Here is a 576,716-nt window from a genome sequence, read left to right as displayed (position 1 = left end):
GAGCTGACACTTAACAGTAGAGTTTCCTGTCTGGGATGGATAAAGAACTGTCTCCACTATAATTAGTAGAAGACTATAGAAGTGCTCTAGGAATCCCAGAGGAGAGGAAGTGATTCAGAGAGGAAAGATTTTTGCAGAGAAGCTGGCCAGTAGTAAGCTACAGATATATTGGTAGGAGTCTTGAAAGACAGAGTAAAGATTGCATCTGCCCTGCAAACAGCACAAAGTCTAAAACAAGGGAAGGGTGTAATGCTTTGTCAGTTAAAAAAAAGTTACACCTAGGTAGCAAATGTATCAGTCAGCTATTGCCACCATTGTGCTGTGTAACAAATCTCCCTCAGACTATCTTAAAATAGATACATGTTCTTTGGTTCTGTTGGGTTGAGATCAGCTGGCCTGGGCTCCAGATTGCAAGAGGAGTTCAAGTGAACGTCATTGCTCAGGATTTTCAAACCAGTCACTATTCGGAGCATATTGGTCTGGAACAGATCCACAGGGCATAAGCACATGGACAAAAGACACAATGCCTCCTGAAATCCCACTGTAGAATACACATACACACACACACACACATATACACACACACACGCATACATACAAGCACATACATACATACATATACAAGCACACATGAGTGCACATGCACATACAGGCACAAGGACATACATGCACAATCACACACAAACATGACACACACACCATGCATACTCAGAAACACATGTGCACATGCGCGCACATGTACAAGCACACATACCAAGAGACAAAATGCAGCCATGCAATTGAGCCACACACTAACACACGAGGGAGCACGCCCTGCACCTTCAGTGGGAAGAAACTGCAAACATCACGAGAGAGACAAAGGCTGTCGACGTATGATTCTCAGATGCAGAAGGCATGAAGAATTGTGAACAGCGATCCTTCCTCCCACGCCCAGGGAGAAGACAAGCTGGGGGTGGAGAAACCGCAGGCGGCTTATGATATGTTGAGTGGGGTCCCATGTAAAACAGAAGGAAACAATCCATTGAGGAACACACAGAACCCTTATGAACCTAAGGGATCCGACCGAGCTGGCCTTGTTCATCTATTTAGAACAGGGATAGAGCACTAGCTGGCGCGTTATTAAGTGGCTGGTTGAAACACTTAGGAATTCCTAGTTGAGTTATAGTCTTGGCAGCGGCTGTCTTGCAGGCCCATCTGGTTTGAATTGGCAAAAGCGCAGCTGTGCCTGCTGGTGGGTGAGCCTCTCTTTTGAGTAATGGGTCTGTGTGGAAGGGGTGGAGAAAGGATGAGCCCGTTGTCATGAAAAATGGGTAGAGAGAACACAGAGCTACTAGTGGTTTCTCTCTGCCACAACGAAGTGGGCCTGTGGTTCTGGGCTAGAGGACAGATTCCTGTAGAATGACTGGTCCCCTTCTGTATCTCCCAAGCTGTCATCCGCACTGGGTTCACACGGCCGCTTCTCATCCTTGGGTTATGAATTGATTGTTTTGCTTTTATGGGGACTTGGATAATTAGTTTCATGTTTTTAATTTATAGCATTAGCTAAGCTTTTTTAATCCGTTATTTATGGCAAAAAAAAAAAAAAATTAAATTGCCTCCTGCCCCCTCGACTGAAAGCATCTCTGGGTCCCGTGGTTGGTGAAGCGTTGTTCAGCCAAGCCTGTGGCCTTCTTAAGGAAAACTTTTCTCAAAGATGAGTTACGATAGGCTCTTTAATTCTCTCCTCCCTGGATCTCGGGAACATTGTAAAGATCAATAGCAACAAAAAAGTCTGAGACCCTTGAGTAGAGTTATGTCTCTCTGAAGCTGTTTTAGAAGGTGATGCTGAGCAAGCTGAGAAGAGATGGTTGCCCATGTAGAGAAAGACCCTTGGATGAGATCCTCTCTCAGTGTCATCTAGCTGCCCTCCTTTGCTACAGACAACCACAGGGTCCTCAATGAAGTACAAAAGTAGGCAGTGGCACGTGTCATAAACCAAAGACCAGAGGCATGTCCTGCCTCCTGACATTGTAACACCATGTCGTTGTCCAAAAAGTTCATAGTCCAGAGTCCTGTGGATGAGTTCCTACAAAAGAAAAAGAAAAAAAAAAAACAATTCTCATTTTAAAGTGGTTTAGGATTTTATGCTGGCCCGCATTCATGGCCTGTCTTCTGCTACAGTAGCCCAAGGGCCTCAGCCTAGACTTGTCTGAGACTGAGCAGGTTCAAGCCATCGACTAGAAGCCGTAGATTCTAAAGCATCTTCATTTACGTCTAGGCCAGTTAACTCCCAGGAATCCTGTCTAGTCTGGAAGAATGGCTGGCAGATTCCCAGATCCTGTCTCCTTTGCGCTGAGTTGAGTTTGTAGCCTCACCTTAAGCCACAGGAACAAACCTCTGTCCCAGTGGTAGGTCTTAGGAAGCCAGGCCCCAGGCCTTCCATTGAGCCCTACTGCTGAGGTAGCAGGAGGCAAGCATGGATTGTATCCAGACTGGTAGCTACAGCCCTGAGCTATCGTTGCAGCTTCCACCCCAGCTTTGATCCTTTGCCCAAGCCTATCTAAGCTGGAGTGTTGAAGGGTTAAATACAAAACACCAGGCTGCAATGGAGCAGTAACTGAGGACAAAGAGGATACTGATGGGCAGCTGGGGTCCTGCCCCTCCCTCCCCGCATCTAGGCCAAGGGGTCTCGGTGTTTACTGAATATTAAATAAATACCAATTGAATCGTCTGTTTAATGAGGTGTATCAAACATGTAATAAGATACATATCTATTAAACAGTTGTGAAATCTCAGTAAATATGTTCTTAATAATCAAGGGTGCAGATGGCTTACAGATTGGACCAGAGAACAAAGACAGAGAGAGCCTGTGCGAGGAACTGAAGGGCCATCTCCTGAAAGCTGAGAGGGTGGGTGATTTTGCAGCCAGAATTTGATACATGTATCTGGGCTGAGCCCGAGTCAAAATGGGAGCCAGGCCCATAAAGGGCACTCTGTAAACTTCAAAACTTCAAGATGAAGGGCAACAGTCACAGAAATGAAAGACAGACAAATGGCTGTTCACAAAAAAAAAAAAAAAAAAAAAGACCCCACCCCACCCCACCCCCTGGGTTTTAAGCACAACTTCAAGGTCCAGGAGTGCACAGGAATCTCCAACTCCTCGTGTGCTCCTTGAATGTCCCCCAAACTGCAGAGCCGGGCCAAGAAGGAGAAAACAAAAGAGTCACATGATATGTAGGGAAGGGTTATTAACTTGTTTTTCTGTCTCTTAAAAAGTGGTAATTATCATATTATATTGCAATGTGCTGTTGAGGTTACTCTAGAAAACTACTGAAAACCGATCCCTTTCTCCTCCTCGTGCATGTAGGTCAAACCCAGAGGCTGGTTCGGTGGGATTGTTTGCCAAATAATTGGTGTTTAGAACGGAGAGGAGGCTAGAGGAGCGGAATGTTGGGGGGGGGGGAAGCAGGGTCTCTTAAAGGGAACTGTGGATGAGCTCAAAGCTCAAGACCATGCTGCCCAACACGCCCCGGATCAATGGGCACAGTGAAAAAGGTTGTCTCTCCACCTCGAGGCAACCCAAGGCTGGGTGCTCTCAGCTTAGCTCTGATTCCATGACCCCATCTAAAGAGCAAAAGAATCCTCCTCTCACATGGTCCCACAGAGACAGTCAGAGCTACAAAACTCCAGGGTCTATCCTGTCTTTCGGATGAGAAGGTGTCTCAGATAATCAAAAGTACAACGATGGTAATAATTGATCTTGTTGTTCCTTCCTGGATACCTGATGGCGTCCTTAGCATTTACATGGGTTCATTATCTATACAATAGCCATGAACAGATCTTACCTTTCCCTCCAATCAAGAAACAGGGAAGTCTGGCTAGAGAGATGGCTCAGAGTACTTGCTGCTCTTGCAGAGAACAAAAGTTTGGTTCCCAGCACCCACCTGGTGGCTCACAACTCTACTCTACCTCTAACTATAGAGACTCTAACTCTAGCTCCAAGTGATCCAATACCTTCTTCTGGCTTCTGAGGGCAAGAGACATCCCTGTGGTGCACATGCATGCATACATGAAAACACCTATGCGTAAACATTTTTTTTTTAAAAATGGGGAGAAATTTGCTGGAGGGATAGTTCAGTGGGTAGGGGCATCCGTGAACATAAGAACCACAGCTGTGAACCCAGCACTCACATCAAAAGCTAGGTGTAGCCATGTGTGTGCCTGTAAGTCCAGCACTGTAGCCGGCAGAGACAGGAGGAATGTATATGTGTCTATTCGTACATATGTGCAAGTGTGGGTATGTGCATGTGTGTGCCTGTGCCCACAGAGGCCGGAAGTCATCAGATCCCCTGGAGCACAGCCTCGTGTAAGCCACTAGTTGTGGATACTGGGAATCCAATTCTGGTCCTCTGCCAGAATCTTGAAGTAACAAAACCATCTCTTCAGCCCTTTGTTACTGTTTTAGATAAAACGTGGAACCAACAAGCAAACCGGTGTTTCTTGAGATGATAAATGGAAGTGGTATAAAATGAAAGTCAGCCTGTGACATCGTCCCAACATGGACATTGAATCTAAAGAAGGCACTGGCCACCTCGGGCTCCATTCTGTAGAAGGAACTCAGAGAGCTACTTTTCTGTTCATATCTGGTCATTCGGTCTCAAGGGGAAAGCTGGATAGGAGCACAGAGTATAAGAATTTCATGAGTCACTCTTGATCCTAGCACTGGGGAGGGAGAGGCAGGAGGATCTCTGTGAGTTTAAAGGTAGCCTGGGCTACATAGAGAGTTCTAGGCTGACAATGGATATGCAGTGAGAACCTGCCTCAAAAAAATCAAAAAAAAGAGAGAGAGAGAAGAAAGCATTCTGTAAGTTATCATTCTATCATCGGGGCATTGGGATTTTGTTATTGTGTCTCCTGGATGCTCAGAAAATGGGGGTAATGTTTGAAAAGACCTTTTAGGGGCCCCCCCAAAATGAAGTTCTTCCTTTCGTCTATAATGCTGCCTCAGTTGTCCCCCTCCACAGAAGAGTGCGGCCTGTGGGCTCTGAAAGAGGATTAACTGTAGCATTGTAAGTGTGGCTCTTCTGAGCTGACGCGGAACCTTGCTCTGTATGTTCCAGGTTATAAGGGTAAGCAGAGAGAGTGTGCATTTATTTACTGAAGGTACTTTATAAATCAATACCTTGTTTTTGAATTCAGGTCAATAGGAATAACGCTGAAACACAACCAACAACTACAGCAACCCTAAAACAGCGTTTTCAACTTATTGATTTTTTGGAAAAGTATCTTTTTCCTGGCATTATTCACACACCCTTGATAAGCAACTCAAGGCAATCAAAAAAAAATGTAATGGATTTTTTTAACCCCCAAATACATATTTATATCTTTTTTTTTCCCAACGTGTCTTTGAATGGTAGCCAGGTGGCTTCTTTGGACTAGCTATGTTTCTGGGAGAGATGCAGAAAGGAAGCCTGCGTTTATCCCCTGCCCTTTTGCTGTCTGTTTTAGAGAACAGCCAACAGACCAACAGCTATTGCCACTCAATCGTGCCCCATCTTTCAGTGATTTTAGATATTAATCTAATCTTGCCAAAAATCTGTGTTTCTTCCCACACCATATCTACTGAGTATTGTAACTGGCCACAGCCTTCACCTGTGCACGTCCGTGTGCACGTCCGCGTGCACGTAGCCAGGTGGAACACTCCTAATCCGAGATGTCCATAGACTCTATGGTGTTAGGGAACCACCCAAAGTTCTTTGCTCGTACGTGCATGCTTGGTTCGTGCAGACGGGAGTGTGAGCATGATTCCAACCAGGGATCATGCCCCTGAAAAGCTGTTCCTTGTTCCTCTAAGTTGTTCTCTGGGGACTCCTGGTTTTCCTGTGGCGTCTGGGGTCAAAGGAACTTTCACATTCATATACAGAGACTCTTGGCCTGTTTTATATTAAATTCTCTCCAAAGTAGTTTTCTGGCAGCTATGTGATACTGTGCATACATAGTCAAGTGTTCGTGGTGAGGTGTATGGTGCAGGGACAGACAGTAAATAAGAAGAAACTGCCCTCCGTTAAGTTTGATGTTTAAAATATATATGCAACCGCATTTTAATTTGTCCTCGGCAAAACTCTATTTGAGTCTATTCCCAACTCAACCATACTGTGAGATGAGGCCTACTGGTAATGTTTATAAAGAAGGCATAGAAAGGGATCGTTGAAGCAACAGACACTGCTTTTGCAGGGGTACACTTGCCTGGCTTTCACAAGACCCTGGGTTCAATCACAAGCCCCACCAAAATGGGCTCATGGGAACGGATCTGCCCCTCTCTTCTGTACTTTTTCCTCCCCATGAAAGATGCCCCAAAGGCATCCATCACCTTGGAGACACAGACTAAACTCTCACAAGACCCCGAAGCAGCTGCCATCTTGAATTCAGAATCTCAGTTTCCAGAACAGTTCTCTTGCCTATAACTTACCTAGTCTGTGGTACAAACTTACGGTACAAATGGACTAAAGTGATACTAACTCTTCCCATTAAATTATCTTGTGTTTGGCAAGTATTACTTTAATTGAAATGTGTTACTTTTATTAATGTGATTATCTTTATTTTTAATGTTTTACTGGCATTCATTAATTATATATAATAGGTTTCATTATGACTTTTTCATACACGTCTATAACATATTTCAATTGTATTTACCCCCATTCCCCTCTTTTGCCCTCCTCTGACTCCTGTTAATCTCTTTCTTCTTCCCCAACTAGTCCTTCTTCAATCTGGATATGCTTTTTTCTTTTTCTTCTTGTGGCCCAGTGGATTTTGTTAGGGTCTTTTACAGGAGCATGTCGGAGAGTTTGTTTATAGTACCATGAACCTACACCACTGAAGACAAATGTCTCTCATAAATCTTCAGGGAGCAGGGATAGAGGGGGAAAGAACCCCTCTCCCTTCCATAATAGAGTATTAACAGGCCCAATCTTATGGAGTTCCTGTGCCGTTAATCACAGCTGATGTGGATTCAAGAAGACGATAACCATCTCATACCTTGAAGTCAGCATTACATACCATGTTCCCTCCCTTCTCCCAGCTCTTACATTCTTTCTGATCCTCCATTTTTGATGGTCCCTGACCCTTGAGGGGTAACACAGATGTCCCGTTGTGGCTGGACATTCAACAGTCACTGATTCTCTGTACGTCAGTCAATTCAGAGGCTCTGTGGTTCCTGCTGCTTGCTGGGAAAGGAAGCCCACCTGACTGAAGCTGATAACGGTACTACTCTACAAATGCGGACATCGTAGGGATGGAGGTAGTTTCATAGGCTCTCGTGTTCATTGAGCAACACAGTAGTGGCCTATCTACACGGACCTGTGACCTCCCTAACCACAGATTTTCCAACAGGTTTACGGAACAAGATGAGAATTCCCTCGTAAAAGCAGGCATCAAATAGGATTTTTTTTTTTAAGTGGTTACCGTCATTACAGGTTTGCCACTATTGTAGCAGTGGGTTCATCTTGCTAGTGCATTCAGTATGCTTACACACAGGTTCCACATGAGTAAGACTGCTGATGTTCTTCCCCAGTCTGCTAGCTAGCAGAGAAGAGGCTCCCGGGACAGCTCTGTCTCAGTTTCTTTATGTCTTGCGGCCAAGGAACAGGGCCCTACCAGCTAGTTCTAAGAAACCAATTATTTTAATGTTTGACCATTATTTGCCTACAAAAAAAATGGTAATTTCTTTGGTCAAACCCGATAGAAATACAGTATTAGTCCTGTATATGGGTCACTGTTTTTGAAATTTTGCATTTGTTTGGGTAAAAGAATTTCACCACGTTATGTGACCCAGATTATATTTATAAAATAACATTTTCTCCTTAAATGTTTTGTTCATTATTCCTGCTGATAAAATAATGTACCATTTAAAGAAGATAGAGAAAAGCACTTATAATGTGATCATCTAGACATAGCCGTTCTGTTATCCCAGTGATAACAATGATGAAATTTAGTTTGAAACAAACTTTTGTGTATATACTTTTCCCTTACTAAAGACAAAAACATAGTTGCATGCTAATGAGACACGTGTGCTTATACTCACACAAAAAGTTAAATCTCAGATTAATATTTGATGCTGCAGGGAACAGAGCATCTTCAACTTCTCCAGAATTGATTGACGCTTTGATTGTATACTTGACGGTTCTGAGAACACCACTTCACATAAATACACGGTACTAAACAGTGAAAATGTGGTTAGGGCCCTTTCAGAAATTGTTGGAAATTTGCTCTAATTCTAAGCTAAAATCCAGCTATTCTCTCTGTGTGTCTCCTCTCTGTCTCTCTCTGTCTCTGTCTCTCATCATCATCATTATTACTCTTTGATCAGACCCACCCCACTCCCCTCTTCCAGCTTCTCCCCATCATGCACTCCTTACCACTTTTCCTCCCCACTCCATGTGTCCCTTTTAAAAAACAAAACAACAAAAAAGAGTGAGTTTGCTTAGTTCTGCCCTTGTACAAGATTCTTATTTTAAATGTATATGCGGGGGAGGAGAGGGGCCTACTGCCTGCGTGTGTGCTTGTGTTGTGTATCACTGAAGTGTCTGGTGTTCTCAGGAGCCAAATCTCTTGGAAGTAAAGCCCCTCTCTCTTGTGAGCTGCCATGTGGGTACTCTGTAACAAACCTGGGTCCCCTAGAAGAGCAAGAAGTGCTCTTAACAGCTAAACCATCCCTCCATCCCCATTGTACATGGTTCTTCAGAATATATTCTTCCAACTCAGTTTTCTGGGTGCATTTACATCGCTGGGAACTTTTACATTTTCATCTTGAATCCTACCTTTGTCGTTAGGCATTTTCATGCAGACGCTTTTCATTTTATTTAAGTCACCTTGTTAAACTCACGTAAATATTTATTTGGATTATAAAGGAAAGCAACATGTTCATTTTTTTTTAAGTACTTAAATGCGGATGATAATGTAGAGTTAAATCATTCTTTATGTGGCCAGGAACTATCATATCTGTGATCACGGTGTACAGTTCTCTGTCAACACAGAATGTTTGGTATATTATTTTAAATGTCTTCAGGCAAACACATCTCCTCCTTTCTCAACTAAAGATTTCCCACTCCATTTCTCAAAGGTAGCATCACCCAGTTAGCCTTCACAGGCGTCTATTGTTTGGTGTTGGCCATAGATACCGCAGTAGAGAGAGAGAGAAGCTCACCAAGATGCTAAGCTTTCGTTTTCTTGAAGAACAGAGGGGTTCAGACTTCTTGGGGGGTTGGGGGGAAAGACTGACCCTAACCAGCTCACTCCAGTTACTTTTATTCAATCATTACTCAAAATTAATTGGAGCTGGAAAAGGTTCCAACTGCCAAAGTTATCTTGCCCTTGCTGCCTGAGAGCAGACAACCCACACCGATCCTGGTCCCTACCAATCCTGGTTCCTTCCGATCCTGGCTAGCTGTAATCACAAGTAAGACCTCTGTGTTTGCCAGGAGTATCCTAGGACCGAGGTTTGTCCCCTGGCAAGCTCTCCCGTAGCACCAAGAGCAGACTTTCCAGGAAGACAACATTTCTTTAAGGTTCAAACAGTCTCAAAACAACTTCTCAGCCTTTTCTGATCAACACAAACATAGCAAAGGCTTTGCTGAAACCTTTCACACAAAGCCAGACACAAAGGCTTTGCTATACATTGCCCTGAAAGCCAGAAATAAAGGTTTTACTTTACCTGGGACTACCAGCTTCTACCATGTAGGTATGGCACCTTTGATAATAAAATCAGAACGTAGTGGAGAGAATGCTCTGGAAACTCCATAGTTCTGTATGGCTCATTCCTCCAGGTTAAACCACCAAGACAAAAGGAGTAGACATACATTTATATCTTTTGTTTCCAAATTGGTTTCCAAAATATCCTACTTTGCATTCCCACCTGCCTCGTTAGAGGGGCTCCTTCATATTTTCACGCTGAGATTGGGGTTCTACTTCTTTCCTCTTCTCTGGGCTTCTGAATGAACTTAATAAACAAAATGTTACTTTATGTCAATTTGCATGACTGATTTTTCCTGATGTAGACATTGTTTTCCCAATTATCTCTTTCTACTCTCTGCTTTTGCCCCTCTGGTGAGTCATTTTTATTTTTAAGATGGCTGACTTCAAGATGGCTGACTCACGTTGACATCCGACCTTAATTCCTAGTCTACAGTTATGAAGTGAGTGAGCTCTGAACTCGCAAATTTGGCTTCATTATTACTTACTGCCAACAAATGAATTAGCCAGACACTGTTAGAAATTTCTGACCAGAAATACAAAATGTTGAAACCACAAGAAGGCTTCTCATTATACCCTGCCTTAGCCAACTGCCTTCCAATGTCTAATCGTGTGCCCTTTCATTTAAAAAGAATGTGAATAACTTATACTTAGAGAGAGAGAGAGAGAGAGAGAGAGAGAGAGAGAGAGAGAGAGAAAGAGAGAAAGAGAGAAAGAGAGAAAGAGAGAAAGAGAGAAAGAAAGAAAGAAAGAAAGAAAGAAAGAAAGAAAGAAAGAAAGAAAGAAAGAAAGAAAGCAAGCAGCAACAAAAGAGGAAAGGTAAAGTTTGTTTTGTTTTCTTGGTTTAGAACTGATACCTGTTAATCATGATGGCTGAGCCCTAAGCCTGTGGTGTAAGTCTTTCTCTTTCTTTCCCTCCTATCTGAGTTTCTTTATACATACACGCTCAAATAACTGGGTTGGTAAATCTTAGAACAAAGAGACCTATGTTAGTGCCTTTCTATGGTCACATACAAGTAGGTACCCTCTAAATGTTCTGTTGGCTGTAGGTGTACTTCCTAAGCAGTCTGTTGGGCTGTAGGTGTCTGCCCTTTGTATCCATGAGGAATCTCACCCAGGCTATCCTTAGGAACACCTAATTCTAAGATGCTTAAGATATGTAAGATGCATAGAACATGCACACATCCTAGTCTATGCTTTAAATCAGCTCTGGGTTACTTACTGTGCTTAATAGAATCAACGGCTAAAGGAGAAGCTGGTAGACTGTATTGTTTTAGGAATAATGACAAAAACAGAACCTGTACATGTTCATCACATAGACACAATATGATGTGTGTGTGTGTGTGTGTGTGTGTGTGTGCATGAGAAACATGTGCTTTGTTGAAACAACAGATGAGAGACAGGTAAACACCAAGGGCTGACTGTTGACATAGATATAGTAAAAGTATAGGGAAAAGGGAGAGTAGAAAGAAGAAAAGTGATATATTTAAGGGAATGCAATACTGATGGTAAAGAAGAAGCTACAGTCATCTATAAGAAAATCCTCAAGAGGTCCTGGATGATGTAACCATGCTCTGGCCTAGATGTGAAAGGAAGACTGAACTGTGGGCTTCCCTGGGGATAGAAAGAGATCAAAATCGAAAGGGAAGCACCCTGACATAAATGGCTAAAACCCAGCAGACTCCCTGTTTTCCTGTGTTCTGCTGACCAGATCGCTTCATTAACCACCCCCCAAAGCTCGCCAATATCAATGGTAGTTCATAATGATGACCCGGGGGCACAGCAAGATCTCAAAGTGCCCTCTGACTCATCAAAGAAATATTAAATTAAATGTATTTTGCAGAGGTCTAATTCTTTTAAAATTGGTGATCCATGTGTGGTGTATATGATAATTCCCTATTAATTCAATATTTGATTCAACCAGAGCAATATTTGAGTAATCCATTTTCCAACAAGAGCGAAGAGTTGATGCCCATTTTTTTTTCAAACGCTGAGCGTGCCCCCCTCGCACGTCTGTTCTGTGATACATACAGAAGGATTTACATAAGCAAGGCTTAGTGCCTGTTGTTTTCTCGCTCTGCTCTGCTGTAAAAGTTCATTTTTGGAACCCTCCACTGTGATTGGGCCGGGTCCATTTGCCAGCTCCTTAAGAACTTCAGCCGAATTGTAAATGGCAGAAGGGATGGGGTGTCATTTGCATGCATAATCACGTTAGAATGATGGAACAATGAGACACATCATTTCTGGGAAGGAGGAACAATGGCAGACGGCTTCCAATCCTTGGGACACTGGGAGTAATTTATTACATGGCCGATGTTTGCTTTCTAATCTCCATGAAATGATCTCTTCTTGAATGGTACACACAAGAGGAGCTGCCATCCCCTGTGTATCATCTTTACTGCTTTACAGTTCTTGAGTTCAGGGCCAATGGGATCACCCTGGCTCCCTCACATACACACCACACAGAGACACAAAGATAGACCGACAGACAGACAGACACACACACACACACAGAGTAATTTCAGTCCAGATAACATCTCAGGAGTTCAGTGAAACACCCTCTCAGAACAGCGGCCTCGCATTAAATTAATTTAATCTCTGCATCTAGTTATTGAGTATTGTCCTCTGTACATTGACAATTTGCCGATTGTTCGCTTCCTATTTCTAATCAATCTCACAGATAATTTACCAGCCAACTAAATCGTTTTACTAGCCTCTCACCCCCTTCTCTACCTGACAGGGGACAAAGTAAATACAATCAGCCCTGCTTTACGCCCTCAGAAATTTATGATGACCCCAGGCAAGGAGCTTTCTGCAAGACTAATTTATGTATAGTGGCATCTGTCACTGTGGCACTTGGACACGTCCTGGGCTTTTTTTTTTTTATTAGTTATTCCTGGTAACAGCCCTCTGAGATCACAAGGTAGGGTCAGCTATACCCTTCTCCCAAGGCTTCTTAAATTGCATTATATGTGTACATCGGGGGTCCATCCCTCAAGTCAAGAATATGCTCTAGTAGACCATAGATCAAAGTCACCTTGAATATAAGGACTCAGAATCTATGCCAGGCCCAAATTCGTTATTATGAGTCGAGTCTTTATTTCTTCCTCCACAATAAACACCAGTTCAGGGAGGAAATCACTTTCCTGAGGTCGTAAAACAATTAAACGGTAGTGATATTGTCACCCTAGAAGTTAATGGTTAAGCCAAACTCACGGAACCCTGGGTTCAAATCTTGACTCGGCTTCTTACTCATCCTTTTGGCTTTGGTAAATCACTTTAGTTGCCTCTCCCCCCACCCCCAACAAGCACTGTCAACATCTTTCTTTCTTAGCTGTTTTGAGACAAGGTCTGGTTCTCTATCTCAGGCTGGCTGTGAGCTCGTGCAGATCCTGCCTCCCAGCCTCCAGGGTGTTGGGATGACAAGCTTGCAGCAATATCAATTTATCCAACATCTTTAAAATGAGGAAAGCATGAATCTGGAGAAACAGCTCTGTTGGTCAAGTCCCTGCTGGGCAAGCATGAATACCTGAGTTTGGATCCCTGACACCTATGTGAAAGGCCAGGTATTGTGGCTCTCACGTGTAACCCCAGCACCGCAGAGGATGGAGAGGGTCCTTAAAGCTTACCTGCCCATCCCTCTGACTGAATCAGTGAACTCCAAGCTCAGAGACCCTGTTTCAAAACAGCAGGCTGAAGATGGAAAGTGGAAGACCCTGGAAGTTGACCTTTGGCCTCTATATAAACACTCACAAGTCAATATGTGTTTGTATGTACTTGTATGTTCGGAGAGAGAGAGAGAGAGAGAGAGAGAGAGAGAGAGAGAGAGAGAGAGAGAGAGAATGTCCTGAACTCCCAGGGTTATTGTAGAGAATGCAAGAATAATAATAGTTCCTTAGTTAATTGCTTCATGGCCTAGGTCGTTTGCCCCTTTCTGGGTGTAGTCTGTATTTAAGCCTACAAGGTGAGGGACGGCTGCTAGCAGGATACCAGGCTGTAGAGAAACTAGCCTGGCAGTCCACCTTCCCTGACTAAACACCTGGTACTTTTTACTTAAAAAACAAAACAAAAAAAAAATCCTTCAAGTCCAGGCAAGAATCTTTTCTGTTACAAAATCACAGATTAATGGAATTTTTTTTTTTTAATTTTACTTCAGTACTCCAGTGTGGGTAGAGAGCAATTGAAAGGGGTCTTTGCCAAAAGTCAATACAAACTCATCCCAGTTCAGCTTTCACACAGAAGCTGGAAGCACCGGATTCAACTTGCTTTCCTAAGTTACCGGTACATGACTGTCACCACAAAAGGGACATGGTAAGGACTCCATACACATGAGGAAATGGCGCTTTGACATACATAAGTGACCTTCGGGAACAGCCCACCTCCTGTGGCCATCCTGCCTCATCCATTAGTCTAGATGAAGCAGGTGGGTTTCTGTTTTGTTTGTTTCTTTGTGGGATGGGTGTACACACTCTACTGTATGCACGTGGAGGTCAGAGGTCAATGTTCAGAAGCTGGTTCTCTGCTTCTACCAAGTGGGGCCCAGAGATTGAACTCAGGACCTCAGGCTTGGAGCAGGTGCCTGTCCCTCCTGAGCCATCTCGCCAGCCCCAATCAGTTGCATTTTAATATCCAAGGTCCTCATGCCAGTTCAAGGCGATTTGGCTGGCTTTCACATTTTTCTGACTTTGTGGTAACATATAAATTCCCATCAGTGTTTCAGAGACAGGAACCAATAGGCCCTATGCATGAGGCAGATTTAAAGCTTGAAGATAAAAAAACAAAAACAAAAACAAAACATAAAACTTGAATCCTGACCTCATAGAGCTTATGTCCTGCTCCAAGAGAGTGGGCTGTGATCTCATGCAGATCTGTCTGTGAGATTTTATTTCAACCATGTACATATGCAGAATACAAGAGGACTGGCTGAGTCATGGAACACTCCAGAGGAAGCAACGTGAAAACAGAGGCATCCTTTCTTCTTACTATTACTCCCCCTGCCTGGTGGACCCCAGATGATATGCAGTAAGAGTGCAAGTCTAGCTTTTGCTTGGTTTCAGTCTTCAAGGGCAGGTATCCCAGGAATATGGAAGGGATCTCTGTGGAGGTCTGTGGTGCTGGACGAGTGTGTTGGGACCTGATGAGTTAGGTACCAGGTTACTCAAAGAGGATCTTCTACAGTGTAAGGGGAGACCAGGGAAGCTTGCAGAGATGATGGGGAGAAATGTGGAAGATTAAGAAGAGACTGGGAGACTAAGAAGAGAGAGAAAAACAGCCATATAAAGGCACGAAGGCAAAATTGGGGGTGGGCAGCTGGGGCTTGGTTGCACTCCAGATACTTCAGAGCATGCTGGAGGGCTGGCCACAAAAGTACAGCAGGGGTAGCTGGGACTTTGATGAGAGTGGGGCAGGTGATCATTCCAGACAGACGGGGGAACCAGCACCATCAAAGACATGGAGATGTGCAAAGCGCACGACATGAAAGAAGATCAACACTCCAGCTTGGCACGGAGAGAGGGTGCAGAACAGGATCTGCGAAAGTCGCACGGACCCCGGAGTTTATCCTCCTGCTGCGGAATTCCTGTCTGGGTCCCTCCGTGCCATCTGGCTGGCCCAGTTCTCAGAGCGACAATGCAGGCATGTTAGCCCCAGCTGCCCACACATCTCCCGCATCATAGTGATGGTTTTACAACTTTGATTTTTTTGACTCTGGGCCAAACTGGCCATATGGCTGGGCTGTCTCAGTAAGAGAAACTCTTTATACAGTTTGCCCTGGGCCATGTCCCAGGTCTCCTCAGTGTCGGACCTCACTGCCAGGTGGCTGTTGGTCTCCTGTTCTGACCAACAGTAGCATCGGGAAAAGATGGTTAAGAAATGAGCATGCAAGAGACAGTTGCTTCGAAAAGGAATGTGTGCTTTTTAGTGGTGCTCATTCTAAGAGCAGAGAACTCCCCGGTTCAGCCTAGGTTTGAAACGCATGGATGAATTTTAACAAGGGGCATATTCTTCTTATGCATCTTCGGAGGTGAGAGATGTTGGTTGGCGTCAGGCTGTAGAGTGATTAAAGTCAGCTTAGATCTTTGCATTTAAACGCCTTATTTTTTTTTTTAAGAGGATGCTCCTGTGAGTCACGGAAAATGCAGATCATCCTGCTGGTTTGTGTTCTTGGTGTTTTCTGGGAATTGTGTCAATCTTCAGCAAGAACAGTCATCATTTTCAGATTGTATTAAACTCCTTAGAAATATTAGCTTGCCCTCAGTGCCATCCATTTTTAATATACAGTAGCCATTAATAATAGATGACCACAGTTAGTTCTTGTAAGTTTAATCAAGCAAGTTCATTCTGCCCACCCAGCTCGGTTTTGGTCTTGTAGCTGCTACAACTATCAGACTTTATATCCTTCCATGTTAACTGAAATCAAGCAAAACTTGGGGATGGCTTATGTTTCTGTTTTTGTTTTTTGAGAATGTCATACAATAAGTTTTTACTGTATTCCTTTACCCCTTTCAGATCCTGCCCTTAAAAAAAAAGGTGAACACACAGGCACACACCAAATTTCACTGGCCAATTACTCCTGACCATAGGGCCTACCCCAAGTGTGGGCGATCTAACCATTCCAATGAAGAAAACGAATCTTCCCTCCTCCAGTGGGTATTATTCTAGCTAAACAACTTCTTAGCTAAGGGTGGGACTCTGTGCTTGCCTCCCCTTCTCCATGCTGGGATTTTGTCTGGCTTGAGTTTGAACAGGTCTTATATAGAGACTGCCACAGTCTCCATGAGTTCATCTGTGCATCAGGCCTGTTGTATCTAGAAAACCATCTTCTCCTTGACATCACCCATCACCTTTGACTGTTACAATCTTCCTACCTAGTCTTCCTCACAGAAAGATGCCTGAGCCTTGAGGGGAAGAGGGTAATAAAGGCAACCCCTTTAAAGCTGAGCGCCCCAAAGTCTCTCAGTCTCTACACCTTAGCCTCTTGTGGTCTCTATGCGAATTACCACAGGCTCTCCTCCAGCAGACAGTAAGGGCTGTTGTCAGTGATGTTCTATCCTCTACCACCTGACGATAAGACCTTACTGCCTAAGACATCGCATACTTACAGCCTAGAGCATAGAGAAATTGAGCTGGTGATGAACTGGAAGCCAGCTGCTGATTAGCATTCACACTGCTGAGAGTTGCTACCAAAGGAGAAAGGAAGCTTATCCCCAACCTCACTCATCTGCAAACCTGAGATCCGCAGCAGAGACCTCCATGCAAGATACAATAGTGGCGCAGATATTATAGGAGTAACCAACCACGTTTTAAAAATGCATTTAGGGCTCACTCCATGAGATGGAATCTATAGCTGTCACTGTGAATGAGGCTAAGAACCTGAGACCAGCTAGGACATAGCCCTGTGAGAAAACCTACTACAATGATCCTGTTTAATGAACATAGCAACAAAACCACTCACGAAGGCACATCGCTACACCGTAGGTCAGCACCTCACTCATCCCTCATCAGAGAAACATCTGGCAACAGATGTTGGGGATTTTTTTAAAGTATCTCTTGCCTTGGCAGGGGTCGCTCCCGTACCATGGAAGTTACGAGGTCAAGTCTTAGGTGTTTTAACTACATTTGCCCACTGCTAACCAAGTCACTAATCTCTTAATTCCATGAGCCTGCCTAAACAGTCTAGACTTATTTCAGAACAAAAGGCAATTCACTTGAAACATGCAGATTGCTCTTAAACACAGTCACCCTCATTTCTCAGTGCTCAGTGATCAAGACCCTCTAGACGACCGCAACCCTCATTAGTTTGAGTAAAATTGAGATTCTATGAAGTCATAGGCTAAAATACCTGGGCAGGTTGCTTTGGGCTCAGGTAGATTCAATGGCCCCAACGGTAGGTACCACCTGACCCACTGCTTCCTTCCTACACTCACTTGGGATGTTTTTCTCATATATATGCCTCACTGTGAGTGGGGATTTGCTTGAAATGACCCCAGTCAGTTCCAAGATGACATTAAATCAGCACAGCCTCCCCCATGGGAGAAAGCTCCTCCAACGTCAAAAGTTCCAGTGAGAGGCCCTGTTTGGGGCTCTTAGTCTCTTAGTTTGGGTTCATCACTGTGGGCAGGTTTGGGTTGTACCTATCTAGTCTGGTTCGAGTCAACCTAGAGCCTACGGGGATGGTCTGTCCCAAACAAGTCACGTGAGAGGTGCGTATACAGCAAAGAAAAATGTCAGGTCTGTGTCCCCAAAGTAGAGGGTGGGATACTCAAGCAACAAGCCCTGTTCGTTATCATTTCTTCACAAATACTATGATGTGGAAAGTCAAGGGGTGGGGCCTAGGTAGAGGGGTCAGTGGACAAAGTGCCCACAGGACAAACATGAGGATATGAATTTGGAATCTCAGCATCCGTGGAAAGCTGGTCATAGCAGCATACTTGGTAATCTTTGACAGCATCGTTGAATCACTGAGTTTCAGGTTCAGTGAGAGATTCTGCCTCCAAAATAATGGTGGAGAGCAACAAAGGAAGATATTGAATGTCAATCTGTAGCCTCTACACACACACAACACACAACACACACATACACACACACAAACACCAGTACATATATTGGACACTTCTAATTCCTTTTCTTCTAAGAAAGAAGAGAAAATCAGATGGTAGAAGTCAGTTAAGAACCTATCACAAATAATAGCCACAAATGAAACAGGTAACTGAAAATAAGACATCATAAAAACTGCTTATTAATTTTAATCTTTAGTGCTGAATGGCTCCTTTGGCTGAGTCATTTGCACTGATTTCAACAAATGGAGTTAAAAATTACCTTTTCACCTGAAGACACCCTTGTCTATTCTGTGAGCATGTCATTGTTTTAGAACCACCTAAAATTGCCTTCAGGTCACACAGTTTGGTAAGCTACACGATCCTGCATAAACAATCTGAGAGTTAATAGCTTTATTTTCTCAGACTCCAGATTCCCCAGAGGCCAAGCAAGAGCAAGTCCCTCAGCCCTTTATTTAAAACTGTATTATGGAAGAAACAAAAGAGTCAACTCTATCTTTGGAGGAAAATACATCTCGCCATTTTTTTCTAGTTATTTCAAAATCAAATTATTTCAGGTTTATCAACCCCATCCTCACCATAGCTCTATATTAAATGAAAATACATGCATTGACTTTTATAGGGAAGACAAAAATTATTCCATGGAAATATACAACAGAATTAAAGAATGTATTTTTAATTTTTAAATTGAATTAATTTCGAACATATATAAATATATAAAAGTTGTACTTGCACATGGAGAGCCTTATGATGTTTCAATACATTGTGTCACCATGTAACTGTCTCCTCAAATAACGGTTATAGCTACTTCATAGAAAAAACACTGAGAATCCTTTCATCGAGGTTTTTGTGATATGCAGGATGCATAGATATCTATAGCCTCCCACTGTGTGGTAGCATAATAGAACTTCTGAGTTGTACTTAACTGTAACTTCTTTATGTCCACTGATTACTTTTTCCCATTCCTCTCTCACCCCATCTCCCCAGCCATGTAAAAACTGCACACAAGGCAGGCATGATGATCTATACTTGAAACCCCAATACTTGAGTGACTGAGGCAGGAGGACCATGAGTTAGGGGGCAGCCTAAGCTACAAAGAGAGGCTTTATCACCAATATAGATTAGACAGACAGACAGACTAGATAGATTAGATAGATTAGATAGATAGATAGATAGATAGATAGATGATAGGTGGATGGATGGATGGATGATAGGTGGATGGATGGATGGATGATAGGTGGATGGATGGATGGATGGATGGATGGATGGATGGATGGATGGATGGATGGATGGACATAGACACAGATATATTGGTTTTTCAAGACAGGCTTCCCTGTGTAGCCTTGGCTGTCCTGGAGCTCACCCTGTAGACTAGGCTGGCCTTGTATTTATAGAGATCCACCTGCGTCTGCCACCAGAGTGCTAGGATTAAAGGCGTGCACCACCACCACCACCTGGCCAAAATAAATATTTAAATTATAAGATTTTAAATTCTTGCAATTACATGTATTTGTTTAATGGGGACAACAGGCCTGCCACAGTGCCTGTGTGATGGCAGACGACAACCCTGAAAGGCTGGGTCTCTTCGCATACCGTGAGTCTCAGGGATAGAATTCAGGTCCTCAGGCTTGGCGGCAAGTGTCTTTGTCTGCCGCACCACCTCACTGGCTCCATTAAACTGTAAGCTTTCAGAAGCAAAAGGAAGAAACCTGTCTATGAGACTAGAACTCTACCAACTAAAATTGATTGTTTTTATGATAGATCTAAATGATGCCGTCGTTTAGAAATAATTACTTTTCAGTTTGTTTCCCTCCTTCATACATTGGCATATTTTACCTAAATAAGAACTCTTCCCGAAGACAAGCCATTTTATTGTATTTTTCTCTATCACAATAGCATACTGCTTTTTTTTTATTTCCATGTGAAACCTTGATTACAACAAAGGCAAGCACACAGTTCATAAGTTGACAAGGAACGGTGATTAGGTTTTTTTTTTTTTAAGATCATAATAAATCCAGCTTTGCCAGCATTAAGCTGATCTCATGGGCTATCCTGCCTCCCTCCTTCCATCTCTACCTCCCTCCCTCCCTTCCTTCCTCAAACTAATACCCTACAAAACACCCTTGACTCTACAGCCAAAACGAGCTAACCAAGACCATGGTAACGCTGTCCTAGAGTTAGATCCATTCATCCCTGTCTTAGCATGCACACTAGTGTGGTGGTTTCCACCCACCACGGCCTCCCAAGGTACTTGTTGGAGCAATGAGATTCACCAATTTTTTTCATCCTTTGCGAAAAGGGAGTAGCTGGCGTTCCCTCTCTAGTGGACTCGTGATCTTCGTACCTGGAGGTGTTAAGAATTGCTAAGGGCTGTAGGACCTGTGTAAATTACAGCCATGCAGAGAGGCGTTGAAAAAAATCAATAAGTAATGAAATAGTACTGGAGTGAAGTAGCCAAGAGAGCAATGGGTGGGAAACTCCCAAGGATGCAGTTTCATTTTGTCAAAAGGTAAAAGAAGATGTTCCAGTGTGTTTCTCTAAAACCAGGCTTCCTAGGAAATAAGATGCTTTGGGCTTAAATAGCAGTAGAGTTAGTCATGTGCTGTAGAAGCACAATGGACTGTGAACTTTACAGTGCTAGGTTGTTGTGTTTTTTAATTGGATATTTTCTTTATTTACATTTCAAATGTTATCCCTTTTCCTGGTTCTCCCATCTCACCCTGGGAACCCCCTATCCCATCCTCCCTCCCCCTGCTTCTACAAGGGCGTTCCTCCACCCACCCACCCACCCACTCCCACCTCCCTGCCCTCAATTCCCCTACACAGGGGCATCTATTAAGCCTTCATAGGACCAAGGACCTCTCCTCCCATCCTCTGCAACATATGCAGCTGGAGCCATGTGTACTCTTTGGTGATGGCTTAGTCCCTAGGAGCTCTTGGGGGAATGGTTGGTTGATGATGTTGTTCTTCCTGTGGGGTCACAAACCCCTTCAACTCCTTCAGTCCTTTATCTAACACCTCTATTAGGGACCCCGCGCTCAGTCCAGTGGCTGGCTGCGAACATCTGTCTCTGTATTTGTAAGGCTCTGGCAGGGCCTCTCAGGAGACAGCCATGTCAGGCTCCTTTCAGCATGTACTTCTTGGCATCCACAATAGTGTCTGGGATTGGTAACTGTATATGGGATGAATCCCCAGGTGGGACAGTCTCTGGGTGGCCTGTCCTTCAGTCTCTGGTCTACACTTTACCGAAGTGTGGGTGCTTCGGTCTTTCTTAGGAGGAGAACAAAATACTCATAGGTTTTATATTAAACAATCCTGAATTTTATTCCAATATAGCAATGTCATTGATGTATTTCAAGACTATACAGTGTCTGCCCCTTGAGGTTGAGAGAATTGATGCCCTCAACTACATCCCCATTTCCTCCATCTATATTGCCTACATGAACAATCTCCATCCTTTCTGATCACTCATGAGCAATGGTCCCAAGGGGTGTGACTGAACCAGGACCTCTACTCCCAAGGGCTCCTACGACTTGTGATTGAGTCTGGCTGGACATGTACAGGCTGGTGGCTGAAAGCCCCTCACTGGGTCCACTCTCCAAGTAAAGGGCTTTATTGTGAATGAAGTGTCTCCAAGCTGAAATGTCATCTGATGATTTTTGTTTCTTTTCTGTTATTATTTGAAAGTATGCCCAACCCATGCTTCTCTTGGTAGGTGACTTCTGCTCCTCCTCGAATGGCCATCTGGAACATAAAAGAAAGTCCTCTGGGGGAGATGGGCAACTACAGGTCTGACCAAATGGAAGGACGCTACACAGGGTCACCAGAGAGCTCACGAAAACAAAGGGGTTGGGCCTGTGTCTTGCATATCTCTAAAACAACCTTCAATCTCAAGTTATCTGCATGGTCATATATTTATGTACATTTATAACAATGGTACGTCCTATCTACATGTAGCTTCTGGCCTTTATTTCTTAATAGAAAAGTGGAGACTGGAATGTGTTCCCAAGTTCTCTTTTGTCTGCTTTTGTCTCTCTACCTTCTGAGATTGAAACTTAAAAAAAAAAAAAAAGATACCATGGTGGAATGAAGAAAACAATCACTTCTTTGTGTAATGAAATGGCCCAATGACTCTTTATAGTCTTTGTGATACTATGATTTGAGTCTTGAGACACCAAATATAGTAGCCTGGCTTATCTCCTTCCCCTTTGTTGGCCCCCCATGTCTATGTGCAACAGGGACAATAAGAGTCTTTTATACCTGATAAAGCAGCAATAACCATAAACAGAACAGTAGGACTGGGCCCAACTGGCTATCTACTCATGACCTGTCCCATGTTTCCCAAAAGTTAATGAACTGGCTTTCCTTACTGTTTTTAATGCGTGTCTGTGTCTGCTATATTTGTGCAACATTGAAAATAAAGACATGTTACACTAAACAGAAGGATACTTGGTTAGACCCTTCCCCTCAAAAAAAAAAAAAGAAATCACTTTTTCTTGAAATGTGTAAACAATATGGCTCCAGTTAACTGATTCACCTCCTCCCATGTACAGGTGTGATCCAATTGCTTTCATTGTGTCCCTTGTAGACTACACTGTCCAGACAAGGTTATCAAGATTTAAAAGAAAAAAAAAAAATCTAGCAAATGATTGGCAGGAAACATGCACTACTAGGCATCCCTGATGGCTCCCTTGCCCTCTGCCCACTAGCCGTGGACAGAGCAATACCCACCTCCTCCAACGATTCATCCACTGACGCCATTATCCATTGCTTATGACATCGCAGCCACAATAATGAATCGGTACTTCTTGATCCTTGAAGTACTTAGGAGGCCACACAGAATGAGGGGAAAGCAATGTGAAGACTGGGTTCTACTCAGCACAGGCTGGAAATGGATACTGGACCGGGGGGAGGGGGGGAAGGCATTAAAGTTAAAGAGAATTTTGTTTAACATGACGGTTTAAAAGATGTAACCGGTCGTGATGGGCAGGATCTCCTTCAATCGGAAGACAATGAGGAGGCCCTATTTAGACCAGTATGCTGGTGTGATTCCAAGTCACGCTACCACCACAAAAACACTAGGGGGCGCCATATTAATACCGGTGTCCCAGCTCCATTTGCCCTACGAAAGCCCTCCATCATCTCTGGACCTTGGCTCTCAGTTTATTCAAGGCATGTTGCTGAAGGTTCATGACATGTGACCATTTCAGGAATGCAACCCGAATTAATGGGGTGGCGTGCTCTCCAAAACTCATTCCAAGCAGTTATATCTTAAGGGATACCTATACAAGTTCATTCCTTACGTTGGGCTAGGTGCCATTGCTTCGTGCCCGATGCATCATGGGATCTAATCATCCCGAAGCTCCCTGGCATTCAGACTCGCCATCGACCTCGGAGTAAGATAACACTTGCCTTCCTGGGCTGATGTGCCTATGAGATATGGATTATAAAATGGGTGCCTCTTCTTTTCTTTTTAAACTCTGTACTTTCCACCCCCTATTCAGAAATTATTCTCCATAGAAGAAAGTTTAGCAGCTGTCATCTACTAATAAGAAGTCATCAGGCTCAGTCACAGTCTCAGGTTAGGTTGGGAGACTGTGGAGACGTGGGTGCACAGGGGGCTCAGACCCCACCGGGCTACAATTCTGCCTAGTCACTCACAGTGCAGACATAAGGATGGTTCTCCCCATACCCACTACGCCACCTCAAGCTGGAAGCTCTAGTTACTTCACTTGGGGTAGGGTTTCTGAAGCTTACAGCCAATGAAGATCTGTAAACGGCATTTAAACTACAAAAGGGGCTGGAGGTGGGAAGGGAATTCCCCGGGGAAAGAAGTGATCATGGTGGAAGATGCCAAGATCATAGCCCATTTGAAATCCGCTTCTGTGTTGGACTTTCATTTCAAAGCCTGTGCTATCAGATGGATTCTCCTTGTTGCTGTTCCATTGATTTATTGAGTACCTAGTATATATGAAGCAATGAGGGAGCTCTACAAAGACAGTCAATGGGAAAGGGACATCCTCGGCTCTGTTCTTGACATTTGTATAACTGCCTTACCCAGCATGCTTTTCCTGTCACCCATCCCTTTCCAGTCTGTGATGCCATGGTCTCTATCGCCATCTTCTTCCCCTCTTTATCCCCGTTAACTGAACACTAGTGTAAAGAAACAAAACTGAGGGGGAGGGGAGAGGGGGAAGGGGGATGGTTCCACTGGTAAAGTGCTTGCCATAGGCACGAGGACCTGAGTTTAATCCCCTGAACCCACTCGTAAGAAGCTTGGTGTGGGAGTGCACATTTAGAATCTCAGCCCTGGAAAGAGATAAAAGACAGACTGATTCCTGGAGCTCTCTGACTAGATAGGCTCTCCTAATGGGCCAAAGAGAAACTCTGTCCCAATAAACAAGATTGATAGCTTCTGAGGAATGGCATCCGAGGTCATTCTCCAGCCTCCATACATACGTTGCAGCTACATGCATATATGCGTGCACACGCGTGTGCACATGCACACACAGAAACCAAACTAGATTGTGTAGTGCTTATATTCTCAGTACCATAGATCAGCATCAAGGGTTCTTTAAAAATTAAGGCTTCAGAAAAACTTGTCCTCTGCTCAGAAGCTTAAGATACACACACACTCACTCTCTCTCTCTCACACACACACACACTCACTCACACACACACTCATTCACACACACACCCACACACACTCACACACATACACACACACACACACAAACACAAATCAGTAAGTAAAAATGTATATATATTTTTAATTAACTGCAATGGCATACCTCAAAGCAGGGTATTCTAGAAATAGAGGTTAAAATGGTATCTATGTCATACTATGTATGTCTAGAGATCAGAGGACGTCTTGCAGGAGTCTGTTCTCTCCTCCAACCAAGTGGCTCCTATAGACTGAACTCAGGCTTGAACTCAATCTCTTTCACTTGCTGAGCCAAGGTGATAGGACTGTTTTATAGCCACTGTGTGTAGTGCCCAAGTCTCTCTGAGCAACTGGGACAATGTTCCCACTGTTCTTTACAAACATATCACTTGACATTAAAGAAGAAGGACGGAGCTGGGATGAGCTAGGCTGATAGAGTACTCACCTAGCATGCACAAACCCCTTGGCTAGAGCCCCACATAACCAGAGCATAGCAGTGTGTGCCTATAATCCCATCACTTGGGAGGCAGAGATACAGGTAGGAGGACCAGAAGTTCAAGGTCATTCTCAGCTAAGTAGTGAGTTCAAGATCAACCTGAGCTATGTGAGACCCAGGGGAAGGGGGCTATCCCACATGCACCAAACTCCTTTACAAAGGGTTCCTTCTGATTTGTAGATCATAGAGGAAGAGTAAGTTGTTTAATTGTTTTGATTTTTTGTTGTTGTTTTGGGTTTTGTTTTGTTTTGCTTTGCTTTTTAGTCCTTTTTGTTCTGTTTGTTAGAAACGGGGTTTCTCTGTGTAGCTCTGACTGTCCTGGAACTTGCTCTGTAAACCAGGTTGGCCTCGAACTTACAGAGATCTGCCTGCCTCTGCCTCCCAAGTGCTGGGATTAAAGGCGTGCGCCACCACCACGCAGCTCATAGTTGGCAAGTTACTCGGATATGCCTGAATCTCCTTTTAGTCAGCAGGCCACACGATAACCCCAGTAGACAGGAGAAGGAGGAGGGAGAGGAAGACATAGTAGAAGAAGGGGAAGAGGAGGAAGTAGAAGAGGAAGAGGAGGAGGAGGAGAATATGAACGGTCTGATTGGTAAGCAATGCCTCTTCCCTTCCCTGAGGAAGGTGCAAACAGGAAGCTCACCAGTTCATGAGGATCAAATTAAAGAGGACAATTACAAGCGATTAGTCACTGGAGTGTGTGACTCCATGGGTGTCTTCTAAAATAGGATTGGCTCTCACTCTTTGGACCGGGTACAGAGAAGCCAGCCATCAAAGACATCTTTCCTAGGCCTGCAATTCTGTGATTAACTCATTTCAAGGAGCCAGACTGCTCCAGCTCATTAGGAACAATGACCCCATTTCTCAGGAGGTGCCAAGTCAAGTGGTCCCAAGGGAATGACTTTGGCACCCAGTGATGGTGAAATTAGCACCCAAGAGGCTCACAGGAGATCAGTCCCCTCTGCGGGGGTCCTTGAGAACAGAGCAGTCACTCAATCTCTTGGTCCTGAAATCCCAGGAAGCCTCTGTCCACTGCCGGTTTAGATTGCAGCATCTCTGAATACCTTGCTAAACGGTCGCTTTTGTGAATTTTAATTCATTCCAAGGTCCAAAGATAAGCAGCCTGTGTGGATGGAAAGGGGTTTCAGTGGGTGCTGAGAGGGGTAGGGGTGGGTTTTACAGTATTTGGGGACTGCTCAGGGGAATCTGAGTTTTGGGAGGGAAAAGCCTGGAGCCGCAGAGAGAGGCATGGGCCAGCGCTAGGTTGGAAGCCCCTGACCCAACTCCAACTCCCTGAAGAGGGAGAAAGAAAGCCACCTAGGCAGCCTCTAGGGGCTTGGCTTGGACAGCCAGACAGTGAGACTGAGCCTTCTCCATGAACGCTTCCAGGGGAAGGGAGGGGATACTGGGATACTGCAGCTTTGATGTGATGGGCCCGTAAGAGGCCTCTTTAACAAACCTCTCCCTTGCTTCCAGTGTTACCTGGCCACACTGAAGATGAAAGCCAGTCAGGCCAGCCGCCTGCTCTCTTTCCTGTCTTTTTAAACCTAGTAAGGTTCTCGGGACAGCCCCATGCTGCCTGACCCTAGACTCTAGAGAATACGAGATTCTCCTACCGCAAAAAATAAAATAAAATAAAATAAAAAATTTAAAAAATATATATATATATACATACATACACACACATACACACACACATATATGGCTCCAGGGTTCTCTCTGAAAGTGCCACAGGCAGAAGGGAGTCCAGGAGAGATCAGATTAATGATCACTGAGGGGAAAGAAGAAGGGAAGCCAAAGGAAAACAAATATCAAGTGGGGTAGAGAGACTAGAAGGAGACAGATTCCTTAATTTTTTTTTTTTCTACAGCGGTTTCTCTTTTGGAGATCTAAGACCCGCCAAGTGTTACGTCAAAGCTGTCTCCAAACCACTAGATGAGGGGGTTTTGTTGTGGGGCCGATACACTCCCGGGACTCATTGGAATGGCAGGGTAAAAATTAATTAGACGCTGTTTGGAGGGGGCTTTGCAAGACAGCCTGAGGCTACGCTTCAGTCTGGTTGTTAGAAACAATATTATCACCGCCACCCCTGCCCAGTGAACAGACATACACGGGGGGCGGCCGAGGGGGAGCCACAGAGCATTCAACACAGACATCAGAACCGAGCGCTCCTCCCAGAGAGAGTACTTACCACAAGCCAGTGGATCTACCTGCTGACAACCTCAGAAATATGTCTTGTTTCATTTTCAGATTTTTTTAAGAGAGGGGTTACACAGGAAGCTTGCAGAATCCTGATGAAACTGCTTTAGCAGAAGATGGGGGAGGGGGTGGGCCTGCCTCGCTCAGGCCTCTGACACACAGGCTGAGAAGAGCCAGGGGCCAGCTGGGAGGAAGGCGAGAACCTTTCCAGCCATGAACAGGGCTCTTTTAGAGAATGGCAGGCTGGAAATAGAACTCCAAGAAACTGGCATGCTCCTGCAGGCCAGCAATTCTTCCACACGAGATGACACACAACAAAAGGATAGGGGCCTTGTCCTGGGCTGCTTTCTATCACTGTCATCAGCACCATGATGAAAAGCAATGTGGGGAGGAAAGGGTTTATTTCATCTTGAATCTTATAGGCCATCATGAAGGTAATCAGAGCAGGAAACCAAAGCAGGAACCGAGGTAGGTACTGTAGCCGAGGCCGTGGACGAGTGCTGCTTACTGGCTTGCTCCCCATGGCTTGCTCAGCCTGCTTTTTTATACAGCACAGGACCATTTTTCCCATAGATGTCACTGCCATAGTGGACTGGGCCCTCCCACATCTGTCATTCACCGAGGAAGTTGCCTACAGGCCAATCTGATTGAGATATTTCTTCAGTTGAGGTTCAGTGAGAGACTCTATCTCAAAAAAAAAAAAAAAAAAAAAACTATGAACATGTCCATATGCCACAAAGAGAGAAGGGAGTGGGGGAGAGAGAGAAACAGAGAGAAATAGAGAGAGTCAGAGAGACAGAGAGACAAAGAGACAGAGACAGAGAGAAAGAGAGGAGGAGAGAGAGAGAGAGATCCATTATATTAATCTCGGAACATCAAAAATCACAGGATCTTTTCTGGCTGTTTCAAATGCTTCTATGGTACCTTTTACCATCCCAAAAGATCCTTCACAGTTACAACATAAGAGTTCCTTTCCATAGTGCTTTATTAAAAAGACAAAAAATTCTCAGCTAATTCATCCTTCTAGCATTTTCTGTGAAACAAGCAATAATTAAGGTCCCTGTTTTATGGGTGGAAAAGCTGACGTCGTTCTCATTTCCACACCCGGGGATGGTGGGAAACACTCCGTATCCGAGCGCAAAGAAAACTTGGAAATCCCCAGGACCCTTCCCCTCTCCTCGAGCTTAGCCCTGTCTCTTTTTATTGTCAGTAATTGTTTCCTTGTGTCGTCCCGGGAGCGGGACATGATGAAAGCCAATGGGAACAATTACCAACAGAAGAACCAGCCAGTCTTCTCCCCAAAACAGTCCTTTCCCAAATGAGTTGGCCAGCTGTGGTATAGGAGATCACGCCATCCCAGGCACATCAGCGACTTCCTATTGGGTCCAGGGAAGCATTATTAAGGGGAAGACTTATCCCCCCTGACCTTAGATTCTTGTCTGGCTGGGACCTTCATACCTATCATCTCTGCTAAGAAAGCAAGTGGACCCTTCCAGAAAAAGCTCAGCGCTAAACCCAAAGCCTTGGCTTATTTCAGAGGAGACACAAGACAGAGTGAACCACTTAATGCCCGCCCTTCCATGCCTCTTTTGCTAGTCCTTGTGTGTTACCAGGTAGGACGGCAAGAGTCCCAGGGCAGAGAGACCACGGTGCTTAGTTACTGCGCTCTGAAAGACAGCGCAAGGCAGTGTGTTACTTCCCACTCCGCCACAAGGTAGTGGGAAGGAAAATGGAAGTGTGGCTCTCAGGTAGTCTCAAGTGTGGCTCATGGAGTTATGGCGACAAGAAGCCAAATCTCTCTACTGAATACTTTCAAAACCAACCCATATGCCTGCAAAGGCAATCCAATGGCATATAGACAGCCAACATGTTTAGAACCTTGAAAATGAAAGGTGGAAAAGACCTGAGTAAGTCTTCTAGATCATCTTCTAGGACCCGTGCAGGCCAGTTCCCTGTAGCCCATGTGTTGATGGCCTCATGTCAAGTGTCTCAGCCAGTGAACACGTGAAAGAGAAAGTGAAATTTCTGCCAACCACAGTGAACAATGATCATGCGATTCAAATTCCCCAGGCTGCTCACTAGCCCTTGGTATGAACTTCCCAAGTCTTATAAAAGAAGGAACTGTCTAGAAGGTAGAGACATCCAAGAATGCCTTCATCCTTTCCTGTTAAGCATTTTAGCCTACTGCCTTCTGGAAGAATTCAGACAGTGGCCTCTCTATAAATAGCCATGAGAGAGAAAGAGAGACTATGGGTGTTTCAGAATTCATTTTTAATCTAAATAAATCTTACATCCCAGGTCCAATATCCTACACACACACACACACACACACACCAACACACCAACCCAGACACTGTAAAGCTTCTCTCTCTCTCACATCACATCACATGGGTACCACAGCATCATGAAGACATCACAATTTGACATTCACACCCCAAAAGGACAAGCATCTATCACCTAAATAGGACCACCCACTCAATCCTGACCTGAAAGATGATGTCTGTCTCAATACTGTTGTAATTATCATTGTTTTGAGACAAGGTCTCACTAAACATCCCAGGCTTGCCTCAAACCTGAGATCCTCCTGCCTCAGCTTTCTGAGTGCTGGAATGACAGGGGTAAGCCATCTCAGATCACAGTAGCCTTTTCCTTGCTAGATCATATCAGCAAAGCTGAACTTTTAAAAGTCTGAAGGTTGGCTTTGGGGCCAGGATTGCATTCTTTTCAGAAGTCTCCCAGCCCCCATGCCCCCTACTACAGCCCTTCCCATCCCCCACGCTCCCTTCTGCAGCCCCTTTCTCCTGCCCTCTAAAATATTATCTCAACCCAGCATGGCAAGTGGCAAGCGGGTGGATTTTGTTTTGTTTTGTTTTGCTTTGTTTTGGGGGGAGGAGATAAGTTCAATGTCAATAGCTAGTTAGAAGAGGGCAGGGGTCAGGGATTAGGACTCCAAACTGTCCCCGGCCCTTCTCTGTAGGCTGAACTGCTATTTGTATCAAGCCAATGGAGGGAGAAAAAAAAAATTCCTCTTTACTATCTGAGAAAAGATCAGAAGAGGAAAATGTCAGTTTGAGAGCTGACAGGAGTCAGATAAGAATGAACTAGAAATGAAGGCAAGAAAGGAAGAAATGCTGTCACTTGGAGAAGTTTCTAATCTAATGTTTGGAGACAAATATGTTTCCCGCTGAGTGTGTAATTTTCACACGCAATTGTCCGTCCTTCCACATCTGTCCCAAGAGTGCTGCTTGAGGCCTGATTTGATTTGATTTGTTTCTCAGGTCTTTCCAAACCAGGCAAAGATCTGGAAGGGGTCAGCCTTGTAGACCTAAGAGCTGGGAGCACATTCCCTCCCACAGAACTTCTGAGACCTGAAATAGTGTCCAGCCTCCAATGCATGTATCTATATTTATTAGAGAGATGACTCCCACGCTGGGGACAGAGAATGGAGTGCTTACAGATAGAAATTGTGTAGCTATCTCTGAGTTTCTATTTCATACCTACGCAGTAAAAGCTTGAAGATAAAATAATTGGCATTGTTTCTCTTGCTCCAGCTTTTAAATGTGGGCAGAAATAATGGGTGGTGTGTGTGTGTGTGTGTGTGTGTGTGTGTGTGTGTGTGTTCTTACACCCAGAAGATACCATTTGTTCTACTGTTTCTCTACATCTTATTCTCTTGAGACCAGGTCTCTCACAACCAGCCAAATCCAGTAATCCCCCTGCCTCCACCACACCCACGTTACACGCACATGTGGTCATCTCCAGCTTTTTAAGTGGATGCTGGGGGCTTGGATTCCATTCTTCATGCGTGTGCAGAATGCACTATTATCTTCTGAGCCACCTTCCCAGCCCCTGTGTTTTTTGGGGTGGTTTTTGTTTCTTCTTTTTAATGCAACAGCTTATCAGTGGAGGAAATGAGTGTTTTTTAAAGCATAGTCTGCATGAAACATCAAAGAGGGGCCCACATAAAAAGCTCTCTTCTTCAGGAGGACAAAGCAAAGTCCTGTGATGGATAAATGTTCAACAGTCGGGTGGTTTTTCTTTTTCTTTTTCTTTTTCTTTTTCTTTTTCTTTTTCTTTTTCTTTTTCTTTTTCTTTTTCTTTTTCTTTTTCTTTTTCCTTTCCTTTTCCTTTTCTTTCTCTTTCTTTCTTTCTTTTTGTTTTTTTTTTTTTGGGGGGGGTTTGTTTTTTGTTTTTTCAAGACAGGATTTCTCTGTATAGCCCTGGCTGTCCTGGAACTCAACTCACTTTGTAGACCAGGCTGGCCTCAAACTCAAAAATCCACCTGCCTCTGCCTCCCCAAATGCTGGGACTAAAGGCATGCGCCACCACCACCTGGCTGGGTAGTTTTTCTAAATGAGAAAGGAAGGAAGGAGGGAAGGAAGGAAGGAAGGAAGGAAGGAAGGAAGGAAGGAAGGGAGGGAGGGAGGGAGGGAGGGAGGGAGGGAGGGAGGGGAGAAAAAAGAGAGAGAAAAGAAAAGGAAAGGAAAGGAAAGAAGAGAAAAGAGGAGAGGAGAGGAGAGGAGAGGAGAGGAGAGGAGAGGAGAGGAGAGGAGAGGAGAGGAGAGGAGAGGAGAGGAGAGGAGAGGAGAGGAGAGGAGAGGAGAGGAGAAGAGAAGAGAAGAGAAGAGAAGAGAAGAGAAGAGAAGAGAAGAGAAGAGAAGAGAAGAGAAGAGAAGAGAAGAGAAGAGAGCTTTATCTGGAAACTAGAGAATTGCTTGTTTATCCACAAAGCATTTATTGAGCACCTGTTGTATGCCTAGTACTCCACTGAGCATTTTTATATCATTCCAGGAAATCCTACAATAACTCTCTAAGCAGATCACATTGTCCACATCTTGTAGTCTAGGAAGTTGTCCTAAGGAAGAACGGAAAATGAGGAGGAAGAGGAGATGGCAGTAATAGGAGGAGGAGGAGCAACAGGAAGAAGGGGAGGAGCAATAAGAAGATGGGGAGGAGCAATAGGAAGACGAGGAGGAGCCCACCTGTCAGTGTGCCCTCAGTATTGCTCATAGATGTCCCTTCCGAAGCATAATTCGGCTCAAGTCATCTCTTCTTATAAAAATCCACTGTAAGAGACGGCACGAATGCCTTAGCATTGCTTCCGATGTTTTCTGTAAACTCTTTGAGCTTGACAACCCTGTTTCCCCATAGCACAGGTAGGAGATAATCAATCAACACTTGGCAGTATAACTTGTTGAATATCGCTCTGAATTTGATTAAGGAATGAGATACGGTATTTTTTATTTCTACATTTTTTTTTTTAGATTCAAGTTTTAAAGTCTTTTTCCTCCCAAACACGATTTCGCAGATATTAAATCCTCCTCCTTTCCTCATGCTCACAGATGGATTTTACATTTTAGTTACAGATACTGATAGTTTAGAATGTTCCAGAAGGATAAGGAAAAAAAAAAAACTCACCCTGGAATGCCAGGGAAAATATTTGAAGGAAGACTTTTCTCATGAAAATGAGCTATCACCCCCCCACTGTAGGCTTAGCACCTACTCTACCCTCTGACTAAGCCCATTTGACTAACACACACACACACACACACACACACACACACTCACACACCTTGGGGGCAAGGGTCAGCAGGGAACCTCTTGGTTTCAAAGAAAGCAGGTCATAAACACAGGAATTTTACTGGCTCACCTTCAATTCTTCATTTCATTGTCAATGTTTCCGGTCCTACAACCTTCTCTTGCAGTTGACAGCCAAGGTATGTGTGTGTTGCTGGGTGTCTTCTGTTTGTGCTTAGCTTTCCGAGTGTGGATTCTTGTCATCTGTGAAGGCCTTGCTGGTAGCTACACGGCTGCTGCTCCTCACTGCCAAGGTATTGACCTTCAGTCACTCTGAAAATGGAACGTTGGGCCTCTGCTTCTAGGCCTGGCCCGGCAAAGGTTATAAAAATACCACTTGGTGAGAGGAAAACCCTCCCATGTCAGATGGAACAAGGCACAGGTCAAGTCTAAAGGAAGGCTTGGCCACCCCTTAAAGAATCTATGTTCTACTGCGGAAGACAAGAAGCCAAGGCCTTCAGACTGAGAGTGGTCAAAGCCAAGGACACAAACCAGGCCTCTTCCCAGACACATGGCCTCATCCCCAAGGTCCAGCTCCCTATAGACACATGTTCTGGCAGAAGGTTGAAATTGCTGCCGATTCTGCAACTGCTTTTCATTTAAAGGGCTCCGGGTCACCGTATCAAAGAGTGACAGAGCAGCAACACAAGATTGTAGCGCCCTGTGAACTGATGGAGAAATGCCTAATCAGTGCTAGCCAATCACCACTGTGTGCTTCTGGGGGTGGGGGTGGGGTGGGAGAATAAGCAGGCCCTGCAAGCCAGTCAGAACAAGTTCTGAGGGACAGAGGAGCCCAGCTCAGCAGCTCTGCACACAACTTCCAGAAACAAACAGCGAGGGGACAGACAATTCAGAATTTTCCAGAACTTAAAACATTGTGACTTCTACCTTGTCAACGCCACGACCTCTGGACAGATGGAAAGAGACAGGCTCAGAGACGTTCCCAGACAGGGAATTCACCCAAAAGCGTGACTGAGCGAGCAACTGCTCACAGTAACTCAACTCTGAAATCTTTAAGAACAGGGAAGCAGGCCAGGGTAATGAGGCAGCCGCTGCAGCCTCTTCAAAGGCCAAGTCAGAGTATCTACATTGGTGGTTCTCAACCTTCCTACTGCTGAGACCCTTTAATACAGTTCCTCGTGTTGTAGTGAGTCCATTAAGATATTTTCATTGCTACAACATAACAGTCAGGTTGCTGCTGTTGTGAGTCATAATGGAAATATCTGTGTTTTCCAGTGGTCTTAGGTAACCCCTGTGAAAGGGTTAATTGATACCCCCCAAAAGGGTTTGTAACCCTCAAGCTGAGAATCAGTGGTCTAGATGCTCTTGTTGAGGTCCTTTGCATCCCTTCTCCTTTTTTCCCAGCTCTGAGGACAAGGTCAGGGTTGCTCAAACCTCATCCAGATCGATCCAGATCTCAGCAACACCGAGAAACAGACATCGGGCCCCAGAGAGACAGGATGAGGACATCCTAACTCTAACTTGAGAAAAGCACATGGCCTCATGGGAAGGAAACACCACGTGTGCCTTGGGTGGCACCTAGGCTATGTCTGCACACATGGAGTGTTTGGATGTTGGCTGTTTTCAGCCCACAGTTAACACTCTCAGCAGCTTCACACAGACGACAAAAGGTCCCACCACACACAGAGGCCTCCCAGAAACCACATCCCCAACTCTCATCTCCTATCGACAGGCATCCCATAAATGGTCCTCCCTGCCCCTGTTTGTCATGAAACCCATTTGTCACGCAATGGTTTTGCCTGATGCTCTCTGAGTGAGTGTTGCATACCCACAGTCAAAGGCATGAAAGGAAAGAAAAGCACTGTAGGTTACAAGGGCAGAACTTGACCTCAAGACCATTCTGAGATAATGGAGCCAGAGATGATGTTACACAGCCTCCTGTGGGCTTCCCCTGTCCATCACATGGAAACTCATGCTGCCCCTTAGCAGATCAGAGCAGATCAGGGAGATAGTCCTACTTGTTCAGCCAGTAATGGCAAAAGGAAATTCATGGGAGACTGCAAAATAGGACACCCTTGCATCTCCAGCCCCAATGGGACCTTTCAGAAGCCATTTATTTTTTTCATTTCTTTTCTTATTAGTAAATATTAATTGTATACATTAACAATTTTCAATATGATATTCCCATGTATGGATGTATGTACTGTACTCTGGTCATATATACCCATTGTTGTAATTCAAATATGAAATCTCTCTTTCACACTCATGGTTTTGAACTCTTGGTCCCCAATGGGTAGCACTGTTTTGGAAGATTGTAAAAACCTCTAGGACTATGGACTTAGCTAGCAGAGGGAGGCTGCTGGGGATGAATCCTGAAGACACTTGCTTCCACTTCCTGCCTGGAGCACTGTTTCCTGATCCTCTGCGATGTCTGCAAGTCATGCCACAGGTTCCTGCTGCCTTGCCTTCCCTGCCATGGTAAAGACCACACCCTCTGAACTGTGAGCCAAAACAAATCCTTCCCACCTTGACTTGCTTCCACCAAAGGCTCTCAGCAGTGAGAAAAGCAACTGACATGATCACATATCTCTGTGATTCAAGAACAATCTAAAGAAGTAAGATAAGACCTGGGTAGCTCAGCAGGTAACTGAGCAGATGCCCAACAACTGGAGTTCAGTTCTCTGGACAAGGTTAGAGGAAGGAGAGAACTGACTCCTGCAAGTTATCCTCTGACTTCCACATGCAAGCTGTGGCCTGTGGACACAGACACACACAACACAACACAACACACACACACACACACACACACACACATACATATGAAGGATTTAAGAAGCAAAATAATAGTAACCATGCAATGAACTTGGAGAAATCAGGATAAAAGAGCAAAGCTTTGGGTCCCCTGGGAATGTCAACATGAGCACCCCAAACTGGTGATCATTACAAGTTGCCAACCTTGTATCAGGGTGAGCATCAGGGCCAGACATGGTTCTTCCACCAACCTTCAACATCTATAAGCTTGGAGCCTCTGTCAGAAAACAACATCTGCAGAGCAGGCATTCTAGCTCCATCTGTTGACTTCAGACCAGACTTGAGACTAAGACAGGGGATAAATGAAGTAAGAGGGTCCTTGTGAGTGGCACTGAGTCCCGAGTCTCTTCCCAAATGTTTATCGGTTTGATGGTTCCCTATACGTCACTTGGATCCATATGTAGCAAGTCTGAGCTTTATGGAGCAAAGTATTCTCTTGGTGACCCCCAGGGCCCAAGAGTTAGCTAGAAGCAGAAATAACTGGCCAAAGACAGGATGAATTTGCCTGAATTCGGTCCCTGTGGGGTTTGTTCTTCAATCTGTTTATACAGTTTCCCGTAGGAGTCTGTAATTTTAATCAGTAAATATCTCCCTTGATTTATCACCTTCTATTGACATGGTGGTAATTTAAGCCTCAGCACTAATGCTGGACCTGCTGTGTGAGATTTCCCCGTATCATGTCCTACCTCTGTTTGATTTTTCTCAGTCCTCTTAGGTAATTGGGCTACCTCTTACACCCTCAGTATACTAAGCTGTGGTCGGAGGGCAGTGGGTTTCTCCTTCCAAAGCACTGAGTGCTCTAGCTAATCACAGCACAATCCTATCCTGACTTTGCAAAGATGGAGCAGACAAACCACAGACCGATGAGACCCAGTGGATTTTAAGACAGAGACATCCAAGATGGTTTTTAAAGGATACTGCTATTCTCCCTAGGCCAGAGACAGCTTGGAGACTGGCTCCACGGGTTTAGTTTATCTGACCTGAACAAAGAGACTTCCTTCTCAGATATAGGGTTTTACAAGGTCTACATTTTCTTGTTTGTTTGTTTGTTTGTTTGTTTGTTTGAGGCAGAGTTACCGTATGTAGCACCGACTGGCTCAGAACTCCCTCTGTAGACCAGACTGGTCTCAGACTCACAGAGATCTTCCTGCCTCTGCCTTCTAAGTGCTGGGATTTAGATGTGCCACCACTCCTGGCTCAGTCCTACTTTTTAATCAATGTACATATTTATTGTGTTTCCTATAGAACTAGTAAACTGCTATCATTCTTTGGGCTTCATAGCACCCAGATTTTAATATCTCGTCTAACCGTAAGTGTTCATGATCTATTTGATGATGGAAATAAAGGAATGAGGATTTGTTAGTCATAGAGCTAGGTGGTTGCCTTGGCCTGCCCCATGGTGGCATCCTGAGTGACCTGTGTCATTTGTAGTTGGTCTATAACTAAAAGGAGTAGCTATATACTGGAGGCTCTTGGCTCTGTAACTGCTGTGTAATAGGTGACTAGAAAATATTAATGAAATTTTAGGTTATGTTCATGAGTACAGTTCCCTCTAGCAAAAGACTTGTCTTTTGTTGAAATTTTTTTCTTGGTTGTATCCCTGTAGTTGAAGAGCGCTTCAAATCACAGAAGCTCAACTAAGTAAGGGGGGGGGGGGTGGGGGACATGTGGCCGAATAGACAGTAAGGGGAAAACTAACTCAGTAATCAACATACATAGAAAACATTGTATTAAACTTTCAATATTACATTTAAGGATAAACATGACAAGTTTGGAAGTCTATCAAGAGAACAATGCCCCAGAAGAGAGGATTTGGGGATAAATGAGTTTTTGAACTTGGTTGTTATGCTAGATCTGAAATTTATTTTAAAAAAAAAATGGCCAAGGAGTGTTTGAGAAGAGGCACTGGAAAAGAGAAGGTAGACTCCATTCAGACTGGGAACGTCACTGGGAAGAAGCTATCAGTGCATAGATTCTTCTTGACATTCTATGCATTTAGAAGTTTTTCAGATGGTCATAGTGGTGCACAACTTTGATCCTAGAACTTGGAAGGCAGAGGTAGATGGACCTCTGTGAGTATGAGGCCAGCCTGGTCTACTGAGCAAGTTCCAGCCAGAACTACAATACAGAAAAACCCTGTCTCAGCAAAGAAAAGAAAAGAAAAGAAAAGAAAAGAAAAGAAAAGAAAAGAAAAGAAAAGAAAAGAAAAGAAAAGAAAAGAAAAGAAAAGAAAAGAAGAGAAGAGAAGAGAAAAGAAAAAGAAAAAGAAAGAAAAAGAAAAAGAAAAAGAAAAAGAAAAAGAAAAAGAAAAAGAAAAAGAAAAAGAAAAAGAAAAAGAAAAAGAGAAAAAGAAAGGAGAGGAGAGGAGAGGAGAGGAGAGGAGAGGAGAGGAGAGGAGAGGAGAGGAGAGGAGAGGAGAGGAGAGGAGAGGAGAGGAGAGGAGAGGAGAGGAGAGGAGAGGAGAACAGACCTGGTATAAGTGGGGAAGTAGGCTGATGAGTCTTTCTCTAAAGGCTGCTCAAGGCATCCCTTATCCAGAGCAGGGCTTCTTCATTTGTGCCTCTGTAACTCATAGCCAACATGATTTCCATGACATTTTAACTAGGACTGCTTCACATGGGCATTTCTATGTATGTCTCCTCTATTTGTTGGTAGATTCCTTAAAAACAAGCTGGGGAGATGGCTCAGTAGCCGAGTGCCTGTCAATCAAACTTGAGGACCAGAGTTTGAATCTCAGAACTCATGCAATGGGCATGCCAGGGTACCTCTAATTCCAGCCCACAAAGGCAGAGATGGGAGAATCCCCAAAGTCAGATGACAGGCAAGACTAATCATATCAGTGAGCTCTGGTTTTGCTTGAGAGGGCCTGCCTCAATGGATAGGTAGAAGATTAATGGAGGATGATTTCTGCTATCATCATCCACAGGCCTTCACATGCTTGTGCAACTGTGTGAATGCACATCTACACACACATGTGCCCACATGCGCACACACACACACACACACACACTACATATGAAAAATAGAGGTGGGGGGGAGCAAAACCCTTGCAAACAAGACCCATGCCTTTCTCACTTCTTTTGCCTAGTAGATAGTCAGCATTCAGTTTACTACTTGAGTTACGTAGAACTTGGCTTCCCCCATTGATTCCAGTCTAACACCATCAACTTTGTTGCTCTAGATTTAAGTGCAGTGACGATGAATATGTGGGCTGGAATTACAGGTACGCTGCCATGCCCATTGCATGAGTTCTGAGATCCAAGCCAGGGACCTCAAGTTTGATTGACAGGTATTTAATTACTGAGCCAGCTCCCCAGCTGGTTTTTAAAGAATCTACCAACCTCATAGAGGAGACATCAGCATCGGCATTATCTTTTCTTCCCTCAAGCCCTCACCATAAAATTCTAGATAGTTCATTTCAGTGAATCTCAATGAGATGTTACCCATTCAAGCCTCTCCAAATGAGTGGAGTCTTCTTATATATAATGGAAGAGGCCTTTATTGTCTCCGTCTTAGACAAATTAATATTTGGACTACTCCTAATAACTCAAATCGCTGAACATTTTCATCTATGGGAGGTCCAGTTTCTGTCTGCTGATCACACAATGGTGTCAGAGAGCCTTGAATGTGCAAATGAGAGAGACTGAGTCATTTGATGTTATGAGTCTTAGTTGAACCCAAAATGAATGACAAAAGGCATTTATCTGTATGCTGTATTTGTGAAAGGAGAAGGCTTAGATGGATGACCAATGCCATTTCTCATTATGACATCATTGCCTTCATGGGGCATAAGATGACTGTGGGTAGGGTGGGCCCATCCTTTCAGTAAGACGACGTTTCTTGGTGCTTAGCTATTGTCTGGCCTACAGTCCGTCACATTACCACATTCCTTCCCAAAGGTGGAAACCTGCTGCGGAGTGGAAAGTGAGATAGCTTCCAGAGAAGTAATTAGCAAAGTGCACGGAGGCTCGAGAAGGGAGAGAGAACGAACTACAGGCTATCAATCAATAAATAATAAAAAATTCAGTCGAAGGCATTTTCCATCTTGGTGTTCTTGGCCATGAGCAAGAGAGAAGGGGAGAAAGCAAGCGTGAAGGAGGGATTCATGGCCTGGGTTGGGTTATTCCTTCTTAGCTCACGTGACAGAGCTTCAAGAGAATCCTCTGTTTACACCGGATGGGCATGGTGAGGACCAGGTCTGGGAACGAGGATTTCACTTCTGCCTGACTTCCTCCATCCCTTGAGTCTCTCAGGTAGGTGTGTGATATACCTGTTCTTGGCTATTCCTGGACTAATTGCCTAGGCATTGATCTCTTAATGGTAGAGGACGAGTTAATTTATTCCCAAACTCTTCTAACTTGGCAGATGAGGAGTTATTAGTCATTGGCCGCACTCAAGCATATTCCATATTCTATTATTTATCATTTACATATAAAGGAAAGTGTGAGGCTCTCAAAGGAGGAACTGGTCCAGGAGCCAGAGAGAAGAGCAGACAAGTGGGAGAGTAATGGGCGCAGGACCGGGTGGTTTAGAGATGTTCCTCTGCCGATCTCACTGCCGTTAGCAGGTCAGCAATGGCCAAAGGATGGGAGAACGGATGAATACTGGACTTGGCAAGAACATCGTGGTGCACGAGATAAGGAAGTTGGCTTTGATGTTGGAAGATGAAAGGCATGAGGCTCTCTCATCTATGCATTCACTCCACAAATATTTCTGTACTAGATAAGGATATTAAATATAGACCTGCTCCCAGGTAAACAAACACTATGTAGTCACAAGGTAGAAAAAAGTCCCGAGGTGGAAATCAGTTGGGTGCTTTGGGAGGAAACAATGAGAACAGGGATTAAGCTTGTATGAATGGGCTAGTCAGAGAAGACTTGGAAAAGGTTAACATTTAAACTTGAACTTGAGAGATAAGGAGCAGTTAGCTGTACAAAGAGAAAGAGAGGATTGTCAGAGGGCTTTCTGAAGGCCTTGAATGAGGAAAGTCCTTGGCGAATTCAGATTGGCAAATGTTAATGGCACTTCTGTTTGTGGAGCAGCGTCTCTGAGGAGATGCTAGGCACAGGTTTTTTTGTTTTGTTTTGTTTTGTTTGTGTGTGTGTGTGTGTGTGTGTGTGTGTGTGTGTGTGTGTGTTTGCATTCACCCCTCCCACCCCTGCAGAAGGCATTGTTATTCTCCCACTTTGCTGGTGAAGAAAATGAGGCCAGCAGGGCTGGTGTAGCAAGGACAACGGAGAGATGGAGATCAAGGAGGACAAGCAGGCAGGGACCCGAGTGGCTCCCAGTGGTGAGCTAGGCTTAGTCTAATGTGGACTTTTTAAGGACCCCTGTGGCTGCCATTGATGAGAAGACTGCAGCAGGGTCCAGGAGATAATGGAGAGCCATGGAGAAGGTCTGGTAGGTTGCCAGAAAGAGGTTTTGTGATTGGGCCCAGAAGTTTCAAGCAGAAGCAATGGCGGGAAACAGAAGCATATTTTGACTACATTGAGAGATAAGAGATGGCTGAATAGTGAAGACACAGAAACAAAGCACATAGACTCTAACCTGACCCCCCTGATCATTTCTACCACTCAAGAAAGGGAAGTGAGGGTTGAGAAACAAGAGTCCCTGAAATGAGAGGGTTTTCCAATACGTTCACCAGCAGCCTGCCTCATCCAGTCTGACTTAAGAACCTGCTGCTGCCTATGGCTGTCTTTCATTCCCCTGTATGCTTCCACATCTTTAAGAAGGAATGTTCTTCACACACACACACACACACACACACACACACACACACACACATACGCTCGCGCACTACCTTATCCAGTAACCAATAAAACAATCAAGCCATCGTCCCCCATGTGATCCAAGGAAGAGAGAACTACTATCCAGAAACTGCAACTAGAGGGGGAAATATAGAGTTGAGGATGACATCATCCCAGCATCCCAGCATCCCAGCATCCCAGCATCCCAGCATCCCAGCATCCCAGCATCCCAGCATCCCAGCATCCCAGCATCCCAGCATCCCAGCATCCCAGCATCCCAGCATCCCAGCATGGAGATTGTCAGAAAGGTCAAGAGTTCAAGGTGAAAACAAGCTGAGATACATAGCAAGTACTAGAAGAGCTTTGGCTATTTAACAAGACCCTGTGTTGAAATAAAGGAAAGGGGGAGATGGAACACATTCCTTCACACATGTGAACATATCAAATACGTGAGCACCGCTCACCTGGGAGACAGGCCCAGCTAGCCTCAAAGGCAGTCCTCAAGCCTGCGGAAGGTCTAGAAGACGCTCGCACTCTCAAGAATTTTTGCATCCTGGAAACTCTGAGCAAAGTTTCTTTTCAGAGGAAGGCCCAGAGAAGGAAGCAAAATAAATAAACAAGGACTAGATGCTTCAATTATTTTAAGTGTCCTCCCCCACCCCCTCCCCCACCCCAACACCATTCCCTAATCTTGCAGGAATGAAGACCATGGGGAGCTATCATGGGGACCTCTTTGGTTTCCCTCTACTCAGATGTCTGACGGCCGTGTGCTCCCACATCCAGGGCTGCATCTTTCTGGACACAGGTGGTTACATCGGTAGCCATGTTGTGACTTTGGCCAAACCTGTGCTTATGTGCCTGGCGTGTTGTCTGGGACTCTGTGGTTTAGCTTTAGAACGGTAGCCAGAGCATGTTCTCTAGGGACTGCCTCTGAGTTTCATGTGATATAGTTGTTCGTCTGGGTTTTACAGAGAACCAGAGGTCTTGACCCTGGAGCACACTAGAGTACAGCCTTGTTAACAAAGTGTCCAGAGGGGGAAGAGGGGACTTTAAGGGAAAATGTGAAGAGCCTGCAGATAGACTCTTCATCAGTGGAGGCCCCAACACCCGCCCCGGGTGTGGCCTTTCAAACCAGCAAAATCAACTCCAGATATCTGAGGGAGAGCAAACACAGAGTACAAATGTGTCAAGAGGAAGAGAGCAGGAAAAAAAAAAAAAACTGCTAATATGATCAAATGCAAAGAGAATACAACAAGCTGCAGCCCGTCAGAGATCTCAGGAGACATAGCTCAGAAAGCACAAAAGTCCTTCAGCGGAGGTAATGAGGCGCATCTAATTATATTTAAGAAAGAAACATCGAGAACGACCCTAAAAGCCTCTCCCAACTTTTTCCCTAAAAAAGAATCAATGGAGCCCAAATGCTAAGCAGACAAGGACAGGGCGGCTTCAGAGCAAGTGAGGAATTCTAGACAGCATCATGGGGAAATGAGGTTGTCACTTTCCCAGAACTGAGAAAAATATTGTGGGCGTGCGCACACACACACACACACACACACACACACACACACACACACTTCTCTATCTATTGTGTTTTAAACAACAACACGTCAAAAAATGTCCCAGGAAGAAGCAAAGGGAAGAGGAAAGAGGGCAGAAGAAAGAAAAAGGAGAGAGAAGTACCAGGCATGCCCCGCCATGAGAAATCAAGGCAGTCCAAATGACATTTGACACCGCCAGGCCACAGCTGAAGAACAAGGGAAAAGTTTTAGGGCGACTGTCATTGACCCATAGTCCTTCACTCCTAACCTTTCCCTCCAACATATGTTTCTCATTTCCTTGCTTATAGCTGGTCCAAGCTAATGATATGTGTTTTGGCCAGGGTCCCGAGCTCGGCATACAGCCGGTCTTGTTCTCATTGTCCGGGCTACTTACAGAAACCTCTTTCTCTCTGTCTCTCTCTCTCTCTCTCTCTCTCTCTCTCTCTCTCTCTCTCTCTCTCTCTTCCTTCGAAAAAAAGAAAAAAGAAAAAGAGAAAGAGTAAAAGGAAAGAAAAAAAAATACAGCCTTAAAGAGCAGTAAATATGCAAAGCAGCCCCGAGCTCTATACAGCTACCATCTTGAACATGGCCCTTGCCACCCTAACACACCCCATCAATAAAGGCCTGAAGAGATGACCCACGGGTGAGGGGTAAGTTCAATACAAAAGCAGTGGAAATTCAAACAAATTGGCCCATTAGAGTCTCACACAGCTATAAATACAGCACACACGGGCTATTTTGAGGGACGGTGGCATGGGAAAGTTCGGCCTGGAGTCTTGAGTCTGTCAAAGGAGACGGATCTCTTCCAAGACATGGGAAGAGGATGGACCCAGTGCTTGTTCGAGGAGGGTAGGGAGGAGGAGGGCAGGGAGAAGGAAGACTGTAAACCAGCCCTCACAGACAAAAAGTAAGGAGATAAGGTTTATCCCGCACAGCAGGACAGCAGGACTCAAAAGCCTCCGTTCAAACCTTGGGCCAGTGTCTGTCACTCAGAGAATCCCTGATCTCTGAAAAACCCGGACATGCCCTTTTGCTCCTTAGGGGTCAATGGACCAGTTCACTCTTCCTGAAGGACCCAGCAGGCTAGAGGAGGAGGGGTGGGAACCAGTGAGTCCTAGGCAGCCTGAGTCTGAAGGAGAAGGTTCTGACTGACCCTAAGGGGACTATGGAGGAGTCCCCTTATTCTGGCCATCAGACCCTGAGGACCAGCATCCAGTGTGGATATATTTGCGTGAGATGTGGGGGTACTATAATCTGAATTTGAGGAAACTGAAGCCCATAAAGGAGAGTTAGTAAAATGTACAAGCAGACAATTCGTATGCAAATGTCAAGAGCTGTTTAACACGTCCCTTGGGGCCTGTCAACAGCCGGCACTGAACTGCCAGCAGTTAGGAATAAGTAAACATGGAACACACATCTACTTAGGCATCAGGTACCTGCCTAGCCGAGCCGCTTCTTCACAGCCCTGCTGTCCGTGAAACTCCCAGTTCCTCTTGCCTTCAGACCCGATACCCAGAGCAACCGCAGGCTTACTCGGTCACAGTTTGAGCGCTTACTGCCTACTAAGCACTGACTGAGACATAAAGGTCACACAGACACAGAACTGGAATCACAACTGGCCTGTCCCTGACCCTACAATACCCTGGTTGGATTCTGTTCTATGTTGTCGCTAACTAGAGTCTTTCCTTTAAAAGTCCTGTTTTGGTGCACTTATAAATGTGTGTGTGTGTGTGTGTGTGTGTGTGTGTGTGTGTGTGTGTTTCAATACATAAAAATGCCAGTGTAAAAATATAACATCCTCTATTTTAGAGGCTCTTTATAACTTGCCGAAGTCAAGAGAGAGCTCCCAGATTATCAAGAAAATGGCTTTAGCGGATTAAATTTTAATGAGTCCGGGAAAAGGCTTCGCTGTATTGTGGGTTGGAGTCCTTGCTGTGTATATGAAGTAGAGTGGAGTCATTTGCAGATGTTGGATCTGAATTCTCCATGTTGTGTATGAAACCTCAGATCCCCTACCGTCCGGGGCACATAAGGGCACTTATCCCAGGACAGCATAAAGGGGAAGAGTCTGCCCAGATTCCCATGACAACTCCCTTTTCCTGAAAGTCTCTGACAGACACTTCCTGGGGAGACAGGAAGTGCGGACAGGAAGACAACTAAGGTCGTCTCTTCCCGTGTCCGGCTCGTCCCACCTCCTAGATTCATCTGGTAGCTGACAACTTCAGGCTGTGCTTCTGTGCTTCTGTGTTTTCACTGGTCCCATCCCCAGCTGCTCTGGAGAAGGTTGGAAGGCAACCAGTGTGGCTTTTGTCCCCCTTTTCCCAGAAGCCACGGGGATCTCAAACATACCTCAGTAATAAACTGCGTAAGAGAAACTCATGAGGGGAAGAGACGTCAAAAAAAAAAAAAAAAAAAAGTGATATAACTGACTCCAAAGTAAAAATAAATGATAGGCTGACTTCATGTTTGTAGTTAACATTATGACGTTAACAGTTATACAGTAAGTGTTGCAGGATCCTGAGTGTGTGCCAAGTACTCTGCTAGGGTTGGCCATAGAGTATTGCACAATTTAGATATAGCCCCTGCTTTCTAAAGCCAACAGTGTCAAAGGATGACATCAGGGGAGAGACTCACCTCACAGGAGCAACCTAGAAGTAAACACATACATACCAGTTGTCAAATGCAGTGAAGGAAAAAAAAAAAAAAACAGTTTAAGAGATGGCACTGACAGGGCCTGACTGAAATCTCAGTGAGGAGGGGAGTCTCCTAGTGAATCCCAGCTCCACTCAAGGACCTGAAGGAAGACTAGAGTGTGGCTCTCTGCTCCACGCTCACACACTTGGATGCCCTACCAAAATTTTTCACTTTGAAACCCGAAGAGCCGGGGAGGGCTGGAGAGACGGCTCAGTGGTTAAGAGTCACCGACTGCTCTCCCAGAGGACCTGAGTTCAATTCCCAGCCACCACATGGTGGCTCACAACCATCTGTAATGGGATCCAATGCCCTCTTCTGGTGTGTCTGAAGACAGATATAGTGTATTCATAAATAAAATAAATAAACTTTTAAGAAAAAAAGTTAATTTACGAAAACCTGGTTTAAAGAGAAAAAAGAAAGAAACGTGAAGCGTCAGCAGGCATAACCTTCAGATCTCTATGTTCATAATCGCCTCAAAGCCAACACAGGAAGGCACTATTTGCTTGTGTTTATTATACACAATGCTCCCAGTTCAGGGCTTGAATGTAGGAAGAGTCCCAGAGCACAGCATTTGCCTCCCAGGGACTATTTTGACTAATCTAAGATTCCCACATCTGCATCCCCAACACCCAACAAAATTCACAGGGTTATTACACTATCACGGTGTCATGTGCTAAATGCTTAGACTATATTAGAGAAACCGAAGTCTCTTCATGACACGTCTTCTCCGGACCCTGCTTTGGCTTCATTCATGGGCATCTTGCCATTTTCAACCCTATAGTTTCATTGAGCCTTCTTGGGGACAGGATCCAGTGTGTAGAACGGGGACAGCAGCTCTGAAAATAATTACAAAATAAGTAAGTAAAGTGGGAAGCAGCAAGGAGGGGACAGAGAGCTTTCAGGGGAGTGTTTCCAAATAACAAAAGGGGAGGCTGACTAGCTAACTAACTAGCTAACTAACTAGCTAAGTAGAGGTTACAAACACCTTAGAAGTGTAAGGAGGAAGTAGAAACAGGAGACTTTCAGTCATGGTCATGGACGCCTGTAATCCCAGTGCTAGGGAGGCAGAGGCAGGAGGGTCACAAATTTAGGGTCAGTCTGGGCTACATGGGAAAAAAAAAACAACCTTGTTTTTTAGGGGCTGGAGTTGTTAAGGAATGACTCTGTTGTTAAGGGCACTGGATGCTCTTACAGAGGCCCCTGATTTGCTTCCTAGCATCCTCATGGCAGTCCACAACCATCTGTTACTCCAGAGGATCCAACACCCTCTTCTGGTCTCTCCGGGCAATCCATGAACATGGTACACAGTCATACATACAGGCTAAATACCCATACACATAAAAATAAGTAAATAAAATAATAAATAATTTTAAGCCACGTTTTTTAAAAAGAGAGAGGGAGAATGAGGTGGATGCTCGGAAAGGCTGTGCCGTGTGTGTCACTGAATGTGCTGCAGATAGAGAGATGTGATTCTTAGCACAAGTGTTGGAGACACCCCCAAAGTCAAAGAGGTCGAGGCAAAGAAAGTCTGTAGAGTGGGCGCTCAGTTAAACACTGGACACTTCAGAAGGGGTGAAGTGTGATCCGTATGTGGCAAACGGAAGCGCAGAGGTTTCTGGTGTAAATGAAAACAGTGGAAATCCAGGGGAAGCTCCATCAGCTGGGGCTCAGGATGTAGCTCAGGTGGGAGCATGCTTGTCTGGCAGTGTGAAGCCCTGGCTTCGGTCTGAAACACCACACAGACTGGGTGTGGTAGTGCACACCTTCCATCCCAGCACTAGGAGGCTGACAGACTTCTGTATATTCTACATAGTGAGTTCTAGGCCAGCCTGTGCTACATAGAGAAACTCTGCCATAAACAAGACTTTTTTTTAATGGTATGTGTGTTATGTGTGAATGAGCATGTATGTCCCAGAGCCCAGAGACAAAGGATCCCTGGGAACTGGAGTGATAGGTGGTTAGATACTACCTCATATGAGCCCTGAAGACCAAACTCAGGTCCTGGACAAGTACAGGAAAGGCTTTTGACCACTGAGCCATCCCTCAATCCCCGAAGCAAGACTTAATAGGAACAATTTAGGGAGGGGGATGTTTAAACAAATGTTTATTTCATTAAAGACCGGAGGTGGGAATTGTAGTCTCTTGTTAGAGTTGGGTGGATCTCCACATTTTAAAACCAGTTACACTAGACTGGAGATCAATGGAGAGAAATGTCTGAAAAGGTCTGAAGAAGAAAAGGGGGTGGGGTGCGGGGTAAGGGGTGGCTTTTTTTTTTTTTTTTTCAGCAAAAAGCCCAAAGCAAGAGCCATTGTCCTTGGTCAAGAGCACTGGATGAATTTTCCTCAGAACAGACATGGTTTAAAGTCGCTGCTCCTTGGTCAGACCCCTGTAGTTCCCTGAGATGGTGACAAGTTCCATAATTGTTCTGACTTTGTTGGTTTTGTTGGGGGATTTTTTTTTTCCTCTCCACAAACCTGTTCATGAAAGTCCCATAAAATGGCCTTACCCAGCCCTCTCTGTCTCCAGAAATATGATACACGGTGGATCGAGAGAGAAAAAGAAAAGAAAATTATTTTTTGCCTTTACTTCACAGGCTCTTGGCACAAGTTGAGCCCTGAAATGGTTAAAATATCGGCACATTTCACTGGTCTTGAGTTACTCATAAACATTGGGTCGAGCAATTTCACTCGGTTGCACATATTAACTTCTTAAGTTCTTCTCTCTGAGGATGTGGACTGTTATTTTAGGCCAGAAGTCCCATAATTAAGTTTGACATAAGCGCATGGATTAAATATGTGGTTGGGGGGAGGGGGGCGCCGAGTGGAAGGGTTTCTTTTTTTTTTACCCCAGTCCCCTTTTTGTGCCATATGGAAACTGTAACCAAATAACGTGCAAAAATTTTTAAGACAATTTCCAGTCTTATTACTCAAGTGTTGTTTCCCAGGTAAGTCTCAATGTGAATCTACTTACAAAGCCCATTTCTTTTACCTTCTCAAATTTAACCTTTAAAGCAACGGCAGGGTTTTAAAGTAGGGGGCACACCTTTAGTCTCAGTACCGGAGGCTGAGGCAGGTGGATCTCTGTGAGCTCATGGCTAACCTGGTCTACACGGGGAGAGCCTGACAGCAAAAGAAAATGAGAATTAGCCACATAACAACCCTGAGAGCTGGTATTATACTCTGTAAAGGGCAGAGGAAGAGATAGGGCATTTGGAGGTCTGCCAAAGATAAGGGACTGGAGGTACAGGCTAGAACCAATGTAGTTAACTGATCTCATTCAGGAATGGCTTAGAGGCTAGAGTCTTGGCGGTAAGGGAGTTGGACATTGTGTTGTCTTTGCCTGTGCAGAGTGGTGGTCCCTTGTGTTCTGATGTCACTGAGATAGCATGAAAACCCTCTATTTCCAAAGGTTCCAGGGTGACTCTGAGAGCCCCTGTCCTCAGTGCATGCCATCATCATAATTCTACTTTCAGTATCTAGCCACATTTGTGAAGGTTTCTGGTGATTTGAGAGAGGAATGCTGGTGTTCCTCCCTCCCTCCCTAAAACCAGATGAAAATGGCCTTCTCTACTCTTGCAAAGAGAAAGCACTCTCCTGGACTTTGCCCTATCTGAGGAACATTCTAGAAGTTAAAACCAAAAAAGAAGTCAGGCGCTACACAATCCAAGTCGATTCAGTCCAATGCCCTTTCCAATCTGGATCCCTGCTACTCTTGGTTAGTTTTAGTTTTACTGAGCTTTGTCCTGACCAAAACAAACAAACAAAAACAAAAAAAAAAAAAAAGCAAAAAAAAAAAAAAAAAAACTTGTTAAACTCACAGAGAGGGGTAATCCAGGTCCCCACCAGTCTTATGATCAACATACTCCACCATCATTCTCAACAAAACAAAACAACAACAACAAAAACAAACAAACAAACAAACAAACAAAAAACCCTTCCAAATAGGACATAGGAGATGGCTCAGCCAGTAAAGTGCTTGCCATGCAAACTTGATGAGCTGAGTTCCAACCTCAACAAACACATAACAGAGCCAGGCCTGGTGCTGTGCACTTGGGATCCCAACACTGAAGCAGTAGAGAAGACAAGTGGTTTCCTGGGGCCTGCGAGCCAGTCAATCTTGCCTTTGTGTTGAGTTCTAGGTCCCAGGGAGAAATGCTACCTCAAATACATCACGGTAGATGATAGCTTGGTAGAGGTTGAGCAATACCCTGGGCAATCACATACACACACATACACATGTAACTCCCACACACTGGCACCTGCACACAGATGAACACATACACATAGGCATGTACACAATGCATATACACACATCCGCACAGCTTAGACTTACCTACCACACACACACACACACGACCTTACAACATTTTGAATCACTCTTGAGAAGCCACAGGGAAATCACAAGGAAGAAGAAAAGAGCATGCTCCCACCACACAACACAGCTCCCATTAGATTCCGAAGATAATGAATCCAAACTCACACAATCCCAACAGGTCTCTATCCTACAGACTCCTCCGAGATGTCTGAGTTCAGGGCAGACCCTGATCCCCACTTCTTTCAACATTCTTAGGAGGCCCAGAGTGCACTGTGAACATAAAACCTCGATACATACCACATAGGTAAGAAAATCCTATGTCTAAGCTCAGTGTGACCCACAATGTTCCCCTCGTTTTGGGAAGGCTGCTCTGCCATAGCTTTTAGATGCCCATCCCAAGACCTCCAAAAGCATCCTTGCATCTTGTTTACCTTCTGGTCTCAAGAGTCAATGAGTTACATTAGCCTGTTATTAAGTTCGGTCTTAATATATCCCAGGCATTTGTGAATTGCATTATACTCTTCCATAGTTTTCTCTGTCTTAGCCACAAGCTAGGCGCCAGGCAGAATATGACCTAATTGCCTATGCCCAATCTAAGTGGGGCATGGTGCAATATGTTAAGAATCCAGATACTGAGCAGGGTTGTACAGATTTTCCTGTGGGGGCTGTGGAAACTTTTTGCACTTAAGACCTTCTTAAGTCTCCAGATGAGAACAAAAACACTCTTTCTTTCTTCTCTGAACCTGTCGGGTTTTTGCCTCTGGGCTGGGGCTAATTCCAGCTCACACCTTGCACCCTTCTTACACTTCTGGCTTCCATTTGAGACACCTGCAGGACAGAGACACTGCTAGGAGCATTTCAGGCTGGAGTCATCGTCTTCTAAATCTAACGGCAGCTCTGTCATCTAACGGCAGCTCTGTCATGTGATGGGAATATGGTCCTTCTTTCCTGATGATTTCTGCTGACCGCTCTTTGACTTCTTGAGCATGCAATGTCATGCTAGTCAGAAAGGGGTGGTGTGCCGCACGCAGTGACTAAGAATGCAAGTCCAGAAGCCATGGCACTTGTATCCACAACCAGACTCGGGCAGTTTTCATCCTTCTCCTCCAGCATGTGAACTCCTGGCAACTTACTGGCCTCGTCTGAATAATAAAGATATAATCATATCTACCTCTTGAGGGTCATTGAGGGGATTACACACGTACTGGTTAATGGCAGTGCTTGGTCTGTAGCTCAGCAAATATTGTTAGAGCCAGGAACTTAGCTCAAAAAGGTGGGGTGCTTGCCTGGTATGCACAGAGCTAGGGAGTTTGACCTCTACCACCAAATAAACCAGTTGTGTTGTAGTGTGCCCTTTATCCTACACTTGACAGGTGAAGGCAGGAGGATCAGAAGTTTGAAGTCACCCATGTTTTTCATAGAGACTTAAAGACAGCATGAAATATGTAAGACCCTGTCTCCAAAAATCAATAAGACCAGTGTGTTGGCACATGCCTTTAATCCCAGCACTCGGAATGCAGAGGCGGGTGGATCTAAATAAATAAAATAAATAAGTATAAGCTATAGAAACAAAACCCACACGCCGTGGTTTAAAGACAAAATGTTCTAAGACGTATCAGCCACATTGTATTGGGGTTGAGATGAACTGGTACTTCAAAGACTGGAGATGCTTAGGCTAGGAAGATGACCCAGTAAGTCTAGGCAAGCATCTACTAGGTAAGCATGAGAGTGTGAATTCCAGGAAACCAAACTTACCTGGATTTGCAGGGCAGGCTCAGCAGCTCTGCCATCTCCAGCAAGACTTCTAGCCCACTTCTCTGACCTTTGTCTGCTAAACTGAGGACACACACTGCCATGCTACCACAGAAGGGCTGGGGCAAACAAAGGAACAAGAGTATGTGGGAATCCTGAATCAGCACAGTTATTAAACATCACCTCTGCTACCTGCTCTAGCTTGAAATAAACAGCAGGATTTTGGTTTTTTTGTTTGTTTGTTTTTTTGTTTTTTTTAGTTTTTCGAGACAGGGTTTCTCTGTATAGCCCTGGCTGTCCTGGAACTCACTCTGTAGACCAGGCTGGCCTCGAACACAGAAATCCACCTGCCTCTGCCTCCCAAGTGCTGGGATTAAAGGCGTGCGCCACCACACCTGGCAGGGTTTTGTATTTTATATTGATTGAAGATCCTACTGAATAACCTCAGAGGGGTCCTCTGCTACCTCCTTGTCCAGGCTCTCCCCTCTTTGTCTTTGTCCCTCTCTGGTGCTCATAACGAGGTCATGCGCCATGTGGGCGTGATTTACGCACCTACAATCACAGCATTTCGTCTGAGGGCAGGTTAGTAAGTTTGAGACCAGCCTGGGCTGCTCTGTGAGGTCTCATCTCAAAAAAAAAAACAAAAACAAAAAAAAAAAAAAAAAACAAAAACAAACCAAAACTAAAACCAAACCAAACAAACAACAACGTAGAGAGATGGCTTTGACATTAGAGCGCATGTCGCTCTTTGGGAGGGCCTGACTTTGGTTCCTACCACCCAACAGCCTTTCTAATAATAGCTCCAGGGAATCCAACACCTTTGGCCTTTGCAAGGAACCCACATGCAAGTACACACACACACACACACACACACACACACACACACACACACAGAGATGTAGAAGTACCAGTAAACATGACTTGTCTGAATGGCTGGCCCGCATAATTCTGCTGTCTCCTTTGGTTTCTGTATTGAATCATCTTTTCCCACAAGTCAACACACCATGTATGCAGTGTCACACCTTTCTCCTGCCTCATTTTGAAACCCTTGATCTGCTACTGTCTTCTTTTCACTAAGCAGTTGGGTTGCCAGAACCCCAAGAACATGAGCGATCGATTGCTAGGTACTTTTTTTTTTTTTTTTTTTTGGTTTTTCGGGACAGGGTTTCTCCATGTAGCCCTGGCTGTCCTGGAACTCACTCTGTAGACCAGGCTGACCTCGAACTCAGAAATCCGCCTGCCTCTGCCTCCTGAGTGCCGGGGATTAAAGGCGTGCGCCACCACACCCGGTGCAATTGCTAGGTACTTAGGGTGTCCCAGCCCACGTTGCTTTTTAAAGCCAGTATCTTTCTCGGATGCTTGCTGGATTAAAGCACCTCACAGGAAGATGGCAAGTTTGTGGTGACAAGATGAACTTGAGTATTCAAGCCAGGCAGAGGGCCCTCAAGGGTTAAGTGCCGAAAGAACCATCTTGCCCCAGTGAAAGCAAGAGGGCCATCTGCTGTCAAAGGCATGGGTGCAGAAGCACACTCACTGCCCAGTGCTAGGGAAGACCATGTGTCCCCAGAATCTGAACTCTGTAGGTGAAGGAATCATGCCATCTAAGACTAGGAACTTGGGTGCCCTCGTGCTGTCCCGGAACCCAGCTCTGACAGGATCTCTCAGAAGACTACAGTGCTCTACAGACACCAACAATTCCATCATTAACCATCACCTCAAAATCCTTTCTCTATTGTTTTCCCCTTTTAGATTCATATGAAAATAGTTTTCTTTATGAAACTACATGTCTAGCTCATAGAGCAGAGGCTGAGGGAGCCACAGCCTGGAGTTAGACCAAAGTCCAAATTAGTGAGCCTTCTGCTAATTAATTTGCTCTTCTAAGGCTCAGTCTTCTTTTCTGTGAAGTGGGATTTTTTTTTTTTTCTCTGAAGGTTAGGGGAGACTGTACTCATGAAGAACTTACTGTCGGGCTCAGAGCAGAGTAAATATCCCCTGGTTCCTAGCATGGGTAGTGATGAGAGGAGATGAAAGACGGTTTCTTACTCATGGAGGTACCATCTGATCCAAAACTTCAACTCCCAGGAATATGTGCAAGAGAAAAGCTGTTAATCATAACAGCCGAAGCATAAAGACAAACCATATATTTAACAGATGGCAGCAAAGGGATATGATATAGCATGTCCATAAAATAGAATGTTATAGCCGGGCGTGGTGGCACATGCCTTTAATTCCAGCACTCGGCACTCCGGAGGCAGAGGCAGGCGGATTCCTGAGTTCAAGGTCAGCCTGGTCTACAAAGTGAGTTCCAGGACAGCCAGGGCTATACAGAGAAACCCTGTCTCAAAAACAAAAACAAAAAATAGAATATTATTCAACCATAAAGAGTAGTGGCGAGCTGATCTGTTACAATTTGGGTGAGCCTTGAAAACACTTGGCTAAGGAGAAAAAAAAAAAAAAAACACCCAGGCATACCAAAGACAGTCTGCTATGAGTCCATTGGTATAGACTTCCTATTTGGCAAGTACGGAGTCTCCATAAGTTGATTCAAGGCTTCCAGAAGCCAAAGGAAGGAACAAGGAGTGGCTGCTGATCAGTGTGGTTTCTTTAGGGGTGTATGAAAACACCCTAGGAGTAGGTAATGGCCACATATTCTCTAAAATATTAAAACCCGCTGAGTTGCATACTTTAAAAGGGTTCATTCCATGACACTAAAACTGTTACTTTAAAAACATTGCCTTTAAGAAAACAAATTAACACATCAGAACTTAATATGTGTTTGGAGGCTGGAAAGAGAGAGCAGCGGTTAGGGCACTTGCTTCTCTCTCTCTCTCTCTCTCTCTCTCTCTCTCTCTCTCTCTCTCTCTCTCTCTCTGGACTTGATTTTGGTTCACAGCACCCCAGGGGCAGTGTATAACTTCAGCTTCAGAGGATCCAACAACCTCTCTGGACTTCTTGGGTACCTACACTCATACTCTCTCTCTCTCTCTCTCTCTCTCTCTCTCTCTCTCTCTCTCTCTCTCTCTCTCTCACACACACACACACACACACACACACACACACACAAATAAATAAGGGGACCCATAAAACATTTGAAAATCCTTCTTTTACGGCAGACCCTCAATTGCATTGAAACAACTCCTGTCTGGCCAGGTGTAATTCTGCAGTCTTCCTGTGGGTCCTCAGGTACCATGGGACATGTGTGGAGGACAGAGGCCTGTCTCCTGTGTTGGCCTTCACCTCCACCTTGTTTAAGGCACAGTTTCTTGTTGCCCATAGGGGCGTAGTAGAGAGAGGCTGCCAGTTTTCAGGGATTCCCCTGTATGTCATCATTTATATCACCACAGGGGTGCTGGGGTTTCATTCCTAAGCCATGGCACGTGGTTTTATGTGGATATGAAGACCCGAAACAAGGACTTCTGCTTGGTACCACAAGCCCTTTAGCCACTGAGCCCTCTCGCCAGCCCCGATTTCAAAATTTGTATGAGTCACCTTAGAGTCTTCCCTTCCATGTAGATTCCTGACACTTTCCAAAAGAAAGACAAATCCAGTCACTGGATTCCCTTCCATGTAGATTCCTGACACTTTCCAAAAGAAAGACAAATCCAGTCACTGGAAAAGCTAGGGAGACGGCGTCTACTGACCAACCCGAGTCATGCTTAGTACTGAGATGCCTGCCCATACTTGAAAAAAATCATGCCCAGCATTTGCAGGGCACCATACCCAATACCCTGCTAGGTACTTTGGGAACCAGGGAAACTCAGTTGCTCTGACTGGAAGCACCAAGTTGAGTCTGGAAGACTTAAAAAAAAAAAAACAAAAAAAAAACAAAAAAAAAAAACCAGTGAGACTGTAGTTGCTGGAGAGATGACTCGGTAGTTAAAAGCACAGATTGTTCTTACAGAGGACTCAGGTTCAAATCCCAGCACCCACATGCCAGCTCACAGCTATCTGTAACTCCAGGGTCTGATACCATTACACAGACATACATGCAGACAAAAAAAAATGTATATAAAATGAACTTTTAAAAACAAAATGAGACTAACAGCTGATCACACAGAGGGAATAATATTAATAACAACAAACAACTGGAACCCTGTGGATCACAGAGAATTCAGAAAAGCAAGCAGGCCCAAGAGAGATGTTGGCTGGAGAAGACTTAATGGAGGTGAGACATCCCTTCGGCTAAACCGAAAGGATCTGGGGAAGAAAGCTGTTGAGACTGTATCTGAGCTTTTTCCTGTTTACATGTGAATTAAGATGACAGACCATCGGTATGGCAGAGTTGGACCAAATCGGCCTTGCAAGACCCTAGAAGGCTGGCAAAGAGATTGGTGCTTTGTAGAGCATGAGGGCTTCTGGGAACCTCTGAACAGGGGCAAAGTGGGCAGGAGACAGGGATACAGAAGACGACTCTGGTAGAAAGGCACAGTGAGCAGGTTTTTTTAATGAGATAGCAGCAGGGCAGGAACCAGGAGAACTAAATGATCTTGAAGATTAGAGATAAAGAAACCAATTGGAGGATCTAGGATCAGTACCCCCTCGACAATAAGACTGCCTAGACAAAATTCCTAATTTAGTTAAAAGGCCAAAGCAATCCTGTCGCCCTTTCTTTCTTTGCTTTCTTGATAAGACAGATACTGACTTGAAAGAAGCAATTAGGGAGGGAGATTATCATAGCAGCCATGAGGGAGGAGCAGATAGAAGACTGGATTCAGCCAGGCTCAGAGCTGGAGAACAGAGAGGGGACAATGGAGAAGTCACATCTGAAGTTTTGGGTTCCATCCTCGGTGTATTTCTAAATTGAGGAATGCCGCTCTAGCAAAACAGAACCTCAAGCCGGGCGTGGTGGCGCACGCCTTTAATCCCAGCACTCGGGAGGCAGAGGCAGGTGGATTTCTGAGTTCGAGGCCAGCCTGGTCTACAAAGTGAGTTCCAGGACAGCCAGAGCTATACAGAGAAACCCTGTCTCGAAAAACCAAAAAAAAAAAAAAAAACAGAACCTCAGATACTGCTCGGGGAGTGGCTGTTTTGATTGCTGAATACCTGATAAGATTCCCTTCCAGACAGGGACACTCCCACTGTACCACAGTTGCCATCAGGTTTCCAAACAGGGCTTTATGTGCATGCTTGCTGCCAACCATTGGACTGAGCACAGGGACCCCAGTGGAGGAGTTTGAGGAAGGACTGAAGGAGCTAAAGGGGTTTGCAACCCTATAGGAAGAACAACGGTATCAACCAACCATGCCCCTCAAAGCTCCCAGGGACTAAGCCATCAACCAAGGAGTACACATGGCTCCAGCTGCATGTGTAGCAGAGGATGGCCTTGTTGGGCATCAGTGGGAGGGGAGCCCCTTGTTTCTATGAAGGCTGGATGCGCCTAGTGTAGGGGAATGCCAGAACAGGAAGGCAGGAGTGGGTGGGTGGGTGGGGGAGTATCCTCATAGAAGCAGGAGGATATGAAGGAGGAGGAGGAGGAAGAGGAGGAGGAGGCCCTGATGGTAAAACAGAGGCAAATAGAAGCAATGGTTTTTACCTTCTAACAAACCACCCCCAGAGTGTGGTCACCTAAAACATTAACATCCTTTCTCACCTTTCAGAAAGAACTTGATGGTTCTCCTACTATATTGATCTAGTTTGACTGAGATGGGTGAACAAACACAGCCTGGACTTCATGGCTGGCAGTGGGCTTGATGCTCCTGAGAAGGTTCTCAGGTCTCTCCACAAGAAAACACCAAGCCTCCTCCCTCGGTGAATCCAATGCAGAGTGAGAGAATATGCCAGAGTCACTGCCTAAGCCTTCCTGTTTGGGCTGATACCCCATTTGTTGTTAGTAGCCAATAGGCCTAAGAAAGCCCCATGGCCAGACCAGAGTCCACTAGAAGACTGCACCCAAGGCAGAGACAAAGGAGAAGAAAGCGTGTGACCACTTCTCTATGTAATGCAGTGTGTGGCTCTGCTTAAAGAGAACAGTGAGAAGCCATCTCCGCCATGCTCGGCTTGGGTCCCTGTCCTCCAGAAGGGGACAGCCCCTATTGGGATGTTGCAATACTTATCCAGTTGCGTAGTTTTCGTGAAATAATCTCTTATGAAACCTTTATGTATTTATGGTGCATGCCTAAATGTGGATGGTGGGCATACCTGTGTATGTGAATGTTCACAGGTTGTGGACACACTGCACGCACAAGCTTCTGGAGTTTGGCCAGAGGCTGACATCAGGTGACTCCGAATATCGATCTCCACTTGAATTTCAGGCGGAGTCTCTTCACCGAGTCAGCAACTCTACGTAGCCAGATTGCCCTAAGGATGCTTGGTGTCTGCCTTTCAGGCACTGGGATGCAGGCAGGATGCACACTTGTCCTGGCATTTGCTGAGGATCTAAATTCTGCTCCTCATACTTGTGTGTAAGTGTTCTGCCCACTGAGCCATCCAACCCCCTGACAAATTCTTTTTTAAGCCTTGAAGAGATGGAGGGAGAAAGAGACAGAGAGAGACAGAGAGACAGACAGAGGCAGAGAGAGACAAAGAGAGAAACAGAGGCAGAGAGAGAGAGAGAGTTTTTCTTAGTATATTCCATTTCATTACTCTGCAGGGGATGAGCCCTTCCTGTCTTGTAAGGGTCCTACACAATTGGGTCATGTCTCATAAAATGTCATCCTATGTCCTGCTTCAAGCAAACCACAACACCGTGGGAATGTTCACAACGTTTGTCTAGGAGCTGAAGTCTCCGGTCCATTGGCTAGTAAACGCTTGGACAGCTGACCCAGCCTAGGAAAGGCCTGATGTACGCTAGCAATGTTCTATTCTTAGGACATAATTGATATGCTGTCTCTCTCTCTCTCTCTCTCTCTCTCTCTCTCTCTCTCTCTCTCTCTCTCTCTCTCCATCAACAAATGATTTACCAAAATACTGCATGATTTCCTTAAAAAGTGTGACCCTCCCTTTCCTGCCTCACTTCTCTTTCCTGGATCAGGACATAGTTTCCATGGCTTTATTAAAAAATAAAAAAATAAAACATAAATAAAGATTATTTCAGCAGGTCTCTTCAACCCATCTCTATCCCTGGATCTGAGGGAGTTCAGAAAGGATAATGTAGGAGACAAGGGTGGGGTGAAGAAGGCTCTGCCGCTTCTGATATGAGCAGATATTCTCTGGAACTCCAGTCATCCCCCTGAGACCCGTGGCTTCCTTCACATCTCGCAGCAAACCCCACAGTTATAAAAAGCCAGCTAACTAAATAATGCCGTAGGAATCTTAATGACTAGGGTCACTTGGCCAACAACATGACATAGCTTTTTCCTCCCAGAATTCAAACATTCAAAATTACAAATATCCCATCCAATTCAGACTTAATTATCACTCTCCAAACTTCCAGAGCTTTCTCTGTTTCGATTCTGTAAGCCAAGGAGCAGTGTGGTACGGCTGAGAGCTGGTGAGCGAGCTTGTTTTCGAAGGACCAGTGGGAAAAGTACCAGAGTTGTTGTCTCTTCCTGATGCCCCACTATTTCTGGGAGGGGCCAGCTCTTTGCCAAAGATGCCTAAAATCACCTGGAACAGATTTTATCATGAACAGGATGGAATTAGCTTGTGTTGAGTCCTGATGTCTGTTTCAAGTGGACCACAAAGGGTATAGTCCCTACAGAGAAGGTCTTTGCTAGTTGGTGGATACAGACAATAAAAATAACTGTCCTGAAACCCCAGGACTTACCAGTTACCATCCCCCTCAACCAATGTGGAGCTAGTCTGCACTGTCAGCCACATGAGGAAAGGACACTGGAGGGGGCCAACACCCTTGAGATGTCCCTGTGGCCCTGCCTACCAATGGCATTTTCTCCTTCTTCTGAATGGCTCAGTTACAGAACTGGTTACATCTGGCCTCTTCTGACTGGGCCCTAACTCACTCATTTCTTAAGGATAATAAAATCCTCGGTGCAGCTGGAGAGAGAGTGTCCAGTGACAGATAGGACCTTGACAGACAAGGCCAGGAGAAGGGTTCCTACCTGTTTTGGAAGATGTCTCCTCACAATCCTGGGATTGATTCTCTGAAAATCTACTTCAGACTGCCTCACCCTCCAGACCGTTGCTGGTCCCCCAGTGGTCCTGCTTCTGCCTCCCAACTGCAGGGGTAGGGATGGGTGTGCTACCACACTTGATTTAGGAAGTGCTAGAGATCAAACCTGGGCTCTTATACATAAAGGACAAACCCCCTCTCTACTGAGCTGCATCCCAAGTCTATCATTGCCTTTAATGGTCATGGGTTTTTTGTTTTTTGTTTTTTTTTTAATTAGACAGCTATTTTTCAGTACCAAAAATTATTTAGTTAAATAGAAATTACCACCTATCTACTAGCAGTACTTCCAATAAGCCTGACTTTTGTATTATCAGAAAAAGTTTTGTTTCTCTCTCTCTCTCTCTCTCTCTCTCTCTCTCTCTCTCTCTCTGTATTTTTTTATCCAAAATATTTAGTGCCAGAAGTATTTGATGGCTCAGATTCCCCACCCCCCTCAATATTGGAATATTTGCATATGCATAATGAGTCATGGGGGAACATGATTCATTTTAATTTTATATTTATTTACCCTTCCCATTGCACATTATACACATAGCCTGGAGATATTTTATACAATATTTTTAGTGTACCTGCACTGTGATGACAATCTGTCATCTGAGGTCAGGTGAAGAATTTTCTACACATAGCGTCAAATTGACACTCAAAAAGTTTGGGAACTTTTTGGATTTCAAATTTTTTGAATGAGCATGCTCAACCCTCACCCCAATCTTGTGTGTGTGTGTGTGTGTGTGTGTATGTGTGTATGTGTGTGTGTATGTGTGAGTGTATGTGTGTGTGTATGTGTGTGTATGTGTGTGTATGTATGTGTGTGTATGTGTGTGTATGTGTGTGTGTGTATGTGTGTGTGTGTGTATGTGTGTGTCTTCATATACATCAACAGTCATCTTCAGGGGACTGACTCAAAAGCCCTTTTCAGATACCAAAGTCTATATGTGACTGCTTGAGTCCTTCATGTACAATAACATGGTATTTGCATGTAATCTACACACATCTTCCTACACGTTAGGTCACTTCTAGATCCTGTGTCTCTAATGCCATGTAGGTTCTGTGTAAATTGTTTTACTGTGCGTGTTCAGGGAACATTGGTAAGAGGAAAAGTCCGGGCCGGTCCGATAAACATGTAACTTTCTCACATGTTTTAAATATATATTGGCTGAGTGAGCAGATGAGGACTGAGAGATAGGGAAAGCTGTGTATTTATGCGTGTCTATCTACATGGAAAACGGTATCAGCCTCTGTTTTTTGTTTTTTTTTTAAAGAGCTGATGTCTGGGAGATGCCTGTTATCTGTAAGACAAATGCCCTTTATGCGGACCTCTGAAGCCTGAAGATCATGTACCCCTAACAGTGCATTGTATTGCCTTTGGATGGTGTTTGGGATTGCTTGTAAGGATATATATTTCAACTGGAAAAATAAAAACCTTTATTTTTAGACTGAAATTGTGTTCACGCTACTTCGTGTCCATGATTTTAGCATTTCTCCTTCATTTTTTCACCCATCGTTAGTCTAATGAGGGTTTTCTGAAGGTTAAACCTCTGACTTATTCTTGTTCCCCAGAATATATTTTTATTTACCAAAATCTCATATCACCATGGTAACTATCAAGAGTCCTTTAAAATGCACGCTGCTTTTTTTTTTTCTTGGTACCAATCTACTGCACAATCTACAAATGGCAACAGACATTGCAAAACAAAAAAGTCACCCAGCCCCCATGGCTCTCATGTCTTCCCATTCTGATGCATCTCCAGGAGGGAACAAAAAAACCTACAAAGATAATAAACTTCTGTACTACAAGACAGGGACAGGGCGTGTATGTCCCAAGCCTCGAGCTCTTGGTGCTGCGCGAGAGAAGAGGAAATGCTGAAAAGCGGAACAGGAAACAGATGGGGGGACGTGATCTCTCGAACCCCAAAAAAGTTCCAAGAAACCTCAGACTAGCCTGGTTGCTGAAAGGTTAAGACAAAATAGTAACCAAGAGAAGCCATCTGCAGCAGGCACTAAGAGAGGTCATGTCAAAGGGGAGCTGTGTAGCTGGCAGCTCAGTAGCAGGCGGGGAAGGAGAAAGTTAAACCATGCCTGCACCCACTGAGACCAGCATGGTGGAGAAGGTCGACGTCTTCGCAAAGCTTGCCCCATGCCCTCACCTCACTCTGGCTGCATAGCCAGCTCTTCAGCCATATGTGTCTGGAGACACTATTTCCTTTGGCTAAAATGAAGAGCTTCTACGACTCTTTCTTTACTGGGAATTAAGCTTTCAAAGGGGACGCAAAGAAATGCACTCAGTCTGCATCATCTTGAGCCTTAAGGGATTCCTGTAAAGGTAAGAAATGGATCGTCCGAGTCCATGTGCTGGGGCCATTTTCAATGACTCAAGCGGAGATACATCAAAGAATCTAAACGACTTCATTAAAATTCACTCTGTCATGCAATGATTTGTCCATGAAAAGAAAATGATTCTCATGCCTGAGACCCGTCCTCTAGGAAGAACTTTCCAGGCAGGAACAAACATGCTGGGGTGGAATATTTCATCTCTTTACAGGTTGTGTAAGTCCGGGGTGGAATTGTTCCTTCCCAGCTAGAGAGCTGGGCCAGCTTCCTGAGATGCTCCAAGAGGCCTCCCCTCTCCAAGTGAGATGGCAGAGTTCTCTCCCCAAATCCCGGACACCCATCCCCCTCCCCAGCAACTGCATTTCACTTGTGACCTCACCCAGCCTGTGGTCAGGAAAGAGCCTTTGAACACATCTCCAAAGCTGCTATGATTAGAAGGGCTTTGATTAGCCAGCTCAGCTGGTCCCTCCTTGCTGTTACTCTTTGCCCTTCCCCCACTCCCTTCCCATGACTCCTTTCTCCATCCCATAATCCAGGCAGTTCAGAGTTTTGGTTGTTTTTTTCTTAAGGAACCTCCTCTCTCTCTCTCTCTCTCTCTCTCTCTCTCTCTCTCTCTCTCTCTCTCTCTCTCTCTCTCTCTCTCTCTCTCTCTCTCTCTCTCTCTCCAATTGCATCCTAAATCTCAAAACACAGTTAACACTAATCCCGATTTGTTTAGGGTTTATCTACATTATTAATTCCAATCATGTGAAAAAGAAAAGGGGTGGGGGAGTGTGAGGCTCTAGTTTGTGTACAAAGTTTGGGTGTCTGTGAAAGGAGCCAGCTATCCCTGGGAAACATATTTTCTTTAGATATCTTTTTAATCCAAACAACTTTCTTTTCTAGTCTGAAAATATTCCTTGTGATGGGACCTGTCCTGAACCATTTCATTTATTATTATCGCCTCCCCCCGACTCACACACCCCAGTTGATATCTTTTGAAGCTGCTGCCTGCATTAATCTGGACTTAATATGGATTTAAACATTTACAATGGAAAATAAATTTGGTTAAAAAATAATCTCTCTCCATAAAGCTAGAGGACCCGCGCCCCGCCCCTCATGCAACTGTCACCATCTCTGACAGCTTGGGATGGAATGAGATTCTTGAATATGCATGTTGAAGAGAATGCAAACCAAGGCTCACAGGGTACATGTAATATTTTATATTTGGCAGCTGTTATGACTGGCTGGAGTTGACTGATACCCAGGGTCCTGACTTGTTGTTTGAATGAATTCATCATTTTTCAGGACACGGGAGCAGTTATTTGGTACCCAGGATATACTAAAAATACCTTCGGTTGGACTTGATGGAAGCTGTCTTTCAAGGAGAGATGGCTGCATCCAACTGTCATACAGGATATTTTCAGTAACTCGGGGCTTGGGGAGGCTGTGGTTCTAACCCTTCTCAGCTTGCCACCCCACCCCTCTTCTCTGTTTGTATTCTTCACTCTCTCTGGCAAATGGAAATACCACATGTCATTGGGTGACCTCAGGCAAGGCCAGTGTTAGCAAGTAGAGTGGAGCTTGTCTAGGTTGGACCCTATTCATGGAAATTTGGAGAATTTAGATGAGAGCTAGAGGTCGAGTTTTTCAGCTCCACATATAGAAATCACCACATGTTTTCTCAAAGTCTGTAGAGTAGAACTGAGCTGACTCTACATTGTGCCCTTTAGTGGGAGGAAATCTGTGGTTTGATTGCAGCTATTCCCTCCATTCTTATATCCATGCAGACATCACTAATCAATTGCAGACACCCATTGTCACTAACCAGGCAGCAGCTTCTGTTTCCTGATATTAGGTTCCAAGGATCCCAGATTTCCTCAAAGCATTCTTCCAACTTGACTCTGACAGGTTCAGCTAGGAAGTCTTTCCTCAATCTACTAGATATTCTCTATATTTGACTCCTCCGTTCAAATTGCTATCCTCTTTCAAGGCCCCCTTTAAAATATCTGACCTACTTAACAAGGCTTCTCAATCACTTCTTGTTGCTGCTGTGTTTTTTTATTTTAAGATTTATTTGTTCTTATGTGTCTGATGTTTTGTTGTATGTCTATATGTGTACAAGGTATGTGCATTGTCTGCAGTTTCCAGAATAGGACATTGGATGCCTAGAACAGAAGTTATAGACAGACGGTTGTAAACTGGCATGTGGGTGCTGGGAACTGAACCCAGGCCCTCTAGAAAGGCACTTTTAACTGCTGAGCCATCTCCCTAGCCCCTGGTATAATAGGTTTATCTTCATACAGTTTGACTCTTTCCAAGGTAACATAATTCATTGCAGAAATTTTATAAACTATAGTATGCAGGAAAGTAGAAAATTAACTCATTATTAATGTATACTGATATATAAATGTTCAGACAAAATATATAAATATTTCTTGTTTTTATTGTAAAATATTTAAGTACAAGGGCTTCAGATATAGCTCAGAGATAGAACACTTAATTGGCTACATCAAATCCATATATATATATATATATAGTCATTTGTTATTAAAATATATAGATATGATTACATCCAAAGTGAGTGGATTTATACTATATGGTATGTAAGGTACACCTTAATAAAAGGATTGTTTGTCATCAGACATATTGATGCAAATCTTTAATCCAGGCACTAGAAAGGCAGATCTCTATGACTCTGAGGCCAACCTGACATACCTGAAGAATTCATAGTGAGGCACTGTCTCAAAAGGACAAAAACAAAATTACTCTACACATTGTAGAGCATACAGAATTTGCATTCCAGCTTCATATGTATTTGTAAACAAAAATATAGGTATCATATTTTATGTTCCCTATAAAGCAAACCCTTAGATCTAAGGCATGCAGTTGAGTAGTCTTGAAGCATAACTATATTTCCAATTTTGTGTGTGTGTGCGTGTGTGTGTGTGTGTGTGTGTGTGAGAGAGAGAGAGAGAGAGAGAAAGAGAGAGAGAGAGAGAGAGAGAGAGAGGGCAGCAAACACTCCTAGTCACTGAGCCATCTCTCCAGCCCCTGTATTTCCAGTATTCTGACGATATCTCAAGGTGTTTGCCCCCCTTTCTTAACGTTTTAATTACAACTGGGACATAATCACTGTACTAAGTGATTCGTCCAATTAAAGGATACCATTCGAAGAGTGTCAATGGGTTCACAGGGCTATGTGGTCGTACTACATTCCCTGTTCAGATATTACTGTCATCTTCATCCAGCGGGAACTCTCTTTCACGTTCCCATCTAACCCCCTCAGGCCTAGGCAACTTCTGATCTACTTCCTGTCTCTGGACACTTCTGTATAGAGAGCACATCCTATAAATAGAATCATTTAGTATGTGCGTATTTGACTGGCTTCTTCCCTATATTTGACTGGCTGCTTCCCTTAGCCTAGTCCTCCATGTCACAGCCTTCTGCCAATCATTTTTACTGCAAGGTAATATTCCATTGTATTTGCCCATATTATTCTGTTAATAATTTCTGTTTCATTTTCATACTCCTGAGGGTAATCTACATGTAACTTCAGTCAGGATGGTGTTCATGCTTCACGTCTGTCCATACATCAGTTGCCCCCATCGTTACTTTTGCTAGAATTAGGATGAATTTACAGAAAAATCCAGTTGAGTTCAATGGGTGTATATTGAATATTGAAATTTGCAAGTTTTTTTTTTCTTTACTAGAAAGTGCTGAAGATATGAAGGTCAATGGGTCTAGACTTCTTTACAGACTATGAACAACAAATTATAGCTGTCAGTCACTCTGATATCATCTGCCTCTAGCTGACTTACATTTATCCATATGTAAATGTATTGGTGTCTTTCAACCTTGCTTTGTGAGTTTCTGATTATACCATGTTGTTTAAGTCACCCGGAACAGAAACTGTGGGTTCTATTTCTAGTCTAGTAGAGTAACGCAGTGAAAATTAGAGCAGTGACCATGTACGGTGCCCTTTTTCATATTAATATGCAAAACAGTGTTTAAGGGAGGCACGACTTTCACTAATGACGAACAAACCAAGGGTCAGAATGATTCAAGGCAAGTTGCTGGTGAGAAACATGGGTAAGACTTGAACCTAGGGCTGACTTCTTCAAAGCTTACACAGTTGACTGATGGGCCAGAATATCCCCAACTATATAGAGGACATCCTTCGCTGTCAGGAGGTCACACTGTTCAGATGGTCCTCTGGGCAGCAAAGCTGTACCTCTATCTGGTAACGTGAGCTGATCTATGATAATGAGGAGTTGTAACCAAAAAACCTTGAAGCCTTCATTTAAGGGCATTTGTAGCTGTGCAGATTCTGATATTCGGTTCATGGTAGTGGTAAATATGGCTTCTTAAAGGGCTCCCTCTGCCGCAGACAAGAAGACATGAGATAGCATTTTTGGGAGTGACCATTTAGTAATCTCAATATAGAAAATACACTTAGGGGGCTAGAGAGAATGCTCAGCAGTTAAGAGCACTGACTGTGCTTCCAGATGTCCTGAGTTCAAGTCCCACCAACCACATAGTGACTCACAGCCATCTGTAATAGGATCTGATGTCTTCTGATGTGTCTAAAGACAGATACAGTGTACTTATTTAGGAACTACTTAGCCTAACAGGTTCGAGGGACCAGAGCAGTCTGTCGTATCATAGAGTCTGAAAACTTGGGCTTCCATGAGTGTCCAGCGACTTTTCCAAGACACACATGACTACTTTGCTGTCACTTCAACAATAAGGCAGGTTACAACTGTTCGTCTGCTTATGGAGATGTTCGACATATACTAAATAATAATTATTGTTTCTTTCCTAGTCACTGACAGGATAGAATCCTGGGTGAAGAGCTGGAACATCTAATTAATTCATTGGCACTGAAACAAATTTGCAGGCTGAAAAGTTAATTGTGAAACAGTCAGAGACAGAGAGGTAGGAAGGTGTTTTGAGTAGCGGTGTCATCCTGAACTCCACGTAAGAAAGAGAATAATAAACACCAGGTAGGCAATGGAGCACACACTGGGAATCCCAGCACCAGAGAGGTGGATGTGGAAGGATCAGAATTTCAGGGTCATTCCCCGCGGCATAACAAGTCTGAAGCAGTCTGGCCTACACAGCAGTGTCTAAAACAAAACAAAAACAAAAACAAAAACAAATCAAATAAATCCATTAAATGTACCAACAGCTCTATGAGCTGCCAAAAATAGTGAAGCAGGAGAGGCCTATTTAGCTGTCACCGGGTGGACGTCATTCAACTATTGGTTGAATGACAGATAGCCCAGGATATGTGTCCAGTGTGACTAGTTGCATTAATTGACCAAAAAGTGTTAGTGTTGCGCGGGATAATTATCTTGTTTTTTCAGTATTTGGTGTTCAACCTGGAGCGTCTTCTATGTTAAGTAAGCACTCTCCCTCTCGGCTGCATCCCCAACCCTTGTTTGGGGATGTTTAGAGCAATATGCAAATGATATTTACAGCATGAACAAAGTCCCAAGTACTAGTAATAATTACAGAATAATTGATGTATCAATTCATATTATTATGTTAACCTATTCAAATGAAATATTAATATCGTTAATATAATTGGTAAATGTTATAATATTATAATAATTGATGGCATGAACATCTGTGCTAATTATAATATATTAACATAATAAAAATAAAATATGTTAATGTAGTTAAAGTAACTGTGAGGCAAGCTTTATATTAGGTCTCACACACATATGTATAATGTGTGTGTATGTGTGTGTGTATATATACATATATATACATTTGTATGTGTGTATAGTGTATGCAAACGCACACATGCATGCACATGTATAAAAATCTCATTTAACCCTTATAAACCGATTCTGAGGGCATCAGATCCCCTAGAACTGGGGTTTCAGGCTCCATTGTGAGCTTCCATGTGGGTGCCGAATAGCAAGTGCAGCTTCTCTCCGAGAGCGTCCAGTTCTCCTGACCTCTCAGCCTTCTCCCCAGCTCCAGCCACTCTGCCCGTGTTTCAATACTGAGTTGTTAGCTTAGCATGCAAAGTGCTTGGTTTCGTCAAAGCCTCTACATACATGTCCTCATACTTTGTCCTCTGTTTTTCTCTTCCCCTCCTGCCCTTCCCCATCCCCCTGTAGACAATCCCTCTCTAATGCCAATTAGAGTAGCACAAAGTCCAGGGGTTTCCAGTCACAGACGGACTGTCTATACCACTTAAGTCATCTCTTAAGAGACTGCGGAGCATTTAGGACCATAAGAAGCATCCAGAGCTGCCCCCAACCAGGGTCTAACACTCAGGTAGCTCCATGCAACTGGGGACATTCTACTGATAACAAAATGCTTGTGCCAAACAGGGATGAGTTCAGCTCCCTGGGGAAATGTTGGATACTTGTCCCTGCTTTGCATATTGAAAGTCCTCTTAAGACTGTAAACAAAGCCGGGCGTGGTGGTGCACGCCTTTAATCCCAGCACTCGGGAGGCAGAGGCAGGCGGATTTCTGAGTTCGAGGCCAGCCTGGTCTACAAAGTGAGTTCCAGGACAGCCAGGGCTACACAGAGAAACCCTGTCTCGAAAAACCAAAAAAAAAAAAAAAAAAAAAAAAACCAAAGACTGTAAAACAAGGGTGCTGGGCATGGTGGCGCACACCTTTAATCCCAGAGGCAGGTGGATTTCTGAGTTCGAGGCCAGCCTGGTCTACAGAGTGAGTTCCAGGACAGCCAGGGCTACACAGAGAAACCCTGTCTCGAAAAACCAAAAAAAAAAAAAAAAAGACTATAAACAAGAGCCTGGGATATGGCTCAGTGGTTAAAGGGGCTTGCCACCAAGCCTCCTGAGTTCAAACTCCTGGTCCTACCTAGTGGAGGGATAAAATAGACCACTGAAAGTTGTTTTCTGATCTCCCATGTGAGCTATGGTCCTCACATCTTGAGCTGTGGTACTTGAAACCCCACCCCATACACATATGGATGAATATAATTTTAAAATTGTTACATTTTTTTAAGCAAGAGAGCAAAAGGATATCCCCTGGACTGATATAGATCAAAGGCTGAAAGTCCTATAAAGGTATTGTAATAAAGCTATAAGGGTTTACTGCCCATACCATCTTTGTTGCAACAACTCTGTTATTTTTGAGGTTATTAGATACATAGCTGATATGTTAATGAATGAACATGGAAATGTTTCAATAGAACTTTATTTACAAAATTAGGAAGTGGGCCAGATTTATCCTGTAGGCAATAGTTTACTATAATGTCTAGACTAAGTCATCCCCTTGATCAAGTTGGAATGTGCCTATATTTCTAAATATATAGTTATCAGCTTGCTCACAAAGAGATTATCCAAAATCCAGTACTTATTATTGACTTGTTTTGTTTTTTCAAGACTGGGTCGCCCTAGCTGTCCTGAAACTCACTCTGTAGACCAGGCTGGTCTCGAACTCAGATCAGACTGCCTCTGCCTCCCAAGTGCTGGGATTAAAGGAATGAACCACTATTGCCCAGGTCCCAGTGCTTATGAGTTCCCTCCTCAGAATAAAAACTCATGTCGCAGCGTAAGGGGAAAGAAGTAGCAGCATGATAACTCAGTTGTAAGGTGCTTGTCTATCAGGCCCTGAGCTCTATCTACAGGGCAGAAGGAAAGAGGGGGGATGAGAGGAAATAAACAAATGTGTGGATGCTGAATATTGACACTACCCCAGGTGGTCAGCAAGCACAACAAAGACAGATTCCTTTTGAATCTGTCTTTGTTGTACTTGTGGTTTTTGCCAGCAGTGTGATACTCTTTATCAAAGAACACCTAGGCTTTAAAAAGTAAAAATGGCCTGTACAGGCAAACCTGACTCTCACCTTATGCCCGCACCCCACACTGACGTGGCTCAAGTGATACTTCCTGTACCATCCTGTGATGTCCTGGAAGGTGCTTCTTCATACCTGAATGGTTCCCTTGTGTGTTTCTTTGGTTTTTTTTTTTTTTTTAATTTATTTTATTTTATGTATGTGAATACACTGTCACTGTCTTCAGACACACCAGAAGAGGGCATCAGATCCCAATATAGATGATTGTGAGCCACCATGTGGTTGCTGGGAATTGAACTCAGGTCCTCTGGAAGAGCAGTCAGTGCTCTTAACCACTAAGCCATCTCTCCGGCTCCCCCCTACCTCCTTGTATATTTCATTCTCTCTGTCAAGTTAAAGAATAAAGGCTAGTACCATTTCTTGGGGGCATAACACGAAAGGGGAGTATCCTGGTAGTTTTAATAAGGCATTCTCCCATCTGTGCCTTCTGGTTCCTCGCCGTCTGTCCTAACAGGCTGTACATTTGCTGGCAATCCTCCGCCATTCGAATGGCTTTCCAGAGCATCACTTTTTACATCTGTACCTTGTTTTCCCCTCCTGTTTTTACCTTTCTTGAATTTATTCTATTGGGGGGGGGTTAAGTCTTCAGTAATCTCCCGCTTCCCTTGGATCATCTGTGATCCCCCCCTACCAGTAGCTAAAGAAAGAATAATAGAGATAAAGAAAGAACAATAGAGATAAATCCATCTCTTCCTCCTGCATGAGATGGACTGAAAGTTTGAGGTTAGGACACTGATAGAATACTGTATCTCTTCCAGAATATATCCATTCCCTTCTGTTCACCCAAATCCCTTGGCCCTGAAGGATACTTTATATCCAACTTCCTTTCCCTATGGGTTGACTTCTTTTTTTAGCCCCCTCCAAATGGCAACAAGGGGTTGATGGCATCCTAAGTCATGCCAAGACTCAGTGAGGACATTGCCTCTAGTGGTTCTCAGTCCCTGAAAAAATAAAAAAAATCTATGGCCTACCATCACAGAGGTCTACCTCCACAGCAGAGTGGTGTCCCAGCTGCATGGGAAACGGAAGAGAAATACATCACTTGTGGAAAACTCAGACGTCAATAAGCAACTGGGTAGGCCTTTTAGTTGGGGACCAACCACAGAACTGCCTCTCCATCAACAATCAAACAGTCTTTAGCTGTGATCAGCCACTTCCATCACCTCGGAGACTGGCAGGTTTCCAATAAAGCCAGTAACTCCCTCCCCCAGGGTAAAATCATCTGCAGGAGGCAGCCATTGTCTTTGAGCCCAGCAATTTGACGACAGGTTAGCTTGCACTCTATTAGCCAACAGCTACACCCTGACCCCTGACCCTGACATTGACCTCTTACAGCCTTCTCCGGAGGTACACTCTGATCTTTTGAGGTGGCCTGCCCCCGCTGGTTAGCATAAGAGAAGGCTTGTCAGGGCTCTCGGGGGTCACCCCTGCTCCCAACAGGATGCTTAAGACTCCAAGTACAGAAACAAGCCCGAGTTGAACCCGAGATGCCAAAGGTGAAAGTTCAGGAGCAGATCCATCAGCAGCCTGTCACCAAAGGACCACGTAAGGACTATGGATGCTTTCAGCCCTGGGATGACCATTGTCTCCAGACAGTCCCGCGACTTAATGGAAAAGGCATATCAGAATATGGCTTACAAAATACAAAATAATGGACTGAGATGTACATTATACGAGGGTGTTAGATTGCTATGTACTTACAGTGGTGGAATTAGATTGAAGTGTTCTGCCGGGGTAGTTAGGTTGAAATATGGATTATCCCAGGAATGGTAGCTTCAGATGTGGCTTTATAATAGTTGTTAAATTAAGATTTGCTCGGCAGAACAGGCATTAGCCAGAGATGTGCATTAGACCAAGTTCTCAGTGGAAGATGTGGAGTCCACTTTGACGAGGTGGAGGTGGGGAGATAGGAGGAAGGAGAAAACTCCTTGGGTTGGATATTTTTCAAGGTTACAAGACACCCCCAGCTGCATTAGATGGATTCTAGGGAGTTGAGTCCAGGGTCTAGGAGAGAGCATGCAGGATAAAGTCCTTTTCCCTGTTTCTCCCCAGCCAAACAATTTGCCATTTTCCCCACTTTTCCTGTTAGGGCCTTAAAGGCCTCCCCGTCAATAAAAACATTAGCTCACTAAACAGCCTGATGGCTTTTCCTTCCCTGGCTTAACCCTTCGGGAGCTGGGGTTTCCTTTGGATTTGTAAAGATATTGATTCCAGATAATGTTTGCCTTTCTAACTCTCTCTTCTGTAGACTTGATGGATAGGTTCAGGGCTACATCTCGGCAGCCAACTCACCACAGCTACCCAGGGAAAGGGGAGTAGAAAGTCAGGCAAGCGTTCAGTAGTTAACACCATTTGAATCTCTTCCCCGGGATGGGCAGGCAGAAATGTCTCGGCTAGGGAGAGAGAGGCAGGCAGGCTGCAGTTGCTGCCCATCAATGCGGGCTGCTCACTTACGCATCTTTGAGTTCTCCTTAGTTTGGTTTATAGTTTCTGATTAATATCCATCGCCATCTCGAGACTGTCTATCATTGAGATACTATATTTTTCTTTTCTTTTTGTTTGTCTTCTACTGTAGCCCAGGCTAGTTTCAGACTGAAAGCAATCCTCCTGCTTCAGCCTCCAGGTGCAGAGTTTACCAATGTGCATCACCATGCCCAGCCTGAGCTACATTCCTCTTTTGAGTTATGTTTTTTAAGACAATGTTTCATGTTACCCAGGACAGCTTTAGACGCGGTGCATAGAGCTGAGGAGAGCTTTGAATCTCGAATCCTTCTCCCTCTACCTCCCAAGTGCAGGGATTTTAAAAGGCAGCTACCCTCGTGTCTAGTTTCTGTGGGACTAGGGCTTGAACCTGGGGCTTTGGGCATGCTATCCAGGGACTCTATCAAATAATCCATATTCTCACCTCCCAGAGTTGCAGGGTTTTTTTTTTGTTGTTGTTTTTTTTTTAACTTTAAGAAAATCTTAAGTTGATTTACTTTATTTTCTGTGCATGACTGTTTCGATTGCACGTATGTCTGTGCAACACGTGTGTCTTATGCTTATGATGTTCAGAAGGTGTCCAGTTCCCTGGAACTAGAGGTACGGGTGCTTGGAAGGCCACATTGTGGCTTCCTCTGCAAGAGCAACAGGTGCTCTTAACCACCCAGTGTGCCTCCAGCCCTGAGCTGTCTTCTGAAAAAAAATGCCATTTCTAGAAAGGCAATATGCTGTTCTACAGTCTTAGCAACATGGGCAAGAACAGGTAACTATGTCTGCTTGTGTGACACTGGCCAATTTTAGTAAAACCTCACCCCAGATGCAAACTTCATGCAAGCAAGCAAGCAAGAAAGAAAGAAAGAAAAACGGGAGGTTATGTCTCTCCGAAAACACATAGCCTTCAAAGGTTGGCTAAGTATCTCCCCAGCAATGTTTCTCTTCCTTGCTGGGAAGATAACAATTCAGGACCCGCAGAGATGATGCACCATGAGGCTGGATGGCGTCCAGGCTTGCTGAATAACAGAGTTGAGCCCTACCTCTTGTGTGTCCCCTTGAACGCAAACTGCAAACGTTCTGCCAAGTGAGTTAACAGAGTCAAAGGAGGCTAACCCTCCAGACACGGGAACCAAACCTAACCTTACAGTTCAAAGGAAACTGCAGTGTAACCAGACACCTCCACACCCTGCCTGGGGGTCTCAGAAAGAGGCCAGCAGGCATTCCTGCCTATTTGTCAGGCTGTGTTTCTTCTGAGAGAAAAGTGACTTTGCTGGAGGTGGGTAGAATTGGCCTTCTGGAGCGGAGATGTCTATAATCCAGCCACAATAAATGGGACAGGAATATGCTGTCCTGCTTCAAAAGCATCTATCTCTATGGAGCCTCGCCCATCTTTGCCCACATGATCCTATCAGTTATTAAGTGTTTGTTTACCTATGTATTTAACTAGACAGGGTCCCTCTATGAAAATTTGGCTGGCCTGGGGCTCCTTAGACGAGGCCAGCCTCAAATCTGTGTTGATTCTTCTGCCCTAGCCCCAAATGATGGTTTACAGGTGTGGGCCACCATGCTCATACTTCCCAAACATTTCCATCTTGTTCCCTCTCCTCCCTACCTCTCAGGCCTTCCTGCTATGCATTCTCTTCCTTCTGGGTGCCCATTCCTGCCTCATTTTCTGACATCACATTTTCCTTTAAAAATAGCCCATGAGAGCTATTTCTAATCTCCATCAGGGATCTGTCCAACCAGACTCCCAAGGGATACCGCAATGAACTAAAAGTTTGTCCTGGGGAAGAGTGGTGTCTTGTACAGGGGCAAGTTTATTCCCAGAATTAAGTTTTAAACAAATCTCCTATTGTTAATAAAGATATTTGGGGAGACAAGTTAAAATATAGTTCTCCTTAAACAGCATGCAAAATGTCACCCCTCAAAAGGGACCAAACCGTGCCATTGCAGCGTCATAACCGTATAAGTATCAGGAACATCTCTGGTCTGTTCTAACCCCTACAGACAAGCGATAATTTCTGTTCTGAGAACTGAAGGCAGTAACTGGACTTTTCAGAACCTCTACTCCTCTATTCATAAACTGGGTGTGGGAGGAACAATAGCATCCATCTTGGAGGGATATTGTGGATCTCTAATAGGGGAATGTATTTAAAGTGCATTATCTGTCCCTACCACAATGGTGAACTTTACCATCTTATTGGCAATACTAGCAGGAAAAGTGTGCCAACTCACTATGGGCTCCGGCTGCCCTGGCTTATGATGTACAGGGCTTACATGCATGCTTCTGGGTTCAGAGATCTACTGTATCAATTATCGTCAAATATCATCACAAGATGACTGTGCATAAAGATCTGCTCTGAATAGGAAAGAAGATGACCCTGACAGTGAGGGAAGACATGGACTGTAACAGCTTCTCCGTCAGAATGTGTATAACCCTCCTGGTTCCATACTCACTGGGAACTCCTTCTGACTTTATTTCAAAAATAACAGCTCATCTCCATACAGACACTAGTGTGCAGACTATATATAGGCCCTAATATGAACCAATAGGCCAGAGAGAGAGAGAGAGATACAGAGATAGATAGATAGAAAGAAAGAAAGAAAGAAAGAAAGAAAGAAAGAAAGAGAAAGAAAGAGAGAGAGAGAGAGAGAGAGAGAAAGAAAGAAAGAAAGAAAGAAAGAAAGAAAGAAAGAAAGAAAGAAAGAAAGAAAGAAAGAGAGAAAAAGATAGATAGATAGATAGATAGATAGATAGATAGATAGATAGATAGATAAGGTAGGTGGGTGGGTGGGTGGATGGATGGGTGGGTGGGTGGGTGGGTGGGTGGGTGGGTGGGTGGATGGATGGATGGATGGATGGATAGATAGATAGATAGATAGATAGATAGATAGATAGATAGATAGATAAGGTAGGTAGGTAGGTAGGTAAGTAGACAGACAGACACAGATACACACAGACACACAGACACACAGACACACACACACACACACGCACCATGCCTGCTGCAGATGGCTCTAAGGTCCTGACCTTTAATGAGGACTTATGACATAAAGCAACCTTCCCAGGCGAACAAGCAGGCAGAAGGCCAGAGGGACAAGGTCATTGGCTAATAAAGTGGTCAGCATTGAGTTTCTGTCACTCGGCTAGTTAAGAGGAAGCTAGAAGGGAGGCTTTTAAAAATGGGAACATTTAAGAATCAGAGCAAAGGATTCCACTGGTGCTTGTGCTCCAAAGACGAATCAGCATTGTCAGAAGCCCGGCTGTGGCCCCTGTTTCAGTTGACCTGCTGAGCACCAGTCAGTGCGCAGAGCATCCGCAAGAGGCAAACCAAAAACAGCCCCCAAGTTAAAATGGAAAAAAACGCAGGTGCTGAACAACCTTGACTTTTGGTTCTGATCTGCTCCAGAGATAACAGCGAGAGCAGAAGCCAAGTGCATGGCAGTTCTAGAAGGAGATCAGGATCCGTCCTCTGTGCCCGAGCTGACTTTCTCCTGAGCCACAGACTGTACCTAACTCTGGGGAAGGCCAGAAGACAGAAAGAGAAACATTATTTGAAGGCTTTGGCGCATGAAGCGATTGCTCAGTGTCAGAGATTATTGCTTTTCTACATAATCTTAAGGATCTTAGAGCATGTGAACTGTTTTTAAAATGGCTACTTAGTTGTCCAGTATGGCGCACAAACACAGCTTCACTTTATGTATAGTTGCGCAGGGGCAGGGTTTTAATATTGAGGCATTTCAAATCTTTGAACCAGTCACCCAATCCATAAATGGTGTGTGGTGTGATGCGGTGTGGTGTATGTGTGTGCGCACGCGAGCGTGCGAGTAGACGGAAGCACATGTACAATATGTGAGTGGGTTCGGAAGACAACTCTCAAGAGTCATATCTCCCCTTCCACCATGTGGGTTCTAAGGATTGAACTTGGATTGTCAGGCTTGGCAATAAGCACCTTTACCTACTGAGCCAGCTCACTGACCCAAACGTTCTGCTGCTGAAAATTGCTCTGTTAGGAATGCATGGCATTGTGTTGAATCAGAAATCTCTTTTTAAAAAAAAAAAAAAAAAAAAAAAGACAGGGTCTTGTTCTAGAGCCCACTCTGGCATTCTGTTAGAGCTCCATCTCCCAAGCGCTGAGATCATGGGTCTCTACCACCACACCTGGCTCTTGAATCCTTCTTGACTTTGCCCTTCACAGTGGACACGTGAAGGTGTAGAATATACATGATAGAATATTACAAGGATACTCTGTAAGTGGGGCAACCAAGTCCTCTTGAGAGATGTGGGAGAAGACAAGAAGGTAAGGACTTCCCAATCCCATCACTTGATTCTCTAGATAATGCCTTTAGCTGAAGAAGGCTGAGGTTTCTCTCACTGAGAATCCTGCCTTAGTGCAGCCTGGACAGGCTAGCCCTTGTCTTCACAATGGCCCTCAGTGTCACTAACACTGTTGTTTGAGTCTCCAGACATCCCCCTTGGTACCATCTCAGCAGCAACCCCTGACAGCCAAGGAGCCTGATGGCCAGTACAGAATCCAATTCTTGAACAACCCAAGGCACAAAGATGCTGAGAGTTTCATATCCATTTGGGCAGGGGTCATAAAAGATTACTTTAGCCCCTGCCCACCTCACTCCTGAAAGCAAAGCACTCTGGGTTCACAAATGGAACATTGAGCAGAGATGGAGGACAGGCGTTCTGTGTCAGTGGTACCACGGTCTCTGCCAAAGCCCTACAGCCTCTGATGTCCCAGGTCTCTCCAGATATCAGGAAAGTGATTTGTATCACACACACACACACACAATCACAAACAGAATAGGAAGGTGAGCTGAGAGCCCTGAGCCAAGAAAGCACCTCTGATGCTCCAATGGAAATGATCACTGGGTCAAGGTGTCACAACCTAGGGATAGTGTTGGAGCATTACCATGGAGATGCTTTGCCCTCATGGCCCAGCCAAGTCTCTTGCCAGGAGCCAATACTCTGGGACATTTGTGGGGGGAGGGGGCATTTGGAAACTACAGGATAGCACAGTGACTCCTAAACTATTACTCAAGGCTTTCTTCTCTCAATTATAGACCTAGCTTTAAGATCTTCTTTCCTAGCTATAAAAACATTAGTATCTACCTTGAAAATTATGGGCACTTATAAAAATATAAAGAAAATAGAAATAAACCTCCCCCTTTTGGAAACAGGGTCTCACTATGTAGCCCTGGTTGGCCTGGAACTAACTATTGTAGACCAGGCTGGCCTTGAACTCACAGAGATCTACCTGTTCTGTCTCCAGAGTTCTGGGGTTAAAACCATGAGCCACCACACCCAGCAAACACATTAACCTGTACTCTATCTTAGCAGATGTATGTAGGTATCATATCTTATGGCCATGGTCCACTTTACATGCTACCCACAGCACAAGGAAGTATCACGTAATTATGAGCATACATGCTACTCCCTTTAGTGGCCATCTTGCATTCCGGTGTTGGATGGACCCTTATTTATTTATGCCATCCTCTCTTCATGGTCACTTTTATAAACAATGCCCTGTGATCATCTTTGTGCTTGATGAACCTTCCCAGTAGTCTCCTTAAGATGGATTCCTATAAATTACAATTGTTGAAGGCACTCTCTTCCAACCAGTGGCATAAGGAGGAAATAGCAGAGGACTGAGCGATGGTGTGAACGTTTTCTCTGTAGCCTGTGACAACTGCAGGACCCGAATCCATAGAGAGTGGAAAGTTGGTGAGGAAAAGGAGGTTTCATATGCTGAGGCTGGCTCCTCCCAATATGCACTAAAAGTTAGTATTTTATTTTCTTCCTTGTCCCTTCCCCTTTCTCTTCCTCTTCTTGCCCTGGTGTTTGGAACCCTGCACACCATAGAGCTGTCTGCTGCTGAAGGAGACCTGTTTCATCCCAGCATCAGGTGGTACCCATCTTCGCCCCCCTGGGTTTTCTTCCTGGTTACTTTCTTCCACAAACGTTGATGAACTCCTTTAGGCACTACCAGGCACCCAGGAGTGGGTAGAGGAGGGAGTTGGGGCAGGCGATTACTTGGCGATGTTTTAATTTGTCTTTAGACGAATTCTCCTAAGCTTTCATGAGAAAATCTCTCATCATTACTTGTAGTCATTTAATTTAAGAACAGTTGGAAGAGGGAGATGAGCTAAGATGACAGATGGAAGACGCAGATGTACCTCTTAGACCCGAAAGTGCTCTGAGGATTTGGAGTTGAGGAGGAAGCACACTTGATTCCCACTGCTTCTGACCACGGATGTGGGAAATGATCACAAAATTATTAAAGTGTAGGGATAGACGTAGGTGACGAACAGATTTCATTCTTTTTTTTTTTTCTGCTTATAAAGCCATGTTGAAGTCTGCTAATGAGCCCCAAGTCTGATAAATTCAAACTGCACAAAATAAGAAGCCAAAATAAAGCAAGAAATAAAATAGCCAAGGCTGTGGCTAGGGAGCGTCATCCATTTCCACTGGCACGAAGATTGCTTTCTAAATTCCAGGCTTCTTCTGGCTTCCTTCAGACAGATTTTCGGGACATCCTAATTTGGCGTTTCTGCAATTCAGCGTCTATTATTATTTTAGGACCACAGTTATTATTTTAATTATAATTTAAAGCTGCCTAATATACCCAGAGGTCACTGGGCACCTAAAAGGAATAAATAAAAACAACTTTCCGTTTTTAAAAGCACCGTGTTTATTTGGAAGTCCCAAGAGCCATTCAACCAAGACATCATAAAACCTTCAAATAAACTGAAACGGAAACAAAATAAAATGTCCGTTCTTAATCTCCTTAGAAGGCAAGCCGAGGGAAGTCCAGCAAACTGAATGCTGGCCTGGGAACTCCAGCATGGGTTCCTGAGTGAGCCGGGAGCTGAAGTGTGTAGCTAGACTCACACACTTGGTATTGTGACCTTTCCAAGGTTTGGGAAGGTTCTACACAGACCTTCCCAAAGTTTAAGGCCCCTGGTCCCTGGTAGGAAGTTTTCGTCCACAAAAGGTTAGTGTGGAAATAGACTTGATGCAGGAGGAAGGGACTGGAAGCTGGATATGGTGACCCGTGTTTTTAAACCCCAGAATTCAGAAGACTAAGGCAGGAGGGAGTCCAGCCTGTGGGCTAGCGACATGGTAAGTGCAGGGCTGGCTTGGGCTACATATAAAAACTTCTCTCACAAAGAGAAAAGGGAAAGAGAGAGTGCCTGATTTGGAAGATCACTCGGCTGGTAAATAACGTTCGCCTTGCAAGTAACCTGAATTCACTCTCAAAACACACGAAAGAAAACCAAGGCATGGCAGAGTGGGCTTGTATTTCCAGCAATGGGGAGGTGGAGGCAGCTTGATTCCTGGGGTTCACTGGCCAAGTGGCCTAACCTAGATGGTGAGTTCCAAGCTAGTGAGAAATGCTGTCTTAGATGAGGAAGAAGAGGAGGAAGAGGAGAACGAGAGGGAGGGGGAAAGAGGGTGGGAAGGAAAAGAGATGGACAGACAGACAGACAGACACACACACAAATGGACATACACATCAGGGAAGAAGGAAATGGGAGGGAATAGAAGGAGACAGGAGGTGAAGGGGAGGGATAATGGATCCCTGGGCTGGCAAGTTAATTGGCTTCATGGAATTAAACAAAGAATCTAAATGAGTATTAGGGCCTGGTATAGGGTAGTCAAGAGCGCTGGAGACTGTGGGAAACTTCACAGTCTTCAACAGTGGCTCAGCTTCCAATGATGCTCTCGAACCCAGAATCTTTACACTGCCAGCTTTGTTTGGTTGGTTTTGTTTGTTTGTTTGTTTGTTTAAGAAAATGGAGAAATACTGATATTTCCTTAGTGTGCACTACCTCACATGCAGACTGCTGATGATCGAACAAATCAAATGCCTATGCTTAGACCAATGTTTTATTTGGAACGGACCAAATAAAAACCTCCATTCTACATTCCATTGACAGGCCATACGTCTGTAGTCTGTAAGAAGGAATAAGAAATTGGGGACTAAAAGTAGCAAGGAAAAGCAGGGGCTGGATACTGACTTTGACACGTTCTGGAGTCTTGATTCCATTTGAAAGGAAGACCTAGCTTTCTTCTCTCCCTTCTTTCTATGCCCAGAATATAAAGTAACTTCGAGTGAGCTCCAGTGTATCCTTTTGAATCTCGGTGAAAGGACTGTATGAATACTGGGTTTACAGGAGCCAGACAGATGCTTATGGTCTCTTAGCCTTGGAGGTAGGATCAGATAGATGCATAGAGAGAACTGAGAGAAGGTGGGCTGAAGTGTCTGGGCAGAATGCCTCCATTAACTGTAATAGGACTTATTGATTACTTAAAGATGTTATCCCTCCATTATTCCTGGCATTTTACATGAAAGATGTTGATATGTGGAGAGTGTATCAGTCAGTTTTTACTATGTGATGATGTGGTAACAAACAGCCCTTACGTCTCAGTAGCTGTCCACAAAGATGTAGTTTTTATTGACTGGCTGCTTGCCTCTCTCTTCGGCCATGGCTAACTTCACTCTAGAAGGGAGGAAGGTGCCACTGGTGGCTCTTAAAGGGGGGGTGCCATTCATCACTTCCTCTTCACATTGTATTGGAAGGCAAAGCAAGTCACATGACCTCCTCTGATGTGGATGAGGCCAAAATATAGTCCTCTCATGCAGAAAGCCAGGCCTGTGTACCACAGGGTTCCATATTCACAGGTTCAACCAAGCACAGCTCAAAATATTCAGAAACACACACAAAAAATTGTTTCTGTGCTAAATATGCACAGACATTTTCTTTGGCACTGTTCCTTAAACAATATAGTCTGACAACCTACTACCTACAGCGCCTTTGTGTTGTATTAGGTATAAATAATCTACAAGTGATTTAAGGTGTACAGGAACACTGTGTTATCTCATATAAGAGATGTAAACATACCAAGGTTAGCCGTATTTGTGAACAATTTGATTTCCCATAGAGAGCAGTGCCTCAGGGACTTTGAAAGGGTAACTTTACAGAGAGGATCTCCCATTTTCTCCCCTTGGAAAAGTAGAGCTCTCTCCCTCTCCCCTGCCCCCAGCTCTGCTCTGAGCTTGCTGCCTTCCACTGGGGTGATGTGTGTGACTAACAGTTGAAAGCTCGGGTGTCTAGAATTGGACTCCATAGGAGGGCATTCCCCAAGTACCATCTAGTGTCTGTAAGAGTTTGGAGATAGTGGTCGACCCCTTTGCTCTCTCATACACATTCACATCACAATGGTGGGAGGAGCCCATGAGTGAATATAGAGACATAAGAGAAACAGAGACAGGGAGACAGAGAGACCGTCTAAGGACTGTGGTTGGCCTGTTCTATTGGCCATTACTATAATAATAATAATAATAATTGGAAATTAATTGGCCCAAATACATTTCAGCTAACAATCTAGTAGGATCAAAACAATTCTGCCATTACCTAGAGAAACTTGCCCTTAAGAGTCCCACATTAAGGACATGTATGGTGGTATTCAGCCACAAACCAGTTCTAAGACAGCTGAAGGAGGAAGATAGCAAGTTCAAGGACAGCCTAGACAGCTTAGCAAGCTCCTGTCTCTAAAACCTAAGTAACAACAACAAGAAGCCCACATCAGAGATGGCTCAGCATGGAAAACATTTGCTGCCTAAATGTAATGTCATGAGTTCTGACTCCAACAAAGTGTTTTTTTAATTTCTCCACCCCTACTGTGGTGCTTATACACAATAATAATAATTTCTTTAAATCTCACATTAAGAGCTAGAGATTTTAAGCAAGGAAGACTGTGGGCTCTATCTGCAGCACCAAAAAGTAAGGTGAGATAAAAACACTACATTAAAATGCAGGTACTTCCTAGAAAGCTAAAACTTGAGACTCCTACCAACTAATGGGCATCTGTGAGTGAGTTCCAGGAGGAGGGGATCCAGGAGGGTCCAGTAGACAGAGAAAACAGATGCTGAAGGAGATGAACCTTCTCCACCCCCAAACTTCTTACACCAAATGCTGTTGCTGGTAGCTGCTCCCACCAGGCCAGGGACTCCCATTGTCAGTGCGGGGGTCCTTTGCCCAGGCTGCCAAAGCCAAGTACAAAAGACTGGGAAGGTTTCACAACAGAATTCACTTTCTCATTGTTCTCCAGGTTACAAGTCCAGGGTCCAGTTGTTTGTGAGGTTGATTTCTTCTGAGGCCTCTCTCCCTAGGTTATAGACTAGGGAGTCTGTTGAGTTCATAGGATGGGATGAGGGAGCATTTCCTCCATTTACAATAAAAACAATCACTCTGGACTAGGACCCACGAGTGTAGCCTAGGTTTACTTGAATTAGTTCTTGAAGTCTATATCCACATACAGTCTAGGGATTCTAGGGACTAAGATGTAAACATAGATCAAGAGTTTGATCAACTGTGCCGCCGCCGTCACAGGCTCCATTCAGTTTCAACCTTATGTGACTCGGCCATTGATCCCGCTGCATTAAAACTCGGCCTGAGATACCACCTAGACACGGGGTATTGGGTCTACAAAAAAAATGGCCAAGATGCTATTGATTACTTAGTGTCTCTATGTGATAGGTGTCCCCCAAGGCAGAGTAGAGCATGAAACAAGACAGACACCAGCCCACCAGAGACGGCATCATCAGCCCCCAACTTGCCCCAAATTGCTAGGAGTGGAAGTAGAGAGAGAAGAGGGCTCATTACAGTGTCTTTGTCAACCCTGCTATCACGCAGCTAGATAGTAATAATACTGTCCCTCCACGAAGCTCCTGGGATCCTTACCTGCTCTTGGATTGATTACAGACAATACCAGAACCCCTGCCACCATAGTCTCTTCTCCAGGGTGGTAAATGTTTGGGGTTTGTCTCTAGATGGATTTTTTTCAGGGGTCCTGCATGGCCCTCTTCTTAACTCGCAGTTCACATCAGGCTCTATGAAGTATCTGAAAGCCCTGTGCTATGCTTTCCTATCATCCACCAAGCCCTTAAGGAGCCCCTTTGAGCCAGGATGTATGATCCCCACTTTACAGAAGTGAGAACTTGCCCAAGAAGTGTGGAGTTGCCAAGGCCTTAGAATTCACAGCAGAACTGGAATACCAGGCTGGGGGGGGGGGGGGGTGGTTTGCAGCCTGTGGCTTCGAGCTACTCCCTGCCCCAGGCAACTAGGAGACCACAAAGGAAATCAGATCTTGTGCTGGCCCTAGGCAAGATCACAGTATGGGCAGAGCGTCTTTGATGCGTTCCCTCCTCCCCTCTGCCAGCCCTCCCCTCCCCTGCAGCCGTCCCTCCCAGCCTGTGCCCTCCCATTGCGCCAGGCCACACTCTAACTGCATCTCTGGGGCAGGAAGTCTCCATGCTCTGCTCTGAAAGCTGTCCTGTCCAGAAAGAAAAGAAGAATCAGACAGATGTGTTCTCAAAACCCAGCTGGCCTGTGAGATTTAGCCATGTGACCTCGAGTGATTTACATTTTGCTTTTGAGTCTCCTCCTCTTCTAAAAAAAAAAAAAAAAAAAAAAAAGTGGGTTTGGGGGCTGTTTCTTAGGACTGTATAGAAGATTGCAAGAGTCACATGTTACATAAAGCACATGGCGTGTGCCTGACATTGTGTGTGTGTGTGTGTGTGTGTGTGTGTGTGTGTGTGAGAGAGAGAGAGAGAGAGTTTGCTGGACTTCCAGAGCAGTTGTTTTCAAATTCATTCATAGTCCGGCATTATCTATGCATCTGAGTCTACCATATAAATGGCATATGACTCTGTTCTTGCTCTATTCAAGGTGTTCTCTCATGGTGGTCATGGGAGCATGGTCATCAGTCCATTTCTAGGATGAAGACTCTGACATGAGATATTTTAGCCACAACAAAGATAGAACCTCTTTGACCAGGAGGTAACTGCTGTGCCTTCATCAGGAATGTGGGAAAAACTTGACAGGTGTTGAGTGTCTTTCCTCACCAGGTATATCATTAGGCGTGGCTTGTTGTTGTTACCAGCACGGAGGACTGAACTTGCTAAGATTCTATTTGCCAGGAAAACACTAAGATGGAGTAATATCTCTAGAGTTTGTTTTTTTTGGGGGGGTGGGGAGCAATTGTTGGTTTGGTTGGTTTGCTTTTTTTGAGGCAAGGCTTTTCCGGTATAGCCCTGACTGTCCTGGAACACATATACATATCAAGTTGGCCTGGAACTCATCCAGATGCTGAAATTAGAGAGGAGATGCGTGCCTCTGAGCCCAGCTTGTTTTGATTTGTTGTTGTTATTTTTTGTTTTTGTTTTTCAAGACAGGGTTTCTCTGTATAGGCCTACCTATCCTGGAACTTACCCTGTAGACCAGAGAGCTGAGTGCCTCTAAGGGTTCCTAAGTGCTGGGATTAACCTGTCGCCAAGCCAGGTTTAGACTTCATCTTTTGATCCTCCTGCCTCCCCCTCCCCAGAATGAAAGTGCAGGCCGGCACTGCTAGATCCAACTACAGGACTATATCTGAGTAAGTTAATTAGCTGAAGCATGTAGTACTTTCATGGAAATTTCTAGATCCCAAACAGTAAGTCGTCAGCTGTCATAAGAGCACAGACAATATCTGGGAAAGGGAGAGATTTCTAGACATACTCAAAATGATATCATAAATACATTTTTATACTTGATCCTAGCCAAGAGGCCAAGAGGCAGCTACAAATGGTTTTCTAATTGAAGGAGAAGGGATGATAATAAAATATTAACAGTAATAGTTTCTATGGAAAGGGGCTTCACCAGGAAAGGTGGGATGGGATTTTTCAATTTCATTTGGTACTTTTTGTACGATGGTAGTTCCTCCACGATCTGAGGCTCAGCCATCCATGACCAAGGTCAGCTAGGTTCTGAAAACATTGTTTGCCTTGACTCTTGCAAGGAAAAAAAAAAAAAAAGAGTATATTCATGGAACTTTTCTTATGGTATATCACTATCTTATTATTGATGACTGCTGCTCCTCTTTTACTCTGCCTAATTTATGGATTAAATGCTATCATCTGTATGTATTATCCGGCTTTCAGGCAGCCCCTATGAGTCTTGGAATGTGCAGCCTCCTTTAGGATAATGGGGAAATTCTGTATTTGACTTTCCTGCATACATGTTTTAGAACCATCAGACTCAATCTGAATGACAAAATTATTATTTTATTTTAATTCTTAGTTTCTTCCTTAGATGAGTTTCTTTAAAAAACAAAACAAACAAACAAACAAACAAAACAAACAATGAGGGCCAGAGGCTCGGCAGGTAAAGGAACCTGCTGCCAAGCCTGACAACCTCTGTCCAATCTCTGATAGAGAGAACCAACACTTGCAAGTGGTCCTCTGAGCTCCACGTGTGTGCGTGGCATGCTCGCGCTCCCTTGCCACATGCACAGGCAAATAGGTAAGTGTAAGAGAGGTGTGAACAATAAGAAACAATAATGCCTGAGTACTTTTTAATGATACTGTGGCCCAGCATGATATTGGCACGTGTCTGTAATCCCAGCCCTTGGGAGGCTGAAGCTGGAGAATAGCAAGGTCAAGACCTATCTGGGTTGCACATAAGACCCTAACTTAAAAATGAAAAAACAAAACAAAACAAAAGCGCTATGAAAGCCAATCAGGGGCTCCACTTCGTCAACAGTGATGGTAAGTGTGAGTCGCATACTCAGTGAAACAGAACATTAGTGCTGAAGATGGCAGAGCCATCGGCCAAGACACCAGGAGCCCAGCTTCCTTCCCACACATGGTTGTCTTAGTTAGGGTTTCTACTGCTGTGAAGAGACACTGTGATCATAGCAACCCTTACTTAAAAAAAAAAAAAAAAAAAAAAAAAAAAAAAGGAGCTACTTTAGCATTTTAGAGTTCTACAGCTTAATCAACTGGCAGCAAAAGTGCCACACTAGACCTAGCTTGATCGAAGGTGATGACCTCGAAGCCCGTCTCCAAAGTGTCATACTTCCTCCAACAAGGTCACACCTATTCCAATAAAGCCATTCCCTATGGGCCAAGCGTTCAAACGCATGAGTCTAGGGGGGCAATTCTTATTCAAACCACCACAGTGGTATTTGCCCTGATTTTTTTCTTCTTCTTCTTCTTCCCCCTCCACCAGAAATTTTCTACTTTAATTATGAGGGTTAGCTTAGCGTTCGCCTTCAGCTCTTTAAATGCACTGATGACAGCTAATCCTTTCCATAGGACACATTTCCGGGAAAGCCTGGAGATAGATGTTTACAGGCTGAGCTGGGATAAGAAAAGCCAGTGGCTTTTAACATGATTGAAGTACTGCGTGTCCAAGTCCTGAGAAACAAACACGGCAGTGCCCCAGCATCCATGTTCTGGAATCCCGGCCCCCATCCTCAGGGAGTAGAATCACCGTCATACATAAAATATGAAGACAACTACCTAAAGGGATGAAGTCTATCGACATTGTTAAGTGAAATACAGAAATTCAAAAATAATCTGAGCAAACTTCTCTAGTATATACAAGAATAAGGGGTGAAGGGAGCCTGTGTATAGAGACAGGCAATGTGTGTGGGATGCCTGACTCGCCAGCAAGAAAGACACCACAATAGGATCCTTCTGCACACATTTATTGGGCTGCGCATTGACTGTGTAGGCAAAAGAACCCCGAGCCCTGGGCCTCTCACTCTTATATACTATCAGTTCCCATACACTCACAGCAGGCCACATCACCTCACCAGGTACGCAGCTTCAGCTAATCAGGACAGCAGGGGCATATCTCCACCAAAATGGCTTCGCCAGTAACCTGGTACACCTGCGCAGCTCTCACGATGTTTGTGGTTTATATGAGGAAGTCAGGTGCAAGTCATACGACTTAGCTGCAGTCCCTGGCACCTTTGGGACTGCCGCCACACCCACTCCCCACAAATGTGTATAAACATGTCTGTGCACACATGCACACCGCAACACACAAACACATGCTCACACATCAATACGTACCAGTAAGTGGAATAAATGCATTTCTTCAGCGTGTAAAACAGAGAGCAAGGGTGGCCTCCTTATTAACACAATTGTGAGAGCTGTTGCTCAGCAAAACTGTTAAATGACCTCATAAAGGATCGGAGAAAATATAGACCAACATAAGATGCTTCTAGTGCCACACAGGATTTCCTCTGCAGTCATCTAGGGTCCACAGTTGCCAGTTGCCACATCAAGTATGTATGGGGAAAGGGGAAAGAGGTACCCAGTACATTACCAAATAGAAAGTAAGTTAAGTAATGTGGTGGTTTGAGTGGGAAACATCCCTGCTGTAGGCTAATGTGTGGGAACACTTGATATCCAGCTACTGCTTTGGAAGTCTGTAGAACCTTTAAGACTCAGAGTGTCACTAGAGGAAAAAGAACACCGGAAGGAGACATTTGACGTTTTATAACCTACTGTCTGTTCTCTGGTTCCTAACTATAGATACAATGTAAGCAGCCACTCCACAGCCCCACCATTATACCTTCCTTACCGTGTATGGCCTCAGACCGTATACCAAGATAAAGCTTTCCTGGCTTACATGGCTCTTTGTTGGGTATTTGGTAATATAACACCAAGAGACCTAAACAGTAAGCCAGGCAGAGAGGCACATACCTTCAATGCCAACACTCAGGAGACAGAGGCAGTTGATCTCTGTGGGGTCAGGCTGATCTACAGGGAGGTTCCAGGACTGCCAGGGCTACAGAGAATCTTTGTCTTTAAAAAAAAAAAAAAGTAAAGAGTAGAGAAAAGTATGACCCAAGAATAAGGGCATTGCTGTAATAAACCTGACCTTGTGGTTTCCAGGCCTTTGAACTGGCTTGTGAGGAGAACATGGAAGAGTTGGAAGCCATAGGCTAGGGAATTCCTACAATGCTATAAACAGAGTTCACTGGCCCATTCTGGTGAGTTTGGGAGAACAGAATGCCGAGAGAAATGCAGACCACGGAGAACTGGCTCATGAGATTTCAGAGAAGGACTCTATTGGGAACTGAGCTAGAGACAATTCTGTTACACTCTGGCAAGAATCCGTCTGCATTCTACCCAGGTTCTGAGGCTGTGCGTGAAGCTGGATTCAAGAGGAAATGTCAAGACAGTAGCTTTCAGGCTGGGTCATGGTTTCTGCTCCGTGCTCTTGTATGAACCAGCATTGAGAGAGATGTAACATGTTGCAACACACAGATATGAAAAGTACACAGCTCAGTGGGGAAAGGTATGTGGGTGGATTTAGTGTTACAGATAAGACGGGCAATGAAAGCCCTTGCAATCGTTGTAGAAATGTGTACCACTGCAGTTCGTAGTGCTGAGATTGTTGGTGTGCACTGCTATGCCCAACTCCATTCTTCCTCTCACCAAGTTGCCAAGGCTGGCCTTGAACTTGCCATCCTTCTGCCTCCTAGGTTATGTGAGATTAGTAGCCTGTGTTGACAAACCCAACAGGAATTCCTTTTTTCTTTTTAATTTTCCAGAGAAAGGTTTTCTCTGTGTACCCCTCGCTATCTTAGACCTCACTTTGTAGATGAGGCTGGCCTTGAACTCAGAGATCTGCCTGCCTCTGCCTCCAAATGCTGGGATGAAAGGCATGTGCCACCACACCCAGCAGGAAATAATGTTTGTAACGTTACTGTTAAAAACAAAACTAGCAAGGCAGGTGCTACTAGCCCACTTTGTACCTCAGAATTCTCTAACCACCTCTTACTTGATGAGGAATTCCCTCATTTGATGACAGATGAACAGATAAATGCTTTGGGACTTGAGGACCAAATGCAGAGGAACGTTTCAAGCAGGCTCGCTCCCAGGAGAGGGTTATAAAGCAAGAAAACTTGAAATGGTAACAGTGCAACACAAATCCTAGCCGTGTTTTTCCTTTCTCTCCGTGGAGAGTGTGTGGATGTGATTCAGGCAGAGAATTTGTCCTCAAGTCTGGACTTAGATGTCTTGTTGTTTGTGAAGGATCTAAGCTAAAAGTCAGTGCAACAAAAACAGGTCAAGAAAATGTACTCTGGACCTGGTCTACCTGAGTTTGAACACCCGTGTGTCCTTTTCAAGCTCTGTGACTGTGGGAATTCTTTCAACCTCTCTGAGGGTCACAGCCTCCATTGATAAAATGACAATAGATTCTTCACCAAGACATTTAAGGAATTACACAGTTAATATGGGCAGAGATTCTGCCTTGCCCCCAATTCAAAAGCATTCCACACACGGTCACTTATATTGCTATTGCTGCTTTTATGTGTGTTATATAAATCATCCATGATTTAGGCTAGGCTTAAGCAATGGACCAAAAGACAAACTACAAGCACCTAGTAGATTTGAAATTCTTGAAACCCAGTCCCAAGGTGGCACATGCCTTTAATCCCAGCACTTGGGAGGCAGACAGGTGGATTTCTGAGTTCGAGGCCAGCCTGGTCTACAGAGCGAGTTCCAGGACAGCCAGGGCTACACAGAGAGACCCTGTCAAGAAAGAAAGAAAGAAAGAAAGAAAGAAAGAAAGAAAGAAAGAAAGAAAGAAAGAAAGAAAACCCACATGTCGATCAGCAATGATTCAGTTACGCTGAGTAACAAGCACACCCCAAAATGTAGTAGTGTAACACAGTAAGTGTTGTATTCTGCCAGTGCAGTTCCAGGCATCTACTTGTATAATTTACTCCAGGATGGTTCCACTCACTGTCATCAACAGGAAGGTTTAGAGCCACGTGATAGGCCAATACCAGCACTCTACTTCCACAGAAGAGACATATCACGTCTTATATTTCACTGGCCTCCACAAGGCCATCTGAGTTCAAGGCTAGCCTGGTCTACAAAGTGAGTTCCAGGACAGCCAGGGCTATACAGAGAAACCCTGCCTCGAAAAAACCAAGAAAAAAGAAAAAGAAAAGAAAAGAAAGAAAAAAAGAAAACAAGCAGGCTTCGAAGGGATAATAATAGTATATAATAAGATAAACACACCAGAATAGGACAAAGCAAACAGAAGGAAAGGCGCCTGTCTTAGTCAGGGTTCCTATTCCTGCACAAACATCATGACCAAGAAGCAGTTGGGGAGGAAAGGGTTTATTCAGCTTACATTTCCACATTGCTGTTTATCACCAAAGGAAGTCAGGACTGGAATTCAAAGCAGGTCAGGAAGCAAGAGCTGATGCAGAGGCCACGGAGGGATGTTCTTTACTGGCTTGCTTCCCCTGGTTTGCTCAGCCTGCTCTCTTATAGAACCAAGACTACCAGCCCAGGGATGGTCCCACCCACAAGGGGCCTTTCCCCCTTGATCACTAATTGAGAAAATGCCTTCCAGTTGGATCTCATGGAGGCATTTCCTCAACTGAAGCTCCTTTTTCTGTGATAACTCCAGCTGGGTCAAGTTGACACAAAACTAGCCAGTACAGCGCCCAAGAAAAAGCACAAGAAACAGACACAAATGCAGCGACTCACCTGTTTGCATATTCAGGAATCCGGTTAAAACACAAAACTGGGAATACAACCAAATATACATATACATACACACACATATACATATATACATATATACACACACACACATATGCACAAAGGGCCTATGGGGGGGAAATAAGAAAAACAGAGAAACAGAGAGAGAGAGAGAGAGAGAGAATTTAAAAAGATAATTTTTTAAAGACGAGCCCTGACATGACACAATTAGACAAGGACTCTCCAGAGACACCAGTGAGTTCATTTTCTGGTGCTGGGCCTGCAGCCCACCCTTCAGTGTAGCTTGTTTCCCCCTGTGAGACTCCCTTGGGGAAAACTAATTTGTCATTTTTAGGTGGTTATCAATTGGAGATGGTTTCTGGGTTAGGGATGGGGACAGGTTCCCACTTCTCCTTTTGGCTCTTGGACCCATCTAGTGTGGCCCTGAGAAGTCCCAGAGCATGTCGCTTCAGCGTCTGTGAGTTCCCATCCGCATCAGCCCAGCTGTGTCTAGAACACCTTGTCTCCTTGGTGTCACCTGTCCCCTCCGGCTCTTAAAACTCTTTCCGTCTCCTCTCCTGCAGAATTCCCTGAGTCCTGAGAGGAAGGATGGATTTGATGGAGATTCTCTGATGGGCGCATCCCTAGTGACTGAACCCCTTCCACTAGATTCCCCATTTCCTCAGATCAACCGCCAAGCTGGTGGACCAAGCTTTTAACACAACATACCTTTTCATTCAAGATCCTAGTGGCAGCTAAGCTTCCTGTGAGTCAGGTTGTCCTGTAGTGCCAACAAGCCATCCCAGCCGAGGCCAAGGCCTCTCACCTGACACCTAGGGCTCTCTTCTCTTACCCATCACCAGATCCAGGACCTCAGCCATCCACTCCCTGAGCTTGCTTGATGTCTCAGTTTGGAAGCAGAGCTCCTCCAGCCGCTACTCAGGAAGGCTCTTGCCCCCCAAATATTTAGTTAGCAGTGATTCCACTAAGTGGAATTGACTTTTTATCGGCTTTGCTCTGCACAGCTGCCACCAGCAAAGGCCGTTTCCTTCTTCCCTCTTCTCCGCCTGTCAGTTTGCTCCACATTCCTATGGGCAGCCTTTGGCTCTGATCAATACTAACCGCTGTGTAACAGCTCACGCACGGCTGCTCTGGTTGGCATCGATCAGACCTTTCTTCCAACAGGTAGTTGGCTGTTTGAGGCAATGACTTGAGATAAACACCTACTTTTACTTCAGGCTAACTCATGTCCGGTGGATTTCAAGAAGGCTCTGCACCCTGTCCCTTAGACAAGCTGAAAGCCAGACGTCAGGATGGACTCCTCTGGGGCTTACGATCCTAGGAGGCCTTTCTTGCTCACACACACACACACACACACACACACACACCCTCCTCTTTTTTTTTCCTCCGGCCTTTGTATTTTGTTAGTGCCACTTAGGAGAAAGATAGCAGGACTTGGGACATTGAAAACGCCACTTCAGGGAAGGTGTCAGTCATCCATCCCTCTCTTTTTGATGGAGATGAATCCTGTGGGAAACGGGGCAGCTAGAGAGGCAACCTTACTGACCGACCGGGTAACAGAGCCCACACTTCCAGCTTTCCCAAGATAAGCCTCCAGCATCCTAAAACCCTGATCATCAATACCCAAGGAGCGGGAAGGAGGCTTAGAATCCATGCCTATGCTATTATAGGCTCCCAAGTGAATTTGCCCAGGAGCAAATCTGGTGAAATGGACCACCACTGTGCAACACACTGAGGTATGGGTGGGTGGGGCAATCACATGGTATCCCCATTATAACTAGAAAACACATACCCCACCCCCAACGCTAACATGCCCAGTAAAGATGGCTGAATGTTACAGCTGATGCCTTCCTTTGCCTGTTTCACAGGTCCCAAACTACTTGCTCTTTTTCTCTTTGTTCAGCCATCCTGGACTCATTTGCCTCATCAGGTCCAGGTCCCCGGAAGCTTTTTGTACTGAAATTCCAGTGCCCCATGCCTCCATCTCACTCAAGTCCTCATGGTCCGGCGCAGTATCCCCCGGGCCTAATTGCCTGGCTTGCAGACTCTCTCTGCCTTCTTATTTTCACTCTGCACACAGGTTAATTTCCCAGAACTCCGCTGGGAATGCCTCTCCTCTGAACTCCCAAGTGACTCCACTGTTCGCCAGAAAGGAGGCCAAATTTCTCAGGCTACCAACTGGCTTTCAACTCCTTCTATACGGTATCCTCCAGTATCGTTCCACTCCCCAGCACAAGCCCTGTGCTCCAAACCACTCACCTGATTATGTTTCCTCTACATTTGTTCCAGCTTTTTATCTTGGGGGTGGGGGTGGGGGGTGGGGAGTGCCTCGATGCCTTTAAGATCAGCCGGCCTAGGCTACCTGTTAGCTGTGCAACTTCAGCCAAGTGAGCCAACCTCTCCCTGGCTCAGTGCCTCCTCTACTAAATGGAGATAAGAATAGTACCTGGCTGAGAGCATGGCACACATAGTTAATCCTGGCATACAGAAGGCTCTGTGAGTTCAAGGCTAGCCTGGTCTATATCTATCACGTATCAGACCAGATGGGACCACATAGCAAGATGCTGTCTCAGAAGAAAAGTAGGAGAAGGCAAAAGGACAAGGCAAGAGAGGAGGAAGAGAAGGAGGAGAACCTATTTCAGGGTGGACATGAGAGTTAAAAACTGAATGTGCATGAAGTCTTTGAAGTGGTGCCTGTGTACAGTATATTCCATGGGTTTGCTCTTTCTTCTATTGTATTATGTTTCTCACTGCAAGTCACCACTGAGCACATGACTTCTACAAGGATGGTGAACTGTCTCTCTACTCACATATATATGGTTTCCCTTGACAGCCAGAATCATAGATTGTTTTTACTGCTGCTGCTGCTGCTGCTGCTGCTGCTATAATTTTAACAAGTGCTGCTGTGGTGTGTGTGTGTGTGTATGTATTGTGTGGCATGTGTATACATGCATGTGTATTTTTATGTGTGTGTGGTATGTGTATGTGCATGTGTGTATGGTCTATGTGCATTGTGTATATGTGTGGTATGTGTGTATGTGTGTGTGGTATTTGTGTGGTATGTATATATGTGTGTGTGGTATGTGTCTGTATGTATGTGTGGTGTGTGTGTTTGTATATGTATGTGTGTGCTGTGTTTGTTTGTGTATGTGGTATATATGTATATGTGTGTGGTATGTGTCTGTATGTGTGTGTATATATGTATGGTATATGTGTATATATGTGTGTGTTTGTGTGTATATGTATGTGATATATATGTATGTGGTATGTATCTGTATGTGAGGTGTGTATGTTTGGGTATGTGTGTGTATGTATGTGTATGTATGGATATATGTGTGTGTATGTATTGTGTGTATATGTATATATATATGTGTGTGTGTATATATGTATGTGTATGTATGTGTGTATGTGTACATATGTATATGTGTATGTATGTGTGTATGTGTATGTATGTATGCTAATGTTCATGTTCAGAAGCCACAGGGGAATGCCAGGTGTCCTTCTCTATCACTCTCCACTCTTGATCTTATTCACTTGAGACAGGTCCTTACTGAACTAGGAGTTTGCTGATTTTCAACTAAGTTGGCAGTGGCAAGTCCCAGTGATCCTCCTGTCTCCATTCTCCTGTGTTGGCATTGCAGGTGTGCACGCAGTCATGCCTTGCTTTTTATATAGGTGTTGGGGATTCAAACTCAGACCCCTGTGTTGAGGCAGCAAGCCCTCTCACCCACTGAGCCATCCCCCTAGCCGGCTTTACAGGATTGGCTACCTCCCATTTGTCCCAGATCTCCTTTCCCTTACCCTCTGCGTTGCCTTTTGTCACAAGAGGCTGGCCTCTCTGTCCAGGGGTCTCCAGTTGGATTTGGCCAATTGAGGCACAAGCAGGAAGAAGAAATTAGGTCACAGGTGGATCTCTCAGTACAAAGTCAGGGCTCCCCCAACAGCCTCTTCTCCCCATCCACTCTGTCCACAGCATCTGGCCATAGCATGTCCTCAGTTTAGTTTTCACACACTTGGGTGAGAACATGACCCAGAGAACTACACTCTCTCTGTGGTCCCCTGCATCCTGGTCATACCTTAGTAAAGCCCTTAGTCCCTGGGTGCTCTTTGCTCAAAGCACACAGGTCTGTGTATACCACACTGGCTGACACAGTTCTCATTACAGCCCTATAAAGTATGTCGGATTACGTTACCAAAGATGCTCAAGGTCTCCCCATCCAAGTGCCAGGGTCACATCTACTGGAGTCTGACAGCCACGTTTGAGACCACTGCATGCTACTATATGAACCCTGAGCTTTGTGACAAATTAGGTTACAAGGGTGGAGCCCTCATGAATGGGATTAGGGCCCTTATTTAAAACAAAACGCAAAACAAAACAAAACAAAACAAACAAACAAAGCAGAGAACAGTTTGGTCCTTCTGCCACAGGAAAATACAATAAGAAGACAATGTAGATCTCTCAGTTCAAGGTCAACCTGTGCTACATAGTGAGTTCTAGGCTAACCAGGGATAGATAGTGAGATCCTATCTTGAAGAGGTGGGGAGGGGAGGGGGGAGGAAGGAGAGGAGGAGAAGATGGCAGAGGAAAGCATTGCCTATGGAAAAGGTAGGATGCCCTCACTAGATACCAAAGCTACCAAAGCCCAAGCAGAATAAACATTCAATTAAAAAATTCCGGGGCAGCAAGGTGGCTCAGTGGCTGTGGTGGTGTGAATAAGAATGGCCCCATAGGCTCATAGATTTGATTGCTTAGTCACCAGGGAGTGGTGCTACCTGAAAGGATTAGGAGGTGTGGCCTTGGGACAACAGTTGTGCTCTGAAGTGTCAAGAGCCCAAGCCTGATTCTCTGTCTCTCTCTTCCTGCTGCCTGTGGATCCATATGTAGAACTCTCAGCTACTTCAGCCTGCCATGACAATAATGGCCTAAACCTCTATAATAATTGCGTTGATCATGGTGTCTCTTCACAGAACACTGGCTAGGAGGGTTGGTATCCCCCACCAAACCTGATGACCTAAGTTTGCTCCCTGAACCCACTGGTACAAGAAGAGAGCCGACTTCTAAAAGTTTTCCCCTAACCTCCAAACATATTCTGTGGTGCACACTCATGTATGTACCCCAAATAAATGAATGTAATTTTCAAATAATGTTAGAAGAAATTACTTGTGTGTATATACATATACACAGAGAGAAGTGTGGGAGAGGAAGTGGGGGGGAGGGCAAGCCAGAACTGACAAAGCCAGTTGACCTCTCTGTGGCCCATGCTGTGCCTTTGACCTTCAGCCTGCACACAAACACACACACATGTGCTGAGAGAGAGAGAGAGAGAGAGAGAGAGAGAGAGAGAGAGAGAGAGAGAGAGAGAGAGAGAAAGAATTCTTCTCTGGTTAAGTTATAAAAGGTTCCATGTGAACATCCACACCTGTCAGTTAGAATATGATCTTTGAGTTTGTTATTTTTTTTCTTTTTTTTTTTATTACATATTTTCCTCAATTACATTTCCAATGCTATCCCAAAAGTCCCCCATACCGCCCCCCACTTCCCTACCCTCCCATTCCCATTCTTTTGGCCCTGGCATTCCCCTATATTGGGGCATATAAAGTTTGCAAGTCCAATGGGCCTCTCTTTCCATTGATGGCCGACTAGGCCATCTTTCGATACATATGCAGCTAGAGACAAGAGCTCCGGGGTACTGGTTAGTTCATCATGTTGTTCCAACTATAGGGTTGCAGATCCCTTTAGCTCCTTGGGTACTTTCTCTAGCTTCTCCATTGGGAGCCCTGTGATACATCCACTAGCTGACTGTGAGCATTCACTCCTGTGTTTGCTAGGCCCCTGCATAGTCTCACAAGAGACAGCTATCTTTGGGTCCTTTCAGCAAAATCTTGCTAGTGTATGCAATGGGAGTTTGTTATTTTATTATGCTAATCCATTCCAAGCAACAGTAACAAAAAATAACACAAACTGTGCTTGCCTAGGAAGCATATGACCCTAGATTCAGTCCCGAGCCTTGCAAATATCAACCAAACACACAAACAGACTAGGTAACCGATCAGCAAGGAATTTTCTCAAAACCCTGGAATCAGACATTTGAACATCAAAGAACAAACCAATCTGGTGTCCTCCCTACACCTCCCACCTTTTCCTGTCTCCTCCATGGAGGCCGTGGAGGCCGTGGCCACAGTGAACAAGCTCCCTGAGACCTTGCTCATAAGAAAAGTCCTTCCCTCATCTCCCAAGCAGTGCTGAGACTTCATGATCTCACTACCTCCCCGAGGCCCCAGACTGGAGGTTAGGTTTCGATACCTGAGTCTGGGGAGAGAATAACCTTCCACAGAACACAGTACTACATTTAAAATGGAAAATGTGCCTAGGGTTGGGGCCTTAAAACAACCACTTATTTTGCCTGTCATTCTGTGGCCGGGTGATTGGGACTGGGCTCAGCAGGAAGGTTCCTCTGCAGACAGTGTGTCTTGCATGAAGCTACTGGTTCCTGACTATGCCACTATGCGTCTACCAGCTGATAGGGGCAGACACAGGCCAGGTGTCTCTGGTACCTAGCAAGCTAGCATAGACTTCTTCCTGGTGGCTACACTCCAAAGTCAGTGAAAGAGAGTAAGTCCGGAGGTTCCAGCACTTTTCAAGCCTTAGCTTTTGTGAGGTTTCTCACATGCCAAAACTGACCCACTTCTTGATGGAAAGAACTGCAGAAGACTTCCAGACTTCCACATTTCCTTTTTTTTTTTTTTTTTCTTTTAATACTTCTCCATAGGACACACTTTTTTCAGGAAGGATTTCTACCCCACCCCCACCCCCCAACTTCACATACTCTATCTTTATAAACCTAGAGGAGCCACCTCTGTTTTTTTGGTAGGGTGGGGGTAGAGACTGTCATTTTAATAGTTCCGTGAACTTCCGACTGAAAATAATTTTTAAATGTAGCACAAGGAAGTGGATTCTTTTTTTTTTTTTAAACTGGACTTCAGCAGAGTTTTTAAAAGAATCTTTCTTTTCTCGAGTTGCCTCTCCCTTGTTATAAATTACAACCCCACCCAGCGGCTCGCCACAGTCAGCCGGTCTCTCTCCTTCCCACCCTTCCAAGGCACTGCCGGCTTGGCAGCCCATCTCAGCTCACACTGGGGAAGAGACCAGAAGGCCGCTTCCTGCTCTCCCTGCCCCCTCCCTCCTTCCTCCACCCCTGGGACTCACCCTTTGCTCTGCATGAATCTGGTGGCCATCCAAGGAGCAGGAGTTAGTAAAACCTATGTGGCATAGGGTTGCTGTCTGTAAAGCCCCACAGGTGGGACACAGCACGCAGTGGCTCAGAGACCTAGCCAGAAAAATCTAAATATAAGAACATTTATTGTAAAGACAATGTGTGTGTGAAATCACATTTAAAGACGCTTGGGATGCTGGCACAGTTCAGCACATGAACTCATTTCACAAGTACTTATGGAATATTTACTATGTTCCAGGTCCCTTATAGCTTAATGGGAGAGACAGACACAGGAAATAAATTTCAATTAAGGAATGTCAGTTAATTATTCAAGTGGGTTGTCTTGCGAGGCTATTTGGTGGTCACTGTGCCTAGCGTGGGTGGTTGAGACTTTTCACCTCAATGTGGGCTAGCCCAGTGCTGCCCCATTGAAATAGAGTATGGATAGATATATATATATACATATATATATATATATATATATATACATACATATATATATATATATATATTTCCAGAATATTACAAAAGTAAAATCAAACAGGTAAAAATCATCTTAATGGTTCATTTCATTCCACTCAACATGTCTAAGATATTGCCATTTCACTGTGCAATTAATATAAAATTATTAATGAGATGACTTACATCCTTTTTATTGTACCATCTTTGAAACCCAGCTTGTATTTTACACTCGCAGCCCGTCTCCATTTTAATGCCAAGTTTTCAACAGTTAAAGTAAAATGTAGTCCCTATTGAAGCAATTAAGTTGTGTTTAACGGAAACATATTTTATATTGCTTTGGTTTAAAATTTGTAATTGAAATGAAATAAAGTAGAAAAATTCAGTTACTTACCGGCATTACTCATTGATCAAGTACCCCAGCAGCCACCAAGCTGAAGATCAGGAGTCCAAAAGGATAGACAGATGGATGCTGAGGGGAGAGGAGTAGGGGAAGAAGACAAGAACCAGTAGGGATAAAGGCCTGTGGCATCATATTGATGCAGAAATACGGGAGTGTCCTGAGAGTGAGGACCTAGTGTCCTGGAAACTCAAAGGCCACCAAAGGCACCCTGAACTGGGGACTTTCTGGTTTTCACCTCATGGGTTCAAATAATTAAGTTCACTGGCCACAGAGGGTAAATTTTAGAAAACAGTTTATTATAAATCCATAGGCAGGAGAGAGAGAGAGAGAGAGAGAGAGAGAGAGGTCATCATTGAGGTGCTGCAGGCTTTTTAAGGGCTTATGATAGAAACTGGGGTGAAACACAGACAAGGTGGGGAAAGCTGGTCAGTCCAGTCGGCCCAACCACAAGGTGTCCAGTCATGTACTCATTGCATTGCCTCCAGGCAGGGATGTGGCTTAGAAGATGACAAGCAGGAACAGGACTCTCTTCTAGCATTTCTGGCCCCCAGGACATTTTCAGAACTGCAGCTTTGCAGTCCCTGCCCTACTATTTCCTGTTCTCATCAGTATAGAGTTTGGAATTCTAAACAGTTGAATATTTTCATGACACAGAAAAGAAGGCTAATGACGGCCAAGCAGCCAGGGATGGTGTGGTAGTCACTTTTCCCATGGCTGTGATCGATGCCTCCCTGACAATGGGCAACTTAAGGGTGGGAGAGTCTATTTTGGTATGTGGCGAAAAAGGATTCAGTCCCCCATGGCAGGAAGACACGGGTGGCAGAGTTCATGGCAGTGGGAGGCTGTGGGGCAGTGGGAGGCTGTGGGGCAGTGGGAGGCTGTGGGGCAGTGGGAGGCTGTGGGGCAGTGGGAGGCTGTGGGGCAGTGGGAGGCTGTGGGGCAGTGGGAGGCTGTGGGGCAGTGGGAACTTGTGGCTGCCTGTTCACATGTGGGAGGATCAGGAAGTAGACCTTGGTTGGGACCAGAAGCAGGAGGGAACTATGGCACCCACAACCTCCATTGACCTCCATTCCCCAGCATGTCACCCAGTTCCAGATGGCTCCACAACCTCCCACAGCAGTGCTACAAGCTAGGGACCGAGTCTTCAAAATCATGAACCTGTAAGGGACATTTTATGTTCAAACTGTATCAGACTGGCTAAACAAAAGGCTGGCTTAAAAACCTTTACGTCTCCCAAAGAATTAAAAGCCACATATTCTGTAAATATATACATAGCATTGGTGTCAACTAAGCACAAAAAGGAATTTTCTAGAATAGTCCCTACTGCAGTGACTGAAACCCATAGCAACACACTCACCCTCTTGGTATCCTAGGATCAGGGCCCTATAAGAAATCATCTGTCATAAGGATGGTTGCTTTAAGTAAAACAAAGTATAAAGCAGATGAAGTATATGCCTTTAACATATCGCTATCAGAAAGGTGTGATGGTTTGTATATCCTTGGACCAGGGAGTGGCACCATCTGAAGGTGTGGCCTTGTTGGAATAGGTGTGACCTGGTTGGAATGGGTATGTCACTGTGGGTGTGGGTATAAGATCCTCACCCTAGTTGCCTGGAAGTCAGTCTTCCACTAGCAGCCTTTGGATGAAGACATAGAACTCTCAGCTCCTCCTGCACCATGCCTGCCTGGATACTGCCATGCTCCCACCTTGATGATAATGGACTGAACCTCTGAACCTGTAAGCCAGCCCCAATTAAATGTTGTTTTTTATAAGACTTGCCTTGATCATGGTGTCTGTTCACAGCAGTAAAACCCTAACTAAGACACTAGGTTTCAGAAAGGTGCTGACCGACCTTATTATCCAGGGAATCCTCGAACATCTCAATCTGATATCTCAATCTGACCCCTGAATCTGTGCTTCTTTGCCTATGTTGCCGGGCAGTGGTGGTGCATGCCTTTAATCCCAGCACTTGGGAGGCAGAGGCAGGCAGATTTCTGAGTTCCAGGCCAGCCTGGTCTACAGAGTGAGTTCCAGGACAGCCAGGGCTATACAGAGAAACTCTGTCTCAAAAAGACAAAACAAAACAAAAAGTTAGGATTGCCTCTATACTGTTCATCTAAGTCAGATTATTGAAAACTAGCCAACATGACCATCCCAAGAAACAAAACCCATCTCTAAAGAAATGAATGTGGTTGTTGACATAAAACATGTTACCTGACTAAAATCATTTGGGACTCATGGTTGGAGTAGACCCCAAAGTTCATGGCTGAATGAGGATTCTGTCATTTGGAAAAGCTGGATCTGTTAAGATGGGGCAAGGAGATCTGTGTGCTGGGCCGCAAGCAACACATCACCTGCAGGCCACCTCTCTGCCACCTCAGTATCCATTCATGCTTAGCTGCAATAGAAATGTCCTTGACCACATAAAGATTTATGCCACTCAAACAAAAAGAACCCAGAAGGTTATGGATGTTGCATTCTCCATGAACGCCATCTTCTTGAAATTCAGACATAATTCCTTATGTTCCAGTGACCTGTGGTTAAATTAGGTTATCTAGCACTGATATCCCTAGTATAACAAAGAAAAGCAGACTGCGGATAGCAACACCAACAATAATAAACTCTGCAAAGGAAATAGGAAATGGCGTGTACTGCATCCTAGACAACAGGAGTCACTAAAACTCCTGGCACTGGGTAGAATTCCTGGCACACAATATAGACCAGGAAATGTCATCTCTGTTGGCTTGTCCTTCATGAACAAATTTGAGAGAGGCGTACTCTCTGGGGACAAGGTCACTTTCCTTTCCCTTCGGTGCCGGTTTGAGGGTGGCCATCTGTTTAGGCTCCTGGGATGGATGACGAAAGGCTGGGCCTTGTAGGGCTAGGCATTTATTTCATGGGTCTAGAAGCTGGCAAGAACAAGACCAAACGAGAGAAGATGCTGGATCTGCCAAGTGCCTGCTTCCTGACTCGGGAATGGCTCTCTCTTCCCTGTGCCTTTCTTTATAGCAGGGTTAATGGAAGCCTCTCAGGCCTCCGATACAACAGTATTTATTCCAGTCACGAGGGTCGCTCCTCACCTAATCACCCCCCCCCCAGCGCCACCATCAGCCCAGGGGTGAGGGTTTGAACCTATGAATTGTATATGCCTAATGTAGAAAGAGGAGCTTGGCATCGTCCTAAAGGTAGCCCTGAGATGTTAGTTACCTCAAAGTCTTCTCGAGCCTTTCTCAGAGTTTCTTCCACAATGCACATGTCTCAGAAATGTAATAGGCTTCCCCTCTCCCCCCACCTCCCCCCCATCTTTTTGTGTTCCTAGACAACTCTACAGAGCAATAATCAAAACCAGAAATTTTGTTTTGGTCATATGTTTTTAAAGCTAGAAACTTGTTTTCCAGCAAAAACTCCTATGCTTTGCCTATCTTCCCAGACTATTAATTTTCAGACCTTAAGGACTCAACCCATAATGTGAAATGAATTTTACTTCGTGATCCAATGTACAATTAATTATGCATGTGCTATGCATAATATAACCAAGTCACAAATTTCATGCTACAGAATTTACCTGCAGCGTATGCAGCTCATGGTGAGATGTTTCAGTCCTTTCTTTTTTAGTAGTTGTCTAATTTATTCTTATATATCATATATGCTTATATACTATATATGCTTATATGTTTCATATTTGTATATTCTGTATTCATCATTTATTTTATTATTTTTTTTATAATTTGGGGATTGTAATATAATTACAACATTCTTTTTCCCCCTCTCAGCCCTTCTGTGTGCACTCCTGCCCTAACCGAAACCCATGGCCTATTTTTCTTTAATTGTTGTTACATATACATTCCTTTCTAAACCAGCACAGTCTCTAACTACATTCTAAACAGTCATCTTTATTCTCACAGGTCATTTTTAAAAATAAGAATGAAAGAACGTAAGGCAAAGCTGGCCGCTGGTCATGGTCCAGCAGATTGATCTACAGCCCGCTAATGGGCCACGCCCAGGTGTGAGAGCACTATTTAGGCTCCTCCCTGCATCTTAGCATCTGCTTCAAAGGAAATTAAAGCAAGTGCCTTGGGTAGAGAGGTTTGATTCTTTTTTTAATAGGAAGATTTTTGTAATTCACCTTTATACCACTCCCAGACAGAACTTCGCAAAACATGTAGTTCTTCCCTTTCTGTGTCAGAGAATAGTTAGCAGGGCAGGAGACTGAGGAGAAGGTGGGGGAGTCTTTTGCTGTATTCTGATTTCACAGAGGATGTAGAGGGTGCTTTGTTCAAGGGCATCTTGAAATATACAGTCAGATGAGAGAGAGAGAAAAGAGGAGAGGAGAGAGAGGAGGAGGTGGAGAGGAGAGAGAGAGCTCACACACAATTAGCAATTTCTGGATATTAACTTGTATTTAACATTGAAAATGCAGCCTTGAAGCCCTGTATGTCCCTGAGTCAGAATTTCAACCATCCTGCAGGGTAGACACAGACTGCAAGAGTCTCTCTTAGCAAAGCCCTGGTTCCTTCCCTTTCTGCTGGAAAAACAGGCCACGGTCAGCCTGACAGAGAACTTCATTACAATCTACCAGCAGTGCCTATCTCATCCCAACATCCTGAATACTTTCCTCCGATTTCAGCTGTGATAGGCACCCATGCTGCATTCCTAAATTTAAAAATAAAAAAATAAAAAGAAACCCACACCTTCGCTTTCTTTTGGAATCAGGAGCAGAACCTTCCAGCTGGGTCAGGCGCCAGCCATGGCCTTCTTCACTCGCCATTCCTGATCCCACAGTTCTTCCTGGGTGATGCTGCCTTTCTCATCCTGAGGATCAGCCTCACTTCCACAAGCCATCTTCACCCTAAGGAAGATACCTTGACGAGAATAACTTCCAGCCAAGCCCTCAGGATCTCATGAGGATTTTTAAGGAAGCACTTTTCTCTGGAGTCGTTAGACTTTGTAAGGTGGAAGTGATCCCCAAGAACCCTAAAGCTATTGAGATGGATGCTGGTGGTGAGGGGCAGGGATGGAAGCAAACCTTTAGGAAGGAGATGAGCCTGGGTTTAAATGCTGGGTTCACTACAAATTATGCGAACTTTAGTTTCTACCTCTGACTTTATTTCTCTATGGTTGGTGCTGACAGTTCAGGGGTTGGCTTCTTCATTGGTAGTCAACAAAGATGGCCTGGAGAGAGATGCCCAAGGCAGATCCTCTGTGAATCTGGACTCTTATGGAATCGTCACAGAAGTGCCACAGTGGAGACAGTAGTCACTTTTGGTCTGTGTATTGCTCTGTGATCCCCAGCAGGATGACCATCTCCCATGGAATCTGGTGCTTTGCTCCGTACAAAAAAAGCCCCAAATGAGACTACCCAATTGTATTATAACAACTTAAGGGATGGTTGACGAAGAATATTAAAAAGTCACTTCGGTAAATGAAATTCTAACTTCTTCAATCGACCACAGTGTGAAATCATTACAAAATGTACTCAGAAAATGAGTCACATGAGAAAAAAGAAAAGAGAGGGCTGGTGAGATGGCTCAGTGGGTAAAGGTGCTTGCCACCAAACCTAAAGACCTAAGTTCAATCCCTGGAACCCCACAGTAAAAGAACCAACTCCTGCAACCTGTCCTTTGGACTCCACATTCATGAGAAGAGCCTCAAAGAGCCTAGGATAGTTCTGAACCTACTTTGGTCTGTTGGGAAAGTGGTATCTCACATACAAAATCGATTACCCTGGAAGTATTTTTTAAAAGTGAATTCAATCATACAGACAAACACTTGATTTAAGCCTGGTGCTTTTGAGACACCGAAAGGGACACATGTTTTACCCTATCGGTGGGAACCATGTTTGGTTTTGCATCCTCTTATCTCTTCTAGAACATTCCGTCCTGTGCATCTGAGGCAGTCTTGCCTCTCAGCCTCTTCTCAGTGTTTCAGAGTGGGTGTGGGTGATTATAGCCTATGATGTTCTTGCTTAATTATAATTGCTTACATTAAAGCAACACCTTAGAAGATACCTCATTCCCCAGGCACTAACGTGGACTTGGGTGTGGATAGACTGGCTCATCTATCTCAGGGTTGGGATTTTTAATTTCTGGGAGGCAGTTAGATGGAATCCAGAGGAAGCTTTTGCATTTCCTCGGGCTTTTTGCTAACCCTCAATTAGAACTTGCTCTTAATTTCCCAGCCCAGTTTATTAACCTTCAGGATATGGTGAAAGATCTCATCTCATTCCTTCCTAGGAGTATAAAATACCTTTCTTCTCCCCACCCCCATCTATCTCTCTGCCAGCCTCCTGGCCTCTCAGTCACTCCCATTGTTCCTCCTCCTCCTCCTCCCCCTCCTCCTCCTCCTCTTTCTCCTTCTTCTTCTTGCTGTGGCCACTCCTGGCTTTTGTTTATTTGTTTTGTATAATTTTGTGGTTTTTGTTTGTTTGATGATTGATTGTTTGGATTTTTGTTTGTTTAGTTGCATTTTTTAGGCTTTATTTATTTATTTATTTATTTTACATCCTGCTCACTGCCCCCCTCTCGGTTACCCCCTCCCAAAATCCTTCCTCCCATCCCCCTTCCCCTTGTCCTCTGAGCAGGTAGAGACTCATATCCCCCTACCCTGTCACATCAAGTCTCTGTGAAGCTAGGCTCATCCTCTCCCACCAAGGTCAGGCAAGGCAGCCCAACTAGAACATATCCCGTGAACAGACAACAGCTTTTGGGATAGCCCCTGGCAACAGCTTTAGGATAGCCCCTGCTATAGACCAAGCTGCACATCTGCTACATATGTAAGGGGAGGCCTAAAAGGAAGGCACAAACAAGGATCCTTGAATCTTATTTAGAAAGGGGATTAAAATAGTCGTGAGAGGCAGATGGAGAGAGGGAACTGGGAGGGAGAGAGGATGGAGAGGGACATGGGGGTTCAGAATCAGGTGTGGGGAAGGACAGGAAAAATGGTTAGATGGCCATGAGAGTGAGTGGAAATCTGCAACTGACAGGGGTGGGGAGTTGGCAGCATCTCCAGGCAGAGACAGAGACCTGGGATAAGGGAGATGCCCAAGAATAGATGGAAAGAAATCATTTTCAAAATAAAATGTTCTAGACTCCAGTTATCCCATCCTCAGAATGAAGGCTGCTAGTGGAATGGTTGAGATACCCCTGGAGTGAGTTTTGTTTATTGAGACAGGGTCTCATCTAGTCCAAGCTGGCATCAAACATCCTGTGTAGCTGAGGGTCCCTTGCCTCCCAAGTACTGGGACTGCAGATGTGGGCCACCACCATGCTAGCCTAGGGGGATTTTTTTTTTTGTAGTTCATAGTCTCAAAGGTTAGAGTCTGTGGTCGGTCAGATCTATCCCTTGAGCCTTGAGCATGACTGAAAGCCACATCACTACCAATGTGTACAAGAAGGACAGGGACCAGCTATGACATTCAAAGCACACCCCCAGTGTGCTTCCTTTACCTAGGACACACATCCTAAAGTTTCCACCACAGCCCAGCATGCAAACCTTCAACACTTGAGCCCCACGGGGCTTACTTCTTAAGGCAGCCACATGTCCCAACTCAAGTTCCATGCATTAAAGGATTGGGGTACCCTCTGTAGCTGTGTTGAGGTGATGGGATCTAAAAGAGGTGGGGCCAAGTGGAAGGCGGTTAGATTAGGGAGTATACCATCCTTGGTAGAGATTAATGCTGATCTCCTGCAGGGGACTGGCTCTCTTGGGAATTGGTTGTTATAAAACAAGCCGTTCTCCTCCTCCTCCTGGCACCTCTTCCCGCCATAATGAAGCCATCCTCTAGAAGGCCTTTACCAGAGCCAAGCAACTGCTTGCTCTTAAACCTTCAGAACTCTAAACTAACTAAGCCTCTTTGCTGTATGCTATCCAGTCTCTGAGATGTTGGTACAGCCCCAAAAATAGACAAACACAGTAAATGCTTCTTGGGGATTCTATAGCTGGATGAAATAGCAAATACAACAGATACTTCAGATATGTTAGACTCACGGTGAATATTATTTTCCTTTCTGCCACCCATGCAATCCTCGAAGTCTTATAAAGATAAATAAACAGCCCTGGCAAGGCAACTTATGAGAACATAGTACTTCATGTATCGGATTCTAGAGAGGTTGGCGTCTCGGCCAGCAAGAGCCTTCAGGTCAATTTTCCTTCTGCGTGTGCTGCAGCTGCTGCTGCGGTTCTTTAATGTTTAAATAGTGCCTGCTTTCTTTGAGCTGGCATGCTTGTTAGACCTCCCATTAGTGCGCTTATTTATTTATTTTTAATTTCACTGGCCATGCATAGAGCATTCTCACGGGGGCCAGTGGGGGGTGGGGAGGAAAGCAAAGTAGGATAAAATGAAAATGGCCCTGAGCGCTAGCAAGAAACCCTGGCCTGTCCCCAAGGTGACAACAGTTTGGTATACGTCCTCTCACATTTTAATTCATGTGCGTATGCCTATAGATTAAGTTTGTGACTCTGGGCATAAACTTGCTATTTGAAATGTTGTAATGCTCAACCGTAATGTTGCCAGTTTCCTTGGTAGTTTGAAATGCTCAGAAGGGCTCATTTTTGTCTATAAAATAGCTCCGTCCTGCCTTCTCCAGATGTCTAGGTAGAGATTAGTAAAGGTAGAGATGTTGTCTTTTTCCATTTCTTTATCACTTAGACCTCTGATATTACGTATCGGGTGTGGATAGTTTTGTGCTAAGTTAATGATGAGAGCTGGGAGAAGATGCAGGTCTGTCATACCAGGGAAGCTGAGGCAATGGGATGAAAGTCCTGTGTGGGTTACAGAGTGAGTTCAAGCCCAGCCTGGAGAACTTAATGACATGAAACCCTGTCTTGAAATAAGAAGTAAAAAGAGAATAGGGTGTATGTATAGTTTGGTGGTGGAGGTCTTGCCTTAGCATGCTCAAGGAACGGTTCAGTCCCAGGTACTGAAAAAAAATATGACAACTATCAAATGTTAAATGTGTGGGTGTTCCATATGTATCTTTAAGCACCCCCTTACTGATACACGGGCTCCCCAACCTCCTCCAGTGCAAACTGCAGTCAGTGTCTCTCTGCCCACCTTGTCACATCTGCAGACTTCTCCGGTGAAAGTCCTAAGAGGCAGAATTGCCAGGACAAGGAGGGCTGCTTTTCCTAAATAGTCAACATCTCCCAAGAGTCTTCCAAAGGTTTTGGCGCCAGCTTATAATCCTATCAATAACACCTTTTCCTGAGTGCCTTTTTGACAACGTGTTTCCAAAATAATCATATGTGGCTTTTTTTTTTTTTTTCTGTTTTGATTTTGGAGAGAGAGGAGGACAGGCAATAATTAAGAGGAGTCAAGGGGGCGGGGCAGTACAGAAATTCATTCACTCATTCATTCATCCATCCATCCATTCATCCATTCTGTCAGTCAGCTATTTTTCCTGTCATTGATTTCATGCTAGGCCTAGTTCTAAATACTCAACATATAAGATAGACAACATGTACTGTTCCCTCGGATGGATTCATAGACTAGATATAAATTGCTAATTCTTCTCTTTTTTTGCAATGAAATGCCAACGTTTAATGAAGATATACATAGGGGCTCAACTTATCTTTGATCATCCATATTGCACTTCATCATCTTACCTTAGCTTGTGTAACTTCTTTTTTATTAACTGATTAGACATCAAAACTATCATTTAATTATTCAAGATTATTTGTGTCGTGAAACATTTGTCCTTCTATGACATTTGGTACAGGGTATAAAATAACACAGTGAACCACTTTTGACAGCTTTGAAAAACACAACCTTTCTGTAAGCCGTTGTTTTTTTTATTATTATTATTAAATATTGCCTAAAGGAAAAAGAACTCCACCCGTGAAATCAATCATACAGGTTCCACTTTCCACTCTACAGGTTTCATCTTTCCCTGATACACAAAATTCTTCCTCTCCTCTTCTTCCTCTTCCTCCCAAGGCCAAACCCATATGGGTACCCTTACCAAACACCATGGCCTTCTTCTAGGTTGATTTGATTGATTTCTGAATTGAAGCCTCAGTCTCCTAAAACTGGAACCTTGTTTGGTAACAGACTGTAGGGTGGTTTGAAGAAGAATGGCCCCCAGAGGCTCATGTACTTGAGTGCTTAGTCACTGGAGAGTGGCACTATTTGAAAAGGATTAGGAGGTGTGGCCTTGCTGGAGGATGGACTTTGAGGTTTCAGAAGCCCATGCTAGGCCCAGTTCTATACCTGCCTCTATGCCTACAGATCAGGAGGTAGCTCTCTACTAGTGCTCCAGTGTCTGCCTAAATTGCAAATTCTTAATTCTAAAAAGACTCCTGCCAAGCAATGAAAGATATAATCCTAACTTAATCAGGAAAGGCCGGGGGGAGCCATAAAGAAAATTTTAAAGTTTTTAATGAAAAACTATTTTAATTCATTTTTATACACATGTACGCACACACATACACAAACGTCTGTGTGCGTGTGTGTGTGTGTGTGTGTGTGTGTAAGTCAGAGGACAGCTTGCAGGCTCAGTCTTCTCCCTTCATCACGTGAGCCCTGGGTTGAAACCCAGGGCTTTGTGCATACTAGGTAAGCACTTTGTCAACTGAGCTCCCATCCCCAGCCCCAAATTCAGGGTGCTTGATGACATTCAAATCCAGTGAGCATATTAATGAATCTACTGACATTAGGTTTCCTGACTTAAAGTGTCATAATGTTCTTGATCTTAGGAAGTATGCATTGAAGTGTGGAGGGTGAAACACATTACTTTTTCAACCTGAATCTTTTGTTTGTTTGTTTGTTTGTTGAGACAGGGTTTCCCTGTGTAGTCCCAGCTGTCCTGGAACTCACTCTGTAGACCAGGCTGGCTTCAAACTCAGAAATTCACCTGCCTCTGCCTCCCAGGTGCTGGGATTAAAGGCATATGCTGCCATGCCCGGCCAACCTGAATCTTAAAAGATTCAAAGAATTCCAGATTCCTCTAACTCCAAGCTGGCTAGTGGCACAATCTGTCCATCCCAAAGATGGTCTGTCCATTCCAAGGATGGTTTGCGTCTGCTCTGATGACATAGTAGCCAGTCACCATGTACTGAAGCATATGGAATATGGCAGGTGTGACCACAGGCTCAAATTATTCATTTTGCTCTACTTCAGTGTAACCTGGCCAGCAGTCGCCATGTTGGACCGCACAGAGGTAGACATGCGGAAAGGGAAAAGTAATAAGCAAATAGCACCCAGTATAATCGGTGACCTTTGTTGAAGGGTGTGTGAAAGTCTGCATTTTCCTTAGACTTTTTCTTAACCTTTGCATCTTATATTTAAATTACATAATAAATATGATGCCATCAGAAGGAAATTGACATTAAAGCGTTATTGAGATATCTTTTATCACAATTAAACTATCACAACTTAGTGAGATTATACTGGGCTGTAGGCACAGCCCTGTGCCAGGGTGCTTGCCTGGCATGCACTAGGCATTGGGCTTTATCACAGCATCTCGACTAACTAACTAGCTAAAGATGTATACTCGGGAACTAGAGAAGTGGCTCAATATTTACGAGCACTTACTGCTCTTACAGTGGACCCAGGTTTGGTTCCCAGCACCCTCCTTACAGTTTATAACCGCCTGTAACTCCAGTTCTAGGAGACCCAATATTAACTCTCTTGGCTTCGACAGGATCTATACATACATGGTGCACATGAACTCGTGCAGGTTCACACGTGCACATCTCCTTTAAATGTGTAATATTCAGGGACCAAGGAGAGTTCCTATTTGGGTGCTGCTCCAGGATGTGAACAGCACAGCCTTTACAAATGTAACTTAACTACAAAAATACTTGTACAAGGACAAGAGAAGACAAAACGCACAAGGTTACTCTCTGCAGCTTTGTTTGCAGTAGCAAGAAATTGGCAGTGTTCGAAATGTTCAACAAGGAGACAACGGTCCGATGTATTTTGCTTTGTTCTTCTTCTGGATTACTCTAAATCCCTCCAACAGATTGAGGCAAATGCGTAATGCCGTGGAAAGATGCCCACGACAGATTGGCAGGGGAGGAAAAGAGCAGTTTACCCAACAAAACGTCTACCTGAATTCTTCAACTTCAGTATGACTCACCTTGAGAAATATTTTCTTCTTTTTTATTGAATGGTGGCACAAGCATACCCATGTGACCATCCTAGACTTCATCCTCCCTTCTGGTACAGTATTCAGTACTTTGCGTGAGAGAGACAATACTTTACTATCAAATGGGCTCTGTGTTGGATGATCTTGAGAGTGGGCTAGTGTGAGTGATGTGAACATGTTTAGGTCGAGTGGTACACGTGTGTAATTCTAGATCTCGGGAAGGGGAAGCGTGAGCAAGAGGGATCAGGAGTGTGAGTCCGGATCTGGCTTTGTGATGAGAGGAAGCAAAGGAAGTCTGGGAGGAAAAGAAGACTAATGGATGCCGTTTGTAGATTACATTTATTCTCGACCTACAGTATTTTCAGCTACAACATATCTTTTAGAGTATATCCTTGTTGTAACTTATGGTGTATCAAAAGTATGCTTGTATGCCGGGCGTGGTGGCACACGCCTTTAATCCCAGCACTCGGGAGGCAGCGGCAGGTGGATTTCTGAGTTCGAGGCTAGCCTGGTCTACAAAGTGAGTTCCAGGACAGCCAGGGCTACACAGAGAAACCCTGTCTCGAAAAACCAAAAAAAAAAAAAAAAGTAGGCCTGTGTCTTTTAGTAGAAAACTGAAATGACCATACCACACACCACACCCTTACACACACACACACACATACCACCCTTACACACACACACCCTCACACACACATACCACACACACACCCTCATATACACACACACAACACACACATACCCTCACATACACACACAACACACACATACACACACCCTCATACACACACACCACACACATACATACATACATACATACATACATACATACATACATATACATACCCTCTCATACACACACACAACCCTTTTTCTCACACACACACACTCACACATTCTTTCACACGTGTACTCCCATACCCCTTCACACACATTTACTCGTATCTGTATATAAAGAAGGAACCTTCTGGAAAACCACACATGAAACAGCAGTTCACTCTCAGAAACTCCTAGGGGCCTGTGGAAAGACCACCCAGCTCCATCTCTCTAGTCACCCAGCTGGCTGGGGAGGGTCCTCCCTGAGCTACCTTGAGCTGTGAGTACCGGAAAGTCTCTGAGCAGCCAAAAATATCTCCAAACCAGTGCCTGCCAACTAGTTCGTTAGGCTGCACCTCTGAGCCGACACCAGCTGTAGGGAGCCATCCCCTTCCGTGGCCTGCAGTTCCAGTCTCTGTAATAGCCAGTCCCCTCCCCATGGCCACCAGCCCTGCAGGGCAGTCAGGGTCATTACTAAATTCCAATGAAGGGAGTGTTTGTTATTGTTGTCGGGTTTGATGCTGATCCCAAAAGGACCTAATCAACAGGTAATAAGACCTCCTGGGAGCGATTAGAAACCTCAGCTTTAACCCCCTTCTAACCACAGCAAAGAAGACAGCAGCCACTGTGCCCAGCCAGGCTCTGCAGGACTGGTGTGACCAGGATAGCCAGGGAGGCCCTGAAGGACACTCTCATGGGTAGTCTGCAGACTAGAGGGAGGATGGGGTGTACATCCAGGCTCCAGTTTCTCCAGTAATATACACCTCCTCCTCCTCCTCCTCCTCCCTCTCTTCCCCTCCCTCTCCTTCATTATCCTTAGGCTTAAGTGTGCCCTGTGCCAGATACACGAAGTTCAAACATAAAGAGGCAGAGTCCAAGCCAGGCAAGGCATCGCATACCTAGAAACCCAGTACTCAGGATGCAGAGGCAGGACAATAGCAAATTCCAAGCCAGTCTAGGCTACATAATGAGTTCCAAGCCAGCCCGGGCTGTATTGTAAGTTTTAGCACTTTTCAGCTGTATAGGGAGTCCTTGTCTCAAATAAATAATTAAGAACATAGTGCATGGTCCTGCCTCTAAGATACTCTCCGGATGGGAATAAAGACATCAATAACAGCAAGAGTTAAGTACAAGTAGATGTGATAAGCACACAACCCCTGAACAGAGACAGAGACATGCACCACTGTAGGGTGAATGGGGAAGGTGCTCTAACAAAGGCAGAATCTGTTGTGTGTCTGTGACAGTTGCCTTGACGTATTACACTTCAATGTCCATTTCTGCTATGGGTCACCTCTGAAGTTCCTCTCGCCCTGTTGATAGAAATTGGGTTCAATATATATCAAAACAACTAGTCATCGTTTAAGATATTTCAGTATCTGCTTTTATGCTGTTATCGGCAATGTCATTAACCTGCCAGCAGTTAGTTGGAAAGTCAGGCGCATCGTTAACAAAACTTAGCAATACCTGCAAAGACAAAGACATAATGACCCAGGTAGAGACCAAAATTGTTACATAATTGTCACCCGACAACACCCTTAGTCCCAGGCACAGCAAACCTAGAGAAGCATTCCAGCATTAGTGTCAAAGAACAGCAGATTAGTGTTTCAGGGGACCCTGTGACAAATGACAAGGACTAGGAGATAGCATCTGAATTACCCAGACCCAGTTGGCCCCCACATTTTCCAGGCTGTACAGAATTGCAACAGCCACTCTTCTTATTGTGCAAGATTTTGCATTTTGCAAAAACTTAACTGCAAATGTCACTTGAGCTGGGTCAGCTGATTTAACCAGACCCAAGAGTACAATAAAGAGAGTGAAATTGGATGGGGACATGGCAGCCATCGCACAGCTCAACCTTTTATGTCCTTTGAAGATCATTTGCCTGAAGAGAGGGAGAATTTGTACATTTCCAACTTGCTTAACCCTGGTATCACATCCTACTGGAACAAAAGTCCTGGAGACCAAAACCTGAGGCCCTACAAAATGCCACTGCACAACTGAAGTCTTCTCAGAGATGGTAAAATCTTTCAATGTCATTAGATTGAGAGAGAGAGAGAGAGAGAGAGAGAGAGAGAGAGAGAGAGAGAAATGTTCAATTCTGCAGGTTCTTATTTTACAATTTAACTAGTCCTACAACCCTTGGCACCAAGTTGGTTTAAAAAAAAAAAAAAAGACACGATCCTTACCCCTACTGAGTGCATGTTATAGCTGAAAAGAGACAGAAACCATTGGTATGCCATAAGGAGAATGGGGTTATGCTGAGACTTGGAGAGCTAAGCTCAGAGATGCCTTTTTTTCTTTTCTTTTTTTTTTTTTTTTTTTTGGTTTTTCGAGACAGGGTTTCTCTGTGTAGCCCTGGCTGTCCTGGAACTCACTTTGTAGACCAGGCTGGCCTCGAACTCAGAAATCCGCCTGCCTCTGCCTCCCAAGTGCTAGGATTAAAGGCCTGCACCACCACCAACGCCCGGCTTTCAGAGATGCCCTTAATATGCATCTGGTGATGAGGGAGCTGGGGAGGCTTCAAGGCAGGGTAAAGAGGGATTGTCTGTTATGGCTCAGCCTGGTGTCCCAAGAAGAGGAGAAAAAAGGCACAGAGGTAGGGAATGGTAAGTCCGTTTGCATAAGGGCAGGAGGAGAGATGAGGAGGTCATGAGAAGACTGGATCCAAGGAAATAAAGATCATAAGGGTCTCATGGGTGTAAGCCATGAAAACGTGACTTAGAAAACAGGAAGTGGTTGTTGTTGTTATTGTTTTGTTTTGTTTTTTGGGTTTTTTGTTTTGGTTTGTTTTTGTTTTTTGTTTGGTTGGTTGTTTGGTTGTTTGGTTGTTTGGTTGGTTGTTTGGTTGGTTGGTTGGTTGGTTGGTTGGTTTGGTTTTCGGTTTGTTTTGCTATTGTTAATGTGTATGGGTGTTTGTGACAATGTTTATGTTTGGGTACAACTTGCAAGCCCAGGAGACAGTATAGGATCCCCTGAAACTGGAGTTACTCATGGTTGTGAGCGGCCATGTGGGTGCTGGGAATAGAATATGGGTTCTGTGGAAGAGTAGAGAGTGCTCTTAACTACTGAGCTATCTTTCCAGCCCCCATGTGTAGTATTTTTAGCTAATAAAAAAAAAATCACAAAGACCATCTAAAAATAAAGTCTCCCGGGATATATTGGCGTAAGAGTTCAAGTCACAGAGCACAACCAATGGTTGGGGAGGAGCAAACAGGTACTTAGTGTTCTCTTCATTCCAAGGACTCCTGAGTTTCTCTCCTGCACACCATCCATGGTCCAGTGACATTTTGGTGGGTGCCTGCTGCCTTCAGGAAGTTCTCTGTCAAATGAAGGAAACTATTGTACTTGGTCACTCAAGCATATGATAACAGAATAGAATAAAACTCCAGGGTATGAAGAAGGGCAGACACGGGGAGGGGGCAGTGGCCAAGGAAAGCTTCCAGAAGCAAATGGTAGCTGAACTCTGTTAACAATGAGTTCATAAGGAGAATGCAGAGTCTAAAGTCAATAGAGTCCACTCACAATTTTCTCTAGAGGTCTGTCTCTATGCTTTTACTTAATTTTAATGTTTTCAATTCATTTATACATATAAAGATAGAGACACACATAGATAATATAGAGAGAGAAATGATAGAGGTAGTAATTTTTTGTACACATGTGTGGTGGTGTGACTAGGAATGGCTTTCATAGACTCGTGTGTCTGAATGTTTGGCTCGTAGGGAGCAGCATTATTAGGAAGAGGTGTGGCCTTGTTGGAGGAAGTATGTCACTTTGGAGGTGGGCTTTGAGGTCTCTGAAGTCTTTGAGCTCAAGCCAGGCCTTGTGTAGCAGTCACCTTCTGCTACCTGTGGATCTAGATGTAGAACTCTCAACTCCGGGTCCAGCACCATGTCTGCCTGCATGCCCGCGCACGCTGATTAATGGACTGAACGCCTAAAACTGTAAGCCAGTCCTAATTAATAGTTTTCCTTTATAAGAGTTGCTGTGGCCACAGTGTCTCTTCACAGCAACAGAAGCCCTGAAACAATATGTATGTTCAGTGCCTGCGTAGGTTAGAAGTAGGCACTAAGCTCCCTGGAACTGGAGTTGCAGGCTGTTGTGGGTCCTGACCTCTAGTTGTTGACCTCTAGTTGTTGACCTCTAGTCCTCTTAAGAACAGGGCATACTCCTAACCACTGACCTATCTCCCAAACCTCTGTCTCCATGCTACTAGATCACTGAGCCTATGAACCATAAGCTAGCCTGCCTTCATTGGCAAATATTCCTGTAGACAGCTCTGGGTAGGGAACAAGGCAGGGGACAGGGGCAGGGGAGCAGGGGACAGCATTCTCTTTTCCTGACTAATTGGGCCAAATGTCTATATTTGAAATCAGAGGTAGCTTCCAATCTCAAGCATGGAGACTAAACATACCACACTTGTCAATTTCCCTTCCATTATCTGCCCTTCTGAAGACCTCCAAGCACTCCAGGTGAAGACGGGTTCACTTAACAACCTGATATAAAATTTTACTTTGTCTCAGTGGGTCTAGCCATTTCTTTTCCCATAGCATCCAACACCCACGGTTCCCAAGAAACAGTGAGCCATGAGACAAGGAGATTGAGAAGAGGAATCAGGAACTTTCTGTTAGCTTGAGATTTGGACTAAATGGTTAAATTCCTGGCCTTCGCTTCTACATAAATTCCCTCGGTATCTTTCAGATACAAGCCTAGTTTGAGCCGTAGCTCCAAAAAGACTCTCTGTGTAAAAAGGCTTTGTGGAGGAGGGCACACATAAAAGGTGACTACTACTTTACAAAATCCGGAAAACATTCATTGAACTCTTAGGATTTTCTAGACCTTGTGACTGGAACAGAAAAAAAAAAAGGCATGAGACCTAGTCTCTGCCCTCAGCGGTGTTCACGGACTCTTAGAGGAGCTCAGATACACAAACAACTGAGCTGTAATAGAATACAGAAAAAGACAGAGCAGGGGGAGGTTCAAAGCCCCGTGGAAACGAGACTGAGAAGGCAATTAGTTCTCAGCAACAATAGTTATGTGGGCTGCCAATGGGAGGAGACACTGCAAGGTAGGAAGGGATAGGACAGCCTGGAGTCTGAGGTCACACACAGGTCTTGTTAGAGAGAGGAGAGGAGGCAAGTTTGGACTGCTCAACGGTAAACAGTGAGTTAGGGAAGGCTAGCCCAGGGTGGATTTGCATTGTCTTGTGTGGATTTAAGTCTCAGCAAAATCCGATAAATTGAAAGGCATAAATACCAAAGAGAGAATTGATAACCGTGCTTGTGTTTCAAAGGTGGAACAATTTATACAAACATCACTACTTGTCTGCCGTGAGGCCTGTGGTGAAGAAATTCGCCTGTTCAAGCTGACAGACATTTCCCCGCAGTCATGCTGAGCGAGGCCTGCTAACAAAAGCAAGTTATTTGAGTTGGGTAGTGCTGGTGCACAGCTTTGATCCCAGCACTCAGGAGGTAGTGAGTTCGAGGCCAGCCTGGTCTACACAGTGAGTTCCAGGACAGCCAAGGCTGTTACACAGAAAAACCCTTGAGACCTGAGGATTAAAACCTAGGGTCAGGGACACAAAGCAGCAGTGTCACTAACAAAAATGAAAAAACTCTGGAACTGAAAGTGGAAGAAATTCTGGTCATCAACACGGCACAGAGATACAGTTTTCTTACAGGAGTGGTTCTCAGGGGAGATTTTTAGCTCCCGGAGAGTATTTGGTGAGGTCTAAAGACTTTATACTGTTGTCAAAACAACAATAAAAGGGGGAAGGTAGTCTGAAGATGAACAGTCCAAGTTGTTGTTGACTTTATAAGTGAGATGTGCATGCATGTACCTATAGACACACGCACATTCATACATACGCACATACACATTCATACACACACATGAATATACACACGAACACACATATTCATATACACATATATACACACATGAATATATATTCACCATTCATATATACACATAAATACACACACATGAATATGTATGTACCCACATGCACACACACATTGCATACATGTGTTACTGTGCACCCATACATACACACAAGGACAGAGTGGAGAAACAAGAGTTGTCAGGCCATTAGCAAATGTATTACTTTCCAAAATACACAGTTCTGGTGGCTTTAAAATAATCCTTAGGAGAGGCTGTTAGAGTTTTGTTAGAATATTACAGAGCGCCTACCTCCCAGCCCTGCATTCTAGGCTCCCGAAGTATTAATGCACTTTTCCTGGGTTCTTTCTCTCTCCTACCGACATATGGTGCAGAGAATTGCTACCTTCCATCTCCCGCCATTCTTTGCTCCGGTACCTACCTACAGAGAAGAAAAGGCTCATAGACCATTGCTTATCAGAGTCCAGTGTTGTGGGTGGCTCTGGTGCTGTTTGTATTCTGATATTAATTCTGTTTCCTCAGGACCTTCTCCCCATTCTAAATGGTCAGATAAAGGCTAGAGCCAGGAACTGGGCAGTGGAAGGGAAAGGTGGGGCTGGAGGCTTAGAGAGTGGAGGAAGGGAAGGGGAAAGGCAGAGGAAGAAGAGGTGGAAGAAGGATGGAGCACAACTACTTGGCCAGAGAAGCTGAAAGTAGCAAGTTGAAAGTGTGTGTGTGTGTGTGTGTGTGTTTTAACCCCGGGTTTATTGGGGCTGGAGATTTGCTGCAACAGTCATGTGTTATCTTATGAGCAGGATTGTCATATCCCATGATACGAGCAATGTTCTCAGCTTTCAGGAGGGGCTGATTCTAAGAGTTCAAAGCCCCCTGAGAAGTTCCAACCTTTTAGATTTTTTTTTTTCTTTTTGGTTTTTCGAGACAGGGTTTTTCTGTATAGCCCTGGCTGTCCTGGAACTCACTTTGTAGACCAGGCTGACCTCGAACTCAGAAATCTGCCTGCCTCTGCCTCCCAAGTGCTAAGATTAAAGGCGTGCGCCACCACTGCCTGGCTTAGATTTTTTTTTTTAATGACCCCATTCATTGTTATATTTGGTTAATCCCACGAGGACGTCTGATAAGGAGGAGCACATCAAAAGACTTTCTCCAGCTATGCACTCAGATGGAAGAAGGAGAGAAACGGTATCGCAGAAGCGTGTCTCATTGGCCAGGGAGAAGAAGGCAAGCAGGGCTTGAAGCTGAAAGGATTCCAGGAGAGATGGGTTGTGGTGGGCAGGGAATGTAGTACATGGGAGTGAGAAAGGTCACAAGAGCCAAAGGGGGAGGTGATACAGAGCAATGGGCAGATGCCAAGCGCCAGCCGTTTCCAGCGGTTTTACCTTCAGAGCCCTTGTTTTAGAGGATTCTAGGCATCAGTCCCGATCTGTAATTGGGAAAACTGAGGGGTGTTCTTAATCACTGGGGATAAGAGGATTGTTTTGCACTCTCCCATTTCCTAATACTTCTTTGAGTCAAATTCTGCCAGTTTCTTGCACAGTTAATCTAGGCTAAAGTGTGAGGGCGGGAGGGGGAGATCACACCCATCGGTCAGTTTATGTCAATGTTGATACTGATTGATTTATCCGAAGTACATTTTAGTAGTACTAAATGTACTTTAGAAGTACGGTGGGTTATAGATTGTTCTAGGATGTGAGTAGTATGTTGGGGTCATCATTCTACTGTCCCCCTGTCTCTGTTTCATCTGTCCATTCCCTTTCCAGGAACCCAGTTCTCAGAACTGAGGGAGGGCAAGGGAAGGAAGTCCAACCCATCTGGCTACATGGCTTTAGTGATCAGTCAGGTCCCGGCACCCTGGAAACTGTCATCAATGAGTCCTTTGACAGGCACCCCTTCATCTGAGGTCTCCTTGGCCCATCCTCATGTGTAATGGGCTGATCAGTATGGTGAGGTGGTAGCCGTATAATGTATCTGAGATCCTTAAGATAGCATCCCCAAGGAAGGGAACTCTACTAAGGGAGGCCTGCAGTCAGGAAGAATTCCTCCGAGGGGTGAGGGAGTGGAATACCAAGGCCTCCTGGGGGATAATGGCAGACTGTACAACCCAGGATAAGTTGCACATGCAACCTGCCTTGCTCCCTTCCTACTTCCATCCACCTCTACGCTCACCTCTCAAAATATCTTCAGACTGCGGTGTTAAGAACCCAGCAGGCTAGTGTGCGTCGACCATAAAATAAAAAAATAAAAAATAAAAAATAAAAAATCTCTGACAATAAAAAAAATTACTATTCAAAGAAAAGTATTATTTTAGGGTGACATTATTTTTCAGAGCCGCAGTTTTCATTTGTTATTACATGTAGGAGTTCTGCGAACACACAGATAAGAGGGCACAATAGATATTTGACAGTGTGGTTCTCAGAACATTTGCATATCCAAGAGATTATTTCAACAAGTATACTTAGACTGACCCTATTAACCATTCACAATATTTTGTCTTGAATCCAATTCACACTCTATAGAGATGTCCAATTCGTATTTCATCTCTTACGCTATTTTCCCCTTTCAGACTTTGTATGAGGAAATAAATCCATAACATCAAATTTCGTGACAACATCTGCTCCGGCTGACATGATTTGAAAGGGAATTTCACTCATCCCAGGTTACGCTGTCTCTTAATTGGCTCTTTGGCTCTACCTGAGAAACAGCCAGTTTGATCAAGCCTTGTGTTGAAAGAGCAAGTTACTGATGCAGAATTCACAGCCAGCACTGGCCTTAGCAATGCACAGGGGTGGCTGGAAGAGCCCCCTGAAGCCATGAGACAACAGTAAGGCTGGAGAGGAATTCCCAGGCAAACATGACTTATAACTCTAGTCCAGACCAGACCTGGTAAACAAGCCAAAAGAACATCGAAGAGCAAGGTAGCTCAAGGTGTGTAATGTACTATGAGTGACCTTTTAAAGGAAAAAACAGGCGAGGGTCAAAATGTAGTAAGAGGGTGACTAGGTGTTACAGTGAAGGCCTTCAATCTTAGCACTCAGGAGGCAGAGGCTGGAGGATCTCTGTGAGTTTGAGGCCAGCCTGATTTACATAGAGGGCTCCAGGACAACCAGGGCTACATAATGAGGTCATGTTTTGTCTGTCTGTCTGTCTGCCGGTCTATCTACCTACCTACTTATTCACTTACCTCTCTATCTCCATCTCCATTTCTATGGCTCAGTAAGACTGGAGTTCCAATATCTAGAACCCAAGTAAAAGCCAGAAGGGCATGGCAGCCTGACTCATTATGTAGGAGCTAAAGACAGGGCATCCTCAGGGTTCCAGGCTCAGCAGGAGGCCCTGCCTCAGTATATAAGGTGAAGAGCCATCAAGGAAGACACCCAACATCAGATGCAGGCTCTATACACATGCATATGTGTACACACTCATTCCCCATTCATGCACCCACACTTGTGAACACATAAACACATGCATACCACAGCACAGACATATATATATATATGTATATGTGTGTATGTGTGTGTATATATATGTGTGTATACACACATATATGTAAATATGTGTATATATGTATATATGTGTGTATGTGTGTATGTGTGTATATGTGTGTATACACACATACATGTAAATATGTGTATATATGTAAATATGTGTATATATGTAAATATATGTATATATGTGTGTGTGTGTGTGTGTATGGATTGAGATACTTGTACATTTATAGCCATAGCAGCAATATTACAATAGCTAAATTGTAGAAACAGCCCAAGTGACCACAGTTAATGAATGGATAAACAAAATGTATATATACACTGGGACATTAATGAGCATAAAAAAGAATTAGTTCACTTACATGCTCTAACAAGGATAAACCCTTGTAAACATTACACTCAGCGAAATATGCCAGGCACAATAGGAAAAATATTGTACGGTATATCGTTTATATGAGCTGTCAAGAAGAACAAATCTGCAGAGAGAAAGTGGATTAGAGGTTTCCAGGGACAGGGGCTGAGGTAGAGGAGGAGGCGGGAGGGATGGATTGCTTAATGAAGACAGAGTTTCTGTTTACGGTAATGAAAAAACTTTAGAAACAGAATATAGTAATAGTTGCCTAACATCCTGGATGTGATTAATGAGCTGGAAGTCCACACTTAAAAGTCACTAATATGAGAGGCCAAGGAGATGGCTTAGCAGGTAAAAGTGTTAGGACCAAGTTTGATCCCTGGAGCCCAGGTAGAACCCCAGCTGCAGAGGTGCACATCTATAATCCCAGCACTCCTCTGACAAGGTGGGATTCGATTCGGCAGAGACAGGAGAACCAGCCACAAGCTTGCAGGTCAGCTAGTCTGTGGTGTGTGTCCTAGAAGCAGAACCAAGAGAGCCCCTGCCTCAAACAAAGGAGAAGGAGAGAACCAATTCCTGAAAGTTGGCCAGGTAAAGCCATTGAGAAGGATTGTGAAAGCTGGAAGTGGGGAAAGAAACAGAAAGTAGGAAAAAACAAAAACAAAAGCAAAAACACACAAACAAAAACCCCACCAGTCCCTGGGGCTTTTAGGTCCCAAGCACTCCAGAGAACACTATAACCTGTTCCTCTCTTCCTGCGTGGGCTCCTCTATGGATGGGGGAGTCTGTTGATAACACATACCCATGGCTATGTTTTGAGATCTTATCATCAATGTTTGGGGCAAAGGTGCCAGCTTTGTTTGGCTGATGCCCTTCTGGGCCAACACAGCTGATGGGGGATGAGATCTAGAGGCAAGTTCAATTGCAGACAAACCTTGCTCCTGCCTTTAGGAAGCAAGTTAAGGCGCTGTCACCTGTTCTGCCATTTCCCCGCTTGACTCCTCCCACCATCCTGTCTCCTCTGCCTTCTGCCTCTTACTGATGGCTTAGCAGGTAAAAGTGTTACTAGGAGTTCTGTGTTCATTGTTTTGGGAAAGTAAAGGGATGGATGGTAGAGAGTGTGAGAGGATGAGAGTCTTCGAGTCCCAACCAATCCTCAGCTCTCAGCTCCTGCTTGATGTCATGGGGGTCGTGGGGGGAGGGGGGGCGGTGAAGTCTACTTTTCTGGAACCATTTTGGGGAGCCCAAAGCTGACACAGGCAGCAGAAGCAGGCAGCCAGGAGGGCAATAAAGAAGTTTCCAGATCCGCAGGGGACTATAAGCACATTCCCCAACCAGGTGGTAGGAGTAGGGCTAGAGTCAAATCCAACCTTCTTGGCTAAGGGCCAACATCTCCAGGCCTCCTCCTGCTCTATAGCCCCCTTCCCGTCATCTTCCCAACCAGAAGCTTGTTAACTGTTTTTCCTGGGCTCTTATTCCAATTTCGAGGCCCCCTCTGTGTGTTAAACTTCAAAGAAACTTTGTCGCCCCGAGTGCGGTGTTATATAACACATTAGACACTCCAAATGGTTCTGTTGAAAGGGGTTTGTTCAAATGAAGGGGCCTGGACACATTGTTATTTCCCACCCCCTTTGGTCCAATAAAATTGCCTTGGTGTCTGGATTAAGTTGCTGAGTATCAATCCTGAAAGTTTTAAAGATGAAAAACAGAACCACCTTCACCAATCGTTAAAAATGTAGAATGATTACAAAATGGCACCTGGCCAATATTTATGAATCATTGAATATGATCATAAAATCATAAAAAATAATCGCCAAAAGGTAAATAAATTACCCGGCTTACTGCTTATTTTCACGTAGGGCCTAACACAAAAGCTGCAGCCATGAATGATTTATGCCTGTTTTAACAATAATACTCATTTTACTGAAAGATGGTCAGCACTTGGGCTGCTGTGGGCAACCTGCCAGTTGTCGAAAGGTTGATGTTTCAGCAACAATACATTAAATTATGAATAATACTGGTCCCAAAATGGAAGGTTATTAGCTCGGTATGCTTAATTAGCCCAGCTAGAACTTGGCTATCAAGTAGCACTGCCCATTTCCAGAGCTAGATCTATGATGGGGGGGGGTGCTAATGGTTCAGAGGGACGGAGGTGGCGTGTGGGCGTGTCTTTGACTTTCTTCTCATCCATGAACATTAGCAGAGGAGTCATCAGAAGCCGGGTTTGGGGATTTTGAGCCTTCCTGTGGTGTAGCTTGCAAATACTTCTTAGAGGGAACGAGAAAACGTTGTCAGGGAGGAGCTTGTCAGTCTTGTGGCCCCCCAGCTATGATCTCACAGCCCAGTTCTTGGTTGCTGCTAAGCCTGGGTTCTGCCAACAATCACATCACGTACCACGTGCTGGTGGGCAGACCGTCAACCGCCTTCCCAGCAGGGATTTTATTGAAGAGTTAGTAGGATACAAATGAGGTGACAGAATGAACAGCCACCAAGTTAACCAACAGTGCCATTTTGCATCAATTACAGTTCGGTGAAGGACCAGTTTAGAATGTCCACCCTTGGCCTGGACTTGGGCTATGAATTCTTAAAGCAAGCTTCTGTTTGTTCTGTCTTTCTTTTCGGAGATGAAACCTTACATATCCCAAGCTAGCACCAAACTTACTGTTGCTATGTCACCAAAGGTGACCTGGAACTTCTGCTCCTCCTTTCTCTGCCCCGCTGCGCCCCACCCCCACCCCTGTGCTGGGGTTACAGGCACATGCCATTACGCCTGTTTGGGATTGAACCTGGGGCTGCGTGTATGCTAGTCAAGGACTCTACCAACTGAGATACCCCTTGCTTGATCTCCTAAGGGGTCTCCTAAGAAGCTGACATAGAAACCATCCCATGCATCCAGAAAGAATAGTCCAAGGGGAAGGTCAAAGGTCACTAGGAGGATTGGACAGGCACTTACCCACTAGTGCAATAAGAAAGCTACTGGGTAACTAGCATGAGTGGTGTATACCTGTGTTTGTGTGTCCTCGGGTGCACACGTGTGTCTGCATTCAGCTCCACACCTCTGTCCATCTTCTACCCTGCTGAGACAACGCACTGCCAGGTGTTCCAGGATTGTACTCCAAGTTTGCAGCCAGGATGCACCCATGCTATGCCCGCTCCATCTGCCAGCCCAGAGCTGTCTGCACCAGTGCTCAGCTATACTTAGTACTGTTAGTAGCTTGTTTTTCTAAGCCCCAAAATTCATTTTCTTTTCCCGCCTCGCTTCCAGAAAAATAAATAAAAGTGAACACATCACTCATTTAAGACGAGGAATGGAATTTAGGTTGCGTTTTTCTTTCTATTTTTATGATTAGTTAGAATTTTCCTGGGAACCCCGCCAGGAGGGCATTACAGTGAGATAATGTCCTGTATTTAATCAGAACTGCAATGGCGAACTGCGTTCGGTGGGCAGAGGCTAAGTTAACGCACCCTTTTCTGTCTTGTCTGTTTTCAAGAGACAGCCAACCACTTGGCCCAAGATGAAGGTGAGGCTGAGAGATGACCGGGCTCCAGGATGGCGTGATGGCCTGCAGGGTGTCAGCGTACAACTGTGACTCCATCTCCTCAGAGGACCTGTCAACCCCAAGAGTCCTGAGAATCCCCACAGGAAGCTGAGTGCAAAGTCCCCCATCTCCCCAAACTGACCAAGGTGATCAGCTGTGGTTTCACATCCACTGGGCTCTTCCAACCTCTTCTTTTGCAACTGTCTGACATCTGCTGTCTGGGAGACACGTCTGGCTTCCAGATGAACATCTATCCCTCCTGGTAACCCAGCCACTCTGGACAAGGGGAAGCACAAGGTCTTTAAGTGAACTCGGAAGTGAGTGCCAGGTAGGCTGGATCATCTCTTTGATTTTGTGTGTGCATGCATGCCATTTCCCAAGAGCTTTTGGGGTGAGAGCAGTCGGCTGGGAGCTTTCTGAGTTGGTCTTGTTGCTGGCAGAGTTGTTTGTTCCACCGCTGCCTACAGAAAAGAGATGCCTGGGAGAGCCAAACTAGAAAGGGATAGCTTAGAGAGATGTCCTAGAGAGATGTCTGAAAGGAAGGAAGAAGACAAGGGCCCAGGGACAAAGGGAAAGGGCTTTAACCCGCAGGAAGGGAGCCGGAGACTAAGTGGATGGTTGTGGATCAGCCTTTCTCTGCAAAGAGCGGGGTGGTCGGGGAAGCAGGAACAGGAGGGTACACAAAGCCCCACAGATTTACTGTTGTCCCCATTAAACTCCCAGTCTGCGGGAGCCGTCTGTTCAGGTAAAGGCAGTGGAGAGAACAGGATGCCCCAAGCAACCCATAAATAGCAGGGTGAAGACAAAGTGTTTATTACTTAGCCTTATGGAGGCCATATAAGTGCTCTCCCAGGGCGTGCGAGTACAGAAGCGTGTGCGCGCCATTGGCCCACGTGTGTGTCCCTGGAGTGGGAGTCCCAGACACAGAGTTCGCGCTTGACTTGACGCTATGAAGGCATCCATTTGATGGAATGTACCAGAACAGTTCACGGTCAGCCCAGCAAAACCTTGTGGGGAGACAGCGTAGTTTTTTGGTTTTTTGTTTTTTTTTTCCTCTTTACTTTTCCTGTTTGCAGTGAGAACAGGATCTTTCTCTTCTCTGCTCTTTGCCCTCCCCAAAGTTGTCTCAGGAGGTCAATGCCAAATGAGAGGCTTCCTTTCAACACAAGGCTGGATGGAAACAATACTCGGTTTTCTGGAGGGGGAGGGATCACGGGAGGTGGGGGTGGGGGGGACTGGGATCACGGGAGGTGGGGGTGTGGGGGAGGGATCACGGGAGGTGGGGGTGTGGGGGAGGGATCACGGGAGGTGGGGGTGTGGGGGAGGGATCACGGGAGGTGGGGGTGTGGGGGAGGGATCACGGGAGGTGGGGGTGAGGGGGAGGGATCACGGGAGGTGGGGGTGGGGGGAGGGATCACGGGAGGTGGGGGTGTGGGGGAGGGATCACGGGAGGTGGGGGTGTGGGGGAGGGATCACGGGAGGTGGGGGTGGGGGGGACTGGGATGAGCCTGGACCAGACTCTCCTGCTCTAAATTTAAATGGGCTATTGTTTTAGTAGGATTGATGGTTTCTTCAGACAAAACTTTATCATGGGTGTGTGTGTCTGTGAGTGTCTGTGTGTGTGTCTGTGTGTGTCTGTGTGTGATGCTTCTTCAGTGAATATACAATATCAGGAAGATGGGTCTAAACACTGTTTGGGTTGTAGCTAGGTTGTATCATTCACCTAATCTCGGTCCTCTGACACACTGCTAGGTGACTTACCATGTCTCATTTGGACACTAGTGTCCTTTATTTGTATTTACCTATCTATATGATACTTTCTGGGGTTGACAATAGATACAGCTCAGGAGGTACAGTACCTACCTACCATGTGAGAAAGTATTGGTTCAATCCCCACCAGCAACCTATACCAGACATGGTGGCCCGTGCCTGTAATCCTTGCACCCAGGAAGTGGAAGCAGGAATGGAATGATCAAAATCATGCTTAGCTTCATAGAGAGTTTAAGACAAGTCTGGATGACACGAAAACCCAGTCTTATAAAAGACACCTTCTTCATCAAGTATTTCTTGTCTCTGATCTCAATCTACGGCACACTCGGGTTCACCAATAAACCTCAATGTACTTTATCTGAATAGCTTTCATAGGGACAGAATCATTCCCGTGAGTGGTTAAGGGTAAAGGACATGTGCTGAAGATCTTAAAAGACTGGGCCTCAGTACAGGGGAACACCAGGGCCAAAGAGTGGGAGTGAGTGGGTAGGGGAGTGGGAGGGAGGGTATGGGGGACTTTTGGGATAGCATTGGAAATGTAAATGAGGAAAATACCTAATAAAAATATTAAAAAAGAAGAAAAAAGAATATATTGAAGTAAACTAGACATGAATACATTAAGGTAATGTTTAAAAAAAAAAAAAAGACTGGGCGGATTGGTTTGCTAGGATGAGAGGGAAGTAGATGAGAGCTGCACGGTCCATGTCACATGCCAGCATCTCGAGAAGTCCTTTGCAGGGGTTCAGAGCACTTTTAGCTATGGTCATCTCAATGGCCATTGGACAATGTTTTGAAAATGAAGCAAAGCTTTTCGAAGCTATTTGCCATCAGCTTGGGAAGAGGACCTGTATTGGCAAACTCCTCTGAGCAACGACAATCAGCAAATAATAGTTAGAAGCAAGTCACCTGTCATGAATAGTCAGCAAAAGCTGTAAGATCGTGGTTCAGGCTTTCCAACGTGACTGACTGGTCAGAAGGATGAAGCTCAGCAAGGCCCAGTGCCTAGGATGCTGGGAGTGTTCTGGCATAGCCTTCCTCAGGCTGGTGTTGGCTGGCTTTGTAAAACTGTGGCCCATGTGGCACTGTGTATTGGCCTTCCAGGAAGGCACATTACTAACTGATCCAAGAAAGAGGGATTCCCTGGGGTTCCGCCAACAAGAGCATCAGGAGCCAGTCCTGTGCTACTGGAGACCTTTGCCAGTTCTTTTGTATATCTCCATAAGGTGGGTTCTCCAGGAGGACTGGCCAGGATATTTCTTTGTCTTTTTCTTGAAGCAGCATTTTAGTGGTTCAGGCTGGCCTCCAACTTGTGTGATCCTCCCTCCCAAGTCCTGGGATGGCGGGCCTGTGCCAACAAAACCCTGCTGCAAACACCCCTGGGCTCCGTGTCTGAAAGATGAGAGACCCGACAGTATTTATGCTCACGTTTTCTAGAGATGAGTCTTGGAGACGGGACTTCTGCTGTCAAATGTCTGTCCCCAGTCATGCTAAGTACCGAAAGTTCAGTGGTGAGTGCAGCTCCTGCCTTCTGTTTGACTACAAAGTGGTCCCTGGTGTGGTTTGCCATAATGTCTCTGTTTTAATTAGGGTTTTACTGCGCTGAACAGACACCATGACCAAGGCAAGTCTTATAAAAACAAATATTTAATTGGGCTGGCTTACAGGTTCAGAGGTTCAATCCATTATCATCAAGGTGGGAGCATGGCAGCATCCAGGCAGGCATGGCGCAGGCAGAGCTGAGAGTTCTATGTCTTCATCCAAAGGCTGCTAGTGGAAGACTGACTTCCAGGCAACTAGGGTGAGGATCTTATGCCCACACCCACAGTGACACACCTACTCCAACCAGGCCACACCTCCAAATAGTGCCCCTCTCTGGTGCAAGAATATACAAACCATCACAATCTCCTTGGAAAATAAAAGTATATGTAGCACATGGAAGCCCTGGCATCACATAAGCTAGAAGGGGTGGAGCCCGCCTAGGATTCTAGCACTCCAGGAGATAGAGGCAGGAAGATGAGGGATTTGAAGTTGTCCTTGAAGCCAAGCTAGGTGATGCATGCCTTTAATCCCACCACTTAGGAGGCAGAAGCAGGGGATCTCTATGAGTTTCAAGGCCAGCCTGCTAGAACATACCAAGATGACCAGGGTTATAAAAGAGAGACCCTGCCTCAAAAACCAAAACCAAAACAAACAAGTTCCTGTTGGCTAGATAGCCAGTTTTAGGCCAGCCAGGAATACATGAGGCCTTTTCTCAAAAAAGAAAGAAAGAAAGAAAGAAAGAAAGAAAGAAAGAAAGAAAGAAAGAAAGAAAGAAAGAGAGAGAGAGAGAGAGAGAGAGAGGGAGAGAGGGAGGGAGGGAGGGAGGGAGGGGGGAGGGAGGGAGGGAGGGAGGGAGGGAGGGAGGGAGGGAGGAAGGAAGGAAGGAAGGAAGGAAGGAAGGAAGGAAGGAAGGAAGGAAGGAAGGAAGGAAGGAAGGAAGGGCGAACGAAAACAAAAGAAACAGGCAAAAAGATCTGTCTGGATTAGGAGATAAAGCTCAACACCTAACTTGTGACACAATTTTTGATTTTGAAATCTAATGTATGTCTGTGCAGCCTGTTAAAATCTATGCCCAGGGCTATGCAGTGTCCAAATTCACAGGCCTTGTAATGAATCATGGCTTTCTGCTTCTGGCTCTTTCTGGTTATACTCTGGTCCTGCGCCCTGATCATGGATTCAGAGGACTGACCTCCCTTTCAGCCTCACCCCCAACCCCTAAGACCCATGGGGTCAAGGCTCTCCAGTCACTATCTGCCTGGATATTACTATAGAGGGAAGAAGGGTCGCCTTCATTTGGTACAAGTAGCTCCTACAGATAGCACTGCCTCTGTCTCAGTCTCCCTGATCTTCTGAGCCTATACATTTGATTACCTTGAACTTCTAAGACCTACCCGACAATGGTTTGAACCTCATTGGTTATATGAATTCACAGCCCAATAGTATTTTAACTCACCATGCCATTCCCCATCGTTTTGTTTGAGCTTGGCTCTCTGACTCTCAATCTGTCCGAGTAACTCTCCACTTGTTCTTCTCCATACCTTCATTTGACATTCAGGTAATCTTTTTATATTCCAGGCTATAAATAATAGTGATGCGAGTGTAGGTTATGAAATGAGATGGGAATCTGTCTTGGTTTTAAAAGGATTTTATCCCTTATAACTTGGCATATTCCCTTGGTCTAGGACGATGAATTAGAGGGTAAGGGTATTTGTTATGCAAAGGTGAGGAACTGAGTTCAAATCCCCGACACCTGTGTAAGAGCTTGGGCATGGCTGCATACATACCTCAGTACTGTGGGGTATTTCAATGTGAGGCCTTGTCTCAAGGCAATAAATCAGAGAGCAGTCTCCCAGGACATTCAGTGTCCTTCCCTGGTCTACACACACATGCATGATGCATGACTGCTCCTTCCCCCGCATACACACAAGTATGTCCTGGTCTTCAAGCCATATGAACACTCAGGAATGTACTTGAGTTTGGAGACCCCGTTCTTCATTTCTGAAAAGAGCTCAAAGTACGGGGAACAGAGTAATCACCAAGAAAGGATGGAGGGATGCTACTTGCTTATAGAGTCCTGTGACATTCTAATCTGTCCCCCTCCATTTTTAATTAGAGCTATCATCATATCTCAGTGGGCATCCGGAGGCTCCACTACATCTACCAGCTTCCACATAATATTTACAACTGGTGATGTTTAAAATCTTAGCCATGGGCTGGTGAGATGGCTCAGTGGGTAAGAGCACCCGACTGCTCTTCTGAAGGTCCGGAGTTCAAATCCCAGCAACCACATGGTGGCTCACAACCATCCGTAACAAGATCTGACTCCCTCTTCTGGAGTGTCCGAAGACAGCTACAGTGTACTTACATATAATCAATAAATAAATCTTAAAAAAAAAAAAAAGGTAAAATCTTAGCCATATCAAAATGTTGGAGGGGAAATGGGTGTGTATGGTCCAGGGACTCCCAGCAAAGTGAGACCCCTTTTCACTCCAGTAAGAGGAAGACATTCCAGGGGTCAGAGTGAAAAGCAGCCCCCTTTTCATTGATACATTTGATGAACATCCATCTCACATTCCTGGGTTCTCACAGCATGGTGGTCCAGCTATAGAATCCGTCATGGAGAGCTTATTTTGTGACCACGAGCATGGGTCGTATAGAAGTCCTTCCTCAGAAAGTTTGCCTTCTGGGCGGGGTTCATCAGGCATCTATCCAGACAGCCACTCTGCGTGCCAACCTGTAGCTAGGATGTGTGTTCCAGGGCTTCCTACTGCCTTTCCACATTGACATCCAAAGCAGCCGCTGGTTTCAGCTTTCAACCTTCAAACCAGTACTTCATCGTAGAACTACTAAGTATGGTGGTTCCCCTCTGTGAGTGTCTTTACAGACTCATAGTGGGTCGTTTCATGATTCTATAAGGCAGCCAGGATTTCTAGATTGGGACTAGGGCCACATACAGCTCCACATCTGGATATCTCAAGAGCATCATTTTGGGAAATTTTTACTTGAACATCTTTATTGAGATGACGACTACTGGAGATTTTAGTAATTTTTTAAAATTATTTTTGTTTAGTTGGTTTGGGGTTTCAGTTTTTTTAACAGGATATCATCCTATAACCCAGTCTCGCCTGGAAATTGCCAACTTCCTGCTTCAGTTTCCCTGGTGCTAGAGATAAAGCTGTATACCACCATACATAGCTCACCGTTGATATTTTGAACCAGATAATTTTCTGATGGAAGAAGGAATATCCTGTGTGTGTGTGATAGAATATCCTTTAGCATCCTTGGCCTCTACCATCCTGGGATTGAGGATAAAGACAAAGTTGCCTGCAAAGGCACCGCCTTAAACATTGTGTGCACGTGGTATGTAACCCCTGAGGGTAAGGCTTTCCTATTGGAAAACTGTAGAGCATTTGTGGTGTTTTCCACCACTTATAAGAAAGAAGCAAGAAGCAGGCTTGGTGGCCCAGGGCTGCAATTCCAATACTGAGGAGTCTGAGACAGAATTAAAGCCAGCCCGGACTGCGTAATGAGTTCCAGTCTACTGTAGGATAGAGAGTGTGACCTGTCTCAAAAACAAACAAAGCCCACATCCAGATAGATGCTAAGTGGGCAAAGATACTTACTGCCAAGCCTGACAACCTGAGTTTGACTCCTGGTGGAAGGAGAGAACCGATCATACAAGTGATCTTCTGATCTCCATATATGTGCTCTGGCACATGAATGTGTATATACACACACACACACAATGAATATTTTTTTATTTCTTGCCTTTTCGATACAGGGTTTCTCTATGTAGCCCTGGCTATCCTGGAACTCACTCTGTAGACCAGGCTGGCCTCAAATTCACAGAGATCCCAAGTGCTAGGATTTAAAGGCATGTATGACTACGCCCAACAAAATATATGTTATATATATATATATATATATATATATATATATATATAAATAAATAACCTGGCCCATGGTAGCCACAGACCTTTGTCAGTCTTCCACGGCTGCTCACCCAGCCTGTCTTCTATGCCAGGAGATCACTCAGGTATGTGATCAATGGAAGAGCTATGATGCAGAAAGAAGCTGACTTACCTTATCCACTGATCACATCTTATTGATATATATGACGTCTGTGCCATCACTGGGGTTCTCATAGAACTAAGCCCATAAAAACCCTTATTATGTCTCACTTGGCCATGGCCACAGATCTCCAGTAAAGCTGTCCTGTTTCAGGCACGGCCACAGATCTCCAGTAAAGCTGTCCTGTTTCAGGCACGGCCACAGATCTCCAGTAAAGCTGTCCTGTTTCAGGCACTGTGTTGTCATTTCCTAAGGTTTTCTTCATTCCTCGTTTCAAGGATTACCTTTAACTTACTGAGTTCATTTATATGAGTGGTGACTAAGAGAAGTCCCAGAGAACTTGGTGATCTGTCCAGGCACACCACTTCTCTATGCCTAAAAAGCACAAGATTCTGGGAGTCGTAGTGATCCTCCTGCCTCTGCCTCCCAAGTGCTGGGATTAAAGGCATGCACCACTATGCCCAGTGTAAAATAAAATAAATATATTTTTTAATTACTTGGCCCACAGCAGAATCTGTTCACATCTGGTATGGAAGAGAGAAAGCAAGGAAGGAAGGAAGGAAGGAAGGAAGAGAGAGAGAGACAGAGAAAGAGAGAGAGAAAGAAAGAAAAAGAGAGAAAGAAAGGAAAGAAAGAAGGAAAGAGAAAGAAAGAAGAAAGAAAGAAAAATATAATTATTCATCCGATGCTCTTTCAACCATTTAAAGGAAAGTTGCTGTGTTAGCTACTGTGACGCATTTAAGGATGCCTGGGGACTTTAATAGCTAGTCTAGAGTATCAACAGGTAGATAATGACAAGACAACGCTCCTACCATCTATGTGATAGAAGTTCATGGTCACAGCCCCATTACCTGAGCCCATGCTCTGAAGTGCATGCGCAAATGGAGTTTTTGACATTAGTTCAACCCAGGAGATCGGGGAAGTGCAGAAGACAAAGAGTCAGTTAACCAGGAGATGGGGAAGTGCAGAAGACAAAGAGTCAGTTAACCAGGAGATCGGGGAAGTGCAGAAGACAAAGAGTCAGTTAACCAGGAGATCGGGGAAGTGCAGAAGACAAAGAGTCAGTTAACCAGGAGATCGGGGAAGTGCAGAAGACAAAGAGTCAGTTAACCAGGAGATCGGGGAAGTGCAGAAGACAAAGAGTCAGTTAACCTAATGCATGTGGATGTGCTCTTTATCAGAGGGGGAGAAGGACTAATGTGGGCTTGTATGTTGCCATTTCCTATCATCTGTATCAACACAGAAGAGACTACCAGTATTGTGGCATTAAGGTTTTGTTTCATTTTTTTCTTACTCCGTGTGTGTATGAGTGTAGTCGTCATGAAATCTTGTTATAGAATTAAGATCTCAAGAGATGTTTTTGATTGATAGGATGGAGCAGTATGCGAAACCCTACCATGTCAAATGTAGCATGGTCCCACATTCACTGGCTCATTCATGGTAGGTCTGGCTCTGCTCGGAGCGTATCTCAGTGGTAGAGTGCTTGCCTCTCTGTGTAAGACCTTGAGCAGTACCTATAGCACAACAAAACAATTAAATAATTACTTACTAAAAATTCACTTCTATAAACATAGGCAACGAGTTGCATGGGGAAAGTCTTGGACCGTTTCTATTTTCAAACCTCTGGTGCATCTAAGAACCAATCGGTGATGCTGGGGAGGTGGCTTTTCATATAAAATGCTTGTCATACACACATGAGGACCCGAGTTTGGATCTCCAAGCACCCATATAAAAAGTCAGGCTCAGACTACAGCATTGGGAAGGCAGCAAGAAGAGGATCTCTGGAGGTTACTGGCTAGCCATTGTAGGCATCTGGAAGTGTGGTGCATTCCAGGATCAGTGAGAGACCTGGTCTCAAAAAATAAGGTGGAGAATAATTGTAAAGGATGCCTCACATTGACCTCTGGCCTCCACCTATACATACATACATACATACATACATACATACATACATACATACATAAACACACACACACACTACATGAGGAATCATATAAACAAAGGAGTCAAGCCAGGCATAGTGGCACACACCTTAAATCCTAGCACTCAGGAGGAACAGGCCAGAGGATCTCTATAAGGGGCCAGCTTGGTCTACACAGTAAATTCCGGGATAGCTGGAATTGTGAAGTCCTGCCTCTAAATAAATAAGTAGATATTTGGGAAATCAAGAAGCCATTGTCATATTTTCTTAATATGTAGGTGTATGGTGCTTCTCCAGACTTTCCTATTCAGCAAGTATGAAGTGAGGCCCAAGACTGGGACTGTATTTAAATATCTCAGCAGAGGCTGCTACAAACTGTGTGCGAGGAGCTCCCCCCCCAACCCACACACACACCTCAAGAGCTGCCTCCTGAGAATACAGTTGCATTGAGCAGGAGGAGAACAGGAGCTGTGAGAACCCTACTCACTCTCCCAAGGTAGTCATGGAAACCTCAAGGTTTTATAGTTAACCTTTTTGTTTTAGTTTGGTTTTGCTTTTGTTTGTTTGTTTGTTTGTTTGTTTCAGACAGGGTTTCTCTCTGTAGCCCCGGCTGTCCCAGAACTTGCTATTTAGACCAGGCTGGCCTCTAACTCAAGAAATTCCCCTGCCTTTAACTCCCAAGTACTGGGATTAAAGGTATGCACCACCATACCCGGCTCAGGGTTTATACTAGATCTTGAATCAACTCTCTGAGACTCAAAGAGGAAACAAGACAGCAGAGGACCCCAGAACCCAATCATGTGACCAACAAATGAAGGAAGTGACAGTCACTCCGAAATATCGCAAGATAGAAAAAGAATTATCCGAGTCAGGAAATTAAACTTGTTCTGGGTGGCCTCACAAGATGACCAAGAGAATCAATTTAGACTCAAAATAGCAACCATCCTTCTTGAGTGGTCAGAGCCATCAACCGCACTGGAGGGGTTCAAGATGGCCGGAGAACACGCTTAAATGAATCATTAGATTGGAGAAGTAGCCCAGCTGGAGAGCATATAACTCAACATGGACAAGAATCTGACAGCACCAAAAATTATACATAATTTAAAAAAAAAGTTCTTTTAGCATTGCTTAATGAATAAGAGGATAGCACACTGAACAGGTAGAAGAATCAAGACATCTGCTATTTGTGCTGTTGGGGATCAAACTCAGGGCTTAGTGCATGCAAGGCAGGTGCTCTACCACTGAGCAACACCCTAGGTCTCTGGTTTAGTAAGAGAGAACAGAGTATAGTGTTCTGTGCTGGCTAGTTTTATGTCAACTTCATACAAGCCATAGTCATCTGAGAAGAGGGTACCTCAGTTGAAAAAAAAATGCCTTCAGAGATCAGGCCATCAGTGAGCATTTTCTTAATTACTGATTGAAGTGGGAGGGCCCAGCCTAATGTGGGCGGTACCAGTCTGGGCTAGCTGTCCTGGGTCCAGGCTGAAGAAACTATGAGAAGCAAGCCAGTAAACAGCTTTCCTCCATGACCTCTGCTCCTGCCTTCAGGCTCCTGCCCTGTTTGAGGTCCTGCTCTAACTACTTTCAGTGATGTACTGTTAAATGGAAACGAGAGTGAAACAAACCCTTTCCTCCCTACATGGCTTATGGCCATAGGTTTCGGCACAGCAACAGTAATCCTAAGTAAGAGACATTGAAACACAGAGATGGTAAAGACAGATAGGAGAGGGGCTGGGTGTGTAGCTCAGTTGGTAGAACGTTTGCCTAGCATCCACAAAGCCCAGGCACTGTGTAAGCCAAGCATGGTAGTGCAACTGAAATCCCAGCACTGGGGAGGTGGAAAGCTGGGGGATTGGACATTTAAAGACAGAGTGTGAGAGAGTCTTCCACTGCCAAGAAGTCAAGGCTAGGTAGCACACCCAAGTGTGCTGGGATTACAAATACATACAACCAAGTACACACTTTACAGATATTGTGTGTGTGCGTGCACACACACATTGGCTATTTGAGTCAGGGTCTCTCTTTCTCTCTGTATAGCCCCGGCTGTCCTGGAACACTCTCTGTAGACCAGGCTGGCCTCAAACTCAGAGACCCACCTGCCTCTGCTTCCTGAGTGCTGGGATTATAGGCATGCTGACCACCACTCCTGGCTTCCTTCTTTTTTTAAAGACCGGGGTTCAGTTCACCACATAAGCCAGCCTAGCTTGAAACTTATTGTGAAGCCCAGACTGGCCTGAAACTCTTAGCTATCCTGTTCCAGGTTGCCCAGCAGGGAAATTACAGGCATATACTACTATGCTTGGTTTGTTCCAGAGCTCTTGAACAAGTGTCTATCTTCCTTGAAGTGAAAGTCCCAAACCCTAAAGATAGCCAGAAGTACCCAAGACACCAGAAAATTAATTTTGATCGCATCACCTTTGGACTCCCATTGCAGTCTTCACAGAGTTGGGGTTTTGGTGCTTGTTGTTGTTGTTGTTGTTGTTGTTTTAATTATGATTTTGGGGCTGGCGAGATGGCTCAGCGGATAAGAGCACTGACTGCTCTTCCAAAGGTCCCGAGTTCAAATCCCAGCAACCACATGGTGGCTCACAACTACCCGTAATGAGATCTGGTGTGTCTGAAATCAGCTACAGTGTACTTACATATAATAATAAATAAATCTTAAAAAAAGAGAAAAAAATTATGATTTTGAAGTTGTGTCCATGCAGTGTATATTCTGGAAATGTTGAATTTTTTACTAAGCCCAGAGATTTCAGGAAATTTGTAACCCTCGGGGTCCGCTATAATTCACAGTAAGAGCTAGAAGCACTAAGGTCCTTCATATATTTTTCTCATTTGCTTCCTAGTAGGTTTGAAATGTTTCTGGAAAATCATGGCTTTGACCATGACATTTACAAAGCAGACACAATCTGAAAATTCACTATACCTGTTTCTGGCCTTGAACCCATTCATTTCCGAAACCTCTTCAGAAATGCTAAGTGCATGGACAATGTCTGGAAATGGGCTTGTCAATGCACAGGTCACATTCCTTTGCTTCCTCATAGTGTTTTTTTTTTTTTTTTTTTTTGCAGAATCAACAATAAAAGCCGGCCCATGTGGTTTAAAAGTAGGATTCTGGCTTGTTTGGGTTTTGTTTGTGTGTTTGTTTGTTTGGTTGGTTGTTACTGTTTGCAAGGCAATGTTGATTTTGAGAGAATCTGTTAAAGTCAGGGGGGAAAATCACTTCATTCTAAAGAAATTTGGAAAGACAAAGAGAGCAGGTTTCATGCCTCTATTTTTAAAAGGAAAGGAGAGGTTTGTAATGTCCTAAATCTGCAACATTACCTGGGGGAAAAATTCGCTAAGCCATCATTTCTAGAATAATCCGTAGTAGAACTGGTATTGGGGAACTTAGATTGCTTGACGGACAGAGCGAGTCCTGTCAAACTGATTCATTCCCCTCCATGAAAGAGTAACAAGATTTTAGTAGATTGAGGGGGGGAATGATAAATGTATTCTGTATTTTATTTAGCAAGGTGCTCTAACCTGCTCCATCCATCCAACATCTTTGTCAATAAATTCTGAAAATTTGGAGATAGGCATGAGATGTCCAGAGGGTATTTGCACACCACTGCAGAGATCCGGATTCAATAGCATGGCTTCCAACCTCACCTCCCGCCCCCACCCTCTGAGAGTCATAGCAACAGATAGATGCTGACCTCTTGCTTTGAGGGAAAAAGATATTGGTTGCTTCCTTCAAAGGAGCCTATGGATTCTGACAAAGATCTGGCATGTTTGTCCTTTGTAGGTTTGATCATTATCATTCAGAAATGCTCAGGAGAGACTGGTTATGAGTACATATATGTCTTTACTATGAAATCGGGTGAGTATTGGTGGTTAGAGTATTCAACCCCCTGCTAGAACGTCCCAATAGCATGGTTTCCAGGCTATCACCCCAAGACAGAAAAAGAAAACTAAAGGCAAGAAATAACACAAGTGAGCTGTGTGGAAATAAATCTGCTGTCCTGTATCATTTCAAAGGGGAAAGGTGTTGCTAGAAATTCTATTCTGGCTTAGGATGGGAGGGATGGCTTATTGAACAGACTGCTTGCTTAGCATGCATGAAGCCCTGGGTTCAGGTGTGATGGTGCATACCTGCAATCTCCGTGCTCCAGAAGCAGAGACAAAGATCCGGAGTTCGAGGCCATTATTGGCTATATAGTAAATTCAAGTCCAGCCTAGGCTACATGAAAGCCCGTTTTAAAAGAACTTTTAAAAAAAGTTTTAACAGTTCTGTCTCAGGAGGACATCTATTGCTAGTAACAATGGCTACATTATTTTTATAATTATCCCTTGGATTTCCATGTCCTTTCTTTTTGCAAATCCAAATATTTTAAGAATAGTCCCGCCAGTTTAAGCTATTTAATCTTGCTATCTTTCCTAAGGATGTCTGCTAGGCAGATACTTGGGTGCTCCATGTTTCAAAAACTTGACAGCTACAATGAGTGCTACCGGGTGCCTGTATGGAGAGAAAGTTTGTCCTTGATAATTTCTCTTTATCTCATTGCCACATTGCCACAAAACTATTAGACTTAGCCCAGAGTCGAATAATCCCTACAAAAACCATCTTTGGTTTGTGTTGGTCCCTCTGTGTAGCCAACCCTATCACAACCATTTGATCTTCACACTCCAACCCTGTGGTGCCAAACAGGTGAAGACTACCAGGATATTATTAATCACTATCAAACACCTGCCATGTACCAGGCATTGTGTGAGATGTTCCATATTTGCTATCTCATTTAATCCTAAAACAACCCAGTGGGGTATGGTGTACTGTTATCTCCACAAGGAGAACACCTACTCCAAAGATGAAGTCACTAAGCGCCGGAGGGCACCCGTGTCTCACTGGAGCCCTGGGTCTAAATGCCAAGTTCCGGTGATTTTTCCACTCTGGGTTTGGTTTTGTTTTCTTTTTCATTTTTTAAAAATTTCTTTTAAAAACTATATTAAGGGCTTTGAGATATCTCAGTGGGTGAAAATGCTTGCTACCAATTTTGATGAACATAGATAGAGCTGTGGCAGGCATATGTCCCCCTCCCCCCAGAACACACACAAAAGAAAGAAGGAGGAGAAGGGAAGGGAAGGGAAGGGAAGGGAAGGGAAGGGAAGGGAAGGGAAGGGAAGGGAAGGGAAGGGAAGGGAAGGGAAGGGAGGGGGAGGGGGAGGGGAAGGGGAGAAGAAGGGAGGGAAGAGGAGAAGGATTGATTCAAGATGTTCTCCAGGTAGTTCTTTCTTGCGATGGCCTACTTCCCTCTATGTTTCCTGAATGGGTTTATTCATTTGCATTTTGTATATCACTGATGACACTCCCATCTCTGGCTTACAGACTTTTTAAAAATGCTTTTAACTTGGAACATGCACTTGGCCTGAGTTACCAGCATTGCCTCTCTACCCTGGCCACTTACTTGAGAGAGGAGAGAAAATCGAGGAGAGTGGTAGAGAGGAGAGAGGGAGAGGAAGAGAAAGGACATCACCAGTAGGTCAGCAAACCATAGCTTTCCATTTGTACTTAGGGCAGAAAGGGATTTACCAGTCCAACCTTGGTCACTTGTCAAGTTGCTTCTGTCCTGGCCATGTTCCTAAAAGTTGAGATTATGTTTTGGTTTTGGTTTTAACATGAGAACCGTGTGTGTGTGTGTGTGTGTGTGTGTGTGTGTATGTGTATATGTATATGTGTGTATGTGTGTGTATGTGAACATGTGTGTATGTGTGTATGTGTATATGTGTGTATGTATGTGTGTATGTGTATGTGTATGTGTGTATATGTGTGTATGTGTATGTGTATATGTGTGCATGTATAAGTGTGTATGTGTGTATATGTGTGTATGTGAATGTATGTGTGTATGTGTGTATATGTGTGTATGTATGTATATGTGTGTATGTGTGTATATGTGTGTATGTGTGTATGTATGTGTATGTATGTATATGTGTGTATGTGTGTATATGTGTGTATGTGTGTATGTATGTGTATGTGTGTGTATGTGTATGAGTGTATATGTGTATGTATATGTGTATGTGTGTGTATGTGTATATGTATGTGTGTGTATGTATGTGCATGTGTGTATATGTGTATATGTGTGTGCATGTGTGTATGTGCATGCATGTTTGTGTATGTGTATGTATGTGTATGTATGTATATGTATGTGTATGTGTGTATGTGTATGTATGTGTGTATGTGTGTGCATGTGTATGTATGTATATATGTGTGTGTATGTGTATGTATGTGTGTATGTGTGTGCATGTGTGTGTATGTGTATATGTATGTGTGTGCATGTGTGTGTGGTATATACATGTATGTGCTCACCCATGCTTATCCATGTGGAGGCCAGAGGTCTCCCTCTCTTGAGCTCCACCCTATTTACTAAGACAGGTGCTCTCACTGACCCTGAAGATGTCCATTTTGGCTAGACTGACTGACTTACTAGATGTCTCTTCTGTCCCCAGTGATGGAATAGAGTTATAGGCCTATCTACCACATATGGCTTTTTATGTAGGTGTTGGGAATGTCTTCCTACCTGAACACCAAGCACTTTACCCACTGAACCATCTGTTCACCTCCAAGAGCATGCGTTTTGTTTTGTTTTAAGTAAGTCAGGATAGAAAGACTATGCATCTGAAATAACGGAAAACCAGATCTTAGCGAGGCAGTCAGTGGGACTCCTAAGCCAGACTCATTCACCCACTCTTTCCGTCTGGGCTGAGCATGTCTTTATGCTCAGGACTGCAATCATTATTTGCAATCAGTGTGGTCATCATCACTGTCATCATTATCCCCATTATCATTATCCCCCTTCTCCACCATGGCCATATCCCCGAGTACCAATTAGCGGTGTGGGCATTTGCCGAGACATGTGCAATGTCTACTCCATATGGTGTCTCTCTGCCAGGAAGCAGGTGGAGGAGCCCGTCCCATGAATGCCAATCTATTCAGTTAGAAGCGCATCTCCCGTGTAGCCACAGTGCTGAATAGTGAAAGCCGGGCTAGGCCTGGCTGTATGAATGAGTCCATCCCCTACATTATGAGCTGAATTTGAAAAAGGGGGCGGGGGGCTGGGGACCAGGGCTTACGTGAGGAAGTGAACTCCAGCAGTTGAGAGTTGCCATAGTAAGAAAAAACAAAATCTAATACCCTCCCTTTTCTCCTCTTGTTCTTCACCCTCCCTCTCATCGTCTGTACCACTGTGGGTAGCTATGACTGTATTCTACTTTTTTGAAAAGATGGATGAGAATTGGGTATGGTGGAGTTCACTTTCACAAACATCTCAAAACCTGCCACTGAGGGCCCAGAGTAGGACATTGAAAGACCACAGATAACACAGAGAAGACCCTCTAACCCCATTTTTATTTGGGACCAGAACCTCTGAATTCATTCAGTCAACAGGGGCTGGTTGTCTATTAGACAAAGACAAGTATATAGCCTATAACATTTGGAAGTTTAAAGTTAGACGTCATAGCAAATATGTAAAGCCCACAGAAAGTTCTAGATCCCTGGCATGTTCAAGGAAGGCTTAGGTCCTGATGAGTCTGTAGGAGGTAGAAAGGAGGTATCTATGACTGACAATCCCTTCCACCAGACTTCACTCCCAACTTGAGCAAACAGGTTTCTGAGAAGGCGACCTTACAAGGTCCGAACTCTCCCTGGCTGGCTACACAGTACTGGCAGTTATCTTTTCAGGAATCAGAGACACAGCCAAACATGGACGACCACTATACCACAGTTCAGGGCCTCATCTGTGATCATCTTTCAGGAATGTTCTATGTGAGACTTCCCACAGAACGCAGCAGCAGTAAACACACCCGTCCTCCATCAGCACACTAGGCTCTCCCAGCAGAGTCCCACCTTTGCAAGTGTTACGAATGAGGAGTTCACACCTAACTAATGATTTCTTAATAGTCTCTCTCTCTCTCTCTCTCTCTCTCTCTCTCTCTCTCTCATGTGACCTTTCCATGCCTCTCTCTCTCCCTCCCTTCCTCTCTCTCCCTCCCTCCCTCTCTCTCTCTCTCCCTCTCTTCCACCCCCACAGTACAAGGTAGACAAGCCCAGATAACCATTTGGGGCGGGGGAGGGGGGAGGAGCCAAGCCTGCCTCCCTCTTTGGCCAGGGAGTTTTCCTTTGCTGCCCTGGCTGGACCTGGATACCTTGCTGTCTGCTTTCAAAGCTATTTCCAGGGACACCCTCTGTCCACCTTTTTGGTGAGAATAAATAAACAGACGGAGGCTCCCACGTCTTTATTAAACATTTCCTCCACACTGCATGCTTTGGCGCTGCGCCCATGTGCACCAAGAAGCGTCTCCAGAACAGCTGGACCCCACAGCCGTGCCACACAGTCCTACTTATAAATAGCCCTTTGAACAGGCAGGAGGCACCTGCATTGGCTACTGCAAGCCGCTGTGCCGTCGTCCGGGTTTTCCAGCTTGTGAAGTTCCTGGCTGGAAGAAGCCTCCTCTTCGCACCCTCACTGATCAAGGACTAGCAAAAAAAAAAAAAAAAAAAAAAAAAAAAAAAAAAAAAAAAAAAAAAATCCAGGGTCCATTTGCCTTGCTGGTCCGTGGGCATTCACAGCCTGGATGTAGGTGAAGGAAGGACACCCGTGGCCAGCAGCTATGATAAAAATGTAGGATTGCAGTCAGGAAAAGCCTGATCATAAATAAATAAAAAGGCCACGTCTGACCAAACCCCCAACCCCTAAATCTTGAAGGCCACTGGACCAGGAAATTGAATGGCTGGACGGCATAGCTTTGCTCCCTGATTCTGGCCCCGCATCCTGCCCTGGCCTGAAAGGTTCTCTGGGCTGTCTAAAAGGTTTGTTGTCCTCCTCCACCCCCACCCCCACCCCCCCCCATCCTTTTAATTTAGAAATTGCAAAGATATAGCTAAAGAGGAAGTGCATTTTAAAAACGCACTGAACACTCAATGGCTACAGATCTGAGTGATACTGAAAGAGGAAGGATTGGATGGAGAGGGAAAAGGAAAAAAGCCAGCGTGTGTGTGTGTGTGTGTGTGTGTGTGTGTGTGAAGGATATTCTCCGAGACAGCCTCGGAAAAGGGAAAACAAAGGCGAGCGCGTGGCGTGAGAAAGGCAGAAATAAGTGGGAGAGATATATGAGTGTTGGGGGAGGGGCGCTCAGGCCATGGCTGGGAGGAGGGATACGGGAATGCTGGCTGAGAGGCGGGCCGCACACGTGGGAGGGAGAGAGAGAGAGAGAGAGAGAGAGAGAGAGAGAGAGAGAGAGAGAGAGAGAGAGAATGATGTCAGCATTTCCTTCTGGGCTGGTCACGTGGTCCTTGCCAGGTAAACAGACTGGAAATAGACTCCATAAAGGCAGCCTGCTGGGGGAGGCAGTGGCGATGGCTTCACCCTTTCGGCTCTGCTTTATCCTCAATGAGCAGGTTTTCCCTCTCTGAGCCTTGGTAGATTGTGTTCTTAGAGCCCAAGGAACAGGCTCCAAGATTGAACGGGATTTGCTTCTTTGTAATTAGCCCAAGGAGTTTAGAGTCAGTTTGATTTTGAGGGATGGGGTTGGGGGGTGGGGGGAGAAATGAACTGCAAGCTAAGCTTGTCTTATTGCTTAGACAGGTCAGAGGGGTCTAGGTTAGGGCTGGATTGGGAAGGGCAATTCGGAATGAAACTCAGATGTTGTCATTACAAACTGGAGGATTCAAAATGTTCAAGAATCTAATACAGCTCAGTGTGTGACTTCAGTGTCACAGTGAGGGATGGAAGCCACACAGACAGTCAAAAGGCAGTTGCTACTGGGCTCAGTGGCACCCACTGTAATCCCAGCACACATGGGGCTGAGACAGGGAGACTGGGAATTCTAGGACAACTTAGGTTGCTTAGTGGGCTTTCTTGAGACAAAACACGGCTTTGCAAGCACAGCTCTTTAAGAAATATAAATGGGTTCCTCTAGCAAGGCATGGTAAGAATTTAGGGCATGTTCAAATTCAAAGGACACATCTGAAAACTTGATCTGACAGGAGTGGTGGAGTGGGCCTTTAATCCCATCACTCTGGATGCGGAAGCAGGTGGATCTCTGTGAGTTCCAGGCCAGCCTGGGAGAGGCCAAGGCTATGTAGAAAGACCTTGTCTCAAAAACAAACAAAAACAAACAAACAAAAAAACAAATAAAGAAGAAGAAAAAGAAATTAAAAATGCTAAGGGAAGAAAGTTGTTTTATCCAGACAGCTATCACCTTGGCTGTGGGGCATGGGCTCACATTCCTGGAAGTAAGGCCTCTGTATGTCTGGTGAAATTCTCTTTTAGGCCATTCCAGTGTGTATCAATTTTGGATCAGAACAGTACACCTTGTTTTCTCTCGTTGTGGGAATTTGGCCAAGGCCCATGAAAAATAGGCCTATCAGCTGTGTCTGTCTTCTGGGCCGGAGAGGGTTCCTGAGGTCCGAGTGTAACCTGGACGGTGCCAGACAAACAGGGAGGCCTCAGTAGTCCTAAGAGAGCAGCAGGGCTTATCTACCAAATAGATACAAGAAGAGACTGCTCCCCCACCCGAGACACAAGACCTCTTCCCTTGCCTTTTCTCTCCCCATTTGTTTTCTCCAACCATCTCTGGCGCATTTGGAGCAGGAAGCACTGTACTTCAAGATGAATTGGGGCATCCAGTGTGTCTGTTGTTAGACTTAGGAGGTGACCAGAAAGTGGGCTTTAGTTGCATCAGAGGAATGGGGGTGGGGGTGGGGCAAGATGTTTGTAGATGCCATTTCTCTACCCTCACCCTGTTAGCTCCTCTCACGAGTGAGGAGTGATGAACTAACACACACGCATGTACTTTTAGCCCCTTGGGGGTTAAAAGATAGATATTTGATCCCTTCCTCTGGTAACAACATATGTCACTCTGACACAACTCCTAGCCCTGAGTTATTTTTGCAGCATTATGTAATTGGATTGCCTAGTCAGAAGTGCTTCCTTAACAAGCCTTTCAGCAGCCCTCCATGTGGGCCAGGCCAGCCAGTCCTGCCCAGTGGCATACACCCACACTTGGGAAACCTTCAGTCAGAGCCAACCAGCTAATCACAGTGAAGGGAGGTCAGTGTGTGGTGGTCTAACACTAGAGAACCTTGCAGAAGGGTGGTTAAGACCTAGTTGGAACCTATGAGGCAGGAGCTGGCAGCTTGCACAACACACACACACACACACACACACACACACACACACACCCTTTTCTCCCCTAGGGTCTGCAAAGCCCACACTCTCATGTGCCCAAGAAGCCTGCCTGCCGTTTAGGTGTTCCTGTCACCTAATTCTCAGCTTACTGGATTTTCTAATATTTTTTCATGAGTGGTTGGTTGGTCATCTGATTGTCCTTTCCTGTTTGTCTTGATGACGCATAGAAGTAAGGGTCTTGTCCCAGTTTCAGGCAGACTAAGACAATTTGCAAAGGAAAAACCAAGAAGGCCCCGTAGAAGCTTTTGCTTTTGAGGTGGGAACAGCTCAGGCTAGCCCATCTGGGGCTTTCTGGGGCATTGCATCAGGGTTGTACCCTTGCAGATATCCTGGCTGAGTTGCTGTTGCTGCATTTCCTTATGGCTTCTGTCACAGAGAGCATCCTTCTTGCCAGCCTGTGACTGTCTCCTATCCTTGAATGTCAGCCCTGGAACCATGGGAAACTAACGCTTGTTTTGCCTTTCTGCCTCTCGCTCGATTTAAATGGCACTGCTAGCTTTCCTCTTCCACCGACTGGCACCTTGCTTGTCTTGCTTTGACAAGAGGCAGCTGGTGTAAAGTCCCACAGAAGTGGGTTTCCAGTACAAGCTGAGCAACTTTAAAGCTGTGTGGCCTTTAAGTGAGTAACAGCCTCTCTGAGTGCAATCATTCTCTTGAATAGAAAATGGAACTCAGAGCATTTTCCAATTGCAAATGAATACAATTACAGGTACAGGGGATGGAAGGGAACTGCACATAGTAGGTACTCAGCAAACGCAGCAGACTGAGGGAATAGAGAAAACAGACACTTGCTTGGCTCCTACGGATAAACCTCCATCCCTATTAATCTCTACACATCACGTCGTCGTTTTGAATTTCAGCATCATTGGGTTGGGAGGGAGGAAGAGATGCCCCTGGTCCTAGGATCTCTGGGATAGATTCTCCATGGCTATTTAATAAGTTTCCCCCGCCTAAAAACTGCCCCACCTGGCACTCCCTTGCAGGCCCTGTCTTCCTGTAGACCCCTGTTTCTTTCACCTGTGCTAGGGTTCACCGCCTGCCTGGAAACAGAAAAGAAAAGGGCTAGGCACGGTCTCTCCCAAAGGTGAGTCCTGCTGTGAATCTCGGGCCTCCTAGTAGGAGCCCAAAGGGCAGGGGACAGATACCAAGAGCAAAATGAGGTAGGCGCAGACAGCTACCGGCAAATAACTGCGGAGGCCGGGAAAAGAGGTTCCCTGGAGCTGGGGGCAGGGAAGAGCCGGCACCTCCGGGTTCTGGTCGCTGAAGTAAACAAACACCCGGAGCCTATCGCATTGACCGCACCTGGAGGGGCCACGGATGGTGTGGTCCACGGCCTGTGGCAGCGTGCGCCGCTATCCTAGTTGGCAGGAAGCCCTTCCCTGAAGACTGTAAGTCTAACCTTTAGCATTCAAGTGTCGGGGGTTAAAGTGTCTTTATGAGCGGTTCTTCCTGCAGCAGCGTTCCCAGACTTCGGGAGGAGGGTCGGCGCAAATCCACCCGCTTTCTTTTCTTTCTCATTTCCCCCCCTCCCAGACAAAACGCGCGAGGGAGGGAGATGCTCAGAACCAGGCACGCAAGACACTGGCACCCCTGAAGTTGGCCTTCACTTAAACCAAACACCCACTCCCACCTCCTTTGGTTAGGAGGAACTGCGGTGCGCCCCAGTGGGTCCTCCATTCTCCGCTCGGCCCTGAGGCCGCGAAGGCTACAGAACCCGGCTTCTTCCCAAACACCTAGGCTGGGAGGGGAAGCCTGGGACTTGGGACTCTCCAGTGTTCTTCTGCAGCTGGCGTTCAGGGACCTCTTCCTGGGCAGCCCCACCTCTGTTCCCAGAGGGGCAGGGGTGGGACGTTGGTGGCCTAGCAGTGTCTGGGAAGCTCGACAGGCTGCAAAGGCGGAGGAAAAAATCTACAGAACAGACAGCCCCAGCTAGGGAATCACAGCGATGGGGAGGAAGGGCTGGGCCTGAATGTTGCGAGTCCGGGCCAGGGGGTGTGCCTGCGGCCGCGCCCTCTGCTTTCCAGCTGGGCAGCTGGGGCCCGGGCTGGGCGTAATGGTTTTTTTAGGTTCCCGCAGAAGAACGGTGACAGGGTGGCTCCGCCGGGGCTAGCCTATTTCCCCTCCCAGCCGAGGGGCCCCAGGAACGTGCCAGGCGCGCACCTGCAAGAGGCTTTTGGGTTTCTTGGCTGCAGCTATTCACTGGCCTAAGCGGTTCAATTGGTGTCTTCAGGAGCCAGAGCCTCCTGGCTTCCTCCCGGCATCCTAAGCCAGAGGGAAGAAAGGGGTCCCGAAATATCAGGCTAGGCGTGCGCCGCGCCAGATACTAAGGATGCGCGCACTAGCTCGGAGAACCGGAATCTGCATCTTGGGGAAATGTCGGGATTCTTGGAGGTTATGTTTTGGGAGAGCAGAATGGAGGTATTTAGGGAGGTGACTGGTCTTTACAAAGTCCAGCCCCCAGGTGGGGGGAATAGTAAGGCAGATACAAAAATCGGTGCGTCCTATTCTGGCCATGAGAAACTGACGTCGAATGTCACTACTACCCACTGAGCTCTAGAATCTAACTGGCAAGCGGCTGTGGTTTTAAGGGCGCGCCCGAAGCACACAGGGGGTCAGTTCCCTGCCCTATGCCGAGCCTGAAGGCCGCCCAGAGGAGAATGTGGCTAGCTGGAGTCAAATCCCTGGTGCTCCAAGCCTGTTGCGCCCTGGACCTCTCCAGGGACCTCGCGGGGTGCCTTGCCACTGCCCATTTTCCCCATCCAAAGGCGGGCCCCAGATTTCGTGCCTAACGCACGCACGCTCCAAGATCAGATTCACCTTTCTCTCTAATCTTAAGAACGAGAAACAAACGAATCGGATTTATTTTTCTTTAGAAAGCATATCTGTTCAATGTCCTTTGTTGCTTAAATTGTCCTTAGAAAAATTTTTTCCAACTTCATTTGAGAAAACAAAAAGTTGATGTGTTCCCCAAACCTTGTTTTTCTTTTATCCACCCCCGTAGACGTGTAGTCGGTTACCTCGGAGGTTTTCTGAGGCGAAAAACAGTGAAATGGAATGGCAGGGAGGACGAAGACTGGGAATCTCTCATTTTAAATCCCATTACTGGCTTTGAGAAGTACAAAAAAAAAAAAAAAATCAGGAAAAGCTAGTTCCTCCCCCACTGATTTCCTTCACTTCAAAGATTTCCCTCGCCCCTTAAATCAGAAATATTATGGCACTAGGTATTTCTCAAGGAAAAATGCATACTTTTTTTCTGAACATATATATGATATAGGTTCCTTTTTTTACATTTCTCAGCAAAAGAAAAAAAGTGTGTGTGTGAGAGGCATTCAATTCCCTGTCATTAAACAAACCATGCCTGCAAGAAATGCAAGCATGGGGGTATTGCTCAGCCACCTACCCCTCCATTAGCACATGCCTGCCTGTCAACAATGCACGTGCCACTGTGGGCATCCTCTCCCCAGGCCAGCTCTGGTGGAGCACGGCTCACAGCTCTGCTCCCCAGACTCCCACACCACCACACCCCGCCCGCTCTTCTCAGGGCTTCCTTTTCTTTAGGCTGGAGCCGGCAGGCATCATTCCCCAAGTTATGTGCTCCTGAGACTCCCTAAAACGCACGTTGTCCAACCAAGGGTGTCTGTCCTACAGTTGTTCACTTTGTTGAGTTGTGATGAGGTTAGTTCTGTCTCCTCCTCGCGCCCGCCTTCGGCTTTTGATGCGGTGCAGACTTCTGGTACCGGGTCACCACCAAAAGGGAAGCCAGCGTGTGGTGGTGGTGCATAGCCCAGTGAGAGCCACAGACTCTTGTTGTTCCTGCACCCCCAGATTGGACTTCAGATTTCCGATGCAAAGGAGGGAACTGGGGAACCCAACGCTACCCCTGGTGTCGACTAATTAACCTGCATTTTTCACAATACCCTAGGTACTGTAAATAAAGACAGGTTTTATCGCTAGGAACTCTTGTTTCAAGGACCCGGCACTCTATAAGTTTGGGACTAATTCTTTAAAGGTTTTTACTTATGAGAAATGAGAGAGAGAGAGAGAGAGAATATGAATATCCTTGGACTTGGACTGGGGATGACACCCAAGAGTAGGTTGTGGTGTTTTTTGAATTGGGATGTTAAAGGGGGGGGGGGCTTGTTCCCTCCTCCTTGCTCCAGGGCTGAAACCTCTTTTAAATTCCAGCGGCCAATTTAGTTTGATTTCCGAGGTCTGGAGACTCTGGCAAGGTTAGGGGCAGACTGGAAAAGGCAGACCTCAGCTGCCTTTGGATCAGCTGTGCTGCCTTTGGCCCTGGAAGCACAGGTTGGATCAGGGTGATTTGCCTTCATCTCCAAGGGAAACCCAGGGGGAGAGCATGGGAGATCGTCTTGTTTTAAACTTCCATTATCTCCTCAGCTCTATATCTTCCACTTGTCTTCTCTCCTCCAGGGATCGGGGTCTTTCTGTCAGTCTGAGCCAGGTCTTTTACACACACACACCAAAGTGTTTATTATTATTATTATTGTAACTTTCCAAAAGAACTATGCTATTTCAGTTTCTTAACTGGCCAGCGTCCTGGGGGAGGATTTGGGAAGCTCATTTTTTGGCTAACATCCGCTCTATGGACACTCCCCCAGAACTCACAAGACCTGCATGCTAAGACTCCACATGCTACCCATATGCCAACACAGAAGACTTTGACATTTTGCTCTTTTCTAATGAAATGACTTAGGAACAAATCTGAAATTGGCCTTTGGTCATCTTTCAAGCTTAAAAAGTATTCTTTGATGAAAAGTGTTCTGGGGGCAGTGTGAGATGGGAGGGGAAAAAATTGACCAAAAATGTAGGCACAAAGCAAGAAGCTGCCTGTAACAGACAGACTCCATCCACGGTGTCCACCCACTCAGGACTGTAGGAGTGTATGTATGACTTGAGTGTGAGGCAGAGAGGGCTATACTCAAACTTCTTCCTGCTAGGGGCATCCCAGTCTTCTGCAAAGGAGAAGGAAGTTTTGACCCACATTGGCTTCTATATTCACTGCCACACTGAGGATAAACTTTCAGAATTGGTACTTAGAACTCCAGTACACAGGGAGTAGGGGCAGAGCTACTGAAAGAGAAACTTGGGATACTCAGAATATCCCACAATCCTAGGAGTGAAAAGGATCTGTCCGTTTGTCTGGGGGGTGGGGGTTGGGGTCAAGAGGTGGACTGGGACCAGGCTGGGGGGATAGATGGAATGCCTCGTGCTTGTGCCTAGTCGCTGTTCTCTCCTGTTTCCAGCTCCCCCCACCCCCTTCCCCATCTTCTGCCATTTCCAGAGGCAGGAGAAAGGTGATCTCGGACTTGACCCCTAAATCACAGCTGCCGGTGGCTGCACCTCGCTCAGGGATGAGCACAGCCCCTTCCCTGGGCTCTGGCAGCTTAACCCTTTCCTTCCCGCTAGCTCAAAGGCCCCGTGTCCGTTGGCAGAGACTCGACTGCTGAAATGCTGCTAGCAGTCAGCCGTCCCAGCTTTGCACCTTGAATCCAGTGCCAAGACTACAACAAGGTAGTCTCACAAAAGGGTGAGATTAAGGGATGCAGGATCCCCGGCACAAGCACTGCCAGCCCAAGGAGGAGCGGAGTTAGCGGAGTGAGGAGGGATGTTTGGATCGTGTTAACTACTCAGACAGATGCACTTCGGCATGTCTGTATTTATGGAATCCATATGTTGTCGTGGCAAATGAAAAGACGGCGACACGTACATACAATAGACTTAGAATAACAATACACATTTAAAAAGAGACCGAACATTCTTCACCCTTCAACCCTTCTCTTACATCGTGAGCTAGAGATCTTCAGAGACTCATCCTTTCGACCTCCCCTGACTCCACACTGAGTCTCAACCCCCCTCCTTTTTACTGTGTCCCCAGTCACCCCGTTTAGGGGATTCCTAGGGCCCAAAGCCAGGCTCTTTCTAAGAGAAATATACTAGTACCCCATCTCTTTCCTCCTGACATTGGCCCATTGCATATTTAACCCTTGGACCAAATAATAGCTGCAGTTCCATATTCTGAAAACTGTGGAGGAACAGACTCATACTCAAATTCAGCATCTCCATCTACTTCATTCAAACAACACTGCTATGTTATATTTCCAAAGAAATGGCTTCAAACAGACCCGGAAACATAAATCCCCCAGTGAGAAAAAGCCCCCTAATAGCTCTGTACAGTACCTGCATTTGTGCACACCTTGTCTATTTGTGTGCACAGATATTCACACATAGATGACAAGGCTTGTGAAGTCATTCAAATGTATATTTATGTACCGCTTTATGCATATACCTTTGTTATCTATAGTCATTCATTTCAGAGAGAGGCAGAAAAATAGCAATGCAGTACTTAGCCTACATGTCACTTTCCCTCCCCACAGTAAAAATGCCTTAAAAAACAGGTTGGTCTAAAATTTTCTGCCTTCTTTCCTGCTAAATAAAGGATTTAGATTCTGGATTTTAGGCAGCCCCCATTTTGTATATAAAATAATCCATATAGATGCTGGATTATCATCTAAGCATTATTGAATCACACAAGATGGGTACTTCTCCATAGAATGAATTCTCTCAGTAAAATTAGCATAAGTATTTACAAGACTAAGCTGACATTTTCCTATAATTGCAACATGAAATAGATTTATATCCAGAATTTTTTTCCTAAATAGGGAGACTTCTTCACACCTTTTTTTTTTAAACATAAGAAAGAGGCTACAAGTTCACTTCTCGTGCTATTTACATTTTAAAAGAAAATAAGCACATGATATGTAACTGGTTTTTCAACATCTACAAGGAGAAATTTAATTCTGCTGTATCTCTAAAATCCAGATTTATGAAGATTCGTGAAGACAGAGAAGTAGGAAGCAAAACGCACCCCTGGCCAGAGGGCTGAGCAGTTTTCCTTACCTGACGAATTATGGAAAAATTCAGAATTTACCAGTCTTCCTTCTGCCAGCTACATTTTACACTGACCTGTATTTTGAACTGAAAGGGGGGGGGGAAAGAAGATTAACTATTGCCAGTGGAAATTTTAAAATAATAATCAGAAACCGGACAAACTGAAGGTAAAAATATACAATGGCTACAATAAAGATAAATATTTATTTAATCAAAGCAGAGGTTGTATTTGGACTGTAGGAATGTTTCATCCTCCCCCAAAAAAAAAAAAAAAAAAAAAAAAAAGCCAGAAAGAAAAAAGCCAGGGTCTTCACAGGCTCCTGGAGAGTCCCCATTGTCCAGGGCTATCGAGAGCCCAGAATGGTATTAACCTCACAAAAGACACATTGTGCAGGGGACAAAAAAAAGCCCCTTCTTCTACAATAACTTTTAGCTTTTTTATTTTTAGAAAATGACAAAGGTTTTGCAAGCACTGACTGGTGAAACCTGTAGCAAGGCAGGCTGGACTTGGCTTTATTGATCAGCTGTCCCGCATGGAAAAGCAACCAGGAAGACTTTGAATGGTAACCCAGATTTGGCTCAGAGAGAGGAAACCCCTGATTTTTTCTAAATGTATTTTCTTTATCTCCCCCCAACCCCCGCCCATGCCCCGCCTAAATAAAACAGCATTATTCCCAGAGTGAATTCAGAAGGATTAGATGAGGTAACTGTAAAATCCTAAACCGGTTTTCTCCCCCTAGTCTTGTCTAAGAAGCTGCAATGGTCTTAAGAGCATTGGACAATCTCTCAAAATGAAGAATTACTTTCTAATCAAACAGATTTCCTGATTAATTCCCAAATTCCTTCTTAGATGAATAATCTTGGTAGGCTGGGGCAAAAAGAAAAAAATTAACCCTCAAGAAAAATAAGTTTTAGCGAGCTCCCTCCCCAGGTATTATAGGCTTTACTTGTTGGCAAATCAGTTAAAGCACATTTTATTTCATCACAGACAGTGTAATTTCAATGACACTAGTTCTCGTGTAGAACTTATAAAAATACATCCTTGTCATTAAAGAATATATTCAGTACTCAGTAGCAGGGGTGCGCTGAAACTGGAGAGAGAGAGAGAGAGAGAGAGAGAGAGAGAGAGAGAGAGAGAGAGAGAGAGAGAGAGATATGCTCTTCCTGCATTTATTTGCTTGCATTTTGGAGGTACCATACCCCAGCCTGAGTGATAGCTTTGATGTACTGGGAATCCGTAAAGTAGCAGGGTCCCTGGCTGCTGTCTTTGATTCTAGGGAATCTCCTTTGGGCTCTGGTGGGATGCGCTGTTCCTAGTCTTTATCTGAAATCCATCCCCTCATTTCAAGCCCTTTGGCTTCAAGACTGCTCCAAAACTCTTGGAGGTAGCTGTAAGAATTTTTTTTTCCCCATTAGGAATGGGGTATGCAATTTCCCCTCTTTCTACACTAGACCTTTCTTCGATATTTAAACATATTGGCTTTCTTTCTTTTTTTTTTATGAATTTTGTCTGAAATTATTTTTTCGCTGCTTTTATTACAACCCTGCTTTTGATGGCAAAATCGCTTCCTGTGTTTTTAAAAACATCTGCTTCCCAGGCTTCACTCGAGAAAAATTGATTTTACTTTTCTCTTAAGTCCAGAAAGGTGGAAAGTTGGACTTCTTTTCGAAGGCAACTTTTCCCTTTCTCGTCTTGCTTAAGCTCGACCCCCTTCCAGTTCTGACTCACTTTGCTCCGTTCATTTCTTCTGCTCATCCCGCATCCTCTGCCCCTCTAAGGGTCTATGTCTTATGTCAGAAAATAAAATCAACAGATTTTTGTCTAGTCTATGGTACGTGTTAAAGTTTTATTTTCTTCCTTCATCCTCTGATTTAAGGAGAGTTAATTTTTGCTCCGTTAAAAAAAAAAAATCCCTGATTTGCAATTTAAAGTGGCCTCCATTCTAAGCCTCTGGTCTTTCCCTTAAAACCTCTGTCTTAAGCTGTCCCACGCCACTATTGCCCGCCCCCGCCCCTCCCCCGAAGATGTTCTTTTCTTACTTAATTTAAGCATTGTTGCAGTTTTTTAGTAAAAGAAAAGAAAAAGAACGAGAAAAAGAAATTACAAGAAGGAAAAAAGAAAAATTCTTTAAAAAATCTTAGTCAGGTCTCTATTGTTGCTTCACATTTCACTTCACGATAGTGTGTGTGTGTGTGTGTGTGTGTGTGTGTATGTGTGTATGTGAGTGTGCGTGTGTGTGTGCCGGTGTGTGTGTATGTGTTTTTAATACATGCATAAACTTTTGGTGCCTCTCTCCCTCTGCCTAGCCTTTTCTCCCATCCTCTCTTCCTGCTCTCCTTGCCCTGCTCATCACTTTCCCCTGGTTTTTTTTTTTTTTTTTTTTCCTCCCTTCCTCCCCTCTGCCTCCCTCCACCTCCCCCTTTTCTTTTTTGCTGAATCTTATTGATCCAGAAGGTGGCTAATTAGCCCTTCCCGTCGTGCCTGGGTAATGAAGCACATGCGCACTGAATTAATCACAGCCATTTTTTGCAGGAAACTAATTAGCAGAATAAAGATCCAAAGACTTTTTTTTCTTTTCACTCATCAGCTCCCACTTCCAGCGCGTCCCCTCCGACCGCTGCAGCCGCCGCCGCCGCCGCCGCCTCCTCCTCCTCCTCCTCCCGGCCGCAGCCGCCGCCGCCGCCGCCGCCTGCTTTGCATCCCAATTACAGCCTAGAGCCGCTGCCGCCGCCGCCGCCGCTTCTCCTCCGTGGCCCCTGCCCGCTCCGGGGGCTGTAAACTCCCCGCCAACCATGCTGCTCGGCGGCAGCGGCGGCGGCGGCTCCGGCTCCCCGGCTGCGGCCGCCTCCCGCCCCGGGCTCCGCCGAGCGCGCTCCAGCTCCGCCGCCGCCGCCGCCAGCAGCGCGTCCTCCGCCGCCGCCCCCCGCCAGCCGCCGCTGCTGCCTTGATGGGCTCCGCGGCCCGAGCGCCTCTTTTCGGGATTAAAAGCGCCGCCAGCTCCCGCCGCCGCCGCCGCCGCCAGCAGCGCCGCTGCAGCCGCCGCCGCCGGAGGAGCAACCGCGTAAGTGGCAACTTTTCCCTCTTTTTTTTTTTTTTTTTCCTCCTCTTCCCGCCGCCGCCTGCTCCTCCTCCTCCTCCCGCCGCCGCCCGAACGCGGGGCTCCTCGGGGCGCCCGGGCTGCTTTGCATGGGGCTCGTCCTGCCCCCTCCCGGCTCCCGCGCCCGGTCGCCGCCGCCGCCGCCGCCGCCCGCGCTCCCCGTGCCCGCGCCCTGCTCGCTCGCCGCGTCCCGCTCGCCTGCCCCCTGCGCCAAACTTTCTCTTTCTCTTTTCTTCCTCCTCCTCCTCCTCCCGCCGCCGCCGCCAAGCCTGGGCCGCCCCCTCCTCCGCGGCCCCCGCGCAGCCGCCGGCGACCCCCGGGAGGGTGGAGGCGCCCGGGGCGAGGCCCTGCGCGGGGACTTTGGAGGCGCCGCCGGGCAGGGCAGGGCAGGGCCGGCCGAGGTGCGGGCCCGGGAGGAGGAGGAGGAGGAAGAAGAAGAGGAGGAGGCGCGCGGCCCCGGGTCCCCGCGGCCAGACAAAGGCGGTGGCTGGCGGGGGTGGGGGTCCCGGTACAGCCTGCCCCCCCACAACGACTGCGCCCCACCCCGAGCGGTGCCGGGGCTCTGGGCGGAGCGCGCACCCGGCCCGGAGCAGCCCCGCCGGCCGGGCGCCTGCCTTCCGCGCGGGGCCGCTCCGGGGGCCGCGGAGCTCGGTGGCAATCTGGGGTCCGGGAGGGGGCGAGGCGGCCGTGCCGCGCTCTACCTGGGCGCTCACTGCCTGACCCGGTGAGCAGCGCCAGGAACGCGCAATGGGGGCTGCACCCTGGACACTAGGGGCTCCCGGGGGTCGGGGTCGGGGCCGCCCCGCCGGCCAGGGCGGAAGCCAGCCTTGCTGGCCTCCTCGACCAGCTGAGAGACAGACATCGGATCGGAGGACTTTTTTTTTTTTCTTTCCTCCTCCCTCTCCTCTTTCTCTCTTCTCTCTCTCTCTCTCTCTCTCTCTCTCTCTCTCTCTCTCTCTCTCTCCTCTCCTCTCTCTCTCTCTCTCTCTCTCTCTCTCTCTCTCTCTCTCTCTCCTCTCTCATATACGAAACTGGGATTGTTTACGTTCGGTTCCCCACTCTTCCCCTCTCGCCCTACTCCACTAGATGCAAAAAAAAAAAAAATTAAAAGCACGTTCTTAATTTTACGATATACATTTTAATGTATAGAATCTTTTGCATGTCAGTTGGTGTGTTCTTGGTCTAAGAGTGTTTGTTCTACGTTATGCACTTGCATTGTGTATTGAGCTATTAAGACAATATACATATATTTTACTTTGTGAATGAATCTGTTGCTCAGAACCTGACTTTGTGAAATTCCTTCGACTGTGGCAGATTCTTTGATTATGAGTGCTTCAAAAATCACACACTCTTAACTTTTCTCCCTCATCACTTTGAAGTAGGGGAAATATGACAATTTTTATTGGTTTCAATTATTGAAACTTGATCTAAGGACTATATGGATGAGGAAAACTGATTGCCATTTTCTGCCTTCTGTTTGGTGACTTTTAAAGGGGGGGGGTTGTTAAATACCTTTGAAGAATATGACATGGTGATCGGTTGGCTCTAATGCAAATTACAGAACATAAATTCACTTTGGAATTTTAAGAAAGGCTCAAGGCATTTGGGGGGCATTGAGGATTTATTATGGCTTTAAAGATATATATATATATATGTGTGTGTGTGTGTGTGTGTATGTATATATATATATATATATATGTATGTATGTATGTATGTATATGTTTTTGTTTTTTTTTTTTTCTACCTACTTTGGGTGCATGGCTAGTTCCTGGCCAACTTTTTCGGAGGTCCTGAGAAAGAAGCTTGGGAAATGGTTGAGGAAAGCTGGATCAATCTGAATAATCAATAGGACAATGTGCGGCAATCTTGTACCTCCATTTACTGTAAATTTCTACAATACCTGCAGTGTGGGTGCCTCAGTGCCTTAGTTGGTTTCTTCCATTGGATTTAGAGGCAGAATAACCAGAATTTACTGCTCAGCTTTTCAGAACAGTATAGGGGAAATCCATTCAGTCTATAGTGGCTCATGTTATAGCCCTTTGATTTTACTGAAGTGTGTGTGTGTTGTTTATTTACATGTGAGGATTTAGAGTCGAACCTTAAAGTGTAAGCATCTTGAGTTGGTGGGAAGTGGGAGCTGCCCCATCCTTCACTGGTGGCTTATTGAATTTTCAACCTTTCCCCTTCTCATGATTTTTTTTTTAAACTAGTACAAGCAGAGGTAGGAATATAGAAGAGTAACGTACTAGAGATTGAAGCAATATCAAAAGTCAGAATGGTGTGTGTATGTGTGTGTGTGAGAGAGACAGAGACAGAGAGCGAGACAGAGAATACACAAGACAGTTGTCTTACAGTCATTCCAGAATGCTTGGTGGTAGGTGAATCCATATTTGGAGATTATTTTGAAATAGTCTTGAAAATGGTTCAGAACAGCATTTCGCAAAAAGTGTCCATGAAGTCATTTTTGAAAGGCTTGTGGTTTGAGGAGATGAGGTGTGGGCAGGAAAGCAATGTAGACCAGCAGCCTTCCTCTTGTCTGTCTCTTCCCTTCCCCCCTCCCTAGGTTTTAGTTTTTAATTACTTAATGCTGAAACGCACTGGGCTTATATAAATATTTGCAAATGCTCTTTCCTATTGATTTCTCTGAATAAACTGCCCTGCTCTGGTCCAGAGAGGAGGCGATTCAGATCTGTGGACTTTTTAAACATAAAGTCTCCGGAGGACTCTGTGTGTGTGTGTGTGTGTGTGTGTGTGTGTGTGTGTGGTGGTGGTGGTGGTGGTGGTGGTGGTGGTTAGAGCTGTAAGGCATGAAGATTTGGTGGGTGGTGATTATACAAGGAGAGTATAGGCTCTTAGTGGTGTGGACTGAGAAGGCTGGGCCGGAGCTAGCCTTATGGCCTGGTAGTCCTGATAGAGTGTGTCCATGTGTGTGTGTGTATACACATGTGGGGCTTCTGAATGTATTTGCACTCACACCCCCACCCCTATTAAATATGGAACAGTTTTCCAGGGCTTGGTGACTGTCTTCCTCCTCAGGGTCACATTGAGTACAAATCTGACCCAAGGTGCAGGAATCCTGCGATGGGGAAATAAAAGAATATACAGAATGGGGTCAGGTCAGCTGCTTAGAGGCCAAAACCCCTACAGCTGCTTTGATTTTAGTGTGTGCATATGTGTGTGTGTGTCTGTGTCTGTCTGTCTGTCTGTCTGTCTGCCTGCTTTAGGCTCCTCCTGCCCCGTTACAAATTGTGCTTCCCTCTCAGGTGTTAGCTCAGTAGCTTAAAGGCGTCAGAGTCCTCTGACTGTATAGACAGGGGCTCCCAGTGACACCAGAAAACCCACAATACTGAATCCAAAACAAAACCAGGGAGGAGGGGGAGGGAAGAAAAAAGAAAAAAAAAAAAAAACACCATTGAGTTCAGGCAAATAAGGTTGGGTCTCCAGATGCTATTACAAAGCAGCTTTGACTATGCGAGACAGTGCACAAGACCAGTCATTCCAGTTACAACAAACTATTAAAAAAAAAAAAAAAAAAAAAGGGAAGGAGGGAGAGAAAGGAAAAGGCTTGTTTAGGTTGTAATTTGTTAGTACAAGGAAAAGAACCCAACAGAAAGCTAGCTGCTCTCCCTCCCCGCTCTGCCCTCCTCCCCTTTCTGGCTCCACACGGAATCCACTCACCCCTTTGAGATTGTCTACTGTATAGGTCCTTTCATTAAAATCTTTTTGGGTTTAGGAAGATTGCTGCAAGCAACACATTTTCTGTATTTCCCCACCCCCCCACCCCCCCTTTATCTTGAGGAGAGTTGGCAAGGGTTCTGTGGTTTGCAGTTACACAATATGTTATCATGTTTTTAATCACTAAATCATTGCAGTGGTTATAGATTTACAGTCTTGGGGTATTACAGAGAGAAGCAACGCGGCTGTGTGTATGCTTTTAAATTACACCAGTGTAAGCTGAGTACAGCAGCTATGAATATGGGCAACTCCACCCTCCCCTACCCCCCCCCCCATTAGTTCTTTCTCCTTCTATGATTTTATTTTTGTTCTTTTAAAAAATGGCTTGGTTTGCTTAAAAGAAAAAAAAAATCCCCTTCCTTCTATTCTTTGTCTCTTCAGCCCCCACCCCCATCTTCCAGAAGAAATCATTTTCATTTTAGACCTCTAACCCCCCCAATAAGCTAAGAATTCAGACTCTTGACATTAGAACTTTGGAGAAGACATTACAGAAATAATGAAAAGTGTAGATTGCCTGACGAATCCTCTTGCGTTCTGTACCGACCTGTGTGGGATGGAGAGTTGATTTCAGATCACAAGGTGGTGGGCAGAGGGAAGGGAGAGAGCAAGCTAGTGGCAGAGGAAGGTCCTGTCGTTGGGACCCCCTCCTTCAGCTTCTGGGTTTTGTTTTTTTTTTTTTTTTTGTATTATTATATAACAGAATCCTTGGCAGCATTAAAAATTCAGCATTACAAGCTGATTGTAACGCTGCCTCATTAGACAACGCTGTCTGGCCTTGTATTAAGTGAAACATAGAATACAGCTTTTCTGATTATAAACACCAATAAATATTAAGGCTCAGCAGAGTGGGCAACCACTCTGGCTTTTTGGCCCTAGCTGGGATTGATCTCCCTCCCCCCCCTTCTTCTTTCCAACATCCCCCCTCTTACTGCCCCCCCCCCCAGTAACCATCATGCACTTTTCTTATTCGGATGCTGATGTATATGTAGACCAACCCTAGTGACATTTCGAGAGGCTTTTTATAGAGTTCTCTTGTGTACACAAAAGGTTTGGGAGTTTGTTTTGTTTTGATCTGCAGTAAACAGGTCCTTCTCTTTGCTGATGTCATTTCCGGTCATATTTGAGTGTTTATTGTGTTCGTATGCAGGCCCCCTCATTCCTCCCTGTGACCTTGCTGTTTGGTCAGAGCTCTGTGGCTGCCTTGGGAAGGGGTGTGTGTGTGTGTGTGTGTGTTTTCTCTGTGAGGCCAGGTCTGGCTTGGGGGTCGAATGTCCTTGCTCTGGCCTAGGGTTTTGCCTGCTTGGGAAGACACTTCCCAAGTGTGTTAATCTGGTTAAACACTCCCATATCCATTTGCCCCCCCAGTATTTCCATGGCGTGAAGTGATTCATCCAGGCTTCCTCTCTTGATGGCACACACCTCCCCTGGCCCCTGCCACACCTTGCCTGGCCACTTCTGGAGGAGGACATCCCTCTCCAAACAAAATGAAACAGAATAAAACCCTAAACCCCAAATAAACAAACACCACCCCCACCCCCACTGCAACCACTGCTCAGCTCAGTGATGGTTGTGAGATTGAGAGCCAGTTGTGAATGTGAAATTGGCGCTAGCTCATTTCAGGCTGTGACCCTAGACACTCTCCCCTGGCGCCCCCTCCCCTTCCCATGCTGCCCTCACCCATAATGCCCGTATCTTCTTGGAACTATAAAGGCCAGTCTGATGTTACTAAACATGCCAGAGTCTTTCTTTTCTTCTGATCTACAACTGGATCCCCCTCAAAAAAAGGGGGTGGGGTGGGGAGAGAGATGAGAGGCAGGCTTATTTATGTAGGCCCCAAAGACCTTCCTCTGCTAGGATGATGGGTTTTGGTTTTAGTTTTAGTTTTTTTTTTTTAAGTATGTGTGTGTGCATATACTCACATATGTGTGTGTGTGTATACACACACACACACACACACACACACACACACACGTATATGAATATATTGTTTTGTCCTTTTAGGTTAAGCAGCAATAGGAGAGAGGGAAAAGCAGGCATTAGGAAGTTCCCTGAGCCGCTTTCTAACTAAGAGGGATGAAAAATGAAGCCTTGCTGACACTTGGCTCCCTGTGAAAGCCCGGTCACCTCTCCCCCCTTCCATGGCCCCGGCCTTTTGTTCCTGGAGAACGGAGCTAAGGTACTTTTTCTCCCAGACCAAAGGGAGCAGGCCAGGAGTCCCCTTGTGAGCCTATCGCCTTTAGATGGCCTGATCATGGTTATTGTCAATGCGGACTTCCCAAACAATTGCTTCAGGGGAGACACAAAAGCAAAAACATTTGTCCTGTTTTTTTGTTTTTTTTTTTTAACCTCTTTGTTTTAGATTTTTTTTTTTTTTTTATCCATTCTTTAGATTTCACAGTTTCTATTTGTCAGCAGAGAGACAAACGGAACAGCACGAAGCACATTTCACCATAGGCCTCACTGGCAATTGCCAAGAGCCTCAATAGAAACCCACATTCTAAAACACAGGCTGAACCTGGAGGATATGTGAAATTTCAGCTGGGGGTGGGGCGGTGGGAGGGAGGGGGGTAAAGACTGTGAAGTCAGATTAGCACAGATCTCCAACAAAAAATGAACAGTAGCAAAAAGATGAACGGGGGGGGGGCAAGAGAAATGGGATTCTAGAATTAACTTGGTAAATCGTGGAAGGGTCATCTTTTGTTTATCTTCTGGTATCCTGTCCACTAGTTAAAAGTGATCACTGGGGGAATTGAAACCCATGTGAGATGACTCATTAAGAAGAGGAAAACTCTGAACTATAGTGGTGCATCTGACTGAGTTCACTGTTGAAGCTTGAGTGGAAAGCTGGTTGGTGCACACCACGGTGGAATTGATATGAGTTGAGATTTTTTTTTTTTTTCCTTTTCAAACTAGGATTTATATAAACAGACAATGTCCCCTGTCCCTTTTCTTTTCCTCCCCTGTTTCCTGTTTCCTTTATTCGGCCCGACCTCTGTCCCTTCCAAGACTTCACTCGGTTTGCTGGCCACTGTGAAGGGATGTGCCAGACAGTTGGGGGAGGCCCAGGAACAAGATGGGAAGTTCATCCCCCCCACCCCCGCCCAAACAAAGCACCACTCTCTCTCCTGCAGCATGCAGACCTTGACTGTGATGCTGTCTTTAAGCATCTGTCTGCCTTGTCATTAAAATCCTCAATTTCAAGGTTTAGAAACACAAATGTAAAAATCCCCCTGGGTAGAAAAGTCTTGCATGGCAAATTCTCTTTGCCCTTTCAGGAAATAAAAACAAAATATATATGTATTTGTTTCCAAAAAAGAAAAAGGAAGAGAGAGCTTGGTGACCTATTTGCCTACCATGTAAGGCTCATTTAAGACAGCTTCTGTGGTTTTTTGCTTCCTTGAGACCTGGGCTTTGCCACTCAGAAATATTTTGGGGAAAACTCTTTTTGAATCACAGGTTTAAAAGAAGACTCATCTGGGCTTCTGTGGTGTGTCTGATTGACAGGGTTAGGGGCAGACTGAGTTGGGAAAGGCAGGTGGATAAACCAGATGTCTTCCACGTAGGATGGGGTAAAAATTCATCTGTGGCATTGGCACCACAGCGATCCACGAAGACCTTGAGGTTCTTGTCAGAGATGCGAAACAAAACATCTGTGCCGAGGTCCCCAGTGCCCCAGCCTTCAGTGGCTGAGCTGCCTGGAGGTGGGTCTGTATGCTAGACCTGATCCGGGGGGCCTGGGCCCCCAGCAGATACCTAGCCTCGAAATAAAACTACCTTGTGTTAGTGGGATGAGCTCAGACCATAGAGCAAAATTCAGTTCTGAATGTATGTATTGGCGGGGAGAGGGAGGGCATGTCTGTGTATGTCTGTGCCCCCCACCCCATCCTAGGTTTTAGCCTCCAGAGGATTTAAGCACAAAGTTTTAAAATCAGTATAATAAAACCAAAATGATCTGGAAGAATGACATACATCTACCTAGCCCCAGTGGTGCTCTGAAGAGGGGCTGGCATGCTGACACCCTCTGGATCTTCACTCAGGGATCATACTTTTAGCTTTGCGGACTTGAGAAGACACAGCACTGGGGGTGGGGGTGGGGGAGCGAGTCTGGGGGTGGGGAAGCAGGTTTGGCTGGGTTGGAGAGGTGTCATTTATCAGCCAGCTAAGCGTTCAAGCGTTCGTGGGCAGACCTCTGGCTCGGAGAATGGGTAAGGGGAGGAGAAGAGAAGGGGCTAGCATTCCCTGGTTTATTTTTAAATATTTATCCTTTGGCTGCTGTCAGTGAGGCTTTCTAGCCGAGCGAGCGAGTGAGGGAGCAGAGGCCAGGGAAGGAAAGGGCGGTGAGAAACCCGTGAAGGGGCCTGCCTTTTCTGGCGGTGGCTCTATTTTGTCCTTGCGTCCTGGGTGCTGCCCCAGAATATCAGGCTGTCAGTGCTGTGCAGGCCCTGGGTTTAACATCAGACAGCTGCCCTGTCCTGAGTTTGGGGACAGAATTGGCAACGTGGATTTCGGAGAAATTGACGGTTCCATTATGTCAGCGTGGGCCTTGTGAATTCCCTCAGAAGAGGTCTTGATTTGCTTAAGGATGGAAATGAGTTACCCCTGAGGCGGGAGCGCCCCAGCTTTTTTTTTTTTTTTTTTTTTTTTTTTTACAGTTTATCCTGTTCACGACGGTCTCCAGGCTGTAGGTTACCTGTCTGTGGCTCTCCGAGTGAAATTTTTGTCTAAACAAAGACAGGCTTGAGTAGGCCTCGTCATGCATGTAGTTATTGCAGGGTTAAGATAAAGAAAGGAGATCAGGGTCATTCATTTTTTCTGCTTCTCAGGCTTCTAAGGTGTAGAAGGCCCGACCCAGGGCCTGGGGCAGAGGCAGGATCAAGGCAGAGGCCCTCTACTGCCACCCCCTCCTCAGGAGCAATCATTGCTTTAGATCCTGTCTTGTGGGTTTGGTTTATTTTTGTTTTGTTTTTTTTCCTTTCTAGCTTTCATTTTGTCAAAATGTGTATCCCATGCCCCCCCACCCCTATACTCACCTCATTACGAGATTCCGAGGCTGCCCCGTGAATAAAACTCAGGAGGAAGCTGCAAACTTCAGTTTCCCAGAAGTGGGGAAACAGCTTCCTGCTGGCTTTGCATCTTCAGCCAGGTTGTCGCTTCCAGGACAGGACTGAGGGCCTGGAATCTCTGTTTCCCCAAAGAGATTTCTGGAGTGTGTGTGTGTGTGTGGGGGGGTGCATCTTCTGAGAGGAGATCCCCCCACCTTGCCTGTCTCCTCGTCTTTATGCATTATTCATTGTCACTTTTTCAATTAAATTATTAATTGGTTTTCTTTAAGGTGTTCCTGACTAGTGTGGCTAACATAAATAACAGTGTGTTTTGAAAACACCACCTGTTCTTCAGCCCGAGGTCAGGCAGCCTGAAGCAGGTCTACAGAGGCCATACTCTGGTTCACAAACCCATCCTCCCCCTCCCCCAACCCCCCCAGACCTGCTCTCCCCCTTCCCCAAGTTTGACTAAATTTGGCCTCTGCCCTCCTTTGTCCCTAATCAGACATGATTCCCCAGAGGCAGCTCTTTTCTTCCAAGGCCCTAGCTTAGAGTGGGGGTGTGGGGGGAGGGAGACTGCAATTGCAATCTTTTTTTTTTTTTTTTTTCTTGTGCTAAAATATAGACAGGGTAACAGACTGCGCCCAACAGGTTAGGTATTTACATCGATTTGAAACCGAATTCTATTGTACCAAAATGCTTCCTACATAGGGACACTGTAGTTTTCACCAAGCAAGCCTCCCCCTTTCCTCCCTGTTAGTGTGTGTTTAATGCAAATACGATTCCATACATTCTGCTCTTCGCCTGGTGAGCTTATTATATTTCTAACACTTGCATGGTTCATTATTGTGCAGTAGGAAAAGACTCGCGGCTGCCGGGGGCAGCCTGGGTGGCTGGTTTTCAGAAAGAGAAAAAGCAGGTGTCTTTCTATGCGGAATGAAGACTAGATTTAGGAGGAGGGTGGAATTCTGTCTGAGAGGACTGGAGACTTCCGGTGAGATTTCAAGGGGGCCTGCCTTTGCATAACAGAACGCCAAAGGTGAACCTTGGGAGACCTAGAAGTGCCCAGCTGTCGCTGTGACCAGCCGAGGTAGCCCCGTTGGGTTTGATCCTGGTGTTAGAATCCTCTTGAGCCGGACCACCTTTCTTGCCCTGTCTGAAATGCTCTGTGGCTCCTAAGGGCAGTCTCCTTCCTGACAGCGCGTGGTTGCAGGCTGCTTGGCCTTTTCTAGTCGTTTCTTGCTCTCCTCTTCTCCCCCTCTCCTTAGAAACTGTCCTTAAACTCTCAATGGAGAGAGAGTGAGTAGGGGATGTTTTCGTAAGTTTCTGCAGCTGAAAAACAGAAGTGCTCTGTGAAGCAGTTAATAGGATGGGTGTGTGTTTCAAATAAATTCCTGTCCACATTGGCTAAAGTCCCCATGTTAGAGTGGCCTGGCTCTGACGTGGACAGGGCCCAGAGACTGATGGATCAGGGTTCGGAGGCCCCGACTGCTTGTTCTTCTTTTTTGGGGGAGAGATTGGGGGTGGCCGAAGGCGCGTCCGTTTCTTCCAGGCCGGCCTTTGACTTTTGATGAGCGGTGCGGTCAGTGCCTCGCGGGGACGCGGCTTTGTTCCTGCCGGGCCGGTTCCTGGGTTGGTGCAGGCCAGGGCAGCCAAGGCTCCTGTCCCCAGGCGAGTGCGGCCCAGGCCGCCTCCAAGGCCGGTGCTGGGAGCCCCGGCCCGGCAGCTCCGGCCCTGCTCCTGTGTGTTTGTGCGTCTATGTCCCCAGGTCCCCGCAGGCGCGCGGGCGCGGCCACCGCGAGCAGCCCGGCCTGCGCCCAGCGCGACTGTAGATGTCAGGCTTTGCCCGGGGAGCCGAGAGGCTGCGGGGCTGTGAGTTTCAAATTAACCTTCCGCTTTGTTGCTGTGTAATGTGGATCCCCGAAGGCCCCCCGCCCCGCCCGCCCCCCTTCCTCGGGCGGTGCGCGCTGCAAACTGCGAGTTGAGCTTCATTTACATAAAGCGATTCCGGGCGGGCGGGCGAGCGGGCGGCGCAGGAGGAGGAGAGAGGCGGGCAGGCCGGGACGGGGACCGGGACGCAGCGCCGCGCCCCGTGGGTGAATCCCCGCCGCGCCTGGGGGACCTCCCTCCCCGGGGCAGCCCGCAGATCGCCAGCCCCGGGCCGCCACCATGCGCGCCCCGCCCCTGCCGCCAGGCCCCTTGCTCCTAGCCTGCGCCACCGCCGAGCCCGGGGGGCAGCGGGAGGTGGGGAGAATGCCGCCTGGGGTGGGTAAGTTCGGGGCTCCGCTGCCACTGGAATCTCCCGTTGTCGCGCTGGCCGGCGTGGTGGCCCCCGGACCTCCGAGTGCCTCCTTCCTCCCGAGGTGTACGGAGGCTTTGTGTGCCAGGTGAGTGCAGCCTCCCTCCCCCGCTGCGCCGCTCGCAGCCGGCCTAGCGCTGGAGGCAGGTGCTGCGAGTGAGTCTTGGCTGAACTTCCCATTCTCTTGGGGCGTGTGGGGGAAGGGCAAGCTTGGATGCACTTGAACTCCTAGACTCCAGGAGGAACCTACCTGGGGAGAGAGTGGCTTAGAGTCTGCTGGGCACCGGAGTACGCTCTTCCTCCTGTCTCCTCTTGCTTTTCCTTCCCGACCTTCTCCTCCTCCTCCTCCTCCTCCTTCTGCTTTTGGGTTAGTTCCTACCTTGTTAATACTTGGGGGTACTGGTGCCATTGAGAACTTTGGGTTCTTTGGTCTAAACACACCTTCAGCTGCGGGGGGGTGGGAGGTTATGGAGGAAAGAGAGAGAGTGAGAGAGAGAGAGAGAGTGTGTTAGAAGTCGCTGGTCAGTTTGCAGCAATGTGAAGAATGTGCCTGTTTGGGGAGTAATTAAAGAGAGAATCAGGGCAGAGCTGGCGGGACCTATGGAGATCATCTTGGCCTGGCTGCTCTCTAATTTCGGTTTGTTCTTCTGCCAGAACCGGTACAGCATTTATTTTGGGGGGGGGGAGTACGAAGGAAAGGCAAGATTTTTTTTTTTTAACTCCATTTAAAGAGGAGAGATATCCAAGTTAGGGTAGCAACAAGAAAAATAACAACAAAAAACAAAATCCAACCCAAAGTCATTTTGTAGGCTTAGAGAGAAACAAGCTTTCTGGAAAACAGCCTTTTCTGTCCTGTGCGTACCTATGTAATGATGATGGTGATGGGGGGATCTTACCCTCAGGGGAGAGCCCACAGCCCACATGGCACACTCAAAGGGAGTTTCAGCAGCCAGCCTTAGTGGTGGTACCCAGTGTGCTAAACTGGTTTAAAGGTGACCGGAGAGCAGGTGAGTCCAGGAGGGTACCCCCCACCCTCCACCCCTTGCATTTTCTCACTTATCAGCTTCTGAAGACTCTCTTGGAGCCACTGATTTATAAACCCCAGAGCATATAGGCTTCCCATCTGGAAGGCAGGGAAGGCCAGGGCCTGCTTGGTGTACGGCATCAAGACACAGCAAGGAAACCAGACTCAAGCCTGGGAGAGAGATGGTGAGGAAGTTACACGTCATCTTCATCTCACTTCATTTCGTGCTTTGAGATCTTTGGTGACGAGTCACTAAGTAAATAAGAGTCTAATTTGAAGCTCACTCGTAGCTGGGGGTAACTGTTTCTTTGCCATCAGGCAGCAGGTGCCAGTTTGTAGAGTTGGCCCCTAGAGTCCCCTCATTCCTAAATTCAGGAGGTGTCAAACCTTCATGTTCTTTTAATGGCTGTGGTTTCTGGATAGGTTTCAAGGGAAACCCTAAAAATCACAGAGTTCCAGTGGGCTGGGCTGGAGTGCTGTGGCCCAGACTGCATTAAATAGGAAAGCATAGACCTTCGGAGGTAACCTGAGAGAGAGAGAGAGAGAGAGAGAGAGAGAGACAGAGAGAGAGAGACAGAGACAGAGACAGAGAGAGAGAGACAGAGAGAGACAGACAGACACACTGACTGACTGCAGTAGGGAGTTGGGAGCCTGGTTCTTGTTATCACAACATCTACTGGCAGCCTGGGATTCTAAATCCAGACGTGGAACACAGGGAACAGAGGCGTGCTGAGAGGAGTCTGGAGACAGATGCTCGGCCATAGAAAGATTCTGAAATGTGTGTGTGTGTGTGGGGGGGTCATTGGAAAGACTGGATGCTTGCACACCTGTGTTTGTGTTCTGTAGTTCTGAGGGGTTCCTGAAGGCTGCCTTCCAGAATGTGTGCGTGCCATGAAGGCCAAGAGCAACTTTCTCCACCCACCCCAACCTCTCCCTTTCTTTTCTAAATCACAGGACCAAAGAGCCTGCCTACATTTGATTTCTAGTATGGTGTTCAGAAGACCTGTGAAAGTGGCTCTCAAAACGGGCTGGGGGTCACACCGGGTCTTTTATTTAATTACACACAAGTGTTATTTAACAACATGGGGTCGGTGGCAGAAGCAAGCACTTGTACACTTTGAAAACAGTCCTCTTGGAATGGCCAGGAATTAAGTGCTTTGAAGACCTTCTGTCCTTATGATGTGGGTCAGGTACCCCCCCCCCCAGCCCCGTCACCTCTGTCCAATCTGGACACTTTCTATGGGATGGAACTCTGGGTTCTCCAGTTCTGAAAACTGTTTGATTGACAAGGATCTGGCTGGCTCTCTGAGAACAACAAAAAACAACAAGCTGCAGCCGCCAACCACCTGAAACCTTAATTTTGGTTTCTTTGCCCAGTGAATGCTAAGGGAGGGTGGAAAAGGGCCCAAAGAGAGCGGTGCTTGCAGGCGGCCTCCTGTTTGGCTTGTCCTGGCTGGACAGCAAAGTGCTTTCCTGCTGTTTTGGGGCTGGATTTAACTGCTATGTAAACTCGGTGCCAATTGGACTTCCCAGTGTCAAGGAGCTAAAATAAGTGAGATTTCAGCCTTCACTGTTAGGACTTAAAGTGATGGCCCCTGAATTTTGGGTGACCAAGAGGTGGTTGGTTCATTTGAATAAATCTGTGAACTTGAGTTTTGGTCACATGTGGTATTCAGGGGATATGTCTTTATTGTGTGTGTGTCCTTGTAGTGTATCTTCTAGAGATTTGGTTTTGGAAGTGAGAGTGTTCAGGAATACTTGAGGGGCCCAAAGCAAACTCTTACCTAGGAAGCTAGTTTTATTGGGGGAGTTGCAAAAGTTTCATTTTAAAAAGTAAATATTTAAGTGACTAAGCAGTCTTTCTTAAAAATGTGTGGAAATGCTGTTCCCACGTGTCTGCATAGTTGCCCTTGGGAGGGTTTTCAGCTTGCCTCCTGCCTAACCTAGGGCCCTGAGTCTATCCTGCAAGGAGGCCATGGGGTGTCTGGTGTGAGGAAGCTTGTATAAGCCCCGCCTCCTGGCTGGCCAGAACAGCACAGCACAGCACAGCAAGAATAATGCACCTGATACTCGCTGTAGCCACCTCGGCGAGTACAGTACTGTGGTTTATGCTTTCATTTGTGATTAAAATGGTCACTTGCTGTTAGGCTGGCCTATTTCTGTAATGTTTGGGCCTGTTGGCCTACTCTGGTTCCCAACGCTGTTGTAATTAACCAGTACTGGGAGGGAGGTGTGTGTGAAGCTGTCCCAACACAACAGGAGGGCAGATTCCATTATCCGGAACTTCTTGGGGTTGTCCACATGCCTTGGTGGTGAATCTGGCCGTAATGGTTATTGTTAGAAGTCACAGCCTAGCCTCGCTGCCGCCGTGGCTCTCCAGTCCTTTCTCCCTGACTTAAAGAACTGTGGTCAAGGAACTGGGCAGCCCAGTTTTTAATGGAATGCAAGTTAGGGGATTCCTTTGTAGAGCTTGGCGCAGTAAGGTCTAAAGGTACTGGTTCTGTCTCGAGCACAGTGTCCTGCACTGGGAAGACACTGAAACAGAACCAGACCCACAGGAGCTAAGGCTTCTTCATACTGTCCCGAAGGAGAGACTTGGGCAGAGATCTTGGGTCATTGGCAAGCTGTTTTCAGAATCCAGATTAGGAAGCAAAACTATCCAATCAACAACTGTCAGATTTGTTTGATTTAAAGTTGGCTGCCAGGCTGCTCTCTTTGAACACGTGGGAAATGGTGGTCAGATGGTACAGGACTTGGTTTGGTTTTTGGTTTTTTTTTTTTTTTTTTTTTATGTTTTATTTTTTGACGTGGCAAAGCACTGTTACAGGGACAGGAACCAGGGACCAAAGGAAAGCCAGGCCCAGCCCCAGTTGACAGTCAGTAACATTGTGTTAATGCTTGCAGAGGCATCGACACAGAGGGATGTGTTCTGTCTGTCCATCTATCCGTCTGTCCATCTGTCCGTCTTCTTTCTTTCTTTTCCCTGTTTTTATCCTTTTAAAAAGGATAGGGTAGTGAGATCTGAGGACAAGCCACAAATGAAGCAGTGAATGGAGTGTTTCTAGAAAGTTCTTTACCCTTGAAAGTTATCCTGCCTGCTGATTTGTTAAAGGTTGTTTTGTTTTTAGTTTTAAAAAATTTACCCCTTTGGATGTTTTCTGCCTTTCTATTACTCTTAATTCTTTCATTTTTAATTCCTAGAGGGTTTTTTGTTTGTTTGTTTTTGTTTTTTCTTTTTGCAAGGATAACAATGCAAATTAAAAAAAAAAAAAAGACAAGAGTTTTGGGGCTGGCAAAGTGACTCTGTTACACCTTGAGAATTGTGTTGTTTGGGGCCTCTTACCTGGTGCCTGGCTTTTGGGTGAGCCTTTCTTCCTTTCTGCCATACAGGCTTGTCAACAAGAGAATTGTGTGTGTGTGTGTATGCATGCATACATGTATGCTTTCTGGGAAGGCCTTAGGCGGTTTAACTGCACTCTTTCAACTACCCCTCTAGGTCGGGTCTGAGGCCTCCAAAGAAAGGAAACTCCAGACAGGCCAGACATTTGATCACCTTGCTCCTGCATGTCCCTTCTGGTCCCCACTAGTTAGGGACTGAATCTCTTGCAACGCCATTCCTTATAGAGATGATGAAGAGCAATGTTTCCTTTTCTGGGAAGAAGGGAGTCATACCAGGGTCTTAAAGTGCCCCCTTAAGTGACTTTCTTGAATGTAATCTGAATGGACCTTTTTTTGGGGGCAAGAGCTAGGCATTTCTTGGGCTCTGAAGTTATCACTAGGAAATCCTTGAGTTGAATTGAAGAAATTGGCTCAGCTGGGCCACGTGCAACTGCTGTTACTCATTGTCCTGCGAGGGACTTCAGCCACAAACCTTTGATCTGGGAGAGAGACCCCTGTCTGTGTGCTTCTGGAAGCAGGGGCTGGTGTGCATTTGCAGGGAAGGCTTTTGAGACTAGCTTTGAGTACATAGGGGGTGGCTTTGAGCATGATCATGATAGGTTCTGACAGATCAGGAGTGGACACTGTCAGTGATTCTTAATCTGTGAGGAGCCTTAACTGTTGTGAGCCCTGCCAGTTGCAGGAGCAAGCAAAGGACAATGTGGCTTCTTGGTTGCGCCTGATTCAAGCCAGCGGGATTGGGGACAAATTCTTCTAAGGGTATTGGCCAGGCTGTTGGATAAGCTGGTACCTGCATACACTTCAATCATCGGCTTGCTCTGCATTTCAGTGTTAAAATTCCAGTTCAAAGGGGACTGCCCGGCCCTCATTGATCATAGGGGCTGAAGTCAGATTAACCCAGTACAGAGAAGATTGGGGGGGGGTGTCTTCACTTGATATCTGGTTTCAGCCTCTGACCCCTCCCCGAGTCCTGTAAGCATCCATATCTGCAAGTCTCCCTTTTGGTGTCTAAAAAGCTCCTTTTCAGGAGTCTGTGCCACCCTAAGTCTTTTAAAAAAACATGTCTATGTGGACGTGAACTCACTTGTTCTCCCACACCTCCAGTATCTGCATGGTCTACTTTAGACAACTTTTCCTGACAGTTCGTTCAGGAGAGATAGGCTAAAGGGTGCATGGATTTTTATTTCTTTAATTATTTTTTTATTAATGCTCCTCAGCAACTTTTTTTTTTTTTTAAACAATTTTCCTTAGCTGCTCAAGAAACAGCGCAAGCTGCTTCTGCTGTCTCAAGACCTGCTTCCTAAAAACGCTCTTTGGCTCAGTGCCTTGGTTCTTAATGTACATTTGGCCGGTTTGGGGAAGTGGATTTTGCTTTCCTTCTAACAGCTCCACCATCTCTCTGTGGAATATTTGCATCCCCGTGAAAAGTGTCAAGTCAACTTCTGGACGCGTAAGGAAGAGGCCCTTGTGTGTTGGGGGTGTCACTTGCATGGCAGTGGCTTTTCAAAGCCACCACTGTTCGGCCAGGTTTCTGAATGCGGTCGCTTCATTGAATCTGATCACAGCCCTAATAGATCTGACTTCAGCCCGGTCGCTTGCTTTCCCATAAGAGCGCATTCTGCCCGCTTTGAAATAGTTCCAGATAGGCTGGACGTGACACATGCCTATTTGGGAGGGCTGAGGTGGGAAGGACCAGGAGTTCAAGGTTAGTCTGAGCTATGTAGTAAGACCCTAACTCCAAAAATGTAAGGTAAATAAATGAACAGAATGTCAGATGGAAGCAGTGCGTTGCACCCCACCTACCGGGCTCTTGCCTTTTTCTTTCTTTCTTTTTTTAAAAAAAGATTTATTTTATGTATGTGAGTACACTGTTGCTGTCTTCAGACACAGCTGAAGAGGGCATAGGATCCCATTACAGATGGCTGTGAGCCACTGTGTGGTTGCTGGGAGTTGAACTCCAGGACCTCTGGGAGAACAGTCAGTGCTCTTAACCACTGAGCCATCTCTCCAGCCCCTGCCTGTTTCAAAGAGCAAGTGGATACTGGTTTTTGCTCAACAGTTAAGTCTACCGGCATCTTTGGGGAAAAGCAGAGAACTTGTAGATCTTTTAACGAAAGAGCTGTATTGATCAGGGTTCTCTAAAGGAACAGAACGGACAGAATGGATGTATGTAGTAAAAAGGAATTTATTAGACTGGCTTAAAGGATGTGGTCTGGATGGTCCAGCAATGGATGTCACATGCTGGAGAGACTGAGAATCTGGTAGTTGTCTCAGTAGTTGTAAGAAAGCACTGAAGGTTGGCAGGATTCCTGGAGAGGTCTTTGGTCTGTATTGGAATCCCAAAGAATTTTTTTTTTAAATATTTTTTAAATATTTGTGAAGGAATGCCAAAGTGCAGGATCCACAGGCTTGCCCTGAGAGAGTGACCGAAAGCAAACAAAAAGGGAAGCTTCCTTCCAGAAGGTGCTACCCAGATTTAGGGTGGGCCTTCCTGCTCCCAATAATAATGATTAAGAAAATCCCTTACAGGAGTGCCTGTTGGCTCTAGTTTTAGTTCATATACAGATACAGTAGGTCAGATTGATAGCCAAGATGAGCTGTCTGTCACAGGTGCCAGCAGTCTGTCTGTCCTTGCTGGGAGCCACCATAAACAGTGTCCAGATGATGGAGAAGCAGGTAACAGGAAGTCCTGATACCAACCCACCGGTGGCAGACAGGAAGTCTTTTTTCATTGGTTGAAGGTACAAAAATCATGGCTCAGGAAACACAGACACCCACAATCAGAGCCCCCTCACCTGTGGACTCCGTTGCTCCTGATTTCTGGAAAGCTGACTTAGTCATCACACAGCCGGCCTCACCTCACCCTGCGGTGGATGCTTGGCTCCTCTCGGTGGCCCTTTTCCTTTGGTTTTGAACAAATCCTTTAAGTTCCTTGAGCATCTCTTATTTCACCAGTCAGGGGGTGTGGTCTCACACCTGTGGTGGGAATCCAGGAACACAGAAGACTGGCACCTGAGGTACTCAGCTTCTGGAGGAGACACTCTGTAAATGTCAGCTCCCACCCACTTATTTCATTCCTGCAGATGGCCTCTCTGCTTCTCTTTCTTTTTACCACGCCCTGTTAGAGAGTGACTAAGAGGTCCCGAGTTTCTTTTGCTCTTTCCTTATTGGCTGAGAATTAAGCCACCTCTTTTCTGACATCCTGAAAGGGTTCTGGAGCCTGAGGGTCTGCAGTAGAACCAGAGTCCTCCCCCTCTCCCGACCTCCCCACGTGTTGCCCTCCCCAACCCCCAAGCCTGGCAGGAGGCCCCCTAAGTGAGCAGCCCACTCCATGACCCACCTAGAGAGGCCTTCCTGTGCTGGCTTATATATGCTAATAGGCCTGACTTGTCCTGGCTTGTTTGTAGTGATTTGTAGAGGCATTTATATGCAAATACTATCAACTTGCTGAGTTAATTATCATGTGTTCTCCCCCCCCCCCACCCCACCCCTAGCCCCCTCTCTTGCAAGGCCTCCCAGCCTGACTGGCCTGATCTCTTTTCAGCCTTCAACTCTTCCTGTCTTTGCTTCCTAGTCAGTCCCCTTCCTGTAACCAGCTGGCCTGGTCACCGCGTCCTCGCTGCAGTGTTGCCTGTCACAGGAACCATGTGGTCAAATGTGGCAAACTGGGCGTGCCAGCCATGGCCCAGTTCCAACCTTCTCTGAGAGCCAGCCAGCCTGTTGCCTGCAGAGGAACCCAGCTCACAGAGTGCTGGGCTCTCAACTGTTTTACCAGCTACCTCGAAAACTGGGTGCTTGGCTCTATCGGTATTTGATCCTGCGTCTTTAGTGAGGATGATAGCTTTTACAGTTATTTCCATTTCCTCATATTTAAACAGCTACTAGAGTTTTTGAATTCAGAGTCCTGGTTAGAGGCTATTTCAAAAGGATGCTCCCGCTGGCTCCCCCAGCCTTGGAAATAGGTATGGACCTCAGACTGAGTTTCCTATTGACATTTAGGGTTGGATCTGTTTCTGGTTGGGGGCACTTCTGGTGAGCATTTGTGTTGGCTTTATTTGCATATAAATACCTACGCTTGTGGCATCCTTCACTCAAGTGGCTTCTCTCTGGCCACTTGATGTCAGTAGCTCTCTCTCCCATTGACATGACCATCCGTCCACCTTGTCGCAAGGCATGGCCTGAGGAGGTAGAGCTGCCCCTGCTTGAGGCCTATGAAGTAGAGGCTGTTTCTCCAGGATGAAGTGGCGGGTCCCCTCCCACTCCAAGTGACACTTTTTTTTAAAGGGCAGCGTGCTAGCTGAGCGCGTTCCGAGCCTGCGGAATCAGACGGTTCCATGGGCTTTATTTCACAGTAGTCTCGCTTAGCATCTGGAAACTAGAAGCCTTTTCCTTTCAGGCCTTAGTGGTGAACTCGAGTTTGAGGAGGTAACATTCTTGCCTGTGACTGGGTACTTAGTGGGCAGAGAGTACAAGTCTCATGTGTGCGGACATATTCACCTTATTCGCCTCTGGAGGAATGTATCAACAGGTGGGACTAAATTAAAATACACACTGTATACAACCTGTGGTATCAGTGGGACATCCTCCTCTACTTCTTGGAACTGGCTACTTCTGGTTGTGTTGGACATCTGGGTTGACTCGGGGTCCTTTCCTTCATTAAGTAAGTCAGGACACTTTCTACAGTTATGGAGCCTGAGTCTCTACCCCCTCATTCTTCCCTCCCTTTTTCTTTCTCTCTCTTCTTCCTTTTTTCTTTACCCTCCCGCACCTTCTCTCTGTGTGGCGGGACCAGGACTGTACAGATACATGGGGCAGTAGCCAACGAAGCTGGGTGTCTAATCTTTGAGGACCCCACCTAGGGAGGTCCCAGGCGAACACCCTGGCCAGGCGTGGAAGAAGGGTCAATCCACCGAGGGCCAAGGAATGCTCTTTTGACACCACACAGACTAATGCTTTGGGACTCTTTTGTGTGTGTGTGTGTGTGTGTACAAGGTCCCTTTGTTAGTTAAGGGGGTGAAAGTCCACAGCTGTGCCTGGAAATTGGGGAAGGGCCCCACTGGGGATGGTCTTGCTATGGAAAAGTCTGAATGTGGGCACTAATGGCTGAGATCCGAGCCTGGGATGTATGTGCGTCTGACGGGGGCCTCCAGATAAGGTGAAGAGAATTTTAAAAGTTACTTTAGTGCAACCTCCCGGATAACTGTATGCCTGGGGCTGTCCAGTCACGATTTATGGCCAGCTGATAGTTAGTCATGGCTGTGTGCTGGTCTCACCTTATCTTTTGAGCTCAGGCTCCCCAGCTTAACTGGTAATGTTCTGTTTATCGTTTTTTTTTTTTTTTTTTTTTTTTTTTTGTGGGGAGGGGGTGCAGATGGGGACTTTGATCAGGGTTTCTTCCTGGAGCTGTTCTTGGTTCTGTTGCCTGGGGTCCCTAATGATGATGATCCGAGCTAGGGTGCTGTATTATGTATTATGGGGTTCCCAGGGGCCTGGGGTGCAGGCCTGTCATGGAGTGTCAGGGCCTACCAACCCTGAGGCTGGGGGAGGGGTGCGGCTACCTCCTAGCCCCAGCCTAGGCTCCTTTCTTCTCCCAGGTCAGCTGCCTGCCACCTCTAAGACCTTCTTCCACCCAGGCAGGCCTGGCCAGCACAGCCAGCAAGCCTTCCCAGGCACCTAAGGTTTTTTGGACAAGGGTTGAGCGAAGGAATCTGATGATGCCCAGAGAAGTTATCTCTCTGATACAACTGGGAGAGACTCAGCATCCAGTCTCCTAGCTTTCTCACTCCCCCCACCCCCTCTTGCCGAGCATTCCCTGCCTAAGCTGAAAAATACACCTAGACTTAGCATCTGGAAAAAGTAAGGCTTTATTCAGTTTATTTAAATGACTTTACCTTTTTATTTATTATGATGACGATGGTGATTGGTTTGTTTGCATATGTAGACTTTGCCTATTATTATTATTATTATTAGTTTGTTTGCTTTTGAGACAGGGTAACTCCTGCTGACCTGGAACTCACTCTGTAGACCTGGCTGGTCTTGAACTCCAGACATTTGCCTTGGCTTGACCCCTGCTGAGTTCTGAGATTAAAGCTGTATGCTGCCATGCCCAGCCTACTTTGCCTTTAACATGTGTCCTGTAAATCTTGTCTTAAAAAAAAGGATTTATTTTAAACTCTGTGAGAAGTCCCTGTGGGTGCGCGTGTGCATGCATGCGTGTGTGTGTGTGTGTGTGTGTGTGTGTGTGTGTGTGTGCAGGTGTCCTCAGAGGCCAGAAGAATGTATCTATCTGCCCCCCCCGGGGGGGGGTAGGAGTTGTGTGTAGCTGGAGCAGTTGTGAGCTACCCAGACATGGGTGTTGGGGACCAAACTTGGGGGGGTCTTCTGCAGGCACAGGAGTTCTCTGAACCACAGATCAGGCTTCTCACCCTCTTTGCATTTCTTTGCATTGTCTCTCATTGTATTTAAGAAGTTACAATGTTAGGTCTTTTAGTTGGCAGTAAGGATAAAACGAAAATTTCCTCTGATCTTTGGAATTAATCTACAGAAATGTCACTGCAGGAAGAACAAACTTGATCAGGAAGTTTGTGGGTGCCTTCCTAAGGGACAGAAGATGGAGCAGACGCCTTCCTCACTCCTGCCCCCCCCTTTACCTATTCAGTAGACCACTGCCATCTGCTTTAAAATTTTCTTTTTCTTTCTTTCTTTCTTTCTTTCTTTCTTTCTTTCTTTCTTTCTTTCTTTCTTTCTTTCTTTTTCTTCTTCTTCTTCTTCTTCTTTTTTTTTTTTTATTTCAAATCCTCAAAGACAAAGGGACCTGGACGCTCAGACCTGTCCTTCCACATTCCTGAGTAATTTGGTTTTGATTAACCCAAAGAGTGAAGTTGGTTTCTCCTAGCGACCGACTCTGGGACGGAGGGGATCAAAGCATCAGGAGGGCCACTGCCCCTCTTGCGAGGTTCCCCTCCTCCCTCCCGCCCTCTGCTGGCCCCTACCTCCCCACCCCCCTCCCCACCCCCTTTAGAGTCCTGAGCCTTAGCAACTTGGAATTTCTGACTCTCCTAGACAGGGAAGTGTCTCAGAGCTTTGGGTGGACCAACCCGGGAGAACCCCATCTTCTGAGCACCACCCCCCCCCCCTTTCCCCAAAGCTGTGGAGTACATTCCAGTGCTAATCCTGCTGCCGGATTGCAAATGGCTGTAATTGTGTGTGCCCCAGGATGGGCCTGCGTGCAGCTTTTCTTCTTTGAGGAGGTGGCTAAAAAGTTCATTTACATAGAGAAATGAGACTTGCCCTGTGATCCCTTGTGGTGGAATAGGCTCTGTCTAATAGGAAAGGGGCCTTCTCTGTGCAGTGTATGCCTCCCCCACACCAGTCTAGGGAGGGAGGGAGGGAGGGAGAGGGTGTGTGTCTGTGTGTGTGTGTGTGTGTGTGTGAGAGAGAGAGAGAGAGAGAGAGAGAGAGAGAGAGAGAGAGAGAGAGAACAGAAGAATAACTTCTCTGTGTCCTGTAGGGCACTTTAGGGGGAGGGCAGTTCAGACTGATCATTCTGCTTTTGATAGTAAGAAATTAGGAGACAGTCCAAGACTGGCTTCCCGGTGGGCAGTCTTCCCATCACCCGCCCACATGCAACAGGTTTTCAGAGCCTTGCCTTGGGGGGAGGGAGAGGGGACTCAAAACCAATGGATAACTTCTTGGAGGAGTGACATACCACCCTTGTGAGCTGGTCTGGCCCCACCAACACTTGAAATTTGGGGATGGGATTTGGGGGCACTGAGATGACCCAGGGCAGTTAGAAGTCGGTGCTTGGGAGTCTCCATTGTAGCCTCAGACAAACAAGAAGAATGGAGTCATACTGGGGAATGCTCTCCACCGCCCCAGTCTCAAGAGGAAAGGTAGGCAGACAGTTCTGGGACAAGACGGTCCGATAGAAACAGCCTACTTTTATAAGGTTTTAAATGAACGTTTATAGAGTTCCCTACTAGCCATGTTCAGAAGCCCCACAGAATCAGCTTTACTCTGATATTTAACTTAGCACAGTGTATTAAGAAGGTGGCCACTTAAACATGGAACCAGTATTTAAGTGTTAGGATTGAGATGGCCCCATTCTGGTTTCAAGGCCTTGAAGCCTTCCTTGTATTTTCTACTCACTCAGGGCACATCTTAGTCACATCAGTCACATGGCACTGACTCAGTGGCCGTCTGCTGTGCACAGGGCAGGTCTATAGTAAAAGACCAGCCCAGACTCTTTGGAGGTTTTAGTAAGTGGGACTCAGTAACCCTGAGTTCCTGAGGTTCAGGGAGGTGGACTGAGTCTGACACAGCTCCCCAGGCACCCTTTGGGGTCACTAGAAGGGGTCAAATATGACACTGGTGTTGGTTTCATAAATTATCCTCTGAGGTGGGAATTGGAGGTGTTCACAAGGCTGTTCTCAGTCCGTCCCCAGGTGTACCACCACAAGGGCTGTAAGGGGGACAAGGTTCCATCATGTGTTCTGGAGAAAGGAGGGAAGGGATAAGGACACATCAGAACCCAAAGGGCATCTCACTCCTGCATCCTACAACTTGAAAGACTGAGCCAGGATGTTTGCCTTTAAATTCAGGTCATCTAGTGGAGCCATGTGAGTGAGTTCCAGGCCAATCAGGGCTACAGTGAGACTTGACTTAAAAAAGCAAGGGGTGCATGTATGCATCGTTTGGGAGTGTGGGGTAACAGAGGCAGCCCCTGTTTGTTCTAGGGATTTAACATGAGCCCTTAGGCATGCTAAACAGTTTAAGTCCTTAGAACAGTGCAGCCTCCTCCCACCCCCCCCCCACACTTTTTTTTTTTTCTTCTTTTAGACAGAGTCTCAATATTGTAGCTTGGGTCTGGGACTCACTATAGAGTTACAAGGCTGGCCATGAACTCCCAGAGAACCATCAGGTTCTGCCTCAGTGCTGGCACACATCAGGCAACACCCCAGTGGTAGCCGCAGACTCTTCCTCATTCTACTGGGACATTTTAATTTGATGTGCGTGGGTGTTTTGCTTGCATGTTTGTGTGCACCATGTGTGTGCCCGGTGCTTGCAGAGGCTAGAAAAGGGTGTGTTCGATCCCATGGAACTGGCATAACAGACCATCGTGAGCTACCATGTTGGTAGTAGGAGTTGAACCCAGGTCCTCTACAAGAGAAGCAAATGCTCTTTGAGCCATCTCTCCAGGCCCCACATTGCAGTTTTTCATAAGGTAGAGAGCAGTGAGAACTGTCGGTCAGATCTGCTGTGGGGAGCTTGTGTTCTGAAGAGTATGCTTTGTACAGAGTGGAGTTTGGTGCTTCTGTGTCTACACTGCTGGCACCCCCCACCCTAATCCTTAGTGGGTCCCTGTGGTAAGAACCAAGAGGCGTTCCATGTCGTCATGCGTGATTGTCAGCTCACTTATCCATTTCCACCACTTGGCCCATCTAAGGCCCGTCTGGGAGGTTGGTGGGCTGTGTGCCTTGGTAGAGAAAGAAATGGGTGTTAGTAGGTTGCTGTTTTAAAGTAGGGTGGTATCTAATTCCTTTAACAGGCGGCCTCCTGGGCAGGCAGGGGAGGGAAAAAAAAAAAAAAAAAAGGAAAAAAACCCTGGAGCTGGCCTGTGCTGGGGACAGAGCATCGCAGCTGTCTGACCCCGGGTGAAAAGTTCAAATCTGCATTTAAAAGGAGTGTCATGACCCCCAACCCCTTCTCCTAGTCAAGTTGAAACTGTTCACGTTCTCTAGGATATGATCCAGCTTTGCATTAGGACATCAAATAGATTCAGATCTGATGATGCTGGGGCGGGGGGGGTGGGGTGGGGTGGGAGGAGGCTTTTGGTTTTGGGAAGGAGGGGGGGGTCCCTTTTGAGACAGAGTTTTTGAACAGCAATCGTCTTTGAGGACCGGAAAGTAGGGGGGAATTTCTTCCTAGGTCAGACCCTAAAAGTCCTTAGCAAGTTTCTTCGAGGCTGTTCTGGGCTCTGTGGGATCCTAGGAGGCGGGGAGGGGAGCACCTGTGCCCCCTTTCCATGCAGACGATGGGCAGGATTGGCGGAGGACTTGCCCCCACCCCCCACCCCTTATCCTTTGATGAGAAACTGGAATGTGGTAGGAAGACAGCCATAGTGGCGCTGCCTTGGGGGCCTGAAAAGCTGACTGGCCACTTCTGCACAGAGGGGCCTGCACTGCACCCGCCCGATTTGTATACGTGGACATTAGGTGAAAGTAAACAGTACCGACCTCTCCGATTTTACCTCCCTAAAGGGGCTGATTGTGAATACTGATGGGTATTAGGCCCCTGTGGTTTCAATGGCTTCCCTCCACCCCCTTCCTGGTGCTAACTAGCAGGTCTTTAACCTGCCCTAGGAGGAGGAAGAGAGAGTCATTTGCAAGCTTGGAGCCTTCTTTTCCTTTTCTTTGCTGAGGCCTGCCCCCATCCCCCATCCCCCCCCCCCCACTGCAAGGGGGAGTTGCCTGATTCGCTTTCTTGTTTGCTGGAAGAAGAGAAGTTTGCTAGATCCCAGGACTTGGTCAGGTGCACTTGGAACTCTGGAGACTGGGTTAAGGTGACCCTTTAGTTCTGCCAAGCGGTAGCACACACCCCAATTTCCTTCTTTCCCAGTCTGGTTTTGGTTTTTTGTTTGTTTGTTTGTCTGGTTTTGGTGTTTGTTTGTTTGTTTGTTTGTTTTGGGGGGGGAAGGGACTTGGCCTTTGGAGCCTTCAGAGCACATTATGGTCTAAGACCCATCTTTTCCAGAAGGGGGGTATCTGTTTGGTTGTTTAACAACACATTTGCCTCCTCTTTAGAAGATCTTAGCAATGCACAAAGTCTTGAGGACTGTGTCAGGCCACACACTTGGCCCAGAGGCTTCTGGGCTGTGTTTTTTCTGTCTGGCATCCTTCTAGAACCTGCATGCCTCCCCTCCTGCGGAACTCCATGGCCTATCCTCAGATCCGGGAAGGGTCACCCTTCCTTTCCACCGCAGGGCCGTTCTGACCTATAGAGGAAGGAACAGATCATTATCTCCCCCCACCCCCCAAATGTATGATGATTGGGGTTCTGGTTCATGTGTTCGAGGCCTGGGCACTTCTGTTCCTTGTGGTGGCTCTGAGTCCAGTCACGCCATCACAGGGGCATTTTAATTAGCAGTGCCTTAGTCATTAGTGAGTTATTGTTTTTGTCTGGAAATACTTAAGTACTGTTTATTCGATGTCTCAACGAGATGCAAAACAGCAATTAAGCAGAAATTTGTTGTATGAGGCAGGGACCGAAATGGATCGTCACAAGCCAGTTGTGGTTCCGTCAAACCAAGGAAAATTGCTTTTCCCCTTTGGCCTCCTGATCATTGGAGTGCTCCAGATCCTGTTTCGGACAGAAGTACTTGGGAACCTCCCTTCAGGTCTCTCTGGCATGGACAGAGTTTAGGTTTGAAGTGTTCGTGTTCACATTTCTTCCCTTAAGTTTTTTCTTAGTAACCTAGGGAGTTTCGAAACCCCTTCAGATGAAGATTAACTGTGATAACTTTTACATACCCTTCTGGGATGATTTATAGAACCGTGTGCCCTTGTTGGTCTCGCAGAGCCTTTGTGTCCGTTGAGCAACATGGGGCAGTAGGATACATATCTCTTTTACATATAAAAAAAAAATTTAAAATAGACTTGAGGATTTCTGAGCTAGAGAGGCAGTTGAAAGCAAGACAAAATAAAACTAACCCCCAAATGAGCAGGAGGGGCGCTCCTGTGACTGCCTGCAACTTTGTCTAGTGGCACTGAACCCAGAGGAAGCAATCTGCTGCTAAGCACCCTCCCATTCCCCCTTCCCCCTCCCCACCCCCCCAGCGCAAGCCCCGAGGTTTATGGAAAATGGAACCCTGTGAACAAGCTGGGGGACCCTGCCAGGAAGGGTGGCTAGTTAACTCTGAATGTACTGCATTGCCATCCTTGGGCAGGGGTAAATCTCTACCTGCTCAGTTGTTCCGCACTGGGGACCCGGGTTCCGCACACTCTTCTCTGGCTCTTCCTGCTTCCTCCTCTTTTTCCCACCCCCCCCCTTTTTTTTTCTTTTCCTTTCAAACAATATCTTCTGACTTCCAGATTTCTGATAAATTGATAAGAGGCATCGCGTGAGTCAATAGAGCTGTAGACACTTTGCCAATATAACCCCGGCTCTATTGATCTGCCAGTAAATTAAAGTCTTACTTAGAGGCTGCCAATATTTCTAATCTCCTGCCTCACCAATTACATCCTCCCAGCTACCTGGAAGGAGGATGTGAGCCTTTGAACCTTTATGGTGATGTGTTAGGGGGGGCTATGCCCCTTCTGTGGGGTCCTGGGGGGTGCTTGCCTTGTGTATCTATAGAAGAGGGGTGCACAGAGGAAAAAGAAATCTGTGTATATCCTTACGGGATCTGTTCTCATCCCATGAGGTTTGTCAGTCAGAGTTGTTGAAGAGCAGATTCCATCATTGGTCGTCAGGAGCACTTTATGTCCCCAGTCTGTGACAGCTCTTCTTCTTGGATGGGCCAGAGAAGGTTAAGGGGCGCTGATATTAAGGGTTACCCTGTACAACCCTTAAGGTGGTTGTCTTCACCTTAAAAACTTCATAAAAATCTTACATTCTTTTTTTTTTTTTTTTTATCCTTAACACCTGGAAAGTAAAGAAGTTTGTATTAAAAGCTAGGTTGTTTAAGAAAACAAAACAACAACAATGATGATAAAAACCTCCAACAAGTCCAAGGGGTAGGTGGAAGAGGACAGGAAAGTCATGCTGAGAATGTTGTTCCTCCCTACCTGCCCCCTCCCCCGCCCCTCCCCCCCCCTCCGCGTGCCTTTAGTGGGTCTGGTCGAATGGTTCCTTTGCATTCGCCTCATTGGAGCAGAAGAATGAAGGCGAGAGAGTTATTATTTGTGTGTGTGTGTCCATTGTAGCTTTTACAGTGGTCCTCCCTCTGTCAGTCCTGTCTCTGGCCTCCCCCTCACTCTCCTCAAGTGAAGTAACAAGAGCCGCCTAAGATTGTCCACTCAGGGATAGTGGGGCTCCTCGAGTTCCCTGCTGGGATTCCCACTTCCGGCAATGGTTGTGTGAGCAAATCGTTTGTCCGATAAGCCCTTTTCAAGTCCTGTTTATGTGGTTGGCTTTGGGAAGAAATCTCCAGATAAATGCCGTGTCCTTTCTAATACACCAGAGCAAAAGAAATCGGTGGGGGTTGGGGGGGGGGCGAGGAAGAGAGAAAAGAAAGAGAAAAAGAATTCCTTCTCTTTTGTCCCACACATGTGTTTGTGTTTCAGCTTCTGGGGTCACAGAATATTTTTTTGATGGGAAATCCAATCTCCGGAGGCCTGTCCCTTCTCAGTTACTCATGAGGAAGTGTCAGGAGATGTCTGGATTCTGCTTTGATTCTGACTTGGTGTCAAAGAGGAAGAAGGTTCCAGTCTTTCCCTTTCTCGGCCTTCTTTCCTCTCCTACCTAGCCTTCAAGTGCAAGAAGTTCAAGGTGGCTATGGGTCACTTAGGAAGCTTGCTCTCGGGGTTCTTCAGCCGGCATCTGGGTGGTACAAGAACAGGTAGCAGGTGATGAAAGGCCAACCCTTCTTATCCCATACCTTGCAGCACATTGGGGAAAGAGGGGGGATGTCGGGAACAGGGGGAGGGGGGAGCTGGGGGAGGCATCCAAAATGGCGACGAGTGAGGCCAGGAAAGGAGGCTGCTCCCCCGCATGGCTGAGGTACCCATTGCTGGGCCTGAAGAGCTTTGGCTTCCTCAGGCTGAGAGAGTGAAGGAGGATGTTGGACAAGGAGGTTGAAGCTGACTTTCCCCTTTGTTTGGATGGCATTGTATTGGAGGAGGGGTTTAAATCTTGTTCACACCTGTCGGGGGCTGAAGGCTAGCTTTGAGAGCAGTTTGTAACAAGACTTCTGTTGTTGTTGCCCAAAAAGTTTCCAGCTCACAACAGAGGAACTTTATTGTAGCAACTTGTTAATGTTCAATTAGGCAAATTCTGAGTGCCCCGGGGCAGTGGAAGGGTGTGCAAGCTTTCTCTGGGAGGCCTACTGCCCTTGTTCCCAGGGATGGGATGGGACAGGCAAAGCCTTCTCTCTCCCTTGGCTCTGGTGTGGGGGACAAGGGGGGGCAGCAGCTGGGATTTTGGCTCAGCCTGAGAGGCCAGTTGAGGTTGGTAAGGATGAAGGGAGTCGTCTGAGGCTTGGAGTGGGTCTTGGGTTATAACACTTAGCCCTTGTTTGTTGGCAGTTGTTGGTACTCCTCACCCTTGGGTGTGGTGTAGGTCATGCCTGATGCCCTGTTTGCCCGTGGGTTGGGAAGCCGTAGGGATGGCTAACCTGGTGTGTGTGTGTGTGTGTGTGTGTGTGTGTGTGTGTGTGAGCCATGTAACCTGAGGCTGTAGAACCCTGGTGTCTTAAGGAATCTGAGTGTGTTCTCTGCTTTCTTCCTAGTCGATTCTTTGATGGGCAGTCTTTGCTACCTCCCTCCACAATGCCCTGGGGTCTTGAGCCCACTGGAAGGCAAAACCTGGACCCTCTTTCCTCAGAGAAGCAGTTCTGACTGGAAGGTGCTTGTGACTGTCCACATGAATGAGGTTGGCTGGCACTGGCCTTTTCATGCCAGGAAGGAATAAAAAAATAAGGTGCTGGTGGGGTGGCACACAGGACTGACTATGACTTTGCTAGAGAGTCTCTGGGTCCTTGTCCCTTCCCATCCTTCCCAGACCCACTGTCAACCTCCCTTCACAGAAGGCAGTGGGTAGCGGGTGTTTCCTTGTCCTGTCTCTGGGAAGCCTTGGTGCTGGCAAGTCCTGGCAGTAAAATATTACCCCCATGGCAGCCATACTCCTGGAGTGTTGAGCGATGAAGAGGGCGAGGCACCAGCAGTGTATTAAACACTAGTTGAGCGCAGGAGGGGCACTATATCACAGGAGAGAGATAAGCAAAGATCTCTGATAGTGGATCAATAAAGGTTAGTGACATCATATCTCAAAGTGAGGGAACCTGCTTTCTGCACAGCCATTTATCAGATCCCAGCCTGGAAGGCCATTAACCCCTTGCTAGCCAGATTTCTGCTTGCTGGACACAGACTTAAGTTCCCTGTTCAGGGGTGGAGGGTAGGGAAAGAAAGGATATCGCTTCCCACTAGTACTGTGTTTGAAGGGTCCTCTGCTCGCTGGTTATGCAAATGCCTTCTGCAGTTAACACATTAAACCAGCTGCCACTGGCTGGGGCATGCATGGAGTGTTTATGGAAAATTTCTTTACTTTGAAATTCATGTAGAAATTCCCATTAAAAAGTGTTTCTCCTGGAGAGTTCTTAGCGCGATCCTTGCCTGTTACGGGGCATGCAGCTGTCTCGCTGTTGGGTATGTGAGGTCTGCATTCTTACGTTTGTTTGATAATCAAGTATCTTTAAATTTTTCCCCCCCACCTCAAGTTTTAGTTAAAATTTTTTCCATACAGGTTGATATTGAACATTCCCCTCATTTTCTTGCAATCAAGTAGTTTTGATGGGAACAGAAAGTTGAAATTGCATAGGCTTGAGATAGATCGCCGTTTACCCTGATAGACCTGGTGGTTTCAACAGGCCCAAGTCTCTCAGTGATTTAGAATTGACGAACAGTAGCCAGTTATTAGGACAGATCTGCCCCAATTCCTATTTTCTTAATGCCTTTCGATTAAGAATGATTTTTTAAATGATGTTGTAGTTGATGATGATGATGTTGTTGATGATGTTGATGATGATGATCTGTGTTCATTAAAAAGAATACTGTCTCCTGATCCATGAAATTCTGTTTGTGCCTATCAGGATTTCTTGGCACATGGCTGTGCTTGGCCATTTCTCTGTCTAGGGTGGCCTTCGGGCTACAGCGTGGCAAAGTTGAGACACAGCGGGATTCGTCCCACAAGGCCTAAAATAGGTGCCCAGTTGATCCGGCTAGCTCTGTCAGCTCTCCTGATGATCCGCTATGTGACCTTGAGCAAATAAATCACTTCTTGTTTATCCATGCGTTCATTAGTATACATATTTACTTCTGTATTTACGTGTGTATTTATCTGAGGAGGAATCTCTTTGGGTAGTCCTGGCTGGCCTGGAACTCGCTGTGCAGACCCAGCTGGCCTCAAACTCACAGAAGACACGGAGATAAACCTGCCTCTTACTCCCGCATAAGTGTGTGTGTGGTGGGTATTTGTTCGAGACAGTCTCTTTATGTAGCTCTTGTAGGCCTGGAACTATCTATGTAGTTTAGGCTAGTGTCAAACTCATATGACTCACAGAGATCCACCTGCCTCTGACTCTCTAATGCATTGTTTGCTTGAATGTATATTTGTATATATGTATGTGTATTTGTATATATGTATGTATATTTGTATATATGTATGATTATATGTATGTGTGCATGCATGTATTTGTTCGAGGCAGATTCTATGTATTCCAGGTTGATCCTCCTGCCTCAGCTTCCTAAGTGCTGGCATTTCTGGCTTGTGCCTCCACACCCAGCCTTAATTTTTTTTTTTTAATTTACCTTTAGTTTCATTAATTTCTTTAAACAAATTTTGCCTCCTGCCTATTTGAGGGTATTTTGAAAGTCATGAAAAATGGCTTTGAAAAAACGACTGGTGTTTGCCAAGGACCTCACGTTAGATTAGAATACTCAGCTTCGTACACCCGAGTGCCGGGACACGAGGCGTTCCCTACAGAATGACATCTCTGGTGTGAGAGCGTGGGGCTTGTGGGGGTCTCATCACGGATCTGAGCTGGGTGAAGTTTGTGTCTCTTTGTCTCTCTGAAAACTTGAAGGCCTGTGTCTCCCCAGAGTAGTCCGTCCCTCTCTGCGACGACGAAGGTTTGAGAGTTTTTATCCTTAAAGAGTTGAATCACATTTCCTCCCTTCCCACTGGTTACTTATAGATGGGGAGAACAGGCCTTTTCCTGTAGGTCTCTGGCTGTTTATCTTTTCTGGTTGGGTCCTGACAATCCGTTGGCTGGGATGTTCCCTTTGGCTGGGGCGTTTGGGGGCCAGCTGCCAGTTTCACAGGCTGGGAGGGGGGAGGGGGGAGGCCAGAGATTTCCAGCCCAAAGCTAATGGGAGGATATCCAAGTGGGAAGTGTATTTTCATTGAGGAAATGTAGGTATTGGAAGAGGTTGGATTACTGTGTGATTGTGCTGTCAATACTGCCGTATTGAGTCTGCGAGGACCCGCACAATGCAGGGAAACACTTAACTCACTACTGCTGCTTATTGAGAAGCCAATAGCAATTTACTTGCTGACACTTGACATCAAATCCATTCCCAGAGGTGGAGCTCCTGAAAACCACCATGGTGTTCCCTCCTTTGCCTGGGCCCCTCTCCTACCTTGGGGGTCCACCCATGTGAGCACATGTGTGCCCATTCTTCTCTCTCTCTCTCTCTCTCTCTCTGTGTGTGTGTGTGTGTGTGTGTATGTCCCCTGACTGGGCCAATGGCTGCTGCTGGTCAGGGAGGACTGGGAGTGAAGTGGCCATAAGGAAGATGTTTCTGTGCACAACAGAGGGACGCGATCTTCTAACCCTTCTCTTGCTTGTGTTCTTTCAACAAGTGCTGAACGACCTCCTCTTGGATCCTCCCTGGGGAGCGTGTTTTCTGCATGTGGGAACTTTCTCCTCCTTTCCCCATAAAACAGTTGGTTCCTTAAAATGGACCCATGGGGAAGTCTTATGTGGGAGAGGCTGAGCAGCGCTGGGGGCATGGGGCAGGGGGGGCTAAGAGAAGAGTCAAGCCATGGGGGTGGTGTGTGTGTATGGTGGGGGGGGGTGTTAGTGAGCATCCCATAGGGTCTGTGTTCAAGATACAGGGACTGTGTGACCCTAGGAAGCTGGGATTAGGCAGAGCTGAACACTAATTCTTTTGGAACTGCTCCCGGGCCCTCTTTGCACAGTGGCTGTTTGAAGAACAGTAGCTTTTGCCCTCAGCTCCTTTGAATCATCAGCTCAGAAGCCCATTTCTAGAAGGGAACCCCAATGAAAGCACCGTGGTTTAGGGGTGACCAGTTGGAAGCTGCCACAGTCTCCTCTGGTGTTAAGCTTTGGCTCTGCGTTCTTTCTGCCCCTGGGGAATCTCCCAGATCTTTCAGCGTCTCTTCTTTGCCTGGGTGGGTTTGCAGTCATCGCAGAAGGGCGAAGGAAGAGTTAAGCTTCAGTTGTTGGAACTGGGGGGCCTCTAACCCAGACACCACGGATGGTGCCTGGAGGAGTAAGGAAGACGAGTGGAACGAGGCCCTAGAGGAAGCGCCATTATTTCAGTAGACGCTGCTTCAGTCTGGATGCTTCTCCTCAGTTGAGAGATTGGCTGTCCTCTTTCCTTCATGGAGTCTTCCCTTCCCCAGCTACAGTCACCCTCATCACTTCCTCTGCCCAAGCCCCCTTCACTTATTCTCTTTCTAAGCAAGACAGGCAAAGCTTTTTGGAAGTGAGATGTGAAGCAGTGTGGGTCTTACATGTTCTCCTGTGATCGAGGGTATAGACCAAGCCTGTTGATTTAGTGTCATGCTAGCGCCAGAGGCACCTTGTGGTACTATATACACTTGGCTTGTGGGACGTCTGTCTCGGAGGAAATGGGATGTTGTTTGACTCGGTGTGCAGATGGAACAGATGGGCCTGTGATTCAGTGACATGGTGTGTTGTTGCTGGGGCCACAGAAGCCTTTGACCAGCGTTGTGGTATGTGGTGTCAGCGTATCCTCTTTCTTGGTTACTTGTGTGTCTCAAAGGTTGGCACGTGTGGTGACAAGGTGACATGAGGTGTACCTGCTAGGTCCCTGTCACTAACCCTTTCTTAAGATTCAAGTTTTCTGTAAAACAAGAGGGACCGATGTGAAGGATGCCTTAAACCATCTATCTCTTCCTTTCTTCCTTCTTTTCTAAGATATATTTATTTTTTATTTTATGTGTATATGTGTTTTGTCAGTATGTATGTCTGTGTACCACATATGAACTGCTTGGTGCTTGCCGAGTGAGAAGAGGGTATCCAGAGCCCCTGGCACTAGAGTTAAGAGTGGTTGTGAGCCACCATGTGGGTGATGGGAACTGAACCTAGGTCCTCTGCAGGACTACTTAGGACTCTTAAACTCTGAGCTGTCTCTCCAGTCCCTGACACCCATTTCTTTTTTCTTTTTTAAAAAATATTTATTTATTTATTTTATGTACATGAGTACACTGTATGTTTCTATACAGATGGTTGTGAGCCATCATGTGGTTCCTGGGAATTGAACTCAGAACCTCTGCTTACTTCAGCCTCGCTTGCTCCAGCCTCACTTGCTTTGGCCCAAAGATTTACTTATGTGTAAGTATTATTATATGGCCTTTAGATACAGTAGAAGAGGGCGTCAGATCTCATGGATGGTTGTGAGCCACCATGTGGTTGCTGGGATTTGAACTCAGGACCTTTGGAAGAGCAGTCTGCTCTTAACCTCTGAGCCATCTTTCCAGCCCCTGACTCCTATTTCTATGATGGGTATAGCCAATACCCTGCAGGCTCCTGGGAAGAAGTTCAGGAATCAGCTACCCCCACTGCCTGTTTGGGGCAGCAGGGACTCATGTGCACCAGGCAGTGGAGCTGTCCCAGTTCCCGAGGGAGGTTGGTAATGACCACAGTCATTCTAGGCTGGTGGTGTGGATGGCTGGGGAGGCCTTGTGTCCAGGTTGGCTCCTGACAGGTCTAAGGATGTGACAGCCTTGACTTTGTGTAGGATCAGCTTACAGGTCTCAGCTCACATAGACACAGCCTTGTGCACTTTCCAGAGTTGAATCTGGGCTGTCTCACATTTGTTTTGTCTAAAAGGTATGCTCTGGGGCCTGCGGTGTTGCCTTGGCACTGTGGCTTACAGCCTTCTGTGTTAGCAAAATTCGAGGAGGCATGCTTATTATATTACTTTCCCGTCACCAGAGTGTCTGGGCCCAGCCTTTTTCTCCCTCCTTATCCTGGTGCTTGCAGGCCCCACACAGGCCCAGGTGCCTTATATTGAAATCAGTATACCCTGAACTTACCATGTCTGCCTTCCCCACATCTTTTCCTATCTCTAGACAGGCAGACATTGTGAAGACATGGCTTGCAGGCAGAATCTGGCCTGCACATATGTTTTGTTCTCCGTGTACCACATTTTAAAGATTAGTTTACTTACTGTCAAAATCTGTATTGAATCCTTCTTTCAAAACAAAAAACAAAAAACAAACAAACCAAAAACCAAAAAATAAAAAACAAAAACAAAACAAAAAAGTTGACTGGATCAGAAGAGCAATTGCCTCTCTTGCCAGAGACACGTTTCTTGCTGTCATTGAACCTGTCATCCTCCTGCCTCAGTTTCCCTGAGTATTAGGAGTACAGGTATATACCACCACACCTTGGTGGCACATTTACTTTTTTTTTTTTTTTTTTAAGATTTATTTATTATATATAAGTACACTGTAGCTGTCTTCAGACACTCCAGAAGAGGGCGCCAGATCTCGTTGTGGATGGTTGTGAGCCACCATGTGGTTGCTGGGATTTGAACTCTGGACCTTCAGAAGAGCAGTCGGGTGCTCTTACCCACTGAGCCATCTCACCAGCCCGCACATTTACTTTTAAGGGTGCTTCCTTCTCTTACCCACCTGACCCCGAGACCTTTCTTATTGATTCCAGGGACTGCAGTGGAGTCAAAACCAGAAATTCTGTTTATTTTACTACAATTTCATCCTTTCTCAGCACACAGCTAGTTAAGTGAGATGCATGGTTCTGGTGGGGTTTAAACGTTGTGAAGGAGTGGGATCATGAGGTCGGTGGTTTGCAGGTTGTTTGTATGGGTGCTGTTGAGGGAGAGGCCTTCTGGGAAGGCGGCATTTGAGAGACTGGTAGGTGGATGGGATGTAGGGAGATCTAGACAGAAGAGACTCTTCCTGAGGCCGGAGTCAGGTCCTGCCTGGTGAGGGGTGCAGAGGAGCAAGGGAGAGGGAGAGCGGAGTGGTCTTTGAGGACTAAAGTCTCCTTCATCTCCACCATCTCCTCTGGTAACTATGCACGTGCTTTGAGCGGAGTGGGGATCAGAAATGACTGGCGTGTGTTGAAGCAGGTTCCTCGAGCAGATGCGCTGGATGTGGGGTGGAATTGTGGAGACTCCGCCAGGGAACAGATGGCTCCGCCAGGCTGGTCGTGGCACGTGGGTGAGATGTAGTGGTGGTGTCTGGGAAGACTCCGACAACAAAGTATAGCTTAAAGCAACAGAAGTCTGTCCTAACCTTGACTCTGGAAGTGAAGTTTCTGAGTTTTGCGAGGGTACCAGCAGGGCACACACTGTTTGTGCATCTCGAGTGAGGGTCCTTCCTCATCCCTTCCTAGCTTCCAGTGGCTCTTGGAAGTACTTAGCATTTATTACCCTGGAGCTCCGGCCTCTCTCTCCATCTTCTAAAAGCCTTTTTGCTTGTGTCTCTGTGATTCTCCTTTGCATCCTCTTCCTCCTCCCTCTTCTTCCTTTTCTTCCGACTTTACGTTCTCTGTCTTGACTTTCTCTTCTCTCTTCTCCTTTTTATTCTTTGTTCTCTCGCTCCCTTCTCCTCCTCCTCCTTTAAGACAGGACCTTTGTAGTACATGATTTTTTTTTAATAAAGGTTTTTAAATTTATGTGTATGAATGTCTGCCTGCATGCATGTGTGTATGCTCCTTGCGTACTTGGTGCCGCAGAGGCTGGAAGAGGGCTTCAGTTTCTCTTGGAGTTGGCAGATGGTTATGAGCCTCCATGTAGGTGCTGGGAACCAAACCCGGCTCCCCTGAAAGAGCTATGAATGCTTTTAATCTCAGAGCCTTTCTCTAGTCCCTGCAGGCTGCTGCTGGCTTTGAATTTGAGATTCTCCTGCCTCAGCTGCCTGAATAGCTGGGATTACAGGTATGTACCCCACTCGATGCGGGCCTCTTCCCTCATCAGGGTGCCAGAGGTCATTAATTTAAGACCCACCCTAATCATGTATGAACATGCTTAGTTTATATGCTCAAAAACTAACTCCAAGCACATTCTGAGACGTGGGTGAACAAATCTGGGTGGCTTCTATTCCACCTGCTGAAGGTCCCCATCCTCTGGGTATCTTTTGAAAGGGGTTTGAGAGGAGGGTATGAAAAGTCAAGGCTGGCTTTTGCCGGTAGAAGGACTAGATCCCTGTGACCTGGCTGAGCTGGCCTAGGTTCTTGACCCTTGTGCCCCATACTGTTGAATGGAACCTTTCTCACTGTACCAAGCCCAATCTCTGTCTTTCTATACCGAGCAACTGCGTGTTCCTCAGCACGGCTGCCTCGACCTCTGAGTTAGCTACTTTAAATATCGAACTGTTAAGTTATGAGTAGCAGGGAAGGGTGCCAATGTGTCTGAGGAGAAAGGGGAGAGGAATCTAAGGAGCTTCCCTTTCAAAGCTCTTGAGCCTGGTCCCTTTCTGTTAATCCTTGCAGTTGTTCTGAGGGGAAGGCAGGGGTGGGAACCTGGCTCTACAAGAAACTCAAGGAGCCCAGTGTCTTAGGGGGATCACCAGGCATTTGGTTGGCCTCTGGCTTTAAATCCAGACGGACAGAGGTGGCATGGAAATATAAAGGGAGTTAGGGATGGGATGGAGGCGGATCGTAGGGAGACAAGTCTGTTCTGTTACATTCTACTTTAGAGGTCAATGGGTCATAAAAGGGCCAGTTAGCCATACCTGTAGCTCCCTTGTTACCCTTGAGCCAGCAGATCCTTAAGTGAGAGTTATGAGGAAGACACGGAGCACTGAGGAGCTGTTAGAGAGGACTCCCCACTGGTGTCTGGCCTGATTAGTCCTACCTGATTGTAGTTTTGATCGTTTAATTGCTGAGTTAAGGTTGACAAGCACCGCCAATATCAATGCTGTGGGTCTGCCTGGCAGGACAGCCAGGTGACAGAATGATTTGTGCCCTGGGCCCTGCATTTCCCATTTCTGGTTTTGTTTATTTGTTTGTTGGTATTATTTTCTTGGGAGTTGAGTGGAGGCCACTCTTGACGCTTGTCTATTATAATTCTCTGCTTTATATGGGGGATAGCATTCCTTCCCAATTCAAGGTGGCGTCCTTCTGTTTTGAAGTCCCTTGTAAGTACTCATGGTCAGATCTCTCTCTTCTCGGGAAGGAGGATGAAAGCCACATTAACCGATTTATGGTGTCCTTGGGCAATCCTGTTTGATGTGGTTTGAAATTTGGTTATGATGCCTTGGGACGTGCTCGTTTGTGGTGGAACATTTCTGTACGTGCCTCCTTACAATGGATGAAACAAAAAAATTAAATCTCGTGTCCTGGTGACGGACTCTGCAGGGTACTTGGTGTTGGGACCCTTAGTACCTGTATTTGTCCTGGCTGTGAACTTCCCACATCCTTCTTCCTCTTCCTCTAAGAATGTGAGTGATCTATGTGAGAATTCACAGGGTGGAGTGGATCTTGTCTCTCAGCGATGGGGAGGAACGGTAGCTCCCATGGGATGGCTCCTTAGTCCCCATGAGAGGCTAAAGGCTCAGCATTAGGCACAGGTAGAGTTGGAGTATACAGGATTTTTTTTTTTAAAAGGTGTGTATGCTCCGCCAGGAATGTCATAGAGCTCCCTTGTTCTTCTAACCAATGGGCTAAACAGATAAACTGTCCTCAGCGTGGGTACAGGAGGAGAGATGGGTCTCGGAAAGCGCGGGTGGGGATGGGTAAGCCTGGGTGCTTTATAGAAGGGCTGGGGAAGGAAGGCAGAGAAGTCTCTCTAGGAACTGTCCAGGTTTTGGATGGAGAAGTTGCTCTCTGTGTGCTGTGATGACTCACTGTTCATGCCCTTTGGAACAGGAAGGCCTGTGCGAGCAAGGAGGCTCGTTTGAGGGTGCAGAGGCAGTCGGTCCATGTGAGCCGGGCCCTCCAGATGTCTGGACAGTGTGGGCAGGCACAGTGTTGTTCCCAGGAGGTGGCGGGGAACGGAGAGTCCAAGTGATGACATCCTCGGTGATGTCATCAGGCACTGATGGGGGAAAGAGTGTATTTGTTCCTAAGGGGTGTGTGTGTGTGTGTGTGTGTGTGTGTGTGTGTAGCACTTGTATATGCTTGTGCCTGGTACCACTCTGAGGTCAGAAGACAGATCACAGTGTCAGATCTCTGGGGACTATGACGTACCCTATGGGTGCTGGGCAACTGACTCTGTAAAAGCAGTAAGAACTGTAAGCCATGGAGCCATCTCTCCAGTTCTGTTTTCTCCCCCCCTCTTTCCTCTGCCCTCCCTGTCCCTCTTTTCTTGAGACAGTGTTTTATTTACACCAGGCTGGCCTTGAACTTACTACTTAGCTAAGGATGGTCTTGAACTCCCCACTCCTCCTGCCTCTGCCCTGCCCCTGGGATTGCAGGTGTGCACCAGCAGGCTTATGTTATTCAGACCTGGGGAAGGGACCCAGGGGGGCCTCCTGCTTGCTAGACAAGCACTCTAGCAGCTGGATTATATACATGTCAGACCTCTGTGGCACATGTTCTCAGAACTAAGTCAGAATGTCAATGGAGCTGACTAGATTCTTTTAGCCTTTGCTTCTCGGCTTATCTTTCCTGATGTCCCCAAAGGCAGAGTGTCTTTTTTCTTTTTTCTTTTTTTTTCCTTTTAAATTAGACTGCATGGAGGGCTGTGCCTGGACAGGTGCTATCTGCAGGTGCTGCCTGCAGGTGCTGCCTGCAGGTGCAAAGGTCTAGCAGAGTGTGTCCTCAGGACAGTGCTCAATAGCTCACTAGGAGCTGGAACTGTCAGGGTAGGTTGGGTTAGGGTTCCTAAAAAGACAGGTTAGGGGATTAGAGAAGGCATCGTTTAGCTACAGAGCCAGCCAGGGCCTTGATGGGGGAGCCCAGGAAAATATAGGCAAGAACTGTGTTGGCAAGATCTCAATGGCTTGGCTGGGGCCACCACGAGGATAGAGGACAGGAGTGAACTTGGAATGTTTTCAGATAGTCCTTTAAGTATTTCTTCTCCTTTAGCCATGAGAGGGCACCCTTCTGGGGCATCTTTCCATACCTGCCTCTCTGGACCCAAACGAAGATAAGACTCTTCTCCCCACCCCCACCCTGTGCGCTTGTTGCCCACGTGTACAGGAAACCCCAAATCTGGCTCGGGGTACCATGCTAATCACTGTCCTCTAGTGTCCCTGTGTCATATCAAAGCTGTATTTAAGGATGAGAAGTGACCAGCCAACATGGTGGATATGTACCTGAACTTGGATGGCAGATACCAGGTACACTATTAACACAGGAGTAGGGGCCTTCTGCCTGAGTGACACTCTTCTCCCCAGGGCGTGAGAGGACAGTCTTACTTAGTTCCAGCAGAGGTCAAAGATTGACTATCGATGGGCGTTCATATGGGAGGAGTTGGTGCTGGTGTTTTGGGCTTTAAAGGAGGCCATGCGTTTGTCATATGGTACGATCTAAGGAAGATGAGGGTCGGGGGGGCTGACTTTTAGGAGTGGGCACTTAAGAAACAAAGGTGTGTGTATGTGAAAGGAAACTGGTCAAGTAGTGCAGTCTCCCCACCTCGACCAATCAGAAGCCGTGTTGGCCGAAACTCACCTTCCCTTTTCAGGATACTTGGTCATGTTTTCACAAGCCAGGAGACTGAGCAAGAACCTTTTATGGAATCGTGGTTAGTTTTCAAAAACTATATCGCCTTGCCTGAGGTGGTGCCTGGTACAAGCCACCAAACATGAATGTTTAAATCCTATTGAGTAATCTCACTTATCCCAAACCTGAAAACCATACTGTAATAGATCATGTATTTTTGTTAATGTATTATTATTATTATTATTATTATTTTTGGTCAGTTGTTAACATGAAGACTGGGAAAGAGTCAACCAGGAGAATTGGGAGCATGGGTTTGGGGCTGTCTCACCTGGGTAGATGTCTGGCCTGTGATGGAAAGAACTGAGTACATTAGGACTAAGGCCCTAGTAGGATTTGCTGTGCAATGTGAATCAGTCTATGCATGGGCACCATTAGGTAGTTGCTCTACAGCAATACATTTTCTGTCTGCCTGGCCTTTGGTGGGCTGTCCTGTATAGTGTTGAACCTCCATTTGGCCCCAAGTGGCCTGTCCCTGAGTGGTGTGTAAAATCTAGTCCTGGAAAGCTGGTTCCTCTGGAGGTGTTGGGCAATTGGGGCCGGCGGGCAGCCAGCTTCTGATGTGGTTGGGCTGCCTGGCTCACACCTTTCAGGTGCTGGAGAGATGGCGAGATCCAATGGCCCCAGGCTACCACTGAGGCGGGCAGGATGCCACCACCTTCCTGAACCGCCTCCTCTCTTTGTCTTCAGGAGCCCAGTGGGCACGGGCCTGGCTTTCCAGTTCTACAGACAGGCTGCTGGGCTGGCATCGTGGCCAGGCTATAGGCCAGCCCACCTGTGGGATGTATTTATTGGGCAAGGTTGGTTGGCCTAGTATCTGCCCACTTGGGAACAGAACTGTCTTGATTGTTTTATTTTAGCTCAGGGTCTTATATTGGATCAAGTAAAAATGTTTCTTTGGCTTGGTTTGGATATTTGTCAATCTCATATTCAGTAGGCTATCCTGGGAGTTTTTTTACTAAGTACTTGAACTCTACTTAGGGTTTCTGTAACTGTATTTTTGAATGATAGGGGGAAAAAATAGGTTCAGTTAGCTCCCAGGAGCTAGAGACAGGTGTGACTCTCTTGAGGTTGTCAGGAGTGTCCTTGTTCCTTAAATCAAGGAGGATTATGTTAGATTTTCTTATTGGTGGTGTAAGGAGTGAGTACAAGTTCTGTGTTCTAAACTAACACAAATTGTCTTACAGCCAGAGCTCCAGAAATTCACAGAATCAGCTTGACCTGGTTGGAGGTAGGGTGGATCCTTCTGGAGTTCTGTGAATCCTGTTCTTATCTTCCTACATTCCCGGGAAACCCGCATTCCTTGGCTGCTGATCTTTCCCCCACATGCCTCTCTGCTTCATTCTGTTTTCACCTGTGCACTGGGTCTTCTCCTTTGTCCCTGACTTAAGGACCCCTGTGATTACGGCAGGCCCATCTTGATAATCCAAGATAATGTGTCCTATTTGGAGATCCTTAACTCTATCCCATCTTCAAGGTCTCTTCTGCCATATAAGGCAATACACTCCCAGATCCAGATAAGTCAGATGCGGGCATGTTGGAAGGCTGGTCTTTAACCCACAGTGGGGTGTTGTGGGGGAGCTGCTGTAGTTGGTGGGTCTGGAATTGAATGGTTGGAGGGGAAAGGTGATGCCAGCGCCACACACGGACATCTTGTGTTATCTCTACCTGTCTCACTAAAGACCATCTCTTAGAAGAGGGAGGGAGGCGTAGATGCAAACTTTAGAAGCCTCTCTCCTTCCCAAGCAGTGAGGTATTTACTGTTTGGCTAAAACTATAGTATGCTGAGCTCCTAAGGGTAGACGTTGAGAGAGAAGGGAGGAGAGAGTATGAAAAGGGTCTTCACGTGAGTCTCTGTGGCTGATGGGCTCAGGCAGGGTGGAAGGAAGCAAAGGTTACAGTTAGATGGGCGTGGTGTGTTGGTCACTTAGAGGGGACAGGCAGGAAAGTGTGCATGGTATGGTTTCCTCTTCACCTTCCTTGTACTAGAGATGACCAGGGGACGTGGGAATGACTGGTCTGTGGCATAGTGTCAAAAATGGAGCCAGATGACAGGCCTCCTGGCTTCATTGTGACTTTTTTGGCAGTTTCTAGGGGAGCAAGGAATCCTGATTAGGTTTCTGGGGTGCGTTTTCTACTAACCAGGGTCATGCAGATGGTTCATTTCTTGGCCAGACTCTAGAGGTATTCTTTTTATTTTTTTATTTTTTTGTTTTTTCAAGACAGGGTTTTTCTGTGTAGCCCCGGCTGTCCTGGAACTCACTCTGTAGACCAGGCTGGCCTCGAACTCAGAAATCTGCCTGCCTCTGTCTCCCAAGGGCTGGGATTAAAGGTGTGTGCCACCATGCCTGGCTTTAGAGGTATTCTTAAGAACTTAGTGGAACTGATTTTTTTGGGGTGGTGGTGGTGGGTGTGGGTGAGTTAGAATTATTAATAATATCATGGAGCAGTGTATTAAGTTCTAGGTAAGCGTCTCCCTCCACCACCAGGTGCTGGGACTTGAACCCAGGGACATGTGGCAAGCACAAGTTCTCCCACTGAGCTAACCACCCACCCTCGAGGTAAGAATCCTCAGGGCAGAAATCTTGGGTAATAATGTTCCCAGATTACAACACTCTCTCAAACCTGGGAGATAACACAATTTTCTCTTTCGACTCAGTTACCAAGATTAAGAAGTCTTTCCAGGTTAGAGCAGTGGCTGCTCTTCCAGAGGTTGGATTGGCAGCACCTACAGGGTTGTGTCCCTTCCTCTGGAACTCCACTTCCAATACTGTCTTCTGACCTTGGGGACGCAAGGCCTGCACACAGTGCATTTACAACCAGGCAGGCAAAACACTCATATATAAAACAACGCCCCCCCCAAAAAAAAAAGGGAAAATAAAAACTTAAAGTTACTCTTTTAAGAAGAGTTAGTTTCAGCCAAGTTCCAAGAAGAACTTAGGGGAATTTAGTCATGGCCACCAGTGGGCATTAGGCTCTAGACTCAGGCTGAGTTGAGACCCAGCACAGCCAAGTTCTGGAGATGAACAGGGTGTGCGGTTTCTGCTTACTGCAGGATGTTCCTGTCCGTGCTTTGGTGTTGGAGAACTGAGGCAGGGTCCCCTGTCAGGCGGGTTCGGCCTCTGACCGTGGCAGTGTAGACACTGGTTCAAGCTGCCTCTGCTTTTCAGTGTTTCTGACATGTGCCTACAGCATTTAGCATGATTTCATCTTTTTTTGTTTGGTGAGCTAATAGTGTCCCTTCCGGTACAGAGTCTTGTTTTGGTAGCCGTGGAAAATGCTTCCTCTTTGGGCTTAGGAAACAACCGTCCGTTTTCTAGACCTAGACAGGAACTTATCCAGTAGCCCCAGAATGTCCGTGAAGACCTCCCTTAGTAGCAAAACTAGGGTGCTCCCACCAAAAGGCATCTACAAAGGACATCTTAATTCTACATATGCCTTTAAAAATTATTTATTTTTATTTATTTATATAAATTGCAGCATTATCTCTTGGGAAAGATTTATCTTAAATCTTTAAAAAAAAAATCTACCCCTAAGTTTACAGCATTAGCACATGTGTAGTGCCAGCCCTTGTGGTACTTAGGAGGTGAATGGGCCCGGTGGGTCAGACCTTCTGGACACTGGTACTCTGAGGGTGTAGCTTCCAAAGACAGACCCGACATATTGAGCAGACTGGAGATTCCTGGCTGCCAGCTCAGTTCTTTTATGAGGTGTCTAGAGTCAGCTCCCCAGAGAGGAGGAGGCTAAGATGAGGTCACCTGGTCCTGCAGGTCAGCAGGGGAGGTTCTGCCCTGGGGCTGTGTGCCCAGTCCTTGGATAATGCGGTATTTTCGCTTTAATGCATCTGAAATGTGGATTATACTATTAATTACTGCAGGACAAAACAGGATTAGTGCAGCTGCTCCGCTCTCCCCTCTGCACTTTTACACTTCCCCTTTGCTAGGGACCAGCCAAAAGGGCAGTTGGTTTTCCTGTGGTCTCTCTTTTGTCTTAGCCGCAGGGGGTGCTGAACCTCTGGGGCTCAGAAGACAGAGAATGTGAGCGAGGCCGCCCGGCTTGCAGGGGCCAGGGGTGGGGTGGTTTCCTTCCCTATAGCTGGGGGCTTTTTTTTCTATGTTCTGAGGGTGTCTGGAGGGTGACCTGGCCTCTGTAGGAAGAGTTGTTACAGTCTCTGAGCTGTCAGGTTTCCGCAGCTGGAGTGGTGCCACAGAGTGTTGTACTGTGTGTGGAAGCCCACAGGCGTCCAGTGGGTTGAGACTTTCTTATGTAGTGAGAACTTAGAGAAAGGGGACTTGTGGGATGGCTCATGGGGTAGGGGTGGGGTGGGGTGGGGTGAGGGGGGAGAGCTTGGTGCACAGGTCTGATCATCTGATTTTGCTTCCCAGAAGCCATGAAAAGATGGGAGAAGAGAATCACTCCACAAAATTGTTCTCTGACCTCTTTGTGCACACGCTGGTACATGTGCCTTCCCCATCTCAATCCATACTCACACTCACATACACACACACACACACACACACACACACCACACACACACACACCACACACACATATACAGAGACACAGACATACACACACAGACACACAGAGATACACAGACAGACACAGATACACATCCAGACAGACAGAGACAAATAGACACACACACAGATACATATATACAGACACACAGAGAGACACACAGACACACACACACATAGACACAGAGAGACACAGAGACAGACACACAGACACACACTTTTTAAAAAGTGCAAAGGGAAGGCCTTGACTTAGGCTGCTTGTCTCTAGCCAGTGTGTGAGGGTGGAGACTAGTGGCCTGCAATGAGGTAATGCCCTTTGTATTTTGAGAAGCTCTAAATCCCCAAGCCTGGCTACTTCTCCCTTATCTTTGCATAAAGCGTTATAGATTTTAAGTAATATATGATTACATTTTCTATTTTTCCCATATTCAAGCTAGTGTGCTCATTTTTCATCCATATGGAATGAATTTTTTTTTTTAAGTGGATGAGGCGTTGAATAACCACACCTCACTAACAGCGTTCCCAAGAGTGCATAACGTGGTAGTGTTTGCAGTTCCGTAGAATGTAATAATCTGTCCTGTGCAGGCGTGTGGATTTCTGTTTACTGGCATCCTTCATTAGAGGGTAACATAATATACAGAATTTCCCAGTTGCAGAAATTAGAAGTAGGAGGCAGATTCCTTCAACAGAAATTGGAAAACTGATTTATGGGGTTCACTTTTCTTCTCTCTCTCCAACTTGAAAAAGCGACAGAGTCCGCGAGGGGGAGGAAAGGAGTTGGTGTGGCAGGAGGAAGACCTTTGGTCACAGGTTAATTCGATTAATTTGGGATCGCCATTCACATGGAGCAGTAATGGGGTCCACAGCCGCGGAGATACACAGCAGCGTTTGAGAAGATAGGAGAGGGTAGCTGAGGAGGGGTGGGAAAACCTGAGGCTCTCTTCTCCACTTCATCCTGTGAGTTGGGAGTTTTCAGAATAGCAGCCTGACCGAATACCAGTGAACTCATACGGTTGATTTTTCACCCCCAGTTTTCCCCAAGATCTTATTTTTTTTCCAAACTTGGAAATTGTACAAATTACAGAATTAGAGGTTATTTATTTATTTACTTCTTTTTATCTGCCTTTTCTTTTCTCAGGCCATAGCTATAACATCATAGGGCCGAGCCTTGCTCAAGGAAACCAAACTCTGACTTTCACTTAAGAAAGTGTGGGCACTGATTGGGTAGTATATTTGGAATTTCTGTGGTTTTATTTCCATTGAGGGACAGTCTGCTTATTAATTAATGAAAAGGGGCTGGGGGTGAGTTCTGTGGCTAAGAGTGTTTGCTTTAGTATGCAGGAAGCCCTGGACTTGATCCCTTGTATTACATAAACTGGGAATGGTGGCCCAGGCCTGTGACCTCAGCACTTGGGGCGTGGCCAGAGACACAGAAGTTGTCATCCTCAGCCACAAAAAAGCTTTCAAGAGCAGCCCCTGGCCTGCACCAGACTCTTAGACAAACGAGAATTGACATGTTCCCCTGTTCACGAGTAAAGCATGCTGTACTACGGTCATGAGGAAGACCTCGGAGTTCAGAGAACCAAAGTGTAGTGGTCACTGCCAAGTTTGCGTTTAGGGGGCACATTTGTAGTTTGAAGCCCATCTGTTATTAAATGGGAGGTAGTGAGAATAAATGGATTTAACTTTCAGTTTAGAGTTGGGAAGAATAAGTAAGAAAAGATGTATTGAAAAAGAATACTAGGAAACAAGCGGACTTAATGAGCCAGGCCAATCGAAACATTTGAATTGATAAATCTAAGAGCTACTTATTTGGGGGGAGAAAGAAAAAGAAATGGGCCAAGTCATTATGGCGTCTAAGTAAGAAAAGAGCTAAAACCAAGTTGGCATTGTGGAAAAGGGGTAGCATTCTACCTTGTATTTGAACTGAAGTCATTTTTTTTTTTGTGAGATAAAATACAGTCATTTAAAATACAAATGTGAAAAATCCCAGGGAGGAGACTATTTTAGGGAAATGACTCAGACATCTAAAAATTTAAACCAAGAACTAGGAGAGAAGTAGAGAGAGAGAGAGAGAGAGAGAGAGAGAGAGAGAGAGAGAGAGAGAGAGAGAGAGAGAGAAAGGAAAATGTAATGACAATAATAAAACATCCCAAAGCCTCCCCAAGAAAGGCCTGGGATGCAGTGAGTTTAATGGGTGAGGTAAATTCTTTAAACTTTAGTAGACAAAATAATTGCCTGTGCAGTAAATTTTTCCTGAGCTTACAGAATTATCACAGTTCCAGGAACCAGCACTGTCACAGAGTGTCCAAAGATGCCGAGAACCCAGGGGACAGCGATGCGACCCTGGAGGAGAAGGCAGGACAGGAGTGACTTTGATACTCAGATCCTGACTCAAAAGAATAGGAGAGAGAAGATAACTCATAGGTGCAGTGTGCCAGACACCTAGATTTTTTGCAGTCTTTCAAAAAGAGCCATGATCAGAGGGTACATCCCGGGGCAGTAAGAAGGGATTACTTAGTGTTCAGGTGCCTTCTCTTGAAGTGGCCATATAAGTAGAGCCAAGAGAAGCATCTGCATTCAGAAGGACACTGGTTGTTATTCTTTTTTTCTAGTTTGTTACAAGAGATTGCGTTCATACAACAGCTTCAGACTCAATAGAGGAGCGCTGAGGCAGCATTTTGGGCCCGGCAGAAGGAAACAAAGACAGCTCATTCCTCTTTCCTGCCTTATTGAGTTGGCCAGCAAACCAGAGTCAAATAACAGTTAAAAAGAAGCAATGGGTTAGATGTTATTGTCTTCCTAGGACAGTCAGATACCTTGGAATTTGATGAAGGAGTTGAGTTGCAAAGTAAAAAAATTTAAAACACTACACACACACACACACACACACACACACACACACACACACATGTATCCCCATCAACTAGGGAAAACTGATTAGGAAATACCAAGACCACACAATGGAGTGAAATCATGTGAAAATATACCTGAGAAAGGCAGCAGCATTTCTAGTTAAGTGGAAGGAATTAGACCGATGGCCTGTGTGCTCTTCTTCACACTTCTAGGTACCAAGTACTATGTTAACAGTTCCCAGGGATAGAGCTCCTTCATTCCTCTTAAGCAAAACACAAAGTAGGTCCTTCTCCCTTTAGAGACGAGGAGACTGAAGTTCAGTCTGAGAAGCTTCCCCAGTCAAGATCTAGTCGACCCTTAAAGCTCGACCTCTGGCGTGCTGTGTGTATCAGCCTCAGGAACTCTGCTCTATACCATGCTCTGGGGTTCTCTAACTGCAGGCTTAGACACTTGAGGCTGTAGCCATTCCTCCTTGCACACATTGCCAGCCCCGGGTGAGCTATTGTGGTGAGTCAGGAAAGAGCAGGGAGTGTAAGTCCATGTTCATTTGAATATGTGCAAGAACAGGCCTACCACGTCAGTGAAGAATTTGAATGGGTGATACTGATATACTAGACAAAAAAAAAAAAAAAAAAAGCCAGGAGGCTGAGGATTGTGAGTTTGAGGCAGCTTGGATTATATGATAAAACCCTGTATTGGGAAACAAAACTGGATCTAGGAGGATGGCTGGGTCAGTAAGGCATTGGTCTTGCATGCATTTGACTGAGTTCCCCAGAACCTGGGTAGAGTTGCTAGGCACAGGTGGTACATGCTTATTATCGCAGTCCTGGGAAGATGGAGACAAGAGCATCCCAGAGCTCCCTGGTCACCCAATCTAGCCGGCTTGATGAACTCCAGGTTCAGCGAGAGACACTCTATCAAGGGAGGTGAGATGTGTATTGTTCCAGAGGATGAGGCCCCTGTGTGCTCATGCACACATACACAAAAGCAAAAATTCTCTCTATGTGTGTGCCACTGCACACTTGAGAAGGACAGAGGGCAACTCAGTTGAGCCTCTTTCCACCTTTGGGTTCAAAGGGTCAAATTCAGGTCTTCAAGCCTTGGCAGCAAGTGCTTTGAGCCTAGGACCTATATCTTGTCTGTTCTGCTTTTCAGTGATTTGAAAGGTGGTCTTGTTCTAGAGCCCAGGCTGACCTACAACTCAGTAGTCCAGGCTGGCTCTCTACAGCAGCCTTCCCAGGACTGGATGATAGGCAGGAGGTATCTTGCCCAGCTTCTTACTTGCATAGCATAGAAGTAAACATGTTTGGAAATTACTGAGAAAGTAGAACCACTTGAGTAGTGCTGGGCTGTGGTTGTATCTGGAAGCCTGGTGTGGTGGCGATGGTTCAGTTTTCTGAATTAGTGAGGACCTAAACAGCAAGGACACCTCACAGAATGTCCTTAGGCTACTTAGCTTTAATTATTTATGATATTTACTGTAAGCGCCTATGGTATATGTTTGTAAAAATATCGGAAGCCGTACTGATGCACAGGCTTGGCGAGCCCTCCTAGAGATCTCTGGTTAGGTTAGTTCTCTAAGTTGAAATGGTTGCCATTGTCCGCCTGGATGTTAAATTAAAGTCAAGTCTCAGCATAAGCTGAGTGAGCAGGGGAATGTGCCTCTCTGCAGATGAGGATCTTCTCCACTCTTACTTAGCCAGTCTGTGTGTGAACAGCTGGAGATCGGGTATTGGGCCTAACAAAGAGTGGGTGAAGGTTGCTTTTGGAGTTTTCGTGGTTGGCATGTTTTGCCCAGAGCCTCTTAGATTTCTGAGTAGCCCCAGGACACACTGGGGTCAAATTCTGTCTCTGACTTTGGGTGTCAGTTTCTTGACTAGGGAGCCAGAAGTTACCCTAGACCATAACTCCTTTTAGCCTTCACAGCTTGAAGCAATCTGGTGTCTTCATTTTCAGGCAGGAGTCTTTGAGTTGTTCTTCTGTGAGGAAGTTTTGTTACTTAGTAACTGCACAGGAGAAAATGTGAATAGAAAAAATGTTGCGCTATCAAGTGTGGTCGAGTGACAGCCCAATGGTGTTACTTAATTGTCTCCAAGTTTATCTTTTCTTTTGTAAACTGGAGGAGTGGGCTGGGCACCATGAGACATGCTCTTAATCCCAGGATTTGGGAGGCTGAAGCAGGAGGATTGCAGTCATGTGGGCTACAGAGCAAGATCGTGTGCCTGTGAAAACAGGAGGAGTATATCAGTTATTCGTTGCCTCTCTGCCAATCAATCTGATTCTTTGCTTTAAACAATCACCTATTGTGCTCACCATCTGTGGCTCAGGAATTAGGCTGTGGCTTGGCTGGATCTTTCAGGTTAAACTTTGTCTTGAGGGCGAGTCAGAGTGTTGTATAGGGCTGTGGTCCTATCTGAAGGCTTGCCGGGAAGGACCCACTACTGAGCACCCCGCAGTGTTGAATGGCTGCCCTCCCTCAAGGGCTTGCAGGCAAAGAAGCCCTCTGTTGCTTGTTCACTGGGGGGCACCCCGCTTTGTCTAGAGTGGCTTCCGACATGGCGCTTGGCTTCTGTAAACATTTCACAAGCGCCAGCCTGTGGCTTCTAGTCCGTTCCCATTTGCATTCTGCTGGTGAGAAGCTGGTCACTGTACCTATACCGCATGCCCAAGGAGAGAAAGGATTACCCAGGAGATGAATGGCAGGAGGGAAGGTGTTGGGTGGTTTCCTGTAGAGGCTGTTTGCCTGGGGTCATGGTTTGTTAAGCCATGAGGAACAGCTTAGACAGATGTTCAATGTTGATTACTCCTTCTATGCCCACTGTGAATTTGAAAATAATAATAATAATAATGATAATAATAATAATAATAAAGCCTTCATTGGAACAGTCTGTGGTGTTTAGTTGAGTGAGACTCTGGGAATAGTTCAGAATGTAGAAGAGGGAGTCGTCCCAATGTCTGACAATCTGTTGTCCTTTCTCAGTCAGGCCTTGAAGTGTCTATTGGCTGGACAGTTAGACTCATGACTTTGTGCCCTGTGTCTACTGGGTGTGGTACATGCTGTGTAATTCGAGAAGGACAGGGGTGCTGGGCCTCTGCAGGTGCCCAGTGTGTTTCTATGGGTTGGGCAGCTGTGTAGGGAAACACCCAGGATCCTTGCAAGCCACGGGCTGGAGTAGCCCAGCTTCCTGCGGTTGTCCGTCCCTTTTGGTGTCTGCATGTGGCCATTAGGCCAGGCAGTCAGGGAGGAGGAGACTGACCTGGCACGTCTTCTGGTTAAAGGATACTCCAGTGGGTTGAGCAGGGTGCCAGACATTGCCACAAACCCTAGGAAATGAGTAAGGAGAAAAAAAAAAAAAAAAAAAAAAAGCAAAGGAGAGTCCTCCCTCAGAACAAGCTGGGCTTTGTGCAGAGCGGGCTCTAAGTATGAAAAGCCCATTGTTCCCAGATGGCTTTTAATTAATACTCTGCACTCACACCCATCGGTCGGCAGCAAGAGCCGCCTCCTTCCTCCCTTTTCCACATGGTCTTTGTCCTTCACTTTGGTGCCCTGGGGACAGGTCTAGGGACAGGATGGGAGACTGGGAGAGGTTGTTGAGTGTTGAGGAGAGTGTGGACACACAGAACTCCTCACTCTTTGTCCTGTTCCGGATTCTTAGTTAGGCCTGTCCCTCCACCTGCTCTAAAACTAAGTCTGAAGGTTGGGAGCCAGCTCTGTCCCCTGTGGGGTTCTGGGAAGAAGGCCCAGCCTTGGCGGGCTCCAGGGCACTGCGCACACCTTTTCTTGCCTACAGCCAGAGCAGGGAGCCAGAAGTGAACGATGTTTTGGTTTCCGTTTCTCCCCGACTGCCCTGCTCTTAGAGATGAATCTGGACCGAGGAAGCTTTAGCTTGCCAGTGATGCTTTCTAGATCAAACTGTGAGCTCTGTGGGTGGGGTGAGTCCAAATTCAGGAGAAAGATGGTGCAGTTCATTGGATGGTGTAAAGAAAACAGGACCCCCCCCCCCAATCCAGAGTGGTGCACGTTGTGTGTCTATGGCCTCACCCCTCCTGCAAGGCTGCTCCATATCTGCTCCACTTTGGTTCTCAATAGCCTGGGGTTCCATCCGTGAAGCAGTAGATAGAATGATCAGGTCTGAGTCAGTGACATCCAGCCCTGGACTGAGCTGACAACTGTGGACTTTTTCTTGTGCCTCTCTGTAGGTGAATGATTACATAAGGTATCACCTCAGCCAATCATTTGCGTGAGTTTCCATCATTTTGTATGTATGTATGTATGTATGTATCCTGGCAAGCTGGGTTTGACCAGAAGTGGTTTGGTGTGATCATGAGTTGGGTTGGAAGCAGAGCGTTTCTAATGATGGACAACACAGTCGGCTGTGTGGCCAGCGCGGAGTTAGTTCCCTGTGGGTAAAGACACAGGATTTCTTAAGAGGGCTTTAAGTCGTGAAACCCCAAGCAGGGTTAATGATGGATAAGGCCTTAGAGAAGGTCTGATGAGCCAGCTGATCTCAAATGGAATCAATAAGTTGTGCAGAGTTCCTTGAAGATCTGGTCACTCTAGCACCAGCGAGCTTAACTTTGTGACATGTCATCCAAACGCAGCAGTGAGTGCTGTGACAAAGAGTCTCTAGGAGTTCTGTAGTGAAGAGCAAATGGGAAACTGTTACAGAGAGACCCGGAATGGAGTTGGGGTCTAAGATTTCATCAGCAGAGGGGCCTGTGCCTTCAGCCCCAGGTCAGATGTGGCCACTGAGCACAAGCTAGGTTGTCCTGAGAGCATAAGGTTCAACTGCATATTTTATCCATAAAATCTGGGTTGATTACGTTTGACACCAGGTGCTAGATAGTGGGGTAAATAAAACGCGTTACCATCCAGCTTGCCTTACCTATTCATCTTTTTAAATTTAAAATCCTAATGCTAGCTCCCATATTTGTTGGCTTTTGAGACGGGATTTTATTTATTTATTTATTTATTTATTTATTTGAGACAGGGTTTCTCTGTATAGCCCTGGCTGTCCTGGAACTCACTTTGTAGACCAGGCTGGCCTCGAACTCAGAAATCCACCTGCCTCTGCCTCCCGAGTGCTGGGATATTAGGCGTGCAACATCACGCCCGGTGAGACAGGATCTTGATTTGTGTCATTTAGGCTGGTATGTGAACTCATGGTAATCCTCCTGCCTCAGCCTCCTCATGCCTGCCACTGCGGCTTCTATTTTAGGTGGAGGATTTAGAGCAGAGGTTCTTAACATTCCTAATGCTGCGATCCCTTAATACAGTTCTTCTTATTGTGGTCATCCCACAACCATACAGTTATTTGTGTAGATATTTCATAACTGTAATTTTGCTACTCTTATGCAAATATCTTTTTCCGGTGGTCTTAAGTGATTCATGTGAAAGGGTCATTCGACCTCCCATAGGGATTGTGACCCATGGATTGAGAACTGCTGACTTAGATTAAGCATAGCTTGTGGTTAGTCAGTGAACTTGGTGGGAAGTCATTTTTTTGTTTTGTTTTGTTTTCTGTAGTGGAGAGTGCTATATAAGTGATATCATGATGAACAGTCTGTATTTGCTTCTTAGACTAAGCTACTGTACACAGATTCTCCTCAGATGGCATCCTTTCCAGCTGTGGCCCACACTATGACCAGGAGGATAGCTTCACCCATGCTTGTGAGATAGGAGTGTCATTTGGGTGGGTAGGGACTCTGGGATTGGACTGTGAGGTGACTTTTCCTCAAGAGCTTCAGCAGCCCTCTAGGGTAGAGGACAGCTGTTGCTTAGCCTGCAAGACCTTTAAGGAAAGGCAGTAATTGCTCAAACAGGCCCCTGGACCCTCTGAATGCGATCATGCAGGTTACATGGGCTCCAAGTGAGAGAGTGCCTTGAATTCTTCAGTGATCTTAAGAATGCTATGATATGGTGCTTAGCATATAGGAGGCCCTAGGTCCCTAGCACTAAAACAACCAACCAACCAACCAAAAAACCAAAATCAGAAATGGTTGGGGTGATAGGGAAGCTTCACATGGAGTCTGTCTGTGAAGGTCAAGGGCTTCCTGTGGGGCCCTGGGTTCAGTTACCAGCAGTACATAGAACAAAACAGTAAGACAGGACCCACCATGCCGTGCCAGGGTCTTTCTAGAAAGCAACACTGAGTTTCTGTTGGTGATTTTCTGTCTCAAAGGGGGCTTAGATGGGTCTCTCTCTGAGCAAGAACTGTGGTTCTTTTTTAAGAATACCAGCCTCTCTCCTCCCTGCCTAGAAGGTGACTTCTTTTATTGGTGGCGGTGAAAGTCCTGCTTCATTCTTAGCCTTTCTGGTGGAAGGGTTGGAGATTCGCAGACTGGCCTTCAGTAACAACAGCTTTGGGACCAAGAGAAACGAAAGGGATCTTTGTAGTGCTCCTGTGTCCACAGCACTGGTCAGACTAGTTCATGCCTGGTTGATTGTTATCAGTAAAGTAAACTTAACTCTATGGCCAGAAACAAGCCTGTAGCATCTGGCAGCGTCGATTCACCAGGTGAAGCTGCTGTGGCCATAGCAGTCTGCACATTTCAAGGGTTGCAGGTGGGAAAGCCGGGGTGTTTGTACAGAGAAAGAGGTCCTTAACTGCGCCCCCCCCCCCAAGTCTGGCCCTTTCCCTGTAGACTTACAGTGGGGTTATGAGTCTCATTTGCCTTGTTTTGTGGAAAGTCGAGGGCTTACTGGTAGCTTATTGGTATTCGGTGAATGTCTGGGTAGCCACGGGGTGGTGAAGTCCAGCCCCTTCATCAAGGGTCTGCTTGGTGTTCTGGTCACACGGGTTTATAGAAGATGAAAGGCCACCGTCTCTGCCTGTAGGAAAATGATATCCAGTAGGACCAGCCATTATCCGGGCAAATAATTACCTGCATTTAAGGGCTCAGAAGAAACGGAGAATCAACATTCTTAGTAGGGAGGAAAGCCACAGCAGGATGGGACTTCTTGGGCAGATTGTGAAATCCCAGGGCCTGAGGGCCCTGGGTGGCTCAAACTATACCAGCATTTATTTGCCTTTCAGTTGCTCTGTTCTTATCTGACCCTCTCACAATCACAGCCGTCCCTTGGCCAGATCCAAGCCTTCCCCGTGTCACGCTGCTGTTGCCAAGGCTCCTCGGAGCTCTGCGATCTGCCTGAGGTCCTACAGTTGGAGTACCAGGCCTCCCCTCGTGGGGTTCATGGGCCGACTCCTTTTGCGCTTGCTGCCTGGCACACCACATCCCTGGCTCAGGATCTCTTCCGAGGCTGGGAATGCTGTGAAGACTGACAGCCTTTGTGTGTTTCATAGGAGAGGAATTTGGGGGCTGGCCTTGGGAAGAGGCCTATGACAGCTGTAACTGTGGATGTGATCGGAGGGACAAAGAAGTTGTCCATCAGACAGGTTTGTGCCAGCAGTTTAATTTCCTTTATTTCAGGACTGGAAGTTATTTAAATTACTTTATAGACTTCCTGCTTCCTTACAAGAGCTCATTAAGTAAGTGCAGGCTGAACTGCTTCATTGCCATAATGGAGTGCCTGGACTTGCAGTTCTCATTCTGCCCTCTAGGGGGTCAGGAGCCTAGAGGAGCAGAAGGAAAACATGAATAGCCCAATTAGATAACTTTTTTTGAAGTTCAGATTTATTTATTTATTTATTTATTTATTTATTTATTTATTATGTGGACATGTGTGTGGGTGCACGTGTTGTATGCCCAGTGTATGGAGGTCAGAGGACAGCTTGTGAGAGTCCGTTCTCTCCTTCCGCCCTATGGGTCCTTGGTCTCAGGTGGTCAGGCCCCGGCAAGCAGGCACCTGTACGCGCTGAGCTGCCTCACTGGCTGTGGCAACTCTTAATAGGTGCCCCATGATGGATTGACATAGGGGATCTAACTCAAATGTAAACAGCTACCCAGTATTCTGAATGAAGTCTGTTGTCTATTTCCTGCATCTTGTCAATTTCACTATAATTCATGTTCTGGAGAAGTGGCAGGATGCTCATCTGGCCTTACAGTCCGGGACCCTAACTACTATTTCTGTGATTGGAGCAAAAGCTAAGTGAAGTTTTATAATCAGGAACGTGGACCAAGAAGGTCGTAGAGTCTCTCGGTGATTTTGGACAGTGTGTTGGTGTGACGTTTGAATCATTTAACCCTCTGGTTTACTTGATAGGAAAGCTTTCAAATGAAATCCAGAATCGTATTACAGCTCTTAAGTCCAGGTCTCGAAAAGATGCCTCATTGCTTACACGGTTTACCTTCAGACATTCCAAGAAAATCATATTTAGATGACCAAGAAATATTCCTTGTACATCTTTAATTGTCCCATCTGTCCAGGGCAAGGGGAAAACCGGCCTTAGAGGGCAGAACCGAAAAGGTTGCAGAATGCTGGCTAGGGACAGTAGCCACAACAAACAACTGTTTTGAGGGCAGAGATGGTACCAGTGTCAAGCTGTGGCTGGCTCCCTGCAGATGTGCAGGCCAGCTGTTTACCCACCTCCCTCCCGGGAAAAGCTGGAAAAGGTTGAAGTCGGACAGGCGCCACATCCAAGAGGACCTTCCTGGACCCAGTGACTTTTGCCCTATTACTGTTCAAAGTCACCCGGTACGAGCCACCACTATTCAGTGTGTGCTAAGGTTTTTGCTGACCCGGAAGGTCCTGAGCACTCCCCGGAATTACCGTCCTCTAGGGTTGGGGTGGGGGAGAGTCACTCTTCTCTTTCGGGCAGACAAGAATATTTCTAAAGCTGGAGTATATCACAGCGACTTAAATATAACCCGAGTCAGACCTGTGCGTCTACACGAAGGCCGAGTTTTAAATATTCATTTACAACATTAAGCGCTGTAATTTCTTCATAAAGAATTCTAAAATAATAAAGATGACCTGGTAGGCAGAATTCCCTTGTATTTTTCTAAAAGCTTTTCATAAGGTCCCTCATAAAAGATTAAGAGACAAGAAAAAAAAAAAACCACAGTGTGGCACAGAGTCCTTGTTGTGGATTAAAAAGCGATTAAGTGGTAGGGAACACGGGGAAGCTGGGGAGACCCACTGCTCATAGCAGGGAGAGGTTAATCGAGGGGTGTCCGAGGACTTTGTCGTGGGGGCCAGAGTTATTAAGTATATTAATTGTTTGGAGAAGCAAATGGACGGTGAACTGGTGCAATCCACGACTGCTACCCTGGATTTTGTGACTGGGTTCCATACAGATGTGTCTGTCCTGAGTGCATCGGAAAGCCACCTGGTACTCCAGTGGGAAAGGAAACTTTTAAGTCCATGGCATGGTTAGATGGGTAGCTGAGGCGACTTCGGAGCCTGTGGCCTCTCCCAGGGAAAGACTTCCAGGAGTTCTCATGGGTACCAGCAGCTGCGGAAGCCACTAAAGCAGTAAGCAGGTCTATGGAGTGGAGGTAGGCACTTTAGAAGGATGGTACTGGCACTTGTGGGCAGCGAGGTAGCTGGGAGGTGGCCTGTTGAAGTCTAGTAGAATACTCAAAGCATAAATAGGAATCCAAAGCCCTGAAGTGTCCCCCCCTTCCATCTTGCTCACTCTAGCCATATTTATATTTCATATGTGTGGGTACACTGTCACTGTCTTCAGACACAGCAGAAGACAGCATTGGATGCCCATTACAGATGGTTGTGAGCCACCATGTGGTGGCTGGGAATTGAACTCAGGATCTCTGGAAGAGCAGCCAGTACTCTTAACCGCTGAGCCCCCTCTCCAGCCCCGCTCAAGTGTCTTCTAAGGTGAACGGTGCTGCATGTTTAGTTGAAATGGTGATAGATTCTAGACACGCGAGAAGGGTGTTGGTGGGCCAAGCAGTCCTCTGCTGGGTGTCCTGCCTCTCGCATCTCCTCCTGATGCTTCCCTGAGGCTAATTTCCACATTCCTTCTGAGGCTGAGATGAAACTTCACTGTGCATGTCTGTCTAGCTTGAGAGCATGCATTTTCTGAGCAGGCTCCTCCAGGCAAGCTTCAGACATCTTCCTTGGCTACTTGCCTTTGTTTACCCATTTTCTCTTGTAGCTCCCCAGCTCTCTTACCCACGTCCCACTTTAATTAATCCTTGAAAAGTGCTGGCCTCCCTCAGCAATGTTGCTGAGTCCTTCCTTTTTGCCTGTGAGCAGATAGATGCATCTGTGTGGGTTAGAGGGATTCGGGGGGTGGGGATCTTTGACAGGGCCCCTCCAGGGGATTTTTGCATCCTTGGTCCAGCCCAGTTAGAAGCTGCAATTACTGCGTAGTGGCTAATTACCCTGCCTGACGTTAGATCAGTGGACAGAGAGGGCTCTGAGCCTGTCAGCAGAGGTCAACCAGAGGTCCTCTCACTCAACAACCCTCCCGTGATAGCTGGACACAGAGAAAGCTTTAATGGGCAGAGGCTGAGAGCACACTCTGGTGCAGGTCTTCGCTGGGGGATGGGAAAGCCAGAAGGCCCTTGATGACTGAAGAGGTCACAGAGGCTGATAACCCTTCATACGACCCTTCTCAGGAAGCCTGAAGGAAGGAGGAGAGAAGGAAGAAGGAGAAGGCTTCCTCTTAGAGATGATGCTTAGCACAGAGCCAGATGGATACAGAGAGGAGCCTGGGACATGGTGCTTGGATGGATGGTGACTCTCTGGCTGACTATTAGGAAAGTCAGTTTCACCCAGACTGAGAATGGGACACCTCGGGGCATTGTTTTTGTTGTGTCTTGGAGTCTGTTTGGTCCCTGCTATTTGATTTATGTCTTATAAGTGGGCTCTCTAGGTGAAACTGTACAAAACTGCTTTTGCTTCATCAATAAGGAAATAAAGGTGGGTGTTAGTTATGTTGCTCAAGCAAACGCAGGGCATGTCACACTCACCCGAGTGTCCTGTAGCCCATGCTAGACCATGGCCACGGGTATGTGCTTGGTACTCCAGAGAATAAATATGAAAAAGACACTGGGCTGAAATCTGAGAACCCCTTTATCTTCCACTTCACCCTTCACAGTTTGGTTACCCCAGCTCACCCATGGCCTAAAAATACTAGATGGAAAATCCCAGAAGGGAGGAATTTGTAAGTTTTAAGTAACGTTTACTATAGCGCATTGTTAAGGTTATTCTCTTGGCCATTAGTTATGGTCCTTAACCTGCTTAGAAACTGATAAACTTACAAACTGAGTGTTCACCAGAAGAGGACTAGCGTATTTAGAACTCAGTCATACCTACAGTTTCAGTTCAGTCAGCCAGCGTTCATGCGTGATACTTGGCAAATGCCCCCCCCCCCGCCCCACCCCCGAGTTGTTACCCACAGTCACTTGTGGGTTCTAGATGATCCACCTGCTAGGTTGTCAGCCCAGAGCAGACGTGATTTAACCCTTGTACGTCTGCTGTGTGTGTACTAAAGTAGTACCACCCACTGCGCCTTACTATTTTGATATTATACTAATATTGTATCACACTCTAAACTATTCCCTACTATATGCTGTGCCACACTAGACACTATACCAATACTACGAAGTATATGCTATACTATATTATATCTACTAAATACTGCTGTATAAGCTTTGCTGTGTACAGGATTTCTTTGTTACTGGTGCTCATCAAAGTGTTGAGTGTCTTTCCCATAGCTTCCTGAGTGCATTATTAGCAGGGGTAGGGTGTGGGGTGGGGGGACAGGTTAAAAAGAGAAAGGCCAGAGGAAAAGAGGGTGTGTTTTCTCCTGGTGGGTTGCTTCTGAGGTTCCTGCATAGCTGTGACAAGGCCCTGGGTTGTGTGTGATTCTGGCTGGGACAGGCCTGGACTTCCCCGGTGTTCCTCATTCGCGTCAGGGACAGAGTGGTACTCTGGCTGAACTCTGCTGCTAATGTCCCTGTGCAGCTCAGAAGCAATTCCTGCACTCCCTGCTGTGCGTTTCTTCAGGTACGATGGGTTTGTCTGGCTTCTGAGGTCAGGATGAGGCAGGATGAAGCGCTGCTGTTCTGGACCTTAGGCTTTGCCAGAGTTGGGAGGGGCAACCTATTCGCCTTGATCACTTTAAGGGGAAAAGTCGCTTAAGTTTTGACTTGGCTGAGCCTGAGCTGGATTAGGGTATAGCACTGTTTGTCCCCTGTGTTCATAGACAGAAGAGAGCCTGGGTCCTAAGTTGGGGGAGTTCAGCTAGAGAGGCCCAGGGACTCTGCTGTGGAGTCTGGAGACCCAGGAAGGGGAAGATAGGAACTGAGGAGCTGCTGTTCTGAGTTTCTCCTCTGGAGCCGGGGACGCCTCAGGCCCGTGCATGAGACATGCTTCACAAAACTCAAGATTTCCCGAACATCCGCCCCTGGGTGCTGACTACCTCCACTTCCCCCCATATAACTTCACACTGGTGTAATTAACATATAATTTGATACCTGGAGCTTGATGTTGGGTGGAGCTGGAGAGGATTACTCAGTCTTTAGCAATTCCAGACTGGGTTATAGAACTCCGTGTGCTACGCCCCTGTTCTCTGGTTACTGTCTTGTTTTCTCTTCACCCTGGCTAGCTATTTCTCCTCTCCTGAGATGATTCTACAGTGCGTTTTTTATCACTTAAACACACAGCGGGCTGTTGACTTACACACGCCGTCCTCCTGTTTGTCTAGTATGGTTGGCCTTAGATCTCTCCTCTCATCTGTTGATGAGAGCCGATGGCCCTCTAGTTCGTCATTTCATTTCCTGTTTCTTAATCCAGGAAGTGCCACTGGCATTAAAAAAAATGCAGTAATTATTAGAGGAGAGTACGGATGGAGAACGCAAATGGTTTTATGCTGTAGATTTGTAGAGTGTGCTGATGGCTATGTTTTGTTGGAGAAATTTTTTGTTCTGTTGATACGTGTACTAACTTATCTCTTACCTGTGCTTGCAAAGATACAGAGGCCGGCGGTATGAACACACTGACCCATTTCTGAGGATGAGTTAGCACCTTTGGAATCCCACAGCATATCTTGAAAATAAACCCAGATAGCCACATGTTCTGTACGTAGGCAATCAGAGCTGTTTGGGTAACAGATATCCATGGGGCCAATGCAGAAAGGACTGGAATGGATTCTGCAAAGATCCGAGGTCTGTGGCTTCCTCCTGGCGTGCGTTGTCTTCTGTGGGCTATGGGGAAGGTGGGAACTGAGGTAGCTCCGGGTCTAGCTCCTTGTTCCTGCCCTGCATTGCACTTTTGTAAGCCATTCGGGGTTTCAGAACTTGACTTTGGAAAGCTTCTAAATTTGTTCTTAGCAGGTTGATTTATTTTGTTGAGGTCAGATTAGAGCTAATGGCCCTAATGGTTTACAGTGTTCCTAAATGGTTCTTAGCACTTAGGCAGGCTCGTATGGCCATTGTGGGCGGGTTTCCAAGTGTGGACCATATGATTCATATACATATATATATATACACATACATATATATATATGTTATTTGTTTATATATTATATGCTTAATATAGAAAACAAATAACATATTTATTGTTGAAGTTATTGTTAAGAGTCCAAGTGCTATGTGGAAATGAGGTTGAAAGATAACACCAGAATTACTTTAAATATTAATCTTGTTTTGGTATCAAATCTAAGGAGGCATTTGTCAGTATGGATCTCATGGTCATATTCGAGTGACCGAGACTCCTGCCCAGAATTGGGTGGCTCGTGGCTGCCCTTTGCCCTTTCCCGGGGAGTGTGCTGTTTGTGAAATGGCGTCATGGAGAAGCCTTCTGTTTCCCATAGCCACGCATTCCTGGGTGCCAAACGGCTCCTGTAAGAGCAGGCACCCAAGTTAAGATGATCCCTGCTACATCCCTTCCAGCCATGCTGTGGTACCTGTGAGTTCACGGCCAGGTCTTTGGCAAAGAGATTACACCCTGCACACAACTGGCTCCGTGTTTCTGATTTCTGTATGATTGGGAGTAGGTGAGGCAGAGCCAGGTGTCTACAAAGGAGATGCATGCCTCTGCTTGTCTCCAGAATTAACTGTGCATGGGGATGCTGGGGCTCACTCTGTGGCTTATAGCCTTCCGGGGCTGCTGGCAGCAGCTAGAGGGCAGAGGCTGCTTGCTCTACCTCAGTAGAAGGGGTTGGAGACCAGGTAGGAGAACTTGGTAATTTCCTCTCTGAACTTTAATGGGGGAGGGGAGAGGAGACTAAAAAGATGCAGCCTCCCCATCCTTCAGCTTATGCGAATCAGCTACCCTGAGTCATTTTCCTCAGTTGCAAAAGTGATGTTACAAGCCCCATCCAGGCAAAGTACCTTGTGGGTTAAATCCTTTGGCTGCCTTTGGCTGTAGATCAAGCCAAGAGTTATTGAGGGCCGATGGGGCTCATCTTCCAAAGTCTTGTGGAACGGCTACTGGGCTCTCCCAAAGTATATGAGTTCCCTTTTTTTCTTTTGTTTGTGCTTTGAAAGAAACACCGTGTTTTTGTGGAGGATTATGGGGCTGAGGCTATCACACTTTGTCTCAGCACTCCATGGTTTTCCATCAAGCACTCCAAAGAGTGCCGTGCTACCCGAGAGACACCTCCTGTTGAGAAACACGGCCCAGTTCGTTGGGATGGTACAGGTTCTCCTCTCCATCCCAAAGCAGAGAGCTGTGTTTGTGGTGCAGGAGTCAGTTACCACTCAGCTGATGCCCTGGGTGATGATAGAACTTAGACCCAAGTCCCGCTCAGCAGCCCAGGCCACTGCGGGCGTGGGTTGCTAGCAGCACAAACTAGAGTCTGTGGATGGTATTCAGCCAGTCCCTCAGCCACCAAGTTCTCCAGAGAAGAAGTTTTAATTACCAACCAAGGTGATGTGGTTTTCTTTTTTCAATGTGTTTTAACAAATGGATGTTAGGCTCAGGAGCCCAGAACAGCCTCTCTATCAATCACAGCAGGCAGTTATCACATGGTAGGCTCCAAGGAGGAACTGTGTGCGCCCTAAGTGTCTGATGGCTGGCTGTACTTCTCTTCCACAGGGCGAGGGGGTCAGGCTAGTTCCTTAGGCTTTTTAGTGAAGTGCTCCACCTAGGACCTGCTGCAGTGGCTTTTCCTACTAGCCTCAGGAGTGAGGCTTGCATTTGGGTAGAGAGCAGGAGTTTGAGGGATTGGCTCACATGAAAGACCTTGAAATGGCAAATCTTTATTAGTTTTGTAAACAGCTTTGGGAAGCGCTAGGAGCAGCTTGCAGGGACCCTGCAATTATCATAATAAACAGTTTTATCATCTTCTTGGCAATCAATATTGTGGCTTATGCTGCTTTAGTATCTCAGTGGTATTGATTACCTTAACAACTGTGCTGCGGTCAGCTCCCATTAACCCTTGCTCCGCTGGCACTGCTTGCGCCTTCCACTGTTGGAAGTCGCAGTCCAAGCAAGTGCCGGAATTTGACAGCTGGCCAGTGAGGCCAATATGGCTTTTATCTCAAAATGCCAGGGAGAAGGAAGGGTTTTAACGAGCAGATCTGGAAGCCAGTGCAACCTCTCAGAGGTTTAGCAACACACACCCTGTGTGTGCCTGTCTGTGAGTGAGTGCGTGGGTATACATGTGCACACCAGAGACAGTCAGTTACAGCAGTGGGCTTGGAACTAGTGAGTGACTCAGGAGTCTGAATGTGGAAGAGGAGAAATTCTGGTCGTCTCTATCATTCATTCCAGTGATTATTTTCACCTGTCCTGGGGGACGGATTACTGTGTGTAGAATTCAGTGGAGGCCCGAGGCAGCATGCAACAGGCAAACCCGGCTGTCCATGTGCTAGTTTCTCATCCGCCTTTTGCTTTTAGAGAGAAACCACTTATCTCAGAACATTGCTCGTAGCATTTGGGTTCCCCAGGACCAATGAGCATCTGAGGTGAGACGGTCTGTCGGTAGATGACAGAATGCCGGAGGTGGCTTTTGGTGCCACAGGAGATTGTTATCACCTTCACTGGCTGTCCTGTCTCTGGTCTGGTTAATGTTTACGGGCTCCTTCCCTTCTGTTGGAATGGAGGTGACCAGGGCAGTTTTCCCCAGTAGAACAGCTAGCGTTCACCCCCTACCCCCACCCCACAACGACTAAGCCAGGGGCCAGGCCTGTCAGGTAGGGGCTCAATAATATTAAACGGCAGTCATTTGGAACAAGATCTTGCTAGTGGGATCATGTTGGTTGTAGTGGGTGTGTGTGTGTTGGCTTTTCTAGGATGCTTTTATTTTTTTAAGTGCTCTGTTTCTTTTAAGTGAGAGAGATGTATATGTGTGTGTATGTATCTTTACCTGTATAGAACTGGGACTTGGACTACGCTATGACAGCAGAGGGTTTCCTGGGGAAAACACCCATAAATGAATGAAGTTTGCAATGAAAATGAACCTTTTTTTTTTTTTTCTGTTTGGTTTCATGTAGATATGTGCACTTTGACTAGGTCATGATGCACGAATACTGTTTACATGTTTATATAGGTACATGTTATATATTTATAGTCATAGATATTAATATACATGTCGGCATGTACACATTTACCGATGGGCATATGTACATACACTGTGGGTATAAATATTGAAAAAAGGTTTTATTGAGTCCAGGGGATGAGCTTATGCATCACTGCGGGCCTTAACCCTCTTGGCCCACTGAAGACTGTGATGGGGCCCTTGACATTGCACATCCCATAACACAGGTGCTCCTGAGCTTGAATGGCATTGACCTGTCGTGTCTCGGGAGGGAATTTTTAAAGTTTTGAGAGCACAAGTTTCATAGAGGATTCAAAGGAGGCTCAAGGCAGGACTGGATCAGGGAAAAGGTGAACTGGGTGACTTTCTTGATGCTGCCTGTGGCTTTCTTTTCCCAGAGAGGGTGCCAGGTGCTGTGTGATTCCAGTGAGAGTCAAGGGATGGGCTTGAGGAGGGACAAGCAAGTGCAGTTAGAGGTGTCGCTTAGTAGGGCCCATGCCCTAGTCAGCCAAAAGTCTGTGCTTTAATTCACTCCGAACAGCCAGACAAAAGGTTGTAGGCTGAGACTGGCATGGTTAGGGTCATAAGTGGGCCTCTGCAGTGGCATCAGGACACAGGCTTGCTGGGCACCAAGTTTACACCACAGTATTGAGGAGACAGATCTATGCAGGTGAGAGAGAAGGGCCTCTGGAAGCAAGTGTGGTCAGGGAATAGAGAGTTTGCATGAGCCATGGATCCCATCCTATGAGGTCATCCTCCTGTAAGTAGGGGTATCTAGAGTCCTGGGTCACTATTTTGGACCCTCTTCTGCCCCTCATCTTTCTGCCCAGAATGCTTTGATTCCACAAATGAGAAAGTTTTTACTTTGAATACCAGCGTTCTTCCTGCAGATGTCACATGGGCTCCAATGGCTGTCGTTGGTTATTCGTTGATGGGAGCTAGGGCTTTCAGGGATCCACCCCAACAGCAGACAGTCACATACTGAAGTCACGCATGCACACAGAATGGATCATACTACTTGAAGGGAGCGAGCCAGTTTTTGGTTTGATATAGATGCATGTACTTTGGGTGGTGGTTACACCGTGACACTTTATATACTTACTACCTGTTGTCTTTAACCTTAGCCCCTCAACCAAAGCAGCTCCTGTAGGTTTGGCCTCAATCACGAGGAGCTTTGAGGTGTCCATAACTTACTCCCTCATTCTGCCCACGGAGTGAGCAAAGCGGTCAGATTACTTCTGGCGGTGGGGCTGCCTGTTGAGTATGGGTGTCCAGGAAGGGACTATAGCCGTGCTTTTCTGAACTGTAACTGTACTGCAGGTTCTGTTCATTCTCCTGCCTGCCCACCTTGCTCTGGAGACAGGGTCTCACTATGTAGCTCTGGCTGGCCCTGAACTCAAAGAGATCCGTCGTCCTCACCAGTCCTGGGACTCAGGTTGTGCACCACCACCCTAAATATTATCTACAATATTTTGTTTTCATTATTTTTTCTGTCTGTCTGTCTTTCCTAGATTTTTTAAAATGTGTTTTACATGCATTTATGCATGTGTGTACTATGTGCATACTTCATCCCTGACAAGGGCAGAAGTTGGCATTAGGTTCCCTGGGACTGCGATTATGGACAGCTGTGGGCTGTCATGTATGTGTCATATAAACCCTGGTCTGCTACAAAAGCAGCCAGTTCTCTTAACTACTGAGTCATCTCTCTAGTCCCGCCCCCTTTGTCCCATGCTTTTTTTTTTTTTTTTTTAAATGTTGGGGAGGGGATAGAACCTCATGTATTCCTGGCTGGCTTTGAACTCACTGTATCACCAAGGATGGCCTGGAGCTTTTGATGCTCTTCTGTAGCCTTGAGATTGTAGGCTACCTGGCTTTTGCAGTGCTGGGGATCAATTGAAGGGCTTGTATACACAAGGCAAGTGCTTTAGTGACTAAGCTACGTCCTCAGCCTCTCTTCCAGGCTCCTTCCTGGTCTGTGCATAAATGTACAACTTAGTGTCTTCCCCTCAGGGTTCTTGTGTACGTGGGAAGACTCAGCGTTTAGTGTTAGAGGCCATGTCTCTTTATTCAAAATGCCAGAGTCCAGAGCTGTTTTGGATCTTGTGACATTTACATAAACACCATGGAGATACCTTGGCGATAGGACCCAAATTAAAAAAAAAAAATCAAAATTTATTTATTTTCCACGTACTCCTCACATATCTAAAGGTAATTACAAATAGTGTAATAATTTTGTATCTTGGTGTAGAATTTTCCATCTGTGGTGTGTCATGGTTACACTCAAGAAGTCTCAGGTTTGGTTTTTTTTTTTTTGAAATTGGAGTGGCTTACTGTTTCCCGCCGTGCCTGTTAGTTGTCATCTGTGGAATATTTGTTCTGAGTCTTTGGTGCAGTCATGTTTTTGTAAGTCTCGATTGTTTAGGTTGTGTTGTTAAAAGCCCCTTGCAGTGATGCTTCCCGGAGCCCCAGAGCATGATGGGGGCTTGGATGCTGAGCTTGGGTGGGGGGGAAAGGGGGAAGGTTGCTGTGATTTGGGGAGGTAGTAAGGGATGCATACGGCAAAAAGCACACTTACTATTGGACCATCTCACTGCAAATCTACGTGACAGAAGCTGCCCAAGTGGTGACAGGGCTGCAGCTCAATTGGGGGTACAGAGCAGTCAGGTGACTGTGGAGACATTAGTGCCGAGGAGGAAGAGAGTAGGCACTACAAGAGTGGTGATGAGCCCCCCCCCCAGTCTCTCCCCCTCTCTCTCTCTCTGTCTCTCACACACTACATGTAGCCCCTCTCACAGTCTTGAGGGTTGACCCCGTGAACATCAGGCCATGCATGGCAGGCCATCACTCTGCTAGGGAACTGCTGTCTTGGTTTTCTTTTTGTTGCTGGTGACCAAAAGCATCCTGGGCAGGAAAGCACTTATTTGGCTTGCAAGTCATAGTCCTTCACAGGGCTGCTGCTTATTGGCTTGCTCTCTCCTTAGGGTTCTCAGGCTGCTTCCTTAGACAACCCAGAACCACAGACATGCACAAGAGTGGCTCCACCCACAGGGGGCTGGGCCTTCCAGCATCAGTCTTTAAGCAAGTGCCCCACAGACTTCCTGACAGGTCAGGTCAGTCTGATGGAGGCAGTTCACACAGGTCAGTATGAGGGAGGAAGTTGAAGTTTCTTCCCAGGTGACACTAGTTTCTGTCAAGTTGACAAAAATTAACTAGCACAACTATAGTCTCAGCCAAACATATATTTGATTTGAAAATCAGATTTATTAACTTTATGCGCGAGTGAGTCTTTTTCCTGCATGTATGTGTATATTACCACATGCATGCTTGCTGTTGGCAGAGGTCAGAAAAGGTCATTGGGGTTACAAGTGGTTATGAACTACCATGTGGGTGCTGGGAATTGAATCATCTCTTTATCCACTTCCTCCCTCAATATATTCCTCCCTCCTTCCTTCCTTTCTTCCTTCCTTTCTTTCTTTCTTTCTTTCTTTCTTTCTTTCTTTCTTTCTTTCTTTCTTTCTTTCTTCCTTCCTTCCTTCCTTCCTTCCTTCCTTCCTTCCTTCCTTCCTTCCTTTTTTTAATTTTTGGTTTTAATAAGCCTTGGTCTCCAGGTTGTAAATCAAGGCTTGTGTGAACTTGAGTGGCTAACATTTTTGTATAATACTCCTTTCTGCTCATTGAGGACAGTGACAGCTATAGAGCCTGGGATGTAATAGATCATTCTTTCTTTTATTCCTCTGACATTAGCAGTATGGTGGTGTTCCAGTGACTTCTAATGGGAGAGGTCAGTAGATGTTGGCTTCTGAAAGTAGCTTAAGGGATGGTGGAGGCTGAAGGGAGTTTCTCAGACACAAAGCTTTTAAAGCAAGGAGAACCTGCAAGGAGAACTTTCATTGCTTTGGAAACGGCTTTGGCTTACCTTGAACTTGTCAACTCAAAACTGTAGCTTGGCTCTGAGTGGCGTTGCTATTTCAGGAGATGTGTCTGATAATATAGATAAGGGAAATGTATTAAATCAAAATACAGTAAAAGAGTGAGCTTTTCTGTAGCTATCACCCGGACTCGGCAATTAACTCTTCTCTGGGGTCATTTAGTTTTCTTTTGTTCTTTCCTGAAATATTTTGAAGCCGACCCAAAGGTATCATAATACTTTATCACTTTTAATATAAATTATCATTATTAATATGGTTAAAGTTATTCCTCAACAAAGCTGACCTGTCTGTCTTTCCTGCCTGCCTTTCTGTCTGTCTTTCCTGCCTGCCTTTCTGTACTGGGCATTGAACCCAAGATCTTTTGCATGCTAGGCTTGTGTCCTACCATTGAGTTACACCCCAGCCCTGAGACATTCTTAGCCACCCTCATCCTCCTGTCTCTCCTCACTGCCAAGGATTGAACACAGGGCCTCAAACATTCTAGGTGAATGCTTGGCCACTTAGCTATAGCCCAGCTCCCTTGGCCTTATCTAAAACCACATTCTGATGTAGACTTGTCTGGTAGCCTTCAACATGGCTCTTCATAAGGAGCTGGTTGGTTAGCGTTGCTAACCATATGGCATTCACATACTCCACTTCTTTGTTTCTTAGGTCTCTCCTAAGCTGGAACACTTTCCCCCTTGCTTTTTACCCACAACCTCCATTTGAGCATCCTCCTATCCCTCAACCTGTGAATTATGAAGCTGAATAGAGTAGGTATGTATGTGTGTGTGTATGTGTGTGTGTGAGAGAGAGAGAGAGAGAGACAGACCACTGTTAGCATGGTCTGAAAAGCCCAGGCCCGCATCCTCTTCTCTCTGCCATTGACCAGCTGTCTGACCTCTGGCAAACCACCAACACCCTCTGGGGTCATTATTCTTGTCTATCAAAAGGCAGAGCAGAATCTAGATGGCCTCACACTCAAGCACTCTCATTATTACCTCCCTGAAGAGATCCAAGAGGCGCATCACAGACACTTCTGGCTCACGTGATCATCCTACTTTTGGCGTTTGAGAACTAAGTCATAGGACCAATTGTCTCGTTCCTTCTCTCCTAGAGATTGTGAACGGTGAACCTTCAGCGTGAGTATGCGTTCCGCGTTGACTTACAGATGGGGTCAGGGAGCCAGACTCATGGCTTGAAGTGTACAGGTCACTCTTGTGCATTTTAACTTTGCCAGTTTCACCTACATTTATCTACTTCTTTTTTTTTCCCCCTTGTTTTGCTTTGGCTTTGATTTAGTGTACAGTGATAAGCAACACCAATAACTATCTGTGTGCTGAATATTCTTCTTCTCAATGTAGCCCGTCAGCTCACTGAAGTCCAGCCCATGTCTTATGGAGTCTCAGCGTTCTTGATGGGCTGGGGATATAGCTCAGCAGTAGAGTTGCTTGTCTAGTGAAGGCAGAACTCTGGGTTTGACACTTCGTAAGGCAAGGGAAAAACAACAGAACCTTAAGCTGTGTGTTGGGTTATCAGTCAGAGCACATCCTGTCGCCTCAGTTCGTCACGTAGGTTTTCTCTCTGGTGGTCATTTTGATGCTGTCAGTATTCCTTTTGTCACTATGCCCTGTGCTTCTGTGGCTCATCTTTATCAGACCACCGTGGCCTGTGGTGGGCTGAGGAGCCACCTGCGTGGCATGACTTTGGTGGGACTTGTCTTCTCCAGTGGCTCTCACTGTGTTTTCTCCAGGTCTTGGGTGAGCGAAATGATATTTGCTGGACAAACAGTTGGAGGGGATTTTAACTGCTAAAACAGTAGCCAGTCCATACATTCCGTAGAGAGGGTCACCTGTGGTTCCAGTCTGGGACACGGGAGTGCCAGTGTTGGGGATCGTGGAGGTGGATAAATCAGAACCTGTTACCTTCCACCTCTGGGCAAGCGGAGGGTGATCCATCCGATGTGCTCCATCCTCCTCCAGGTCTCCAGTGTGAGCTCTTGGGCGCACTTAGCCCTCCTTGGTTGCCTGGAAGAGCTGGTTTGGTACTCTGGAAGGCCCTGGTATCAACCTGCTCTCTCCCATCCTCTCCTGAACCTCTGCTGCGTCCTTTCTCAGGAGACCAGGACGACATTCACCACAGAGGGCTGGGGGAGGACCCGGAGCTTGTGTGTGTGGAGGATCTAGAACAGTGCCTGGCACTCAGTAGGCACTCAATAAATGGTAGGTACCCCAGAGGATCCTCTTTGTGAGTGTTTATAACTAGTCTTGTCATGACTTCCTTTTTCGCTTGTTGACACTTGGAAAGGGGTCCCTGAATGGTGGGGTTTGTGAAGCTTGTGCGATTGGCATAAAGGGTCCCATTCTGGGTCGCCGGAAGTGCTCTGTGTAACCAGGAGAAGTTTTAAGTGTCCCATTGATATGACCCCCACCCCCAACTGCAGCAGCAGTCGTGCTGTTTGTCCTTCAGTATGAGGAGTGTTTCCGATCTACCTCTCTGGGTAGGCTTGGTCCAGTGGAAAGCAAGACCTCAGGGTCAGGGGTGGTGGTGTAGGGGTTGGTGGGGAGGGCAGGCTGGGTGTGGCTAGAAACTCGAGGCTCATGGCTCCCGAGTTTTCTTCTAATGGAATTTCCCATCACTTACTGCCCTGCTGATTTCTGATCAATGAAAATGAAATTGCATCACCTCCTCAGAGGCCCCACGTATGCCTGCCGCTTCCAGCTGTGTCAGTTCCGGTAAAGTAATCTCATCAGGCGTGCGAGAGGGTAATAGGAAATAAAAATAAAAACCCACAATTAGCAAGAGGCCTTGCAGCTGAGTAACACTTACCGTCCCAGAGGCAGAAGGGCCTGGGAAATGGAAGGCTCAGGAAAGGGTCCCTTGTGGGAAGGGCGAGGGAAGGGTTAGAACGAGGAAAAGAAAATCCCCAGTGCTTTCTCTCTCCTCCTCCCCACCTCCTGCTTCACCCAACACGTGGATAGTTGTGGATAGTTGGAGTTGCTGTGAGAGATTCCGCTGCTTGGCTTCTAAGGTCCGCAAAGTTACCTCAGGATTAGCCTTACTCTGTTTTTAAATACGTCTCTCACAGAGAGACACCAGTTAAATCCCAGGACCCCAGAAATCCTAACTGCTTCTGATTTTACCCATGTGAGGGACTCCCTCAATCTGTGCTAGGGAACCAGACAGACCGGAGTGGGACAACCTGAATGCATGGCTGATGGATAGACTTCTCAGAGGTGGCTTGTTTCTCCCTGTAACTCCCAGTGCATGTGTGTTAAGAACATGAGGCGACACTTACATGAGTGACATAATAGCTGGGCCAGGCTACCTCTTTGTAGAGTGCAGTGACCCTGTGTATATATGGTCACTCCAGTTATAAGACCCGGGGAGGTTGTCCGCTACGTCTAGAGTATTCTGCCGCTCACGTCTGTGGAGGCCATAGAGTCACAAGGCCCAGTCTGAGGTAGAGCCAAAGTGAGAGGAACCAGGATGGGAATCCAAAGGGCAAATGAGGATGTGGAAAACCTGTTGGGTCACCTCAGGGGAGCTAGCAGAAATGCAACTGTATCCTCTTGTCAGCGTGACTTATCAGGGACAGAAGAAATGCTTGTGTGTGGCCATACCCCTGGGTCTGGCAGCTTCATGTAGGTATATGTAGGACAGCACATTCTTCACTGGCTGGGTGGCTGGCTGGCTGGTGGCTGGGTGGGTGGGTGGGTGGCGGGCAGATCCTGTTGAGAAACTGTCTCAAGCCTTTGTGCGGTTCCTTTCTCGAATGACCCACATATATACCGAGGGTGAGAACTTCTGAGGGCCTGGCTGGGGGAGGCGAGCTAAAGTCTCAGGGACGAGGGCAAGCCGTATGCTGTGAATAACTCAGATTTTTGAAGCCCAGTGGACATCGGGTCACTGTTACCACATCTGGGTTCAAATGTAGGACAGTTCTGACATCAGAGCAGGAAGGTGCTGGGTGGGATGAGGGTAAGGGCGTTGGGCAGTAAATCCTCCCAGCTGGGGCTGTGTGATGACCAGGCCTCGTCTACTGGCACATGCTCACACTGTAGTGAGAGCCAGTCAGTGGGAGCCTGCATCAATAGGAAGGGTGCTGTGTATGTATGTGGTAGGCACTCAGTAAATAGTTCTTCTATCAATGAATGAAAACCTTTACAGTGGTGTTTGGATCAGCACAATACTCATTAGCTTCAGACTAAAGGCAGAGATGGCCAGGAACCCAGTATTCTCTGTGTGGTTGAAGCCCAAGAAGTGAGGCCCATTAGCCAGGCCAGGTTTAATTCCATCTGGCTTTGGTGATGGTTGAATGTCTGAAATCTTACCCCCTGGCCCTTTCCAAGATTAGACCGGCTAGTAGAACATTCTGGTGCAATGTTCATAGCTCCAGAGGTGAAAGGGTGGCAGGGGCAGGCAGTTCCCAAAGGAAGCTGATGTCTCTTCTCCTCCAGCACGTGGGTTTTCCTGTGTGCACGCTTGCAGAAGTAGGTTTCTTCTCTGCATCCTAAGACACTTAGCATGGCGTCTCGATCTACATTGATCACACTTGATGACTCGAACTGGCAATTTCCCCCATGGGACGAGACCTAACCAGGGTGTTCAGGAAGCCATTAAGGAAAAAAATATGTAACCACACACATCCCCAAACTCAATTGTTCGTTCTTCGAAGTGCTTGGAGAAGAGACTTTCAAACATAATTAATCCAAGTACGATTTAGCCTGGCCTTGGTGTTTCTTCTTAGCGGCTTTTGGCCCAGAGGCAGCGCCAGGATCGGCAGGAGGGGAAAGACCCCTGGACCATCTCTGCTAGCTCTGTGAGGGTGCTACTGTAACCTGCAGTTGCTTACTTCTGAGAGGGACCTGGTGGGTGCAGGGGAAGGGTTGTTTCCCAATGGGGTAAGGAGAAATAAATATTCCTACATTGTTTTCCCTCTTACCAAGTCTGCTGCTTGAAGGAGTCAATGGAAAGAGAAGCTCAATGGTTTTCTAGCTGAAAGGAACAGCGTAAGCCATGGGATTTGGGACTGGCTTGAGGGACAGGGAAGAGGCAGAGAACCGGAGTCCGGATTGCGTTTTGTTATCCGTTGACTGTATGCTCCCCCCTCCCCCGCTTTCCTTGATGTTGGGGTTCATCTTTGGAATTTGGAAACCTACTCATGCTCAGGAAAAAAAAAAAAAAAAAAAAAAAACCGAAACCCCAGCCCAGCTCACTGCCACCTGTCTTGCAGGCCTCAGGGCCTAGCCGTGCTACCTGCAGCTTTCTGTCTTGGCAGTGAGGAAGAAACTTGAAAATAGAAGTAACTCCCCAGCCCACTGTGGATCTGAGGTGTCTCACATCCCCCAAGGGTAAAACAAGTCTTAGCAGAGAATTCTGTGACGACCGAGACCGTTGTCACTGTTGTGCTTTTGGACAGGAAGGGTCTGTGTAGCTGCCCGGTGGAGCCATCTGAAGAGCTGACGTGGCTGCACGGTGAGAGCCCGCTCTCCAGTGCTTGCGCATGTGTGCGTGTATGTGGCTTCATGTGTGGTGCCCTGCTAATGAATCTTCAAAGGGGAGCTCTTGTTTGTTTTGTCATGGTGCCAGGTTCTGAGCCTCATGCCTAAGCTACTGATGGCGAGCACACTGTATGGCCTTCTCATGGAGAGGAGAAGTGAGCTTCCACATTCAGAGTCATTTGGAGGTGGTTGCTGCTGGTGCGGGGGTGGGTGGGTAGGCGGGGGGGGGGGAGAAGGAGGAAGGGGGAAGCCACCTCTCCTGTCACCCTTTTCTGGCTTTCCCATCACCTGTGACAACTAGCTGGCTGAGTTGTTGGTATGGATATTTTTTCCCTTGCAGGAGAGTTAGATGGTATTCTTAGGTACTGGACATGGCTACCACAGGACCAGAGGAAAGCCTCTGGTAGCGTGTAGTTTGTATCTCACGAATCTGACACACATCAAAGAAAGCTGAAGGGCCCGCCTCTCACCGCAGCCCTGAACTAGCAACGTAGACAGGGACTCGGCCTAAGTTTGGATTCTCTGACGTCTGTCCATACAGCCTTGAACTTCACCAGTCCTTCTGTTGTTGAGGGGATTGCTCTGACGATGAAGAGAAACACCCAGTAGTTCAGGGCACTTGTGAGCTCCTCTTTCAGTTTTGCTACTGAACTTGGCTTTGATAACCTGTTCTGCCAGACAGAAAGCACAGTCCACTCTCATATTACCTGATAGGCTCTTCCCTCTGAGCAATTGCACTCAGGGAAATGCTTGGCTTCTTTGACTTCTGTTCACAGCAGACCTTCAGTAACTTTAGAATGAGAAATAACCAATCTAACACCCAAAAGTACAAAATACTGAGACAACCAGAGAAGTTTTTGGTGGGTTATTATTATTCAGTATTATATCTTTTCTCTCTCTGTGTGTATATATGTGTGTGTGCGCGCGCGCGCGCGAGCACACACACACATACACACACGCACACACACACATGAATCTCATAGGCTGAGGCAGGCAGACCTCTGTGAGGTTGATGCCAGCCTGGTCTATACCCCGAGTTCCTGGCCAGCCAAGACTACATAGTGAGACCCTGTCTCAAAAGACAAAAAACTCAAAGAAATCAAGGCAGAGATTCACATGTTTCCACTATTTAAGATTCCTCTAGATCAGTGGTTCTCAACCTTCCTAACGCTGCAATCCTCCAATATTGTTGAGGTAAAATTATTTTGTCATGACTTTATAACTGTAATATTGCTAGTTATGAATCGTGCTACAAATATCTGATATGCCGCAATATTTGATATGCCACTCCTGTGGGGTTGTGACCCACAGCTTGAGAACCCCTGCATGAAATAGAAAAAAAATACACTATTTATCCATCGTATGCTACATGTGTCCTGTGCTAGGGGATTCGCAATGACACAATGCCATGGAGATAATTTTAGTGAAGAACAGAGTGGTGGAGATGACTTCAGGGTTCTGGAGAGGAGAGAACTTCCTGTGGGCTCCATCACTAGGCCAGGGGTGTATGGCCCCAAGGGAAACTCAATCACGTGTCTCTTGAAAGTCCAGATAAATTGCGAGGAGAGCTTGGCGCTGCAGGCACAGAGATGAGAAGTTTTGAGGGTAGAAAGTTGAGGCCAGACCCCCCCCCATTGAAAAGAAGCACAGCAGGGGATTCACTGACATACGGGTCCCTCCCTAGCCAGGCTTGCTCTCTGAGATTTCAGCTCCCTGTCAGTGTCATGGGTAGTAACCTGGAAACACTCAGTAGAAAACTCCAGAAACAAACAGTTTATGAGTTTCACAGTCCAACCAGTGTGGCAAATGAGCCATCCCCCTGTCTAGTGGATCTGTGCTGTATGCACTACCCCTCTCTGCATCCCTTGCTGGCCTTCTCAGCCCCTTGATTATCATAATGTGGAGGTGCCCTTGTTCAAGCTACCTTTATTTCACTTACCAGTGGCCATAAGGTGTTAAGACTAGTAATGCCTGCAACTCAGATATGCTCTGGGGAAACCCCCAAAGTGCTGTCCTTAAATGAAAAAGGCCCAAGTTCTTAAGGAAAGAAAAGAAAATCTATGTACTGAGGCTGCTCGGAGCTAGGTGACAAATTTCCTCTCAGGAAATTTAGGAAGAAGGAAAAAGGAAACTCACACACATCTGCTGTTTCACCACCGAAGTGGGTATCGCCGTAACGAGAGAGTAGGCCCGAGAGGACATAACGCCAGCGTGGAGAGTGTAAGCCTTGACTAAGTAGTTTGGCCATTGGTTCTTGGGGAGAGAAAGCATAAACTGGTTTTCTAGTTCTCTACCATCAAAGGTGGTACCAAGAGTTCCTTCCAGAGAGACGGGGTCAGACAGTGAGGGGCAGCTCCCTTTGGGCATGCTCTGTCAGGACAGGTTGTGAGTGGTGGAAAGCTAGCCACTTAGAGATAGCTTGTGGTCTGCTGGAAGCGGGAGGGAGGGCGGGCGGGCGTTCATGCCGTAAGTCCGGAATGGACTTTTTGGGAGTCAATTCGTAATTTCAGTAATTGAAACCACAGAAGTAGTTAAGGTAGTTGATATACAGAGATAAGAGCAGAGATCCAAGAGGAAGAAGTACCACAGTGCTTAAATACAGCATGAGAGTCACGGGGAGGGATTTCTGCGGGTTGCAATCATAGTGAATTTTTATTGGAAAGTATATAACCCAGAGAACTTAGGAATGGGAAGAGGGCAGGTGATGTGGAGATCGGAGAGGGAGGAGAGCCAAGAGAGTGAGTCAGAGAAGCGAAGGGAGATGATTTAAGGATGCAGTGGTGAGCAGTTCTCAAGGCAGAGGAGATGGCAGAAGATAATGTAAGAGAGTGAGAGCCATTGACCCAAGCCATTGACCCAAGGTGGGGCTGGCATGGGTGACCTAGGATGGAGAGGGGTGGAGTCCCAGAGACAGCGGTGTCCTCTTGCTCACTTGAAGGGATACTTGGTCCTTAACAGCAGAGCACTGATTTGTCTGTGTGTGTGTGTGTGTGTGTGTGTGTGTGTGTGTGGAGTAGGGCCTGACATCTTTGCAATTTCGTTGAGTCCCACGGTTGGTTCTGGCACACAGCGAGCCGTCTGGTGTCCTGTGTAATCACTTAGGGAAGGAGGAACTCACCAGGGACCAGGCAGACAGCTTTTGAGGAAGTGAAGCCATGGCAGCATCCACTGTCAGGAAGTGTTGTGATTCAAAGGAGGGGCTAGGAAAGCATTGTCTGAGCCGAGGTATGAGTAAGTGGGACTCTAGTCCAGCTGTTGTTGGGACGCTGGACTCTGGCGCAGTCCAGTGGAAGGGACCGACTATAGAGTCCTGTGAAACCCTTGGATTCATCAGCAGGGCAAAGGATAACAGCTCCTGTCATAGAAGTAGCGTGCACCTCACAAATAGCTGCTGATGTAGTCGGTCTTAACCAATAGAGGAGGTAGGTTGAAATGTAGTTTTTTACCTGCTGGAGCAACATTTTCTTCACACGCAAATAATACCACTATTGATGGTGCAGGGAAATTGACGCCCGGGGACCAATGCTAGTGGGACTTGGAAGATCTTTGTTGGAAGACAGGTTGGCTCACACACCACAGTCTTGAATATCTTTCCCTTTAGAACCAGCCATTCTTCTTCTTCTTCTTCTTCTTCGATGTGTATGCTAAGGAAATTGTGAACCAGAATACCATGGGCAAGTGCTAGGTTTGTAGTAAGAGGCACTACTGTGGCTTCAGAGGCTGACTTAGAGCACCCCTTCAGCTTGTATTCAGCTTTACAAGCTTCTCTGTTCTCATCTGTAAAATGGGTTCTTGCAAGGACCTAATGACTTGGTGTAGTCACGTTGGTGCTTATAGCCACTTGGTCCTATTGGGTGGTCTCCAGGCATGGCGGCTGCTCATGTGTGTGTGTTTTCTTATGCATACAGAGATTCATGGGCTTTTATTGCAGATGCAAATAGTGAAATATTGGGGATTATTGGACTGTCTATTTAAATGTAGTAACATTTGGTCAATTTATGCCATGTCTGTAGGTGAAGCATCTACTGGGGCTGTTCGTGCTAACTTAGGAAGAGCATATGATGTCGTGGGAAAAGTGCATGCTAAATTAAGTTAAGAGAAATCCTTCCCCTTATAAGGAGCAGGGCATCTGAGGTTGATAGAGAAAGCCCAGAACTATAGAGACTGAGAGAGAGAGAGGCATGGGAAACTGCCTGTCTCTCTGTGTTCTCAAGTCCTTTGGCTGGTGGCATTACAAGTGATTTTTTTTTTTCCCCTTTAGCTTGAAGGTCTCTGTGGATATTGATTTCTTTACATACATATACGTATGCATATACATACTGAATTCTCATTTCTTTAGTCAGGAGATGTTATTTAAAATAAATGTTAACATCCTGAGGTGCCATTTTGAAACTGGACTGGGCCAGATGACCTGGTTTTACACTGTCTCCTTGAACAGAGAAAGCAGAACAGAGAATTCCCGTTCTTGGGCTAGAGCAATGGCTCAGTGGCTCAGAGCATCGATTGCTGTTCAGGAGGATCTGGGTTCGATTCTCCCTTGGCAGTCACAGCTGGACGTCGCTCCAGTTGCAGGGGATCTGACATGCTCACACACACACATATGTGCAGGCAAAGGCCAGTGCACATAAAATTAAAATAAGTCATTTAAAAAAACTTCCTATCTTCATCTGTAGTCATTTTGCAACATATTTGTGTGTTATACATACATACATACATGTACACATATATACCACATTTTTTTTTTTAAATATAGCAAGACAGGATTTTTCTATGTAGCCCATGATGGCTTCATGCTTACCTTCCACAGCTTTCTTGCCTCTGCCTCCTTTGATTGTGTTCAGCAGCCCCAGTAGCAAGGAGGAAGGAAACAGAAAAGGGGTCTTTTGAGGAGGGCTTGGAAGGAGGTAGAAGAGTTCTGGATGCCATCAAAGGAAGCAGTTAAGTGTTGATTTTTAGCCTGCCTAGGGTGAGGGGATAGAACTGAGAAGACATCTAGGGATATGGCATAGATGGGGGGCATGTGGCTGTGCACCTGCTGGGTAGGAGGGGTGACTGATACAGCCAGGAAACAAACATCCTCTGGTTGGTGAAGAGTGGCTTGTCATCTCCAAGGCGGAGGGAGTGTGTGTGCTCATTGCTTTATGGGGACCAAATGGCATTCAGGCCTGCCGTGTCTAAGGCTAGGATGGGAAGACCTCCACAAGACTTAGGGTGGATGGGTAAGGAAGATCTTATAGATTAGAGACAAGTATCGAATGGGAGACTAAATCCCAAATCCATATTTAGAATACTATAGATTATAAAAGCTGGCGTGTCTTTTTCTTTTTTTTCTCCCCCTTAAGTAGCTACCAATATAGTAAGTATTAAATGTTTTTGTCATAGACTCCCCCCCCCTTTGTCATTTCCTATTGATGACGTTCTCTGGAGGAACAGCACAAACTGGGTTCTGACACCTAGCTCTCCCTGTCTCAGACCTCATGACTGCCCTGCCCCCTGCCCGCCCCAGACCCCACGGTAATCAGAGTCTCTCAGGGGCCATGTGTTCCTCGCAGAATGGTCTGAGCCAGCACTTCTCACTTCCTGGTCGATTTATGTTCCTGCCACAAGTAGCAAGGGAGGACTTACCAGCCAACACGAAGCTCAGGGCCTAGATTAGATTTTGGGGTCTTCTGGACAGTGGGCTTCCTGTTTTTCGGAGGATCTGTGCAAGTATGTGTCACCTGGTCACACTTGCAGAATCCTTCCTGGGGCTGTTGGGGCACCATTACTAAGCCCATGACATCTCACTTGTGCATGGTTGAACACTTCCCGACTAAGGTACATCAGTAGACAGAGGCTATTATGGTGTAAAACACTGAATGGTTCTTTACCAGGCTCCAAGCAAAAGCAGATCTGGGCATGATTTCTTTGCCCCATGGACGAGATTTCTAGTGTTTTGTTTTAGATTTATTTTTTATTTTTAACTATGTGTAAGTATCTGCAATCCCCACCTTTGGAGCTGGAATTATAGGCAGCTATGAGCTGCCCAGTGTTGGCGCAGGGAGTTCAAACTTAGGTTCTCTCTAAGAGCAGCAAGTGTCCTTAACACCTCCTTTGTGTTCTCTCTCTCTCTCTCTCTCTCTCTCTCTCTCTCTCTCTCTCTCCATGTGTGTGTTTGTGTTAGTAATGTTTTTGTATTTTTTTATTTTTATTTATTTTGCTGTTTTAGTGTAGACTTACTACTGACCTGGTGGGCTTCTAGAATTCCTTGGTGGGGCTCATCTTAATTTTTGGGTTTTTTTTGGTTTGTTTGTTTGTTTTTTGATTGTTTTTCACTAAGGTAAGAAATGTAGCCAAAAGTTGTGATCTATCTTGTTTGTGTTTTTGTTGTTGTAGTGTTATGTGAAAGTCTACCCTAGTTAAAATGGTCTATTGATTTGTCTTCTCCAACCAGAGGACTCTACCCAGAAGCCTCAGCTGCAGGAAGGGAAGACTGGTGTTCTGTTCTGTTCTGTTCTGTTCTGTTCTGTTCTTCTCATACTTCCTTGCCCAGCTTTGTAGCCTCTGCCCCCTCATGAAGCTGAGGCAAGAGGGAATTTCCCATAAAGATAAGGACCTACACATCTGGGTGGGTTTTATAGTACATGCACAGTTTTGGAGAGTTTTGTTCCTGATAGTTCAGTTTTCTTTTGACTTTATTGCAGGTATAAAAGGAAGTTTTAAAAGCAGAACAGAGAATTCCCGTTCTTGGGCTAGAGCAATGGCTCAGTGGCTCAGAGCATCGATTGCTGTTCAGGAGGATCTGGGTTCGATTCTCCCTTGGCAGTCACAGCTGGACGTCGCTCCAGTTGCAGGGGATCTGACATGCTCACACACACACATATGTGCAGGCAAAGGCCAGTGCACATAAAATTAAAATAAGTCATTTAAAAAAACTTCCTATCTTCATCTGTAGTCATTTTGCAACATATTTGTGTGTTATACATACATACATACATGTACACATATATACCACATTTTTTTTTTTTAAATATAGCAAGACAGGATTTTTCTATGTAGCCCATGATGGCTTCATGCTTACCTTCCACAGCTTTCTTGCCTCTGCCTCCTCAGTGCTGGGATTGAAGGTGTGTTTTTACCATCCTAGCTCCTTACATTGTTTGAGGATCGAGGCACCATGCCTCCCTCCTCCTGCATCCAAGCACGTCTTCTGACAAACTATCCCATGTTAGCATGCCAGGCATAGGCTCCCATTAACCCATCCACAGACCACATCCAGATTTTGCCAGTTGTCCCTCTTATGCTCCTTATAGGAAAAGAAAACCACAGAAGTTCGCTGCATTCGTTTGTCTCATCTCCCCGGTCACCTTCCATCTGAAACACTTTTCCTTGCGTCCTTCTGGGATGACATGGATGTTTCTGAAGAGCGTAGCACGACCTGTAGACCTCCCTCGATCTGGGTTCATCTGATGTTCCTTGTTGAGTAGATTCAGGTGTGATGCTTTGGGCAGGGAGTCGCTGTAGTGTTCCTCTCAGAGGATCCCACCAGGAATTGCACGATGTCTGTCTGTCCCACTGCTGGTCACTTGATTAAGCTGGTATCTGCCTGGCCTCTCTCTGCCCTAAGGTTACAGTTTTTTTCTGCAGTAAGAGGCTGTGAGGGAAACTCAGATTTTAAAAATGCCCTTCCTTTAGTGTGAGTGTCCACTGTTTATCCCCAGAATGGATTATTATTAGGGCGATGGTCACAGAAGGATGGGTGATTTCTGGACTGGACAGTCTTGTTTTGTTCAGTTTTGGTTTTTGGTATATGTATTAATTCCTTAGGATTCTACCCTGAGGAAGAGCTTTGCTGTCACATCTGTTTGTTGGTTTGCGTGGAGTTGTGAATTCTGACTTTAGGCATCATGTGTCAGCCCTCCGCTCTTTCTTGTTCTCTTGTTCCAGTCATCCCTGGTGTGGCTGACAGGAGCCCCTCCAGCTCGCTGTCCACCCGAGACATCAGCTTATGGTGCTCTTTAATGAAGGATGCTCTGAGCGCATTTTACACTCTTCCTGCTTCAGCCTAAGTGCTGGTCGCTTATCCAAAGACCCGTTCCAGTTCCGTTGGCTGGGCATGCCTTAGAGTATGAGGAGGGATGAGGGGAGGCGTGTTCACCGGTCATCCTTCATTCTCTCCATGTGTTATAACTTCTATCACAACCTTAGTTTTTCTTTCTTTTCTTTTTAATCCATCATTTTATTAATCATCATTTTATTAATCACATCTGGGTTGCCGAGGATACAGAGGTGGGTCACGTGGAGCCTGACCCCATGTGTTCACAGCTGAGACACAGGAGTCAACCAGAGTCAGTCATGGCATCCACGTGACCTGAATTGTTGCCTTTGACCGTGTGTGGACTTAACAACTCCAGGCTTACCTAGTGACAGTTTGGGTCTCATGTTCCAACTGGTCAAAGTAACCCCCCCTCCCAATTCTACGTTTAGTTTTTCCTTGTTAAATGTCTTTGCCCTACGTGGTGACTGTGTCTTCTTGCTGTCATTCCCCAAGCTGTTGATCTACATGAGTTTAATAGAGACAAGGCATCGGTCAGGTAGCCTGGTCAGTGTGTGCCTCGGCCTCCATGTTAGCTAGGAGTCATGGCATCCACCTGCTGTGGAATCATGCAGGCTCTATCATTTGAGAGATCTTGACCTTGAGATGGGAATCTTCGGGGAACCTCACTGAACCTCACTCTTAGCTGGATTTCTCAGGTCGCCAAGTCTCTGCTTGGTTTCCTTTATGTGTGCTCTCATGGGCTGTTTGCCTGGGCTCTCCTCCTCTGCCTAGAGGTTTTCCCTCACTCAGAGGAAGCTGTTTAAACCTAGGGAGAATTTGCACTCAGGGTTTCTCTGTGTAATAGCCCTGGCTGTCCTGGGCTCTCTGTAGGCCAGGCTGTCCTTGAACTCACAGAGATCCACTTGCCTCTGCCTCCCAAGTGCTGGGATCAAAGACGTGCACTGCCACACCCAGCCCATTCTTTTAACTTTGACAATGATGATCCCATACAGCACTCTTTCCCTTGTCTGGCTTTGAGAGGCACTGTACTTACTATGCACACCATGCTCATTTGTGGTCCTCTTTTCAGGAGAACATATCTATCCGGACATATATATGGTAGCTTCACTTTAAATAATGGGCGAGCAAGCGAGCTTGCGGATGCATCTCTAGGTGTACAGCTTTTAGGTTATGCCCTTTTCAGTTTCCAGGTTTATTGTTGTTATTATTATTGCACGTCTATGATGCACGTGTCGGCACGTGTGGCGCACTGTGTGTGAGGTCAGAGGGTAACATTTAGGAGTTGGCTTTGTCCTCCTACCTTTGGTTCTGGGGACTGAAAAGCAGATACTTTTAGCCACTGAGCTATCTCTCTGGACCCTGCATTCCTCTGTTTTATTTTTTGTTTCTTCTCATTTGACATGTACATGAGTACAGGTGCCCAAGGAAGTTAGAGGTGCCACATCCCTAGAAGCTGGACTCACAGGCTGCCTGATGAGGGTATTGTGAGCCCAGCTGGGGTCTTAGGTCCTCACAAGAGCAGTGAGCTTTCTTAACCACTGGGCCATCTCTTCGGTCCCACTATGCCCCTCCTTTCTTGAAAAGAAGCGAGGACATTGGGCCTGCCGTCCGTGGCTTTCTGTGGCTTCTCTGCTCACGTGGTCTCTTCTATCTTTCTGATGCTATGCAGAATAAACAAAGAGGGCCACTTTAAGTTCTCCTGTTCGGACTGGTAGGTCTGAGCAGTCCCTGATCTTGAAACAGTCTCTGGGTACATGAAGATCTAATGCAAAGACTGGCTATCAGCATGCTTCGCTGTTGTCTTTTTTTCACAGCAGACATCAAAGAAAAAATATCCCCAGAGTGGCTAAGAACACAGATCCTACAGCAGCTATCTGGCTTTGTCATTTAGGCTACCTCAATTTTACATTTCTGAAATGGGTATAAGAATAGCACCCACCCTAGACGGTTATGATTAAACCTGTTGATATTGATTCGGTACTTAACTCATTAAGTGACGTTTCCATTATAAAGCCTTTAAAAAAGCTTTGGGGAAATATAGGCACAGGGAGGAAATGAACTCACCCATAACCCCGCCTTCTCGAATTTACCGTCCTAACATTTCTTCATAGAAATACATGATGATGGCTTTATGTTTAGCAGTGCACACTTTACTCCATTTGCAGCTGATCAGCTTGCAATGCTTGTAAACGCTTTCTTCAGCATCATCAGCCTTATAACATGTTGAATTCCATGAACTCTAATTTATTTATTCTCTGTTTTTGCCCGATTATTTCCATCCCCCCCCCCCTTTTTTTTGGCCATAAATCTTATTATGAACAATCTCATATGTCCACACATCTCCCGGGTTGTTTCCTTAGAATAAATTCCTGGAATGGAGAAATTGCTGAGTCAAAACATGTTGGCAGCGTGTGCTGTGCACTGCCTGGGTCCCAGGAGAAGGGTGATCCTTGCATTTCTCCCCAGGGAAGGGCAAGGAGTCCCCAGAGGACCAGGCACCTTTGCCTGCTGGCTGACTTCTCTGGTGATGCCCTGCAGGTTCTCCCTGTAGGCAACAGTTTCTCTTGCTGTCTCTATTCTCTTTGTTTTTCTTGCTTTCCCCTTTGTTTCCCTTCTTGGTTTCCTGCCAAACAGCCCCTCGTGAAAGGACCGCCTAATTAACCCTGTGCTAATTAACAATTTAAAATTACACAGTGTGACTGTTCATGTTTAATTCGCTGGGAGCTGGAGCAGCAGCAGGAGCCCCCTCCCCTTCCTTAGAACCACACACCCCTCCCTATTCAGCCTACCAGAACTGAGGCATTTCATTCACCTCTCCCTCCTCCCTCCCTGCCTCCTTCATGGAGTAAGTCTGAACTTTCCTTAAAACAAACTCCCTCTCACTTTAAAGAGGGAGATAGTTGTCCAGGCAAGTGTGGCAGACCTGGTAGTAGCATTCTATCCTTGCAAAGCAATCATTTAAAGAGATTGATATTTCCAAAACTGCAGTGGGCCTTACAACAGGGAACTTTGATATTCTCACACACATACACACACCCCCCTTTTGTATTGGGGGATTCCTAAGGTGCCGGAATTCCTGTGCACTGAGTACTTTTCAGTGGCAGATTTAAATGCCCAGCAGAGCAAAGAAGGGAGCAACAGTGCATGTGCACAAACGCCTGATGGATTGCTTCCGTGTCTACCCTTGAATTTTGTCATCGGAAAGATGTGCTTTTATAAAATCTGAACTGAATTCCTAAACAAGTAGCATTGGAGTGTAGTTATTGAGGCCATTTAAAGGGAACCTGTGGGAGTAGCCAGGGGACGAAGAATTGGCCTGCAGGAAGGGTTGAGAGTTCCGGGTGAGCCAGACTGGAGTGTCTGTGGGATGGGGTCAGGGCTGGAGGGGAGGGCTTAGGGGGCCGAGGAGAGGTTTGTGAATGCTGAGTGGCAGGGCTTCCCGTGAAAGTGTGGGGACCCACTTGGTTCCCAGGCCGCCCTCTGTAACTGAAGAGCATTGATTTTACGGGAAACCATGTTTACAGACAGAGCGCTGATCGACCTGCCGAGTTGACTTCTGCCTCCTTAAGTAAGAACTACCTTTTTCTTATTGACTGGCTGATAAACAGAGCAAGCTCTCTGGGTGGGAGAGTAGTGGATGCCCCGAGGCCCATGAGCTGCCAGACTGGGCAGGATGAAGAGATTGCTTCACGTCAGCGCACACCCACCCCCTTCCCCTGTCTATTCCTTCTCTGCATCTGCTAGGGACCAAGGCAGGAGGACACATGCAGCCTTCCTGCCCTGGCAATATGGAAACAGACAGGCTGGTCGTCTGGTGAAGATGTGAAACAGCATCTCAAACTTTAATTCAGGGTCCCCAGAGATGAGTACCTGACAGGTCTGTTTGGGGTGGGGTGTGAGCCTGCATTTTTCAGGACAGTGCTATTGACACATCTCCTTAAAAAGTTTCGCCTGCAGTCAGTGGGTATGGGGGAGAAGCTCTAACACAGGCATTCTGGGTCTGGAAACTGGGATTTCTTTCCCACCTGCATTTTTATGGACTGTCACCTTCCTAGGATCAACCCCCCAGACCCAATGCCCCAGTTCCCTGTCTTTCAGAACTAGTAACTTGCTTGGGAGTAGGGAACAAATTAAAGGAGTTTCTCTCTCTCTCTCTCTCTCTCTCTCTCTCTCTCTCTCTCTCTCTCTCTCTCTCTCTCTCTCTCTCTCTCTCTCATTGTTATATTCTGTTTTTAAAGTCCCAGCCCCTTAGCCGGCCAGTTCATGGAGGAGGAAGAAGAGAGCCAGGCAAGCAAAGCCCACCAATTAATTGGTAAATGCTAGCAGGTTTCTCTGGCCCAACCCAGGCTGGAGAGGAGATTGGCTTTGCTGTCAATAAACAAGTCCCTGGTGCAGCATCAAAGCTGTTCTCCTTTATCAATCGTGGCCTCCCCTTCCCGCATGTTCCTGTAACTTACCAAGCATTTATGACATTGATTTTACAATCGGGCTGTTAACCCTCCCGCCCCTTCAGACCTGCCATCCTTTTGGGCTTGAACTGTCAATCAGGTGTCATCCAGCCAATCAGGGATGTCCTTAGGAAGAGCCTCCCCAGATTCTCACCTAGATCCCAGCTAAGCCTTGTGGGTAGCCCTGTCTCATTTGCCACTGGGGCTGGTTTAGTGAGGTGATTTGTTTGAAGCGAACAGGTCGTTTCTAAGGCATACAGAACTTTTACCATCACAGAGGCCAAGGTTATCAGTAGATTGATTGGGCAAGTGAGTGCGTGAGAGTCTTAAACCAATCATGGCACATCCTTTTGGAGGCCTCTGCAAGCCTGCCTTCTCCTCCTTTTCCCGAGGGGGAGCTGTTGGCTCACTATGCAGTCAAGCCCGGAGAAATACAGAAAGTCGAAGGCAAGGTTGGCAGGAGATGGAGGGAGATGAGACCTAGCCAAAAGCTTTGTCTGCTGCTCATGAATGAGCTAGATGGCAGAGCAGGGGCCAGATGGCCTGGGGTCTGTGGCTAAAAGACTGAACTCCGAGAGGTGCTGAGCCACCTGTAGGAGACCTGCAACAAGGCAATAACCACCCCGAGGAGGTGATGGTGCAGGAGCCAGGCAGCCTGTGATCTGTTGCTACCTTCCCCAGGGACATGAGCCCTCAGAGGGCAAGTTCAGCTCAGTAGCACTCTGGAGTCGGAAACGGAAAAGCCCCAGGGCTGCAGGACAGCTGCTAGGGCAGCAACTAATAACCAAGAGGCAGCTGTGGAAGAGGGCCTTGCTCAGCCCAGCTGCCGTCTCTGCCTTTGCTAGGGGAAACCCACCCCATGCAAGGCGCATGGCGACCAGGCTCCCTGCAGATGGGCTGAGGAGGTATTGCTCCCCAAGGAGGCATTGGCCCATTGAAAGCCGGGCCAGCCTCATTCTCGGTGCCTTCGTAGTTTCACTGCGAAGTCTGCTGAGCTCCAGACAAGGAAGCTTTTCTGGTTTGGGGGTGAAGGAGATGGGAATTTGGGGGTGAAGGAGGGGGGTCTTCTCTTCAGTTTGATGGTTGAGAGTCGTGGCACCGGCCTCAGTTAGGATTTACCCTGCAAGGTTTACTGCTTGGGAAATGTGACTTCTGATGTTTCCGAGACCCGAAGGGGAGGGATGTGGACCGTTGTCCCCCTTGGGCCCTTTTCAGGATGTACCTAAACCTTTACCTTTGCCCTCTGACCCCTGTAGACCTTTGAACTTACCAAACCTGACACATGGGCACTGATTTCTCTATGTCACTCAGCTCTTTCAGAAGGTGGCCACAGCTTCTTCCCCTCATCCTCCCTGGTGTCCCCTCACCCTCACCCCCTTCCCCCCAGTGCAAATGATCTGCTACAGATGGCTTCATATAAGTTATCTGTATTGGGGGGGGGGGGTCGTTCCGTGACCTCACTGGGTACTGGAAAGATGCTAAGCCTCTTCCACTGTGGCTCCCTGCCCAGCCTGTCTCAAAGCCCTGATGGCATGGAGTGAAACTTCCAGTGGATCGAACTGTAGAGTGACAGACAGTGTGAAGTCTAAGGGGCTTATCCCTGACCACTTCCCTGTTTCCCACTCAACGCATGGACCCGGCTGTGTCGTCCATGGTGCCTCTTGCCCTCTCTGTACCGCACTGTGCAGGGCCATGTTCCCCAGTCTGCCCTCTGCCCTGCAAACTTTGTGTCGTGGGTGTGGACAGAAGCTTTCTTAGAGCACCCCACGCGGGGACTTTAGCCTCGGCCCTCCTAACCTCTTTCCTTTCTCTCTCTCTTTCCCCTCTCTCCCTCCTCCCCACCCCCCCTCGCCTCCGCCCTTCAGGTCCGATCCGTACTGGGTGCAATGAAAGCTCCAAGCAGGCCTTACCATGGAAGGCTGTGACTCGCCCGTCGTCTCGGGGAAGGACAATGGGTGCGGGATCCCTCAGCACCGGCAATGGACTGAACTCAACAGCGCCCACCTCCCCGACAAACCCAGTAGCATGGAGCAGCCCACAGGCGAGAGCCATGGGCCCCTGGACAGCCTGAGGGCCCCCTTCAATGAGCGCCTGGCGGACAGCAGCACCTCCGCTGGGCCGCCCGCCGAGCCCGCCAGCAAGGAGGTCAGCTGCAACGAGTGCTCAGCCTCCTTTTCCAGCCTCCAGACCTACATGGAGCATCACTGCCCTGGCACGCATCCCCCGCCGGCCCTGCGAGAGGAGAGCGCCAGCGACACCAGCGAGGAGGGCGAGGAGGAGAGCGATGTGGAGAACCTGGCCGGGGAGATCGTCTACCAGCCAGACGGCTCCGCGTACATTGTCGAGAGCCTGAGCCAGCTGGCCCAGAGCGGGGCCGCGTGTGGCAGCAGCAGCGGCAGCGGGGCTGTCCCCTCGCTCTTCCTGAACTCTCTCCCAGGGGTGGGGGGGAAACAAGGGGACCCTTCGTGTGCTGCACCCGTGTACCCGCAGATCATCAACACTTTCCACATAGCCTCATCCTTCGGGAAATGGTTTGAAGGCTCAGACCCGGCCTTCCCGAATACCTCAGCCCTGGCGGGGCTCAGCCCTGTCCTGCACAGCTTCCGCGTTTTTGACGTGCGACACAAAAGCAACAAGGATTACCTGAACAGCGATGGTTCTGCCAAAAGCTCCTGCGTATCCAAAGATGTTCCCAACAATGTGGACCTGTCCAAATTCGATGGCTTTGTGCTCTACGGCAAGAGGAAACCCATTCTGATGTGTTTCCTGTGCAAACTCTCCTTTGGGTATGTGCGTTCGTTTGTGACCCACGCGGTGCACGACCATCGAATGACCCTGAGCGAAGAGGAGCGGAAACTTCTTAGCAATAAGAACATCTCCGCTATCATCCAAGGGATTGGCAAAGACAAGGAACCCCTTGTAAGTTTTCTGGAACCAAAAAACAAAAACTTTCAACACCCTTTAGTTTCCACAGCTAACCTCATAGGCCCCGGACACAGTTTTTATGGTAAATTTAGTGGCATTCGCATGGAAGGGGAGGAGGCCCTCCCAGCCGTAGCTGCTGCTGGCCCTGAGCAGCCCCAGGCTGGTCTCTTGACCCCCAGCACCCTCTTGAACCTTGGCGGGCTTACCAGCTCGGTCCTGAAGACCCCCATTACCTCAGTCCCCCTGGGGCCTCTGGCTTCTAGTCCTACCAAATCCTCAGAGGGCAAGGACTCTGGGGCAGCTGAAGGAGATAAGCAAGAATCGGGGGGTCATCAGGACTGCTTCTCCGAGAAAGTAGAGCCAGCCGAGGAAGAGGAGGCAGAAGAGGAGGAAGAGGAGGAGGAAGAGGCGGAGGAGGAGGAGGAAGAGGAGGAGGAAGAAGAGGAAGAGGAAGAGGAGGGCTGCAAAGGACTCTTTCCAAATGACCTGGAGGAGGAGCTGGAGGACAGGCCCCCCGAGGAGTCTGGGGCCCCCGCAGGTGGTAGCAGCAAAAAGGACCTTGCTCTCTCAAACCAAAGCATTTCTAACTCCCCCTTAATGCCTAATGTGCTCCAGACCCTGTCGAGGGGCCCAGCTTCTACTACTTCTAACTCTGCTTCTAACTTTGTTGTCTTTGATGGTGCGAACAGGAGGAGTCGTTTAAGCTTTAACAGTGAGGGCGTCAGGGCCAACGTGGCAGAGGGCAGGAGGCTGGACTTCGCTGACGAAAGTGCCAATAAAGACAGTGCCACAGCACCAGAACCAAATGAAAGCACAGAGGGCGACGATGGGGGCTTTGTCCCTCATCACCAGCACGCTGGCTCCCTCTGCGAGCTTGGGGTCGGGGAGTGCCCCTCAGGTAGCGGTGTGGAGTGCCCCAAATGTGACACGGTCCTGGGCTCCTCACGCTCGCTGGGCGGCCACATGACCATGATGCATTCTCGTAACTCGTGTAAGACGCTCAAGTGCCCCAAGTGCAACTGGCACTATAAGTACCAGCAGACACTGGAGGCGCACATGAAGGAGAAGCACCCGGAGCCGGGGGGCTCCTGCGTCTACTGCAAAAGCGGGCAGCCCCACCCGCGCTTGGCACGAGGCGAGAGCTACACGTGTGGTTACAAGCCTTTCCGCTGCGAGGTGTGTAACTACTCCACAACTACCAAAGGCAACCTCAGTATTCATATGCAGTCCGACAAACATCTCAACAACATGCAGAACCTGCAGAACGGAGGGGGCGAGCAGGTCTTCAGCCACAGCGCCGGGGCTGCGGCAGCCGCCGCGGCTGCAGCAGCTGCCGCTGCCAACATCGGCAGCTCCTGCGGCGCCCCCTCCCCCACCAAACCAAAAACCAAACCCACGTGGCGGTGTGAGGTGTGCGACTACGAGACCAACGTGGCCAGGAACCTCCGCATTCACATGACCAGTGAGAAACACATGCACAACATGATGCTGCTTCAACAGAACATGACCCAGATCCAGCACAACCGCCACTTGGGGCTCGGCAGCCTCCCCTCGCCCGCCGAGGCTGAGCTCTACCAGTACTACCTGGCCCAGAACATGAACCTGCCCAACCTGAAGATGGACAGTACCGCTTCGGATGCCCAGTTCATGATGAGTGGATTCCAGCTGGATCCTACAGGGCCCATGGCCGCCATGACGCCTGCTCTAGGTGAGGCTAACCCCTTCCTTCCCTCCCTTCCGACTTGGTGTGTTTTTAACCATAGGGGTTTCCCAGGGGTGGACTCACGTAAGAGTAGGTTGGGGGCAGGCCTGTGTGTGAATTGGTTTTGATTTTTTTTTAATCTTTTTTTTTTTTTTTTTTTAATTTAAATGGAAATGTCTCACCATCCAGTGTTTTTCCCTCCAGGATTTCAAGCCCACACCCCATGTGTGCATATGGAAGATTTTATACATGGGACAGAGCTTTAATTGTACTCTGGCTAGGTAGGGTCAGTATTAAAACTTGAGTGCTGCCTCTAGTTTTTTTGGCTTATGGTCAACCTCCCTTTCCTATTCCCAGTCTCTCTCTCTTTTCTTCCTCAATTTGAAAAATTGCCATAATCACTCAAAACTCTTGGGTTCCGTGAAATATTTATCGAAACTTACAGGAAACTGTAGCTGGGATCATCCTCAATAATTTAAACAGGGACCATCATCGTTTCAATATGAGCAATTGGAAGCTGTAACAAGCCCTATCGGAAAACACAAAGACTGGTTCTGTGCCGAGCTGGGAGCCACCCTGGGAGATTCCCCAAGTTCTCTTGTGTATTTTCGAGGATCCTGATGAAAGAGATGCGTCCTTACTTATTTCAGATGAGTTGTTGATCAGTGTAGTTGGGAATTAATTAGGAATTAAATTGCCCTGGGGACACCGTCATGAGTAGTGTGATAAATGAAGAACTGAATAAATTGTAAAACTGTCCACCAAAGAAAGCCGAAGTTTTGATAGCAGTTGGATATTGGCTAGTGGGGGGTGGGGGTCTTTGTTGCCTGAAAAAACAGTATCTATCTTCCAGAGATGCTGGGTGGGCTACATCCAGGCCTTCAAAGGTCAGCTTTCTGTCACTGTGACAAATGCCTGAAGTGATGGGTATGTGAAGAGAAATAGTTTTGGCTCACAGTTTTGGGGGGTTTCAGTCTGTGGTCAGTTGGGCCTATGGCTCTGGGTCCTGTGGCAAGGTCTTGTATTATGGTGGGAGGAGAGCGAGAGGGAGAGAGGGAGAGAGGCGAGAGGAGAGAGGAGGAGCGAGGAGGAGTGAGGAGGAGCGAGGAGAGAGGAAGTAGCCAGGGTCCCATATGACTGGAAGATTTACAGCTGGGTCCCACCTCTGGTTCATGACCTCATAGCACCACAGACTGGGGACCAAGTCTTTACACACATAGGCCTTGGGGTACATTTTTTCTTCAGACTGCAGTGCCAAGTCTTACTGATTAGTTTGACTCATACACAGTAGAGCCAAGAGTGGGTGGGATCTGGGTACTGGGGCCTGTGCGTCATGACCAATGTTTTGAGCAGGAAAAACACACATATTCTGACTTTTTGAAGGTCAGTGTGATGGTCAGGTCCCTTTGGACCTCATTATGTGGGGCCCGGGCTACCTTCCATTCCCTGACTCTACTGTCTAGGCCTTCTGGGATCTGGAGAGAGAACTTCCGTTAAGTACTATCCTATGATTGACATGGGAATAAGTAGTGCTCTTAGCAACACAGTGAGCATCTACCTTGATGTAGGCGTGGGTGAAGTGAGCGCCAGGAGACCAGACTTCACCAGGACGCAGGTCTCGCTGCAGGGCTGACGGTTGCGGGGGAGCGGGGGGAGCTGTGTTTCCGAGCATCCAAGCTCGTTCTTCCTGCCTTCTGCTGCATCTCTTTGAATTCATGATATTAGAAACCTTGTTTTCTCTTTTGAAACATTCACCTGTTGATCTCTTATGACCAAATGATCTGAAGGTGCTTCACTGCCGCACTGGTTAACCACGAAGGCGCAAGAGTCCATTGTTCTGTTTTGTTCCCCAGAGGGAACCCTGCACCCTGGGAAGGGTGGGTGTTGTTTCCTGGTGCCTTGAAGCCCATATCTCCTCCTCTCCTCCTCCTCTTCTCTCCCTCACCAACAGGAATTAGTCCTCCCCCCTCCACCCCCGCCCTCACCAACAGTTAGTTTCCCATCTTAGATGCAATAAAGTTCTGGTAGACAGATATTCAGAATGAACTGGGTATAGCCCTCATACCACAGAAGCCTAGAAGCTGCATGAGCTCATGCCGACAAATCAAGGTCTTTCTAGTTCCCTTGAAAGTGAGTGGCTTCTCCTTGAACTCCTCAGTTGGAGACATATGTTGTGGCTTTGTTCCTTTTCTACCTAGTGTCTGTAAGTCCCAGGGGAATCACCCCAGTTCTTAGCGTTGCCAGAATACAAAAGAAGCAGAAGGACAGCCCTTGTGTTCAGACTCACAAAGAAGAGCCACTTCACGTCCCAAGAGCAGAGCTGTCCCTTCCCAGGACTTTGCCCGGCTCAGTCGGGAAGGGCTCTTGAGCTCTGAGCACCGTGGTTGGATGAGGTGGGTCTTCAGAGATGTCCTGTCCTTTTTGGTGGCTGTGAGGTCTGTCTGGGTGAGGAGAGTCACAGTTGTTGCATGTTGCAAGGCTGACTAGGTGCGGGGACGAGAGGATGTGTCCAGAGGATTGACAAAGGATGTTGTGTGGCCTCAGCAGGAGGAAGAACAGAGGCAAGTAGAAAAGTTTCCGTGGTACCGGCTGTGAAGCTGGTGTCAGGCCATCGGCGAGGTGGCTTTAGGGTATAAGATATGGTTAGGTTCTGCAGCAGGGCAGGAAGGGCTTCTATGAAATGTACTCTCACCTAGCAGGTTACCATTCCCACGCTTTCTTTGAGAGAACCTTCTCTCTAGTGGTCAGATGCTCGCTCCAGAGCTGTTTCTAGTTCTTGACGACGAAGAGGAGGGTGTTAACCCCTCGGTCTGGTTTGGCTTACATGGGTTTGCCACCATTTGTAGACAGGATATTAATAAGACTTGCAGCCGTGTGAACGCACCTCCCTAGACTCCCTGTAGACTCTCAAGTCTAGCAGAATCAAGGAGTTGGGTCACCAGGGCAGTTCTCCTGTTTCCCCGAGTAACCAGGCATCTACAGAGCGCTTGCTTGGGGGTTAGTCGGCCGCTGCTTCCTTCATTTGCTTTCGGATATGTTATTTCATTCGTGCCTCTTGAGTCTGTGCTTCTGAGTGGCCTCCCGTGCCAGGCCGTGAAGTCCAAGCCAGTTGAGTCTCTGTCACGGGTCCATGGTCTTTCCCAAGGCCCACATAGGGCTCAAGAGGCGTGGCCTGCCTCCGTCTTACTCAGACAGGCTCCCAGATGCCTGTGGATCAAGTGAGGGTCATCTAACTCACTGCAGTTGATTTAACTGTGTGGACTTGCAGGATTCCAACGCCTTGGCGTTCCTCCAAGGTGGAGTCTTGGCAGGAGTTCGGCTGGGCTCTTTGTCATCCTGACTCCGCTCGGCTTTCCTCCGCTGGGCCTGTGTGAACCAGGGATGGGAGCAGGGGCTTACATCTCTGCTCCTCCTGAGGGCTTCTAATGTTCTTCCAGACGTCCAGCCAGCGACAGCGGATTTTTCTCTGTAGAGCAGTGTTATTGATGCGCCGATGCCCAGGCTGCGTTAGAAGAGTGGGGGAAGATTTGATGCTTCAGGTGGTTCACATCAGAAACAGTAACACATTTGCTCCTTGCCTCTCCCCTCTGGGCAGCTTTTGCTTTGGCCGAGCAACTGAGTGTGTTTTAAGGATGTTACCTGAGTTTGTCCCTGTGAAGGATAGAGCTGGATTTTCTTTCTTTTTCCCTTTCTCTTTTCTTTCTCTTCTTTCTTTCCCCTTTCTAATTATTTGCTCCCCCCGCACCCCCCCCCAAAAAAAAAGAGTCATAGTTATGGCTCCTCTCAATAGGGGGCATGGTAAGAGAGCCCAGAGTGGAAAGCCTCCAGAACTTTCTGGAATGCACGTGTGGAAGATTCCTCTGTCTTCTTACACTGTCTGAAGACTTCGAATGTAGCTTAGTGGAGTCCATACTGAACTCTTCTTCTTTTGTAGTCGATACAAACTCCCTGCCTCCCCCACCCCCCTTCTTTCTCTCCCTCTGTCTCCCCTGTCATCTTCATCATTTTTTTCTTTGATGAGCCACTAACTTGGATTCTAATCAGTTGTTTAAAAAAAAAAAATCTCAGTCAAACCACATATAAAAAGGTCAAGTTTAAATATCAGATGGAGGGTGGAGGAGGGTGGGGGCAGACCTGGTAGCTTGAGTGCATGTGTTCTAAGGAGAGGTAGGAACTAGAAGGTGACAGTCAGCCTTCTAAAGACCATGCACATCTAGGCGACAGAGGGGAGGCTGCTCTCTCCAAGGCTTTCTGGTGGTATATGTAAGAGTTTGCCGTGTTAGTTCCCTACCATTGAAGGTAAGCCTTTCCCTGGGTTTCTGCAGGGCAGTGATGGACAGAAAACAGGTTGGGGTTCAGAGGGAAGGGATGGCAGTCTCTTCTCAGACCTTTCTTAGGGAGTGCAAGCTGAGCCCTTGACTGTAGCTGCCTGTCCAGAGTCACCTCCCGAGCATGTACCATTTTGGTACTTTTGACCCTTGTCTGTTGCATAAAATTTCTGCTCTTGTGTACACGGGGCGGGCTCTCAGACAACAGGGCCGTTTAGAACAAGGCTGGACTCTGGCCCTGGAGGGCCCCCACCCCGGTAGAGATGCAGCTGCGATACGGTCTTGTGGAGGGCTAGCTATGACCCAGGATTCCATGTGATACAGGGTCTTGGAAAAGGAACATCTTTCTAGAAAGGGTAAGAGGTGGGTTAGGCAGTTCTGACAGACAGGTAGGATAGTGACAAGAGGGGCCTGGGAGGGGATGAGGGCTCGTTACTGAAATCTCTACAGTACAGTTAGCTGTGCTGCAGTGTGGCCATCGATATTAACATTAATAGCAATGAAAAATTCAGTTTCTTGCTGTGTAGACAGCAAGGTACCCCACAGCCCACTTCCTACCATGGCAGGAAGTTTTGCTCCTCCGAGATGGTGTAGGTGAATACTGGGCCCACTTTAGGTTCCTACTAGAGGCCTGGTATTATGGACATTTCCGATTCTGGCAGTAGGTTGGGGTCTGGACTTTCAGATCCTGTTGTATATAAAGATTTCTTGGATCCTGAAAGAGGGGGTGCATTGAGATCATTCACGGGGCCACAGTCCATAAATGTACCTAGATGTTCTTATTCTACCAAGCACAGACTATCCAAACACAGCAGAAGGATTTTGTTTCGCCAGCCACTAGCACCTTGCAGGGTTTGTTCTCTGTACCATGGCTGCGAGGCTGACCTCTGACTGTCTTCCTCTACCTTCCCTACAGTGGGCGGTGAGATCCCCCTCGACATGCGCCTCGGGGGCGGGCAGCTGGTATCGGAGGAGCTGATGAACCTGGGTGAGAGCTTCATCCAGACCAACGACCCATCGCTGAAGCTCTTCCAGTGTGCCGTCTGCAACAAGTTCACGACGGACAACCTGGACATGCTGGGGCTGCACATGAACGTGGAGCGCAGCCTCTCGGAGGACGAGTGGAAGGCCGTGATGGGGGACTCTTACCAGTGCAAGCTCTGCCGCTACAACACGCAGCTCAAGGCCAACTTCCAGCTGCACTGCAAGACGGACAAGCACGTGCAGAAGTACCAGCTGGTGGCCCACATCAAGGAGGGTGGCAAGGCCAACGAGTGGAGGCTCAAGTGTGTGGCCATCGGCAACCCTGTGCACCTGAAGTGCAACGCTTGCGACTACTACACCAATAGCCTGGAGAAGCTGCGGCTGCACACAGTCAACTCCAGGCACGAGGCCAGCCTGAAGCTGTACAAGGTGAGGTCGACCTCCTGAGACCCAGGGACGGTCTCAACTCTAAAGGTTTTGCATCCAGTGCCCAGTGAAGCCTGAGATTGTGTCGATGGCTTCCTCTGGTGGCTGAAGGTTTGGGGTGTCTCATTTCAGGGGGCAGGTTAATTTCTAGCAGCCCACTACTGTGTGGCTCCCTTCTTTGGTGCTGGTCTCTGCAGTAGTCTGTTGAGTCTCCCTCAGCTGTTGCGGACCAGCCTCCCTTTCTGTCCTTTAGCCTATCTTTTATTTCTTCACTCCTCTGTGCTCCCAGAGTGTGCCATTCATGTGTGCATTTTGTTTATCCATCTCGCTGTATGCTAAACACCTTATATATACTGACCACTTACTGTTCTAGAAGAATATCAGTGCACATAAAAGAGCCCAATACAAACCCGTGCTCACACACACACACACACACACACACATATACATATATATACACACACACATACATATGTGTATATGCACACACATATAAATACATGTATACACGTTTATGCAGATATACACACATGTATGTACTCATATCCAGATGCCTGCCCTCACAGCGTTTTCATTCTTTAGGGAGAGGATGAGTTGCAGATCCCATGGCTAAATTTTGTGGTGGAAGGCAGTAAATGCTATGGAGAGAAAGAGCTCACGTGAAGGAGCTCCTTGGTTCTTTCTTCAAGTTTCTGCATTTTGCATCCATGTTCTCTGCTTCCTCTCCTTGTAGCCTCTTTCATTCCTTCCTTCCCTCTCCTTTTCTCTCCCAACCCCTCAGTCTCTGGCTGAGCAGTGTAGACCGTCAAGGAGGAGGGGCTGCAGATACTGTAAATAGTCCTTTTACTTGCACGGCAGGATTGCTCCAGACGTTCCTATTGATTTTCGCTGGACTTAAAGCCTCACCTTTCCCTCTAATCATCCCATAATGGCTTTAGTATGAACAATCAGGTACAAATCGCCATAAATCTCCCCAGCCTCGGTTCCCACACCCTCCACTCCCTCACCTCTCTCCATCCTCTCCAGTTTCCTCCTCAGCCCCTTCTCTTTCCTCTGACGGATTCTCACTCCTGGGCTAGCAAGTGGTCAGTTCCTGCCGACTGTGGACTCTGAGCCGGCACAGTCTCCCGTGTCCCTCTTGTGATTGTCAGTGGAGACCCCACAGGAGGGAGACTCCTGGGCTCTCCCTGGTCTCCGCTGGGTTGGTGTTTACGATTGGTCTTGCCTTGGCGCGTCCTCAGGGAGCACTGTGTATAAGGAGCAATTTTAGAGAAAGGCAGTAGGGATAGAGTGTTCTAGAAGTGACAGCTGACACCAGGTCCAGTGGACTGGGATTGGTTTGTATACTGAGTATAAGCCAGACCCTCTATTCTGTGCATACGAATTCCTCACTGGACTGGCTTGATTTCGTGCCACAGTAGAAAGAATGCCCTTGGTAGTCAGGTTCAGTTGCAGGTATGACCTGAGTGGTGCTGACATGGCCAAGACAACCAGGTGGGAAAACGCCAGAGGGAACCAGCATTTCTGAGGGACCCGGCAGTTAAGTTTGCACAAGGGAGTCCTCCTGGCCACTGAGGTCATCTGTCACCTTATGAAGGGTCGCATAGACATGGACTGAAGCTGGGCTCTTCTCTCTTAAGAAATGGATCGCCCCTTAGATTGTAAAATGCACACACTGACCGCTAAGTCCTCATGCCACATCTTCCATGTGGTCCAGGGCTCCACTAAAGCCAAACTCTTGGATTTGCTTCTGAAGGGTCAGGAAACACAGGGTTTACTGAGAACTCCTCACCCCCACTCCCCCAGCCCCACCCCACATCATGTCCATGGATCACACCCGGAAAGTCAAGAGTGAGGCCTTTTCTGAGGAACAGGTGTGAAGGAAACATTTTCTGCCTTATCTGCGCTGGTCACATGTAACTGGGCCTTACTATCTTATTTATTTTGTCGGCTTTTTGTTTGTTTGTTTGCTCTTGTTCAAAGTCACAAGTAGAAGAGCCCAAGATACTGAGGCAGAGGCTGGCCAGTTGGGACCAGCAACTCTTTGGCTGGTGGCTGTCTGGAGTGATCAGCCTTGGTGTTTCAGAAGAGCTGCCCCAGGGTCAGGAAGCAACGGTCTTTAGAGTCTGGTCTTATTAGTCCTTGGAGAATGAATGCCCTTCTGCTCGCCGAGGCTCTTTTGAGAGGCAGGGAACTCTCCCACCCACCTTTGGATGACACAGATTATGAGTCCAGAGCTTACTCCGGAGCCCTTGCGTTCCCTCCATGAGACTAAGATAAACTCGTGGCCAGGGAGGGAGGGCTCCCTTTTCCTTGGTTTTCTTCGGAGCCTGGATTCGGGTGGGGTTTGGAGGTGGTTGGCGGGGGCCCTGGTGTGGCCCGGTAGTAATGGAGATTGACTGTGTGCTACTTTTCCTCTTGCTAATGTAATCCATTAGCCCGGCACATGCATAATCAGTTTAGAGCACAGTTAACTGGATGTAATCAAGTTCTTTACTGTCTGCTAGGGAAACCGCTCCAGAAGCAGCTGACCTAGGGAGAGCACTCAGTCTGCCCAGCTCACCCCATCCTGCCCTGACCCCCCCCCCCCCTTTCTTCTTCTGCCCCACTTCCTGGCAAATTGTTCATGCCCAGCCAGGGCAAACTAAAAGTTGTTTTTTTGTTTTGTTTTGTTTTTTTAACTTTGTGTTTTGCTTTGTTGAAACAGTATCTTTTTTTTGAGACAATGTAACTTTTTGGGTCTCAGACTGCTCAGAACAGTCTTCAACTCACTGAGTAGTTGAAGAGGATCTTAAACTTCTAGTCTTCCTTTCCTGCCTCCACCTCCCAAGTTGCACACGGTACAAGTGCACACCTTCACACAAAGTTTCATGAGGGACTGAACTTTGGTCGTCATGTTAGGCTCCATTGGACATCAGGGTTGGCTCCACCAACTAAGCCACATTCCTAGCAGCTGGAGTTAGCCGTCTTTTGCCAGAGTAGGGACTGCCTGCAGTTTGACCTCCCAGTGGATCTCCAGTGTTCCTCCTTCCAACCAAGCCTTGCCGTCTTCCCATCTTCCCTGCATGTTGGAGGCGATCACAGATCACAGGATCAGGAGTCTCACAGGCAGGCTTTGTCCTGTGGTCACTTCCCTGGGTGTCATGGGGGTTGATGTAGGTGCGGCAACCCTAATCTGAAAAATCCCCAATCAGAAAGTTGAGCCAAAACATGTGGGTACTGCCAAAATGGCACCGAGTTCCCTCGGGCAGCGTAACTAAATCTGATGAATTTGTGTTTAGAGCTCAGACCCAATCTAAACATAGGGCATGAGGTAAATACAGATATTCCAGACTCAGGGGTAAAAAAATCCCCCAAGTATAAGCCATCTGGGTCCCAAGATTTCTGTGCTGCTGTGTTAGGACTGGCCTTTCTAAAATGTGGGACAACACAGAGGTTAAGCTAATCTGAAAACAAAACAAAACAAAACAAAACATATTTTCTCCTAGAATTGTTTATTCTGCTTATTTTGTTTTTTTTTTTTTTAATTTAAAACACTTATTGTGTATTCATGTATGCATGTGTGTGTTTCTGTGTGTATCTGTCTGTCTGTGTGTCTGTCTGTGTACAATTTGAGTGGTTCATTCTCTTCTTCCACCATATGGGTCCCAGAAATCAAATTTAGGTTGGCAGGCTTACTGACAATCATCTCTACCCACTGAGCCATCTCAGCTCCAGTGATGATTTTTAAAATGAGTTTTGTGTGTAATCGTAGTGAGGCAGGGGACCTGGGAGCCCACGATATCAGATAGAAGCTCCTTTTTCCTTCCCCTGGACTCATGGGTGGGTCCTGCAAAATGTTCATGACTTCTGTTTTAACCAGTGGCCGCCTTTGGCTATGGGTCTGACTGACTGTGGTAGGCCACTCTGACCACCTGGTCTCTGCCTTTGGTGTCGGGTCGTTTCCTAAGCCGTCATGGAAGTGCACTGTGGAACAGGCTAAGCTCCAAAACCCATTCACACCTTTTCCTGCTTTCCTAGGTAAACATACCCGCCTCCTCCCACCTTCCCATGTCCCCCACTCAGGAGATGTGAGGTGCCAGTGGCTTGTCCTAACACCAGGAGCAGCTCCTACTGACAAATACTTGTCTCTGGGAGCGAGCAGATTCTGAGTCCATGGGTGACCCCGGGCGAGCCTGGGCAAGCCTGGGCTTATCCTGCCTTCATGATTGTAGTTGTCAATGATGAGCTCTGGGAAGTACTTGATCTTTTCTGCCTGGGAAAGAGGGAAGGGGAAGGGAAGGCAGTTTGAGTCCAAGCACACCTGCCCACTCAAAGAGTCCCCTGTGCTGGGAAAGCGTACTGTTTCTAACAGACAGATTTAGACCCCACCAGAACCCATTACTCAAACCGTTCCCAGCTGAAGTGTCTTTGATTGGGCCCAGACCCCAGGTTTCACGATAATCTTAAATTATAGCAAGGACAGTTGCCAACCTAGTCAGTTTCAGGGTTGAGTGAGCTACCCGAGGCTCGTGAGATCAGATGCCAGCCTCTAAGCCCCCTGTACTTGGCTTAAAATAGGAGGGGAGGAGAGGCGAGCCCACATGACATATGGAAAACCTACATACGGTCAGTCCTCCTGCCTCTTCTGAGTGTTACACAGTGTGGAAGACCAAAACGACAGCCTTTCTTCCTCCTCAGTTGCTCCTTGGGTCTCAACAGGGCAGAGTCATAAGGCCACTGAATGGTAGATGGACAAATCAGAAGATATCCTTGGTTTCCTTAATGGCCACACGCTGGGCAGTGTGCATGCTCTGTGCAGACAGGGCAGGGAGGGCTCTTCCAAAGGCAGCTTCACCCTTAATGCCTGTGGGGGCTGCCTTGTGGCCTTTGCCTTGTTTGACAGCAAGGGCCCCAAATCCTCTGGGGTAGCTTCTGTCTGCTACCCAGAAGCACATGTGTCATACGGTTTATGTGTGATTTGACTCAGGCGCCAGTTTCCCATCAGCGTCCTCCTATGATATAGACTGTTGAGTGTCTGCGGACTCCTGCCTACCCAAGGTAGCTTTGGCCCAGAAAGCGATCTGCTCATTCAGGAGGTTCAGAAGGTGTGTGTGTGTGAGAGGCCAGATGCTTGGAGGGAGTTTGTTCTCTCTGACCTCTTTCTCTGGAGCAACTGGAGCTTGAAAGTTCATGTCCCTCAGTGGACAGCAGAGCTGGCAGGACATGGGAGATAGCATACATAGTTCCTCACCTGGCTCGGAGATAGCCTGTGGCCCCATGAGTCCGTGCTGGAGGGATCTTAGGATGGCTCTGGTAGACAGGCTGTGGTAGCCTCCAGCCACTTGTCAGCCTCAGGGATCTCTAGGGAGATAAAAGGTCAACCCTTAGTTGGGGGGCAGGGATCACACAGGACTGGGTTAAATCATCACTGCCATGGGAACTTGTGGCCAGTGTGTCACCAACTGTGAGTAGTATGGGTGCTTGTTACCCCTTGGGAAGGTCCCTTGCCTTCTGGAAGTATCCCAGGCACCTTCATTTGTGTCCCCTAGGAAGTATTCCTGTGTAGGTGGATGGCCTCCCCCTTAGGCTCTTCCCAGGTCATTGTGGTGATGGCCTTGGGCATACCCTACCCCCCACCAGGTCAGGAAGCACAGGTCAGTGTTGTCTTTTGGCTCTACCCTTCAGGCCTCACATAATGGAACTGAAATTGTGTTAGATGCATGACTCTGGCTCTCTCTTTAAACTCCCTCGGTTACTATGCCATTCCTTGAGGAAGCCATACTATAACCATTAGCCAATACTCTTGCCATTCATTCTGCACTGTGCTCCCCTGCCACTCCCAGCCCTCTGGTGAGCACTCATGAAGTCCTCCCTCCTCTCCCACCCTGGTCTCTTTATGTAGATAGCCATGAACAGTGCAGACTCTGGTAAGAACATCGCTATATTCTGCTACAGTCTACATTATTTCTTACATGGCTAGTATTGCTCATTTGCAAGCAAGTAGTAATGGGGATTACTTTCTTTAATTGTAAATGTAATATGAATTGGATCTAGCCATCATGAAGATACTTTTAAAAAAAATACAGCAGGAAAAGAGAAAGTTACCAGTCTGGTGGCATCTCACAGTGACACATTTGTGTTTCCTGTGGGACAGGACAGGACCTTGCTCTGAAGCCCAGGGTGGCCTTGAGTTAGTATTTTCTTGCACACACTTCTGCAGTGAATGGTATGACAGGTTTCAGCTGTCACACCCAGCTTCCGTGTAACCTCGCTTTCTCTTGCACACATGACGGAGGCGGTTTGAAAGAGTTGGCGTGATGTCGTCCCTTTTACAGAGTATCCTTTGGGGGCCTGGTGAGATGGTCGAGCCGGTAAAGGTGCTTGCTGCTGAGCTTACCAGCCTAAGTTTGATCCCTGTGAAGTTCATGGGAGGAGGAGAGAATAGACCCATGCAAACTGTTCTCCAAGTTCTGTGTGTGAGATGTGGCAAAAATGTGCCTGTAAACACACCTACACACTCAAAAAGTATTGAAAACAAACTACGACAAAGAAAAAAGATACTGAAATACCTTTCTGCTAATTTTGAAATTACAAAAGTCCTTTCCAGCCTCACTCCCTTATTCTTCTAGACTGTCCTCTGCTCTCATAGATAGGCACACGTGTGCCTTTGTCACATGAGCAGACACACTCAAATCTGGACTTCTTGCTTAAACACTGCTTAGACGAGGGGCAGAGAGGCTGTGGGGTCATCCCTGGTAATGGCTGGTGGACATCTGGCCAAACTCCCTGGGGTTCCTTTAATCCATTGCTCCAGTTTACACCTGTTAAACCCAAGTGATAAGTTGTGTGTGTGTGTGTGTGTGTGTATGTATGTATGATACAATGGAAGTTTCTGTTTTCTTTCAAATAGAATAGTTAGTTGGCTGACCACCACTTCAAGAAGGGTGTGTGTGTGTGTGTGTGTGTGTAGGCCAGAGGTTGATGCTTGATACTCAATATTTTCTCTACCCTAGCTTTTGAGACAGGGTCTTCTAGTGTACCCAGACTCAGTTCAGCTAGGCCAGCTGGGCAAGAGGCACCGATAACTTTCGTAGTTATGCTCTGTCCATGCCCCCGACTTCTAGCTCCCAGGGTTGGAATTACAGACCGTTCCTAGCTTTTATGTGGGTGGTGCTCAGAGTCCAGACTCGAGGTGTCCTGCTTGTACCGTGGTTTTACCCAGTGAGACATCGCCTCAGACCTGCGCCCCACTCCCCACAGCAGTTTTGATTTAGATAATCTCTTCCTTGTACGTGATGTGGAAGGTACAGCCTCACATTCCTCCTCCTCCGTGGTTTGCAGAGCACCTTGTAAGTTATCACACAGATCTAGATGGTTTAGAGCAGCCATCCTCAACCTTCCTAATTTAACGCACTTCCTCATGTGGTGGTGGCCCCCAACCGTAAGATTATTTTTCGTTGCTACCTGGCGGGGGTCTCAGTCGCTAAGACTATTGGAGACGTGCTTTCTGATGGCTGCCGCCCATGGGTTGAGAACTACTGGTTTGGAATGCTTTTAGGGAGGCAGGGTGGCAAGACATGGCGCCAAGGTCCCTCTCTGTTCAAGGCCTCCAAAGTCCTGTGCTTCCCACTGAGCTTTTTATTGTTTTTAGATGCAGGGGGTCTCTCTTAAGTAGCCCAGGCTGGGCCCTGGCAGAGATGCCCGGATCACAGGTGTGAAGCTCCACCCCATGTTTTTTTGTTTTTTGTTTTTTTTTTCTCTCTTGAAGTTGGTGTCTGGGTGGTGTGGATGCGGTTTCTGGATAAGCTGTTTTTCCAGTGCAGGCTACAAAGTCTCCTGTGGGGTTCTGTCAGTGAGCCATGATCCCTGGCTTGGGCCAAGAAGGAAAGGCACTATGGTGTTTGTCAGTCAGTCAGAGTGTCGGAAAGCCTTAGTGCTGCTTGCATCTCATCCTGCCCAGTCCACCTGCTCCCACCTAGCAGAATCCTTCCTGCCACTGGCGTCTGCCATTTTAGGGGTGGTTTCTCATGGTTAGGGGAATGCTTGTGCAGTGATTACATTTCTCTGGCTTCTAGAACAATCATTCGTATCACAGTTACGTAGATAAATCAGGCACGCAGGACAGCCCCCACCCCCCACCCCCATTGCAGGTGCCCGGAATTGGGTAAACGCGTGAACCCCCTTTTTGAATCCTTTCAGGTTGCTGGGGACATGGACTCAAAGGGCACATTTGAATATATACAGCTCCAACAGGTGTTTCTGGTTTTTTGTTTTGAAAGGGAAATTGTAAGGGAACTGTAAGGGAACAATTAAAGCATTGTCAGCAAGACTGTCAGGAAAAGGCAAGAGTTTTTAAATAATTACATAATATGCCCGAACCGTATTCTTGGTTCTGTTTTAAACAGAACTGAGAGCTCTAAATTTGGCGTGGGCTGGGAAAGGCGGATCCTATGACAACCATGTCAGTAGTGCCACGCAGTCTTATACTTTACTAAAACCACATTCCCGGGCCTTCCCATCCATCCTCTTGGTTCTTTGAGAAGCAACAGCGATGTCAGATGGAAGTCTAAAGATTTTAAAGAAGACCAGTGGCAAGGGCTGGGAGCTGTGAATGCGACCCAGCGGACAGAGTGCTTGCCCAAAGGCCAGCAATTCTGGCTTGCTTCTCCAGCAGGTCAAGGTTGTCCTCAGCTATACAGGGTGTTTGAGGCCAGCCAGGAATCCACGAGACAGCAAAGGGTGGAGGGATATGAAAGCCATTGACTCGAGGTGATGACCTTTGGCTGGAGCAAGTTCTGCTGCAGAGGTCTCCAGGTATGGGTGCCAGGCACAGCCAGTGACCACATGGGATGCTCAGGAAAATGTGGGTTTCAGCTGGGCAAGTAATAATAAGCATATCACATAAAGTATATATATATCATGGCTGGCTCATAACCTTCTGTATCTTGACACCCAGGGGCTCCAGTAACACACGCACAGATGCGTGCGCGTGCGCACGCACACACCTCTTCCTTAAACTCACATCTCAAGAGACCATGTTGCATTTACTTTGGTCACCTTTGGGTGGTGACCTGCCAGCGGGCCCTACAGGAGACTAAAAAAGACCAGCAGCTCCCTTGTTCTGTCAGCCCCTCTACCCCGCTCGTGTTTCTCAACCTGTTTGTGTTTCTCATACCAAACTCCCATCAAAAGGTCACCCGGTTTTGGTGCAAAGTAAAATGTCTTTTCTGTCGTGAAAGTGCAAAACTCTCTCCATTCCTTTTGGTAAATTTTTACCTGCTGATACTTTCCCCCATTATCTCCTTTAAAAAAATCCATTTATTCATGCAATGTATATTATATATTACACAAATAAATATATATATGTTTATATATTCATATAAAATATAACGGGGTGAGGTTAAGATGCCTGGTCGAGTCTGCTGTACATTTGCCAGCCTTGTGGCTGTCCTAGCTCACCCCTGGCTCCTGGCCTGCCTCTTGCAGTTGTTACTAAGATGCACAAAGGCATGGGGGTTCAACTGGGAGTCTGGGTCCATTGCTCACAGAGGACCTCCTGTGTCTGTGGCTCTATAGGTTGCCAAGAAGGCAGGTTTGAGTTCAGACTCATTAGGAGTGATGAGGGAACCTTCTCTAGGGTCCTTTCCTGGTCCGTAGAAGGTTAGAACTATTTTATCTACGGCTGGTGTTTGATCTGTACTTGTTAATGAGCAGGGCAGCTTCCTAGGCTCTGGACAGAGCCTCACAAGCCTACTCGGTCTCTTAGGTCAACAACTGTAACAACGTTTTCTTTGACAAGGCCTGTGCACTGGAATCACTAAAGAACATGCTCACCCCTAGCTGTCTGCTACCTCCTTCTCTCTGGTGATGATCTCCTCCTTGCGGACCATTGGGCCTTTGCAGACACTGGCGAGCCAGCCTCTGTGGTCTGCCATGGGTGACATGTGTGTCATTACTACTGAGCAGGCACCTTCTCCTTCCTCAGACAGAGGAGGGTTGAGCCCAGGGACTAGTAGGTTTTGAAGGAGTCCTGGTGTCATGGGATCTGCCCTGTTCTTCCACCTGCTTCTGAACCCAGCTGTGGTGGCCCAAGGGGATCAAACCCCAGGCTTCCTCTGACTGCCCTCTCACTCCAGGGTGACAGATAGAAAAGCAGATTTCCTACCTGGGCCGGCTTCCCTTACAGAGTGTCAGTCAGCCAGCCCTAGGGGACAGCGTGTATATGGGGGCTCATGGCTTTCTAACCTGGTACTAAATCTCCGTTTTGTCTAAGTTGCTCTTCGTCCGCAGCCTGTGTTTAATTGCTTTGTCATCTTGTGCCCATCCTCTGGAAGGTGGGTTCCCCAGGCTCCAGAGTACCTGCTTCCAGCATGTGCATTCAGAACCCCATGTCTTCTGCAGAGCTCCCTTTGGCCAAGCAGGCAGATGAGCAGGTATGGCTAGTGCCCTCCAATCTCCTCTCTCTGTCCCCCCCCACCCTCCCCTCACCCCACGATTGGTATAGGTTTCACCTGACAGAAGGTGGGTGTTGGACTTTGGCACCCAAGTGTGGCTGTCAGTCATTTACTCTTGGCTTCTCCTGGGGAAGTCACCTCTCTGGGATAGTAGGAATGGTACCATCAGGTCTTAGCTCTCATCCCGCTTGGGCCTCATGAGGGGTTTGGGAGGGAGCTGCGACATGTAGAGGTGTTAAGATTTCCGAGTATTCTGGCTTTGCTTGTACTGGGGGTCGTGGCAGCTGAAAGACGCCCATCTTGCTTTAGTACCTGCCTTCCCTGCTTTTAACAGGCCGTGTTTGAACAGAAGGCTTTTGAGTTCCAGACCCTGTAACGCACCGCCTCCCCTGGGCCCTGCGCAGGAAGGTTCTCTGCGCAGCAGCCGCTGGTGACTTTCTTGTGGAGGGTGCTTTTGGGAGAGAGAGAGAGAATGCAGACGAGGAGTCTCCTCACCCAAGATGGTGTCCCACGTAATCTTGCCGTATCTGTGTTGCCGTGACAGGCCATGTTTCTCTCCACCCCCCTCTGGAGCTTTCTCTCCAGGAGGATTCAAAACAGAGGGAGTTTTACGAGCATCCCTCATCCCCTCCAGCTAGCCTAAGCCAAGTGGCATAGGGCCCAGGCTTGTGATTTCCATATGTGTCCTACACAGGAATCAGTGAATGTGAGACAGGCCGCACCCCAGGCCCCCAAGCCAGCTCTGGTTTAGAAAGTGCTGTGGAGGTGACTAGCTGGAGACCCCCTTGTTTATGCTACATCTGTGCTCACTTTCTGATTCTCGGGTTGGGCTTCTTTTTCTTTTTCTTTTTCTTTTTCTTCTTTTTCTTTTTTTTTGCCAGATTTGGTTTCATTAGTGATGGCTGCAACTGTCCAGGCAGGAAAAAGCAAGCGGTGTCCCCCGGGAGTGGAGCTCTGACCTCCTCTCTCTCAGTCTCAGTGTGTCCTACTTTGAGTGTAGACCCTGTGCCATCCCTCCCTCCGTCCCCCCGCCCCCCCCCCCCCGCTCTTCCCCCACCCCCTGCTTCTGTCCTTTACCTCTCAGCCTGCAGATTTGCTTAGAGCCAGCAGGTTCCGGACTCATCACTCAGTGCATGACATTTCCTCTCTGATATTTCAGTTCCCAGAAGATTCCCCCTCCCACCCACCCCGAGTCCTCTCGGAACCCCTTCTTGACATACCCTTCCTGCACTCAGAAGCCTGCCTCTTTGGGCTTCAATGAGAGGCGTTTAGAGACCTCAGATCTCACCTGGGGAAGTCTCAGACAGCAGTCATAAAACCCGGGTCCTCAGGGAGGGGGTGGGAGGGGGGCTAATTACACAGCTAATTGATCTAACAGATGTCGTTTAAAGAGCTCGTTTCTTTAGTGATTTGGCTGCACACATCCCACCTTGCTTGAGATGGGCTTGTAGCCCTGTCAGAAAGTATCTTTTTTTTTTTTTTTCTGATGAGCCCTCAAGGAAGAGCCTGCCTGCTTCCTGTCTCTTTTTGAGGGTCTAGTGACCCATTCTGGCTTTTCCAGAAAGCTCCCATTGTGGTTGCTGTATGCTTAACGCCTGCCACACCATTTGACATGGCTGGTTTCTGCCTCCCGTGCCAGCTCGTGCATCTACTTGGTTTGTGCGTTGAACCTCTGGCCATTTTGTGTCGCCTCACCTTCAGGGGTACATTTGAAGGATGCAGAATATGTGTGTGTGTGTGTGGGGGGGGGTTACAAATGAATTGTACTAGAGTATCCTTCTCTCCCCCTATTCCCCCCTTTTCTCTTGTTTCAATCCTCATCCTCCTTTGAGATAAGGTCTTACTCTGTAGTCCAGCCTAGCTGTAGCCCAGGCTGGCCCCAAATTCACTGTCTAGACCAGGCTGTCCTCAGACTTCTGATAGCCCTCTTGCCTCATCCTGATAGAGTTAGGACTCTCCAGGCCTGCACTCCTCTCATTGTCTTTATTGCAAGCAAGCTTGGGAGGAACGCCACGGAGCCTTTCCTGAAGGTGTCTTCAGAGAGCAGATAACAGGGCCCCAGCTGTTCCAAATGACTCCTCATTCTCAGGACAGAGGTTGAGGGAGGGAGGGAGGGAGGGAGAGAGAGAGAAGGGGCAGGACAGGAAGCATGAAGGCGGTGCTCTCTCTGCAGTGGGAAGATTGATTGGAACAGAAATGTTGGAGGCTGTGTCTCCTGCAGGTTTCCTGGGCGAGGCTAGGGGTGTACTTGCGGATCGGATCTCAATCATGGGATGGACCTGGCTTGGGTGGCCTGAGCTGCCTAGAAGTCAGCTGGTCCACAGCTGGGCTGCTGGCATTGGGGCCTGGCTACAGAAGGCCTTGTTATCTTCGTGTCTCGACCCCTTGTTAGTCCTGGGTGAGCCTGGAACGATGATGGTACCCGTCTGGTCTAGCAGTGGTTTTGCCTTGTCGGGGTCGTCCGTGGTGTCTGCGGCACCAAGGTCCTGACTGTCTTGTCCCTGGGCCCTCTTTCTGTCTCCCTGCTAAGCTCTCCATGGCGGCTTGAGTTTTAGGGCACCATCCATCTCCGCCTCCTGCTTTCTGTGTCTCTCCCCAGGGCTGTTCTTCATGAAACCCAAGGCTTCTCAATACCATCTCTCACCTGTCTTCATCTCTGACATCTCCCTGCATCTGACTCCTCAGCTTAGAATGTAGCCTGGAAAGAACTCTAAATGGCCCCAGCTCCTAGCAACACCCCCCCCCCCACCGCCCCAATTTCTTCCCTTCCCTTGAACTGGCATAGCAACCTACCTGAGCTTTGTAGCTTATCGTGCTGGAATGAGGTGAGCGTGATGCTCGGATGGAGACCTTACGGAGGCTTCTTTAGCCACGGCTTTACCCTTTCATTCTCCTCAGAGACTCAGTCTTACCCTGACTCTCACAGCATCCCTCACAGGATTCTGCAGCCTGTGTCCGAAGGCTTGGAAAACCCTCGTCCACTCATCGGGATGCAGCCTCCTTAAACCCTGCTGGCCCGGATTGCTCCCTTCCCAAAGCTGCTGTATCCCCTCCGTACTGTCTTAGGGAAGATTTTTAGTCCGTACTGCAGCCCACTCTCACCCACCGTGATCCGCCTCTCCCTAGTTGGAGAGCCTTTAACGACAGGATCTGGTTAACCTTGCCCTCATTTGTGTCGCTCCCAGTGGACTTTGGGCAGGCTGTGAGCAAGTGTCGCCTGAAGATTTGAGAGTAAAGAACGGGACCTAAAACCTAGAAAGCATCCAGCTCTGGAAAGCCACTTACACTTGTTTTTCTGGACCTGCCCCCTTCCGTGGACAAATGTCCATGTCTAAACCTTGAGTATTTAGCCCCCAACCTGGTTCCACGCTCTGAGAACCTTGTTCTATAACAGAGAAACTCTGCCTGCCCCTTCTCCTCCAGCTATGAAGTCAGCCATGCTTGGTTTTTGGTTTTCTGAGACAAGGTCTCATCTGAAATCCACTGTGTGGCTGAAGCCAGCCTTGAGCTTATTTTCCCACCTCTCTCTCACATGTGCTTGTATCACCGTGAAAAACCACCACAGTGGAGAGCCGCAGGGCTCTGAGCCTGAGTCCCCTTATCTGAGTCGACTGGCCTCTTCAGGGCAACGGCTTGGAAATTTGGCTGCTCTCATCCAAAGAAGTACATTTCCCGTCGGTCACTCAGGAGGTCGCTGTGCCAATCTATTTTGTGTATATGTTTAAGTCCAACAGCGTGCATATTTTCACCCTGTGTGTGCCAGAGTTCCATATAGTCTGTTCTTCGTGTTTGACAAGTTGATTTCACACTTCACTGATGCCAGTCTCACGCAGGGAGCTTTGCAGAAATGTCCAGCCCTGCACGGTCCTTCCCATTTGGCAGGGGGTTCTAGGTTCTGGATTCATGTCCTGTGGGACTCTTAACTGAGAACCCGAACCGGTCATGATCCAGTCTGAAAAACACAGAGAGGTTGCTGATTCACTAAGACCCGAGCAGGTCTGCCCGAGGAAACGGACACCCTGTTGGTTAGATCATAAGACCGACAGGGAAGCTGTAGTTGCAACAAAATGTGGAGAGGGGTTGTCTTGTAAAAGATGAGGTGGGCAGAGGACCGAGGCAGCCATCTTTCTGAGTCTTACACCTGAAGCCATCTCATGCCCTGATTGGAGTAGGTAAGGCTCCCCTCAAGTGAGTGGCTATAGAGCTTTGGAAAGAAAACTAGCAGTGAGCTGAACATTTGTGCGGTGGAGTTTCTGTTGTTTGTTTGTTTTTTAGTATTTTCTTGGTAAGGAAGGATGTTCAAGTGTCAAACTCAACAAAGAGTTGAGCATAGCAAATGCAGTGTACCGATCCCTGCAAGGTGCCTTGGAAGTGTCATCAGCGTAAAGGGCAAGCATTTGGTAGCCAAGGGGATGAAGAGATGGACAGATGCAGTCAGTGCACTTAACCACTGAACCCTTGAAAGGTTTTTATAATGCAGGGTAGAGGTAAAATGGCAGGACAATGTCTTCTCCCCACCTGGAGTACCACCATGTTGGAATCTTGTGTGTAATGTAAGGTGTTCCCTCCCCCTGCCCTTCCCCTCCATCCCATGGCCAGACAGTATGGGCCATGCTGGGCCTCAGAAGACAGAGTTCAGATGAGTTATTCCACCCTTACAAACAAGGGCCTGATCCCCCTGGAGGCGGAATCTAGCTAAGGGCTCTCACACTGCAATTGAAGACTAACAGGGTCTTGGCCACTCAGGGGGACTTGATGCTTTTACCAGAATCCCCCTTTGCATCCAGTGTTGTCCACATGGGAAAGATGGGCCTGTTGATGCTGTCTGCAGAAATCAGTCTTAGTTTTGCTCCTCACTCCTAAATAAATGACATCAGCTGTCAGAGGATGCTCGGTAGGTGTTAGATAGGTGAGGGGGTGGACGCAGAATGGAAAGCTTGATTGCCTATAGGTCCCTGGGAGCAAACCCACATAGCTCTTAGAGTTCGAAAGGGGGAGAGGTTCTCCATCTGGGACCTCAGTACGTTCCTCTGTGTGACCGGTCTGTGAAATGGGCTAATAGAATTACCTGTCCAACAGGGTGGCTGAACAAATTGAATGAGATAATACATATGATGTACCTGCCAACATTGAAGTCCATATATAGCAGAAAACCGTGTGTGTGTGTGTGTGTGTGTGTGTGTTGTAAGCACATAAGATGTGGGCACGTGTGCCTTTGTGAGGCCAAAGAAGGATGTCAAGTGTCTTCTTCTATTGTTTTATGCTGTATTGTCTTGAGAGGGTCTCTCACTGAACTGGAAGCTCACCGTCTCTGTTGTACTGACTGGCCAGCAAGCTCCCAGAATCCTCCTGTCCCTGTCCCTCACCAAGCTCACCGTCTCTGTTGTACTGACTGGCCAGCAAGCTCCCAGAATCCTCCTGTCCCTGTCCCCCAGTGCTGAGGTTACAGGCATGTCCAGCCATGCCCACTTCTTTTGTGGGACGTGAACTCAGGCTCTCTTGACTGTACAGGAAGCGCTTCTCTTCACCCAGCCATTTTCCCAGCCTCACAATCCATTATTTTATGAAAGTACCATTCCTTTGCCTTGGCTAACCCCCCCCCCCGCCCCTGTGTTGTGTAGATACATAACTGAATAAATTCTTTATTCATTCTTCAAATTCTAATTTTAATAAATTTAATAAACTAAATTTACATTTTATTTATTCATTTTCAAGTTCCTCACATTTTTTTCCTCTTACTAAAAATAGACTTTTTTTTTTCATAAGCTCTATTCTGATTATAGTTTACCCTCCCTCAGCTTCTCCCAGTTCTTGCCCTCCTCTCAGAATCCACACCCTTTTTCTCTCTCCTTAGAAAACAAGCAGGCATCTGAGGGATAATAATAAAATAAGATAAATCAAAACCAAACAAGTCAGAATAGGGCATAAGGAAACAGGCAGAAGACAAAGGGCCAAAAGAGAAAGCATGAGAAGCACACACAGACACAGACAGACACATGTGTTCATACACACAGGAATCCGCGAGAACACAAAACAGAAGCCGTAATATATATATATATATATATGCAAAGTATCCATAATACTTTTTAAAAACAAAAACAAAAGCATTCTAAAACAAAGCACCTCAAAAGATACTGTTGAGTTCATTTCCTGTTTGCCATCACTGCTGGCCCGCCATTATGAATGGCTTGTATACCCATTTCATTTGGAGGAGACAAAATTTTCATTTGCAAGTGGTTATCGAATGGCGACAGCACTGGGTTAGGGGTCGGGTTTATGTCCCCTTCCCCTCTCTGCATTGAAATCCCATCTGGCTCAGATGTGTGCCATCCCTCCCCTGTGCAGGCTTCCACGGTCTCTGTGAGTTCTTCTGTGAGTCAATCTTGTTGTATCTAAGGACCTTGTTTCCTTGGTGCCCTCCGTCCCCTCTGGCTCTTACAACCCTGATCCTTGGTGGGAGGGATTTGATGGAGACATCCCAGTCAGGGCTGAGTGTTCTGAGGTCTCTCACTCTCCACACACTGCCCGGTTGTGGCTCCCCTATATGATGCCATCCGCTGGAAGGAAACCTCTCTGGTGATGGCTGAGCAAGGCACTGATCTGAGTATAACAGAATGTCCTTAGGAGTCATTGTATGGCTCTGTTCCTTTAGCAAGACAGTAGTATTTGGTTTTCTCCTAGGTCCCCGTATCTAGCCTCAGGTTCTTGATCACCAAGCAGCGTCAGGAATGGGTTGCATGTCACAGACTGGCCCTGAATCCAGTCAGACACGAGTTGGTTACTTCCACCGTTTCCTCACTATTGTACTTACACATCTTTGAGGCAGGTCACCCCTGAAGAGCTGAGAATTTTGTTGGTGTTTGCCTTCCTCCTTTGGTGTAGTGTGCAGAAAATCTTCTAGTACAATGAACACCAGTCCATAGGCAAAGGCTTAGGTAGGCACCGGCTGGACGTCTCCATGGACGTCTCATGTTTGGTGAGCTGTGTAGGTGCTGGCTTCACCTAGGGCCTTACTGATAATTGACTTTTCATAATTCGTTTTCCATTGGCTTTGAACTCGATACACTGTCAGGTTTGGAGGACACAGTGGAGAGATGTCACCATTACTGTTGTTCAGTGAGATGATTGAGTGTGTCACTCAACCGTGGTTGCTCTGTGGTGACCCTGTGTTAAGAGTGAGAGTCTTGGACACCTCTAGCACTAAAAGCATAAGCGTGTTGAAGTTTTTTCCCAAGTACATCCTTCTGCCTCTTCTAAGAAGAAGGGCCCCAGCACAGTCCTTAGGGACTCTGAAACCACCCAGGGCCAGCCTCACTCTGGCTTGTGTTCGGTCCAGCCCTTCTCTGTGGAGAAGTCAGTTGTGAGATGTGAGCTAGGAGGTTGCTTTTACTGCCAGTCTCTTAATCCTGGTGTCCACAACCTGAGGTGTTGCTGTTTTCTTTGTCTGTCCGTCTGTCTGTCCATCCAATCATCTTTAATTTTTTTTTTTTTTAACAACGTCCAGCATCAAAGTAGCTGTATCTCTCGTACTTGATCAAAATCTCCTCGCTGCACGTGAGGATGTGGAGGTTTGGAATCGATGCTGAGCATAGGATGTGTTCTCAGAGACATGAGTTATTCTGCTTTCTTAATTCTTTTACTGTTTTCGGCAGAGGCTAACACATATTAAAAGAAAAAAAAAAGACAAAGCCAGCAAGCTGCAACAGGGCAGCTCCCTCCAAAGCAGCAGCCTCCACGTGTGCGCGCCACAGAGGCAAAGATGGACAAAAGGAAAGCTGAACTCTAATTAAACTGGAATACATCTGACACCGCTCCCCTTTCATGTTTGGTGCCTACATCTGAGTGCATCCTGTAACCTTGGAAATACCACAGACCATCCTGGAGTCGGGGGCAGCCCCCCAGACACTAGCCCAGGGTTGGCTGGCGCCTCAAAGCCGCCCTTCCCCGCCTTGCATAAGCGAGTTCATTTACATCGAAAGCCTTGCTGTCTGTGACATGGCTGACTTAACATTGCCTTAGGAGTCTCCCTTTAATGTTTACATTTGTGTTCCTGCTTGTGGCCTTCAAGTCCCCACTCACCCTTCCTTACAATCAGCACCTGCAAGCCAAGTATGCAAAGCTGTTTCCATGGCAACCTGTGGCGAGCTATTAATTTTAGATATTCCAGAAGTTTCTTTTTCATCTGGAACTTTTTTCTTCTCTCTCTCTCTCTCTCTCTCTCTCTCTCTCTCTCTCTCTCTCTCTCTCTCTCTCTCAACAATCCATCCCTCCTCATCTCTGTTTGGATGTCAAAGGTCAATCTCCTTGGCTACCCTAGTTGTAGATGTTTCTCTCCCTCAACCCCTCCTCTTTTAAAAGCTGATTTCCCCACATTTTATCTAATGAAACACACAGCTAGCCCCAGGGTTTCTGATTACAGACCTAAGTCAACAAGTGGTAGGAGGAGCCACCTTGCTTTGAGTCTCAAAGTGCTAACTTAACCACGCCTTTTAACATCCACAGCCATGTGCCCACACTACTGGAAAGTCTCATTCGGTCCGTTGCCTGCCTGGTAGTTAGAGCTGTGTAACAGGGTCCCAAAAATACACGTCTAAACAAAACAAACCCCCCAAAGTTAGCTGCTCCTCTTAATAGACCCAGAGGGCTAAGTTTCCACGATGTTTTTTACAAGGCAGTCAGGAACTTTGTAGAAATGCGGAGCCTGCTGGGTTGGAAACACCTGCAAAAAAATGCAAACCCCCGTGAGAGGCAGGCGCTCACCTAGGTTGCAAATTGGAGCGCCCGTGAAGAAATGCAAAAGACTCTTTTGCATAGCAGCGCTCACTTCCAATCATCTACCAAGAACGGTATTGTAGTGTCCAGGATGTGGGGTCAGCCAAGTTATTACTTTAGTTTACATGTTTTTAAGGACTATATGCAAGTCTTTTGCATCCCTTGGTCACGTGTCAGTCATGGCTCTCGTCATTTATTCTTAGCGCTGGGATAATCGAGCTTATTTTGGGAAACGCATGAGCCTCGGTTTTGTTTTCTGGCCTAGGAGGTCTGATAAGTATTTTGTTTTCCTAGATGTGTCAGTTCCAATCTGATGCTCACTGTAGGCCATAGCTAAAAACAAGGAAATACAAGTTTTGTTCTGTCGCTGAGCATTGAGGTAGCATTGGCTTCTGTGTCCCTTAGCGCAGAGTGGACCTTCCTTCCTTCTCTTACTTGATTGGGCAATGGAGATGGATGCCCCGCCCATCTCTTCACGGCATAGGCTAGGCTAGCACTCCAGAGCTCAGCCACGCCCACAGCTCTTTTCAGCCCTTCACTGGTTGAGACATTCCTTACCACCCTGGGTCTTAGGACTTTCGACTTAAGATTGCTCTACACTCCAGGGACCCCAGTGGCACTTCACTGTCTTCTGTCTGCTGTGGACTACCTTTGGCTTTGATGATTTTTCATAAGCTTCTTTATGTTTCCCTCTTCCTATTTCTGAACAGGTTGATCAGAAAATAATACGTATCCATAATATGGAGAGATCTCGCAGTAGTGTTTTGTTCAGTTGCTACCTAGTCTTCTCCCTTGGGGAGATTAAAGACAAAACAAGGGGACCATTCTGCTTGTTAGGACTGTAGGGTGTTATTTCCCTCCCTCCCTCCCTTCCTTCCTTCCTTCCTTCCTTCCTTCCTTCCTTCCTTCCTTCCTTCCTTCCCTCCTCCCTCCCTCCCTCCCTCCCTCCCTCCCTCCCTCCCTCCCTCCCTCCCTCCTTTCCTTCCTTCCTTCCTTCCTTCCTTCCTTCCTTCCTTCCTTCCTTCCTTCCTTTCTTCCTTCCTCCCCCCTTTTCATTTCTCCCTCCCTTTTTGTCTGTAGTAGGTTGTTTCTGTTGCTTGGGGAGGAGAGGGATTATTCCATTAGACACCTGCTCAGCCTGCTTTCTTACTGGCACCCAGGGCCAGCTGCCCAGAGGTGAGCTGGGCCTCCCCACAGCAGGCATCAGTCAGGAAAAGGCCCCAGGCTTTGCTCACAGGGCAGTCTGCTGGGGACATTTTCTTAGCTGCCTGATGTTCCTGCTTCCCCAGTGACTCTGGCTTGGGTCAACTTGACCTAAAACCAGCCAGCATGGCTTCTCTTTCCTTTCTCCTTCCCCTTCCTCCCCTCCCCTCTATTCTTCTCCCTCCCTCCCCTCTATTCCTCTCCTTCCCCTCCCCCTTTCCCTCCCTTCCCCTCTCTTCCTCTCCCTTTCTCTCTCTCAGCCTTCATTTCTTCCTTTCCTCTTCTGATCACCTTTGGTCCCCCTTCCTCATTGGATGCTAGGAGCCTGGTTGTCCATGAGCAGGGTTGCGGAGGCCGCATCCTCGCCCCTGGGTCTTGTTTCCCACAGCTGGTGAGGAATCTCTCAGCTTGGCTTAGCAGTCTCATTTTCTGATCCCAGAGCACGCTTGCTTTAATGTGTTTCAGTTAATGAGGTAGAAGAGAGAATGAAGTGGCAGTGTTTACACACAGACAGCCTGTGCGGAGGGCCCTGCTGCAGCCCATTTGGCCCTGGGCATCCTCAGGGAACCAGTCCCAAAGAGCAAGCCACCTTCTCCAGTTTGTCAGTCTGGTACAGGTGAATAATACTATGTGTGAGCTTTGCTGAATCATCCAGTTTGGTATTATGTTTTGCTTTCTTTTTTTTTTTTTTTTTTTCTTTTTTTTTTTTCCTAGGTGAGGCTTTCTTTTGGGGCAATTAAAGATAACTAGACTCTGGGCTTTAGGGTGCAATCAAGAGAGTTTACCCAACCCCTCCCCAAGCCATTTCAAAATCTTTGACTTTTACCAGCCCCTCCCCTTCCTTAAGGGACACCTCCTGCAGTTAGGGTCAGTTCATCTAAAGTAACTCAGAACCAATTTCAGGAGTCAATGTAGAATCACGCCTTGTATATGGGACAGAGGCTGGTGCCAGGCATGGTGGTACATGCCTGTAATCCCAGAAATCAGGAGGAGGTAGAGGCCGGAGGGTTGTGAGTTCAAGGCCAGTTTGGGTTACATAGTATTTAGACTCTGTCTTGGAAAACAAATGGAAAAAAAAAGCCCACACCTCCAACAGTCTGGGCAGACAGTAAGAATTGGTATTTTCTGTTTCATGGTGGGAAAGGGCAGTATGACGCATGGGATAGACTCTGAGGGGCACATTACCCGAGCAGGAATCTAGTTTAGGCCATGACTCTGTTGCCCACTGGGCTCATTCACCGTCCAGGTGCAAATACTTGCTGCCCCTTCTTCGGTCTGGGTGAGCGGGCTGCTGCCCAGAGCAGACAGGAAACTAAGATTGGGTTGCTCTCCTCTGCTATTCCAGTCTCCACAGAAGGCAAAGGGGTCAGGAGTCCCTGACTGGGACCTATCTCAGCCATGGTGTGGAAGAGCGTGTTCTCTACCCTCCCACTCCTTCTAGATTCTGCCTTTAGCTTTCCTTCTCTAGCTGCACGCTGCCCCCTAAATGGTTAACCCCGTTGCCTGGTCTTGGCATGGTGCCAGCCCCAAGGGGCGATGCACAGGCTGGAGGCCCCCAGCGAGCACATCCCGGCTTCCCAAGGCACAGCGGCCCCGGGGTTTCAGCAGGAATTAAACAATTACTAAGTCTTGGTCCTCCCCACCTTCCGCAGATCGGCTCTATAAATTGTCAGCCTGTTGACATTTTAATGCGAATTATGTCATGTGGTATCCCCTTTGATTTCGACATGCCTCAGTTTGTAAATACATGAACCACTCAAAGGCTTGTGGTTAGTGTACACTCCGGAGGCCTCGGGGTTTTTGGTGGGGAAGAGCTTGCTGGAGAGAACACAGTGCTGGGAGTGTGCCTAGCATGGAAAGCTAGCTCTTCTTAGGCATCCGGGGCGGGGCAGCTGTGGAGGGGTGGTGGGCTGGGGGCGGGGCACCTGCTGTGAGGCCCATTGCCAATCCACCACCCCCAGCTCCTCCCAGGACTCTGGGAAGGCCACTGCCCTGGGGATAATTCTTTTATTGGGTGTGTGGATGGTTGAACATTTCCCCCTTGAGTCCCCATGTAACTGTATTCTGTAACACGAGGTCACTTTCTCTGTCCCCGTGGCTGGAGATGAAGCGACTTGCTCTAGATTTCAAGGCAAGCCAACAGACCAAGGGGGCCTCACCCAGGGCAGGGCTTTTCCTGGAAAGAACAGCTTGGTTGATCCAAGGGAGGAGTGAATGGAAGAGTCGTCAGCTGAGGACAGGGTATAGATGGAGATGCTGAGGGAAAAAGGACGGCCTAGGCTGTTAAAATGTATGGCGGTCATAGCATCTATCTCATACCTATCATCCCAGGACTAGGGAGGCTGAGACTGGAGGATTGCTGTGAGGATGGGGCCATTCTGCACTACAGGATGAGACACTGGCATAAACAAGTGATCCGTCGTGGTGGTGAGGGTCATTACGTGTGTGGGAACTACAAGTTAAGAGATTTGAAATGTGCAGATTCTGACCCCATGTAGAGGTCAGAGTTGGAAGACTGCACATCTTCCTCCCTTGTTCCCTGCTTTGGTTTTGGGACAGGATCTCTCCCTGGCTTAGAACCAGTTCAGCAGCCAGCAAGCCCCAAGGTCCTTCTTTCAGTCTCCCTAGCCTTGTGATTGCAGGCGCTTGACACAGGGCCTGGCTTTCGAACTTAGTTCTAGGAATCCTAGCTTGGATCTTGACACTGGTTCGATAGGCAGATTAGAATAGATTTTGATGGGTGATTTTTTTTTTTTTCCTTACGAAAAATACCTTAAGAAGCCCCTGTGTTGAGACTCTCCTATGGTTACTTCTCTGTGTCTTACTGCTATTTTTTCCTGCCTTCAGGTCCCCTTCAAGTCTTAGAGCCCAGAAGGAGGAGTTGGTGTCTTGGCAGTCACCCATATATAGATGTCAGTACTCTAAGGGTTGAGAATGTGTCCAGATAAGACTATGGCCAGGACAGGCTCCGAGAATGCGCCCCAAGTAGGGCAGCTGGTCTCTGTCTTGCCCAGAACGGCTGGGAATATGTAATCTCCCCTAGCCTGAGGATGGCAACTGTTGAGCCTGCTGTCTGGAATGGAATTTGGCTGATTTACAGAAAATGTCACGGGATCTTTAATGGTCCTGGGTGGTCAGGACCCATTTCCCACATGTGGGTGATGCCCATCTTGAAGCAGTAAGGGCCATGCAGGAACTGAGAAGGAAGGAGGGACCCTCAGTCAATAACGGCCTTTCCCCATTCAGTCGAGAAAGAGTACAGCAGCTTCCACGGAAAGGTGGAAGATGTTTTGCAGTGGAGTCTGCTTTTCCACTCGTTTAAAAAGAATTCTCTTACAGGAAAGGGTTTGGAAACTAGCCTTGGTGAGTTTCCCTTCTCTTGCCTCTTCCATGGTTGTATCTGTCTTTATCAGTTGGGGATGAGGGGATGGAGTGAGTGTAATGAATGTCAGACAGACACCGGAAACACACACATCCCTTTGGGACTGGTCGTGGGAGATTATGTTCATTCTCTCTCCAATATCTACTTTGAGTTCAGCTGTAAGGACATATCTGAAGTAAAATACCTAGGCATGAGCATAATTATAGCTCACAAGTGCATTGGTCCTTACTAATTAAAAAAATAAAGTTATTTGATACTTTTCCAAATTCAAACAGCTACATCTAAACTATAAGACAGCTCTATGCTTTAAAATAAAAAAAAAAAAAAATCATGGACTCTTGTTTGTATCTTGGAAGTGACTTTCCTGTCACTGTAGTGAGTAGGAGTCAGTGCTTGAATGTCAAGGCTCTGTGGCTAAGAAAATACTGGCTGTTCTGCAGAGAATCTCAAGTTTGGTTTGGAGCACCCACAGGTTGGCTGACAACCACCTATAGCTCCAGTTCCAGGGGCTCCAATGCCCTCGTCTGGCCTCTGATAGGACATGTATGCATGTGGTGAATATACATACATACATGCAAACATATACACATGTACTTTTTTTTTTTTTTTTTTTTAAAGAAACCCCTATTGGTTGGCCTGGCTGTGCCTTAGTTAGTAGAACTCTTGTGTAACATACACAAGGCCATAGGTTTGACCCCCCAGGACTGGCCCTGAGGGATAGCGTGGAGAAACTAAATGTGTTGTATACTTTGCTGGTAGCAAGCCAGTTGCGATTATTTTATTCATGTCTTCCGAAGATTTCACCACCCTCACTTCCCACTCTTGCCCAGTACCCGTTGTTGCCCCGCCCTGGGCTGTTGTAAGAGATGCTAGCATAGCATGGCCCTTGGTTTTCCAACCCCATGAGCGAGATGATTCTGGTGGCTCTGATGTTGGGTAGGGGGAGTTCACTAACCCACCCTCCTCCTCCTCCTCTTCCTCCTTTTCATGCTTTCATTTCTTCAAAATGCTCAGTAAAGCTGGGAGCTGTCATCACGAGAGACCACTCCTTCCTCATTGTGTGTGTGTGTGTGTGTGTGTGTGTGTGTGTGTAGATCCCCCTGATGTGGGTGCTGGGAACAGAACTCAGGTCCTCTGAAAGAACAGTAAGTGCCTTTAACTGCTAAACCATATTGCCAGCCCCAAGGGGTGACCTCTTCTTGACCTGGGGCAGCAGGTATTCTTGGCTTCGCTGCTTCAGTCAGGAGCTGTTGAGTCAGACCTGGACGCTCCTGGACCCCGACGACCCCTTGGGTTGTTCTGGCAATGGGAAGCTCCACAGTTCCTTGGCCTTTCGTAGACTCAGGGGCCTCTGATTTGATAGAGCATCTCCTTCTCTCTCCATCTCTGTGTCTGTTTCCAGCAGAGTTAGTTAGCTTAGGTGGCAGGCTCATCGACAGGGTAAACATGTGCTCAGAGGGCTGGGGTTGGAGCTCGTTCGCTAGACTGCTTGCTTAGCCTTTACGAAGTCCTAGGTTCAGTCACCAGCACCATAGCGTTGTGGGTAGTGGAGGCAGGGGGAGCGGCCATTCTAGCTCATCCTTACACAGTGAGTTCGAGGTCACCCTGAACTAAGTGAAACTGTGTGTCTTCAGTGTGGCCACGATAGAGGAGGGGGAGCCACCTTTGCTGAGCACAAAGGTGCAGTGATAGTGGGGAAGGGGACTCAAAGGGAATCTAGCCAGGCTCTGGTCAGCAAGGATGAAGGAGCAAGCCCGTCATCTGTTCCCACCATAGAGCAATGGCTCTCTAGCTCTGTGGGTTATTTGGATAGCATACAAAGCACAGCTTGCCCAACATCAACAGATGTCACAGACACTGGCATCTGACTGTGGATAGAAAGGGGACCTGTGTTGTCCCAGTTGTAGGACCTTCCCAACCACCCCTGTGACTGGCCGGGACAGAGGTCAGATTCATGGGAGGTGGGGGTAGAAGGGGCAGTGTCACTCACCTGGGTAAGGTCTAAAGGTGGACGTTCTCACTCTGCAGGTTTAAAAATGCATTTATAGGACAGGTGGGAGGAGACGGAACTAAAATCCAATAGGAAATGAGTGCCTAGAGGAAGAAAACTTAGGATGTTGTTGAAGACGGGAGAAATCGGGGCAAGCGAGAGGGCCACGGAGGTTGAGCAAGGGAGTTAGTGGTGGGGGTGGGGGGTGCGACAATTAACTAATTCTCCTTTCGCTAACCCATGACAGAATTAATCACACATTAACATAGTGGCAACAAAATTAATGTCATATGCAAATTAATGGTGCAGGCTCGACATTCTGGCAGCCTGTTGGTTTTTAAGGCTCAAGCTGTATAGCTAACACCCACCAGGGTAGCCTCAAGCTGTGGCTGTCATGGTCCCACCTAACCCTTGTTCTGCCTGATACTGTCTAGGGTGACCCTGAAACAGTAGTGACTCTCCATCCTTCTGGCTGGCTGGCTGGCTTGACATGACTTAGGTTAAAAACTTATAGCTAGAAGCCGAGTTGAAATGACATCAGCCTTGGCCCTGAGGTAGTTTGCACCTACCCTTGGTTTACTGTCCATCTCTTGGAGGAACACAAGAGCTGTGTTCTTGTAGTCTTCCTAGGAAGCTCTTAAAGCACCCCAGAAAGCTAGAAAGAAGGCATTGGGTGAGGACAGTCAAATCTCAGCTCCTTCTAACTTGAGTGCAAAACTATAAAGCGTGTGGCTTTGTGTGGCTTCAAAGAGTTAACCCATTTCCTCTAAAAGCAGGAAACTCACGCCTCTCCTTGACGGTAACAAATAAATAAGTAAACAGGAAGCAAGGGCCGTGCGCAGCAGCATCGCATTCCGTCTGTTTAAACTCCTGTGCCCCAGGCAAGTGCGGGCTAGTCCAGTACAGCCAGCCACGAGCCCGTTTGCACATTCACCACCTGTGATAATTACTATTTTGACACTTAATGAGTAATAGCTCTGCTAGGCAGGCCTTGTAGGGAATGTGGAGACAGAGATTCGGGCCCTGCCCGGGAGCCACGTGGTGTAAGTGCCAGGATGAAGCAATTCAAAGCAGGATGGAAAAAAAAAAAAAGCGGTCCACTGCTGATGTTGATGGCGAATGAGTATTGGCGTTTCCTTAGCGGTACTGATTTCCTTAGCTTTTTCATTAGCTCCCACTTCATCTACTACCAAGGAGAGAGACTTGAGATTGATGAGGTCATAGCAGAGATCTGGGAAGTGCTTCGTGGGCTGCGGCGAAGAGTCTTCATTCCTGGGTGTGCTTCCTGGATGTTACATGCGTCATACAGACAGTCTAAGGAGGCAAAGTCAGGGCAGTACATCCTGGGGTGCTACCATACCCGTTGTCTACTTTTTTTTTTTTTTTTTTTTTTTTTTGGTTTTAGAAAGTAAGGCATTTGAATGCGTCAAGAATAGCTTGTGTTTCTTCTCTCCTTATTATAGATAGATAACCCAGGTGGCGGGTTATGCTTGTGTATAGCATATGTATAGATTCAAGTGAACACGCGTGTGTAAACATGTTTGTAATTTTTAGGCATGTTGCATGCCTTATATTACTAATTTTATTGGTCCCTGTAACAGCTTTCAAGCTATTATATTTAGGCAGTATGCGCATGCATGCATATATGTCTGTCTGTCTACATACACGTACCACAGCATGCAGGAAAAATCAGAAGACAGCTTTCAGGGACCTCGAGAGTTAGTTCTGTCCTACTGTGTGGATCCTGGAGATGGCACTCAGGTCTTCAGACTTGGCAGCAAGCATCTTTCCTAGGTGAGCCATCCAGTTGGCCCATAGCAGCCTTACTATGTTATGAGCTAACTGATTTCTCCAAGAGCTTAAGAGTGGACAGAGCAAGGAAGCAAGATAAGGGGGGAGTGGCTTCCAAATGGCAGAAATGTCCCCGGCTCTGACAGGCGCCCGCCCCACCTCCTCATGCATCAGCCGTAATATCGCCTGCAGAGCTGAGGAAGTCTGGGATTAGATATCCTGATGTGTAGGGTAGGGTGGGATTCTAGAAACAGTGCTGCATGTGACAATCTGGCCGTGCTCGGTCAAGGCAATCTTGTACAAACCAGATACTGGATACTAGACACTAGAGAGTGCTTAGAGTCACACTGTACTCTCCACAGGGTTGGAGGACATCTGAGACCATATGCAGGCATATCTGGTCCTATGCTACCTTGTCTCTGGGTTCAGTATGTTGGGCAGACGTCTCCTCCTGTGCTGTGATGGCCACCTTGCTTGTCAGCCCTTTGCTCCAGATGCTGGCACCCGTTGCCATACCTCCCACTTGGTATTTAACTGGCAAAACAGGTGAGATCGGATGAGACAGGCTTAGGTACAGAAGGCACAGATGACTGTGGCCCAAGGGGTGTCACCTGTGTAAGGCAGGTGGACCTCATAGCCCCCATGAGTGATTTGGGGATGATCAGACACTAACATTCCCTTAGTGTGAAGGGCAGTGCCAAGCAAGAATGGGCCATGGGAAGTTACTTTAGGGAGGAGAGTTTGGGTGTGTATAAAGCAGTCCAGATTCGGTGCTTCAGTGTCCCTGCTTGTGACCAAAGCTGGAAGGAAGACAGTTGGGAGTGCACACCTGGCCCTGAGATGTGGTCATGTCCCAAGGCTTCCGTACAGTGAGGCCAATTCTATCGCTGTCTCCTCCCCACCCCCACCCCATCCCAGATACTTTGCAGTGGAGCTTAGTTTAGGGACCAGCTGGCAGGGGCCCCCTGCATGCCTCCCGCCATGCCCAGCTGGGAGGCGGGCCTGCTTTCCTTCTGCATCTGTGCGTGTGGCCATTTTAATTTTTCCCTGGACAGCCTTTGCCTGGGATACTGCTTGCCGCCTGCCATGGTTGCTAGGAAACCGGCAGAGGCCTGTCTCCTCCTTGGTCAGGACAAGGCCCCAGCCAAGCATCCCAGAGCCTGAGCCAGCAGGGATCCTGCTGAGAGCTGGCCACATCTGCTAAAACCCTCTTTTGCTCTCTGTCATAGTCCCTTCTTCCCAGACCCCAAGACTCCTTGCTTCATATCCAGCAGCCACGTCTGGTAGCTGTCTCTCTGCGCCTCTCCTGTTAGCCGTGAGATTCTGTTGGATAAGGATTGAGGATGGCCTGGAAGCCACATGAAGATGACATTCCCTCAGGTCCTTCCATTACCCTGCTTAGACCACACTTGAACAGACCAGATCCCCTCTGGGTTCTCCGGCTCTCCGGGTGTCCCACAACACCTCTTCTTGTAGCTTCACGCCCTTCCTGCTTCCAAGCAAGACTTTATACCCATTGAAGGAAAGGGGGGGAAAACGAGTGTGCTTGTTTTGTTTTTTGTTTTTGTTTTTTGTTTTAAAGCCCTGGGGTCCATGAAGAAGTAATAATGGCTGCCTTGCTGCTCCAGTTACCTGCAGCTTCACCCAGAATAATGCAGGCAGAGCAGGAGACTGGGGGGACAGGGGCAGGAGTGGGGACTGCCGGTTAGAAGTAGAACTTGAATCAGAAGCCAGAGAACACTCAGAGTATGCCTGTGTGTTCTGCAAGGATGCCCAGCTCTGGCCAGGGGGTGGGCGGGGCCTTGGTTGCTTTGCTTCCCCATGCAGACTTCAGTTGTCTTCTGCTCGAGGAAGCCCCTTAAGTCACTTGCACAGCTTTCCCCTTCAATGTTTATTTCAAGTCGATCATACTCTTAAATCGTAAAGACTTCCAGGGCCCAGCCGGGCGTGGTGGCGCACGCCTTTAATCCCAGCACTCGGGAGGCAGAGGCAGGCGGATTTCTGAGTTTGAGGCCAGCCTGGTCTACAAAGTGAGTTCCAGGACAGCCAGGGCTATACAGAGAAACCCTGTCTCGAAAAACCAAAAAAAAAAAAAAAAGACTTCCAGGGGCTCTGAGCCCTGTTGGTATTGGTGGCCGTCCATGGGGATTACTTATTCCCCACCCCCACCCCGCCTCACCCCTGGGATGTCTGTCAGAATATAAAGTGCAGGTAAAGTGTAGTGGGCATATTATCTTCTGGACATCGATATCTATGGCTGTTCTTACAACATTGGTTATGTCAGGTAGTTAGTTTTTTAGCAAACTATTCGGTTGTACTAGTTAAAACAATTACGGCATGCCCTTGCTGCAGCTCGTTGGGCAGCTACGGAAAGTATTGATGCATGTGTATGTCTTAGTGGGAAAGACAGTCCCTGTGTAGTAGGCAAACACTGCCTGTATTGATTACTGCATTTATGTGATGCTGTGGCGTATTATAGGTTGGGCATCCCGAGACAGAGATTGGTAGGAACTGTTTCGTCTTAGTGGTGTAGAATTCGGTGGTGATTTGTAATTTTCATCCCTTTTCATGGTGCCTTTAAGGGACAACAAGCAGGGGTGGTCTTTTAAGTGTGAGGACCTGAGTTCGGGCCTAAGACCCACATATGCTGGTTGTGGTAGTGCACAACACACACTTGTTGTCTAGGACCTGGGAGACAGAGACAGGAGGGTCTGTCAGGCTCCCTGCTGGTCTGGCCTAATTGCCAATCTCTAGGCCGGAGAGGCTGTGATTCAAAGGAGGTTGGTAGTGTCGCCGAGAATAATGACAGGTGTGTGCTCTGACCTCCACATGTAGGTGTCTGCACGCCTTCACACACACACTCACACACACACACTCACACACTCACACATACACACTCATACACACACACTCACACATGCAGGCAGGCATGCACAGTTCTTAAAAAGTAGATATATCCTTTTGGGTGTCGGAAGCCCCTGGGGAACTGTTTTACAGGATAGGTTGCACTTCCCATCTTGAGATGGTTCCCTGAGCACAGGTTGGAAAGACAGATTACGTTTTTAGTAGGCATTCCCAGCATCCACCAGATGAAGGTCATTTAGGCAATATGGAACCCCATGAAGGAATGGCCCACTGAACAGCAGCCCTGGGTTCCTCTGCATAGTCCTGCAGTTGACTCCCAGGGCACATCTAATCATAGGAAAGCCTTTCCGTGTGAGAAAGACTGCTCACCTCACTGTCACTACCACCACAGGTAGAATCCGCTCCATCTTGTTCACGGCTCTCCCGAGAGTGAGACCCTTGTAGTCCGATGGTTTCAAAGACCACAGTCCTGGGTGTATTTTGTCATTGGCTTTAAACAAAAGACTTTTCAAGGGGCAAATATTTTTATTTGTTATTCAGTGAATATTTTTCCCTGGCACGATTCTCACAGCTGTATGCACTGTAGCTGGAAGGTGCCGTGATGATGGGGGTCACAGTGGTGGTCACCGCCTCTCCCCCTTGTCATTCATCCTTGGGCGTGTCTTTCTCACCCAGCTTCCTTCCCATCACCTGCATCATCCCAGTCTTCGTCCTTATCCCATGTGATGGATGCTGTCGGCCCTTGTGAGGCAAGGCCTTCTTGATGAATTCCCCCTGGGCTTGTCCCTTTAACACAGACATCTGTATTATGGTACCTTTTCATCTCTTCATCCAGCAGCCGTACAAACCCTCAGTTCCCATGGAATTCCCAGTGCCTTGAAATGCACCGGGTTTTGCTCGTTTCTGTGGAAGTGATGGGTTAAGCTGCCCCAAGACTCAAGGAGGGAGCTCCTTGTTTTCCTCTGTCCTGTTGATCCAGTTGTTCCAGTGGGTCCCCTCCCCCGCCCTCTCGATTTATAACAGAAATGAGACAAACTTAGCAGCTTCCTATACTGACACATGTATTCAGATTTTTATTTATTTATTCTTAGCTTGAAAACATTTCTTTAAAAAGCTACGAAGCACAGGGAATACTCCAAAAAGAAAGCTGTTCCCAAACTCAGCACCTAGAGGTGATTTTAACTTAAAATACACCGGCACGTGCAAATTTAGCCGTTCCCGTACAGGTATGGAACTGTTAGTCCGTTGAATCAAAATGATCGCGTAAGTAACTCGTAACTAGCAATTGTAAAGTTTTACAGCATGTGACCTTTTCTTAGGGTGGGAGGGACGAGATGGACACTGGTTCTCATGTCACCCCAGACTGGCCTTGAACTGCTTTCTCCTCATGTCTCCGCCACTTGTGGTTACCAGAGCGCACTACCGTGCCTGCTGTGTGACCTTGACTTGATGCCTCTGAACATCTTTCCTCAGTAATATTGGTTTTTGATTCATCTGTTTATTTGTGTGTGCACATGTACGGAGGTCGGAGGACAACTTGAAAGAATCAGTTTTCCCCTTCTGTACTGTGTGTCCTGGGGATTGAACTTGGGTCATCAGGCTTGATGGCAAGTCCCTCTCCCCACTGATCCCTGTAGCTGCCCCCCCACCCCCACCCCCACCCCACCCCCGGCAGGACATTCAATAGCTGTGGAGTATGCCACTGTGAATGTGTGAGTGTGGTTTATTTAGCTGCCCCTCCATTGGGCATTCAGGTGGTTTGCAACTTTTTAGTGCTGCAGGAAACTTAAAGATGATACTCTCTTGTTGAAGAGGGCTCTCTCTGGTTGGGGATGACTCGTTCTGGTTGGGGAACACCCTTTTCTGTGTTGGGGAGGACTCCCTCTGTGTTTTAGGCCCCAGTTCTTCGTGGTCTCTTACTGGTGTTTATACATTTTGAGACGCCCCCTTGTCTCGTGTTATCCTATGGTGAAATCTGTGCTTGTTTTGTTTTCTTCCCCTTGATGAAATACAGAGATTCGTCTCCCGTGCCAAGGTCTCGTCTCAGCATCGCCCCCTTTGTTCTCTTCCCTTTCTGTGCTTTCACACTTGTCTGATGTTTAAGTGTGCGCTGTGAGGCAAGGACCTCTCCCTACTTGTTTTTCACCCTTAGTTATGGGGCTCAGGTTGCCGTGCCAGACAATCCACCTGTCCATCCCACGGCATCCAGCAAGGCTCATATGTCACGTCCTAAATTTTCGCTCAGGCCTGTTCTTGCTTCATTCATTTTCCTTGACTGGGGCCTGAACACAACCTTCTTAATTATTTAGTTTGGTACTGGCGGGTGACAAAGCCTAAGAAGCTCACTAGTCACTGTTTAGCAGTGTTTTGAAGGTGGGGCACCGTGGCTCACTCCTGTAATTCCGGAACTTGGGAGACTGAGTCAGAATGATTGCTTCAAGTCTGGGGCCAGCCTGGACTACACAGTTCTAGGTCAGTCTGGGATCTAGGGTAAGACCCTGTCTTTAAGCCAACAAAACCCAGCCACCCCCTTTCCTTATCACCTGTTTGCGTTTTATTATTTACCACCCATGGCTTTTGAAGTCTGTGGAGTTGATGGGCAACGCCTTCTCTGTCTGTCGAGATCTATTAGGAAGGAATGTCTTGAAGGGGCGTCTACTTAGACAGCTGGGTCTCACTGCGGTGGTTTCCCTGCAGGCTGACTTTGGTTCCTAACCAACATGCTCCAGACCAACCTTCCTGAGTACAGAGACACCTTTGGATACCCCTGATCAGCCCCTCCCATGCCCAGATTTCTCACAAGGTGATCCTGAGAGACAGAAGCAGATGCCGTTCATGTTTGATAGTCCCTTGGTCTTCTAGCTGAGTGGAAGTTGTTCCCGAACTTGAGCAGAATGAGAGGAGATAGAGAGTCAGGAGAAAGGTAGCTGGCACTCTCCCCATGCTCAGGGAATGCAGGTTTCGTCCTCAGTCCTCATCATCCCTGGCTACCTTCTGTCAAAACATCTGCCTAATAACTAAGTTTTTGCCTTGATTTGCAGGTTTTAGGGACCTTGAAAATTCGGAAACCACAAGCTGCTTTCTTTAGGCTTAGGTGAAACATTGAAAGCACTTGCGGCGGGGGGGGGGGGGGGAGGGGGGATGTGGGGGGAGGCGGGGGCAAGGAGACTGCACTATCCGCTTCAGGGTGCTGAATCTTTAGAACTGTGCTTGGTGGCTAATGAGCACCCCAAGCTCACTGATGTCGGCAGCCCTCCTCTACAGCTTAGGAAATGGACACATGGAGACGCATCCTATATCCAACATGCTTGGGCCCCAGACATGTGGGCAGTTTTGGAATTTTCTCCGAGGGTTTGTATATACATACTGAGATATCTTGTGATGGGACCCAAGTCTAAGCATAAAACTGATTTGTTACACACACACACATACACACACACACACACATGTATTCTCCACACGACAGTTTCAGTGCACCACTATACTAACTGTGCTTTATCATGTGAGGTCCACCTTTGGTGCCTTTCTCTTGTCACCTCCTCTCGTGGCAATGAATGGTGGGAAGGGTCATGGCCTCCTTGGAAGAACATGGCAGTTCTTACCCAGATATCTGCTTCTTTCCTAGGAGGGGCTTATTTTCTGTCTCTTTTTAGATGACCCAGCATTGAACAGTTGAGATTAAGCAAGTCGACATATTGGTATTAACAATCTACAGAGCTCAGGGGTGTCACCAGGTTCTATCCTCTTTCTTGCTATCTGTCATTTTTTGCAGACCTGTGTGCATCGAGCTTATGGCTGCTCTGGTGCCCCCTCATAGCGGCAGATTTCTATATGATTGGTGGAGAGGCCCATTTGTCCCCGTGACACTCAGGCTGAGACGATCTGAGTGAGCACTGAGTGGTCTGAGGCCTTTTGAGCATCACTCCTCACACCGGTGGCTAGAGGATTCCTTGGCCCAGCTCTCAAAAGCTATAAGAGGGCTGCCTCTGTGGGGGCGCACCAGAGTCTCTCCCTTCGGAGCCCAGGCTAGGCTGGTGCTTACTGTGCAGCCCAGAGTGGCTTTGGGTTTGCAGTTCTCCTGCCTCAGCCTCCCGGATGTTGGCATGACAGATGTGAGCCTCCTTGAACTTTCAGAGTTGTATGTAGAGATGAAAGATGACAGATAGCTCTCAAGGTGGCAAGCATGGTTTCTAGAGCATCGTTTCTCAACCTGTGGGTCTTGACCCCTTTGGGACCAATTGGCCCTTTCCCAGAGGTCCCTAAGACCATTGGGAAACATAGATTTTTACACCACGAGTCCCCAGAATAACAAAATTACCGTTATGAAGTAGCAGTGAAATTAAAGGAAGGTTGAGAACTATAGCTTAAACCTGCCTCTCTGTCCCTTCGTACTCGTGTTAGCACTGACAGATGTCCTAACATTTTCACGCCATGTCTTCCCACTTGCAATTTGGGGTGGATCATTCTAATGCTGGAACAGCACATTGGCCAGGCTGCCTTACAGACTAAAGGTGAGCTCGTGGGACCCTTGCTGCTGTGCCACGGGGAACCCCACATGAGAACTTGAGAATCCAAGTATTCAAAACAGAGACGACAAACTCTGGCTTTTGTGGGTAGACCTTTCCGTGAGATACGTTTAGTGTGAAGAGAAACTAACCTCTGTTATGAGATATTTTTGTGTACTAATATGATAACCAGAGTGTGGCGATCCACTCCCTTCCCCCAGGAGCCTAGGTGGGACGTAGCGATTTCTTAAAGCAAAGTGTAGGAAAGGCCTTCAAAAGAGTTTCTTTCCAGTGGAGGAATCGGGCTCAGGCCACCTCAGGCAAGCAGTCAAGGTGGAGGTCACCCTTGGTGAGTGGTCTTGGATTCTTCCTCACAGTGGGATGCTGAATGGCTTCCTGTGCTTGGCAGGAAACAGACTTGAGAGCTTAATGTATGTACATGTATGGCTCCCGGTTTCTGAGGGGCCATGTAAGGTCGTTGGCCCCATGATTTGGGGACTGGTGTGAAGCAGGACAGTACATGTCATCACTTCCTGGATGTGTCATTACACCATGACTCTGTCAAGGGATGAAGCTGTGGGTTAAGTCGGAGTCCTCAGGATCTGATTGCCATTACAGGCACAGGGAGATGTGTGCTCCATAACTTTCTAGGTGTCTCTTAATCCAAGCAAGTTGACTATGAAGACTGAGTACCCCAGATGCCCATGGGCAAGGTGCGTGCCTTCAGGGCTAATTCTGTCTGATGATCTGTCTAGTGTCCGTGCCATAGGGGAACAAGACCAAAACCTCCCTGCCCCCTGCCCCCTCCCACCCCCTCCAGGGGGTACTGCCTCGGTTCGGTTCCTGACCAGCACTCTTCAAAAGTATCTGGGCCATGGAATTCAGGGACGTATGATAGCCCAGGGCCACGTGGAAGTCCTGCTTTAGACCACAGGTGTGAGCGGAGAAACCGAGCAGGCCAGGTTCAGGAGCATCAGGTACCAGTCTCCCTTTCTTACCTGACAGATGTCCTAGGTGCTAAGGCGGACGGCATGGTCACTAGAGGAAGCTGTGTGCCGAGCATACAGGGAACCCGGAACTGTCTGGTGACTCTTCTGTAAATATAAAACGGATTGCAGCCCGCCCGCAAAGCGGAAATCAAACAGAGCCGTGCGGGATGCGCTGGTTTTAGAAATGGTTAATGGGGTTTAAGGCAGGAGGTAAACGTGGATGCCACCATGACCACGTCCCAGGGACAGCCAGCGAGCTGTTCAATGCTGTTGGCCCTCCCTGGGCTCTCTTTCCAAGGGCAGGCCCGTAAACATTTTTATTAAATGTTTTTAAAAGCCCTTTTACTCCCATTCTGATTACACACCTAGGACGTTTCATTGATAGTAGGGCCATCTCCCTCCCCACCCCCACCCCCCTTCCCAGCCCTGCGACCAGAGTGTCATTTTAGACCTGTGTGACGCTTCCATAAGACTTCTTTAAAGTGGCATTTGTTTAGCTATGCTAAACTCATATTCCTAACCCATCCAGGTCCCCTTTATATTGCCTCTGCCCTTGCCAGTCTTTAGAAAGCCTCCCAAATTAGCATCGTCTGAGAATTTAATTAACTCGCTGTTTACTCACCCTCTTCTTTCAAGATAATTAATGAGGATGTTAAGTGACACCGGGCCTGACGGGATTCCCAGTGGCACCTGAGCGGGCAGCTACCCGAGCTAGGCTTTGGTGGGGTGGAGGTCTCCCCCTCAGTTCTCCCACAGTCCACCCGGTGGCCAGGCCGTGTGGCCCCACACGGGACAGGCACTCGGGGGGCACATGTTTGCTTAAAGTCAGGCTTTCCCAACCTCGACCTTTCCTGCTCATTTTCTGTGTTGTTAATTAAAAAGCCCGTTTCATTTAGAGTGGAAGGCTTTTTTTTTTTTTTTCCCCGTGTTATTTCCCCAGACTGTGCCTCCATTACCAGATTTGAAATCAAACTAGCTAGGGATGTCCAGTGTTACAGTTTCCTTTTATTTCTGTCAGCGTGGTGGTAGCACAAAGTCTTCGTCTTCTGCTTTGGGGCCTCTCCCCCCCCCCCCAACTCAATCCAGGTAGCTAGAGATTACCCTGTATCCAGACTTGAGAGCTACCTTCCTACAACTTCTGTAGCTCTGGAAGCCTGCCGCACCCAGTGTGGTAGCCCCACAGCCCCTTTTCACTTGTAGCTGTTGAGCACTTTGAGATGTGACCACTGTGACTGAGGATTGGGACTTTAAATGGTCTTCAACATACTGGAAGTCTGAATAGTCATGGGTGGGTCAACGGAAGCTTTACTGCCAAGCCCCCCCCCACGCTCCCCCCCCCCAAGTGCTCCCTTATTTGCTTGGGCTCATCTGTGTTGTGTCTGAGGCAGTTTGCCTATCTTCTCCAGGGCCTTTCTCCTCAGGTAGAGAGCTTAGTAAACTGATTGCAACATGGTATCCAACAGACTGTAATTAGGAAGGTAAGTTTTCTGAAGGAAAAAGATGTTACTTTCTAAATCCAAATGTAAATGACTTGGATTATCCGTGTCACTGAGCGCTTCATTCATGCAGATAATTGAGAATTGACGCTGTCCTTTTCCCTCAATTACTTCCTGATAGTTCCATGTGGTACAATGGGTGAAACTCCGGGCTGTTTTTTTTTTTTTTTTTTTAAATAGCTATGTTAATGTCCTCATTAATTTTACCATTTTTTCCCTACCAATTAACAAATATTAACTCTGGAGGCAGAATTAAGTTGGCTTCCCCCTCGACAGTCATGTTTGCCAGTAACTCCCTTGCCACGAGCATCTAGTGAGGCTTAGCGTTTCAAGTCTTCTCTTTGGCAGCTTGCAGGTGAAGCAGAAACACGGCGGTTTTCAGGGTGATCTTGTACTGGATCGTCCCCAGTGTAACACACCGTGGTGTGACAGATGCTGAGCCGTGTGACAGATGCTGAACCAGGACCATTCCGTGGCCCCCATTTGTCGGCCTTACAGTCTTTCCATATGGTACAACTCAGGGCTACATATTCAGTGCCCACAGGGGCTGCAGGGGTTTGACATGGGTAACTGAGGGAGTGCACAGCACCTGCCTCCTCTTGTCTGGATAGGAATGAATACAGTGCAGCCTTCCCACTGCCTTCTTTTCTTCATTCCTTTCTCCTTTCCCTCTCTTCTTCTGTCCTCTTTGAGGCAGAAAAATCATGATCACCTAGGAAGTTGACAGATTTTAAAATGTTTACCAGTCACTTCAATTCCTTAACACACGGAGTGCCCTGCATCACTCACATACACACAATTCCCACCGGTTGCCAGTTTGCCTTCACTGCTGTCCATCAGACTGAATAAGGCTATCAGCAGGCGTCTCTCTATCCCCCAAGAACCAGTCAGTCACAGTGTGGGATGGACAAACCCCTTGAAATCGTTATAGGGCTGGCGACTTTGTGTTTTGGTATCATTAAAATGTGTATGTGATTTCTCTTCCAAGTCCAGGCTTTCAGACCACTTGTTTCTGCCTTCCAAGCTCTTCCTCAGCCTTCTGCTCTCAGGAGGTGCTTAGAAGGCACCAGCGTGGGTTGTAGGGACACAGACATGACAGTCACCCGGGTGTCACCTTCCACCTGTGCCCTGCTTCAGCTCTTGGAGAGCATCAGAGGTGTCTGCATTGGATCGTAGGTTTGGTAAAATACAGAGTCTGTTTGCAGCTGTTGCTCAGCATAAATGTCCAGTCTTCACCCTTTTCCCACTTGGCTTATAGAAGGATATGCAAAACGTACGGATCACGTGACCCAGGGCACACACGGAAGCTCTTACATTGAAAAACAAGGGATGACATTTAATTATTCTAGAGTCACTTCATAGTTCAGAGTGGAATCACCTTGACTACGTGTTAGTCTTCCGTTTCAAACAGCTTATTTTTATAGAAAGTTTTTAAGCCCTGCCCTGAAGTTTTGAACGTTGGAAGTAACTTACTCGTGTGTGTGTGTGTGTGTGTGTGTGTGTGTGTGTGTGTGTGACAGACAGAGATGCATGTGTAAGGGCCTCCTGTCTTCTTTGAGACCAGGCTTGTGGGTTTTCACATGACAGGTTAAAGTTTTCAGTTTCTGACCAGTATCGGTATATATATCAACAGAGAAAGAAAAGCCAGCCAGCCACTTGCCTTTTATACTTAAAGTTTTATTGGTACACATAATGGTCTTCTCATTCCAGTCCACCACTGCTCAATTGCAGTGCCAGAATGGGGTGACCATGACAGGCGTATAGTGGCCCCAGCCTCTGAGGTGTTTGTCCTCTAGACATTTAGAGTTTTCTTGACATCTGGTCTGAGTGATATGAGATGAGTCTTCTTAGGGGCTTGTTTTAATGAATTCTGGGGAAACTGCGGATTAGACATCATGCTACTCACAGGGTCCTTAAAATGCATTTGTTATCAGCTCGACTGGCTCTGGTTTATCCCTGGGATCTGAAGAATTTGCTTGTTAGATGTTGAATGCAGTGACCCTGGTATCACAGTAACTAACCCTGCGTCGGCCCCATGCTGATAACAGGGCTAGCCATTTTGTTCAAGAGACTGAGTAGTTTTCAGTGTTGCCGTGGTAAGCTGCTCCCCCCCACCCCCAGCTCATTAGTGAGTGCCTGCAGCCTTCGGTTTTGCTAAAATCAGAATGCTTCCTCAACCTGAAACCGTGGGTATTATTCTAAATGTTAAGTAATAGAGCCCTCTCCAAAGACAAAGTGCTCCCGGGTCATTACTCGCTGAACTCCATCATCACGATGATGATGCCGTGAGGTAGGGCCTAAGTACTACCGAAATGGGTCGGAAGGGTGAGTCGATGAAGGTCAGGTAATAACAAAGTCTGTTGGTGGGTTTGTGTGTGTGTGTGTGTGTGTGTGTGTGTGTGTGTGTGTGAGATCTCATGAGTCACATTGCCTTGGAGGAGCCCAGCCGGCACCTGCAGGACTCAATCCCAGAGGCAAAGTGGTCCTCCTAACAGGTTCTTCCTGGCAACTTCATGATTTCACTGTTAAGGTAGGCGCACGGGCGATTGAGTAATTAACTGTGTGGACTGGGGAGCCAGCCCTGTGAAATTAGACAGTGAGGGTAAGGTAAGCTTTTTGAGCCTCTTGTTCAAAGTGGTCACCACCATCTGCTGACCACGGCTTTCATTTTGCTTTAGCATTTAAGAGGTACGTTCATGGTAACTTGTGACTTCCTCCAGCCTCGTGGCCTGTGGTGTTGCTATTCCTCCCTTTATAGTGGAAGAGGCCATTGGGTACCAGAGGCCACCATGCCCCCCCCCCCCTGCGGTTCTCACTGTGCGCACAACAGACGGTAGCGGTGCTGGACACGGAAGTGTGGGCAGGAGGAAAAGGCAAAAGTATAACAGTATACAGAGAGAATAATGAAAAGGGCTTCTAGTGGACAGAGAATACTCTCTCTTGTCCTCATGAGCGGTCAGAAGCCTGAAGAAATAGGGAAGAGGGATGTCAGGAGATGAGAGGAGTGGGTATTAAAGCTGTGAGAATGGCCACTCCAAAAAGGAAGGAAGGAAGGAGAAAGAGAGAGAGAGAGAGAGAGAGAGAGAGAGAGAGAGAGAGAGATCCTAGTACTTGGAAGGCGGAGTCAGGAGGATTGCTATGAGTTTTGAGGCCACCCTGGGATACTAAAGCTGGGGCTGGATGCTGGTTCCCCTGGCATTCAGCTATTTTACCTACAGACTCCCTTGGCTCTAACATTTGAAGGTTTCAAGATGGCAGCTCTTGGTTGGCAGAACCTTGCTGACAAGGTCCAGGAAAGGAAGCACGGCCAGGCTTGCGGACACATGACCCCACGTCCCTTTCTGATAGGAACGTCTGCCTGGCTGGTGTGGGTTGCGGCTTCCAGAAGCTATCTTGAGGGTTGCCCGTCTCAGCTACCCTCTTTCTGGCCCTATCTTCCTTTTCATCCTTTCCTCCTCCTCCCCAAACCTTTTTTTTTTTGTTTTTTTTTTTTTGTTTTTCGAGACAGGGTTTCTCTGTGTAGCCCTGGCTATCCTGGAACTCATTTTGTAGACCAGGCTGGCCTCAAACTCAGAGACCCGCCTGCCTCTGCCTCCCGAGTACTGGGATTAAAGGCGTGCACCACCACCGCCCGGCTCCTCCCCAAACTTTACTACCATTTTTGCTCCAGTGAATTTGCATTTCAGTGATGGGTACTGCCTAGGATAGATAGCAGCAGGGTTTGTGGACTCTGCCCCAAAGGATGCCCCGCCCCAGCAGGTTCCCTGGCCCTTTGCTGGCCTAGCCTTACTTCTTGGCCTGTTAGAAGAGCGAATGCATGTCTCTGAGGAGAGGATGTCTGGATTAATGTTGGATTAGATGCTGCAAAGCCTTCCTGTGTATCACCATTTAAAAATAAGTTTCCTGGGTCTGGAGAAATGGCTCAGTGGCTAGGCAGGACTTGCTGCTCTTCCAGAGGACACTGGTTCAGTTCCTAGCACCCCATGTCATGTGGCTCATAAGCACCCGTAACTCCAATTTCAGGGGATTTTAGAACCCTCTTCCGGTCTCCATGGGCATATATATGGTATACAGTTGTATACACACTAAATGTAGAACTTCATTAAAAACAAGTTTAAAAACAGTTTTGCTGGCAAGTCTGTCCTTGGTCTCATTCCACTGAGAACTTGAGAGCAGCATCTTGTGGTAGAAGCTTCGGTCCTGGTTGCTTGGGCATCCCCCAGGTGGGGACTGCTTTGAATGAAGCTGTCTAGCCAGGCAGAAGGCTGGGGACATAGCCGAGAGGGAAAAGACAATATTGGACAGCAATGGACTTTGGAGCACCTGTGGGGAGTATTCCCCTCTTACCCCTCACAGGTCCTAGAATTTGTTAACGGAGGAGGGCAAACCATCCAGCGGTTCTTCAAGGGAGTTGAGAGACTTTGTGGGTCAGACAAGTCCTCAGCCACAGACAGATATGAGGACAGCCAAGTGGGCGAAGCTGATGTCGTCATCTAGGGGTGACACTTCTGCGGAGGAGAAAGGTTGTGGCTCCCATCACTCATGAGAACTGGGGAGCTGAGGCATTAGTTCACTGTGCTCTATAGCATTCGTCCGGTCTCTGAGCAGCATCACGGTGTGCCATTGACCTTATTAACCCTTTCATGTTTGTCACTGATGGATGGATGGATGGATGGATGGATGGATGGATGAAGTACCTTTTTCTTTAAAGGCGTGGCAGGCTCTGCCCACACCTATTTAAGGCTCCCACAGCCTGAGTTGCTGCCCAAGAGGTGTCCATGGAGGCTGCCCTTACTTGCTGACTTCTGTGCCCCCTTCCCACAGTGTGTGTCCAAGTCTCACACCTAGTTTCCCATTAACAACAGAACATGGAAAGAAGAAGAAATGGAAAGCTGGGACATCTGTGACCACTCAGAGGTCCTCGAACTGGGACATTCTGTCTATCTGGAGGGAAAGGAGGGGGATGATGACTGGTGACCTGTATACTAAGAAAATGAGGTCACTAGGTACAGCCATTTAAAGTCCTTATCCCCTGTCATAAAATAGTATGTAAACAAGTAGTAGATATTAGCAAACATTTGTTTTCTCTAGTCCCCAATCTTCTAGCTCAGTAGGCGTGGTGTAGCCAGTGAGGTTCAAAGGCTGGTGCATGGTGGGTCCTGACAGGGATTCCCTCAGCTCTGGGACCCAGAGCCAAAGAGATGGAAATTGCTCAGATGTGATGGGGAAGAGCCGCTGAAAGACAGCGTAGGCATCACTCTGTCTTTTGATTCCTGTGGCATTTTAGCCCATGAAGGAAGTACCTGGCAGGACATCGAAGCGGGAAAAGTCACCAGAACCAGAAAGAGGAGATTGATGAGCGAAGTGGGAACTGCTGTGGGTCTGCTTTCTTGTGACATGCACGTGCAGGACTGATCTTGAGGCGAAGGAAGCGTATTCAGACTCCGTTAGATAGGGCTCAAGCAGCCCGCCAAAGACCAAGCGTCAGAAGGAGTGGGAGAGGGTTTCTCTCATTCACTCGGACCGTCAGCCATCAAGGTTTAAGGGCCTCCCACGGCTCTGAAGCTGTACTAAGGAAGAGGATGAAAGATAGGGCTTAGGCCCAGCTCAAGAGATGCTGTTCACTGCGTGGCAGGGAAGCCGGCCATATTGGTTTCCCAGTGTGATGAGCAGGACACAAAAGCTACTTCTGAAATAATGCAATTCCCAGAGGGAAGGCTGGAGACCTGGGCCTCTGTAAAGTGCGCAGACTTGGCCATTCCAGAGGAATATGTTCTTTTGGTTTTATTTTCTTTTGGTTTGTTGTTTTGAACATCTGTGTACCCCAGACTCCCTTCCAAACACCTTACAAGTTTCAACCAGATGATGAGCCTATTACTTTTTGGAGTTACTACCAATCCCATGATCTTCATTTAATAAGTGGATACTTTGATATACAGTAGTAGATATTCTTTTGGTCTTATTTTTCCCAGAGAGTTTGCATTCCATAGCAGGTAGGTTATGGGCTGGACTGGGTGGTGTCTACTCTGAGCCAAATCCCAGTGCACACATGTGCCCTTTTAGATAGATCTTGGGCGCCGAACTGTTTCTAATGGAGAATCAATTGGCCGCCACTCAAACGTGTGAAGCGTCCTCTGTATTGGAAGCCTGCCTTACCTTTCCTGCCATGATCATCAGACTGCCCTTGCCTATGCGTCACCTGGAAGGTTTGCTGAGACCCATGTCTCCAGGCTTCACCTTCAGAGTTTCTGTTGACCTGGACAGAGCCTACAAACCTCCAAGTCCCAGGTTTCCTAGGAACGTTGATGCTGGGCAGTCTGCAGCTGCTCTTGTAGAGTGTCTGCCGCAAGCCAAACATCCCTGGGCAAAGAAATTGCCAAGTTCTTGGTGGGACACCTCCCCCCACCCTTTAATGGCCAGGAATAAAGGAAGGGCCCAGACTCTTGAGCATATCGTCCTTGTTCGTTATCTTTGTGAGAACTCAGGCTCCTCCAGCAGCCATGGGCCTCCGAGCAGAGGCTTTCGCCACTCGCAACTTCCATGAGGAACAACCATTCTGCAGACCAAAGCTGGATCTCGGCCTCAAGAATGGCAGTTGGATCTCTGTGAGAACATCAGATGTCAGGGTTCAGGCTCGTCTTTCTAGTCTACTGGACAGTACTGAGACCCTTCCGTGGGAGGCCCCTTGTGGCCTTTAAATGCTGCTGAGGTTGTGAGGATTCTAATCTTCAGGGATAGTACAGTCGAGGGAAGCCAGCAGTCTCCCAGAGACTCTCTTCCCCCCACCCCCCAGCCCAGGAGATACTCCTGTCTTTGAGCCCATGCCCAGTGGAGTGACTAATCGATGTCCTCCACTCTGCTGGACAATTAAGAGAAGCAGGAGAAGGAGGGAAAAAGTCTTCAGTTAGACCTAATTTGGCACCATATTGTTTTCTGTTAATCTATTTTGCTTTCTGTCCGTCTGTCCCAAGGGATGGGTGCCTCGCTGCTTGCTGAAGCATGCATAACTAATGTCCTCATTAAGGGCTGATCTGTTTATCAGGACCATGCTAGGAAGCCTGGCTGCCAAACCTAGGCACAAGCTGGGGGCTGTTCCCTCCCTCTGGGCCTTAGCCCCACCTCATTAAGCCGGTCCCGGCTATTGATTGGGAGCCTGTGTTTGGAAGAGTCTTACTTACTCCATGCATTATCTTGACAGGTTGATCAGACCTGATTGAGAACCTCTTAAAGGAACGAACAGCTGTAATGGGAAAGTTGGACTCTGTCATCCGTTAGGATGATTCTGGAAGCAAGAAGAACACGGCTGACATCTTGGAGCAATTGTATTTACAATTAACATGGCTGAAAACGATTGCCTCTATTGATCCCCCCTTCCTGCAATTACAGCCCCATTGTTTACATTCCAGCACTTCAGTTATAAAAAGGAAATTCAATAATTATTGCATTATTTAAAGTTAAAGTGGCACAGAGTTTGCTGGCTGCGCTCGCTGGTTGATTTAACGTTCAGTAAAATCCATGCTGAGCTCTCCATCTTGAGGCCGGCAGTATCGGCTTTTAATGAGACGGGGGGGGGGGGGTGCAGGGGTGGGGGGAGCTCCGTGTGCTGGTTGTTTGTCTGGGTTATCTATTGGGGGGCGGTCCTGAAAGCAGAGTGGAGAAACTAGCATGTCATGGTCCGTGAAAACGGTCCCTCTTGCCATGTGGCCATCTAGCCTGCAGGTGGCCTTGTCTTGGTCTCTTGGCAGGCACTTGGATCTATTCCCTACAAACAGGTTTCTTTTACCTTGTTGCTCCCTGTCCCCCTTCCTGTTCCCCTTCCTGTTCCCTTCGGCCGACCGACCATCAGCAAAAAGTAGTGGACTCTGAGGAGAAAGGATGGGCTGTTAACAGTGGGTGGGAAGATCCCCACCAGATGTGTCAGCAAGTTTCTCTCTGTCCAGTTCCCATTTTCCCCTTTCAAGGGAGAAATTGAATTAAAAAGAAAAAAAAATCACAAACTGCTTATGAGTAAGTTTGTCCCATGGATGTTCCCTATCCCTGCTCTCTGGCTTGCTGGCCGCCCCTGGCCTCTCTCATCATGAAGGTGGTAATGGTGGAGCTCGGGAGGAGGCACCAAGTTTTAGATACCAAATTCACGTTCTCAGCAGCAGCAGCAGCAGCAGCAGCCAGGAAGTGGAAGAGCATGGGAGGGATCTTAAAGATGCTTCTTTTTATTCCCTATTGGTTGAGAGTCACTGTGGGCTTGGTTCCAAAGAGCATCTGTTGGTGGGGTGGGTACCCCTAGCAGGAAGGCAGAGCAGAGGAGGAAACCAGCCACACCCTCCACTTCCCTGCCACCTGTCCTGGTTCCTCCCACAGCCCCAGGGAACTTTAGACTACAGGAGTGACAGGCCAGAGGAAGATAAATAGAGGCAGTTGTGACTTTTATGGAAGTTGTAAAGCAGGCCAGTAGTGGGCAGCTGTGCCCCAGTGACTTTTTCATGGGGGGCGGGGAGGTGAATTCTTGCATGTAGGTCTTGCATGATGTACCCGACAAGCTCTTCGAGACTCCAAACTTCCCTTCAGGAAAACGGCAGAGTACAGAGATTTGAGGCCTTGGAAGTCGGGAGGAAGACTGTGGGATGACTCCCATGTTTTCTCACCTGGGTCTCTTTTTTTCCCCCCACTCTGATGACTGTTGTCCAAGCCATAGCCTCAGCACTGGCATCTGATTATAAATTCTGGCTGAATTAGAGCCATGCCACCCACGTTGGAGAGCCACTGAGTTAAAACATTAGTTGCATCACCAACATCCAGGCCTGTGGTGTGGCACCCACCTGTCAGGTGTGAGGAGGCAGGATCTGGGCTCGCAGTGTGATGATCACAGCGGTGCCAAATGTTCAGACAGCCCTTCGCATTTTCCAGGTTTTTCCACTTAAGGCTTCTCACACGGCTCGATCAATGGCCTCCGTGGAGGCGCGGCACGTGTGAATGCCTCCACTTTACAGATGGAGCCATAGCACCTGTGTGGACTGCCAGGCAGCCTTTCGCCCTGCCTCTGCCATGTGGATTTTCATGGTGTCAGAGAGACAAATAAGCGAGCCCCTCAGAGTGTAGTTAGGAGTGAGGGAAGTGTGCCTCCCAGTCACGCCATCTAAGCAGTGTCCTCTCTGTCCTCACCTGGGATAGCCACAGACTTGATTAAGAACAGGACCCTTGATTTTTCACCAATAGACAAAGGGATGGACGAACATGTGGCAAGGGCCTGGGCTACCTACACCTGCAGCAGGGCATTCTGGGTAAAGCTCTTCCAGTAAACACAGAGCATCTCTTCACTGGGGGGAAAATCCCATGTGTTCAGGCTCTCCCGACCACAGCGTAAACTCTCTGTGTTACAGTTTCTTCACTGTTAACTTTGGCCTCCCCTTTTGGATCCAGGAAGCCGTGAACGTAGGTTGTACTGAGGGAAATGTTAAGTAGTTCCCTTCTTAATCCCAAAGATTAACAGGCTTGAAGAACGCAAACAACAGTAGCCTTAATTGTCAGAAAAGCTAACTGTTTATCAGGTATCGTTAATAAGCATGTTCTGTGCATCTTACTGTTGAGTGCCCCCCCCCAGCTGTGGGATGAGGAGGTTTGGATACTGAGGGGTACAGAGGCCTCCCAGGCTCACAGTGAGGGTCTTCTGCTGGACCGCTATTCAGCCACAGTGTATCTCGGAGCCAGCATTATCAACAGGAGATGAACGAGGAGCAGAACAGTCTTGTGACTCTTATATTTTGTGTGATGACGTATATCTTTGAGGGCTGGGGAGTCATTGCCAAGGAAGGTGACCATCTCAGTGAACCAAGGAGGCCCCAGTTGTCAGGACTTTGTCCTGGTGAAGGTTGGCAGTTCCAGGGCCTGGGGCAGGCCATAGGCATTTCCTGAAGGATGGTCAGTCCATTGTTAGCCTTACTAGGACCCCTCTTTTGAGAATTTTCCTCACAGGGAAAGATGTATATATGGACTTTATGCTAAGGTACCAGGATGCCGCAAGCGTCCATATTTGTATTTTTTTTTCCAGAAATATTCGCTCCCAGGCCGACAGTGAACAGAGGGTTGCAGATTTATATATGCATATTCTTAGGTTTTAGTGTCCAGCAGAAGGTTGCTGAGATTTAGGGACCATGCAGTGTTCACATAGGGGAAAGATTCGGCAGTCAGGCATCTCAGCCTGGATCCTGGAGTTTGGAAATAGAGAAGAAGCACTCTGGTGGCTTGTTCTGGGGCGTGAGGAGTCTGGCCTAGAAACCAGAAAATAGGGCAGAGCCACCCAAACAATTGATCTAGGGGCCATTTTTACTTCCTTTGCTTTTTTTTTTTTTTTTCTCCTTATAAATCATATCTTACGGCGTCTGTGGGGCTCCTACGGTGAAATAGGGCTAAATTAGCATGCGCCAAGGACGAGGGCACCAGTGGATGAAAAGCCAAGATCAAACAGGAAATATGTATATATTTAGGCTAACCTTTCACGCGTCATGCCGAAAATGTGACATTCGGTTTGAGACTTAACCTCAATGATTTAAAAAAAACAAAACAAAAACGCCCTCACCCCTGGACGCATCTCATCCGAAAGGGCTCTTTCTGTAGGCGCTCAATGTGAGAGTCTGGGCCTGGGGTGCCTCTCGTTCCAGAAAGGCCCTTCAGATGGGGGCTGAGCCCAACTGTAGGCTCTTGGAATCCTGTCCCAGGTTCAGGTCCTCTCTGTCTGCGGAACGTGGAGAGACCCGAGGGCAGTCACGTGGCCTCTCTCGGTGTTGGATTCCTTCCGGGACAGGAGTCTGCTGTTCTGGGCCTTACAGCTTCCACTTTCAGTGTTGGAGCATTCTCGAGCTAAGCTGGGCTCCTTGTTTATGTTCCCAGTTACCCCCCCCCCCATCTGATTTTCTAGGGGAGATTTTAATACTGTACCCCGACTTCACCCACGTACCGGAAGCCCTCGGTACGTCATCATTAGTGCTCCGGCCTTCTCGGAGGCTGTTCAGTAAGGGCCCTTCCTCCCTCCCACCCACCCGGGAGTCTCCAGCTTTGTAGATGGAGAACAGTTACAGGCTCCCCCCTCACCTGCTCTCACTGAGGTGCCCTTCAGACCCCAGCAGATGACTAGGAGGAGTGGGGACAGACCACCATGAGGTTTGTTTTCAGTGAGCAAGAGTGGGGTTCCCTGGCGTAGTGGGTTCCCTGGCATAGCGGGTTCCCTCTCGTAGCAGGTTCCCTGCCATAGCGGGTTCCCTGGGATGGATGTCTAGAAGTCTCCGCCGCTCTCGTCAGAGAGCTTTGCCATTTCTTTCCCTTACCCTCAAAATAGTTACATGGTGTGTGCTCTGAAGTGTGGTGAGAGGGTGTTTTGGGGTGTACTGGTAACAACAGGTGTTTCTCCCCAAAGACTCGTCTGTTGTGAAGTGTGTGTGTTTGTGTGTGTGTGTGGCCAAGTGCACGCGCAATGCCCATTTTTACTTTAAGGGGGCAGCCGTGACCAAACCTGATCAATATTTTACATCCCATGCATGAAGAACCAGATGTTAGAAGTTTCCTTTTTCTGACTAGGAGGAGGTAGCTGGGGGTGTGGAGGGGGGCTCTCCAGATTTATAGAAATCAATGTTCTCTGACAGAAGTTGGTTAGTTTTTCCTGGGAAAGAAGTAACAGGAGCATATATTTTTTTTTCTGCCGTGATGAATTATATTCTAACGAGCCCTCTTTGGCTTTCCACCTTCAGCCAGGGGTGAGCTCGTACAACATATTAATGGGTAAGACTCCCACAGCGCGTGCAGCCTGGTCTCCAGTCCTCCCTTCCTTCTTTAAATACTAGCTTGAGATTTGTATGCACAACTACAGGCCAGGTTCCCTCCGTGGGGAGGGAGGGCACTCGTTCTTGACCCGAATCGAGTCATGGAGACCCGTGCAGGAACTTGGGTATTCCCGTGGGAGGAGCACCATGCTCCCTATGACCGGGATGAGTGCTGTAGAGTACAGCGAGCCAGGAATTATTATCAGGTGGAGTCACATGAAGAACCACCTCCTATATGTTCAGCTTGGGATGCCAACTGGCTGGCACGTGCTAGTCCCATCTCCAGTGGCTCCCCATGGTGCCCGCCTGGTCATCCATGGCTGCCCAGTGGTCCTTTAGAGAAGTCAGAGAGAGATCGACCTTTTCTGCTTCCAAGTACGAGTTGCGCCGGGCACTTGCTTCTCTCCTAGAGGAGTCTTCTGTTGTAAGCCACTCTGCCTTTGTGGTGCTTCTAAGCTTAGTCTTTGCACCTTTCATTTATGCAGTGTACCATTCATCTGCCCGCCCTCCCACCCACCACCCATCCATTCATGCGATTTACTATCCATCCACCCACCCACCCACCTTCCCACCCATTCACCCATTCATTGATGGTTTCTACTGGCAATCCATCCGTGCACCCACTCACCTACCCGTTCATTCACGCAGCTTACAGTCTTGTCTGTCCACCCACCCATTCACACGTTCACCTGCTATGGATGGAAACAGAGCCCTGGTCTCTTGTTAGGAGAGTATTCTACTGCTGAGCCACACCTCCGGCTCCTGTAGATAGAGCTCTTTAACAAGTGGGACTTGGAGAAAATCAAGGAGAGCTTTACTGCCTGGCATTCAAGGGTGCAGGGCCCAGAAAGTGTAGATGGTCCTGGGTTTCACTGTTCGCCTTTTTGCAGGGTGACTTTGTATTTTCTAGTTGGACACCTTGCTATCTGTGCTGTTTTCTACAGGGTGCTAAGAGGCACGTGGATTTCAGAGTTTGAGTGTCATAGTCAAGCAGTAGCATTATTAGGACTGAAAGGATCTTGTCCCCTGGCTTCTGGCAGATGCTCTGAATGGGTGCCTTGGCTGCTGTTGCGGCTACCTTGGGATTTCCCTGATGTGGTTGTTTTTCAGTCTTAGGGGTTGTAGATACTTAGACTCAAACCCAAACAGACCCCAGCAAATGGGCTCCACCGCCATCATCCTGTGAGTCTCAAGGGATCCTAACAGTGCACACTCACCACAGATGAAGCTCTCGCTCCGTTCTGTTCAAACCACCCATGCGACCTGACAAGGAAGAGTTGGGGGGAGGGGAGGGAAAGAATTAAACAAGACTCGGGTCCCCTCTGCCCCAATGGGAGAACTCCAGGAGAGAGAAAGAGAGAGAGAGAGAGAGAGAGAGAGAGAGAGAGAGAGAGAGAGAGAGAGAGAGAGAGAGCATCCCTTGGGGAATTCAGGATTTGCGTGGGAGAAAAATTTCCTGCCTGGCGAGGAGAGCAAGAAGCCTGAGAGGAGGTAGCTCTGTTATTGAGTGCACCAGTGGGATTTGTGCCTTGGTGGATTCTTCATATATTACAGTGAATTTAATTAAATACATTGTGATCCCAATTGAGGGTATTCTAATTAGCTGGGTCAGGAACAAATTATTCTCCCTCCTTCTCCAAATGAAAACATCTCTGCTCTTCTGCAGGGAAGGCATGTCCTTGGCTGCCTGACTTGCCCCATGGAGTCCTCTTCAGTCTTAGGCCCCACCCGCCCCTGCCGCCTTGCATCGGGGCAGGTTCCCAGGGTGGGACTCTGGGGGAGAGGCAGTGTCCCCTAGTGAGGAAGACAGAATCTGGGCAGCAGGGCCGAGGGGTGGACACACTCCCGGCTGGGGAGTCACTGGATGGTGTGCGGGGCTCAGACAGGGATCACTCTGCTGCTGCAGGCCCTGGGTCCTTGTTGACTTCAGGTTGGACAAGAAAAGAAATAACAGGAATAAGTACGGGGCTTGTTACATGCAGGTAAGCACCAGCGGCCCCAGGGTGTGGAAGGAAAATGGATCTTTGGAAATCTGAATGCTGGGGGGGAAGATGTGTGCGTGTGCATGCGCATGTGTGTGCATGCGTGTGCATTTGTATGTGTACGTTTGTGTGTGTGTGTGTGTTTGCCCTATTACTATCAGTAGATGGGACTGTGGCTCAGGCCTCCCTGTTTCCTTTTATTCTTTCCTACATGATTTGTGATGGGTGGCCATTTCCTTGTCCAAAATGCTCCGCCAATGGCAGACAAAAGCGAAAACTGAAGGCAGTTTTACGGGTTGCCGCTTACCAACGTAAGCTCCTCAACAGAATGGTTCTGAGTTATCTTCTTACGCAAGAACTCCCAACGTGATGTTTATTTCAGTTCAGGACATATGAGGCCTGAGTACCCCAAAGCCCCTGGGTTTGAGGACAGAAAGACAATTTGACTTCTCAGTTCCAGGTCGACCCTTTAGGTCTTAGCCTCCTTTCTTCTGGCTCAGAGACTCAGAGCCGGCTGGGATGGCACTGTCACCTCTGCGTTATAATACTATCTTTCAAACTCAGTACATGGCTGCAAGGATGTCCTCTTCCCTGGGGAACCGTGGGGGGTTAGGAGTTAAGGCTCTGTGAACCTGGCTAGATTGTCGTGCCAGCAAAATCTCTTGACCAAATGTGACAGTCTGGACCCTGGGTTTTTCTGTTCTTGCTCTGTTTTGTTTTGTTGTTGTTTCCTGTTTGCTTTTAGGCCCTCGGTTTTAATTGAGGCTTTAATAAGCATTATTTTGTTAGTCTTCCGTGACCCAGGCAGAATAGTAGTTTCTATGGTCTCTGCTTCCAGTCCCAGGTCACACCCTTACTCCCAGGAAGATCCCACTGGGAAGTTTAGTTTTTTTTCAAGAAGCTTCCTTCAGAGAATAGCTGCTTCAGACCCTCCTCCTCTTTGAGGTGTGCGCCCCCCCCCCCCAAAAAAAAAAGATTGTCTTGTTTCGAACCCTTTCTCTGTCTTCTGCTAAGTCTTGTCTCAGAGGAGAGACACTGAAGATAAACAATGGGGAAGAAAAAAGCACAGAGCAATTTATCTCCAGAAGGTTCTTATTTTTGGTTGCATTTCCCATGAAGCTCTTTCTGCCTCCTGGCTGTGGAGTAGCTCTGGAGAATCCCTTACTTGCAGGGGCTCTCATGGTCCCACCCCCACACCCCCAATCGGCACAGGTTTTTTGTTTTTGTTTTTGTTTGTATTGTTTTTGTTTTGTTTTTTTCCTAGTAAACTTGCTGCAGTACCTTGTTGGTACACCCCAATTTCTCCATCTGAGCATGTGCGAACTTTTGGGATTTCCCCCACTCTCCCGGCAGACGTAAGATGTGAGCCTGTGAGCACAGGAGCCCCCAGGGCAGTGTCATCAGATAGGATGCACTGGTACAGCCACTCTGTTACACTCAGTGTCAGGAAGTACACAGTGTTCTGAGCATTCTGGCTCTGCCATGCTTTGCCTCACTAGTTGGACAATGGGAGTATCCCTCCCCTTCCCCACGGGATCAGAAACCGCCATCAAGGCGTGGACATTGCCCAGGCCCCTTGGGATTAGGAAGGAGACTTTTGTCACAAGGCCGTCCGGAGGCTTTTGCTTGTCCAGGCCCTGGTGACCAGATTTGAAATCGAGGAGGAGGAGGAGGAGCAAGAGGGATGGTCCATCAATCACACAAAGCACGTGAGGCCTTTACGCCATCTGTACTTCTTCTCTGATGCTGGCTGTGTGGTGTAGGAGAGGCAAGAGGAGTTCTAGCTCTTTCTCTGCCTATAGCTGGGTTACTTGAGGTCAGCCACTTAAGCTTTGTGGACTGTGTGCCTGCTTCAATGTACACTGAATGGGTAAACTCCCTCTTCCTATCAACATAGTCTGAAGTAAGGCATGCCCTTTCTACACTAGGAACAAATCAGTCCCCTGTTACTCGCTGCCTGGGGTCTCCCATTTCCTCCCAGGAGGTCCAAGAACATGGCGGATTCTTCTCTTGGACGCCTTTCAGTCTCCCAGACGCAGCGGGATGGCTTCTGTGGACTGGTTCTGTGACGCCCGCTCTTCTTGCACGCCTGCTTCCACCCACCTGTGCTCTGCTTCCTCTTGGCTCCTGGGCTTGCACGCTCTGGAGTCAGTGTTGTATCTGCCAAACAAAATAGGAACATAATTAGGACCAGTGGTACTGACCAGTGATGAACCGTGTGACCTTTCCATATTGCACTTCTGGCTTTGTTTAGTTTTGAGGCATGAGCTCACTATGTAGACCAGGCCAGCTCTGAGCTTCTGATCTTCCTGCTTCTCAGCCACCAGATGTTAGGACTATATATAGGTATGCACCATCATGCCCAGCTAAGCTAATTTTAATTTTTACCCCCCTTTCCTCCTAGATAGTCTTATATAGCCTATTTTGCCGCAAACTCCTATGTAACCAACAGTGACCTTGAACTTCCGACCCCGCTACCCGCACTCCTGAGTGCTAGGATCACAGCTGAACACCACTACTCCCTAAATTCACAGCTTCATATACGCTAGACAAGCACCTACCAACTGAGCCACACTGTTAGCTCTGTCACTTGAAATACTGAAAAAATTATTGAGCTGTTTTTATTATGAAATTGGCCAGATGTGTACTTTGATTATACATGACCAACTCAGGGTACTTTACAGGTGGGTAGACAATGAGCTGCTACCAAAGCAGGGATTGGGGGTAGGGGGCATGTTGTCTATGAAGGTCAGACGGCAATTTTTTCTTAGTCTTTTGTGGGTCATAAGTCTGTGTCACTCTGATGCCTCTGAAAGGTCTAGAAATTGTATGTCTGTCAGCAGACCTAGCAGTGTTCTAATAAAACTTTATTGATGAAAACAGGCAGTGGCTCAGGTTTAGTCTCAGGCCACAGTTTGCCCACCTCCACTCTGGGATATGAAAGGGTGGGCCTACTGTTAACAGGCACCATGGACAAAGCTACCTGGAATGGGCCATGTGGAAAGGACAGGTATATACATGCATACACACACACACACATACACACACACACACACACATATATATATATATGTAAACACATACATACTTTATATATATATATACACACATATCCATATATACATACGTATACATATATACACACATATATACATATATACACATACACATATATACACACATATAAATATATACATATACACACATACACATATACACTATATATTTTATATATATATATATATATATATATATATATATATATATATACACACACACATATACACACATATATCAATCAGCATGCTATTTAACCCTATAAGTACTTCCGGAGAAGAAAACACTGGAGAAGAAGAAGATACCTCATATAAGGAGCCTCACCAATAGCTATCATGTCCCATGTTCCCTAGTTGACACACACCTCCCTGTGGCCCATGCAGTCCAGGTTTGGCTTGTGCCATGGTGTGTCTTGAAAGCCTGACCAAGGCCGTGTCACTGTCCTCTGTCCCTGCAGCACCTGCAGCAGCATGAGAGTGGCGTGGAGGGCGAGAGCTGCTACTACCACTGTGTCCTGTGCAACTACTCCACCAAGGCCAAGCTCAACCTCATCCAGCACGTGCGCTCCATGAAGCACCAGCGCAGCGAGAGCCTGCGCAAGCTGCAGCGGCTGCAGAAGGGCCTCCCAGAGGAGGACGAGGACCTGGGCCAGATCTTCACCATCCGCAGGTGCCCCTCCACTGACCCAGGTGAGACCCGTCTCGAGCGAACACGGGGTGGGGGCCTTGGGGGGCTTTGCTGGGAAGGAGCCTCCTGAAGGCTTCCGCTGTGGGCATGCGCAGCTCATCAATGTGGCTGCTGTTCCTTCTGTCTGTCTCTGGCCCCTCCTGGATGAAAGGATTTTGGATTGGTGTCCTTTTAAGAACCACTTTTTGCTAGGCATGTGTGCGTTCAACTCTGAAAGCAGGCCCATGGCAGGTCTTCCCCCCCCCCCCACCCCCAGTCCCCACGTTTCTCCAGCATACACTCTGGGTTCCATTGCTGCTGCAAAGTGCCGCAGTAGATACTACTTGGAGTGAGCCTTGCCTGAGTACTAGGAGTGGTTTGTGGCCCCAAAGCTGGGGCTTCAGAACTGAATTCCAGGGAACATCAAAGCTAACACCACAGGGCCCTTAGTTGTATTTGAAAGGGACTCATTGCCCTTCTGGTTCAGGCTTCCGGGCTTGCCACTACTTATGGATTGTGACCCCTGCGTTGTGTGCTGTTTCTTGCCTTTCTACCTTCTCATCTATAGAGACAACTTTCTCTCTCTCTGTCTGCCATTCCTAGGAACCCTCATTCCCAATAGGACTTCATTTGGTAGGATTCACTCCTCTTTAAAAAGACAGATATTTTTTAACCTTTCTATCCTGTCCCTTAACTTGTCAATACAAGTTAGTCACTTGTTTCTCTCAGAACAATTAAGCGAGACAGGCCTGGTAGTACAGGATTGTAGTCCTGGCAGAGCAGAGACTTGATGAGTTCTAGGCCAGTCTGGGCTACACAACAAGACCTCGTCTCAGAAGCAGAAAGGAAACCCCGCCAAGTTAGGCCGTCCGCATCCCTGCTTTCTAAGGAAATCCTCATGGTTTTTGAAAGAAAAAAAAAAAAAAGTCTTTGCAGCCTATCACATTCTGTCACCTCTGTCTCACTAGGAGCCAATGAAAGAGTTGTGCTCCCTGCAGCACCCCCAGTGAGGTCTCGCCCTTCACTCCCAGGTTCTTTTTCTAGGAGAGAGGAGGAGAATGCTTCTCCTGATGGTTATTGATGCATGTCCATGGTTCTTGGTCCTCGGGTGCTCGGGATGCCAGTGGGTATGGGACCCTGGTCCTTGGTCCCTGTCTCCTGGAAGCTTTACCCTGCTGGTATGGCCACACATGACCCAAGATGTCCCTGGATGTCCCAGCGGTCCCACCTCTTGGGACTCGCTTTTTTTTTTTTTTTTTTTTTTTTTTTGTCATGCCCTTTCTATGATGACATGATCACACGTGAGCTTTCCGGCAGTAACTCACCCTTTGCCTCCTGCAGTCACTCCTCAGCCGATTGCCTCCGTGGAGTGTTCATTGTGAACTGTCAGATCAAGCACGCGTTTGGATAGTTTTCAGTGGTGAAAAATTATATAAACCTTAGGGGGGAGAAGTGGCCCCACCCAACCCCTTCTCCTGGTTGGGACCACCGGTGGCTCAACCTTGTAGTTGTTTCCCTATTTGACCTATCTCTTCCCCTGCGTGCTTCTCTGTAAACCCTCCCATTCTGTACTGTTCATAACCACCTGCATACATGCATGCGCACGCACATACAGGACCCCCCCCCACCCACCTGCCCCCCCCCCCACACAAAGCAAGTACCCTTCAGCTCCCAACACATAGATGTTGGATCCACTTCTGTCCCATGTGCACTCACTCACATGTTACCAGTGTACCACACAACATATCCCTTAGCACGCGCACTATATTCACATATACCACCCCCATGCATGTGCCCCGGGCTCTCTCCCACATATCTCCCCACAGTCCCCTAGGTGTGCTTACCTTGCCACAGCTATCGTCACCCTTGGTGCACACACATGCCAACGGGCACTGCGCCTCCCCCCAGCTCCTGTAGCCTTTTTCCTGTGTGTACCCTTATCCCCCTGCAGACCCCCCTTCCCTCCCCTCCCCTTCCCTTCCCATCTCCTATTAGGATGAAATAATAATTGGGGGTGATATTAATATTCAGTATTTTCATTATGATAACTCTATAAATATTAATCACAGTAGAGCCTTGTAGAGTTTCATAATTTCATTTACCTTCTTGTACAACTTTTTGTTTCCCCTGCTTTCCTGGGTACTCATGATTAATTCATGGCTTACCTAACACAGCCAGAGCAGACATTGCCTAATCTCCGGGTGCTCCGTGCTCCCGTTTTCCTGTCAGCTTAGAGGCATCTTACTAAGCCCCTCCAAAGCCCCCTGAGTTCACCGGCTCTTGCCAGGGTCATCCTGTGCCTCCTTGTCTGCCTTCTCTTTCCAAACACAGCTGCTATCCTGGTGTGACAGGGCACAAGCGCGCGCTCACAGGCCCCCAGGTCAGGATTTTTTTTTTTCTCCCACTGGGATAGTCAAGGTCTCCTGTCTCTGTGAAAAGCATCTTCTCCCACGATGGGAAGTTGGAGGGCTGTGTTGTTGGCAGGGGCCAGGATAGTAATGGCTGTCCCTCGCAGGCCTGGGAAGTATTGTCTCTTGCGGTGTGTTTCCAGGTAGATGCAGTCCTGGTTGGAGTTTTAACTCTTGTTACCTGCAAGATTCCCGCTCATGTCTGACCCCATCCCACTGAGGGTGTGTGCTCTGAGGAGCCACAGTGAGAATGGGCACTTGTGGACACTCCTGTCCCGAAAGCCTGAGGTCTGTGTGTCCCCTGGCTGTGGGATCTCTAGTCCCACCAGAGTCATTTAGCCTTTGTGTGGTCCTACTCTGTCCCTTCCTCACCATTACTCTTGTGTAGTCATTCCACAAGGTTCTCTTCATTCTACCAATATCTGCCTCAAGGTCCCTCTCCCTAAGTTCTTTAGTGTCCCAAACTAAATAAATAGCATACAGCTGCTATCTCACTCAGGTCTGTGGAATGGAGCAGACCCCTCCCCCTCCCCACCCCATTCCCCTTTCTAGTGTGAGACGCCACTTGTGCCGTCTGCGGAACGGCTTTCTTACATGCTACCTTCTGCATTTCCTTTACTTTATTGTGTGTTAGCCTCCCCGACACCCCAAGTATCTGAGCAACTTGAATCAGGTTGATAGACTTCCTTTTCCAAGTTTCCAAATCCTTCGGCATTGCCTTTGGCCCCCCCAGTCATCGTCTGTAGCTGCTCCGACAGCTCCCTCCCTGCCCTGCTTCCGCCCACACACATGTCCAGGGAGGTGCATCCTCCGCTGATGACAACGGCAGCAGAGGATTTAGTAACACGCTGACATGAACAGGAACCCGGTTCTGGTTTAGAAGCCCCCGTAGGAGAAACACATCTTGAAACATAGCCTCCCTCTTCCCGGGGGATTTGCTCTTAAAACTTGAAAGGACATCTTTAAGGAAAGGGACATTCGGGGCTCAGTCGAACGGAGATATTTAAGATTGTCAGCTTCAAATTTGTAAACACAGACCTTGTCGGCACTTCTTGTTCTGTCCTCGTTAAGAGAAAGATCCGGACATGACCCTCAAGCAAGAAGTGTTGTTCACATGCCACAAGAAACACTAGGAAGCCCGTGAGCCCCTTCCAGGTCCCTGCTGACCCTGACTCCCAAACCAGATGGTCATTAGTTGGTCCAGCTGCCTGGAGGGTGTGGCACCAACATCCTGTGATCTGGTTCAACTCTGTCATTCTGTCTCCTTACTTCTCTAACTATAGTCAGTGTCCCACAGAGCCACATGCACAAGCCTTGTAGCAGTCCCTATTTGCTTTGTAAGCCCTCCAGGCTCTCCCAGGTGCCTTCAACAATGGTCAGGAGTCTGCCTTGCTGGGAAGGGCTGCTGGAATGAACTCACGAGGGGCTTCCTCCAGGGAGATGACACTTCTTCCAAGTGTGTATGTTGTGCAGCTCACCCATCTGCTGCTGCTCAGAACCTCTTGGTTTGAGAAAGGAGCAGACATGTAGGCATGCATGAAGGTGCTTCTTCGTCCTTTAGAACTTTCTGGTAACAGTTGACATTGACGCCTGCTGTGACGGGTCCACAGTCTACAAGTGCTCTCAGGGTGAGACTTCAATCATGCAGGCCCTGCCACAGGGTGTAGGTTGGTGGGCCACCATTTCTCAAGTGGTCCTGCTTCTCTTCAGTGCCTTAACCTTAGGTCAACAAGCAGGCCAAGCCCTGTGGGGCTTTTTAGTCAGTTAGTTGTATTTCTGAGGCAATGTCTCTTCTATGAAGCCCTGACGGCCCTAGAATTCACTATATAGACAAGGCTGGCCTTGAACTTGCAGAAGTCCTCCTGCCTCTGCTTCTCGAGTGCTGGGATTATAGGTAGGCACCAACATGCACAGCAATGGAGTCTATAGTAACCCAGGCTGGCAGTTATCTTGCTGGGTTGCCAAGGCGGGTCTTGAACACATAATCTTCCTCCCATTCACCTCTGAGTTCTAGGAATACACCCAGCTCCAAGTCCTGTGTTTTATATATATAGTCTTCTTTCTAACCTCACTTCAAAGAGAAAACACAAGTACCTTGTATTCAGGTGTGTGCATGCACACACACACATGCACACGCACACACATACGCTACATACCCCACATACCCACATGCATCAAGTGTACACACACGTACACACATATTAGAACACTCACCTGGAATTTAATCTCTAGCACTATAACCTACTTGGTATGGCCATTTCCCCATTCCCTTATAAATTTCTCCCTGGAGTTGAGTGGTTTTTGTCTTGTCTTGTTTTTTTCTTTTAATCAACTGGTCTCTTGGCTTGGCTTGGCCTGGCCTTTTTATTTCTCTCCTATCTGCAAGCAGGAACAGGCAGGGAAGCTTTCTCAATGAGTGACATAACTGTCTGCTTTGTCTTGGTTGACCTAGACAACCAAGCTCTAGAAGGATCGGAAAGCTCATGTAGATGTGTCACTTGTAGGACTCAGTTCCTGCTTTGCTTGTTTAAAAGACATTTCTGGCTTCTGCCTGGGAGAAGCTGCAGGTAATTTACTTTATCAGTGTCCTAAGCTTAGAGAATATAAGAGGCCCTTTGTGTTTCTGCTTGGCCTTCTTTTCTTCCTCCTCCTCCTCTTCCTCCTCCTCCTCTTCCTCCTCCTCTCCTACCTCCTCTTCCTGCCCCTCTCCTCCTAGCTTTTCTTACCTCCTTCTCTCCTTAGCTACTTTTTCTTTCACATAGAAGGAGAGCCCCAGGATTTGTGCACTTGTAATTTAATCAAATTGTCCTCCATTGAAGGGAGACTCCTGTACCATTTGTTGAGTTGGGGAGGACACAGCTGAAGTCTTTCAGGGCAGTGTCTTTCGGGGATCGGGTAAGTGAGTGCAGCTTGCTAGGTGATGAGGTGTTTGGGGTGATGCTCTTGACTGAAGCACTTGAGGGCTTCTTTGTGACTCTTCTCTTTAAGCCAAGTTTCAGTGAGTGCACTTGGACTCACTCGGCTCCAGCAAATGAAGAGACACTGCATCCAGCCTTCTCATTTGGCTCGGTTTTCAAAATCGGCAGGAGGCCACCCTCTACCCACCAAGCGCATCCTTTTTACTTTTACAAAAATAACTAAATTATATGCAATTTCAGTATGATTTTTCTCACAGCACTAAAGTATGCTGCAGCAGGCTCCTCACACTGGAAGCCCTGCTTTTGTATAGATTCCGCTTTTTCTCTTCCTTTTTTTCCTGGGTCTTTGTTGACAGGGTTTGGGAAAGCCTGGGAAAGCTGAAGCATGCCTAAGTCAAAAAGTTAAATGTAGAGGGGCAAACAAAATCGGGGTTGCTGCATGTCTGGGTGTTGGCAGAATGGCACTAGCAGGACTTCTATTTTAAGTGCAATCTATGCAGACAAAGATTGTAAACTCTGAGACATATTTTAGAAAACCTCTTTGCAGAGGGACAGACAGCACTGTGCATCAACAGAAGCAGAGAATTCAGAACAGACCCAGGTTTACAGAATCAAATCGCTGTTCCCAGAGAAACGCTTTTCCTTGCGCCTTTCCAAATAGCCACATTTAGGCAGCGTTTTATTACTCTGTGCCACTGGCAGTTTCTCGGGAGGGATCTGTTTATGTGGCATCAAACAATACGAGGCCCAAGGCAAGAGCTCAAACTGGCGACGTCCATTCATTGGGATTCTCAGCCACGTCCCCATCAGATTCTGTTGCTTTCTGCACCCTCCTCTGTGGAGGCCAGGAGTAGGTCTCCCGGTGTACGTGGCCTTGTTTTTATGTTGGAACAGAGTTCTTGATTTGCCTTAATTAGTCCTCTAACAATCTACAAAGGTCAGTGCCAATTGCCTGCTCATTTACATTTGTAATTGTGATGGCTTCTGATTACATATTCCTTCTGTCAGTCCTTCCTCTGAGTGTGCGCTGGAGTCCCCAGCCCCCACCCTCGCCCACGCACCCATGGAGGCCCATGCACACTCACATGCATCCCAGCTCCATGAAAACCGACGCTCGGACTCCTCACATGAGAGCTTCCTGTAGTGGTGGCCCCTGGGTGTCGGTGTGTGGTGGAAAGGCACCTTGGAGAGGCTCTTGCCTGTAAGTTGAGGATATAATGAAGCCAGAGTCAGGGAAATTACGTCAATACCAGGCCAGAACTCTGAGAGCCATTATCCAGGAACCTTCTTGATCTAGGTAATTAGGGGCAATTAAACTTTTCTGCTGGCTCTCTGAAAAATATGCTAATAATCTGATCTGTTAGAAAGTGGGCTTGGGCAAGGGGGCTGCTTCATGCTGCCACATAGTCCTGGCCTGGAAGGGTTCTTCTGGAGAGCGTGTGACATCACCAGGATTGTCACCTGGGTAGCAGTTCCAGGGTCTGCAGCTTCCTGATGCACCTAACCTGTGCTCCTACACCGGGGCCCCTCCCCTCCCCTCCCCTCCCTCCGTAGAACTTGTCTTGACCCTTGGTAGTCTTGGGTTACAAAAGTTCTCAGCCATTCATCTCTTCTTATTCTGTAACCTTATTTTGTTTTCCTTTTAATTTTTTTTTTTTAATTTTATTTCCTTACTTGATTTTTTTCAAGGGTTGATTGGTCTTTTTGTATTAGTTCATAAAGGCCACTAGATGACAGCTTAGCCTGTCCCTGGCTGTATCTCCATCATACCTTCCTCTTGAGGGATATACTGTTTGCTCTTGTGGCCACCAGTTGGCCCTCTCTGAGAGCCACAACACTGTGGCTTTTCTCTACTAGGACAGTGATACCAAGCGACCTTGAGAAGAAGAGAAGAGGAACCGGGGCTTGGGCATCCCTCCCCCCCCCCCCCCCCAGGGGTGGTTACTCGAGTTAGGTGAGGCTCAGTGGAGTGTGTGCTGATGTCGAAGAGTGAGCATTGAAGACTGATGTTGATGCACCCAAGCTTCCTAAAGCTTCCTGGTAGATGACCATAGCTCAGAGACACAGGCACCCACAGTGAACCCCAGGGTTGGTTTGTACTAAGCATTATTATAGTGAAACTTTATCTTTCATGGACGAGGGCTGTCTAAGGAACTTGAAAATTTGAAACTTGTTCCTGAGACAGACACGGAGAGCTAGCCATTAGAAGAAGTGCTTTTGCTCGGTTGAGGGTTGGGGGACTCCGGTCTTTGGATTTCAATGGAAGGGGGAGGGATCTTATAATGGCAGCACCTGCAACAGAACGCAGGCGCTCTCTTGAACTGCCCTAGTCCATGTGCAGGCTCCTCCTGTGCTGACCCCCATCTCAGCCTTTGCCCTTAACACCTCCTTTGTTGCTCCAGTGATTTTTTTTTTTTTTTTTTTGAAGAGAAATAAGAATCATCCTTGTGTTGCCTTGGGAGAGGTCCAGGGTGTCCATTTCCAGGGCTACTTTACATATGGTGCTTGCTCCCAGCTTTGGCAGGAGGTCTGTGGAGAAGTAGAGCACAGGTCTCTGCCCAGTGAAATAGCTCAAAGACTTTCCCTCTATGTGCAGATGTTAAGGAATCCCTTCAAACTGTGACCCAATTATAAGGATTACAGTCCAAATGTTCCCTCCCCCCACCGCCAACCCCCGTCCCCCAAACATAGACAGGCACTGGGAAATTCTGTGGACCTGAAATGAGTGTAAGCACTGCCTCTATTTCTGTGTCTGCTGCTCTCTCAGGTCCCGGGAGAGCCACCAGAGAGACTCTTTGGGTCCTCAGTTAACACTCAAGTTTAAATAGCAACATTTAACTTTCTGTGTTTGAGCCGCCCAGTTGCCAGCGTTTCATGGTGGTGCATGGATCCCTGCTGCTTCAGTACCAAGTTAGAAAATAATCTGGGATGCTGGGCCAGAGAGCACCCGGTCCCTTGTCGGGCACTCTCAGGCTTGCAGCAGAACCAGCTGAGGTATGTGTGGGGTGCATTCACCATGATTTTGTTTGGCTTGCGTCTTGGATGGATAGTCACCACTGGCTGTGCTGTCCGCCAGGCCGAGTGGATTCTGTGATTTTTCTTTCTTCTAATGGTAGAGAACACATCTCTAGAAAGGTATTTAGTTTTGGTTCCCCCACCCCCACCCCCAATCTCACATCTCTTCCCATCAGCAGTTTTGAGAGATTTTGAAAGGACGCTGTAAGGACAAGTTGTCTTAGGGGAGATGTTTGAGGGCTTTTTATAGTTTCATATCTCTGGACTATCTTGAGACCTTTTGTGTATATTCTAATAAAAGGAGCTATTTATTGCATTTTTAGAAAAGACGTTTGACCTCTGTGCTAATTAAAACATTAAAAACTGGACAGCATTCTGTTTTCTCAGAATGGGCTTGTCTGATGTTGTAGTCCCCAGTTTTAGCCTAAATTGTTAAACAGTTTGGTCCCTCTCAGGGTCATTTCCTTGGCTTGCATATGATGGCAGCCAGCTCTCATGTTCTCTTAATTTGTTCTCACCTGCTCTTTTTCCCTGTGTGAGCATTCCTCATAACTAACTGTAAGGGTCTTTTCTCTCCCCTCCTCTTTTTCTTTTGAAGATTTATTTGTTTTTATTTTATGTCTGTATGAGTGCCTGGGTGTGTGTATGTATACCACCTGTGTGCGAGTGCTTGCACATGCGCATGGATCCCACATGCATGCCTGCGGCCAACAGACACCTGAATAGGACACCAGACCCCCCAGAACTAGAGATAACTGATGCGGGTGAGGGGAACCAAACTCAGGTCTTCCAGAAGGATATTGCACGTTCTTAAACTCCGAGCCATCTCCCCTGCACTTTAACCCTCTTCACAAAAGGATAAATTGAGTGAGGGTCCATCCTGAAGGCCTCACTAACGTCCCCCCTCTATCAGTGAAAGCAGGGTTTGAGGTTCTGGTGGTTAGGACCTGAGCGTGGGCGTGTGGGAAGAACACAGTTCAGTCTGTGACGTTGGGCTCTGTGATAAGCTGCCACCACTTTCCCCAGCTTTTCTGTTGCCTCTCTGGGTGTGGCGAGAGCGGAGAGCACAAAGATGGCTGCAGAGGCTAAGAGAGGATGCCAGGGACCCTGCCCATGGCCCCCGCAGCGCTAGGGGGGCCCTACCAGGCCTGCTCAAGTTTTCCACTGTCAGCACACTCTCTTCAATATTTGTCCCTGGCATCAGAGCAGCAGAGAGACTTACAGGGAACAGTAGGTCAGACCGCGGTTCTCCGAGTGTGTCTTATCTTGAATCTTCTCCTACCTGTCTTGATGGTCCCCTTCCAAGCCTTCCTCCCAGTCCCCCCAAAGGCACAGCCAGCCCCACTGGGTAGTATTCTGATCCCTGTAAGATGAGTTCAGTTAGCACTGGCTGCGGGCTCCGCACCTGTCCTCAGTTAATGGGTGTGTGGGGTGTGTGGGGTGTGTGGATGGTTTTGCCTCTTGGCTGCCCATGGGTTGCATGCTTTGGGAGACTGAACAATACAGTGTGGATCCATGGTAAAGTTTGGTGGCCCCGGCTTCCTTGTCCCGTCCCACATTTGGTATCTGTTAATGGCATAGAATTTTCTTTCTTACAAATAGGCTGGGCTTCCATCCAAAGGATTTCAATGGCTGAAAGTAACCAGAGAACTTAAGGTTCCCCCCCCCCTTTTAATATTAAATAAATTATTGGATGATTGATTGGCTGGCTGTGTGGAGGTCAGACGACAACTCACTGGTGTGGGTTTTCTCTTTCTGTCACATGGGTTCTAGGGATCAAGCTCTGGTGGGCAGCTTGGCCATTCTCCCAGCGAGCCATTTCTCTGGCCCCTTTCTTGCCAATTTACTCTTTTGTGTCATATCCTCCAGAAAGCGGGGCTGGGGGAATAAAATTGGGGCTGAAGTATTTTAAAAAGAGAAAGAATGCCTTAGAAGGCCAGAGAGGAGCCTAAGAGTTGAGGAATCAGGTGAATCAGATACAGAAAGGAAGATAGAGAGTAAAAAAGAAAAAGAAACGGCCAGGGAATTTGATACCAGTATGCACCCCCTAAGGATGGGATGTATGCATTAAGTACTTACGTGTACTTCCAACATGAATCTCTTTTCTGGGCTGGGAACTTGTAAATCCTTCTATTTATTTTGAAACACATCACAAATGGTTGTAGACAGTTGTCGCCCTACTGTGCTGTAGCAAACCAGAGCTAGTTCCTCTGCCCACCATGTGTGGCTGCCCAGCATCTAGACTCCCTCTGCTCATTAAGCTTCTGTCAGGGCTGAGGCAGGGGATCCTATTTGCCTGTTCTTGCTCCTCTCACAAAAACCCACAGCTGTGGAGACCCAAGCCTAGAAGTCAGGCTCCGTTGTCCTGCAAACCCTGGCATTGTCTTCTAGGCAGCCATGCTGGTTTGGAGTCTGGAGAATCAGCCAGGAAGGAGAACATAGCTCAGGTCTTCCCTTCCTCATTGGCTAACACCCAACAATTGTGGGATGTTCGTGCCCAGGGGTGGAGACTGGACTGGGAACTGTTCTAGATAAGGAGCTGAGAAAGGCCTCTAGTTGGAGGATACAGTAGGGGCTGCACAGAAGGGGAGGATCCTGCCTCAGGGGAAGGTTGGCCTGGAGGAACAGAAAAGCAGGCTGGGGAGTGGGGATGTGGCAGGACACTGGGCTCCAGGCAGGGCATGGGAGTAAGGTTGGGTTGACTGGCCTGGTTCCAGTCAAGATGTGAACACACCAGAAAGCGGAATAGTTTACTGCTGTTGAGGTTCGGGGAGACAAGTGACCTGTGTCTGTAAGTCCGGGTGGGGGTCATGTCCCTCCTGACTTCTCTCCCCCAAAGCCTCCCTGGAAAAGGAGCTTTTAGATACGGGTGAGGATGGAGGCCACAGAGCGCCAGATCTCCCGGAACCTGGAGAACAGCACAGCTGCAAGGGCAAAGGGTCTCATGTCAAGTCCACACACAGCCGTGTGGGACTGGCTCTCTCTGCTGCAGGCTGGGCCTCAACATCACTGCCCTTACCCCACCCCAAAAGACAAAATCCCTACTGGAATTCCCACCGCCTAAGCATAGAGCACGGGGAAGACTTCTATCTTTAGCCTTACAGATGAATCATCTGCCTCTGTGCAAACCTGGGTCCTGACAACTCAGGACAGCCTTGGCTACCATATGCTGAGAAAGAACTCCCAGGCCAGCTGTCCCTCTGGCGGGCACCCATGTCAGACAGAGCATCCTGTGATCTGCAGCTTCATTCCTGTTTTCTGGGGTGGGATTTCATGTCACTGATGCTGCAATCCTAAAGCAGGCAGTGTCTTTTAAACATTTCACCCTCTTAGTGTCTCCAGGGCCACGTGACCAGAGGTGGCTATCACATCTGGATGCCTGATAACCCACCTCTGACTTCCATGTTGGGGGGCCTGCCTGTGACAGGCAGCCAGCCACTTCATTGCTTGGTGGCTATGTGCCCAGACCTCGGGCAGATCTGAAGACTTCCTTGGAACACATAAGACCAGAGAGCTTTGGCCCTGCTGTTTTCTCTGGCCCTTTCCTTAATCAAGAATGTAGACTGGGATTTTGGAGGTCTAGGTTTTTGGGTTTACTGGGGGTAGCTATGTCTTTTAGTCACTTGTTTAAGGTCCTTTTGAGAGAAGGATGCTGGCACCCCTCCTGGATGTCTGGAAAGAATGTTTCCACCACACCTGTCTGCCTTGTGTGAGGACAAATTTAATATATTTCAAAAAAAAAAAAAAATCTAGCCCCAGGCAGCTTTTTTTTTTTTTTCCTGTTTGTATCTTTAGGGGGAGGGATAAAAAACTGAAAAGCAGCAGCAGCAGCAGCAAGCTGTGGTCTGACCAGCCAGCAGAGGAGAGATTATCTCTAAAGGATATGAAAGGTTTAATCATTTTAATTTTGTTTTTATTAAAGTTCATCATAACTTCTTCCCCTCCCCCAGCATGCCCTGGTAGAACAAAAGGAGGTAATATAAATATACAGGGGACACCCCCCCCACCAAGTATTTGGCTAATAAAAGAGCTCCTTTGGGTGGTACCCTGAGGAGAGGAAGCAGCTTCATGGCTAGGGACCGTAGGCTGACCGGGGCAGGCTGGACACAGCCCTAGCTTGTCTGACCAGTGTCCAGTCCACCTCCAGCAGTCATGGGAGGATCATAGCTTCTGTCGACTGGAAGCAAAACCTCTAGGTGTTGGCTCACATTCTCTTGATTTTTAAAGGAAGGCCAGCTTCTCAAAACACCTGTTGCTGAAGACATTGAAATTTCCCAGGAGCCAGGACAATCGGCCCCTCGCCAGCCTCTCCCACCTCTGTTGTTCTGGTGAAATATTTAAACCCGGATCAACATGCTTTAGACAGCAATGCTGGGACAAAGGCAGTCCAGTTTTTAGGCAGACAGACAGACAGACAGACAGACAGCATGAAGCTTTCAGACACACACAAAAAATTCTGGCTTGTCTTCCCACTGTGACAGAAAAATTAAGCTGATTTTCAACGTTAATTCAGCTGTCAGCGATCACTGGATGCAGATGAACTGGCCACACTGGTTCTGAGAAGAGTCCCTTCCTCCCGAGCTGCCTCGGAACCTACACAGGGTATTTCCTCACCTGAGAACAATAGAGTTGCCTTGAACATTCTGTTCTTGCCACTTGAGGTAACTTGGATGGTTTAGATAACAGCGGTAAGCAGTGGGCTGACATGCTGTCGTCTGGTTTAGACTGCCCTGAGCTGGCAGTGCAGCTAACTCTCGGGCACATCTGCATCAGGACCACATAACTGTGCATCGCTGTTAATGAGCAGCTCATGGGAAGGGAAGCAGCCTTTCTAATGGTCGCTCCAATTCAAGTCTTGTAAACCACATCAAGGCTTTCACCTGGTCCCAGTGAGAATGAGTAACCCGGAGACAGCCAGGCCATGTGGATGGTCAAGGTTCTCAATGCTCCTGAGGAGCCCCCCCTGGGCATCTGAGCTGTGCCTCTAGCACTGACAGCTTCCACAGAATTGGATGTCTCTCTGCAGGGCTCAAAACCAAGCCAGTTGTCCCTACTGAATAAGGGGCCTGGAGCCTCAAGGCTGCTCCTAGTCAGCTACTCTGCTTCTGGCTGACTGTGTTCCAGGGGATGTGAGTGAGCCCAGCAGCCCCAGCAGCGTAGACATTGATGAGATTGGGTTGGGCCAGCAATGGCCAGTTTTCCCTTTGCCCCGGAGTTGGAAGAACACCAAAAAAAATAAACAAATGGGCCCAGCTGGTTCTCCGTGGGATTCTTGATAGGAGCCCCTGAGCCCTGGGCTAGTCCTCCCTGAATTAGAGAGGCCCCACAGCTGTCTTGTTCAGGACTCCTGTCTCTGCAGGACTAGACTGAATATTGGTAGCAACTGTGATGTGTGTGAGTTCTGGGGGCCTTAGTGTTGAAGCTGTGCAGATTGGTGAGGACCCAAACCATTTCCTCTTTCCAGGCATTTAGCTGTAGATGACAGAGACACCCTGAGTGGCTTGAGTGAGTTAGGATTTTTTGTTCCTCTCTCTCTGGGAGGAAGGTGGCCAGTCACAGGAGGGATGGTCTCACCAGGTCACCAGGCTTGGGGTTTCTGTCAGTCTTTACAGAGCCCTTCCTACCAAGCCTGTTGCTCTCTGCCATGATCTCAAGATTGCTGCTCCATTGAGGTTGAGGAAAGAGGGGAGCAGGAAGGGACCCCTCTGCTCCACCTGTGCCTGCCTCTACAGAACACACCACCAGGGTCCTGCTCTCTCCTGTTTTATCTTACTGGCTGGAACATGGTGACATGACTATCACTGGACCATCCGTCTAAATATAGTTCTAAACTGCAGAAAGTGTACCCTGATTAAGGCAAGTGTTTAGACGGCAACAAGCCATTATTAGGGGTGCAATTACAGTCTCCACCATCCGTCTTTCGGAAGATAAGGAGAGGATTAAGTAAACTGTGTTCCGCCTGTGTGATGGGAAATCTAGGTAGCCATTAGAAGTAGTATTGTAGATTAATATTTAAGGATATGGAAGACCACCCTGTAGACAGAGGAAGACAGGAAACTGTATGCAGTTGTCTTCATCTCCTTTAAAATGTATATACATATGCTGCACTCTTTTCTCTTTTTTGGTGGTGGTGGGGGTTGAGACAGGGTTTCTCTGTATATCCCTGGCTGTCCTGGAACTCACTTTGTAGACCAGGCTGGCCTGGAACTCAGAAATCTGCCTGCCTCTGCCTCCCGAGTGCAGGGATTAAAGGCGTGCGCCACCACGCCCAGCCATATGCTGCACTCTTACAACTGATTGTGCCCGGAGTTTTATTTCCTTCACTGTCTCCCCATACTTTCCACGAGTTTTCAAGATCATTCAACAACAGGCAGTTGCTCATTGTATGATGGGGGGCGGGGGAGGCAAGCTGCAGGGAACCTGGTCATTACTGCCTCGAGTATGAGAGCCTCAGATCCATTGCACCGATGAGAGTTAGTGTATGTGGATTCCCACTGAAGAGAGCTGTTGTACAAGCGTGTATTGTGTGTGCTGGGGATGCTCCAGGTGCACCAGCAGAACCTCTTCTCCAGGGGTCCTGTTGAGGCATTCAGTGGCAGTTTGCCCACGTCTTGGAAACTGGGTATGCTAAGCTTTGCAGCTGTGTATTAAGCCCATAGTGGACCAATACCCCTCATTGCTGTGAGGGAATATAAAATAGAAGAAATAGACCTGTCTGTGATCCCTTTCTGGGATAGGGACATGTGCACACACATGCACACATGCATACACACACATACATACATACATACATACATACACACACATACATACATATATGCACATGCACACACATACACATGCACACATACACACATACACATACTCGCATACACATGCACACACATACAGACACGCACACACACACATACACACGCACACATGTACACAATTGATCAGGACAAATACCTATCCTTGTCCTTCATGGGTATGAGGAATTTTTGGTCTGAGCATAAGGCAGCTCCATGGAGAGGGTCAGCCTGTGTCTGGAACAATGAGTGGAGGCAGGGAAAAGAAGACCCAGGTGTGTTGTGAGACCTCAGGAGCTCCAGCAGATGCCAGTGAGCAGGGTATTTTATCTAAAGAAAAAAGTCGCCAAATTGTCCCCTTTCCTTTGATTCTTTGAACCAAGTCCCCCCCCCCCCCCCCCCGTATGGATGTTGCGATTTTATTCAAAATAAGTTCTTAAAACCCCTGTCTTTCCCCTGATCTCCTGAACACACTCAGAGCCCAGAAGGAGCTTTTTGCCTCCTGTATACCCTGACTGAATGGCTATGCTGTAAGTGGCATCTTTGGGTTTCTAGGCTGCTGTGGTGGGGCCAGCAGGCCCTGCCTCAAACTTGTACTTTCATTAGTGACGTGGAAACAATAGTAAATGAAATTTGTCTGAACCCTAGGACATGTAATGCGTACAGTGTGGATTATTGTGACTAGAAACAAATCTATAATTGATCTAGAGATGCCCCGAGTCTTGTTCTATCAACTGGTTACGTTGACAGAATTTCACTTACAGAGAGTAGTGCAGTGTAGAGAAGCCTCATACAGAGATTCCACAGAGGGAAGCCTTCCCCACCTCCACTGTCTTGTACTCTCTCCTCCTCTGTCTCTAGCTTCCTGTGTACACATAAAGGATATTTGTGTGTGCAAACATGTACGTGCATGTGATTGGATATACACATTAAAAAAAAAGAATTTCAGAGTAAATTGCAGGCAAAGTATTCCTAGCTAATCTATATTTTCTAATAGCAAAAGTTTTGCTTCAAATAGCCAGAGACTAATTACTCAAATCAGAAAGTGTTGATCCAAAACTGTTAGTAACAACAGATGTCAGATGGCAGGTTGTATTTACCTGTCGCTCACTCCTCTTCAGTGACTGGAGTGAGGGGTTCCTGAGTTCCTTTATGATCCCGACATATTCGGAGTGTACGGTCAGTAGTTTGGATGCTTTCCTGTCAGTCTGGATCTGTCTGGTGTTTCCGTCTGGATAGAAGCAGGCTGTGCATTTTGGTAGCTGTTGTAGAAAAGATAGTGTCGCCGTCCTCCCAGGGCGTGCTATCTGGGGATGCATGGTGCAGACTCATCTTTACTGACAGTTTCAGCTTGTGTCACTTAGCTCTGTGACTCCTTAGAACACTCCATTGCCGTTCCCGCTTTCCCGCTGCTGAGAACCCAGTGGGGAGATCCTTTGAGACTGTTTGGGAGAAAATAGAAGTTAGTAAAAACGGACGGATCCCTGAGAAATTAAAATAGAGTCACTACGTTTGTTTCTAGTTGGTGGTCCATTTGTCACTTCTAGAAGTCTAGTGAAAGGAACAAGGTCCTGAGATGACGTGAATCACTGAGAGTACAGGTGAGAAACAGTGAACTTGGGGATGGCTGCAGAAACCATTGCTGACAGTAGCGTGCTTGGCACGAAAGCATGAAGACTGGAGTTTGGATGGCCTGCACCCCAGTGGGTATTGTCGTGTGGGTCTGTAACTCCAGGGCTCCAGGAATAGTGTCACGTGAGGGCTCCGGTCACCCTGTCTAGCTGGGATGGTTTGAGACCCTGTCTCAAAAAATTAAAAAAAAAAAAATTAGCAAAAGGCTGGAGAGATGGCTCAGTAGTTAAAAGCAGTTGCTGCAGACAGCAGTGGTGGTGCACACCTTTAATCCTAGTGCTTGTGAGGCAGAGGCAGGCAGATCTCTTAGTTCAGGGCCAGCCTGGTCTACAGAGCAAGTTCCAGGACACCCAGAGCTACACAGAGAAAAGGCATCAGCAGGGGTGTGGGGGATACTTGCTGCTCTTTCAGAGGATGGAAGTTCAGTTGCCTGTATTGGTCAGTTTACAACCACCCAGAACTAGCTCCCAGGGATCTCGCACCCTTTTCTGACCTTTGAGGAACCTGCATACATATGACATACACACACAGAGACATATACACATAAAGAACAAAAATACCTTAAGGCTCAACAGTTGGCAGTGCATGTCACTCCTCCAAAGGACCTGCGTTCGGTTCCCAGCACTCCTTTCGGGTGGCTCCCAACTCCAGGTCCAGGAGATTCGATGCCTTCGGTGTCTGATTTAAAAAAAAAAAAAAAAAAGCAGTGAAGGGGAACAAAATAAGATAGGCAGTATCGACTGCTCACGTGTGCAGGAAACCCCCATCCCCACCGCATCCACACAAACACACACACACACACACACACACACACACACACACATCCTAACAAAAGAAAGAAAGAAGGAAGATAGGCCAGACCTTGAGCAGCAGCAGGGTCTTAGGACTATGTTGGCATAGTAATAAGTTCAGCCTCTCATTCCTTTAAGGAAACTCACTGGGTGGTGTTGGCACTCCCTGCTTGCAGTAAGCTGGTGGCCAGGTTGCAGGGCTAGCCCCAGGGGTGGAGGCGGGGGAGCACACAGGTTGGCAGCTGCCTTGAGCCTAAAAGGAAAGTGGGGTTCTGGAAGCCAGGCTTGCTGCTGAGCAGTTCTAGGTCCTCTCAACCTCCTAGGGTTGTTTGTTTGTTTGTTTGTTTGTTTCTTTAATGAATTTGATGAACTCTCCATTAAGCCAACAACAACAACAACCGAAACCCCTAAGACCTGTTTTAGGATTTTTAGTATTTTCTCTGGTGAACAGATGGGAGCCAGAGCTTTGTCCTGGGATGACTCTGACCGTGTGGTCTCACGTCTATTCTTTGTTCCTTTCCATTTGTTTTATTTTGTTTATTGTACTTTTTGAAACTCAGCCTTCTGATTTTCCTCAATCCCAGCCGTTGTCAGCTCTCTCCCCTGTCAGAGTGGCTCCTCTCTTGCTCTCTTAGGGTGGTGGTTACTCGGGGCTCCTGTAAACACAGCAGCACTTCCAACGCCTTACATGGCCAGAGGTCTGTTGCCCCTGAGCCTGGCAAAGCGGTCAAGGTAGAGGAGCCCAAGGGGCTGGGCACCATAATCTATGCCTGAGGACATGTGATGTCTTGAAGGAATGGATTCCCAAAGGCTCGCTGGAGTGGATTCTAAAATTGGCCATATGTACTCCGTGGCCAGAGTATAGAGGGGTGAGGTGGTGGAGGGGGCAGCCAAGTACCCAGGGACACACCCATAAAGGACCACGCTCTGTTTGAGACCTTGGGATCACCTTTTTTAGGATCAGGAGTCATGTGATAGTCACCGCAGACTCTCAGGATCTGTCCTCTAAGGAGATGATACTGGCTCCCCAGCGCGGGGTGGGAGTGCCCTTCCTCTGTGCTGAGGAGTGAGCTTTTGCAGCAGCAGGATGGACTCCATGGGGCTCAGGGGGGTTCCTTGAGAAACATTAGAAACAGCAGGTACAGGCAGCTGCGAACATCTGGGCCCAGGGACTTAGGGAGGTGCCAATGCTGGAAGGGGGGGTGAGAGGTGACACAGGGGAGGGGGATAAGGCTGTTACTGTAACTCCACCCCACCCCCACCCCGTTCCCTACTTCCCTGAATGAGTATAGAACTTAATCTGGAGTGCAGCGTCACACACCTGATTATCATTATGTGCTGTTTGTTTATCTCATTCCAAAAGGGTTTGACAGCCTTGTTTGGCTGATTATTTAATATCTGCTTACTGTTCATTCCTAAAAACCCAGCCCTCTGCTGGGTAGGGGAGCATGTCTGCAGGGCCTAGGGAGCATGAGTTCTGCCACTCAACAACTCCTCTGCCAGACGCCTTGCTCCTGTGAGTACCATCATGGTGTGGGCCTTGAGCATCCCCCATCCCCCACATACAGTGTGGCTGCCCTTTGCTCTTGGTGGTGTGTGTGTGTGTTTTTCCCCTTCCTCCACCAATATTCATTTTCACCGATAAGTGATAATTAGGCAAACAAACCAACTAACCAGGTTCGTCATGGTGTACTAAGTGTATAATCTGAGGCCACTACCTTCAGAAAGGGCTTGCGTTCTCTCTCTCTCTCTCTCTCTCTCTTCTCTCTCTCTCTCTCTCTCTCTCTCTCTCTCTCTCTCACACACACACACACACACACACACACACACACACACATTGTCCACTTGTGAGATGAGGAAAACCTTGTCAATCCAGCCCAAACCAAGGTACATGCCTTGCTTAAAGCATGGTTAGCATCAGAGGCAAGAAGAGTTCAACTCCTGGGTGGTGCCAAAGGGCACCAGCTTTTTGGATTACAATGCCGTTCGTATCAAAAGAGGATGTTTTCCTTCTGAAGGTTGCTGTGTCTGTCATTCTGTCCTCTGCATAGAAGGAAAACCCATTAGTCATCTCTTACCTTCTCCCACTCACCCATGCCGGGAAGTGCACACACTTCCAGCATTTCCTTAGCTGGGTGGTACCATTCTAGACTCTTCCCTACCTAGATTGAAAAGTGCTAGGTTTTCTAATATTGCCCACAGCAATCCTCTGATAGGCTATGCCACCGTTACCAGCCCTCTGTGCAGTAGAATCAGAGTGGAGGCCCTGGATGGGCAGCTTATGGTTCCAACCACAGAGTCTCCAGCTCTGTTAGTGAGAGTGGAGGCTGAGGGTCCCTGGTCAGTTTTGCTCTGCCCACGATGGGAAATTACTGATGTCAGTGAGGTGTGGTCTGAATTGCTATAGAAGTAGTTGACATGCCAAAATGAGAGGCAGTGCGCACTCACTATCTTATTTTCAAAATTGTTGTGTATGTACTGGTTAGGGGCCGACCATAAGAGCGAGGAACCCCGTCTCCCTGAGAGAACGTAACTATTCATGTTCTCTAGCACTTTGTCCCTTTTTTGGAAGACCGATTCAGAGAGTCTGGGTGTTGAGTTCTCACTATTTATCCTGTGGTAGAGCTGGAACTGCAGACTAAGTCTGTGTGCCTGTGTGGACGAGAGACCTGCGGTGGTGGGGTCAACTCCACTGCTGTGCACCGAGCATCCTCAAAGACAAGAGATTGCTTTGAAAGCCCTCTAGAAGGAGGGGAAAGGGCTCCGTGAATGTCCTCTGACACTTCCTATGACCTGGCACCCACCCCTTGCGTTCCATAGCGCTTCATCTCTGAGGAGACCCTTCTGTGGTCCTTGGCCTCGAGTCACACCAGAGCTGTGATCTGTGCCTCTGAGTCTGGGGGCCTCATCTTGTGATGTAACCTGAGGCTTCTTGAGCTCCTCAGATAATCCAGTGAAGAAATCAGCCCTTACCTTAGAACAGTACACACACACACACACACACACACACAAATCCTACCTGCCCCTTTTCATGCTCCCAGTTGTTCATTTCCAAAGCCTCAGTCCTTTCACCCATAAAAGTGGGTGCACATGTTCTTAGGGACAGGTAGATGAGAAAGTTTATACCAAAGAGCCACACACTTAGCACAGAGCCATGGTATAGTCTTTTTGGCCCCATAATCTCCTGTTCACACTCTCTATCTCTGTCTGCCAAGGGAGAAAACAGTCAACCCCCACCCTTTCCTTTTGGATCTTTTTGTATCATTTGCCTTTGTTGTTTGTTAATTTTTTCCCCTCCTACTTTGGTGCTCAACAGCCATATCCAGTTATCTTTCTGGTCTTTAGTCCCAAATCCTTTAGCCAGATATTTTCTCTGCCTGTGAGATTCCACACTTTAGAGATGCCCGAGTGTTGCCACCATGCCGTAGGCCAGCTGGGTAAGTGGCCATGGAAAGGTCAAGCAGGTATAAGCCTCGGTCAGTGGCATTGGGAAGAGCCATCCCAGTAGTGTTAGCTCTGGTCTGTAACGGCCTGGAGGGTTCTCCAAACACTCCCTACTGTAACCTGCCCGCCTCCTTGGTTACCTACTAGTGATAGCCAGTCCTCTTAATTGCAGAAACGAGGCTTTCCTCTCTTCTTGTCTCCTATACCATCCCTACCTCCTGACTCCTGCCAGCAGATTGGCACTCGGAGCAGTTTTCAGGTTTGGCTTTCTTCCTGGAGGACATGGCCAGCCTCTGCACCCAGCGTAGCTTAAACCAGGGGAATGCCTGGGGGCAGCACCCACAGCCAAACGGGGACAGCTGGACTTACTTGTACTGCTTACTGGTGCAGGCACACCTAGGGCGTGTTAGTGCTGTCATCATGGAGGGGCTCCTGAGAGGAACAGCTTCTGAGATGATAGGCTATTTCAGCCCACGGTTTTGGAGGTATTAGGTCACCACTGGCTGGCTCCTTTAGCTGTAGACATGAGACGGATGCGGAAAATAAAGGTGTCCGGCACAGATGGTGGGAGGTGCTCTTCAGTTTACAGTAGCCAGAAGTGGGAAGCAGTGTAGGAGAAAGCACACGGGCACCTGGGGACAAGATACGCTCTCACAAGCCTGTGCTTTAATTACTCCAGCCAGGTCCTGCCTCCCAGGTGCCCACTCATCTGTGACTCTATCAATGGATCTCTCTCGTGTTGGATAGAGAGGACTGTGTGGGGTCCTAGTGATCCTCAGACCCACTGGCCAACTGCGGAAGGGCCAAGCTTCAGCACAGGAGTCCTCAGGGACATTGGCCATCTGGGCCACAGGACTGTGCTGAGCTCTGGTACATCTCAGCTCTGAGAGCCTCCCATTGGCCTCCTTCCTTTGTGGTTGACCTGGTTCTCAGCAGGGTGTTTGATGCCAGCTCTGCCTGGCTGGGCGTATGGCAGTCACCCACAGATGTGAGATGAGAGAATTCCCTAAGTCACCAGTTCACGAATGTAAATGTTTTCTGTCCCAAGTTCTTAGTCAGATATTTTGCCTCCTATTTAATATAATTCATCGAAGTGGCACCATCTGGTTCTCCCCAGCCTGAGGGCCAGAAGGGAATGCCAAAGTTACTTTTTAAGATCCTCTCAAAAGGGCTGGAGATAAGGAGTTTGACGATCAAGTGCCTGTTTAGCATTTATGATACCCTGGGTTCAATCCCCAGAGATACCCAGAGATGGAATCTCAAGGACTGGCGCCTGCTCACCTCTCCTGGCACCTGCTCAACCCACATCTCTGCATCGTGCAGGATTCTGGGAGTGCCTGTCAACCCCCGTTTGTCAGTCTCAGAACATGTAAACCATACACCATCCCACCTCACTGCCTTAGGCTCCGTCTTCAAAACTGCAGCACCTGCTTACTTCCAGGCAACCTGCCATGTCCATCGTTGGTGGGTTGCATCCTTTTAATTTTACTTTTAGTTTCTGAGGGGCTTTCTGGTTAACTGAGGCTAGCCTTAAACTCAGTTCTCCTGCCTCACTCAGCCTTCTGGACATGGCAGTCACAGCCATGGACCACCATGCCCTGCATGGCTTTCAGTCTTGGGTCATATCTGATGGCTCTTGGAACTGAGCTGGTGGCCCTGCTGTCATCCTGAATCCATGTGGCTCAGTGGTGTTTGCAGGCAGGAGCCAAGTGAGGCCCAAGGGCTGCGGGCTACCAGTGGTAGGGTTGCTTCTGAACTTCATTCAGAAATTTCTAGAAAAAAAATCTTCTAGGCTTTCCAAAGTGTGTCTTTTAAAAAACATTTTTAAAAGTTTTTATTTAACGTTGTGGGGGTGAGTGTTGAAGGGCATGCCGCAGTGCACAAGGGCATGGGGTCGGAGGATGACGTGGTGGTAAGTCACTCTCTTCTCCACCATGTAGACTCCTGGGATTGAACTCAGGCCACCAGGATTGGCAGCAAGCGCCTTTACCTACAGCACCCTCTCTCTGGCCCATTTGTGTATCTTCTAATACAGGATGATCTGTTGTCAGGATGTAGTGCCTGACCCCAGCTAGTGGCATGGGTGTCCTTGTCCCTTTCTAAGAAGTGGGATGAGCCCCACTCAACAGCATGCGGACGCAAGCCAGGGCGGTGCTCGAGCTGCTGCTGAGTGATTGCCATGGTCTTGTTTGTACTTGCACCTATCTGTTTTCTAGGGTGTATTTAAGGCAGCTTCCTCGTGTGCCAGGTAGCATCAAAGCCCAAGGGCCATGGTGGTAATTGTGGGTGGCCTGGCTCTATCTCTTACAGGGTTTTCCTTCCAGAAAAGCTTGTGGGTAGAGAACTAGCAGAAAGGTATAACCTTGAGACAAAGAATTCAAACCAAATGGAGAAAGTCCCTGTCAGGCAAAGACTTAACATTCTGCATACGATGGCTTGCTTAGTGGCCGACTTGTACCTATTATTAAGCAGTGCCCCAGATAGGAAATAGCGTCGGCTTGTGTCCAAAGGCCTCTTGTGTTAGGAATGTCATGGAACTCACATAAGTAGAAAGCGAGGCACGGCAGCTGGGGGTGGGGGGTGGGGGGGCCTGGGGCGTGGTGCACATCCAAACTCCCAGCATCCAGGAGGCAGAGACAGGAGACCGTGAGTTTGAGGTCAGTCAGCATGGGCCTACGTAGGGACACTGAAGAAACATGTAAAGCACCCCTCCCCCGACCCAGTCATACAACAGACCGCATGGACCCACCCCTCCCCCATTACCAGATTACAGCTCTTTATAAACAGTTTCCCCCCTCCATTTATTTAGAGACAGGGTTTCTTTGTATAGCCTTGGGTGTTCTGGAACTTGCTCTATAGATCAGGCTGGCTTAGAACTCATAGAGATCCACCTGCCTCAGCTACTTGAGTGGCGGGGATTAAAGGCTAGTAGTATGCTACTACTGCCGGCTGTGTGACCCATCATATTTTAGCCATGTATTCCACTCATTCCCTTCATTCAACTATTTTGAAAGAAAATAGACTCGCTTTGTCCATAAATATTTCAGTTGGTGTACGTTTTTAACATGACTTCAGTATCATTATCAAATACAGAGTCAGTATTCAAAATTCCCTAATTACGTGGACTCCTTCCCCCCCACCCAAGTCCCCAACCCTTCAAAGGTGGTTTGTTTAAATCCAAATACAGGTCTGGGAAATGGTTCAGTGGGTTTTCTGTGTAAGCATGAGGGTCCAAGTTTGGACACCCCCATCCCCAGAACCACATAAAGTCAGATGTGGTAGCATGTGTTTGTAATCCAGGGTTCCCGTGGTACCTTGAGAAGTGGAGACAGTAGAATGGCCAAAGCTTGTGGGCCAGCTAGCCTGGCCTAGGCAGCCAGGAACAGCAAGAGGCCCTGGTCTCAAACACTCACACCTGCACATTGTATGTGCACGGATGAGCACTGTGCACATGCACACATACACACACACATACACACACACAAAATCCAAATGCAGTGGTGCTCTTCATAGCACCACTGACTGATGTGTCTCTAAAACCTCATTTGACCTGAACGCTCTCCTCACCTCCAACCGACCCCTGAAGTTTCTCTCCAAGAAGCCAGATCTTGCCTTTGAGCCTCTCTTTCAGTTCAACTTTGGATGAGAACATCTTGTCAGGGGACTTGTCTAACACATTGTCCTGTCCCCTGTATTTCCTGTGGTCTGATGACTACATCTCAACATAGCCCTGAGTTATAGCCAGTTGTACTCTTTCTCCAAGACTGCTGAATGCGTGGCTCTCTCTCCCCAGGAATGTGTAACCGCCTTCGGCACATTCAAGGCCACTGATGCCCGGTGCCCGCACCTTCCACTCCGTTCGGATTTGGCAAACGGGGAGGGAATGTTTGGATTCTGTCATTCTTCATTTAGTGGCCGGGCTCCTCCTCCCAAGGATCATGTTGTACCTTGGTCACCGTGGATGCTGCAGAGGCATGTTCAGTGTTTCCCTTTGCCTGTAAGGTGGTGACATTTAGGCTGAGACCTGATGTAGCCATGGGAAGAAGGAAAGGGACACAGCAGGCAGGCTGAGGTTCCAGCTGGCCCTGGAGCCCTGGAGCAGAAGGAAGGACTGTACAGCTGGCATGACCCCGAGAGAGCACAAGCAGCAGGTGGCAGAGGTCATGAACTCTACCGTCAGAACTGTGTCCTGAGTTTGGCGTATGAATACCATGGGAGACCCCTAGAAGGTTTCAGAAGTGGCCTGGCATAACCAGACCTGCCTTTAGGTCACAGTCACTCATACAGTACCCAACTCTCCTCCACGTGGCACTCCCAGCCATAGGGGGCAGAGGACACAGAGCATCTGTCAGGAAAGAGGACCTATGGCTCTTGTGGGACGTTTGGAAGCTCTGTGGACTCTCTTCTTGCAATTACTTGCATCATGGTGAGTGGCCATTTCCACTTGAACCCCACCCCCACCCCCAGGGACATTTTCCCCCTGTAGACTCTGGCTCCTGGGGAAGCATCAGGGCCTTCTTAGGGGTATTAGGATGGTCTCAGAGGCTGGGGCTTACCAGGGTGTGAGCTTGCACTGACTTGGTAAAACGTGAGTGTGGCCAAGAGCACCATAATTTGTGCAGATTTCTGTTTACTTGGGGCAGACTATCCTGTGACTTCCCTTGAGTTACTCAGTCTCTCCTGATTCTCTTACCTCTCTTTCCCTTCTTTGTGCCTGGATTGCAGGCAGGCAGCACCATGGCTGGCTCCTCTCTCTATCGTTTCTAGGGGCTAACCACCTCCACTGTAGGATTTCTTCGTACGTCCGGGCTGCAGGGGAGTAGAGGTGGCTTGTCTGTCTGAGCTTGTGCTCCTGCAGACACACGGCCTGGCCTGTCTGCTTTGGCCTGGGTGGAGTAGCTTCCCTTTGTGATTGGTGTGAGTCAAATGACGGTCCTTTGTCTTTGCTAACTTTATCCTCTATACAGAGCTTTATAAACACAAAGGGAGGGGCCAGGGAGATAGATGGCTCAGTGGATAAAGTGTCTGTCCAAGCTCGAGGACCTGAGTTCTAGTCTCCAGGTCGCAGGTAACAGCTGACGAGGAAGTGAGTACCTGCAGCGCCAGTGCTTCTGTGGGGAGGATGGAGACTGGCACGGCCTCGGAAGCTCGCTGGCTAGACTGCTGGTGGACAACAAGACTGCAGGAAATAAAGGCCAGCAGTCAAGGGTGTCTTCTGCCCTCCACATGCACCCACCTCTCCACAAGGGACAACTCACAAGAAGGGGACGTTGTGTGGCACATCAGGACAGCCCTGTCTCTGTAAGGAAAAGTAGCCGGTACTGAGCCTTTCACAGTTACAGTGTGGACAGGAACAGCACAGGAGACTCTGATGGTGGGCGGTGAGTCACCAGAAGGGGACAAGTATCAGGGAAAAGAGTTGACTAGTGGCTGTTGGCCAGAGAGGACAAGGGGAAGGATGGGTGTTTATTACTTGCAAGACCCCCCCCCCCAAATCCCTTAGGCTATAAGGGTATCATGGTCCCTCTGCCCCTAATTCCTTTAGTTTGCAGTTCTTTGGTGGGAGGGAATCTCTGAGAGACCTTGGGGAAGCTGCCAGATGTCTGACAGAGAGATAAGGTCCAGCCTGCCCTGAACAGCCACACTCAGTGAGCAAGCACCACAGTGTCACAGCTGCAGAGGTGATCCAGGTGTTTGTGACTTGGAGGCTGAGGCAGGATTGCTGCAAGTTCGAGCTTGGATTGCATGCCATGACTGTGTTTCAGAACACAGACAGACAGACAGGCACGCACGCGCACACCCCCCCCCCCCCAGATACACATATATACAAACACACAAACATGCATGTGCACACATACACAAAGTTTTAAAGGAGGCAGAAGTTACTTTCATAAATAATGAAAAACTGGAAGGTTGGGGGGTGGGTTAATCACTGTTAAGTCATCAGATTGTCAACTCTCCAGAAGAAAAGAAAGACATGCAGATCAGTATCTGACAGACTGGGAAAGGTGGTGTGACACTGCCCCAGTGGGAGCAGCTAGCATGGACCTGCATTCCATTGGTTCAAAACAGAAATTACATTTTCTAGTAGTGTCAGCCCTTCTTACCTTACATTTCCCCAGCATGATAGAGCTCAGTACCCCATTGCCTGTGGCTTCTTCTGTGGTAATTTATAGGCAGTTAAAGCGATATTTAAAATTCTTCAAAGGGATTGTTTCTCACTATGGGTGACAGGGAAAGGAGGGGCCACGTGTGGAGGCCACCAGGCTTCTGCAGGCACTGTTGGCACAGCTGAGGAGCTAGAAGCCTGGAAGAGGAGAATGTAGATGGGGAGGGGCTGGGGTTTTGTCCTGCCCTATGTGGCTTCTCTGATACTATATCGTTGTCATAGAAATCCAAACCAGGGCCCGCCCACTTGCCCTTTGCCCATTTCCACCCCCTCAGAGTAGAATTGAGGGACCTGTTCTGCCTTGTAGGCATGAGCAGAATGCTGGGTTGGTTGGCTGGCCCGAGTTTGTTTCTTCAGGTTGGGTGTTTGTGGATTAGTGTAAGATGCCCTTTTGTGGGTCCCTATCGGGAAGGGGGGAGAAAAAAAACTCAGAGAGGTGGAAGTTTGACTCCCTTTTGGGAGGAGAGCAGGGAGGATGGGGAGGAGTCTTGGGGATGATCTAGAATCTAGGGAGAGGCCCACGAGTCTTGGGGATGACCTAGAATCTAGGGAGAGGCCCAGGAATGCCCACCATGGTCAGTGCAGCTGTCTACCAGCACAGAGGGCACAGGAGCTGACAGGAGGTGAGCTAGGCCCAACTATCCAGCCTAGTCACCTACAAGCCTCCTTGTTTAGATTAGCCTGTAACCGCACAGGAGGCCTGGCAGGCTCTTCCTTCCCGAGGAAAGCCAGGCCAGGTCCTCCATGTCACCCAGGTTGCAGCAACTCAAGTGTAAACTGGGTGGCCGGGTCCAAGTCTCTCCTGCTCTGTGTGCAAATTGGACACGACTAACCTTGCCATATTTAGCGCAGTGCTAACGGCTGACCGCTCGCCTCCAAGGGGTAATCATGCAGGCACAAATTCGGGAAGCCGCTAAGCTTATGAGCGGTCTTATGAGCATTAAAAGTGTCCTCTTGGCCAGAAAGGTCGTTCATAACTTGGCTACCCTGCTGATGTACAGTCAGTGATATTGATTGATTAATGTATGAAAGCCCTAGATCCATTTGCTTCTATGAAAAAGAACGAAGCGCTGTCGACTCTATTTTCACCTCATCCCTTTGTTTGAAGGACACTTCCCCCCTTCTTTTTGTCTCGCCGGCCGTATTTAAGGGGGTTTCAGAAAGCCAGTTTCTGCCAAGTAATGCATTCACAAAAGGAACATTGATTCGAATCAGTGTCGCTCCAGCTACCCAGAAAGGTCTACCAAGGAGTTGCTCTCGTATTAACCTTCTGTCCGTGAAGGAAGGAAGGATAAACAAGTCCTGGAGTCAGCCTCTTAGGGTTTGAATTTGGGTTCTGGACTTGATCTAAAATGATTTCTTCCGTGTCTGATCCTGGTGTTGGTCAGTCTTGCCGTAGGAGTTTAGGAGTTGGGGGGGGGCATTAAGTGAAGTTACCCCAACCCCCCACCACATACCACATCCAAGACAGGTTGATAGCAGAACTTTCCTCTGCCTTTGGTAACTTCCAAAGTTTTTTTTTTTTTTTTTTTTTACTGTTTACTTTTTTTTTAATCCTATTATCCAGATTACCTAAAGAACTAACTTGTCCATGAAAAGTCAAAATGGGGTTGTTGGCCTGTAAAGGCCTAAAATGTCATTGGGCTAGCCTGGTGTTTTTGATAAGCACATCTTGGCAGTTCGCTAAGGTTTTCTTTCTGTAGCTTTGTCAGAAATGACTAAGAAGTTGGCCAAGTGCGAGGCGTGCCTATCAGGCCACTGAGTCAGCTTTGGCTGGCCATCTTCTTTTCTCTCTGGTGTTGGACCAAGAGTGGAAGTGTGTTTCAGGCATGCTAGGGAGTCTAGGTGGAGAGGGGCACCATCCATGCGCGCCCGAGGAGGTGCATTCTGCATCTTCGCCTGCAGGTGTCAGCATGGAGTTCTCCCTTCTGGCAGGCCCAGAGGGAAAAGCTGGTGACTGGATTCTTTTTTGATGGGCGATAGAAAGTGAAAGCTAGCCAATCTGCCTGTCTGCTTTCTGTGAACCAAACCTCACTCACCCAGCAAAGTGTACATCACAGGAGACGAAGATGGCCCCAGCTGTTCATTTAGTACAGCCCGGCAGAAAGTGACCACCTTCCTGTCCCTACTGTGTGTCTCAGAGCAGGAACCAGTTACCCATGGGGTCCCAGCTCCCTGAGCATTATGGGAGATCGGGGCAGGAGCCATAGTACAGCTTCCCCTACGCTTGGGACTCATAAGACATCTGGGCCTTCCCAGGGATTGTGAACCTGAACTCCACCCAGATGCCTGGGCAGCTCCCCTTCTAAGGGGCATAAAAGCTGCATGTGGCCCCGGTGTCAGTGGAGAAGTACGGCTTTTACCCTGGTAACCGGAAGCTGCTCACCACCGCCCACCCACCCCCACCCTGAAGCCGCCCGGGTTTTGTAGGGCCCTTTGAATACTCCCTCCTGCTCAGCCATGAGCAGCGGTGCAGTGTTGCTGACTTCTTGTGGTCTGACTGAAGTTCAGGTGCCGTGCCAGGCCTGCCAGCTTTCTCTTGTTTACACAGCAGAGGCACGGCAGCCGGGCACCACTTCTGGCATGAGTTACCTGTACACGGTGGCATCAGTGTCTTTGCCTTCAGAGAAGCCAAAGCCACTCTTATGCTGCTGGAGTGCTGGCCCGTACAGGGAGCCAAAGCGACTTCATGACATCATTTAATTAACACCATGGTTTTCCGATAGCAATCTAAACACGGAGCCTTTTGGTAACAGCAAGCAACAGACCTCTTTACTTCTGATGAGTCCTGATATGTTTTTTTTTCCCCTAGGGCTTTCCCCCTGTTTGTTTGTTTGTTTATTAGTTTTCTTCTTTCAACAGGTAAAAAGCAAAATCTTAAACACACCTGTGAGCCTAGGGGCTGAGAGGTATAGACAGGGGAATCCAGAGTCCATGGACAGCCTCAGCTACAGATGGGGTTCTGGGCTAGCCTGGACTCTGTAAGACAGCCACAGCAAATGAGCAGTTAAGTTCCTCCTGTGGGGAAAGGTGGCACTTGTGACCAAACGGAGGAGATGCTCCCTCCGGTCTCCAGTCCGAGGCCAGCATGATCTGGGCTGCTATTGCCCTCCCGGTCACAGTGAGAAAAATCTGCCAGCCCTCTTTGAACTTGCTGGCGTAATCAGAGAGCTATGGCGCACTGAACCCCCGGTACCCCCAGTTTCTCTGGCTGGAGCTCTGGGCTCCATATTCCTCTTGCCTGAACTCAAACAGACTTTAAGGCTTACTTTCTCAAAGGGAAACCTTCCCTTGGTTTCCAGACGAGCCTTGGAACATGTAATTCCCTCCTCCCTCCAGCGAGGGGTTAGGAGCAAGCTCAGAGGAGAGGCCAAGGATGAGTCCATTTTCTTTCTTCCTTCTCTCTCTCTCTCTCTCTCTCTCTCTCTCTCTCTCTCTCTCTCTCTCTCTCTCTCCCTCCCTCCCTCCCTCCCTCCCTCCCTCCCTCTCCCCCCCTCTCTGCAGAATAAATTAGAATTTGCCTGATTTAATAAAATGGCTTCATCTCCCTGCCGTCTTCCCTATCTCCAGAGTGTTTCTTCCTCAGTGGCCTGCTCTTCCTTCTCTAATGGACCTCAGCCCCACGCCTCCTTATTACAGACCGGCAGCGGCACATGTAATGCGTTTACCAGAGCTCTCACGCACACAGCGCCATTTCGCACGCACACACGCATGCATGCACTCCAGTGTTGTGGGATCCTGATGGCGGAAGGTGTGGAAATCTGTCACCTGATCTCATTTTCTCCATTGTCAGATGTGCCGGTTATAACTGATGTTGAGGTTGGAGCATTTTGCCATCCATCTGCCATTAACCCAACCTCCTGGAGTGGAGCTGACCACAGCACGGAATATATTTTGGGGGAAGGGGAGAGATTGAAGATGGAGAATTGCGGCATAAATCTCTCCCCGTGGCCCAGCCCTTTCTCTGTATAATTGGAACCCATTTATCTGGGCAGACCGGAGAGAATTTTGCAGTCTCCCCATTGCCCTCAAAGAGACCGATGGGTATTTGTTGCTTGAATTTAGAATGGTTTTTCCATTTGAACTTCCCCCCTCCCTTCTAAATTTGTGTCTTAATTTCTATTTCCTAGGCTGATTCTCCCCCCCCCCCCCACACACACACACACTCTGACACTAATTATGCCAGCCGCATTGGGAGCTCTCACTGCTGGGAGGTACCTAGCTAAGTGTTAAGAAGGGTTTTAAAAACAGGCTGAACTCTTTCTTAATGAGGCTCCATCGGGTTCTCCTCCGGGTGGTTTTGTTTTGCTGATCTGTCAGTTTTTCAAGGATTTAATTGCACTTTTTTTTCCCCCTGTATTAGTCTTCGAGATTGGCCTATACAATCTAGTTATAAAATACTTTTTAAAAATGGCAAAAGTTAATAGTTTTATCCCTCACCTCCTTGTATTTTATTCTTTGCCTTGATCACTCCGAGGTCCTCATGAGAGTCGCTCTGGGGATCCAGCTGTAGCGAAGCGTTCAGGGTGGGGACAGCACTTGGGTCCATAGAAGTCCTGGTTGGATTTATAGGCCAGCAGGCCATCTCCAAAGATCTTTAAGCCTCCCTTTCTATAGACAAAGACAACTTGGCAGCAGCCTCCTTTTTGGGATTTGTTGTCAGTCAGAGACCGGGGCACAAAAAGCTGCTGCTTCTGGTATGAAACTGATTGGCTCCGTCAGGTGGCACCAGCCCGGCTAAGCGAACATCTTGAGTTCTCCAACATGGCAGCTAAGAAAGGCTCCCAGAGACAGAAGGCAGAAGTTGTCAAACAGAGGAAGGTAGACACAGCAAGGCCTTATCCTTTATGCTATTATCTTTATGACTTGGGTGTGGGGAGAATCATGCTTGAAGCAATCAGCATGAAATTCCTAATTGCTTTGCTTACCTCTGCTCTCCTCGCGGGACCGATTGTGCAAATGCAAGCGCTGCCAGGCCCCTCGTGTTAGCACACTGTCCTCGCTGCGCACACTATTTTTAACTAGTGCTTTGTTTCCGCAAAGATACACAAAGCTTTTTCTTTATTTCTTTGTGTTTTTCCCCCTTCCGTCTACCGGAGGATGCTAAGAAACAGCAGAGGTAGTGAAGAACGACTTCAGCCATATAGGCTGACAACAGCTAGACTTCCTGAAGCCCCAGCCCCCGACCCTGTCCACATCATTGCCTTCAGCCTCTTCCTTTTGGATGTTTGCCCCTGCCCTCCAGCTTGGGCTTTTGATTTGTGTTTTGGGCCTCTCAAGTTTGCCTCCAGACCCCATCCCATTTCCCTCTCTCCTTCTCTCCCTCTCCCCATCTCCCCTGACCAGCTTGGTGATTTGCATCCCTCACCCCCTCTGTTCTGACACAGATCTTCCTCTTGAAGATTTTCAGTCCCCTCTCATGAGGATGTTAAAAAAAAAATCCAAGAACCAGATCTCCGAGATTTCAAAATAAAATAAAAGTAAACTCTGCTTTAAAAAACACTTTAGCAGGAAAGCCAGGCTAATTGTAAATCAATGGGTCTTAAAATGCAGCATCGATCTCCAGTTAGAAGTTTGAAGGGGAAAAGCGGTAATTACTGCACCAGAAGGTAGTTTTCCTTCTTAGGAAGTTCTGGGCAGAAAGGAGGCTCATTAGGGCAGCACTTCGGAATCTGAGTAATTAGTTGAAAAAATACTTTTGTGGTGTTATTCCCTTAGCTGGAAATTATTGGAGTCTTCACAGATTTATAGCTCAATCCTGATAAGATTTGATTTATGATCGTGTTTGCTATGGAAGAAGTCTTGACAGAAAAATCATCCAGGTGGTAGATTTCAGGGCAGCGTGGATCGGTCTGGGGGATGAAGGGGTTTATCAGAGTGGGTGGGCCTCGCTTCTTTAGTGATGACTCCTGTTGACTGATAGTGTTGAATGGAGCTACCTTGAATCCCCCAGGCATGGCAGCCCCAAGGCCAGGGAAGGCAGGACTTTTCTTCCCTTGTCATAGTGGTTGCATTTCACACGGCCATGTGGTATCACCCACAGCAGATCTACAGGAGGGGAGAGGTTCCACGAGGAAAAGATAGGAGTCTGTCATTCTCTCTCATTTGGATCCACAAGAGCCAGAATCAAGTAGGTGTGAGCCACGACACACCCAACTACGGTCAGTGAATGGACAGCCAGCCAGTAGACAGACAGACAAATGTTTCCCTGTTCTGAGGCTTCGAGGCTTCTGAGAAAAACACCACAGAAACTTTCCGGCTAGTTTACCAAAGCTGAAAGAGCACCTGCCCTGAGTACTCGGGAACATCACCTTGCTGCTGTGGAAAGCAAGATCTTTCCATCTCCCTGGTCTAGGCTGAGAAATAACATATAGCATGTAGCAGCCCCCTGGAGCCAGCCACTGCCTTTGCCGCCGTGTATCCTTACCTTGGTTCATCTCATATATATATATATGTATATGTATGTATATGTATATGTATGTATGTATATGTACGTATGTATGTATATGTGTATATATATTTTAAAAGATTTACTTATTTATTTTATGTTAGTACACTATTGAGGTCTTCACACACACCAGAAGAGGGCATCAGATCCCAGTACAGATGGTTGTGAGCCACCATGTGGTTGCTCAGAATTGAACTCAGGACCTCTGGAAGAGCAGCCGCTGCTCTTAACCGCTGAGCCATCTCTCCAGCCCAGTTCATCTTTTTTTGCCCTTCTCATGTAGGATTCATAACCAGTTCAGTGCATTTAAGGGTGGTTGGCTTAGAGCTAGGAGGGTCGTTGTCAAATTATTGTTATTTTAATTTAAATCCATTTTGAGACTATCATACATCATTTTCATCCCCGTTTAATCTCCTCCCCTGTTCCACCCCAACTCCCCCTCAAAGTCATGACCTCTTTATATAAATATATGATCGTCTTATATTGGCTTATACTCTCGTGTATACACACACACACACACACACGTATGTATACATGTACACATACACAAACACAACTGGCTGGGTTCATTCACTGTTGTACGTATATTGTTTAAGGTTGACCGGGTGGGACAAGATAACTTGTCAGAGTCCCTCACTGGAGAAGAGTGATTCCCCCTCTCTTGGGAGCCACTGATCACCTGTGGCTCTTCCTTCAGGTGGGGGTGGGGTGGGAGGGATTTCCCCTGACTGAGTTGGCAGCTGGCACTGTAACTATGCAGGTGGCATTCTCTAGCAGCTGGAATTCTGCTCTCCTGGGTCCCGGAGTCTCACCACCTCCCTTCCTCTGTGCCCGAGGAGCCTCAGGTGTTAGGGCTGCATCCCGAATGTATTAGCAGAGGTCCCATCGTCCCCCCTCACAGTCAGCTCTCTGCATTTTGACTAGTTGTGGTTTTCTCTCCCCCTCCCCCTCCCCCTCCTCCCCTTTCTCCACCTCCTCCTTTCTTTTAGAACTATTTACTTAATTTGATAACTGCAAGCCTGGGTCTTCCAGGTTGGAAGAGGATGTCAGATCCCCCGGACCTGGACTTTTAGACGGTTTGTGATCATGTGGGCTCTGGGAACTGAACTCTGGTCCTCTGCGAGAGTGACAAGTGCTTTTAACTGCTGAGCCATCTTTCCAGCCTCCCCCACCCCCACCCCAGTAGTGAGTTTCTATAATGATCTCTGGGAGAATTTTATTTTATTTTGAATTATTGATTTTCCTTTTTATTATATTTTTATTATTAAAACAATTTTTAAATTTAAATCTATTTTGATCATATTCTTCCCCTCTCCAAGCCCTCTCCCTAGTCCCTGCTCTCCCCCATCTTTCATTTCTCCCTCATAATACAGACAAAACCCCAATATAACAACAACAACAAAACCCCTAAAACCAAGTCAATAAAATAAAACAGCCCCTCTCCAAGGGGCAGGGGCAGCACCCATCAAACTAACCAGATAAAAGCACATGGAGATTACTTTGTAAATAGTTGGTCAACTAGTCCTGAGCAAGAGGCCTACCCTAGAGTGGTTGTTGTATGCCGTACATTCCATTGGAGAAAAACTCATTCCCCCTCCCAGCAGGTATAAATGACAGTTCTGTTAACTTCTACCCTAGTGCTTGCTTTTCCTCTATTCATTTACACACACACACACATATGTATATACATACATACTTGTTTTTTAAATAAACAAAAAAATTACAGTAAGATAAAACAGAAACTATCACACCTATCACATCCACTCTAGGTGGATGTTAAACTCTCGATGGGAACTTTTCACGGTACCCACGCATCTCCTGGAAGGTCCTCCCAAGAGTATGCTCCAGACTGAGTCGGGGCTGCACCCCAGATGGTACAGTGGTTTTATAAACTATGTTAATTTAGAGTTCTGCTTTTAAAGAACAGGTTTATTTCCGTTTTTATGTGACGTCTTTGTGTTCACTCACGTGTGCATGCCACTGTACAAGTGCCTGTGGAGCCGGGAAGAGGGAGTCAGGTCTGTTGGAGCTGGAGTTACAGGCAGTTGTGAGATGCTCGGTGGGTGTCAGAACTGGGAACTGAAATCTGGTCCTTTGGAAGAGCAGAAAGCATGCTTAACTTCTGAGCCACCTGACCAGCCCTGTAGAGCAAAAGTCCAGACTAGAGAGATGACCATGAGATGACGCGAGTGGCTCCTTTTGCAGAGGATGCGGGCTGGGTTCCCAGCCCCCACCTGAAAGCTCACAACCATCTTTAAATTCCGGTTCCAGGGAATCCGTTGACTTCCGTTGACCTCGGCAGACACCAGCCATGTACACCTGGTTCACAGACGTACACTCAGTTAAAACACCTGCATGCGTAAAGTGAATATTTTTAATTATGGAAAATTAAAATCTTAGTTGCAAGCCAGTTGTAGACATTTTTAAAAGTCCCTATTATTACTATGAGAGTTCATATTTGTGACATTTACTCGTGTCAGAGAATGAGAGCAAAGTCACGCGTGTCCAGGGGGACTGACATGAAATTTCGGACGGTAGTTTTAAGTAGTAACAACGATGCAGCTCCTGCTTTCTCTGTGCATCGTGGTTTCGCTCCGTTATTACATAAACCCACTCACACAGAAGCACTTCCGAACAGTAGTGGTTTTAAGTAACCCGACTTGCCATCTCCCAAGAGTTTTGTCAGGCCAAAGTGTCAAGTGTTTTAAGCAAAGTTCCTAACAAAACTAGTTACCTTGGCCCTACGGCTAGTTAAGAGACCTCCAGTGAATTAACGTTTGGCACGTGCACTTGTGCTTTGTTATTACAGTATTTAAGATTAAATCAGAATTTAAAAAAAAAAAAGGAAGGCAGAACTCCCGTATTTGTGGGTGCCAGAGAGCAGTTCAGACATCATATATTCTTTGAAGTATATTGGGAATTTTTTTGCCATCAGAAGGACCCAGGATTGCTCTCACTGGGGAAAAGACCACCGTGTCACCCCTAGCAGGCGCCCCCATACAAGCCTTCTCCTGTGCAGAGAGGAGCTTCCCCAGTGAGGCCTCTTGCTTGCTTCCTTCTGCTGTCTGGGAGGTGACACCTACCCGGGGCATTGTCCTTGTTTAGGACCAGACTCTTCCTCTGTCCCGAGACACTGGAAGTGCCGATGTCCCACTTGGAAAAAAAAATGTCATTTTCTATTTATAAAAGAGAGGAAACATTTCCACTGTTTATCCAAGAAGCCCTGAGCTGTGCTTTCAAACGCTAAGAATTACGTCCCCCATCATGGCCTCAGCCAGCGCCTGTGTTCTGTCACTGCTGGGGAAAAGGCTGCTCTCTTTCTCCATGACACCCTCTCCTCACTGGCTTTTGTCGCTTGTACAAACTGTCCTTCAACTAAATGCTCGTGTTTGCGAAGTTTACAAATAGCATTAGCACCACAGAGTGGAACAGTCATTTCTTCCTTTTTTTAAATTTAATTTTACCACCACCCCCCCCCCCCAAAAAAAAAAAAAAAAAAACCAAACCAAAACATGCTTAAACTTTAGAAACAGCCTGGAGTAAGATTTCAAGAGCTGGTTTTGGTGGTGAGCTCCAGTTAGTAACTCCAGTTAGTCTCAAGACTGTGTCTTGAGAGCTAGGCAGTCTCCATGTTTTCTCTCAAAGCCGAAGGCTTGGCTCACCCCTCTGCCGTCGTGATAATTCTCTGGCATTCGTAATTACTAGATGTCACTTGGGTCCAGCTCTACCTCTGCACAGCCCATGTCTGCAGCACCCCAGCTCTTTTCTAAAACAGTGCACCTGAACACTCACTGAGCCTGACGACACCTCCCCGACTATGGCTGCCATCATATAGGTATGGTTGAACTGGTCTATTGTATATATTTTGAAACAGCAGAGCTCCGCTTCTGCACGTAGGTTAGCTGATCATGTGATGCCAATGGGCAGTAGTTGTTGCTGATGTGGTAAAGTCTTTTTGTATGCAGGAGCTCAGGTTGAAAGATGTGTGTGATACTATTTTCAACTAACGCCTGTTATTGCTGGGTATTAGTGCGCGTGTCCATGGTGCACAGAACGCCTGGGGATCAGACCGTTGTGTTGGCCCCTTCTGCAGACACGTCTGACTTTTCCAGTCCTTCTGTTTCCTGCCCCAGTCCCTCCACTGTCTCCCTCCAGCTCACAGCCCCCCCCCCCCACCACCACACACACACACAACAAAACCATTCTGTCATCCCTAAAATGTAGAAGGATGGTTTTCAAATGCAAGAGCAGGGGAAAGAAAAGGACATTTGTTTTCTGTTAGATGAACCCTGAATAGCACCCAGACCAGCTGGGCTTTGGTAGACAGCTCAAGTCCGGGCATGCTGGACATGGCTCTGTCTCCTGTCCCTGAGCAAGTCGGAAACCGAATGGCAGCCGCTGGCCAGGAATTGATTGAATTAATTGATATGCCAATAAGAGAGCTTGTTACATCCACCATTGGTTAGGAGGCCAGCTAACAAGTCTCCTGATCAATGGCACCAATAAAGATTTCATCCATTAATGAGCAACATGGTAATTAATGTTATCCATAAACCAATTAGCCTAGCGAGCTAACACGCAGAGATTAGCCCAATGCATGGCATCACAGAAAGTGGGCAGATAACTACCCATGTGGCATGGTTTGGATCTTCAGGAAGCTCCGAGGAAGAGATCCTAGCCCTCTGCAGAGTGTTCTAGGTGGAGAAAGGAAACATCTCGGCCCCTGGCAGAGAGATAAGGCTGCCAGCTTGCTGAGCCCCAACACTGGAATGCAGCAGAGCCCCACACCTGGAGGTGCAGCTGGATATATGTGTTTCTCTTTCTACCCTTCGGCTGAACAGCCTTCCTACAGGTCTCCAAAGGGCTGTTAGGGGTGTAATGGAATGACTGAGTCCCCAGGTCACTCTGGTCCCAGCTGGGCATGTTCTCCCCGGGGGACACCCCATCTGAAGCTCACAGGCATTCCCCTGCGCTCCTGGAGGGCGGGCCATGGCCTCTTCTGGGAACCATGAGCGAGGTTGGTAAAGTAATTAACCTCCTCCAGCCCCCACGTTTCATTAGGAAGACATTTTTTTTTTTTTCTAAAAGAAAAGAGAAACAGATGATTTGAAGCCGGGGCCCTTTCCCTTCCCCTGCTTTTCTGAAATGACATCAGTGGGGTGTTTGCCAAGTATAACCTGGCAGCCTGGCGGCTCTGCCTGACTGCCTGAGATTTCTGGGGACCATGCAGCTCGCCAGCTCCAGCCGTGGCAGCATGCCAAGGTGACGTTCCGTGACTAAGCAGAAACAAGGGAGAGGGAGAGAGGGAGGAAGAAGGTATGTGTGGTTGGGGAGCCGGGGGAGAGAGTGGTCTGGGCAGGGTGTGGCATGGGGAGCCGGGGAGCTGAGGAGGCATGCCAGGGGCACCAACTCAAGAGGCTGGATGTCAGGGGAGCACACTGGCAGGCCAGGAAGGGTTCCTTGGGCACTGCCTGGGGGTGGTGGTGGCCCAGGGCAGCAGCCACGGATCCAGCCTGCAAGATTGCCGAATGAAGGGGTCCTGACTTCACAGGGAACCAAATGAGCCATGCACAGGAGCAGCCCAGAGGGCCTGGCCATAGAAGGAGGTGGCTTAGGGAAGCTTTTAGCAACATCAGGCCCGGGTGGTTCTCTGCAGTGGAGTTCGCTTTGCATTGTTAGGTATTGACCCTCAGAGACCCCTTGTGGATTCCCTAATTGAAAATTAATACTAGATCAATGCCATGAGCAATTTGCATATTGATCATAAACAACTTTGAAGGCACCAAGTGTGCAGTGAATCAATAGGGCCCCTGAATAGGCAGCAGAGGGAGCGCCTCCCAGTACAGCACACTCCAAGAAAGGTTACTGCTCTGGGAAGTCCCTGACTGCTCAGTGTGGGGGTCAGCCCCCCACACTGCACAGTATCCACAGAGCAATTAGGGTCAGACCCAAGCAGTCGCCCCTCGACCTCCTCTGCTCCCCATCCCCAAACCCAGAGGTGGGGGGCGGCTCTCTGTCTGTGTGATTCAGGGGCTGGACAGAAAGAAGGGTTTTTAGCAGTTTCCTTTTTTGGAGATAGATGAAGCCTTGGGGTAGTTTATTCTGGGAAATGCACTGTAAAAGGAAGGAGCCAAGTTAAGGCTCCAGTGATTGTTCTGGCCCCTTCCCCAAACACAGTTTTGGTAAAATGAAATGGGGGTGGTGGTTTGGAGCCTGGCTTTGGCGAGCTGCCTCTTCTGGCTTTTGCTCAATGAGGAAAACCCACACTAGCTTTTCCCTTGGACAGAGTTGGCCCGATCTTTGCTTCCTGTTCATTGAGTTTCCACTTTCTGGCCTCTACCCACAGGCCCCATCATTTGCCCCCAACCCGGGGAGGGGGCATACCTTCCTGATCCTGCTCTGGCTCTCAGCCTAGTCTTTCTGCCTTTGCTACATCCCTGGCAGGCCTGGAAGGGGCTCCCCAAAGGTAGTCACTTCTTACCTGACTCCCACTCCCTCCTCCCTCCTGCCTGGCCTGTCTCCAGGCCCTCTCCTCTCTTGGCGAGCAGAACAGCAAGTTGGCCAGCCCTGGTGAGAGCCACACACAGCTCCGTGCTTTTTTACCAAACCTGGCTGTCCAGCCATATCCCTGAGACACGGAAGAGGGAGGCTTATGGAGCCAACCACAGAGAGGAGTGTGGGTTCACTAGGAGAGGCCTCTCTTCTGTGCAGGGAGCTGAGCAGACTTACAGCCACTGTAAGAAAACACAGTTCCCCACCCAACTCTGAGTTTCTGTTGATTATCCCCCTCTGAGTTCCATAAGGGCTAATTCAGGGCCTCTATGGAGGCTCCTGTTACATCACAGGCAATACAGCTTTTAGAGAAGGGATGCACAAAAGGATCTGTTATGGTGGCTGATGTATGTATCTTTGTGCCATTACCATCCTGGATTCCCCTGTCGCCATCTTGAATCCTACTCGAATTCCTCTTGTTACCCTCTCAGCTGCCCCTTGCATGTTTTTGGAGCCTGGTGTTCATGTGACCACTGCTGGCTTACCAGGCATCAAGACGTGTCTCAGTACGACATCAAGCCTATGCAGCGGGTGGGTGGTAGTCCCCCTCCCATGTGCATTTCTTCACCCTGGAGCCGGCTTTATCATACTCTCGTGTATTTATCAGCATATGGTAGCCTTTCTGTGGGGAAACTTTTGGGGGGCCTCCATGTGAAGAGGACTGCAACCAAGGCCAGATGCCATGGTAGTTGGGCCCAAGGAAGTGGGTGCTCACAGGAAGATGTAACGAGAAGGAGGAAGAGGATGAGCAAGAGGAGGAAGAGAAGTCGGTGGCTGTGTGTTCAAAGACTCTGGCCCTGCAGTGGCCAACAAAACCACAGGCCTTGGCCTCCAGAATGTGTGTGACCCGTGCCTTCCGTCACTGCTCTGGCAGCTGGCTAGCCTTCATGCCTAGGGTAGGTGCCACAGGTGAACAGCCAGTGGGCTGACAATAGATAGCAGAAGAGTGTGCTCCCCTGGGAAGCCACAGGGGTAGTTATAAAACGTAACCAACCATTAGAAACGTGTGCCTTGGCATTAGCCCTGTCGGCCCCTTCACCCGTCCCCGAGCCTCTCTCAGTCTCAGTTTCCTCGTCTGTGGAACGGAACGGTGGATTGCATTACTTCAGCCAAGTGGATGCTGTGTGGCTACCGTGTCCCCCATCGGGCACAGGTGTATGTCACCTAGCTGGGCATGGGGCTGGTTCTCATGGTAGTGATAAAGGACAGGGAGCAAGCGAGCGCATCGTGGTCACTGGGTCAGCCCCCGTGTGCCCTGTATCCTCACTCTGCAATTAAAGCTTCCGTGACCGCGTCAAAGAAAAGGCTCCGTGGACAGGCGGGGGGAGCGGTGACCTGCAGGGGCCAGGTGGAGAGTCCATGCGGCTGGGCTGGGCTGGGCGTGGCTACAGCCCCTGCCAGCCCAGCAGCCGTCCCTGTGCATGTGATTACCTCATTGTGGAGCCGTTCATTGACTTGGCTGCACCATGCTGATGAACTGAGACCGGGGACAAGAGCTCCTAATTGAGGGAAATAAATTCCCATCACAGGCCTGTCTGCGGCCAGGAGTAAGGGCACAGGCATTGGGTCTGCACAGCGTTGGGGTGGGGATGCAGGTGTTTGTGTGGGTACAAAGAGAAAGCCTCCCCCACCCCCGCTGCATATCCATTGGGTATGGTGGTCGGAAGAAGGATGCAGGGGGCTGTGGTCCTGCCTCTGTCTCCCACTTGATGCTTTATTTCCAGGAGGAAGTCTCGTGTGTGTTTGCGCACTGCCGTCTTTCTGTGCACCTGCAGGGCAGGCACCTAACATGGCCTCCCTCAGGGTTCCCCACACCTGCGTTGTCTGTCATTTGCTCCATCTCTCTGTGTGCTCGCTGGCCTTCAGCTCTGTGCCCTTCAGGTCTCCCTCTTTGAAGCCACTGGCGGGACACACCTAGTTGCTGCCTTCCCCAGTAGAAGTTGTGTTTTGAAATGAGGCAAGGCGTGAGCAGGGTTGCTCTCCCAGTTATTCATCCACCTGCAGGCGATTCAACCAAGAACTAGGCCTGGAGTACTGATCACGGGAGCACTTAGCAAGACCTTAAGACAAAGAATTTAGGAACAGAGGGCTAGAGAGATGGCTCAGTGGGCAAAGTGCTTGCCATGCAAACCCAAGCCTGGTTCCCAGCACCCGTGTAAAAAACGGGGTGAAAGCAAGGTGCTGAGGTCTGTACCCACATTCCTGGTGCTGGGGAGGCAGTGGCAGGAGGTGGAAGATTTCTAGGACTGAAGGTGAGCTCCAATTTTAGAGAGAGGCTGTGTCTTGAAGAAGGCAGAAAAGCTATTGAAGACGCTAAACAGTGTCTTTGGCTTCCACACGTACACATGAAGATGTACCCTCCACACCGCCATGAGCCACAAAGACAGACACACAAGAGAATCTAGGGATGAGAATCATTTTCAGAAAGCTGAACCAAAAAGTCCCACCAGCAGCCGCCCACGTTAACACGCCCGACCATCTTGCGACCATGGATTTCCTAAAATGGGCAGTGCGGGTCACCAGCCTACGGTATCCCAGATTGGCCGTTCCAAATCAGTTGTTTAGTTCCCAGTGAAGAGATTCCCCCCTCCGGTGCTGTCTGGGCCGTAAGAGACATTTCCTGGAATGCACAGCCCATGTGCTGCCCACATAATGGCTGGGCCAGAGAGGAAGGTTGCCTCAGTTACAAAGAAGCACGGGCGGCGTGCAGGCAGAGCAGAAGAGAAAAGGAGAGCCCTCACTTGACACCCTGTGACCCCAGCTGGTGGAGCTGAATGCTGGAGAGGCAGGGCTGGAATTGCAGTCACTTTAGATTATTTGGAGTGAGGAGAGGCAGGGAAAAAAGGGTCTGTTGACTACAGGAAGCTGAATTCTTCCCCCACTGAAAAGCTTATTAGTGGAAGGGGAAAAACAATTACTTGACTTTGCCGGGCTCTCCGCGGCTGGGACTTGGGCCTGTGGCAGCAACCCTGCCACCCAAAGCCTTGGACTTACCCCGGACCTAGAATGCTTCTGGAATCCACCCTTCCCAAAAAGATCATGTAGACATAAAAAGGGGGGGTGGTGGTGCAAGGATTGTCCTTTGTCCTGGCTTAAAGCCTGGTAAGTTTCTGGCTTAAATGATATCTAGGATGTCATTTTCCAGTGGGGCAGAGAGTGAGGCAGTATTTCATTTGCCTAGAAACTCAAATATCTTAGGTGTCGGGGGCCAGTCCTGTTTTTGAGTGCAGGCTTTTAGGTTTGTTTCTGGTGAGCTTGATTCTAATTCCTGCTTGTCTTTTCTCTGAAAACACTGAGTTGGATATTGCCTAGTTGCTGGCTGGAGACTCCCTGTCTCCATGTGGCTCCCTTTCTGAGCAGAGCAAAGTGCCAGCCTCCTTCCTTGGTCACATGACCCTTGCTTGACTTGAGAGCTGTCCCTTCCTCCCCTTTATCCTCATCCTCCCGTGAGCTCCCTCGATGGCCAGTCCCGTCCCGTCTCTGAGCCTATCTCTTGTCGTCACTTCCTCTAAACAGAATTCCTCCTCCACATGCTTGCAGAGCCCGCCGGTGACCAGGTTTCTGCAAACCGTCCTTTCCCTCCCCAGCATTTTATGCTCATATAGCACATGTTCTCTCCTTCGGACTACGCTGTGTATTTACTCTTTCTGACTTTTCTAAATGAGAAAGAAGTCTCTGATTTTACTCGGCCCCCACCCCCACGCCCTGCCCCTGCCCCGAAACTATAGCTACCCATTTTACCCAGATATCTCTTTGGCCCAGCAGCTCTTGTCTGCTGTCTCTTCAACCCCCACTCTTTCTCAAAGGCCCGGTGCATCCTCTCTTCTCTCAGGACAGTTCCTGTTTCTGACTCTTCACTGAAGTCCTTTAGTATCTCTGTCAGTCCATAGGTTATTAGCACCTTTTGGAGAGAACTCTGTATGCTTTCTTAATTGAAAAATGTTTTTATTTTATTTTACATGTGTGGGGGTGGGGTGTGGGGTAGGGGGGTGGGGTGTGTGTGTGTACCATGTGCATACAGTGCCCATGGAGGCCAGAGTGGGTATTGGATTCCTGGAACTGGAGTTACAGTCAGTTGTTAATCACCATGTGGATTCTGGGAACCAACCCCCAGTCCTTAGTCCTTAGAGCAGCAAGTGGTCGCACCAACTGAGCCACCTCTCCAGCCCCACCCATACTCCACATTTTAAGATACACTCTCCTCTAGTTTCTCCTTCACTGGCTATTGTCCATTCCCCATCCCTTTCTACTGAGAGGTAGCACTGAGTATGTGGCGGGGGTGGGTATCTCTGCTTTTCTGGGCACTGTCCTCTCTGACATTGCCTGAAGCCTCGGCTGTTTGATTCCCTTCCTTCCTACAAGCCCGTGCCAGACCACGAAGCAAAACCTTCCCTTGGTCTGCAGTCTCTTTCCCTTACTCTCTTTGTGCTAAGGGTCCATCTTCCCCTTGGAAAAAGTGGGAAGGATCCCACATGAGGTATTTTCCCCATTGCTAGAGTTGTAGAACATTTTACCAGTTTCGGCGCTTACACAAAGGATCTCAACACCCCAGGTTAGCGATTGAAAAGAAGCTCTGTGCTCCAAACCACCATCAGTGCGTTTAGTACCAGTTCTTTGTCACAGATCTATACTTTTCATCCCAAATCATCTCGCATCTCACAGACCTTGTTTTGTCTTTGGGGTAGAGTATTCTCTCTTCCAACCCCACCATTGTAGCATATAGGTGTAAGCCTCCATATTGGCTAACATTTACTGTAGAGTTAGCTGTGGGTGAGGATCACTGCTCTTTATAGCTGTGTGCAGAGATGTGGTGCTGTGCGGGCTGGGGACAGCAATGGGATCTGTTGCTTCTCAGAGATGCCAAGCCTTTCTTAGAGCTCAGAAACTCCTTCGAGGAAGAGAAACCCAGCACATGAGCTAGAATCTAAAGGCTTGATTTAAAACACAGCAGCAGTGTGGGAAGACCAGAGGAGGAGCTGCTGTGGGTAGCGTCTCTGTGAAAGAAGGCATGCATGTGGGTTACCATTTTGCCTTACACCCTAGACAATATTGTTCTATTGCATAGGATCCAAATTGACAGAACAAGGCAAAGACAGGAGAGGTTTTGCATAGACCTGTTGGCGTGGCTTTCCAAGTTCCTCTGCAGGAGGGGAAGAGGCAAGAATTTTCTCCCTTCAGTACAGAACTGCACAAGGTGCTATATCAATGACAACTTAGCCATCCCATCTGCTTGTCCCCACCACGAGTGCAGAAAAAGCGCTTGGGCCAGAAAACATTTGGTTTGTCCCCTGCCCCTCTCCTACCTTACTTTAGCTTGCTTAGGAATTGGAGATAGAAACGTGTTGTTCCTATGGCCTGTCTGTCTGAGACTAGAGACCTGATGGTTTGGGAGACCGGCCTAGGTTTTGACTTTACACATGGCAGCGTAGTCTTCACATGTTAGGTGTGGCTGAGCTGGCTGCCTTGCATGTACTAGGCAGCGTGCTGTGGTATTTTAAGATTCTCCAGGCATGTGGAGATGGAGGAGTCTCTTCTAGGTTACCTCCAGGATCTGTATGTGGATCTGCCATTGCACCGTGACCTGTGTCACCTCGCACACCCTTTGACCTCCCTTGCATGCACTTGGGTCTGCCCGAGGACGGACAGTGAGTTTAGCCAGTGTTTCTCTGGGTGACATGGCCCTGAAGTCGGCCTGCCTTCTGTTCTGTCAGACTTGGTTTGGCATGAGTAAGCCTTTGTTTGTGCTTTGTTTTCATGAATCGGCTTGTTTTACCAGCTGTGCGTCTAAGTGGCTTATGATCCAGCAGAAGCGGCCCATTGACAGTCAGTGCCTCTCTGCCCTGCCATCCGCTGCTGGAAGTAAAAGAGTATTTGTGTCTGAGCTCTGTGCTTCGTGGGGGTAAGGCTGCTTTCTGAATGATCACCTTCCTCAAACGAGAAGATGGTCTTCAGAGCAAGGTGACAACCATGCTGGGAATCCAGGTCTGCCACCTATGTGCCATGTGACCCAAGACCTCGGGAGCCAGGGTTCTGTTTTTCTCCATTTGTACAGTCAGTTTTGAAGGCCAGAAACAAAACCAGTTACCTGCTTCTCCCTTAATTTGCCTTTTTCAAAAATACCTTAAAAAAAAAATCCATAGCTCACTTTGGTGTTGTCAAGCCTTGCCTTCCCTGGTCTTGTAAACACCCGGGGTCTGCAGGGCAGCTGCTGCCCTCCCTTCCCATGTCCCGGTTCCTGTATGCACTGCATCCATCACTGCTGCTGTTCCCGTCAGGAGAGCCATCCCTCAAGGTTCTTGCGTTTGCCCATTAGGTTCTAATCACCTCTCTTTAGTACCATTTCTGGTACATCCTGTTCATTTCCCACACACCTTCTTCATTTGTACATAGATGCCGGAGCCAGCTCACAGCCCTCCCTGCCCCCATGCCTTTTTGCATTAAGTATAAGATCTCCAGTGAGTCAGTTTTGACTCTGAAGGGCATACCAGTCTTCTATAATGGAAAACACGAGGTGTGTATGTGTGTGTGTGTGTGTGTGTGTGTGTGTGTGTGAGAGAGAGAGAGAGAGAGAGAGAGAGAGAGAGAGAGAGAGAGAGAGAATGAATGTGTGTACACCCACACACACACACACGCTTGCTTTAATGTACTCTATCACTCATGTATGTTTATCTATCTTGTCTTCTCCCCTTCAACTGTGGAGGCTTGGCAGTGTTTATTTGAAGCAGGGTGTTATTGAAAGACAGATGCTGTAGGGACTGCTCGGGCCTCACACCTGGAATGTTAAAAAGCTCTCAGGCAGATCTTTTCTGTTGAAAAATGTCCCTTTCTTCGGTGGGGGCAGGGGAGGGAGGTGGTAGAGGGGGCAGAAAAGAACCAGCACCCATCCAAGAAGCTCCCGTCTGCAGCCCTCCTGTGGTCCTGCACCCCTGATTGTTGACTGCTCCCTTCCCCCTCCCTCAGCCCCTCCAGATATTTTAAATGATCCATTCAAGACTTTGAAATGTTTTGGTCTCATGAGTGTGAATATGTGAAGTCCTTCTCTCCCCTCTATCCAGAGCCTCTCTCCCCACTCAGCTCCAGGGACCCTCATCTCACAACTGTCATGTCCTGCGACTTGCAATGCCTGCCTCCATCCTCCCTTCCCCAAGTAGCATCCTGAGTTGTAATCAGTATTTTTCTCCCAGCGACAAAGTTGTTTTTTTTTAACTGGCTGGAGAGAGGCACCTTGCTTGGTATCCAGGGCCTTGTGTTGTGCATGCCTCTGTTTTCCAGAATATTCTGGTTTGTTGTGAGGTCAAACCATGCAAAATGCTGTTTTACAAGAAGGGAGAAAGAGAAAGGTATGTGTCAAGGTGTATTTGTTAGATCATGTTTTAAATGATGTACAATTGAAGGTAAGGGTTTGGTTTTTTTTTTTTTGATTTTTGGGTTTTTTTAATTTTTGTTTTTGTTTTTATCCAAAGAAAGGGAAAAAAAAAAAACCTGCAAATCCACTGAGCTCCCAGAGAGCACGCCTCCTTTGTCGAGGCACTGACATTGAAGTGTAATTTTTCATGGTTATTTGGACTGGAAAATGGGGGTGGGGGGGAAGAAAGGGAGAGATGGGTCTGCGATTATTTCCCATAAATGACAACACAATCACATCACGCTCTGCTACAAACTTGCTCGGGGAATTTGCCTGGTTTTGTTTTTTGTTGTTGGTTTTTTTTTTTTTAAAACATTTTACGTGTGGCAGCAGCAGCAGCAGCAGCAGCCAGAGAGCTCCACAGAAAGTCCAGGGACGCTAATTTCTGCTGAACTCCGTTTCCTCCTGAGTTCTAGGCCCTGGCTGTGCCCCTTACTTAGCACGCACGTCGGGAGACGGTTTCCAGAGCTGGGTCTGTATTTTACAAACTGGAACTCGCACCTCTCAGTCATTCTATTTCATTTCATTTGAAACCTTCCCATGAATAGCCACCAGGCGAGTCCGTAACACATCCGTTCCGTTGTGCTTTGTCCCCGATCAGCTGCTTTTATCCTTTCTGGGATTCTGCAGGGGGCAGCCCAGGTGCTTCTGCTGAGCCCACAGATAAATGGGACCCGGTGCCGTGCGGGCTTTAGGCGGTTCCTCCCTTTTTCTCCTCTCTTGACCCCCACCCACCCCCTTAATTCTAGTGTGGTTTTGACAAACTGTTCAAATGACCAAGTGGCCTTGCCTGGAAGAGGAAAATGGCAGCGAGCTTCCAGGCCACACAATGGTAGCGTTCTTCGCTCCGTTCAGTGTCGCTCCCACAGGAGGGACTTTTCTCTGCAAGGCCACCGGCTCCAGACCCACATGGGCTCCATCCCGTGACTGCTGCAGTCTGAAGTGAAGTCAGTATGAAGGGGAAGAGGCGAGGAGCCTCCCGAGCTGCCTCTGGCCGCCCGATCCCCATTCTTCTTGCTTCTGTAAACATCGGCAGGATCTTCAGATATACAAAGGCATAAATGGTCTCCATCCCCCAATTAGTCATTTTTACCCGGAGTTACCTTCCCAGTGTCGACTCTCCTAGCTCAGTGCCACAGGCAGGTTGGTGGGATGGAGGGGGGGCAGGGGTGGTAAGAAAAGAGACCAGGGCGGTGGCTAGGAGGCTGGATTCCTTCAGTGTCTGCCTTCCACGGAGATTTTTCTGAGAGGCTCCTGGGAGGCTGGTAGCTCTGTACCTAGACCTCAAAGTGCCATCCGGAAAGCCAGGTGTAGCTGCCGGGTGTCTTGGCTGAAGTGAGCACCTCTCCGAGTAGAGAATTCCTCCACAGCCAAAGGTCACTTTAAAGACCCACGGGAGAAGCAGCCTCTCACTGGAGAGTGAGCACACATCTGATCCCATTGGGTTCTCTCTAGCCCTTTCCCGACCAGGCCCTCCTGGCTTCTTCCGGTGGGCTGGAATGTGTGGGTAGACGTCATCTCTGTCATCTCCGAGAAGGTGGCTGTGTGTCATGAGTCTTACACATCTTCCCCCTTTTCCAAGCCAGAAAGGTGAGAAATTGGCCTGTAGGCATTCTCGCCCTGACAGTCCTCCTGGCTGGTAGAGGGCAGTCCTCAGCAAACCTAACAGAGCTTAACACAGACACACACACACACACACACACACACACACACACACCCCGCCCCATGGGGCTATTTTCCTTGATGGGTCTATAAGAAGTATAAAATGGAACAGACACAGTTTTTTGGCAGCTTAAAGATAAAAAAATCCAGGTAACCGCTATCAGGTAGATGTGCACATCTGTGCCCTTGTTCTTTGCGCGTGCATGAGGATGCACACACCCCCACCATGAGACAAGAGATGCTAAGTTGCCAGTTGGTGTCTGTGGTAGGCAAGCCACACGACCTCAGGGAGCATCCTCGGAGCTGAGGAATTTTTACCCAGAATCCCTGATTGTTCTAAGTCACCTCTCAGGGAAGCTCCCAGCTGAACTATCTGGGATGGGAGGAAGTCAGCATGTAAGGGTCAAGAGGCCATACTCTGGTATGTCATTAGGTGACTCCATGCAGGATCAGGGTGTGACTATGCGGTGCGTAATGTCTTTGGTCACCATCTCAGGGAAGATGGCTAAATGTGCTGGAGGGGGCTGGGCAGGGGTGAGAATGATCCGCCCTTACAGTTATATAGCTAGCTTGGAGGGAGAAGACAAGGACCGGAAGGAACAAGATGGGAACAGAGCAGCTGTCTGTCCATCTGCATCGCCCGTTAGTTAGAAGTTTTTGTCATTTTTGTCACGTCAGAATTTTAACATGGGATTTTTCTTATTTGAAGCTTTAGGAAGTCATCTTTTCTGCCATGGGGTTTGACCTCTCTTGCAACATAAAGCACACACACTGTGCATGATGTCTGTACCCAGTAGAGGCTTGCCATTGATAAGAAAGTGCCCAGAGCACCGGATACACTAGGCCATTTCCTCACCTTGTCCTCGTCTTGCCAACCAAGCCTGAAAGAACAGAAGTGATTGGCTAGGTACAGAGAGCACGTGAGTCCTGGAATCCAGGGCCTCTCCACCCAGGGGCAGACGAGGACAAGGGAGAGAGGACAAAGCATAGCCTCCTGCCACCCTCCACAGAGATGCCAGCCACCCTCCATGACACCCCCGCCAGGCAGAGTGTGAGGTGCCTCCCACCTGCCTGGTCGGCCTTTCCTTGGGTTAATTAGGTTGCAAACAGGAGAAAGACAGAGCTTTAACCCTGCCTTCAAAGTAAGCAGGTTGGTTATTTTGTTTTTCAAAGAAGAGGTCCTGCGTACAATTAAAACTTGTTTCTGGTAAACCTCATTCCAGGAAGGATGGGCTTTTAACAAAGGCCTCTGACAGCTGCAGGCTATTTCATTTTTTTTAATGCCGAATGAAAAATCAATACATTTTTCTGGGTTATACATATTCAGAACAGGCCTGATATTTCCATTATAATGGAAAGCGGGCGTCTGCACACCTCGCCCGCCTGTCAGAGCCGCGCCATCACATTTTCTAAGCCACTGCTAAATATTTCAAACCTGATTTGATTGTGGTTCATGACAGCTAATGTTTCTCAGCTCTTGAGCCTGCCGACAGGCAAACGCACCCTATCCCCCTCCGCCGTGCGCCACCCCACCCCCTGCAGCCCCCATAAAAGAGGATGAACGATTTCATTCTTCGGGGATCACAGATTGGTGTGTTATTTAAGTAACATGTGCGTGTGAGAGCCTTGGGTACAGACACCCCGATTCTTAGGAGAATTTACAAATTTCTATCATATCGAGGCGTGGTGGGGGCTTTGTCAGGTTTGGATGAATCGCCATTATCCTGTTAAGAGTTAGGAGCATTGGGATTAGCCTTCATCATTGATTGACTCCCCTTTCCTTCGAGCCTGTGAGCGATTTGTAAAATACCCCAAATGGACGCATCACTCGACCCATTATTGGGGGGTACTTATTTTTAACTGGGACGCTCTCGTGGGTGACACTTGGGGAGCATGTGCTGTAGGCTGCTGGCTGTTTTCTGGGTTTGGCTTCTGCCTTGTTCCTCCTTCCACACACCCAAATCCAGGATGCTTATGAAACTCATACAGATCCCCACAGAGCTGCCAGCTGACAGACTGCCTCCTTCAGGAGAAATCACGGGGGCTAGGGGGACTCTCGTTGTCACCTTGATCAGGAGGGAGGAGAGAACGGTAATGGTTTACATCTGTGTGGAGCAGAGCGATGTGGGTGGGGTGGGATTTTCTTTTCCACCCTAGGTCTGTGGTGCTATGTCCTCAACCCCCTAGACTGCTTCTTTTAGGGTCACCTGAGGGCTCTGTCCTTCGCCTCACCAGAGGCTGAGAGTGAATAGAGCAGGCTGGGATACAAGGGGAGTAAGGAGGTGTCTACATCTCTGTCCGAAGCCATCTTTTACTTGGCAGTGGGAGGCAGATGGTAGACCATCTGGAAGACCATGCTGGTTTGCACAATTTCCTTGCATCTCTGAGCTGTGGGAGAGTTCCCATTGGTAGAGTGCTCAGGCATGGAGCCCCTTTTCAACCCCAAGCATATGGAGTGGTGGCTTGCTCACTTGAGATTTATTTATTTATTTATTTATCTATGTATGTATGTATGTATTGTGTATGTATGTATGTGTGTGTATGTGTATGTATGTGTGTGTATGTGTATGTATGTATGTGTGTATGTATGCAAGTATGTATGTGTGTGTACGTATGCGTGTGTGTATGTATGCGTGTGTATGTATGTGTGTGTATGTATGTGTATAATCCCAGCTCGAGTGCAGTGGAAGCATTAGGCTGAATGATTAACAGCAAATCTGAGGCCAGTCTGAGACTTGGGTCAAAAAAAGAAAGTTTCCCCTTCTCAGTTTGGCATGAAAACACATAAGATTAAGAGGAGTCACCCTGACTCGAAGGTCAGGGTTGGGCACCACCTCTGACGTAGGTCCCTGCAAGGTTTTAGAGGCCCCTCCCCTGGTACCTTTTCCAAACTCAGAATTGTATGGGGTGATCTGGGTTTTGCTGCCTGCCGCTGAGAACCGGGGCTGGGATGGAGGTGACCTCCTTGCCCACGTCTGCCACAGCCTTGAGGAAGGGTTCCCGCCGTGCCCTGGTTAGGATGGTGAAGTATCATTTCTTGACTGCTCCGAGGGAAAACTGGTTGCAAACTGTCCACTTGAGCTTTGAGGGTGTCATGGCTGCCGTGAGTGTTGGCTGGAGGGAGAGCAACCTGTTCCCCTGAGCCAAGGGCAGAATTTTTCCAGATAAAACCCACAGCCGACCCACGTCTTCGGCCGTTCTGTTGGCTGTCGGTAGTGGACCTTATAGAAAGCAGAACAGAAACTTGGCTCCTGGGGTGACCCCAGCCAGTTGCCGCCGCCAGCCACATTCTGCCGGGGCCAGAATGTGTAATTTGTGATATGCAGCGAGGAAAGCTGTCTCTTCATCCTATGCTCTGTCAGCTCAGAGTATCCAACGCACAGCCCCAGGGAGGACTGGGACTAGCAAGCAGCCCCAGCTCAATGGCCAGGCTCTGGCTCGGAGCCAGATGCTGTGGCACAGCCACCACACCTGTGAGGGGCCAGGACACCAATGCTTCCTTCCCTGTGGGTTGCCCAAGCCTGCCTGGGCTTTGGTGAGAAAGCTTGCGTGACATTTCTGGGACCAGTAAAGACACACGCTGTCTGCCAAGCCTCACAACCCCGAGCTGTCCAGACAGATTTGCAGTCTGCATCCCTCTTTTTTTTTTTCTTTTCTTTTTCTTTTTCTTTTTTTAAAACTCATTTCTCTACTGTTATTGGTATTCAACTCTCACGGTTTTCCGGTTACAGTCAGCCTCGGCTTTCATCCATTTTAAAGAGCCTCTACCCCCTCTTACTGTTGATGATGATGGTTTAAAGACAGATGGTGTAACTGCTTATGAATGTTCTATTTTATTTCCTCTGGACTAGACCATTCTCTCCGAGACATATATTGTTTCCACGTGCAGCCCAGACCTGCCTGCCTGCCTCCTAGCCAGCTGCCCTCCAGGCCTTGCCATGCAGAGGGCGACACCTGTAGGTCACAGGTGGAACTGCATCGGGACTCTCCTATTTGGCTAAATGAGACCTGGGTTTTTTTTGTTTGTTTGTTTGTTTGTTTTAAAAAAAGAAAAAGAAAAAAAAAAGAAAAAAGAAATAGGGGTGAGGTCACTGATCCCCTGTAAAGGAATTGTTCTTCTTTGAGCTCATATATAGTATTCTCTTAGTTTATAAATCACAGGTGATAAAGCAAAGTCTAGAAACTCACAAAGAATGGGTTTGCTCATCTTGAAGAAAAAAAAATCAAAATTAATAAAATAATAAGTAATAACAATAATAACAATTTCCTGAAGTAAAGTAACCTCTTTTAACTTGCCCCCCCACCCCCACCCCACCACCTTCTTGAAACGTGTTAGCCTTTGCTTCCTGTTTGCATGGAACAAGGAAGCAAGACAAAGCTCAGGCAGGCCCAGAGCAAGGGTTCTGGGAAGAGTACCACAGCCCCTTCTTACGATTTCCTCACATATTCCTGCATCCGTAACCCGCCCACACATCTCCATCTCTGCCTCCTAAATAGAATTGCTTAGAAAGCTTCAAGCCATGAGCATCAGTCCCAGGTAATAGCTCCCAACTCTGCTGTCGAAGCTGTGGGTGCTGGCCTTGACTTTGGTGGCCCAGTTGGGCATTTAACCTCCTGTGCTGAGAGACACCTTGGTGCACCGTGTGGGGAAATGTCTCCTGTAAGAGCCAGACCGTTCCCATCTAAGGTGGTCATGGGTGTGTGTGCCAGAGAGATGTGCCCATTGAGCCATTTCTCCACCAAATCCCATGTATGTACTTTATCAATACTGCCCATGATTGATGCCATGGAACATATTTATGATGCCCAGCTAGTGTGCATATGCCCAATTTAAATGCTGGTTAACTTTCTGCGGGTATTGCCATTAAACGATGGATTTTTACAACCATCTTATCAAAAGCCTAAAACTCGCAAGCCACATCTTCCCTGGACATAAGATGGTACGTGCATCTTCTGGTACAACTGACTCGGTTTTTTTTTTTTTTTTTTTTTCACGCTTAAGCCCTTTTCCCCCCTCTACAAGGCCATGAATGCTGTTAATCCTGAGCTGTATGTCTAATGAATGTCAAGCCACGAATGCCTGGTTTTTGTCTGTGCAAACTAAGGGAAAGGCCAGGAGACTCAGCGTTAACTTTGTGGTGCAGCGAGCCAAAAAGGACACACAGGAAATCCAGAGAGCGAGCCCTGAGGTCAAGCAAAGCAAGCAGTGCCCAAGGGCTTGCCTCTAGGGCTCTTTGCTGTTGGGAAGACAGACAGACCATTCTTCAGCCTTGGAGTTCATTTTTCTAGCCATTGATACCCTGCCATCTTTCTACAAGAATTAGAAAAACACAAATCTAGAATGATCCTTTTTTTGGCCTTGAGTGTTTTTTTGGAAACCCCTACAGGTCAACTCCCTGTGGCTTATTTGACTACTGTGGGCTAGAATTGAGAGGCTCTTTGGATGGAAGTTCAGAGGTCACCTGAATTCCTTTAAAGGTAGGGCCCAGCCTGGGCCACAGTGTAGGACCTTTGTTCCCCAAACAAACAAAAATGTGGGCATGTGGTCGGAGATTCCTATGGCAGTGTTGGCTAGAACCCCAGTCCAGGGTTCTAAATTGTTTCCCAGGCTTGACTCCTGCTGAGTCTGTTCTGGGCTTCCTGTGACGGGTGTGGGAGTGTGTGCGTGTTCGTGTTCTCGTGCTTCTGAACCGGGAGAAGTGTGCTCTTTAGAGTTCCCGCATCACGCCAAGTGATTCCCACCTTGGTTCCTTTGCTTGGTTCTTTAAAAAGTTAGTATCCCGCATGTATAATGTAACCTGCACATGGCCCCTGTGCCACGAACGGCTCATATATGGAGGTTAGGGAATGCATTTATGGGGTTGGTTCCCTCCTCCTCCTCCTATCTTTATTGGGAATCACCGGGTTGGCAGAGTTTCTCACAGAGTCATCCTGCAGGCCCCTGTTCTTCCTCTGAATGTGCCGCCGCCGCTTCCTCCTCCTCCTCCTCTTCTTCTTCTTCTTCTTCTTCTTTTTTTTTTTTTTTTTTTTTTTTTTGGTTTTCTCGAGACAGGGTTTCTCTGTGTAGCTCTGGCTGTCCTGGAACTTACTTTGTAGACCAGGCTGGCCTCGAACTCAGAAATCCACCTGCCTCTGCCTCTGCCTCCCAAGTGCTGGGATTAAAGGCGTGCGCTACCACCACCCAGCTTGAACGCCCTCTTCTTAAATGTGTGCTTTGGTTAATGATCCAGCTGGCCAGAGGAACAGAGAAAACAATCCCCACCCCAACACCCTAAGAGTCTTTCTTTCTCCTCAACTGGGGCATACATTTGGCTTGGTAGTTGGCCTACTTTCAGACATGAGAGTTCTGCTGTACATCTCACCCCTCTGCTTAACCCTCCCTATGCCCACAAAGCATATCACTGATGTTCTGTGACTCTTGAGGACCTAAGTGGCTCCAAGAACACCTGGCCATCATGTGGCCCAGGCACAGACACTGCCAGGCCAATGGGGGCCTCGGTCACTGGGTCCTATCTAGTCTCCAGCCAGGGATGAGCGACGGCCTCGCTCAGGTGGAGGCCCTCAGAACCTATCTGGAAATACCTGACAGATACACATCTAGCACCCACTCAGAGCCCCACGGCAGCTATCCCTGAACTGAAGTGTATCCTTAATACGGCCAGCCTCGCCAGACCACTAGGAAGGACTGTCGCTGACATCTGTCTTTTGTGGTTGGTGATTCTCAGGCACAGAGGACTAGGGAGTCCTTCATTGCCTGCCCAGCTTTCGTCCTTTACATCTTTGTCTTTCCCCTGCATTTCAGAGGAAGCCATTGAAGATGCCGAAGGACCCAGCGAAGCATCTGCTGACCCAGAGGAGCTGGCCAAAGACCAGGGGAGCGGCGGCGAGGAAGGGCAAAGCAAGAGGGCAGGTACTTTACATAGGCATCCTCAGCCCCTAGACCTTGTCCCTGGGAGGGGTGAGGCTGGCAGCAGGGAGCAGACCACCCTTCATCTCGCCCAAAAGTGTGCTTGAGACAGGGTCTCGCCATATATCCCTGGCTGGCCTGAAACTTGCTGTATAGACCAGGCTAGCCTTGAACTCACAAATATCCATCTGCCTCTGCCTCTGCCTCTCTGCGTTAGAGGCGAGAGTCATCATGCTGTTTTTCTTTCTCTTTCTCTCTTTCTCTTTCTCTCTCTCTCTCTCTCTTTCTCTTTCTCTTTCTTTTCTTTCTTTCTTTCTTTCTTTCTTTCTTTCTTTCTTTCTTTCTTTCTTTCTTTCTTTCTTTCTTGCACCCTTTACATTGAGCACCAGCTGTCTGCAGTTTCTGGGTAGCGTTTCTTAGGCAGCCATTCAGCATGGATGGCTTGTACTCCTCCTTCTGTAGGCAGCCTGGTAAAGACATTTGTCAGGCAGACCTTGGCTGAGGTCACCCCTGATTCTCAGCCTCAAGGTAACCAGAGGCGGTGAAGGGTGGGCATTGTTCTGCATCCGAGGACCTGAGTGGGGCCTGCATACTTTTCCCAGCATGCCCCTCTCCTGGGGCAAGCGTCCACAGGGGGACAGCAGTGTGGATAGGCAGGGGGACATTTTAGCAAAAGCAGAGCGAATTGAAGGGGCCAGGGCAGGAAGTACTATTTCTGGAAAAGCCAGTGCCAAGAGAGGAGAGCAGCCATTTCTCAAAATGACAGGATCTCTGTGCTGAGGGAAGAAGAGCTGAGGCTGAGAGAAGCTCAGGGTTTGGAGGGAGGAGCTGAGTCATTTCTGAGAGGATTTACTGGGCTCACAGACACCACCACCACGCTAACAGGAAGTGCTGTGACAAGCAACAGACAGTATTGTTAGGCCAACCTGAGTCTTAGCACCGTGCTCAGTATTACGAGGCTTTGATTTCCTTCTTTTTTTTTTCAATCTTCCTTTCTTTCTCTCTCTCTCTCTCTCTCTCTCTCTCTCTCTTTCTTTCTTTCTTTCTCTTTCTTCCTTCTTTCTTTCTCTTTCTTCCTTCCTTCCTTCCTTCCTTCCTTCCTTCCTTCCTTCCTTCCTTTTAAGAAAATATTTACCTTCTAGAGTCTGTATTGGTTGGGCCTTTGTGACTTTTGTAGGCAAGACTGCTCTTAAATCATATTGAGGGTTGGGGCTTGGCCTTCGTTATTTAAACAAGATACAGAATCTTGGAGAGAGGCCAGAGGAAAGCAATGAAAGTGACTGAAGCCTGGGAAATCCTGCCTCTGTGAAGAGACTGCAGGAATGGGAAAGGGCAATGTCGGAAGTCTTCGAGATCAGAAAAAACCAAGCAGGCGCAGGGAGGGGACATGCCGTGAAGCTTAGTACTCAGTGCTTGCTGAGAGTGAAGGATGGGATCAGACACCCTGGGAGAGCCAGGGACGAGGGGCATGTACTGTTGTAGGAGGCCCCTTAAACATGGGGAGGGGTGTTTCCACCTGTGTTACTGTCTTAGTTAAGATTAGTTCCATTGCTGTGAAGGGATACCCTGGCCAAGGCAGCTCTTATAAAGGACAACATTGAATTGGTTGGGTTTGGCTTTCAGTTTCAGAGGTTTAGTCCATTATTATCATTTTTTTTAAGATTTATTTATTTTATGTATATGAGTACACTGTATCTGTCTTCAGACACACCAGAAGAGGATATCGGATCCCATTACAGATGGTTGTGAGCCACCATGTGGTTGCTGGGAATTGAACCCAGGACCTCTGGAAGAACAGTTGGTTCCCTTAACCACTGAGCCATCTGCCCAGCATGCAGGCAGACATGGCCTGGAGGAGCTGAGAGTTCTACATCTGGATCCACAGGCAGCCAGGAGGAGGGTCTGGATCACACTAACCAGACTTGAACGTATATATGAGACCTTCAAGTCCCATCCCCAATGTGACCCACTTCATTCTAACAAGGCCACACCTATTCCAACAAGGCCACACTTCCTAATAGTGCCACTCCCCATGGGCCAAGCATATTCAAACCACCACAGTTACCTTGGCTACACCGAGACCCCAGTCTTTACTAAACAGTTAAGGTAAGCGATAAATAGACAGTCTAGATAAGCAGCCAAACATCATGTGCCCCAAGGGGAGAGCTAGCAGGCCCCAAAAGCCCTATGTGACCTTCTAGGTCACCTGTGTGTTTTCATGGTCTGGGTGCTTGATTTCTAATCACAATCCTCCCATTTGCTGGGTGACAATGCTTAGTCTCTAAACCTTTCTGTGCCTCTGTGTTTAAATGAGATAGAGATTAAGAATAATGCCTCGTGTGTATTATTTTACTACGGGAAGCTTAGAACAAGGCCCAGCACGTAGTAAGTTTTGTGTGTGAAGTTTAACAGTCAATCAAGAAGCATGCAGAAAACCAGTAGCAAGGTTCTTAGCCTTGTCCATTTAAAATGCTACTTCTGTGTGTGTGTGTGTGTGTGTGTGTGTGTGTGTGTGTATACACGCCCTAACTTCCATGGCTTCTGGGAATTTTGAAAAGTTATCAGGAGTACCAAAACGGGGGATGGTCTGGCCCCTGATATTTGATGTGTATATTCCCTGTACCCCATGTGGGTCCTAAAGACATTATTAAAGGACCATTGCTTGCAAAGCTCCTACTGTGTGCCACACCCTGCGCAGCCACTTCGTGTTGTGCTTTTCACACCCATGCATCCTGTACAGGACAGGCTCTGTTGAGGGCAGTTCAGTTAAAACTCATCTAGCCTTTATGATTCTGAGTGAGCACTGCCCAGCAACCAGGCCACTGGATGGTGTGAAGCGAGAATCATGGAACACACATCTGTAACAAGGCTCTCTCTGTATGCATTCATCCATGCAGTGGGCCCACCTCTCAGTCTTTACCTTGGAAGATAGGGAGAAACAGCAAGTTAGGGTGCACCTTGTCAGAGGCACAGAAACAAAGGCGTCTTTGTTGACCCCTCTTAGATGAGCCTCCTCTGACCTGAAGTGTAATTTTGTAATGACAGGCTTTAACAAAGCTCTTGGGACCATTTTTGAACTTGGACTGGGTATGGGTGCCGGCAACCTTTCTGTGCCTTCTTTTTGGGTCCTTGTTGGTATTTTGTAAAAACTATTATTAAGAAAAAAAAGAAAGAAAAAAAGATCTACGTTTCTTTCATTTGTTCCCCAAATTGAGCTGTTCCTATCTGATCAAGCACGATGGGGGTGGCTTCCTCTCCACAAACAAGTAAATAGCGATTTCACAATTTGTCGCGTTGATTAGTAGCTGCTGCCGATGCAGATTAATAATATTTCAAATGGGTCTGGATAATTGGCATTTTTCTCAGCTATTGATTATGTAGTTTGGAGGATTGTGCAGGAATGGATAATCTTGAAGATTTTAGTTCCACGTCTTTTGTTTCTTTTTATTGAAACAAGGCTTGTGTGTACCTCCCCGTGGGCTCCTCAGTGATACAGTGAGCAAACCAGGTAGTCATCTGTCAGAGAGCCCAGCGCCTGTGTTCCTTGCTCCGTGCCAGGCACTAGGCAGAGTCCCAAGGATCACGAGTTTAGAGAGACCTTGGTCTTCAGGGTATGTGATGTTATCTTGGGGTTTTCAGGGTGTTTGCCATCAAAAAGAATATCGCAGGGACTTGTCTGTTGTTCAGAACGTTCAGCGCCTTAGTGGAGCTCATGACTCTGAGGAAGTGAAATTTAAGTTTTGTTTCATTTTAGCAAATACAAATTCAAGTAGCCACATCATATGGCTCAAAGAGAACAAGACTAACCCCAAAGAACCTGTCACAGGCTCACGGGCACTCTGACTCTGTGATTAGCTAAGGAGGAGGCTGCCTGTCTGACCTTCAGGTCAGGTAGGCCACAGGCTCAGACAGGTGCTGCCTGCTTCCTAGCCGGGTGGGCGGGGCTTATGACCCCAGTCCCAACCCCTGCTTTATCCCAGTTGCTAGTGCCTTCCCTTCATGCCATGGGCGCTTTCCAGACGTGAGCATAGCCAGTTCTCAACCCTATTGAATTTATACCCTATAGACATTGATAAATTTATAGATGCTATAGACACTTTTTAAAGATTTATTTATTTATTATATGTAAGTACACTGTAGCTGCCTTCAGACACCCCAGAAGAGGGTGTCAGATCTCGTTACGGATGGTTGTAAGCCATCATGTGGTTGTTGGGATTTGAACTCAGGACCATTGGAAGAGCAGTTAGTGCTCTTAACCGCTGTGCCATCTCTCCAGCCCTATAGCTGCTATTGACATTTATACCCTATAGACATTTATACCCTATGGACATTTATAGACAGCTACCCTCTCACTTCTGCCATCATGCGGTCTAGGAAAGTTAGCTGGAATGGGCTCAGGCAGGGTGCAGATAGAGAACTGCATCCCAGCCTGCCCACCCCTACCCCCACCCCTATCCCCACCCACCCACACTTCTCCGGTATGGGTTTCTTACTCTAAGGGCTTGATCCGGTTGACTTCTCCAACCGAAGAATGAGTATCAGACTCCAAAGTTGTAGGGTGAAAAAATGAAGATACAGGTGGTACCAGTGGGTACAAAAGTGACCTGGATCTTCTTCTGCTGGGGTGTGGCCACTAATGGCTCCGCTTGTAAAACCACTTCCAGAGGCAAGCCCAATGGGCTGAACTCCATCCCTGGACCCCCTCCCCCACTACACACACACACACACACACAGTGGAAGGGAGAAAACCAGCTGCAACCTCCACATGTGCACCTTGACACATCTGTGTGCTTAGGATGCACCCACACTAAATACCAAGAACCTCAGGTCACTGTCACGGAAAGAGCTCTAGGTGTGAAGTCAGGAAGGCTAGTCCCTAGCTAGTGTGTAACATTGGCTGGGGGAATTTAGTTGCAGACACCTTGAGCGCACTGCCTGTAAAACACGGTGCACTAACACCCACCCGCGGGCGCCATGATAGTGAGTAGCGGTGCATGTACCAGCCACTGGTTAGCAGGGTCACCACAGTGTGAAGCTTTCCTCCGGGCCACTGGTGGCAGGGGCGGGGCGGGACAGGGGAGCGGCTTTGCTAATGCACTGCCATTTCCTCCATCCAACTCTGTGGTTTCTCCTCTCTGGAACTCGAACATGACCCCCCTGTCATCATTTGTCGGAGTGGATTGGAGCATGAGCGTTTGAGATTGAAGAGCCCCCAGTGTCCCCCACTAAACGGTGATTAATGCTGTGATTAGCCAAAGCCAATCATTAATTGCTATAAATTAAGTGATAGACAATTAATGCGGCGCTTTATCACCAATAATTAGGGGACAAGATGGAGCTCTTGGCAAAGAACCATCGTGAGATGGTTATTGAAAGGCTGCAGCCACCATGGTCTCTAGCCACAGAGCGCCACAGTCTGGCTTCAGGGGACTTGAGACAGGATGACTCTTGTTTTGTAAGAAGGGGCGGAGCACCAGCCTAGTCTGGAACAGAGGCATGTCGATGCTCTTAAAAGTCCCCAACTGCTGTGCCTGTGTATACTTTTGTTAAATTTTCTGTTAGAAGTGTAGTTTGAGTGCTCTCTCTTTTATGGAGATGGGGCCCAAAGGGATTCCACTCCTATGTATTTATTTATTTATTTTTCAAATCCACGATGCTCACCTAACACAGAGCAATTAGTGCATCGGAGCGTCCATGATTTGAATCTATGGGAGATTGCTATTAGAGAGGGAATTAATGGGTAGCTGTGGGGGAAAGTGTGTTTATGGGGCTGCAGTGCCAGTGAGCATGACTCCAATCGGATTTGACATGTTTAACATAAATGTATAGTGCACGGCTCTTGCGGCATATGAATAATTCCTGTGGAGCCACCGCCCTTCTAATTACTGAGTTTGGGGGAAAAAAAAAAAGGCAGGTCAGGCACATCCTGGTGGAAATGTATTTCCAGCCCGTCCTGCTCCTCCACTTCTACAGCTCTGTATAAATAGAGATGCCATTGTATGGGGGACTTAATCCCGACAATGGAATCTGTCACAGGATGGAAGGGGCTGCTGCCTTCTCCTCTTCCTCATCCCCTTTCCTCCCTCCTCCTTCCTCCTTCCTTCTTTCCTTCCTTCTTCCCTCCTCCTTCCTCCCTCCTCCCTCCCACCCACCCATCTTTCCACTCCTTTTTAAAAATCAGTTAGATATCCAGAGACAAAACAAGGTGTATGCCAGGAGGAAACATTATGGGTTGGGGAATTTGAAAATTCTGGGGCCGTCAATGTTTCATCAGATGAGGCACTGCTGAAGGGTAGCATAAACCTCAAAGAACATTAGCTACTAAAGTCAGAGCATTAATAACTTCTGTCGGTCTGTAATATAGCAAGGGCCTAGGGGAAGGGTTCAGATAGGTTTTCTCTCCGGGCATCACCATGGGTACAGACAGCACCACGCCCATGCTTCTTGGTGGGATGTGGGAGACTGCAGACTCTGACCTTGTCCCATGTCATCACCGACCATTCGGTGGACCAGTGTCACTGCAAGTGCCATGTGAATACCTCTGAATGGTCCATCACTTCTAACCAACCAGGCCCATACGCACCTCTGCGGAAGTAGCCCCATTCTAAATCTTTCTGGCTCTTGCTTCCTATGCTACCTCACCCCAAAATATGCTTACCTTTGCAGTCTAGTGTGAGTAGGGAATGCTGGGAGCCTCCTTCACGTGGCTTCTTTAGTGGCCCGTGTCCTTGCCAATGGACACTGTTTCTGGGTTTTTATTTTCACACAGCTACAAATTACATAGCTGTCAGCGTTTCTAGGGTCCACTTGTTCCCTCACCCCAACCCCCCATACCCTCTTTGCCATTTCCAGATTGCTTTTATCAGAGCTTGGCTGCTTACAGTCGTTGCAGGCAAAATTCTGTCTCAGGACTGAAAACAGACCACCAACTATTTTTATTTTGGCAAGCAAAAATAGATACAGGGCATGGTACACAGTTAGGCTTGCCTGAATTCCAGTCATCCAAAGCTTGGCTCTGAAATTTTATATTGTTAGGTCATAAGTGATGAGACCCAAAATCCTATCAGCTGAGCGAGTGTGTGTGTGTGTGTGTGTGTGTGTGTGTGTGTAGACATGCAAGAAAATGTAAGGAACTTTGTAAAGGAAGTGTCATGTGTGATCAGACAGTTATGGCACAATGAAATGAGAATTCCTCTTAAGGTATGGATTGGGGATGTGGTGTGTAAATGAAGGAGTATGGAAGGTACATGTAGATCTTTATCATCACCATGGGAAATATTTTATAACAGGTAGCTCAGCCAGCAAGCGCTTGCTCTGTGAGTACAAGGAACCTGGGTTGGAACCTCTGAGCCCATGTTTTTAGAAAGCTGGGTACAGAGCATGTAGTTATAATCCTAGCTCCAGGAAGGTGGAGTCAGGTGGATCCCTGGGACTTACTGGGCAGCTATCTAGCCTACTTGATGCCCTTCCGGGCCAGAGAAAGGCAGCACCCGAGAAATAACACCTGAAGTTATCTCCTTTGGTTCTGTATCCATGCACACACATTGCACATGAATACCCCGGCCTGGGCAGATACCCTGTAGTTGTGCTTATGATTCTCAGGCCATGGCCCTGTTCATCTCCCCCTGCCTTGTCTGAGCTGCAGCTTTCATAAAGGCCTTCTGGATCCTAGCAGGATTCTTTCAAACATAGCCCATGGGACATCACTTTTCTTAGGCACAGCTGTCCTCCTTGGGCCCTCTCGTGCCTTGATTTTGCAGCTAGAGCACTGTGTCCCGCAGATTAGGGACCCCTGGGCACGTCAGAGCTGTGATTGACTTTCTCCATGACCCACCAGCAGGTTCTTTAGCCTCCTGGGTTAGACATCCATCCACTACCTTACAAGCTGAAGAATATATAACACGGTCACTTTCTCTTATTATTTGATAAATGGAGAAGTCATGGCCAGTCCTGTGCTTCTTAAGATACTCTGTCCTGGTCCACCCTGTATGAGACAGGCAGTGACTATGTGGCATCTACTAAGTGCTGCTCGGGACTGCTCTGAAACATCCCTAAGAGCCTAGCATGGCACAAGGTACTCTGAGCTGTAAGTTACTCTACTCACTCTTGGGGGGCATCCATCCCTGTTTCATGTTGCTGAACAGAAGAGGTAAATTTAGGATGCTTCCCCTTGCCTAAAACCAGGGTCTCTCTGTCATATAGGGTTCCACAGCCCAATGTGGGCTCCTGTTAGTCCCTGGAACTCCTGTTCATTTCTGAAAATGAGACCATTGCAGCAAGTGTCCAAGACATTACAGCGTGCTAGACTTTGTGGTGTGTTGCGCCTTCTGCTGGGCTCCTGGAAGCCCTGTGAGTAGAGGATGCTGCAAGTTGAGCATAGTTGATCAAGCGCTTGTGGTCCCCCAACCAGGATCTGATGGAGGCGAGAGCAACACCCCCTCCACCCTACCCCATCCCACCCCAAGCTGACTACTGAGCCTTACTCCCTGGCCACGAGGACCAGTAACCTCCTGTCAAGGGACCTCTGCCCAGGGTGGGAAAAGGCACGTGGGAAAACGTTGAGCCCCCGACCTTCCACAACGGTGCTTGGGTACCCCTAGCCCACCCCTGTGCACTGTCACTTAGCCCCTGCTCTAGGAGCTGTGAGCAGGAGACCCCATAGAAGCTCAGCCTGGAGCAGACCTGGCATTCTCTGTGCTGGACGGAGATGACTGACTGACTGACGAGTCAGATGTTTCCAATCTCCCCAATCAGTGCTGGGAAAGGCGAGAGTGATTTCCATTTTCTGTCAGAGCTGCACCAGGACTGGGGAGAGAGCTGCCCTGTCAGGCTAAGGGAGAGTTTTGTCTGGTTCTTCATGTCATGGGCACACTCCTAAGCTGCTGTGGCTCCATTGATAAAGTTCAGTCAGAACCCTGGGACGTTAGTTTTGAACTAGGAAAACTCAGGAAGAGTGTGATTAGTTCTATTTCTGGGATCTAGGCTGGCTTGGAACCCACAAGGTTCCAAAGTAGATCGATCCTAGCTGCCCTAAAGGATGTTTGAGCCCAAGAGGACTGAAGGGCTCCCAGGACTGAAGGGCTCCCATTAATCCCCTTGGGCCGTGCCCCATGGCTTGCGTTTCCATTTTACGTTTGCTGGTTTGTTGTAGCTTTTCGAGGCAGGGTGGAGAAGGGACACTCTGTGGCCCCAGGCAGGGCAGGTTGCCTGAATACTACCGATTAGCAGTCAGGAAGAGGTCTCCTCCCCAGGTGCTAGTCTGATGGTGGCAGCCAATGCATAGAAGGCATTAAATAGACAGACAGACAGAGCTGGTCTAAATGAGGTGGTGGCTGCTTTGACTGGTGGTTCGTTCACAAGTCTGACACAGAGGGAGCAAGGTGTCTTGCATGTGGCAACGTGAGATGTCCTTTCGGGAGCTCCAATCAGCGTAGTTAAGCATCCTTATGCATATTTCAAAAAGGAATTGGGGCAGCAGATTGATGCCTCGGATATAGGACATGGTACCGTTTTCTCCTCAAAGCTACAAAGCAAGCAGCAGCCAGCATCCACCAGTCAGCGCAGGACCACTGTTGGACCACGAGGCTTCCAGTGCTCCCCAGAGAGGCAACTTAAACTAGGGGGACAATGACCCTCACAGCTCGGGATACCGTCCAGTCTGCACTCCCAGAAACAAACTTGTGCAGATAGAAGCCAATGTAGCTCTGTTCATTCTCCCAGGGTCAAAGTTGTGGGGATGTCGGCCAGGACCAATTGCTGGTGCATAGGGCAGGAGGCCAGCACTGTTCCTTTGGGAAAAGTGGGAGGAGCACACAGGTTTTGCCTGGTTTTCCTTGAAGTTCTCCAAGACCTATGTGAGAAAGGGATTTCTCAAGACAAGTGATCTGTCATTGTGGGCTACACAGCAGACAGAACAAATGCATAGAGGCGATACTTTCTAGCCTCCTGGCTTTGAACACGTGTCTGTATTTGCTTTTAGACTGAGTAGGTTCCCTGAGGGACAACTGGGTGTGGTCCTTAACCTTTGGCTAGAGATGTCTTGGCTTGGAGACCAGGGCCTGTCTCTTTTCTTCCCAAATTAAGCTAAAAGTTCCAAGTCATTGCGTCGCTGGAAAGTGGGCCAACAGGTCTGCGCATGCTTGCAGGTTTCTTTAACTTAAATTCAAGTTAGAGCAGAGACTCCTACCAGTGACAAAAAAGCGCTGAGCGGGTAGCCCTTCTCCAAGTGTGGTCCCTGAACCATCTGCCTCACCGGGGAACTCACCAGCAGTGCATTCTCTGACTCAGACCTACAGAATCAGAGCCTCTGTGGGTAGGGCCTGCAGTCGGTGTGCCCTGCAAGAAGTTCAGACACCCTCTAGAGTTCTATTACCCAAGACTCTACAACCCCAGAGACAAAAGCAAGAGCCATCTCTTTATTTATAGGCTGAGTCCGGAGCCCCTCCTAGAGCAGAGAGAACTGAACTTGACCAAAGTCAGGTGTGTGCCTAAAAGAGACACAGATGCTTAGCCTGGGCAGCTCACACCAGAGATGACAATGAGAGTTGGGACAGAAGGGAGCTGGCCACAGGGACAGTGTCTCCATGAGAGTCTGGGAGTTCTTCAGTGAGCACAGCTAGTCAGTAACACTTCCTTGCATCTGTACTCTTCTCAAAGCCTCTTGCCACCCAGTCCTTGTTTCAGGATGCAAGGGCAAACGGCGATGCCTGAGAGTGTCTGGATGTTCCAGTGACCAGCCTGTCTTGTTTGTAGCTGAGCTGGTAGAGGAAAATTAACCTCCTTAAGTAGCAGTTGTGCCCATCATAACAAACTGAAGTTGTCTTAGGAAGAGTCTTTCTAGAAACAGAAAGTCAACGTAAGAACTGTATGGCATGCCGGAACTGCGTGGGCATCGTCTTCTACTCTGGGGTGGCCAGACGACCTGCTGAGCAGGCTTTCTAGAGACGCACAGAGCAGTCCAACCTGAGATACCACTCTCAAGGAGATGCCTCACTAGGCTGGAGTCAGGCATGGAAGAGAAGCTCGAGTTCTTACAGGAGTGTGCAGACCCTCCCCTGCCGTGTGCTCAGAAGCCTGCTTCTGTTCACTGGGGTCTCTCCAAAACCTCTCTGAAGCATCCCTAAGTGCCTGGCTGGAGGCGGACTGAGACCATGCACACCTAGAGACAGTTGGCAGCGAAGCAGACTCTTTGAAGGAATGTTGTCCTCTGTACTAGCAGAGGAAGAGAATTTAGCCAGCTCTCTGGCCACTTATCAAGTGCAGTAGCTCTACAAGAACAGAGCCAGATAGCCCAGCTCGTCCCCCGGGAAGGAACTGCAAGCAGATGCCAAGATTAGCTCCACTTGCATCAACGGTAGGAAGATCACAAAGTCTTTCTGGAAGCCCGGTGCTCATGCTGCTGCAAGTGAGTTGGAAGTCTGCGGGAAGCTGAGGGAGATGGCCTGAGGGAAAGAGCACGCACCTCACCTTTCTCTTAACGAGCACCTTGAGCCGAATGGGCCATTTTCAGAGCCTCCAAAACATCTGCGTGTGGCTGGGGTAACCTTCCCAACTTGAACACTTGAACGTGAAGTCGTGTGAGAAAGAAAGAAAAAAAATCCCCACTTAGTCAATGGAGATAGATAAAAGATTGCTGTAAATTTCTAGGGCAGGTGGCAAGCTGGTTTACGGAATGCAAGGCGGTGAGAACCCCTGGCTTACGGAAAGTAACATGAATTAATAATCATTTAATTGGCTCCTCCATTATGTTGCTGGTTTGGGAGATGGAAGTTCAGATGGAGGGGCTGTCAGCGGTGCTTTAGCTAAGAGTCTGATGTTAAGAAGAAGTGGGGGTGGTGCCTGCTTCTGGACTCTCTACAAGTATCAAATGTCAGACAGTTATCCCAAGTTCTCGGTGAGCTCACCCCAGGACCCCACAAAGGAAGAAGCGCAACACATTGGTAAATATCACCTTCAAGGGACATAGTCCCAAGATGGACAATAGAGAAGGAACTTCCAAGTGACACGGACAGCTCAGCCCCTACTCAGGATCTTCCCAAGGTAGTGTCCCTGGCTCACAGCCTAGTGTTCACCACCGGCTACAGTGATGGGAAGAGGAGCTCTCCATGGGAACCCAGAAATTAATTCCACTCCGATTAGTCTTCTTATACTGTGAGGGGATATCCTTTCTGATGTCTTGAGGAAGCCAGAAACTGAGACCTCAAGGTTCCTCTCACTTAGTTTCTATTGTTTCTCCACATTTCTCCCAAGGCAGCAGGCCCTTCCCTTGCTTGCCTTCAGCACCACTTGGCTGGAAAGAGGCATGCGCTGTGCCATCTGCAGTCCAATGGGGGATGTACCTACGACTCCCTTTGCTTTCAAATTTCAGTGACCCAGGTTCAGAACTTGTGAGTGGAGATTGAGGTTCAGTAGGAATTGGTTCTAGGAGGAACGTTTTCCCTGTGAGTTACAGAGACAAGCATTTTAGATACCATTCTCCCTCCCCGCTCCCCACTCCAGAAGCCCGCCAATGGGAGCTGTTCTTAATAACGGATATGTTTAAACACCATAAAAGCTTTTTATTGAAAGCTGCAAGCCAGTGCTGGGTGTGGCGGCACTTGGGAAGCAGAGAGATCTCTATGAGTTCAAGGCCAGCCAGGTCTACATAGAGAGCTCCAGGACCACATAGAGAGACCCTGTCTCCAAAAGGAGAAAGAAAAGAGGAAAGTACAAGCAAATGTGCATGAAGTCAGGCGAGCTCTCTTCTCTCCCCTGTTCTTCTGATGAGAGGAAGAGGGGTAGCTTACTACTAATTACTAATAAATAGCTGACACACCTCACTAATAGCTGACACACCTCACTGGTGATCATTTTCAGAAGTTAAATACTGGCCAGATAAAATGTGAGAAGGTCAAAGTGTATATAAAGATTGATGTTTCCATTCACAAGGGGTCTCCCCCACTGAAGGAGCCATGCACGGACAGCCGTGGTTCCCCCCCCCCCCCATGTAGAGGAATCTCATGGCATCAGATGGAGATGCAGGCATCGGTCCACCTTTGTCCTTGTTGATTTTAGCGGCCCACCCTCCACAATTTAAGAGGATATGGCAGACCACCACCCTGGAAGCCAAACCCCAAAAAGTCTTCTGAACTCTGTAACAGCAACAGGCTAGTCTGTGCTGTGTTACGCTGGGCAGCAGACTGCCAATTGCACAGTCTATACATGTGTCCTGTTAGGGCCTAGTAGAGAGCTTTGCACAGTCACACTATCTCATTCGCCGTGCCTTAGATAGCATGCCTCGAGTCCAGCATGTTGCCCGTGGAGGACTCGTTGAGATTTAACGGTTTTTCCTATGGCATCATAACTGCCAAAGGTGGCGGGTTGGGGTTGGGGGACAGCCTTAAGGAGCAAAGAAAACAAAACTCCTCTGAGGTTGTGCACAGCATGGGTCCACATACACACCTTTCATGGACAGCAGAATTTAAATGCCAAGCCACTTAATTATAATATTTAAAATAACGTAGCTGCTGGATGAACTTAGAAATTACCCACAATGCTGTTTCCTAATATGATAATCACTTCCTTCTGTTTTCCCCTCAGTGCTGACGGTTTACATATCTGTGACCGAGCCTGATGCTTTGCATTCCTGATCTTTCATAGCTATCATTTTAATATCAATGGCACGCAAAGGAATGGCTATACCGTCCCTCACTGTATCACTGTCTCTGCCCTCTCTTACCTAGTTTCTGCTTCTTTGTTTCTTCGATCCCACCCTGAGTATTAAGGACTGAACTCAGCCTCTGGCACACACTAGGCAAGTGCTCCACCCCTGAGCTGATCTCCTGTGCTTTCTTTGTATCAGGGTCTGGCTAGGTTGCCCAGGCTGGCCTAGAACCTGCGAAGCCCTCCTGCTTCAGCCTTTCTGAGTAGCCGTGTCTCCATTCCTGCTTGGGTTGTTTCCACTCTTTTCAATCATTATTATAAAAATGGCTTCAGGGAGTTTTTGACCTTGCTGCTGACTTAATGCAAAGATTCCAGGCGCTGACTACTTAAGCCATGTCTGGTTTCCGTGGCACATCTGTTGCCTCTTCACTGTCGTGACATCATAAGAGGACCTAGAGTGACCGATAATCGTTTTTTTTTTTTTTTTTTGTAAATGGCGTTTTTGGTATTGTAATATCCCTGCTCTGGCATTTTATGAGAAGAGTCCAGAAAGTCTTCGGAACAGAAAACCACAGTACTTCTTGGTGTCCTTGCCACCACATTGGCAGGAGTCAGGTAGACATGGATTTCGAGACTATGGCCCCTCTTGAAGTTGTTCAGAAAACCCCGTGGCTCACAATAGATAAATTACGCAGCACGCTGGTGGAGAACTGTCGGCTCCCATGCAGAAACTACGCAAAGGATCCTCACCCCGACTTGCTAGGGATTGGATGGTCCAGCAAGGGAAGGGCTAGTGTCAGATGTACTTGACCTAACTGCGAGGAGTAAGCAGTCTTCCTACCTCCCAGGGAAATGCCGGAGATGATGTAACTGTACAAAATGGCACTTTAATTAAGAGATAATAATAATAAAGGAACTGGTGAGCTGCGGAGGGTCTAATGTCCACTTCTGCACAGGTTTTCTTAAATAACAATGTTAAGTTGTCCTGGGTAGAGAGAGAGGAGATAAACCTAGAAGTTTTGAGTACCAGTGGGCCTGGTATTTCATATACAGCTGGGCTGTTGTGTTTCTGGGAAGGAGGAATGAACAAGCCAGTGTGCTATGTGTGTGTGTGTGTGTGTGTTTATGTTGCTGTGTCTTGTTTTTACTTTTTAAACACTTTGTGATGGCTCCTTGGCTGTGACAAAAGAACCTTAGAATCCAAAAGCAGTTGGAGTTTTGTTGTGGGGAGAAAGGCATTAGAGATTCCCTCTCACCCGCAAGGGGGGTGGCTTTAGATACCAGACTTCTCGCCTCTGCCACCTCCCTGTGCTTCCTGCTTTGCATTTGGAGGAGGAGGATGGACTCCTGTCCTGCAAGGGAACTAGCTGGTGGCGTTGTTTGCTTCTCAGCTCTGAGACTGAAATGGCTTGGGGGATCTCAGCCTCCCAGCCCCTCCACTCAGGCTGCTGAGTAGCCAAACAATCCCCAGACAGTCATAGCACGTGATGGAGGCCTTTAGCACACAGTGCCATTGTCCCATAGCAAACGCAGGACTGGGTGGGATGGGCACCGGGGGTAGAGCCTGCTTGTACCTTGGTCACCTCTGCTGTAAGAGGGCTCTCCTGTTCCCTACAGTAAGCTCTGAGCCTAACTTGATACCTAGCACTTGGAAGGAGGGGAGCAGGCAGGATGACTTAGAACAACAAAGCCTTACAAATAGTCTATTTGTAATTCTTTGGGAATTTCACACAATGTGTTTGGGTGATATTTGCCCCTAACTCCCCCAATTCCCTTAGCTCCTCCAGGATCCACCCCCATCTCCCCATCCCTCCCAACTTTATGTCCTTTGTTAGTATAACATTACCACCACCACCACCGACTTTAATTGGTGCTGTCTGTAGAGTTCCTGGTATGAGGCCAAAGCAAAGCAGTATCTTACAGGACTACTGCACCCACGAACACATAGCGGCTACCGTTGCCTCCACAGCACCTGCTCAGGATCCAGCCAGTCAGCACTCAGGTGTGGAATTGGATGGAAGAGGAGCTTATCAGCTCCCGCCCCTCACTCAGACACTGGACAGCCAGTTTTCTTTGAGGGAGTTGGAGGTGAGCCACGCTCCAGTGCTCGGACAGCAAGTAAGCCTGAAGAGAGAGCATCATTGGTGGCTTCTGCTCACCCCACCCCTGGCGTCCACTTGAAGAACTAACATGTGGAAAATAAGAAGCCTGCTCAGGGCAGACGGAGCACTTGGAGCTGTGGAAGTGCTCATGAGCCCCGAGTCCTGAGACAGAGGGTTGTGTGATCATTGGTGATGGAGGCTGGGAGATGGGAAATGGGCCGTGGGGGAACTGGTCTCAAATGTCGTAGCACCTAGTTAATCAGCAGCCAGTCCATCAATTAAATACCCCCACCCATCACCTATCACCTTTCAAGGGAGAAGGAGTAACTCCCATTAAGACCGAAATGGGTTTGAAGTCGATCCGAGACAGATTAAAATACTGTTATGAATCTGTGTCGGGAGGAGGAGGAGGGGGTCTGTGTAGAATGTGCCTGAGCTTGTACTTTTTAAATAATAGATGCCCTTGCAAACTTAAGGAGACCAGGTTACCAAGATAACAGGGTTAAAGGTCACAAAGTATACATTCTGGGAAGAGCATCAACTTCCTGGAATATTTCTTGTATTTGGCAATTCGGGAAAAAAAATTATGGCCCTATGATTTCAAGGAGTAAAATTTATTTTCTCAAACGATTGATCATTAAAGTTACACAGTTCAGGGAGTAAAGGCACTTGCCGCCAAACCTCACAACCTGAGTTCAAAACCCAGGCCCCACGTGTTGAGAGGTGAGAACAAACTGTAACAAATTATCCTCTGATCATCACACGTGTGTGTGAGCATGAGTGCAAGCATGTGTCACACACACACACACCAGGTGAAGAAAACGTAATATAACGAAAACCTTTAAGAAAGTATACTCCCCTATACTGACATCACTTGGGAACCACAGCAGAATCCATTTCAAAGTCAAATACAAAATGGAAATAGGTGTCAGACGACACAGACAGACAGATAGAAGCAGAAATCTGATTTAAATGGAGTAAAACTCGAGGTTTCTGAAACAGAGGCTTAATGCCATGCTAAATTAACAGCAGCGGTAAAGTTTTTTCAGGTTTTTTTTTTTCTTTAACAAAACTATTTTCAAGAGTTTTCAACGTGAGAACATCAGGCAGCTACAAGCAAGCCAGTCAAACCAGCGCTTGCCCAGCCCCGTCCCATGCGAGTCTGTGAACTTCCCACAGTGAGAGCAGCCATCCTAAAGCTGTCAGGCTGTGCGCCAGACTTACCTGGTCTGTGACTATGTTTTTGTGCTCCCAGCCACTACAAAAGCCTCAAAAGCCCACAACAGAGTTAGAAACAGACAAGGCTGGGTTTACGTCCTTTCCCTGCCCCCTCCTGCCTTCCTTGTCAGTTAGCACATGCCTTTCTCATTCTCCTTGCCCCATGCCACATCGAGCCTGCACATATATTTGTTAACATATATGTATGTATACATTACCGGCAAGGATCTGCATGTGAGGGAGAGCATATAGGTTCTTCTTTCTTTGTGTCTGAGACTGGGCGACTTTGATTTTTAATATTGTATATTCTAAATCCATTTGTAAATTTTGTGAGCTCATTTTTTGTTAGAGCTGAGTAGTGTTTCCATTTTGTATCTGCACCATGTCTCCCGTGTCCACTTGCCCGTTTGTCGATGGACAGCTAGGCTGGTTCCATTTCTTCGCTATAGTGAACAGAGCTGCAGCAAACATAGGGATCCATCTGCCTCGGGCAGGTGTGGAGCTGTCTGGGTATAGGCTGAGGAGTGGCAAGCCCCACGAGGGGCCTCCAAATCGCATTCCATAATGGACGGACTAATTCACGCCACCGGCGCCGGTGAATAAGGATTCCTGGCATCTTTGTTCTGGTTTGTGTTTTTGTTTATTTTCCTCATTGCTTTAAGCAACATTCCAGAAAAATGGAGTTTCAAATCTAAAATAAATGGAAGCTCAGTCCTTAGCTGGCAAGGACTGTCCCTACTGTGTGGCACCCAAACCTCATGTGTCCCCCTTCACATACATGGTTTTGGGGGACTCATTCTGGCTTTTGGCAACGCAGCCGAGGGCAACGGAAAGAATGGTTTGTAAGCAGGGAGGGAGCTTCCCTCTTATCTCCGGCTTTAAAGCCCTTACACATGCCTCAGGTATGACTTGGATCCATGGCCCGCTTCCACTCCTCAGTTATTTCTTACCAAAGAGCCAACTGCTGAGCCCAGATGTAAGTTATAACAGGTTAACGTTAGTACCCAGACTTCCACCGAGGCTGCTTGGCTGTGCTGATGCTAAGAGGTGGAATGATAAAGTTGGAAGCACACGGTTGTTCAGGTCTGTGGAGCAGTTTACTGGCTGCTGTTTAGGTTGGTGAAGCATTTGGAGAGACTCTGCCACCTGCCCAACTTCTCTGCCCCAACCCCACATAACGGGGCAAGCTGTGTTTAGACAATGGGAAATTAGAAGAAGCGATAAGCTAACACCAGGGCCCTTGACTGCATTTCTTTCCTGTCTCTGTCAGACATTCAGTTGTTAAAGGAATTCACAGGGTTAGGGCTGTGGGAAGAAGGGCACACTGCGTTGCCAGTGTGCATGGGAAGTCATTCTCCCCGACCTTTGGCGTCTTAAGAAGCCCCTGCTATCAGTGAGGTTGATCCACATCCAGCCCAAAGCCGCCTTGAGCTGGCCCAGGCTGGCTACTATAGCGCATATTCTGCTTTTTCTTTCAGCGTCATCCAGTCAGGCAGAGAAGGAGTTGACGGATTCCCCTGCAGCCACCAAACGCACCTCCTTCCCAGGTAGCTCTGAGACTCCGCTCTCTTCGAAGAGGCCAAAAGCATCAGAGGAGATCAAACCCGAGCAGGTGAGGCCTGCAGGGTCTACCGTGGTGGGGGAATGTTGTCAGTATTGATGGGGCATTGGGTCTTGGGAAGGCACAGCTTTAGGAGGGATCAGATGTTTGAGTCGGAGTGACGGGTGTTGCCCCCACAGATGTACCAGTGTCCCTACTGCAAGTATAGCAACGCTGACGTGAACCGGCTGCGGGTGCACGCCATGACACAGCACTCGGTGCAGCCTATGCTCCGCTGTCCCCTGTGCCAAGACATGCTCAACAACAAGATCCACCTCCAGCTGCACCTCACCCACCTCCACAGTGTGGCACCTGACTGCGTGGAGAAGCTCATTATGACGGTAAGGCAGCCCAGACAAGGACCCTGTGGCTTTTCCTCCTTCAGGGGTCAAAAGTCATGCAGTGGTAACATGAGCAAGATCCGTTTGTTGGTCCAGAAAGCTGGTATAGAACTGGCAGTGTGAGAAAATCATCTCAGCTCTGTGGCCGAGGTCTGACTGTCCCTGTCTTGCGCTTGGTTGTTACCAAGGCAGACTCGTGGCCCTGATTCAAGAAACCATCAACCTGAGTCCCCAGGCCTTGGTGTCGCAGTCTGGGGGCCACTTGGCCTTCCCAATCATAATGCCTCCGTCCACCTTCCTAGTCAGCTCTGTTTGGAGAAGTCTGACACCTTCCCATTAACGGAGGAGGAAACTAAGTCTCACAGTCACTCAGCCCCAGCTAAGTTACTCGCTCACCAGCTAAGACCTAAACCCACAGTTTTCAGCTCTGGGTCTAGCGTTGGAATGTGAGGCTTCAAGGTAGGCATTTTGTTCTCAGAGCAGGAAAGTCATCCGTTTGTGTGTGACATGCTGGCTCACAAACACAGACTTTACATGTGCATAGGATGGATGCACTTATACCTGCAAGCATCAGAGGGCCTAACTCATGAGTGGCCACCATAGACGTGGCCAAAAGATCTGTCTTAACATGAAACCCTAACTGCACTAGGAAAACTTCAAAACACTGTGGCTGGCAGCAGTGTCTTACTTTCAATTCTGCCAGGGCCACTAGGAAAGGCCTTTCCCCATCACCAGAGGAAGAAGAGACACGGTTTCTCTCCCTGTCTGCTATCATCTCAGCAGTGAGATGGTAAGTTGATGAGGCTGATATTTCACAGAGAGATTCCCAGAGAAATAGTCTACTGTGAATCCCATCCTGACCGGGCAGGTTACAGGAGTGTTTTTTTGAGGGCATTCACAATTCCATTCGGTTATGTAAAAATAACGAATAATGTTGTGTAAGGACGTTTGGTCTTGATGATTGGTGTACCAAGAGAACTTGAAACAGCCTGTGGAAAACCCTAAGACACCATAGCCCAAGCTTCACTCAGAGGTCTTCCAAGCACAAATTTACATTTTCAAATAGGCTGGAAAGATTCCCACAGGAGGAGGGATGGGTCCTACCAACTCCCAACAGCCGTGGAAGTAAGAAGGGATTTCCTGAGCCTCCTGTCTCTTTCTGAATGCCTGGAACTCTGGGGACCTAAGGGAACAAGAGGAAGCATACGAGAGAACCTTTCTTATTCTTTAAACTTAGCTATATTTTCCTTCTGCTTGAATGATTATTTTTATTGTTTAGTATTAATCTAGTATGACAACCATGGGCCTACAGTAATCTCCATGCCTGGAATACATTAGACAGTAAAACAGTTTTATATCCCTTAGTACTAACATATAAATTGTATTTCAAATAGCCATTGTTGGTCAGGATTTATCTATCTATCTATCTATTTTGTTTTGGGGGTCAGGTTTTCTCTGTATAACCCTGGCTCTCCTGGCACTCACTCTGTAGACCAGGCTGGCCTCAAACTCAGAGATCCACTTACCCCTGACTTTCCAAGTGCTCAGAGTAAAGGTGTTCATTGCTACCACCAGCTCAGGCCTTCACGTTTTTTTATCACTAGAACCAAAGAGGCGAATTTGAAGTGGTAATTTTCACCATGAACCTTTGGCCAGCAGAGTCCTCAGGAGCAGGTTGTTGCCATGGCATTTGCTTGGGTCCCAATCCCTAAGGTATTTCTGGAAGTGACCCCACTAAATAGCACTTTGTGAAGAAGTGATTTCCCACCTTTTAAACACCCCAGAAAATAGAGCCACGGCCATGAGCCCTCCCTGGAGCAGTGTCCAGAGCCAGACACGCCTGTCGAAGGTACCAGGGAGCACCCCACACATTGGGAGGATGGTGATAAGCTTGTTCTTGAACCTCTAACAGAGAGATTATGCAAGAAGCAACCACTCCCTGAAGGTCCTGCACTTTGCTCCGCGAAGAAACCCCACAGGCCTCATCTTTCCACAGATAGTAGAGATGTTGTCTAGCCGTCTCTGAGAAGTGTACAAACTGTAAAAGTGCTGGTTTCAGGAAACCAGTTTGCTAGTATCAGCGAGCTACTAGATTACAAAGTGGGTTGTTGAAAGTAGGGAGTGAGCGGTGTGTTTTAAGCGCTCCTCTGAACTTCACAGATGGTGCAAGGGGCTTTCATGCACCATAGCTCTCTACCTGGGAAACTGGCATGGTGACTGTCCCACAGAACTGGTCCTTCTAGTCACGAGGCCAGTGTTGCAAGTGATGTGTTTCCTTCTCCATCCAAAACAGCTTTGTGTAGCCACTCTCCAGGGTAAACCCCCAGATCCTCTTTGATGCCTAGATGCCTAATCTTGGTCAGATGCCAGGGCTGTTCTTTGGAAAAGTTTGGTGTTTAAATGGAATTCACAATTGTTGTACAACTAAGTGATGTTAATGAGCCTGTGGCAGAAACCGTGTCCCCAAAGGGCATTTTACAGTAATTTTATTAGAAAATTGGCCCAGGGAAAGTGTTGGTTAGGCTTTCTGACAGTTTATCTGTTTGTGCTTAGCCAAGTGCAGCGGAGAGCTCTGAAAGCAATCTGATGAAGATAACTCCTAACCAAAGCCTTCCTTCCTGTGCTTCATCACGAGGAGTAGCCAGTGGCCATTCAACCACTGAGAGGCTGAAGTCCTGTCTCCTCGGATCCTGAATGGCAAGGCAAATAGCAGAGTGGGCCCAGGCAGGTGGCTTTGGCTGAGGAACAGAAAACACTGCCAAAGGCTCCCAGATCAGTGATCACGGCTGGACGTGAGACACAACCAGGGTCTCTAAAGCTAGACGTTCCGGAGAATTTTTTTATTTCGGCGTCTAGGTCTAGAGTCTCAAGGAAGTGGCCACTATTGGATTTCAGTCCATCTGAAAGTAAATTCCGCCTTGATAAATGGAAATAGATTACTTTTTACGCAGTGTCTCTCCTTTCCGTTGTAAATGGAGAGCTTTTTTTTTTTTTTTTTTTTTTTTTTTTTTTTTTTTTTTGAGGAGGCTTCATTTAATAATACCTTATCAGACAGCTTTCAGGAACCTGCAGGGTCTAATACGTCTGTTGCTATGGTAACAGCTGCTTATGCTCTGCATCTCATATCTATGTCTTCCATGGGTCCCCTTCTTTTTACCGATGAGGGGGCTTGAAAAGAAATGCTCTTCACTGGCAGGGTTTGCAGCGCTGGCCATGGACCGTGGAAGCAGCACCCTCCACACGTGCTGGAAACAACTCAGACCACATTTCTTTCTACACACGTCACATAAAAGAGGAAGTCTCTAAAGCTTTGGGGCAGTGAGACAGGCTCACCTCCACACTCGGCTGGCCAGTCCCCCCTCCACCACGTTGCTCTCAAATACCTAAGTCTTATTTCCAGACAAGCCAAGGCTTTAGATTGGGGGAAATGTTGGTGCTTCCACTCTGTCCCTGTATTTGGGGGGAAGGATGAGGGCCCAGGGACATGTGTTTCTCCTCGGCTCCTCAGTAAGAATGGGAAAGACCACCCACTATGCGTTTCAATACTCTTAAATTATTCTAATTGATCAGTGTCTTCTAAGTGACAGGACATACCACCGAGATCCTAGATCATTAATTTGGGGACATTTTCTTTGTTCTTTAATCACTTAACAAAATGGGACCTCACAGCTGAAATGAGGCTGAGCCAAGAGCACCTTTTTCTGTAGCCTTTCCTCTTCCTCCTCTTTTCTGGTCCACAATTACTCCTTTTTATTATTTCATAGTTGCCCAGATGCCCTCCTGTGCTCCCATACCCCCCCTGCCTTGCCTGTGGTTTTCTCTCAGCCTCTCTTTGGGGGGACAATAGTATGGTCTCCTGTGTTCTTTAAAAACCAGTTTATGACTCTCTTTCTCTCTCTCTCTCTCTCTCTCTCTCTCTCTCTCTCTCTCTCTCTCTCCCTCCCTCCCTCCCTCCCTCCCTCCCTCCCTCCCTCTCTCTCTCCCTCCCTCCCTCCCTCGCTCTCTCCCCCTCACTCTTCCCTCTCTCTCCGCTCTATGTATGTGAGGACCTCAGGGGCAGGCTTCACCCTCCCCCTCCCCCACAAGGGGGCTCTTGTGCTCCCCCTGGCCCCCGAGGCTGTCACACCCACCTGCATATCAGCTCTTTCACTTTGTGTCCATCTCAGAGGAAGGTAATGAAAATAATCGGGCTTCATTAATTCCAAGCCCTGCGAGATGATAGCCATTTGGAGCCTGTTTGCCAATTAGATGGTCTAAATTAGAAGTGACCTTGGTATACTGCTGCCGCCTGCCTCTCGGGTCTAATGAAGCTTTGCTCTCCCATCCATTTCCCCCTCAGCTCTCTCGTCTGTGTACACACACACACACACACACACACACACACACACACACGTATAGCTGCTCCTGTTTCTTATGTCCTTCCCCATCCCCTACTCCATCCGTCTGAATCATTCTGTTTTCAAACTCCGGTTCTGGTTGGTGTGTGTGTTATTTTGATCTACATAAATTGTTAGTGTGGCCCTCAGTTGTGTCTGTCTGTGTGTGTCTATTTCTCAAACCATTTTAGAAGGGAGATCTGTGGGGAGGGAGGTTTTGTCAGTGAATTCCAAGTTCCAGGCGGGGAGGAAGACGGCATCCCGGTGTTCTGTTCCACAGTAGGCCAACTGTCCCGTATTCTGTTGCACAGTAGGCCAACTACATACAGTCAACCCCAGTGTATATTTTGGACATAAGAGAAGCCTTTTAATGTCTCATGAAGAGATAAATGCTGGAGGAGACGCACATGCCGGGGTCCTCCTGTGATGAGCATACAGAGTATACGTGTGTGAAACTTCACCCTGAGCCCCATAAATCTGTACAGTTATACGCAACAATTAAAATTTCCTGAAAGCAGTACAGCTGGTACACATCGTTATAATCCCAGCACTCAGGCAGGGGGATTATGAGTTGGAGGTTTGCCTTGGGGGATATGAGACTTTAGGTCTTAAAAAGTAAAAATTTTAAAAGTATACTGGTTTTTTTCTAAGATGATACATGACAAAGACAAGGTCTCGTAGAGACTGTGCTGCCATGCCTCACCGGCAGGCAGGCAAAAAGGAAGGAAGGAAGAAGGGCTCAAGCTCTGCAGCAAGTGGTGCCCATGGGGATCCAACGGGATAGGGAGAGCTGGGCCCTGAAGCCTCCTCACCAGGGAGCACTCCATTCACCAGTAGCTCGAGGTCAGCTCTGACAGCAGTTCAGCTTTAGGTTCATGCCTAGAACCTAGAGAACCAGGAGCTAGGGAGTGGCTAGGTCCAAGCCTTGGGACCTGCGGCTTCTGGTCGTCTTCCTTCTGTCTTAGGTGGTTCACTGTGTTGATTCCCACTGAAAAGTGAAGGCTTTGAGTGTCCTTGGAAACCAAGCTTTTGCTTTTCAGAGGGACACCCACCTCAATGGGTGTTGACACCAGGCTTGTTGGGTTTTCTGAGATGCTATTTCTGCTGCCCGGCATATGGGAGGCGTTGGCTGTAATTGAGCTAACCTAGGCCATCTTATCTTGTGGTAGCTTTGACAGATAAATGGGAAGGATTATTATCACAGGGAGTAGGGTAAAGCCTAAGCTACACATGGTGTTAGAGGTAGACAGACCTTCCACCTCTGTGACCCTGGAGCATGGAAAAGCAGACCAGGTAATCTTTCTACATGTAGTTTCCTAAAAGAAGTGACAAATGCCAGCAATCCTTTCTTATGTCATGGTAGGGACCAGAACCACTAAGACCCTGGATGTATATGGTGTATCCTTGGTGCTGTGGGGTCCACTCATCACAGGAAATCTTGAGAGGGATTAATTTTATGATCCACAATCGTGAGGACCTAGGAAGAGGTTAGAAGTAGTCATTGTGAACACACACCACTGTTTGTAGGTAACCAAGGGAAAGTCTACCCGAGTCCATGCATTATTCTCCCCTGCTGGGGAGCCTTTGAGTCCTTGAAATTGCACAGGTCTTGTGTGCTCAAAAATGTTCTTCCTGAAGGCTACAACTTTCACTGAACTTGAGGGGTTAAGATCTCCCCAGGTTACTCTGTCTTGCCAAGACATCTCGTGGGCATGAACACGGGTCCTACTGGGCGGCTAGTAAGCAGGGGCAAACAAGTCAACAGAGTCCCCCCCCCCCCCAAAGGCCCTCTCCTTTCCACAAGGGCACAGCTTTGGAGTTGCCTACATGTGAAGCATCTTAGCTTGAGGTGGTGCTCTTTGGTTTTTATTGTTAACAAGCAAGAATTGCTCAGTCTAGAATGGCCTCTGCCTCAGAATGGGACACTCCAAAGTGAACCATGATGGCTGTCCCCTTGCCATGAAGACATGAGAGCTACCAGCTTTCCGGTAGCCAATGACTGTAACTACCATCCCTCTCACCTCTGCACACTCTGTAATGTACCTGATCTTGGCTCTGAAGAGACAGAAGGGAAGCATCTAGCATCACGGTCAAGGCCAGTCCTGAGGAATTAGTGGCTCTATTCAGCTGATTTTTTTTTCCCTTTAACCAGAAGAACTCTGTCTTAATGTTAAGTCTGCTTATCTATTGCTGGACAAGAGATGCAACTTAACATGTTGGGTGTTTTAGGCATGCAGGGTGTTTTAGGCATACCATTCTGACTTATGGTTCCAGAGGGCTGAGAGTCCATCCTGGCAGGGAGGCAGGGCAAAAGAGAGCATGACTCTACCATGCAAGCATGAAGCAGACAGAAAGACAGACAAACAAACAGGATATGAACTAGAAGTGGGGTAAAGCGAAAATCCTCAAAGCCTACACCTTGTGACATACTTCTTCCAGTGTCTTCGTTAGGGTTTTACTGCTGTGAACAGACACCATGACCAAGGCAACTCTTATATGAACAACATGTAATTGGCACTGGCTTAGAGGTTCAGAGGTTCAGTCCATTATCATCAAGGTGGGAGCATGGCAGTGTCCAGGTAGGCATGGCACAGGAGGAGCTGAGAATCCTACATCTTCATCTGAAGGCTGCTAACAGAATACTGACTTCCAGGCAGCTAGGATGAGGGTCTCAGCGCCTACACCCATCGTGACGCACCTTCTTCTAATAGTGCCACACCCTGGGCCGAGCATATATAAGCCATCCCATCCAGCAAGGCTGTGCCTTCTCAGTCTCCAAACAGGACCACCAACTAGAGACCAGGTGTTAAAATACATCTGTCTCCCTACCAGTGACATTTCTCAAGTAAACCACCACACGTGGCCATCAGAAAAATAAGTTCATATGTGTGTGGGTATCTGACCTGATTGTATATTTGTCATAGTTGGAGCTATGGGTGGAGCTGGAGGCCAGGCATCTGAGGAGAAGGAATGGCAGAGAGCAAGCTATGTTTCTGTGTTACCTGCAGAAAAGTCAGCGATGGGGCCCAGTTCTTTGAGGATCTCAGAGGTTTGGGCATACTTAGAATGGCAGTGAGCGGGCCATGGTTTAACCCTCTCTCCACCCTGTGCTTTGCTGCGCTTGCTGGAAGGGAAGGCCTTTCCAGATCTTCACCCAGCACAGCTGAGTGACAGATGAGCTAGGCTCACTGTGGCTGTGCACTGACCCTTCCAGAAAGTCCAGGAACCAAATAGGATTTTGAAAACCAAGGTGAGCACTGACGGAGCCCTGCCTTTGTTATCCTCTCCTCACCGAGCAGGGCTTGCCCCAGAGCTGTTAGCACGATTACATTTCCAGTCCTCTAGGAAGAAGCTTAGAGCACAAGGCTCTGGACACTGGTAGGAAGAGAGGGAAGAAGAGATGCAGGCCTCGAAATAGTGATGTTTAGAAACTGATGGGGGCCCCACTGGTAGGTCTACACACAGTGAAGCTGCTTCCCCATCAACCTTGGTGCAGACACCTGCACTCATAGACCTCTGCTAGGCTTCCTAGACCCTTAGTTTCCTTCAGGGATCCTCCCCTTTGCCTCCGGGGGATTTCTTGCCCATTAAATCTCACACACCAACTCTCTCCCCAGGACAGGCTGGGCATAGTATAGATGGGGCAAGAGCATGTGAATAAAGGTCCCTCCTTAAGCACACACATGGGGTAGGAGTTCCGGGTTTGGAGGCCGGATTAAGATGCAGAAGGCCGTGAGGTTGATGATTATATTTCGGGGGAGTTAATTGATGGAAGGTGAAGGCAGACAAAGAGCCTCTGCTTACTGCCTTCTTGAATCCCAATCAGGAATTATGATTAAAGTCGCAGCGAGACAACAGAGGGCTGATGAATTGGTGTCTTTTTTTTTTTTCTTCCCTCCCCTTTTTTTGCCGTCATTCACACTTGATTGACTTCAGCCTTTCAAGTGCAAAAGTCTCTCTTTTCCATTATTATTCATAGCCATCTGAGTTTTTCTAATTAAAGTGTATGAAAACAATTACTGATCCGTCGTACTGAGTCTGTTGGAGAGGATGTCTGCCTTACTGTAACGCTTAGAAAAAGCCCACGGTTTTCTATAATGATGCACGGCTGAGGTGAGAGATAATTTTATTCTTTTTTACTCTGTAGGGCTTTTTTTTTTTTTTTTTTTTTTTTTTTTTACTTCTCATGATTCACTTTTTCATAATTCCAAAAGGACTGATCCTGCAGCTACAACTGAGAAAAAAGGTGTGTGTGTGGGGGGGCTCTTTTTATTTTCCTTCTCTTTCTCCCCCTCTTACCCCCCACCTCGTGCTCTCCCTCGGCTGAAGAGGCTGAAGACTATAAATTAATCGGTGACCTTTCACTTCTTGGATTCCCGCTGGACTCCCCAACCACACTGGTCAGAAATGCTTTCTATTAAGGAGAAAATAGAACGAGTTTGGCAGTCCCCACTCTGTTCTGGACAATTCAGCTAGCTAGCTCTACAGCAGCTGTCTGTCACAGGCTCTGCGACAGTGCACTGCGGTGCAGCTGTCTGAGGGCGGGCACATGCCTTTCCCATTCACCTGCCACACACCTGCTCTGCCTAGCACGGTGGGCCTTCTCCTCAAGACCGTTCTCTGGAGCGCCTATTGCTTAGGTTTTGTGTCTATTGGTTTCCAGACCTGAAAAACCCTATCTCGTGCACCTAAATACGAAGTCGTCTTTTTGGTCAGTGGCCACATTTGTTCTGGTTCCCCCTACTTGTTGAGCCTGTTGTTGGCGACACTAGTGGACTTGGCCAGCAGCTGTCTGAGGAAGGCGAGGATCTCACAACCTCTCAAATAATTTTTAAAATATTAAGTTTAAACAAAGCTCTTAAGTGAAATTAGTCTTGCAGTGAAGTTTTGTCTGATTGGTCCAGCAGGGCCTCTGGGTGGGGCTAGGTACTCTATGCCACCTCCCGTTACTCCTCCAGCCATTGTCAAATTAAAGACAGTTTCTAGTGCATCTGGAATTGTTATCGATGCCAAATTTTCCTGCCTCGTGGCAAAGAGAAATTGCTGCCCACTCCCCTGTTAGTTTCCAGAGTGCCACACGTGTATGCAATGAGACATGGTCATGCCTATGCCCCAGTTTGTCCTCCAACCCCACCCAAATGAGGTAGACAATCTGTGGGTCCCACTGCAGACTGAGGAGCTATGGGTAGCAGGCACTTGCAGGGAAAGGGAGAATTGTCTGGTTTTTAAGGACGTGGCCACTGGAGAGCTGTACTTGCAGGTTAGCGAACTCTTTCTTTAGATGGAGAGTCCTTACTCTTCGCCCGGATACTGAAGGCTGCCATCGCCTGTCACCGTCACACATCCAGAAGAGCCTGTGATAGGAGCTAGCTTCTGGCCCACACAGCAGGGAGGCAGAGCGGAAAGTCTGAAGATCTGACCTAAAATGTAGCTACTTAGATCCTAGGGCTAAGTATGGAAATGCCCCATTAGGGGCTAATGGCCAGTCTCAGGGTCAGGGAAGGGGCTTCCGTTGTAGAACGCTGTGCAGAATTAGCCGGATTGCTGGGATTCTGGGCACACGCTCCCTCTGAGGCTGTGTGCCCTGTGCATAAAAGGCTCTAGACGAAACTCTGGCTTAACGTGAGTCACAAGAACTGCTTGTTTGTTCTTGATGTCAGCTTGTAAAGGGTTACACGGTGTTGTTCCCTGGAAAAGCTGCCAGTGTGTGCATGTCCTTAGCCTCCCTTTGTTCTCCTTTCTGCCTCTTACCCTTTCCTTCACTCCGCCAACTCCCCTCCTCTCCTCGCCTGAATACATTTTGAAAACAGTGCTACAATGCTCCCTGCTTCCAGATTACCGAGTACTTTACTAGGTATGATTTAATTAGGGCCCTTATTATGTTTGCGGTAGCTTAAGGTGGGCCTTTCAACTTATCTACCTAATTGGTTGCCCAAGAAGTTTCACAGCCCGTGACAAAACATTGTCAGTGATCAAAGTCAAAATTCTGCATAAAAGAAAAATATTAATAATAAGATTACTCTTCAAGTGTGCACTGCTAATTATGTCCAGAATGTAACCGTAGAAACACTTTTGACTGATGTGAGCTTTGTCTAATAAACATGAGTCTTCACTGAGCTATGCAAAGTGACACCTCCAGCTTCTAGACTGGTGAAGGCTAATTTTGCTTATTAAATACTTTTTAAACCTTTCGTATTTTGTGTCTGTTTCCCCCCGCGCCTTGACTCTGTCGTCTCACTGCCTCTCTCCCCTCAGGTGACCGCTCCTGAGATGGTTATGCCTAGTAGCATGTTCCTCCCTGCTGCTGCTCCGGACCGAGATGGGAACTCCACTTTGGAAGAGGCGGGAAAGCAACCTGGTCAGTGTCGCTAATCTTAATTCCTCCAGCCGGAAACAAGAAGAATTCTTGGTCAAAAATCTCCATGGGGCAAAAGGGCTGAGGGGTTCTTTATAGTATATCCCGAGTGAATGGGGCTGACGGGTTTCATCAGCAAAGCCTGTGGCCTTTAGGTCTTAGGAAGTATCTTGTAGTCGGTTTGCTCATGGACATCCCCATGGTGAACTCAGCCAAAGACGTGGCTGCTAGAGCCTTGCCATTCAATGAGATCCCTCAGCTGTCTCTCTCACTACTTCTGCATAGAACGCGTGGAGTCTTCTGGAACCAGCTTGTTTAAACGGACCGTTTGTAAGGACCATTGCCACGGCCGTCTCTGCTGCAGTCGTGAGGTAGCTCTTAGGCCTCCCTGCTGGTTCCTTGCTCCCCTCAGTCTTGAACTCTTAACAGGCATCTAAGGTTCACACTGCCGGGGCCCAGCCCTCTTCCTTGTGACGTGGCCACATTAGAAGGAGACCTGGGAAGAGCCAGGGAACTTACGGATATGATGAACCTTTTTTTTTTTTTTTTTAAAGTAGTGCAGTTAAGTAATTAACTTTCCTGCTAACGTGAGCAGAGACCTGGGTTCTAGAAACAGTGATGTAAATAAAAGCCAGGGGGGAGGGGTGTCACATTAAACACAAAACTAAATGCTTTCAAGAATCCCGAAACCCTAAATGCAGGACTCCCTCACAGCCTAGGACAGCATTAGTGCAGCTGCCCCTGACAACAGACCTGATGTGCTAAAATTCCTATAACCAAAAAAGTGGGCATGAATGGTACCATTGAGACCAGTAACCTTCAGACGATCTTTTGAGAAACTGAGGCTTCAGAATTAAATACTGTTTAGGAGACTGTTGGGTCTATGCTATGACACAGGCCTGTTACGAACTGGGCCTATATATAATATAGCCTTCTTCCTATCCATCTGTTCTTGGGCACCTTGGTTATGTGCGTATACTACTGGCCCTGTGGAGAGACTCTGGCACGCAGTTGGATGTTTCCTGTGTTCATAAAGCTGGGCTAGATAACCGCTCTGGGTGCCACCCTGAAAACAAAGCCTTCTTCATCTTTGGGCTTGATGTGTTTGTGTTTTTCACAGAAGCGTCAGAGGACCCGGGAAAGAACATCTTGCCACCTGCAAGCCTAGAGCACGGCGGGGACCTCAAGCCGACCTCTGCTGACCCCAGCTGCGGGAGAGAAGACTCAGGCTTCCTCTGCTGGAAGAAGGGGTGCAACCAGGTCTTCAAAACCTCCGCCACACTGCAGACCCATTTCAATGAGGTGCACGCCAAGAGGCCCCAGCTGCCCGTGTCAGACCGTCACGTGTATAAGTACCGCTGCAACCAGTGCAGCCTGGCTTTCAAGACCATTGAAAAGCTGCAGCTCCACTCTCAGTACCACGTGATCAGAGCCGCCACCATGTGCTGCCTCTGTCAGCGCAGTTTCCGGACTTTCCAGGCTCTGAAAAAACACCTCGAGACGAGTCACCTGGAGTTGAGTGAGGCCGACATCCAACAGCTTTATGGGGGGCTTCTGGCCAACGGGGACCTCTTGGCGATGGGAGACCCCACCCTGGCTGAAGACCACACCATCATCGTTGAGGAAGACAAGGAGGAAGAGAGTGACCTGGAAGATAAGCAGAGCCCGACAGGCAGCGACTCTGGGTCAGTGCAGGAGGATTCAGGCTCCGAGCCAAAGCGAGCTCTGCCTTTCAGGAAAGGCCCCAACTTCACTATGGAGAAGTTTCTGGACCCTTCCCGCCCTTACAAGTGTACGGTCTGCAAGGAATCCTTCACTCAAAAGAATATCCTGCTGGTGCACTACAACTCCGTCTCGCACCTGCACAAGTTAAAGAGGGCCCTTCAGGAATCGGCAACCGGCCAGCCGGAGCCCACCAGCAGCCCGGACAACAAGCCGTTTAAGTGTAACACTTGCAACGTGGCGTACAGCCAGAGTTCCACGCTGGAGATCCACATGCGGTCTGTGCTGCACCAGACCAAGGCACGGGCAGCCAAGCTGGAGGCTGCAAGTGGGAACAGCAACGGGACTGGCAACAGCGGCGGGGTGTCCCTCAGCTCCTCTACCCCAAGTCCCGTGGGCAGCAGCGGCGCCAACAACACCTTTACCGCCACCAATCCAAGCAGTGCCGCCATGGCTCCAAGCGTCAACGCGCTGAGCCAGGTGCCGCCCGAGAGTGTGGTGATGCCGCCTCTGGGGAACCCCATCAGTGCCAACATCGCTTCCCCTTCAGAACCCAAGGAGGCCAACCGGAAGAAGTTAGCGGATATGATTGCGTCCAGGCAACAGCAGCAACAGCAGCAGCAGCAGCAGCAAGCCCAGACACTCGCCCAGGCCCAGGCGCAAGTCCAGGCACACCTGCAGCAGGAGCTGCAGCAACAGGCCGCCCTGATACAGTCTCAGCTGTTCAACCCCACGCTCCTCCCACACTTCCCCATGACCACAGAGACCTTGCTACAGCTGCAGCAGCAGCAGCACCTGCTCTTCCCCTTTTACATCCCCAGCGCTGAGTTCCAGCTCAACCCTGAGGTGAGCCTGCCTGTGACCAGCGGGGCATTGACACTCACGGGGTCAGGCCCAGGCCTGCTGGAAGATCTGAAGGCTCAGGTCCAGATCCCGCAGCAGAGCCACCAGCAGATACTGCAGCAGCAGCAACAACAGAGTCAGCTCTCTCTTTCCCAGAGTCATTCAGCCCTCCTGCAGCCAAGCCAGCACCCGGAAAAGAAAAACAAAGTGGTCATCAAGGAAAAGGATAAGGAAAGCCAGCGAGAGAGGGAGGGGCCGGAGGGGGCAGAGGGTAACACGGGACCAAAGGAATCACTGCCAGATGCCTCGAAGGCCAAAGAGAAGAAAGACTTGGCACCAGGGGGCGGCTCTGAGGGCGCTATGCTTCCTCCACGCATTGCTTCAGATGCCAGGGGGAATGCTACCAAGGCCTTGCTGGAGAACTTTGGCTTTGAGCTCGTCATTCAGTATAATGAGAACAAGCAGAAGGCACAGAAGAAGAACGGGAAGGCGGAGCAAGGCGGTGAAAGCCTGGAGAAGCTGGAGTGTGACTCCTGCGGCAAGCTCTTCTCCAACATCTTGATTCTAAAGAGCCACCAGGAGCACGTGCATCAGAACTACTTCCCCTTCAAACAGCTGGAGAGGTTTGCCAAGCAATACAGAGAGCACTACGATAAACTGTACCCCCTGAGGCCCCAGACCCCGGAGCCACCCCCACCCCCTCCTCCGCCTCCCCCGCCCCCGCTTCCTGCCGCACCTCCCCAGCCGGCTTCCGCGCCAGCCATCCCTGCGTCGGCTCCGCCCATCACTTCGCCCACCATCGCCCCCGCCCAGCCCTCGGTGCCTCTCACCCAGCTCTCTATGCCAATGGAGCTGCCCATCTTCTCGCCACTGATGATGCAGACGATGCCGCTGCAGACTCTGCCAGCTCAGCTGCCCCCTCAGCTCGGCCCTGTGGAGCCGTTGCCTGCCGATCTGGCCCAGCTGTACCAACACCAGCTCAACCCCACCCTGCTCCAGCAACAGAACAAGAGGCCTCGCACCAGGATCACGGACGACCAGCTCCGAGTGCTCAGGCAGTACTTCGATATTAACAACTCCCCCAGTGAGGAGCAGATCAAAGAGATGGCGGACAAGTCGGGCCTGCCCCAGAAGGTGATCAAGCACTGGTTCAGAAACACTCTATTCAAGGAGCGGCAACGGAACAAGGACTCCCCGTACAACTTCAGCAACCCTCCCATCACCAGTCTGGAGGAACTCAAGATCGACTCCCGGCCCCCTTCCCCCGAACCCCAGAAGCAGGAGTACTGGGGGAGCAAGCGGTCCTCGAGAACAAGGTTTACCGACTACCAGCTCCGAGTCCTGCAGGACTTCTTTGATGCCAACGCTTACCCAAAGGATGATGAATTTGAGCAGCTTTCTAACTTACTGAACCTTCCAACACGTGTCATAGTGGTGTGGTTTCAGAACGCCCGACAGAAAGCCAGGAAGAATTACGAGAATCAGGGGGAGGGCAAAGACGGAGAGCGGCGCGAGCTTACCAACGATCGCTACATTCGGACGAGCAACTTGAATTACCAGTGCAAAAAGTGCAGCCTCGTGTTTCAGCGCATCTTTGACCTCATCAAACACCAGAAGAAGCTGTGCTACAAGGATGAGGATGAGGAGGGGCAGGATGACAGCCAAAACGAGGACTCCATGGATGCCATGGAGATCCTCACCCCTACCAGCTCCTCCTGCAGCACCCCTATGCCCTCGCAGGCTTACAGCACCCCAGCACCGTCGGCGGCGGCCAATACTGCGCCCTCTGCGTTCTTGCAGCTCACAGCGGAGACTGATGAACTAGCCACCTTCAACTCGAAAGCAGAGGCAAGCGATGAGAAGCCAAAGCAGGCCGACCCTCCCAGTGCACAGCCAAACCAAACCCAAGAGAAGCAAGGACAGCCAAAGCCAGAGATGCAGCAGCAGCTAGAACAGCCGGAGCAGAAGACAAACGCACCCCAGCCCAAGCTCCCGCAGCTGGCTGCCCCTTCCTTACCACAGCCTCCTCCGCAGGCACCCCCTCCACAGTGCCCCCTCCCCCAGTCAAGCCCCAGTCCCTCTCAGCTCTCCCATCTGCCCCTCAAGCCCCTCCACACATCGACCCCTCAACAGCTGGCAAACCTACCTCCTCAGCTAATCCCCTACCAGTGTGACCAGTGCAAGCTGGCGTTCCCATCCTTCGAGCACTGGCAGGAGCACCAGCAGCTTCACTTCCTGAGTGCCCAGAACCAGTTCATTCACCCCCAGTTTTTGGACAGGTCGTTGGACATGCCTTTCATGCTGTTTGATCCCAGTAACCCACTCCTGGCCAGCCAGCTGCTCTCGGGCGCCATCCCTCAGATCCCAGCGAGCTCAGCCACTTCCCCTTCGACGCCCACCTCCACGATGAACACGCTCAAGAGGAAGCTCGAGGAAAAGGCCAGTGCGAGCCCGGGTGAGAACGACAGCGGCACGGGAGGAGAAGAGCCTCAGAGAGACAAGCGTTTGAGGACGACCATAACCCCGGAGCAGCTGGAAATTCTCTACCAGAAGTATCTGCTGGACTCCAACCCGACCCGAAAGATGCTGGATCACATCGCGCATGAGGTGGGCTTGAAGAAGCGCGTGGTACAGGTCTGGTTTCAGAACACCCGTGCCCGGGAAAGGAAAGGTCAGTTCCGGGCTGTGGGCCCGGCACAGGCCCACAGGAGGTGCCCCTTTTGCCGAGCTCTGTTCAAGGCCAAGACAGCCCTGGAGGCTCATATCCGGTCTCGACACTGGCACGAAGCCAAGAGAGCCGGCTACAACCTGACTCTGTCTGCCATGCTCTTAGACTGTGATGGGGGACTCCAAATGAAGGGAGACATTTTTGATGGAACTAGCTTTTCCCACCTACCCCCGAGCAGTAGTGATGGTCAGGGTGTGCCCCTCTCGCCCGTGAGCAAAACCATGGAGCTGTCCCCCAGAACTCTTCTCAGCCCTTCCTCCATCAAGGTGGAAGGGATCGAAGACTTTGAAAGCCCCTCCATGTCCTCCGTTAACCTGAACTTTGACCAAACTAAGCTGGACAACGATGACTGTTCCTCGGTCAACACCGCAATCACAGACACCACGACAGGGGACGAGGGCAACGCCGACAATGACAGCGCGACAGGAATAGCGACTGAAACCAAATCTTCGGCACCGAACGAGGGGTTGACCAAAGCAGCCATGATGGCGATGTCCGAGTATGAAGACCGGTTGTCATCTGGTCTGGTCAGCCCAGCCCCGAGCTTTTATAGCAAGGAATATGACAACGAAGGTACAGTGGACTACAGTGAAACCTCAAGCCTCGCAGACCCCTGCTCCCCAAGCCCCGGGGCAAGTGGGTCGGCTGGCAAATCTGGTGACGGTGGGGATCGACCTGGGCAGAAACGTTTTCGCACTCAAATGACCAATCTGCAGCTGAAGGTCCTCAAGTCATGCTTTAATGACTACAGGACACCCACCATGCTGGAGTGTGAGGTTCTAGGCAATGACATTGGATTGCCAAAGAGAGTTGTTCAGGTCTGGTTCCAGAATGCCCGGGCGAAAGAGAAGAAGTCCAAGTTAAGCATGGCCAAGCATTTTGGGATAAACCAAACGAGTTACGAGGGACCCAAGACCGAGTGCACTTTGTGTGGCATCAAGTACAGCGCGAGGCTGTCTGTACGTGACCATATCTTTTCTCAACAGCATATCTCCAAAGTTAAGGACACCATTGGAAGCCAGCTGGACAAGGAGAAAGAATATTTTGACCCAGCCACTGTACGCCAGTTGATGGCTCAGCAAGAGCTGGACCGGATCAAGAAGGCTAACGAAGTCCTCGGACTGGCAGCTCAACAACAAGGGATGTTCGACAACGCCCCTCTTCAGGCTCTTAACCTTCCTACCACGTATCCAGCGCTCCAGGGCATCCCTCCTGTGTTGCTCCCCGGCCTCAACAGCCCCTCTCTGCCAGGCTTTACCCCAGCCAACACAGGTGGGTCCTGTCTCAGGTGATGGCTTTCAGAGTTCAGTAGAAGCTCGGTTTTTTTAGTGTGGTGTACCAACACTGGTAGGAAGCTTGCCTCTTTGGTCACCTAAAAAGCAACAAGATTGCAGTTCCCCTGCGGCCAGGTTACCCCCACCTCCCCCTCCCCCTCCCCGTGGCAGTACATACCTGAATTCCTTGGACTCCGATGTGCAGGGGTAGAAGCACCCACTGTTAAGTATGTTCTGAAATCACTTTTACCATGTCTGTTATTAAGAATCACCTGGCATGCGAATTTCCAGGGAATAGCGAACCTCGTGGTCACGTGATCCCACCCATGTAATTGGTACAACTGGAAGACAATGGTATTTCCCAGCTAAGTCTGTAATTGAGGCTGCCCTCAGTGCTTGCACTTCCGCCCACCTTTTTGAGAGCAGGAAGCCGCTCTTGAGCTGTTACGTGCTCTGGGGGCTTCCACCACGGGTTCACTTCTTGTCAGCACAGTGATGGTTTCTACGGAGAAAGTGTTTGAATTCACTGACTGGGAATCTTGTACTGGGTAATGTAGTTTTTAGTTTGGACAGGAACACATCGACTCTTTCAGACAAGTGACTAAATGTGCACTGTAGGGATCCCCAGCCCCGCTTCCATTCTCCAATCCCACCCTGGTGCATCTGGAATCACACATGCTGCTTCTCTGGTCTCTCTTAAAGTTGGGGACTCTTATAGTCCTCCTGACAGACATTCCTTGCTTCTCGCTGTCTTCACCCATCTTCTCTGGGATCCAGCTATCCTCAAATTAGACCTTCTCTAGCATCCTGTAAGGGTTAGGCACACACCAGCCTCTCACAGTGCAGCCTTGTCTCTCACCCTAACCCTAACCCTTCAGGGCTTGAACCTTCTGTTGCCTCTCAGAGTGATCCTAGTTAAATTAACACAGTCATCTTTGGTGGTGTTCATCAGCATAGAAGCTACTGGATTCCCTGGTTTCTTACCAAAGGGACAAGAAAAGAAAACATCAAGACAAAGGTTTTTGCATAACTATATGGCACAGACTGAAGCCAACAAAACAAACCAAGGAAAACAGTCAGACGTTTGAATTATCCTTGCAGCCCAGGGCATTGGCAGGAAGGCCCAGCATAAAATGATATGAAAAGACGAGACCCGGGACCAGCAGGATGGGTCATTGAGTAAAAACACTTGCTATACAAACCTGATGACCTGATTCTGATCCCCAGAACCCAGGTAAAAATGACAACACACTGGCACACGTCTGTAACCCCAGGACTCTACATGAGAAGTTGAAGCAGGAGATTGACCCAGAAGTTTTTGGGCCAGCTAAACCTGGGTGTAGCTGGGCAGACCTAAGGAAGACCCTGCCTCCGAGTACAGAAGGCAAAACTGATTCCCAAAAGATGGCCTTTGGCCTTCAGATACCCACTGTAGCACATGAACACACACACACACACACACAAACAGACACAAATCATAATAAAATTGTTAAAAGTAGAAGCGGAGTGTCTGATGTATCCCCTCAGAGAAATCTGAGGCCCAGAGAGGTCAAGATCATTCAGTAAGCTAGGGGTAGGGGCCCAAGCTCCCACCCAGGCCTCTGGGCATTATATGCTTTTCCATAACACCCAGTATGAGCCAGTCAGTCAGCAAGTATATGTGTTGCCCAGGTTCTGACAGCTTAGAGTGGAGTAGGGATAGAAAGCTGGGCTCTTCGTCATCAGGACAGCCAGATGTGCCCCAGTTACCAAAGCATCCCAGCTGCTGCAGCTTGTACAACCACTGGATCAGGAATGGGAGGGAAGGAACCTGTGTTTATGAAGCAGTTACTATATGCCATGCCCAATGTGGCCATTCAGTTCATGTCTGCAATCTTGTACTATAGAAGGCTGAGGTTCTAAGAAGCCTCTCGGTGAACCAAAGGTCACACGTCTGATGTGTGTCGGCCATGATCCACAGGAGGTCAGTCTGACTCCACAGTAACTGAGTTTCAGGAGGGGATGAAGAACCTGGCCCGGTTCTGATCTTACAGATCAGAAAGCCACTGTCACGGCAACAGTGTTGAGGGTGCATTGAGCTGCCCTGCCAAGTGCAGCCAGTGCAGAGCTTGGTAAATGGCAGGGGTTCAGTAGTGTTCCTTAGCTTCTGAATCTCTTGGTCGTCCATCAGTTGAACACACAGAGTCTCAGTCTAAGGCCTTCTGACCTGAATATTTCTCTTGAAAGCATGAAGCCATGGGTAAAGCTGCAGGTGTTCCTCCTGGACAGGCCCACTACCTCCTGGCACATAGAATGTCATGCCCTAAGGCCAGAGCTTTGCTTTGCTTTTTCTTTTTTTTTTTTTTCTTTTTTTTTTTTTTTGGTACAGGGTTTATCTGTATAGCTTTAGCTGGCCAGAAGCTCACTGTATACCTGTATACATAGACTAGGCTGGCCTCAAACTAAAAATTCCACCTACCTCTGCCTCCCAAGTGCTGGGATGAAAGGTGTGCGCTACCACTGCCCAGCAACCCAGAGCTTATAATTCCAACTCGGATTTGGGTGTGCCAGTTTCACCAAGCCTTTGAACTTTTCTCAGTAGCCAGCCACATCTTAGTCCCTAGTATATAGGAAGGAAATAGATTGTGTTGCCTTCAGTCACTCTCCTGGGACTGGCAAGGTTCGGCAGCCATGTTCTTTGCTTCCTTTAGTTTGGAGGTGTTGATACATTGTATCATTCAAGCTGGCAGTCTTCATCCAACTCTGGGCTTCAGAGTGTTATGGTGTCACCCCACCCCCACCCCATGAGGACAGCGTCATGCTAGGCAGCCTCTACTTCAGCTTTACGGGAGAAGATGCAGAGGTGTTCCAAGGTTTGTTGTCTGCATTTTCTGGTGCTGTCTCTTCACCATCTTCCATTATCCAGTGAGCTCTGCTCGTCCCCAGCACATCTGTCCTATCACAGCCCAGGCTTGCTGTTCCATCCATCTGCAGCAATACTGGCTTCCTTAGGGTTTCCATTGCTGCGAACAGACACCATGACCGAAGCAACTCTTCTATGGGACAACTTTTAATTGAGGCTGGCTTACAGGTTCAGGGGTTCGGTCCATTATCATCATGGCAGAGGGCATGGCACCACCCTGGCAGACATGATGCTAGAGGAGCAGTGGTGGTCAGGATGGTGACGTGTACAAGCTGTTGTGTGTGTTCATGCGGCCTTGGGACCCATCTAGGATTACAGCTTAGGTGTTCTCCCGTGGCCATGCATGTCCTGTAGCACTTTGATGATGGCTTGGGCTTACATGAGTCCCAGTTGCTAGAAGCTAATCTGTGCTGGGCAAAGCCCATGGTATCTAGAAATTCTAGGAAAGGGTGAATGAGTGAGCTGCTGTAAGGTTTTCTAAATGGAGATAAATAGAAGCTGACCAAGCTCTGAGTCTTGATTAAAAAATCTTTGGCCAACTAACCCTGAGCATGGCAGGGTACATCTGTTGACAACACTGGCTTTGGGAGGACCCAAATATCTGTGAGGTTTAAATATCTGTGACCATGCCAAAGGCACGGGGGTAACACCTTGAGTTTGTGATTCACCTACTCCTAGACTAACCTGTGGTTTCCCTTTCTGTCTCCATTCGTTTTAGCTTTAACGTCTCCTAAACCGAACCTGATGGGTCTGCCCAGCACAACGGTACCTTCCCCCGGCCTCCCCACATCTGGATTACCAAATAAACCGTCCTCAGCCTCGCTGAGTTCCCCGACCCCAGCACAAGCCACCATGGCAATGGCCCCTCAGCCACCCCCACAACCCCAGCAGCCTCCGCCACCGGTGCAGCAGCCTCCGCCACCGCCAGCAGCCCAGCAGATCCCCGCGCCACAGCTGACCCCGCAGCAGCAACGTAAGGACAAAGATGGTGAGAAAGGAAAGGAGAAGGAAAAGGCACACAAAGGGAAGGGTGAGCCCCTCCCCGTCCCCAAGAAGGAGAAAGGAGAGGCCCCTCCAGCGGCTACAGCAACCATCTCAGCCCCACTGCCCGCCATGGAGTATGCAGTGGACCCTGCTCAGCTTCAGGCTCTGCAGGCGGCCTTGACTTCAGACCCCACAGCTTTGCTCACAAGCCAGTTCCTTCCTTACTTCGTACCGGGCTTTTCTCCTTATTATGCCCCCCAGATCCCTGGCGCCCTGCAGAGTGGGTACCTGCAGCCCATGTATGGCATGGAAGGCCTGTTTCCCTACAGCCCTGCCCTATCGCAGGCCCTGATGGGCTTGTCTCCAGGCTCCCTACTGCAGCAGTACCAGCAATACCAGCAGAGTCTGCAGGAGGCGATTCAGCAGCAGCAGCAGCAGCAGCAGCAACAGCAACAGCAGCAGCAACAGCGGCAACTACAACAACAGCAACAGCAGCAGCAACAACAACAAAAAGTACAGCAGCAGCAGCAGCAGCCCAAAGCAAGCCAAACCCCAGTCCCCCAGGGGCCTGCTTCCCCAGACAAAGACCCTGCCAAAGAATCCCCCAAACCAGAAGAGCAGAAAAACGTCCCCCGTGAGGTGTCCCCCCTCCTGCCGAAACCCCCCGAAGAGCCAGAAGCAGAAAGCAAAAGTGCAAGTGCGGACTCCCTCTGTGACCCCTTCATTGTTCCAAAGGTGCAGTACAAGTTGGTCTGCCGCAAGTGCCAGGCGGGCTTCGGCGACGAGGAGGCGGCGAGGAGCCACCTGAAGTCCCTCTGCTGCTTCGGCCAGTCTGTGGTGAACCTGCAAGAGATGGTGCTTCATGTCCCCACCGGCAGCGGTGGCAGCGGCGGTGGCGGTGGTGGCGGCGGTGGTGGAGGCGGCTCGTACCACTGCCTGGCGTGCGAGAGCGCGCTCTGCGGGGAGGAAGCGCTGAGTCAGCATCTCGAGTCGGCCTTGCACAAACACAGAACAATCACGAGAGCAGCAAGAAACGCCAAAGAGCACCCTAGTTTATTACCTCACTCTGCCTGCTTCCCCGATCCTAGCACCGCATCTACCTCGCAGTCTGCCGCTCACTCAAACGACAGCCCCCCTCCCCCGTCGGCCGCCCCGTCCTCGTCCGCTTCCCCCCACGCCTCCAGGAAGTCTTGGCCGCCAGTGGGCTCCCGGGCTTCGGCCACGAAGCCCCCTTCTTTTCCTCCTCTCTCCTCATCTTCAACGGTTACCTCAAGTTCATGCAGCACCTCAGGGGTTCAGCCCTCGATGCCAACAGACGACTATTCGGAGGAGTCTGACACGGATCTCAGCCAAAAGTCCGACGGACCGGCGAGCCCGGTGGAGGGTCCCAAAGACCCCAGCTGCCCCAAGGACAGTGGTCTGACCAGTGTAGGAACGGACACCTTCAGATTGTAAGCTTTGAAGATGAACAATTACAAATGAATTTAAATAAAAAAAAAGATTAATAACAAACCAATTTCAAAACTAGACTAACTGCAATTCCAAAGCTTCTAACCAAAAAAACAAAAACAAAAACACAAAAAAAACAAAAAGAAAAAAAAGGAAAAAAAAGAAAAAAAAAGAAAAAGCGTGGGTTGTTTTCCCATATACCTATCTATGCCGGTGATTTTACATTCTTGTCTCTCTTTTTTTTTTCTTCTTCTTCTTCTTTTAATATTAAAAAAAGAAAACATGAACCCTAACCCTGTTAAATTGTGTCCTTTTAAAGGTACTATTGGTCTGGGAGGTTGAAGTCCACAGGGCCTGCCTATTGTTGTTGGAGCTTAAACCCCTTGTATATTTGCCCCTTTTGAGAACTGCCCCACGTTGATAGCACAGAGGAGCCCGGCATGCACTGTATGGGAAAGCACTCCACCTTGTTACAGTTTTAAATTTCTTGCTATCTTAGCACTCAGATACCAATGGCTTGCTAAAAAGAAAAAGAAGAAATGTAATGTCTTTTTATTCTCAGGTCAATCGGTCACCCTTCGTTCTGTTTTCAGAATCATTGTTTTATGTTTCTTCTTTTCTTTTGTTCCAGAAAAAAAAGATTTTGTTTTGTTTTATTTGTTAATTTAAAAAAAAAATGGGCAGAAAGTATTCAAGAGAAACAATGTGAAGTGCTTTAGCTTTCTGGGGATTTTTAAGAATAGCTTTTCTGCTGAAGCCAGTTTCCAGGGGAGAATAAGCGCTCCCACTTTCAGAAGAAAAAAAAAAAAAAACAAAAAAACAAAACCCACACACAAAGAGTGTTGAGGACTTGTAGCTTAAAAAAAAAAAAAAAAGACAAGTTTTAAAAACTGACTGTCTGTATTTATGGTAGGTATGACCATTTTTGGTGTTGAGTAGATTGCTTCATTGGAAATGACCTGAAGCAGTATGGTAGACTTAAAAGCTTTGTACATTTAGCTTTTGTGTGGTCCAGCGACATCTCCTCATTTGATGTTGTCTTGTTCATCCCTAGTGGATAGATTGCAATCTGTTGCTCCGCCCCAGCTTCTCCCACTTTGTCCCTTAATTCAACTTCGTCTCTTCCCCCACCCCCAACTCCCATCCTCTAATTTCCCACTTAAAGTGGCCGCTGCCACCTTTATTTCTTGGAGGGTGGCTACAGAATTATTTTATAAACCTAAAGAAAGGATTTCAGAGGATTCTAGGGATCATCAGGATTCTCGCAGAGTATTTTTGTTGGGGAGTTGAGACTTTCGAAAGACATTTAATTCTAGTTACCTGTGTCTGGTAGCCCTGAACATTTATTTTTTAATTTATCCTTCCTTTTCTTTTTCTTTCTGCCTCTTTCTCGCTCACTCTCGTTCTGTGGAAACTCCAAATATTCTTTTCTTGAGCTAAAACATTTGTTTCAGTTTGTGTAATTGGGGCTGTGTGCTTTTTTTTTTTTTTCCTAAGATGTTTTTGGCTATTAATTTGGTTTTGGTTTTGTGTGCGTGTGTGTGTGTGTGTGTGTGTGTTTGTGTCTTTACTTTCCTCTCTCAGAAAAAAAAAAAAAAGAAATTTCATGCTTTAAAAAAAAAATCCAAAGACACACCCTTTCACTGCTGATGCAGAAAAAAAGGGAAAGGGTTCTAGTTACTTGAGAATTTGTTTCTGATTTAAACAAACAAGACTTAGTTTAATAAAAGAAAGAGTAACACAAAACGGTTCCCAGGTTGTTACAGCTTCTTCTGCATGCAGAGAGGCAGTTGTTAAAGACAATTCCAGATACCAAAAGACACATTTTTTTATTTTTTTATTTTATTTATTTATTTTTTTTACTTCAAAGTTTTGTCCTCTTAGGCAGTCTGAGCAGCGAGTGATCCCGAGTGCAGCCAACAAAACAGATAGCAATGTACAGAGAATAAAGAAGCAAGCCCGTGCGCAAGGCACGCGTGTTTACGTTAATGTGCGTAGTCCTGTGACAACATGATTCAACACACACCCCTTGGCATCTTTAAAAAACTGGTCTGAACTTCGAAAGGAAAACTTCGTGCTGCTAAAACATAGGTTTTGAAGACAAATAGATGCTTTGCTGCCTCACTTTCATAGCCAAACACCAACAGACACAATCTCCCTTGCCCCCAAAGTGTGAAGTCCTCCCTCTCTTCCTTATGTTTCAAAGGGAACTTTGAAGACTGTGAATCCAGGTTCCGTTGGCCACCTTCTGGGCTTCTTCCCCAGTGCTGAAGCCATTCATCGACTTTGCAAAAGACTGGAGCATTCCAAGATCTGAAATTTTTCATTTTTCTTTTTTTTTTTCTTTTTTCTTTTTCTTTTTTTTAGCCGGGACTATTTTAATGAATTTGTTTTTAGTTAAGAGTAGATCCTGAACTGTTGTACATATTTCTAACTAGGCTGATGCACAGTGCAAATTCCTTTTTAATTTTTTAAAAGTAGAAATACTAAAAGAATACCATCTTAACTATTCATATCAGTATCCAGTTGTAGCATAAGGTGTCAAAGACAAGTACACAAAACACTTACTGTTTTAAATACCTATTTCCTTTTAACAAGAATTCTTGTATTCCTCCCTGTGTTTTGAGATGAACACTTTTAAATTTTAAAGTTGTACAGTTTTTTTTTTGTTTTCCATTATTTTATCTTGTTTGTAACTCTATGAAATATATATATATTTTTTTTGCCATTTAACTGTTGTATGTTACTGTGTCTGTATCTATAGAAGAAAAAAATGTTTGTTTTTGGTTCTCTGTGTGATACCAATTAACAATTTAACACTAGCTTTACCTGTCAAATTCTACTAGGTCTTCTCTGAAAACTGTTGTTTAAAAATGATATTGCTTGGTAATAGTGCAATTTCTGCCCTCCCCGCCCCCAACCTCAAGTTTCTTTGTAACTCTGCCAGCCCTTCCCCAATGGTTTTGTTTGTTCTGTTTTGAGCTACAATCATCCTCCCTCTGTGGGGCAGTGACTGTCAGTGTTTCACTGTGCCATGCCTTGACCCATGAGTGTATTTTGGCAACAATAAGGTAAGGTTGGGTTGAATGGCTTCTGCCCATCAGTATTCCTCAGAGGAGGCTTGGGATGGGCCCAACCCGGAAGTGCGTTAATGAACGAGTTCCTCTCCAGCCGCACCTCCCACCCACACACCCCCCCACACACACACATATAATGTTCATCAAAGAAGAAATTCTTAGCACTAACCCAGAAATAGTGAAGCAGTCAGTGGTGGTGAAAACCAGAAGGCAGACAAGTGACCGTGGTCTGTAGCCATTTCCAAGGCATATGTTTACTACCGTGCTCAATTGCTTAGACTGATCTCATTCGGGGAGTTCACTCCTGTCTGCTTTTGGAGTGAGTCGTTGAGTTGTAGACCATCTCAACCCACTTTGAAAGTTAGTTCTTAACTTATATTGGCACTTCTTTTTTTTTTTTTTAATTTTTTTAAGTTATTGGATGAATTTCTCCCCCTTAGTTCCTTCATGATGTGGCTTGGTGCTAGATACTATTTGGCACAATGGCACCAAGATACCTGTCAGAATTGGAGTTATTTCATACATCCTTTCTTTATCCCTCCCTAAAGAAACTTAAGGAACACACACACACACACACACACACTCTTAATGCATCTAGGAAGTTTTGGTTTTTTTGTTTTTCTTTTTTTAATTAAGAGCTATTTAAAAAGATGAATGTGGCCGAAGTTTTACACAATTGAAAGAGAGTAAGGTGAGACAGACGGCCCATGCTGAGGCCTGAGCCTATCAGGCATGGCAGGAAGTTGCAGGAGAGCAGCAGTGACCCAAGCCAGTGCACTTGATGTTCATGGACATATATTTTTTTTTAAATAATAAATTAAATTAAAACATTTTAAATAGAAGCATAAAACTGAGTTGGTGGTTTGTTGGCGCTGAGATACTGCCCACTGTGAAACAAAGCTTTGACTAGGTTGTTTTGTTTTGTTTTGTTTCTTTACTTTCTTCAGGGGGGAGGGGGGCAAGTTTGGGTAGGAAAGAAAGCATAAATGAACGTGACCCTGAGGTAAAGAGGTATATGAACAGCCTTTGCAATGTACAAAAAAAAACAAAAACAAAAACAAAAAAAAAAAAAACAAAAAAACCCCAACAACATAAAAAACACAAAAAAAACAAATAAAAACAAAAAAAAAAACAAAAACAAAAAAAATAGAGCAAGTGAAACCAAAAATGATGTTCTTGGTGTTTTTCTATAATGTAGTCTTGTTAGCTTTTTTTTGTTACTGTAACGATGCTGATCTCGAACTGTACCAAAATACATGGAGACTTAACAGAACCACAAGGGACTCTCAAACTGAAAAAGAAATTTGTCACAAAAAAAAAAAAAAAAACCTTTGTTGTCATAGTTGAGTTGATTGTAGATGGTAATTGAATATACTCCTTTGAAAATATTTCATCAAGTATGTTTCCTGCTCATTGTGATACATTAAAAAAAAATATGAGCAAAAGTCCTTGTCTGTTACCAGCTTTCTGTGCATGTCCGGGAGCACACGTGAAAGAGATGCCCACAGCTGGGGAAATGTACATTTCACCGGTCTCACAAGGCTGTGTGCGCCAGAGTTCCCTATCTCAAGGTGCATGAGGAGAGGTACACAAGCCACAAATACTCTTTGGTGTCTTTAGGCCAGAAGACTAGCTCAGTGGCCTGCCCAGAGTAAGCCTTGGAAAGAAGCTGATCCAGAGAGCCCCAGTAGTTACTTTAGTTTTTACTTCAAACATTCCTGTGGAGATCTGAGATCCCTGCTGCAAACCTCAAGCAAAGACATTTTTGCTGATGGTCAGAAGAGAGGTAGGTGCAGTTTTTGTTTGTTTGTTTGTTTGTTTTCTGAAATGGGAATTGGATGCGGTGTTTATGACAGAAGGAAGCGAATTAAGGGACCAAACAGCTTACTTGCCCTAGGAAAGGGCTTGTCTCAGCCTCTAGTGAGAGGATTTGAGGCAAATCCTCAAACGTAGCAGTATTGGCTCTTCCTCCATGCAAAGGACCAAGACATGACAAAAGCCTCCATGGAAACATTCCATTTTCCAGTCGAAGGCTTGAGATTCATTAATGAGGAGCATATCTGAGATAGAGCCCAAAGGCCTTTAATTCATCTCTAATTTATTAGCCTCAGCTAATAAATAATTTAGAGAATTCTAGCAGCTAGATTTGGGTGCTATTGCAAACTGGCTATGTCTCTGCAGGGCTGCTAACTCAGCTCTTGGCCAATAGGAACCTTTCCTTGCGGGGGGTGGGGGGGTCTTAAGCTATGGCACCCTCTTCTGTTGGCTCAGACAGCCACTGTCTGTTTCTTGTTCCCCGCTCCCCTTGGTTCCTGCAGCAGCATTCAAGAGGCAGCAGTGACCCTATTAACTCACAATCTCAGGCTGCAATTTCACAAGCATTGCTTGGCCTCCGAGAAGAAAGCTGGGTCTATGGGCCAGGCCTCGAAGCTCTGTGACAAACAAGGACTGTCACTGTCCCTGATGAAATCCAGCTCTGTCCCCAGGCATCGGACTGTTTGGGGTTGCTGAAGAAAGCAGATGGCTCCACAGCTGTGTTACTCCTGCCTCCTCAACCCAGGAGGACCATGCAGTACAATAAAGGTTGCCAAGCACCGAGGCCGTCTCTGCCGGTCCACACTGCAGCTAGGGAGGCTGACTTGTTTTAAATGAAATCTGCTTTGGATAGACTACAAATTCTTCCACAGGTAAACCTTTACTCAGAAAATTGGGAGAATTGGCTTAGAAACCATAAAAACCAGAAGTGTGCTCTCCTGCTCTCTCGCTCTCTCCCTCTCTCCCTCTCTCTCCCTTTCTATCTCCTTCCCTCTCTCTCTCCCTCTCCCCTTCTCTCTGGAAAGCTCCCACCTCTATCCCTAAAGGCATTATAGCTTCAAGATCAAGCTCACGTGGATGTTAATTTCCTTGGACCTAATAGCCTCCCTCGCCCTACAGAAAATGAGGAATGGCAATATCTTAAAATGAGCAGTATGTATTGGTTTATTAGCGGTTTCTAATTTGCTTTAGGAGAAAAAAAATGTACCCACTGCAGACTAATGACTCTCACTTTGAGCAAGTTTAGGATTTAGGTGACATGAGATAAATTAATGTGGAAGTTTGTGACCGCTGCTTTGCAGCCCTCATGCTCACTCAGCCTCCACATTGTTTCTGGGGAGGAATACACACACACACACACACACACACACACAAACTTGCACAGAAACTAGTGCCCTTGGATCTCTGAAAGCAGAGGCCAAGCTCCATTATTCTTTGCTTCATGCTGTGTGTGTGTGTGTGTGTGTGCGCGCGTGAAGATTTTCTTTAATTCTTTATCACTATGCCTAGTTGGGTTTCAGAGATGGGGTTCTCACTATAGAGCCCTCACTTGTCTGGAACTTGCTATATAGATTAGGCTGTCCTGGCTGTCCTGGCTGTCCTGGCTGTCCTTGGATTCAGAGATCTGCTTGCCTCTGCCTCCCCGGTGCTGGGATTAAAGCAGCATATTTTAAAGATGTTTAGCAGGAAGGTTGGTTTCCTCTGAATCTTTTAGAGATTTTAATTACAGGTAAACAAAAACAAATTTGGCCCGAGCAGTGGTGGTGCACGACTTTAATCCCAGCACTTGGGAGGCAGAGGCAGGCAGATTTTTGAGTTCGAAGCCAGTCTGATCTACAGAGTGAATTCCAGGACAGACAGGGCTACACAGAGAAACCCTATTTTAAAAAAATGGGGCTTCACCCTTCCTGACCATGGCTATTTAACCTGATTCTTGATACTAACATATTATATATCAGATTGAAAGCTTTCCAATAAACCATGTAACTCTTGGGTCAAGATCCTTTGGCCTGAGAAGCAACTAGGAGAAGTGACAGGTGTGAGCCCTGCTTTAGTGGCCACCTTCAGGCTCTGTACCTCATCCTTCCTGCTTTCTCTCTCTCAGCAACTACTCTCCCTTCATACTTCAAGGCTCTTCTGTTGCCTTATTTGTATGACATTAAAAATATTTTGTAAAATTATATCCTTTGGGGGTTTTTTGGGATTTAGGAATTAAACCAAGAGCCTTGAACATCCGCAGTCAAGCACTTTTAAGCCACCAGACTACAAAGCCGTTCTCAAATTACGTACTTTGCTTATTCCTCAAATGAGCTAGGCAAAGTGGGTGGCATTTATGCCAAATTCAGGATAGGTAAGGAGTAAGGGCCAACTGTGTGCCAACCTTTGGTGTGACTTTTTTTCCCAATCCACTAGGGAAGGGTTGGTAGATGGTGAGTTCAAGTGAGGTCCTTTGAGTCAAATTCTGGCTTCGTCATATTGACCATAACGGAGTTGTTTATCTCTTCTGTAAAATGGGGATAAATAAAAGTACCTGCCTCACGGAGTTGTCATGACAGCACTGCCTGGACGATCCACTGGCACAGCATGGATTTGCTTCAGCTGTTCAGTGAACGTGGATTTGCTTCTTTCTGTGGTCCAAGCGGGGCAGCAGTTTTCTCACTCTTTCCCAGAGGGTTTGGGAGCAGCAAGAGAGTAGTAGGTCCCATCAAGACTGCTCCCTATATGTAGTTCTGATTTTTTTTTCCCAGCCTGTACCTATATCACATGATGTCTAGAGCGTCTAGCAGGTTTCTGCTCATGGATTCTTCAATAGCAGCTTTTAGGTTTCATTGGTTACTGACCAATCTCTAGTGATGACTTTGTCATGAAGGAAGGATGGCTTTGGTGTACAAGAATTGAGTTCTGTTTGCTTCATTATACCCTGAAGGGTCGAGCAACTACTGTGAAGCGGGTCTGATGTACAAGTGCAGAGCTCTAGAATCTGAAATGAGGCTTTAAGAACAAGTAGGTTGTAGGCTAGAGAAAACTGAAAGGGGGACACACAAAGGAGAACAGACAAGCTCATTACATCTAACCCAGGGAAATGTGCTATGGCTCTAGGTAGCTGCAGAATAAACATGGAAGACACATGGGAAAGAGGGCACAGACAGTAGGTTTGAATAGAGTTTATAGGCTGGCCTTTCATCTCAATGATGGCCTCTTTAGGAGCACATGGTCCCATCAATGACTGTAGAAGTTGTACCCGTTTTTAATAGAGACAATGATGAACTTGGCAGTTAAGCTGCTGGCACAGGTACCAGGGGGCTGGGAAAGAGTATGATTTTCTCATTTCTTTGCAGATAACTGTCCTTAAATGTAGCTTCGTTCTCCTGCTCACATCCATTTTCAAGCTCTGAGCTTGAAACAGAGTAGCTATGAAAGTGTAATTCAGATTCAACCTAGCTTTCTTTGTTTTATCCCAAAAACCTAAAACCACTGCTCCTCTATGGCTGTGTGTGCAGTAGCTGCTCCTCTATGGCCGTGTGTGCTGTAGCTGATTTGATGGCACCCTTACTTGCTTGTCAGACTTGTCAGTCCTCATTGGTGCAGAACTGTCCCACTTAGCGCTGATCTCCTCATACCCTGGTTTCATCCTGAGGCAACCTCAGATAGCTATAGCCATGGTTTGTTGATCTCTTAGGTCTGTAGAATTTGACTTTTTATAGAAATTGGCAAAATTATCAATGTCTTTTCTCCCCTCTCCTCCCACCTCCTGCCCCAGGAACTCCCAGTTATTTTAAAATTAGTGCTCTGAGGTTAACTCCTAGTCTACTGAGAATCTAGGTTTCTTTCACCTGTTTAGCTGGTTTGGGTTTTCAGGGTTTTTGTTTGTCTGATGTGTGCTTCATTTTTGAATAGTTTAGGATTCCTTATCTTCTCTCTAATCTGGAATTGAGCCTAACCAGTGTATTTTTTTTTCCATATCAGACACGAAATTCTTCATTTCTGGAAGCTTAATTTGTACTTCATTTAACTTTTGAATGCAAACATACCAAAGACAATATTCAGATCTGTATTCCCCAGGCATGATTGTTCTCGTATGTACTGCAGCTAAGGCCCAGGGATCGTTTGAGGGCAGTCTGGATGATTGTGTGAGACTCGTCCTCAGAAAACAACAACAACAACAACAACAACAACCCCAAGTTAACAAAACCAGAAAGCATCAGCTTCTCTCTTGCCCTCTGCTGAGTCATCTGCATCAATCCCAGGATGACTGAGTCCTCTTGCTACTTACGAGCTCTGTTCTCCTGTCTGTCTGCACGCCTCACTAATCTTTGGTTAGATGCCAGACACTGTATATTCTCTCGTTGGGAACTGGGTATTTGTACTCTTATAAACTCACTCGACTACTTCTGGGATGTGCTATGTTACTTGGATCCCTGAAGGTTACCTTCCGTAGGTTAAGGCCAGAGCACTCTGTCGTTTGTTCCCCACTGCTCAAGGGTGTTTCTTCTGAGAGCTGTTCCTACCCTGAGACCATCAGCTATGGTGCCTCTCATCCTTAGGCCAGTTCTTTTCTGGGCCTCCGGTAGTTTCTTTCTGATCCTCATTTGTATCCTGAGACTTTTGGCTGCTTAGTTCCCCAGGATTCATCTTTACCTCCTCAATGGAGAGGTATGCTGGGCTTCGCTTGACTCTCTCACCTGTGTTAGGACATGGAGAGGCCCTCCTCCAAGATAGGAGAACGTGATCATCAACAAGCACCCTACATCTTTCCTTCAGGGGCCATATCCTTTCTCATATTGATACCCAGGGAATGCCATTTTTATCATATACTTTCTTGTGTAACCTTAGTCTTTTTTGATGGGTCTTTACTATTCCATCTCAGCTGGAAGCACAAGTCAAATAGGTCAAATATATTGTTTAAATTATATGTTAGAAGTCCTATGGACCTTTCAAAATGCTGTCAACGCTTGTGAAGGTTCTAATCAGCATGAGAACCTGATCCTGGCAGACCTCTTTGGATATGGTATGGTCTCACTGACCTTGTACGACTGCAACTAACTCATCTGTGTGCTATAATGGTCAGAAGTGGAAAGGATAGGCAAATGAATTATTGTTCCAGTCAAGCTTTCTCATTGAAATGATCTCATCCCAATGATGTCTTGGTCTTCCTTCACAAAGTTTGTGAAGTATTCCTTCACAAAGATGATTTTTCAGGCTAACCTCAGCTTAATAAAATCTATCGGTTTAAGAATGTAGCCGTTGGAGGTGAATTTACTGCCCTAAGTAACACTGGAGAATAACAGAGCAAGCCTAACAGACATTAGTCATTTTTTGCTAAACCTAAATCATGCCTTTTGATTGTTTTTATTTTAAGTTGCGAGATGGCTTAATTCAGGAACTGTCATTCATGGTCCAACAACAGACCCAGGAAGCTGGTGATCAAGGTGAGGGTTGTCCAGGAAAAGGGTGGAAATGTGAGAAAGAGCTAGGGCTGAAGTCACCTTTTTAGGACAAAACTCTGTAAAAAGACATTTCAGGCAAGATAATTCAAAATTGATCAAGACGGGCATAAAGAGGTCCAAAGGAGGAGACAGAAAGCCGTGTTGGCTCAGATAAAAGAGGGAGAATAGAGCAAGAGATCTCAGTGGATATGACTGTGTTTTTGTGCACTTCGTGCAAGCAACGTGAAGCTAACTCATCAGTTCTTCAAAGTCTCGGGAAGCTATATTCATGAGAAAATTATTCACAAGAAAAGATTGTGGTCAAATTCCACTGAAAACAATAGCTTGAAATTATAATTTCAGGCTGGTGAAATGGATGGCTCAGTGGGTAAAGGTGCTTGTCGCTAAGCTGGACTACCGGAGTTCAAGCCCCAGACCACACTGCAGGAAGAGAGAACCGACTTCCGAAGCCTGTCCTCTGATTTTCCCGTGTGCTCACGGTACATACATGCACACATACATACATACATGCACAGCCACTCACAAAACCGATAAACAAATCATGTTAAACTCTAAAGAGCAAAATTCTATTCCTACAGATAATGAGTGAAGTCACAAGGTAGATACGTGGCTACAGCCTAATAGTTCAAAATGAGCCAAAAGGAAAAAAGAAAGAGAAAACAAAATTCTTTAAAGAAATGTAAGAAAACAATACTAGAAGAATCTACCGAATAATATTTCTTGAATCTCCTAGGAGTTGAAGGTAGCTATATTTTTTTTTTAAAGGGGCAAGCCTTTCAAAGGAGAAAGGACTTGGTGTGTCTCCTCTTCGGAGAGCACAGGAGAAAGAGACATCCCCCCATAAAAAGCCTATAAGAGGAGGTGAACAGAGATGTGGAGTGGCTCAGTAATTAAAGTGCTTGCCTTCCAGACAACCAGAGGCCACATGGGAAGACCCAGGCTTGGTGGCAAATACTAATCTCAACATGGAGGCCATGGAAACAGATGGATTCTCAGAGCCCTGTGGCCGGTCAGCCTAGCCTAGTTGGCAAGATCCTGGACAGTGAGAACCCCTGTCTTAAGAAAATGGATGGACAGACTTTTCTCTCTGAAAAAAATGGTCCCCCCTCACATATAATTGTGTATCTATTTATACATACACACACACATATATATGTATATCACATATACAGATAGATGATAGGTGACTGATACTTAGATGATAGATAGATAGATAGATAGATAGATAGATAGATAGATAGATAGACAGATAGACAGACAGATAATTATTTGTTTCTGGTCCATTTATGTAAAAGATAATAAACCCTGCAATGAATTACCTTGGCAAACATCAGGTATCTATGTGTGGAGTTATCCAATGTGTACCTGATCTTTATTTCTGGCCCAGCTGACATCTAGTAAATCCTGATCACTGTCAGTCCTTTAACTCTGCTCCTTCTCAGTTGTTAACTCCCTCCAATTGGCTGTATAATAAATATTCAATATCTCACCAGTCAAAAGCTCAACACACTAATTCCAAAGGATGCACTGAAGATTAAGAAGAATCCTAGTGTTCTCAAACAAGAAATGAGGGCAGCGCTAGCTTACACAGGCTCTGTGTGGGAGAAGGACAGAGCCATGTGAATGAGTGCGCACATGGGCAAGAGAACGGAGACATGGGTTAGACGTTCCCCAGCCAGTCCTGCACATGAGTGGATACTTATGTTATGACAGAGGTTGCAGCTCAAAGCAAGGGGGGGGTCTTTTTTATTGAATTATATTAGGAAACTTGACTGTCCCTGTGTTCAGAAAGATATAAAACAGAACCCTTATATCCTGCTGGTTTCAGGTGGCTCATAAACCTAAGAAACCTCCCTGCAAAATAAAAATAATCATCTTTGGGAGATAGTATAGGAAACCCTTTTCATGACTCTGGAGTAAGAAGTTTTTCAAAAATCTTCCACGAGAAAAGGAATTGCTAGTAATGTGGTCTATACAAATAAATTACACATAACACAAAGACAGTACAGGTTCTCCAGGTCAAAAATACAAATCCAAAGATTTGAAGCTAGTGTCCATGGATAAAAGAGAGCATGCCCTGTTTGTGTCTCTTGAACTAAGTTACTTTGCTTATTGTAATTTTTTTCTAGTTCATGTATCGCTTCCATTTTTCTTTACAGCTAGCTGCACAAAATTCCATGGTGGACATGTACCATAGTTTCATTTTGGTTTAATGGACAGCTAGGCTGATCCCACTTCTTGGCTATTGTGAATAGAGAACCCATGGCCATGTTTGAGCCAGCCTCTCTGTAGAAGGATTTGGAGGCCCTCGAGTGTTTGTCCAGGGGTGGTATAGATGGGCCAAGTGGCAGCTGCCATTTCCAGCCTGTTGGGGAGCCTCTATGGTGATTTCCACAATGGCTACACAATGTATACATTGGTAGTATACATTCCTACCAATTATGAACAAAGCATTCTGCCTCTACATCCTTACCAGTACTTGTCATTTAGTTTCTTAATAATAGTCATTGTGGTTGGGGTGAAATGTAAGGAATTTAAAAGTAGTTTTAATCTGAATTTCTTTAATGGCTAAAGATGTGAATACTTTTTAAAGTGATTATTAGCCACTTGTGATTCATCTTTTAAGAATTCTCTGTTCTGATCACTGCCCCCGCCCCTACCTTTTTGATTGGTCTTGCTAATTTGATGTTTTTTTAAGTTCTTTGTACAGTCTGAATATTAATCCTCTGTCAGAGATACAGATGGCAAAGATGTTTTTCCCATTCTGTGGGCTTCCTCTTCATTTGACTAACAGTCACCATTGCTGTGTGGAAGCCTCTTGGCTTTGTAATAGCCCATTTTGGTCATAATCCCTTCAGTGCCGAAATCCCTATTAGGAAGGCCCTTGCCTGTGCCCATCAGTTTAAGCAGACACTGAACCATCTCCTATCAGCCTCAGCACCTCGTCTGTAGAAGGGGAGAAGCTAGAAAAGGACTGATCAGTGGGATGACGGGAGGGAGGGAAGGAGGGAGGGAGGGAGGGAGGGAGGGAGGGAGGGAGGGAGGGAGGGAGGAGCTGAATCTAGGTGACAGAAAATGGGCCATTTTGAGGATGAAATGTTTAAGCAAGGATGTGTATAGAGGGCCTGGGAGAAGAATGGGGGGTGGGGGTGGGGGTGGGGGTTGGGATGGGGAGGAAGAGTTGGCCCAAACTAATAATATGTAAAAATATCATTTGGAAATTTCCTACCTTACAACTCGATTAAAAATATAAGTTAAAGCTAAAACCTTGTGTACCTGGATGTCTTAGGGTTTCATCTCTATGAAGAGACACCATGACTGTGGCAACTCTTATAAAGTACAACATGTAACTGGGGCTGGCTTACAGTTTCAGCGGTTCAGTCTATTGTCATCATGGTGGGAAGCATGGCAGCATGCAGGCAGGCCTGGTGCCGGAGAAGTTCTACTTCTTCATCCTGCAGGCAGCCTAAGGGTAGGAGGTTTCAAAACTTACTTACACAGTGACACACTTCTTTCAACAAGACCACACCTCCTCCAATCAGGACACGCCTCCTGATAGTGCCCCTAGGGTCCGGGAGGCCTCAGAGGCCCCAAGAACAGAATAAAATCTGGCCACTCTTCTTGGCTATCTACCAGTTGATAAGATCCTATCTGAGACGCCACCCACCTTGGTTACAAGGTGTAGAGAAATCAAGACAGAACTGAGCTAGAAGGTGAAAAGCTTTTATAGTACCTACCAGAAGGTATCCCAGAGGCTGCTGGGAGAGAAAGGGTATCAACAGTCTAACCAGTCTGTAAAGACTACAAACTACACTAGCGATCTACCAGGCAAGTTGTGCTTCCAGGTGCTGTAGTGGCACAGCTACTATGGGAATAACTAACAGCTCACTGGTTAGGTCTACAATCTGCTTCACAAGAGGAAATTCATGAGCGGTACTATACACGGGTTCCTAAACTCTTGGCTAAGAGGATCTTAGTTCCCAGGAGTGAACTCACTACACTTGTTTAGCCAAACTGTCATCATATTAAGCTGACTTCTAAATATTTATGTGGAGAGTTGCGACACTCCTTTCAACCGTAATCAGAGAAGTTTCCCTCTGTATTGAATGATAGTGAACACAAAAGACCCAGGAGACAGGGAGGAGGGTTTCTGGACACTGCACAATCAAGGTCATTGTAGGTTCACAGGGACTATTGCTGCTTGCATTAGACTGACATAAAACTGGGCCTATCAAGAGTCAATCATGGGTCAGGGAGGGACTCACTGGGCACCACCCTTTCCTGCTAACCAATTGACTGCTGATGGTTTCTGGAAGATGGGGTAGTGGTTGTCTTCAGTGTGTGCCCACTGAGGAGCCTACTATGCTCCAATGGATGTGGACATGAGGATGAACCCACTTAAAACTCAGTGGATTTCAAATAAGCAAACCAAAAATACACAGAAACGTGGGAAAGGGACTAGGAGGAGGAGGGTAAGTGATTGGGCCCCAAGGCTGGGGGAAGGACGGGAGGTTAGAGGGGGCAGGGAAGTCAATGCGATCATGCTCCTGTCTAAAGGCTGCACAGGGGCAAAGAGTGGAGCAGCGACTGAAAGGAAGGCCATCCAGAGACTGTCGCACCTGGGGATCCATCCCATATACAGCCACTAAACCCTTGCTGATGCCAAGACATGCTTGCTGACAGAAGCCTGGTATAGCTGTCTCCTGAGAGGCTCTGCCAGAGCCTGACCAATACAGATGCAGATGCTTGCAGCCAACTATCTGACTGAGCACAGGGACCCCAGTGGAGGAGTTAGGGGAAGGACTGAAGGAGTTGAAGGAGTTTACAACCCCATAGGAAGAACAACAATATCAACCAACCAGACTCCCCAAAGCTCCCAGGGACTAAACCACCAACCAAAGAGTACACATGGAGGGACCCATGGCTCCAGCTGTGTATGTAACAGAGGCCTTATCTGGCATCAGTGGGAGGGGAGGCCCTTGGTCCCGTGAAGGCTCGATGCCCCAGTGTAGGGGAATGCTAAGGCGGTGAGGCAGGAGTGGGCAGGTGGGTGGGGGAGCACCCTCATAGAAGCAGTGGGGAGGGGGTGGGATTAGGAGGTTTGAGGAGGGGAAACTGGGAAGGGGGATAACATTTGAAATGTAAATAAATAAAATAACCAATAATTTTTTTTTAAAAAAAAGAAGGTGCTTTGTAAATGAATGGACTTGTCAAAGAATAAAAGCTACCCGTAAAAAGACAGTATGAAGAATGTGAAATGAAATTGATAGGGGAAGTCCCTGCTATGTGTAATACTAAGAGAACACTAGTATTGAGGAAATACAAAATAAATAACATACGCAAAATCCAAAGAAAAATACCCCCCCCCTCCTGGCCCCTGAGTCATTAAAGAACCTGGATGTGGAGGTATGTGCTGAGCATGTGTGAAGACCTGGGATCAGTTCCCTCACCTTCAGAGGTACAGAGGGCAAGCGGATGAGAAGACAAAACCCAAAAACTGCGCAAATACTTCAGGAAAGAGAAGGATAACAAGCAACTCGGTAGTCTCTTCAGTGGCTGGGTAAGTGTAGTTTACAAGCACAATGGGATAGTACTACAGAGCCAGAAAGGAGCCAGCGATCTGAGACCACTGAGGTAGGCCCATAATGATAGGTATTTGCTTTGTATCCTTCAGTTAAACTCTGTGTTTACGTTTAAACCTTTTTTCTGGGGCTGGAGAGAGGGCTGGGTGGTTAAGAGTTCTTGCTCCTTCAGAAGATGCAAGATTGGCTCCTAGCTCAAAACAACCTGTAATTCCAGCTCCAGGAGCTCCAGGAGCCCCACCCTTTTCCAGACTGGTAGATGTGTAGATAACACATCTTGAGGTACTGAGCAGAAAGAATGAAAGAAAGGCTCAATTTTCTTGTATTCATTTGTGTGTTTGTGTGTGTGTGTCTGAACTTTATGCTAAGCATTTTATCTTGTTTTTTTTTTTAACAAAATATGACTTGATTTTTTTAACTTGGTAGAAAATATACATTATATTAGATAAATCTAATATTACAGGCAGCCAAGAAAACTTTGCCACCTCAGGGAAGAAGAGATGTAGATACAAATGTTGCTTCCTGCAGCCACAGCTTTGACAGTTTTACTACAATGTTGCCGTCGTTAACTTGTAGACACCAATGATAAAAAATCAATTTGGTTCTAGAAGCAACCGAGATGAATAAGACTGTATAAAGTGTATCACTGACCTACTTTGGGTTTGACTTTGATGCTTGCTAGAGATAGACACTTCTCTCCCACACACCTGCAGATTCATTTCCGCTCCTTCACTTAAATTAACTCTATGGCAAATTCATTCAAGCGCGTGTTTAGGATCACCAGGTGCCTAACACACTTGTACTGCTTAGGGAGCCCTAAGATTTTTCTTTAAAAAAGTTATTCTTGTTGATACTGTATGTGAATTGCTCTAGGGTTTTTACGCGCTCACGACACCCTTAAGAAACAAGATAGGAAAAGTTCCAGTAAGTTGGTGATGTTTTAGTAATGCTTTGATGCTGGAGATGAATCCTATATAATAGCCACAACTGACTCATCCAAGAACACCCACTTATTCTGCTGCCCCAAAGCACCATCATGCACAGCATCTGTCCCCTCCGGTCACTAACTCCTATTCTTCCTCTGCCATCATCCTCAGCTTGGATGAGGACTAAGTGTGCACCTCTTTTGCTTGCTGGCTTCTCTTCGTTTCTGTGTTTCCCTTTCTTCTTTGTGTCTGTGTTATAAGATTCCACTACCAATGGCTGATTATAAATGCCCTTTCTTACAAGACACTGAGAATAACTAGATATCTTTTCCTCTTCTGGACATTTTCATGGTCAATGTTTAAGTAGGTGTGGCTCGAGGCTATTTTTATGTTTACCTTTGCTGAAATGCTCTTTGGGTTAAATATGCCATAGCAGGTGTCCTAAATGAAAGGCTGTATTTGAAGAAAATGAAATATTTTCTGAACCTTTGTTTGATTTTCTTTTAAAGAATGATGGTAGATTTTTATTTAAATTTAAAGGCCTATTAGATATAAAGATTGGCTGTATTTTTTAACATATTAGACATCATAGAAAATGTGATTTACTAGCAAGAATTTATAAATTATCTCCTAAAGTTTGTCACTTAACTAAAGCCACTACACAGAATATTTATGTAGGTAACCGCTCCAGTTCAAAGCATGCCAGTAGGTTTGTACTTTAAAGCCATGCTCTTTCTTTTTTTTTAATTAATTAATTAAATTTATTTTATGTATATGAATACACACTGTAGCTGTCTTCAGACACATCAGAAGAAGGCATTGGATCCCGTTACAGATGGTGGTGAGCCACCATGTGGTTGCTGGGAATTGAACTCAGGACCTTTGGAAGGAGCAGTCAGTGCTCTTAACCACGGAGCCATCTCTCCAGCCCAAAGCCATATTCCTTTAAACTGAATGCTAAGAAGGGATGAATCACTATGTCCTTGACTGATGATGTTGTGAATGACACACCAGTGACTTCTCTCCCTTCAGAGACAAGCAGGTTAGAAAAGCCAAGCGAGCGTTCACTTTCTAAGAACCCCTCTGATTCTGCCTCTTCTGCCATAACTACGAGAGCGTATGAACAATCTCCATCCAGAAAAGGTGATTCTTGGATTGCCTAAGAACATAGTGTTAACCCTGGCTCTAAAATGAGATGTGGCTGACTGTAAAGCAACTGTAAAAACATGTTCTCCGGGGCTCTGGAACAGACTACAAACGTCAAAAGGAATATCAAATGTAAGGAAGTCTGGGATAGGCACATCACTCTGTGTTACTGTGGTCCCTCACATAATAAGAAAAATGATGTTGCTTTTTAAAAGGTCCACAGGCATACTAAGAGGAACGGGATGTCGTGTCTACACGGGAGCCTTGCTAACAAGATCTTCCTCTCTTCAGATGAAAAATCTTGAGTTCTTCCTGTGTGTTGACTCTGCTGTAATCTTGTAAGACCACAGGAACAATGCCTTCCTTGGTTATTACTAGCAAAATATTTTAAAAGATGCCAGATACAAGCAGAAAATGATTAGCCTAGACCATGGATGCCCTTTAGTTACTTCCTGTTAGTCCATTCCTGAACCTTTTGCATGAGAAGAACTGCTTAGCTCCTTCCCGTCTGTGTGGTCATGGGGGCTAGCAGTGTAAGCAGAGGAGAAGATGACGTTCAGGGACTGGAGTGATAACTCAGTAAAGTGCTTACCTTGCCTTGCAAGCACAGGGTTCTAAATTCAATCTCCAGAGCCCATGTTTAAAAAAAAAAAAAGATACTGGGCATGTGGCATATCATATGTGGCATGTAGCATGTTGCTTGTGACATGTGACATGTGGCATGCATTTGCTAGCCCAGTCCTGAGGAAGAAGAGGACTGGGCACTCCTGGGCCTCACTGCCCAGGTAGCCTACTTTGTGATCAGGCCAGTGGCAGGGAGTATGGTAGACCACACCCAAGGAACACTGTCAGAGGTTGTTTTCTGGCCTGTACATGCACAGACATGTACACCCATGCACAAAATGTACATATGCAGGCATCCACATGCACACATGATGGTTTTCATGCATAGGTATCTCTGGATCTCTCTGCTTGTGTTTTTAGGAAATCTGAAGTTTTGAGGGAGTGAGATTTGAAAAGGAGTTTACATTTTATGCTTGAGGTTCCCAAAGGCAACTTGGCACAAATGACTATTCTCCATCTGGCTATCATATTCAGAGTCTTCATAGATTGGCCCTGGGTTTGGGCAACCTAAGAACATCTAGACCTTTTGATATTCTGTCTGGGGATGTTTTGTCAGCTGTGCAGGACCCCAGGTACTCTGGAATATGATGAAATAAACTTTAAACCATTCCTTCTATTTAATAAGCAAAGCAAAATGACATTGTTTCCTTCAAATCTGCTTGCTTCCTTCTCTTGCTTCCTTCTTTCCTCCCCTCTCTTCCTTCCTTCCTTTCCTTTTTTTTCTCTCTCTTTTCTATCCTTTTTTCTTTCTTTCTCTCTCTTTTCTTTCCTTTTTTCTTTCTCTCTCTCCTGTCTCTGTCTCTCTGTCTCTCTGTCTCTCTGTCTCTCTGTCTCTCTGTCTCTCTCTCTGTCTCTCTGTCTCTCTGTCTCTGTCTCTGTCTCTGTCTCTGTCTCTCTCTCTCTCTCTTTAACCTAACTAGCTTTCCGACCTGGGGCTGGAACTGATTGGGAGTCTAAATGCTTTGTTACCGTCTGTTCTCTTCTCTAACAAGCACACTGGTTTACTCCCTTTTGAGGCATGGGGGCTCCATGTAATGAGCCAGTGCTTCTGTTAACTCCAAGAACCCTTAATGACTTCCACCATTTTCTCCATGTGTTTCATCCGCCGACTGTGTGATTCAGAGGCAGGATGCTGGCCGTCAGAGACAGGAGAAGTCACGGGCCTTCCTTGCTGGCAGGGAACCACATTCTGCAGCGTCTGGATTCGTGGGTGAAGTATCCTGTCTCAGAGTTTGTGCAGCACCTTCTGTTTCCAGTTTACTGGTGAACGGGGCACATCACAAGAACTTGGAGTGCAGCTAAAGCCAAATCAGACTTGACAGAAAATTATTAGCAGGGTACAGAGGGAAAAAGATCCCCCTTCCTTTCTGTAATCAGGTTAATATGTGCATGGAATGCTTCACTTAAAAAGGTAGTGTGTTTTGGCAAAGCTGGTTTCTTAAGTAGAATTTCAGTTCCCATTATGCGAGGCTATCCATTGCTGCTCTGGCAGGGCCTTTGATCAGTGAACTCGGTGGGGGAGAAGGGCATAGGCATATTAATAACTTCAACATGTGGCCCTTCGGCCCAGCTGTACCCTTGTCTTGGAAATAGGCCAACTGGAAGGAGTTTTCTTAACGCGACCTATATATGCATATTTGGAGAAAGGGTAAAGGCAAGGTAAGAGTTCAAAGAAGGAAACAGAATGGGGTTTGGGCAGTAGTTCTATTTCCCCTACTTAAAGCATTCTGCTACTGCATACTTGGAGCCTACGGACTCAGGCTCCATCTTCAACTTTTACTATCGTTTGTGATATCATGTTATAAAGATTAAAGATGCTGGCAGCTCAGGACTAGATTGGAGCGAAGGCAGGGGGCACTGTAAGAGTCTACAGAGATGAGAGACTAATGGGAACCAGGTGTCTGAAATAGGAGCTTGAAGTCCATTTTGCCAGGGCTCTATCTTTTGCCCTCTCCCTCTTCTGCATTGGTATTTTAACTTGCATTTTAGCAATCATGGGCTTTGGAGGGCTTTGGTCCTCATTACACTACTGCAGTCATTTAGAGCCATGCCTGCTCCTCCTTTTCGGTGTGTTACCCTGCATGGCTCATTTTCTTCTGTGATGTCTGAAAGACTGGCTGTGGAGCTCTACACCATGGTCCTGGAGCAAGCTGTGTTTTCATCACAAAGCACAATGGAGAATTTGCAAAGACAAAGCAGCAGTTTTGTTTGTTTGTTTGTTTTGTTTTTTAAAATCATCTTTGTGACCCCAAACACCATGCTTCTCATTCTGTCTGCCTAATACCGACTTCTCACAAAGGATCTGTACTGAATGATCCCGATCTGGGAGGTGGGAGGCAACATCCATAGGCACACCGAAAGCTGGGATTCATATTTGATTTCTGTTAACAAAGGTCAAAGACACCAGTGGTTCAGACAAGCCAGTGGTTGATATTTGTCTCGGGTGGTAGCTCAAACAGCCAAAAGGAATTACAAAGGTGGGCTAGCATTTCAAGTACCTTGATTCTCTTTTTCCTTGTGCTTTCTTTTTTCCACAGAGGTTCCACTTTAGTTAAGATTGCTTCTTCCAGTCCTATGGCCACATTTTCACATGAAGTTGAAGGTGAAGGGAGGAGGCACTCCTATTCTGAGGTTGTCAAGCTGTGCTTACCACTTCGTATACACCACTGCCCACAAACCTAGTTACATGAGTGCCAGTTAGCTGCTAGGGAGCCAGGGCCATGAATTCTTTAGCTACTGTTTTTCTAGGGCGTGTTGTGTGTATTGTGAAATAGTCATAAAACCAAAACTCACATGGTCATTATCTCCTAGAAAAGGAGAGAATGAGAAGAATAGAATTGCTAACAGTGTGATGGAAACATTGTGTATTCTTTTTGTTTTTGAACCAGTGTTCTCTGATCACTTCACATTCTATATCTAAGCATAGGGTACTGACTGTGCAAAGCTCTGGACCCAGAAAAACATCTTTTTTTTTTTTTTTTTTTTTTTTTTTTGTGTTTTTTCCAGACAGGGTTTCTCTGTATAGCCCTGGCTGTCCTGGAACTCACTCTGTAGACCAGGCTGACCTTGAACCCAGAAATCAACCTGCCTCTGCCTCCCAAGTGCTGGGATTAAAGGTGTGTGCCACCACTGCCTAGCAGAAAAACACTTCTAGAACAGCCCCCCTCTTCCATCTTCCCAAGGCCATGAGAGAGGGTTGGAACAAAAATACAGGTGTGTACCAACATGAACATTGAAAAATAGTAAGACTCGACTAGTCCCTGAAAGCAGAGTTTTCAGACAGGATTAAAAAGCTGGGTAAGAGTAAGGTGATAAGAAAGTGTCATATGTTAAGAAGGAGATTCATAGCCATGAAAGGCAGTAAGAGAATGCCAAATATCTGTTAGCAGAAAATACATAAGATTGTAACTCTAACTGTATGATTCTCCCATAAAGGAGATACTTGATCTGACCAAATGAGTGTGAAGGGGGAAAGTCAACTTGGCACAAGCACTGTGAATAAAATCAAAATATGAATGAAAAATGAGAAAAGTATTAACTACACATATAATAGTTATTGGTTTTCTTTCCCACACACAAAAAAGATCTTATTTAGCATTTTCTCTCACCTAACTATGGGGATTGCGATAGGCTAATTTTCTAATGTATTAAAAAAAAAAAGCCCAAAGATCAGATAAGTAATACAAAAGTATCCTCAAAAATGTACTAATGACTTCCAAAAGTAGGGATCAAGTTCAAACTTGCTTTAAAAATTAAAATAATCACTTGATATACTATACTGGTGAGGGTGCTGCAGCAAGTTGGTAGTTAGGGTAACAAAAGTTTAGTTCAAAATAAAGATGGTTCTTAGAGCTCTTAGAGCACCCCGTTGTGGTGTGCAATCTCTGAAACAGCCCTCCCCAGCCAACTCATTTCCTAGCTGTGTTGGCTAGTTTTATGTCAACTTGACACAAGCTAGAGTTGAAGAGGAAGGAACTTTAATTGAAAAAAAAATTTTTCCATAAGATCCAGCTGGGAGGCTTTTTAAATTAGTGGTTGATGGAGAGGCCCCAGTCCACTGTGGATGGTGCTACCCCTTGGCCTGGTGGTCCTGGGTTCTGTGAGAAATCAGGCTGAGCAAGCCATGGGGAGCAAGCCAGTAAGCAGCTCCCTTCCATGGTCTCTGCATCAGCTCCTGCCTCCAGATGCCTACCATGTTTGAGTTCCTATCCTGACTTCCTCTAATGGTGAATAGAGATGCGGAAATGTAAGCCAAATGAACCCTTTTCTCCTCAAGTTGTTTTGGCCATGGTGTTTCATCACAGCAATAGTAATCCTAAGTAGGACATTAGAATTGACACTTAATGACGTAATCCCTTCTCCCTAGGCAAGGGAGAGACCTACTGACTTCTTCTTCTGAGAAAAGAATATATAGCCACAGTATAAGAATACTCTCTAGATGGAGCTGTGAAAGGGTTTTGATATCTATCTTTCTCAATTTCTTACTCTGGCCTTCTCCTTTGTCATGCTAAAGAATCCCAAGTACCCCATTTTAAGTGGTCACTACAGAGGCTACGAGGAAAAGCTGATATCTTTAGCCAACAGCCAATAAGGACCTGAAGCCTGCCAATAGCTAGGTATCCAGGTAAGCTTGAAGTTTTCCCCAGTTGAGACTTAAAGTAACTAAATGCTCAGTCCCACCTAGTACTCCATCAGCTATGTCAGACTGGGCCTGTGGCTCCAGTCTAGCAAGGCCTTGGTATACAAACATTTGGGCTAACAGATGGGTTATTTTTAGTTTGGTTGTTTCTTGCTTGCATGATGTTGCTAAGCTTTGGAACAATATGCCATGCAGCAATAGAAAAGTACTAAAGATTGGGTAGCTTGGAGAAGAGGTTATCCTGGATTTGAACCTGGGTAGTAAGCAGGATCTGAAGGAGTTTGAATAGCAGGTTATGAAAATGGACTATTAGAAGCAATTTTCAACTTTGATGAGGCTGTCAATAAGGAAGTGGGGCATCTGCTACTAGAAAGTGGCAGAAAGGGAACCATGTTACCTGGTGGTAGAAAGCCTTCCATTCTAGTGACAGGGAAGGAGGAATGTGTAGAACAACAGGGTGGCCGGCCTGATGTTAAAAAACAGCTGAAGCTGCCATTTGCCTTGTTCTTATTCTACAAAAACTCATTTCCACAACTATAAGCTTCAAACATGTAAAATTTGATAGACATAGACACATGCACATAGACATGAGGGAGGAATGGGAAAGTACATAGCATCTGGAAAAAAAATCTTAATATATACTATCCTTTAAAAAGATCAGGTTCTGGGAAGACAAAAGATTTTTATAACAATAGCATTATGGATGCTCAAAACAACTAAATAAAGAGATAAAGAAAAAAATCTGAGCTAAAACATATAATAACAAAAGTTTTATAAATTCGCTGGAATGATTGAAGGCAGATTTAAGAAGACAAGAGGAAGAACTAGAAAATTTGAAGAGAAGCTAGCTGAAATTATTGAGTCTGAGAAACAGAAAGGATGGAAGAAAAGTAAACATAGCTTAAGAGGCACAATCAGATAAACTTGCATTATGGCCATCCCAAAAGGAGAAGAGAAAGTAAAGGGTAAGAGAAAAATGTGACTAAATATCTACTGGAATGACATGGAAGGCATGAAACAGACATCCAATAAACTCAACAAACTCTACTAGGATGAAGAGAAATAAGCCCATATAAAGCATATTTTAGAAACTATTCATGCATGTGTTCTACCATAAAAAAAAAATCTAGCAGTTTTGTAGGCCAGCAGTTAAACGGGTTGATAACAAAAATCAGCCAGGAATCTTATACCCAGCTGAGCTGTCCTTCAAATATGAGAGAGGAAGACATCTTCAGATAACTCAGAGCTGAGTAAATCTGTTAGCATGTAGACCTGTCCTTCAAAACTGTCCTTCAGAGGCTGAATGTGATGGCCAGGCTCTTCATCCAGGCCCTTGGGAGGCAGAGGCAACCAAATCCCTGTGAGTCCAGGCCAGATTGGTCTACAGCATTGGTTCTCAACCTTCCTAATGCTGTGGCCCTTTGATACAGTTCCTCATAGTATGGTGACCCCCAACCATAAAATTATTTTCATTACTACTTTATAACTGTAATTTTGTTACTGTTTTGAATCATAATGCAAATATCTGTGTTTTCTGATGGTCGTTTAACCCCCAAAGGGGTAAAGAACCATGGGTCTATAGTGTAAACAACATGGGGCCAGCCAGGGCAACACAGTAAGAGCTTTTCTCAACAACAATAGCAACATCAAACATCTTAAGTTGAAGTGAAAGACACTAGTGAGAAACAAAAAGCCATATTAAAAAAAAAAAAGAAAACAAACATCTCAAGAAATACAAATGAACAATTACAAAAATTAGTTTTACTTTAACTTTTGTTTGAAATTCTACTTTCTATGTGATATAACAGACTAATTATTTTGAAGTTATTAGTTCAAAATCTAGTATTACTATAGCTTGCTTTGTAACTCCACTTCTGTTTTCTGTATACTTTAAGAAACTAATTCAAAAAACAATTATTAGTTTATGCCTTTGGATACACAACACATACTACTGCGATATCAATAACAGAAAGTAATTAGGCACAAAGCTGTACTGAAGCAATGTCTGTTTTTGTTTTTGTTTTTCATATAAATTCAAATTTGAGTGTTATAACTTGGAGATGTTCAATGTTAATCATAAGAAAACAGTGACAGGGTACATGTAAAAGGGAAGTAGAAAGCAATTAAAACATTTCACTATTAAAACAACCCCCGATGCATTCGTTTATTTTCCCCTTGCTGTAGTAAGAATACCCTGACAAAAAGCAACTTAATGGAGAAAAGATTGAGTTGGCTCACAGACCCTGGCTGTGGGGAAGGCAAGGCGGCAGCACCCAGAAACAGCAAGTCACGTTATCTCCACAGTCAAGAGCACAAAGGAGTGAAGTCATGCATGCCAGTGCTCAGCTCACCCTCCCCTGTGCCACCCACATTCACAGTGGATCTTCCCACTTCCATCTACTCACAGGTAAATCTAATCTAGACAATTCTTCCCAGGAAATGAGAGTCTCTTCTTCCCAGGGATTTGTCAAGACACTCACTTTCTATCCAAAGACACAAAGAAGTTGTGAAAGGATGAGAAATATCCATTCTACATTGGGTGATGTAGCTCAGTGGTAGAGCAGAGTATGAAGTCCTGGGTTCGATCTCTGGCACTTCTTCCACATACACAAAAGGAGTGACAGTAAACAGAAAGTGGGAGCTATACTAACATGACAAAATGGACTTTATTTTCAAGGGTTAGATAAGACAAAGTAGAAAGTTTCCATATAGCAAGAAATAATTACAACTGTTTTATGTTAATATTTTGTTGACAAAACATAGGAAGCAAACTTGACATGATTGGAGATATAGGTGGTTGTGGTCTCCCTCCCCCAGACTGAAACCTGCTTGCTCAGGGGTGGAGCTTCCCACTCAATCGTTCTGCCACGCCCACTGCTGGAACCTGCCACTTTGCTGTTTGGAGCCATACACGTGGTCACCCTGCTACTGGTCCCCGGGACTATTTGGTGGGAAACGGGCCCCCTTCCCCTGCTTCATAACTGCGTGCAGTACAGTAAAATTGAGCTTTGATCAGAATACCTGTCTTAGCTGCATCATTTTCTCTCGTCGCCTAGCCCTTCTCTTCCAGGTTTCCAAAATGCCTTTCCAGGCTAGAACCCAGGTTGTGATCTGCTGGCTGGACACAACAGGTGGTTCTAATTAATTTCTAAATAACTAGAGACCTTAACACACCACTCTCAATAACACACACACACACACATAGAAGGTGGGGGAGAGAGAGAGAACACAAGACAAGAAAATGGAACTTGAACAACACACAAACCAATACAATGTAACAGACATATAGAACAGACCAAAGAACACATGTTTTTTATGTGCATGTGAGACATTTTATAAGATAGATCATATATTAGGACATAAAATAAATCTCAATAAATTAAAAAAGTGATTTAATGTGACTCTCTTAGACTACAAGATGGTATTAGAAGTTGCTGGCAGAAGGTAACCAAGAAATCTCACACATTTGAACACTATACTCTTGAATGACCAGTGAAGCACAGGAAAAAAATTACAAAGGAGGTTAAAAAAATACTTAAATACCCATACAGTGTACACTTTCATGAAGAAGGAAGAGAAAGAAGAGAAGGAGGAGAGAGGAGAAGAAGGAGGAAGGAGAAGGAAGGAAAGGGGGGAGGGGAGGAGAAGGAGGATTGCATATAGAAGGATTCCATGCATCATCTTTAACTAGCTGGGATTTACTCCTGGGATGTGAAGATGGTTTAACATATGAAAACAAAGTAAAGTAATATACCATACTGGTGGAACAAAGAAAAAAAAACATATTGTCATCTTGACTGATGCAGAAAGAAATCATTGAATAGACTCAGTCTTCTCCCATAATAAAAGCACTTACTTGGTTGATAGAAGGACACTACCTGAAGACCCGGTCACAGTTTGGAGATGAAGTACTCCCTCCAAAGCGCCAATGTTAAAGGCTTGGTTACCAGATAATGGGCTTGAAAGAAGTGATTGGATCATGAGATCTGACTTGGTTAATAAATTAAGCCAACGGAGGATTCATAACTTGATGGTGCTATAGGGAAGTTGTGGAAACTTTAGGACTGACCTAGCTGAAGGAAGTAGGTCACTAGGTCACTGGGGTTCATCTCAACTCTGAACCTCTTTTGGTTTCTTGCCTACCAAGAGATAAGCAGCATTCCTATTATACAATCTGTCTTCTGTGATATTCTGCCCCACCTACGAATGAAACCAATGTATCATCCTGACCTTGGATGACCTTTCACACCATTAACGTGTAAAAGAATAAGAGCTTTTCCTCTAAGATGAGGACAGGGGGCTGCAAGATGTCTGCTTTTGACCATTCTATTCAAAATACTTCTAGAAGTCCAACCCAGAATAATTATGCAAGAGAATGAAATGAAAGTCACTCATATTGAAAAGAAGTGAAATTATCTGTTCACAGAACACATTATTTTATATAGACAGAACTCTAATGCTTCAATCAAAAAAATCCTGTTAGCTATAGGATATTCTCTGCAATAACAGAATACAAAAATTAATACCCCCTTCCCCCATGAACAATCTATTAAAGAAGAAATTTCTAATTTTCAATAGCATGAGGAAAAAAACTTATTAATTATCCAAGGAAATAGAGAACATCTATAATAAAAACATAATGAAATTGTAAAAGTCATATAATCAGATAGCCCATGATCATGGTTAAAATACTTACTAGTTTTAAAAAAATGTTATTATTACCCAAAGTGATGCACAGATTCAATGTAGTTGCTACAAAAACTCTATGAATACTTTTGCATACAGAGAAAATAACCAATATTAAAGAAAATGATTTAATCTTAAGGAAAACCAAATAACCAAAATGATAGTAAAAGTTTAAAGATAGACATTTCTTGACTACAGCTATCAACAGTGTGAGAGGCTGGGGAGATGGCTCAGCTTGTGAATGGCTTCCTACATAAGCATAAGGACCAGAGTTCAAGTCAAAGACCTGGGGGTGACATCCTGTGCCTGCCTGTCACCTCAGCACTGGGGCTTGCCAGCCTATCTGAATTGATAAGCTTTGTAAGAAACCCTGCCTCAAAAAGTAAGGTGGAAATCAATAAAGGGATATATCCAGTGTTGGCTACACACACACACACACACACACACACTATACATGCCCCTCCAACACACATGTGTGTATGCACACATGTACATACAAACATTGCGATGTAGGCAGACAGACAGATAAATAAACGAAATAGAAAACAATAGGCAGTCAATAAATAAATCCTTACATGGAACTGCTATGACCGAAACTATGGCCTACTACCTGTATTTGCTATGGAAGCCCTGACTGCCACTGTGTACCTGTTAGAAGCAGGAGCTTTAAGGGGGTGGTTAATGTTCAGTGAGGGTGGGCCAATAGAGCTTGTTTCCTTATACAAAGAGGAAGAAACCAGAGAAGTCTCTACCTGTGGGAAGCCACATATGCTGTTGCAGGGTGGCGCTGCTGGCCACCACGCATAAATTTGGGTAAACAACCAATGTGTACATATGCAGTAAAGTTTTTGCCAAGACACTGCCTGGCCTGGGCATGATAATGAGGTTCAGTGAGGTACAGAGAGAATAACCAATCAGATGAGAGACATGCGAATGAGGTATGATAATGAGGCTCAGTGAGGTACTGAGAGAGAATAACCAATCAGATGAGGAACATGCAAATGAGGTGGAAAGCATAACCAATCCGGGTGTGAGACATGCCTCTCCTAGGCCTATATAAGCAGCACCAGTTCTGGGCTTGAGGTCTCTTCGCCTCTGCAATCAAGCTCTCCAAATAAATGTGTGCAGAAGGATCCTGTTGTGGCGTCATTCTTGCTGGCGAGTCGGGCGCTCACAGGATCTACCCTATGAGGAATTATCAAGATAGACATGGGAATGCCAAGCTCCAGCCATTATGGCTCTCTGACCTAGGACTTCAAGAGCAAATGTCCATGTTTCAGGCACTCTGCCTGTGGTGCTCCGCCTGTGGGCACTCTGCCAGGCCACCCCATAGTAACTAGTTCAATGGTCAAGTGATTTTTTTTTCCCCTCAAGGAAGAAAAGTCTACTTAACGGGGAAAGGATAATCATTTCAATAAATGGTAACAGGAAAACCAGATATTCCAATAAAAAATCGTGAAGACACACCATTGTTTAAGAATAATCAAAATGTTAACTCAAAATGGATCAAAGAGCTAACTAATCACAAGGCAGACTTTGACCACCATTTGGAGACTTCTCTTAAACATTATAACATTGGATTCGGCAGTGACTTTTTGGATATAACACTGAAGGCAGATGTTATAAAACTTTAAATATCAACAGAACCACTTCTAATATGAAAGAAAATATTTTCAGAGTATATATCCAGCAGATTTTGGTATCTAGGACATACAGAAAACCTCTAAAATTCAACAATAACAACAAACCATAGGTTTGTTTATTTTAAGCAAATGCTTTGAATGGACATTTCTCCAAAGAATAGTTACAGAAATATCCCATAATGCAAATGAAAAGGTACTTAGCTTAGTGCTTATTAAGGGATTTTAAGTAGAAACTAAACCAAGGTACCAGCTCATACCCAGTAGGATGGCTTCTGTTAAAAAGAAAAATGGCGGAGTGCTTCCCAGAGCTGCTCCATCACACAGGGTCTCCAGAAAGCTTAAAAGCTCCATCCTTGAGGGAAAGAGAGGCTTGTCTAGAAGAGTTCTGTCCTGGCTCTTGTGTAATTGAATCAACATTAATGTGACTTACAACAAGCCCACAATGTCTTTGTTAAAAACCCTGCCAGCTTGAACAGAAAGGGACAGGATGAAGGATAGTGAAAAATTAAAACAGGCCATGTGGGGGTCTCCAAATTCTACTTACAGGAAAAGCAGGCTGAAACAACTTAACTATACCACCCTGCTGGAGCACCCCATAGAGTTTGTCCTGCATCCTGAGAGCTAATCAAAGAACTTCTGATATCAGGGCAATCGAATTTTGCAAGGACAGCAAACCAGGATTTGTTTGTGCCTCCTGTTTTCTGTGTGTTTTTAAACAAAAATAATATCCAGGCCCATCTCTCTACTGCATAGGGGGGTGGGGGGATGGATAGGGAAGGCTTCCTAGCTTGAGAGGAACAAATAGAACCAAAGGGACAGGCACTGCAAAGACTTAACATTCACACAGACAGGAGTCAGGAGCTGAGTGCATTTAGATAAGCACAGGGATATGAACCACAAAGGGCACGGGGCACACACACACACACACACAAAAATGCTTGGCATCCTTTAAAACCTCCTCTAATAATCCCTTATCCCTCATCCCATAGTCGTACCTTCTTGCAGTCTTCTCCCTTTGCATGTTACAGGACCTAGTGAGTTGGTATGTGTGAGAGGAGAGGGATGTTCAAAGATGAATGTTGGGTGTTGCCAACCTCGCTGCTTTTGAGTTAAGATCTCTTACTGGGACCTGGAGCTGGCTGATCGGGTTAGGCTGTCTACCTAGCAAGCCCCAGGGATCCTTTTCTCTCTGTGACCCCAGAGATGGGATATAAACATGTGCATGTGTCTAACTTTTATGTGCTGCTAGGGATTCAAAGCAGGTCTGTAGGATTGTATGGTGTCCTGGCTAGTTTTATGTCAGTGTGGCACAAGCTAGAGTCATTTGAAAGGAGGGAACCTCAATTGAGAAAATACCTCTGTGAGATCCAGCTGTAAGGCATTTTCTCAATTAGTGATTGATGTGGGAGGGTCCAACCCATGGTGGATAGTGTTATCCCTGGGTCGGTGGTTCTGGGTTCTATAAGACAGCAGGCTGAGCAAACCAAAGAAAGCAAGCCAGTGAGCAACACATGTGTGTGGCCTGCATCAGCTCCTGCCTCCAGGTTCCTGCCCTGTTTGAGGTCATAACTTTCTTAGCTTATTGACAGTGATGTGAAAGTGGAGGCCCAATAAACCCTTTTCTCCCCACGTTGCTTTGGTTGTCACAGCAATGGAAACCCTGCCTAACACACATGGCAAGCTCTTCATCAAACAGAGCCATCTCCCCAGTCCCTGCCCCTGACTTTATAGAGAGGAAAGTGAGATGCCAGTTCCCAGGTTAAATTGCAAAACAATCATGGATCGCATCTTTCTGCCGTCTTGCTTAGCATCCTCACTCCTCCTGGGTGACACCACCTGACACACTGCAAGAGGCTCTGTAGAGAGGACAGTAAAAATTTAAGGCTGGGCAGCAGCCTCTGGACAAACTTCGAGGCATTTCTCTACAGCTCCGCCTTAGGGCTACAATACCTTAGCTTCATCTTTGTGAAAGATTCTCACCCAGGGAACATAACTAAGCTTGAGCCTGGAGTCATAGTGCAAAACTGACCAGCCAACCAACCAAACACCCCTATAAAATATCGAATAATGAATAATGTTATTTTATATTTCTAAGTTGGGTTAATTTGTTATATAAGCAATAGAACTAATATAGCTACCATGCATACTTAACTCACTGTATTTATTTTCAATATGCATGTAACATGTACATATTGTTATATATGTACACAATATATTGTCTTTTATAGTATAGTGTCATGGACCATTCACAAAAGCTAATTCTATTATGATTAGGCTAGGAAAAATTAATAAAATTCAAAGGGAAGTGGTAGAGATAAGATCTTCTAATCAAATAGGCAAGGTACCTTGGCTATAGTTTCTTTTTTTCTTCCTTTCTTTCCTTCCTTCTTGTTTGAGACAGGATCTCACTATGGAGCTCTGAATAACCTGGAACTCACTCTGTACACCAGGCTGGCCTTGAACTCACAGAGATCTGCCTGCCTCTGCCTCCAGAGTGCTGGAATGAAAGATGTTGGTCACCACGCAGGATTCTGGTGGTAATGTTTTGTTTTGTTTTATTTTTAACAACTTTCTTAACAATTCTAAGACAAAGGAAATCAAATCCAAGTTATATAATTCTAAAAACTTCTACCAATAAAAATAAATAAATAAAGGCACACATTTATGTCCTGTAAGTTAACTGCACTGTCCAGAGAAAATATAAGAATATCTGTACTAATTTAGAAGTTATCTGTGTGGAAGTGAAAGTTTAACTTTCCAATTTGAGAAACTGTATGGTGCCAACAGAATGTTTAGCTGAGAAGCCTAAAAAGAGGTAGGAAAGATGAATCAATAAATAGGAAGAATGGAAGGAGGGAAACAACAACATTAAGAGGAATTAAATAACCAATGCTAAGGGGTTTCTCTGCCTAGCTCTGGAAATTTGAAAGCATTCTTGGAGCGTATCTTTTAAAAGATTTTAGATTTATTTATTGTGTCTGGGTGTTTTATTTGCATGTGTGCATTCGAACCATCTGGGTTCCTGGTACACTCGGAGGTCAGCCATGGGGCTGGAGCACCTGGAACTAGTTATATACAGTTACGAGTCACCATTTAAATGTTGGGGCTAGAACTCAGGTCCTCTGCCAGGGCACAAATGCTCCCAATCAAAAGCCGTCCCTCCATTCATACTTTAAGGAAAGTACAAATAACCATCAAGCTGCCTATGGTGCCACTCGCCTGTAAATACCAGCACTGGAGGGTGTGGGGCAGGGCTAGAGACAGGGAGATTCCTGAAGCTCACTGACCAGAGAGCCAGTTTCAGATTCAGTGAGAAACCCTGTCTCAAAATACAAAGGTAGAAACCAATTGAGGGAAGATATCTGGTCTACCGCTGGTCTCCACATGGATTCTATATGTACACCTACACCAACAAAGTGCACACATACCATAATACACACATGCACACACATACACCCTGAAAATATATAAGAAGAAACAGCAAATTCAAATGGCCACAGGAAGCATTTTTAGCATCAAAGAGCTCCCCTTTCTCTTCGGAATGCATCAAGCCAGGAAGTTTTTTGCAGCTCACGTTTCCCCACTATTTAGTAGCGTTACAGAGGGAGTAGCTGATGAAATTATGGAAAGGAAAGAAAAATGAGGTGGGAAGTCAGAAAGGAAAGGCCACGCTTGCAGTATCTGGGGGTCACATGGTTAAGAGGCCTCTCGAAGTTCCAGAGGGCACACATTTCACAACTAATATTGATCTGGTCCATGTGGCAGGGAATAGCGATGCTGTCAGCTTGGAGCGGGGCCAGGAACAGAGAAGAGCTCTATATAGAAGGCTGTGGTTCAAGGTTGCCATGCAAATGATCTGGCCATGTGACTCCTAATATTCTAGTAGATCCTAGGGTATTGTGGTATCAACTGTGATAAAACACAGAGCGTGTTCACCATACTCTATAGAAAGAAGCACAATGTGAAACCTGGGGCCCTGGAACAAGATCAGAATATCTAAAGCATACAATTATATGGCTTCTTAACAACAGTTATAGACAAGGCTCTGGGGATGCCTGGTAGAGATGGAGTGTTTCCTCACTGAACACTATGTCCAAAACTGCTAAACTCACTAAGTCACAAATGTAGTTTGCTCGTGATCTGTTTTAATCCACGAGACAGAGATCCTGCATACAGAATAAGAATGGTCTAGATCAGAAAGCACAAGTAGGTTCAATGTAGACTCATTACAGTCCCCTAGGTCTCTTGCTATGGACAACACACATGTGAACCAAACACCTTATGTATTGCCATGTGTGAGATCCAATATAGGTTTTTAATCACAGCTTTCCTTAAGATGCCAGCCAGCACACCACACCACTCTACAGGAACTCAATTCCATACCAGCCAGCACTGCACCACTGACTAGGAGTTCAGTAATTCCTGACATGTTGGTGTGGGATTCTGACCTGCTTTGTAGAGTATTACTGTGCATATTTTTTTTTTAATCTTTCTTCAGCCAGGGTTCAAGCTAAGTGTCTGTCCAAGTGGTTTGGTTTGCCTTTGCCCAACTCCAGAGCCCCTAATCCCGAATGAGTTGTGACCATCGTGTATATGGACCCTGTGCTAAGCTGGTATTGGAGATAACTGGGGGGAGCTATCACAAAGCTTTCTGGCTGTAACAATGTGTCTTCCTTCAACACGCCCTGACGTTGTCTGAAAGGCACAGTCCGTGTGATCACTAGGAAAGTTAACCCCAGCACTCTCTGATCAAAGACCTAGGTTTTGCATTTTATGTTATAGTGGAGATTCGTGCCCACATTCATATGGAACATTTTATTATTTATCTCACAAGGTCTAACCCTGCAAGGATACTGCTCTCCTAACTTAAACCCTACACAACAGAAGATCATGGACTTTAGCTCCTCCACGGTTTTCTTCTTCTATCCACAGAGATATTATTTCTGGGATTAGGGCTCTTAAGGCTTGATGGTTTACTGAGTGCTTGGAATACTTCGTTGTCATGAAAAGTCATTGTGACTGAAAACCCACTAACATACATGATGTATGTGTTTGTGAGTGCACGAGGTGTGTGTGTGTGTGTGTGTGTGTGTGACTGTGCTTATGCATGTGGACAGTGAATAACCTGTGGTTTCTCAGGGGACCTCCACTTATTTTTTCTTTCTTATCCAGGATCTCTCACTGGAACTAGAGGCTGCCTTGCTGACCAGAGAGTTTCAGGATTTTAGTTGTCTCTGCCTTCCCAGTGTCAAGGTTACAACTGTGTGTCACTATGACTAGCTTTTTTTATTTGAATATGGGTTCTGGGGACTAAGCTCATACATAGCCTCACTTTGCCAGATTCAGCATCTTCCTGTCACCCCTAAAGGTGTAATTTTAAAGATTTGTTGGTAATATTTTCTGATAGCTAAGTGGGCATCTTTGGTAGTGGTGGTGGTGTGTCTCTGGCTAAGATAAAATCTCAAGAGGTTAAAGATTTAAATTTTAGCATGATGCTACTGAGGTTTTTAAATAGAATACATGGATCATTAAACATAAAGGGAAAAATGTAATAGCCTTGACAACAATAAAATAAGACCTTGTGTTCACCACACAGTATCCATCGAGAATGAAATGGGACGTATGGAGTGGGAAAACACATTTGTAAGATACATCTGTCACAAGGCCTGGAGCCTGGAGCCCGTGGACCCATAAGACAGAAAGACAAACAAACCGAAACCAAAGAACAATCGTCCCCTCATTTCAAAAGTCGAGAAACACAGGTTTGGTGTCAATGACTGTAATTGCAACGTCATCCCTGGGAAACTAAGGCAGAAGTAGTGTTCTGTGTCTGAGGCCGGTCTGAGTTACAGAGCAGGACCCTGGCTCACAAAGCCACCGCCACCAATGACAAAGGCCAAAGTGAGCATAAAAGGCACTTCATCAAAAAGTTATCTCCAGGAGTCTAAGAACGTTTGAGAAGGGGCTACATACAGTGTGTCATCGGGTCATACAGACCAGCCAGCACTGCCACAAGAAAGTGTTCCACCATGGCTAGTACGTGGGGACAACGGGATGCCTTTTAAAAAAAAGGTAACATTTTAAAAAGATGACGAGAATGTAAAATTATAAAATCCCTAGAAAACTGGTAATGTGTACTAAGGCTCATCCCTCCAAGTGCCTTTCAGGGCTTGCAGAGATTCGTCATTTAGGCCATCCATGGAAAGAAGGGAGCCCAGTCTTTATTCTTTATGATTAGCTTGCTCTTCCAATATCATCCCCATCTTATGCAAGCATGCTGATGCTGTAGACTGACTATGTGCCTTGTGGTGTGTTCAGCTGTGTTTGCAATTTTTAAGATAGATTTTGTTGACTTTGGGGACTGACTGAAATGTAAAATAAATGTCTAAGACTAAATACTGAACCATCATCAGCATCAGTCTATTAGGTTGTTTCTTGTCTGATTTCAATTTCAACAAAATGTTATTCAAAAATATCTGAATGCAGGGGAGATGGCTCAGCAGTCAAAATGTTTGCCTCACAAGCCTGGGCTCAGAATTCAGATCCCCAGGACCCATGTAAATACCAGGTGGCTCTGGTGGCAGTCTGCAATTTCAGTCCCAGAAGGCAAAGATGGGCAATCCTCAGAGCGCCTAGCAAGAGCAGGCATATCGGTGAGCTCTTGGTTTGATTGAAAGATCCTGCCTCGGTGGACAAAGTAGAAGAGAGATCAAGTAGACTGCAGACAAACATCAACCTTGGGCTTCCACATACATGCACACATGTATGGCCCCACATATAGAAACATAGATGTATATGAAAATGGAAAAAGAAAAATGTATATTAACAAATTTTAAAAACTCATTTGCTTTGCTAATGTTTGTCTTGGTTGAAATCCTCTGTGTTCAAAATGTGGCTCCAATTCCTGTTTGCAATCAGGTTTCAAGGCCATGGGCTTGCCTGGTATTTGCTTCTGATGTCATCTATCTGTCATCTTTGAGCCCTGCTGAACTTCATGTTTGTAAATCTACTAAACCTGCTGCTGTTTTATTACTTAAGAATCTCTTCTGCAATAGCTGCCTGGGACTTACCACAGGTTTTTCTTAAAACAAAAAACAAACAGACAGACAAATGCTTTTCATTTCTGCTGTTCACTGAGACTTAGTAAGCCTGTACTGGGGGAGTACGTAGTAAGATCGCTGTGGTTAAAACATCTGAAAGCCTTTCCAAATCTTCCTTGGGAAGATTTGCTTACAGGGCCAGTCCACAGGTGTCCCAGCACGCAGAACCATCAAAGCTGGACAGCTATTTAGACCCTTAAAAAACTGCCACACAGATGAGTTAGCAGATCTCAACAATACCCTGGAAGAGACAATAAGAGACTCATGGGATGACCTGTTTAAAAACAGCAGATCAGAAATCATGGAAAGCCAGTTGTGGTCTCTTAAATGGTATCAGCCAGCATCCTGAGCCCCTCCATTAGTTACCAGCCTCTTTCCAAAACAGTGAAACTTTTTAGTACCTAAGAGAGAGAGAAAGAAAGAAAGAAAAAACAGGAATTGAGTTTCAATTTTTAAAGAAGCCCAAATATTTCAAACAGTTTGCTGGAACAAAGAGGAACAACAACAACAACAAAAAATCTCCCCAGATGTCATCGTTTCCCCCAGAGACCAAGAGACCTGGGCAGGGACAGGAGTGTAGAGTAGGGTACTTCTGAGCTCTGAATCTGCAGGAGAGCTTTCTCTTGATTGATTAAAGAAGCAAAAGAGACTGAATTAAAGCAATCTGGCCAAACAAGAATACAGGTTTTTAATGGCTTTTCCCTCCTTCTTCAGAAATTGCAGGACGAGGCTATCCATGTGGAAATGAACGCACAGTCGTCAGCCTGCATTCCATTTCAGACTTGGAGATGGGGAAAAGCTTTTCCACATCAATAAAAAAATAAAGTGAACGCTGTACTCAGGTAAGTCACAAATCACATCAAATACAAATACGTAAGAATCTGCATATTATATGGATATCATACGGATAACAGGTTAGTTTTGATCAAGGTCTGATGCATATTTGTTACATGCCCACTGTTCACTTTTACTTAAAAAAAAAATATATATATATGATCCAATCTCTTTAGTTCCTCTTTTATATATATCATATATATACATATGATCCAATCTCTTTAGTTCCTCTTTTAATTAAAATTGTCATGAGGCTCAACTTCCTTGTACTTCTTGTGTTTCTGAACACAGCAAATACTTGATCTCCTTTGGGCTCTGCTGTTTGTTTGTTTTGTTGTTGTTGTTGTTTCTCAAAAAAAAAAAAAGAGTGTATAAGAGTTCACAGTGATAAAAGTGAGAGTCAGGGTCTATTGGATGGAACTGGCCGGAGAAGTCTAACTGAATTCAACGTACCTGAAGCCCTAAGATAGAATAGCAGTAACCACAGAGGCCTAGATCCACCTGCCTCGACTTTGGGTCACTTCAGAGAATGAATTTCCAAACAGGCCATGCCTGTTGTTAGCGCCCAACAAACCATAGAAAAATAATTCTGTGTTCTCCATACCCCTCACAGTCAGACTTCATTTCTAGCCTCATGTAACCGAAGACTCTCCTACAAATAGCCTTTTCACGGTTCCCCAAAGATCACTTGGTCACAACTCCAGAAATATTTTTGTTAGATAACACCCTGCACAAGGCTGTACTATCTCTGTTTATAAATCTGGTGACCATGGGCCTATCAACCAAACAGGGCATTCTAAAGTCATCCAAACGGTCATCTGTAGTTTGTAAGTCCACCTGGGACAAAACAAGACGGGTCCAGGCAAATCAAGCGCATGGCCGTCCTGTGGACTGCTGACTTCTATCTACCTCCATTGCCTGAGAAGAGACTGCACACCATGCATTTTATATACATAAAATGCTCAGTGAGCCGAATATTTTGGTATATGCGGCTTCACAGTCATTGCCTGAATCTCGGTCATTTCACCATTCCAAATGAGACCACATTTCCTTTAGCAGTCATGCCAGCTCCCCACACTGCCCCACCAACCTCTGATTTAACCATTTACCCACTTAATCGTTACCTATGTGAGTCTGCCAATTCTTGAAGTTTCTGATAAATATAAGCATGCGATAAGTGGTCTTTGGCACTGCTGTTCTTTCATTTCTAAACGGTGTTCCACCATCAGGATTACATTGCCTTGATCCATTCATCGGTGACAAACCTTTTAGTCATTTCTAACTTTTTGGTTATTGTGAATAAGGCTGCTATGAACATGTGTGTACAAGTGGTTGTATAGACACGTGCTTTCATTCCTTTGGGGGATTTACCTATTCGTCCCCTTCCTTTTGACCACCCCTGTGCTACAGATTTATCTATCGAAATTCATACACCAGGCAGAAAAGCAAGTAGAGTCAGCAGGAAGGACCTGCAAGGAAGAACGTTGTTACTGAGGTCACTGAGGTGAGCATTTCTGTTTAAAAATTAGATTTGTGCCTTTTCTAGTGTCAACTAACATACACATTAACAGATTAGATTGGTTGAGAAATAGACATAGGGAGGGAGGGAGGGAATCAGCCTCAAGGGTCAGAAGAAATTCCTGCTGGGCTACCAGGAGCTCCTGTTTCACAGTTTAAAATCATTTACCTAAGAGCAGATGGACCAACACAGCAAAGCTAACCCAACACTCACAGAAGCTCCAGGGTCTTTGCTCTGTGAGCTAATATTTACATTCTGTGTCTTGAATAAAAAGTTTTAATTTCTCCTGCTAATAGTTTTTACTCACTGATGACTTTTTTAATTTGCCCTTTTTCTTGAAGACACAGACATGGGCAAGCTATGTTTTGAAGGGATGTGTTTAACCTTAGGAAGATATACACCCAGGTGCAATGGCCTCCTGTGAGGAGCCACAGCGAAGCTAGATGTGCTAAAGTAAAATCAATATCCACCAAAGAGAAAATTAGAAAGGAAAGTCACCGATATTTTTTTTTCTTCCTCCCTTTCTCTCTCTTGTCACCAGACTGTGCAAGTTGGGAACTCTTAGGGATCATTATGTCTAAAACTCTCCAGGTTTCCATTCTAATGGGTTCCAGGTTTTTTTGGCTATGGAGATGAGACTAGCAGACTTAGTAAATCCTTATTTATTTGTCCCAAAGGTCAGGCTGTACTCTCTTTTTTCCTGTGCTGGTTTCTATTCATTCTCTGCCTCTTCTTGGGGTCTTTTGCTGCTCATCATTAATCTTTCAAGCTACAGCTGGGTGGGTTCAGAACAAAACTATCAGGAACTGAGAAATGAAATGTTTACCCATACCAATGGGGAAAAGGGTCTGTCTATCAACCTGAACCATTCAAATGCAACCACATTTCTATTCTTCCATTCCATTCTAGGTAGAAGATACACACACACACACACACACACACACACACACACACACACACACACACATATATATATATATATATATATACACATATATATCCATTCACATATATACACACACATATACATTATACATTTATTACTATCTGCTCCCATTTGTAATGAGGTGTAATATATAGAGCTCAGTTAGTTACCATGGAGACACTGGTCCTGTTTCTTATCACAAAGCCACACTATCGTTTTGTGTCAGCCAAGGAGGGATGACAAAGGCCGCTCCAGGAGCCTAGTTCTGCAATTACGGAGCAATCAGCGCCCCACCCCCTTTAATAGTGCTCCTCCAGGTTTGCATGCTCCTCCTTTGGTGCTGTCTCTTTCCCTTCCCTTTTAAAGTCATACCAGAGGAAGTAAGATGCAGTTGCCAAGTACAGACATCTTCTGCTGGATGGGCTGTTTATGCAGGGATCCAGTGGCATTCCTTAGTTTACATTACAGATCTCATTAGCAGCTAGCCTCTTAAGCCACCCTTCTTCAGCCTTAACAAGTATTTTCTTCTGAGGATATACAGCGACCTTCCTTTTATGCATTAGCTGTTTTATCGTTTGTCATTAACTAACAAAGTGAGGTGGAGAAATAGAAATCACAGCCTCTACATTTCCTCTTGGTTCTGGGCTTTCCCTAGTCTCTAACCACACTACTAAAGCTATCAACAGAAAAAGAAAAAGGAAAAAAAAAAAAAAAAAGAAAGGAAAAAAAAAAGAGAGAATGACCAGCATTAATTGTGTCTGATGGCGCTGTCTAAATGAGAGGAGTATGCATGACGGGAGGGCCAGAGGCCTGGTTTTTCTTAAAGGATTTTCATTTTTAGGGATGACTGGCTGTTTCCGAGACTCGCCTTGGATGCTCAGAAAGACACTTTAAATTCACATGGAAATTTGGGGTGAATTAGAGGATGAACTGAGGCATTCAAATTAGTCTGATTACAGATAAGCTTCTTAAAGTGATCTTTGCCCTGTGCAGTGTCTGTAATTTCATAAATTACATAGTCATCTTTGATTTGACTCTAAAGTTCTAGGATGCCAAAGCTCCCTCATCCCTGAGGAAGCAGAGTGCTTGGTTTTTAAAAAGTGTAAAAAGTGTTGGGATCAGGAGAGACAGAAACAGTGAAATAATAATAAAATAATAATAATGATGATGATAATGTCTGAATAAACTAGCCGAAAACTAAGGTGGGGGGAGACAGCCTATAAAATCTATATAGTAGTAGTGATCAATATGAATCAAACAGTAAAAACTCTATAATAATCTGAATGTTGGTGAAGGAGTTCACCAACTCCAGAGTCTGTGGTACGGTCTGAATGTGTCCTGGAGTTCTTATGTTATAAATGCAAACCCCAAAAAGCGAATCTTGAGAGGGTGGGTGGGACTTGGGAGGACTGAGCACGTTACCTCGTAGGTGGATGGAGAAGAACAAAAGATGAGTTTGACTCCCTCCCATCCCTTCCTCCATCTCTTCATCTCTGGATACTTCCTCCCCAGATCACTGGAGCTTGTTCTTAGGACCATCGGGCAGTGCGTCATGAAGTACCTCATCGGACATAGCCCTTCAACCTCAGACTCGTCAGCCTCCAGAAAAGTGGGCTGGATAAACTTCCATTTATTAAAAGTTGACTATCCTTGTATTAATACAACAGCATAGAATAGACTGAGACTGTTAATAAGATCTGACACAAGGGGCGGTGGGAGGGGGGTGGGGAAAGAAGGAAACGAGAAGAGGAAAAAGGCATCCCAGAAAAGAAAGACAGTGGAAGCGAAGGTGTGTCGACCGGGGATGATCCCATCTTCCGGGGTGGGGGGGCGGGAGAGGGAACCATGGTCATGTTGGCATCCCCAGGGCAAATCACTCTTGAATTCCAAGAAAAACTGTACACTCGGCTCAGGTGTTCCTCATCTCAGACAAACCCCCAAAGTGTGTCCCTTCTCATTTTACTAGACAGATACGGGGAGAAAAAAGAAGGGGGGGGGGAGAAAGAATCAGGGGGTGGGAGTGGGGGAGAGTAAGAGAATTACATTCAAAGTGACTCAGTAAAACCAAGCTGGCTGTGTGTGGACACATTCTGTGCTGTGTGACCCCCGCATGCCAGGAATGGCATTAATTAGAGAAGAAATGAATGACTGGAGATTTGCCAAAAGCGGCTCAGGAGATCAAGGGCTGCTCGCGCCCATGTTTTCACCTATGTGCTGGAATCTTCGGGAGGGCTGCACAGTCGGTATTAGGCTTTGACAGGGGCCTGATTAATGCTGCCTTCTTAATGGGCAACTGACTCCTGGCATTTTTGGTGCCAAGAGATGGCCTCATAAATATACAGTGTCTTGGAGCTGAACCCTGAGCCATGACCTGGGGGAAAAGCCAAATGAAAACTCATAAAGGCTGTTCTAAGAAGCGTGCAGAGAAGTCTCACTAGCTGGCAAGCAGGAAGAATGTAGAACCTCTTGATACTGTAACAGCCCAGTGCACCAATGAACCTCATGGGTTCCAGGTGCCCAACACTGTACTCAATGTGTATCACATGATGTCATTGGCTCTCCACGCATCAGAGGAAAAAAAAAAAAAAAAACCCAAGTTCAAGAGAAGTTGCTACCTGCCTAGCACAAAATACTCTGTCCCCAGCAGACCCCAGTAACATTACCTAAGCTTAACAAAGACAAGAAATACATTTCAAAATGTATGACTGTCAATAACTATTTTTTCAATGGTTCCCTTCCTGTTCCTTTTGATAAGGTTATGGTAAGGCATCAAAATGATCGGTGTCTTCTCTATAAATGTTGTCAAGAAAGGGGATGAAAACTCAAGAGACTATTTCTATGCATTTTACTTACTTATGTATGGTATTTTATTCATGTAAAATCTTACTCGTTGTTATATTTCTAAGTCTTCGAGGAATAGTCGACAGACGGTAAAAACTTAGTAAATTCTTGTTGAGTGAATGATATCAGCCAGTGGAAATGGATATGTTCTGTAGCACTTTACAATTTACAAGACATTGACATGTATTTAAGTCAATATCTCACAGGGGCTAATGTGCATAGGAACTAATATCTCAAAACAGAAGTCAGGGACTGTTACCTGCTATCACAAAAGACTTCTGCTCATTTTAATTCTCAAGGGCCAAGGACATGCTTAGCAGTAATGGTGTCTGCTGCCAATCTTGCTAACCGTAGTCCGAGTTCAATTTCCCTGGAAATCACATGGTGGAAGGAGATAACCCACTCCTGCCACTTGTCCTCTGACCTCTAGGAGTGTCCTATGGCACCTGCATGTATGTACATGTGTGTGCACTCACACACACACACACACACTACACATGCATGCACACTAAACAAATAAAATAAATGTAATCAATTCTTAGCATGGTTGTGTGCCTGATGACCACCCAAACTCCTTTCAAAGGCTTAATAAGGACTTAGTAGAATGAAGAACAGTAAAAAATATCTGTTATTTCCATGATTTTTAAAAAAAGTTTTGTTAGGCCGGGCGTGGTGGCGCACGCCTTTAATCCCAGCACTCGGGAGGCAGAGGCAGGTGGAAATCTGAGTTCGAGGCCAGCCTGGTCTACAGAGTGAGTTCCAGGACAGCCAGGGCTACACAGAGAAACCCTGTCTCAAAAACCAAAAACAAAAAAAAGTTTTGTTGCCATTTCCAATAGAAAATAAAGCCCCCATTTTATTGAAGGAACACCCAAAAATGCTCCTGCCAACACTTTGGGGGTTTCTTTATTATATTTTATTTTGTTTTCTGACTGTTCCAGTTACACTGTTCTGAGCATCTAGATAAAAACAGAACATTGGGATTAGCTCATCAAAACCAGCCGGTCCCAGCAGGGAACTCATTTAGAACTTAAAGTTTTAAGATGCTCTGGGCACCCGAGAAAAGCATGACACTTATGGTAGAAAATTCATCTGCCCTTAGCTGCTCTTATGTTTTCTTTGCTGATTTAGCCTGGGATGAAGGATATGCCCTGTATGAGTGTTATCCCGTATCCGTGCCACTGGCCTGCTGCTACACCTATTCCCTCCCGAATGCATCAATCTCTGCGGTGTAGCTTAATGAGAATCGACACTCATCAGTATAGTGGAAGACATGGGTGGCAAGCTGTTGACTTGGAGTGAAGGCCTGAGACCATTTCAAAAGCACTACATGACTGCTGCCCCCACTGCCAAGTGATGTCTGCTGTCATTATCGTTTGCAGGATGAAGCTCAGCTAACAGGCATCATTAGGAAAACCCATGTCAAACTTGAGAGAGAGAGAGAGACTGAAGTTCTCCTCTCTCTCTCTGATGGGGGTCCTGACCTCCCTTTGGCTGATGTGATGACCGAAGGCTTTTCCTACCATCTTTTCTTCTTAGCAAAAGCACAAGACAGAAGCTCTCGATGATTGCTACCCAGATTCCTGCGCCTTAGTCACCGAGTTTCATTTTCATGATGTCACAGCATTCCTTCTCTCCTTTCCTCTGAGAAGACAGACAGATAGCTAGGTTCCTTCATCTTAGCGCTTCCTAACTGACTGTATGTTACTCATTCGCTTTTGCAACATTTGAGTACACAGGTATACTACATTGTGAATTCATCAGTAAGGGATACAGATTTGTATCCCTAAAAATGCTGATCTTGGAAACATTTCTATCCATTTCACCTCCTTGCCTAGAAAGGGGATACTTTAAGTAAAATACAATGTTCGTTGAGTCATGGGAAATGTTTTTTAGGGAAGGATCCTGGCTTGTTGCTATGCCAGCACAGGTGAAAGATGGTAAAGAGAACTGACAAGGGGCCAGTGAGCAGGGCAGTGGGTAAAGGCTGGAGGTCAAGCCTGGCAACCTGGAGTTCAAGTTCTAGGACCTGTGTAAAGCTAGGAGACAGGCAACTTCCCCAAACCGTCTGATCTGCACACACACACACACACACACACACACACACACACACAGAGCAGTATGTGTGCCCACATTTCCTGTACTGATTGTTAACTGACATCAGTACACAGTTTGGTACAGATGTTCTTAGTAAACTCTGCCATGGAATCAGGAGGTGGTAACAGACTCCAGAAAGTGATAGTGCAAGCATTTACCCTTGAAACCCTGTGCCAACCCGGAGGCCAGCCAGCCCCGTGAACATGAACTTTCCCCTTGCTTTAACAGCGCCTAATGTCCATCAGTCCCGGGCTTAGTTCCATCCCCTTACTTCTCTTCTCTTCCAAAAAACCATAACATTAAAGTGTAGGGAACATAGACCTGTGTAAAAGCCTGTCTTAGTCAGGGTTTCTATTCCTGCACAAACATCATGACCAAGAAGCAAGTTGGGGAGGAAAGGGTTTATTCAGCTTACACTTCCACATTGCTGTTCATCACCAAAGAAAGTCAGGACTGGAACTCAAGCAGGTCAGGAAGCAGAAGCTGATGCAGAGGTCATGGAGGGATGTTTCTTACTGGCTTGCTTCCCCTGGCTTGCTCAGCCTGCTCTCTTAGAGAATCCAAGACTACCAGCCCAGGGATGGCACCACCCACAAAGGGCCTCTCCCCCTTGATCACTAACTGAGAAAATGTCCCACAGCTGGATCTCGTGGAGGCATTTCCCCAACTGAAGCTCTTTTCTCTGCGATAACTCCAGCCTGGGTCAAGTTTACACAAAACTAGCCAGTACAAGGCCCATCACAAATACTAGTAGAAACAAAGGAAACCAGCCAGATAGGGCGGCATCTTAGAGATGAAATGAATACATTCTGGTCCTTAATCTTTAACTAGACTTGATCTCCATTTTAGGAGTACACATCAAGGAACTATCATTGCATACTAATGATTTACTTTTTTACTTCATTAATTTTTTCATTAAGGAGGCAGTGAAACATGTATGTAGCATTACTGCTGATTACCTAAGTATGATAACATCTAACCACAGAAAAATATCCCGGGGGAATTACACATTTCTTTATTCATAACTATATATTTTACATTTTTAGCAATGTCTTTTTGATTGCCTTTAGTATCAACTTAATAAGCAATAGATAGAACAAATTTGTTTTATTATATTAAAAATCCATTTTTTCCTCTTTTCATTGTAGCCATTTTTTTGTTTGGTTTGAGAATGTGTATGTCTTAGGGACTCTACATTCATCCAATTTCATTCTCATGACTCCAGTCAGCCTCAGACCAAACTGTCATTCCCCCTGTCACAGGATATATATCCCTTAGAGCTAGTATCTCCTTAGAGCTAGTATCAACTGTACTCAGTACTACCATAATCAAACCATGGCAACTATGATTTCTCTTTCTTGTTTATAAGACTTTAGTGGCTTCCAGTATAACAGGAGACAATAGAAAAGATTCTCCAGTCTTGTTCATTCATTCACATTACCCTTCTTTGCATATATACATATACACATATATATATATACACATAATATATAAATATATTAGTATCTATTATATATATTATAGTATATATGTAATATATACGCATATACATATATATACACACATATATACAATATATACATTTATTAGTATCTATTATATATTATTGTATATATGTGTGTGTATATATACATACATTTCCTTTTATAGTGGTATAAATATTTAGCAGGTGCAACCCCATCCTTATTTTACAGAAGAGGAAACCATGTTGCAGACTGCAAGCCAATCAATTACTTGACAATGCACAGTGTCCCCTTAGATGAGTACACGGGAACTCCAGCTGTGGGGTTCCCTCTCTTTTCCTAACTCCTCCTCTGATGGTCCCCATTCTGTTCCAGAATCAATGCTCGGGAGTTTTTGTTTACAGCCTTTTCTCTGCCTGCCAGATCCTTCTCTCTCTCTTCCGTGAACCTCAGTGCGGGTCTTTTCTATTCCACTGTATGCTTTTATTGTAACAGTGTATTTTGTACTATATTACTTGGCCTATGCATTCCAAAGCAATAACTCTTGTAAAGTGGAACAATTTATTATCTCACTTTTTGTACTAATAAAAGGAAGATTGGCAGGCAATGGCAATGGAAAAAAAATCAATCTATACTTGTAGGGTAGAATCGTTACGTTAGAGATATACACCATTGGTACTTGGTAAATATTAATTAATATAAAGAGATTATCATTCATCCCTGAGATTCTCCCAGAACAATATAAGCTATCACCACTGCTCTTGGTTGCTCACCAAAATGCAATAGAAAGACTTTATTGTTAAATGCACCACATACATTGGCTACAGGACATACAGAAACCAAGTGGTACTGACCAGAAAGCTTCCTCCCTCTGGCTAACTCTCAAAGTATTAGGAGGTGCCCTGGAGGCTGATGGGAGAATAAAACCGTTAGCACTCTTACTTAGCTGTGACCCCTGGGAATTGTAATAGTGACCATCCTGGCAAGGTATGCTTATGGGTACAACAAAGGCATGAATTTTATGGGAGGTAACCCAGAAAATTCAGTGGGTTACTCCCAGCGAAGGAACACCTACATGCTATTGTAAATATTACCAATAATCCTAGGAATGAACCTACTACTATTATTCTGATAAATGGACATAGCGCCAAACTGCTCTTGAGGTTTGTATGTCTATATCCGCAGATCAGTTCTCAGACCTCATCAGAGAAGTTTCTTTGTGCAGTGATAGTAATTAAAGCAAAACTCACAACTGGTCAAAGTTCAGGTGAATAAGAGCGTACGGAGCACTTAGCCATGGTGAGAACATCTACACTACCTCTCCTCCCCAAGGATGGCCCATCATGGAGGAGTGAAAAGAAAAACAGCCAGAGCCAGAAGCTGGAGAGGACCACAGTGAAACAGTGTCTTCTGCGCATGCCAGAACAGCTGTGCTCATGAGCTGCCAGCAGCTGCCGGTGCCTGAATAAGACCTGTACAAGATCAAGCCGGTCAGCGTGGGATGAGAAGGGGCTCATGAGCCCCTACCCCTAATGGAAGAACTATGAAACAGTTATGGTTTCTGGGGGAGGGTGAGTTAGTTTTCTTTAAGGCTATGGATCCTGTAGCTGTCTTCAAACACACCAGAAGAGGGCATCAGATCTTATTACAGATGGTTGTGAGCCATCATGTGGTTGCTGGGAATTTAACTCAGGACTTCTGGAAGAGCAGTCAGTGCTCTTAACCACTGAGCCATCTAAGGAGAGGTCCTTGGTCCTATGAAGGCTCCATAGATGCCCCAGTGTAGGGGAACTGAAGGCAGAGAGGTGGGAGTGGGTGGGTGGGTGGGTGGAGGAACACCCTCAGAGAAGCAAGGGGAGGGAGGGTGTGATAAGGTGTTTCTGGGAGGGAGGGAAACCGGGAAAGGGTATAACATTTGAAATGTAAATAAAGAAAATATCCAATAAAAAAGAAACAAACAAACAAAAAAAGGCTATGGATCCTGGTAGGTCACCCACATTCTAAGAAATGACCCTACACCCAGAAGTATAGGAGTAGCACATATTGGAACCAATGAGCTATTAAATAATAATTTTTAAAAGATCACATTAAGTAGAAGGTGGGTTAGGAGAGTGGACCTGAGAGGAATTACATTGGAAGTAAACATGACCAGAACACAATGTGTGAAGTTCTCAAAGAGCTAATAAAAATATTTTAAAGGGGTTATATTCAAAAGAGTGAACACAAGCTCTCTGGGAAATTCCCGAACTGTTCTGGACAGTATGTAGCATTTAAAAATTGCTAACCATAGTTGGGCAAGGTGGTAATGCTTATAATCTCAGTATTCCGAAGGCTGAGGCAGGGGGACTGAAAGTCAAGTGTTATCCTGGGTTATAGAGAGAGTATAAGTCTAGAGTGAGCTACACAATGATACTCTGTCTCAAAAAAAAAAAAAAAAGAAAAGAAAAGAAAAAGAAAGAAAGAAAGAGAAAAAGAAAAAAGAAAAATAACAAAAGAGAGAAACTTTTATGAATCCAACTACCATTTATTAAGCACTTACTACATACTAAACATAAGTGACAAAAAGTCAGAGATAAAAATGAAAGTTACCGTGTTGTAAGGAACAGCAACAGAAAACTCTCCTCCCCCTCATGCATTTCAGGAAAGAAGTGTAAAGAAAAAGTGAAGCCGGGCGTGGTGGCGCACGCCTTTAATCCCAGCACTCAGGAGGCAGAGGCAGGTGGATTTCTGAGTTCGAGGCCAGCCTGGTCTACAAAGTGAGTTTCAGGGCTACACAGAGAAACCCTGTCTCAAAAAACCAAAAAAAGAAAAAGAAAAAGAAAAAGAAAAAGTGAAGCCGGGGGGTTTCACAGTACAAAACTCTCTAAACTCCACCGATCCTCCGTTAGTGGGAATGGTCAGGAATAATACAAGGAAGGTGTCTCACAGTGAGGCAGAAACGATGCAGATGCCCTGGGAAATGTGCAGGAAGAGTCGCACGTGCCAATCAGTGTCCTGCCACACATCCTCGGCTACCATAATGGGAGGTAAGGGCAGAGAGCATAGGGGTGGGGGTGGGGTTCAAGGTCCTCCAAGGACACAGTGAATTTCAGCTCAGCTTAGCCACAATGCAGTAGAGAGAAATGTTTTTAGACAAGAAAAAAGTTGCATGTTTGACATGTGTAACACAATAAGGTCGTGTGGAATCTGAGGGACGCTGAGGTTCCAGGGTGGACGTTAGGTTCAAGCGGTCACTAGTTCAAGTGGTGGTGCTGTCTTTCCACTGCAATGGTTCTACGAAGGGACATGTTTGAAGATGTTTTAATTCCTAAACTGCTTCATGCTAATATATCCCGAAAGGAAGTGTTTGAGTGTAATGATTTGTCACTTGTTTTGAGTAAAGCGAACTCATTCAGGCTGTTTATCTCCTCTGCGTTTCAAAAGAAAAGTCTGGGCTGCACTTGTTTCTCCGCACCGCTGTGCAGAGAAGTAGTTTAGAAGTCTATGCCTCATAGATGTCTGTGCCAAACCACCATCTAATACTGATGAGTTTATAGAGAGCACCTGCTATTACAAGACCAGGAAATAGAACCCGGCATCGGAGGATCGTGGTAGGAGCAAGGTGCACGCCAGCAGGTCATACTTACAGTTACAATATTTGCGGCTACCGCAGCCAGAGAATCACGGGGCGAGAAAGGATGGCAGTGCTGCCTTTTCCCTTTGTCTGGAAAAACAAGTACGCGCGTGCTCCAAGTGAAAACAAGGGAGCCCCTGACCTTTGCCTTACATACAGTTAGAGGGTGTGCCACCCTCCTGGCCAGCCAGGCTGTGCTCATGCTCCGTAGAGAAGAGCTGGCAGCTGCCCATCCCGAAGGAAGGGCCTTTCTGTGCCTGAAGGTAATTAATGTTCACTCTGATTTACACATCTACAAAACAAGAACAGGTCTAAAAGAACATTAGAGCACAGACATTAGTGATTCCCCAGTTAACACTAAAAAAAAAAGCACTTAGGGGTGAGGGGAACGTGGTGGTGTGAACGAGAACAGCCCCCATAGGTTCATACATTTGAGTGTCTGGTTCCTAATTGGTGGACTACTTAGGAAGGATCAGGAGGTGTGGCCTTGCTGAAGGACTTATCACTGGAGGTGGGGGCCACACCTGGCCCAGTCTCTCTCTGCCTCCAACTTGAAGACAAACTGTTATTGCTGCAGCAGTACCTGCCCCGCTGCCGTGATCCCTGCCGTGATGGTCATGGATTCACCCTTTCAAATTATAAGCAAGCCCGCCAATTAAATGCTTCCTTTTGTAAGTTGCCATGGTCACGGTGTCTTTGCACACCAACAGGACACTGGCTGAAACAGAGGAGAAACAGAAAACCAAGCCCAGCATAAGAGGGGGGAAGGGAATGAATGGTCACGGGGGACAATACTAAATTAACTAATTAATTAAAAGTCTGAGAACAGACTCATGATAGCTTACAAAGTATGATGTATATGCTCATGGTGTGAGAGGTACTGGGTGAAGTTTTACACCTCGGCTGCTGTCCTACTGGCCAATTCTCAACGAGTGAGCACTTCCTACCAGGCACATAAGTATACATGTTTTCCAGCTCACAGAGTCCTTTGAACAAAGACAGGATTACTCCTCCATCTTAGAAAAGGACCACCAACACTGCCACACAGAACTTTCATGGACTTGGTGTTTCTTACGAAGCAGACGTCATCATCACCTGTCACACAGGTGAGAACCAAGAGGTAACAGATTAAGTAGCATGGACCCCGATGGCATAACTGGCTAGTAACAGAACCAGGCCCTCAACCCACAAGTGTTTGATTCCCAGATACACTTGTGATGACATGTGAGTGCTTGTTACATGTAGAGCTCCGTTCAAAGTGTGTATAAACATACCCTATCCCCCTGGCAGCCCCAGGAGCATGGACAGTACCATCACGGGGGAAGAAACAGAGGCACAGAGAGACTGTACCTGAGGTTGTTTGGCTGCTACTGGGGGAAATGAGGACAAGAACCCAGGAAGCTGATTCAGAGCCAGACCCTTAACCTAACACTACGCTGTGTCTTTCTGTCTAAATGTGTGATAGAGCAAGCACTGAGACACTGAAAGCAAAAAGGGGTCTCACAGCTAAACGTACACCAAGCAACACCGCCACTTGTAACTTTAGTTTTTCCAAGTCCTATTTTTAATGACGGTTCTTAAATGCTTTAACCTCCCTTGTAACCCTACCAGAGGTTGTGGAAGAGAAAGGATGCAGGGAAGTGGAGCTGTTTAGAAAGGTTCCTTGGAGCAACTCTTGTCTGTGTTGTAGCAGTTTAGTTCACAGGTTAGCAGGCAGCGGCAGTGCAATCCACTCACAAACACTTCACCGATACACCAGCAGTCCAGTTCGGTAGAGTCAAGTTAGCAACAGAGGTGACCCGACCTAGAGAGACAGCCAGGCCTCAGCCTGGGCTCCAGTCAGCAGGAGGGACCAACAGGAATACCAGGAATTGTTCTTGGCTATGCCTCTCTCAGGAAAGCAAAGATCAGCAAAAACAGGAGACCCACAAGTGTTGCACAGCTAGCTGTACCAGCAAGCCACGCTCCATCTCCATCACCTCTTGGAGTCCTATTTATACCCGCCAAACATCACATGTCTTCCACGTGCCTTGCCTCAGACAGGGGGTGGGGAGGTATCGTGCCTTAGCACGTGCATCCAATCAGCCCAAGTCCTTAGAAGCTGCAAGAAACTGCAACACACCACCAGAAGGCTTTTTGTTTGTTTGGTTGGTTTTTGTGCTTTTTTCTCTATGGAGTCCTGACGAATGCAGTTGGTGGACTAATACACGTGTGTTGTTAGCAGAGAGTCCTTTATCATGTGTCCTTTCACGTGCTTGCTTTAGCAGAGCATCCTCCCTCCTGCATCTGCTTCGGTGAAATGGTCCTTCACAAGCCTGCCTTATTAGCCTTTCACACATGTGTCCATTTTAACGAAACGTTCCTTCACGTGCTTGCCCAGCAACACCATCCAACACAACTGACTCTCCAAAGAACCCTTATGTTTCCACTTCAAACAACTGGTAATAATCATGGAGCCCTTATTCCATGATTCCTAACCTCTGCCGGACACTGGCAAGCCATCCTGATCCACTTCAGGACAGAAGGCTTGCTGTTCTAGCTGAGGCAGAGTGGCAACAGAGCTTGCCTCTGATGTCCGCTCTCAGCTGAAAAACAACAACAACAATAACAAAACAAAACAAAACAAAAAAACCTGCCCTATCAATTAGCCAAGGACCTTGCTGGGAAGGCACCACACTCACCTTCTCTGGGGTGTTGACTCTCCGGGTGAACCCTAATAAACACCTTGGTTGCCAGAAACAGATACACCAGCATAGCCACAACAAAAAGAAAAACAATAAAACCCATTTGCATATCTGTTTCTGCTACTCCACCTTCCTTCCATGGAGGAGCCCACTTACCTAGCAAACCTCTGATGGCTTCCTTAACGCCTCTAGTGCTGGGGACCTGGCACTCTTATCTTCATAAAAGTACAAAGGCTTAACTTGGCCAAAGATAGAGTTGGTCATAGATGGACCCAGAACTGGAATTGAGATAGTCTAATCTGGAACTCCTGATCTTACTGCCTGTATTTTCCAAGTGCTTGGATTATTGGTATATACTACCATACCCAGTTTATTTATACAGTGCTGGGCATCAAGCCCGTGGCTCTGAGCATGCAGGGCAAGCACTATACCAACTGAGCAACATTCCCAGCCCAACTGTCTGATTCCAGAGCATGTGTGTGTTCTCAGTATCTGTGCAACTGCACACAGAGTGATTGAGATCTAGTAGTCCAGCATGCCTTTATTCCAGAGGAAGAAAAAGAACATTTGAAAAGATTTCAGTCATGAGGTAAAATAAAATCTCACCACCATAGAGCATGCCCAAGCAGCAGCTGGAACGGCCTCAAACGTCAACAGGACAGCCTAGAATAACTTTCCTCCAGATCTCCCACAACTCATTTCTTGGGAAGACAGAATGGAAATAGCAAAGGGGAAGATGGTCAATTAAATATATACGCGAGTACATTAAATTAGCTTAAACTCAAAGAGAAAAGGTTTTGTCCTCCAAGATGAGATGTTTATCATTTAATACATCTGTCTGCTATCTTTCCTCACACAAGGGGAGTTGAAAATATAAACTGCCATAGACGGCCCTGACTGTAATGAGAAGCTACAGGGTCTGAGATATGTTGGCACTCTCCTCGGAGAGATGGAGCCGTGTTAAAAGATGGGATGGAGGGAGAGCGCTGAGGTAGCACAGGCTCGTAGCGTCTGTCTGAGTTACAGTCCATGATCATGGACTTTATCCAGTGCTATAAATTGGCAGGTGCTTTTATCTATTCTAACTCTACCAGTACAGAGATATTCAAGACAAAAACAAATGTCACAATTCATATGCCAGCTTAAATCATGTGGAATCCATTTTTTAAAAATTATACTTAAAAGTGTTTCCAATGGAGGCAACTGTAAAAAAAAATTCAAATATTAAATTTATTTCGGATCCTAATTTGTCTTGGGCACACCTCATTGAAAATCTCAAGTAAATCTAAAAATATACCAGGACACAGGAAGGATGAGAAATCAAACACCGAGAAAATGGATTCAGTTAGCCAGGATTACATGCGTCAACGAACTGTACTAAAGTGAACGTTTGCAAATGCCAGAAGTTCTCATTCCGAAACTGGGGATCTTGAATGAAAAATCAATCATGCTGGAGAAGGTAACCCCTCTGCATCCATCTCTAATGAATCAAGCACAACCAGGTGGATTTCCTATCACAGGTGGATCAAACTTGTGAAATTGGTTTTGATCCGAGACTCGCTGGTACATCCTCTACAAGAAGCCTTTACTCAAACCCTCTTCCCCCAGCACGGATCCTAAGGGATGCTTCTGGGGTTTAGTTTTGTTTTTGTTTTTTTCCATCCTACATTTTGTTTACTGTGCCTTATGTTGTCTAGCCTACACCCAGTGTGTCTCAGGGTAACTGCTGCAAGTCTCCCTGTAAGAGCTCAGGTTTTGAGAACAGGCAAAGAGCTTTCAAACTGGATGAGTTCAAGGCTGGCCTGAGCCTTCAAAACATAAGTCACATACCTGTAATCCCAGCACTTGGGAAGCTGGGACGTCTGGGCTGCACAGTAAGACCTTGTCTCTCAAAGAAAAAAAAAAGAGAGAGAGAGAGAAAGAGAAAAAAAATCCCCACACACCATATTATTAAGTGAAAGCAGGCATAAAGAGCCAGTTCTTCAGATCTTTTATTTTTTAATAAATCAAATAATATTGGCCATATTGTTTTTATTAGGGCAAAACCCCTTCTGGAAAGTCACTGCTCAAGTCTAATAATGGAGTAGGTAAAGGGTTTCGGTATTTTTCTGAATAATCAATACCAAAGCTGCTGATGTAAATTTATTTGAACTCTAGGGAACACAACCTTTGAAGTTCTGGGAAAATTTTAAATATAGTGTGCAAATCAATAAATGGACAAAAACATCACTGTCAATGTATTCATTTTTATTTGGACAGAAACTATGTCTTAAAATGTAATGGCTTACTCCCTCTCTGAACCTTTGCCTAAAGTCTTTTTCTTTCTTTCTTTCTTTCTTTCTTCCTTTCTTTCTTTCTTCCTTTCTTCCTTTCTTCCTTTCTTCCTTTCTTTCTTAAACAGAAGAAACTTGTGACAATCTCTGAACATGAAACATTCTTTTGGGCTATAATTAGAAATGGTGCCAAGCTTCCTCTCTCAACAGGGTGGCTCCTCAAACCCTAAGGAGTCCTCCTCTTTCTAGCCCTTTGTACTGATCATATATATATATATATATATATATATATATATACACATATATACATATACACACATACACACTTTTTTACTCGTTCATTAATTCACATTCAAGTCTAAAACTGCGCTAACTGCTAACCAGAGGGCTTAAGAATATTTTATGGAGGGATTCTACTGGCCTACTTTGGTGGTATGTCTCACTTTGAATGGAATGCAGCTAGGAGATTTAAAATATATATATATTTTTTTTCATTACTGACTATTTTCACAGTCCACTAAGCAAAAATACAAAGCAATTTTTTTTCTTACCCCCCATTTTCCCTTCCTTCTCTCTCTTCCCCCTGTGGAGTTCAAATTAAAGAAAGGTGAAAATTGAAGCTGTTGCACGCAAGGCGATTGCAACATGCATATTTGATTTTTATGATGGATCTAAATTGCTGAATAAGGCCACGGAACAAAGGGAGACTGCAGCTTCCTGCCCATCACAGGCAGCCACTGGATGCAGAACAAAAGCTTCGGCCATTAGGGGCTCAGCAGGGAGACACATTATATAAATGACTTTGTCTTCTTTGCCCCCTCCCCCCTACTGTGTGCACTGGACAGGGGTAGGTGTGTGTGTGTTCGATGATTTAGTAGGGCAAGAGATAAGAAACGCTGGAAGCAGCTATGGGGAAAGAAATGAATAGTTGCATATGATTCAAAGGGCTCATGTTTTACTCCCTGGGCCAGGGTGACTCTCCGCGCTGTGCTTGGAGCATCTCCTAAAACTCCCGGGAGGAACATGGTATAAAACCTTCAGAGAAACCTCTGGCTTCTCCTTATACTATTTTGTCTCTTTATTGAGAATGATGTAGCAGAAGGAAAAATGGCTAGGAAAAATTATAAAATTCTAGTAAAAAGCTAAATGTACTCAAAGAATAAATCTACCCATGATTCACTACGGCTTTGGCTTTATGGAACAATGCATCAATACTGCCTTCCAGACTTCAGGAAAGAAAAGACGGACTGGTGAGAATCCAACTTTAACACAGAGGAGTCAAACTACTTTAGCAGCCTCCCCTCCAGCCCCCTGCACTACCAGGAGGCTTCCAACACCAGCAATCCTGTGAGGTTAACAACAATCTCTGCACTCAGAATTTGTTTTGTGGAAGAGTTTTAGAAAACTTCACAAAGGCCAATTATGTTCTCAAGTCACCCAAAGGAAGGGTTGTAGGGAAATTTCCAGCAGAGAAGAGAATCTAAGCAGAGTTAGGTTTAAGCATAAAACTCGTTAAGTTCCATGTTGGACAGGGCTGAAGTCCAGGTCACTGGCCACCCACGTTCAGCATTGTTACGACTATACATTTGAGTGAGGAAATACCTCGGTGCAAGGTTTCATTTCAGAGACCATTCTTAGACACCCGGAGTCTTTGCTGACTCTTCTAACACAGTGAGGACCTCTGTCCCTTGGGTACCGAGTAGCAGAAGGTGTTTCCCTTATTTGTTGTGATAAACCCAGCATGCTTGGTGAGGGCACCTCATGATCTCACAAGGTGAGCATGGTACAGCTAATTCAGGGGAACACCACAAGGAAACAGCCCTTTATCCTCAAACTGTCACTACCATCTCAGACCGGAAGCAGAAACAAACCTTACCAGAGGTCATAAGAGACAATGGTAAGTTGATATTGTCTCCAGTTGGACACCAACCTGCCTTTTGGGAAACACTTTGGGTTTTCCCTCTAAGGTGGTTAATATTAATTAAAATATTATGCATCTTTTTCTCTAATTGGGTGGCAAACAGATCTCTCTAAAGATTGCTAATGGATGCAGGTGAGGAAAGAGACTTAGGTTTGTCAACAGCTTTAAGCAGCTGAGGTCAAAGGGCATCCCTAAGGCTACTGCCAGAGGTGAGTGCCAATTGCTACAAATAAATAAGCACAGGGATTAGTGGAGAAGAGACTATACTATACTGCCATCCCTGGCGCTATTCATTTATTTAGTGATCACATTTTCATTCAGGGCCAGTTATTAATGTGATTCTATGTGCTGTAGAGTCTACGAGAGTAAGACATAGTTCCCAAATTAAAAAAAAAAAAGAAACAAGAAAAAACCAAAACAACCTTATGTGTACTTATAGCTTGCCAAGAAGATACGAAGTCGTCAAATAGCTACCCAATGTTATATATTACATTCTCAAAGGAGGAGGAAGGTGTTAAAGGAAAGGCAGGACGGAGCAAGCCTGGTAGACTCTCTCAGAGTCCTCTGATCTTCTGAAGTACATCTCCATTTACCACAAGTCAAGAAGAGGGTGTGCTCTGTGTGTTCATAGACACCTGTGCCTCTTCTTTATCCTGCCAGAGGAGGAGACTGTTTGATTTTGCTGAAAGGTACTTACAACGGAGCCAAGTCAGTGCCCTGTTTAAATATGGAAACCCCTTAGCCTCATATGCTCCTTACATTTCCCATTTAAATGTATGAAAACCACGGGCTGGGGAGATGGTTGGAGGTCAGGTGCACTGGCTGCTCTTAAAGAGGAATGGACTCCCAACAGCAGTTGGCTCATGATCACCCCCTTGTGGCCTGCGCAGGCACCTGCACCCAGATGGTACAGACAGATACATTCAAACGCATGGCATACAGATAAACTTACGGAAATTAAATAAAATCTAAGGTTCCGTTCCCCAGCTACACGACTTGTGTATACTTCGGGTGTAAGTGAGTGCAGCCACTGTGCCGGCCACTGGCAGTACTGAAGTCAGATACGCAGCATCTCAGGTACACTGGCTACCATTGGAGGATGTGTTTGCAAGCCAGCTTTTCTCTTGCTAGGCCACTCAATTCTTGCCACCCCTGCTGTGAGCATCCCAGAAAGGCTTCTACTGCCTCCAGCCCAAGTGCACCACAGCCCGCCAATAACTGCCCACTCTTTAGCCATGCCACCATTCTCTGCCTTCTCCCCCAGAGCCTTGCAGACACTAAGCAAACGCTCTCCCGACCGACCAGTGGGCTCCCCCTCCAGTGCCCTGGACTCTCTTGTCCGGGGATCTGCACTGTTTTTCCCTGCCCCCCCCCCGAAGTCTCCTCCTTCCCTGCAATTCAAACACCAACTCACTTATGACTTCACTAGGAAAGCCTGTTCTGGTTAGGTCAAATCCTCCTGTGCAGAGCCACATTCCTTTCTCACACACCGCTCACTACCGTGGCAGATTTACATTTATTTGTGCCATTTCTGAGGCGAGTCAGCCCCTTCAAATCCACCAGGAGCTCCTTGAGGGCAGGGACCACGTCTGCTTTCCATAACTGTTAGTCTCAAAAGTGGGCAGGAGGCGAGGAACCGAGCGGGAGTTCATCGGACACGTTTGACTGAATTAAGGATGGATGGGAGGAGAGGATGTGAGTATTTGTACTCAATGGTGAGCTGAGAGAAGCAACCCTGTTTCCATGCTCATAAAGTGTTGTGTCTGGCCGGTAGATCACAACCTGGGTTCTAGCCTGGAAAGGCATTTTGGAAACCTGGAAGAGAAGAGGGGCTGGGCTGCGTGAGATAAGGAAGGAACCAAGACAAAGCTCTCTGCTCAAGGTTCAATTTTTACTATTCTGGCACTCAGTTATAAAGGAAGGGGGAGGGGCCCAATTCCCGCCAAATAATCTTGGGGTCCAGTAGCAGGGTGATCATGTGATGGCTTCAGAACAGCAAAGCCACAGGTTCCAGCAGTGGGCGTGGCAGAACGATTGAGAGGGAAGCTCCATCCAGGTGTAAACAATGGAACCATTAAGGCTGGGGGAGGGGAGGCTACAATAAAGCACCTAGATTTCAAAGCAAGGGTGGAAAGACACCAAGGTTACTCAAGTGTGACATACTTGAATTTTTGGGTCCGTAAGAACAATGTCCCTCCAAATAAAAAAACACCTACTCGAATACAACAGAATTATGCAATCTTTTTTTTTTTTGTATCATTTGCAATCTTTTTTCTCTGTCTGAATTTAGTATCTCTCCACCATGACGTAACAAGACATCTTTACATCAAAACTAAGAAGAAAACCAACTCACCCTAAAGCAGCCAAAGCACAAAATGGGTTTCCCACTTCAGCCAGGCCAGAGTTGAATTTCTGGCTCTGCCTTTTGCTAACTCTGTAGCCTTCAGCCTGCTGCCTCACTGCTTGGAACCTCACATACTAACTGGAAAGGATTATGTTGTCCAGGTAGGTGGGAAGAATAGATGTGGCGTTGGGTATAAACTATTCAGTAAATGATGTAACTGCACGGGATAAAATAGCCACACAGGAAGAAGCAGCTGGCCAGCTAAGCACACGCTTCAGGTTGTTATGTTTCTTATATATAACTTGGAAAAAAACAGAATTTTAGTTTAAATATTCCAACTGTGGCTTCACTTTTGCTGTTTTCTATTATTACTACTACTACTGCTTTGTGTATATGTGTATGTGCATATGTATGCATGTGTGTGCACGCACGCACGTGTGTGTGTGTGTGTGTGTGTGTGACAAGTAGCCCAGGCTGGCACCACTCACTATGTAGCCAAGGATGGCCTTGAACTTCTGATTCTCCTTGGTCTCCTTCCTGAAGGCTGGAATTACAGGTATTTGCAATGCCAGGGTTCAAGTGTGCCTGTCAATCATAGCACCAACTGAGCCACATCCCCAACCTCTAACTGTGACTTCCGATGCTGGGTTTGCTCTCAAGATTACATTTATTTCCTCTTAAACATGATTAGTCTATGTACGCTGGTATCTGAGATTAGTTATGAAGATTCAACCCACTTAACAAATATTGTGTGTGTGTGTGTTTTCCCAGTACATCAGGCACTGTATTAAGGATAATGTAGTTAGCAAAACCTGTGTTAATACAACCCTTTCAGTCTTAATAACATGAGTGATTCCTGGGTATGCATAAAGTTACCATGTGTCACAAATTTTATTATACTGGTGTTATAATACCTTTTGATAAATTATTTTTAGTGTTTACAGATATATAAAAATAATTTTATGAAGATTAGCATTGATTATGCTATTTAAACGTTAAGTGTCTAACAATGGTACATTAGTATAAATTTTAATAGATTCATATAATGGATACTACATATCTATCACAAACGTAACTGCAAGAATATATTTAATGGTACAGAAAAATGTTCACAATATTTTGGTAAATCCAAAAGATAAAACTTCATGTTTAATAAGAGCCGTTTTATCTAGATCCCTGTGTATTTATCTCTCTCTCTATCTCTTTATATCTCTCTATAAATTGCAAGGTATGTCTGTAGAAGCAAATAGACCAAAAGGACATTAAAACATTACGATTTTCTGTTATCAGGATGTGGCTCTAAACTACTCTTCACAATAAAATGAATATGGACATTTTATTGTTTTCAGTTCTGAGGATCAAATCTAGGGCCTTGTGCATGCTAGGCAGGTGCTATATACCCCCGAGCCACACCCCAGCCATCATTTTTAAAGCCACACTGATGCAGGACTGATTTAAAGAACCTTGCAAATGGGTCAGAGTATTTCCGTAAACAATACAATGCACAGCCAGCACTCCTCCGTAGCATCTCAGATCGTAAACGCCATCCTCGTGACTCTTCCAGTAAACAGATATAAATGTGTTACTTTAAAGACCCATCTCTTGCTACTCTGTGCTGTGTGATTGCTACCTTGAGCTGTGTGATGCTTCAGCCCCTTGCTACCCTGTGCTGTGTGTTTGCTACCCTGTGCTGTGTGAGACCTCGGCCCATTGCTATGCTGTGCTGTGTGTAGTTTCTCTTCTTCACCATTGTCTTCCTTCAGCTGTGTATCATTTGATATTAGCTCTTTTTCCTCTTTCCTACCTTCAGATGAATACTCACACAAAGGAGCTCTCACCCGTTCATTTCGCACACGTACATTTGCAACCAAGGTGTTTTCTTCTCCACGTGTTAGCTGAACCTCTCCCATGTCTTGATACACTGTATTTCATTTTCTATTTTTCTGCTATTTTTCCCCTCAAAATATGGAGTATTTTAAAGTTTATTTTAAATCTGTGGTGCTAAGAGAGCATACTCCGCATGGGGTTGCTTCTCTGAAATATTCAGATACTCTCTTCATAATGAGAATACAGTTGTTATAGACTTAATATCCACCCCACCCCAAATAAACCTCGGCATGTTGAATTTTTAAGCCATAGTGTGATCGCGTTAGGTGAGGCTTTGGCAGTGAAGTCACGAGGACGCTGCCTTCATAGTGGAACTAGTGTCTTAATGGAGAGATCTCGGGTAGCTCCCAGCCCCTTCTGCCCTGTGGGATTATACTCTGCAATCTGGAAGAGTCTTCACCAACAGTATGGTGAGAAACAAATTTTTGTTCTTTATAATCCACACAGCCTGTGATACTGTTACAGTAGCCTGAATTGCTTTAAATAGTATTCACTTAAAAAACAAACAAACAAACAACTTTCTTCATGTACTTAAACTACTAATATTTAGTATGTAGTTGTCATATGGATTCCAAAGTTTACACTAAATTCACTAAAATGAGTTAGATCAGGATGGCTCAGTGGGGAAAGAGGTTCTTATGCCAACCCTGATGGTTTGGTTTGATTCCCCAGTGCTCACCCAGCAGAAGGAGAAAACTGACTCTTTTACACTGTGTCCCTATGCAGGGCAGCAGAGCCTATGTACTGAGTTTCAGGCTAGCCTGGTCAACAGAGTGAGACTTTTCTTTTAAAAACAAACAAACACAAAAAGCAGCTAAATAAATACATGGTAATAATAATAAATGAATTGTTTCTGAGGCAGACAATTATGGGGAAACGGTATAGTAGGAAACACTGGGACTCCAGCTCACCACCTGGACAGCAAGTGTCCTAGCAAGTCCCACCCAAGGGTAAGTGCTTTCCAATTTGAAGACTTGAACTTTCAGTGAAAAGCCAGCCAGCCAGTATTAGTTTCAGTCTGTTCTTGGTAAAATGTTAGCTACTTATTCCAATAGCTCCAAATAAGCCTCATGTCTCATAGTTATACACATGTTCCTGGAGGAGCCTGAACACCAGGAATAGGAGGCAAGATAGGCAGAAAAGACCTGTCCAATAAATACAGGGGCCCAGCAGGGCATCTATGCGCTAATGGCCGACGGAAGCTCCTAAGAGTGAAGGGAAAGGCACAGAGGCACTGCTGTCATGGCGCAGGCCAGTAATTCCCACACTTGAGTGGGGAAGGCAGGAGTATCAGACGTGCTAGGCTAGTTCAGGCTATACAGTAAGTTACCAGACTGTCTGAGCTACACGGCAAGACTCTCAAAGCGAAAGGCCAGGGATGTATCTCAGTGGGAAATGCTTACAGGACATGTGGAAGGACCCGGGTTTAAATACCGGGCTATAACAAACAAACAAGCAAAAAACAAACAAACAAACAAACAAATACAAAGCCAATGCAGCTTTCCCTTGCAGACTTGCCTCTTTGTTCCTTTCCTAAATCAGATGTTTAAGAACCTAGGATGTTGCTTTAGTTACTTTTCTGTTGCTGTGATGAAACGCCATGAGCGAGTCAAGTGATGGTCTTGACTTACAGTTCTAGACGGACCAAAGTCCATCATGGTGGAGAGGTGTGACAAGAAGCTGCAGGCATGATGGCAGGAGCAAGCCATAAGATGAACTCTCATGTCCTCAAACAGAAGCCCAAAACAGAAGTGGCAAGAAAACAGGAAGTGGCAGGCAGCGTTTAATCACAAACTCTGCACCTAACCCCCCCCCCCGCCCCCCTGGGAATGGATCTCCCCAGCAAGGTTGTACCACCTAAACCTTCCCCAACAGAAATCCAACTAGGGACCAGGTGTCTCACAGTGTAGCGGGACATTCCTCATTGAAATCTCTACAAATGTGCATCAGCCAATGCATATATGCCACATTTTAAGTCAGGACATAGGCTCAGAGAAGACCTAGCATCTTGGTTTTAAATTGCCAGCTAGTCTCTAATACAAAGATGGCTTGTGACTCTCTTAGGGGGGGGGGGGGGAAGAGGGCAATGATTTCCAGAGTCAAATTCAGTTTTGAAAAAAGTATTGACAGAAACAAACCACAGGATATTGAAAAAAGAAGAAAAGAAAGAAAAAAGAAAGAAAATGACTGAGTCCATTCAAAGATTAAATTAACAAAGTCTAAAAAGAATACAATAACTGTGGATGTGGAGAAAGTCAGAATGTTACTATGAACAAAACCAGGAGCTGAGAGACAAAGGAAGCAAAAGATGTTTGTGACCTGAAAAAGTAGAACTGAAGAAGAAGAAAAAAAAAAAATCCATGCCTGGCCCCCCCACCCACACACCCAAAGGCAGAAATACATTTGAGCCGGCAGTACAATTAGCCAGCTTCAACACAAGTGGGATTATCTAGTCAGAGGAACAGAAAGACAAAATATTAAAATGAATATAAAGGATTCAGGCGGATTAAAGTACAAGATCTGTAATCCTCCAAAGAAAAGACTGCTGTCGCAAGGAAGGAACAGCGATGCTACAGAAAGGCAGTAGCTGAATCCCCAGCACTCGGGAGGCAGAACAGGCACATCACTGCTGTGAGTTCGAGGCCAGCCTGGTCTACGGAGCTAGGTCCAGGGCAGCCCGGGCTACACAGAGGAACCCTGTCTCAAAAGGACAAGACAAAATCAAATAAACTCAACTAATTTCAAAGATTTTGAAATTACAGAATCTCTGTGGAGGAATATGACTACACTGTCAAAAGACAAGACTGCGAGGCTCGACAATGGAGCGAGGGGCGCTAGCTACACAGAGAGGCACGGCAAAGGAGCGAGGGATGCTAAGTAGAGAGGACCAGAAAGCAGGGATTTCAAAAGACTATCATCAAATTATCTGCCAGCCAGATATAGTGGGCTAAAAGAGAAAAGAAGCAATTAATCCAGAATCCTTTATTCAGCAAAATTGTCTTTGAGAAGTCTGGGGAGCGGAGGAGCTGAGGACGAGGCCCAATAACAGAATGGCTGCCTTAGCGGCATGCCTGTGATGACCTCAGCGCTTCAGAGACAGAAAGACCAGAAATTCAAGGTCATCTCCAGCTGTATTAGACCTGTCTCACGAAAATAAAGAAAAAGGCTTTTTTTTTTTTTTTTTTTTTTTAAAATAAAGAAACGCTGAGGGAATCTGTTGTCACTGGACTCGCCTTTCAGTAAATGTGAAACAAGCCAGCTACGGTGGTACACAGTCATAATCCTAGCGCTCAGGAAGAGGAGGAGGCAGAAGGATGGAGAACTCAGGGCCGGCCGGACGTGGTGGCGCACGCCTTTAATCCCAGCACTTGGGAGGCAGAGGCAGGCGGATTTCTGAGTTCGAGGCCAGCCTGGTCTACAAAGTGAGTTCTAGGATAGCCGGGGCTTTACAGAGAAACCCTGTCTCGAAAAAAAAAAAAAAAAGAGAACTCAGGGCCGATTACAGCTACCCAGTGAGCGTAAGGCTAACCCGGGCCGTGACGACTCTCCACTTTTGTTTTATCCTTGGGTTTTATTCTTATTGTCGTGTGTGTGCGCGTGCATGTTAGTGCTTGTGAGTTTGCACACATCTGCCATGGCGTGTGCGTGAAGGCAGAGGACAACTTATGAAAGATCTCTGCTTCCACTATGGGGTCTGGTGATTGGACTCAGGTTATCCAGATGGCACGCTTAAGCCATCTGGCCCGCCAGGCTTCTACTTCTATTTTGCCATATGACTCAAGAAACTAATATATTAAAAAAAAAATCCCAATGATTTCCCTGTGTTTCTGGGCTTTCAATATCTGCGGATACAATTTTGCAACATTTTGCTGTTGTGGATAGTCTTGGGGCTAATTATATTTTATGTTAATTCTGTTCTCCTATGAGTGGCTGCCAACAAGGAATGAGTCAGCACTCAGGTGATTTCCTGTAAACCTGCTTCACACCTTAATTGGTAAAATAAAGGAGAGCTGATGATTGGGCAGATAAAGGAAAGGTGGAGAGAGAGAAGGAGAAAATGGAAGAGGGAGATGGTGCAGAGGAGGAGGAAGAAGAAGAAAAGCGAGGCAGAAGCACATGGCCTGGAGAAACCTCAAGTTCTTAGGAGTCTCACAGATGGGGAAGATGGTAGTGTAGTGGTAGACCCGCCCAATCTAGGCGCACAGCATGTATTCATATTAACTGAGTCCTTTTTCATTGCCAGGGCATATTTGGGATGGAGAGATTTACCGCAACATTTTACAATCGTTTTTTTAAGGTTAGCATACAAAATAATGGGTTTTGATTTCATTCATATCTATCATTACATTTGGTGCTCATTTGATCTCCTTATCCATGGCTGTTCTGAATCCTCTGGGCCCCCTCTCCCTGGCTCCTCTCCTTACCATAACAGGCAATACCATTTGTGCTTTCTTATTGAATTTGTTCCACTACAGTCTTTGTTTCCCACCTTCCTTAAGATCTCTCCCCCCTCTCCCGTATCTCTCTTTCTAGTTTCATGACACACTTTTAAATCTAAGCTCTACATATTCACAATTTGCCTTTCTGAGTCTGGCCTACTTGGCTTGAACTGGAAATCAAATTAAGCAACATCACAGAGGTATATAAGCCCTGTTGTTTTTTAAAATTCTTCTTTAAGTCAAATTGGTTGAAATTTAAATTAGAAGGTTAAAATATGAAGATAGGAAGTGATAGGAAGATAGGATAGCCACAAAGAGTGGCTGCAGAATATACACAGAAAAATAAAAAAGAAATTAAAACACTGCTATTCTACAAAAACTGACTCAACAGAAAATATGACAGGAATATAAAAATTGACAAAGCTGTAAGTCATAGAGTGGAAAATGGCAAACCGAGTGAAGACATTTCTTATCAGTAATTACTTTAAGTGTAAATAGAATAAAATTTCAATCAAAAGATAGAGATTAGTAGAATGGCTTTTAAAACATGATCCAATTATATGCTGTCAAGGTTCGCTTTGGATTTAATGTCACAAATAGGTCGAAAATGAAATGACAGACAGATATTCCACAGAAATAGCCACCCAAAGAGATCATGGGTTGCTGTATCTATAGCAGGCAAAAAAAAAAAAAAATGGAATTAAAGAGAGACAAAGATTGTTATTTTGATAAGGAAATCAACCCATCAAGAGGACATACCAGTTTTAAACACAGACTCACCCAGTGCTGGATCATCTACATCCATGACAAATTAATATCTAAAGAGAAAGACTGCAAAGCAGTAATCATAGGGACTTCGATACCATTGTTTCAGCAATGAACAAATAATCTAGACGGGACATCAACGAGGGGAACAGATGATTTGATATTCTGTACAAATCAACCTAACAGCCATAAACACACACTCTATATGCCAAGAGTGAAAGGTAGTTGGTGGGTAGGGAGCTTGAGGCCAGAGACAATAGCCAGCTCTGTCATTATGTTCCCCATTCTCACCACCCCTGCCCACTCGGCCTCATTTTATACCCAATTAGGAAGGGAAGAACTTTGGTTCTCTTAGCCACTTTCTTGGCCACTATCTCGGACCTTTAGAATCATTGCCAGTCCCCAGACTTCTGAGCACATGCCGTTCCCTCAAACTCCAACTAGATGACAAGTATGAGATCTTTGAAAGTGGTCTTCTGTCAACCGGGGCAAAGTCAAGAGAAAAGATCCCCGCTGCATATATCCTGCAGTTTCAAGCCAACACTATGCATGTACCCAAGGCATGGTTACACAATGCATTACATAGGTTACTTATTATAAAGATGGAACGAGTCCTATGATTGCCTGCTAAACATGCCCCTCCCACCAATATTAAGAAGCAATACTCCAGGCTGGAGAGACGGTTCAGTGGTTAAGAGCACTCACTGCTCTTTTGAGGTCCTGAGTTCAATTCCCAGCAAACACATGGTGGCTCACAAACATCTATAATGGGCTCCGATGCCCTCTTCTGGTGTGTCTGAAGACAGCTACAGTGTACTCATATACATAAAATAAATAATTCTTTTTAGATACAAAGAAGAAGCAATGTTCCAACTATCCATGTGGAATCTGCATTTACTAGGTCCCTTGCACTGTTCACCAGTACATAAGCTTTCTCTTACTTAAGGACTTCTAAATCCATCTTTTGTGTTGGTTTTCTATATGTGTATCCAAATTCTTTTATTGGCAATGTCAAAACTTGGACCAAAGGGACCTGATCTCTTGATTGACCTCTCATAATAGCAAGAGAACATGCATTCTCCTCAAGCACACATTGAAAACTTGCTGTGACAGAGCATATGTTAGGCCACAAAGAAGTCATAACAAATCGAGATTAAAATCAGGCCAAATATCTTTTTGGATTAGTAACAAAGGAACTTTAGAAAATTCAATAATGCATGGTGTCTGAGTTCCTTCTCCCGTAGCTATGATAAAAATCATCTGACAAGAGCAACGCCAGGGCAAAGGGCTTATTTCTGCTCACAGTGCAAGGTAGAGTTCATTATGCCAGAGATGGTAAGGCGGCAGGAGCTTTAAGCGGATGGTCGCAGTATACACAGTGTCAGAGAGGGCTATAAATGCACCTATGCTCTGCTCGATCTTTATAGCCCATGATATTCTGTCAAGGAAAAGGTCCCACAGGCAATTCAGACAGGTCTTTCCATGTTAAGTAAGATAATTAAAATATTCCATGACAAAAAAAATGTCAAGAAATTGGTCTCCCGAGTGATTACAAATTTTGTCACATTGACAACTAACACCAACAATCACACAAGGAAATCAAATAACGTGGCTTGAGTAACCAACATATAAAAGAGGGAATTAAAAGGGAAACGAAAAAAGTATCTATGGATGAATGAAAATGAAAACACAGCATCCCAATTAATAGACTCCTAGAAACTCACACCTTACTAAGGCTGACTCACGAAGAGCTACAATACACCAATAACGAGTAAGGAGATAAAATCAGTAGAACTTCTTCTATCAGATAAAAGCCTAGAACCTCAGGGCTCCACAGCCATGGAACATTTAAAGAAGGAATACTGATTGTATGAGTGAATCTATTGCTGTGATAAAACGCTATGACCAAGGCAACTTAGAAAAGAAAGTTTATTTGGGATTATGGCTGCAGAAGGGTAAGAGTCTGTCATGGAGCAGAAGCAGCAGGCATGGTAGCTGCAGTGGCAAGCTGAGACTCATATCTTGAACTGAAAGCACAAAACAGAGAGGGAGTGAACTAGAAATGGCATAAAACTCTTAAGTGGTCCTTAGGTTCTCAGAGCCTGGCCCCCAGTAACATACTTACTCCAGAGAGGCCATACCTAAACCTATCCAAACAGCGCCAACAACTGAGGACCATGTATCCAAATGCTTCAGACTATGGAAGGCATTTATCATTCAAATCAAAACACCCATCTTCCTCAAACGCTTCTAGCAGACTAAAGAGGAAGGGGAAAAGCACTCTCTTTATGAAGCCAGCATTACCTCTATCCTAAAGAACCACACCACTACAATAAAAGGAAATTACAGGCAAACACACATGTGAAATTCTTCAACAACAAAATATTAGCAAACTGAATCCAATAGCACACTAAGGATCATTCATCATGATCAAGAGAGATTTATTTCTGGAATGTAAGAATTGCTCAACAAGAAAATCAATCAATATGATATACCACATTAACAGACTTAAGGAGCAAAACCTACCATGATCCTCTCAACTAGCACAGAAAAGGCATCGACGAAAGGTGTTTCATGATAAAAACATTCAACACACTAGGAATAGAAATAACTATGTTCAGATACAAAAAAAGCACCATATGTGAAAAATTCATACTTAACACCACACTTGATGTTTGTATTAGTCAGGGTTCTCTAGAGACACATAACTGACAGACAGAATGAATATATACATATTAAGAGGGGATTTACTAGAGAGGCTTATAGACTGTGGTCCACTAGTTTAACAACAGTTGCCTCTGAGGCAGAAAGCCCTAGAACCCAGTACTTGTTCAGTCAATGAAGCTGCATGTCTTAGCTGGTCTTCACTTTGCATTGTAATCCCAAAGAAGTAGGTTCTAAAACCAGGGAAAGAATACCTCTGCAACAGGTGAGATGAACTTGCCAGAAAGAGTGAGGGCAAGCAGGCAAAAATGCAAAATATCCTTTTAGGTAGGCTGCCATCAGTGGGTGTGGCAGCCTACCTAAATTTAGAGTGGACTTAGGTATCTCAAATGATCCAATCAAGACAAACCTTCACAGGTGTGCCCAGCTGCATGGGTTTTAGCTGATTCCAGATGTGGTCTAGTGGACAACCAAGATTAGCCACAGCAGCGCTGAAAAGCTGAGAGGGTTTCTGTTAAGATCAGGAATAAGACAAGGATATCCACTCTCACCTTTCAGTCAACAGAGCCCAGAGACCTCAAGCCAAAAATAAAATAAATTACACAAGAAAAAGAAAAACAACAGTTATCTCAAAGGAAGGGATAAAATGAAATTGATTGTGGATGACTGGTTTTAAGAATACAAAACCCTGAAGCCTCTAGTCAAAAATTATTAGAACTGGAAAAATTAATTCAATAAATAAGTGGTAAAGACAAATACATAAAAATCCACAGTAGTTCTTTATACTATCAATGAGAACCATCAGAAAGAGAAATTAAGAAATCTCTGCCATTTAAAACACTATCACCGAAAATTATGAATAAACTTTACCAAAGAGATGAAACATCTATATGCCCAAATAAAAAAAATATGAGGAACTAGAAATAGTATCAGTAAATGAAAATACAACCTGTGCAATTAGATTTGAAGAATTAGTTCTGATAGTATCGTCACGTTATCTGAAGTTATTTATACACTCAGTGCCATCTCCATCAAAATTCTAATGTTATATTTCACAGAAACATAAAGAGATTCCTAAGAATGTATGAAAACACAAAAGGCCCCCCCCCCTAGACAAAGCAGTCTTGACTAAACAACCAACACTGCAATTACAAAGCCACAGTACCCCAAACAGTACAGTCCTGTCATAAAAACAGACAGATCAACTGACAGAACAGAGGGAAAAGCCCAGAACAGCACACACAAGGGAAAATGACTGTCTCATTAACAAATGGTGCTGGGGAGACCAGATAGCCACATGCACAAGAGTTAAAATGAACCATTTTGTCATGCTATTCATAAAAATTATCTCAAAAGGCATTCATTATTATCTTTTTATTATTTATTATATCTATTTATGTATGTATCTATGCATCCATTTATCTCTGTATCTATCTCTGTATGTATGTATGTATGTATCTATCTATCTATCTCTGTATGTATGTGTATATGTAAGCATCTATCTATTTATCTATCTATCATCTATCTATATATGATGCACAAATGCAAAGCCTTGTGCATGTCAGAAAACCAGAAAACCCAATATAATTATATGATTTCCCCATCTCTTTCCTCTCTCCAAACCATCCCATGTACCCCTCTTATTCTTTCAAATTCATAACCTTTTTCCTCTACACTCTTCCACACTTTTCTCTACCTCAGCTCCAGATCACAGCAATGGGTTCAAACAAACAAGGGTTGAATGCTCTGATCTCATAATCTGAAATAAGTCTTTCCTCCCTTACATTGGTTTTTCTCTGGTGTTTCTCATAGCGGCAAAAGACCTAGAGCACAGACAGAACTAACTCTAAATGAATGAGTCAACACCAAAGCAAATGCTTCTGTACAACAAGAGACAAAAAGATGGTCCACGGAGTGGGAAGAAATAACTGCCAACCACGTGTCTTATAATGGATAGTATCTAAACGATATAGGGAAACCAGTAATAAGAAAACAACTATCAAAAAATAGAGGACGATTCTAAGTAGGCATTTCTCAAAGGAAGACATAAATGACCAACACATGCACATCATCATTAATCACCCAGGAAATGCGAATTTCAGCAACGAGCTATCACCTCATATTTATTATAATAATTTTTATTGTAATTTTTTTTCTTTTTTTCTTTTTTTCCTTTTTTTTTTTTTTTTTTTGGTTTTTTTCGAGACAGGGTTTCTCTGTGTAGCCCTGGCTGTCCTGGCACTCACTTTGTAGACCAGGCTGGCCTCGAACTCAGAAATCTGCCTGCCTCTGCCTCCCGAGTGCTGGGATTAAAGGCGTGCGCCACCAAGCCCGGCTATAATAATTTTTATAAAAATGACAGAAACATAAGCATTAGAAATGGCATATCAAAAAAAAAAACGCCCCCAAAACAAAAACAAACAAACCATGGAAACCTTGTACCTTATTGGAAATGTAAGTTAGTCCAACAATATTGCAAACAGCTTTGTGGTTCCGTAGAAACCTAAGCAGAATCACCACAAGACATAACAGTCTCATTTCGGGATAAATTTGTGAAAGAAACGAAATCATCCTCTCAACAGAAGATCTGCTTGCTCATGTTCATTGCCGCCATCGTGGTAAGAACTAAGATGCTGACTCAGCATCATAGTTAGATGAATTGTTAAAATGTGGCCCAAGTTAAGAAGTTAACTAACAAAATAAACAAATGAGTTCTAACAAAATGGAGGAAACCGTGCAACTCGTGACAAAAGAGATGAACACAGAAGATAATATTCTACATGAAATACACCAAGCACAGGTAAACAAAAGCTGCCTGAGGTTGCTTATATGTGGAATCCAAGCCACTTCAATGCACACAAGCATCAAGTAGGACAACTGATCTTGGCTGGAAGGGGGGTGCATGGGAAGAGAGAGATGCTGACCAAAGAGCAGAAAGGAGGAGGCCAGGGAGAAAGGAAGCTCAGAAGGTAAAGCATTTGCTATACAAGTAGGAGGACCTAAATCCAAATCCCTGGTACCCGTGTAAACCTGGGTAAGAGGATGTGTTTATAATCTCAGTGCTCCTACTGCAAGATGGAAGATGGAGATGGAAGCTCATGGGCCTGCTAACCTGGTATACTACTGCCTCTATACTCAGGAGACAGGAGAAGTTCATGGGCCAGCTAACCTGACATACTACTGCCTTCATACTCAGGAGATGGGAGACGTTCATAAACCAGCTAACCAGCAAACAACAAGGCTACCTTGCCTCAGACAAAATGGAAAGTAAGGACCAATACCCTGAATCACCTCTGACCTCCATACACATGCCACACATGGCATATCTGCATACATAGGCAACATACAAATATAAGGCAGCAAGTTAGTAGTGGGAAGAATGACAATGAGTGGCTTGCTGTACAGAATGGTGACAGCAATTATAATGATACACTGTATATTTCAAAAGTTCTGAAAGATGTTCAGTGTTTTCATAATTAGAATGGGAATTCATTATCAGCCTGGACCAAGTCTATACTATAGTTTGAGACACTATCTCAAAACAAAACAACAACAACAAAAAAACAAACAAACAGAAAACCCTGCTACACTACTATAGTAATGTATATTATAACAAAGTAATTATAACTGTTATAAGCATAAAAATACATAGACAAATGGAATAGAATAGAATAGAATAGAATAGAATAGAATAGAATAGAATAGAGAATCCAAAAATAAACTATAAGAAATGGCCAAATGATTTTCTTCAAGGGTGCCAAGGTTATTCAATGAGTGGAAAAGACAAGTTAATTTTTCAAGAAAGCTTGTATGAGAAACTAGATCTCCACATGCAAAAGAGGAGGCTTGGACATTTAACATGAGACATAAAAACTAGGTTAAAATGAGTTAATGACCCAAATGTAGAGGCTCAAACCATAAAACTGTTAGCAGAAAACACAGAGCAAAAGCTTCAATGTGTTGGATTTGACACTTCCTGAATACCTCCCACAAGGTATCAAACAGCAAAAGAAAAAAGAGAAATTGTCTTATGAAATTAAAAATTTCCTGAAAGCTATAGAAACTTTTTTTTTGGTATCTATGAACATTATCACTAAAAGTAAGAAAGGGAAGAAACAAATGGGAAATACTTGCAAATCACAGATCTAATAAGAGTTTGAAGTCTAAACATAATGAAGGTGTTCCCACAGGAAGCTTAAGCATTTCCAACCCAACCCACGGCTAAGAATTCCATCATCTGTGCCATCCTTAAGAGCCTGCTTCTGTAGGCTGTTGTTTCTCTTGGTTTTATCTGACCATAAGATTTCTTGGGTCACTTTTAGATTTAACTGACTACCAGTGTTTACTTAAAATATCCAAATGAGCCAATTAATGGTTTAGGGTAATTTTATCTTTCCATAAGACAAAGTCAAGTTTGTCTCTGGAGTGGCCAAGGGCACAAGCGTTTCCCTAATAGCTAAGCCAGATCAGGGATTTCTAATTATTTGAAGCTAACTTATCAGTCATTGGCCAGTCTATTTTAGGTCCACCCTTCCTTGTAAACATAATCAATTATAGCCTTCTTAGTAGCCTTTGCCTGCCAATATTCCCCTATGTTCCACGTAAAGGTTTTTAAACTTTGAGGTCTCAGAGCAGTCTTTAAATAGAGACCCTTGGAGCTACAGAAATTGGAAAACACTTCTACAAGTAGATGCACCTCTAAATGCCAGACTCATCTCTCTCAGATGTCCCCCAAGTTACTTTTTAAAGTGACTCTGCATGTTAAGTTCTCTGTGTGTGTGCTTGTACATGTGGGCATGTGCGTCAATAGGTACATACATATGGGTGAGGGTGTATATGTATGTGCGAGACTGGACAGTCTTGGGTGTCATCTTCAGGAACACCATCCACTTCCTTTGAGACTGGGTCTCTTGTTGGCCTGGACCTCACCAATTAGGCTAGATGGGTAATCCAGCACACTCCAGGGATCCTGTCTCCCTAGTACTGGGGATGCAGACACATCACTCTGCCTGGAAATTTCATTTGAGTTCTGAGAATTGAGCCATGTGTGGGCCTTGTGCTTGTGAGGCAAGTCTTTACCAACAGAGCCATCCCCAAGCCATGAATACTACCCAAAGAAAAATGTGTACCTGTCCAAGTGAAATTTCACAAAAATGTCAGGAGACTATATCAAAATCATCTAGGATGTTTGTTTAAAATGCAGATTTCTAGCTGGGCCTAGCAATACTCACTTGTAGCATCAGTACTTATGAGTGTATAATATAGAAGGCTGGAGTATCGAGACTTCAGTCCAGGCTAGACTGTATGAGACCCTGTCCCACATCAGCAATAACATCACATGCTAAACAAAATGTGAATTCTTGAATTCTATCTCCACCGCAGCTGACTCAGAATTGTGTTTTCCACCCAAGTCCCAGTTCTCTAAGAGAGGCATTTGCTTGGCAGGTAGGAACACTTTCCTAGGTTTTCATTGTCTCATGTGCTGCAAAGGTACTTCCATTTATAATAATGCTTGACTAGTGATAAATAAACTACTGCTTTTATAGATGAATTAACGGAAATCTCTTCCCTTTAAAGGGAAGAGCCTAGGATAATCTACACCTTTAAAATGTAATTAAGTCAAGGAAAAGACAGAGTATAACAAGATTTAGCTTTTGCACAGCAGTCTTCTTTAAGGGCTGGACAGATAGACATAGCACACATCCTTCACACTCAGATCATCATACGCTAGACTTCTACCTAACCATAAGCCGTTAGCCTGAAACAAGACACTTCCATCTATGAATGTAAGAACCCTAATGGAAATAGACATATGAAGAAAATGTCATCTCATTAATAAGATAATAGATCCTGATGAAAAGCATCAACAACACAAATCATTTTATCCTTTCTCTGCTAATCAGTATTCTTAGTTCATGATTTATCAGGTCAAAGAAGTTTAAGATCAAGATGGATGATAAGGTTGAGTGGTACAGAATACATCTCAACTTAGTCATGGCTCTTAGCGACATTTCCTATTAAAATTAAAATTTCTCATCGAAATGAAAATTTCAAGTTTAGGAAAAAATGAGGATAAATGTATTCTTTTATGTAACTTGCTTCTATTGCTCCTTGGCAGTTAATGGTTTGTAGCTAGTTCTTATTTATTTTTACTTTAGCAAAGGCATGTGTGTGTGTGTGTGTGTATGTATATATATATATATATATATATTACATATATATACATGTAATATATATATGTAATATATATCTGTATATGCATGCTGTTTGGGCTTTTATGGGCGTAAACTGAGGCATTACTTGTAATCCCTTAATAAGACTAAATATGCGTGTGTGTATTTAAAATGATGTTAGAACTCAAACCCCAGGGCCCCATACATGCCCAGCCATCACTCTGTTTCTAAGGCAGACATAAAAATATTCCTAGTTTTCTTAAATATGATTTCCAAACTGTGACACCATACATTGACTAGGCTTGCTGAAAAAAAAAATAGATACACATATGCATACAACCTCTATACACATACATATATGTACACAATCTCTATACACATACCTACATGTATACACACATCTATACACACACATATACACATATCTACATACACACACACACACACACACAGGCTTGCACACACACACCTCTAATTGTGTTCTTCCATGTGATCATCGTTTTGCTGAGAGGAACATTTTAATCAGCTTTCAGTAACCTATCATTTGCCTCTTCTTATTGCTTAGCCATATTCATAAATGCTCATGTAGTCCTTGATCCTCCGACCCCGCCACCCCCAGCACAGCAATTCCCAGAACTCTGTTTTTCATCCAGAGCCTTCACCTCTGGCAAGGTGACTCTGTTAGGCTGACCTGTCCTCCTGAGAGTTTCAGTCACATGCTTAGTCTGTCTCTTCAATGCAGTCGTTTTCTTTCTTTCTTTCTTTCTTTCTTTCTTTCTTTCTTTCTTTCTTTCTTTCTTTCTTTCTTTCTTTCTTTCTTACCTCTGCTCTATCATCTGCTTTCTAAAACTTTCCACAAACCATTTTACAAAAGCAAAACAAAACGACCAACCAGCCACCACCACCACCACCACCACCACCACCACCACCACCCAAACAAGCATGTTATCTGGGAAAACACAAAGCAAAAAGGCTAATCTGACAGCGTAAGAAAAGAACCAGCTAAGCAGGGATCTGGAGACTGATTGTCAATCCCACTACTCAGGACAAAACAATGCTGTATATTAGTGTGAGCTGTCCATTTGGCTGAGTTACAGCTCTAACTGGATCATACTCTGTATTCTATGCCTCAATTGCTATTCTTGGGTTTGGAGACGAACCCTTTCATCCTGGGCATCTACATTAGTGAGTTTGAAAGGGAAAGTACAGCTTGAAATTCCAGTTCCTTTCACAACATGTCTTAGGTCATGGATATAATTCTGTTGCCCTTGCCAATATTCCCCCAGCACCTGTCCTCCTTTTACGCACCAACATAAAGCAAGGGAACCCGCCTGTTGTCTCACCTCATAAAGGCTCTGTTTCTTTATTTCTACCTTAACCATTATGTCCACCAGGACTTCCAGGGATAAGCTCTACATTTCTTTTTTTTTTTTTTTTTTAGATTTATTTATTTATATTTTTTATATGTAAGTACACTGTAGCTGTCTTCAGACACCCCAGAAGAGGGCGTCAGATCTCATTACAGATGGTTGTGAGCCACCATGTGGTTGCTGGGATTTGAACTCTGGACCTTCAGAAGAGCAGTCGGGTGCTCTTACCCACTGAGCCATCTCTCCAGCCCAGCTCTACATTTCTTGAAGATAACCCAAAGTGTGGAGACTACTAAACTCATGAGCAGAGACTGTGACTGGCAATCTGTATCTCCTTTAACATGACATAACACATAGGTAAAAGATAGGGTTCAATAAAGAAACTCATTATTATTTACTAGAGAAAAAAAGTAATTGGATAAAATTTCATACCATATGGACAGTTAATATTTATGTATTAGGTATACATAGTCATATATATATGATATATATGAGACTTCATATATGTATATATGTATATACACACATACACACACACACACAAGAGAGGGAGGGAGAAGAGAAGAGAGGAGAGGAGAGGAGAGGAGAGGAGAGGAGAGGAGAGGAGAGGAGAGGAGAGGAGAGGAGAGGAGAGGAGAGGAGAGGAGAGGAGAGGAGAGGAGAGGAGAGGAGGAGAGGAGAGGAGAGGAGCGAGAAAATGAATCTCATGTAGCCCAGGCTGGCCTCAAGCATACAGCCAAGGCTAACCTCTGTCCATCTCCCAAGTGCTAGGATTACATAATCCTGATGTACAGCTTCAGGGCTTCAGCAAAATTTAGGGAAAACTTGGATTGTTTGAAATCCATGATGCTAGCCATAAATCTCAGGCATTTCATGTGTTTTCTTTTCAATACTAAGAAACTATTTAAGATTTGACTTGAGGGCTTAGAAAGATTTTTTTTTTCTCTCTCTCTCTCTGTAAAAGGGAGAGGATAAAGGGGCGCGTGAGAGGCAGAACTATCTGGCTTTCTCTTCTCTGTGATGCCATTTCAAACATTAAAGAAAGAAAAAAAAAACTCTAAGTGGGAGCTCACCAAGTTGTATACGAATAAAAAGAATCAAAACAACCTTAAACCGTAAAACACCTTGGGCATTTGCCACACATTTCGTTAGCTGCCCACTTCTTCCTTTGTTCAAATATTTGCACTGGGCAAGGAAGCCGTGCTGCTGAGAAACAATTCCCATAATGCACTGTGGCCTTGCTCCATCTGAGGCCTCTGCTCATTAAGGATACCTAGGCCTTCCCTCTTTGTTTTTTCAAGAGGGCAGAATGCAGTAATAACTCAAATGCCCAGGCCCCTCCCCGGACATCATTTTTCTAACAGTCCAAGAGGAGTTGATTCAAGACCAAAGGTCAGTGGCTCTGCTCCGTTTGCCGGCTGGCAGAAAGCGCCGAGGACAGAGCATGGAAGAAGCACGGTGATTCCTCAAGATGCTCATTCACACAGCATGGACGGGATCCCCACAGACACCTCCAAAATACTCTATCTCAGCTTGGTGGGCTGGAGAGAATGGGTCAGTTCTCTGGAGTGACCTTGCAGAGCTGTATGTGTTAAGATCCTAGCTTCGAGGCTGACGTTATACCAATACAACAAAGCTGGAGAGTGGAGAAAAAGTTTCTATTATAGATAAACATTATCTGCCCTGTGTCTCAGAGCACAGCCACACACTAAGAAACAAACAACTGGAACCAGGGTTTCGGGAGAAACAGCGGCCCAGCGTGAGCACTCTCTGGAGGGACAGGAAAACTCCCGAATGGGGACATTGTAACAGGACATGTGTATCTGTAGTTATTTGGGGTGAGTTATTTTCCTCTCTCGAACTTCTTTAGATTTTTGTGTACAGCCCCTGTACCATATCTAGAATTTGGCTGTTCTTCCCTTCCTAAATGGCTAAACTGAGATGCTGGGTATAAGAAATGGAAAGTGACAAGATATGACCAAGGCATTGGAAATCAATCCAAACTAAATGTGCTTCTTAACTATAAGTGAACAGTTGAAAACACTCCTCTTTTATAGCCATGGAGATAAATACTCTGTTTTTATTAGGAAAAAATTGCTTTGGACTGAATAAAGTCATTTGATTAACAAGTCAAAGCAGATGGTTTATTGATGTTTCAGAAAGGAGTTTACAAGGTCTAGTGAAAAAAGAGACCTGGCTCCGAATTAACAAATTACCCTGGTATAGGGGACATTGACAGTTCACGGCTAATAGATTTATGGGCTACTGCTGGGTGTTTCATCCCCATTTGGTTTGTTATAATAAAAGATCGTGGCACGAGTAACCTATAGCCTTATTGCAATATACTATACTGACCTCTGACCCTAAAGACCCAATAGCAAAACTATGCATTAGATGTTTAATTTGTCTTAATCTAACAGGATCAACGCCAGTGTTGGGTGGCTTATTTTGATGAGGCTATTTCAAGTATCTAACAAGCGGCATTCTGGCTTTGGATTCACTAAGGTTAGTTCTCAGAGATTAAAGAGTCACATGTTAAGACTCAGAAGTCATTGGCAAAATGGCACACAGTTTGAGCCCAGAGGGTGCACACAGCGACTGCTATTATTCACCTCAGAAAGTGGTATTTCTTGTTTCTTGGGAAGTTTTAATTTTGGGTTTATTCCATTGTTTTCCAGTGCTAGGGACTAAACCCCATGCACCTAGGCATATTAGAAATGGTCTATGCAGCATCAAGCCACATGGCTGGCCTCAGAATTTTGGTTTTATATGGGAGGCCTAGGCTTATCTATGACTTTCACAAGTCCATATCCTTCAACTGCTAAGGCTGGCAGCCTTGTCCAATCAATGATAGCTCACACTCAGCTTCTTCATCATCTTCATTTTCTGATTTTGGCCCTTATCTAAATTCAGTTATGCAATAAAACCATTTTTGTTTTGTTTTGTTTCTCTTTTTTACACTCCACAAAGCAATCTCTGACAGTGGCTTTAAAATTAACAAATCTATAAAACTGTCAGCACTGGAAGCTACAATCTTACTGGAGATAATGCCTCTGGGGCTCAGGATGCACAGCAACTGGGAGAGCACTTGCCCAGCATGCGTGAAGTCCTGGGTTCAATAGTCAACACTACACAACCCAGGTATGCAGGTGCTGGTGCTGGTGCAGGCACACTTGGAGGTGAAAGAAGATGATCACAAGTTCAAGACCATCCTTAACTAACTACATCCCCATTTAGAAGCTGGACTACATGAAAACCTGTCTCAAAAAGAGAAACAAAACATTCCTTTTCACATAAATAAATAAATAGCTCAAAAATATTAGTTCTCCTAACTTAATCTACTTTCTAATGCACTTAGTGAAGTATACATCTTTCATAGAAGCATGCTTCTTTTGTTCAGTCTAATATATATATTCTAGAATTGGTGTTTTATATGGTGCCAACATACCACATAAAACACCAATAGCCCTGTCTCCACTTTTTATTTTAAATGAAACATGACCTTGCTACAGCCCAGGCTGTAGTCCCTCATCCTCTTGTTTCTGCCCACCAAATAACAAGACTTTAGTCATGTCCTACAGCCATTGGCTTAATAGCCATGTTTTGTCCTATCTGCAAACTCAAGAGGCTGAGATTGTAGGACTGTGAGTTTGGGGCCAGCTGAGACACAGAATAAATCCTGTCTCAAAACAAACCAACAAAAACCTGTGATGGTTTGAATAGGCTTGCCCCAGGGGAAGTGGCACTATTAGGAGGTGTGGCCTCATTGGAGTATGTGTGACTTTGTTGGAGGAAATGTGTCACTGTGGGGGTGGGCTTTTGAGGTCCTCTGCTCAAGCTCCGCCCACTCCAGAAAAGAGTCTCCTTCTGGTTGCCTTTGGATCAAGATGTAAAACACTCAGCTCTTTCTAGATCACTATGTCTGCCTGGATGCTATCATGCTTCCAACCATGATGATAGTGGACTGAACCTCTGAAATTATAAGCCAGCCCCAATCAAATGTTTTCCTTTGTAAGAGTTGCCTTGGTTATGGTGTCTGTTCACAGCATTGAAGCCCTAACTAAGACAAAAACTCAAGCTTGCAATACAGTGTTTTTCTTTCTTTCTTTTTCTTTTGTCATTGTTTTAAGTAGCCAGTTTTATAGAAACTATAATTTCCCCAAATTTATGACTTAATAAGTATTTGGCTTGATATGGTATTTTTTCAAGGATATCACATATATTGTTACAAAAATATGAAAAGTGTTGACTGGCCTCAAATATATGTCAGAAATTTAAACATTTCTGTTTTTCCATAGACTCAACCAACAACCAATAAATACAATTAATAATCACCCTTCTGTGACTATCACATTCCCAGCTGCTACAGTCCTAAATCTGCTACAGTCCTAACACACACACACACACACACACACACACACACACACACACCACCTATACAACTAATAGCCTCACCAAACTACCTAACTGAAAGGAAGTGGTAGAAGGTAGAATTAAGAACTTCAGTTTGTGGGGACTGGAGAGAGGGCACAGTCAGTTAAGTGCTTATTATGTAAACACTAAGGACCTACAGTTGTTCCCCAGGATGCTGGCAGATGCTGGTAAGCCCAACACTGGACAGGAGAAGATTGATGGGCTGTGGCTCGCTGGGCAGTCATACAGTTAGCCTAGTCTAGTCAGTGAGTCTGTGATCCCACTGAGAAATGCTGTCTTAGAAAAACAAGGGAAGAACACCTAAGGTTGACCTGTAGTCACACATATACACATATACATTAACACACACATACACACTCCACACCACACATACCACACATACCACACACACACACACACCACACACATACATACACCATACACACACACCACACCACACACATACCACACACACACACACACACACCACACATACATACATACACCCACCCACCCATCCACACACATACCACACACACACACATACACCATACACACACACCACACCACACACATACCACACACACACACACACACACACCACACATACATACATATACCATACACACACACCACACCACACCACACACATACCACACACACACCACACATACCACACACATACCACACATACCACACACACACACAAACACAGAGTAAAGTTTTGATAGATGCTCACACATTTTCCAATTAAAGGTCTCCAAAAAACCCATATATATTTCCAAATCAAAACACATACCTCATACATTTGTATTTTCTTTCAAGAGATCTCAGACACATTTTTTAAAAGTTGTTAATAATACGTGTTTGATATAAACATTTAATAGCTACTGTAGCCTTTCCTTCCCATCTTCAACTGGATTCCCTGATCTGAGGGGAGGGATCTAATGGAGATCTCCAATATAAACTCTCTGTATGATGTGTGGCTGTGGTAGCAGTCAGAGTGGATTTAGAACACCAAGAGAACATGGCCCCCAAAATCAACCACAGAGACTGCATGGGTCTGCACCGGGTCCTCTGCATATGTCTGTTAGCTCGGGGTTCTTGTGGGACTCCTAAAAATGGATGTTGGTGCATCTCTGACTTTTCTGCCTGCTCCTGAGACTCCCTTCCTCCTATTGGGTTCTTCTCTGTGCTTTTGGAAAAGTAGTTATGACAAAGATGAGAAGTCAAGAATGTGATTCATGGCCTCTATTAAACAAAACATTTTTGAGATATAGAAGCTGTGAGCTGGTCCTAGGGGAAGATACGACAATCCCTCCAAGTTTGCCTGTCTGTGTGCAGTGCAGCATGAAGTTACCAACAAACACAGTTTCTCTGAACCTAATAAAACAATGTCCCTTATATTGAATACACTAAGAAACATGCTGGCATATTTTGGTGTTCCCATAGATCAGGATTTGTTGATTTGACAAAAATAAAGACTATGAGTGAGCTCCACGCATCATTTGTATTAGCAGGCATCATTTGTATTATCGGGAGAATGCTTTCTTTTAGATTTTAAAGTTTAGAACCTTGTCGAAGACATAATTTTGAACTCTAAGGAGTCAGATGATTATACAGTTCAATCTTTTGCCAATCTGTGTGTGTGTGTGTGTGTGTGTGTGTGTGTGTGTGTGTGTGAGAGAGAGAGAGAGAGAGAGAGAGAGACAGAGACAGAGACAGAGACAGAGACAGAGAGACAGAAACAGAGAGACAGAGAGAGACAGTGAGAGAGCAAGACTGGCAGAGAGAGCGAGAGAGCGAGAGAGCGAGAGCGAGAGAGAGAGAGAGAGAGAGAGAGAGAGAGAGAGAGAGAGCGCAAGACAGGAAGAGAGATTGAGAGAGCGAGAGAGCGAGAGCGAGAGCGAGCGAGAGAGCGAGAGCGAGAGAGAGAGAGAGAGAGAGAGCGCAAGACAGGAAGAGAGATTGAGCGAGCGAGAGAGAGAGAGAGAGAGAGAAATGATGAAGTCATATATTTCAGACTTCCACGTATTGTATGGAAAAAGGAGGAGGAAGGGGAACATGTACCTTTTCCATCCTTCACAACTAATTTGGGATCCATCATCACCTGCTTCAAGACAGAACGAATCAGTGAAAAATGAACTGCCGGTAAAGCTACAGCAAAGAGAGAGGCCGGCGAGGACGTGCTGACTTCTCAGTCTCAGACTGAGTGAGGAACCTAGCATGAAACAAATACCATCGCAGCCAAATGACTTGGATGAATGCGACCACTTCCCGACTGAGAACGGAAGCCGATCGCTTTCCAAGTTTGGTTGGTTCTTCTCCCCCTCCTCCCCCACTTCCTCATCTTTCTCAGTTTTCCACGCTAGCCTCAGTGATTTTCTCCATCATGCAACTTAGATTTACTAATATATGCAACATAGGTAATCCGGCAACTGAAATAGGAAAGCAGAACTCAGGTGTTAGTAAGATGAATGCTAGCCGTAATTCAAAAAGCCAGAGGGTTAACGGTGCTCCAAATGTGTTGGGTGTTCTAAAGGGCACCAATAAGGTCAGACTAGGTCCATTGAAAGGTCACCAGGTGGCAGACCCATTCAAAAGAGGAAGAGATAGAGTTCATATTGGGATCCGGTGTCTTTAATATCTAGTGCACTAAAGCAGAAGTTGCATTGCAGGATGATTGCTTTGACAATGAAAATAGATCTTTGGAGTGTTCTCCATTTTTCTAGTCTAGAAGCTTCAAGGTTTTGATGTCACACTTTCCCTAGGAAGTCAGTAATTATAAGTCCTAAGGGAAAGATTAATAATTTAAAAGCAGTTATCCAAGATATCAGTGTCTACACTTGGAAGGACAGATGCAGACATACTCTGTGCATCCTTCACTGCCTTTCAGAGAATCACAACCTCCATTAGGGTAATTAAGCCATATCCTGGGGCCTCTCTGTACCCTGCACGGGGAAGGCATTTAAGAATATAGTCTCTGGTTTTGGAAGATCTGGCAGTTAACTGGCTGCAGAAGAGAGCTGAGTCTATATATTTCCCCTTTATGTTAGTGCTATTAAAAATAGAATATTATGCTTCAGTGATTTTCCTAAACAATTTTGGTTTCCTACTTAAGCTCCTTTGAGTCTTGTAAGTTGGTATGATACAGTTTATTTGGCTTTCAGCAACTTGGATATTTTCAATGAGCAAAAGATGTTTTCATAAGATAGTCATAGTTCTGGTTATATAGATTGAACTTTCTAAAACATCCTGAGGTAATACCTTATTTTGACTGCTAAAGCTACAAGTAGAAGTAGTCTCTTGGCTAGTGTCTTAGGTGCTGTGAACAGACACCATGACCAAGGCAATTCTTATAAGAACCACATTTAAATGGGGCTGGCTTACAGGTTCAGAGGTTCAGTCCAGTATCATCAAGGTAGGACCATGGCAGCATCCAGGCAGATATGGTGTAGGAGGAGCTGAGAGTTCTACATCTTCATCTGAAGGCAGCTAGGAGAAGACTGGCTTCCAAGCAGCTAGACTAGGTCATTAAAGCCCATGCCCACAGTGACACACCTATCCAACAAGCCCACACCTCCTAATAGTGCCACTCCCTGGGCCAAGCATATGCAAACCACCACAGTGAGTTTTATCTACACTCACATGCCTGCAATAATCCCTTTGTTCTCTAGTATATTTATACCCTATTTTTTCTAAATAGATTGTACAAGAAATGAATCTTTTGAAAAAATAATTTTTGAAAGAAAGTCAATGAAGTTATTGTTGCCATGTCCACATGATGATTGGACATTTTTTTCTGATCTCTTTTCTCAAATATGAGAAAGTGATCCACTTAGCAAAAATGTTATTTTGAATGTTAGTTTTCTAAGGATGGGGGCAACATCACTGAAGATGAAGGGAAAAGTGCATAGAAGGCCACCCTCGGGATTTCCAAAATTTTTTTTTTATTTTTTTATTGGATATTTTCTTTATTTACATTTCAAATGTTATCCCCTTTCCTAGTTTCCCCCCATTCTGAGCACCCCCTATTCCATCCCCCTCCCCCTGCTTCTATGAGGGTGTTTCTCTACACACCACCCATTCCCACATCCCTGCCCTTGGTTCCCCTACACTGGAGCATCTATCTAGCCTTCATAGGACCAACTACCTCTCCTCCCATTGATGCATGGCAAGGCCATCCTCTGCAACATATATAGTTGGAGCCATGAGTGCTCCTTTGTTGGTAGCTTAATCCCTGGGAGTTCTGGGAGGCAGGGGTCCTGGTTGTTGATACTGTTGTTCTTCCTATGGGGTTTCAACTCTTTCAGTCCTTTCTCTAACTCCTCTATTGGGGACCCTGCACTCAGTCCAATGGTTGGATGCGAGTATCCACCTGTGTATTTGTAAGGCTCTGGCAGGGCCTCCCCAGAGACAGCCATATCAGGCTCCTTTCAGCATGTACTTCTTAGCATCCACAATAGTGTCTGGGTTTGGTAACTGTATATGGGATGAATCCCCAGGTGGGGCAGTCTCTGGATTGTCTTTCCTTCAGTCTCTGCTCTACACTTTATCTCCATATTAGCTCCTGTGAGTATTTTGTTTTCCATCTAAGAAGGACCCAAGCACCCAACTATGGTCTTCCTTCTTCTTGAGCTTCATGTGGTTTGTGAATTGTATCTTGGCTATTCTGAGCTTTTGGGCTAATATCTTCTTGTCATTGAGTGCATACCATGTGTGTTCTTTTGTGATTGGGTTACCTCACTCAGGATATTTTCTAATTCTATCCATTTGCCTAAGAATTTCATCAATTCATCATTTTTAATAGCTGAGTAGTACTCCATTGTGTAAATGTACCACATTTTCTGTCTCCATTCCTCTGTTAAAGGACATCTGGGTTCTTTCCAGCTCCTGGCTATTATAAATAAGGCTGCTATGAACATAGTGGAGCATTTTACCTTATTGTTAAAGCATCTTCTGGGTATATGCCCAGAAGTGGTATAGTACTATGTCCAATTTTCTGAGGAACCGTCAAGCTGATTTCCAGAGTGGTTGTACCAGTTTGCAATTCCACCAGCAATGGAGGAGTGTTCCTCTTTCTCCGCATCCTCGCCAGCATCTGCTGTCACCTGAGTTTTTTATTTTAGCCATTCTGACTGGTGTGAGGTGGAATCTCAGAGTTATGCTGATTTGCATTTCCCGGATGACTAAGGATGTTGAACATTTCTTTAGGTGCTTCTCAGCCATTTGATATTCCTCAGTTGAAAATTCTTTGTTTAGGTCTATACCTCCATTTTTAAATAGGGTTATTTAGTTCTCTGGAGTCTAATTTCTTGAGTTCTTTGTATATTTTAGCTATTAGCCCTCTATCAGATTTAGGATTGGTAATGATCTTTTCCCAATCTGTTGGTTGCATTTTGTTCTACTGACAGTGTCCTTTGCTTTACAGAAGCAATTTTATGAGGTCCCATTTGTCAATTTTTTATCTTAGAACATAAACCATTGGTGTTCTGTTCAGGAATTATTCCCTTGTGCCCATGTGTTTGAGGCTCTTCCCCACTTTGTCCTCTATAAGTTTTAGTGTATCTAGTTTTATGTGGAGGTCCTTGATACACTCAGACTTGAGCTTGGAACAAGGAGATAAGAATGGGTCACTTTGCATTTTTGTACATGCTGACCACCAGTTGAATCACTTTTTTCCACAGGATGGTTTTAGCTCCTTTATCAAATATCAAGTGACCATGTGTGTGTGGGTTCATTCCTGGGTCTTCAATTCTATTCCATTGATCTTTCTGCATGTCTCTGTACCAATACCATGCAGTTTTTATCGCTATTGCTCTATAATACAGCTTGATGCCAGGGATGGTGATTTCCCCAGTTCTTTTATTGTAGAGAATAGTTTTCGCTATCCTGGGTTTTTTGTTATTCCAGATGAGTTTGCAAATTGCTCTCTCTAACTCTATGAAGAATTGATTTGGAATTTTGATGGGGGTTGCATTGAATCTGTAGATTACTTTTGATAAGATGGCCATTTTTACTATAATAATCCTGCCAATCCATGAGCATGGGAGATCTTTTCATCTTCTGAGATCTTCGATTTCTTTCTTCAGAGACTTGAAGTTCTTGTCATATGGATCTTTCACTTGCTTGGTTAGAGTCACACCAAGGTATGTAATATTATTTGTGACTATTGTGAAGGGTGTCGTTTCCCTAATTTCTTTCTTAGCCTGTCTATCCTTTGAATAGAGGAAGGCTACTGATTTGAGTTAATTTTATATCCGGCCACTTTGATGAAGTTGTTCATCAGCTTTAGGAGTTCTCTGGTGAAAGTTTTGAAGTCACATAAGTATACAACCATATCATCTGCAAATAGTGATATTTTGGCTTTTGCTTTCCAATTTGTATCCCTTTGACTTCCTTTTGTTGTCTAATTGCTCTAGCTAGAACTTCAAATACTATATTGAATAGATAGGGAGAGAGTAAGCTGCCTTGTCTAGTCCCTGATTTTAGTGGAATTGCTTCAAGTTTCTCTCTATTTAGTTTGATGTTGACTACTGGTTTGCTGTATATTGCTTTCACTATGTTTAGGTAGGGGCCTTGAATTTCTGATCTTTCCAAGACTTTTATCATGAAGGGATGCTGAATTTTGTCAAATGCTTTTTCAGCATCTAATGAAATGATCATATGTTATTTTTTTTTTTTTTAGTTTGTTTATGTAGTGGATTACATTGATGGATTTCCGTATATTGAACCATCCTTGCATCCCTGGGATGAAGCCTACTTGATCATGGCAAATGATCATTTTGATGTGTTTCTGGATTCAGCAGGCAAGAATTTTATTGAGTATTTTTGCGCCAATGTTCATAAGGGAGATTGATCTGAAGTTCTCTTTCTTTGTTGGGTCTTTGTGTGGTTTATGTATAAGCACAATTGGGGCTTTATAGAATGAATTGGGTTTCTATTGGGGGAATTGAGTCCATTGATGTTAAGAGATATTAAGAAAAAGTGATTGTTAATTCCTGTTATTTGTGTTATTGGAGGTGGAATTATGTTTGTGTGGCTATCTTCTTTTACGTTTGTTGAAATATTACCTTCTTGCTTTTTCTAGGGTATAATTTCCCTCCTCGTGTTGGTGTTTTCCATCTATTATCCTTTGTAGAGCTGGATTTGTGGGAAAATATTGTGTAAATTTGTTTTGTCATGGAATATATTTTCTCTGTCTATCATAATTGAGAGTTTTCTGGGTATAGTAGTCTGGGTTGGCATTTGTGTTCTCTTAGGGTCTGTATGACATCTGCCCAGGATCTTTTAGCTTTCATAGTCTCTGGTAAGAAGTCTGCTGTAATTCTGATCAGTCTTCCTTTATATGTTACTTGACCTTTTTCCCTTACTGCTTTTAATATTCTTTCTTTAAGGCATTTGGTGTTTTGATTATTATGTTAAAGGAGGAATTTCTTTTCTGCTCCTGTCTATTTGGAGTTCTGTAGGCTTCTTGTATCTTCATGGGCATATCTTTCTTTAGGTTAGGGACATTTTCGTCTATAATTTTGTTGAAGATATTTATTGGCCCTTTAAGCTGGGAATCTTCGCTCTCTTCTATACCTATCATCCTTAGGTTTGGTCTTCTCATTTTGATCTGGATTTTCTGGATGTTTTGGGTTAGGAGCTTTTTGCATTTTGCATTTTCTTTGACCTCTGTGTCAATGTTTTCTATGGTATCTTCTGCCCCTGAGATTCTCTCTTCTATCTCTTGTATTCTGTTGATGATGCTTGCATCTATGACTCCTGATCTCTTTCCTAGGTTTCTAACTTGGATGGCTTTGTTCATTTCCTTCACCTGTTGGATTGTGTTTTCCTGTAATTCTTTAAGGGATTTTTGTGTTTCCTCTTTAAGGGCTTCTACCTGTTTACCTGTGCTCTTCTGTATTACTTTAAGGGAGTTATTTATGTCCTTCTTGATGTCCTCCATCATTGTCATGAGAAGTGATTTTAGGTCTGAGTCTTGCTTTTTCTGTGTGATGGTGTATCCAGGACTTGCTATGGTGGAAGAATTGGGTTCTATTGATACCAAGTTACCTTGGTTTCTATTGCTTATATTCTTAAGCTTGCCTCCCACTATCTGATTATCTCTAGTGCTGCTACCTGCCCTCACTATATCTGACTGGAGCCTGTCCTTCCTGTAATTCTGGTTGTGTCAGAACTCCTCAAAGTCCAGCTGTCTCTGTGACCCTGTGACTCTGGGATTCTGTGGTCCTGAGATTCTGGGTGTGTCAGAGCTCCTGGGAGTCAGCCTGCCTCTGGGACCCTGAGATCTGGTGTGACCAAGCTCCTGGGATCCTCTGATCCTGGGTGTGTTAGAGCACCTGGGATTTGAACCTCCTCTGGGCCCTGTGGGCCTGGCTGCAGAGTTCTTGCCCAAGATAAACCAGAGCATACTGGAAGGAACTCAAGGTACTGGTCGGGCAGCGTTCCTGCGTCCCTGGAGCCTGCTGGTCCCAGTTACTCCTGGTGGTGTTGGAACAGATGCTGTGTCCTACTCACCCCTGATCCTACGATCCTGGGCATGCTAGAGTACCTGCGAGAGGACCCTCCTCTGGGTGCTGTGGGACTGGCTGCAGAGTCTGCACACCCAAAGTTATTATTATTATTCCAAAATATCCACACCTGGTAACTAAATTAATTATTTTAGTATGGTGCTTGGTTTGGTTTATTCTCTGTCTCTGTCTTTCTGTCTCTTTCTGTCTCTGTCTCTGTCTCTGTCTCTCTGTCTCTGTCTCTGTCTCTGTCTCTCTCTCTCTGTCTCTGTCTCTGTCTCTGTTTCTGTCTCTGTCTCTGTCTCTCTCTGTCTCTCTGTATGTGTGGCAGGGGTGGGGTGGGTTCTGGGATCAAACGCGGGGCCTTGTGTATGTTAGGCAAATGCTGTGCCGCTGAGCTCCATTCCTGCCCTTAGCATGAGATTTTCATCCAAGTCTGACTCCTTTGACTCAACATTTGATGATTTCTGAATAAGACTGATAGTCTGTAATCCAACCTGTGCACGCCCACGCACACATGTGCACACACAATTTTGAATTTTGCCATCCCATCAACTCGTTTTGTACTTAGAAAAACAAAAGAACAAATATCAAAAGCAAACAAAAACCAAAGACTGAAAACAGGCAATTTAAATACGCATCCAAGATACTGACACTTTCGAAGGCAAAGGAAGCCATGGCTCAGAGTAGGGCAAGATGTAGCTGCATCTCAAACCGTACACCATACATTCAGTATTAACTGATTGATAGAAGAACAAAAAGTCACCTACAAGACTTTGAAAAATCACCACAGGGAAAACTGATCAGATGACACTTTCCTTATAAAATAAGAAGGGAAAGATCTGAAATCAGGGAGTTTACATCAGTTTGCAGGAGTTTTAGCTCTGCAGCAAATGACACAATGTCTGCCCTGGATGCTCCACCTGGGGATGACCCAGTGATGCACAGACAGAGCTGCATCTTCCATGGCCTTTCCTTTGTTGACTTGTGCACAGTGAGAGAGAAGGATTCTTATGGTTTGTTCTGCTCCTGCCCACCAAAATAAGATCTGTAGAAATAGTTTAAAGGGTTGAATGATAATTTGCTGTATTCTCTAAACTTACTTTCTTCGGTCCCTTTCCATTTTCTATAAGCACTAGGTCCTCTCCAAGTGAATTTAGTCCTGCATTAAACTAATTCTGCTTTTAATTCTAATCTATCAACAAGGCTTTAGATGAACTCCAATAGAAATTAATTTCTTGATTTCTTGCTGGCTTTTCTTTTAAGATTTTGCTTTGCTGTGCTTATTCTTCTGCATCTGTTTATTCATCCTTTCCCTCCTCTTTGGTACCCACTTCTTTCCTCCTGTTTATCATGAGAGGAGTATTATAGAAGATAGAATTACAGAATTTGTATTTTCATACGATCTCTAAACTTTACTATAGAGTCCTGTGTTTTGAAAAAAAAAAAATACAGCCCCAGCACCGTGACTTGGAATATCTAGGCGAATACTTCCCTTGGAAAGGGAATTTTACTTTCTATTTGAGAAGTTGTAGACCTTAAAGTGAATCTTTCGAGTTGGGACAAACAAGAATTGCTAAATGATTCATCCCTATCCACAGTACATTGCAGTATGAGAGGATGCTTGAGTGAGCTAAGAAGTCAGGCACGTCACTAGGTGACTCTGGGATAGAATCTGCTCTGGTTCAAGGACAAAATGGAGATGATGTAATATCAAGCCTACATGTTAGCCTGAAACAATAAGAGAAATGCAAACGTAAGCATTTTCGCTTCAATAGAGCCACATCGAATGAGACTATGAACATGTTTCAGAAAGGTAATGAAGCACCTTGAATTACGTGCGCCTTTCAGATGTGAACCAACTGCCATGACGACCAACCTTCCAGTTCTTTTTCTTTTCAGCAGTCCGAGACTAGAGATGTGCTTATGCAGAAATACACAGCATGCCTCCCAATGAAAGCAACTGTCTTAAGAGCTGGAGTTGTAATAAAAGGCACTGATAGATGTAAGTACTGGCTTAGGTAGAGAACCAGAAACCTGCTCCATTCTTACCAAATTATCCAAGCAACTATAGCAGAATCACAGAAGAAGATCTCAGTATCTACCATTCCCAAATTAGCAGCATTTTCTATTACAAATTGCCCATGGCTTATCTTTTTTATTTTATTTTATTTATTTGCACTTCAAATGTTATCCCTCTTCCCAGCTAAACCCCTTATTCCCCCCCCCCCAATCCTCCCTGCTTCTATTAGGTTGCTCTCCACCCACCCCCTCCCACCTCATCTTGTATTTTTAACCTACACAGAAAGGAAAGTATATTTAAATGCACAAATGAACCAAGTTTATATCAGTAAGGGAAGTTTTCAGTAACAACTAGACACAGAGATTATACTTTTGAAAAGTCAACGTTAGCTCAGCATGGTAGGTCACGCCTGGAATCCCAGCCCTTGGGAGGCTGAAACAGATGGATCACTGCTACAAGTCTCAGGTCAGCCATAGTCTGTTCAAGGTCACCTCAAGGCGGGCTACACAGTGAGACCTTGCCTCAGAAAATAATTAAGAAAAGAAAATAGTTAATGTGAATGGCACAATAGGCTACTGTAAAATGTTACAGTTAGGAAACAGGGAAGACTGGGCTGGGAAGACAGTTCAGTGAGCAGAGTGTCTGCCACACAAGTGTGAGGACCTGAGTTTGATCCCCCACACCCATGTAAAGAGCCAGACATGATGGCACATGCCTGGAATCCTACCCGTTACTGGGAAACCAAGAGAGCGGGGTATCTGGGGCTGGATGGCTGGTCTAGGTACCCAGTGAGCTCCAGGCTCAGAGTGTGACCCTGTCTCCAAAATACGGGGGAGGGGAGTGTAGAAATAAGACATTAGATAACTCCTGACACTAACCTCTGACCTCCACATAAACAGACATGAATATGAGCAAGGGGAGAGGTTATGAGTTTAGAAAAGTTTTAAGAAAGCAAGCAAGGCCATTTCAAGTCAAGTATACAAAAGGTCTAGTGTGTTGAATAAAGGTTGGTGGAAGGAATGAAGCTTAAAATTGTACAGAGGGCAGAGAGCACAGGAAGGCAAGAGGCTCACAGAAGTGGAGCATCAGTGAAAGCTAGATTCAACATTGCCATAAGCACAGCAAGACAACACTGGGGAAACTAACTGAACATCTGTTAAAACTTGCTCTTTCCTTACTTCTTTAAAAAGGCTGATTGACAGGAGTCAATATAACCAAGTTATTATACAAGAAGCCAGTAAGTGAATCCAGTACTTGAGAAAAATGACAAATATAAAGGGTTAATAAATAGGATAGAGAAAACAATTGCATATACTTGTATTTATGTCGATAGATTTGTGTGAAAATCTCAATAATGATTTAATTTTCTTTTAAACTGTAAAACAAGTGATTGATCTCAGAAGTCTGGAGCTAAACCAATAATCAAAAATGAGCAGAACAACTCAAATGCTCCTCTCTCTAGGATCTAAGAAAAATGACCAGAGACCTTGGGTCATACAAGCCAACTCTGAGTCTGTGAAAACTATGCACTCCCTGTTGATTCCTACTCAATTGGCTATGAACAGCACACACAGCGGATTACTAGCAGCCCTAATTTTTATTAAATTCATGTTAAGCTCCATACACTTCTCACAAAATCCAGGCTTTAATTTACAATGGCAATCTAAAAAGACAGCAACGGCTTTGGTTGGGGAGGCAGAAATCCGGCCTGAGTAGGGCCACAAGCCTCTTCCGGTCAGAACAGCACCAGGGTAGCTAGAGCGCAGGGTTGGCTGACACTCGCCAGCTACCCACAACACCTGCCACAGGATCTTAAGACTTCGGGTGAGTGGAACACAGCTTCTGCTCCAGTCCAATTACGCGGGACCTGAGACTGCTTTGGTTGGGGAGGCAGAAATCCGGCCTGAGTAGGGCCACAAGCCTCTTCCGGTCAGAACAGCACCAGGGTAGCTAGAGCGCAGGGTCGGCTGACACTCACCAGCTACCCACAACACCTGCCACAGGATCTTAAGACTTCTGGTGAGTGGAACACAGCTTCTGCTCCAGTCCAATTACGCGGGACCTGAGACTGCTTTGGTTGGGGAGGCAGAAATCCGGCCTGAGTAGGGCCACAAGCCTCTTCCGGTCAGAACAGCACCGGGGTAGCTAGGGCACAGGGTCGGCTGACACTTGCCAGCTACCCACATCACCCGCCACAGGATCTTAAGACTTCTGGTGAGTGGAACACAGAGTCTGCTCCAATCTTTAAACAGTGACAACGATAACAACTAACCCCAGAGATTACCAGATGGCGAAAGGTAAATGTAATAATCTTACTAACAGAAACCAAGACCACTCACCACCATCAGAACCCAGCACTCCCACTTTGCCCAGTCCAGGGCACTCCAACACACCGGAAAAGCTAGACACGGATCTAAAAGCATATCTCATGATGATGGTAGAGGACATCAAGAAGGACTTTAATAACTCACTTAAAGAATTACAGGAGAACATGGCTAAAGAGTTACAAGTCCTTAAAGAAAAACAGGATAACACAATCAAACAGGTAGAAGTCCTTAAAGAAAAACAGGAAAACACATCCAAACAGATGATGGAAATGAACAAAACCATACTAGACCTAAAAAGGGAAGTAGACACAATAAAGAAAACCCAAAATGAGGCAACACTGGAGATAGAAACCCTAGGAAAGAAATCTGGAACCATAGATACGAGCATCAGCAACAGAATACAAGAGATGGAAGAGAGAATCTCAGGTGCAGAAGATTCCATAGAGAACATTGGCACAACAATCAAGGAAAATGTAAAACGCAAAAAGATCCTAACTCAAAACATCCAAGAAATACAGGACACAATGAGAAGACCAAACCTACGGATAATAGGAGTGGATGAGAATGAAGATTTTCAACTCAAAGGACCAGCAAACATCTTCAACAAAATTATAGAAGAAAACTTCCCAAACCTAAAGAAAGAGATGCCCATGAACATACAAGAAGCCTACAGAACTCCAAATAGACTGGACCAGAAAAGAAATACCCCCCGACACATAATAATCAGAACAACAAATGCACTAAATAAAGATAGAATACTAAAAGCAGTAAGAGAAAAAGGCCAAGTAACATATAAAGGCAAGCCTATCAGAATTACACCAGATTTTTCACCAGAGACTATGAAAGCCAGAAGATCCTGGACAGATGTTATACAGAAACTAAAAGAACACAAATTCCAGCCCAGGCTACTATACCCAGCCAAACTCTCAATTAACATAGATGGAGAAACCAAAGTATTCCACGACAAAACCAAATTCACACATTATCTCTCCACGAATCCAGCCCTTCAAAGGATAATAACAGGAAAAAACCAATACAAGGACAGGAACCACGCCCTAGAAACAACAAGAAGGTAATCCCTCAACAAACCTAAAAGAAGACAGCCACAAGAACAAAATGCCAACTTTAACAACAAAAATAACAGGAATCAACAATTATTTTTCCTTAATATCTCTTAATATCAATGGACTCAACTCCCCGATAAAAAGACATAGACTAACAAACTGGCTACACAAACAAGACCCAACATTTTGCTGCTTACAGGAAACTCATCTCAGAGAAAAAGATAGACACTACCTCAGAATGAAAGGCTGGAAAACAATTTTCCAAGCAAATGGTATGAAGAAACAAGCTGGAGTAGCCATTCTAATATCTGATAAGATTTACTTCCAACCCAAAGTCATCAAAAAAGACAGGGAGGGGCACTTCATACTCATCAAAGGTAAAATCCTCCAAGAGGAACTATCAATCCTGAATATCTATGCTCCAAATACAAAGGCAGCCACATTCATTAAAGAAACTTTAGTAAATCTCAAAGCACACATTGCACCTCATACAATAATAGTGGGAGACTTCAACACACCACTTTCACCAATGGACAGATCATGGAAACAGAAATTAACAGGGACACAGAGAAACTAAGAGAAATTATGAATCAAATGGATCTGGCAGATATCTACAGAACATTCTATCCTAAAACAAAAGGATATACCTTCTTCTCAGCACCTCATGGTACCTTCTCCAAAATTGACCACATAATTGGTCACAAAACAGGCCTCAACAGATACAATAATATTGAAATTGTCCCATGCATCCTATCAGATCACCATGGACTAAGGCTGATCTTCACTAACAAAATAAATAATAGAAAGCCAACCTTCACGTGGAAACTGAACAACACTCTTCTCAATGATACCTTGGTCAAGGAAGGAATAAAGAAAGAAATTAAGGACTTTTTAGAGTTCAATGAAAATGAAGCCACAACATACCCAAACTTATGGGACGCAATGAAAGCATTTCTAAGAGGAAAACTCATAGCTCTGAGTGCCTCCAAAAGGAAACTAGAGAGAGCACACATTAGCAGCTTGACAACACACCTAAAAGCACTAGAACAAAAGGAAGCAAACTCCCCCAAGAGGAGTAGACGGCAGGAAATAATCAAACTCAGGGGCGAAATCAACCAAGTGGAAACAAGAAGAACTATTCAAAGAATCAACCAATCAAGGAGCTGGTTCTTTGAGAAAATCAACAAGATAGATAAACCCTTAGCCAGACTCACTAGAGGGCACAGGAAAAGCATCCTAATTAACAAAATCAGAAATGAAAAAGGAGACATAACAACAGATCCTGAAGACATCCAAAACACCATCAGATCCTTCTACCAAAGGCTATACTCAACAAAACTGGAGAACCTGGATGAAATGGAGAAGTTCCTAGACAGATACCAGGTAACAAAGTTGAATCAAGATCAGGTTAATGATCTAAATAGCCCTATATCCCCCAAAGAAATAGAAGCAGTCATTAATAGTCTCCCAACCAAAAAAAAAAACCCAGGACCAGATGGGTTTAGTGCAGAGTTCTATCAGACCTTCAAAGAAGATCTAATCCCAGTTCTTCACAAACTATTCCACGAAATAGAAACAGAAGGTACTCTACCCAACTCATTCTATGAAGCCACAATTACTCTGATACCTAAACCACAAAAAGACCCAACAAAGATAGAAAACTTCAGACCAATATCCCTTATGAATATTGATGCAAAAATCCTCAATAAAGTTCTTGCTAACTGAATCCAAGAACACATCAAAACAATCATCCATCCTGACCAAGTAGGTTTCATCCCAGGAATGCAGGGATGGTTCAGTATAGGAAATCCATCAACGTAATTTAGTATATAAACAAACTCAAAGACAAAAACCACATGGTCATCTCGTTAGATGCGGAAAAAGCATTTGACAAGATCCAACACCCATTCATGATAAAAGTCTTGGAAAGATCAGGAATTCAAGGCCCATACCTAAACATGATAAAAGCAATCTACAGCAAACCAGTAGCCAACATCAAAGTAAATGGTAAGAAGCTTGAAGCAATCCCTCTAAAATCAGGGACTAGACAAGGCTGCCCACTTTCTCCATACCTATTCAACATTGTACTTGAAGTCATAGCCAGAGCAATTCGACAACAAAAGGAGATCAAAGGGATACAAATTGGAAAAGATGAAGTCAAAATATCACTTTTTGCAGATGATATGATAGTATATATAAGTGACCCTAAAAATTCCACCAGAGAACTCCTAAACCTGATAAACAGCTTTGGTGAAGTAGCTGGATATAAAATTAACTCAAACAAATCAATGGCCTTTCTCTACACAAAGAATAAACAGGCCGAGAAAGAAATTAGGGAAACAACACCCTTCTCAATAGTCACAAATATTATAAAATATCTTGGCGTGACTCTAAGGAAGTGAAAGATCTGTATAATAAAAACTTCAAGTCTCTGAAGAAAGAAATTATAGAAGATCTCAGAAGATGGAAAGATCTCCCATGCTCATGGATTGGCAGGATCAACATTGTAAAAATGGCTATCTTGCCAAAAGCAATCTACAGATTCAATGCAATCCCCATCAAAATTCCAACTCAATTCTTCAACGAATTAGAAAGTGCAATCTGCAAATTCATCTGGAATAACAAAAAACCTAGGATAGCAAAAACTCTTCTCAATGATAAAAGAACCTCTGGTGGAATCACCATGCCGGACCTAAAGCTTTACTACAGAGCAATTGTGATAAAAACTGCGTGGTACTGGTATAGTGACAGACAAATAGACCAATGGAATAGAATTGAAGACCCAGAAATGAACCCACACACCTACGGTCACTTGATCTTCAACAAGGGAGCTAAAAACATCCAGTGGAAGAAAGACAGCATTTTCAACAAATGGTGCTGGCACAACTGGTTGTTAACATGTAGAAGAATGCGAATCGATCCATTCCTATCTCCTTGTACTAAGGTCAAGTCTAAGTGGATCAAGGAACTTCACATAAAACCAGAGACACTGAAACTTATAGAGGAGAAAGTGGGGAAAGGCCTTGAAGATATGGGCACAGGGGAAAAATTCTTGAATAGAACAGCAATGGCTTGTGCTGTAAAATCGAGAATTGACAAGTGGGACCTCATGAAACTGCAAAGCTTCTGCAAGGCAAAAGACACCATCAATAAGACAAAAAAACCACCAACAGATTGGGAAAGGATCTTTACCTATCCTAAATCAGATAAGGGACTAATATCCAATATATATAAAGAACTCAAGAAGGTGGACTCCAGAAAGTCAAATAACCCCATTAAATATGGGGGTCACAACTGAACAAAGAATTCTCACCTGAAGAATACCGAATGGCAGAGAAGCACCTGAAAAAATGTTCAACATCCTTAATCATCAGTTAAATGCAAATCAAAACAACCCTGAGATTCCACCTCACACCAGTCAGAATGGCTAAGATCAAAAATTCAGGTGACAGCAGATGCTGGCGAGGATGTGGAGAAAGAGGAACACTCCTCCATTTTTGGTGGGATTGCAAGCTTGTACAACCACTCTGGAAATCAGTCTGGCGGTTCCTCAGAAAATTGGACATAGTACTACCGGAGGATCCAGCAATACCTCTCCTGGGCATATATCCAGAAGATGTCACAACCGGTAAGAAGGACACATGCTCCACTATGTTCATAGCAGCCCTATTTATAATAGCCAGAAGCTGGAAAGAACCCAGATGTCCCTCAACAGAGGAATGGATACAGAAATTATGGTACATTTACACAATGGAGTACTACTCAGCTATTAAAAAGAATGAATTTATGAAATTCCTAGCCAAATGGATGGACCTGGAGGGCATCATCTTGAGTGAGGTAACACAATCACAAAGGAACTCACACAATATGTATTCACTGATAAGTGGATATTAGCCCAAAACTTAGGATACCCAAGATATAAGATACAATTTGCTAAACGCATGAAACTCAAGAAGAATGAAGACCAAAATGTGGACACTGTGCCCCTTCTTAGAATTGGGAACAAAACACCCATGGAAGGAGTTACAGAGACAAACTTTGGAGCTGTGATGAAAGGATGGACCATCTAGAGACTGCCATATCCAGGGATCCATCCCATAATCAGCTTCTAAACGCGGACACCATTGCATACACTAGCAAGATTTTGCTGAAAGGACCCAAATATAGCTGTCTCTTGTGAGACTATGCAGGGGCCTACCAAACACAGGAGTGGATGCTCACAGTCAGCTATTGGATGTATCATAGGGCTCCCAATGGAGAAGCTAGAGAAAGTACCCAAGGAGCTAAAGGGATCTGCAACCCTATAGTTGGAACAACATGATGAACTAACCAGTACCCCGGAGCTCTTGTCTCTAGCTGCCTATGTATCGAAAGATGGCCTAGTCGGCCATCAATGGAAAGAGAGGCCCATTGGACTTGCAAACTTTATATGCCCCAATATAGGGGAATGCCAGGGCCAAAAGAATGGGAATGGGTGGGTAGGGAATTGGGGGGCGCGATGGGGGACATTTGGAATAGCATTGGAAATGTAATTGAGGAAAATATGTAATAAAAAATATTAAAAAATAAAAAAAATAAAAAAAAAATAAAATAAATAAAAAAAATAAAAAGACAGCAACATCATTAAATATTTTGCAATGCATAATTATTATTTAATAAACTTTCATAACATTGAATAGATCCCAAGAAAATAAAAGGATTGTGCCTCGGTTTTGACGTGACATAGTGTGTAATGGTGGCATTAAAGCCTCACCGCTTCATTTTGGTCCTACATTACCCGATAACACCCAGTGACAATGAATTTAGTACAGAAGGAGGATCTCAAGTCTCACCACAGCACAGCTTAGAATTTGATTAATGAGCCAGGAATAGAGATTGGTGATCTACGGCAAAAGGAATAATAATAGAAAAATTATATGGAATGGAGCTAAATAATTCCTGTGTGAGTTCCCTTTTTGGTCAATAACTAAGTTAAGCAAGGACTAAGGAGTAAGTTAATGGAACACACATCCTACATCCAACTTTTATGGAATGTGGTAGTTTGAATATGAGTGGCCCATATAGGCTCATATATTTGAATGCTTAGTCATCAGGGAGCTGCACTATTTGAAATGGATTACGAGGTGTGGATCGGTTAAAGAAGGTGTGACCTTGTTGGAGGAAGTGTGTCACTGGGGATGGGCTTTGAGATTTCAAAAGCTCATGCCAGGCCCAGGTGCTCCCACTCTGCAGCCCTCTATTCCTCACCTCCAACGATGGATCAGAATGCAGCTCTTAGGTATTTCTCCAGCATCTGACTGCCCACTGCCATGCTTCCCACCAAAGATAATAGAATAAACTTGTGAAGCTCCAAGCCAGCCCCCAATCAAATGCCTTCTATTATAAGAGTTGCTTAGGTCATGGTATCTCTTTACAGCAATAGAACATGCTAAGACATGCACAAAGGAAATGCTTGACCCCTTTGGAATTTCTTATTCAAATGCTACAGAAGGATAGAGCAGCTCTGGGGAAAATGAGCAGGGAAGCCAAAAGGAAGCATCTAAAGGTTGGCATTTGGAGCCATTTGCAGGACCTGGAGATGCTTTGGAAATCCTCATGGGAAGACTAATTTAAAAGACCCCTTGAATTCTTACTATGTGCATCTCTTCAAATGTCACCACAGTAAGGAAAAGTGACAAAAAATGCCCAGCATGGTGGCTCATCCCATAGTGCCAGCACTTTGTATACTGAGGCAGGAGGATAATCATGAAGCTAAACTAGTCTATAGAGTGAGTTCCAGAACAGCATGGGGCTATAGAGATTGAGACCTTGGATTAAAAAAAAAAAGCCCAAAACAATGTAACAAAAAGGGGTAATACTTCAGTGAATATATATTACTAGAAAGAGTTAGAAAGATCTAGATGAGACTTCCTAAAAATCTACGTGGTTTTACATCTTTAGCAAACTCACTTCCTTCAATGCAGTATTGGAAGCTGATTGCAAAATAAGAGAGAATATAAAAGTCTCTACCCACAGTAAAGATAGGAAAATGACAACTATAAAACATGGAAATCTAATGCCACGATTAGGATCATTCTATAACTATTTTAATATTTTGCTAGTTCAATTCAAAATATGTAAAAGGGGCAATAAGCTGAGGTTGGAAAAAACTTAGGAAACTCTGAAGAGACAGCACAATTGAATAGCTGAAAAGGGAGACAGTAATGGAGTGGCCAGAATCAGAATAAATCACCCATTTATTAAAATGAAATAGTAATATCTTTAAAATGATAAATTCCTGAAATAACCAGACAAAAAGAAGCAATCAATAATTCTAACCTTAACCTTCACAGGAATCATAAGAAAATATCCTTAATTATCTTGCAAGTAGTCCTTCATAATACTTTTTAGAATCTATGGCAAATTCACAACGTGAGAATTTTATAACAGGTAATGGCCAATCGTTCCTGATAAACCCATGCAATTCATTACTCCCCAAAGCAGTGATAAGGAAAGCTGATAAAGAAACAATTCACACATACCAGGAACATCAGGAGACCTTAGAAATTTTCAACTTTGGTGGGGAAGGGCACTCAAGATTGAATGGAGGGCTGTCCACTGGTGCGCTATCACCCCAAGCTTCTAAGTTTCAAAGTTCTTGGCATTTTCAGCATAGCAGATATTTACTCTCTCCACAAACCGTTTTTACTGGTACGTGGGAAGTTAAAGGCTATGTTTGCTTAGCCACAAGCACGACAAGGATTGATAGTGCTGTGCTTCTTGTATTTCTCTAACCAACGACTAATGATCCTTAGTTGAGACCACATTTGTTAAACTCAGAACGAAACATATTATACCAAAATTGACATAAAAATCAATACTAAAAAAAAAAAGAATCATAAAAAGTCCAGGTAGTCTGAAAACTTCTTGAACTAAAGCATCTAAATCATATTATTTTTTTTCTTAGATTTTAAGTTCTCAATTGTGTGCGTGCATGGGGATGGATGTGCGTGCACATGTGTGTGTGTGTGTTTAATGTCTTTGTGGGCCATCCTTCCTTATAAAGGTAGCCAAAGAGAATGTTCCTCTTCCCTATGTGTGCCATGAAGAAACCAGAGCTCTTCTCTATGGGACCAGACATGTTGGAAACAAACACATACTACATTTAATCACAAACCAAATTGACGTTCACAAATAAAAAAAAAAAATTAAAACAAAGCTTATTTCTAGGTGCTAAAGTTATATGCTACTACTTCAATTCACAGCTTTATGCAAAAAAAAATCAATATATCATAAATGACGACAGTCGCATAAACCAAAGAGGTTGACGAAAAGAGGCCGTGATAGCCAAGTTTCAGATGAGTGAAACTTACAGGGGAACCTGGGGACTTCTTAGAGGTAGGGGACAAACAATTGAGAGCAATAGACCCAAAGCACTGCATCTTGGGGTGGGGCTTAGGGGTTAAGTCCAAGCTTCCATGGTACTAAGGTTCAAAGATGCAGTTGACAAGTGTGGAAACAACCAAGAGCCCCCCGCCCCCCGCCGCCCGTCACCTACCACAATGTAAAGATTAAAGTCAAAGTCCACAGCTTCTCAGGATGAGATGGATGAATAAAATTGTGATCATCTGAAACCAAAACCAAAAGCAACATGACCCCATTAATATATGCTCAACATTCCTTCTGTTTTTCCAGTGTAAGGGATCAAATCCTAGGCCTTGGGCAACCTGGGCAATTATTCTACCAGTGGGCAACATCACCAGCCCTCAAGCTTATGTTGTATGATGACAAGTATTTTGTTGTTCAGGTTATTTATTGTTCTTAAATCTCTTACAAAAATTTTAAATAATTTGCTGGCAATGCAGGCAGGCAGTGAGGGCCAGAGTTCCTGGGTACCACTTTCATAAAGAGAGTCTAGGAACCAGTTAAAATTCACGATGATCAACTGTGCTCATAAAGTCAGGAGCCATTCTGGGCTACAAATAACCGAAGTTATTCAACATTTCTGCTGCAACATATGGGGATTTTAAAAATGAAAGGCTATACTAAGCTTCAGAGATGGAGATGTGGCTTGGTGTAGAATATTTATCCATTGCACACGAAGCCTCGATTTTTGATGCTGAGGTCTACACAAACCATCCATGGTAGTGCATACCCGTAATCCCGGAACACTGTAGCTAGAAGCAGGAAGATCAAAAGTTCAAGGTTAGCATTAGTATGTAGGGAGTTCAAGGACATCTTGGCTTACGGGAGAAATTGTCTTTACCAATAACACCACCAAAAGTAAGATGTTAGTCTTCAAGTGTTTAAGGGCAAACAAAGAGTCCAGGATCCTAAGGAACAGGTACAGATGTTCAAACCTTAACCAGAAACCATGAAATAGCAATTAACGATTCCCACAATGGTGCAGTTAAGGAATAACTTATTAAGGTTACTTTCTCAACAAATGAAGTCCTAGGTGGGCAAAACTCCATGCTTAATGTCCATTCTAAACTGGATTTTTCCCCATGAATGCTAGTCAGTGGACACGAACAGTTTGCTATCTATAACTGAAGTAGCTGCACGAATGGCGGTCATGATTCTAACAGATGGCGAGGATCAAGTTCTGGCAAGGGATAGAAAGAAGGCAGCCTCCTGGGGTTCACCATAAAAATGCCTGAGAGTGTGAACCCTGAGCCATCGCAGTCAGAGGAGCATCCCGCCCCGCCCCGCCCCGTTTACTGCCCCTCACACGGTGGTTTTGCGAAGAATTAACAACCAACATGTACCACTTTTAGCCTTTTCCTTTCCCTGTGCAAACAGGTCCACGCTCTACAGAAGCAGATACCAGGCTTCTAGGAACAAATGAGTTGATAACCAAGCACACAGTCCAGGGAAACAGAGCAAGAGGTGACAGGGCAGTCCTGTTGACTTGTTGCGTATTATATGCAATTTGCTCCGTTTTAGCGAAGACGGCCATGTTTATTTTAAAAAACGGATGGCTGCTTATGTTTGTGAGCCTGCAACAGTCTATGGGCTGTCCAGGCATTCATCAGGACATTCAAAGGACCTTAGACAAGGCCTGGGCAGGGCCGAGGAGACAGCTCAGTGGGGGAGAGAGAGCGTTGGCTGTGAAAACGCACACAAGGACCTGATTTTTCATTCACTGCAGCCAAGCCAATGCTGGGCCTTGGGGCAGGTGTAAGCCCAGCACTGGGAAGGCCTGGAATGGTGAAGACAGACAGGTAGGTCGACAGAGTTGGCTGGCAGCCTTGCCAAGTTTATCAATTATCTTGGTTCAGAGAGACCCTGCCTCATAACGTAAGGTGGAAAGCAGTGGTTGCCCATAGGTATGTATCCCTCCCACCCCCACACACACACAAAGCAACAACTTGGTCAAATCCTCCTCCTAATGTAGGGGGTCTCATTTCTTAATTTAAAAGGTGAATGTATTTTATTCACATCCTTTTCCTAATCAGGCCGAGATACTCCTTCACTGCTGGGCCCCCATAACCTTGTGCACCATTGAGACTGAGGTCATTGCCGGTGTCCCTTCTACTTCACTTATGTTCCTGTATCTGCTACTAGGTCAGATTTAATGAGCTTAATAATCAGCAAATTTACTTCCAATAGGCCTCAGATTTAGTTCTTTTTTTTTTTTAACTTGTGAAAACTTTACAAGAGAAACATTCTTAAGCCATAAACTAGAGATTCAGATAGCTGTCTTTCTTTCTTTCTTTCTTTCTTTCTTTCTTTCTTTCTTTCTTTCTTTCTTTCTTTCTTTCTTTCTTTCTTTCTTTCAAGATTTATTTAGTTTATGTGTATGAGTACACTGTAGCTGTCTTCAGACACACCAGAAGAGGGAGTCAGATCTCATTACGGGTGGTTGTGAGCCACCATGTGGTTGCTGGGAATTGAACTCGGGACCTCTGGAAGAGCAGTCAGTGCTCTTAACCACTGAGCCATCTCTCCAGCCCCCAGATAGCCATTTTTCATGTTGAGGCAACATCTTAAAAAAAAAAATCTTATTTAACATTTAATCAGTATAGTGCACACTTATAACTTATGTTAATGGTTTCTGCTTTGGTCACTGTTACAGTGTATTCCAAATTCCTCTCTGTAGTTAATTTCTTTTAGTTGTTACTCATTTAGGGCTCAGTTAACACATTTCACAAATGTTACTCCTCTTCCTGCTCTGCTAGTGAGGCCCATGTCTGCAGCACTGACGTGCAGATATGAGTGAAGCCGCAATACTTCTAGCAATTAATCAAGCTTGGAAGTAATGTAAATAAAAGAAAAGAACATTAAGAATTACTTTATAAGCTAAGCTGAGAGACAATGGAGAAGGGAGTGAGGCTGGCAGGGCTCTCTCAGGCTCCGGATGAGTCATGTGCCTGAGGAAGGAAGGGTCACCTACATCAGCAGTTATGAATGGAAAGACGAGTGAAAACGCTCGGTATAATTTGCCGAAGATGAATATACTTGTCTGCAGTGTTCTGTGACTTAATCATTTTTATTACTATGTCTGCTCTGCCGACAGTGCTTAGGTACCAGCTTGACATAAAATGAGTTCTGCCTTCCAGATGTCCTTCTTGCCAGAGCTTTGAGGAACAGAATATTCTTTCTGTGACACACGGTGGATGCAGATAGTCTCCCAAATCACCATGTCATAAATTCCCCTCGCTTCATCCTTCGTCTGCACCCTTAGGTCTCTCTGACCACTCGATGACTTTCGGATCTCGCTCTCTTTGAATTCCCATTTTCTTTTATTGTCCTCCTCCTAACACAGCCGCTTCTGCTTCGGAAGGGCAGACTCTTACCCTGCCAATCCCATCCATCTCTTGTCGCTCTCCTGTTACCTTTATATCATTTTACGGCCCTCTGCTGCCTGCATCACCTCCTAATTTAATAGTGCCTGTGAGCTTCATTAACATGCTTTTTTTACTCCGTTTTCTACATCATTAATGCAGCAGCCATATCAGACAGGGCTTAACACTGATCCCCGCCGCACCCAGACACATTCCTCTACTTGATACATTGCCATTTATCGTTTATCAATACTTTTTATGGTTCTCTCGCCGGTTTTGAGTCCATGTGACTCTGCTTATATCCAGGATAATTTGAATTAATTGTGCACAGATGTCAAGAGGTACTGCATCTGAATGTGCCACTGAATTTGAGAAATACTATGTCTACCCTAGTTTTTGGTTTACAGATATTAATTGTATCTAAAAACCTTACAATGTCAGATCTTTATCATTCTAGCTGGTTCTGTGAATTTACTTCTCTTTAATATTTGTGCCGGGTTTTTTTTTCCTTGTGGTGAATACAAATAAAATAATTATCTTATTATTATTATTTTTTTGGAATTCTTGGCGCACATGCATGCATGTGCATGTTCACATTCATGCAGAGGCCAGAATGGGCTTCTGGTTCCAGTTCTCAAGATTTATCCACCTTGACTTTTGAGACAGGATCACTCACTGAGGCCTGAAATTGGGCCCTTGACTTGCACCATACACAGAAACTATGTGAGTTACAGAGTTAAACGTAAGTGCAGTGCGGAGAGTTCATGAAGTCGTATTTCGGGCCGACTGCTTAGATGCAACTCCAGAAGCAAGAGCAGAACAAGTTAAAAACAGGCACAGTGGAACACACCAGAGTCAAAAGGTGCTGTCCATAGAAGAAAGGGGAAAAGACAATTCAAAGGCCCAGAGAAAAATATCTGTGAATCATATACGTGAATAAAGGGTAACGTCCATAGTTAAGCTTAACACCAAAAGTCAGTATGAAGGGGCCAGGGAGATGGGTCCACAGGTAAGTCTGCTCAGCTTGAGTAGAGACCTGAATCCACGTTCAGATCCATACCAGCAATGCTGGGGGTGAAGAGGAGGTGACAGAAGGATTGCTGGAGCTTGCCGGCTAGTCAGCTTGGCCAAGCCCTGCGAGCAGATTCAGTAAGAGAGTCACATAAAGGGAACAAGGAAGAGAGAAATAGAAAAAAATACTTGACATCCTCTTCTGGGCTCTTTATGTGCATAGACAGGCCCACACATCCAACCACATGTTTACAATTGGATACAACATACAGGAACTATAAAGAGAATCTCTCATGTACTGAGTGGAAGCATCACCTGTCAATCAAAAGCCAATGGCCTATTAGCTGAGGCAAGAAATAGAAGGTGGGATATTCGGCAGAGAGAGGGAGGATTCTGAGAAAGAGTCCAGAGCAGGAGATTTTCCTCTGGACCTCTGAGGAAGATGGACACATGAAACTGAGGAGAGGTAACGAGCCTGATGGCAGGCTTAGACTGGTTTAAACCAGATAATTGAGTTACTAGGTAGAGGGAATGAGCCAAAGCTTATGGTCTCGGTATTTGTTCATAAATAATTAATCAGAGTCGTTATTTTGAAAGCAAAGGCTGGGTAGAAAAGTCTGTGGCTACACAGACACACAGACACACACATACATAATATAAAAACAGGCAAGTTAATACAAATAATATTTCTCTAAAAATGATATATAAATGGTGGCAAGTACAGAAAACATAAATAGCATCAATAATGACAAAAACAGACTCCAGGACCACAACAAACACTGCCTCCACATCTTTAAAATGGCCACTATGAAAAAGCCAGAAAGTTTAAGACCCTTAGCATAGCACAAATAACTAGAGGACTGCACATTTCAGAGCAGCGTGACACCATCCTTACACTATATGTGAGGCTGTAACAGTCCCACGCAGACTGAGAGTGAGAGCCTGGATACTGCCATCCCTACGGCAACAGGAAACAACTAAAATACAGGTGATTTGTAAAAAGCCAATGGAGGAGATAAGAAGAATAAGCACCCAGCTGCCTCAAGAGAAAACAGGAAGAGGAGAACAAAGAACTGTAACATGGAGCACAGATCATGAAACCCAAGACCTAAGCTTGGGGGTTGAGGCAGGAGGACCTCTGGGTTCCAGGCCAGCCTGCTCTACAGAGTGAGTTCCTCTGTGGGAGCTCACTGAAGGCTGTTGTGCCTTCGCCACCAGCCATGATGGGTTTCATGTCTTTGGAACCGGAAGCTGAAATAAACCGGCCCTCCATGGAGCTGCTTTGATAGTGTATTTTGCAGTAGCAATGTATGAAGTAACACAGGCAGGACCCTTCCTCTCATTTCTTCACAAATACTTTACAAAACCACACCTGCTTCACTTGTTAACACTGCTGATCTGAACTGAGCACGGAAAATATCTTTTTACTGCTTTATGTTTTGAGAGAAAGGTTGTGTATTTTTAAAAGTCATGTATAATAATGCTCTCAATTTACGTTTGGCCCCTGGATAAAAATCACCTTCAGCTAGCAGTTATAATTAGCATGGCACTTGCATTTGTAATCTGCCTTAGGTAAAACTGACATTCATAGGCGTTTGTCACTTTTAGTTCTGATAATTCAAGAATTTTGTACAGAAACAAACTGAAGGAAGCATTTCACAATCAAAGTTTCTTAAAAACTGGACAAAGAGAGGAATGGACGTTAGTTTGCCTACCCAACCAATAACAAAGAGATTAAACACAGTGCAAAGACACCGCAAATCCCCTCCCTATGAAGATTAACACACGCTCTATCCTGCAGAATAACAGACAGAGGGGTCATTGTTAGGAGAACACCAATTTCGTTTAGGAATTCATACTTCATAAAAGGATACAACCCATACCTCAGGAACAATTTGTGACTCATGTAAGCTCCTGTCTGGAAAATTCATGGGCTCATTCCCTTCATCAGAAGTAATTAAGAGTTAGGGATGTGACCCCGTGAATAAGTTTTGACGACAAGTGTGCCGGACAGGACCAGAGAAGAAAATCCCATAGTGTATCATAGTTAAAACACTGAACATGCAGAACAAAGCGTACTGAACACTGCAAGAGAAAAACACACTCACTAGTCACATTGTTGTGAAACAAAATTTCCCTTTCAAGAGCTTTCTACCAGTAGGGGAAACAAACTGCAGAGACAAAGCACACATGTCTACTCACCACAGATAGGGATCATGTGACTAACAGAAGTAGGGAGACATCAAAGTCCAACTTGGTGAGCCAATGAGTTTTATTGGAGTTACTTACAGGAATATAGGTGAGGGGTCAGTTGCAGTAGCAAAAATGACTCAAAGACAAGCTGCATTGACAAAGCCCACCCACGACAGCTCACAAGAGCTGGAACCTCAAGCACATTTCACAGCCTGCAGGAAGCTCAACAGGTTGAAGATTGTCCTTTCTAAGTGACTCAGTTGATCTAATCCTCTTGCAAGCAGTTCAGATAGTTTCCTCTTATTCCAGGCAGTGGGTTTGGTTTCAGAGTCTCCTTTGCATGTTGGCTTTCTTGAGAAGGACTCTTAGCTTTTATTGATATTCTAGCAGGGAGGGGCTTAGAGAATCTATTCAGTTTCAGAAAGTTCCTGAAGCTATTTTGAGTTGTTTACCTTCTGGTTAAAGAGCTTCCCTGCAGGATAGAATGTTTCAATCTTGGAGGAAACTGTTACACAACTCATATAAAGGAAAACTTAGCAGAACAACAGATGCTTCCTCAATGGTAAACTGTGAAAGCCAAAAAAGCCTAACACACTCTAAGTCCTAAAGGACCATGCCGGCTAGCCTAGACTAATATACCCAGAAAAACTATCCACCATAACTGAAGAAAAAGACTTTTCCTAAACAATTTTTATAGCTATCAAACCAAACCAAAATTATAGGAAGCAGTACCTTATGTTAAAGAGAGAAGTGAGCATAGCCAAGAGACTGTGGGAAGAAGTAAACACCATAGGTATTAAAGCACAAAGTATCCCTGTCTTGAAAAACAAAAACAAACAAACAAACAAACAAACAAAACAATCACACACACAAAGTACCACTGTTAACACAAATATCAAAATAAACATGGTGACTAAAATTAATATATGTATTTCAATAATAACTTTAAATGACTCCAATTCTCCAATAAGAATTAAAAATAGCCTGACTGAATGCATCAAAAACAAAAAGCCATTTATTAGTTGTCTATAAGAAGAACATCTTAGTTTTAAAGATAGGTATCACCTTTGATTGAAAACAAGGGCAAAAATTCTCCAGTAACATGGTACCAGGAAGTAAGAAGGCTACCCAAATATCTGACAAAATGGACTTTAAATAAAACTAGTAGGAAGAGATAAAGAAGAACATTTCATTCTAATCAAGAGAAGAGTTACCAAAAATACATTGCTAGCCTAAACATATATACACTAAACTCTGGTTCACCCAGTTTCATTAAAGAAAAAGTACTACTGGATTTAAACACACAGATTAGCATCAATCCATTATAGTAAGTGATTTCATTACCCCAATAGACGCCAGTAGTTTTTCCAATAGATATGTCATCTGGACAAAAAAAAAATAAATAGAGAAATGTCAGAATTAATTGTCATCATATATCATACATAACATATCTATTGACTATTCCACCCAAACACCAAAGAATACACATTCAACTAAGCAACACCTGAAAGTTTTTCTAAAATAGACCACAGCCTGGTCTTTACAAATTCAAAAGGATTAAAACAATGTCTTATATTCCGACTACAATAAACCTTAAAATTGACAGTAAACAAATCTCTATTAAATACAAAAACTTCCAAGAGATTAAGCAAGGAATCATTGAATGGGTCAAAGAAGAAAGAAATAAAAGACTTCTTGGAACTAAATGAAAATGAAATATAACCCAAGTACACCTTCAGGACACACTGACAACTGTCCTCTAAAGGCTTTAAATTAGGGCTCTAAATGCCTATATTAGAAAATCAGAAAGAACACAAATAAATGATTGAACGATACAATTCAAAACAAGCAACAGCATATGTTGGAGGAGGGTATGGGATAAAGGGACCCTCATTCACTGGACACTATGACATGGCTGTACCAGTCTTTGGCATATGCCCCAGACTCAACGTCACACTCCACAGATACTTGTTTCGCCATGTTTATTGTTGCTCTACTTCTATAACAAGGAAACATGCACAACCCAAGCAAAATACCCTTCAGCTGGTGAATGGGTAATGAAAATGAATAATAAAAATTCCATAATACAATATGGACTACTGCTCAGTTTTAAGGAAAAATAAAATCATAAATTTGCAGATAATGGACAGGACTAGAAAAGGTAATCCTGAGTGCAGTAACCCAGACACAAAAAGCCAAATGCCCTTTGTTCTCTCTTGTTGGAGGCTCCTAGCTACAAATCTTCAGATGTGGATGCAAATCCTAGAATAACTGTAGAAACCAGGAGAGTAAAAATGGATCACTTCTGGGATAGGTAGATGGAAAAAAATAAAGACAGAAATAGAAGAGTTTGGTGAATATGCTTGGCCCATGGAAGTGGCTCTATTAAGAGGTGTGGACTTAATGGAGAGCATGTAGTCTTGTTAGAGGAAGTGTGTCAGATGGAGTTTTGAAGTCTCATACATATGTTCAAATGCTCAAGTCGGGCCACTGTGATCCAGAGCCTCTTCCTGGCTGCCTGCAGAAAACAATTCCCTTCTGTTGCCTGTAGATCAAGATGTCTGCCTGCACACTACCATGCTTCTCAACTTGATGATAATGGACTGAACCTCTGAAACTGTAAGCCAGCCCCAATGAAATAATTACCTTTATAAGTGTTGCCTTGGTCATGATGTCTCTTCATACCAACGCGGCCCTAATTAAGACAAATGGTATAAATAATCTGATCACGGGGAAAAGGAGAGCTCTAACTAGAGCTTGGGAATTAAATAAAGAAAAGGAGGGTACAATAATAGTACGGAGGTCTGAAAAACTTATAAGAATTATACTAGTAACTATCTTCTTAGGAAAAAAAAAACCATAGCTATATAAACAGACACACATAGTTTAAAAGAAAATTTCTCATCTGGGCTGACGACGCCTCCTCCAAGAGCCAAAGACTACCTACAAAAAACCCCAACATAAGGCGTGAGAAGCCAGCCTTCTTTTAAGTGTTGGTCAGGGTTGAACAAGAAGACTCTCAAAACATACAGCCCATTGCTATTGTCCTCAGTTGTTCCCCCCACCCCCACAGGTGAAAGTAAATCCCTATTGACAAAGATACCATGTATTCAGAGGCAGGACCCAGAGATTGCTGAGATGGGATACCTCCTTCCTGAGGGCTAATTTTTGTGGTACCACAGGCACCATGCAAGCTTCCAAAGAAGGAAGCAACCAAGAGTCTAATCCAGCAATGATGCCTCAGCGACCAAACAGTGACAAACCTGGCGCAATAAACCTCAGAGTGTAGTAGTGGCACACACACCTTGGCGGTAACCAACAGTTTTTTCGTTGGTAGTAAGATCTGCCAAATGAGAGAGAAACCATGCCTGGTACTGAAAACCTAAGCACTTACTTAGGATTAATGACGTCATGGATCATGGAGAAGAACCCACAATGACTGCTTTACTGAACCAACATAAAGCCCTAACTATATCCTAAGTACTTGTCCTTACACCCACTGATGAGTGCAGTCCTCATCGCCTGGCAAGGAAAGTTCTCGTTCTCTTTGCGACAGAGATCATTGCAGAAAACCACAGTCAATCAAAATGCAGAGATTGTAGAGTTCAGATTCATTGGATCATTAACCCTGGCATCTAAGGCTCCAGGAAAATTTTTGAAAGAGGGTTGGAAAGATCATGAGAGAGGGTGTTCTGAGAGATTGCATCTCCTAGTAATGCCAGGAGCTTTGTTCATAAAGTCTCATCAACCCCAATGTGGCTGTCTGAACAGGAGCTGAACAAAGACAACAATAGACATGCTAATGTGGACAGAAGAAAGGTCACAGGTCTCAAACAGACCTGAAGACACAAAGAACTGCAAGCAAGGAAGGATGTACAGAGCAAATTGTCCTCCCAGGGAGGAGCACACCAATTGATTATCCATACCAAATGCTTAGCCCTAAAAAAACACATATAGATAACATCATACAGATTGAGCAGGATATGTTTGTATGTGTGTACATATATACATGTATATGTATAAATACACACACATATATACTTATAGGTATGTGAGTATGTATGTATATACATACCAAATATGCATGCATATAACAACAATCACTGAAAAGAAGATTTTGAAAGAGCAAGGAACAATATATGGGAGGGCTTGGCGAGGGAAAGGGAATGGGGAAGTGATACAATTATAATGTCAAAAATAAAACAACTAATAAAAATAATGTTAAATTAGAATACTTTAAAATCCCAGGCAAAATGTCTTTATTATTCAATTATTAGGTATATGACATTGTACTGAGTACAGTACTTCAACTGTCTTAGTACAGTAAATCTCTAAGACTCATGCCCACTTAACAAATGAGGAAGCTGTTTATATCAGTTAATATCACCCAGAGTGAATAGTACAGAGCTGAAAACTAAATACCCTACTTCTTCAATGTAAGATCCTTTAAGAGTATATCTTGAACTTCAGGCTCGACATTACTTTACTATTAATTTTACACAAAGATATCTTGAACTCATTATTGTGGTATATTAGACAGTGTTAATTTCCTAGCAATGCCCTCAGATTTGGAAAGCAATTTTAGAGGAAACATGAGACTATGCCAACCCAACCAGCAGTATTGGTAATAGTGTCCCACACTAGGTCAGGAATAGCTTATTCTACATTACTTATTTCGGTAGCAAGGCAGGTTAGAGACTCATACTGCAGGTTAGGAAGGTATGAGTCACTTCAGATCTGCACCTGTTGGAATGCCTAGGAATGTCACCTTTGGCTAATGGGAATTCTCAAGTACACCATCAATTCTGTCCACAGTGACTGTTAATCCTAATTACAATTATAATATGCTTAAGGGCTTACTCAGAAATCACCAATTACTAAAAATAAACAAATTTTTACAGAGTATTTGACTAACTACATTGTAGTACTGTGTTAGCTGAAAGAGACACAGAAGAACAACGAGCTATGAAGGATTAGCTAAGCCAAGGATGTTGGTACTCAACTTGTAATTCTAGTACTTTGGAGGTGGAGACAGGAGATCAAGGATTCAAAGTCATTCCACACAGTGAGTTCAGTGGTAGCCTAGGCCACATAAGACCTTGTCTAAAGATAACAAAGAAGCAACAACAACAAAATCAAACAAACACAAGATAGATGAGACAGTCTCAAAAGGTACACATACACGTTTGTGGGTGTAGAAGGCACAGGAAGTCCTGAAGGAATGCATACTCTTGACATAAGCACAGCCATGCCAACTCCCATGGCAATGGCAAAACCTTTCCCTGTTCCAAGTAGAAGTGTTTACCAACAACTGACCAATGTATATAGAAACTGTCAACCACAGGACAGCTTCCTTTGCCTAAATGACAGCAACCTGAAACAGCACCCCATAGAGACCTCCTGCCAAGATAAGCTAAACCTGACTCCTCATTTAGCTGCCTACAATAAACACATCTCCTCATTAGGCACATAAGAACTGCCATGTTCCTGGGCCACTGCATTTCCATCCAAGCCCGTGGCCCACCCAACCCCAGCTGTCTTGACTGTGGTCAGTCTGTCCTTTCTCCAGTCCCTCACTGCCCTTGTCAGATCAACCCACAAAGCCATTCAGGTTGTGGTCTAAGGAGATTAGACTAACTCCCACAAAATAATGATGCTCAAACACAAGGAAATGCATCAATGAACAGTTATAGTGAAAAAAGAATTTCAAAAAACGGGTAAAGTTATATAATCAGTTGACAAGTGTATGTATACAGGGCTGTGCTTTTTACGAATGTCTTAAAGTCACATCTGGTGTTTTGTCCTTAACTTCATAAAGTTAGGAGAAACATGGAATATTTCATCAATAATGACAGTTCTCATTCAGGATAACCTAGAAGGTACAAGGTATTTTCATTCCCATGGTATTGAGAACCCCACAATGTGTCTTCCACTACCATCTCCATTCCAGAGCGAGACACTGAGCTAAAACAGAAAGTATACACAAGCAATAACTTCCACAGCTGGTACTTAATATGGCAGCTTGGGTTTTTTTTTTAATTTAAAAACTTTATTTTCACTTATTTGTGATATACATCTGCTTGTCTGTACACACACCACTTCCATGAGGGTGTCCGTGGTGGTCTAAAGAGGACACTAGACATTCTAGGTCTGGAGTTATGGGCAGTTGTGAGCCATCAGATGTTAAGTTCTAAGAGACAAACCTGGGTCCTCTACAAGAGCTCTTAATCTCTGGGCTGCCTTCCCAGCCTCTGAAGCCTATTTTGTCACTTCCAGAGCTGAAAAATGCATTAAAAGCTTGCCAAAATGGTAACATAGTTTACAATACATATAAACACGGCAATTATATAGAAAATATTCTCATTTTATATTGAGAAGGCAGCAGCAAACCTTGGTATTTTAACTTTCTTGGAACATTACATCAGTGTAGTAAGTCGCTCTACATCAGTCCTGGGAAACCTCTACCTCCAGACTTTGTGACACAATAGCCCTTTGTGTACATTTCAATTTGCTTAATTTCAAAGCCCATCCTTGTTGCAGCTTAGAGCCTATATATAGTCATTCTTCTCTAAGATTTCCCTCTCTGAGGGTTCAACTAGGTTGTCAAACATAGTCTCAAAATCTTAAATGGAAAATTTCAGAAACAAACAATTCATATAAACTACATAGTTAAAAACAAACAAACAAAATCAGTGAACTATCACAGGCCCCTACACAGGAAGTGACTTTTACCTTAGTCCAGTGTATACAACCACATAGTAGCCATCTCAGTTATCAGATTCACTATCCAATAAAATTTTCTTTTGTCCAACCCAATGTACTGAAGCTTTTAATGACCCAATGTTAAGACCCAATGTTAAGAGTCTTAAAGTTTTAGGTTTAACATTTGGGTCTTCGATCAGTTTTGAGTTAGCTTTTATATATGCCAGAAGTCTAAATTCATTTGTTTATGAATGAATATTCTTTCTGCCTTGTAGAACCAATTGCTGACAAGATCATCCTTCTCCAACTGAATGAACCTGGCAACCTTGCAAACTGTTTGACCACACATCTGAAGATATATTCGCAGGCTCTCGGTTTTATTCCATTGGACTTCTCATTTATTCTCATGCTGGTCTTAAACTCTTTTGATAACGGTAGCTTTTAAATACGTTTTAAAATAAGAGAATGTGTGCCCACCATTTTTAGTATTCTGGTCCTTTGAAATTCCATATAAATTTCAGGATGGTCTTAAACTTTCATTAAAACACAAAACATAAGCTGATATTGGGATTTCTGTTAGGTGTTGAAGTAAATTGTAAGTAATTTGGGGGTTGTACAATAACCTTAAAATTTTATTCCCCAATCCATTAAAACAGGATGTCTGTTTCTGTCTTAATGGAGGTCCTCTGCAAGAGCAGCAAGTACCTTTAACTACGGAGACATCTCTCCAGGCTCAAGATCTAATATTTAGAATTATTTTAAAAATCTGTTTTCTCCACCCATCAGGGTTCAGAGTAGAGTGGTGTGTTCCTAAACTGAGGCCTAAAACTGAAATAACTTTCGTATTAAAACTGAAATAAATAACTCATGTAGCTTTCAGATGCTTCACCCTGGACTACATGACGAGGTTTTCAACAGTTTATCCAATCGTGCTCCTTCATTCTCTCCTCCTTCCCTATGGCCTCTATTCCTAGGTAGGGCTGCTTCCTCTCTGAGCCAGATGGCAGGGTACCAGGATTTCCTTGCCTGTAGGACACTACCAATCTCAGTTCATCTTAGACACTGGAGTCTTGTTAATCTTAATAAATCACAGCTTTATGCATTTAATGTGACAAGAATGTAGTGAGCACTTGCTATGTAGTAGGTGCTTCAGGGAAGTATGTTCCAAAGGAGGAGGTCCTCAGAATTATTCAATGAAGGAAATAGTTTTCAAAGCATAGATTCTCTACCATTTATTCAAGCCTACATCAGAACTTGCTGATCTAGTGCTGAGAACAGTATATTAAAAAGAAAGAAAGAGAGAGAGAGAGAGAGAGAGAGAGAGAGAGAGAGAGAGGAAGGAAGGAAGGAAGGAAGGAAGGAAGGAAGGAAGGAAGGAAGAAAGAAAAGACGAACTTCCTCTGAATTGCTACACTCACTCCTTTTAGCTAATCATAGCCTGAGCCATATGAAGACGTACACATTCATGAGTATTTTAGATTATATTTGGGCTGTGTTCTACAATCCCTAAAATGATATCTTAAATTGTATATGGGTAGCACTAAACTCTACATATACCTTTTTTTTTTACTATTTATTTTTAAAACTGGGAATGGTAAAATAATAATAAAAGCAACATTTATTGACAAGTGCTATAAAAGTCCATGTGTTAGTGCTATTTTTACGTGAAGTAAAAGCGTGGTCATAACAGGATAGTGGGCCTAATAAATACGAGGACTAAGAGACTAACAGGTGGGACAAACTGAAGTTTTACTGGACAGAGGTGACTCGTCAGTGATATGGAGTAGAGCAACACAAGACCGCACCATGGTATTTACAATAGAGCGTTATTTAAAACTAAGAGGGTTTTTTTTTTCTTTTCCTCTGTTGTTTTCCACTTTAGTATATTCAGTTGACTGAGACTGTAAAAAGAAAGCTTTGGATAAGAAGAGAATACTGTAATTGAAGTTTTTTATAATAAAATATCTCAAAAATAAGTTATGCTCTTACAAACAGAGTTTCTGAAACTTGTGGGTGTTTGTGGACAACTGATATGTCTCATATTTAGTATGGCATACAACAATTAAAAATGCAACATGGGACCCAAAGAAGTCTGTGAGTGTTCCTCTGGTCGTTGGAAACATACTGAACATATTTGCTATCTAGCATAAAAGTTATGATTCCAGCTGGGCGTGATGGCACACGCCTTCAATGCCAGGGATGGGGAGGCAGAGGCAGGCAGATCTCTGTGAGTTCAATACCATCCTGGTCTTGATCAGAGCCAGTTCCAGGACAGCCAGGGCTATGCAGAAAAGCCCTGTCTCCAAAAAAACCAAAAAAAAAAAAAAAGAAAGAAAACAAGAAAAGAAACAAACAAACAAACAAACAAACAAACAAAAACAACAAAACAAAGGAAACCAAAACCAAAAACCAAACAAAGAATTATGATTTCAAATGAAACAATATTTGGTGACTTTTCAAAGATATTTTGTGTAAATAAAACGTAGCTAACCTGTTTGAAGCCTTTTGTTTTACAGTTTTGTGTGTTTTGTTGGAGGTGGGGGACAAATTTTAAATGTCTTTTGCTTAGACCACTGTTTCTCAATCTTGGATCACTAGCCCTTTGCGGGTAAAACGATTCTTTCACAGGGGTCATATATCAGATAGCCTGCATATCAGATATGTACAACAATTCACAACAATAGCAAAATCACAGTTATGAAGTAGCAACAAAATAATTTTATGGTTGGGGAGTCACCACAACATGAGGAGCTGTATTTAAGGGTCTCAGCATTAGGGAGGTTGAGAACCAGTGTTCTAAACAAATACACTGATGTCAACAAATTCTGGCAGTCTCTATCATCTTGCACCAATTTGATTTATGTATTTATGTCATCTGCAGATCTAAAATGGAGATTCTAGGAGTAGGACAGGTATACATAGATGACTGAACTCAAGTCTCTATAAGGCTAGGCAAACACGAGTAGCTCTGCTTCCGGTCTGAAGATGTCCTAAGGATGACAAATTAACTTTAAATATTTCTGCTTTGTCACTGCTCCTGCCAAGGGCTTCACTGTGTCCCTGCAAAAATTTCTACGTTGATGTTTCACCCCTAAAGAGGAATCTACTTCAAGATAAGGTGTGTAAAGGGGTAAGTACAACTGAGGTCTTACTGAAGCCCAAATGCAGTAAAATAGTGTCCTTAAAAGATGAGCAAATTTGGAGTTAGATGTGGATATGAATAAAGGGAAGACCCATGAAGCCGGAGATGGCACAGCCATCTACCAGCACGGCGAGAGCTCAGAAAGGAACCAATCCTATCTGCACTGTGATCAGAAATGTCTAGCCTCCAGTATGTTAAGGACATACATTTCTGTTCTCGAAGCTATCATGTCTACGGTGCTTTGTTAAGGTAACCCTAGCAAATTACTGTACCTAGTAACTGCATTACGGGTAATGACCACTCTGTCGGTGGTGAGCAAGCTACTCTGCCAGGTGCAGCGGTGAATAAAAGTTCAAGTAGCCAAAGCAAAAATATATATATATATTCATAATTGGTAATCATTAGAAGGTACAGAATAAAAATAGCACATTAAAAAGTGTCGTTTTCCTGCTATATGGAGTCATCTGTAGGTTATGTCATGGAAGATTAAGATTTTGAGCTGAGGTTGAAGAACTATTAGGATTCAACCAAGAAGAGTCGAAAGAACAAAAAAAAAAAAGGACAAAAAGGCAAATATCTACTACAAGAGAGAACTTTTTTCCTTCTAAATATGCATATATATATATATATATATATATATATATATCTTAGGTTCGAGCCATAGTTCTGTATTTTCTATTCCCTAAAATCATCACATACTTTAAAAATAAATGACCTGTGTCCTTACAAAATTTTGGCCTTTCTTCCCTTGTCAGACAAATGATCGTTCAACTGACTTTGCCCGTTTTAATACTGGCATCCAAAGATGCTTTCGTTCACCGTGAAGTACTCTGGGACTTCTGCTGAGTTGTTGTATCTTCAAATGGCCTGTGTAGGCTGTAAGCGGCTTCCAGAACATTCTGTCTCGATTTCTTGGACATTTCACAATCTCCTGCCTATTTATCAAATCGCATCACATTATACGACTCTAATAATGCAGGTGTCCTGTGTTTTAAGTGCCTCTCCTTAACAATGTATTACTCAGTTCATTAATGTTTCATCCCTAAGCATCGTAACATACTTAATTTTTTATTTTGTGAAATTTCAAGTCTTCAGGTTGAGAGGAAATTATTCAGAATGTCATCTAAGCTATTTCTGAAAGTGCTTGTCAGCAAAGAGTTTTGAAGAATTTTTGGAAAGGAGCTGTGAGAAACTTAAAGACATAAATCTAACATTTTCTTGAACACATCCTTCCATTTTAAATTTGGAGCAGAAATTCTTCTGGAGAAGAACTAAGTGGAGCACACAGTTTCTCTTAGCTTTCTGGATGACAAGAAATTAACGGTGACTTTCATGATTTGTTTCAGGATGTTCTTTTAAAACCAAGATTTTATTGCAACAGCACAAAGTGTCTGTCTCTCAAACGCTTCTGGAAAACCCCATCACTTAAAAAAAAGTTTCCTTTCTTTCATATAAGAGATAAACTTGATAGACAATTAACTACCTGACAATATTCACCTGAAACAGAGGAGAAACGGGGAGTCTCAGCTGAATCGGTTTGATTCTGGAAATGGTTTGGCTCGAACCACCAGTAGATCTTTCCATTAGATTTAGAGACAAAAAAAAAAAAAAAAAAAAAAAAAAAGCCCCAGAACCTTTGAGTGTTACAGAAAATATAAACAATCTAACTCTTTGTCCCTTAGACAGACAGAATTCTGGGATTAGAAAGAACCGCAGTTTAGTGGGGCCTGGTGGCCCTCATCGTTGAGGAGTGTTAAGTAGTTGGAGAAAACCTCATGTCTCTGGAATGCAGATCGCACCCGATATTTAATGGCAGAAAAATGGACGGCAGCTAAACAGCAAAACCGTAAGCTACTGAAAGTTCACAGATTCATCCTTTCTTTCAAGTTTGTGTGTTCGACAAAGTGGATCACTGACTTTCGTAACCTTCTATAAAGGCATGGCCATACGCTTACCTTAGGGAAACCCTTCGCAGAGTCTTACTACACAGGTAACTAGTCTGGTGAGAGAGGAGAAAGGAGGTGAACTCCTGCCGTGCCTAGCCCAGTCTCAGGGTTACCTTCAAGACCCTAGAGGCCAGAGGCAAGAAACTTAGTTCATCACCAGCCAGCCAGAAATCAACTCAATAGGCCCGCCCACCTTAGCCACGCCCACCACCGGGTCTGGCCCAAGCTGAGCTTCCATTGGCTCCTCTGTCTTTCACTCCAGAGCGTCCGGGACAAGCGCTCTGTTTCGAATCTTTGGCATCTTCAGGGATGGAATCCTACAACTGAGGGAGACTGAGGTCTGGGGCGTGAGCAAGTGAGGAAGAGCGTGCTGGAGCGACCAGCAGCAAACCTCCTCAGAGTGGGGACGCCAGCTTCTTGGTTTTCACTTTAGGTCTGTTCCTCCAGGCCGGGGTGCCTTTCCCTCCTTTACGCTCTTGAGGGATGCTCTGCTTGTAACCTGCCGCAGGCCTCCCGCGCGCGCGCCCTCCACACCTCTCCAAATTGTGGTTTACACCCCACTGACTTCTCTCATCACATCAGTGTCTCCATCACCAGCGCCATCAGGTACTTTTCTCAGTGCGTCTGAAAATGATGGGAAAGGCTCTCAAGCAGCCTAACGAACACGCTACCACCAGCACCCTTCACAAACTGAGCCCAGAACTTTCTTGAAGAAAGGATGCTGCTGGTCTCCCAGACCTTCCTGCTCAAAACCAAAAGTTGGAAACACTCTGTAATGTGCTGCAAAATGTAAGTTAATCCTTTGAAAACGCAATTATTTTGTTCTTGGGCAAACCCTATTGATACATAGGTCTATTTGGGTTATGAAGACTTAGAATTTGGAAAGACTAAATATCTCTTGGAAACCGCATCTGATCCTTGACCTGATGCATAAAATTAGTGACTGATTGGAACCTCTCTACTAACCTGTAGCTTCTCAGTGTATTATTATGCCCCTCCCCCAACCTAAATATTTAATTTCCCTTGAAATCAGATTTGCGATATATCATTAAGAGCTCTCATCAGATTCCCTCCTTGGGGATCCCCAATTTGATAATTCAATGTGAGTACCTAAAAAGATTCTTAAATATTATTTTTGTAAGTGGAGGAGATCACAGTCCCCCTTACCAAAAAAAAAAAAGTGGAGGTTTTCTTGAGAATATGGCACATACAAAGAAAACGTGTCACTTTTAAAAATTGACTCATCTGTAACTGCACTCATCTGTAAAATATGGATTCCCTAGGGCTCTAAAAATATTATTGTATATATATTTTAAGTAGAAATAATTAAGCACAAAACCCGGCTAGGTGCTTTTCTTTTATAAAATGGCTGCTGCTTTATGCATGTTGGGAAAAATAGCTTCCTTTTTTTTTTTTTTAAATTGGCTTTAAAAATTGTTTTGTTGCCATTTATAAGTAAAGTTCTGTTGGTATTTACTGTCACAGTATTTAGTTTATTATCTAGGACTGCTTCTGCACCCGACAGACACTATCTTAGCCTTTACAGAAAAAGATCTGATAATTCCTGGACCAGGACATCCTTTGCCACTGAATTGATGATGTCACTCTCCCCACACACACACACACCCCCCGTCTAGTTTTTATGTCTGTGCCTCTGTTTTTAAGCTTTCTAGTTTCTCACTGTCGATTCGTGAGCATGTATAAACATGTCTTAAATCGCTGTAACTCTAAACGAGTAGTCAGTAGGGTTAACTGCTCTCCTCGCCTCCACACCAAGGATCTCCCATGTGATTTTTAAAAAATGACCAGCTCTTGAGAAATCCTTCAGAGACTTTAATTAGAATTGCAGATTAACTTAGAAAGGATGAACACCCTTCCTTATTCAGTTTTATTATCCATGAACATGGTCTGTCTACTTTTAGAAAACGCCTCGATTGTGACTTCCACAGATACAGGACGGAGACTCCTGTTTGTTAGAGATGGGTGAGAGGATGGTGTCTTAGGGTTTTACTGCTGTGAATAGACACCATGACCAAGACAACTCTTATAAGGACAACATTTAATTGGTGCTGGCTTACAGGTTCGGAGGTTTCAGTCCATTGTCATTATGCAGGAGCAAGGCAGTGTCCAGGCAGACACGGGGTTTGAGGAGCTGAGAATACCACCTTTTGTTCTGAAGGCAGCTAGCAAAATACTGGCTTCCAGGCAGTTAAGATGAGGGTCTTAAAGTCCACACCCACAGTGACACCTTCCTTCAACAAGGCCACACCTACTCCAAGAAGGCCACACCTCCAAATAGTGCCACTCCCTGGGCATATACAAGCATATACAAACCATCACAGGAATTAGCTAGCACCAGTGAACATAGAATTTGTTTTGGGATAATGGGCATTTTCTGGCATTAGATAGTGGTGATTGTTGCATGGCTATATGAATGCTTTAACAATTACTGAATTGTACACTTTAAAAGGCTACATTTTACAGTATATAAATTACATTTTAGTAAAGCCGTTTTAGTGAAGTGGAAAAGTAATATTGTAACCCAGTTACGAGTTAGTTATTCAAAAAGCATTGTTCATAGTTGCAAAAATATAAATGTCTATAAGAAGAAGACTGCCTACAAATTGGTTTTAAATTCTCAAATAAAGAAGTATAGCTACCAAAACAATGGTGTGAGGGGTGGTAGTGCGATGACTCAGTGAATAAGACACTTGCCACCAAATGTGATGACCCGAGTTCAAACCTGGGCAACCTCATGGTGGTGAAGAGAACCAATTCATATAAGTTGTCCTCTGACCTCTATAGGATCACAGTGGCTAGCTAGCTCCCCCCACTTCTGTCTCTCTCTCTCTCTCTCTCTCTCACACACACACACACACATACACACACACACACACAATGTAAAAAAAATTAATGGTAGAGCACTGTATATCAGTATGATCAATCTCATAGTATCATAGTCCGAGCCAACAATGTTGCAGAGTTATCTATAACATGTACAGAAAGCTTAAAATGTATGGAACATTATGTAATTTATTGGAAGTATAAAATATCATATGCTTCATAAACATCAGTTTCCAAGCAGTAATGAGTTGGAGAGATAACTTATGTAGTGTGTACCTGTTAGAGATGGGGTGGAGTAGGGAAGAGAGGGTGGGTATTAAAGAAGATTTTATAGAGTGCTTTAATTACAGTTGGCAGGGGTCTTACTCTTTCTTTAAATTAATTGAGAAAATGATGCTGGGGGAGGGCTGATTTGCATACATGAAGCCATCATATTATTTCTTAAAAAAAAAAAAAAGAAATCTGTATTCTCCACTGGGACTACCTCAGCAAGCAAAAATGTAAAGAATGATGGCCTGTAAGCCATATTACTAATGTACATTTTGCGTTTAGTACGACTCTCAGATGTTAAATCAATGCCTTATAGAGGATTTTTGAATGATAACAAATAGTCTCAGAGGGAGGAAACCTGAGGATGTGGAGTGTGAGGGAAAGCCATAAGCATATCTCTCTTACATGGCATAGATGCTCCCTGTAAAGGTAACCACCTAGGCAGGAGTCCCCCGAGAAGCGCATTACAGAGCTGGAACAAGAGCTTATATGAGTGGTTTCTAGTTCATAAGACAATTTATTGATATTGGGTCTCAGTCTTCTATCAAGGAGTGATAAAGCCTTGATCTCTGTCCTCATGGGGGAGTAGAACTTATTTTAACTATAATATCAATCCCTGGTTTCTGAGATATGAAGGGTTTTTTGCAAAGTGAGGCCTTTTTAGAAGCTGAGTTAGGGGGAGTAGAGTTGCTTAAAAATTGATGGGCACAGAGATGGGTGAGTCCAAGGAGGACCAAGGAATGGTCCGAAACCCAGCCCTGCAGGAGCTTTGCTGAGCTTGTGAAATGTAGAGACATTTTCTGTTGTAGGTTCATGTCCCTCAAAGATGCTCTTTTAGGTCCCACCCAGAGTAACTGGGACCATAGTGGACTAAGCTTGACTCTGTTGTCCCAGTAGCTCAGCAGTTTTTAACCTGTGGATCACAACCCCTCTGAGGGCTGAAAGACCCATACACAGGGGTCACCCAAAACTGTGGAAAACACACAGACTCACATTAGGATTCATGCCAGTAGCAACATTACAGTATGAAGTAGCAATGAAAATAATAATTAAGTTTAAATAATAATTAATTTTAAAATAATAGATAATTTTAGGCGTGGGGGGTCACCAGAACATGAGAAACTGTATTAAAGGGTTGCAGTATTAGGAAGGTTGAGGACCACTGCTCTAGCTGGTGTTTTTATAAGGGAAACTGGATCGAGAGAGGGCAGACAGATGAGGCAGCCAGGGAGATGGCCATGGGGTGTGTAGGCGGAACCACAGCTGTTGTAGCTCCGCCCAGGAAGGCCAAAGGTCACTTGTAACCACCCGCAGCTAAGAGCAAGGAAGGGTATTCAGACATGCCAAGGAAAGGAAGGACTGTTGGTTGCCACCTTGAGTTTGGACTTTTAGTTTCTAGAATGCCAAACAGCAAATAGATTCAGCTGTTTTAAACCAGGAGTTTGGGGTCATTTGTGACACGGTGAACTAGTACGTCCTCGACTGGGCACTGCCTAGCTTTCTATAGCAACGGGGGCTAAGCAGGAAGGGTAATCATTGCCGCAGTCAATTGTTGGGCATAAATCATTGGTCAGTTGTTCTTTTGGCCACACTGTGTGTTGGTACTGCTGGAACTGTTGCTTTTTTTTTTTTTTTCTTTTTTAAGGATGAACAGAGTCCATGGCTTATAAAAAACAAAACACCCCACAGCACCTCAAAAAACACCACCCTATCCCCACATGAGTAAGGGAAACAGGGGTTCTGTCCTTGGCTAGTGCTGATTCACAGGAGAATCTAAATGTGATACTAATGGGAGCCTAATGGGAGAATAAATGCAGATTTAGACGTTGAACTTAAGCAGCATATTCTGTGTCTCTTTTACAAATAAAGATGTGACTTCTCCATTATTATTGTAAACATCAATGTCTACTTACTGCCCCCTCCCTCCCCTTGAACATCCTATGGAACGCTTCCACTGAGCCACACGCCCAGACTTCCCTTCTCCCTCTCTGTCTCCTCCCCTCCCCTCCCACTCCCCTCCCCTCCCCTCCCCTATCAACATTTACCATCTCATATATTTCCTGTTGTTTTATTGTCCTTTTTTCTTTTCATACCTATCACATGTTTCAATGCTTAATATATATTCAGGTATCTTCTTTCATGTGCAAGTCTTGTCTGATTTAAAAGTTGGCTCATTCTTATACTGAGGTACAAAGAACTTTGTCCATATGTTCAGAATCTCTTCTGGCCATCGGAAACTTGCCTTTATGGCTTAGCTATCCTTTCAAGAACCATTTTCATTTTGATGATGTGTAGTTTATCTATTCCTAAAGATCGTATTTTGTTTGTGTTTATGTGTGTGTGCATGTGTAATGGTGTGTTTGTGTACATGTGTGCTGATGCCCACAGAGGCCAGAAGAGAATGTCAGTTATAGAGATTTTCAAGCCACCTGACATAAGTCTGAGACCCATCTATTTTCAGTGGTATTCGTTTTGCTTCCCAAGGAGCAGTTGTCTACCCTAAGTTTATTGAGCCTTTCCCCTTCTGGTCTATATTTTATTTATTTATTTTAATGTTTAGATTGATGGTGATATATTTTACATTGAGTTTTATGCATAGGAAGAACCAGGATTCATATTTTTCTCACATGGAAACCCAAATTCATTCATTCTCTGTCTGTCTGTCTGTCTGTCTGTCTGGGTGTGGGTGTGTACATTGGTGGTGCTTACCTGGAGAGGTACATGTGTAAAGACTGATGCTGGGCATCCTCTTCCTCCTTTGCTCTCCAGCTTATTTTTTGAGGCCGAGTCTCCCAGGGAACCTGGAGCTTGCTGTCTCAGCTAGAATGGCTGGCCATCAAAGCTCTTAGATCTGCTTGTCTGCACTCCAGGCGTGGTAGGGTTACAGGAGTGCTTTACAACGCCTGGCTTTTATGTAGATGCCCAGCAAGTTCTTTCCTCACCGAGTCATCTCCTTAGCCTGGAACAGCCAGACTTCCTATTCCCGGTTTTCCATCTCCCCGTTAAATTAAAACGACTTCCGTTAGTGAAAGTGTCCTATCTATTTTCACAACCTTTTCTGTGCTAGCAGCTATACCCTGGCAAGGAAATACAGTTTTATGACTTGACTACAGTGGGGAATAAGAAAAACAAACAAGAAAAGCAGGTAGAAACTGCAGGCTCTGCCTCTGGATGGGACTGGTTCTGGGTGAGTTTCCTGTTCCTGTGACCCCTTTTTCTGGTCACAGTGTGTGGATCACAGTAGATATCACATCATTCAGCTAAAACTTGAATGGAATATTAGCAGAGTTCTTGGCATGGACAATTGGATTGAGAATTTGGGATAGCCCCAACAGCTGGAAAGAGTGCAGAGAGATGACACGTCCCAAATGGAGGAACAGCGAGTTCTGTTTAAAAACTCTCTCGTCTCTTGACCTGACTGCTGAACTTGCATTAGACAGCTTTCAAACAGTCCTCGCAAAGCTAAAAGATCTGAAGAGAGGGGAGATAATTGGGTGCTTGACTTCCTCCAAGTTAATTGCCTATTAAAACAAAACTATTAGTGTTCTTAGAAGACTATAGTCTACTTCATAATTTCTGCAACACCCCAAGTATTCATAATATAGTGAAATATAGACATTCAAAGAAACAGTGAAATGTTGAAAAGACAGGAGAAAGTCAGTGGAATCTGGCCCCAAGATAATCTGGAGTCTGAATCTCTAGACAAGCATTAAAAAATAATAAACATTATGAATATGCTTCTATGATAACAGGATAGCATGCTAATAAACTAAGGAACAGAAATCTCATCAGAGAAACTATTTTTTAAGAAATCTAGAGTTGAACAGTATATCACCTTCCAAGTGTACCTGTTGTTTTTTTAAAAAAAACATAACCCCAAATATTTGATTTTAACAGTGATGTTTCAGGAGCCAGATGGTGGCATGAGAATCTGCTATATCAGAAGGCAGAGAAAGCAGCCAGCTATCTTTCCTACCCTGTTGACATCCCTGAGGGGAAAAGCCCTTTTCCCTTTCCCACATCATCTTAAATACCCTTCAACTCAATGTCCCTCCTTTCTACTTCCTGTGTCATCTCATGTTCCCTCCCTGCCAGCTGGTTGCTGGCTCTGCCTGTTGACCTATGGTTGACTCTATTTGATCCTGTTTACAGGAAGTTCTTGGGTTAAAGGTATGTGCTAGGGCTGAGCCACACCACAACAAGAAACCAGCTTTTCCAGTTCACAGTCCTGGGGTTCACAATGTGATCAGATATCCTGCCATATGTCTCCCCGTACATCACTTCTTGGGAAGTTAAGGTGATAACATCACTTTAGCAAGGAGGCCTTGGCCATCCTTGGCAGCATAGGGATTACTTGTTTTGGAAAGGAAGAGAAACAACAAATGACAACAAGGTACGCTATACTCAAACTGTTTAAAAGCAAGAAAATGAAAAAAAAAAAATCTCAGGGCTGACAAGTTAAGGTGTTTGCTCTGCAAGCCTGAAGACCTGACATTGATCCCTGGGACCCATGGAAAGGTGGAAAGAGAGAACCAACTTCACAAAGTTGACCTCTGACCTCTGTGTACCCTGTGGCATGCATGCTCCATCCTGCGCTCATACATACACAGTATGTCTTTAGAAATAAAAAAATAACTTTAAGGGGCTGGAGAGATGGCTCAGCCGTTAAGAGCACTGACTGCTCTTCTGAAGGCCCTGAGTTCAATTCCCAGCAACCACATGGTGGCTCACAACCATCTGTAATGGCATCTGATGCCCTCCTCTGGTGAGCATGAAGATAGTATACTCATACATATAAAATAAATAAATAAATATTTTTTGAAAAAATAACTTTAAAGCTTTTTAAGCAAAATGATGCTTTTCAGTAAAGTTTTAAATTCAGAGGCATTTGGATATGCAGAAAAATTAGAAAGCTAATATAGAGAGGTCACACACTGTAAAAGCTATTTCCCCTACTACTAATGTCTTATTTCACTTAATGAAATTATATTGATTCATTATTAACTGAAGAAAGGTAATGCAGTCCCCACTTTATTCTCCCCCTAAGTCCCATCTAATAGGCCATGTTGCAATTAGAATTCATGTCTCTTCGGGCACCTTCTTGGTAGGGCCTCTTATCGTACTTTGCTTTTGATGACCTTGACATTTTGAAGAAAACTGGTGAAGAATCTTGCAGAATGTCTCATTATTGGGGTTTTTCAGTTTTTCTGTTTTTGTTGGGCTGCTGTTCTCTAGGTTTGGGAGAAGAACACTGAAGTAAAGTGCTGTTTTCGTCATAGTTTTTACAGATATATGCTGTCATTATCTAACCCAGTCACGTGGCTGACATTGGTCATGACTCTCCACTGTAGAGTTACTCTCTGTTTCCTGATTTTATGTTATAGATCATCCTGTGGGAAGTAGACACTATCTACACAGCTCACATTTCAGGAGCAGAGAGCTATGGCTTATCTGCAAGGGCAGAAGAGATGGGGGACATTATTTGGAAGTTTCCTTCATACGCCTGTTTTCCCTCATTTATTTGATCACCACTTATTGATATCAATACAGAATAATGGGTTTCTTTGTTAGTATCTTAAGAGTGTATCTCAGGCTGGACTCAACTTTGCTGTATACCTGAGGATGGCTTTGAACTCATCCTCTTCCTGCCTCTACCTCCCAAGACCTGGGATTACAAGTAGATATTGTCACAACTCTCTCTTGTCATGGAATAGATTTTTTACATCTGGTAGGACACTGTTTTGCTAAACAGATGTTTCTAGCTTTGGTCATTGGTGGTTCTCTTGTTTGTCTCTTGGTTCTGTTTGACATAATCTTCCCTTGTAGGCATTTCTACTAAAGTACCCCCTTTATCTCCTGGTGCTATATATATTTCTCTGTACCTTTTCAATTATTATTTTTTAAAAATTTTAATATTGTTTTTTTAGGTATTTTCTTCATTTACATTTCAAATGTTATCCCAAAAGTCCCCCATACCCCCCCCCCCCCACTCCCCTACCCACCCACTCCCACTTCTTGGCCCTGGTGTTCCCCTGTACTGAGGCATATAAAGTTTGCAAGACCAAGGGGCCTCTCTTTCCAATGATGGCCGACTAGGCCATCTTCTGCTACGTTCAATTATTTTTTTCGCATCTATCTATCTGTCTGTCTGTCTGTCCATCCATCTGCCTGTCTATCTACCTACCTATCTATCTATTATGTGTGTATCTGTGATGCATTTATCACATTTTCTATACAAAAAGGATATTCAAAACCATGAGCTTTATATGGCCTAAGAGAGGAGAGAAAGAAGATAAATCAGAAGAGAAGAAAGAGAAGCAGCCAGCTGGAGGAGTCTCTCCATTCTTTATCAACTGTATGTTGTGTGATTTTGGTTTTATTGAAACTTAATCAAGAGACTTTTCTATAATCACAACCTACATTATTGAAACCTGATTGGTGATGATCTGCTATAGTCACAACCTAAACTACCCACCTATGAGAGAATTGTGTGACGACAGTCTCTTGGTAGTTGGGACGTGTTAGTCGAGCAGCGTGAAATGGCGCTCTAGTTAACAGTCATGCTGCCTCTGTGATTGTCTTTCAGTTTTCGACTGCATGTAGACATACTGAGTGTTTGGAAAGTATTTGCAAAGCTCTTCCAGCTGCCTACCTAGCACGTACCGAGTATATCTGTGAAATAAAATGAATGAATTCCAAGGCTTGGTCCATTTGTTTCTTACAATATCTTGTTGTCCTTGAATGACGATTGTTAAGAGGAAGTTTGTTTTGCCAGATCATGATATAGTATTCATTTAGATCTATCTCACCTCTGGGAAAAAGGCATAACAAAAGGAGGAAATGTCAAAATACGAACCATAACTTTGACGGTGTGACTCTTTGTAGTTCTTTTTTCACCTGCAATATTCTCATTTTTAAAAAGTTTTCTCATAAAAAATCTCTTTATTATTAGTTCATATATTTTTACAATGTATCATACCTTGGTCATATTCACTTAAACTTTCTTAGTCCCTCTCTTCGTCAGTCATCAGCTTTCCACCCCCACCCCCCCATCCTAGTATTGCCCTTTAAGAGACTATTTTAAAAATAGTCTTGGCTTCACAGCAAAAGCAAGCGTAGAGTTCCCATGTACCCCTGCTCCCGGGCATGCTCAGTTGCCTTCGTTAGCGACATCCTGCACCAGCGTGATACATTTGTTACAACTGATGAATGTCCTTGACACCGTGTTATCACCCAAAGTCCATAATTTACATTAGAGCTAACTTTTGAGGTTTTATAGCCCATTGGCTTTGATAAATGTATAATGGCATCTATCCATCTCTTTATTAGCACACAGAATAGTTCAATAACCAAGAAACCCTGGACTTGATGTATTCATCTCTCCTTTCCCACTAATCCCTGGAAATCTCTGATCTTTTTCCTGTGTCTAGAATTTTGTCTTTTCTCGCATGTGGTATCGTCGGAATCATACAGCATGTAGCCTTTTCAAACCGATGTCTTTCACTTAGTAATATGGTGTAATGTTCCTTCATGGCTTTTCATGGATTAACAGCTAATTTACCAGCCCTGAATAATACTCTCTATTGATAACACAGCTTATCCCCTAGCCTATTGAAAGACGTTTTGGTTGTTGCCAGGTTTTGGCAATTAGCAATAAATTACACATGCCTGTGATGGTCTTTGTGGGCATATTTTTGACTCATTTGGGTATATACCAGTTAGCAAGATTGCCCTATTATATGATAAGAATTTGTGCAGCGGTAACTTGTTTTAATTTATAATCCTCTAATAGGATGGTTGACTTCTGCTGTCAGCCGTGCACACCTTCAGACTTGTCTGAGAGAGCCTTGTCAGACAGGATAATATGAGGGAGAAGACTCTCCCTAAATTAGCAACATTTTATGGCCTGGAGTCCTTGGTAGAAGAAATGGAGAAAGTGGGCAGAATTCCAGTGTTCACCTATCTCTGTGTCCCGATGAGGTCACGTGACTAGTTGGTTGCCTCAGGCTCCCACTATGGGTGCCTTCTCCACTCCGGTGGACTGTGTTAAGCCCTTTAAGCCACGAGCACAAGTGAATTCTCCCTCCTTTTGTCACAGTAACTAGGAGAAGCCACAGATTGCACCAGTGACGCACACGCTGCTGAACGTGCTTCCTGGTTCTCCGGGTGCCACTTGGGATGAGACAGCCAGCGGTTGAGATGCTTTTGCCAATTGAGAGTGTCTGCTTTGTGGACAGTTATCTGTTTAGCGTTATCCCCCACGTTCTGCTTGTATGTGTATCTTGTCTCTCCTAAGTCCCGATTCCGTCTCCATTTCCTATACAGCCTTGGCCCCCTCCCTTCCCCTCCCCTCCTTGCTCCTCCCCGCCCCTCCCCACTCGGCTTCTCCTCAACCCTATTTCTGGCTACAAAGATGGCCACATAGTTTGGTTTTCATTTCTCCACTTGCATGTGGTATTCTATCTTAATTATGCTGTAGATGGTATCACAGCCATTTTTATGCGGGTGGGTATATTTTGGATGTAGGTCTATGCGTAGTCCCTGTGTGCCTGGTGCCTGTGGGGACAGAGGAGAGTGGGGGTTCCTCTTCGAAATGTATTTACAGGTGCTTGAGCCCCTCCCTGTCAAGGCAGGGAAATGAACCAGGGTCCTTTGCAAAAGCAGTCGGTGCTCTTAACAATGAGCCGTCTCTTCAGCTCTTTCACTCCGTTTTAACATGTGATATTTTGTGGAAGTTGTACGGAGACATTTGGATGTAGGTGTTTGTCACTATTTTATGGGAAAATGGAATCCTGTTTTCTTAAACATGCTAGTCAAAGGCATTTTAAAGTGCACCTGTGATAACTTTAATGCATTTCCCATTCCTTCTGTTTCCTTTGTTTTCTCTTATTGGAGTCTTATCTCCTTGTAATTATGCCTTCCAATCGTCAATGGAATATCTGACATTGGATGTGATATTTTGAGGCTCTAGATGATATTAACTGGTTCCAGAGGTGGCTCATCTTTTTTGCTGGGTAGGTGGGATAGAAACAACTTGATTTAATCTAGTTAGCATGTAACGGAGGCTCATTTTTATTGTACAGTCTTGGTTTATTGCTGGTACCTCTCAAACTTCACCTCCAGCCCCACCCCAACCCCAGTCTGTGGTGCTGCTCACAGCTGTACAGAGCATCTTCTTAGCAGATGGCTTGGGGAGATTCATGCTAAAAATTAAGTTAGTGCTTTATACTTTTCCTGTCTCAGAACCTGGTTCCCTTGAATCTTGGTTGTTTCAGTAGCTAGCTCATGGCTCATAGATCCATTTCTGTATCCCCATGTATTGAGTGTGTCCCCCAAAAGTCCACACTATAAGCGTGATTCCAAAATTAATAGTCTCTGAACATGGGGTCTTTAGGGAACAATTAGGGTAAGATATATTAATTTCTTAAGAATGATTTATATGTCTGTGTCTGTATTTGTGTGATTGTATGCTACAAATGTGAGAGCCCGTAGAGGCCAGGAGAGGGTGTCAGACATTCTGAAGTTACAGGTAGCTGACCTGTACATGAGTGACCTGACATGGGTGCTGGGAACTGAACTTGGATCTTGGGAGGAGCAGCAAGTACTCAGAACTACTGAGCCTTCCCTCGAGCCCCAGTTTGGGTTCATCTAAATGGGGCCTCCCTAGTTGTATTAGTGGCTTTATATGAGAAGAGTGACCCCAGATCTGTTTTATCATACAACACCCCCGCTATGTGTTTAACACCCATTCTCTAGGACTCTTCCTAAGTTAAATAAAGCCCTTAGTATTCTTTATGAATTGCCTGATCTTTGTTATTCAACCATAGCAACAGAAAACAGACTGAGACACATCCTGTGACTCACTGCAGAAAACCATTTTGGTGAGTAATAGACTGCATATATGACCGTTGTCCCATAAATTTATATCACCCAGTGATGCTGCAGCAGTTTTAATTTGTGTAGGAAATGAAGCTAATAAAACATTCCTCAGAATGAGCTGGCTAAGTGATGCGTAATGGCATTTTACCTTACCTTTCTTTCCTTTCTTCATCCCTCCCTCTCCCCCTCCCTGTCTTCCTCCCTCCCATCCTTTTTCCCTTCTTTTCTTTCTTTCTCTACTGTTTGTTTTGTTTTGTTTTGTTTGAGACAGGGTTTCTCTGTGTAGCCCTGGCTGTCCTGGAACTCACTCTGTAGACCAGGCTGGCCTTGAACTGGGTGCACTGGTATTAAAGGCTACACAGGGAGGAGAGCCTGGGCTAGATTTTCAGAAGATAGTTGTTTTTGTTCTCTGTTTTTCATACTAACCCTGTCTATAGCCCGAGTCATAGTGGTAGCCTGCGTATCTCAAGGCAAAAGCAGATTTAACACCTAACTCATCTTTGGCATCCCTGTTGTACCAAATATTTAATCTCAAGTTCTGGGGTTTCTGCCCTGCCTTGGATTGTTCAGCTCCCAGATAAAGACAAAAAAAAATGCTTATATTTATAATAGGCCTTAGTCAGCACCAAAGCTGGGCAGATATCAAACCTCTGAGCTGTTAGAATTTACTTCTACACCAATAACCCTGAGTTATAACTTACCATGTTCCATCTGGGCAGCTCTTCATTCCAGTTTGTCAGTCTTTGTGGCCATATTTTCAAGATTACTACCCCATGGCATCTTCTCCTCTCTCTACCTTCTCTCTTCTTTGTGGTCCCTTCCTCTAAACCCAAGCCAAAGGAACCCAAGGAACCAAAAAGCCCATTCTGTTTCCTGAACAGCCATACAGGCTATAGGCAGTTTTATTCACCAACCAGGGATAACTTGGTGGGCCAGGTTACACAGTGTCACTTGGGTCTATGAGTGGATTCTCTTGTCCTTGGTGGCACAGAGATCCACCTGCCTCTGCCTCCCTAGTGCTGGGATTAAAGGTGTGTACGAACACATCCACCATTTACTATTTTCTTGCGTACACACAGAGGCACATACACACAGGTACATGCATACACACCTCGACATGAAGACACTCTTCTACTTTCCTTCATTGCAGGAGAAAAGGTTTGAGATGTGTTTTGTGGCCTGTAAAGTTCCAGTCAGGGTTTTTATTATTTGTGATACCTTGTAGATTGTCTAAAGTGCTTACACAGCTACCAGATGGCAACGATTAAGGTCCCACCACTTTATCTGCGATGTTTCTATAATTTTAAGACTTGGGTTAACTAATTTCCTTCAATACTTGAGGAATAGTTAAGGTGTATTAAAGTATGCAGTCCAGGCCCCATCCCCACCCGTCACCCTGATTCCCCTCCCCAGAATTGGCGTTCATCAAGTACATATGACTCTAGCAGCCTGATATTTAAGTTTGTATATGTGTGATTTCCTCTTTCAAAATAATTTCAGAATTTACTTTAAAAAAATATGAATTGTTGACAGAGAAGGATTTGTTTTTAAGAAGACTTTAAAATAGCTGCATTTTATGAACAATTCTTTAATCAGCCCTGAGTGACAGATACATTCTGTGTCAGAACAATATCTACCTTTAATGTTCTTCCTTCGGAGTTTGGTTTGTAAATAAACATGAAGAGTTATCATCTCATGACATTCTTCTAAAATCTTTTTTTTTTTTCTTTCCCAGAAAGTAAATAAAACCCTCATTGTTTCCTAATCTTCATGAATAAATTCTTTCTGGCCTCAGGTAATAGGCTGTTTCAAGGCTGCCCTATGCGTCTACAGGAATGCCATTTAGACCTTAGAGCCGATGTTTCTGTGGAAGTGCTTATAAGTCACGGAAGTGCGGACAGCCAGCACTGAATTTTTGGATGACTTCAGTTGCAGACCTCAGAATGCAGCTGGCCTCTGTGTAGGGTGGGGGGATCCTTGTAAGAAGCATAAGCCTACTGACTGTATCTTGGCCCGTGTTCCCTTTTTTCCAGTAAGCTGTCTGCTCTACAGAGGTGTATAACCCTAATGGCTTGTTGTATGCCATTAAAAGGTATTGTACACTCATAAAAGAATGACATTTTGATCAATGCTGTTAAAAGAATTACTGTCTTGACACAGAAAAGCTTTCCTGCTGCAAGTTTAAAAATATGCCTTTAAAAGCTTTTTATTGAATACCTTTGCATCCCTCAGAAATATGCCGTTTTGGCATGAGGTTACTCTGAAGATTCCACATTATAACTTAAGCACAAACCTCCTATTTACCTTGAGAAGTCACAGGGCCAAACAGGCTATTTCCCTACCAAATGGAGCATGGTAGCCTGCAGTAGCCTGGTACCATCTTAAGCCGTTGCTGTATGTGTTCTAAAAAGAAAAGATTTGTAAAAAGAAATACAAAAACTAAGCTAGTCCTTTATTAGTTTGCAAGGTAATGATTTGTGTGTGTGTGTGCTCACACTCATGTTGTTTTGTTTAAATTTGTGATTCAATTTCCCTTCGGACGTCTATCTTTTTTAAAAGATAGAATTCCTAAGTCTGAAGGGAAATTAGTTTGGTGGGCCAGGCAGTGGTGGCGCGCGACTTTAATCCCAGCACTCCGGAGGCAGAAGCAGGCAGATTTCCGAGTTCGAGGCCTGGTCTACAGAGTGAGTTCCAGGACAGCCAGGGCTACACAGAGAAACCCTGTCTCGGAAAACAAACAAACAAACATTTGGGGATAGGTCTTTTTTCATTTTGTGGAAACCTGGTTCTCTTAAATGGTGGTGTTAGATGGAGAGTTTTCTCTTTCTTTCCTTTCTGTTGTGTTTTTGGTTAGGTATTTAGATACACCCAGTAGGCAGTCTCCCGAAGCTGTGTGCTTCTTCTCTTTATAGCTAGTCTTTCACAGATGGACTTAGTGTTATGGATATAACTTTAGCTTTGCTCCACACTTCTCTCACTATCTAACTTACATCCTTAAAGAATGGTGAACTGAGAATTCTAAAACTCTAGTGCCCTGAAAAACCACAGTTTTAAAGTTGTATGCCAGTATAGGATGAGAATCGACTTTGTGCTTTCTGAATTTTATGTTTAATTATGCTTATTCTATTATTTAAAATGTCATTTATTGATCAAATAATGGGATTTCACATGTTTTCATTTTCTTTTATTTTTGTTGTTGTTTGTTTGTTTTTATTTTGTTTTGAGAGGGTCTTGTTATATGTTTTAGCTGGCATAAAATGTGCTCTGAAGACCAGGCTGGCCTTGAACTCACAGAGATCCAACTGCCTCTGCCTCCAGAATGCTGAGTTCTGGGATTAAAGGTGTGCACTACCTTATCCGGTCAAGATTTTTGTTTTATACATGGAAAATTCTTATGTCTTAGCATGTTGGACCATTCTTTTTCAAGAAACATAGATACCATCTATGGTGGATAGTTTTATGTCAACTTGACACAAGCTAAGATCATCTGAGAGGAGGGAACCTCAATTGAGAAAATGCCTCCAGAAGACCAGGCAGTAGGCGAGCCTGGAGGGCATTTTCTTAATCAGTGATTGATGGAGGGAGGGCCCATGCTATTGCAGGCGATAGCATCCATAAGCTGGTGGTCCTGGCTTCTATAAGAGAGAAGGCTGAGAAACCTATGAAGAGCAAGTCAGTAAGCAGCATCCCTCCACAGCCTCTGCATCAGCTCCTGCCTCCAGGTTCCTGCCCTGTCGAGTTCCTGTCCTGGCTTCCTTTAGTGATGGAGATGTAAGATGAAGTCAACCCTGTCGTCCCCAAGTTGCTTGGGTCATGGTGCTTCATCCCAGCAAGAGTAACACTAACTAAGGCGGCACCTGACATTTCTCTGGTGTGTTAACTGCTATGTAGAGTTGAATCTAAACAACCACCTTTGAGTAAGTTCAGTGCTATTTCGTTTGGGGGATCAGCTCGGCCCCCTGGGCTTGAGACACTCAACAAGGAGCACCTGGCTTCCCACAATCCCTGCTAACTTTTTTTTTTCCACAAAAGAGAAGACATATTGTATTTTCCACCGGCAGCCCATTCTCCTGACAGAACATAAAGAGTTCTCATTTTGTCAGACAAGCCCAGAGTAGTACTTGAAGCCCAAGCCTGAGTCTTACGTCATTATGATGAAAGTTCTTCCATACAGGTCCTCTGTGGGTTGTCATAAAACCGGGTGACCCTTCGAAGGGATGCTGACATTTTCTGCAATATCCACAGCCTGGTTCTTGAGAACTGTCTTCGTCCTTGCAGTGGAAGTACCCAGAGAACTCTACCTTGACAAAGTCTATCAGCTGCCGCGTCTGGTCTAGCTCTGTGTGTAAGGCAGATGTTTTTGTTGTTAGTGATATTTATTGATTGCGGTTTTGGTATTCAGTAAACACTAACTAAGCGGCAGATGAATCCTTTTCTTCCAGTGCTGGGAATTGAAGTTAGGTCCTTATGCATGCCAGGCAAAGACTATACCACGGAGCTATGGCCCCTGCAATGAATCAGGTCATTTAGATGGAGCAGGGAAGCATGTTACAGCAGTCACACAGGTATTTCCAAAGGCCTGAAGTAGTTACCTAACTGCAGAGCAGGGCTTCTGGTGTTGGTAGGGCACAGCTGTGCTGGCTATAGACGTGCGTATCTTGTTCTCAGGAGTGCCATACCCTAGATCAATGGTTCTCGACCTGAGGGTCACGACCCCTTCGTGGGATCAAAGATATCTTTCACAGTGTCACATATCAAGTATCCTGTATATCGGGTATTTACATTACACTTCATAGCAGTAGCAAAATTACTTACTGTTACAAAATAGCAGCAAAAGTAATTGATGGTTGGAGGGGTGTCACCACAATTTGAACTGTATTAAAGGGTTGCAGCATTAAGAAAGTTAAGAACCTCTTGCCCTAGATAGTATTACAAAGGAGGGTCCTGGAGTTCAGAGGCCTGTACACAGGATATGGACAGACTGGAGGAGTGGCAGAGCTGACACTTGAAGCAGGCTTCTTGTGCCTCCGAATTGTGTTCTCTTCGGTGTGATACCAGTTCATTTTCCTTCACCCTTCTTCTCACGCCCCTCTCTCAGCTTTTGTATGTGAACGCATCCAAACATGGTTATTATTAGAAATGTTGGAAGAGAAATGTGTGGTTTTCACTCACAGTTTAGAGAGAAGTGTATTGCAAACTTAACTGGACTGCGTATCAGAAGAACTGAGTTCTGGTTGCACCTCATTCTGGCCATATGATGATATTCTATTTAAAGGTTTCTCTAAATCAAAAATATAATTTGACTCTTATCTATGTATCTATGTATCTATGTATGTATGTATCTATCTATCTATCCATTCTCTCTCTCTCTCTCTCTCTCTGCATCCCAAATGAAGCTCCCTTCCCATCCCCTCTTCACAGAGTCCCTCCTCCATCCCCCTACCCTGCTCCTCTGAGGTGGGCCCTCTGATGTCCCCCCACCTTAGTGCATCAAGTCTCTGCAGGATGAGGGGTATCCTCTCCCACTTTGATTCAGTATTTACAGTTGTTCTTTCAAGCAGAGGTACAATTTTTACCTCCTATAGTTCAGGCTGTTAAAATACAATGTTTCCTAGCAGAAGGGTGAGGGGCTTTGAGTTTTGTTCTTGTATGATTACATCTGATACTGAAATTCACTGAAAAATTTCACATAGAGAACTAACGACTCTAATTAAAGGACACTCTTGTAAGACACACACACAGTGGTTTGATATATTTGTGTTTCTGCTGTTGTTTATTTTTTGAGACAGTGTTTCTCAGTGTATGTAGCCCTCATTCTGTAGACCAGGCTTGGCCTCAAACTCAGAGATCCACTTGCCTCTGCCTCTTGAATGCTAGAATTAAAGGCATGTGCCACCACCTGGCAATAGTTTGCTAGATTTTATAGTCAGAATAAGTCTGGAAATCTCAGTAGTATAAATGCAGGTAACTTTTTGTGTGCGTGTGTTTCCACTACCAAACTCAGGAGTAGGCAGCTACTACCTTCAAAGTACTTGTGAATTCTTGGACTTGGCTACAGTGGTGATGCCTATAAACCCAGTTACTGTATTGTGCATATACATATATATACATATATATAAATACTTGTGAAAACATGAGATTGACGACATTACATAATCTTTTTACATACTAGAAAAGAGAGAATTATTAAAGTTAGGTTATGTGCTGTTTCATGGTGACAAGACAAAGTCAAACCTACAAAATACTTCCAAGAGCTTCCTCTCTCCAGAATGGAAATTCTGTAAGGGATTTCCTATAAAGATGCTTAGTGATACAAATTTGTCTTCAAGACGTCTTTTAAATGGGGAAATGGCTCTTCTGAGTTATGACCGAGAAATTTCAAGTGTTCAAATTTGCTTACTGCCAGCCAGTAAATATTTTTTATATATTAATAAACTAAACAGTAGCTGGTACGTTGTTTTATAGCACCACTTATTGTCTGAACAGTTAATAAACTCGCAGTATACTTAAAACATTGAAATTTGGAGTGAATATAGCTAAGTGTGTACATGTACATGCGTGTGTGTGTGTGTGTGTGTGTGTGTGTGTGTATGAGTGTGCATGGGTTGGAAATGAGGATTAGGGTATCGGTCCCACTTTGTCTAGGCTTGAGTTTCTAGGCCATAGAACTTTCTCTGTGTGTGTGTGTACAAACCTGTGTGTGCATGTGTGTGTGCATGTGTACACATACGTATGTGCGTGTGAAATAGTGCTAATGGTTGTGTTACAGGGACTCAGATTTTTCTGGCAGTTGAACAGCTCTGAATTCAGTGCCTGGACTGATACTTGTCTATTTTATTAGTAGGAGGCTCAGTCTCTCATGTCCCCCCACCCCCGCCCCCTCTTTACGTCACCTTTTCTTGCCAGCTAAGAAATTAATGTCTTTGTTGGGATCATTGCACGTTGACTTGATAACAGCAGTGCTGTTATTGAGGCAGCTGACACAGTGATTGGCTAAATACTGCCTCTTCAGCGGAGGCGAAGCCATTATTGATTCCTGGTGGATTCTGGGAACCTGTTGCACTCCCTGGTCTTTTGCTCCCTGGGCCTTAGAAAGCTTCCATTTGTACACGTTGGTACGGAACTCTTTTGTGGTGGGAACATTTTCCACAGGTATTTTCATATCATACAAACCTTCTAGTTTTCTGGCACACAGTTGAAACTCTAGAAAGTTAGCTACGTGAATTTGGCGGGGTTTGACTTATTTTTGGCAGTTTTATATATGACTTATGTAGTTAATTCAAGTTCTGGCTATCCAGAAATAGTAGGCTAGCAACAAATATATGTGACTATTCTGTGAATCCTCTGGCTAGTGTTAGGGACCAGCCGAAATGAACTCTGGGAAGTTTATTTTGTGCCGTGACGTGAGAAGAGAAAAATGTGCAAATCCTGCGTGGCGAGTGGTTAGAGTCACGAGGCATTTACACTCTCCTTTAAATCAAAGCTTAAAACTGAACTCAGTCACTCCTCTTTCTCAGAACGTTGATCTGCTTTTAAACTATCGAGCATAAAGGGATGCTCCTTTTGGGTAAAGTGTCCCCTCTCATGGAATTAGATTTCTAACTATTGCTACGTAAGCAGAAACAAGTACTGGCCTTTGATTATTTGGTGGGTGTTGGTTGGGGTCTGCCATTTGGATAAAATAGTCATTAAGAACAAGAATAAAGAGAATCTGTGACTTTTGCTTTTTCCCTTACAAAACTTGTTAATTGCTTCCGCCTTATATGGTAACGATCACTACCAGCAAGCTATGCATATAAAATTGCACATGGGAATATTTGCTATTAAACCTCCCCTCCCCTTTTTTTTTTTTTTTTTGAAAATTTCTTTCTTTCCACAATTGATCCGTAAGAGCAGGAGGATCATTTCCTAGTTGTAATCAAAGTAAACTACCCCCCCCTCAAAACCAAACCAAACCAAACCAACCAACCAAACAAACAAACACCCTACCTGGCTAAGAAGCCAGTAAAGAAGTCTCAGCAATAAACTAAACTTCAAAGGACTGTTATCTTTTACCTAGGCATAGTGATGCATGCCTTTACATCCCAGCACTCAGGAGGCAGATTTATGTGAGTTCGAGGCTAGCCTAGATTACATACTGAGTTCCAGGCCAGCCAGGGCTACACAGTAAGAATTTATTTCAAAAGACCAAAACAACAACAACAAAAACATCTGTATCTTTTAAATTCTAACAGTGACCTCAGTCAGCTATCACAAAATTAGATTTCACATGTGGGTCTCTTTTTTTTTCTTTCTACCATTGAGATAATAATTGGTAGATGTTAGCTCTACCTCTGTATTAAATATTTCAGTTGTCCCTATTATTGATTATTGCACATAGCCTTAGTTTTTGCTTTTGTTCTTTAATCTCACTGACTTTGTGGCTACTGACGCCTATGATGTGTGGTTTGGGAGACCTTTTCGGGAACAAAGCATGGCTACCAGAACTGTTGGAAACACTCCCTGAGTCATCAGAAGAGGGATCTCCTAGTTATAAACGTGAGGTAGTTCACGCAGGTATTATGAAATGTATTTCATGGCTTTAATTGTTCTAATTGGAGGCTATCTTTCTACAACTTAGTTGGGAACACTGAAAATTGAGTTTGAAGCTCGATCAAATAGGAATTTGATACTATTGCTTTTCTAAGCAATTAAATTTATGAGGCAGTTCAATAGAGGAGATAGTGTTTCTTTAGTCACAAGGCTTTGTAAGTGTACAGCCTAATAAATCTTCATAACCTAAATTGCCTGCATAGCTGCAGTCTGATTAGAGACTTGACTTAGTAGCCCATGCTAGACCTGAACTTGGCAGTCTCTGGCTTTTTCTTCTTGGGTACTGAAGTGGCGGGTAGATGTCACACACCTGACTCTGTTGCTTCTATCTTCTTCAAGTAGCAGAATATACTTTTATCTCACACTCCATCTTAATGCCATACATAAACAAAACATCAAACTATTTTCACTTGAATTGATTTTTCACTTGAATATTATGTAGATACCCTGACTTAAATTTAAATATTGAATCAAGACACCGTAATATCTGTGCAAATTATATAAATTATTTTCACCTTTGGCTATTGTCTGGCTTCCTGGGTTATCTTTGTGATGTTAAATAAGGTTTTAAACTGATTCTGGGTATGATCTTGATATTTCTGGATAGCCACATTGCCTGGACTGGCACTCCATGCTGATTTGGTTGGTTCCCAAAGTTTCTTTGTTTTGAGTTATTGGGATCACAAAACTCAAACATATATGAAGAGTTTGCCATTTGGATAGACAGCCCTGTCAGATCAGTTGGTGCAATTACCATGTATGCTGCATAGCATTAGCCTCTGTCTGTCTGTCTGTCTGTCTGTCTGTCTGTCTCTCTCTCTCTCTCTCTCTCTCTCTCTCTCTCTCTCTCTCACACACACACACACACACACACGGATGCTGTGCTGCTATCTTGATTAGTTTCTCTCTTGAGGTTCAAGTCACATGGAAATGCTGAGCTGTTCTGGTCAGAGCCCCAAACTATTGTTTTTGGCTGATGTTTTTGCCAGAGAGACAGAGATCTCCTTTGATGAGATTGAAATAAGTAGTAGTCTTTCAACACTGTTGTCAAATGGCTTTCATCGTCCATCGAAAATCCAACAAACTACAACTGCCAGCTCAAAAAAAAAGAATGATTTTTCTGTTGTCTGGAAGGGTCTTCAGGATGTGGGCTTGAATCCTGTGGGCATTGAAACAGTAGCAACCCAATCTTGACAAATTTCTAAATAGTTTATATATTTCTTTGTAAAAAATTTTTGTACCTAATATTAAAGGTTCCCAGTTTCAACTGTAATTGGTGAGATTCCCACCCCTCAGGGTTTTTTTTTCCCATAATTTTGGAAAAATGAATAATAAAAACTATTTGTTATGGTTTTACATCAGGAACTGAATTATGTTGTTGCTTCTGTCAGGTCAAATTTACATTCCTACTTAAGAACAAGGGAATTCTATAAAACAGGACTCAGCAGCGTAGGTTTTCTGTAGATTGATCTTCTTGACCCGCCATCTTCTTACACATATAATTAGCATGCCATGATAAAAGAATACATTGTACTGTGAGAATGCATATATTACATACAGTATTGTAAACTTTTGGTTCCATGGAGAACCTGGCTTATTGAACACATTATATCCAGGAGTCAGGTTTACAGTCTCGGGTCTTGGTTATCATGAGGATGGGGAGTGATCCTTAGCTTTCTCATGCAGAGAAGTAGCTAGACCATTTGTCCATGCTTACCTGGGCAGGACCCCATGCTGAGGTCCGAGTAACCCTGGTCAGTGGTCTTAGATCATGCTACTCATTTACTAGACATCTTTAATGTGTCCACTTTTTATTTAAAAGTTCTTCCTGAAATAGTTTGTTATGCAGAGGGGGACCTTTTTAGGGGCTAATATTAGATAGTTATTTTCCAGTAAACTATAAAACAGCCAGGACATCTTATTGACTGCCTAATTTGCACGAGAGCATGTAATAATCCCTGCCAATCAGTTTTCACGTTGCTACAGCATTTGGAAAATGGGGGATTGATGCTTCAGAGAAAGAGGATGCATGTAAGGTGTAGCCAGCGAGTCACTCCACAGACCACTGGACTCGCTACAGGACCTTGTACGGATAAGAGGTGTAAAATAGAACCAAAGGGCATTGTCTATTAAAGTGTGAACTTTGTACAAGTAGAAACTAGTTCTTTAAAATTGACACAGGAGTCCGAGTGCCAGGCAGCACGGTCCAGCCCCGCTGTTAAGGAACATGGAATGATTTAAGGCACATAGAACCCAAGAGGAACAGCAACAGAGCAAGGCCAGTGTGTAATGATCCCCTTGTCCATACCACTTGCTGTTAGGAAGCATTAGAAGTTAGCACAGAGTCATGTTCTGTGTGAATTGTAATTGATTTAGTTTGTTGTGTATGTCACTGTATAGTAATTAATTAATAAACTAAAAGAATAACTGGAAGGGTAGAAGATTGCTATTTTCCCCCAAGATATAATAATAAATAATAATAATAACAACAACAACAAGATAGATAGATAGATAGATAGATAGATAGATAGATAGATAGATAGATAGATAGTAGGAGAATGAGGGGGAAGTGGTAGGGGCTGAAGAAGAGAACTTCCTAGGACCATGTGTGCACTATAGGGTGAGTTCCAGGACAGCCAGGGTTATACAGAAAAACCCTGTCGTGGAAAAACAAAAGACTGTGTGTGAGACCCCTGGTTTGCCTCCCAGTGAGTCTCTGTCTCCATGTTTAACTGTATCTGTTTCTCTTTGCCATCTTTTTGGGACCCAGGCTTTCAATGTTTTTTGCTGAGATAAAGCTCACACTCCCTCCGGTTTGCAGTGTGCATTGAGTCCGTGCGTGGGTGCAGCTCTCGACACACCATTTAGAACACTTTCCTCCTTTCCATATTCGTCAGCGATCATCATGATCATCACATACACTCCTCCCAAATACTCTAGGCCCAGCCAGTTACTCATCTGTGTGATCTCAGTTCTGAAACCTGTTGATGTGAAACTCCCTGCTGCTTTCCAAGGACACTCTCTCTCAAACTACTCAATTGATTAGTCAGAGAGGACCAGAGGGAGGGTGGCAGCAGTGGCGGGGGTGGTGGGTGGGGGAGGACGGTGGTGGGGAGGGGCGATCCATGGCTATTCTCTTTGTTAATGTAAGTCTTGTAAATCAAAGTAAGTGACGTATAACTATATTCTTACATGTATCTAATTAAATATAGCTCCTTAAACATGATTTTTCAAAGGTTTTTTTTATCATAGCTATTCAGCTATTAAATATACCTCCTCCCTCCCTCCCTCCTGACTCTCTGATCCTTAAATTTAAAGATTCAGAGTATTGATCTTGTCGGACTAAGAGATTCTGACTCATTCTGACAGCACTCACAGGAAAGTAATGTATAACCCAGAATACCAATTATTCAATACAGTGTAAAACATATTTTCCCTGGGGACTAGGTATAGTACCTTCTGAGCTGCACATTCCCTTCTTATAAGTAAGCTACAAGACAGGCTAAAATATTATGAGTTAATTGTCTTGTACATGTAGAACCAGAGCAAGACAAATAGTTGGTTCAAACACTGAGTGGCTTGGCTGTCTTTTACTCAAATGGAAGGATGAAATAAGTGCCTCCTATTCCATAACGCCCGTGTCCCAGCCCTGAGTATTACCTTAAGTAGCGCATAAGGAGCTATGCAGATGTGATTAACTTGAGGGGGTAAGTTTAGGTGGGTTCTCTGAGTGGACTGAGTTTAATTTCTTGTAAGTCTAAAACCCCTTGTATCGGGAAGCGGAAGAGACTGTGGGAGGACCCAAGGGAAAACAGGCAGCATTAAAGACCCAGTTGACCCTTGCCAGTCTTCAAGGTCTAGAAAGGCACCCTGAGCCAAGGAACGCTGGTGTCCTTCAGAAGCTGGGAAAGGAAGCGGGTAGATTCTGTTCTGTAGCTTCCCATAGGGAAAATAGCTCTACTGGTAGGTATCCTGACGTCAGTCCATCAAGACCCATTGTCGGTCCGTAACCTATAGAACTGTAAGAAGATAGATTTGTCTCATCATTAAAGTTAGTGGCCATTTGTGTGTCAGCAGGAGAAAACTAGTACACTTAATTAGAGTTCTCCAACTGGGCCTAGTTGGAGAGCCCAGTGCAAGGGTACTCTCTTCTACACAGTGGGTAATGGGAGTCTTGCCTGGTCTTTTGCTTCTGTGGCTCACTTCTGTGGCTCTCTTTTTCATATCTTTAGAGCCTTTTTGGAAGTGCTTTCTTGAATGAATCCATCTGTTAAGCACATTTAATATGAACATGTTCTTAAGAGTTAGATAGAAAAGCTTAGGTGAAATGGATGGACCTGGAGGGCATCATCTTGAGTGAAATAACACAATCACAAAAGAACTCACACAATATGTATTCACTGATAAGTGGATATTAGCCCAAAACTTAGGATACCCAAGATATAAGATACAATTTGCTAAACGCATGAAACTCAAGAAGAATGAAGACCAAAGTGTGGACACTGTGCACCTTCTTAGAATTGGGAACAAAACACCCAGGGAAGGAGTTACAGAGACAAAGTTCGTAGCTGTGATGAAAGGATGGACCATTTAGAGACTGCCGTATCCAGGGATCCATCCCATAATCAGCTTCTAAACGCTGACACCATTGCATACACTAGCAAGATTTTGCTGAAAGGACCCAAATATAGCTGTCTCTTGTGAGACGATGCCGGGGCCTAGCAAACACAGGAGTGGATGTTCACAGTCAGCTATTGGATGTATCACAGGGCTCCCAATGGAGAAGCTAGAGAAAGTACCCAAGGAGCTAAAGGGATCTGCAACCCTATTGTTAGAACAACATGATGTACTAACCAGAACCCCGGAGCTCTTGTCTCTAGCTGCATATGTATCGAAAGATGGCCTAGTCGGCCATCATTGGAAAGAGAGGCCCATTGGACTTGCAAACTTTATATGCCCCAATATAGGGGAATGCCAGGGCCAAAAGAATGGGAATGGGTGGGTAGGGAAGTGTGGGGCGCTATGGGGGACTTTTGGGATAGCATTGGAAATGTAATTGAGGAAAATATGTAATAAAAATATTAAAAATCAAAAAAAAAAAGAAAAGCTTAGGTGTTAGATCTGGCTTTACTGTTTTATAAATTGGAGCGTCAGGGCAGGTGATAAAGTTCTAAGGCCCCGCCCTCCACGCTTCACGGAAACAGTGGGGTTGATAGTATTTGCCCTTGAGGAGGTGCTTTGAGGATAAAATGCAACAACACGTGTATGGCACGGTGTTTCCTACAGACTGGGCACCTAATAAAGGATTGTTGTTATCTCTTAAGGCTAAAAGTAAGAGTTGCCAGTGGCTTACATTGTAACCCTTGCTTGGATACAATGTATATTAAGAACTATTGGTACCCTGTTGTATTCAGCAGATGGTTACACAGAAGGTACCTTATGGCCCTCTGGCTGTTACGTTGAGACAGTTTATTTAAAAGGGAAACACTGCCAGCAGCAGTGTAATCATTAGTGAGCCCACAAGGCTTGGATGGTGTGCTCCGGACCCACAGTCACGTGATGGCCCCGGTTAAACTGGTAGGCTCTCAAAACAATACCACAAAAGAAAAAGAGGGCTGGAGAGGACTGGAAAGAGAAGAGGAAGGGTTGCGGCTGAGAGCCATGCCCATGCATTATACACCGGTGTGAAAATTCCAGAGACCCAAGTTAACAAAAAAGTTACAAAAAAACGAGTGCTAAAATTATAACTTAAAAAAGAAGTAATAAATAATAAAGTAATTATATTTGCTGTTTTTTATAAGATGTTTTGCTGGGTATGCATTACTTTATTTCTAGGACCAGGGAAGCAGAGACAGGCATATCTCTGTGACCTGGGGTCTAGCCTAGTCTACATAGGGAGCTCTGGGCCAGTCACAGCTACATAGTGAGACCTTGTCTTGAAACAAAGCCAACAAATGAACAGGTGTTTTATATTGTTTGTTTTTGAGACAAGATTTTGTGTGTAGACCATGTTGGTTTCAAACTTGGTAGTAATTCTCCTGCATCTATGTCCGAAAGTGATGCGATTACAAACCTATACCACCATACCCAACTGAAAAGGCTTATGTTATTAAGTCTTAATGGGCAGATTAGACCCATTTTCAAAGTATGATACACTATCTCTCAGTCTCTAATATTTCTTTTCTTAAGCTGGTGTGATACAGTCTCTATTAAGGAAACCCTGGAATTCTGTATTTATACAGAATTTTTGAAACTTCCCAATAACTAGGATTATGTTTAAGTATCATTTAGTTTTTAAAATTTAGTTGAATTAATTTTACATGTGTGGGTATTACATTTGCATGTATGTCTGCGTAGTAGTTGAGTGTCTGTTGTCCATGAGGCCAGAAGAATCTAGAACTGAATAATCTAGAACTGGAGTTACCGAGAGTTATGTGCTGCTGTGTCGGTGCTGGGAATCGAACCCTGGTCCTCTGGAATAGCAGCCAGGCTCTTCGATGCAAGACCTCTCTGCAGCACCTCTTTATCACTTTAAATCCATAATGCCTGGAAAACAGATGACGTGTCGGGCAGCAGTAAATGTTTATTGAACTGAGGTAAGGCGAGTTCTCGGAGGCCATTCCCTCACAGCCAGCTTTGGGTTCACTCTTGCTGCCGCCCTGATTCAGTCATGGCTCTCACTTCTAGTCAGCTGCGACACTCTTGAACTGCTGTGCTTTTTGCCAAGTGGCTTTTCTGGACTCGGCCAGTGCTCCATGGTGCCACCTAGCTTGGGCAAAGGCCGCTGTACTTAGTATCCTCTTCCACTTAATCTCTGTCTACCCCTTTGTCCATTAACAACCATATTATTGAGCCCATTGCTTCTTAACCTTTACGGTATTATATATGTAGAAAATTACTGTTTTGTTGTTTTTTGAGACAGATTTCCATATAGTTGAGGCTGGACCTGAACTTCTTGTTCCCCTGTCTCCACCTCTCCAGTCCTTGGATAACAGCTGTATACCGCCACACCTGGTCAGAAAGTATCTTCTGTATGGCACTGTCAGGTAGTATACCGGCCATCTAACAAGAGGAGCTTGGTACCCAGGGGCTCAGGGCTCCTCCGCAGCTTAATATTCCTGTTACCCAGTGTTGGTATAGCAGTATACCTTACATACCTTTTGGGAAATGCCACTTGATCTGCATTTGAAACTGGCTATGACTAGAATCTGCCCTAGCTTCTATAGAGATGCCTTACAAGCTCCTACTGTATACTGTAGTTCCCCCAAGCTCTGTGTACACAGGGATTCAGAATGCTAAATCAGTTATTTTTCCTGAGGAAGCCGTGGTCTCCAGCAGACACAGATCTGTGTTTGCCCCTCAGTGAGTGGTTTGTGTTTCCTTCAGACCTCAGCTCATGTCTTCATTGTTTGTTTGTTTGTTTTAAACACTTACATCATCATCATTTTCTTCATCCTTTCCTTGACTCCTTCTCTAATTCTGCTCACCTATGGCAGCTTCACATATTATATTATTAACCATTTTATTAGACCACAGACCGCCCAGGTTTTATAGAGTCTGTGTTAACTCATGTATTTCTATGTTTCTGGACTGATACATAAAACCATACATCCTGGATTCTTTACAGTGATTCCAATTCAGTTAGTTTTATTCTTGTCAATTTTCCTGATCTATCTTCCTATTGTTGCTGTCATTGCTTGTAGCCATCTATCACATTATTTACCTGACTTCCTCTCCCTACAGATTCTATAAATTCAGACAAATAGCTGATACTTGTACAATAAATATAAAATGTTGGTCGGGCAGCTAGCTATATTATCAAAATCAAATGTGGTCTTATACTTTGAATAAGTGTTGTTCTAACATATATTATTAGAACATATATAACATATTGTAAAACATATTATATGTTATAATTTATGATATACAATAAAATATATAATATATATTCTATCTATAGATATTCTAATATATATGTATATATGATACATTACTTAAGTTAATGTATCATATATACATATGATACAGCTTCTTAAGTAAAAAGTCTTAAATCCCTGTATTGCAAATGTCGAAACTATGCTATAGATAATTAACTTCCCCAAATCAGCACAGTATTAAATAGCAATCGGCACGGTTGAACTGTAATCAGCAATGCTGAGCAGTTTTGACATGTGAATACCGACAACCATTCTCACACATGACCTGCTATGATGAAACCAGGTTAACAGCTGCAGGTGTAGCTCTATGGTAGAACACTTGCTTACTGTAGAATTCTAGTTCAGTCCCTAGAAGTAGAAAAAGGTTACGTGTGGGTGGGGTGATCAGACTAGTAGTAGGTTATAATTGGAAATGATATTTCCTCCTAAGTAAAATAAGCCACTGTATGGGGGTAACAGGCATTGCGTGATCTGGAAAATGGAATACCAAGAGTATGATGAACCATTAGCAGAAAGTGTCCAGCACTTAAGAAAAACAAAAGTTAATAAGGACATGGACATGACTGTATGCGCCTGTAATCCCAGCCACTTAGAAGACCCGGGGCAGAAAATACATATGTTCTAAGCCTGCCTTGACAACATTTGACCCTGTCACAAGACAAAAGGGTTAGCACTATGTGTGGGACATCTGTGGAGTGAGCTAAGAAATGAACACTGGACTGTATATGCTATCTGATTGAAGCCTTACTACCCAGTGTTATCCCTGTTTTACAATTGACGGAAACAAATCTCAGGTAGATTCAGTAATGGGCTCCAGGGATGCTAAGCCCGGAAACTAGCAAACTGAGGTTGAAACTTGGACATGTCCACCCAGTTTTGTTTTTTTTGTTTTGTTTTGTTTTGTTTTGTTTTGTGTGTGTGTGTGTGTGTGCCTCTGATAATAGGGTACCAGGGAGGGAGGGTATTAAAGGAGAGCTAGAAGGCCATAGATAAGCCATGAGGAAAGCCAGAGCAGCCCTTCCCAGATAACTGCTTCATTCTCAGAAAACACCAGGAGCAACAGTAGGGAGGCACAGCGGGTGGGCGTCTAGACAGGACCAGTGGAGGAAGGGGGAAATCTTGGGGAACCTATAAAATGCCCACGCTAGCATCTGTTTAACAGATTTCTGGCCTTAGGCTTCTCCAGTGTACTGGGGGGTTACTTTCTCTTTGTCTGCAGCATTCGGGACTTCCCTAGACAACCATTGACACCCCCATTGTGGTGTGGAACAGGCTTTTAGGTGATTGCAAGAATGTAGTTAGATCTGTGCTTTTTTGTGGGAAATATATTTGATAATGCATATTTGCCCTGCTGATTAGTATTTGAGGAAAGAGTTTAGATAGCATTCTGGAATAAATCCAACAGAACCACTATTTATGGTTGCTAAACCATCACCTTCTGATGCCGACGGCTTCTCTTTGTGGTTCAGTCAGTGTGGTTCAGTCAGTTCTACCGTCTCTACATCGTATACATGATAAATAACTACCTATTTATATCCTGAGATGTCTTACGATGCTCGGTGGAATGTAGTCCCCTGGAAGTAAGCGTTACGGAAATACGAATTCTACTTCTTCGTCTGGACATTGACATTCGATATCACGTGCTTTACTTTATATCATTATACTTCGCTTTGTCTTTTTTTTTTTCCTTCCCTTCTACACTGACAAAGACATTTGCTCACAGAGAGCTCACTCTGAGGATGACAACTCTTCTATCTCTGTGGCTGGCGCTTCACGTTCTCTCCTGTCTTTAATTAAACTTGTTTTCTCGGTGTGTTGTAGCTGGAAGCCCTGTGTTGACACAACTCCGTCTTGTAAAGAACAGATTAAAATGTCAGCGTTCTAATGTTCTCATCTGTGGGAAAAGGAAAACATTTGGGGCATTTTATTTATAACTTTTTAAAGACTCCTCTGTGGGGGAGGATTAGTTGGCACAGGGAAAGCATCTGACAGTTAAAGGGACAGAGCTCCATTTCAGTCGGATGTGAAGTGGGGAAGGGTCGAAGACTTGCAGAAATTCTCCTTTCCAAAACTGCAACAGATCTTTTTCTCTCTTTCTTAATTTTTCCATCACTGTAGCTCTTAATTCCCAAGTGGTCTGCTTTATCTCTCCAGATGCACGATCTATGGAACAATGGCCGTTTCCTCAAAAGGTAGCTGGCCAGTTAAAGTAAGCACACGTGCTATGTGGAGTCAAGGGGAAGGAAGAGGATGCATTAAGCCTTGACCCTTCAACTCGTGTGTCAATGCACCTATTTTTCACAACTGGGTCATTGATCTCTGCTAGCTATTTATTAGTGAGTGGACCCATACACCTGACACATCACAGTTGGAGACACTTTTTCATTCCTGAAGCATTCACAGTGGTCAGACCACTGAGCTCTCAGGCATCAGACAGATGGGTTCCTACAAACTGGCTAGGTAGATATATAGGGCAGTTACAGTGTGTCTTTACCTCTTGAGTGTTCAGTTTCCACAGCTCAGGATGGATAACATCTCATTTTTATACATGAGGAAGCTATGGTCTAGACATGTGAAGGAACTTGTCCGGAGGGACACAGAAAGTTGAAAAAGCAGGATGCGAACAGGTAGCTTATTGGATTAGAGTTTCCTGAAAGGTTTTTCACTACTTTCGGCTTCCTTTTATTTGTCTTGAGATAGGGTCTTTATGTAGCTCAGACTGACTTTATACTCAGGATCCTCCTGCTGTAGCTCCCTGGTGTTGGTATTTCAGGCATGCACAGCCACACCACCTAGATTTACTCTGGGATTGCCTTAGCTCAAGCCTTGAGCCCTTGAGGAGCATGGTTAATCAATATTTACTATTGTACAGATGAAATGATAAATACTAAAGCAATAAGGGGGAATTTCCCCGTATGTTCCTGTTAGGATATGGTAGTCAGACAGAGTGTCTGCTCCACCTTGGGCAAATCTTAATTGGCAAAAGTATTATTACATGTTCTATCTTGCTCAGGTGAGAAGCAAAGTGAGTTTCTTAGAAGGGCAGAAGTTTGCGTGCCCACCCTGTACTCCGGCTTCAGGGGGTTAGCTCTCCTCTTGCAGAATGTCTGCCTTTCAGACCTTATTTAGAGCTTTGCCGGGCTTGAGTTGTCCCTTGGGTTAACAGCTGTGGAGTCTGCAATTTCTTCAGCATTCCGTCTTGTATGTAAATTGTTCTCCAATGCCCCTTTGGACAGCTTTTGGGAAAGAGGAAAGAAAGAAGCCTTTTTCTTTGCTTTGCTTTTTAAGGGCTCTACCATGGCTTCTCAATGGGCGGCAATGTCTCCCTCCAGTCTTGAATCTGACTCCCTGCAGCTCGGCTGCTCTGGGATCAATTTGTTGGCCAGGGTTATTCAAACACGAGTAGAATTTGTGTCCTCTTTAGATTAATGTGCCGAGGCCAACGATAACAATTTTCGTGTGGGAACTAGTGCTTGATATCCAAATCAGGCCATACTTAATGCTCTATAATTTACTTGAGATTAAAAATATGCATTTGAGGAGCGACTGGGTCTTTTTCCCAGCCGCTGTTGGTTTGCTTGCATTTTCTTTTCTTTTTAAATTGTGTACTTGAAATGAGGCATCTAGCAAAGCTCTTGTAACAAAAATTAACATTTGTATTAAGGTATATACCTTACTGATAAGCAAACTTAACTGAAGTATATAGCTCGAGATTTCCCGCTCTTCTCTCTCTCTCTCTCTCTCTCTCTCTCTCTCTCTCTCTCATGTGTGCACCTGCACACATGTGCTGTGAGAGATTGAGCCCACAGCCATGTCCATTGTAAAATGTAATGCATTTTACATGTTTTTACTCTGTTCTTTCTCTTCAGTTCTTTTAGCCCATGTAAGTATAGGAGAGACCTACGTGATTCTGAAGTCTCTTCCCAGAGGCTGGGTGTATGGAATTTAACCTCAGCTGCACCCTAGAACTACGAGGCGGTTTTTCCTGTTACCAGTCAGCTTCCCCTTCTCAGTGGTTATTCGGACTGTGGCTGACACTGCCAAGGTTGCTTCCTTACTGTCTCCAGATTGACTTTTAGCATTTGTGACACTGAGTGCATCTGGGCTGTTTCCCCGGCCCCCGAGTCCTTCCCCAGCACTTAGGAAGAGTGCGAATATTAATCTTCCATCTCTCTCCTGTCTAGTGCTGTTGCTTCTGTCCCCTTCTGTTTTCAGCAACCGGCCTGCCGTTTAGCCCTTTCTCCTTTAGCCACGGCATTGTCTTATTTTCTTACCGTATGTCTGATTGAAACCTCTCTGCTATAAGAAGATAGGATGATTCAAACTTCACCTCTGCCCTGTGCCTCCACCTCATGGCCAGGCCTCCTGACTTGGCCTGTTTTCCAGCTGTTCTTTCATTCTTTCACCCTCTTTAGTTGTAGCTTAGACACTACTTGTCTTTCCTCTAAGGCTTTGTCAAAATTGCCAGAGCCTTTTGCCAAATTCAGTAAACATTTCTGTGTCATTTTCTCTGACGTTCTATTTTTCTGTGTCCTCCTTCCTCAGGCTCCTTTGGTAATTTCCGTTGCTCTCTCCATCCTTGTCTGAGGGAGTCTCCCATCATTCCGCCCTTGTCTGTACTTACTTCTGCTTTCCAGCTACATGCACAAGGTTCCCCTTGGCCCCCTATGTACTAATCCTGTCATATGCTAAGCTTCCTTCAGTCCCCCGCTCCACAGATCTGACTTTGGGCTTAACAGCTGGATTTGGGGCGTGTCACGGGAATATATGATAACTTACATCTTGTGTTTCTTCAGCATACCTTCCACCCAGATTAATTCTGCTTTCTTTATTGGGTACTCTTTGATGGTTAGATGTGTCCTCTTTGATAAGCTCTAAGTTTGGGGGGTTCAGAGCTGGAAAGAACGTTATCCACTAAGTTCTCCAGTGTGGATCACAGGCTGATGGAGAAGACAACCACTTAGAAAATCATTTTATTGTACACTGTAGAAGATAGACTGATAAGGGTAAATATCTTGTGCATTCCTAGTGCAAAAAGAGGGGACTCTAAGTTCATGTCGTTGGATTAAGAAAACTTTCTTGGAGAAGATAATACTGTAGAGGATTCTGCCTAAGGCAGAACTTCTGGTGACCCCTCTCCTTTCCCCTCCCCTTCTCCTCTATTACTGCAGAGTCTCATTAATTCTACACCCCTTCACAAATGGGTTCCATCTTTGCCACCCCTACCAGTAGTCAATACATCTTCAAATTAACACAGTGATCTTTTAGTGGCATGTTGCTCTCTGCTTGCATGACTTTCCCGGCTTCTGTGATCCATACTGCTATTATAGTGATCTTTATTTATAGTTTAATCATGCCCTTCATAGGCTAAACTCTCCCACTGGCACCCAGCTGCTTTGGAAATGTAACTCTTTAGCATCGCGCAGGCTGGTCACATGACCTGCTGGTCCTGCTTCCTGCCTCACTTCTCATTTGTTTTATTGTTTATCATTATCATTTTATTGGCATGTAGTCCTTGTGTGGAAAGTCCTGGGTTTCAAAGGATGTTTTCATGCATGTGTGTGATGTATTTGATCCGTGATATGTTGTTACTTTAATGGCTTCATTGAGTGTAACTCATATGCCACATAATCGACCTATTTAAAGTGTGTGATTCAGTAGTGTTTAGCATGTTCACAGAATTGGTAACCAGAACCAGAAGTCAATTTTAGAATCCTTTCATCTGCTTAGAAAGAAGTCCTATATCCACTCGTAGTCACTCTGTCTCACCCTACCTGTAACTTCATGCTGTCATACAATCTGTGGTGTTTTGTGATTGGCTTCTTTCACTAAGCACACTATTTTCAAGACAAATCCATGATGTAGCCTGTACTAGTACTTGCTTTGTATGGCTGTGTATTTCATCATGTGTGTAGCGGATGGACATTTGGGTAGCTTCTGGTTTTAATATTATGAATGATTCTTCTTAAAAGTTCACGTAGAAGTTTTTGTGTGGGTATACGTTTTCATTTCTCTTGGGCGTATGGCTCATGTGGTTACTTTGCCTTCAACTTTTTGAGGAATTGCCACACTTTTTTTCCAAGCACGTGTGACCACATTAAATCCACACCACCCATGAATACAGATTTTATTACCCTATATTCTTGGTAATACTTTCGGTTTCTTTTTGTTTGTTTGTTTTTTGTTTTTTTGGTTTAGGTTTTTGTTCCATATAACATATATATACTGTCCATACTCAGATGTATAAATAGTTTATCATGGCAGATTTGATTTGATTTTCAGTTATAGCTCTTTGAGTATTTACATATTTTCTTAGAAGAAATACTTTTTGTTTTCTTGATAGTACCCCTTGAAGAGTAAAATGTTCACAAGTTACAAAGTATTTCTGTATTTCTTTTCTTCTCTATGTGTTTCAGTACCATATCTAAGAATCATTTTTCAACCAAAGGTCAACAAATTTACTCCTAACTCTTTTTCTAACGGAGTTTTGTCATTTGAGCTTTTTGTATTATCGGCTGTGATCTATGTGGAATTGACTCTTTAACGTATGATGTGAGAAGGGATTCTGACTTCATTGCTTTGCAAATGTTTCAGGGCGGTTTGTTTCCTGTCCTTGAGATACTTTAAGGTGAATCTAAATTAACTTAAAACTCATACAGTGAAAGTATGTGTGTAAATTTGACACCACCTGTGTTTTAAAAAATCAACTCTAAATGTAAAAGTTATTTTATGGCTTACTTAGTGTCATTCTGTGATCTGTATGTATCATTTGCACCAATACCATGTGTCCCTTTCTGCTGTAAAATTGAGATATGTGACTCTTCTCAGTTAAGGATTTTGTTGGTTTGGTTTTAAATCCAACTAATTTTATCTGTTCTGTACCACTTGGTTTTTAATAAGATTTTTAGGAAAGTTAAGGATGGGATTTTGATAAGAGATTTCACTGGACCTGAATCGACTTGAAGAGTATTTACCTCTCAGTACTAAGTTATCCAGTCTACAAACTCAGGGGTTTTTTTTAATTATTATTATTAAAAACTTGAGTTTTTCAACAGTGTTTTGTAGTTTCATTGAATAGGCACCCTGTCTTTTATTGGTAAGTGTGATGTTTGTTGCGTGTTTTTCTTGGAGTCTCTCTTAGTCATAGTTTATTAATTTATGTTGGAGTGTCACAAACTTTGACTTTTACACAAAGGATTCTGGAGTTTTACAGTTTGTTTCATTGATACATTTCATAACTTGATTTTGCAACGCTGATCCATTCCTGTATGTCTAGGGTGTATTTCACATGACCGTCCCCGGATAGTCCTTTCTATGCCCAGTTCGTTACAGCGCAAACTAGTTTCAAGAGAAAGTAGTTGAGCGAGGCACTGTCTAGGCAAGCATGTCCGTGTGGTGCATCATGTCCAGGCATGCGTGTGCAGGTGGCACGTATCTGTAACCTAGCTCTCAGAAGGCAGAGGCAAGAACTCTTACATAGGAAGACGTCACACAGAGAGAGAGAGGGGTGGGGGAGAGAGAGAGAGAGAGAGAGAGAGAGAGAGAGAGAGAGAGAGAGAGAGATCTGTAATTGTTTTGTTTGTTTTTCATCATACAATTTTCTTAGAAGAAATTGAGATATGTTAGTGGATTAATTTTCTCTTCTTGATCCAGTGTCAAAAAGTAGCTTTTCTTTCTAGGAAGGTTTCCATTTTATCCAGGTTATTTAATTTGTTGACATGGAACGGGTTTTTGTATTTTTAAATTCCTTTTATTTCCTTATGGTCACTAGTAGTACCTCCTCTTTCATGTCTGCTTTCGATAATTTCATTTTTTATTCTCTCGCTTTTTTTTTTTTTTCTGGCTAGTTTAGTTTAGTAAATGGTTTTCCCATTTTGTTAACTTTTACTCCGAAGCAAATTTTAATTTTGCTCATTTTTTTTTCCTGATGAGTCTATTTATACTATTCATTATTCTATTTAAATTACTATTACCATTAGCTTGCTTTAAATATAGTGTCCTCTTTTTCTTTCCCTAGTGAACTGATGTGGAAGTTTGCTTTAGTGAGCTTAGAGTGTTTTTATTTTTTATTTATTTATTTATTTTTTTAGACTAGGTTTCTCTGTGTATCCCTGGCTGTCCTGGAACTCACTCTGTAGACCAGGCTGGCCTCGAACTCAGAAATCCACCTGCCTCTGCCTCCCAAGTGCTGGGCTTAAAGGCGTGCTCCACCACCACCTGGCTGAGTGTTTTTATTTAATGTAGGCATTACAGCTCTAAGCGTCCATACGAGCCTTGCTATGTCTACGTTCCACGACACTCTTTGTTTTGTTTTCATTGACCCAAAAGGATTTTCTAATCTCCTTTGTAATCGCATCACTGTTTAATTGGTTTTTAAGATCGCACTCTTTTTAAATACCCACAAACCTCCTAAACTTTCTTCCATTATTGGTTCCTAATTGCAGCACGCACAGTTGGATTTAGTCACTTTTAATTAATCGTGACTATGTCCTCGCACAGATCCTGTTTTAGAGAGCACACCACGTACCCAGGCTGGGAGGTTGGGTAGTGTTAGAGCCTGCTAGCTGACAGCAGCGCTGCTACTATCTCTTCATCTTCTTCCTAGTTCTATCACTCCTGAAAGCAGAGACTGGAAAGCTTTTTTTAAAAACATCTATTTCTCTCTTTCTGTCTTAGTTACCTTTCAGTTGCTGTGACAAAACACCATGACCAAGTCAACTTAAAGAAGAAAGAGGTTCGTTTTTTTTGTTTTTTTTTTGTTTTTTTTTTTGCGGGGGCGGGGGGTGGCTTGCAGTTTCAGAGAATGAGTCCATGGCCATCATAGCAGGGACCGTGGTAGCAGACAGACAGGCAGGTATGGTATTGCAGTAGCCGAGAGCTTACATCTGATCTACAAGGAGAGGCAGGGAGGAGCGAGGGAGGAAAGGATAGCAGGGATACCATGAGACATTGAAACCTCAAAGACCACCCCGACGAGACACCTCCCTCAAGGCCATGTCTCTTAAAACTTCCCAAACAATCCTACCAACTGGGGGCTGAGGTTACAAATACATGAATCTGTGCGGGCTGTTCTCATTCAAACTGCCCGCACTTGGTCTGTTTTGCCTTTGAGTACTCGGTGGCTTTCTGTTAGAAGTGTGTGCGTTCATCATTATGACATCACCCTGATGGACTTAGTGTTTTACTGTTGAATATTTTTCATCTCTTTATATATTCTTATGCTTTAAAATGTTTTGTCTGGCTTTCTATGCTGTTCCTGCTTTTTTTATGGCTACTGTGTAGATAGATGATCTGCCCTTTTTCATTTTTTCCCCTTCAACCTATTGTAAGGGACCTTGTGTAGAAAGCATATAATTGGATGACCTTTTTTTTTTTTTTTTTGTATGTTGTCTTAGTTAGAGCTTTACTGCTGTGAACAGACACTGTGACCAATGCAAGTCTTATAAAGGACAACATTTAATTGGCGCTGGCTTACAGGTTCAGAGGTTCAGACTATTATCATTAAGGTGGGAGCATGGCAGCATCTAGGCAGGCATGGTGCAGGAGGAGCTGCAAGTTCTATACATCTTCATCTGAAGGCTGCAGTTGGAAGACTCACTTCCAGGCAGCTAGGGTGAGGGTCTTAAGCCCACACCCACAGTGACACACCTACTCCAAGAAGACCATACCTCCTAACAGTTTCACTCCCTCGGCTGAGCATATACAAACCATCACATATGTGAAGCTCAAACCCAAGGTCCTGTATGTGTGCCAAACAAGCACTATAGCACTGACTCAGTGCTATAGTGGGCCCCAGAAGGAGACCTGTTTTAACTAGTCTAGCATCTATAATCCCATGGTTCAAGACTGTCCACTTGTGGGAAGATCATTGGTGGGACTTCCTCACCTAAGTAACCCCTGAATATGCTGGTGTTTATAGAAACTTCAAGATGGGTACTTTCTAAACTCCCTATTCCTGTCCCTAGCCTAACATTTTAAATGATAACATTGTTCCAGATCAAAAGCAACGCGCCTCGTGTCAGAGAGGTCCACCAGCCAAAAAAACACCCTAATTAGAGCTTTGAAAAGCAGAGAATTAGGGGTCAGAGTTGGCGGATCCCATTCTTTCAAGGCAATAGAGTGTAGCATATAAATGAAGCCGAGTAGGGTCATTTTTTTTTTTTCTGTAGAAGACATGTCTTTTCTAATTCCAGCAATATTAAAGCTATAGTTTTAGCTTTGGGGTTACCAGAAATAACTTCGTCGGACAATTAGCCTCCAAGTAGCAGAGCAATGTGATTTATTTCCATCCTATGGTAATAATGGAATGGTTACTCTGTTATTTTTAAGCTCCATCATCCCCATAGTTGGGTTTGTCTTAATAACGGGCAGGCTTTTCCTCGGTAGCTCAGGGTCCTATAAGAAGAGCTGCTTCTTCATGGAGAGCTTGTAACTCAGGTGCCCAGCGCTGTCATTGCCCAGCCCGGGTGTTCTCTAGGATGCCGTGAGAAGAGAGAACAGTGCAGAGGCATGGATGGGTTGGTCCAGCGTTTGCCCACTGAAACTAAGTCCCTGGGGCAAAGTTGGTTCTCAAACCCAGCTGCCTTCCTGTATTGTAAACATGACTGTTATGAGCATGGTAGTCACCGGGTAACGGCACATGCTGCATGTTAAGACTGGGGATTTGAACAGAGAGAGGGCACTAGGAGTAGAATATCACTAAAGGAATCTTATGTGTCATGTTTATATAGTGACATAACAAGACGTAGAAAAGAGAAGAGAGGTGAGGCCCCTACTTCACTTTTTTTTTTTTTTTTTTGGTTGGGAATATTTGATATGTTATAATTTTCTTCATTTTTTTTCCCTAAGTAAATGGCACAGATAGTTCAAATTGTGACTCATTGGAGTGTCTCCAAATTGATCTTATATTATTATGAAACTCACTGTTTTCTTTATGCTTACATGAATTACAAAGTCTAATGTAAAACCCACTAAACATTTTTGTGGTTTTACGAGCAGTTCCCACTATTTTTATATATGGTGAAATACTATTTAGCTTCAAGGAGAAAAATCTCCCATTAATCACTTTGTTCTATCTTGTGTTGGTGACAATGTATCTTCTGTTTTTTTTTTTTGTTTTTTTTTTTTTTCCAGGTGGACTATAGCAGCTTCCATATGATCACATTTTAAAAGTTTGCTGGTTGGCTCTAATTAATCTTTGCCTATAATGGTTTTATGTTAACTCCATATATAAAATGGGAATGTCTCACAAAAGATGGTCATTTAGTGTACTAACACATCCCATAATACCCAAACTTACCTTAGGTCACCCATGCAAAGTGTCCCAGGTGCTTCTCTACCGTGTTGATTCTATGTAACTGTCTTGTGCTACTGTGTGGGTTCTTTCTTCTTCCCTTCTCTACCCTTTTCCTTCCACTCTTTCAACCCCCAACACTAGATAAGAGAGAAGAAAGTATAGAGAGGAAAGGAAAGCGATCCCTGAATACAGTCAGAGGTCAGAAAGGGAGTTCCTGCTGATTAGCGGTGTTGAGTTCCTTGGGGCAAGTTTGATCTTCGCCATCAGGATGTCTAATTTCTTGTTTCTTCTTTGTGCATGACTGTTTAACAAATGGCAACCAACATCTACCAACAACCAATCAACAACCCACCCACTTGGGACTTTAGTGTTTATATGCTCTCTGAAAAGTCCCCAGAATTACAAACATCACACAATCACAGAAACTATCTGCAGCTGTCAAAATCACACCCCTGCTAGAGCACAAGGAAGTTCATAGTCAGCTGCTGTGGACAATCAGAAACAGCCCTATTCCCACACCTCGAATTAAAATGAAAATATAGTCTTATAATATTTCTGTGTTTTCTAAAGAAACCAAAACCTCCAAATTCTCATTACAGTTCTGTAAGGTATGTCAGTTTACAGAGTGTTGACTAAGGTCAGTGGCTTTTGAAAGTGGCAGAAGAATGCAAGGGTGGGACTTCAGGAGAGTATGAACTGTCCCCTGAAGAGTTCTCTCTCTTGACTGACTTAAAAAAACTGTTTGGAAACAGGACTCGGGGGAAGCTTTTGATATTTCATTTTTCTTTCTTTCTCTCTTTCTTTCTTTCTTTCTTTTTAAGATTTATTTATTTTATATATGTGAGTACACTGTAGCTGTCTTCAGACACATCAGAAGAGGGCATCCAATCTCATTACAGATGGTTGTAAGCCACCATGTAGTTGCTGGGATTTGAACTCAGGACCTCTGGAAGAGCAGACAATGCTCTTAATAGCCGAGCCATCTCTCCAGCCCCCCTTATTTTAAATTTTAATTTATTTTTTGCACTCCATATTCCATTCCATGCCCCCCATCCACCCTCTGACTGCTCCCCATCCCACACCTCCTTCCTATTCTATCCCATCTCCATGTGGATACCTCCAACCCCCAATCCCCCCTGACCTTTAAAATCCCTGGGGCCTCCAGTCTCTAGAGAATTAGGTGCTGTCACTGGACCTTCTTTTCCTTAGACTCCTCTCCATTTCAATCCCTGTAATTCTTTCAGACAAGAACAATTATGGATCAGAGATGTGACTGTGGGATGGTGAAAGTATAATGTAAAAATAAAATTCTAGGCCTTTAGGCTCAGGCTTGGGAATGTGACCTCTGTGACTTAATGCTCCAGGGTATGGTAATCATAAAACAGATAGCAACCCACCTGCTTCCTGGGTTCAAAGAGTCTTCATTTAAAGAAAGTCACCCTGACCATTGCCGGAACCCGCTATGCAAATGTGCTTTTGTTAGGGGCTCTTAGAAACTGTCTTGAGAGATAATCTGCACAATTACCAGGTATTCCTTGTGACTCTTGAGACTTTGCACTTCCTTGGGACTCTTAACTGGTATCTTTGGTATTTTCCAACAACGCCCAACCCACTTCCTTGAGTTGTGGTTTCTTCCTTTAAATAACCCCTTACCCAGCTACTGGAGTGCCATGGTCCTCTACCCCTGTATGGTGCATGACTGTGGGCCCGAGAGCGCTCTTGAACAAAAATCCTCTTGCAGTTTGCAGCAAGACCGTTTCTTGTGGGTGATTTGGGGTGTCGCCTCTCCTGAGTCAGAACATGGGGGAGTCCTCATGTTGTGGGTCTTTCAATGGCAACCCTAATCCTCACTTGATGTCCTGTCTTACTGCTGGAGGTGGGCTCTAAATATGTGGTTCATTTACACAATGGAATACTACTCAGCTAGTAAGAACGAGGTCATCCTGAGTTTTGTAGGCAAATGGATGGAACTAGAAAATATCCTGTGTGAGGTAACTCAGTCTCAAAAGGGCATTCACTAATAAGTGGATATCCACTAATCAGCCAAAATCAAAAAACAAAAAAAGCCCCAAAATGTGCAGAATACCCAAGATACAGTCCACAAAACTCAAAAAGCTCAACAAGCTGAAGTGCTCAAATGGGGAGAGAGAAGAAAGCAATCACAAGTGGGGAGGGAGGGAGGGATCTGGGAGGGAAAGTGGAGGGGGTTGGTGGGGGGAGGGAGGAGTAGGGGACAGAGAAGATCCTAGTCTGGTACTGGGTGAGGGAAAAGGACTGAAGCCCTAAGGGCCAACAAAAAGAATGTAAACAGGCAACCTTAGGAAATAGGAGGTTGGGGACCCCTCCTCCCAGAATGCACCAGAGACCTGGGATGTGAGAGACTCCCAGGACACAAAGGGAGGAACCTTAGATGGAAGCCCACCTCCAGCAGGGAGACAGGCCTTTGATATTTCTATATTGGTCAGCCAGTCTTTGGGGAAGGAACCTGACATGACTGCAGCAAAGGATGCTGGGATGGTTCCATGTTCTCCGCTCTCCCAGAAGCTGGGCAGGAAACCTTTTATAAAACCCAGGGAATCTGAACAGGTCCCCCACTGTCTCCCATACTGCAGTGAACTTTCCAGCTTTGAAGCTCATAGTTCTTTTATTCAGGCAGAAAAGAGAAGAGCAGAGTCAGAAACAATAAAACCAACAGCAGTTAAATACTAGAAAACCTATAATGTACTTATTTAAACGTTACCATAACGGTGTTTTTAAAGTGTCTTTTCAGCTTTATTCATTCGAGGCAGCTTGGCTGCCTAGCAAGCTACACTCTCTCTGGCCATGGCAGGAGCAGGCCTACCTAGAAGACCAAGCCTAAGATCCTCCATTCCTGACTTTGACAGAGATCCAGGGCCCTGGCCTGCATGTGGCTTACTTCATCTTCACAAGCTGTAAGGATACTGAGTTACCTTACATTTGACAAATTTAGAGGGAACCTAAGTTCAGTTTTTAATTAACAGATACTATGCGAAGAACACTCTACCAACGGGTTATTAGTCTGCTTGGTTCAAGGGTCTGAATGGAGGCCTTGGGTGACTTGGAGTTTTAGTGTCAGTGTATCTTGGAAGATGGCGAAAGAATATATTTTTCCTACTCTGCTTAGTCTACTAAATGTCAGGCAATTTGTCTTTCTGTATGTAAATCTGTAAAGACAAACCCTGTATAACCAGTATTCAGATGTGAGAACCTTGCCCCAGGCCCTATGTTTCTTTAGCTGATGTCCAATATATCTTTAACTCACTTATTCCTCTCCATTGAGAATAGACATCGACTTACTTGAAGCATCACTTTTCATATATATATATATGAAAAAAAAAATATATATATATGCATGTATATATACTTAAGTATATATTCTATTTATAAACATATATAAACATATAAACATATCGTATAATATAAATTATATATATTTATAAAAAATTATGATGCAGTTTTATTCTCACATGGAAATACAATGGATAAATTTTGAAGTAGGAAAAACAGTCATGTATGCTATGACTATGCAATGGTTTATTATTGCTTTAAATGATTAAGTAAATATTGACATTTTTTATTTGTTTAATTTCCATTATTATAACTATTAATGGTGTAGCCCCAAATCTGAAGTCCTCAACAGGGCGTTCCAAGTCCACAAAGTCTGAGAGCCACTGGAAAAAAGACAAGCAGCAGTCATTCTGGGTCTAAATTCATGCAGCCTGACCCGTGGCAGGCGCTTAGAGAGTCTTACTGCAGTCCTCCTTGGCTCTCTCGAATGGAGTGAGAGTGGACAGTAGTCTCAGGAACCATTGTGTAGGAAAACACGCTCATGGGTAGAGGTGGACAGTAGCCCCAGAGAACATTGTACAACTTAGGCTTCTCTCTCTCTCTCTCTCTCTCTCTCTCTCTCTCTCTCTCTCTGTCTCTCTCTCTCTCTCTTCCTCCATCTCTTTCTCTCCCTCCCCTCTTTCTCTCCCTCCCCCTCCTCTTCTTCCTCCTCTGCCTCCTCCTTCATTTCTTAACACTTCTAAAAATTTATTTATTTATTCACTTTACATCCTGATTGAAGTCCCAGTCCCAACCTCAAAACCTGTTTTCCCTTTACCCTCTCCCCTTCTTCTCAGAGATAAAGAAGCCCCCCCCCCACAGGTACCAACCTGACCTGGCACATCAAGTTGCAGTAGGACTAAGAGCATCCTCTCCCACTGAGACCTGGCCATGCAGTCCAGCTAGGGGAAAGAATGACAGTTCCCGCTCTAATTGTTTAGGTGATCCATGTGAAGACCAAGCTGCACATCTGCTACAAATATGTAGGGGGCCTAGGTCCAGCCCCTGCATGCTCTGGCTGTGAGCCCCCATCAGTCCAGGTTAGCTGACTCTGGAGGTCTTCTTGCGGTGCTGTTGACCCCTCCAGTTCCTTCCCCAACTCTTATACAAGACTCTCCAAGCTCTGCCTAGTGTTTGGCTATAGCTCCTAACATTACTTCCGGGGGATATAATCTCACAGTAACTTTCTGACCCTCCTTGGCTCTTATAATCTTCATCACCCCCCCCCCAATGTTCCCTGATCTTTAGGTATGGGAGGGTTTTGTAAATATATCCTTTGGCACTGGACTCCACAACTCCACCTTTTGGTTAGTGTGGTTTTCTGTTGCGGGCTCCATCTGTTGCAGAGGAAAGTTTCCCTGATGAATGGTGAAGACTCTCTACACTTGCCTGTTGGTATAAAGACACATGGTTATGGATCGTTGTTAGGTAGTCTGCTAGTTTAGTAAGTTAGTGGCTGTAGAGTCTCCTCCAATAACTATACTTCACTAGCACTGGGCAGTTAGCTAGGTGGCTGGCACCAATCATGGGTTTTCCTCTCGTTGAGGCAGGCTTAATTCTGATCAGAGAGGTGTTGGTTACCGTTAAGATATGTGTGCCACTAGTGTAACCTTAGGGTTATCTTTCCATGCTGGTCATTGATGTGGTTCATTAGCTAGGTAGGATTTGTGGTTGTGTCATATCTTTTGAAGCGTTCATGGCACTGTCTGGTGTCATGAAAGCTATTTATCCCTCAGGGAAGGACATTCAGGGCAGCCTCAAATATTTTAAAGCTTATGGAGGAGTAGTTGTAATACCTCTTCCTTCTATGACATTATTTTCAGTTTATAAAATTAGAGTATTATCAGGAATACAGGAGGGTAGGGACCAATGTGGTGAAGGAGGAGTCCACCCTCATGAGCTTCAAGCCTGCTAATTTCTAACAGTTCGCTAATACATGACAGTGGCTAATATCTAACAGTTTTATTTTCCACTCTTATCATTAGCATGAATTACTTCTTGGTTTCCTTAATACCAGAAACAAACCTTTAAAAGAATCTACTGTTACTTTGTTTCTCATCGGAAGGAACTTGAGCCCCAGGATAGGAAATAATTAACCTGTTCATTCAACGAAGATCTGAGTGCATAATGTGACACTTGTTTTAGAGTAGCCATGGCAATACATTGTTAAAGTGATGCACCTGCCTTTGTGGAGTTGTAATAGAAACTGGAGGGGCTTTCTGGGGAGTTTACATTATGTGGAAATAGGATTTTCATCATTGAAAGCTCTTTGGCTTCCATTTTCAGTGTGGAGTATCAGCGTCTGAAACTCCTGTCAAGCATCGAAAGGCATTAAATAACTAGCCCACCACCCCTTGAAGAAACTGCTGCTCTTCCTGGGTTAGTCGGTGCCCTTTGCTTCCACTGTAGAGACAGAGAAATGCCTTCCATGATAAATTAGCCTCAGAGAAACAAAAGAATCACTGGAATAGTTGCAAGCAAAGGAAGCTGCGAAAGAATGGAAACGTGAGCCCCGTGTACCAGGGACCCCTGCTGCTCTCTATTTTCAGTGTGGCAAAGCAAACCAGGCCCCCATGGACTCTAATACTGAAGAATGAATTATAGTCTTGAATAGTAATGCGGTACCGCTAATGATTTCATCAGTGACCATAGCCTCTGTGTGTGTGTGTGTGTGTGTGTGTGTGTGTGTGTGTATACATGAATTTATCAAGTAACTATTTGGTTTAAGTATAAATTGTAGGTTTAAAAAGAGTAGTGTATTCATCATGAATTTAACAGTGTGAAAAATGCATTAATATACTCTTGTATTTGTATATATGTATGTATTTATGCAAGCTTACTGGGTGAATAAGTGAGCAAGTTTCAGCATTAGCTTTTTAGTTAGTCCCATATACCTACCGCTATTAGCCTAGTTGTGGTTTTCTACCAGACTCTAGAACCATCTTCAAATTAATACATCCAAACCGGAAGTTTTTACTTTTCTTCCTAAACTAGTTTTTCCATTTTTCTCCTACCTTGTTTTTGTCCATTCTCTATGTAATAGTTTTTAATTACCATGTAGATACAGTCAGACTTCAGTGTGCATGTGTGTGTGTGTCTGACAAATCTAATTTTGTTTTTAACACTAAGAATGGAACCCATGGCCTTGCATGTGCTAGTCAAGTACTGTATCACCACGCTATGCCCCTAGTTCCAGTCTTAGATTGTAATTCTGATATGTTTAATTATGTGTTTTATAGAAGTTATAATTTCCCATAAACTCACAGTTATCTTTTGTTAAAGTCATGTAAGTGTTAAGGCTAGAGAATGTAATAATAAGTGTTTTCCTAGGGGTCTATGTGTTTGACTTCCAGACTAATGCGAAAGCTTTGATACAAGAGTAAGTGTAGCTCCAGAAGTGCTTAGCCTGTTCTACCTCCGCATCCTAAATATTCTGACGAGTTTGCATGCCTTCCTACCCAACTTGTATATAGCATGTCCTCAGAGCTGTGTTAGTATTTCATTGGCTTTCCCAGATTTTATTCTGCTGGCTTTAGAGTTATCTGAGGTTGCTCTGTGGGGTCTTTGAGACATTCAGAATCATTGTTCACCTAAGTACAGTGGTATTTGTTTATAATTCCCAAACTAAGAGTCTGAGGGGAAGGCAGGAAGGTTATGAGTCCAGGACCTGTCTAGGCTACATAGTGAGATTGCCTATAAATAAATAAATGAATGAATAGATAGATAGATAGATAGATAGATGGACAGATAGAGAGACAGAGAGATAGATGGATAGAATCATTATTCAACCTATCCTTCAGTATATGAAGACATTCCAGGGAAGACAAATGAATTATCTCTTTGTTCTAATATAAGAATCCATTTCATTTTCTTCCTATTGCTGTGTATACCAAGTTATAAATAACCAGACAGCTAGAGTACAGTACTGTACTGCATTGTATGGAGAATGAAGATCAGTGGCTGTCCTGGGGTGTCATGCATATTGGTGAGAGAAATATATGTAGAAGAGATGGACACCCTCAAAGAATGTCTCTTCTACCTACGGGTATATCTTTGTCACTGAAAGTAAGTAGCAACTTGGAATTGGTTTTGTGCAGCCCTACATGAAGTGGAGCATTGATAATTACCTGTGAATCTGGATTGTTGTCTAGATCACTTGGGACATCAGTCAGTTCTATGTCACCTACTATGGGGTCATGGCCCTTGTGCAAGTGACAGAATTTGCATCCCTGTTAAGCTTGACTTACAAGATATACCACCACCACCCCCCCCTTTTTTTTTCTACAGAGGAAGAAATAAAGGTCTCTCGCTGAGACTTCCCGTTGTCTTTTATGCTGAACGTCTCTCACTGAGTTTAGCTTGCCAATTTCTATCTGATAGTTTTGTCTTTAGAAATCCCTAAAGCTAATAGTTCTGCCGCCATCTTCCTTAAGTGCATACGTGCCTTTCAAATATTTGGTCGGAAGCAGAAGATTGTCCCTGTCTGGCTCATCTGGGTAAAACTCATTTACTGTTTTTCCTTTTAAACTGTTAGCTCAAGTGACCTTACACACAAGTCCCAGCTGCGCATTAGCATTGCTTGGGGATGTGTTTGTATCTTTTGTCTAAAAATACCCAGCCGGTAGGATTCATGATCCATGAAAGCTAATTGAAACAATTTCTCTTCAAGTTTTGGCAAGCGAAGCATGCATTATAAGCATTAATATCTATAAATTGAATTGTTAATGAATCTAGACACTAATAATGAATGCAATTTTGCAGGCTTAACTAGAAACACTAAAATTATCAGGATCTGGAGCAGAATTTTCAATCATTTTTGCTTATTAAATAGCAAAGCTATGCTTTTAATAAGCTAATCATTTTTATTTGCCCCCATAGGAGTAGCTCAGTTGATTAGAAACAGGTTTCTAAGTGCAAAGTGATGTTGTTTTTCTCTTACTGCTTTAACCACCAAAGCACTGAAATTTTAAGGTGGCGATTTATCTCACAGCCGGTGTCTTCTGAGCACGTTGGTGCATGCATATGCTCCCTGACACTTCCACTCATTCCATTTCTCCCCCATACAGTGTCTGTCTCATTTGTACTTATTCGCTATACGTTTTTAAAACAGTCATTATCACCATTGGTTTAAATAAGTGGTCTCATTTCACATGCAGGCCATTTAGAAGATTGTACATCACCAGAGTGAAAAACAAAATGGGCCTCAGGATTATCTTTCTGATTACTATTATTTTTAGACTTGGTGACTCCTTTGGCATCTGTTTCGATCAAAATACCTGTCCCCGTACAAAAACACGGTGTGGCTCTAGTTAAAAAGCTCGGAACATCCAGAAAGCGATGCCGAGCAGCCGGCTGTGTTTCCTGTCTAGGGCGGAAGTGCCTGAGATGGGCCAGCTGGGAGCTTAGGTGCGCAAGTGGTGCTTTCAGTTGTCTCTTCCCTCACAGTTGCGGAGTATCCTGAGATCCAGTGTGCCTTTCTATGGCTGGCCCCTTACTGCTTAGGGATGCCTTAGGCTCTAAGGAGAGTTTGGAATAATGAAGGTGTATGTGGCGTCTCTTAAATTCAAAGTGCATTATCCGATTATTTTTTTCTTCAGTCGGAAGCATATTGAGACTTATTTAGCTTTGAATGATAGAAAGACGGAGGCGCTGAAGCCTAGTTGTAGACTCTGGTAGACAATATGGAGTTTTGCATCTGAGACTGCATGCTGGCAATGTGGTGGTGGTGGTGGTGGGGGCGGGGGGGGGGGAAGAAGGGTTGGGGGAGGGGTTGGATTCCTTGGTATTATTTATTTCAGCCTTGTTGCATATTCCTTTTGACTACCAGGTTTGACAGTCTATAACCTTTTTAGAAGGATGAAATTGTTAACTTATGTATAATACATGGTGCAGAATACCCCAGTAATATGGTATATATGCATTGCATTATCAATTATGAAATGGTTTGAAGGATTGCCCAACATAGATGTGCTTTATCTTACCATAGTACTGTTAAGTAAAAATATTTTCACAGACATGTGTTGTTTTTCTGATGACAGTTTACTAACCTCAAGCTTCTACTTTAATTCTCAAGAAAATAGCTTTATCAAAGCGGCAGTCTAGTGCTCTTTCAAGCTTCCTCTGCCGCTTCCCTCTAAGTGACAGAAGAGTCCCGGGAAAGCCGGCCAATCATAAAACCTATGGAAAACAAACAGAGAGACAAAAATCTTTCCCCAACGTGTTTTTGAAGTACTCATTTCTTAGCTAATAAACTTTTTACTAGTTTCTGGGATTGTTTTTTAAAATCAATTCTGAAGTTTTCCTTTTTTCAAGTTAGCCTTAAACAACAAC

At 45.6% G+C, this 576,716-nt stretch overlaps 1 protein-coding gene across 4 annotated transcripts; it reads left to right on the top strand.

Moving 5' to 3' along the window:
- Positions 1–155,282: 155,282 nt before the first annotated feature.
- On the top strand, positions 155,283–408,767 carry Zfhx3 (zinc finger homeobox 3). Of its 4 annotated transcripts, none has more exons than XM_085843596.1 (10): positions 155,283–155,858; positions 244,503–247,270; positions 252,509–253,005; positions 307,738–307,969; positions 363,981–364,088; positions 382,525–382,658; positions 382,787–382,987; positions 393,619–393,721; positions 394,839–400,283; positions 403,906–408,767. In XM_085843596.1, the coding sequence occupies exons 2-10, from the start codon at positions 244,549–244,551 to the stop codon at positions 405,624–405,626; spliced, it is 11,163 nt and encodes a 3,720-aa protein (XP_085699722.1). In that variant the 5' UTR covers positions 155,283–155,858; positions 244,503–244,548; the 3' UTR covers positions 405,627–408,767. The 4 variants fall into 4 exon arrangements, with proteins under 4 accessions (XP_085699722.1, XP_085699724.1, XP_021024967.1 ...); XM_021169308.3 differs by lacking the exon at positions 155,283–155,858 and adding an exon at positions 166,736–167,058; XM_085843598.1 differs by lacking the exon at positions 244,503–247,270 and having other exon boundaries at positions 155,816–155,858.
- Positions 408,768–576,716: the final 167,949 nt, after the last annotated feature.

Source organism: Mus caroli, unplaced genomic scaffold (assembly GCF_978045245.1).
Source record: "Mus caroli unplaced genomic scaffold, Mus_caroli_1 scaffold_10, whole genome shotgun sequence".
In the NCBI taxonomy this organism is placed as follows: Eukaryota; Metazoa; Chordata; class Mammalia; order Rodentia; family Muridae; genus Mus; species Mus caroli.
The sequence above is the reverse complement of the archived record's forward strand: the minus strand, read 5'-3'. Positions and strand labels throughout refer to the sequence as shown.

Excerpts from the sequence above, each read along its gene's own strand:
- Zfhx3 (XM_085843596.1), top strand. The coding sequence starts at position 244,549 with ATGGAAGGCTGTGACTCGCCCGTCGTCTCGGGGAAGGACAATGGGTGC. Across the intron at positions 307,970-363,980 it reads GTGCCCCTCCACTGACCCAG|AGGAAGCCATTGAAGATGCC; the intron begins GTGAGACCCGTC and ends CCTGCATTTCAG. Across the intron at positions 393,722-394,838 it reads AGAGGCGGGAAAGCAACCTG|AAGCGTCAGAGGACCCGGGA; the intron begins GTCAGTGTCGCT and ends TGTTTTTCACAG.